Raw genomic sequence first — 576,716 nt, forward strand, 5'->3', positions numbered from 1 at the left:
GACTCTGGTACCGCCTGCTGCAGAATTTGAATCCCCACCAGACATCCTGGACGTTGAAGACCCCTAGAGGTCTCTGCACCATCGCGCTGTAAGCTGTCGCAGCATGCGCTTCCTGGCCCGCATTTGGTGTGAGGCTGCCACAGTGGAACACGTGGTTCCAGCGGCCAATAGCAGCACCTCCGAAAGAGTATTTAAGCACCTGCCTCTCCCTCAGCCAGTGAGTCTAATCTTGCGTACGTCTCTGAACACATCGCCTCACCTTAGACAGCTTATTTACTTTCTTCTTCTGTGTACAAGTGGACGTGGTTGTTAGGTTTTCTTGTGACTTCATTGTCTCGATCATGTTTTTGTTCATTCTGTCCTTCGTTGGTCGTGACCATCCACTCCAGTTGTGTTGTTGTTCGTGGGTCACTCCACGGGTCCCACCGAGCTTTCCGTCACTTCAACCTGCGACTGTTCTGGTCACCATCACAACGCAGACTGATTCCGGTGGCGTTTTGGGCTGTTGTGAAGCAGGAACTTGATCACCTGCAGGCAGCTGGGGATGTCAAACCTGTCAAATCGAGAGCATGGACCATGTCACTAGTCATCATCTGGAAGCTGAATGAGTCTCTTTGCTTGTGTGGGGATTCCAAGGTATCACTAATGCTCAGTCACAGGCAGAACCCAACCCTATTCCCTCACAAGAAGATCTCCTCACCAAACTGGCTCAAGGGTAATATGTTTCCAAGATCAACCTCGCTGATGTGCATGTCAAGCTGCCCTTACATGAGGCATCTCAGAACGTTGTTGTCCTTACAACACCATTTGGGTTGTGCAAAAAAATTCCTGCCCCGAGACACAGGCCTCCAAAGATGGCACTGCAAGCACCATTCTGAAGATGCAAATTTCGTAAAAATCTTTAAAATGCTGTATCTCTGTAACAGCTCTAGATATTTTGTTAGAGTTGTTTTTTTTTTTTTTTATTTGAAAGATAATTGCTTTTTGATTACATTGGTATGGACATATCTGTCAAAGTTCTTTTACTGTAGCCTTTCGAAATTTATGTATAATTTAAAGAAAGAAATATTTTTTCGAAAATGCCAATCCAATGAGTTAGATTTTTTTCTGTAGATTAGTAATCTGGGTTGTATGTGTCATTGAACCATAATAACACACTTTTAGGATCAAAATGACATTTATTTCATCACTTAATAGAGCAAATCCAGAAAGATGGCTGTCAGACATAGCACTAGAACACAAAGACAAGAAGAAAAACCAAAGAGCATGGTCAAAGAACTGTTGCTTTGTGTCTGAGACACCACAGCAGCAGTGCGGAGGACAGTAAGGCGGAGCTAACACACAGCCACAAAAAAAATCCTCATGCCAGTGCGGCGGGTGGAGGCAGTGTCCGGCGCATGAAGTGTGCATCTCGGGCACGTTGTCAGGGTCCTGGGCATGAGACAGTTTCACAGGCAGAGGCAGATCGAAGGGGGCCATGTAGTTATTGTCAGCGGATGAGGCATCATTGGAGGCAGGGAGCACCGGGAAGCGGCTCCGGAAGAGACCATGTAGGCTTCATTCATTGAACAGAAAGCGTTAAGACGGCGAACTTTGTGACATACGGGTGGGTCACCCATGGTACGGATTTGGTGACCAGTGCCATTGCTGATTTCATAGACCCACAAAGGGAGGCACATGTTGAGGGGTCAGAAGGGGGCACGAGTGGTGGCAGTTGACTGACATTGGTGTGACAGAATGGTGTGTGCAGAGCGTTGGCAGCAGGCAATGACTGAGGACATGACACTGTAGCCATGAAATGTGAGGAATCCCTTGGTGGCACCTCCTGTAACAGTGGACGGAAGGCAGTTGCAATGCAGCCAAGGAGGGACTGATCCCGAAACCAGCACAGAATAAACGGCCGGTGCTGTTATGAGAACAGGCGGTAGGTTGAACTTGATGTGACTGACTGCGGAGCGATGGTCGCAGAAACCGGTGCGGCCGAGGTGACTGGTGTCGCTGAGACAGTGTGTGTGTGTGGGGGGGGGGGTGGGGGGCGGGGGGGGAGGGTGGAGGGGGGGGGGGGGTGCAATGACGTCAGGCATGTAAGAATGTGGAACCCCATGTGCATCAACGTTCAAAGTATAAATCTTGAACTTTAACAGCACATCAACCAGCTGATGGGTGAAACACAATGTCCTTCACAAGAACATCAACCAAACCTGAATGTAACTGCATAGCTGACAGGTGAAACACAACGTCCTTCACATGATTACAGTTCACTATGTTGCTAAGCAGCGTGCACTGTCCGGACGGCAGGCCCTGATGCATAGTAGCATTTGACAGTGGCAGTGTTGGGCTGGTAATGGTTAAGTGGCCACTAGCATATCAGGGGCCAGGTAACTGTTCACCTTTAACCAAATGTACATTAGGAACACTTGTATATATGCAAGCACAGTTAAAAGGGTGCGTGACAGTAGCACAAAACAACACTGGTAGATCCATTATCCAAAGACAATGTGAACCCGCACACGAAGTTCGTTAACAATGAAAATAAGCACAAAATAATTCCCAAATGCACAACATTGAAGTTGGGGTCACCACCACTTTGGGTTTTATGTGGCATTGAACCAAAATAATATAATTTTAGGATCAAAATGATGTTTATTTCATCACTTAATAGAGCGAATACAGAAAGATTGTCATCAAACATAGTGCTAGAACACAAAGACAAGAAGAAAAACCAAAGAGCATAGTCAAAGAACTGCCGCTTTGTGTCAGAGACGCCACAAGTATCATGTAGCACTATATTCTCTGTAAAGGAGAGCTTCCACTCTTAAGTTGGACAGGTTTTAATTTAAAAAATCTTTTTATTTAACTTTCAAGGGTAATGTATGTCTTCACTGAAGTTGTTTCTTACTAATTTCTTTGTTATGATTTTTATTTATATTATCTTTGTTGCAGTTAGTTCTTATCACTCTCTTAGTTGCAGTTATTTCTTTTCACTTTCATTGTTGCAGATATTTCTTACACTTTTTTTAAGTTTCTTGTCAGTTTCTTTGTCGCGCTTGTTCATTGCAGGTTTCTGTACAATTGTCCAGTGCTAATTTGTTTACTAAAGAGGCTTCTAAGAAATCTGAGACCAGCCAGTGAGTTCTGTGTTTGCATGAAGAATTTGCCAGCTGACACAGTTGCCATGAGTTTTGTGAAAAGAACTATTTGAAATGCCTTCTGACTGGGGCCACAGGAGAGTGAAATGTACTGACAATTTGCATATCCATAAAAGAATGATATATAAGACAAACAAAAAAGTGGACTTGGTTCAGGTTGGGAACAAGTGTTCTCAATTGAATAATCTGTTTCAAAGTGAACATGTTTCCGATGACGACTTTTTTTGTTCTAAATGTTTTGACTGAATAACAACAATGATAGTATCTGAACAAGGTGAAGCCTCCCATGGTGCAGATGATGCAGATTTTGCATCAATAGAGGAAGAATTAAATACCCTGAATCAGTCAACTACAGAGGTAGGTGTTCGTCCTGTTAAGAAGCCGTGGTCAGTGAAGTCGAGTCATAAGCTCTATGCATCAAGAAAGTGCAGATAAATTACTAAAGCTATGGATGAATACACTACAGAAAAACTGACCACACTCTTCAAAGTGAATTTGGTAAATGGTCAGTGAAAGCAGTAACACACAGGCATCTGAAGAAATTGCAACAACAACACATTGCAGAAGTGAAAGGATGCGTACAGGCTGAAGAACTAAGTTTAGTGCTTCACTATGATTTTGTCAAGAACTGGTCTGTAACTCCCCCACAAGAAGTACAAGGGTATCATTGGAGTAATGATCAGGTTTCAATTTTTAGAGGAGTGACATATTTTAAAAACAAGACCACAAGTGTTGCAGTTGTAAGTGATGACACAGGACATGACTCAGCACATGCTTTGCTAGCAATGAGCAAAATTCTTCAACTGCAAACAGGGACAGAGAAGATCATCATTATTTCTACTGGCACTCCTGACCATTTTAAAAATCATTACCAGCTGTCTGAATTGAGTAAATCGCTTGTGCCAACTAACTCGGTACACAGTGCTACTGGTCATGGGAAGCAGCCTTGTGATGGTGTATGAGGCCTGCTGACGCACCATGCTATAAAACATGATATTTCCAGATCAAATACAGCTGCCATTCAGAATGCTGAGGATTTAATGAGAGTCGTGAAGTCTTACACACCCACAGTCCTCATTCTTTTATCCAAAGAGGAAATCGAAGGATTTCATGAGCAGAACAAAGAAGAGTGGTCCAAACAAACTACTCCTGTGAAAGGAATTCAGAAGACTCATTTTTGGACTCAAAGTGATGGGTGAACTCATATTGCACACCCTTTAAAGAGCAAAAACGAAGAAATTTTGTTCGTTCAGCCAACACCTCAGAAACAGCAGGATAATATTCAGATTCACAACCTGGGAAGGAGGATGTTTGTGGTATGTGTGTATGACTTTGGCTGGTGGATTGCAGACTTTGTAACACCACAGCTCTTATGCTGTATGGTTTTATTTTTGCTTTTGTTTTATTTAATGTCACATTGTTGATCTTTTGTAAATGTGTTTAAATCAATAACATAAAATTGTGTACTCTTTTCTTTGTCCAACTTTGATGTCATGATGTGATTGTATGCTGTGTAACATATCTCTCGTTTAAATGCTTTGACCCATTTGGAGGGAACAATACTTACTGTATATGATTGTAATTTTGTGTGAATAATTTTTGTAGAAGTGTCAATATGTGAAAATGTTCTGTTTTATTTAATACATTTGGTTGCTATTATGTTAACTGCTGATCCTCACTTAGAGCTCTTAGTTATTCTGTATGTAAAAGGTGTAGTGGTTCCCCTCGGGAACGGAACTGTGTAGCGCGCGCAAATTGTGGTTGGCCTAGGTGGAACTGATAGTCAGTTGGGGACGAGCAGTCAGTCGGAGGCGAACTACCAGTCGGGGACGAGCCAGCAGTCGGGGATGAGCTACCAAACTGTGCACTGCTATGCAAAGTGTGCATATTGTGCTGATTCCGAGAGAGGCTTTTCCTGCTTCTTTCCAAGGCCTCGGGTGGATGGATAAATAGCTGGAACTATTCTGGAGTTTGTATCTATCATCGCCACCAAGAAAAGACAGAGTCCAGCAATTCAGTCTGCGGTTCCACCTACCAACATGCAGTTGCCACCACGTTGCGCAATCACTGTAACGTAATACTATAATGATGTACGGTGAAGGATCAGCTTAATGGAGGTGTTATTGTGCGCAAATATAAGGTAATTTATATCTGAATTTATGTACCAACCTTGATTTTTCTCCTCATCATAACACCTCTCAGGTTCCTTTCTGTTTGAACTAAAGTAATCACCGAGTGTCCTTACTAAAAGAAATTAAAGCCTAGAGTTTTGCTAATTAATGCCTCTTGAACTTAGTAAAAAGAAAGTTAAAGTTAATGTGACAATAGAGTGAGTTAAAGTAAATGTTATTTGCTCAAAATAATTTTCTTATTAAAACTGCTTATTAAAGTGCTGTCGCCAACTGCAAAATTAAAAGTTCTTAAGACTGAGGTTTCTAAAGTTTTGCTTAGCTATGATCACCTTGATATCTGTAGTAAATTCTAAAAGGTGAGTCAGTTTCTTGCAATTTTGTTAACATTATGTCTCATGGTAGTAAAAGTGGAAAACTGCATAGTAGGAAATTATATGTTCATGATTACTAAGTGTTTGTCTCTTTTGTGTGCATATTAACAGTGTAAAGACCACTCAGTTTGTGTAAGCCTTGAAAGTGATAGGGTTTTTTCTGTACGTGTTATAATTTTGCAAATAGTTTTTGTGCTGCCCCAGTTGTTAGCTTCAATCTTACAGCATATGTGTGTCCGAGTCATTGCACTTGCGTGTGACCTAGTCTAGGTTGTGTTTGTCCGTTATAGTTACTTTACCTACTTTCATAAACGAGAACGTTATTCTTTCTCTTGCCTAATTAGGCTGGCGACCGTTTCCCTTATTCTGTAAACAATATAGCTAGGCAAAATTTTGTTTGTTACTATTCCAATTTTTACGTGATTTTGACTTTCATTTCCGATAAGCCACCTCCGTTAGGAACGACATGGTCAACATAACAAAATTCCTCTCAGAGGGTAACACTGCTCTGTTGCTTTATAACAAAATAATTCTGTTTTGCAAACTGCCTCCAGTTTTGAGGTTAGGGCAGAGCAGTAGCGGAGTGGAGTGTTATAACTTATGACTTAAATGAAATTCTAGTGAACTTTATGCTACCACATGGACAAGCTGCTGGATATAGGTTTCCAGGTGAAGGACAGAAACAACGCCATCAGTGTTCACTTCCTATTCACAATGTTTTGAAAATTGTAAGTGCTCCAGTGTCCACCCCTGGTAGCTGAGTGATCACCATGACAAATGTCAAACCTAAGGGCCCAGGTTCAATTCCCTGCTGGTTTGGAGATTTTCTCCGCTCAGATACTGGGTGTTGTGTTGCTAATCATCATCATTTCATTCCCATCGATGCACAAGTCACCAAAGCGGCATCAAATCGAAAGACTTGTACCCGACAAACGGTCTACCTGACAGGAAGCCCTAATCATATGACATTTTTAGTGCTCCAGTTCCTATTGGTTCAATCTATATCAAAGGAAGATACTGAAGCAGTGGAACACATTTTTAGTTCATTAACTGGCTAATTGCAGTACAAAACAGAGTGCACAGAAGTAGTACAAATTGAAACCTTTAAGTCTTTGGAATGAACAAGCTGCTGGATATAGGTTTCCAGCTGAAGGACAGCACAACGCCATCAGTGCTCACTTCCCATTCACAATGTTTTGAAGATTGTAAGTGCTCCAGTGCCCACCCCTGGTAGCTGAGTGATCACCATGACAAATGTCAAACCTAAGGGCCCGGGTTCGATTCCCTGCTGGGTCGGAAATTTCAAATGTTTATAAAACCTGTTCAACCTAAAACTGGAAACTCTCCGTTTCAGGGGACATAGAACTATATGGTACTAATCAACAGAAAACAATCAAAATTTTATGGACGGGCATTTTTGAAATTTTTTTTTCCTTAAATTATAAAAAGAAGTTCAGAATAGTATAGTAAAAGAACTTTGACAGGGAAGTCCAAATTTTTTCCAAAATTTGCATCTGCAAAATGGTATGTGCAGCGTCATCTTTGGAGGGCTGTATCTCAGAGAAGAATTTTTTTTTTTTGGAGAAAACAAAAAAATATGTGTTCCTTACTTAGTCCTTCATTTTAACATATGCCAAATTCAGTAACATCCAAGACTATGAAGGTAAGATTTTTTCCTAGCCTGCCTGAATTGATATGGACTATGCCTTAAGTAAAGTGACTCCTCTTTGTCATTTCATCAGTCCCTGCAATATTCCAATGATTTGTGGAACAGTTGGTACAGCACATTCTGGCTTGTATCAATTACTTGGCTGACTTTATTGTCACAGGATCCTCCTGCCAAGAGCATTTGGCAAACCTCCACACCCTGTTCATCACCCTGCAGGATGCACGCCTGTGTTTGGAGAAGTGCAGATTTTTTCAGGCAGGAGTGGAGTACTTGGAGCATTGGTTCTCCAAAGAGGGTATGTGGCCTACCAATTGGATCATTGCTGCCATCACATCTTTACCTTGCCCAATAAACTTACCTGAATTACAAGTATTTTTTTGGGGCAAGCTCAACTATTATACTAAATTCTTATCACATGCAGCCCACATTGCACAACCCCTCAATCAACTGTGTAAAAAGAGGGTCCCTTGTACCTGGACCCCAGCTTGTGACAAGGGTTTTCCCAAATGGAAAACTATGCTGTCTCATGCCCTTTTCTCCCCACTGCCCATTGATTGTGGCCACCAGAACATTTGTTAGTGGTATCAGTACACAGGAATAGGGTTGGTTTCAAACAGCTTATTGCATATGTATCCAAGGCCCTGACCCTGGGACTGCACAACTATTCACAGATCGAAAGTGAAGCCTTGGCAATAGTGTTTGCAGTCAAGAAATTTCATGTTTAACGTTTTGGGACAGAATTATCTCTAATTACAGATCAGAACCCACTGGTGGCATTATTCAGGCCATTCTCCCAGAATGAACAGCACAATGCCTCCAGTACTGAGCATTGTTCCTCAGTGGCTACAATTATACTATGTGGTACAAGGCAACAGCCCAGGAGTCCAATGCTCATGCATTGTCCAGTTTTACAGCTGGTCAGGACCTGAGTTTTAACCAAAGGAGGGCCTCTGCTTCCATTTCGATGCTGAAATATGCTGAGACCCCACCTTGCAACAGGTCCTTCACTATGTAACCCATGGCTGGCCCTGCTATCTCACTCATCATTTGATGACAGAACTCCACCCTTAGAAACAGCTTTCTCACTGCCTCTTGGTTGTGGATGGTGTCGTCTTTTTGGATACTGAGACAGATGGACATTGAGTGGTTGTTCTGGTGGAAATGCATCATCGGGTATTGAGTTTGCTCCACTGGAGTCATTGGGGAATGTCCCAAATGACAATGCTGCACACCATCATGTGTACTAGCCTGGGATCCACATCTCTACATCTACATCAAAAAGAAGTTCTGTAGTTGCACAGCTTGTGCCCACCACCAGGTGGCACCCTGTCAATCCTTTTTTGGGTTCTATATCATAGCTTATTGTGAATGCTTATTCAAAGTACCCCTATGTCATATAGCCCAAGTTTTGGCCATCGAAGGATTGCCTTGCACATTGGTCTCTGACAATGGCCCACAATTCATGGCCTCTGGCTTCAAGGACTTCTATGCTACCAGTGGGAACAAGCATATCTGTAACCCTCTGTTCCACTCTTCCTCCAATGGTGAAGCTGAACTTCTGGTCCAGATTTTTAAGCAGCAGATGAAGAAGGCTATCGAATGCTCTGCCACTAGAGTGGCGCTTACTTTGTTTTTGAGCACTTATTGCAGCACACTGATTAACAATCATGGCCCTGCAGAGCTCCTCCCCAGTCACCTGCCATGGACCTAGCTTCATCTGCTGTCACCATCACCATCAGAACCTCACCCGCATCCTTCCAGACGTTACACCTCTGGTACGGTGGTGTGAGCACACTCCTACAGGACTGCTGAGGCTTGGATGCCAGCAACGGTAGTGTCCACCCATGGTCAACAAGTTTTGTTGGTTCAAACACAGAAGGGGTTGTGTGCCATCAACATGACCAGCTTAGGTTGTGGATTCAAGCATTCTGTCTGCAGCCCCATCTTCCACTGCCTTCTGATGCCAATTTGCCACAACAACTAGAAACCCGGGCAGCTACTGTGGACATCTCATTGTCACCCCAGTCCCGTCCTCTGGCTCCCTGCAGATCAGTGGTTCCCCCAGAAATGCCCATCTCTAACTATGTTCTGATGGACATTGCTGACCACACTTCCTCCCCTCAGCCTACATGCAGTCAACATGACAGCACCTTCATCCGTACCTTCATTTCACCTTCCATGGCACTGTCTGGGCCATTTCTGCCTGTATGCATAAGTTGCAACAAATGGATTTCAACAGTCAATAGAGGGCAGTGTCGCCTCAGCACTGCACTCACCTAGTGACTGTGCCACGCTCTCGCCATGTGAATACACCGGCCAATAGTGTCCCTCCTGGCCGGCATAAATACTGGCACATCTTGAGCACTCACTCAGTCATGTACTTCATGTGATAGCATTTGTTTTCTGTCTCCACTGTACTACTGACTATTTGCCAACAACTTTACTTTGATTTTGGTTTTTCTCTCTGGCTCAATTTGGATTGTGGTTGTCCTTGTTGATCTGTTGACAGCGTTGTGCTGAAAGTTCATCCCACTTTGTTGTAGCCTGGATTGCCTTGCTCTTGTACTGTTGGGGCCGCTGTTCCTCAGCCTTGTTACTTGACTCTGGCATGGGTTTGAGTCCTGACTGCAGGCCGTCTTCCCATCTTGCATCGTCATCATTTCTCACCTGTTTGCTGATTTGTGCACTGGTGTCTGGTGAATCGTGGATATAGCAGTTCACATCCTAAATTTTTGATGGTAACATGATCTATATACTATGCAACCATAGTTGATTCACATGGATGAAAGTTCTACATAACCTGAAAACAGTGCTTCAGCCTGAATCCGAGTTCTTGTTGTTATCTATATTTCAAATCAGACAGGTGGGGCAGTCTTGATAAGCTTTTGTTAAAGACTAGGCTCAAGAACCTCACTGAGGTTACAAATTTCAGAATCATGTCTCTTTTCCGAAGTTCTGGTAAGTGAAAAATGCAATGTGGACAGCTAGAACAGACAGAAATTTTTTATTTTTCTTCATCAGTTTCTCCAAAACTGCTTACACCAGCCCAGGCTAACTTTACAATTTGTACTGATATTTGGACTCAGGACTCTAATTTTCATGAACTCTGATCTTTTTCTTCTCCTTCTTAGCCCCTTTACATTGCAGGGAGTTAAGGCAAGCCATTTTTTATGGTCCAACGCTTCTTGTGGACTTAGGCTCCTTGATCCTAGGTCTGGGTTTATAGTGTCCAGCCACCATAATTTAGGTCTCCCACATTGTTTATGGCCTTCAACAATGATAAGTGTCCATCCTCATATCTTCTCATTGATTGAAACTATTTGTTGGATCATTGTATTATTGATATGGTCAAGCAATATCCACGTCTCCAAGACATGTAGTGAATGTTCAGCACTTTTAGGTGTAGGCCAACACTCAATACCATATAATGCAATGGCCTCACCATTGTGTGGTATGTCTTTGATTTAAGGTGGACATACATGTTCTTATCATGGAGAATACAAGTCACATCTCTGAAACACATCCAGGTCACTCTGATTCTTGCTTGCACATCCTTATTCACATAGCAGTCACTCTGTAGCCAAGAACAAAAATATCAGAATGTGTCCATCTTGGTAAGAAGATATCCTTTAATTTGTATATTTTTAAGAGGCAGAATCATTTTGAGTTATACAGTCTTGTGGATGTTTAAATGGAGGCAAAATTGCTGTAGACAATCATACCAGGTTTGAACTTGAGCTTCGAGATCCTCCCTGACATCACGTCATCAGTGTATAGCATTGTCCACAGTACACACTCCTGCATGCCATGCATTGTGGTACCAACATGGTAACAAACAGTAGTGGAGACAGAGCTGAGTCTGGAAGAATGCAACTGTCATAGGGAGCCTGTCAGTCAGTTTTGCACAACATCGCATATGGCTCCTGGTGTTTTCGTTCAGTATGTAACTATTGATACTGAAGCATGTATTAAACAATTTTTGACTTTGCCAGTATTTGAGAGCTAAGACATGTCTGTGTAAAATATAAATGCTCTGTTTGATGTATTAAATATCAACAGCAGCTGAGTAGCAAACATATATACAAAGCAATCTAGAAGCAGCTGCCATAATTTTCATTCTAGTTGTTATTTGTTGGTACACTTCACCAAAACAGCCTGCAATGACCTGCATATGCTACCACTGAATTTTCCCATAATGTCAGTACAAGTAGATTAGCACAAGTTATACTTTGTTGTTGGTATATTTTATAACAATAGCCTACAATGGCAATGTCTTCCTTTTACTTTATAAATCAACTTGTTTCATGTCTTTGTAGATTCGTCTTCATGATGGGATTTATGGAACATGATGAGTGAATGACTGAATGGGTCAGTAATCAGTTACCTCTTTGTCATAACAAAATAGGAGTGTTTGTAGTGCATTGTTGTTTGTACTGCAGATAACTGGGTTCATCAACTCTCAAAATTAGATGGTTAATTTGTTGAAGGTTTGGCTACTGATGTGTAATTAGTATATTTATAATTTCATTGTAGTTTTTAGAGATTCGTAATTTCATGCCTTACGTCACATGGAAGTTTGTTGAAGAAGATGGTTGCACCAAAGCCTGACCTCTTAGCTTAGTCTAGATATTATTTTTCTGTCTTCTGATGAACACCCCAGAACAGAAGCTGTCTAATGACATTCATATACAAAGTAATAGAAATGTCAAATAACAGAAGCTTGTAGTATACCTTGTATTATTGTTTCATTTGATTTTCTGCACGCTGATGTAATAGCCTTAATTTTTGTATCAATAATGATTATTTAAATATTTAATATATAGTCTTCCAACCATTTTATAAGTATTTTGGATTAAAATACTTTTGGTTTCATTTAATCTCACTTCTGCACAAAATTATTATATCTTATAGCTTATACATGTAAGGTTACACAAAAAGTGGAAGGAGTGATGGTCATAAGTCACCAAGTAGTTTTGGCAATGATTTGTTGATACACACATAAATAAGACCAAGCACATCAGTAGATTTGGGGTGACTTTTGTTTCACAGCTACGGGTACCCTCCCCCCTCACCTGTCCCCCATCTCCTTACACACAGATGAGCTCATTCTGGCCAAAGACATGAAGAGTTGTGCACTGCACAATGATGTGGATGAGTGCACTGGAAATGGGAGAGGGAGAGAACATAAGAAGAGAGAGACTGCCAAGAGGAGAGTGTCAGTGTAGTATGAGTGAAATTGGGTTCCTGGGGCAGTGGTGGAGACAGGTTTGAGGAGAGATTAAAAATTTAGACCAGTGGACTTATGGTGTATACATGTAACACACAAATTAGGTTCCTGGGGCAGTGGTGGAGACAGGTTTCAGGAGAGATTAAAAATTTAGACCAGTAGAGTTATGGTGTATACATGTAACACACACACATACATACACACACACACACACACACACATATACTTAGATACATATACATACTAAATAATTAAGATATAAGCTTAACCATTTATTTCATAAGTGATCATACAACAGTTTTGTTATTGATACATCAATTGTGGTAGCAATCTGATGTACAGTGTCATTAATTACTTCATGTAATACTGATTTACAAATATTTCAACACATTATAACATAAAGGTGGTTTAATTCTGCATACATTAAATTTATTAGGAAACATTAATACTTAAATAGGCTCAAAATACAAGTGAATAGTTTACAGAATAAGAACAGTTAAATTAAATTAATATCAAACCAATTTTTCTTACATTCACTTCAGTTTTCAGGATACCCCTTCCATGCATTTTCTGACTGAGCCAGTTCAACTTTGATCCAATCTGGAATCTGAAATGGTACAATGGAAGTAATTGTAAACAATATATAAATTTATAAATGAGAGACATCAAGAAACCTGGAAGTTTTCTTTTGATTTGAGGAGGGGCTTGGAGATTCAACTCTTAACTTTGACCTACTAGTTCATTACTGGTAATCTACAACTTGCCTTTTGACTTCTATCTACTGTCTCAAACCCTTCTGACCCATTTTTTGGAGTGACATTTCTTTTCCCTCTGCATCTACACATCTTATTACTTTGTCTTGTCACTTGATATAACAGAACATTAAATTCTTTCATGCAATTCACTTCAATTCTTAAAGGAGACTTGGAACCTCTGTACTGTAACAGATCTATAAACTGAAAGAGAACTAAGCAACTTAGTTCAAAGTTATTTGTTTTCTTTTCAGAAAAACATTTTATTAACCACAATGCAATTCCACAACTAAGACACAGAAAAAGATAAGTTGCTGTTCATAAGTAGCTGAAAACTGGACTCCTGTCAAGTGATTAGAAGCTGCTGTAAATGGGTGACATTCAGCAAAGCTAACAAAGTTACCAAGTACTACTCTCCCATGGGTACTGTCTTCTCTCCAGGATATACAGACCTTGAAGACATCACTAGTTGCAACCTACACAAGAGGTTTTCTTCTGTTTTCTTTCTTGCTTTCTTTCTTTTTTCATAGTTCTACAAGGATTTCTGGTGATATAGCATAGTGTTTATTTTGTTCTATAATGTAATGATTAACTGTTTGTTAAAAATAATAATATGCAACTGATATTATTTCCCTTTTGGACATAAGTAATTGGGTTTTCTTGTCTATTGAAGATGTAAAATATTTTGATTCTTCATTTATCATTTATTACATTAATGTTGATTGGCATGACTTTGTAAAGTTAAATGTATCTGAGATATTGTACAAGCAGAGTGAGAGTGATCAGAATATCAATTGAGAGGGTCAAACAGTGTGAGTAGATAATTAAAGATAAATATTCAAATACAAACTACATCCATTGTTATATGCATCAGTTGAACCTTATGTCTATGGCGTCCTCTGTTAATTGCAAAGCCCACATCTTTGTTTCACGTCTTTCAGGTAATTCTTCTTTCTTTTCTCACTTGCCACAGAGATCAAAAATGTTGCATAGCATTATTCAAAAAAGCTTGCCCCAAATGTGTGACGAGATGGAATTACCATTTGTGAGTAGTAAAAGATGTTTTTCAAAATGGGGAAAAATCTTATTATTGTTAAGGAAGTCGCTGAAACAAGTGAGAGCATAAAACTATCTTCTACTGTTGAAAAAGCTGGTTTGTACAAACAAAGGTTGCAAGATATTAATTTCATTTTCTGGCTATCATTTTTCTGTAAGATATGCCTCATACAGACATACTTTTTAATCGGTTTCAGAAAATTATAACCCAACTGACCACAGCAACACAAGACAACCAGAACTTTGAAGCGGTAATGCAAAACATCAGACATGACATTGATTCCATCCTTAATGAGATTAGTTTCAAAACTGACGAAATGATGCTTGCCAAGAAGCCACAAATTCTTGATGGGCATAGAAAAAGAGATGCTGTGGCAGTGTGTGTGTGATGCTGTCCTTTCTGAAATAAAATTACACTTTCAGTTCACTGGACACCTCTTTACAGCCAACTTATTTGATGTAAATCAGTTTGACAAATACATCACAGATTTTCCAGACAAATACCTTGAAATTAAAGACACATATACATTCATGGAAAAAAGAAAGTTGAAGGGTGAGCTTCAAGTCCTCTATGCTGGGCCTGAGTTGAAAGCAGTTTCTGGAGCAGTTCTGTTTCTTTTGCTGATTGTAGAGGATGCACTTCGTGACATTGGACAAGACTGTTAAAGTTTTGAAACTGCTAATCATGACACCTATCTCGACATGAAAGCTGAGTGGTGCTTTTCCATGCTCAAGATAATTAAAACATTCCTATGAAACACTATGAAAGCAGAATGACTGAGTGTCTTAGGGATGCTATCCTGTGAAAACTCCATCATGTGTAAAATTGAAGATTTCAATTTGAGAGTGACAGATTTATTTGCCAACAAGAAGGAGCAACAAATGGATTTCCAATACCATTGCTGCTTTTGGTTAGCACAATGCTTTGATTAAATTACAAGTTCAAGTAATGTTTATGCGCCCTATTATTTCTGGTACTGGCACTCACACTGCAGCAGACACTTCTCTGGCATTCTGCCATGTACGTAAAACAAACAAAGAGTTTGGCTCTCGAGGGTAGAAGAGCACTGTAGGGACACAAGCCACGCCTCCCTCTCACAGGGCCTGCAGCTTACATCCATGTTCTATGCTCCTGGGTAGGCAGAGCTGATGTAATAACATACATATGGATCACTGATTCCATCTGATGTTGTGAGAGTCATATTCAAACCCTGTGACAGAGGAAGATTGCTCTTTGCATTCATTTCAAAATAAGAAAAGGATACAACCAGCAAGCACAACTCAAAGCAAAACAGAGCATATAAATCATTTGGTAATGGCTAGGCCGCAGTTGTAAGCTGAGGTTGGTGGCATTGTTACGTGGTAGTTCAGGCCCGATCTCCACCAATATCTTAATACACTATACATCAAAATACCCCCTGATTACAATTTCCACGTAACAGTGATCGAACATACCCTGTGACGAGTGAAGAATTGTGCTGTAAATAGTAGGAGTAGTAGTAGTAGTAGTAAAAGAAGAAGAAGAAGTAGAAGTAGTGGTGGTAGTAGTAGTAGTAGTAGTAGTAGTAGTAGCAGCTTTATTCATCCATAGATATTTCTTTTTACATGGATATAGGACATATCAAAGTATTTACAAGTTTAGACCAATTTAAAATAAGCTGATTCGTATACACATACATTTACAGGCTTCCAGTTAGAGACAGTCATTAGATTTACTCCTGGTATACAATACTTTTTTTACAAATAACTTATTAAATAATGTAATGCCACACTGTTCACTGATATCTCACTATCAGTCAATGCACACACTATACACACATTGTTTCATAACATTTCCCTCACTACACACACAAGAAGGGAAAAAAACATAGTGTGAAGGTGTTATGTGGAATGGTGGACGTTTCATAATCATTATTATTATTTATTTGTATAACATTTTCTTAACCAAACCCCTACTCTGTTTTATCTGAGTAATTCTTTAATGTATGAAATGTATTGCATAACAGGTACTTTTTAGCTGCATTTTGAAATAAGTGTATTTTTGCAATTTCTTTTATCTCTTTTGGTAATTTATTGTACAGTTTTATTCCTTGGTAGAATATGCTGTTTTGGGTTTTATGTTTATTTTTTCATGGCAAATATGTATGAGTCTACCTCTTGTTCCATAGTCATGGACAGAACTATTTGTGCAGTAATTACCAATGTTATTTTTGATATGTACAACTGATTGGTAAATGTATTCACATGGAACAGGTAATATCCCCAGCATTTTGAACAGATCTTTACAATGAGCTCAACTACCATTTTTGGTTATGATTCTTATAGCTCTTTTCTGTAATCTGAAAATTGTGTTCATATTTTGTGCATTTGTTCCTCAAAAAAGAATGCCATAGCTAAGAACTGAGTGTACATATGAATAGCATGTAACTAAAAGACACTGCATGTTACACACTGATGATAGGATTCTAGGTGCATAACATGCTGGTGACATTATGTTTGCAAGTACCTTTGTGTGTTCACACCACTTCAACTGAGAATCAATATTCATTCTTAGAAATTTTGCATTTGTTACACAGTCTATATAGGTGCCATCTACATTTAATTTAACATTGTCATTTTCCCTCTTCAAACTGAAATTCATGGCATTAGTATTCTTTATGTTCAATGTCAATTTATTGCTTATTGACCAATCATAAACTTCCTTGAGAGCTTCATTTGCTTCCACTGCAAGGAATTCTCTTATTCTCTGTGACTATAATATTGCTGTCATCAGCGAAGAGAATTTTTTCACCATGAGTAACACTACTGGGAAAGTCATTGATGTATGTCAGGAATAGTATTGGTCCTTATATGCTACCTTGTGGAATGCCTGTATTAATGTATTTTGGTTCTGATAAGTGTTTTATTAAATGTTTAGATCTATTTGAAGTATGTGTTATCTCTACTCTTTGTACCCTATCTGCTAGGTATAATCGAAACCGGTCATTAGCAACCCCTCTTATTCCTAATGCTTCTAATTTATTTAATACAGTCTTGTGGTCAACTGTATCAAAGGCCTTAGAAAGATCTAAAAATATGCCTGTGACACACTCATCTTTCTCAAGAGCATCAAGTACAACCTTTGTGAATTCTACTATGGCTGACTCCGTATTTTTGCCACTTCAGAAACCAAACTGATTCGCTTAAAAGATTGTATTTATTCAGGAAATTCATTAATCTGTTTTACATAATTGCTTCTATTATTTTTGAGAATGGTGACAGTAGGGAAATGGGCCAGTAATTTTCTATGTCTTCTGCATTACCTTTATTAAGCAAAGGTACAACTCTTCCTGTTTTAACTGCTCTGGAAATGTCCCCTATGTGAAAGATTCATTTATTATATCTGTTAAAGGGCCCTGTATAATCTCTATGCATTGTTTCAGTACACACATTGGTACTTCATCTAAGCCTACTGACTTTTTATTTTTTAGTTTTTGAACAGTTTTATTGACTTCATTCTCTGTGGTTGGAAATAACATCATTGTATTTAGTGATCATTATTTACAGTTGTTATATTTGTTTTGGGGGATTTTTGCTGTAACTTCTGTGCAATACCTGAAAAATGCTCATTTTCATAGTTTGCTAAGTGTTGTGGATCTTAGCAGTATGTTATTCTGCGTTTCTTTGCCTCTCCCCATTTCCTTTCTTATAACACTCCAGACTGCTTTGCTTTTATTCTCTGCATTAGATATTATTTTGTCATTAAATGACTATTTTGCAGCAATCAGCACCTTCTATAGATCTTTTTGTATCTGAGATAGAAATTTAAGAATTCTGTTTCATTGGGACTCTTTTTCGTGGAACTGTGGTATTTAAAAGTTTGGGAGGACTTATAATACCTGCTGTTATCCACCTGTTTTTGTGAGATGTTGATACAGACATGCATACTTTTGGAAATGCCTTTTCAGAGTTCAATTTAAATAATGTGGAGAATTTAGATTTCATATTCACATTGGTTTCCATATAGTCATCATCCCAGCTTTGTTTTGCTAGTTCCTTTGAAATTTTTTTTATTTTGTTTTCTGATAGTCGTCGTTTGTAGGCTTGTAGTTTAGGGAATGATTCAATGCCTGATTTCACTGTTGGTATTTGACACATATGGTCTGATAGTCTGAGATCTTTTACAGCTACAGCACATTTTTCCCTGTCCATATTTGTGGCCACTCTCTCCCTCTCTCTCTCTCTCTCTCTCTCTCTCTCTCTCTCTCTCTCTCTCTTGTACAATCACTTGCTATCATGTTATCTATGAATATATCAATCTCTTACTGTGCATAAGAAGGGCCTTTTGTAATAAGTGTTTATTTCTGTTTCTCTATATGTTTTGTTTAATATAATATCTTATGAAATATATGAATTATTGACGAAATTCCATAATGCATTCAATGCTACCAAACAAGGTTTTTTTGGCACCACCAATGAAATGCCTCAGCGGCCGCCACTGGTTAATAGTGTGCTGACTATGTTGTGTAGTGAAATAATCAGTGCGAACGAAACTGATTAATGATAAGATACATTTCTGCTCCTTCCTGTAATGGAATGTAAAATGTTTGAAGTGAACAGATAAGTTGGACTGTGTAAAACCACCAAATGAACAGTGTTGCGTAACTACGATAATATAGCTATGGACAGATGACATTGTAGTTACAGTGTTCTGGAAAGAACTGTGTTTGCTGTGAATGTGCTGTGTACATTTTAAATAGTTTATAATTCCAATGTATATTTGCGCCATCACTGGCTACTGTGTGCCCGAATAGTTAATTTTGCGACAGGCATTGTTTATTGTGAGTGTGCATGTTACCGCCAACATTGGTTATTGGTTATTCACTTGGTAAATGAACAGAACATAATTCCGTGATCAAAATAACTTCAAAAATCCTCTACCAAACTGTGTTACTTCAGTGTTGTGCATCAGAGACATAATAAATTGCCTATTTCTTTCATTCATAATTTTAGCACTACTGTCACACCTGCTATTTTAATTATGTTTTGGTGGGTGTTAAACACATGTGCACTGTAATTTCTGTGAGTGAATTTAAAATACAATTATTTAGGCATTGTGTTTGTTCGAATTGTGGCATCCACTATTAAGCTGAATGCAACAGCAAATGACAGCAGAGCTGCTTACACCCAATTGGCACCCAATTGGTGTAGTACACAAAGATGCGAGTAAACACAATAACTTGCGTCAGACAGAGCAGTGCAAAATGGTCAAATTTCGTCAGTAGAAATCAGAAAGGTCCCCCCCCCCCCCCCACACACACACATACACACACACTTTATGATACTTTGGTGAAAATTTAGTGTCAGGGCTGAGTCATGATCACTACATGTAGCTTGATTCATAACTGAAATAAATAGGTCTTAATTTTGTTAGTCGTGTGCAGCTGGATCACTAAAAGACCTATCATGTCTTGTTGATTTGACTGGGTGACGTGTCAGTGGTAAATCTAGGGGCCATGGAAAGAGGAGGCAGGGGCCAGGGAAAACTAAGGATACTACATCAAGACTATGCTGCTAATGAGAAACAATCTGCAGCATTTCCCCCAGAATTGTTTGTGGCCTCCTGGTTCTGAGTCAAATGGAACCCTTAAACAAGTTTGAAAATGAGCCAGTGGGATACTCTTTGCTTACTGAGAAGTGTTAGAACAAAATATGTCTGTCTTCTATTTCTGAGTTCATGTTTGGATCATTGTGATTGACAGAGAAGTTTGAGAAGACCAACCTTGTTTATGAGAATTCAGTGACATTCACAATCTCAGCATTGTGTAGAACTGATTTTGTACCCCTGGTTCAGAGTCAAGCATTAGCCTGAAGTCAGAGACTTTAAAGGTTTTGTAATAATCTGGTGAGACTTCCTAGACTTGTGCCATGGATTTTGAGATCTATAGGATATCTGTAAGATAGCTCAGGGATGCACAACCCACTGGAGGCAGCTATCACGGTAGATGACTGAGTGGCTTACAATTTTCCCCCAGAATAATAGAGGCTTGCATAATAAGCTAAATAAACACACAGTCAATGTGTACAACTATGAAAGTATAGACCATGCTCATCACTGTGGTTCATGGAACACCATATCTGTTCTGGAGCTGATGGACATTTAATATCTGATCACAATCTTATGGCATTATACAGCAGAAAACAAAAGGCAAAAAGAAGGTGTTGCTAGTTTTGTTAAGTACAGTAGCAAATGTAATGCAACTGTGGTGCATAATTTTTGTCCAGAGCAACATTTGAAGCCTTTGCCATTGAATTTCCCATTAACAGTTCAATCCTGTTAATTGTAGAAATATGTAGGACAGCTTCAGCGAATCTAGCCCTCTGTGTAACAGTTAGACTCACTTCTACTGCATCTGTTTGAATGTAAAAAAAATGTAACAGCACTTTGGGATTTCATTGTAAATTTTCCAACATACAGTACTGGGAAATTTGATGTGTACCTACAACATCACCCCACTAGTCAGTTTTCTCACCAGATTAATTCCAAATTAAAGCACTCTAAGCAACAAAACTTTTGTAAATCAGTAAAGTATTGGACGGTCTGCCCATACCTGATGATCAGAGACTGACTATTAACTGCTAGAATAAAACTGAGTAACACTGGAAAGTAGTAAGACCAATGTATAAAGAAATGATTAAGCCCTATAAATCACATCTTGAAGATGTAAACTGATGTATTGTGAAAGAGATGTAAATTCCAAATACGAGGGCAGTTCAATAAGTAATGCAACACATTTTTTTTCTGAAACAGGGGTTGTTTTATTCAGCATTGAAATACACCAGGTTATTCCCCAATCTTTTAGCTACGCAACACTATTTTTCAACGTAATCTCCATTCAATGCTACGGCCTTATGCCACCTTGAAATGAGGGCCTGTATGCCTGCACGGTACCATTCCACTGGTCGATGTCGGGGCCAACGTCGTACTGCATCAATAACTTCTTCATCATCCGCATAGTGCCTCCCACGGATTGCGTCCTTCATTGGGCCAAACATATGGAAATCCGACGGTGCGAGATCGGGGCTGTAGGGTGCATGAGGAAGAACAGTCCACTGAAGTTTTGTGAGCTCCTCTCGGGTGCGAAGACTTGTGTGAGGTCTTGCGTTGTCATGAAGAAGCAGAAGTTCGTTCAGATTTTTGTGCCTACGAACACGCTGAAGTCGTTTCTTCAATTTCTGAAGAGTAGCACAATACACTTCAGAGTTGATCGTTTGACCATGGGGAAGGACATCGAACAGAATAGCCCCTTCAGCGTCCCAGAACACTGTAACCATGACTTTACCGGCTGAGGGTATGGCTTTAAACTTTTTCTTGGTAGGGGAGTGGGTGTGGCGCCACTCCATTGATTGCCGTTTTGTTTCAGGTTCGAAGTGATGAACCCATGTTTCATTGCCTGTAACAATCTTTGACAAGAAATTGTCACCCTCAGCCACATGACGAGCAAGCAATTCCGCACATATGGTTCTCCTTTGCTCTTTATGGTGTTCGGTTAGACAACGAGGGACCCAGCGGGAACAAACCTTTGAATATCCCAACTAGTGAACAATTGTGACAGCACTACCAACAGAGATGTCAAGTTGAGCACTGAGTTGTTTGATGGTGATCCGTCAATCATCTCGAACGAGTGCGTTCGCACGCTCCGCCATTGTAGGAGTCACAGCTGTGCACGGCCGGCCCACACGCGCGAGATCAGACAGTCTTGCTTGACCTTGCAGCGATGATGACACACGCTTTGCCCAACGACTCACCGTGATTTTGTCCACTGCCAGATCAGCGTAGACATTCTGCAAGCGCCTATGAATATCTGAGATGCCCTGGTTTTCCGCCAAAAGAAACTCGATCACTGCCCATTGTTTGCAACGCACATCCGTTACAGACGCCATTTTAACAGCTCCGTACAGTGCTGCCACCTGTCGGAAGTCAATGAAACTATACGAGACGAAGCGGGAATGTTTGAAAATATTCCAAAAGAAATTTCCGGTTTTTTCAACCAAAATTGGTCGAGAAAAAAAATGTGTTGCATTACTTATTGAACTGCCCTCGTACAATTTGTTTTGCAATAAAACTGGAAGGTTCCCGCTGATGTGAATGTGTGTTTTCCTTTCTTTTCTGAAGCAGGCTTTGGCCAAAAGCACAGCATGTACAGTAGAACCCCTCTAATCTGACCTTGGATGATCCATCACTCCGGTTAGTCAGACCATGCTCAGGCTCGCGAGCCTGTGCCGACTTGTCACTGACTGGACACCTGTTGGGCCATTGTTGTGGTGTCTATGGCTGTGCATATTGTTACACTACGTTACTGTGCTGTTTAATCGTTTGTTGGGATTAAGAAACGTCGTTGTTTGCTTTATTCCATGTTCTCTACAGTACTTATTACTGCAGATTCATTGCATGTACAGTTGTCTGTTTTTCAACATGTCTAGATTCAAACGTAAATATGTAACTCTTTCACTAAATGAAAAATTAGCAGTGCTACAAAGACTGGAAGAAGGAGAATCGCTCAAAACAACTGCAAAGGAACTGAATGTAAGTGTTACGACAGTTATGGATTGAAGGAAGAATCGGAAAGATATTGAATCCTATACAGTTATGATTGATGGTGAAAACACTCTGAAGAATCACAAAGCATTAAAAAAGCCTAAACTTGAACTGCTTGACAACGCATTGTGGATGCGGTTTTGTCAAGAAAGAAGGGAAGGAACTCCAATATCTGGGCCAATTCTCAAAGAAAAAGCGATAGTTTTGCACAAAAAACTGGAAGCCGAAAGTAAATTTGCCGCCAGTGAAGGCTGGATTGATCGTTGGAAAACTCGTCATAGTGTTAGATTTGTTTCTATTTCTGGTGAAAAACTATCTGCTGATGCCACAGCTGCTAAAGAGTTTTCTGTTAAGTTTCAAGAAATTGTAGAAGAAAATGAACTGTTACCCTGTCAAGTGTATTGCATTGACGATACAGGGCTGAACTTTAAAATGTTGCCAACAAAAACGCTCACAGCTTCAAATGAATCCGTGGTAGGAACAAAACTTATAAAAGACTGTTATTCCTTCTAGCAATGTACGAGGTACCCACAAGCTCCCCTTGTTGGTCACTGGCAAATCTAAGAAGCCAAGGGCATTCAAAAATATAAACTTATCTTCCTTTCCGGTTTGTTATCGCAATCAAAAATCTGCTTGGATGGACTGTAACCTTTTTAAACCTTGGTTTTTCAATGAGTTTGTACCAAGGGTCGAATTAGACTTGAAGCAAAAAAATCTGCCCATTCGTGCTCTACTCTCGTTATATAACACACCATCACATCCATCTGAGGAAAATTTGGTGAAAGGGGACATAAAAGCTCTCTTTCTGCCTCCTAATGTTACCTCACTCATCCAACCAATGGATCCGGGCTTCATCGAATGGTTAAAAAGGCAATATCGCAGAAAGTAAATCAGCTCAATCTTGGAAAAAATCTGAAGGACTTCATAACTTATTTCAGGCAATGAAATCTCTGAACATCAAAGATGCTATCTACACAATCGCTGCAGCATGGGATGAACTGAAACCTGACACACTGCGGAAATCGTGGAGTAAGCTTTGGCCACAAGTTATAACTGAAAATGAGCATACAAAAAAGATGAGCAAAACAACAACTCACTGGAAATCATTGAATATCTACAAACTCTGGAGCCGAACGTCACTGCCAATGAAGTTGAAGAGTGGATCAACGAATGTGACAAAGACTGTGACACTTCTGAAGATCCCAATGACGACCAGATTGTTGCCGGTGTTAGCCAGGAAACTGTGAATGAGGACTCGGATGGTGAAGACGAACCCCCCACCCGGATTTCACACAACGATGCAAAAAACGCTTTTGACATCGCCCTTCAATACATCGAGCAGAATCCGACTTCAACTCCAATGGACGTTTTGTGGAAAAAAATGGAGGGGCACTGCAGCTAAATCTAGAATAACATCTGCTAAACACAAATGTATCACAGACTTTTTCCAAAGTAATTTGTTTTCGTTTTTACTGTAAAAACAATGCATACAGTATAATTATTTCTTAGTTTATACATGCAGTAGTTTATTTATTTGTAAAAAATTTCTTTTTATATACAGTCCTATAAACATTTTTTAATTTACAGTATATATCGTTTATACGTTATTAAGTACAGTACAGTACTGTAAGTTGGTTGTCGTTTTTCCTTTTAAAACCAATACATATTATAATGTGTATAGACGTTTTTTAGTTAATACATTGTTTAACACTGTGTAAAAAACACCTTTTTATATTGCTCTGGACGTCTTTTAGTTCTTATATCGTTTAATTTTTTGTACTAAATGTCTTTTTATAATTTTTGCAATAAATATTAGATTTTTCTGACAATCTGACATTTTTTTCGTTCTGACCATGGTCCCGGTCCCGAAGGTGACAGATTAGAGGGGTTCTACTGTAACAGTCTTTTCATTGCGCCTGTCTGCAACTCAATGTGTCGCCTTTATGGTGAGTTGCGATCTATCCTTTTCATAATAGTGTTAAACAAAGGCAAAAATTTTGTAAAGTACATCAAACAGTTCAGGCAACCTTACTCAATAAATCATTGTGAAAAGTACTGTAAAATATTAAGCAAAGTAACCAAGCCGGTCGGTGTGGTCGAGCGGTTCTAGGCGCTACAGTCTGGAACCGTGCAACCACTACGGTCACAGGTTCGAATCCCGCCTTGAGCATGGATGAGTGTGATGTCCTTAGGTAAGTTAGGTTTAAGTAGTTCTAAGTTCTAGGGGACTGATGACCTCAGAAGTTAAGTCCCATAGTGCTCAGAGCGATCTGAACCATTTGAAAGTAACAAAAAAATCGAAAAGCTTAAATTTTAGCTCCAAAATCAAATAATCTTTTAACTAAATCATAACAGTTTTGGACATAATTAGGAGTGGTAAAAATTTGAACTGTTCCAGTAAAAACAAAAACATTGTTTTAAATGTTGGTAATAAATATCCAGGAAACCAAGACATATTGCAGAAATCCAATGGCCATTTTTAAAGTGCTGGTGAGCATACAGGTTCTTAAAAAGTGCCATGGAAATACTGAAACATTTTCTTTGCCCTATTAGTGGGATAAGTGTACCCTGTAACTCCCGTAATTCGAAATGAAGTAAAGAAAACTACTGCCTTAAAAAGAAGCAAAAGATCACAAGGTATAGGTAACATTTCCAGTAAACTCCTAAAATTCTGCCCAGATAAATTATGCAAAGTTTTGGCCCACATATTTAATGCATCTATGAATCAGAAAAATACAGAGCTTGCTTTAGTGAAGCCTCTCCACAAAAAGGGATACACAACGTGAGGTACAAACTATCATCTCATCTCTATCTTGACCACAGTCACAGAAGTTCTCAAAAACATACTGCATTCCAGAACGTGACGCATCTCAAAAACTTTGACATTATCAATGAAATACAGGTTTACTTTCGGAAAGATATGTACACAACTGAAACTGTGTTTTGTTTCATGAATGATATACTGGAATCCCTAAACAATAAATGAAGATACTTGATATATTTTGTGATCTTTCTGATGCTTTTAACTGAGTGGCTCACAAAATATTCCCAACACAGCATGCTATTGTGATAACATAAGGGCAATGGAAAACTGGTTAAAATCCTACATCCAGAACAAGAAGATAGTTTTGGATGGGATCAGTGAAATGGGTGGTTGTTTCTCATATATATATAAATGATATGCAAGTTCACTAAGTTTGCTGTCAATGCAAGCACTGTCATAAACAACAAGCCTCCCACCACCTAGATGTTGATACCGCCAAATTACTCTCAGAACTCCTAACCTGCTTCAAAGTAAAGTCACTCACTAAATCTGAGAAAAACTAATTATGTACACTTCAGCTATGCTCACAAGATCCTACGAGAGATACATATGACAGTTAGCAAGTACAAAGGTTATACTGCACCATAGTCTTACGGTTAGCTGGAATATCATGTCCTTCAGGCCATAAAAGGCTTGCCTTTGGCTATTTATCCATTAGGACAACTACACATTTTGGAGACCTTACAGTCACACAGCCCACTTACTTTTGATAATTCCCCTCTATAACGTGTTGCAGACTTATCTTCCAGGTAAATTCTCCAACACCAAAAAATATTATCTTGTTGCAGAAAAAGGCTACAAAGCTGCCCCCAAGACCCTCCAGTCATAATCTTTTTAAGAAACTTGGGATAGTTACCACCTCTTCCCAATTTATTAATTCAATTATGAGCTTCGTGGTTGACAGTCCTGCGCACTATGAAACCAATAAAATGTACCCTGAACACAATACAAAAAGAAAGGCTGATCACTACTGTGATTTAAAAATGTAACCCCAGGTACACACTGGTGTATAGTATCCCAGTAAAAATATTTAATTAACTGCCAAAAAACAATAGAAGTCTGCAAGGTAATAGTTATTATTTAATAATAAAGATGTGAAATCAGTGCAGACTCTGCTACAGAGTGAAATTTCATTCCGGAAAGTAAATGTGTATTTACTTGATAAAACTTTGTTATTCACTAGATGAATTTTTTAAACAGATATGTATAGTTTTTAAGCTTATATTTTTATTGTTAATATGTTATGTATTGTTGTACAACATGTCCTAATCCTTGTATGATGTCTTTTTTCCACTTTGCCTTAGTGTTTGTTCCAGTTTTGTGTTTTCATTTTCCCTGCATCTGTTTTTGAAAATTAACTGTATTTTCCTTTGTTACAAATTCTGTGTAATTTATATATTTTTTACTCTTTCTGCATTCTAGTGTCTCACATGCCTAAACAGATCTATGCAATATGAATATAAATAAATACCACTTTTCCCACACATCATTCTGAAAGCCATGGGTCAAGATAAACTGCAGACACAAAATTTTCTTACTTTCGGACATAATAAGATGATATCATCCCATTCAGTATAATACCACACCTAAGATAAAATAATGTTTCTATATTTCTTTCTGTTCTTCTTTGTTTCACATGTGCAAGTACAGACACATGCACATATGAAATCTCCAAGTTGTTTTCCAAGCTGAATTTTTCTGAGCCATGATATTGTAAGTACATGTTTGCAAAATTATCAGAATATAAAAAGTCTTGGTTGCACCTTCACTGAGTTATGATTGTACAGTCAGTCTGTGCTGGGTTACAGCTGAGTAGCCAATTTTTAAAAGTTCAGTTATTCATCATTATTACTGTAAAATGCCACCTATTTGTTTAACTTAAACTCCTAGAAGTCTCTGTAATTTAATAAAATATTTTCTTACAGGTGTGCAGCTCACTAACTAAAGGTTAATCATCATCATTGTGGACAGTGAAAATAAATATGAATAAGTTGAGACCTGGCATTATTAGTGTTGTGTTGCACTATTTAAAAATTATTTAAAACACTTAGTAATTATTAATTGTATACTGAAAAAAGATGTATTATAAGGCATTCAAAAGGCTGTAAACTCACTATTTCAAAAGATCATCTCATTCAGTACTGCTCCAGCACTTATTAACAAAAGTATGACCTTTCTCTTTTTTGAGTCATCAGTCTTCTGACTGGTTTGATGTGGCCTGCCACAAATTCCTCTCCTGTGCCAATCTCTTCATCTCAGAGTAGCACTTGTGACTTACGTCCTCAATTACTTGTTGGATATATTCCAATCTCCGTCTTCCTCTAATATTTTTCTCTGCCCCCTACAGCTGCCTCTAGTACCACAGAAGTTACTTTGTGATGTCTTAACAGATGTCCTGTCATCATGTCCCTTCCTCTGGTCAGTGTTTTCCATACATTCCTTTCCTTGTCAATTCTCAGGAGAACCTCCTCATTCCTTACCTTGCCAGTCCATCTAATTTTCAACATTTTTCTGTAACACCACATCTTAAATGCTTGAATTCTCTTCTGTACCAGTTTTTTCACAGTCCATGTTTCACTGTCGTGCAATGTTGTGTTCCAAATGCAAATTCTCAGAAATTTCTTCTTCAAATTAAGGCATATGTTTGATACTAGCAGATTTCTCTTGGTCAGGAATGCCCTCCTTGCCAGTGCTAGTCTGTTTTTCATGTCCTCCTTGCTCCATCCATCGTGGGTTATTTTGCTGCCTAGACAGCAGAATTCCTTAACTTCATGTACTTCATGATCACCAATCCTAATGTTAAGTTTCTTGCTGTTCTAATTTCTACTACTTCTCATTACTTTTGTCTTTCTTCAATTTACTCTTAATCCCTATTCTGTGCTCATTAGACTATGCATCCAATTCAACAGCTCCTGTAATTCTTCTTCACTTTCACTCAGGACAGCCATGTCATCAGCAAATCTTATAATTAATTTCCTTTCATCTTGATTTTTAATCCCTTTCTTGAACTCTCCCTTATTTCCATCATTGCTTCTTTGATGTGTGAGTTGAACAGTAGGGGCAAAATATTATATCCCTGTCTAATGTCGGGGACTGATGACCATAGATGTTAAGTCCCATAGTGCTCAGAGCCTGTCTAATGTCCTTTTTAATCTGAGCACTTCATTCTTGGTCTTCCACTCTTATTGTTCCCTTTTGGTTCTTGTACAGCCAGCAGCTTTGCCGCAGTGATAACAGCAGTTTCTGTCAATTCACCAAACTTAAGCGCTGTTGGGTTAGGATACCACTTGGATGGGTCACTGCATGGGTCTGCTAAATACTGTTGGCAGGCAGGGTGCACTCAGCCTTTGTGAGGCCATTGAGGAACTACTTGCTTGAGAAGTAGTGGCACTGGTCATGAACACTGAGGGGCAATGGCCAGGAGAGTGGTGCGTTGACCGCACGCCCCTCTGTATCCGCATCCGGTGGTGCCTAAGGGCTGAGAGTGACATAGTGGCCAGTCGGTACCATTGGGCCTTCATGGCCTGTCCAGAGAGTGTTTGTTTTTTGGTTCTTTTACATATTGTATATAAGCTGTGTTTCCCTATAGCTTACCCCTGTTTTTCTCGGAATTTTGAACATCTTGCACAATTTGCTTTTATTAAACTGTTTCTCCAGGTTGACAAATCCTATGTAAATGCCTTCATTTTTCTTTAGCCTTTCTTCCATAATCCACCACAATGTTGTCAGAACTGCCTCTCTGGTACCTTTACCTTTCCTAAAGTCAAACTGATTGTCAGCTAACAGATCCTCAATTTTCTTTTCCATTGTTCCATATATTATTCTTGTCAACAATTTGGATGCATGCACTGTTAAGCTGATTGTGTGGTAATTCTCACACTTGTGAGCTCTTAACAATCTACAGAAGTGTGTCGATGATGTTTTCTGAAAGTCTTATGGTATGTTGCCAGTCTCATACAATCTACACACCAATGTTAATAGTCATTTTGTGGCCACTTCCCCCAATGATTTTAGAAATTCTGATGGAATGTTGTCCATCCTTTATGCCTTATTTGATCTTAAGTCTTCCAAAGCTTTTTTGTGTTCTGATTCTAATACCTCTTCTGTATTGACTCGTATTGTTTCTTATATCATGTCATCAGACAGGTCTTCCCCATCACACAAGTCCTCAGTGTGCTCTTTCCACCTATCTACTCTCCCCTCATCATTTAAAAGTGGAATTCCCATTGCACTCATAATGGTACCACCCTTGCTTTTAATTTAACAGCAGGTTGCTTTGATTTTTCTATATGCTGAGTCAGTCCTTTCAGCAATTATTTCTTTTTTGATTTCTTTACATTTTTAATGCAGCCATTCTGTCTCAGCTTCCCTGCACTTCCTATTTATTTCATACTTAAGTGATTTATATTTCTGTAATTCTGAATCTCCCTGGACATTTCTGAACTTCCTTGTTTCATCAATCAGGTGAAGTATTTCTTCTGTTACACATGATTCAGTTAATCTTCTTTGTATTTATGTTTTTTCCAACTTCTGTGATTGCCCTTTTCAGAGATGTCCATCCCTTTTCAGCTAAACTGCCTACTGGGATACTCTTAAACTAAACTACCTACTGAGATATTCTTTATCACAATATGTATAGCTGCAGAGAACTTCAAGGGTATCTGTTTATTCTTTAGTACTTCCATATCATGCTTCTTTAGCCACTGATTCTTCATGATTAGCTCTTAATCATCAGCCTACTCATCATAATTACAAAATTGTAATCTAAATTTATATCTGCCCCTGGGCACACCTTATAATCCAATATATAATTTTGGAATGACTGTCAGACCAGAATGTAATCTGACTGAAATTTTGCCATATCTATCGGCCATTTCCAAGCATACCTCCTCTTCTTGTGTTTCTTGAACAGGGTATTCACTATTACTAGTTGAAATTTATTGCAGAATTCCATTAGCCTCTATTCTCTCTCGTTCCTAGTACCAAGCTCATATTCTCCCACAATCCTTTCTTCCACTCCTTCCCCTGTATAATTGTCTTACCAGAAATCCTTGTCTTCTTTCCGTTTCACTTCACTGACCCCCCCCCCCCCCCCCCACTATATCTAGATTAAGCTTCCTCAGTATTTCTCTTTTCAAATTTAACTTCAGACATTCCATGCCACAACTCATAGTACAAAGGGCAACTAGAACAAGAAGAAAGATAATACATTCAGTAACGTAGATAAAAAAATCAGCAGTGTCATATCTCAACAAGGAACTTGAAACTTTCAGTGGATGAATACAAACAGATCAGGGGCCCGGCCATGGGAACCAGGATGGCTCCTTTCTATACCTACCTTTTCATGGGTCACTTGGAGGAGGCTTTCCTGGGATCCATAAGCCTTCAGATTTGGTTTGGTTTACATACATTGATGACATATGGACTCATGATGAAGCTGACCTTTTACAGTTTTTGGAATCTCTAAATAAATTCTCCCAGTTAAATTTCACATGGTCCTATTTCGAATCCCATGCTACTTTCTGTAATGTTGACCTCATCCTCACAGGTTCAGCTACACACTTCTGTTCACATTAAACCTGCTAACAAACAACAGTACTTACATGTTGTCAATTGCCATCCTTTCAGTGTCTCCCAGACAGCCTTGACACTTGAGGCAATACTTCTCATTCTCACCTCAGGCTTCAGTGGACTTAATTACCCCACCAGACTAGTTTTTCTGGGTCACCACATCCAATCCTGGTACTGCTGATCCCTCAAAAAACAACTTAGGAGTACATCTCTTGTCCCTCAGTGCTATAATCATCTTGAGCATATTAATCAGTTACTTCAACAAGGCTGTAACTCCGAAAATCATGCCCTGAAATGAAGTCCATTCTGCCTGACATTTTGGTACCACACCTAGAATAGCTCTTCAGCAACTCCACATCCTCCATCCCTCACCTAAATCTCTGCAATAGCCTGGTCAAACTCAATCCTCCTTCTGCACCCATTTCCCTACCCTATGGCTCCTACCATTGTCACTGTCACTGCTGCAAAACGTGCCCTATGTTCCCTACTACCACCACCATTTACCCAATAAGTGGCAAAACATATACTATCAAAGGGAGAGCAACTCCACATCCTCCATCCCTCACCTAAATCTCTGCAATAGCCTGGTCAAACTCAATCCTCCTTCTGCACCCATTTCCCTACCCTATGGCTCCTACCATTGTCACTGTCACTGCTGCAAAACGTGCACTATGTTCCCTACTACCACCACCATTTACCCAATAAGTGGCAAAACATATACTATCAAAGGGAGAGTCACCTGTGAAATGACACGTCATGTAACCGCTATGTTAACCCTGTTCAGTGTTTCCATTGGTATGACTACCATCGAGTTATCAGTTAGGAAAAATGGGCATAGACAGAGGATGTATATTGCCACTAAACAATATCCTGTTGACAGTTTTGACCTTGGTGTCTGTTTCATCATATCTACCATCTGAATCCTTGCCCCAGACACCAGTTTTCCAGAATTCTGCAGGTGGGAACTGGCGTTACAAAAAGTCCTTGGTTCTCACCACCCATCTGGCCTTTACATTAATTTTGTTGATCTCAGCATTTTTTCTTGGTAACTGCTCCTTTCTTCACCCCCTTTCAGTTTTCTATATTTTTTTTTGTTTTCAGACCTGTCTATTGTTCCCTGCCCTGTACCTCCCCCACATACAACACACTTAGTGTTTCACTCCTATAAACTCTTGCATGATGTTTTGATTATTACCCTATCTTCCACCTTTGAGTTCTCAGGTTCTCAAATCAACAATCAGTGTTTCTTTCTCATCCAGTCTGGTAAGTCTCTTTTGACCCAGGATTCTGGACAACTTTTCTGAACTCCTCCCATTGCCTAAATCTTGCCAATCCTTTTTCTTCATCCTCTTCCTTCCTCTTCAACCCTTCTACCAGAAGAAGGAGCCACTGGCTCTGAAAGCTTGCACAGTTTGTTTAGCTTTCGGTATGTTCTCTCCTGCCATTACTTGATAATGCCCTCACATTGCCAATCGGATGAAGGCTACTCCTCAGCAATTTGCTTGGGAAACATTGCAACATCTTCTGCACAGAAAATGCCCAGGATTGCTGTCAGATGGAATCATTCTGTTGGACAATAATGCCTGCCCTATCGCTTTCAATTGAATGAAGGCTTGGTTGGGAAACACTGCAACATCCTCCGTACAACCCAGATCTTTCACAGTGTGGTTTTCACATCTCTCACACTGCCGCCAATTGAACAAAGGCTACTCTTCAGCAATTTGGTTGGGAAACACTGCAACATCCTCTACACAGCCTGGATCTTTCACCACCTGATTTTCACATCTTTGGCAGTCTGGAGAAAGACATACAAGGAAACCGGTTTCAGATGGGTGATGAAGTGCAAGAATAGTTGTGGTTGTGGATCCGTCAGCAGCTGACCGTTTTACAAAACTTCCCCCCCCCCCCCCCCCCCAGTGGGACAAATGTGTGGATGCATATGATGGTTACTTTTGAATGGAACCATTCCGTGCACCGATGTGGAAAGTGTGCAGTTTTCATTTGATTGCCCCCTCACATTAATGCTCACAAAATTTTGTAAGTGAACTTGTAATTGGCAGTCTAGGTAAAGCAACTTTTCTGATATCCAAACTGTGATTTACAGAGGATATTATTGTTTTTCAGGTGGGATGATATTCTAGAATACATCACCTCACCTTCTCAAAAGCTTTGGAAACAAAATCAGTGGTGACACTGGTTGGTAGTTGTTCATATTTCTCCTATCATCTTTCTTATAGAGGTTTTTAACAATAGGATATTTAAATCTCTCTGGGAAAATTCCTTGAGTAAGTGATGCATTACATGTTTCAGATGAAACAGATATTATTATATGGGAACAAATCTTTAGTACTCTGATGGAAATACCATCAAATCCATATGAATTTTTTTATATTTTTTGAGAGGATGTATAATTTTCTTAATTTCAGATGATTTTATGAGTTGATTTTTCAAGGTACTGCTGTGACTTTGCTCTTGAACTGTTGGTCTCTATATTTCCTACTACATTTAAGAATTGATTATTAAACACATGTGCTACCTCTGACTCATCATTTATAGCCCTCCCATTCAAATCAATAGTGATATTATCCTGTGATCTGGTCAGTTGTCCTGTCTTTCACTTCATTACATTTCAGCCTTAAGTTTGTTGCTGGAATTATTGATTTTTGACAAAATGCCATTTTGAGTAGATTTTGTAGTGTGCAACTGCTGCAGGATCTTTACTTGTTCTTGCCAAGAATTACATTTTCCTTTTTATTTCAAAAGATACTTTGATCTCTCAAATAATCCAGGGTTTTCTATGTGGCTTTTGATGTCATTTCTGTTTAGCTTATGCAGATATTTATTTTCAAATAATGATATGATTTATCATGGAATAGATTAAATTTTATGTCAGGATTTGGTTCATTATAAATTCCATCCCAAGGCATCTGTTGTAAACAAATCTTAAAAATGTTTGTCCAGGTATCGTTAGTTGTTCTAACTGATTTCCACTGAGGAGTATCTATACCTTAAGGCACTATTTTATTCATCCTAACTAACTGTGCACCATGGTCAGAGAGAGCACTTGTTACTTGGTATACAGTTATTTTATTGCTGTGGGCTCTATCAAAGAAAACATTGTCAATTATGATCCTGCTGTCTTTTTCCACCCGTGTTAGAAAGTTAATTAGTGAGATCAAATTGTAGGATCCAAATAAGATTTTTATAGGTCATTTTTCCTATCAAAATCCTTTAGAAAATCTACACTGAAATCATAAAATACTATTGAATGCTTGCTACTGTCTGACAGATAGCACAGTAAGGAATCCATATGCTACACAAACAGTTCCAAATTTCCTATTCAGGATCTCTATACAGTTACAATTATAAGTGAAGTACTTTTCAGTGTTAATTCATAAGCACACATTTCCATGAGCTGATCACAACAAAACCTACTTGTTTTCTCATATTAGTCCTACATGAGCATGATGCAAGAGTGTAATCTTTTATATTGAGTCTCTAACCCTATGGTTATGTGGTGCACAGATAGGCACAGTGTGTCTATCTTCCCAGAGCTCTCCAAATTTCTCTTACATGTAAGAATTTCTTCTACCTTATTATTCAGTCCTCTAATATCCTCACAGATAAGCTAACCTTACTTTTTCTGTGTTCTTCTCTGTAGCTGAGTGGGCAGCATAGTTAGCTACCATATGAAGGACCTGGGTTCAATTCCTGGTACAGCTAAGGGTCTTTCCACAGTAGGAGGACTGGGGAGCACTCAGCCTCATGATGCCAACTGAGGGCCTACTTGACTAAGAAGTAGCGAATCCATAGTCTGGAAAGTCTGCAAAACAGCTGGGAGAGAGCTGTGCTGACCACATGCTGCCCCCCCCCCCCCCAAAAAAAAAAAAAAAAAAAATAGCACATCTACATGTCATTGCAAGACAGAGGATGACACAATGGCCAGTAGGCATCTCTTGGGCCTTCACTGCCTTGCAAGTAGCTCATTACTTCTCTTTGCACTCTTACGCATTTTGTGGGGCTCTTCTTTTGTTTTCATTTCTTTCACTATTAAACGCTTGCTGCTGTCTGGCAGACAGCATACTTAGGAATCCACGTGCCTTGTATATGGATCAAAATTTCCCAGTGGGGATCTCTGTTCAGCTACAGTTGTAAGTGCACTATTCTTCAGTGTTAATTCACAAGCACGCACTTCTATATTCTGATCGTAAAAGAGGTACCCTCTGGCATGAGTAACTACACGGATCTTGCTTTGTGTAATGGTGGCCCCACACCCCCATACATTTTCTGCAAGACTCTCAGCCAAACTATATTTCCATCTTTTATTCAGGTATAAGCTGTGTCTAGTATATACCTATCTCTGAACTGCAGTAACCGGCATGGCACTCACATAAGAGTTCGTTTCAGTCAGCAGTAACCTGCCCAACTCTGTTTTCACATAGCTCATAGCAGTGTTAAACCAGGTCTTAGCATGATGCTGTACGACAGCTACAAAACTCATATGTGTGTCTGAAGTTTCTATTCCTATCCCATTCAGATCTCCAGGATGTTTCCTGCTCCAGATACTGTCATCACTTGATCCTCTTTATCAAAATCCTTACGAAAGTTATCTATGTCATTTGTCACCTGGCTAGCATTAGCACTTTGTTTCACAATACTTGTGACCTGGTCTGCTGTTCCTAAATTGTCCTGTACCACCTGGCCTACACCCCTGTCATGGCTACTACCTAATCTCTTTTGTTACTGACCTACACAGAGTTTCTTTGTTAGAAGTCTGCTGGACCCTACTGTGATTTACAGCTGGATAAGGTTCTTCCTCTCCTATTTCAGGTAACAAATCAAGCTTATTAGATGCTATAAGCTTACATGTAGTTGAAGAGCTGTTCCCCTTTCACACATTGTTTGTTACCTCTACCCAGTTCCCACAGTCTGTTTACCCTTTATCTAGTTCATATTTCATGTAATGTAATTCAATATGAAGGGCAGAAATCTTTGCCTCCTGTTCAGTGATTAACTTGTCTTTCTCCACTACAATTCTCCCCAGTGGAATTCCAACCCACAATTTACATGTACCATTCCCTGTCTGACTACACTATGGCAACACCCAAACTTATCACACATTATAATTCAGACTAAACACTTTCAAATATAACTTGATCACCTAATACACTCTACACTTCACAGATTTTTGTTACTTATGAACTGCAAAAACAAGGCCTACAGCTTAGCACCTCAGGTGCATGATGCAACATAAGATGTTAGTTATTGCCACTTACAATAAGAACTTAGTATTCACTTAACTGCAGGATGTATTAATTAACTTATTCATAATGAATGTAACTTTTATATATAGTTTTTATGAATATTACTTGATGCTAGACAATGTTTACAATTGGTAAACTGTGGCCTGTTATGCATGATGAGATTTTATGTGATAATATAAATACAAAACCTCAGATCATGAAATCTTCAATTACCCAGATGAAGGATATATAAAGGAACAAACTTACATTCAAAATATGCTTCAAGCAATCACTTTTCCCTATAAAAATTGTTTATTTTCCGCTAGTAGTGTAGAGGCAGCTACTGTGTGCACTACTACCCCTAATCAAGACACATAAAACATATCACAGCACTCCCAGATTTCAGGAGAATATACTCATTTTCCAGGGAGGAAAGCGGAGTTAACCGAGGAAGCCTGGACACAGGAACAGGGTGCACCAAACCTAGGCTGGGACAGACCCACCTTGCATAAGGAAGGACAGGAGAAAATTAATTTTAACTTTCCATTATGAGATCATTCGAGTTTGCATTAATGAAACACAAGAAAGTGGATTGGCTGTGTCCATTTCAAAGAAAGCATCCTAGAATTTACCTTAACCAATTTAGAAAACCATGAGAACCTCAAAACTGAGTGGCCAGATGACGACTGGAGCCCTGGTTCAGATTGTTAACAGTAGTGCCAACTCTCTCAGTTGAGAAACATGGGAAACAAATCTCTTTTTATTCCAAAATTCAACTCAATCAAAAATATTGAAGTCCATATAGGAGAATCCATTCTCATAAAGTGAATTAATCTTTTTCTGCATAAATAGATAAACGTGTAATGTCAGAAAGAATTAATAGTTGTTCTTATAAAAGGTTAATACAGACAACAATACTGTGGAAACCATTCAAAATAATAACATTCCCTCATTTATTATGCCACAATATTTCAAGATATTCGGTTCATCAAGTCTCACAGAGGAAGACATATGACTTACCGGTCCAAAGCTGTCATATTCAGTAGAAGACAATGAATTACGTTGTAGGTTGCTTTGATATGTAGATTCATCAGCAGAGTTATCACTATCTGCATCTTGTGCCAGAACATGACCAAGCGGTGCTGTAGTCTCCACCAAAACCATCACACTGACCCTTAGTGGGAAGAGGCCACAGAGTGTAAGCAAGTGTCCTTTCTCTATGTGATTTGGAGATGCATAGAGTCTGAAATATTACCTGTTGCATTATTAATTGCCGACATTTTGCATGTGACATATTTCAGTTAAAGAAGAAGAAAGAAAAACAGACATAAACTGATACAAAACGAGTTGTGATGTGCTGTGCATATTACATGTACTTAAAGCACTAACTCCTCCTCACTAATACATCATTTTTCATATATTTCAATATGAATATCCTATTATTATTTTTTATCCATCCCATTAAAGTATTCTTATTTAAAAGATATTCTCTAGACACATGAAGATCCATAACAGTTTGTACGTTTCTGTTTATGTCAGTGTATATTCTTAATATATGTGATAAGTTATAACAAACCATATGAGTTCTGTGAATGTGAGCTGTCAGAACCATTCACAAACTTACGGTAAATTTCTAGAATATTTCTAATTTTGTTGTCTGCATAAGTTGAATGGAAGAGAGCCACAAAAATAAGATGAAAAGTCACAACAAAACATTAATTTCCTCATCTGTTAACTGTTTAAGTTCTCATACAGTTGATGTAATCAAAGATTCATGGGGAAACTTTACACGACATGGCAGGATACACACTATTTCCACATAATCAAGTGAAAACAAAGTAGCCTGTCTGCCAGCTGATTCACATAAACAGATTTTCAAAATGTAATAGGCACTAGAAACTGAGCAAACTGCAGTTCCTTTGTCTCAAACATAAGAGAAGAAAGGGTTGAAAGAATTGATAATTTATTAATATTAGGCAAGGAAGCCACAAGAACCCTATGCCACTGACAAAAACAGTAGAACAGAATACATCAAACTTGAAAATTACCGCCACTGTTTGTCATTTAATCTGTTCTTTGACTCATCAACAAAGCCTCAGGGTTCCAAACTCCTTATATCTTGTCAAATTATACCTACTCTATTTATCTGAGAGAAGGAGCCAGAGATTTTACAACTCAGTAGGCCTTTCAGCTATAGACATCTGAACTCTCCTGGCATATGGCAGCTACAGATTTTGTCTATGTTTATTGAGCTACATCTTTATTTTAAACATTTCTTGATCATAGATTCTTACATGAAAGTAAAAGTTTCATTGAGCTGATAGTGATGAAATGCATATCTTGCTGCTTAGCACTGTATTATTTATACAGAAAATTTGATGCACTATGTTAAATTTATCAGGACATGAATGATGCTTTGAAGGTGTGACACAGTTATCATAGTACCACTTAGAGGTTCCATTCATTAGCTACTACCAAACACTGTCCTACATTGTATCACTTCCCAGGATCTCTCTCTCTCTCTCTCTCTCTCTCTCTCTCTCTCTCTCTCTCTCTGTGTGTGTGTGTGTGTGTGTGTGTGTGTGTGTGTGTGTGTGTGTGTGTGTAACATGCAGGCCCTGGAGAAGTTGAGAAGAAACATCATGTACTGTAATCCATAGATATCGACTCTTCATGTTATGCACATGCAATATTAAAGAATATATTTTGGAATAAGAAGTATTCTTAAAGAAATATATGATCCTCTGTGGATTAAATTATTCAAGATGACACCAACTGTGATTGGATGTAATTGTTCTGTGAGTCAGGTCTCCTGATTATTTTAGTGACCATTGGATTACTTCTATTACTCTGTACTACACTGTGTAGTTAACACATCATCCTCTTGTAATATCTGTCAGATGCAAGAAAACTACCTGACACCTTATAACAAAATCTTTAAACAGTTAAAGAAAGACCACTCTGACACTCAAAATATGGAACTTACTCTTAAGTCATAGGCACTACAAAACAGATAAAAACATTATAAATCTATACAACCAAAAATGTCAGTATTCCTATGGGCATAGGTTCTCTAACATATGGGATTGCAAATATATTACATTCAAAGTGAGTTGCTAGTCAGTTATATTTTCATTGATTTTCCTGCTGAAACCAAAACTTACAAGTTTAACATCTATTGTTCTATTACACCAGTTTTAAAAACAATTTTCTTTACTTACGCAAGTATTTCTTGAGGTTCAAGTATCAATTCTGACTGTTGACTGTTAGTAACAGTGGAAACATTCAATGCTGTGAAATAATGAGATCCTCTCTGGAAGAAAGAAGAATGTTTTATCAGTGAATTGTAAATGAAAAATGTACTTTAATATCTTTTTATTCTGAATCTTTGTTATAATTGCCTCAACTTCTATTAGATGTTATACTCTAGGATTACATCCTTCATATTTTTTCTGATTACGCATGATAACATTTGGTCACAGTGTTGTTATAATATTTGGTAGTAATAATATCTTTAATTTTTAAAAATTATTATCAGTGCTGATTTTCTGGAAAAAAATTAAGTGATACTCTGTGACCTGTGCCAATGCCTAACACTTACAAATTACTGCTGTAAGAAATTATAACACACTTTTAATGAGTACCTTAACGTAATCAACTAGTCCAGATTTATATATATCTGGAATTAATGTTAAAACAGGTACTTTGCAGATGAACCTGGTTGTTTAGAGCAGGTTCCTAATCAGCATCAGAATATCACTATCAGGTTTCTCATGCTTCTGTGCCATGATTTTGCTGTCTATAGTCAACTACCTTCCTTTCAGGAACCAGGTATCCACATAAAGAATTGGGTTATATGGTTGTAAAAGAGGTCCTACGAGTTGAAGAAAATCAAGTTTTCAACAGTCCTCAGTTGCAGTAATGCTTTTACTGCCATTGAACTAAATTAATTTGTTAAAACCCCTCTCACATTCAGTGGTGGATTTTGCTACACAATTAGCTGAGTTTATCAAAGGCAGTAGAGAAGCTGGATATTCCTTTTTTTTTTTCTAGGAACTCCCGAAAACCTCTGGTTACTATTTTTTCAGAAAATCTGAATCTTTGACATAATTTTTATGTTTTCCTGACAAGTTGATGCAGAACTGTCAGACAAATGTGACGGATGCAGTTTTTTAGTGCATGAATAAATATCATCACCATCACTTCATAGTCTACCACCCATTCACTTGCACAACCTTTCATAAAATGATGTTGGGTCAATGTGCTTGGTCCAACAATATATCTTTTTTCATTTCCTTCAACTGCATTTGTTCTTTTTCTCTTCAATCACTCTGAGTCTTTTTTTTTTTTTTTTTTTTTAAAAAAAAAAAAGAGTGATATTATGAGCCTGCAGCTCTAAACTGAGGTCAAACAACTACTACAGCAGTTCCCACATTAAATCCAGATCTAAAAATCCAAAATACAGTCAATACTGGTGAAGATCTCCATACATTTTCTTATCAGTGTTGTCTCTGGTCATATCACTCTTAGCACTACTAAAATGTGAAACTAGCACCTTATAATTTCTCCAAACAGCTGAAACATTTCAAAAGCTATAGAAAACCCACTGAGTACCCAAGACTGTGACACTTTTAAGGATTTGAGTTTCAAGTTCTTCTGCATGTCTTCTTAGTTCTCTGGTATTTTGTGGGGGAGATATTATTTGGTTCAGTCATATCAGGTAGCACTGTTTGAATATAAATAATCGGGGAGAAATCTGGCTGATTGTTAAACTTTCATCAAGAATCAAGGAAATTTTACTGATGATTCAATTATATTTTTGATGACTCTGACTTTTATTTCAGCAAACAGTTTGACTTAATATGTTGACACATGCAAACCAGGAAGAAAGAATACACCCATGTCCACTACATTTAATTTATGGACATCAATTTCTGACTTGAGATCATGTATCAGTGGATTCCTTTTGGCTACTTTGTAGGCAGCTCTGAAAACATTAGCTGTTATTGACTTCATCAGGTTACCCTCCATTCAAAGGCTGTTGCATGCAGTGACCATTATTTTAATTTGTAAAAATTTCAGCTATCAGTTGTCCTTTGGAATTTTTATTGGCAGATCTAGATTTCAACTATAAACTAGCCATTGTCAATGCACTATGACTTTTGGTTAATGCATGTAATGCCTGTTGGTCAGGCTTTGTCCACAGTTCATTGAATGAGTATTCAATAACCAACAGGCATTACATGCATTAACCAAAAATGATAGTGCATTGAGAATGGCTACCATATTTACTCGAATCTAAGCCGCACTCGAATCTAAGCCGCACCTGAAAAATGAGACTCGAAATTCAAGGGGAGAGAAAAGTTTTAGGCCGCATCTCCAAATCGAAACAAAGTTGGTCCATTGTAATATGAGACACAATTTAGGTCGAATGAATGACAATACAGCTACAGTAGTTTGTTTCGAGTCATAAGCTTAGCAGTTAAGCTTTACCAGGTAGCCATTGCTATGCGTCAGGTGTCCCATCCGTGTTATTAAGGGTACCCTTCCTTTTTCACGTGCTTTGTCTGGTTTGTATTGATTGCTTATTTTTCTTACACGCCGTTTTCTTTGTTATAGGTGTTTACGTCACTCTAAGCTGAAAATTCATTACTGTACTGTGACATGCATTCTTTGTCGCATTCTGATGGTGCGTGTTTACAGCCTGTCGCAGAGACTGCTATTTGTTGTTACTTACACTGCTGCTTTCTTTGATAATGATCAACAAGAACCAAATAATAGACTGCGTATGATGGAAGATGTTCTGAACGAGAGTTTAGCGAAGATTTTTCTCCGTTTGAGTATCTTTGCAGGCACCTCTTTAGTACATTACATTCTGCACAGAAATTAGAGTCATCTTAGATTTAAAAATCTTGTCAATTGCTGTGCTTAATTTCTGACTGTATCACTATTAGGCATAAGAATAATTCGAATATAAACATGACACGATATGTATGTTCTCCCACGTTTGCTGTTTGTCTCACTCTAGTTTCGTTGTTTATTAGGCAGACAGGACTTAAATGAGATAGCAGCAAACACGAAACAATACAAGGCAAAATGTTTATATTCTTATTATTCTTATGGTGAAGAGAATACTGCATGTGATTCACAATTCATAAAAGTTCCTATTAGCAACCATCTCTTCTCACAGGTAGGAAAAAATTCAGAACATCGAGTTGGGCATATTGACAAACATCCCGAACAGCCTTGCCAGTCGGATTTTCATAGTACATTGAAATGCTGTTACATTCAAAGATGAACAATACAGAATTTGTATTTACTTCGTTGGATAATGTATGAAAATGCAGTGGTCGAAACTCGAGGTGGAGAAAAAACTCGTCTCCCACCTTTTTTTTTCTTTAATTTATTTACTGATGCAGAGGATTTGGTGCCAGTATTTATCTTTGTGCCTACAAAACATGCCTGTGTAGCACTACATATATTCGATGGCAGAAGTTAGTTGTGGCGGCACCCACCAACATTTTTCAGAACTTCCGCTTGCTTTGCACTCAATTCTAAGCCGCAGGCGGTTTTTTGGATTACAAAAACCGGAAAAAAGTGCGGCTTAGATTCGAGTAAATACGGTAGTTTCTAGCTGAAATCTAGATCTGCCAATAAAAATTCCAAAGGATGACTGATAGCTGAAATATATTATTTACAAATGTTACTGACTTGTCATTCTCCAGTGCTTTAACACAGACTTTTTCCAAAGACTTTTCACTTACTGCAGATAATATTTTCAAAGCAGCTTTATGGGCTGAGCTTTCTTGATGTTTAATAATTTTTCTGGAGAGATGTCATCTGGTCTGTTTTACATGCTCCAAAGCATGACACAGAAATTTTTTATCACTGTTGTCAAATATTTATTCCTTGTTTACTTTTTCAGGCCCAAATTTTCCAATTTTCTTCTACTCTTGCATCCCAGTTTTTTTAATTTATTACCATCCAACACTCGTTCTTCTTACAGAAATCTTCTTTCCATTCTATTGTCCAATAATCTGGAAGATCATAATCAACTCTGTTTACAAAGATAGGTCCACATGTGAATGGCATATTTTCAGGACACATGATTTCATTTCCGCTCTTTTCCTTACTTTCATAACCTCTGCCATTTTCATCATCACCCTCAAACAAATTAACCTTTTTATTCACAGAAGATGAGAAATAGTGCATAAACTTACACCATGATTTGACTCTGCAACTCTAATAGAATTCAACACTTCACCTTAATCTCTTCAACACTGGAAATCAGAAGTGGAAAAACAACATTACGATATTACTGGATGACAAAATCTATTTTAAAAGCTGACTGCATAAGACTGTTATTTAATTCCATGACTCTTAACATACACATGTGGAGTGATTTGAGTAATATTGTAAAGGTCAATTAATATTGTAAAGTACAATATTCTAGTCATGTTTTCAAAGACTGTGAGATTGGCTGCCATGACACCTGAATGGAATATCAACATATTATGTACAAATGCCCCAGATACAGATGAAATATATTTTGCTAATATTGTCATTGATGTATAATTTTTCTGCCTTTAAATATAAATAAAATGTAGATTTTTCCCCCTCTGATGACTCAAAAAGTTAAAGGGGATCCATCTCCAAGTGTACCACTGGAAACTCAGCACTGGTGATTACTGCATGATAACCCTAAGGGAATAGAAATGAGATCCATTTATTGCTGGTGCTCTACTAACTAGAAGTAAAAAAATTTAAAACACTTATTGTATTTGCCCTGCTAACTTATTAAATGCTTATATAGTACTTGTAGTAAAAGTATACCATAAACATTGTGGTGCACAGTCCTCTTTCGTCTAAAAGACTTTGAAACACAACTTTTGATACCATTTTTTAAATTCATCAGTTCTACAACTGCTTGGATGCTATTGTGGCCTTCCTCATGATAATGTTTTATTCACTTATTGATTCAGTCAGTCATACATTCATTAACACCTCATTTTATATGTATTCCATCATGAAGGAGAGTCTTCAATAACATGAAATGAGTCAGTCGTATATTATCTGGCAGAAACAGAAGAATTTTAACAACCAGTAACAACTAGCCCTAATATTCTCCCACTGATAATTATGTGAATTAGTTCTAGATTACTTTATTGTATACATAAACAGAGAAGCAGGCATTTTCAAGAAATCTACTGCTCTGCCTTTTACACCATTCATCTGCTTTTTTCATCTAATAGTCCAAACTAGGTATAGTGGTAAATTTACATTTACACTGAATAGTATCAGTGGTCTATATACTCAAAAAGTTAAAGGCTGTTTAACAAGAACATTAGTGTTTAGAATTTACATCCCAAGCCCAAACATTCTGGTACATTATAAAATAAGTGATTAATTAGGTAATGTTGAGGTGTAACATATCTTTTGTAGAATGAGACATCCCACAATCTTGATATTCATTGGCCAATGAAAGATGTTCATGAGTTAAGGTAGTTAGTAAGTAGGAACCATCTGACTTTTGGGAGGTTTTTTGATGGTTTGTGCAAATCAAAATTGTAGGGATCCTGTACTGCTGGCAATGTGGGCCATGGACTGGCACTTCTACCTGCTGGGTGGAGTTGTTTGCTCCATGGGTCCATGAGGGAAAGGCATGGGGCACATGTGACTTTCATGACACCAATGAAATCATCATGGCATTGAGTTTAGATTTTATTGTACTATTGTTCACAGTCTTATAAGAGATGGATGCTTGACAACATCTAATTAGGGTACCCAGACGTCCTGTTTTTAATGGGACTTCCTTTTTCATTTTCCCACAAAATATTCAGTGAGGCCAAATGTCCTGATTATTCATAATTAGCAGTAACCTTGTCTACTGCAGAAACAACGGACAGATGTAACAGTGTTATACAGCTATCAGGGTTCAATTGTATTTGCTGTTACGAATCAGCTATTCACTGTTAGATGATACAAATTTGCAGTAGATGGAACTGACATGATCTCTTCAGACTGTTTCCGATAACAATGAGATGCAGACAGCAGCTTCAACATTTGGTTTGACAAGCTTGCTTTAGTGTGCTCTACTGTTTGTTGCTTGCTGTGTGTGAATCTAACTTGTGCCCATTAATTTGGGGAAAACAACATGCTCTTTCTTGAAAACCATGAAAGAAGAGTTCCCTTTCTTGAAGGAAACTATGAGTATGAAGGTAGAATGTACATTGAGTTGTTCAGTGTTTTTCCATTGAACATAGAGGATGTGGTGATATATCACAGCACATAGAGAAAAAGAAGCATCTCGTGGCAGTTACTGCAAGAACGTCTAGTAGCATAACTTCCTTTGTAAGTATGAGTAAACTACAAACAGAGGAAGATAAACGGATTGCTCTGGCAGAAGGACTGTTTGCATTCCATACCATGGGACACAATCATCCTTTCCATTCAATGGACTGCATGCCTTTTCTAATCAGAGACCTATTTGAGAAGAAATTAATATGTTCGAGGACAAAATGCGAATCAAATTTTTTGCTATACGCAGTGCATGAAGTGCAGTCCGAACTTAAAAAGATGGAAAGAATGTGTCTGTGATGGTTGATGCATCAAATAACAGAAGCATTGAATGGAAGATGATAAGTATATGTCTGTGGTGGTTGATGCATCAAATCACAGAAGCATAAAGCTAATGCTGATTCCAGCTAAGTATTTAATTCCAATCAAAGGTGTCCAGTCCAAAGTGATCTGTCTTCAGAACCCTGGTACAGAAATGACAGAATTATTAGCTACCTATATTCTGGCTAGTTAAAAAAAAAGGCAAAATATAGTTGACAAGATTGTCACATTTTGTTCAAGTAACTGTAATACCAACTTTGGTAGATACAAGAGGGCAGGAACAAACAATGTTTATTCCAAACTGAACAGTGTTCTCAAGATGAACATTCAAGGCATTGGTTGTGCAGCCCATGTGGTACACAAACAAATGCAGACATTCTTCCCATTGACATAGAAACAATAGTGAATAAAATTGTTCAGTATTTTTCATATTTACACTTTGCACGTGGAAGAACTGAAATCATTCTGTGATTTCACTGATACTGAACACAAGTTCTAGGCAGTATTAAAATTAGGTGGCCATCATTGTTGCCAGGAGTTATAAGGGTTATTGATAAGTATTATCCTTTTAAATCTTATTTACTGTATCAGGATAGGCATCCTACTTTGCTGAAACAGTTTTTGAAAACACACAGTCCTTCTTTGGTTTCATTTTACACAAAGCCAATTGAAAATGTTTTCAAATTCAATCCAAAAGTTGGAAAGAACCATGATTTCAGCTGCAGAATCAGCTGAGGAGTTGCATCAGCTTAAACAAAAAATCAGTAACAGGAAATGTAGTAAATTTCAAACTTCAGTTATTTCTTCAATTTTAATTAACTTCAAAATGAGAGATTTTTTTTCACTCAGTCAAAATACAAGTCAATTACCAATTTATTTGATGATGCTTTTGTGACTTATTTAGAAAAGTGGACTTCTCCATTTCAGCCTCTGCAATCATTTCATTGGATAACACTGAAAAATTCTGTTTCTTAGGCTGGACTTTTAAATTGTCTGAAAATTCTTAAGATGGTGGATTCAGGTGCAATATTTCAGATGTATGAAGATGTATTGCTTGATGAGATAGACACGAGAACAACATTGTATCCAAGAAACTTGAGGAATGGGAAAAGCTAATTTGTAAACAGATAAGAGATGATGTGATGTATTCCATACACATAAAAGTACAGGTAATTCATGTAAAAAAATATAGACTCCTGTGAGTTTTGCTCTTGCTGTACCAGGCACAAATGCTGTTGTGGAAATGTTATTTTCAATTTTGAATTTCCTTTAGATTGATGAGAAAAACCATTTTACCTCAGAAACTATTGAATGAATTGTAATAGTTAAGACTTGTTATCAAGATCTTACCTGCAATAAGTTCTACAACCTTCAATATTAGGTCTTACGATAAGTACAAAATTGGTAGCAGTGTTCCTGATACAGTAGCTAAATGGTCTATGGCTTTTTGATATCTGCATTAGTGTTCATTTGTTACAAAAATTGAATTACGATGCAGTGACATTACAAACATGTTTTGAAGTGTCTTGTTTAAATATATGCCTTTTTATGTGCATATACTTTAGTTTTTATGTATTTTAGTAAAGCAATCCAGTCATATATGCAGAATATTTTCTTTCTGTCTGGTGTTGTTGTAGCTTCAGTCCAGAGACTGGTTTGATGCAGCTCTCCATGCTGCTCTATCCTGTGCAAGCTTCTTCATCTCACAGTACCTACTGCAACCTACATCCTTCTGAATCTGTTTAGTGTATTCATCTCTTCGTCTCCCTCTATGATTTTCACCCTCCACGCTGCCCTCCAATACTAAATTGGTGATCCTTTGATGCCTCAGAACATGTCCTACCAACCGATCCCTTCTTCTAGCCAAGTTGTGCCACCAACTCCTCTTCTCCCCAAATCTATTCAATACCTCCTCATTAGTTATGTGATCTACCCATCTAATCTTCAGCATTGTTCTGTAGCACCACATTTCGAAAGCTTCTATTCCCTTCTTTTCTAAACTATTTTTAGTCCATGTTTCACTTCCATACATGGCAACACTCGATACAATACTTTCAGAAACTACTTTATGACACTTAAATCTATACTCGATGTTAACAAATTTCTCTTCCTCAGAAACACTTTCCTTGGTATTGCTACTCTACCTTTTATATCCTATCTACATTGACCACCATTAGTTATTTTGCTTCCCAAGTAGCAAAACTCATTTGCTACTTTAAGTGTCTCATTGCCCAATCTACTTCCCTCAGCATCACCCAATTTAATTCAGCTACATGCCATTATCCTTGTTTTGCTTTTGTTGATGTTCATCTTAAATTCTCCTTTCAAGACACTGCTCATTCCGTTCAGCTGCTCTTCCAGGTCCTTTGCTGTCTCTGACAGAATCACAATGTCATCAGCAAACCTCAAGTTTTTATTTCTTTTCCATGGATTTCAATTCCTACTCCAAATTTTTCTTTTGTTTTCTTTACTGCTTGCTAAATATACAGATTGAATAACATTGGGGATAGGCTACAACCCTGTCTCACTCAGTTCCCAACCACTGCTTCCCTTTCATGCCCCTCTACTCTTATAACTGCCATCTGGTTTCTGTACAGATTGTAAATAGTCTTTCACTCCTTGTATTTGACCCCTGCCACCTTCAGAATCTAAAAGAGAGTATTCCAATCAACATTGTCAAAAGCTTTCTCTAAGCCTACAAATGCTAGAAACATAGGTTTGCCTTTCCTTAATCTATCTTCTAAGATAAGTCATAGGGTCAGTATTGCCTCACGTTTTCAAACATTTGTACGAAATCCAAACTGATCTTCCCTGAGGTCAGCTTCTACCAGTTTTTCAATTCATCTGTAAAGAATTCGTGTTAGTATTTTGCCACTTATTAAACTGACAGTTTGGTAATTTTAACATCTGTGAATACCTGCTTTCTTTGGGATTGGAATTATTATATTCTTCTTGAAGTCTGAGGGTATTTTGCCTGTCTCATACATCTTGCTCACCAGATGGTAGAGTTTTGTCAGGGCTGGCTGTCCCAAGGCTATCAGTAGTTCTAATGGAATGTTGTGTGCTCCCGGGGCCTTGTTTAGACTTAGGTCTTCCAGTGCTCTTTCAAACTCTTCATGCAGTATCATATCTCCCATTTCATCTCTATCTAAGTCCTCTTCCATTTCCATAATATTGCCTTCAAGTAAATCTCCATTGTATAGACCCTCTATATATTCCTATAACTGCATCAATACACAAATCAATAAGATTTTAACCATTGCTACATCTGCCTATCTTCAGAAACGTACACTGATGCTACTCAATAGGAAATGCCATCAGCTCCAACTGACCAAAATATCTTGGTGACTCATTTACTGGTTCAGAGACGACAGCACCAATTAAAAGTAAGCAATATTGAATTTCAGGTTGAACACCGTAATTCATGGACATGAGCATAGAACCGCAAAGCATGATGCATGCATGCACAATATATAGTTCTGGCAATACCGGCCATGACCTTCTTCTTCTGTGCAGATGCACACATATTACCCGAACTCTTATGGAATTTGGTAAGGGTGTCTTCCATGAGTAATGACTGTGTTGGGTAGGGACACTACAAATGTAGTGTGTGAACATATAAAGTGAGACTGTGGGTCTCGCACAAGGCGGGCGTGAGATAGTCCCTGCAGTCGGACTATCCATTGTGCCCTTGGTGGCTCAGATGGATAGAGCATCCCCCATGTAAGCAGGGGATCCCGGGTTCGAGTCCCGGTCGGGGGCACACATTTCCCCTGTCCCCGTTGGTATATATCAACACCCATCAGCAGCTGAAGGTATTAATATATAATTCTAATTTCATTCTAGACGGCTGCAGATCATCAGTGGTCTCTGTTCATTCGGACATGTCCAAAAGAACAGACACCATATCCATACAAATATATAGTTATTGGAATTACTTCTAGATTACTTTTTATTTCTGTATCAGGAGAAAAAATAACTGCTTGGAAAAAACCCAATACTTGTTCTCTTATCCTGCTTAGCTGCTTCTTTTATCTAATACTTCAAACAATGCATTTACTTTGCAGAGACTTGAATGAGCTCTCAAATACTGATAGGCAAAATTTGTTTAATATAGGCCTAAACATCAAAGTTACATGGAAATCACATTCTGAGTCCAAATATACACATAAATTGTAGACAAAGTGATTAATGATGCAGTCTGGGCTGATATAAGTTGTTTTAAGAATTCTAAATAATAATAATAATAATAATAATAATAATAAACTGTTTCTGTATGTCCCAGCTGTCAACACTGAACCTTTCGTGTATCAGAACTTTGAAAAGAGATGCTGTTCTGAAATTTGAAGTCTCAGTGTTGTTCTAGAGCCCAGTTTTCAATGAAAGCATATCAAAGCTGCCCCACCTATCTGAAATGTAATGTAGATAACAACAAGAACTGGTTTTCAGACTGAATCATTTTCTTCACACTGTGTAGAACCTCCATTTGTGTAACTCAATGACATCTGCATCTACATAATCACTCTACAGTTCACAACTAGGTGTGTGGCAGAGCATTGTGTACAGAGCAGCTAGATGTTCCTGTTAAAAATTTAAGATATGATCCACTGTGAGTGAGTCAAACCTGCTAAGTGGGTGAGAACACTAGGAAAGATATATGTGCATACCAAGCCAGTCCTGTATCAAATCGTGGTATTTAGGCTTATGAGCTATCAGTTCTTGAGCCTGCAGCTGATTGAGCCAGAAGCAGCTGCTTACAGTGTGACACACATATAAAGTTAACTGTCTACCAGACTCTGGTTCAACCATAAAAATGGCCACACAAACTGTACAGTAGATGTTTAACAACAGCTGTTGGCCAACAAACCCATTTTATATCCAAACAAAAAATAATTAAAGGGAAATTTTAGGCCTTAAATAGGGATTGTTACCAAGGTTAAAGCTGGACACAATGGTTTAAAGCTACTGATTTCAAAAATGTTTCAATAGCATTTTTAAACAATGGAAAATCCAGGATGGAATGTAACAATATTGTGAAAAGGAAAATTGCTACTCACCATATAGTAGAGATGCTGAGTTGCAGACAGTCACTACAGAAAGACTGTCACAAATATAGCTTTTGGCCAGTAAGGCCTTCATCAAAATAGAAGGCAAACATGCACATACACACTTGTGCAAACATAACTCACACACAGATGACTGCAGTCTCAGGGAACTGAGGCCACACTGTGAGGTAAGGAGGAGGCTGTGGTGGGGAGGGGGAGGGATAGTATGGTAGGCATGGAAGACAGTGACGTGAAGTTGGGAGTGCAGAGGGATGAGGTGGAAAGAGGGTAGGGTAGTTATGTGCAGTTGGGAGGATAGATGGAGGGAGTGGAGAGGTGGGGTGGGGGAGGGGGATAGTAGAAAATGAGAGAAGTAAAACGACAGTGTGACAGAGAAATGAGGGCTGTGTAGTGCTGGAATGGGAACAGAGTAGTGGCTGGATGGGAGAGGACAATGACTAACGAAGGTTGAGGCCAAGAGGGTTACGGGAACATAGGATATACTGCAGTGACAGTTACACAACATTCTAAGATAAATGACGTGTATTTCTTGAAACATTTCATACAAAAATAAACAAATTATCCGTATCTTCACCACTACAATATATTGTTGCAGTATTTATTTATTTATTTATATATTTTTAAGTCCCTAATTATCTTGTATTTATTTCCTTTCCAACATCAGTTTATGATGTAAGCATGTAAACCAATTCAGTGGCATTTGGTGTGGTATTTTATGCTCATAATTACTTCTTCTGTACCTAGCTTTTTATTTACATTAACAATGAGAAATCCAGGTTGGTGTATCAACAAACATGGAAAAGACAGATTGCTACTCACCATTAAGATGACATGTTGGTTAACATACATGAAAAGACTGTTACACATTAACCCAAAGCCTTTGTCAGACAGGAGAAAAACACATACATTCACACAAGCTAACATACCTCACACACACATGATCACTATCTCTGACTGCTCAGGCCAGACTAAAACTGAAATGCACCAAATGGGAGCAACAATCCCTGGTGGAGTGGGAAACAGGAAGGGTTAACAGGGTACTGGTTGGGAAAGAAGAAATGGTGCTGCCTGGCTGAGCATTCAGGGACTAGAGTTGACAAAGAAGGCTACCCAGTGCAGCAATGAAAGCAAGGGAAAACAGGGAGTAGAAAGGAGAGGAGTAGAAAGGGAAAAAAGATTGGTCAGTGAATTGACATACAGCAGTGCACAATGAGGATGGGGACGTGAGCTGTGATAAGAAAGTGGGGGCAGAAACTGTTGGGTGAAGGGAATGGGAAACGTAGGTTATCATAAGTTGAGGCCGGGATGAATCTGGGAGTGGAGAATGTGTTGTAAGGATAACTCCCATCTAAGCAGTTGGTGGTGGAGGGGGGGGGGGGGGGGGGGGGGGGATCCAGATGTCATAGGTTGTGAAGCAGCCATTGAAACCTAGCATGTTATGTTCAGCTACATGTTGTGCAACAGTGTGGTTCCCTTTGCTCTTGGCCACAGTTTGAAGGTGACCATTCATTCTGGTGGAAAGCTGGTTGGTAGTCACATCAATATAAAAAGTTAGGCAATGACTGCAGCAAAGCTGGTACATGACATAGCTGCTTTCACAGGAGTCTTGGCCTCTGATGTGATAGGATAATCGAATGACAGGACCAGAAAAGGATGTGCTGGGTGGGTGAATTGGGCAGGTCTTGCATATGGCTCTTTCAAAGGGATATGATTCTTGTGGCAGAGGGTTGGGATTGGGAGTGGAGTTGGGATGGACTAGGAAGTTGCAGAGGTTGAGTGGGTGACCAAACACCACTTTAGAAGGGGTGGAAAGGATCTCAAGTAGGATGTGCCTTGTTTCAGGGTATGATGATAGGTAATCAAAGCCGTGAAATCTAGGGTGGTACTGGGTGGCAAAGGGGGTACTCTTTTGTGGCTGGTTCTTGAGGTTGGTGGAAGGATTGGGGTGTGAGGGGAAATGTCATGGGATATCTGTTTGCGAACTAGGTCTGGAGGGTAGTGACTGTCTCTGAAGGCCTTGGTGCGACCCTCAGCATATGTGCAAGGGAGTTCTTGTCACTGCAGATACGCCATCCCTGGGTGGACAAGCTGTATGGGAGCAATGTTTTGGTGTAAAAGAGATGACAGCTGTTGAAATGCAGGTGGTTGGTGGATTTAATGTGCTCAGAGGTGTGTATGAAGCACTTAGATAGGAGGAACTCATCTTCCAGGAAGTTGGCATAGTGTGCTGAGAAGGACGAAGTGAAGTGAATGAAAGAGAAAGTGTCGAGGTTTTGAAGGATAGGCTGTCCTGGCCTTGAGCCCAGATCAAGAAGATTCCATCAATGAACCTGAACCAAATCAAGGGTTTGGGAGATTAGGAAGGGGTACTCAGAACAGCCCATAAACAGGTTGGCATAGGAGGGTGCTATGCGAGTGCCCATGACTGTGCTGTGGATTTGTTTGTATAATTTCCCTTGAAAGGAGAAGCTGTGTATTAGGATATAGTTAGTAAGGTGTATAGGGAATCAGGGAGTGGGTTTGAAGTGTGAAGGAAGTTGGGAGAGAATGTGTTCAGTAGCAGAAAGATCATGGACATGAGGGATGCTAGTGTACAGGGATGTGGCATCAACAGTAATGAACAGAGATCCAGGAGGTAAGAGGGTGAGGATGACTTTCTACTCCAGTCCTGTCAGAGGCTGGGCCACCTGTGAAAGCAGCCATGTTATGTACCAGCTCTGCTGCAGAGCAATGTGGATCATCCAGCTGCACAACATGCAGCTGAACATAACATGCTAGATTTCAACAATTGCTTCACAACCTGGGTCATCTGGATCCTCCCCTCCACCACCAGCTTTTCAGATGGTAGTTATCCTTACAACACATTCTCCACTCCCAGAATCACCCTGGCTTCAACCTACAGTAACCTACTGTACCCACACTCTCCACCCACAGTTTCTACCTCTGTCCTATTACCTCCTCCCAACTCATGCCCCCATAATCATTGCACAGTTCTCTTTATCAATGCAACCATTAATCTTTTTCTCTTCCTGCTCCTCACCTTTCTGCTACATTTTTTTCCTTTCCCTCCCTCCTCCACAGTTTCCCGAAGCTGCACCAGGTAGCCTTGTCTGCCACCTCTAGTCTCTATAAGGTCCATCACACAGCACTGTTTCCTCTTCCCTCACCCATACTCTACTATACCACCACATTCCCCGCTCCACTACAAATTGTTGCTCCTATTTGGTGTGTTTCAGTTTAAGTCTGGCTTGAGCACCCAGAGATAGCAGTCATGTGTGTGTGGACATGTGCTTGATTGTGTGAATGTGTGTGTCTCCTTTTCTGATGAAGGCTTTGGCTGAAAGCTTAACGTGTAACAGTCGTTTTGTTAAGCTTGTCTGCTAATCAAAGTGTCATCTTTACAGTGAGTAATAATCTAGTCTTTCCATGTTTGTTGTTTTTATTCACATTGTTACACATTATTTAAGTTTCTGGTTCTTATAACATGGGTTTTATTTATTGTTCTTCTTATAACAGCTTTCCCCATATGCAGATCTACCCAGGTAGTTGTTTATCTCTAGATCTTTTTTACAAAAAAATTTCGTGGAGATACATATTCTGGAGTCAGTGTAATGCTTGCAGATGCCTTCTGCATACCAGTGCTGTTCATTATTGCATTCTTCTATTTTCAGTTTCATGCTCCTACCCCAAGTACAATCAGATGTCCTGCTTATTTGTCTCCTCCTCAGAATTCTAATTGCTCTTCCAGCAAAAGTTTCTCAGAACTATGCAGTTGGGAACTGTCTCTCCAGCACACCCTGCATTATTGAAATCACCCTGGCCTAAACCTCCACTAGCCTTCTCTATTCTGTCAACACCACTCCTTCCTTGTCCTGTGTATCTCTTTTGTGCTCTCTCCTCTTCACTCTTTAATCTTGTGCAGCTGCTGAGTCATCTGTTGAAAGACCTGCCTCTTTTCTTCTGCTCCCTCCTTGTGTCCTACCTTACACCCTCCCCACTTCCTTCAGCATAAACAACTATTTTCAATAATCAATAAACAGTAATCAGTCTCACTGTGACCATGGGAATGTGCATTTGGATGTCTGTGTGAATGTGTATTTTTACTAGAGAAAGAGCAAGATCTCCAAAGCTAGTGTGAATAGTTTTTCCTGTTACATGTTTCAATGTTCCATACATCAGAACACTATAGTTAAGTGGCTGTCTTTCCCTCATTTTGCATTTATTTCCATTATTGTTATTACAGCTGTGAAATCAAATACCTGTGATGTATGCCATGCTGCAGAAGCATCTGCTGCCTTGTTTCCATCCTGCAAAAAAGTATCAAAATTTGAAATTTATGGAAAAAGAAGAAAAATCAAAACAGCAAATGATGACATACAGACCACAATGGCTCGAGCAATTAATCAACTATTCCAAAAGATAAATTAAAACAATAAGTCTTCTGTAACTAAAAGCATCTGCAAGGAAAAAAATAGATACATTGAAATTGTAACTAAATAAATATAGAAAATATGCCAATCTAGTTGATGGCAACAAAATGAAAGACTGATACAAAATCTGAGATAATCAGTAGTTTTAAGAACCTGGAGCTTCTTCTCCCAGCAACAATGAAAGGAAATGATTGAATAAAGAAACACCAGGTTCTACACACTGTTGAATTTTTTTTTTACCAACCAGCTTTTATAAATTCTTGAAAAGGGGTTCACAGCCCTGCAATTAAATTTTTTGGTAGCTTACATAGTGATATAAAATGTCTGACAGACAGTGAAGTAAAATTTCAAAACAATCTGACAAAGTTTGTCCTTGACAACTTCTTCTATTCTGTATAGGAATTTTTGTTATTTTATGGGCAGGAATTACTAACTCACATCTGTATATTTAATAAGAAATAAATAAAACATAAATGTTCAGTACACAGCCACATTTACAAATTAATTTGCAATGTGGATGTCATATGACTCATTCCACATCATTACAATCTGTCATGCAAATGATCTGTGGAACATAAAACTATCTAACCAAACTATAAGCTGTCATTCACTTCCAGTAGATACACCCCCCCCCCCCTTCCTCCCCCGAAGATTGTTCTGACAAAACTGACACCAATATTTATTTGCTGGTCTCCACTAACATAAAATGTACCACCAACCTTGCCTTGCCAAGAGGAGGAGGCTTGCACACCTCAAGAATACAGAAGCTGTACTGTGCTGTAGGTGCAATCACAATGGAGGGGTATCTGTCGAGAGGTCAGACTAATCCCTAGTTCCCAAGGATGGGCAACAGGCTTTTTAGGAGTTGTGAGGGCAATATTCTGAATGAGTGACAGAACTTAAACCCGCTTTTGGATCTCTGGGCAGGGACTAATTAGGAGAAAGTGGTTGTCAGAAAACACAAAACTGGCATTCTAAGAATCAGAATGCAGAATGTTACATTTTTTGATCAATTTGAAGGGTTAGAGAATTTAAAAAGGGAGATTGACAGGCTGAACTTAGATATAGTGAGACTTAGTGAAGTGTAGTGGCATTAAGTGCTTGACTTCTGATTGGGTCAATACAGTTAATGCAGAAGTATGCCTAATAATGGATAAGAAATTAGGAATGAGGGTAAGCCATTATGAGCAGCATAGTGAACACATTATCGTAGCCAAGATAGGGATGAAGGGATGAAACCAACACCCACAAAAGCAGTACAAGTTTGTGTGACAGCTATCTGTGTAAAGGATGAGGGTATTAGAAGGATGTGTGACGAGATAAAGGAGATTATTCAGACAGTTAAGAGAGATGAAAATTCAATTGTGATGGGTGACTGGAATATGACAGTAAGAAAATACAGAGAAGGAAAAATTGTTGGGGACAATGGTGTATAATGGATGAGACCTGGAGCCACTAAAAGGTTTCAGAATGATTATGTAATGGTAACACATAGATTTTGAAACCAGATTTTAAACTGAAAAACATTTCCAGGGGCAGAAGTGGACTATGACCACAATTTATTGCTTATGAACTGCAGATTAAAACTGAAGAAATTACAGAGAAAAAGGAAATTAGGGAAAATGAACCTGGATAAACTGAAACAACCAAAGATTGTTGGATGTTTCAGATGGAGCATTAGGTAATTTTTACTGAAACAAGGGAAGGAATACAACAGAAGAAGAATGGTGGCTTTGAGAGATGAAATAGTGAATGCAGCAGAGGATCACATAGGTAGAAAGACAAGACCCAGTGGAAATGCTTGGATAACAGAAGGAAAAAATATAAAAAATTTGCAAAAGAAAGCAGGATAAATGGAATACAGATGCCTAAAAAATGAGATTGACAGAAAATGTAAAATAGCTAAGCAGGAATAGCAAGAGGAAAATGGAAGGCTTTAGAAACATGCATGGCTAGAGGAGGAAGGATAGATGCTACCTGTAGGAATATTACAGAGACGTTTCAAGAAACGAGAGGCAGCTATATGAATATCAAGAGCACAGATGGCAAAACAGTACTGAGCAAAGAAGGGAAAGCTAAATGGTGGAGGAAACACATGGAAGATCTACATAAAGGAAACTAACTTGAGACCAATATTGTAGAAAGAGAAGAAGAAGTAGGGGAAGATGCCATAGGAGATACAATATTGAAAGAAGAATCTGACAGAATGTTGAAAAACGTAAGTAGATATAAGGCCTCTGGTGTAGAGGATACTCCTTCAGAATAACTGAGATCCTTAGCAGAGCCAGCAATGATAAAACTATTCCACCTGGTGTGCAAGATGTGTGACAAGAGAGATACCTTCAGACTTCACTAAGAATCTAATACTTCCATTTCCAAAGTGGACATGTGCTGACAGGCGTGAATTCTACAGAACCATTCATTTAATAAGTCATGGTTCCAATTTGTTGGTAGAAATTATTTACAGAAGAATGGAGAAACTTAGGGATGCTGAACACAGGGAAGATCTGAGTGGGTTCTGGAGAAACGTGGTATCATGTGGTGCAATATTGACCCAATGTCTTATCTTAGAGGGCAAGTTGAAGAAAGGTATACCTACATTTATAGCATTTGTAGATTTAGATGAATATTTTGAGAACATTGACTGGACTACACTCTTTGAAATTTTCAGGGCAGCAGAGATAAAATACAGGGAGTGAAAGGTTATTTACAACTTTTACAGAAACCAGTCATAAGAATCAAATGACATTAAAGGAAAGCAGTAGCTTAGAAGAGAGTGAGACAGGATTCTATACTATCTCTGACATTTGATCTGTAGACTGAGCAAGCAGTAAATGAAATAAACAGGTTTGGTAAGGGACTTCAAGTTCAGGGAGGATAAGTAAAAACTTTGAGGTTTGTGACGACATTTTAATTCAGTCAGACAGAGTCGTACCCAAGTGATCATAAGCCCTCGGCAAAAATGTCAAGGATATGTCCCCCACTCCACATCACCCCATTAGAAACTACCTTTCTGTATTTTTTCAACATATATTTAGAAAATTCTATAATTTGTAAGGTAGGTTTAATACAAATGAAGCATTATTGAAAAACGTTAGTTAAATGAGATATATAGATGAAACGATACAATAGCCATACCATAGATGCTGCTGGCAAAGGAGTGTCTGTGAAGAGTCACTCTAACACAGGGCTCCTACAGAGGGGCATCAGTCTTTTCAGTAGTTGCAAGGGCAACAGTCTGCACGATTGACCAATCTGGTCTTGTAACTTTAGCAAACATGGCCTTGCTGTGCTGATACTGTGAACAACAGAAAGGAAAGTGAAACTACAGCCATGACTTGTGCTGGTACTGTAAACAACAGAAAGGAAAGTGAAACTACAGCCATGGCTTTCTTCTCCCAAGGGCATGCTTCTCTCCTGCATGATTAAATGACGATATCATCCTGTCACATAAAATATTTGGGAGTTACAGTAGTCCCTCATTTGGATTTCTGGGCAATAACTATTCAAGAGGATGTCTTCATCAGGAGAAACAAAACTGGCTTTCTATGAGCTGGAGTGTGGAATGTTCAATCTCTTAATCAGGTAGGTACATTAGAGAATTTAAAAGGGAAATGAATTAGGTTAAGGTTAGATATAGTGGGAATTAGTGAAGTGCAGTAGTGTTAAGAACATGAGTATCAGTCAGGTCAACACAAGGGGTAAGGCAGGAGTAAGTCTAATAATGAATAAGAAAACAGAAATGTGGGTTAGGTACTGAAATGTCTCGTGACTAGGGCCTCCTGTCGGGTAGACCACTCGCCTGGTGCAAGTCTTTTGATTTGACGCCACTTCGGCGACTTGTGTGTTGATGGGGATGAAATGAAGATGATTAGGACAACACAACACCCAGTCCCTGAATGGAGAAAATCTCCGACTCAGCCAGGAATCAAACCCGGGCCCTTAGGATTGACAGTCCGTCACGCTGACAACTCAGCTACTGGGGGCGGACTGGTTAGGTACTGCGAACAGCATAATGAATGCATTATCACTGCCCTGAAAGACAAAAAACCAAGCCAACAGACCCCAAAGAGTCATAAGTTTCTATGCCAACTAGCTCCACAGATGATGAATGGATTGAAGGGATATACGAGAAGGCAAAGGAAATTAATCAGATAATTAAGTGAGATGAAACACTAATTTTGATGGGTGACTGGAATTTGGTAGTAGATAAAGGATGGAAAAAAGAGCAGGAGACAGGAAATGAATGAAAGTGGAAGCAACCTGTTGGAATGTCACACAGAGCATAATTTAATCTTCAAAAACACTTGATTTAAGAATCCTGTAAGAAAGTTGGGCACTGAAAGGTTTCAGAGTGATTATATAATGATAATACAGGTTTCAAAACCAGATTTTAAACTGTAAAACATATCAAGAGGAGGATGTAGAAAATAACTTATTGGTTTTGAACTGCAGACTAAAACTGAAGCAACTGCAAAAAGAAGTTAAGGACATGGTACCTAAATGAACTGAAGCAACCAGAGGTCTTTGAGTATTTCAGGGGGAATGCTAGGCAATATTTGCCTGTAACAAGGGAAACGAATATTATAGAAAACAAATAGCTAGTTTTGAAAGGGAAGAGGAAATGATGAAGATGAGATGGGAGATTTGGTAATTCGAGAAGAATTTGACAGAGCAATGAAAGAGCAGATGACATTACTGCAGAATTATAAGAGATTCTTGGGAGGGCCAGCCATGACAAAATTATTCTACCCAGTGTGCAAGATATTTAGCAGAGGCAAAATACACTCAGATTTCAGGACGAATACAATAACACCAATTCCTAAGATGGCAGGTGCTGATAGGTGTAAATATTACAAAACCATAAGTGATGTTTGCAAATTACAGATGTGAATTATTTACACAGAAATTGGAAGACTAGCAGAGCCGGATCTTGGAGAAGAACTTTTTAGGTTCCAGAGAAATACTGAAATGCAGAAGACAATACTGAAGCTACAATTTATGTTATAAGATATGATAAGGTAAGGAAAAACTATGTTTATAGCATTTTGAGAAAGTTTTTGACAATGGGGACTGGGCTCCACTCTTTGAAATTTTAAAGGTAACAAGTATAAAATAAAGAAACCAAAAGACCGTTTCTGTAACTTATACAGAAAATAGACAGCACTTATAAGACTCAAAGGAAATGAAACCAGTAGTCAAGAAGGGAGTGAGACAGGGGCACAACCTATCCCCAATGTTATTTAGTCTGTTCACTGAGCAAGCTGTGAAGGAAACCAAAGAGAAATTTTGAAAGGGAATTGAAGTTCAGGAATACAACATACTAACTATTGTGGTTTGCTGATGACATTGTAAATCTGCCAGAAATGGCTAATGAATTGGAAGAGCAGTTCAGTGGACTGGATTCTGTTTCAAAAGAGATTATGAGATGAACATCAATAAAAGTAATACAAGGACAATAGAATGTAGTCAAAGTTAATCGTGTGATCTTGGGGAAATGAGATTATGGAATGAAACACTAAAAGTAGTACATGAGTTTTCTTATTTAGGCAGAAAAATAAATGATTGTAGTCAAAGAATGGGAGACATAAGATGCACACTAGCAATACAATGAAAAGCTTTCCTGAAAAGTGGACTTTGTTAATATCTAATATAGACCCAAGTGTTATGATGTCTTTTCTGAGGGTATTTGTTTGGAGTGTTGCCTGGTATGGAATTGAAATGTGGACAAAAGGCAGTTTAGGCAAGAATAAGACAGAAACTTTTGAAATGTCATGCTGTAGAAGAATGCTGAAGATTAGATGGGTAGATTGAATAACAAATAAACTGAAGTTGGGAAAAAAGAAATTGAGGCGCAACTAAACTAAAAGAAGGAACTGGTTGGTATGAAACATCTACATCTATGTCTATACCTACACTCTGCAAACCACTGTCAAGTGGATGGCAGAGGGTACATCCTACTGTATCCATTATTAGGGCTTTTCCCATTCCATTTACATATGGAGCGTAGGAAGAATGATTGTCCAAATGTCTGTTTGAGATGTAATTAATCTAATCTTCTCTCCACAATCCCTAAGGGAGCAATATATAGGGGTTTTTAGTATATTACTAGAGTTATCATTTAAAACTAATTCTTTTAACTTTTGTTGGGAGACTTTCTCAGGGCAGTTTCCATCAATCTTCAAGAATCTGCAAATTCAGTTCTTTCAACACCTCTGTGAAACTGTCCTGTGAATCAGACAAACCTGTTACCATTCATGCTGTTCTCATTCCACAAACAATATCTACATATGCCGCTGAATGTGCCACCACAAGTATGTCTTTGTATACCATATAGTTCAAGAGATATGATATCATAAACACTGAGATGTGTGACAAAATGCTACATCATGCATGAAATTTGCAGTTGGGCTAGGTGAAAACAATAACCATGAATAGGCATTGCCACAGAGACATTTACAAAATTGCATTGTAGACATATGGAACAGCTGTTCTTATACATTTGTACATCATGCATATTTGTTTCTCCAATTGTTCTAGGGTGTATTCATGAATACGTGGAAAGGAAATATTTTCGATATTACATTGCAAACATATGTAACTTTTTTCCATTTTAATAGGAAATTTTGAGTATGAATACCCAGGCAAGTCAGGTCTGTCTGTTAGTTGAAAATAAAAGAAAAATGGCGATAGATAAGTCTTTAGAACATATCCCTTGAACAAAATTATGTTTTTATCATAATTTTAGTCTCCATTCGTTTGTTTTGAGTGAAGCAAACTCATTGCTTAGGTCATTGAAGTTATATTTAGCAGCTTTATCATATTCTGTAATCAAGGTAACTGAATCTGACAGTCTACTTCACCTATATTTCACCTAAAATGGTTTTTTAACAACATGTTTCATTTGATGAAACTGCATTGACAAGATGCTGCAGTTATTGGAATTTTTATAAATATGCTCAAAGCTATTTCTGGAAATGTAATTGGACAGATAAAAAAATCTACTCACTAAGTGGTGGCAGGAGAAAACATGCATAAAGGTTAGGGAAATGCGCAAGCTGTCAGAATCAGTGATTCCTTGTTCAGGCAGAAGGTTTGAAGGGAAGGGGAAGGAAAGGGAATGAAGGAAAACTACTGGCATCGTTCAGGAAATGGGGAGAGCTATGGAAAAGTCACCCAGTACCACATATCAAGGGAGACTGACTGCACAGAATGAAAAGGAAAAACTGATTGCTGGGGATGAGATTTGGAAACCTGGGAAGGTTGAAGGTAGGGTAATAAGCAAAGCAGAGATTACTGACAAAACATCATGTAACAGTTTACAAGAGCAAAAAGATAACTGCATTATGTAAGGTAGACATGTGAGGTGGAAAATGGGGGGGGGGGGGGGGGGGGGCAATAAGCTGGTCACAAAATAAAAGATATATAAAACTAAAAAGAAATTAATATAAATTAATGTCAGGTGGCTGATAAGAGCCAAGAACATGTTGCAAAGCTGGTTCCCACTTAAGTTATTCTGAGAAACTGATGTTGGGGGGGATTCAGATGGTGTGGTGAAATAGGAACTGAGATCACAACTGCTGCCTTGTTGTAGGACATACCCTGCAACAGTTACATTGTCTGCTACATTGTCTGTTACCAGTATACACCCTCTGCACATGTTCATCCAAACTGATAAGTTGGTGGTAGACATACCAATATAGAAGGCCAAACAGTGTTTACATACAGCTGGTACATGAGATGTGTCATTTCACAAGTGGCTCTTCAGTATACACCTCTGTGCACATTCATGCAAAATGATAACTTCATGGCAGACATATCAGTGTAGAAGAGCAGACAGTGTTTACATACAGCTGGTACATGACATGTCATTTCGCTAGTGGCTCTCCCTTTGATAGTATATGTTTTGCAAGTTATGGGGGTGGTATAGGTGGTCGTAAGAGGGTGCATAGAGCAAGTCTTACAGCAGGGATGGTTAGTGAGGTAGGAGCCAGAGGGTAGGGAAATGGCTGCAGAAGGAGCAACCAGAATACTGAGGAAACTGGGTGGAGGAAGGGGATGGGAGGAGTGGGGGGGGACAAAAAGTTATTCTAAGTGTGGTTGAAAAAATGTCAGACAGAATGGACTTCATTTCAGGCCATGATTTTAGGAAGGTGCCTAGTTGAATAGCTAATTAATACATTGAAGACGAGAACAGTATTGAGTGACAATAGGTGTACCACCAAGTTGGTTTTTGGAGGCAACAGCAGTACCAGGATTGGATGTGAAGTCCTAGTAAATCTGATTCTGAGCTAGGCTGTAGGGGTTTCTGTGAGTTGAGAATGGTCGTGTATTGCTGTAAAGAGCTCTGCACCTGGACAAGTACATTTGCCTCGAATTCCAAGGCCGTATGGCATGGAATGTTTGAAACGCAAAGTGTTGTCAGAATGCAAGTACTGTTGCTTGTTAGTAGGTTTAACATGATCAGAAGTTTTTTTGTTGATCCTAAGTGAGATACTCTCTTTCAAATTCTCAAGGTGGCAGGGGTAAAATACAGGGAGCGAAAAGCTATTTACAATTTGTACAGAAACCAGATGGCAGTTATAAGAGTCGAGGACATGAAAGGGAAGCAGTGGTTGGGAAGGGAGTGAGGCAGGGTTGTAGCCTACCCCAAATGTTATTCAATCTGTATATTGAGCAAGCAGTGAAGGAAACAAAAGAAAAATTTGGAGTAGGTATTAAAATCCATCAAGAAGAAATAAAAACTTTGAGTTTCACCGATGACATTGTAATTCTGTCAGAGACAGCAAAGGACTTGGAAGAGCAGTTGAACGGAATGGATAGTGTCTTGAAAGGAGGATATAAGATGAACATCAACAAAAGCAAAACAAGGATAATGGAATGTAGTCGAATTAAATCGGGTGATGCTGAGGGAATTAGATTAGGAAATGAGACACTTAAAGTAGTAAAGGAGTTTTGCCATTTGGGGAGCAAAATAACTGATGATGGTCGAAGTAGAGAGGATATAAAATGCAGACTGGCAATGGCAAGGAAAGCATTTCTGAAGAAGAGAAATTTGTTAACATCGAGTATAGGTTTAAGTGTCAGGAAGTCGTTTCTGAAAGCATTTGTATGGTGTGTAGCCATGTATGGAAGTGAAACATGGACGATAAATAGTTTGGACAAGAAGAGAATAGAAGATTTCAAAATGTGGTGCTACAGAAGAATGCTGAAGATTAGATGGGTAGATCACATAACTAATGAGGAAGTATTGAATAGGATTGGGGAGAAGAGAAGTTTGTGGCACAACTTGACTAGAAGAAGGGATTGGTTGGTATGACATGTTCTGAGGCATCAAGGGATCATCAATTTAGCATTGGAGGGCAGCATGGAGGGTAAAAATCGTAGAGGGAGACCAAGAGATGAATACACGAAGCAGATTCAGAAGGATGTAGGTTGCAGTAGCTACTGGGAGATGAAGAAGCTTGCACAGGATAGAGTAGCATGGAGAGCTGCATCAAACCAGTCTCAGGACTGAAGACCACAACAACAACAATAACCTAAGTGAGAATGATGTCAACATCAAGGAAAGTGGCATGGGGTTTGGAATAGGACCATGTGAAATTTAATTGGGATAATGTATTTGGAGATTCCAAAATTTGTAAAAGGTCAGCCTCACTATGAGTCCATATGGCAAAGATGCATGAATCTATCTAACCCAAACAAGAGGCTGAAGGCTAATTGATCCAAGGAAAGCCCCCTTCAAGCAACCCATGAAGAGATAGGCATAGGAAGGAGCCATTCTGGTTCCCATGACATTGTCCCTGATCTGTTTGTAAGTCCGCCCCTCAAATGTAAAGTAGTTGTTGATAAGTATAAAGTTAATAAAGCTGAGCAGGAAGAGCATCATAGGCCTGGAATCAGGTTGGCACTGGTTGAGGTAATGTTCAGCAGATAAGGTTTTTCAGCGTTTTTGTAATATTCTGCCATAGGACAAATACACCTGCGACTATTTTTCTTCAGTAGCACTACAGCCCTTGATAAGCCTTGGCTTCTTCAACCATCTTCCTCCACACTTCCCAGTTATTTGCAGCTCTTTTCCACCCCAGACTCCCATACTGGTGAGATCCATTATTACATTGTCAATCCATCTTCTTCCAGGTCTCCCTTTTCGTCTAGCTGAATGGATCACACCTTTCATGATTTTCTTTGGAATTCTATCCTCTGCCATTCTCTCCAAGTGTCCTAGCCATTGTATTTGCTGTGATTTCACAAATTTTATTACGTCTCAACCTTGTATTAACTTTTGTAATTCGGCATTGCAGCGTATTCTCCAGCCTTCTTCCTCCCTTATTGGCCCATTGGTTTAGCATAGTATTTTCCACTCAATGGTTCTTAGTGCATTTTTATCATGTTCTGTCAATGTCCATACCTCTGACCCCTATGTGATAACTGGGTGGACTAGGGAATTATATATTAGCAGTTTTGTTTTTCTTGTAACAAGGCTATTCCTGAAAAGTTGCATATTTGCAAAGTAAGCTCTGTTTGCTGCTTGTATTCTTTCCCTTTCAGCCTTTCAAATACTGTTATCATTTGTTATTAGGGTTCCCAAGTAGTTAAAAGAGGACACTCCTTCAAAGCATTTCCCATTGATGTTTAGGATTTTAGGGTTCTTCTGGCCTCAGATTATGACATTACAATATATTTTGTTTTGTTTTCTTTTCCTATGAGACCACTTTTTAAGGCTTCTGTTTCCATTGCCTGGTATGTTTCTTGGAGTGTATTGATACTTCTTCCTACCATAGTAATGTCATCAGCGTATGCTGGCTAGTTTTCATAAATATGGTGCCTCTTTTGTTGATTTTTACTGCACTATGGAGGGCTATATTGAATATGACAGTGGAGAGACTATCACCTTGCTTCATGCCTTTATTAAAGTCAAAGCTTTCACTTTTTCTGCTAAGGACCTTTACTTTTGCTCTTGTCTCAGTCATTGTCATTCTGATTACTCTTATTAGTTTAGCACATATACCAACTTCTTCCAGTACTCTGTACAGTTCTTGCCAATTTATGCTGTCAAAGGCTTGTCTGAAGTCGATGAATAGGAAATGCAGATCTACATCATATTCATAGAACTTTTCCATCATTTGTCTTATCACAAATATTCAATCAATTGTTCCTCTGAAACTTCCTGGCAGATTAAAACTGTGTGCTGGACCAAGACTCGAACTCGGCACCTTTGCCTTTCGCGGGCAAGTGCTCCACCAGGAGAGCTTATGTAAGGTTTGGAAGGTAGGATATGAAGCACTGGCAGAAGTGAAGCTGTGAGGACAGGGCATGAGTCGTGCTTGGGTAGCTCAGATGATAGGGCACTTGCCCGCAAAAAGTAAAGGTCCCTAGTTCGAGTCTCAGTCCGGCACACAGTTCTAATCTGCCAGGAAGTTTCATATCAGCACACGCTCTGCAGCAGAGTGAAAAATCTCATTCCAGTTGTTCCTCTGTCTGGTCGAAAGCCACACTGATATTCCCCTAGTATGCCTTCTGCACACTTCTGTATCCTTTAATTTAATATACTTGTGAAGATCTTATAGCTGTGCTTAGGAGTGTTACACCTCTATAGTTTTCACATGCTGTTCTGTCCCCTTCTTATAAATGGGGATTATTATTGCAGTTTTCCAATTATGTGGCATAGTTTCTGTTTCTCATATATCTGATATTAATGTGTGCAGTTCCTTTATTACAGCCTCACCACCAGTTTTTATAAATTCAGTGACTATGCTGTCTTCCTCAGGGGCTTGATTGTTTTTGTCTTGTGCACACCATGGGAGACCTTTTGTAGTGTTGGCTTTCTTGGCTCATTGGTATCATTGTATACTTCCAGCTCCACTCTTTCCTCCTTTGCAGCTGTCTCTTCATCTTCTAGGCTGATGCTTAGTGTATATTTGAAATACTCTGCCCATATTCCCACTATTTGTTCTTCCTCCCTTATCATTTTCCCATCTTTGCTGGAACAGGCCATTGTTTTTATCTGAAATCTATTCTTCATTTTGCCTACAGCATCATAGAACTTCCTTATTTCACTCTGTTCCTTTAACTCTTCTATATCCTGAAATTTCTTCTTAGTCCACTCTCTTTTCTATCTCTTGCACAGTCTGTTAGCTCTTCTCCTTAATTCTCTACATTGTTCCACACTATTTCTGGTTTGTCTCTGTAGCACTTTTGTTCTTGCCATGTTCTTTTTCTGCATTGTTGACATGCAATCTTCATCAAACCATTCCTGGGTTTTTCTATTCCTTCTTATGCCTATTATTTCCTCTGCAGCATCTTAAATGGCTTTTTCAATCCTGTTCCACTTTTCACCTTCTACTACTGTGGTCTCTTCATTGCTCAACTTTCTGCTTAGTGTTACTTGATATTTTTTTTTTTTTTTTTTTTACTTCATAAGGGATTTTCAGTTTGTCTGTATTCCATTTCATCATCTTTCATATTCTGTTATTAAAGTGCACGTCATTTATGAACCCGGCCGAGTTTAGGTTCGTTCTGCGCATCTGACGTCACAAAACACAGTCAGCCAATGAACAGAGAACGACATTGCCAGAGCTGGACTGCAGTGCAGAGCACGGATGAGTGTCTTCAGTTTTAGAAATGTTCAGTCATAAATAAAGTAACTGAACAAAAGCAATGTCTTGATAGCATACTTTCTTTTATGGAAAGTTTGGAAAAAGCATTCTTTATACCAATTGCTTCATATTCTATTAATTAATTAAACCAAACAAGCAATAAGCCTCCTAATTCAGGTGATAGCAAGGAAAGTTGTTTGTATCATTCTCACTAACCGCTTTTTCGCAATAAAGAACAGCGGTAATTGTTTATTTCTTATTGTACTTCGACGAAATGGGAATAATTCATAATCATACCAACAATGTTTGTCGGTATTTTGCATGATATTTTAAAGTCCTCCAGGATATATATTTAATGACGAGCTATGTTAGCGTATGGCAACTAAGCAAAAGGTTCTGAGTTCAAACCTTGATCAGTGCTTAATATTTTCTTTATTTTAAGAACAATATCCAAGTGTCTTACTTCATGAATTTTATTCGTTTGAATGTAATTTTTTGAAATTTCTAGTGGCAACTAAAATAGGCCATACAGAAAGCATACACTATGGACTTTTACCTCTGCAAACTCTTCAAAATTTCGTGCAATTGTTTACTACATCTAATGCTGCACAATAACTGCGTTGAACATCAAAACAAAATTAAGTCATTTATGGGGCAAGGTATCAGTCAAGAAGATGTGTAAAAATCAAATTTTTGGGCCAAATAGATTTTGTGAAATCGAATGATAAAGTGTGTCAAAGCAGTCGAAACACCATGTGTCTGCACAGGCGAGCAGTGCAATGATGACACTCCCCACTAAACGTAAGTTTGCGAACTATACTATGGCGCTGCTTCTCTTGGCGTGTACAATTGGTAACGCAGCAATCTCCCACGTCTGGGCGAGCATGCATGAACCGCCAAGATAAAAGAATTGAACTATAGTGACAGTTTCTCTCTCAAGACTGATTTGATCACAAAGTGATCTGAGTCACACTTTGATCCACTGCAGCTCCATACATCTGCAACTGACATGGAGTGGTGTGAAATCACTAAAATATGGTCAATCTGATTGACTACTCCATTGACTACAGACTTCCAAGTACTCAGATGGATCCTTTTGTGTGGGAAGCAGGTACTTTTAATATTCATATTATTCCTTGCTGTGATTTGGCATAGTAAGTCTCCATTCTCATTGTTTTCTTCATGTAGTGAATATTTTCCAGAAACTTCAAATGGATGTTCATTTCTCCCTATTTTTGCATTAAAATCACCTATTACTAGCATCAGGTCATATTTAGGTACTGCGCAGCATACTTTTTCTGGTCTTCATAGAATTGTTATTTAATTGTATCCTGTTTCTCCTCTGTTGGTGCCTGTGCATTCACTATTGATATATTCCTAAATCTCCCTCTTAGTCTGAGTCTGCTAATCTTTTCATTTATGGGTTCAACTTCTAGAAGGCTTTTCCTAACTTCCCTAGTTATTATAAACCCTGTTCCAAGTTGGCTTGTTCTTTCTTCTGGTCCACTATATACCAATGAGTACTCAGGTTATCTATGTGCCCATTCCCTTGCCATCTTATTTCCTGTAGCCCCATGACATCATATTTAAATTTTAACATTTCATTGGCTATTTCTTTCATTTTTCCAGGCTGAAGCATTGTTCTCACATTCCATGATGCTACTGTCAGATCATTTATCTGTTTCCTTTTGTGGGGTTATGATACATGTTTTCCAGTTTCCGAGACTTCTGTTGAATTCCCCGCTCCGCCTTTTTTATGTAAGGTGGTGTCCTCTGGGAGGGACCTGTGACTATTCATCTCTTTGTATACTGTCAATATACCCATTTAGTCCTACTCATTATAGATCCTGCACACTTGAGCAATACTGTAGGATAGGCTTTGTGCTGGTTTTGTGAACTGTCTCCTTTATAGACTAACTGCATTTTCTCATTATCCTATCAATGAAATCTGCTATCTGCTTTACCTATGACTGACCCAATGTGATTATCCTATTTGTACCCTCAGAGACTGAGAGACCCAGGTATTTGTATATGTTACTGACACCAATGGGCCACATTTGAGGGCAAGAGGGAAACCCAGACCAAGATGGATTAACTCAATCAAGACCTGTTTAAGAAGAAGGAATCTTGCCTGGAACGAAAAAGTTATAGACAAAGAATTCAGGAGAAAGTGGAGAATTGGCATAAATGTCCTAACCCCTCCTGATGCTGGGTGAAGGGGAGACAAAGATGTTGCTAATTCCAATTGTGATGCATTGTTACTGTACTAGTAGGACACTATATCTTTGTGTTTGGTGAGTTGCAAATTTGTAGTAGTACATTTCAGAATATTATGATCCTTATCCACTTGTTGTTATTGTTGTTGTGGTCTTTAGTTCAAAGATTGGTTTAATGCAGCTCTCTAGGCTAGTCTCTCTTGTGCAAGACTTTTCATTTCTACATAACGTGTTTAACCTGATTACTGTAGTCAATCTTGTTCTCTCTCTACAACTTTTACCTTTGACCTCCCTCCACATACATACATTGCCAAATTTACAATTCCTTGATAACTCAGGAAGTGTCCTCTCAAATAATCCCTGCCTCACTCCCTGCCTCTCTACTGCTTCCCTTTCATGTTCTTTGACTCTTATAACCTGGAGTGCTCTTTGTTACATTGTAAATAACCATTCACTCCCTGTATTTTATCCCTGCTACCATTTCAATTTCAAAGAACATTTTCCAATCAACAGTGTCATAAGCTTTTTCTGATTAACATTCATTGTAAATGTAAGTTAACTTTCTTTCAACCTGTCTTATAAGGTAAATATTAGTGTCAACAACATGTTTCAACAATATTCACACCTGTCAACAACTGTAATCTTTGAAATTGGAATTATTACATACCTCTTGAAGTCTGAGGGTATTTTGCCTGGCTCTTATATATTGAATACCAGTTTGACTAGCTCTGTTATGGCTGGCTCTCTCTTGAGGATCTCTTAATTCCAAGGAAATGTTCTCAACTACATGGCCCTTGTTTCAGTCTGGTCCTTCAGTGTTTTAACAAGTTATTCTCACAGAATCATAACTCCCATTTCATTTAAATGTACTTACTTTTCTGTAATTTTTCTTCAGTTCCACCTCTGTTGTGTAGCTCTTCCATATATTCTTTCAGTCATTCAACTTCCTTTCTTTCCTTAATACTGTCTAGGTATCTGAGCTCTTAATATTCATACAGATGTTTGTCTATCATCCATATCTCATATGAGCCAATAATTTCTACTAAAATTAACTTCACTTAACTAAAATTAATTTTTCATTTGTTTGACCATTGTATGCCTTCACTAATTCATCTCTCAAAGTGACAAATTCACCTTCTATTCTATGCCTTTGCCTTTTTCTGTCAATTATTAGCTATTTCTCTGTTTGTATCTCACAACAGCATCTGGTTCTTTTAACTTATCCACATCTCATCACCTTAATTGATACCTTTCTGCGTTTTCTCTGGTTTTAATCTGCAGCCATTGCCAATAAATTATGATCATAGGCTCCATCTGCCCCTGGAAATGTTTTTCCATTTAAAGTCTGGTATTGAAATCTATCTCTTACCAGTAAACAATATAACCCAAATCATCAGATGTCTCTATGTCTCTTCCATACATATAGCCTTTTTTTAAATTTATTTAATATTAAACCAAGTGTTACTATTGATTAAATTATGCTCTGTGCGAAATACCATTAGGCTGCTTCCCCTTTTGTTCCTTTTCTCCAGTCCATGTTCTCCTATTATTTTTTCGTTTCTTCTTTTCCCAATAATTGAATACTAGTCCCCAATCACAACTAAATTTTCTCCCTTAACAATGTGAATAATTTCTTTTATGTTGTCATCCAGTATTTCAATCTTTTCATTTTCTATGAAGACAGTAGGCATATAAACTAGTACTGTCTTAGTTGCTGTTGAATTTTCTATGCATGGATCCACTATGCTGTTCACAGTAACCCATTGGCATTTCTGTTTTATTATTCATTATTAGACTTAGTTCCTCATTGCCCACCTCTATTTCATTATATACTGATAACCCTATACTCCTCTGACGAGAAGTCTTGCTACCACACTTCACCAATTCCCACTATATCTAATTTCAGCCTCTCCATTTCCCTTTTAAAATTCTCTAGTCTGCCTACCACATCAAGGAATCTAAAGTTCCACATATCAACTCATAGAACCACAGATTTTCCTTAATGAGAACAACCTCCTGATTATTCCCCTTTTAGAAACTCAAATGGGAAACTCTTTCTGTGCAAGAGAATGTCATCATCATTTAAAAATATATACTTCATGTTCTGATGAATTATAACAGTTGTAGTTTCCCCTTGATTTCTGGCATTTGTAGCACCAACATATAAAGGCCACAATGTCCATTGTTACAAAGCCGTAGCATTCGAGCTATCCCTCTTCAGGAATAATATGTTAGTCTAGCTAGATACTAAAGGTGTTGCATCCATAATATGGTTTTCTGCATTGTTGAGGCACACAAGCAAACCAACCATAGAAATGACCATGGTTCATGAAGAGGAAGTAATTTAAATACCAAACATATAGATGCTTACACTACCAAAAATCTCTTGAACAACATAAAAAAACAACAGCCACATGCATTTTTAGAATCATCCTATGATATTTCTAGTGCCTGAACTGCAGATATGTATCAGACAAGAAAGTAAGGAGTAAAAATAAACAGACTTTTTTCTTCACCTTGTAAAGGGACAACCTCCTCTAGCATTACTTTTCCTCAACAGAAGTAGTCAATACCAGAACCAATTTTTCAATTTTGGACAGATCAATATTATCTCAACTGTTTATCTGAAAAATTTCATATAATTTTACACATAATATGTTATATTTCAAGCAAAAAACTATCAAATTGAATTACTTTATTTTTGTTACGAAATATTTGCCACACTGAAAATTTCGATTATTAGTTACGCAATTTGGCACTGTTTATTATGTTTATTTCTGGATTCATTTATAAAATAATAATATAAATAACTAGAAATTCATTTGCCAAGAAAAACTGTAAACCCTTTTGAATATTGTTATTACCACAGAGTGTAGTAGTGGGCATGCCTCTGACATGATCGGATGCGTTTTTGTATTTTGGAAGAACACTGTAATTTCCACTTAGCCAATGTGAAAATTCAAAAGACCGAAGGGTATAGTAAAATGTGAAACAAATAAAGATCAAAAAATATCTGCACAGGCATTCATCAAAATTTTTCATGTCAATTGGAATATGGGAACCTAAAATGAGAAAATTTCAGCATGAAGAACTGGAGCCAACTACAAGAAAAGAAGATAAGTAAAAAGTTTATTGTAAATCTTACTCCTCTCATATTTTTTTAAAAAAGACTTTACGATTGACGATAGTAAGAACAACAGCAAAGAAGAGAGGGGGAGATTACAACCTGTTTGATTGGAACAGAAGCTTATGCTACTTTCTTTGGAAACAAGCACCACTGAGGCAAATGGTACTTGATGTTTGTATCAGTCTCAATAGAGAATGGAGTAAACTTATGGGCAGCACACTATTCTAACTGTCAAAACAACAGCATAAAAATCCCAATTTTCAACATAGTTTTACTCTGTATATTCCATTCAGATCTACAAAAAAAAAAGTTACACCACTTAATTTCTCACACATAAATTTGCTGTTGTGGGACAGCAAATGCCATAGTCCCATTTCAAAATATGGTAGGAGCCATAGTCTTTTAAAATACATTATTCAATTGATTTTTGGTAGCATAAGCAGATAGTAATTTTTGAACCATATGACCTTTGTCTGTGCCATTGTCTTTTCACATCAAATTTAATAATATACTTCTTACAGATACCAGTGCCTTCCCTTAAAACCACCTAGAATAGATAGTTAGGAACCCCACTCATGATGAAAATGTATTGGATCTAATGGCAACAAACAGACATGACCTCTTTGAGGATACCCACATCAAAACTGGTATCACTGACCATGATGTGACTGTGGTAACAATGATTACCAAAGTACAAAGGACAACTAAAATGAGCAGAAAGATATATATGTTCATTTTAAACTAGATTAAAAAAGTAGTCATATCTAGATGAGGAACTCGAAACTTTCAGCATCCATGGAGAAGAAATAAAAACTTTGAGGTTCGGAATGGATAGTGTCTTGACAGGAGTATATAAGATGAACATCAACAAAAGCAAAATGAGGATAATGGAATGTAGTCAAATTAAGTCGGGTGATGCTGAGGGAATTAGATTAGGAAATGAGACACTTAAAGTAGTAAGGGAGTTTTGCTATTTACGGAGCAAAATAACTGATGATGGTCGAAGTAGAGAGGGTATAAAATGTAGACTGGCAATGGCAAGGAAAGCATTTCTGAAGAAGAGGAATTTGTTAACATTGAGTATAGATTTAAGTGTCAGGAAGTGTTTCTGAAAGTATTTGTTTGGAGTGTAGCCATGTATCGAAGTGAGACATGGACGATAAATAGTTTGGACAAGAAGAGAATAGAAACTTTCAAAATGTGGTACTACAGAAGAATGCTGAAGATTAGATGGGTAGATCACATAACTAATGAGGATGTATTGAATAGATTTGGTGAGAAGAGGAGTTGGTGGCAAAACTTGACTAGAAGAAGGGATTGGTTGGTAGGACATGTTCTGAGGCATCAAAGGATCACCAAGTTAGTATTGGAGGGGAGCGTGGAGGGTAAAAACTAACAGACTAAACAGATTCAGAAGGGTGTAGGCTGCAGTAGGTACTGGGAGATGAAGAAGCTTGCACAGGATACAGTAGAATGGAGAGTTGCATCAAACCAGTCTCGGGACTGAAGACCACAACAACAACAACCCAAGGATTTCTACTAGCCCTCAATTTTTTACCTACTTGATCCTCTGCTGCCTTCACTACTTCATCCCTCAAAGCTATCCATTCTTCTTCTACTGTATTTCTTTCCCCCTTCCTGTCAATTGTTCCCTTATGCTGTCCCTGAAACTCTGTACAACCTCTGGTTTAGTCAGTTTATCCAGGTCCCATCTCCTTAAATTCTCACCTTTTTGCAATTTCTTCAGTTTTAATCTACAGTTCATAACCAATAGGTTGTGGTCAGAGCCCACATTTGCCCCTGGAAATGTCCTACGATTTAAAACCTGGTTCCTAAATCTCTGTCTTACCATTATATAATCTATCTGAAACCTGTCAGTTTCTCCAGGCTTCTTCCATGTATACAACCTTCTTTCATGATTCTTGAACCAAGTGTTAGCTATGATTAATCTGTGCTTTGTGCAAAATTCTACCAGGTGTCTTCCTCTTTCATTTCTTACCCCCAATCCATATTCACCTACTACATTTCCTTCTCTCCCTTTTCCTACAATCGAATTCCAGCCTCCCATGACTATTAAATTTTTGTCTCCCTTCACTATCTGAATAATTTCTTTTATCTCATCATACATTTCATCAATGTATAATAAGCTGAAATGAGAACATTATATTGTACAGACACTAAAACACTTGTTATCAGCAACATTTTCCTTGATAATGATGTCATGTCTTAAAAACATTACTTTCTTGAAATCAGTTACTTTGGCTGTTTCCTTTCTAGGATGACATGTCAATTTGAGAGATAGTCTTCATGGCACTGAGAAGAACAGTGATACCCATATTCCAAGAATAGTGTGTCATGTCATTTTCAAACAGCTGGAAATTATGATCATAATTTCATAAAGCACCGACAGAAAAAAATTTCATTAGCAAGAAGGAGTTGTACAATGTAAATGTAAGTTGGCAGACATTTCTACATTGGAAAAGTGATGTCTGTTTTGATTTTGTGCCAGTCACATAAGAGTGGTACTAGTAGCACCACTATGAGAATGCAAATGTGGTTCACTTTAAATAAATACTGTAACAGTTGAGAGCATTACTTACCTTTGGGATTGGATGTGGTGAGCTGATGTTAGACAAAAATGCCTTCAAAGTGACAAAGATGCCAATATCAACACCTCAATGAGTTTGAATGATGTTGTGTACTAGACCTACGAGAAGCTTGATTTTCGTTCTGTGATACTGCAGAAAGTCTTGGCAGGAATGTAGCCATTTTACACAATTGCTAGCAGTGATGGACATGAGAATGTAGTCACAAGAATACCAGGCTCCAGATGGCCACTTGGTACAAGTGGGAAGACCATTGTGTTCAGCATGTGGTGCTGGTGCATCATACTGCATTGGCAGCAAAAATTTGAGCATGAGCTGGCACTACAGTTACACATTGAACTGTTACAAATCAATTACTTGAAGGACAGCTCCAAGCCAGACGCCCAGTGTTGTGCACACTGACCCCAAACCACTTCCATTTTGACTTCAGTGGTGTCAATCAAAAGCTGCTTGGAGGGCAGGGTGGAGGCCTGTTGTCTTTTCTAACAAAAGCTGGTTCTGCCTCAGTGCCAGTGATGGCCATATTTTGGTTAGAAGGAGGCCAGTTGAGGGCCTGCAATCAACCAGTTTGTGGGCTAGACACACTGGACCTACACAAGAAGTTATGGTCTGGGGTGTGATTTTGCATGGCAGTAGGAGTACTCTCATGTTTATGTCATGCTTCCTAACTACAAATTTGTACGTCAGTCTGGTGATTTGACCTGTTGTGCTGTCATTCATGGGCAGCATTCCAAATGGTTTTTTCCAGCAGGATAACATGTACTCACATACTGCTGTTGTAACCCAAGATACTCCACACTGGCTCAACATGCTGCATTGGCTTGCTTGATCACTAAATCTGTCTCCAATCAAGCACATATGGGACATCATCGGATGACAACTCCAGCATTATCCGCAAACAGCATGAACTGTCCCTGTATTGACCAACCAAATGCAACAGGTGTGGAACTCCACCCCACAAACTGACATCTGGCACTTGTACAACACAATGAAGGCATGTTTGCATGATTGCATTCAACATTCTGGAAGTTATACCAGTTATTAATGTACAAGCATTTCACATTTCCAATGGCTTATCTCACACTTGCATTATACTGTGATCCTGCAGTGTTAATGATGGATATGTTATGTACAAAAATGTATTCCCAAAACTTCATTACAGTACATTAAATATTTTTTGGTACGGCAGTCTTTTTTCCATCAGTGTAATTTCAATCTCTGACATGTTCTAGTAAACAAGTCCTCCCATTATGATAAAAAATAGTGTGTACTATATCCATAACACCAGATTAAAGGATGATCTCCTGTGCACACTAAACCATCTCTCATTACTGTGAAAATGGAAAAAGTAAATGGTACAGTGCCTACCAGTGACCTGTCTTTGGCCTACTTTCTCTCTCTCTCTCTCTCTCTCTCTCTCTCTCTCTCTCTCTCTCTCTCTTCATCTCTGTCTCTCCTCTGTCCTCATAGCAGGTGGACGCCTCTAATTCTTAGATCTGAGTCACCTCTCCTTCCTTTCTAACTTGACCCAATATACCCATCTCTATTAAAAAACTAAAAACCTGCCTCGATTGCGAAAAAAGCACCTAGTGTTTTCGCAATCGAGGCGGGTTTTCAGTTTTTTAATACATTAACCAACGATTGATGACAGGCTGCGATGTTGAAGGTTCTTATCCCCATCTCTCCTCCCTGAAGAATGAATTAATAGTTCTGAATGATAAGAAGTTTCATGTACTTCTATATGTGTCTATCATCAGTACTACATCTTTTTCTCCAGAGAGTAGATACTGGTCATCAGTTATCTCTCATAATTTTGTAGTTTTCACTAGTGAATTTTCCTTCTGATAGCATTAAATGTCTGAGAAATAAATATTTATCTAAACAAAATGTCACATTGTAGTTAATTTAGTGTCACCATATTCAAAACTGTTACATATAATGAAAATAAGGCATACTTTCACAAGCTGCGACATCGTCGCGAAAAAACACAGTGACCCATATATGTAATAAGTTTCGTTTAATTTACATCTATGGTCACAATCTTTTTTGTTTAACAGATTACTGGTTTTGGTCTTTAATGACCATCATCAGATCTGTTTCATAAAAACAAAGTCCTAATGTACTGCAGCCAAAGTGGCATTGTCCGCGTTTAACATTTGATGATGCCATTATGGCAGCACTACATCAGGACTTTGTTTTTATGAAACAGATCTGATGATTGTCATTAAAGACTGAAATCAGTAATCTGTTAAACAAAAAAGATTGTGACCATAGACGTAAATTAAAGGAAACTTAATAAGACATACAATGTTTGTCAAATATTAACCTTGTTGGAATGTGGTACAATTACATTGATAGTATTGACTGTGACAATAGTGATCTCAAGAACATGTATTATATTTTTACTGCATAACAGTTAGTCAGTTACTTCCATGTCATGAATGTGTTCACTTTGTAAAAACAGATGTATTTTTATTTATGTTTTCCTAAATAAATATACTTAACATTGTAGTAGCAGTTAGTGGCCATAAACTGCAAAAGAAGGGTGTCATTTGGAAAAGCAGAGATTGGTTGTGAACTAAAAAGAAGATTGTTATTCAAGAGTGTGCTTTGTGAAATTGGACATGGCTGACATTAATAAACTGGTGTTAGATGGAGAAGACCAGGGGAACTGGAAATGGAGAATGGAAAGGTATCTGAAAATGAAGAAATGCTATACAGTGGCTTCAAGAGCAAAAATGAGCATGGACAAGGTGGATATTTGGGATGAAGAAAATCTGACTACAGTGAATTACATATACAGAGCAATTTCAAACAAGCAACTAGAGTGATAATGAAGCTGCATTTGAGATAGTGAAAAAGTTTTATGAATTATATTCTGAGGAATCAACAGCACAACAAATTGCACCCAGAAACTAGTTGGACAAACTTAGGTGAAAAGACTATAGAGTGACACAACAACATCCTTCAGTATTTTTGAAAAAACAATGGTGAATGAATTAAAACAGTGGGTACAAAAGTATCAGAAAATGAGAAGCTAAACAACATATTGAGAACCTTGCTGGAATCCTTGAGCAATTTCAGGACTTGAGCAATGTTTTGCAAGAAGAAAATCAGACAGTTGGGCATGTTAGAAGTAAAGTTTAGATGACAGATTTAAAGGACAAGGATGGAAGTGAAAAAGTAAAATTCAATGCATTTCACACTGAAAAGAAAACTGGTAAGAGCTAGTGGGAGCAGTTGCATTACGGATATGTCACCAGACAAGAACAAGTAGAGATTCATGGACATCACCATGGATGCAGTCACAGTGGTTTCGAACATGGGCAAAGTGGTTAGCACAGTTGGGGCAGCAACAACTGGTCATGTGCTAGAAGTGAATATTATGGTCCAAGAAGCAGTCATTACCCAGGACACTGAGAATTTCAACAGAATGGAACAAGCATGAACAGTTTTGTAATGGAGGTAAAGCCTACAGTGGTGTGTAATAATGTAGAATCAGGTAACAATGTTCAGACTGATTGCACTGAACAACAAATTTTAAGTGAAAGTGTGTAAATTGCATGATTTTGAGTTAGTTATGTTTATTTCAGTATAAAATGATACAAAATCATCATCTTCATAAATATTAAGGTATAGTTTTTTTTTTTTTTTAAGTAATCTACATTTTTGTATAAATAACTCACAAACTAAATATGCATTCCTATTCCAAGATTCAGCACAACAAATTTTAAGGGAATAACTACTTGAATTATGTTATGTGTTACGCATTGATAAATTTCAGTGCCATTCTGGAAGTACAAAAGTAAAATATTAAGAAAAAATGAAGATAGTATTACATCAATGAAAATACTTTGTAAGTCTACTTTGTACCAGAACTATATAAAGCACAAAAAAGGAATACATAAATTAACTGGTCACCAATGTATATAAAGGATTACAAATGTTAAATGTCCATATATACAGCATATACCATTACATGTTTTGTTCCGAGATAAATTCACAAGATGACCATTTTTGCTTGCCTTGACATTTATACACATACTCGGGAACATCCCTTATGACAAACCAGCAGTAATCTGCTAAAATAGTAGGGCTCCACTTTCCAGCATACTTCTTCTCAAATGTGGCAATATCTTGAAATTGCTCCCCATGTTCATCACTTACTGCATCACAATTTTTGGGGAAGAAGTCAAGATGATTATGTGAGAAATGCATTTTCAATGACATGTTGCAATCAAGTTTTTCATAAGATAACAACATGTTATCTACAATCTCTCGAATCTGTGGGGCTATAAAGATGCCCTCCTTTACTTTGGCATCACTTAAGTAAGGGAATTTTTGCCTTAAGTACTTAAATACATCACCATCTTTGTTCATTCCCTTAACAAAGTTTTTCATGAGACCCAACTTGATGTGCAAGGGTGGGAGCAGAATATTTTTAGGGTCTACTAGAGATTCACGCTTAATGTTTTCTATACCTGGTTGAAGAGATTTTCTGGTGGGCCAGTCATGTTTACTGTAATGATATACATGAGCTCGGCTATCCCATTCACAGAGAAAGCAGCAATATTTAGTATACCCTAACTGTATACCTAATAGCAGTGCTACCGCTTTCAAGTCACCTCAAATCTGCCACTGAGAGTCATTATACTTGATGGATTCTGGTAAAATTGTCATGTTTTGGTATGACTCTTTCTTATGCACACCATGCCCAACTGGAATAGAAGGAAGCTCATTACCAATACATAAAAGCACTGCTTTGACAAACTATTACAATATTTGATTTTAAACTTAACATAAAAATCTGTATATAGTTATCTCACTGTAATAAAAGAGTGCAATATGAAAACCAAAGCTAACTTTGAATTGCCTGTTTGATATTCGTGATCAGCACATTAGAATTGATAGGAATTGGCTATTTCCATTTGATTTAAATTTTCATTGTCGCACAGTGTTGATTATTAGATTGTAGTGGCACAGATCATGTTTTTAATAATGAAAATTATTTTTATGATGCATAACTTCAAACGAGCCTGTGAATGTATAAACTGCATATGGTAAAGTTTCGCAAATTAAAAAAATAAGAAACATAATTAGTTATTTTACAGATTATAATGACATGATTCCAACTGAAATGAAAAATTTATTTTATGTCAAAGGCATTGGCAGAAATTTGATTAGCTATGCTAAAGTAACAGAAAAACATGAAATTGTATCTTTAGGCAATATCTCAAAGATTTTTAATAAAGACTATAATTTAATTGTGATTGCTTAGGAAGAAGATAGGCTGTGTAAAATGACAAGCAAAATTAACAAGAAAGAGATTAATGTAGATAGTGTCAGTGATGTGGATAGCTTGTAGTAAAGGACAAATGGCATTGTACACTTGGACATGTAAATTTTAATTATTTGAATATGTTGTGTAAACACCAGTTAACAGATGGACTGCCAATGAATTTAGATCCAAAATTTATCGTGTATGTATTGAAAGCAAACACACAATTTACCTTTTGAAAATAATAGAAGCAAAGCAACAGAAACATTAGAGATTATTCATAGTGATCTGAATGGACCTCACTCAACTCAAGGTTTGCTGGGGAAAGATATTTTCTCACTTTTATTGATGATTAGAATAAAACAGACAGAGTCTACATGTTATCTAAAAATCAAGTTTATGATTGTTTTGTGCAATATGTTAATGAAATTGAAAATTTAACTGATAAAACTATTAAGAAATTGAGATGTGAAAATGGAAAATAATATTTAAATGTATATGTGCGTCATTTTACAAGTCAGAAAGGAATCACTTTAAATGCAAGTCCTTCCTGTGTACATAAATTAAATGGTACAGCTGAAAGATAAAACAAATCTGTTATTGATATGTCAAGATGCCTGTCAGCTGAAGTGAGAGAAAATAAGAGATTTTGGCCTGAAGTGGTTTTTGCAGCTGCATACTTTAAAAGCAGAACTTATCTAATATTATTGAAAGAAAAACTTGTGCGATATTGTTTGGGAAGAAACCTAATGTTGAACATTTTAAGTTCTATGGAATTAGGGTCTTTGTATGAGTGTCAGAGCAACTTATAAAGTTAAAGTGAGGTCATTAAGTAGACTTGGGAATTTTAATAGGGTACAGTGAAGTTGGATAAAGAGTACTGATTAACAACAAAGTTGTCATTGCGAGATATGTTTATACTGTGGAAGATAATGTCAGATGTGTTGATATTAGGGACTCTGATTGAGGGAGTGAATATTTTAGTGATTCTGAGTGCAAAAGCATAGAAAATAGATCAGTATATGAGCAAGTGGAAGAAAAAGGTATCAAAGGGTGTCCAAGCAATTATAAATAAAAACAGGAACAAGAGTTGAAAAGGTCAGCCAGAAAACACAGAGTGCCTGATATATTTAATTATTATGTCATGACTAACTCCATTTATGTAAACTTCTAACAGTACACAAAATTTTGAGGAGACAACGAATAGCAACAAGTCAGAAATTGGAAGTGAGCAAGGGATAAGAAAATCAGAAGTTTAAATAAGAATAAAACCTGGAAACGAATAACTAAACAAGTGAATGTAAAGTTCTTGATGCAAAATCTGAGAAGTCTGTTAAAACTCAGGGGCACCCAGTACTGAATATTTTAATTATTTATTATTAACCTTACTAAAAATTCAAAGTAAATGGAAGCACATTGCCATTCTGTGAATGAATGTTATATGAATGGAACTATAGACATTTGTAAAGCAGATTCAGAAAGCAATGTAGCAGATATTTTTACCAAATCTTTGAGCAAGGATAATCTGTAAAATTTTGATAAATATTGAATGTAATTTGATTGTGATATAACTGTAAGGAGATGTGTTGGAATGTGCTATATTTATATCAATAGTTTTGACTGTGTTGACAGTGATCTCAACAATCAGTATTATATTTTTACTACACAACATTTAGTCCATTATTTCCATCCCATGAATGTGTTCACTGTGTAAAGAGAGATGTATTTGTATTTTCCTTTTTCTAAATAAATATTCTTAACAATCACTATTATCTTCTTTTCCTATTGTAATTATTCATGTGTGTCCACATAAATTTATCATGGGGAGAGGGGGGGGGGGGGGAGGGGAGAGTTCAACATTGCCATTTTTGTTCAAACAAATTTCGGGCTTGCAGCCGATCGTCGTTCAAGCCCAAAATTTGTTTGAACAGTCAATTCGCTGGGAAAATTTTAAAATTCACATTGCCATTTTTGATATAAATGAGTTAGTCGATATTGAGATGTGTCATGCCATGAAGCTAAATTTTGTATATGACACAAGAAACTTATTATGTGCCAGAAAATTGGTAATTATTACAAAATATGTAAACAGAAACTCTGAACTCCAGATTGTAAGGGCACAGCAGGGGGAGGGGCTCGGTAAGCTCCCCTTCTTCAGGATGTCTGAGTGTTTGCTACGTACTTAATAGTATCTCCAGTGCCACACTTGAGCAACATGTTCGCAGTATAGATCCATTGCATATGAGTATAAAAAGAAAATGAATAAGAATAAAAAAGGATATTTACAAGTCTGCGAACGTTACTTGCAGGAAGGGAGAGAATCTCGGGAAAACAGATGCTGCTGTTGTGGTTCAAATTATCTTAAGCTTTATTGTTGTTGTTGTTGTGGTCTTCAGTCCTGAGCATGGTTTGATGCAGCTCTCCATGCTAATCCATCCTGTGCAAGCTCCTTCATCTCCCAGTACCTACTGCAACCTACATCCTTCTGAATCTGCTTAGTGTATTCATCTCTTGGTTTCCCTCTACGATTTTTACCCTCCACGCTGCCCTCCAATGCTAAATTTGTGACCCCTTGATGCCTCAGGACATGTCCTACCAACCGATCCCTTCTTCTAGTCAAGTTGGGCCACAAACTTCTCTTCTCCCCAATCCTATTCAATACCTCGTCATTAGTTACATGATCTACCCACCTAATCTTCAACAATCTTCTGTAGCACCACATTTCGAAAGCTTCTATTCTCTTCTTGTCCAAACTATTTATTGTGCATGTTTCACTTCCATACATGGCTACACTCCATACAAATACTTTCAGAAACAACTTCCTGACACTTAAATCTATACTCAATTTTAACAAATTTCTCTCCTTTAGAAACGTTTTCCTTGCCATTGCCAGCCTACATTTTATATCCTCTCTACTTCGACCATCATCAGTTATTTTGCTCCCCAAATAGCAAAACTCCTTTACTACTTTAAGTGTCTCATTTCCTAATCTAATTTCCTCAGCATCACCCGACTTAATTCGACTACATTCCATTATCCTCGTTTTATTTTTGTTGATCTTCATCTTATATCCTCCTTTCAAGACACTATCCATTCCGTTCAACTGCTCTTCCAAGTCCTTTGCTATCTCTGACAGAATTACAATCTCATCGGCAAACCTCAATGTTTTTATTTCTTCTCCCTGGATTTTAATACCTACCCCAAATTTTTCTTTTGTTTCCTTTACTGCTTGCTCAATATACAGATTGACTAACATTGGGGAGAGACTACAACCCTGTCTCACTCCCTTCCCAACCACTGCTTCCCTCTCATGTCCCTCGACTCTTATAACTGCCATCTGGTTTCTGTACAAATTGTAAATAGGCTTTCGCTCCCTGTATTTTACCCCTGCCACCTTTAGAATTTGGAAGAGAGTATTCCAGTCAACATTGTCAAAAGCTTTCTCTAAGTCTACAAATGCTAGAAACGTTGGTTTGCCTTTCCTTAATCTTTCTTCTAAGATAAGTCATAAGATCAGTATTGCCTCACATGTTGCAACATTTCTACGGAATCTAAACTGATCTTCCCTGAGGTCGGCTTCTACCAGTTTTTCCATTCATCTGTAAAGAATTCGCGTTAGTATTTTGCAGCTGTGGCTTATTAAACTGATAGTTCAGTAATTTTCACATCTGTCAACACCTGCTTTCTTTGGGATTGGAATAATTATATTCTTCCTGAAGTCTGAGGGTATTTCGCCTGTCTCGTACATCTTGCTCACCAGATGGTAGAGTTTTGTCAGGACTGGCTCTCCCAAGGCCGTCAGTAGTTCTAATGGAATGTTGTCTACATCCGGGGCCTTGTTTCGACTCAGGTCTTTCAGTGCTCTGTCAAACTCTTCACGCGGTATTGTATCTCCCATTTCATCTTCATCTATATCCTCTTCCATTTCCATAATATTGTGCTCAAGTACATCGCCCTTGTATAGACCCTCTATATACTCCTTCCATCTTTCTGCTTTCCCTTCTTCGCTTAGAACTGGGTTTTCATCTGAGCTCTTGATATTCATACAAGTTGCTCTCTTTTCTCCAAAGGTCTCTTTAATTTTCCTGTAGGCAGTATCTATCTTATCCCTAGTGAGATAAGCCTCTACATCCTTACATTTGTCCTCTAGCCATGCCTGCTTAGCCATTTTGCACTTCCTGTTGATCTCATTTTTGAGACGTTTGTATTCCTTTTTGCCTGCTTCATTTACTGCATTTTTATATTTTCTCCTTTCATCAGTTAAATTCAATATTTCTTCTGTTACCCAAGGATTTCTACTAACCCTCATCTTTTTACCTACTTGATCCTCTGCTGCCTTCACTACTTCATCCCTCAAAGCTACCCATTCTTTTTCTACTGTATTTCTTTCCCCCATTCCTGTCAGTTGTTCCCTTATGCTCTCCCTGAAACTCTGTACAACCTCTGGTTTAGTCAGTTTATCCAGGTCCCATCTCCTTAAATTGCCACTTTTTTGCAGTTTCTTCAGTTTTAATCCACACTTCATAACCAATAGGTTGTGGTCAGAGTCCACATCTGCCCCTGGAAATGTCCTACAATTTAAAATCTGGTTCCTAAATCTCTGTCTTACCATTATATAATCTATCTGATACCTTTTAGTATCTTCAGGATTCTTCCATGTATACAACCTTCTTTCATGATTCTTGAACCAAGTGTTAGCTATGATTAAGTTATGCTCTGTGCAAAATTCTACCAGACGGATTCCTCTTTCATTTCTTAGCCCCAATCCATATTCACCCACTATGTTTCCTTCTCTCCCTTTTCCTATGCTTGAATTCAAGTCACCCATGACTATTAAATTTCCATCTCCCTTCACTATTTGAATAATTTCTTTTATCTCCTCATACATTTCACCAATTTCTTTGTCATCTCCAGAGGTAGTTGGCATATAAACTTGTACTACTGTAGTAGGCATGGGCTTCGTGCCTATCTTGGCCACAATAATGCGTTCACTATGCTGTTTGTAATAGCTTACCCGTACTCCTATTTTTTTATTCATTATTAAACCTACTCCTGCATTACGCCTATTTGATTTTGTATTTATAACCCTGTATTCACCTGACCAAAAGTCTTGTTCCTCCTGCCACCGAACTTCACTAATTTCCACTATACCTAACTTTAACCTATCCATTTCCCTTTTTACATTTTTTAACTTACCTGCCTGATTAAGGGATCTGACATTCCATGCTCCGATCCGTAGAATGCCAGTTTTCTTTCTCCTGAGAATGACGTCCTCCTGAGTAGTATCCACCCGGAAATCCGAATGGGGGACTATTTTACCTCCAGAATATTTTACCCAAGAGGATGCCATCATCATTTAACTATACAGTAAAGCTGCATGCCCTCGGGAAAAATTACGCCTGTAGTTTCCCCTTGCTTTCAGCCGTTCACAGTACCACAACAGCAAGGCCGTTTTGGCTAGTGTTACAAAGCCAGATCAGTCAATCATCCAGACTGTTACCCCTGCAACTACTGAAAAGGCTGCTGCCCCTCTTCAGGAACCACATGTTTGTCTGGCCTCTCAACAGATACCCCTCCGTTGTGGTTGCACCTACGGTACGGCTATCTGTATCGTTGAGGCACGCAAGCCTCCCCACCAACGCCAAGGTCCATGGTTCATGGGGGGTTAAGCTTTATATGATTACTTATATGCACATCTGAGAGAACACTGTTGATGATCCACAGTTGTACAAAGTACTTCAAAATTAATTTGCTGATGTGAATTCCTTGAAATCAGCTGTATAATAGTGTGTGGAAAGTTCTGGTTGAGAATTATGAATTATTAGGGAATAAAGGAAATGACTCACCAAAAGGTAGGAATGAATTTCATTCTGAAAGCTAACAATGTTCTGTACCTTTTGATGAGACAGCACTTCTGGTTTTCAATGAGTTATCTTCTTTATTTCTAGATAATATGAAATCAGCTGCATTAGGTTAAAAAGCATTAGAAACTGTACTGAAACTTAGCCATAAAATGAATGTAATAATCCATCCTATCCCAAAATGACATGTCGTATGACATCTAAACTAAAAACCAGAGGCAACAAATAGCATATGGTACAGAAAATCAATGAGTTAAGAAATGAAAGCAAATGGAGAATTGCTGTTAATATTTAAATGGAAGCATTAGGTTGAAACAATATTACTTTACAAGGCTTCCATTTAAACAGAGATGGAAAGAAACAGATGTCTGAAACACTCTTTTTACTTATTAGTGATAACAAAATAAGAATCCCAAGTGTTAATTAAGTCTTAGAAAACTATGGGCATGAGAATAAGAAAGGAGAAAGCAGAAAGCACAGCAAAGACAATCACTGAAACAGTACAAACTATAACTGATCAGTGGGAAAAAAAGCATAAAGCATAGGAAAGACAGTAACTGGAACATTGCGGACTACAAATGGTCAGAGGTTCAGGGTAACAGAAAAGAAGATATCTGAAAATCTAGAACTAACAAACTACACAGAGGAAAGAGAGGTTCAAGATGTCAATCAGTACATCCAAAAGCCTGTTTCATTTGTCTTAAAATAATGTCCCAATGATTGAAAAATCACATTCTGTTACATAACCTGCAACCTCAATTGAAACCATGCACGCATCAGAAGAAACTTCAATAGCAACAATGTCACAAGGACCAACACCAACCTCACCAACAGAAACTGCAACCACCCCAGCAGTGGGAGATGGTTCAGCATAGCCAGTTAGATGGAACATGAGACAGCTAAGTTATTCAAGGGAATTTTTTATTGCCAGAAGCTATGAAGGTAAGTGGTAGTGTAGATATTCCCTCAACATCAGGAATGAAGATCTTTCACAAAAATGTTCAGGCCCTACGCAAAAAAGTTGACGATTTAAATATGCTAATAATCCATGAACTAAAAGAGATTCCTGTAATGTGTCTTTCTGAGCACTAGCTTGATAATACCTGAACATAATATGTTTCCCTACAAAATTTATCTCTGGTTGACTGCTATTATAAACCAATTAGCCACTATGGGAGAATCCACAAACTGGCCAAAGATGATATAGAAGTTACTAACATAGCTAATATTACACATCAAGTTGTGAAAAGTCTTGGAGACAAATTAAATTTGATAGTTTGAGGTATTTCTACAAAAAATGGAATTGTTCCTTAATAAAGTACATGCAACAAGATATGATGTTATAATTTGTGGTGACTTTAACATAGACCTTCTCAGTAATTATAAACAGAGAGCCACTCATGTCAGTCTCTCAGATCACAAAACCTACTGCCACAGTAAGCCTTGCAGCAATCACTCAGACAGCCTTCAATCAAATCCTGACTGATAAAGAGAAATTTAAGTTGTCTGTAAAAGTGTTAAGTATAGGTTTCAGTGGACACAAAATTTTAATAATGAGCATCACCACTGTAGGAGGGCAGGCAAACAACAACATACCTAAGTTTAAATATAGGATCTTCTGTCAGAAAAACATAAATTTCTTTAATCCATTACCGTACAATGAAGACTGTTCTACTGTGCATAAATGGAAAGTATTGGTGCAAAATTCAACATATTTCTAGAAGAACTGATACAGCATTTTAATACAGCCTTTCCTCTAGAAATGATAAATATCAGAAATAATGCAAGAGTCAAGAGTGGATTACTAAAGGAATTAGAACTTCTCATCCGAAGAAAATAGTACTGTATCAAATCTTCAAGGACAATAATGTCACAGCAAGTATGCATACTCACTACAAAACATACACAAAAATTCGACAAAAGGTCATGAAACAGGCAAAAAAATGCACAATGATATGCATATTAAAAATTCTACAAGTAAAGTAAAAGCTTTGTGGGACATCATACAAAAAAAAGCAACAAGCAAAAACAAGTAAATCAATGATAACATTGTCTTGTTACATGACAATAAAAATTTTACAGAAACAAGTGAAACAGAAAATATGCTCAGCAGCTATTTCATTGGAATAGCTAAAAGTTTAAAAAAACCTAATGTTGTTGGAAATCAGCAGCCAACAGGGAAGATAAACAGCTGTAAATTATCAGTGTCTGTGATCATGTGAAGAGGGACGAAACAATCAAGACTGTTACATGTCTAAAAGCAACATACTCAGCAGCAGTTGACTGCATACCGAACAGAATCTTACAGCTCTCCCTCCAAAATATTATTGAACCTCTCACTTACATACGTAACTGCTCATCAGAGATGGGCTTCTTTCTTGATCAGCTAAAAACATGCAAAGCTATTCCAATATTCAAAGCTGGTGATAAAGGTAAAGTGATAAACTAACACCCCATTACATGAACATCCTGTTTTACAAAGCACTGGAAAATTAATGTACAGTAAGTTAATAAAGTTCATAAACAAAAATGGAGTATTTGCTGTATCTCAACATGGTTTCGAAAGTAAGAAATCAACTGAGACAGCAAACCTATGAATGCATAACCACTGCTCTAAAAGCTATTGACAAAACAAAGCAAATGGCAGGTATATTGTTAGACTTATCTAAGGTTTTTGACATGGTTAATCACAGAATCTAAAAAAGCTTGAGTACTATGGCATTAGGGGACTGGCTAATGAACAGATCTGTTCATTTCTCAATGACTGCAAGCAAAAAGTGTCCATTAGGCATGTAGACAAAAACACAAATAGTCTTGTAATATCTGTCAGAAGAATGCCCAATCAACTATAGCATACCTCAAGGGTCAGTAATGGGACGTTTTGTTTCCCTGGTATACATCCACAATCTGGATGTGCATGTTGAATAAAATAAGTCCAACTGTTTCTAATGTCACATGGAAGAACCTCTATCTCTTTATGGCTGTTATTTCTTTAACATTTATTGTGGCATAAACTACTAAACCAGTCAAGAAATTAAATTTAATGTGACATTTGCAGGAAATTATCTGGAAAATTACAACAACCATTTTGATCAAAAATCCAAGGGAGTGATCCTTCACCTAAAGTCCAGCCTACCCACCCAGTAATTTACCAAATATAATTACAACATGTATTATAATATGGTTGCAGCACAAAATAACACATTTATCTTCAAGAACTATTATAATTCTAGTTTGGTGAACTTCAGTTCTAAGAAATTTTCAGACCAAATTTGACAAACTGTTCACCAACAAAATGCATGCAAAGGTGAAAAATTTTGCCTGTGTATGTGACTTCAGTAAATCATTCATTACATATAGAACTCATGGAACTAGAGTATGATTCTAAATTATAAACTAGGCTGCAGTCTAAAAGCACTTTAAGACAGTTTTATAACCATTTACTAAAAAAATGTTTTCCAAATTTTCCTTGACATGCAGTATAAAAATTATCTTGCCCATGTCAAAGTACAGTTATGAGAAGTTTCTTCTATATTCACTATTCTTAGCCATTAATCACTGAACATGTTTGATCAGTATTTTTGACATTTTTGTTTGAGATTCCTTTGGTTTCCTTATTCAGTAGCCTATTGGCCATCGGAATCTTTTATTTTGTTCATTTTTAAAGTTAAGAGTTACAGTAAAGTATATAAAGCACATAACTAATCTTTTACAATGACAGACTGTCATAGCATACAAATAATAATTTTAATCACAATTAATTTCCAGTGTTCAGTGATAAGTATACAAAGTATTTCCTACACATCTTTAATCCTAAAAGAACGTACCACGCCAGCGGGTGCAAAAAATCTTGTTCCCCAGAAGTACACAGCATTCTCACTTGTGCCTACCACAGTATATGTTGGACCACATTTTACAAACTGGAAAAGAGAATAAAACTCATAGCATTTCTTATGCTGATAATGTTTTGGGGGCTTTTATAATCAGTAATTTATTTAAATAAGAGACAATAATCAAGAAATGGCAGGTGGAATAATGAAACATTATATGTGAATGTGAAAGTATGTAGATAGAAACAAAAGAAAACAAAGTGGAAAGCAAACAGAATTGAAAAACAGTTTGACAAAGAGCAGAGAACATTAAGGAAATGAATAATTTTGTAATGCTTTCAGTCAACCTGTCAGGCATGGAGGAGAATAAAATAATGGACCTAATTAACCATTATTTACTCATAAGGTTAGAAAATGTAAACATACAATCAAAAGTTAAGACATGCGACCACCCAGTCACAAAATTTCAGAGGTTGTTCAGAGATACCTTCTGAGTATTCTGGTGTTAGGAATTCACGGTCTCTTGTGGCTCATTATAAAGCAGTAATGTAATTATTATTTGTTCAGTTTGTGAACCTAATTACATTTGATTCTGTGAAAATATTATCACAATAGTAAAAGAGCCTGTAATGTGCTATAACTGAAAGTACAGCAAAAAACACAATGTAATATCATCAAATACAAAAGCACTGTGAAGTTTCCATTACTCCAAGAACAGCTCAGCATGGTATCATTATGCTACTCTCCCATTCCATTCAATATATCCATGTTCAAGGTACAGACTAACTAACTCTTTATCAGTAAACCTATCCATACAGCTGTGTATCTCCATTAAAGTACAGCTAACACTGTGGAAAAAGCAACACTAAGGCAGAACTGAGCAAAAATTACTTCAAGCTTGGGATATGAAGAGTAAAGTGAGCATTAAAGTTATCCACAGCAAGTACAAGGAGTGAATAGAGCTAGTTTGTTTCAAAACAAAATTTGCACTGTTGTCCAGATATTTTCAGTGCTATACAGATACAAGAATAAATGGAATTAAGAAATGAAACAATAGGCAAATACCCTGTAGTGAGCCTCAGGAGATTATAGGTCCATTACACCAAAATATTCAGAAAATATCCCTGAATAAATTTATAAATTTTGTTGATGGAGTTCTCATGCACCCTGTAGATAAATGACATATGGCAGGTAGACACATATAAGTGGTTAGAAAATTTCTCTAGCTTTCAAGTTACAATAATGCTCATTTTCTAGTGTAAGTACATTCACCCCCACAACATTCCCTCCTCCTCCCTCTCTCTCTCTCTCTCTCTCTCTCTCTCTCTCTCTCTCTCTCTCTCTGTGGTCTCTAGTGACTTGTTACAGGGTATTCGATTATAGTTTGACTTCTTACTCCCAATTATCTTTCTTTGGGTATGTATTGCACTAAAAGTGTCTGCACAGTGGTGCAGTTGTTAACGTTATGCACTGTGTGTTCTTGAACTGTAAATAGAGAAATACTACAGGATAACACCTTGTGCAGATGGGTGGTTTCTTTTCCTTATTTTTGTTTGCTGTCCTCATCCTGGAACTCCTTTTGTTATAATACTGTTTCAAAATAAAGATATAAATTGGCACTGCAGTAACGTTTATCCTATATGGGTAAATGTAAAATCAAAGAGATTCATAAATAATTAAAGTTTTGATCCTCAACAAACGATTGAGTACAGACCACCAAATTTTGTCACATACAGTGACCAAGACAAGACATTGAACTGTTATTCATTAATTCATTGTGTCATATACATCCTATCCAGAAGGAGAACATGCAGGGACATTTAATGAGACAAAGTACACACTGACTATAACAGAGGGAAACATTCCACATGGGAAAAATACATCTAAAAACAAAGATGATGTGACTTACCAAACGAAAGTGCTGGCATGTCGATAGACGCACAAACAAACACAAACATACACACAAAATTCAAGCTTTCGCAACCAACGGTTGCTTTGTCAGGAAAGAGGGAAGGAGAGGGAAAGACGAAAAGATGTGGGTTTTAAGGGAGAGGGTCTCCGCTCCCGGGATTGGAATGACTCCTTACCCTCTCCCTTAAAATGCACATCCTTTTGTCTTTCCCTCTCCTTCCCTCTTTCCTGACGAAGCAACCGTTGGTTGCGAAAGCTTGAATTTTGTGTGTATGTTTGTGTTTGTTTGTGCGTCTATCGACATGCCAGTGTTTTCGTTTGGTAAGTCACATCATCTTTGTTTTTAGATATATAAAATACACACTGACATTAACAAAAGACAAACAAGTCACTGTAACTGAATGAGCTGCATCCTTATTTGTACTGCTCTTTATATCCTATTGAAAGCTTGATATTTATTTGATTAAACCGATATCTTTCAAGATAATCATTACCTATATCCATAAACACAGAGCCACATTTATTGTACATTATATTACCACATGACATTCAACTTTACTAAGGATATTACTACCAGTACCCATCATATAGTTAATGGAACATTTAATCGTAAATCTAAATATTCAGATAGTTTTAAGAGAAAGTGGGAAATAAGGTGTGTTTTTTAATTTCCCTTTTGAGTTATTTGATATTCACAGTGACTTAGAACCAGAGTAAATACCATAACATCGCTCAGAAACCTTTACAAGGAAGCAAAATCTAAATGAAAATTATTTTTCTCTCTTTCATTGTGATTGTGTAGACTGCAGTTCAGATAAAATGGATTTTTATTTTCAGCATTAAATATCAAAAGGAATAAACATACTACAAAGAGGTGCAAAAAATTGAGTTTTTAAGACAGATTGTGCAATATGTACAGTAATTTACTTTATACCTTCAAAAAACTGTAAATACTCAAGTTGCAGTTAATGAAGGGATAATAAAAAGAACTGGGGAGACAAGAAATTTGTGGCACAACTTGACTAAAAGAAGGGATCAGTTGACAGGACACATTCTAAAATATCAAGGGATCAGCAATTTAGTACTGGAGGGAAGTATGGGGAGTAAAAATCATAGAGGGAAACCAAGAGAGGAATACAGTAAGCAGATAGAGAAGGCAGTAGGTTTCAGCAGTTATTCACAGATGAAGAGGCTTGCACAGGATAGCAAGATAGATAGAGTAGCATGGAGAGCTGCATCAAACCAGTCTTTGGACTGAAAATCGCAACACCAACATGTAGATTGAACCTAAAAATTGAAACACTGGTATAACAAAAAAGTGACAACTGATTAAATCCTATTGGACATCAACAAGATAACCATAAAAAAAGTGACTTTGACACATATTTCTTAAAAGTGGGAAGATGAGAGATAAATTCAAGAAAATGCTTTTCCAATTTTAGTGTCTTCCATAACACTCATTAAAAAATTCACACCTGTTCATATTAATGGATGAACAGCATAATTTTCATGACTTCTATATGTTAAAATTGACAGTCATAAAAGCAATTTAGCAAACATGTGTTGGAAACAAATAGCTAACCAGGGTCCTATCAACATGATCCTACGTCCCTGGTAGAATTTTCACAGCCCCCCCCCCCCCCCCACCCCTCTTCATAAAGTTACTTTTCTGTAATTTTTCCTAATAACACTTAGCAATATTATAATTTTATAAGTAGCTTTAATAAAAATTTAGCATTATTGAAAAAATTTAGACAAATGAACTATGCAGATAAAAAATATTGCAGCCAACACATTAAATGTATTATTGTTGCAAATAAATTACATATCATGCAAACTTTCTAAAGAAAGTGGAAGTACAACAATACCTATACCTTACAATATTATCAAAAGGAAAGTTGCAACTGACCATATAGTGGAGATACTGAGTTACAGATAGGCACAACAAGAAGATTATCACAAATAAGCTTTCAGCTAGCAAGGCCTCCATCAAAAATAGATGTATATGTATTTTTGACAAAGGCCTTGCTGGCCAATAGCTTATTTGTGACAGTCTTTCTGTTCTGGCTATCTGTGACTCAGCATCTCCACTATATAGTGAGTGGTGACTTTCATTTTCATAATATTGTTACATTCCATCCTGGATTTTCCATTGTTTAATATATATATCTTATTGTATATGAGCACTCTTTAGTACTTTGATTTTAATATGACATGTAATAAAGAACAGGTTTAGTTGTGACCATACCAGATATGCCACACTGCATTTCATGAAACCAAGAAAAGAGGTGTGGAGCATCACACAATATCCACATCACACAATATCCAATGTGGAAGGCAAACCATGCCACTCTGCCATTTTTGAACAACAGGAAACAAGTTCTGTGCAGTGCTGGTCATCAAAGGGGAGTTTCTAACTACCAAGCCAGAACGAGGGGGTAATGTACTGACAGGAGTAGCAGGTATGTAAATTTATTTAACTTCTGTCTCAAAATGAGTGTCAAGTGGAATCATCAGAAATTGGGAAACTTAATAGACCTGTATTGAGAACAAATGGCACTGTAGAATCTGAAATATAATGATTACATAAAAAAATAAATGAAAACACAATGCAAACATATTCCTGGGTACAATGCTGTTCAGTACAATTCTGAAGCACCAGCTGCCTGCCAATTAACTCTGACCCCTACACTTCTATGTTCTCAAATCAGGTAGCCCAGTCACCCCTTCAAGAAAGATATGATGTGCTTCCCTATCAGTACTATGGCTCTTTTCCACAATCTGTTAACAATTTTATCTCGTAAGTTGTACTGCTAATAAAGGAAACTTGAGATTAAGAATATAATTTTTTCAGTGTATCATTATGAGCCATGCACACTTCAGGAACATTTACTGAGATGCTTCGCTTGGATATTTTAAATAGATACATAAAACATTTACACAAATCCAAAAAACACACTGCTATTGCCATTTTCTCTTTCAAACATACCGCATTTCTAGACTTAGTTATTGTTTCTTTATTACTGCTTCAACCATGGGCATCCACAGAAATTTATAGAGGGGTGGCAAGATTATAACATAGCCATTTCTTACATAAATGAGTTGTTCAGTTCAGAAATGTGTCAAGCAACAAGAACTAAATCTTGTACATGACACAAAAATTATCATATCCAGAGAACTGATGGTTATTCTTGATGAATGAATATTCTATAATGGATAAAAACTCAGTAGTCCTCACACTGGTGAGCAGGTTGGGGAATGGGAAATCCCCCTTGTGCATGCCTATGGTCTCAGTCAAACAGATCAATGTTCAAAGCCTGATGACATGCAATAAAAATATTGAACTTACGATCAGTGTTTTGGGAGTCAACCGACTTCTGACTGGTCTAATACAGCCTGCCACAAATTCCTCTCTTATGCAAACCTTTTCATCTTATAGTAGTACTCTCATGCTGCATCCTGTTATTTACTGGATGTGTTCCAATCTCTGTCTTTCCCTAGACCTTTTACTCTCTAAAGTTCCATCTAGTACTGTAGAGGCTATTCCCTGATGCATAACACACGTCCTATCATCCTGTTCCTACTTCCATATGTTCCTTTCTTCCCAGATTCTGCAGGGAACCACGTCTTTCCTTATCTTGCCAGTCCAACAAATTTTCAACATGCTTCTGTAGCACCACATCTCAAACACTTTGATTCTCTTCTGTTCTGCCTTTCCAGCAGTCTGTTTCATGCCATAAGACCACCATTCCATGTCCTGAAACTTAAGCCATGGTTGGCAGCTTCAAGGTCACTCTGTCAGTGCCGTGTCTGACTGCTCCTCATTGTGCAGTTTCTCCAACAGTGTATATCTACCTCTACATCTCCAACTACATCCATACTCTGCAAGCTAATGTGAAGTCTGTGGCAGAGGATGTTTCTCACAGTACCCTATATTACATTATAGAGAATCAGGGAAATGACTTGTTAAATGCCACTGTGCAAGCTATAATTAGATTAACTTATCTTCACAACCACTTGTAATCTACCCCCTTGTTCTTTGTTGCTGACACTGTCCACTATGGTAAAGTCTTTCCTGAAGATTTGAAAGGAGTAAGATTTATGATAAACTTTTTATTTTACTTATCTTTTCTAAGTTGGCTCCAGTTCTTCATTCCTAGGGGTCTGATTCTAGAAGCTGCAATTTTCGTATTTTAGGTCCTCATTGCCAAATTGATCTACATAATTTTGAAGAATGTTGTTGCAGAATTTTCATTTTTGCGTTAATTTATTTTGTCACATTTTACCACATCACAGTCTTTTGAATTTTCAAATTAACTAAGCCTAAAATTCCATTGTTCACCCAAAATACAAAAATACCTCTACCTCTGATCACATCAGAGGCATGCTTATTACTCTCTCACTCAGTGGAAATAACAATATTGCAAACAGTTTACAAGTTTTCTTGACAAATGAATCTCCATTAGTTTTAATTATTATTTGATAAATGAATCCAGAAGTAAAAATAATAAACAGTACTATGTGGCATAATTAATTATAGAAATTTTAAGTGGGCCCATAATTCCATAATTTCATTTTTTTTTTTTTAGAAAGAAAAAAAATGCCATTTCAACTGTACGTTCAAAGGTAATACATATCAATTGTAACAATGAAAATAAAGTAATTCCTTTTCATAAATTTTAGCTTGAAATATAACATATTGTTTGTAAAATTATATGAAACTTTTCAGAAAAACAGCTGAGGTAATACTGACCTTTCCAAAATTCAAAAAATTTTACTGGTATCGACTACTACTGTTGAGGAAAAGTAATGCAAGAGGAGGATGTCCCTTTACACACTACAAGAGCTTTAGGCTATTGGAGTACATTCCTAGATTCCTCACTTAATACTAGCATTTGAAACTTTGTAAATAGGGTATCGAGAGTTAGTTTTGTTGTAACTTCCCTGTATCCTACTACTGAAACCACAATAAACAGACGCTAATGATGTGAGAACTATAAGTAATGATTTTTAAACAAGAATTTATCTCAACTATTTCTGGACTCAAAGCTATCTGAAACCAGAAGCAAAAGGATAATTATAACTGCTTCATGATGGTTAATATTAGGTTTAACAATTTTTGGAAATTAGTTCCTCTGCTTCACCTACCATTTTTTCATTAAAATAACACAACAAAGATCTAAAAGTGGTAGATTAATGTTTTATTGTATGATGTAACTGTGTAGATAAAAAAAATCTACTCACCAAGCAGCTGCAGAAGAACACTCTTATAAAATGTATTGAAGTTTGCAAGTTTTCGGAGCCAATGGTGCCTTCTTCTGGCAGAAGGTTTGAAGAGGAAGGAGGGAGCCTTTCCTTCTCATCCTGTCAGATAAGTCTTCCCTGATCTGGGATTCTGCATAACTCTTATGAACTTCACCCCTTTTCCTAGACCTCATCATTCCTTTTCCTGCACCCTTCTTCCTTCCTCTTCAACCTTTCGGCCAGAAGAAGGATGTACTGACACCGAAAGCTTGCAAACTTTAATACCTTTTATATGTGTGTTCTCTTACCACTGCTTGGCAAGTATAGTTTTTTTTTAATCTATCACATTACATTATATTTTCAGAAATTTGTTATTGTCATTGATGAAGTAAATGCAGATAAAAATTGATGAAATATTACTTCAGAGTGAACAGACCTATGAATCCTCTTCAAGAAAAATTATGCCAATAATTTCGGGTTGAATCTTCATTTCTTAAGCAATTCTTGTCGTATAATATTTAAAATAAACTGGAATATCTGTTAATTACATTCATTAAGTATCAGAAAAAGTGCTCTGAATAAATTTTTAGCTGTTGTTAGCACTTGCAATACTATTATCTATATTCAAAGGGTGTATCCAGACCTTCTTCTTTCTTGTTGTGAATAACACATTTTTGTATGAATGAACCAACACAGTTTTTGCCTCATACACTGCAAGTAATCCGCTCAGCTACCAATTTTAACAGCCACAAGGTAAAAGTTCCTGGTGGGAAAATGAAATGCTGCATGACCAGCAAGCAGTGCTGTGCCAGCAGTGAGGCTGCAGTGGAAATGTAGCAAGACTACCTGTGAGCAGTAGGAAGTGATGTGCCAGTGGTTCGGCTGTACCATATATGTACCCTAGGTTTCTCACTAATCTCATTTCTGCTACTCCTCACTAGTTTTGTCTTTCTTTGGTTTACTCTCAGTCCTTATTCTGATTAGTACTGTAATCTGGTCATTCTATTCAGTACAGCATGTCTTGTAAATCTTTCCACTTTCAGTGAGGGTAGCAATGTCATAAAAGGAATCTTGTCATTGATATCCTACTCAGCACTATCAAAACATAAATCACTTAAAAGATTACATCCACCATACATCTTTCAATATTTCAGCACTCGTGTCATCCACTGATGATGTTTACTATGTTTTTCCCCTTTCAGCTCATGACAAACAACTATGAAAGCAATACTTGAAATTTTCAGAGTTTCGACCATAATTTTTGTTGACATGCACCCATGAAAACTGGAACCATGCTGCACACCTATGAGCACTCTGCTCCATTATGTACAGTTTCGCACTGCTCTGCATCATATGTTTCTGTGTGGCATATTGCATTCACTGTGGGCATGACTCCATGGTCACATCATGAAAAGTCCAGTTTTGGTAAGACAAGCAACAAAGAAAAGAGGAAAGTGCTTTGTGTGCATGTGCTACATGAGTAGTGAGTTCTAGTGGCAGATATTTAGCTCATTCTTAGTGTGGTTAATGAGCACTGTTGGTAATTCAGGCTGTAGAATAAGCACCACAGGGAACTGTGACTATTTGTGGTATGCTGATAGTGGATGAGTGTGGATGAGTGCAGATAAGTGCCAGCAGTGTGCACTGAGACTGATCAAGACTCTACTCAGAATGAACACAGGTCGAAAAGAGACAACACTTTCCTTCACAATGCTATAGACTTGACACATTAATGCATAGCCATCTCAGAAGATTAACAATTATCTTATTAGGAAAGAACACAAAACATGGTTATAACATTTGGTTTATAATTGCTAGGTGAACCAAGTTAATAAACCTAAACTGTATTAGTGTTTTGACAAATGATTCAAAACTCAAAGTGCATAGTAACCGTTAAAGCTTGATCAAATCAAAAAAGTACAAGTCAGATGGTACAATGACACCAGTTCACAATAAGGAGGTATCAGCTTATTGGTAGGCTACTATGCATTGTGCTTGACCTTAAACTACACCTGAACATCATACAAATGTTCAACACATATATGTGTTCTACAGAGGGGAAAAACTTCGACTGTCAGTTCCACTTCATTGTACATAATCACAAGGAATCACCCGTATTCCTCTCATTAATTCTGTGTTTGCTGATTGTCCAGAATATTGTGAACAAACTATAAATAAATATGTAAGGGGAGGTACGATAGTGCAAGGAAAGATTGACAGATCAGTGAACCACTGAAGTCAAAGCAACGCAGCAGGAGCAGACAGCATTCCCTCAGAATCACTGAGATCCTTTGGCAAGCCAGCCATGACAAAACTATTCCACTTCATTTGTAAGATGTATGGGACATGTGAAATACCCACGCACTTCAAAATTAATGTAGTAATTCCAGTTCCAAAGCATGTGCTGACCAGTGTGAAAAATACCAAATTATCAGTTTAATAAATCATGGTTGCACAAAACTAATATGAATTTTTGTACAGAAGAATGGAAAAACTGGTAGAGACCAAACTCATGGATGACAATACTAACTCTTTGACTTATCTTAGAAGACAGGTTAAGGAAAGGCAAACATTTGAATATGCCATTTGTACTTGTAGATTTAGAGAAAGCATGTGACAATGTCAACTGTGCTACATTCTTTGAAATTCTGAAGGTGGCAGGGTTAAAATAAATGGAGCAAAAGGTTATTCTTAACTTGTCTAGAAACCAGACTGCAGTTATAAGAGTCAAAGAACATGAAAGGGAAGCAATAGCTGACAAGTGGGTGAGACAGCTTGTAGTCTATCCCTGATGTTATTCAATCTGTACCTTGAACAAACTGTAAGGGAAACAAAGGAGAAACTAGGAAACAGAATAAAAGTTCAGGAAGGAGAACTAAAAACTGTGACACTGTAATTTTGTCTGAGATGGCAAACAACTTGGAAGAACTGTTGAACAGAATGGATTGTGTCTTGTAAAGAGGTTATAAGATGAACACCAAATAAAGTAAAAGAAAGGTAATGGAACAAAGTTGAATTAAATCAGGCAGTGCTGAGGGAATTAGACTGAGAAATAAAAAGCTAAAAGTAGATAAGAAGTATTTTTATTTGGGCAACTAAATAACTGATGATATTAAAGTAGAGAGAAATGAAATTGTGTCTGGTAATAGCAATAAAAACATTCCTGAAAAAAAGAAAGACATAGCAAGCACGTACAGGCATCAGCCATCCACTGCACTCAAGCCATGCTGAAGACAGAGAAATGGAGGCTTCATAAGGTGAACAAAGGTGTGTAGTGTGTTTCCTGACAACAAAAGGAGTGTGTGAAACTGAAATTCATCAAAAAATGGCACAAGCATGTGAAGATCACTGTATGTCTGTTATGAGGGTCAAGGTATGGCACAAGGAATTCAAGAAATGATTGATGTTGTTGGCTGATGGTGCATGATCTGGAACTTCACACCACATTACTGATACCATTGTCTAGGTAGATGCCCTCATTGTTGAAGTGTGGTGAGCTATGTTGGCAGCCATTGCCCCAGAGGTTTGATTTAGTGTCAGAACTGCAATGGAAATACAATGTTTCCCTTACATTTGTGCCATTTTTCAATGATCTTCCATTCCCACACTCCTTCTGGTGTAAGGAAATGCCCTACACTCATGTGCTATTTTTTTGGAGCCTCCATTTATCTGTTTTCAGCACTACTGAGTGCAGCAGACAGTCGACACATGCATGTACTTCTTCTGTCACTATGTGGGTGTGGGCTCATGCCCCTCTAGCAGCAAGTTTGGGGCCACAGCACTCTTATAGGGACCACGTCTCCTACCCATGCAGTGGCACTATGATCCCTTCAGTGGTTTTTATTTTACATCCTCTAGTTCACTTGTTTTTGAATGACTCTAATAGTTATTCATCCTGGGATCATCTTATTATGAAACAGGATTAGCCATCACATACAGTGAAAACAAATAACTCAAAAATATACCTACACACACAATATTTAAGTATGATTTTATGAGGATAGGACAGGTGCTTGGTCATGATCATGAAAGAACCATCTTGACATTTACCTGACATGATTTATGAAACCCACAGGAAACTGACTCAGGATGGCTGGACATAGCAAACTCCATCCTCAGATATGCAAGGTGTGTGCCTTAATAACTGCACTACCTCATCTGCTTGGCCACTATTGTATAATGTTCTTTGATTTACATACAATTTACTCCAGATAACTTATAGCATGAAACACAGTTATGTTTTTCATTGCTGCACACATTAAGGGCACCCACTGGTGACTTCTGACCTATCAACTCCTGATATTCCCCTTGCACTAATTCCTGTCTGTTTGTAAAACTGATTCCAGACCTGTACATGTCTTCATGTCCTCCCCACCACCCACCTGAAAAACAGGGTCAGCATCCACCCGTGAAGACTGCCATACGCTATAGATAGAGGTCTACATGAATGCAAATATCCATGGATATATGCGGTAATTGTTATCTTGCAGAAAAAAGCATGTGGATATCTGTGGGTCATCTGTAGACATCCACAATAATACATAGCAACTGCTTTGTAGTGAAAAATTGAAAGCCAATATCAATTTTATTCTATGCTTTTGTCACACTGCATTATCAGGGGTCAATGAACAAGACTAGGTGAATTGGCACCACAGGCGCCGACTCCAAGGGGCTTAAGGGGGCCCAAGACCCCTCAAAAATTTAAGAAAATTATTAGTTATATTATGTTTTGTAAAATCACAAAATTATGTTGGAATTTTTTATTTTCCTTGTTTGACGATATTACGTTTTAAACTCAGTACTCAGTAACGAGTTAAAACAAATAATTATTACAGTAGTAAGCACGTTAACTGAAAATGAGTGGTGTGAATCATGATAGCATTACACACTTAGAATTTGACCCAGTGCATGAACAGTTGGGTAAAGTCTGGGGCCAGTGGGCCAGCGTGGCTAAATAAAGCCCATCCTGCTGTCACAGTCATTCAGTGTGGATAGTTTTGTTCAGTGCATGCTGAAGACAGGTTTAGTGTTCCGACTGTAGTGTCTAGTGGACTATTTTATATGACTATATTTTATTCATTTACTTTAGTCTCTTGGTGTATTGTGAATTAAGTTTTCAATGAATAAATTTGTTACCAAAAAGGTGCACTTGGAAGTTGATGATGCTGCAAGTCATCCTCCAACAATTATTGTGTCGTCAATTGCTTCGTCGTTTTCAGGCAAGAACCATTCACAGCAAAACCTGGACAATCCAGTAAGGCAAGATCATTTCAGAAGTCTTGGTTGATCAAATATAAATGGCTAGAATATGAAGCATCTACCAAAAAAGGTTTTTGCAAAACCTGCAAAGAGGCAGATGCTAAAAATCTATTACAATTTCCTTCAAAAAAAGAAGATGCATTTACTTCCTTAGGATTTTCTAACTGGAAAAAGGCTTTAGAAAAATTCTGTCTTCATGAAAATACATTTACGCATAAAGAAGGTGTTCTGTAACTAAATTCCATCACTAACCAAAGTGTGGCCTCCAAATTGAATGAACATTAGATAGTGATACGAAGAAAGGCCGTTTAGCTCTTGAGACAATTTTTACTACAGTGGAATTTCTATGCCAACAAGGACTAGCAATTAGAGGGCACAAAGATGTAAACTCAAATTTTTTTGATTGTTGGAACTCTGAAAGAATGACATACCTGAGTTTAAAGATTGGTTAGGGCATTCGGGGTGTAAGTGGACATCCCATGATATTCAAAACAAGATCATTGATCTACTAGGAAAGTCTGTGTTGAGAAAGGTATTGGCTTCAATCAAGAAGACTGAACATTTTTCTATTATGGTTTACGAAACAAGTGATTCTTCGATTCATGAACAAATGTTCTGTATTCGTACTGTCGATGATTGCTTAATCATCAATGAAGACTTTATTGGCTTATACAAGACCCCCAACACTGAATCACAAACTCTGTTTAGTATTTTAAAAGATGTTTTTGCTCTTCTTCATTTGTCAATGGATAACTTAAGAAGACAGTGCTATGATGGTGCTTCAAATATGAGAGATAAGTTCAAAGGACTGAAAAAGTTAGTTTTGGATATACAACTAAAAGCACATTATGTGCACGGCACTGCTCACAGTTTAGACTTGGCAGTTGTAGACAGTCTCTGCCTTCTTATGTCTATGATGGATATTATGGCTTTAGCCAACGACTTAGTAAACAGCCTAAGGAAATCCAACAAAAGGATGGGACTTTTCGGAAGCATATGCTGTGAGAGCACCAATGAACAAGCTGGTCTACGGCCTCTTTCGATGGACTATGCGAGCTTCTAGTATCTTGAGAATACTGAAAAACTTTGAAGAACTTCTAGAGCTTTTTGAAAAATTTTCTGCAGAGGACAAATGTGCAGGCTACTTTGAGTCAATGTTACAATTCAAGGCTTATTTCTTTTTACATCTTTATTGCCATGCAATGAACCCAGTAGAGGACGTCAATGAAAAAATCCAATGCCATCAACTAAGCGTTGCTGATCTGGAAAAAATATATGGGGGCTTGATTTGTATACTGAATGGAAGGCGTGATAGTTTTGAAGACTATTGGGAATTGTGTTTAAAAGAAAAACCTTCCCAAGTTGATGATCCTTCGCTTCCTTGGGATCAAAGTATACCAAAGAAGTAGGAAAACAATGAAACCAGCTCACCGCACCGCACACTTTCAAAACCCCAAAGGAATACTACAAAGATATTTACATTGAAGTTTGTCAAATGGTGCAATCTTGCATTACTGAGCAGTTTGCTTCAACTGGACACACACAGGTCATTGCAATTGAACAAGAGTGCCTGCTTTTAGTAAACAGAAGGGAAACAAATTTGGAAAAATCAACTGAGTTTTTAAAAAATTACCTAGACATTGAGAGACTGTGCTTACACTTGAATATGTTAGCTGATATTCTTAATAAAAGACAACTGGTCTTAAAAACATGTTTGATGTAAGAAAGTACATTACACAAGAGCCTGCAGTTGGAGAAATGTTATGTGAAGTAGTGAAGTGCATTAAGATTCTCCAAGTAGTTCAATGATGACAACAACAGCATAACAGTCATTTAGTGCACTTAGATGTCTGAAGTCATATCTCTGATCAACAATGGGACAGAAGCGATTGAACAACTTGGCTGTTCTTCACGTCCACCGAGATGTTTTGGATGAATTGGATATCTGACCAGTTACCGTATTTACTCGAATCTAAGCCGCACTTTTTTTCCCAGTTTGTGTTATCCATAAAACCGCCTGCGGCTTAGAATCGAGTGCAAAGTAAGCGGAAGTTCTGAAAAATGTTTGTAGGTGCCACCACAACTATGTTCTGCCGTCGAATATATGTAGCGCTACACAGGCATGCTTTGCAGTCACAAAGATAAATACGGGCGCCAAAACCTCTGCGTCAGTAAATAAATTTTAAAAAAAAGGTGGAATATGAGCTTTTTTCTCCGCCCCGAGTTTCGACCACTGCATTTTCATACATTATCCAACAAAGTAAATACAAATTCCGTATTGTTCATCTTTGAATGTAGCATTATTTCAATGTACTATGAAAATCCGACTGGCAAGACTGTTTGGGATGTTTGTCAATTTGGCCCACTCTACATTCTGAATTTTCTCCTACCTGTGAGAAGAGATGGTTGCTAATAGGAACTTTTATGTATTGTGAATCACATGCAGTATTCTCTTCACCATAAGAATAATACAAATATAAACATTTTGCCACGTACTGTTTCATGTTTGCTGCTATCTCATTTTAATCCTGTCTGCCTAATAAACTACGAAACTAGAGTGAGACAATAGCAAACGCGGAAGAATGTACATATCATGTCATGTTTATATTCGTATTATTCTTATGCCTAATAGTGGTACAGTCAGAAATGAAGCACGGCAATTGACTAGATTTTTAAATCTTAAGATGACTAATTTGTGTGCAGAATGTAATGTACTAAAGAGGCGTCTGCAAAGATTTTCAAATGGAGAAAAATTTTCGCTAAACTCTCGTTCAGAACATCTTCTATCATATGCAATCTATTATTTGGTTCTTGTTGATCATTATCGAAGAAAGCACCAGTATAAATAACAACAAATAGCAGTCTCTTGCCATTGTTTCGCTAATGAGACGATTCCTCTCTTTTGTTTTTTAATTGTAAGTGGTGGTAGCGTGCACAAAAGCAAGCCATGCCGCGAGCAGCGACAGGTCATACACACACATTATCAGAAGGCGACAAACAATGCATCACACAGTACAGTAATGCATTTTCAGCTTAGAGTGACGTAAACACCTATAACAAAGAGAACGGCACTTATTAGATCAAAGAAAAATAAGCAATCGATTCAAACCAGACGCAGCACGTGAAAAAGGAAGGGTACCCATATAAATATGGACAGAGCAACTGACGCATAGCAATGGCTACCTGGTAAAGCTTAACTGCTAAGCCTACGACTCGAACCAAACTACTGTAGCTGTATCGTCATTCATTCGACCTAAATTGTGTCTCATATTACAATGGACCAACTTTGTTTCGATTTGGAGGTGTGGCCTAAAACTTTTCTCTCCCCCTTGAATTTCAAGTCTCAAATTTCAGGTGCGGCTTAAATTCGGGAAAATTTTTTTCCTTGATTTCGAGTCTCATTTTTCAGGTTCGGCTTAGATTCGAGTGCGGCTTAGATTCGAGTAAATACGGTATCAATGACTTCATATTCAGTAATCCAGTCAGACGGCCAACATTTGCACCTTTCTAAAGACACTCTATCCCTAATAATGGCATTTAGAGCAATACTAAAAATCTTTATAAAATAGAGAATTAAATACATACATAATGTTAAATTTTTAGTTTCGAAATATTAGTACTAGTTTAGTACTAATTTATTATATTACTATAGTACTGTATTAGTTATTTTCAAATACTTAGATATTTTTAAGGTGCAAGACCCAATTACAACCCACTATTTACATACTTTTTGACTGAAAGTGGTTAGGCATACTGTATTAACTTTTTTAACTGTATTAAAACATTAACTTTGAGATATTGTTTTTATTTTATGAACCCTGAGCCTCATTCAAAGTAAGCTTTAATGAGATATTTCACTTATTAATCAAAGTGCTCTTACTGTGCAACAGCAATATTTTATGTTTTATTCTTTTAATGATAGTTTAGAATTCATTTAAATATAATTTCTGTCTTTTCAGAGCTATATATTCACTGCTCTGTAATAGCCTATAAGCATGATTATTACTGCAAATTGAATTAGCTCCTTACGAAAATAACATGCATGTTTATGTTTTGTTTCTTTTTTCAAACCCAAAAAATGTATTAGACTTGTTGAGTTTCCTGGAGTCTTGAGTTATCGAGAGTCCAGTTTTAGGGGGTCTAATATTGATCATATGACTCTAAAATGCTTTAAAAAACTTTAAAATTCACTATTTTTCATATAAAATTTAGAAAATATCCCGGGGCAAGACCCCCCCCCCCCCAAATATTTTTTATAAGTTAGCACCCCTAATTGGCACCATACATACATTGTAAAATTAGCTGAAAGCCTGAAATCTGTCGGTGTTCTTGGAATGTCTGCAAGGCCCAAGTAAAACAGAAGTCTGTTTCCATCCTTACCTTATGGCTATGATCACTTTAGCTGCACCCAAGGGACCTGCACCTAGTGACTAGGTGTTCCCATGACCAATTTTGTGCAGCCTGTCCCATGCATTCTGAATGATGCTAAGAGTATGAGGTCAGTGATCATCTAAGGTGCAGTAAAATGATACCTTCCTGCCTTTCTATTGTGTTAATTTTTGAAAGTTAAATAAGATAGTAACATATTGGCAAAGGAAGGGCACTTTAAATTGCCAACAAGAAGACGGTGGAAACATGTAATCATCAAACTGGGATTTAGGTGTAAGATCCTTTCTTATGACACAGCAATTGAATTTTACTTGAATAAGTTACCTCTTGTTATTAGGCTAATAATTGCATCAGAGCCAGAAGCCATCATTGGTAAGCAGCAAGCTTGGTGATGCAAGACCTTTGTTACTGTTAAATTTCAATGCAAAGAAATTATTTGCATAATAATGACAGTAATAATAACAGTAATGATTGGTCTTTGTTAAGAACACAGATTTCAGGCTCAACTTACAAATATTGAACTGCAAAAACAATAACATGATATTGGTGTGTGACTGCTGCATCACCAAACCAACCACTTCTAACATATTTAAAAGGCAAAAAAATATACAAAAGATTCTATCATTAGCATAGAAGAGGTTTAGGTATATTTCTACCAAAATAATGTGTAAAAGATTTTAAGTAAGTTGTTATTTCACAATAAAAATCAGAGTACATATAATATGCATCCATATAGTAGTGAGGCTCAAGGAAGAAGCAAGATTGCTACAGTATCCACTATCTTGTTTTTAGCAACAGAACCAAAAGTGACATAGATAATTAAGATATTAATAATAAGTTAACATTTTGCAACAGAACCACATCTCTCACACCATACAACATAGAGATTTGCTTTAACAGCTGATAGATCAGAAGACTCTGCTATGCCAGCCCATTTGGTTGTTCACAGCAGGTGTCTACAATCTGTGGCATGCCTGCCCACTTGATTATTCACCCCCAGATGTCTACTTTTTTAAGAAACATGAATTTTTGTAAGACATTTCATTGAACTTTACAACGACAGTTTCTTTTTTAATTTTTTTGTTGCAGTGGATGGAATACCACTGTATAGGTTTGACTTTATAGTGCCTTGGAGAAGGAGGTAAGTGTTGATAACATCTGCCTGCAAGGGCTGTGGGCAGTGACATGCTCTCCTGGTTTACCATATTTTTAAATGTACAAGGGTGAATCAAATGAAAACCTTAAATTTGTAATAACAAATCGAAATTTCATGCCGTTATCCTGTAAGTTGGTAAGCGTGCTACAAACAGCATTCAGAATGGCCTGTAAGTGGCAGCATAGTGCAGATGCACACATACCATCGCAGTATCAGTAAAAAGATGGCCGCCCCACTTGTGACCTGCACCAGGGAAGAACAGCATTCTGTTATTTGGTTTTTGCATAGTGAAGGTGTGAAATCTATTGAAATTCATCAATGAATGAAGGTTCAGTATGGTGAAGCATGTTTGCCATAGCAGCAAGTCTATGAATGGAGTAGGAAGTTTGCAAATGGTGTGACTTCAGTGGAAGATGCTCCTTGTCCAGGTCAGGCACAATGAGTTGTGACTCCACAGAACATTGCAGCAGTTGAAGCCATAGTGAAGGAAAACCACCGAGTGACACTGAATGACATTGCAGCATGTTTATGGATTAGTCATGGGTCAGCACGCCACATTGTGCATGATGTGCTCCAGTTTCACAATGTGTCTGCAAGATGTGAGCCAAGGCAGCTGACTCCTGAAATGAGAGAATGACGTGTTGATGCTTGTGAAGCACTTCTTCAGAGCTTTGAATGAGAAGGTGATGGCTTCCTTGCAAGAATCATTACTGGGGATGAAACCTGGGTTCATTTCCATCAACCGGAGATGAAGAGAGCAAGCAAGGAATGGTGCCATTCATCATCACCAAAACAAAAAAGTTTTGAACAGAACCATCAGCAGGGAAGGTTATGCTGACTCTCTTTTGGGATGAAAAAGGCGTCATTTTGGAGCATTACATGCCTAGAGGGACCACTGCCACCAGTGCATCATACACAGATCTCCTAAAAATCAGTCGGCTGAAGTGGCTGCGCGGTTCTGGCGCTGCAGTCTGGAACTGCAAGACCGCTACGGTCGCAGGTTCGAATCCTGCCTCGGGCATGGATGTGTGTGATGTCCTTAGGTTAGTTAGGTTTAACTAGTTCTACGTTCTAGGGGACTAATGACCTCAGCAGTTGAGTCCCATAGTGCTCAGAGCCATTTGAACCATTTTTGAACCTAAAAATCATCTGTGGCCTGCAATCAAATCAAAGTGATGTCGATTGCTCTCAGCAGGTGTCCTTTAGCAGCATGACAATGCAACGCCCCACACTGCCAGTACAACAGTTGCAACAATCACACACCTGCATTTTGAATGTCTTCCTCAACCAACATACTCACCAGACCTCTCAAACACGCAATGGGAGAAAGAAGTTCTGTTCTGATGAAGAGGTATGCCATGCGGTGCATAAGTGTTTGTGCGGACTACCAGAAGAATTTTTTTCTAAAGGAATTTATGCACTTTGTAAGCACTGGAGGACTTGCATTGAGTGTGGGGGAGATTATGTTGAAAAGTGATACAGCTCTGTACCACTTCTGCACAATAAATAATATTTTTAAAAATATTTAAGGTTTTCATTTGACTCACCCTCATACATTCTATATACATCCTATAAGCATCTGCCCTACATCTGGGTAAATCGCATTTCTTTTGCAGCAACAGAGCTCAGTTATGCAATTAAAAAAAAAAGAAATACTGCAATGTGATAAATAGGCTCTTCTAGGATGAGCTGTTCTTTGGAATCTTTGTTTCATAATCTCACTCCAGCTTGTTAATCATAGTCACCATAAATACACTGATCTGAAAAACTTAAGAAAAAGATAGATAAAGCAACATAATATATTAACTACTCAGTGGAAATGAAAGAAAGTATGGGGGCATTTTGGCTGAGGTTACCCAGTTGTGCACAAAAGCTGAACATCACATGATATGGAGGCAGAGTGACTACAGCTGAAGGAACAGGAGAAGACACTTGAGTGTGAATCAGCAAGTTGTGATGGTGAACTGAGGTGGTGTTCTTCATTACAACATGAACCACAGTCAACATTTATATTCCTCACATAAGAATCATCAGGGAATTGAAATAAGGACCACCTGTGATGGATGTAGCTCAGGATTCTGGTTTTATATACAGCACTGTTTTATGTGCATGAGGAGCATTCTGAACCACCGGCACTCCAATTCAAAGGAGAGGACATGGTTGATCATAGTCAATTACATTAGAAGACCACAGCATTGTGAATAGGCATGAAGGGATCCACATAAAAAAAAATGAGTGCAGTTGCAACCACATTTAACAGGACTACAAGGCAGGCAATCTTGCGCTCCACAATGGCACGGTGGCTGCATGGGGGTGGCCTCTTTGTACAAAGACCAGTACATTGTGTTCCACTCATATCTGCACATCAGTGGCACTGTCTGCAATGGTGCTGAGAGCTTAGAGACTGTACCACGGAGGATTGAGGGTCACATGTTTTTCTTGGATGAGAGCAGATTCTGTCTGAGAAGTGATTCTGGACATACTCTCATATGGTGGGAATGCATAATGCACTGAGAAACATGATTGTTTTTTTGTTCCAGATGTTATGTTATGAGGAGGCATAAGTTGCATGGGTGTACTGACCTCCAAATCTTTGAACATGGTACGCTCAGCAGTCAGTCTTGTTGTGACAATGCACTACTTTCCCAAGTGTATCTTTTCAGAGGTACATTATTTTGTAAACCCTTATTGCCAGTTTTGTAAAGGTTTCGTCACTACTGCTGTGGAGGCCAAGTTCCCACTGTTGTTACGGTAGGCTGAGTTTGTGAAATGTCTTTTCATAGAGTACATCACTAAGACAATTTCTCCCTGCCACTATTACACAGCTATGCCCCTGGGTCAGGTAACAGGAGGAGAATGAAGGTTCCACAACCCTCCATCAGATTAGTAACGAAGTCACACAAATGAGTTGGAAAGGTTTACTTATCCTTGTGACTTGTGAACAAGGAAGTTGGCAACACTGCTTGTAAGATAACGCAAAAAAAAGCCCTCAATGGCTAAGTGCAAATAGTTGTAGATAAACTTCACAGTACATAGCAAATGCAATTTACAACAACTGTCCTTTCACTTCCAAGAGTTCACTAAATGCCTATGTCTATGTCAACCCTGGATGATGATCTACAACCAAGTAGGCAACAGCTGCTCGTCTATCTTCCAAGTAGGCTTCTGTCCATTGTCATCTGGTCATTGGCAGATTGTACTCAGACATCAATTGGCTGAGGCATTCTTCACCCTCAACATCGCCCATGGCAATGGTGGAACTTGCGCAAGTGGTGAGTCTCTATGGCACTGGCACCAGCTCACATATTTGCATCTGTGGTGCTTTTGCCCTTGCTGTAACTTGTTTGGATGACACAGCATATTCCGCCCTGACTTCATGTTTATGGATGACAATGTGCAACCATAGTGGGCAGTGCAGGTGAAGGAGAGCCTGGAATGATGGGATATTTGGCAAATGGATTGGCCTGCCTAGCTTCCTAACTTAAATTCCATCCAGCACATATGAGATGCATTCTGGAGATTTATTGCATCATGTCCACATGCCACAAGGACCAACCAACAGATGTCAACTGTGCTGCTAGAGGAATGGAACGTCCTACTACAAGAACTTCTTACCAACCTTGTGGACAGTGTGGCAGCATGTTGCAGAGCATGCACTGCTGTTTGTAATCATCACACATTCTTTTAAGAACCATGTCCCATCTTTTGTAATGACCAGAAGACTGTCATAAATTGTGATGACTTCAGTGTAATTATTGTTTTTGAATTTCTGTTCCATCACATTGCATATTTCTTTCAGTTACCTTTTGTACTCTCCTGTAGTATTTCTTTCTGTGTATGGTCCAAGTGTTATTGGCCTATAGTACTTGGTAGCAACATGTAACATGAAAGTTACATGTGTCCTTAAGCTTTGCACATCAGTGAAACATTCAGTATAAAATCAGTGAATATATCAATGTTTGTGTTAGTTGCATTTAAAAGTGCACTATATAATGGTTTTTACACTGAGAATAGTAACATTTTGAAATAACTTAGTACTGTGGTAATTGATGTTCACATGATAATGGTTATCTTTATTATGAGGCCCGTGCTTAAAATATGAAAATCATCAAACAACTTTCTCCATATGCATGGAAGAAATATGTTTTGTACTACTCCTATAAACAAAATGAAAATTAATTTGAATTTGATATGACTGCCATTGAAATAGGTCTAGCCTTAATTCACATCAAAGCTGAGTGTACACATCAGCAGATGAAATTTCAGGCCAGACATAAGCCTTTTACCAGAGAAGTGGCAGATAAAACTGCTTACCTAAGCTTGAGTTTCTGCAGATGTGGATAATTGTCTTGTGTATGCAATGTGGATAATAGTTTTCTTATCCATGCAGATTTGTACCTATAAATCTTGGCACACAATTTTTTTTTTTATAAAAGCACTGCACTGTGATTGACAGAGTGTTATAGTTATCTCATTTCATTACTAACCATTTCTCTGAGTCCTCTACATTATCTGTAATGGTGTAGTATGACTTACTTATGAAGAATGTTTTACCTGACTTTAGTAAGCTTTTCGCCTCATTGGGCAGTGTATTACACAGTTTTATTTCTTGTTAGAAAGTGCTGTTTCCAGTTTTTTGTTTGTATTTCCTTGGTAAATGTAAGTCCAAACAAGTTCTTATCCCATGGTTATGTATACAACTTTTAATGAAATGGTTGGTAATATCTTCCCTGACATACAGATCAGACTGGTATATGTATTTATTTGGTGCATTAAGGACGCCATTTTAAATAGTTCTGTAGAGGCAGTCAGTCTGAGAATATTTGAGATTTTTTGCAAAATTTTATTTCAAATATCATTTTCCATTGAATCTTTCCTCCCAGAATAACTTCATCAGTGCCTATGTGCCAGCCCAGCCCATCCTTCAGAACAGAAGCAGTATATTCCAGTAAAATCTGCTGAAGACGGCATCAGTTCACCCATTCTGGCATCTCTGATGAGAAAACTGGTGTACCCATACCACCAAGTTAATCAATAGGGGATGTGGGATATGAGTCAGATGTGCAGTTGCTGGAGGGTCCTGGAGGGCAGAGAGGTGCTGGTCAACTCTCTTTTGTTGTAGCTGTCATACAAAGCAGATGCTCTTCTGATTGAGTTTTCATACAGAGCGGACAGCCATGTGCTGTCTGTGTCCACTCACCAGTAATGGCGACCAGCCATATGAACATAAATTCCCAGCTCTTCCATTTTCTGCTCTGTCCATTTCTGTGTTCAACTGTTAGGCTAGTAGCCAACCTCTACATCCACCTCCTTTCTGCATCCAGGTATCAAGAACATCCCCCAAGTTATCTTTAATAAACTCTTTTATTTCACTGCCCCTCTTCCAATGCTTACACACTCCGCTCTACATCCCGTATAGACTTTCATAAGGAGCCCAACTATTACTTCCCGTTATCATTGTTACAACCCTTTTCTCTTACTTCCAAACTGAGTCAACATTTCATGCCTTCGATAAACAGAAAAGAATTCCATAGCTAACAACTGAGTATGTAGGAATAGTATGTCATCACAATACACTCGCTGTTACAAGTTGATGACAGAACTCTAAAAGCATGCTGATGATATTCTTTTTGCCACTATCTTTGTATGTTCATTTCATTTCAACTGACATTCAATATTCAAACCTTAAAACTCTGTATTTGAACACAATCTATAAATTTATCTTCTATGTTTAATGTGACAGTTTTATTTTCCCTCTACGCAGAAGTGCATACTGTTTGTTTTCTTTATGTTCAATGTTAGTTTATTACATACTTTCCAATTTTAAACAGCACTGAGGATTTCATTTCCTTTTCTAATAGCTCTGGTTTTTTATCAGTGATTACGAGACTGATGCCATTAGCAGAGAGCTATTTTTCCATGTCTTACACTGTTTGGAAAACCACTGACTCATTTGGATCCAAAATACTACTCTGAGGAACACTTGCAATTTTTTTTCTGTCTGAAACTTATTTTACAAAATAATTTATCATCAGCAGATGTGTGAGCTATGTCTACCATTTTCACTCTGTTTTCCATGTAAGACTGAGATGGTATTACATGCCTTCTTCTTCTTCTTTTTCTTCGCAGATGGATCACTTAGGATCACGCATAATCAACATTTGTTGGCCTTTCTTTTCGCCCAGTATTCCTTCATAAACAACGAATGGGCTAGCTTTCATTGCGTAGACCATGTATGTCAGTTAGTTTTTCTCTCTTCTTCCTCAAAACCCCATGTGTTTGTGATTTTTCTGATTTCATTTCTATCGTGTAGATTTGGAGACCCTAATTCTCTCAGGTCTTTTTCTGTCTGTATGTACCAGTTCGGTCTTGTAGTTCTGTTCTTTAAAAATGTATGGATTTTGTGCGTTAACCTGTTTGAGTCCATTCTTTCTAAATGCCCCATGAATTGGATTCTTCTCATGCGCATTGTGTCTGTTACTTTGGAGATATTTTTATATATTTCTGCATTGGGCTTTGGATAATGCACACCATCTTTAGTTCTTGGTTCTAGGATTTTCCTCATTATTTTACATTCTTTCACTTCTAATTCCTCTTTTAGTGTTCTGTGTTGAAGGTTTTGTGTCTCAGATGCATAGAGAGCTTCGGGTTTAATTACTGTTGTGTAGTGTCGTATTTTGCGGTTCCAAGAGAGACTCTTTTTGTTGTAAATGTTTTTTGTTAAATGAAATGCCGTCTCCATTTTCTGGACTCTTGATCTGACAGATTTCTTTTCATTACAATTTTCTGTAATCCATTCACCTAAATATTTAAATTCTTTTACTCGAGAGATGTAGTTATTACTGATTTTGAGATCAGAAGGTGCATCTTTGATGTCAGTCATAAATTTTGTTTTTTCAAATCCTATTTTTGCTGCCTGCTCTTGTAATAATTGTAGGTGTTTCTGTGCATCGGTAATGTCTTGTGCGATCAGTGCCATGTCATCAGCAAATGCTAAACAATATAATTCTATGCCCTTACGTCTTGGTCCCAGTCTGTGTACTGGTGCACCTGCTTTTCTCCATTCTCTAACAACTTTTTCAAGAGCACAATTGAAGAGCACTGGGGACAGTACGTGCCCTTGTTGTACTCCTGTGTCTATTTCAAATTCTGTGCTCAATTCTCCCATAAATTTTACTTTGGATTTGGTCTCCATGAGTGTTTCTTTTATGATGTTTGTTGTCTTTTGATCTAGTCCACATTCTGCTAATACTTCAAAAAGGGATTCTCGGTCTATTCTGTCATATGCTTTTTTAAAGTCGACAAAAGTGATGACACAACTTTTGTTTGAAGTACTATGAAAATATTTCATTGAGTTTTTCAAGTTAAGGATTTGTTCTACACATGATCGACCTTTTCTGAATCCACCTTGGTATTCGCCTAGTTTTGAATGCAACTGAGGTTCTGCTCAGTTTAGTAGGGCTTTAGACAGAATTTTGTATGTTATTGACAATAAAGAGATTCCACGATAGTTGTTGGGGGTCTGTTTTACTTCCTTTTTTGTACAGAGGATGTATATTGCTGTCTTCCAATCTGTGGAGATTTTTTCAGTTTTCCAGATTTCATGTATAATTTCTTTGAGTTTTGCAATAAGATTTTCTCCTGCATTTTTCCATAATTCTGCGATGACTTGGTCTTCTCCTGATGCTTTGTTAATTTTCAGTGACTGAATTATCTCTTTAATCTCCTGTAAACTTGGTGGCTTTGAGTCTGGGTTTTGTTATGTGTGATGGAACTCAAATTTTTCTGCAGGCTTTTCACAATTCAGTAATTTTGAAAATTATTTTGCAAGAATTTCACCTTTTTCGGTGTTGGTATGGGCAATTTCCCCATGTTCAGTTTTGAATTGGAGTGATGGAGGAGAGTACTTTGTTAATTTTTGATTGAATGCTCTGTAGAAATTTCAAGAATTGTTTTTCTTGAAATCATTTTCTATGTCTTGAAATTTTTTGTCTTTGTGTTGTTTACGGACTGTTCATACTGCTTTTGTGAATGTTTTCCTGGTAGGGTCTTTTGATTTTTGTTGCACAACCAATTTTGCCACGCCTGTTGTCTGAGATTTATCAGTTGGCCACACTCATGTGTCCACCATGGGTGTTTACGTGTTCTTGTTTGCGGTGCTACAGTTTCAGCTGCTTTTAAAAGCCCTGCTTGTAGTTGTTGCCAATTTTGTGGTTTTAAATTTTGTGTTTCTTTTGTAAATTGTTCATTACCATTTATCTTTTGTACATCATATTTACGGTGTAGAGATATCATAGAGAATTTTCTTTTTTCTGGAATGACATCTAGGTATTATATGTCTTTTAGGAAGATTTTGTTGCAATGTCTCTGCAATACCAGAGTCATAGTTATGTATAAAATTTGCCAATTTTGGTGGAATGTCTCTTATTCTACCCCCATCTTTGATTTGTGTATTATTATACTTGTGTCTGTCTTTTCCAGTTTCATGTTTTTTGACTCCCAAACTACTTCACATTTATTTTCTACCTTATATATTATTTTGTCATTTCATGATTTCTTTCATATGTTTTTTTTTAGCAGTGATAATAAACAAGAAGTAGTGGATTACTGTAGTGCATTTATAGAGAACTGAGAAATTTAAGTTTCTGGGAGGACTTTCTAATACCAACAGTTATACATTTATTTCATTAACTGCCAAAGTGCCTACTTTTGAAAATATTTCCCCAAAAATTAAAAAACAGAAGCACCACAACAACATTAGGAAACAATATCAGGAAAAGGATAGATTGCTACTCACTTTAAAAAAGACATATTGAGTTGTTGACAGGCACTGTTACATATTTAGCTTTCTACCAAAGCCTTCTTCAGAAAAGAAAATGCGTACACATTCACACAAGCAAGCACACCTCAAGAGCTCATGAACACCATCTCTGACAGCTCAAATAGGAATGCATCTGTCACAAGTGGTGATCTGGAATGGGGCATGGATGGAGGAGAGGTAGCAGGGTACAGGTGAGGCGAGAGAAGAACACTGTGTGATGGAGCTTGCAGAGACTACATAGAGACATGAGAAGGTTATCAAGTACAGTGTCGGAAGCTGTGGAGCAGAGAGGTGAGGGAGCAGGGAGGATTGGAATGGAGAGGAGCAGGGAAGAGGAAAGATGTGTGGGTGCACTGGCAGAGGGTGGCAAATAATGAGGGTGATGGGACGTGAATAGGGAGGAGGTGATAGCACAGAGGGGGCGGAAACTGTTGGGTGGGGTGTGTGGGAATAGTAGATTACTGTAGGTTGAGGTGGAAATAATTTTGGGAGCAAAGTAAGTGCTGTAAGGACAATTTCCATCACTGCAGTTCAGAAAATCTGGTGGTAGAGGGGAGGATCGAGTTGGCCTGGGTTGTGAAGCAGCCACTGAAGTCAAGCATGTTATGTTCAGCTCCGTGTTGTGCCTCAGGGTGGTCAACCTTGCTCTTAGCCACAGTCTGGCAGTGGCCATTCATCCTGGTGGACAGCTGGTTGGTCATCATACCAATATAAAAAGCAGTGCAATGATGCAGCAGGGTTGGTACATGAAATTGGTGCTTTCACAGGTGGCCCAGTTCCTGATGGGGTAGGATAAGCCTGTGACAGGACTGGAATGGGAAATGCTGGGTGGATGGATTAGGTAGCTATTGTCTCTGGGCCTTTCACAGGATGTAGAGGCTTGTCTCACTAGGGGTAAGATAGATACTGCCTACAGGGAAATTAAAGAGACCTTTGGAGAGAAGAGAACCACTTCTATGAATATCAAGAGCTCAGATGGCAACCCAGTTCTAAGCAAAGAAGGGAAGGCGGAAAGGTGGAAGGAGTATATAGAGGGTTTATACAAGGGCGATGTACTTGACGACAATATTATGGAAATGGAAGAGGATGTAGATGAAGATGAAATGGGAGATACGATACTGCGTGAAGAGTTTGACAGAGCACTGAAAGACCTGAGTCGAAGCAAGGCCCCGGGAGTAGACAACATTCCATTAGAACTACTGACGGCCTTGGGAGAGCCAGTCCTGACAAAACTCTACCATCTGGTGAGCAAGATATATGAGACAGGTGAAATACCCTCAGACTTCAAGAAGAATATAATAATTCCAATCCCAAAGAAAGCAGGTGTTGACAGATGTGAAAATTACCGAACTATCAGTTTAATAAGTCACAGCTGCAAAATACTAACACGAATTCTTTACAGACGAATGGAAAAACTGGTAGAAGTGGACCTCGGGGAAGATCAGTTTGGATTCCGTAGAAATGTTGGAACACGTGAGGCAATACTGACCTTACAACTTATCTTAGAAGAAAGATTAAGAAAAAGCAAACCTACGTTTCTAGCATTTGTAGACTTAGAGAAAGCTTTTGACAATGTTGACTGGAATACTATCTTTCACATTCTAAAGGTGGCAGGGGTAAAATACATGGAGCGAAAGCCTATTTACAATTTGTACAGAAACCAGATGGCAGTTATAAGAGTCGAGGGGCATGAAAGGGAAGCAGTGGTTGGGAAAGGAGTGAGACAGGGTTGTAGCCTCTCCCCGATGTTATTTAATCTGTATTTTGAGCAAGCAGTAAAGGAAACAAAAGAAAAATTTGGAGTAGGTATTAAAATTCATGGAGAAGAAGTAAAAACTTTGAGGTTCGCCGATGACATTGTAATTCTGTCAGAGACAGCAAAGGACTTGGAAGAGCAGTTGAATGGAATGGACAGTGTCTTGAAAGGAGGATATAAGATGAACATCAACAAAAGCAAAACGAGGATAATGGAATGTAGTCAAATTAAATCGGGTGATGCTGAGGGAATTAGGTTAGGAAATGAGACACTTAAAGTAGTAAAGGAGTTTTGCTATTTAGGGAGTAAAATAACTGATGATGGTCGAAGTAGAGAGGATATAAAATGTAGACTGGCAATGGCAAGGAAATTGTTTCTGAAGAAGAGAAATTTGTTAACATCGAGTATAGATTTAAGTGTCAGGAAGTTGTTTCTGAAAGTATTTGTATGGAGTGTAGCCATGTATGGAAGTGAAACATGGACGATAACTAGTATGGACAAGAAGAGAATAGAAGCTTTCGAAATGTGGTGCTACAGAAGAATGCTGAAGATAAGGTGGGTAGATCACGTAACTAATGAGGAGGTATTGAATAGAATTGGGGAGAAGAGAAGTTTGTGGCACAACTTGAGTAGAAAAAGGGATCGGTTGATAGGACATGTTTTGAGGCATCAAGGGATCACAAATTTAGCATTGGAGGGTAAAACTCGTAGAGGGAGACCAAGAGATGAATACACTAAGCAGATTCAGAAAGATGTAGGTTGCAGTAGGTACTGGGAGATGAAGGGGCTTGCACAGGATAGAGTAGCATGGAGAGCTGCATCAAACCAGTCTCAGGACTGATGACCACAACAACAACAACAATGATCCCTGTGGATGGGGGTCAGAATTGGGAGTAGCATAGTGATGGACTTGGATATTGTGAAGGTTTGATAGACAATGGAACATTTGAGGTTGGTGGGAGGATTGTGGGAAGGGAGGAGGGGAGTGAGTTGAAGGATAGCAAAGGTGATCTATCTGTGGACTACGTCTAGGGGATACTGCATTCACATGAAGGCCTTGGTGTGACTTTCAGCATACTAGGCAAGGGAGTTTCTGTCACTGGAAGTACGTCATTTCTGAGTGACACCTGGGAGATTTTTTTTATGTGGAATGGATTCCAGCTGTCAAAACGCAGGTACTGTTGAAGGTTGGTGGGTTTAAATCTACACCAAAGTGTCAAGAAGTATTGACTACACTGTCTTGTACAAACATACATAATAAGTATAATTTGACTATGAATTTCTTACAATTACAATCTTCAGTACTCTTCAAAAGAGTTTATTGAATCTGGTAGCCAACAGTTTGTTTTGTGTACCTTTTTATCATTATTCTGTGGAGGTAATGATTTATAGCTTTTAGAAATTTTTAAAAAAATCATGGTGTGCGCACTACTATATTGTCACTTTATTACACAACCAGTTTCAGTCATAAATAGACCACCTTCAGGTATTTTGTGGTATCATCATCAGAAGTATGAGAACCCATAACCAGTATCAAACATCATGTCAGCAACCAACATGACAGTTCAACTATATATCAGAAACACATACAGTGCATTTGTGGCAAAGCACGTGGCAAGACTGAAGTGGCATGTGATCTTCAGCCATAAATACATCATCAAACAAGGTAGACTTCATGATGTGTTCATGACTGAAGGTCACATGCCACTTCAGTCTTTCCATGTGCTTTGCCACAGGTGTACTGTAAGCTATATGTGCTGCAGATTTATAGCTGAATTGACATATTAGTTGGAGATATTATGCTTATTAGTGGTTATATGTTGTCATACATCTGATTAAGATGTCATAAAATAACTCAAGATGGTCCGTTTATGACTGAAACTGTTCGTGTAGTAAAACGACAATACAGTTGTGTGCAAACCACAAGTTTTCAAAAAAATATTTTATTACCTTTTTTTATCAAAACAGGCTTTTCTTTTTAGGTGGCAGAAAAAAAGTACAGAGTGTCACTAAAGGCAAATGTTAGAGACATAAGAAATGGAACTGTGGTAATCATTAATGAAAGAAGGAAGCGAGACTGGAGTTGTTCTCACTGACAACAAGGTAATTAGAAGTGAAGCAAAAAGTCAAACATAACAAGCACAGCTGGAAACTAGCTCTTCCCTTACTAATGGAAACAACCTGAAACTTGCCTTGGAATACCATCAAAAATTTAAAATTTATGCCTACTGTAGCTGAGGTAGTAATAATTAAAATAAAAAAAATATAGAACTAATCAGAAGAAGGCAGAATTTATCACTGGATAAAAAATAAAATTCATATACTGAATTTTAGTCAGTTGCATGGATGTTATATTTGTTGGAATGTATTTATTGTATTTGCATATTTTATTCTATATGCAGATAGCTTCTATGTCATTTACATCAGACTAAAAAAATTGCACATGCAAAATAAAGAGATTAGATTGGTTGACATCTGCTCCAATGATGTATGTAAGTTCCTCACTTACAATGAAACTACAGCTGCATGCAATTTCAGGAGTTCCATTTTTATCTGCTGCCTAAATACAAAACATCATGGTATATAATTTGATCTATTCTTTTGTTTACACAGAATGCAATAATTTAAAAAATCCTAGTTACCTCTCAGTGGCAATTTCACAAGCTGTAGAAGCAAAATGTTATGTCAGTGAAAACTCATGAAAAATAGAGATCAAAATGAATAATACCATCCACAGACATTTTGGCTCATTTTTATACCACATAAAGATATTTATTTTTTCACACAATTCATTTGATACAGTTGTTGCTCATATCTACCAAATTACAGTTGTAACAAACAGTAAACACCAAAACATCTGACTGCGTTTGAGAAACAGATATCACATACTTCATCAGATTGTACTTTATTACTTACAACAGCGTCTAAGATAATGGTCCTTGTTAGAACTATTTATTTATAAATGATATAGAGGAACTCAATTGTTGTCATTTGAAACCAACTCCAACTATCACTATATAAGAACAAACAGGCATAGGAAAGTATGCACACACAAAACATTTTTACTTACGGTAATGACTCTGTCTGCCAACACCTTGACAGTAGCTGGCCCCGTTACTCTGCAATGTCCTCTTCCTAGCTGCCCCTCTGCATTGCGCCCCATTGTTATTACTGCACCATTATCCATGAGAACAGCTGTATGATTGGGACCCAGTGAAATATCATGAACCTTGGCTGGAATGCTTTTCACTCTCTTCAGCAATAATATTTTGCCATCATTTTCCTTGCCAACAGTTACAAAATGCAACAATACAGAATTTTTCAAGAAAGTAATGCCAATTTTAGTTTGAACAGAAAGATCTGCATGCAGAATTTGATTGATGGCCGAGAAAATATAATTATCTAGATACCTTGACAGAAAATCCCAGCTTGTCATGAGTATTACGTCCACAGCTGAGCAGAAAACCATCTGTGGTAATAATCGCTGTACAGTCAATACCAGTGTGCACAGACCTGACTACTGTTTCCCTTGGCAGAGGCACTTGTTGTGGTTCACATCTGTTTCACAAAAGCACATGTCTAAGACCAATGTCAGATGATTATTACAAGAAGTACTATAGAAATTATGACTACAATTTTTTCCTGAAAAGTCCACTTGATGGTATTCATTGTTGATTTTCTTATTTGATATTTGTATTGGAAAGCAGAGACAGGGTTTTTTTTCTTATTTGTTGTTGGGTGTCATGCCCATAGTCAGTAAGGAGCTATAGATGGAACAATTTGCTAAAATCTGAAATCAATTAATTTCAATATGTTTGAACAAATCTTTGGCTAATTTTACATAGGTAACATAGAGAAACTACTCAGAATTGGGAAGCAGAGACAGGGTTTTTTTTTCTTTTTTGTAGTTGAGTGTTATACCCACAGTCAGCAAGTCAGCTATAGATGGAACAATTGCTAAAATTTGAAATCAGATCGTTTCAATATGTTTGAACAAATCTTTGACTCATTTTACATAGGTAATATAGAGAAACTATTCAGAACTTAAAAAAGAATATATAAACTAGAGTTGTTGCAGTTAGAAATTCAATATTTTGTTATAATTTTGACTTATTTAATACTCAAATTGTTCATTAGTGGCAGAATTGTAAATACATTTTAGGACTAAGGCTTATTCACAAAACCTTAACTGAATGCTCAACCTCGTTTTTCTGGACGCACATCATTTTCATTACTTCTCACAAACAGTACTGAACTTCTCATTATTATGATGCAATGATGATGAGGAGTGAATCAAACAAGTTCTCTACTAGTATTAATAATATACCTTCACTCATGAGTTGCACAATTTCAGAAATCAAGAGCCCGTACAGTTCACATGCCTGCTTATAAAGGCCACTTGTGTTGGCCCCCTGGCATACTCTGGTGAGATGCCAAAGAAACAGTTTTATTTAAGCGATCGCAAATGAGTGCTTGGCCTGTTCTATAACTTATATTACTGTTGTCTGGTTCATGTGTTCAGTGCTACACACAACATGTACTTCATTGTACCTTACGTGTTTCTCTATTAAGTACTACTTTCTATGAATCACATTTGTTCTTGCTATAGCAAACTCGGCAATGAGTGAAGTTTACATTTTCTCCGCATGTTTGTGTCAGTTCTCTGTCACCCAATGAATGTTTTGATGGAAGAAATACTCCAACATATCATTGCCCAGCAGCAAGCTTTCGTGAAACAACAGCAAGCACTCACTACTGCTCTGAATCGAGTGGCATCTGTGTGTTTGTGACAGGTTACTCTCCTGTCAGTGCAACCATCATCCCTTCCATCATATGATGATTGGCTGAATACTGGGACCCCTATGAAACTTGGTTACACCAACATTTCAAGGTTTTTCGCATGGATGAAGCAAATCTGTGTAGGGCTTTCTTTCTTTCCTGGCTTTCACCACTTAGTTATCAGATGTTGTGCCAACTTGTGCCTTTGCACTAACTGGCCACCTTATCACTTGATGAAGTGTGCAAGCTTTTCTCAACCTATTACTGTGACAGAATGCATGTCATTGCAACATGTGTAGAATTTAACCATTGACAGAAATGTCCAAACCAATCTTCCAAAGCCTTGGCTGCAGAATTACAAGGGTTGAGCCACCACTGTAAATTTGTTCACAGGTACCCATCAAGAATCCTACACTGATCAAATGGTGCATGATGACATTATTCATCTTGCCCCAGAAAGGGAAGTCCATGAAAAAGCACTTCAATGTGATAATTCGATGCTTACATATGTTCTCAATATAGCACGGTCCTTTGAAGTGTAATGGGCTGCAGGTGATCAGATTGCTGTCTTGGGAGAGGTATTGGAAGTTGCTCAATCATCGTCTGTGGGGCAGACTGCAAGTGTTCAATATGACGGGGAAGCCATTGATCCAGTACAACCTTTGACTGAGCATTGCATGAGGCAGCGTCGGTTATGGCCACAACAGCAGCAGGACACTTCACTGCAGTGGCCAAGGGCCCTCTTCCATCTTGCGCATACTTCTTCATCCAACAAGACCATTATGCATGCCATAAGCATTGAGTGGTTTGCAAAAAGTGTCAAAAGAAGGCAACATTTCATTTTTGTGTAACTCCTCTTCAAATGTGGTGGGCACATTAACACCAATGGACATAAACTGTATCTCTACAAGGACTGTTTCCCCAAACAGATTGTTTATTAACTTGTTTGTGTTTAATATACTGTTAAAAATGTAAGTGGAAACAGGAGCTGCAGTGACTTTAGTAAACACAAACATACGTGTACTTTGGTCCTCGCTGCCCCCTCCCCCCCTCCTCTTCACACACACAGGTTTAACGGAAGTTGGTTAACTCCAGAAAACAGCAGATTCCAATCCTAGCTCAGTTTTCCGCTCATGTCTCTTACAGATCTGTTGTTCACCCTCTCACCTTTCTTGTGGATCATTCCCATACTGCAGACCAATTTGGGTTAGATGTGTTTAATGGTCTGTTTCTTCATTGCCAATGAGGTAACTTTAGTGTCAGATCAAGTTGCATATCATCAACTCGAGCCCCTGTTTCCCCTGGGCTCTGTTATGCTACCAGTTTTTCAGGCCCACATTATCATGAAAGAGTCCACCTGCTACCCCCCCCCCCCCCCCTTTTTTCCCACAACAGGTGTCATTCACATTTCATGACTCTGTCAAGGCCGAATTAGACCACTTGACATAGCTTAGGGTCGTTCGGCCTGTTTCTTCCAGTGAATGGGCTACACCACTGGTCATTGTTAAGAAGCCAATAGGTAACTTTCACCTTTGTGGCAACTTCAGTTTCATGATAATGCACAGTCTCTGAGATACCTTGCCTCGCCTTGATGAGCTGCTTGCAATAGTGTCAGGTGTCTACTGCTTTTCCTGAATTGATTTGTCAGAATCATATCTCCATACCCATATCAACACTTGCCTTTTGGCATAACTAGCAGGCCTACAATTTTTTGGTGTTTTTAGAAACAACTCACAGCCTCTGTAACTGGCTGCATCAATTACCTCAATATCATTGTATCTTCCACCAAAGGCCACCTTTGCAATCTCCTATTGTTGTTTCCTGTTTAGCAGTCTGTGGGTTTCAAGTGCAATCTTGCCAAATCTCAGTGTTTCAGCCACCAATAGAGAGCCTAGGTTTTGTGGTTTCTACCACAAGAGTCAAGCTGTTGCATCACCATGTTGATGCAACTAAGGGCTTGCTGCGACTCACATCCTTTAAGAAACTGCAGGCATTTCTAGATAAAGTTGCATACTACCATAAGTTTTTACCAGATGCATCCACTGTTGTTCAGCCTCTGCGTGTGCTTTTGCATAAAAATGTGCTCTTTTTTTCTGAGCCCCAGCTTTTGACCAAGCGTTCACTTTGCTTAAACCTAAGCTTCAATCTGCAAGGTGTGTGGCCACTTTTCAGCCTGGTCAACATCTCTTGTTGGCTACAGATGCCTCTTAGCATGGTCTTTGTGCAGTGTTGGTGCATAAATACACAGACAGGTCTGAATGACAAATTACTTATGCTTCTAAGACTTTATCTCCTGCTCAACACTGGTATTCTCAGGTTGAAAAGGAGGCTTTAGCCACTGTATTTGCCCTTAAGAAATTTCATGTCTTATTCTATGGTTCTAAGTGCCATTTAATCATGGATCACAAGCCATTGGTTGCTCTTTTTAACCTTTTGGCCTCTGTGCTGGACAAGACAGGGCATCATTTGGAATGGTGGGCTCTTTCCTCTTCTGTTATCATTATCAGATCCATTACCAGCCAATGATGCAACATGCGTTCTGATCAGGCCATAACTGGCATTTAATCAGGAGGACCTACTTTGATTCTATTTAGAATTGAGAACAAGAAAGCGGTCAATGGTTTCCCGACCACTAGTGCCACTATAACATCAGCACAGGTGGCCAGAGAAATCCCTGAGCCGTTCCTCAGATCCCTTGTCTAATGATGTCTCCCCCAGAACAGCCTCTCTGTGTTTGATGGAGTTTTTTATAAGCTACAGAGGACTCTGTTCCACAGGTTGTGATTCCATGCTGTAATGTACTGCGGCTTCTGCATGTCAGTCATTGTGGGACCTCTTACACCAAAACTTTGGTCCACTGGCATGTGTACTGGCTGGATATAGATGGGGACATAATGTCCCTTATTGCTCCTTGCACCTACTATGTTCAGTAACAGATGGCCCCACAGGTGCCCTCTTCCCCCTGGTCAATGCTGCAGTGCCCGTGGAAACATCTACATGTCGATTTTGCTGGGCCTTTCCTAAATCAGTATTGGCTCATTGTAGTCAACATGTATTCCACATTTCCCTACATGGCGCATTGTCATCCATCTCCATGGTGGCCAGTTTTCAGCCCTGTCTAACATTTTTGTAATTGAGGGACTTCCATATGCCGTGGTTACTGATAATGGACCCCAGTTTGTTTCTCAAGAATTTGCATCTTTTTGTCAGGCTAGTAATGTTTGCCACCTCACAGCTCCACTGTACATACTCAATCTAATGATGAGGCTGAACACATGGTTTGGACTTATAAAACTCAGATGTGGAAGTATGTTATCTGGAAGTTCACCTGAAGGTGCTTTAGACCATTTTGTTAATTTGTACTGCTTCACTCTGGTGTGGGACAGGAGCCTGGTGGAGCTGCTGCATGGACATCAACCATGGACCCTCCTTCACCTGCTAGATTCAATGCTGTATCTGCTGGCATCACCGGCTCTGCAATGACACTGGCCAGGTGCACATGTCTGGGCTTTTGGTTTTGGCTGCTGCTGAACTGGGTGTCTGGTGTCATCGAATGTTGCCAGGGTTGGTGCCTGTGCATTGTCTGTACTCCTAATGGGTGAACAGCTTGTTGCTTTGACCAGCTCCAGCTGTGCACAGTGAGGTCTGTTCCAGAGGGCCCACCACCTCCCCTGCCACCAATGCCTGTTCCACTGTTGCAGATGGTCCAGTTTGTGCTGCATCATGGGTTGCTGCCTGGCAGATCACTGTCTAGGGTTCCTGCCTCTGGCCCCCCTCCTAGACTGCCATTGCTGGTGCAGCCCCTACTGCACCTGACACTGCACCCACTGCCAACTCCATTGCTGTGTCCTGTGTGACTATCAACACTGACACACTCACTGACACCTCCGGCACTGACCACTGACCTTGACAAGGATGTCGCTCGCTATGGAGATGCTGTCCCCAGTCCTGCCCTACAGTCTCTTACGAGAGGGTGGAGGAGCACCAAACTGCTCCCTCATCACTTCTGCCCCTAATCACCACTGTCTGCCTGTGACATTCTGCAGTAGTCACCATCATCAGGCGATGAAATGGACGTCAGTGCAGTCATCAATGTTTTCTCAGTGCCTTGTGAGATCAGTGTTTTTTTTTTCCCATGGTTCCAGTGTGTTTCTTGTACCAGTGCTCCAGGGCTTTTTCGGTACCAATACTTTTTCAGTACCAGTGTTTTATCGGATGTGATCAAAAGTATCCGCACACCTGGCTGAAAATGACTTACAAGTTTGTGGCATCCTCCGTCGGTAATGCTGGAATTCAGCATGGGTTTGGCCCTCTCTTAGACTTAATGACAGCTTCCACTCTCACAGGCATACGTTCAATCAGGCACTCAAAGGTTTCCTGGGGAATGGCAGCCCATTCTTCATGGAGTGCTGCACTGAGGAGAGGTATCGATGTCAGTCAGTGAGGCCTGGTACAAAGTCGGCATTCCAAAACATCCCAAAGGTGCTCTATAGGATTCACGTCAGGACTCTGTACAGGCCAGTCGATTACAGGGATGTTATTGTCATGTAACTGCTCCACCACAGGCCGTACATTATGAACAGGTGCTCAATTGTGTTGAAAGATGCAATTGCCATCCCTGAATTGCTCTTCAAGAGTGGGAAGTAAGAAGGTGCTTAAAACATCAGTGTAGGCCTGTGCTGTGATAGTGCCACACCAAACAACAAGTGGTGCAAGCCCCCTCCATGAAAAACATGACCACACCATAACACCGCCGCCTCTGAATTTTACTGTTGGCTCTACACATGCTGGCAGATGACGTTCACCGGACATTCGCCATACCCACACCCTGCCATCGGATTGCCACATTGTGCACCATGATTTGTCACTCCACATAACGTTTTTCCACTGTTCAATTGTCCAATGTTTATGCTCCTTACACCAAGTGAGGTGTTGTTTAGCATTTACTGGTGTGATGTGTGGCTTATGAGCAGCTGCCTGACCATGAAATCCAAGTTTTCTCACCTCCTGCCTAACTGTCAGTACTTGCAGTGGTCCTGATGCAGCATGGAATTCCTGTGTGATGGTCTGGATAGATGTCTGCCTATTACGCATTACGACCTTCTTCAACTGTCGGCAGTCTCTATCAGTCAACAGATAAGGTCGGCCAGTAGGCTTTTGTGCTGTACGTGTCCCTTCATGTTTCCACTTCACTATTGCATTGGAAACAGTGGACCTAGGGATGGTTAGGAGTGTGGAACTCTCATGTACATACGTATGACACAAGTGACACCCAATCACCTGCCGACGTTCGAAGTCCATGATGTTCCACGGAGTGCACCATTCTGGTTTTTGGGGGTGTCCGGATACTTTTGACCAGATAGTGTACCAGTGCTTTTTCTGTAGTATACATTTCTTCTCTACCACACATTTTCCTGTACCATGTATTTTTCTGTGCTTAGTGTTTTATGTATATGGTATTCTACCCCTGGAAGGGAGGAGTGATGTACCTTCACTTATGATGCATGCGATTTCGGAGATCACACGTCCATACTGTTCACAGGTCTCCTTATAGAGGCCACCTAGGTCAGCCCCCTGGCATGCTCTGATGAGCCGCCAAGAAACAGTTTTATTTAAGTGATCACAAAGGAATGTTTGGCCTATTTTGTAACCTGTATTACTGTTGTCCAGTCAATATGTTCAATGTTACACACAACCTATACATTGTATCTTACATGTTTCTCCATGAAGTACTATGTTCCATGAATAATGTTTGTTCTTGCTGTAGCAGTTTCATCTGACATAGCACTTACCACATAACCTCCAGTTAGTTTTCTGTGTAGGCATTGGAGTGCTAAACCATTAATAGAGATGAAGGAACACATGTTATCAATGGAACAATAATATTTTGCAAGTTTAATCTGCAGTGCAATAGCATTGTCCAATATTTACTTCACTTTACAAGTACTTCATAATGTTCCTCCCAGCACTAGTAACTCAGAGCTTCACAGGTGGAAACCCATCTTACATCATGGTGGTTGCCATCATTCTTATGGCTTCAAGCTTAAGTTTTTCTGTCTGTCAGCTGTCTACTTTACTTTACTTTTCACCTCATATCTCTTTTCCCACCATGCTGCCTTTATGCTATAATCTGTTGTTTGCCTGCACTGCTAGTTTCTCTGCCTGTATCACTAGTGTTTCGTAGTTTCAGTTGATGTCTTTTTTATTGAATTTTGGCCTTACCTTCCAATTTATATTTTTTATATGCATTTCATCATTTCCTTATCAAAATATTTTCTTCTCTTACACTTTTTGTGAACTGCTGTGATCCCACTGGTGAATCTTTTCATCTTGTCCTACTGTACCTCCCTTAGCCTGAATCTCAGGATGTACCTTCCCCCCTCTCCTCACAAACCTTTGTAAAGTATCACTTTTCTTGAAAAGCTAGCGTTTTTGTATGTTAGTCAGTGGCTGCCTGCTAAACTGATGCACATCCATATGTTCCCAGAATGAATTTTCAGTCTTCAGTGGTGTGTGCACAGATTTTAAACTTCTTGGCAGATTAAAAACATTTGTTCATCCAGGTCTCAAAATTGCTTATCACGAGAAAATGCTGTACTGGCTGACCTATTCAGGCATGACTCATGATTTGCCCTCACAGCTCCCACCAATACCTCTCTCCTGCCTTCATAAATGTTCTCCTTGCATACCTTAAGGGGGCTAGCACTCCTGGAAAATGGTTATCATGGAGAAATGGCTGAGCTATGACACAGGGATTTGTTTCCAGAAAGCAAAAGTTTCTGAGTTAGAGTCTCAGTTTGGCACACATTTTTACCTAGTCACCATCCTCCATGCCTCCCCACACTCCTATTCTCACTTCATTCCACTTCTAGCCCTCCATATAAGCCTGTTATTCCCCTTGTTCCTTTCTTCCTTCTCATTTTAGCTGGCATATACACTGCCATACTTCTTTTCTCTTTTCCCTACTGAAATCGTCACCTGTACTTTCTCTTACATTTTGTTTTACCATGCAAGCACCAACATACATGTGTGTGTCAGAGAGAGAGCGAGAGAGAGAGAGAGAGAGAGAGAGAGAGAGAGAGAGAGAGAGAGAGAGAGTCTGGGTGACTGTGTCTGTGTTTTCCATATTTGCTTTGTGGCTATCCACTGCTCTGCATCTGTTCCTTATGTCATGAGTGGTGATATAAAACAGATTGAGCACATAAATTCAATGGTGTTTTAGGAGGCATAGGGGCATGAATGACTTCTGTTTACTGGAGTAGTTTTAGCAAAGTGAAGGGTTGGAGTACCTGTAAAGCAGATTGTATACAACACTAAACAGAATAACTGCACTGGGGAAAAATGGAAAAGTAGGAGTTTATATATGGTGTGCACATGAGGATGTTTCAGTAGGAGAAACATCTTTGTACATGCATGAAATAGCTACATGTTGTAACTACAGAGCCATGAATGGGTCAATTGTAAAGATGTGGAAACTAGCCATAGATAAAACATTTTACCTACTGTCAAAGAATTCAGGGTAAATTCTCTAAATCATTCTCACTAATTAATAGTAACAATGTGCACTTAACACCTGGAAAAATGAATTGCATGACACCAGAAATAAATAGTAATGAAATATTAAATTCTGAGCAGGATACATCCTGCAAACATGAGCTAGACATAAATTGTGACAGTGTATTTATTGTTATAGCTCCATAATAATACAAAGTTGGAATGTACGATAATCTAGTCAAACATAAGTGACAAACACAAAACAGTAATTTGATTTTTTCTTCAATTTATTCACATCAAATACTGATGTGATGAAGAAACTCTTTGGTAAAAGTTTGAAAAATATTGTGTACAAGTGTTTTATTCATGCCATAGATCTAGGAGGAGATTCAAATTTCCATTTTTAGACTGAGTAAAGCACAAGTTAAGAATAGGAAGGAGGGGCTAAGAATATTGTGACATTGTGCAAAACCTGTTTTCTGAAAATTATCTTGAGTAGTTGGTGAAACAACTCACCTGCAAGGGGAACATGCTACTTGCAAAAAGAAGGGCCCAAAACTTTTTAATTCAATGAATACAGAAATAGGGAACAGTGAGCCAGAGGCTATTACAGTATTCTTGATCACTTGCATTGAACAAAAAGGGTAAGACAGAAATACATTTCTCTGTAAAGAATGTGATGGCAAAGTGTTTAGAAACTGTGATCCGTCAGCACAAAACTTTCAATTCTGAGTAGAAGAATGTGGAAGATCTTCATACAAATTTAGATGTAAGCCATGTATTTACCACTAATTAGTATGTAGCTGACAGAACTTGTCAAATCTTAGATCTGGATAATCAGACAATTTGCCAAAGGAATGACTAAAGAGGTATGTTTTTAATTTTAGTTTGAACTGGTCATTATTTCCAATTTATTGCTTAATTAGGTTAGTTTGATGTTATCAGACATGTCATGTTGCAAGTTTTATACAGAATAAACAAAATTACTGACAGATATATTGTTGATACAGAAAAACTATTGTTTTAAGTAATACTACTGATAACATGTAAGCTTCAGTAACCAGATATTGAAGACAGTGAAAACACAGAGAAAGCAATTTTTTTAAGAAATACAAATGATAACCACTAATAACCTTCATCAGTTTACATACACTATTGCAAAGAACAGCAGACAAAGTCACATATGTATATTCCAACAAGCACACAGAGACAATGACAGACCCACCGGTTTTTACATTTAGAAATAACTTGTTACAAAAGATGCTTGTGGCAGAGTGGCTACACTACTGGTCTGATAATCCTAGTTGAAATGTCAACATGTAACTGAGGGCAAGGCTGGCTGAGCCTATAAGCTGTCAGTCAGCCAGTAGAGTGCACAGAGGAGAATTGCACACACATCCATCAATGGCAGCCTCTGGAGGCTTCAGACACAAGAGGGGAGAGCAACTCCCAGCCACTGGAGACCTTAGAATATGGGTGAAAGTGGCTTGCATGAGGAGTATCTCGACAGCCATGCCTTGGAGCACTAGACAACAGCATCGGCAATGGGCAATAGAAGCCGGGATCCAAGGTGATGTCCAGCGGCAGTGTGGAAGGTGGAGGCAACTCCACCACAGGCTGAGGCTGTGCAGGAGACATTGAACTGGCAAGGGGCATGCCCGCTGTCTGGAGGGCCACTGGAGCTGCTGCTGAGGGCTGCAAAGTCATAAGCTCATTGGGTGGAGGTTCTAACACACACAGAAGAGGAGGCTGGAACACCAGCAGATAGGCAACAACCAGCAACAGGGGCACAGCAGTTAGTGATGTGGTGAGCACGAGAGAGGAGGTAAGTGCCCATCCAGATGCAGAACTGCTTTTGTTGGCACTGCACTGGAACTTTTGCTCTCCATTCTGGATGGTGAAGACACAATGGCCATTCTGACACATGATGACTGCTGGCAAACAGTGGGGGTGTCAACCAAAACAACACACCCAAAGTGCTATACCTAGTGGAAATCTCTTCACAGTGGCAGAAGATGGTGTGCAAGGTCCTGGATGGAGGATATGGAACAGTGTCCTCAGTTGACACCTGTGGAGAAGTTCAGCAAGGCTATGGGAACCAATAAGCGTCATCTAGTAAGCCACCAGAAAAAACTGCAGTACTTCTCAGTGGGGAAGTCCTGCAGATATTTATTCATCTGGGTTGTAAGGTTTGAACCATGCACACCACTTCCCTGTTAGATTGGGGCTGAAAGGAAAGGGAGTGAACATGTCAAATGCCCGACCACATGCTGAAATCATGAAACACCTGAGACAGGAACTAAGGTCTGTTATCAGAAATGAGAGTAACTGTGAGATCTTTGACAGAAAACATTTTTGAGAGAGCCTGATTAGTGACTTTAGTAGTGGCTAAGGAGCACTGTAACACCAATGGTAGTTGCGAAAACACTTCAATGATGATCAGCCAAAACACATTCAGAAACAAACCCACAAAATCCACATGGATGTGTTCCCAGGGCTGAGTTGCTTGAGGCCTTAGGTGGAATGAAGCCTTGGGAACTGCCAGTTGACTAGCACACTGGGGACATACAGCAAACAAATGAACCAGCTCCCAGTCAATGCTGGACTAATACACATGACTGCAAGCCAGGAAACACCCCAGTGACCCTCATGTAACAGCTGTAAGACCTCACAATGTGAACTTGTGAGAATAACCACCATGGCAGCTGCACAGACTGTGGAGAGGAGGACACCATCTCAGACCAAGAGAAAATGGCACAAGACAAAGCTGTAATGATGGTAATTGGAAGCATGGCCCAGAGGATGGAAAAACTGAATCTTCTGGTGAAGGAAAACTACCGGCTTGAGGACAGAGACAGGTGCTGTTGCCTTGGCAACTTGGGCACCAATGATCAGAAACCCATCGACTATTTGGTGGGAGGAGACATCCAAATGAAAACACATGAGCACTTCTTGATTAAACTTGGGGTCTAGGCCAACAGGCATCTGGGATAAGGTGTCTGCACTGGCATAACACCCATCGAGGAGAAAGTGAATGTCATAGTTGTATTTGGAGAGGAGCAAGGCTCACTTCTGCAACATGTGGGCTCCCTTACTGGATACCTGGGCAGATCAACTAACTAACAAAATTAATGGCTTGAGCTTGATAATTAGTTACAATTTCATACAATACAAGAAAACATGAAATTTGGTGACAGCATACAGAATGGCCAGAGCCATCTTCTCACCCTGGATTAATGGACATTTGCTGAACTGAGAGTTTTGGATGCAAATGCCAGTGGCTGCTCTGAGCTATCTGCATTCCAATGGGCAAGGGCTGCCTCCACTTTGTACTGTCAGTGGTTTGTTAGGATCAAAAGTGTATAGGCATTTCCCATTTCCTCTACTGAACAGGACACATCCCTTGTCACCAGTTACCTCTGGATGAGATGTCCAATTTATCACAGTTCTTAATACATCTTTTGGCCTGTATCAATACCAACGGCTTTTGCTTTGGGTGGCAAGTGCCTCCACAATTTTTCATCACTATCTGGAAGAGGTCATGTCCATTACTCTGCACTGTTTCAACTACGTGGATGACGTTGTCATTACCAGACGTATTACGAGTGACCACCTGCACAATCTCAGGGCACCTGTGAGTCTGCACTGCAATCTGTCAAAGTCTAAATTTTTCCAACCGTCTGTTGCGTATTTGGGCCACACCATCCCGCAGCATGTCATCCAACCCATGGAGAGTCTTGTCAGAGCTGCTACAGATCTGCTGCATCCCTTGTTGCAAGAACTGCAGGCTTTTCTGAGTTCATTCCTGGGGCATCCATTGTTGCTCGCCCTCTCTACCTCGTTTTCGGCAAAAGAGTGTAGAAATCATTGAGGGGTATGTGCACATAAAAAACTAGCAAGATGGGTGTGTGCTCAGTTGGCCACTTGTGACAAATTCAAGTGGGAGAGACATTGCACTACCTCACATCAGGGGGAAATTCGAGGTACCATCCATAGCAAAGTTAGTGAGCTATTGGCTGTAAACAATTTTGGGCCACTCCCAAATGGTTGAGGTGGTATGAAGAATATATTTATGGTTATTGATTTGTTTTCAAAGATTATCAAACTGTATTCAATATAGAAGGCTAACAGGAAAACTCTTATTCTCAAACTGGAAAAGGATTTCTAGCCAGAGAGGCTATTGTCTGACAACAGATCACAAATTACATATAGAGTGTAGAATGATTTCATGAATAATCAAGGTATCAAACACATAAATACATCAGTATACCAACCAACATGTAACCTGTGTGAGTACTATATACAACAAATTAGCTGCCTGTGTAGAATGTATTTAAATAACAAACATTGTAAGTGGTTGGAGTTTGTCAGATCATTTGAAGGCATATCAAATAGAGTTAAGAGTAATGCTTGCAGGGTACTCACCATTAGAATGAATGACAGGAAGCAAGCTGAAGTTGTTTCTCATTGAGGTGGTGGATTTCCACCAGGTCAACTGGTAACCACAGTAAAAAGAGAGGATGCAGTGAAGACTTATACAGAGAAGATGATAAATGAAAGAAAAAAGTGATAGGATGGGAGTTATAAGATTATCTATCTATCTATCTATCTATATATATATATATATATATATATATATATATATATATATATATATATATATATATATATATATATATATATAATGGAAGGAAACATTCCACGTGGGAAAAATTATATTAAAACCAAAGATGAGGTGACTTACCGAACAAAAGCGCTGGCAGGTCGATAGTCGGTAAGTCACCTCATCTTTGGTTTATATATATATATATATAGATCTGGGACTGTAGCTTGATGAGAAATCTATTAAAGTCAATGGAGAAATAAAAAAAACCTCTTCTGACAGTCCACACCCAAATGTGTATCCTGTATTGACAAAATTACTAGGGCTACAAAACATGACAGAGCTGTAATTGTTCATAGAAGAAAGAGTTTAATAGGTGTGTACAAATGTGTGTATATATGTCTAATTTCCGTGTGAAGTTTATAAGAATTTGTGGGATATTAGTGTTTGGTGTATAGGGTAAACTTGGGGAGTTTAAGGTGTATGTAAGATGTATGGAGGCACAACTTAGTGTATGGAGAGTGCCAACTCTTGGTTATCAGAGGTTGGCAAAACATGATTAATTTCCTTATTTGTAAAAGAGAGGAATAAATTGTACTGTATGTAAGATAAATGAAATATATCTGTGTCATGCAGTGGGTATATCAATTATTTAGTCACGTGTTTTGGTATAACCAGCGTAGCAGCGTCTTTGGCAGTGGTCTGATGACTGGAGGTCATGTCGTTAGTGAAGGGAGAGGTTGGAAGGGCCTGCATGAGTAGCATGGAGAGACAGTGTGTGCTGAGTAGCTCTGAAGGGCTGTTGTAATGAACTTTGCTGATGGATACTGGTGGCAGTAAACAGTGTTTGTATGGCATGGATTTGAGATACCTGTACTTCTGTTAGTATTCACAGAACATTTGGTATATCTAGCTATTTACTGCCACAGTTGTGGAAATGAAAGGCTTACAAGAAGCTCACTTTTGGAAATGTGTAGTTAACAAGCCTGTGGATACGCCTGCATTCCTATTCACTACCAGTGTCACAGTAGGGTAGTACACCTAGTGTAAGTGCATCCGCCTGTATAGTGGTTATTGAACCTTGTGATTTATATAGTGTGCCTGTGCTTGTGTGTGCACGTGTGTGTGTGTGTGTGTGTGTGTGTGTGTGTGTGTGTGTGTTTTGTCAGATATTCTGAGACACACAATTTATGTGCAGGTAGTGCTCAATAATGTAGATGAGTCAAATCTTATCTCTCCAGTATCTCTTGTATAACACCAGTCAAATAAAGTTTGAATTTAATTTTGGCCTTGATGGTGTTCCTTAATTGCCATTGTTGGTGTTAAGATATTTTGTGACTGTGTTTAACTGACATTATTAGGCTGTCTGAGGGCACATGAGTCACTGATCTGTACAAGATTTATGTGCCTGTCATTTGCATGAAGTCAGTTCATGTTCAGAGGCAACTGCAGTGACTATAAATTCACACAGGACTGTGTCTACTGATGTCAATACTTTGTTCCCATGGTGTCTGAATGCCATTCCTTATCTTTTACTTAATTACAGTAATATGCTATGTCCTCTAATATATGTGCAGAAGCCCACTTGTAAGTTAATGGAAGTTAGTTGAGGCCAGGCAATGGCTGGTCATTGGCTCTGTTTAAATTTGTGTACCACTCACACCATTCTGCCTTGTATAGCAGCATGTTGTCTCATGATTGGTATTGTCAACTACAATTAAAGTGCTTACTTATCGGTTGTTGAGGGTTACATGTAATTGACCCAGTGAGTAATTTAGATTCTTCCAATATCATTATCTTTAGGATTCGTTATTTTGTTTTAAGGCTAACTAACATCATCTCAGCAGTAGGCATTCTTACTGCCATAATTTAAACTTATGCCTTAATCAAAATCTACTCCCTGTTATTTGGTTACACCACTTCAGTAATTGATATCAAGCCTCTATTGCTAAGGCTCCAGTGTGGAGTGGTGGTTATTGAAAAATTTTGATAGATTGCTTTTGTGATTATCTTGTATTGTACAGTTATTTTTGGCCCAACTTGGAGTCACATCTTTCATAACTAGCACTGGCTGTTACAGATATGTTATTCCATCCTATTGAAACAGTGTTATGTAATTTTCTGCATGTGACATGCATGTAAATTGTTTTAGCAAAAGAATACTTGCTTCCCTTAAGGGTGCTGCACCTCATATCCAGTTAGCGTATAATTTGGGGTTGTTTTAATTAAATGTGTTGTATTTTCTTAATCCTGGGATGACATCTACAGTATATTATATCTTTGGGTTCCATTAAGTAAATTACCATTTTTTTTTAAAGTGGTATATATCATGTACAAGCTATATTATGTCTTCTGATTATGTTAGGTAAATTTCTGTTTTCTTAAAAGTGGCATACATCACATCTAAGCCATATTATATCTTTGGATTTTATCTAAGTAAATTTCTGTTTTCTTAAAGGTGACATGCATCATGTTTATATTATATCTTTTGTTTCAGTCTAAGTAAAGTCTTGCATTTCTCCAAGGTGACATACATCACATTTTCCTAAATTGTACCTTTTAATGCTTTTGGATTAAATGCCCATTTTATTTAAGGATACACACATCACATCTGAACTCTGGAATATTTATGTATGCTTGTCTTTTGTGGACTTGAAGGTCTATGGTCTGGGCCTACAGTAATTTAGCACTGTTCCCACAGGCTAGTGTGATTAATGTCTTGATGAAAGAAATTTTTGAATTGTATGATAAATATTGTTTATACTAAGTTGCTGATATTTATGGGCCAGTATCTGACCACTCCTCTCACCCGCTAACCTGTGCCATATCAATGTTATATATTTTTTCTTTGTAACAAATGGACAACTGACAATACTTCGGAAGCCTGTGTTTTCTCAAAAATCGACTCCAAAAATTTGGGCATGGCTCCTGTGGAAGTTTGACAGTTGCTCAGTTATTATCAAACATGAAGATATCAACAACTGCTTTATATGCAATGAGAACACAATAGACAAAATGCTACATTTTAACAGAAGAAGAAATGGCCAATTAAATATTGATGCAAACCGATCGTCCTCAGTTCCAATGCCGAGTCTTCCACCATCACCTCTTCCCCATGAGAATAAATCACCATCTGCACTGAGGATCACAACATGCTGAGCAGCAGAAGCTAGCATGATGACATCAACACTTAGCAGATTCTCTAAAAAAATAATGAAAAGTTTATTAGTGTTTGTGGCAATAAAATATGCAACCTGCACAGCAGCAACAACAGTTATAGCCACTACAGCAGAGAACATAGTTAAATGGAAACAAAAATTTCATATTTTTACAAAGGATATATATAGAGCTTGTAAATTAGTTAAAATATTGTTGGAAATGATAACCTGTCAACGATTTTCCTTGTCCATAATGTGTTATTCAGTGCATATGCAAAACTAACTTGTTCCAATCTTATAGGCCAGTTTCAAGTGTGCTGACATGTATAAAATCAGTGAGATCACATAAACACATTCAAAGTATTGATTCTTAATATCCATCATGCCAGGTGGACATGTGAAGATGTGACAGACTGGCATATTTAATTAATACGTGACATAACAATTATTAGTACAAGTTTTTAATTCAACTTCTGATAATTTTAGTTTCCAAATAGGTTGGTTAAAATATAATTTTGAATCGGTATCTTCATAAAGAGAACCATTTTACTTGGCATATCTTCATAAAGAGAACCATTTTATTTGGCAAAGTGTAGATTCCAAGCATTTATTTAGTGGTCATGTTTCATTATCCAGTATGGCAGGGCAGGCCAAGGAAACAAAAGGCCAACACGGCGAGTTTGGTATCAAACACCCTTCGTCTTAAGGTCCCAGATACCAGAGAGGAGCCCTCAGGGGCTCGGCATTCAGGTGCCGGGTATGGGCTTGGTGAGCTGGGGACTGGTAAGCACCGCCAGTCCCCATTCACCGTAAGCTCTGAGCATACTTCTGCGACCACTGTGCGGTGCAGCAGTGGAACGTTGTGAGTCTCGGGGAATGGGGATCTTGGCTTGACTGCCTGGATCGCGAGGATGGAATAAACCTCTGTAAACAACCCCTCAATCTCAAGGTGTGCTGCATGCTAATAGTATGCATGGTTGTTGAGCTGGAACAGTTGTTAGCGGGCAACCTCTGGGGAACTTGCCGCACCTCAGTTGTATAAGGCTTACCTAGGCACATGGGGCTGTCTAGGTGGACTTCTAGTTCCCTAGCTGCTTGTGGGACCAAGATGAATCCTTCAAAATCCTCTTTTCTTCCTCCCAGTGGAAAGGATGGGCTGCTGGAAGGTTCTAACACCCAGTCTCGTAAGAGGGCTCGTGCAGTCAGTCCCACTGACTCTGGCCCTTCTTGTTCCTCATTGTGAAATGGAAGGAGGGTAGTTTCGAGAAGGTTTTGCCCTTCTATATACAAAAGGGTTTGGAGGTGATCTGTGGCTCCTTAAAATTGGTGAAGCGCTTATGTAATGGGGCCTTGCTAGTGGAAACTTCCGCTTCCCAGCAAGCAACTAACTTCCAATCTGCTAAATGCCTTGGGGAGTATGCCATAGACACTGAACTGCACAGCACCTTGAATTATAGCAAAGGTGTTGTGACATGCCGGGATCTAGTTGACATTCCCAAGGAAGAACTGCAATATGAGGGGGCTCCGGAAGGTATTGTTGATGTCCAACATATCATGAAGAGGGTTGATGGCAATCTTGTCAAATCTGACTCCTTTATTCTGACCTTCAGTAGCACGAAACTTCCTGAACATGTTAAAGCTGGCTTCCTTCGCCTTAGTGTGAGACCTTATTTCCCGAGCCCAATGCTCTGTTTTAAATGCCAGCATTTTGGGCATACCACCTTAGGGTGTAAAGGCGAAGCAACTTGTGGCAACTGTGGTAAGGCTGCTCATGAAGGAGTTAGTTGCTCGTCTCCAGCCACCTGTATCAATTTCTCTGGAAACCACCCTGTATGGAGTAGGGACTGCTGAATATTTTTAGAGGAACCCAAACTCCAGGAAATAAAAACAACCAAGCATATCCCCTATGGTGAGGCCGAAAAGATCTACAAGTTGATGCAACCTCCCACATTTGCTACATCTTTTGCATCCGTGGTTCAGAAGCCTACTCCAAAAGTGCCTCTACACAGACAGAGGCGGTGAGTCTTGGCACTAACACCTGCAGATGTCAATGCACTTGCAATGCAGCCAGTGTTTCAGAGCCTGTCACCCCTACTTGAATGGCAGACAAAGGTACAGTGGCAAACTTGGGCCAGCCCCTGGCGCCTCCAACAGCTGAGGCTGTTCCGAAGCCCAGTACGGCCATTACCACTCCCACTTTGGCTCCCCCAAAGACCACCAAACTGCAAAAAGCTCCTATACAGCAGTAACAGTGGGTCAAATCACGTGGTAAACCATCTGACCATGCAGATGTTGTTTTATGTGAGGCTTCATTTGACTCTTCCCCAGAGAACTTGCAGGGGTTCACGACGCATGTGGAGATACTTCGTCTACTCCTTCAGGGTAGACCTCTGTGTCTGTGTCTCCAGGAGACTTATTTCCATCCATCTTACTCCCCTGAGCTACGAGGCTATACACTCCACAAAAAGGATGACCTGCGTGAAGAGAGAGCTAGAGGAGGCATAGGTATTTTCATCAGGACGGACTACCACTCCTCGCCCCTCTTGCTTACGACGAGTTTACAAGCCATCGCTGTGTCCATGCACATGCGTCATCCATTGACTGTGTGTTCTCTTTACTTGCCCCCACATCATGCACTTGATGAAGTGGTCCTCACCGACCTTCTTATTTGTGGTGATTTTAATGCCCACAATGTGCTTTGGGGCTCTGCAATTACCTGTCCCAGGGGTAGAGCAATTGAGAGGCTTCTCCTGTCATCATGTGCCTACTTGCGTAATGCAGGACAGAGCACTAACTTCTGCACAGTGACTGGGTCATTCTCTGCCATTGATCTCTCGCTTTGCTCTCCAGCTCTTGCTGCCAGTGCTCAATGGGAAGTGGTCGCTGACTTGCATGGCAGTGATCACTTCCCAATCTGGATTCATCTGCCAGATGGCATGGGCCCCAAAAGGAGACCACCACTATGGGTGCTCAGTGGGGCCGACTGGACACTTTATAGCCAGTTGGTCCGGTTTGAACACTGTGAGAATTTTGAGGTGTGAGTTGATCATATTACCAAAATGGTCTACCATGCCACTGCAGCATCCAGTCCACAGTCCACAGGCCACCAAAAGAGACAACCCATCCCTTGGTGCAGTGCTGAATGCCACTCTGCAATCAGGACCAGGCATGTGGCTCTGTGTAGGTTCCGGGGTCAGCCAACTGCTAGGATCCGGGGTCAGCCAACTGCTGAGAATCTTGCAGCCTTTTGGGTGGTGGGGGAAAAATGTCACCACATTATTCGAGAGAGCAAGAAGAGGTCGTGGCAACAGTTCCTGAACACCATTAATCATTCCACCAAAAGTTCCATTGTGTGGGAGACCATCAGGAGAATTTATAGGAGAGGAAGGAGGTGCCCCATGGCTTCTGTAATGAATAACAGCACTCTCCATATGGATCCGCAAGACATTGCCCAGACTATGGCAGAGTATTTTACCATGGCTACTGCAACAACCAGTCAGAATCCGTGTTTCCAGTGCCATAGAGCGGTTGCTGAGAGGTGTAGTCTGGACTTCCAGTCCACCTCTAATGAAGTTTACAACTGCCCATTCTCTATGTGGGAGCTGGAGTCTGCATTGTCTGCAGGTCATGACGCATCCCCTGGTCACGACAGGATCCATTACAGTATGCTACGGCACCTCACAAGGCACAACAAAGAAATCCTCCTCACACTTTTTGACGCCATTTCGGCATCAGGTCACTTTCTTGACTCATGGCATGAGGCAGTTTTAATTCCTTTTTTAAGACCTGGGAAAGACAGCACGAGCCCGAGTAGCTACCGTAGTGTTGCCCTCACAAGTTACATGGGAAAGACCTTGGAGCAGATGGTCAACCGCCACCTTGTCTGGATGTTAGAATCCCAGCAACTTTTTAGTCACTTTCAGTGTGGGTTCAGGAGGTTTCATTCCACTTTCGATAACCTTGCCCTCCTGGAGGCGGCTATACAACAAGCTTTCCTATGCCGTCATCACTTTCTAGGTGTATTTTTTGACATCGAGAAGGCCTACAATACCACTTGGAGGCGTCTCACCCTGGAGCAGCTTCACGAATAGGATTTTTGTGGTTGTCTTTCTCTTTTTATTCAGTCTTTCCTCTTGCCACAATATTTTAGATACCGAATTGGTGACGTCCTGTCTGACCACTTTGAGCAGAAGAACAGTGTCCCTCAGGGTAGCGTTTTAAGTGTGACTATCTTTTCCATAGCTATTAATAGCATTACCTCTATAGTGAAAAGTCCTGTCCAGTATTCCTTGTTTGTAGATGATTTCTCTTTGTTTTGCTCTTCTTCAAGCCTTGCAACGACAACGCGTCAGTTGCAACTTACTCTTAGATGTTTGGATGATTGGACACAGAAGAGTGGTTTTAAGTGTTCCGCCGAGAAGTCTGTGTGTGTTCTTTTTCACCATTCTCATTCGAATTTAACCTTTCCTGCATTGAGGATGAGGGACACTGTCCTTACTTTTAAAGACATGGTGAGATTTCTGGGGCTCATTTTTGACTTGAAGCTTACGTGGTTACCTCCTCTTTAAGACCTGAAATGATGGTCACTTAAGGCTTTAAGTATTTTAAAATGTCTTAGCCAGAGTACATGGGGAGCCGACAAGACTTGTCTGCTCCAGTTTTACAGGGCGTTTGTGTGATGTCGGCTCGATTATGGGTGCATGGTGTATGGGTCTGTGAGACCTTCTTACTTAAAGATGTTGGGCTTCAGTTGACCACTGGGGCATTCAGAACCAGCCTCTGTGCAGAGGCTGGTGAACTGCCACTTCATATGCGGCGGCGGCTACTTACGGTGCATCAGGCGTATAAAACTTTGTCCACACCATACACACCTGCATACCATACCGTTGCTCAGCTTCCTCTGGCACAGCTATTTCATAACCAGCAACAAGTGATGCAGCCCTATTGGATTCACGCACAGGATTGCTTCTCCTGCTCCACGCGATCCTGAAGGCACTGGAGCAGATGAATCGTGTTTGGGGCAATCGATTTCTCCTGTGCTCCGATTCTCTTAGTGCCTTACAATCATTGCAGAATCTATACCCAACTGAGGAGATGGTCCAGCTGATATATGACCAACTGTACTTGCTCCAATGGCAGGGTAAGGAGGTGTCCTTCTGCTGGGTGCCTGGTCATGTAGGTATATGGGGCAATGAACAGGCCGATCGGGCTGCCAAGGAGGCTTGCAGAGAACAGGATGTGATCCAGTGTCCTATTCCCTTGCAGTGTGTCATTTCTGCACTCCACAAGAAGTGCATGGAGTTGTGGGAGGAAGAATGGCTGGTGGTGATGGCCAATAAATTGCGGTTGGTGAAGACAACAACTCAGCCATGGTGTTCCTCCTGCTGGTTGCTCAGGTGGGAGGAAGTGACCCTCACGCGCCTTTAGATTGGGCACTGTCCTCTCACACATAGTTTTCTATTATGGGGGGAGGATCCCCCATTTTGTGATGTTTGTGGTGTGCACATCTCTGTCTGGCACATTTTAACAGACTGCATTTTATACAGTGATGCAAGGGCAGAAGCACAAGTTGCTGGGGATCTGCCCTGTGTTTTAGCTAATGATGAGACGTATGTGTCTAGGGTTTTAAAGATTTGCGATGTGTCTGGACTCTGGCCTGAACTTTTAGGCTTGAGGTTTTAGTGTATTGCAAAGTGGCTGGCTCCTCCCTTTTTGCTTGCGGTCAGCCAGCCACTTCCATATGCTACATTGTTTTAGCTCCCTCTACCACTTTTTTCTTGTGTTGTCCATGTTTTACTGCTGACTGCATGCTTCGTCCCATGTTTTGGTGTGGGTAGGCACATATTTTTCCAACCTTGTTACCTGTGTTTTACGTTCTGTTTTATCTTACTGTTCTGAGTATTTTCTTGACACCCGTGTCAATCTGTTACTGAGGGGGCACTGAAGACCTAGCCGTCGTGTGCCCATACAAGCCTCTCCATCCATCCATCCATTCATCCATCCATCCATCTATCCATCCATCCACCAGAGAGGAATATATTGCAGATTTTCTATGCCTGTACATACCTTGGGAAGGATGAGACGATCATGTATCTTGAAATAATACCCTGTTGTTATTGTGGTCTTCAGTCCAAAGACTCGTTTGACACAGCTCGCCATGTTATTTTATCCTGTGCAAGCCTCTTTATCTCCAAGTAACTGCTGCAAACTACATCTTTCTGGCTCTGCTTATTGTATTCATCTCCTTGTCTCCCTCTATGATTTTTACCCCCCTCCAAACCTCCCTCCAATTCTAATCTGGTGATCCCTCAAAGTCTCAGAATGTGTCCAGTCAACTGATCCCATCTTTTGATCAAGCTGTGCCACAAGTTTCTTGTCTCCCCAGTTCTGTTCAGTACTTCCTCATTAGTTATGTGATCGACCTATCTAATCTTCAGCATTCTTCTGTAGTGTCACATTTTGAAAGCCTCTATTCTATTTTTATATAAACTGTTTATCGTCCATGTTTCACTTCCATACAGTGCTACACTCCAGATGAAGACCTTCAGAAAAGACTTCCTAATACATAAATCTATACTTTGATGTTAACAGATTTCTCTTCCTCAGAAATGCTTGTCTTACCATAGCCAACCTACATTTTATATCAACTCTACTTCAGCCACCATCAGTTATTTTGCTTCCAAAACAGCAAAACTTATCTACTACTTCAAGAGACTTGTTTCCTCATCTGATTCCCTTAGCATCACCTGATTTAATTTGACTACATTCCATTATCCTTGTTCCACTTTTGTTGCTGTTCATCTTATATCCTCCTTTCAAAACACTGTCAATTCCATTCAACTGCTCTTCCACATCCTTTTCTGTCTCTGACAAAATTGTCATGTCACTGAGAAACCTCAAAGTTTTTACTTCTTCTCCCTGAACTTTAATTCCTTCTCCAAATTTTTCTTTGGTCTTCTTTACTACTTGTTCAGTATATAAACTGAATAACATCACAGATAGACTAAAACCCTATCTCACTCCCTTCCCAACCACTGCTTCCCTTTCACACCCCTTGACTCTTATTACTGCCCTCTCATTTCTGTACAAGTTGTAAATAGCCATTTTCTCCCTGTATTTTACTGATGCTACCTTCAGGATTTCAAAGGAGTATTCCACTCAACATTGTCAAAAACTTTCTCTAAGTCTACAAATGCTAGAAATGTAGGTTTGCCTTTCCTTAAGATATCTTCTAAGATAAGTCAGAGGGTTGATATTGCCTTGTGTGTTTCTGTATTTCTCCAGAATCAAAACTGATCTTCCCAAAGGTCTGCTTGTACCAGTTTTTCCATTCTTCTGTAAAGAATTTGTGTTAGTATCTTGCAACCATGACTTATTAAACTGATAGTTTGGTAATTTTCACACATGTGAGCAACAGCTTTCTTTGGAACTGGAATTACCACATTCTTCTTGAAGTTTGAGGTATTTCACCTGTCTCATACATCTTGTGCACCAGATGGAAGAGTTTTGTCATGGCTGGCTCTCCAAAGGCTATCAGTAGTTCTGATGGAATGTCGTCTCCTCCAGGGGCCTTGTTTAAACCTAGATCATTCAGAGCTTTGTTAAATTATTCTCACAGTATCATATCTCCCATCTCATCTTTATCTGTGTCTACTTCCCTTTCTATAATACTGCTTTCAAGATCATCTCCCTTGTAAAGGCCCTCTATATTCTCCTTCCACCTTTCAGCTTCCCTTTCTTTGCTTAGGACTGGTTTTCCATCTGAACTCTTGATATTCGTACAACTGCTTCTCTTTTCCCCAAAGGCCTCTTTAATTTTCCTATGGGTGGTATCTACCTATTCCTTAGTGAAATATGCTTCTAAATCCTTACATTTGTCCTCTAGCCATTTCCGCTTTGCAATTTTGCACTTCCTGTCAATTTCATTTATTAAATGTTACAGTCCCTTTTGCCTTCTTCATTTGTTATGTTTTTATATCTTCTCCTTTCATCAGTCAAATTCAATATCTCTTGTGTTACCCAAGGATTTCTGCTAGACCTTGTCTTTTTACCTATATGATCTTCTGCTGCCTTCACTATTTCATCTATTAAAGCTATCCATTTGTCTTCTAGTGCATTCTTTTCCCTATTATAGTCAGCCATTACCTGATGCTCTTCCTGAAGCTCTCAGCAACCTCTGGTTCTTTCAACTTATTTTTCCTGCTTTTTACCAGTTTACAGTCATAACCAATAAATTGTGTTCAAGTCCACACCTGCCCCTGGATGCCTCATAGTTTAACACCTGGTTCCTAAATCTCTGTCCGATGATTGTATAATCAATCTGAAACTTTCTGGTGTCTCCAGGTCTGTTATGAGTATACAGCCTTCTTTTATAATTCTTAAACCAAGTGTGGTGATTAAATTGCACCCTGTTAAAATCTCTTTCATTCCTTTTCCCCATGCCATATTCAACTACTATTTTTCCTTCTCCTCCTTTCCTTATTATCGAATTCTGGTCCCTATCACAATTAAATTTTCATTTTCTTTAACTATCTGAATAATTTCTTTTACCTCATCATACATTTCATCAGTCTCTTTGTCATCTGTGGGGCTAGCTGGCATGTAAACTTTTACTACTGTGGTAGGCATGGGCTTTGTGTCTATCTTGGCTATGATAATGTAGTCACTACATTCCATATATTGTTCATAGTAGCTTAGCGCATTCCTATTTTCTTATTCGTTATTAAACTCACACCTGCATTACCCCTATTTGACTTCGTATTTATAACCCTGTATTCACCTGACAAAGTCCTGTTCTTCCTGCCACCAAACTTCACTAGTTCCCATAATATCTAACTTCAACCTATCCATTTTCCTTTTTAAATTTTTTAACATACCTGCCTGTTTAAGGGATCTAACATTCTACACTTTGACCATAGAATCCCAATTTTGTTTTACCTGATGATGACATCCTCCTGAATAGTCTCCACTCAGAGATTTGAATGGGGGATTGTTTTACCTCTGGAATATTTTATGCAAGAGGATGCCATCCCCATTTAACCATACCGAAGAGCTGCATGTCCTTGGGAAATATTATGGCTGTAGTTACCCATTGCTTTCAGCCTTGTGCAGCACCAGCAATATCACGTATTTCTCCTAATTACAGTACGACTGTCATGGAGAATGATGTATTTTTTGGTTTACTAAAGACTTCTACCCCATGTACCTCTACTTGGATACAGAACTGAATGATAATATGAAATAGTAGAGAATGTGAAATGTGTCAAAAAGCCTGGGAGGCTATAGATGCCCCTACCCTGACAGACATGGGGAGAATGATCCTGAGGGTCAGCAAAAGGAGTTTTCTGTGTCCAAAACTCACTTGCATAAAACAAAGGACTCTTCAGATAGTTCATCAACTTCTATAACATTTCTCCCATACGTGAATTGTCTCTTTTGCTCAGTTTTAAGTGTTACGAGATGTGATCACTGCTATGATCTTCCACCAGTGCCTGGTGCAACTGGAAAACAGGCTCAATATATGGTAGACTTCACTTAAACTGCATTTCTTCAAGGAGTTGACTTATTCTTACAAATACACACAGCTTATTAGAGGTCAGTAAGTGAGAAAGTACATCATGAACCATCATGATGTATCTGAATACAAGCAGTTGACATTGTCACCCCAAAAATAAGAACAAGCATGTGCAAGTGTCTGAGTGTTCATCTAATGTCAAATTGCAATAATGGCCTTCACTATTATTATTACCATGTTGCCATGCAGTTAATATGTTCCCTCCAACAAACAACCTTACAATTTGAATGAGCTCATGACCATTTGTACATCCACCTACAATGATGGATAATGAGAGTCAATATTTTGAATGTGCTAGTATGATCATACTCATTATATATACCTACAACGCTTGAAAGGGGCATAATACAAGTGTTATCCATAAAGTAACAGACTTTTCTAAATTAAAAAAAAATTAATGAAAGGAAAAAGAAAATTTTATTACATACATTTTAAAGGTAAACTCTCAAGCTACTTTTCTACACCATCACCATTCAAATTGAGGCATTTATTATATCATGTCACACGTTTCTCAATACCATCTATGTAGAAATCTACTGCCTGCAAATGCAACCACTGATTATTCTGGCATGCAGTTTGGTGTCAATATCAAAATGATGTGTAGTGAGCCATGTCTTCATTGCTGGGAAGAAGCAATAGTCTCTTGGCACCAGATCCACGCTGTATGGTGGATAATCAAACACCACCTATCCCCCGTAGGAGCTCTCAGGTATGATTAGCCATGTATGGACAGCATTGTTGTGAAAAAGCAAAACTTTTGTGCTAAGTTTTCCCTGATGCTTGTTCTGTATCATCCACTGTAATGTCGTATGTGTTCAACATATTTCACTTGGTTTGCAATTTTTTGCCAATAAAAACCTAGTCACAGAAAGCACCTTACAAGTGACAGGATTTTCTCTTGCAGTAGACATCTTAACACATCACAGAAAGCAAAGCAGCAGAGACACAGACAACATGTTACCACCACTGGATGTATATTGAGAATAGGATCATTATGGCACCAAGATGGCAGCTGTAGCCCCACCCACCACTCAAATGGACCAAAATATCTGTTAGTTTCTGGATAGCCCTTGTAAATATAAATTTGTGAGTCATTTATGTCCTTTGAAGACAACTTTTCAAATAAAGTAGTAAACAGTGTTGGTGAAACAGGTACTGTATCTGACAATCATTCACATTTAGATGAAGTAATGAGTGATTTAGACCACATAAAAAGTAAATGTGACTGTTGCCAAGTTATAGAACTGCCACTCTTCTTTAGAGTAAGAAACTTTAAATGTGGTGATGTGTTCACTACCTGCATTTTTTATGTTCTACCACAGATTTCCCATTACTGTTATTGATCTATGTAACTTAATATACATATATAAGATGAATTAGTGAGTATTAACCTGGTTAATTAATTGGATACTTATGAGTTTCACTGATAGGCACAGTAATTTATTATGAACTCTTGAATGTGATTTAGTTTACAGATGCAACACAGTTATTCACTCTGGTTTCAGCATATATAATGAGACAGTCTCATATGTCTTTAAATATGTCTGTTTGTGCCTGTATATGTGTGGATGGATATGTGTGTGTGTGTGTGTGTGTGTGTGTGTGTGTGTGTGTGTGTGCGAGTGTATACCCATCCTTTTTTCCCCCTAAGGTAAGTCTTTCCGCTCCCGGGATTGGAATGACTCCTTACCCTCTCCCTTAAAACCCACATCATTTCGTCTTTCCCTCTCCTTCCCTCTTTCCTGATGAGGCAACAGTTTGTTGCGAAAGCTTGAATTTTGTGTGTATGTTGGTGTTTGTTTGTGAGTCTGTCGACCTGCCAGCACTTTCATTTGGTAAGTCACATCATCTTTGTTTTTTTATATATATAAGCGATGGCAGGTCGATAGAAACACAGACAAACACATACATACACACAAAATTCTAGCTTTCGCCACCAATGGTTGCTTCGTCAGGAAAGAGGGAAGGAGAGGGAAAGACAAAAGGATGTGGGTTTTAAGGGAGAGGGTAAGGAGTCATTCCAATCCCGGGAGCGGAAAGACTTACCTTAGGGGGAAAAAAGGACAGGTATACATTCGCACATACACACATATCCATCCGCAAATACACAGACACAAGCAGACATTTGTAAAGGCAAACAGTTTGGGCAGAGATGTCAGTCGAGGCGGAAGTACAGAGGCAAAGCTGTTGTTGAAAGACAGGTGAGGCATGAGCGGCGGCAAATTGAAATGAGAAATTAGTGGAGATTGAGGCCTGGCGGATAACGAGAAGAGAGGATATACTGAAGGGCAAGTTCCCATCTCCGGGTTTCTGACAGGTTGGTGTTGGTGGGAAGTATCCAGATAACCCGGATGGTGTAACACTGTGCCAAAATGTGCTGGCCGTGCACCAAGGCATGTTTAGCCACAGGGTGATCCTCATTACCAACAAACACTGTCTGCCTGTGTCCATTCATGCGAATGGACAGTCTGTTGCTGGTCATTCCCACATAGAAAGCTTCACAGTGTAGGCAGGTCAGTTGGTAAATCACGTGGGTGCTTTCACATGTGGCTCTGCCTTTGATCGTGTACACCTTCTGGGTTACAGGACTGGAGTAGGTGGTGGTGGGAGGGAGCATGGGACAGGTTTTACACTGGGGGCGGTTACAAGAGGGTAGGGAAGGTGGTTTGGGGATTTAATAAGGATGAACTAAGAGGTTACGAAGGTTAGGTGGATGGCGGAAAGACACTCTTGGTGGAGTAGGGAGGATTTCATGAAGGATGGATCTCATTTCAGGGCAGGATTTGAGGAAGTCGTATCCCTGCTGGAGAGCCACATTCAGAGTCTGATCCAGTCCCGGAAAGTATCCTGTCACAAGTGGGGCACTTTTGTGGTTCTTCTGTGGGAGGTTCTGGGTTTGAGGGGATGAGGAAGTTTGCTCTGGTTATTTGCTTCTGTACCAGGTCGGGAGGGTAGTTGCGGGATGCGAAAGCTGTTTTCAGGTTGTTGATGTAATGGTTCAGGGATTCCGGACTGGAGCAGAATCGTTTGCCATGAAGACCTAGGCTGTAGGAAAGGGACCGTTTGATGTGAAATGGGTGGCAGCTGTCATAATGGAGGTACTGTTACTTGTTGGTGGGTTTGATGTGGATGGACTTGTGAAGCTGGCCATTGGACAGGTGGAGGTCAATGTCAAGGAAAGTGGCATGGGATTTGGAGTAGGACCAGGTGAATCTGATAGAACCAAAGGAGTTGAGGTTGGAGAGGAAATTCTGGAGTTCTTCTTCACTGTGAGTCCAGATCAAGAAAATGTCATCAATGAATCTGTACCAAACTTTGGGTTGGCAGGCCTGGGTAACCAAGAAGGCTTCCTCTAAGCGGCCCATGAATAGGTTGGCGTACGAGGGGGCCATCCTGGTACCCATGACTGTTCCCTTTAATTGTTGGTATGTCTGGCCTTCGAAAGTGAAGAAGTTGTGGGTCAGGATGAAGCTGGCTAAGGTAATGAGGAAAGAGGTTTTAGGTAGGGTGGCAGGTGATCAGCGTGAAAGGAAGTGCTCCATCGCAGCGAGGCCCTGGACGTGCAGAATATTTGTGTATAAGGAAGTGGAATCAATGGTTACAAGGATGGTTTCTGAGGGTAACAGACTGGGTAAGGATTCCAGGCATTTGAGAAAGTGGTTGGTGTCTTTGATGAAGGATGGGAGACTGCATGTAATGGGTTAAAGGTGTTGATCTACGTAGGCAGAGATACGTTCTGTGGGGGCTTGGTAACCAGCTACAATGAGACGGCTGGGATGACTGGGTTTGTGAATTTTAGGAGGAAGGTAGAAGGAAGAAGGAAGGAAGAAGGAAGAAGGTAGAAGGTAGGGGTGCATGAAGATGTGAGGAATGGTTCATTGATAGTGGTGCTACACATCATATAACAAACTGGTGAGATTGGTTTGACGCACCAAAGAAAATGAACAGAGCTAAGAATAATGTGCACATCAAAGTATTTGGAAGTGGTCAAACTGATGTTGAAACTTTTGATGGAAAAAGGTGTACTAGATGATATTTTGAAGATTTTTGGTACAGTACAGATGGTGCTTTTAATTTATTCTCTGTTAGAAAGACTGGAGAAAAAGGTATTCACCAAAGTATCAAAAACAATGGTAAAATATTTTTGTTTTACAGAGACAGCATATCAGTGATGATTCTTCAGTTTCTCCCAGTGTATTTGTTCATTGAACAGTCAACAGGTGTACTGCCAGTTTGTAGTGTCCAACGGGCACATTATTTTGGTGATCAGATTTGTCACCATAATCAGATGTGATGACAAACTGAGCTCCTGAGGGTAAGCCTCTGACTAATATCCCCTGTCCTCACAACCTGCTCCCTCCACAGTCTATCCCCACGTGTCAGCAGTTGCAGAGGATCTAGAGCCAATGTCTGTGATAGCAATGATGTAAGTTCTCTGTCCGCCATGGTTGCCAGATCACTTTGTTACTGAGAGTCTTCTTAATTAAACTCAGTCCTGGTTCCCAAGCCTTACTAAGACTACAACTGCAATGTTAGTTGATGAGATTGTCCCTGGTGCAACTTTCTATGGCCTCTCTAACTATGTTGTTCCATTATTTGGAAGTCTGTGCCAAGATCGTGGTACACTTGTACTCCATGCATGCTCTGCAACTGCTAACTTGTTGGGATACATCAATCGAGGGTACCTTTGGTGTTCTCACCAATGATTTTCAATGGTGCATGCTATCTGTCCAATATATGTCTTCCCAGAATGATGCCAGCCTTCTGCAAACCTAGATCATCTTCAACACTTGCCAATAATGCTTATGTATTATTGGATGTGTGAAAGACAGTTCTTACTTGATACTTCTTTGATATGCATCCAATTTTTCCTGATAGTGCACCAGCATATTGTATAAAGGCAGTGGCTGCCTCTTCCTTCATGACTTCTTCCATCCCCACTGGTTGTACTGTTGTGCAGTGGAGAGTGAACCATTGTGGGTATCTGATTTCTCAGAATACAGTTCTGAGGAGTTCCAGCTTCTGGGGCAGACTCTCTGTATCTGAAATGGTGCGCACCTTGTGTACTAGTGTTTTGAGTACCCCAGTCCTCTGCAAAGGCTGGTGGCAGCTGTCTGCATGCAAATACAGGTCAGTGCATGTTTTCTTTTGATACACACTGTGTCCCAGGATGCCATCAGATCTTTTGTTGACCAAGATTTCCAGTAATGGTAATCTTCCTCCTGCTTTGTTCTCCATTGTGAATTTGATGTTGGGATGTATGGAGTTCGAATATGTAAGGATGTCAAGGAGTTTGTCCCTTCCATGGGGTCAGATTGCAAATGTGTCATCTGCATAATGGAAAAAAAAAAAATTTGCAGTGGAGGTGATTAATCGAGAAAAGTCTTTTGTTGTAAAAGGAGCTACTGATACTCTTCAAATACGGCATGAAAGATTTGGGCACCAGAGTAAATCACATTATAATCATTCTTGGTAGCACATGATTTTCATGTAAAGGTTGGTGGTGAATTTTTTGAAGCTAATTTTTGGTAATTGAGTCAGTAAATCAACTACCGCAGGAGAATTAATCTTCATCATTGTCTGTGGAATGATAGAAGAAAATGATTTATCTGGCTATTGGTATTTTCTCATTTTTAAGGATGATTTTTCTTTTGATACAGTGGAAAGATCATGTTCTAACTCGAAACTAATGAAAATGTTTCTTAGAAACTCATTGTCCAAGTCTAAAGTGCATGCTTTAGCAGTTTTGTACATGAAACTTGTCATTCTTTTAACTTGGATGGCGTTACTGAAAAATTTTTGAGTGATAAGTGTAGGAGAATTTGAAAGACATATTTGCTGTAGCATGTAGCATCACTTTACAAAATTGTGGGTATTGTTTGTTCTACAAGAAGTGCTCCTGATGGTGGTTTTATTTCATTTGTAACTTGAATTATAGTGTGTGGATATCTACTGTTTTCATATTTGTTCTGTAAAGGTTCAATACAATGGCAGTTAGAAAAGTTCTTGGAGTCACTACGAGAGGTCAGCACTAGCACAATGAGTTATTCACATGATATTCAATGGACTATTGCCTGTAAACACGTGCCCCATCAGTGCTCTTGGAAGAGAGCTGTGGCAACTGTTGTTCCCGTGTACTGATTTGTGAAGATGGAAAAAAAAATCAAGATCTGAGCAGTGATTAAGTACTTTGTAAAGAAAGGTATGAAAGCAATGGACATTAATGCCGATTTACAGAATACACTGGGGGACTCTGCTCCTTCATATTCAACTGTTACCAAGTGGACAAACGAATTTAAATTTGTTTGGGAGAGCTTGGATGATGATTCACGCAGTGGTCAGCCAAGATGTGTCACTACTCCAGAAATCATTGCAAAAGTGCACAAAATGGTCATGGAAGGTTGCCGATTGCAAGTGCATGAAATTGCCCATGCTTGCCAGATGTCATCTAAAAGGGTATATCACATTTTAACTGAAGAATTAGAAATGAAAAAATTATCTGCAAAATGGGTGCCACGATTCTAAATGCTGGATCAAAATCGTGCGCCATTGTCATGGCAAAATTACATGGACTAAGGTATGAATTGTTGCCACGCCCACTGCATTCACTTGATATGCCTCTGTCAGACTTCCATCTCTTCCCAAAACTGGAAATTTTTGTTGGTGGATGAAGATTCACTTCAAATAAAGAATTGATAGCCAGAGTTGGCAACTATTTTGCAGGCCTGCAGGAAACTCATTTTTGAGATGGGGTCAAGGTACTGGAACATCATTGGACCAACTGCATTAATCTACAAGGAGACTACCTTCAAAAGTAAAAAAAATGTTTCAGTGATGTAAGTACTTTTTTTCTACTCTCTTCCAAGAACTTTTCAAACCACCCTCATAGTAAACAAAGTTCCCCAAAATTTATTTGTGGGAGGGACTGGGGGTTGGGGGGTGGGGGGTATTAGGGTAAAACCTTACTTATTCCATTGCTCCCAGAGTAACCTTAAGTGGAATGACAATATAACACCAACTATAGGAAAAGCAGGTGCCAGCCTGAGGGTCATTGGGGAAATCTTAAGCAAATGCAGTTCATGCACAAAAGAAGCTGCTTAGGAAATACTTGTTCAACTGATTCTTGAGTATTCTTCATTGGCCATTGACCCTTACCAAGAGCAATTAACTGAAGAGATACTGAAAGGTCATTGTCATGGGATCATTTAGTTACTGCAAGAGTGTTACAGAGATGCTCACCAAACTCCCAGTGGCAGGTGCTACAAGAGGGATGTTATGCATCATGGAGAGGTTTACTCTTGAAATTTCCAGACTGTATGTCCAAAAAGAGTCAGGCATTGTATTATAACTTTCTTCCAGATGTGTCCGGTGGAGTGGTTACAATGAGAAAAATCAGAGAAAATTAGAGCTCATCAACAGTCATTCTTCTCAGGTACATTTTAATAATGAAACAGAGAAGGGAGAAAACAAGTGGTACTGGAAATACCCTCTGTCACACACCACAAGGATGCTTGAAGAGTGTAGATGTAGATGTAGATATAGATATACAGAATGTGTTTAGTTTACAGCACTCATGTGGTCTCAAAATAAATTGTCTGCTCTGTTTCTATTTTTTTCGTTCTCCACCTCACACTTCTTTTGAGTGTGTCAGTTCAATGAACCCACAATTGTGAAAACAGTTTGATCCTTATTTTAAGACAGTGTGGTAGCATATCTCTACTGCCAGTCAATAACTAAATTTTTTCACTTGTTGGTTACAACCTTCTTCCCAAGAGATCACAGTTACATACAGTAATTGCAGCAGCAGCAGTAGTAGTGGTGGTAGTAGTTCTATTCATCTATGGATCACTTTTACAAAGTATATTGGACACATGGTATTACAATTTAAGAACACAAAAAATAAGATTATTTGTACAGTCATTTATATACTTACAGTTCTAGTTAGACAAAGATGGGGCAAATAGTTCGCCAGGTCCTTATAATACGAACCATTCTGGCATTTCTCAAACAATGGAAAATCCAGTATGGAATGTAACATTACTATGAAAAGGAAAGTTGCTACTCACCACATAGCAGAGATGCTGAGTTGCAGATGGGCGCAACAAAAAGACTCTCACAATTAAAGCTTTCGGCCATTAAGGACTTTGTCAACAATAGACAACAAACACACAAAACACACACACACACAAACACACACACACACACACACACACACACACACACACACACACACACACACACACACACACACAAAATCAGGCAAATGCACGCACAGCATTTGCGAGCGCTGAAAGCTAATTGTGAGAGTCTTTTTGTTGTGCCTACCTACAACTCAGCATCTCCGCTATATGGTGAGTAGCAACTTTCCTTTTCATTATAATGTTCCATTCTGGCATTCGCTTGAAATAATTTAGGGAAGCCACAGAAGATCTAAATCAGGACGGCCAGATGGAGATATGAGTCTCTATCCTCCCATACAAGGCCAGTTTGTTTAAAACAGCACAATCTCAGTTGGTTTATCATTAGTGTGCAGTACTGTCCTGCTAAGAAATTATTTAATAATGAAAAAGGCTAGTGCTACTATATTCCTTCAGTGTTACACTATTCATTCATTACTCACTCTGGTCATACCAAATCCCACACACATCATTCCATAATGTAACACTACACATGCTATTAGCTGACATCATGACCATAATGAAAAAATTTTTTTCCATTTTGTGTACCACAACTTCCCATTTACTAGCCTTGAAAACTGAGTCAGCATTCCTCTGTAATGAGTGAGATGTTGAGCACAGAAAGAGAAGAAGATGCTAGTATTATATTTGCAGGGTTTTGAGAATAAGGTTGAAAATTTATGAAAGTGTAATGATAGATGTTTTATTATTATTATTTAGTTATATTACTTTTTTTGCCAAACCACTAATCTATTTTTTTCTAAATAATCCTTCTCTGTAATGAATGTATTGCCCAAAAGGTACTTTTGAACTGCATTTTTAAATATATTTCTTTAATAATTTCTTTCATTACTTTGAGTGACTTATTCAGTAGTTTTATTTTTTGCTAGAAATTGGTGTTCTGTGTTTTTAATTTATAGTGGTGAATGTAAGTTCAGTCTAGATCTTGTTCCATGCCTATAGACAGAGCTGTCTGAGCAGTAATGCTCAATGCTACAGTATTTTTTATGTATTCATATGAAGTGGTTAACATCCCCTGTCTTTTGAATAGATTCTTACAGTGAGCTCAATTACTATTTGTGGTCATTATAATTATTCCCCTCTTCTGTAGTTTGAAAACTAGGATCACACGTTTTGCCTTTGTTCCCATAAAAGAATTCCACTACTCAGAGTGAATTGTACATGTGAATAATACGCTACTAAAAGACATTATCTGTCACACTCTAATGACAGGACTCTAAGCATGTAACATTCTGATGACATTCTGTTTGTCAGTATTTTTGCATGTTCACACCTTTTCAGCTGAGATTCAGTACTTATTCCAAATAATTTTGCATTTTTAAAGCTGATGATAAAGGTATCATCTACATTTAATTTAGCAATGGCTAGTTTTGGAAATGTCTTTTCAAAATCCTATGGCCAAATCATGAAATATAATTGCCTTATATTTTTTAGTACACTGTTCAATCTACACTTTTAATGAAGAAACTGGTACATAAATATAATTTGAGCTCGTAACTTGTAATTTCGCATGATTTGCAACAACATACAATTTATGATTAATCAATTAACACCTATGATTAATAATTTCAATACTTTGTTCTGTGCTGACTTTATGTATCAAAATTTGTGTAACTTACAATCAACAATAATAATATGCAAGTGATAGGTACTTCAGTGTTTTCTGTTGTGTAAACTGTCATATGAAAATACGATAATTGATAAAAAACAGAGATTTAAATGATTCTACATAACATATTATTACTGTGTACATGGAAGCATTTAGCAAACTTTCAAGTAACAAGTAATATACACGTCTAGAAGAAGGATAGTAGAAGTGATCCACAAAAATACCATCCAGTATCCTTGACATTGGTTTGTCATAGAGTTTTAGAACATATTCTGAGTTCAAACGTAATGAGGAATCTTGAACAAGATGACCTCCTCAATGCCAACCAGCATGGATTTTGAAAACATCGATGATATGAAACCCAACTCGCACTTTTCTCACATGAGATACTGAAAGCTTTGAATCATGGCAACCAGGCAGGTACAGAGTTGCTTGATTTCCATAAAGCATTTGACTCAGTACCACACCTATGCTTATTGTCTAAAGTATGATCATATGGGGTATCAAGTGAAATTGGTGACTGGATTCAGGACTTTTTGGTAGGGAAGACACAGCATATTATCTTGGATGGAGAATCACTGTCAGATTTAGAAGTAACTTCGGGTGTGCCACAGGGAAGTGTGCTGGGACCCCTGCTGTTCAAAAATCAGGCTTTTCGCAGATGATGCAGTTATCCTTAATGAAGTATCACCTGAGAGAAGTTGCAGAAATATTCAGTCAGATCTTGATAAGAATCCAGCGTGGTGCAGAGATTGGCAATTTGCTCTAAATGTTCAGAAATGTAAAGTTTTGCATTTCACAAAATGAAAAAATACAGTATCCTATGACCATAATATCAATGAGTCACTGTTGGAATTGGCCAACTCTCACAAGAACCCGGATGTAGCACTTTGTAGTGATATGAAATGGAATGATCACATACATTCAGTTGTGGATAAAGTAGGTTGTAGACTTTGGTTTATCAATGGAATGTCAGGGAAGTGCAACCAGTCTGCAAAAGAGATTGCTAACAAATCTCTAATGCGACTGCTTCTAGAACATTGCTCAAGTTTAAGGATCTTGTACCACATAGGTCTGATAGGGGATACTGAAAGTATACAGAGAAGGGCAGCATTAATGGTTACAGGTTTGTTGGGAGAGTGTCACAGATATACTGAAGGAACTGAACCACCAGACTCTTGAAGAAAGACATAAACTATCCTGAGAAAGCCTATTCACAAAGTTTCAAGAAATGGCTGTAAATGATTACTCTAGGGATATACTACAGTCCCCTATGTATCATTCACAGAGGGATCATGAAAATAAGATTAGAATAACTACAGGATGCACAGAGGCGTCCAAACAATCATTCCTCCTGCACTCCATACATGAACAGAACAGGAAGAAAACCCAATACCTGGTATAATGAGATGTCCCCTCTGCTCTGCACCTCACAGTGGTTTGCAGAGTATAGATGTAGATGTAGATACATAGAAGTTGGTTCTTGAAACTTACTAAGTAGGCTTTCATGGCATAGTTTGCATGTATCTCTGGTTGTTTGGCAGTTCCTTTAACATCTGGGTGAAGTAAATCTGTGACCATCATGATAATAATAATAAGAATAATAATAATAATTTTATTGTCATTCGGCCATTACAGCAATAGACAACGTCATATACATACTAAAATACAATTAATAGTTTGAAAGAAACAACAGGTTTCTTGTTAACATTATAGTATTATATTACAGTTGATAAATTCTCTTATGTCATAGAATGGGTGGAGGACTAGCCAGTCATGAATTGTTTGTTTGAATAATTGTTCAGGTAATTCTTGAACAGATTGAGGAAGTTTATTAAATAATTTGTACCCCATGATTTCGTAGCTGTTGAGTGACTTTGACAACCTGTGGTAAGGAATATAGAGGCACCTATTCCTTCTTGTATTGTGGCTGTGTACATTTTCTCTGGTTTTTGTTTCTGGTAATTTCTTCTTCGTATAAATTAGAACATAGTATATGTACAAGTTTATAACAGTCATGATTTTCTGTTCACAGAACAATGGTTTACAGTGTGCCTTATATGCAGAACCAGTTATTATCCTAATAGCTTTTTTTTGCAGTATTAATATGTCATGTACACAGCTAGAGTTCCCCCACAAAATAATTCCATATGTTATTATACTCTGAAAGAATGAAAAATAGGATGTTCTAACATATTTTTCAGGAACACAATCCATAAGTCGCCTTAACAGGTAAATAACTCTAGACAATTTACCACTAATATATTGTACATGTTGACCCCAAGATAATTTATCATCAATGTATACCCCCAAAAATTTGACATAACTTGGATCGTCTGACAGAAGCTTGTCTCTAAGACTACAGACCATCTGCTGTGTTTTGTTTTCATTCAGCAGGAATCCATTTGCCTTGAACCAATAGGATGCTTGGTCAATTGTCTTTGCTGCACAAGTTTTAAGGCTATTGAAATCCTCACTAGCATGAAGAAATGTTGTGTCATCTGCATACAACACCGTGGTGGACTTGATAAATGACGGCAGATCATTTATCATTATCAGGAACAAAAAGGGGCCCAACACAGATCCCTGCGGAACACCTACCTTGACTTGCTCTATACTCGACATTTCTCTACCTACACAAACAACTTGCTTACGATTCTGAAGATATGATTTTATTAATTTAAGGCTGTTATGTCTAATGCCATAGAATTCCAGTTTTTCTAGGAGTGGCTTATGCTTTACACAGTCAAAAGCTTTGCTTAGATCACAAAATGTGAGTTGAGCATAGCCCTTATCCTCAAACACTTGATGTAAGTATTTGACTACAAAGTCTATAGCATCCACAGTAGACAACTTTTTCCTAAAACCATACTGAGATTCACTAATTATTCCTAATTTTTCAAAATAGACAGATAGCTGTTGGTAAATTACACATTCCAGTATTTTAGAAAAAGCTGGGACTATGGAGATTGGTCTGTAACTGCAAGGTGAGTCCATATCTCCCTTTTTATATATTGGAATTACCCTAGCCACTTTGAGTTCTTCGGGAAAATATCCTTCAGATATGCATTTATTTATACAGAATGTTAAGGGGTACACAATATAGTCTATTACTTTCTTTAGTAAATTACAGGATATGTCGTATATATCTACACTGTCTGAAGATTTCATCCGTTTTACAATGCTTAGGACATGACTAGGTGAGACCTCGGAGAACATAAACGTACCTGTGTCTGTTGGTGTTCTGCAAACATTTTTAGAAAGTAACTCTGATGAATTGATATCAGGTTTGATTATAGTATTTCCTACATTTTCAACAGATTTAATAAAGAAATCATTGAATTTTTGGGGACTTATATTAATTTTTTTGCTTCTTACATCTTTAGCAACATCATTTATTAATTTCCATGCAGCTTTGCACTTATTTGTAGAATTATCAATGGTATTGAAATTATGTGCTTTTTTGGCTTCCACAATGGCTTTTTTATACTCATTCCTGCATTTTATATAGGCTAATCTGGCATGTTCTGTTTTCTGATTGCTACATATATTGTGCAACACCATAACTTGGTTTTTCATACTTGATAATTGTTTAGTGAACCATGAATTTTGTCTGTTTGTAGCCCTGTTTGTAAAGCCTTTGTCAGTTAATTTGCATTTCTTTATGGGGATATTGTCATTAAATTGTGTCAGAAATGTTTTAAAAAATCTCTCAAATAATAGTTTCCCTGACAAATCAGCACTAAGACTATAACTTGTGTCACCATGACATTGGTTGAACCAGTCTCTCTCAGCAAGGGACTTACAGAGCTGAACAATTTTGTCATCTGTGACAGGCCTGGTGATTATAACTTTTGGGACAGGCTTAGGAATATTACTATTATCAATACAGAACCTACTTGTATAGTTTAAAGATACAGAGTCATGATCTGAAAATGGAAATGCTGTAACAGCACATGTTCTTTGTATACAATGAGATGTCAAAAGTCATATGGCACCTCCTAATATCATATCGAAACTCCTTTTGCGTGGTGTGTAGGAACTCAGTATAGCAAGTATTCAATAAGTTGTTGGAAGTTCCCTCCAGAAATATTGAGCCATGCTACCTTTATAGCTGACCATAATTGCATAAGTTTTTCCTGTGCAGGATTCTGAGCATGAACTGACCTCTTGATTATGTCCCATAAACGTTCAATGGGATTCATGTCAGGTCGTCTGAGTGGCCAGATCACTGGCTCAAATTGCCCAGGTTGTTCTTCAAACCAATTATGAAGAATTGTGGCCTCGCGACATGGTGCATTGTCATCTATAAAAATTCCACATTTGTATGCTACAAATGGCCCTAAAGCAGCTGAACATAACCATTTCCAGTCAATGATCAGTTCAGTTGGACCAGAAGACCCAGTCTATTCTATATAAACACAGTCCACATCATTAGGGAGCCACCACCAGCTTTCTCAGTGCCTTGTTGACAACTTTGGTTCATGGCTTGGTTCAAATGCTTCAAATGGCTCTGAGCACTATGCGACTTAACTTCTGAGGTCATCAGTTGCCTAGAACTTAGAACTAATTAAACCTAACTAACCTAAGGACATCACACCCATCCATGCTCGAGGCAGGATTCGAACCTGTGACCTAGCGGTCGCACAGCTCCATACTGCAGCACCTAGAACTGCATAGCCACTCCGGCCGGCTTGGTTCATGGCATCAGGGGGTCTATGCCACACTCAAATCCTACCAACTGGAATTGGGACTCATCTCACCAGGGCGTGGATTTCCACTCGATCAGGGGCCAACAAATATGGTCTTGGGCCCAGGAGAGGCATTGCAATTGATTGATGTTAACAAAGGCACTCACATTGGTCATAGTCCAATGACACCAACTTTTGCCACACTGTCCAAAATGATACATTTGTCATTTGTCACACATAGATTTCTGTGGTTATTACACACAGTGTTGTTTGTCTGTTAACACTGACAACTCTACACAAATTCCACTACTACTGGTCATTAAATGAAGGCCATTAGCCACTGTGTAGTTTGTGGTGCGAGGCAGTACCTTAAATTTGATTCTTGGCACAGTCTTGCTACCTTGAATCTTGGAATACTGAATTCTGTAATGATTTACAAAATAGGATGTCCCATTCTGTGTTCAAAGTCTGTTAATTCCCACCATGGAGTAATAATAATGTTAGAAACCTTTCACAGGAATCACCAGAGTACAAATGACAGCTCTGCCAATGCACTTGCCCTCTTATACCTTGCACATGCAATACTACTGCCATCTGTATGTGTACATATTGCTATCCCATGACTTTGTCACTTCAGTGTACATTCAGCACCCACATTGGTCCTATTTAGTATGGGTCTCCAAACTTTAACAATATTCTAAGATGGAATGCATAAGTGTTTTGTAAATGATCTCCTTTGTAGACTGGCTACAGTGCCCAAGTATGCTCCTGATGAACCAAAGTCTACCATCTGGTTATCTACAACTAAGCAAAGCAATCGTTCCATATCATATCCATACAAAAGTTGTCAGAGAAGACATTTAATGATGATCTGTATTTATCCCAGTTGATTGTCACATGACTGAAGCCTCGTCCAATGATGACTGTGCATTGTAGAATTTAATGTGGTACCAGTGAACTGAAGATTTCTTTCAAGCTTTTGGTTACATCTGTGAGTGAGTCTGTGATTAAGCAAGCTGGAATATTTTTACTTCCTATTTTGTTTTGTCATCTGCCTCCTTAAAATTCATTTTTGAATTAATTACCATTAACATATGTGAGTATAATCTGCATTTTCATAAAAGAGAAAGGTTGTCCCTCATTTTTAAAGAATATAACACCATATCTAATTTTGTGCTTTGTTTTATGTATGTAAGTGATTTTCTAATTTATTTTGACTATTCCTAGTTAATGCTTTTGTTATTGGGTGAAATCAGTGATTGTTTCGTAACTTAATTTCTATTGTTGGCTAATAAACAAATATAAATTCTGTACTAATTATAAATATTTGGAGGAACAACTAATAGTATTCTTAAAGGATCTATTTGGCTCTATTGTAAAACATGTTAACAAAGTCAGCCCTTGATTAATTCCAAAATAATTAAAAGTTTTGTCAAAAGTATTGTTTGCATAATGATATACGTTAGTTTCATGTTTTAAACAAATAATTCGGCTTAACCCTCATAGTAAAAGAAACTGTTGAAAAGATAGAATCTTTCAATGTATTCAGTTAATTTAATGAGTTAAATTTTAATTGTAATTTCTGTAAATTTAACTTTGAAAAATGTGTAGTTTTAGCACCTATTATTGTGAGGATATTGATCCCAAGACAGTCAGTTCTTAGCCAAGTAACAGACGAGAAACCTGTGTTGGTTAGAACAACAACAATGCTTCAACTTAAATGTGAAATAAGGGTTACACAATTAGGCCATGTGTTAAAAAATGACAGTGTCTGCTCCATACATAACTTCCTATTCTTCAATAACTGTGAACTATTTGGTTACGTCCTTACTGCTCAGAAATGTTCAATAATAAACTATTGTAGCAGTATGTGGATGTTCAGCTGAAACCTATTAATGGGGCTTATCAAAGGTTAAACAATAGTGCTCTCACCATATAACTGTATATTATTGGGTGGTTGACATAAGTGAAAGTAAAGAACTGTGAAACGCAAATGTGCACCTGTTGGCTACATAATTTACTGTAGGCAATACTACACTTCCACCCCCCAATTTTTCAACTAGTACATTGACACCGAGGACAACAAACAAAGAAGGTGAACACGATGACAAGTATGGTGGTTGGTAGAAGGAGTCAGTTATAAACAAGTTTATGGCTACCCCTGATAATGAGTCTTCCCCAAACAATCTTGCATGCAGCTTCATTTGTGTCTCAATCGATTTGAGTTTTTTGTCTACTGAGACAAATATATCACCTCCATTTCCCATTAGCCTATCATTTCAATATACTCTTTGATTTTCTCCAAAAATCTCACTGCTATTAGTTCTAGGTTTTAATCAGCTTTCTGTACATTGTATTATGTGAGTTCCACAGCTTCTAGGGGTGCTTCAAGCTCTAGTGCTTTGTTGCAAATAATACAACAGTTAATTTCCAGGTTTCCTACTGCTTTGTTATCTGGAATGGATGGAGGGCCACTTAATCAAAAAAAGACGTTGTTCACTGCCCATGACCAGGCAGTTACTTGGGAATCAGCATCTGATGTGAAGTGCACACCTGACCCATTTATGAGGATCCTACAGTCATCAACCTTGTGGCAGAAGCCTGAGAGAGCACATCTTAGCTAGCCACAGAACAGAACTGTCAAAGTCCTTGGTTCATGTCTTCCTTTCAACTAGAAACAGGGAACCAGTTCTTGAGACAATTCTGCAAATTATGAAATTTGTTGAAACCACATTGTTGTTGTTGTTGCTGTGGTCTTCAGTCCAGAGACTGATTTGATGCAGCTCTCCATGCTACTCTATCCTGTGCAAGGTTCTTCATCTCCCATACCTACTGCAACCTATGTCCTTCTGAATCTGTTTAGTGTATTCATCTCTTGGTCTCCCTCTAGGATCTTTACCCTCCACGCTGCCCTCCAATACTAAACTGGTGATTCCTTGATGTCTCAGAATATGTCCTATCAACCAGTCCCTTCTTCTAGTCAAGTTGTGCCACAAATTTCTCTTCTCTCCAATTCTATTCAATACCTCCTCATTACTTATATGATCTACCCATCTAATCTTCAGCATTCTTCTGTAGCACCACATTTCGAAAGCTTCTATTCTCTTCTTGTCTAAACTATTTATCGTCCACGTTTCACTTCCATACATGGCTACACTCCATACAAATACTTTCAGAAACGCCTTTCTGACACTTAAATCTATACTCGATGTTAACAAATTTCTCTTCTTTGGAAATGCTTTCCTTGCCATTGTCAGTCTACATTTTATGTCCTCTCTACTTTGACCATCATCAGTTATTTTGCTCCCCAGATAGCAATACTCATTTACTACTTTAAGCATCTCATTTCCTAATCTAAATCCCTTAGCATCACCCGATTTAATACGACTACATTCCATTATCCTCATTTTGCTTTTGTTGATGTTCATCTTATATCCTCCTTTCAAGACACTGTCCATTCCATTCAGCTGCTCTTCCAGGTCTTTTATTGTTTCTGACAGAATTTCAATGTCATCAGCGAACCTCAAAGTTTTTATTTCTTCTCCATGGATTTTAATTCCTACTCCAAACTTTTCTTTTGTTTCCTTTAGTGTTTGCTGAATATGCAGATTGAATAACATTGGGGAGAGACTACAACCCTGTCTGACTCCCTTCCCAACCACTGCTTCCCTTTCATGTCCCTCAACTCTTATAACTGCCATCTGGTTTCTGTACAAATTGTAAATAGCCTTTCGCTCCTTGTATTTTACCCCTGCCACCTTCAGAATTTGAAAGAGAGTATTCCAGTCAACATTGTCAAAAGCTTTCTCTAAGTCTACAAATGCTAGAAATGTAGGTTTGCCTTTCCTTAATCTATTTTCTAAGATAAGTCATAGGGTCAGTATTGCCTCACATGTTCCTACATTTCTACTGAATCCAAACTGATCTTCCCCGAGGTCAGCATCTACCAGTTTTTCCATTCGCCTGTAAAGAATTCGCGTTAGTATTTTGCAGCTGTGACTTATTAAACTGATAGTTTGGTAATTTTCACATCTGTCAGCACCTGCTTTCTTTGGGATTGGAATTATTATATTCTTTTTTAAGTCTGAGGGTATTTCACCTGTCTCATACATCTTGCTCACCAGATGATAGAGTTTTGTCAGGACTGGCTCTCCCAAGGCTGCCAGTAGTTCTAATGGAGTGTTGTCTACTCCCGAGGCCTTGTTTCGACTTAGGTCTTTCAGTGCTCTGTCATACTCTTCACGCAATATCATATCTCCCATTTCATCTTCATCTACATTCTCTTCCATTTCTATAATATTGTCCTTAAGAACATCGCCCTTGTATAGACCCTCTATATACTCCTTCCACCTTTCTGCTTTCCCTTCTTTGCTTAGAACTGAGTTTCCATGTGAGCTCTTGATAACCATGCAAGGGGTTCTCTTTTCTCCAAGGGTCTCTTTAATTTTCCTATAGGCAGTATCTGTCTTACCCCTAGTGAGATAAGCCTCTACATCCTTACTTTTGTCCTCTAACCACTCCTGCTTAGCCATTTTGCACTTCCTGTCGATCTCATTTTTGAGATGTTTGCATTCGTTTTTGCCTGCTTCATTTACTGCATTTTTATATTTTCTCTTTTCATCAATTAAATTTAATATTTCTTCTTTACCCAAGGATTTCTATTAGCCCTCGTCTTTTTACCTACTTGATCCTCGGCTACCTTCACTATTTCGTCTCTGAAAGCTACCCATCCTTCTTCTACTGTATTTCTTTCCCCCATTCTTGTCAATCGTTTCCTAATACTCTCCCTGAAGCTCTCTACAATCTCTGGTTCTTTCAGTTTATCCAGGCCCCATCTCCTCAAATTCCCACCTTTTTGCAGTTTCTTTAGTTTTAATCTACAGTTCATAACCAATAGTTTGTGGCCAGAGCCCACATCTGCCCATGGAAAAGTCTTACAATTTAAAACCGGATTCCTGAATCTCTGTCTTACCATTATATAATTTATCTGAAACCTGTCAGTATCTCCAGGATTCTTCCATGTATACAACCTTCTTTTATGATTCTTGAACCAAGTGTTAGCTATGATTAAGTTATACTCTGTGCAAAATTCTACCAGGCGGCTTCCTCTTTCATTTCTTCCCGCCAATCCATATTCACCTACTATGTTTCCTTCTCTCCCTTTTCCTACTATCGAATTCCAGTCACCCATGACTATCTGAATAATTTCTTTTATCTCATCATACATTTCATCAATCTCTTCGTCATCTGCGGAGCTAGATGGCATATAAACTTGTACTACTGTGGTAGGCATGGGCTTCGTATCTATCTTGGCCACAATAATGCATTCACTATGCTGTTTGTAGTAGCTTACCTGCATTCCTATTTTCCTGTTCATTATTAAACCTACTCCTGCATTACCCCTATTTGATTTTTATTGAAACCACGTGAACCAGATTAATCTACACAACATTCTCTGCCAATCACTGGAATGATCCAGATATGACCACAGATTAGATTAGATTAGGTTAGATTCCATAGACCCAAAAAATGAGATGATTCTTGTGGATGTGGAACATGTCAGAAAGTATAACATAAAATCATGAAACATTTGAATATAGTACTACCCTGGTCATTTGTCAGGAGGTAGTCAAATAGGTTAATACAATGCAGTAAACTGGAACAGCAAATATTTACAGAACTAACACACTGTCAGAATGAAATACTGCTCTGCACTATTAATAAATTTATCATACACAAAATACCTAGTCCTGGCTGTTGCGACCAAGTTTTGGCAAAACTAAAATCTAACAGATATTTTTACTTAAGCTGGCTTAACAGTCTCTGTTAAGATACTCATCTATGGTGTAGAAGGCGTTGCCTATCAAAAAGTCTTTCAAACTCTGTTTAAACAGTGCTTTATCTGAAATCAAGTTTATAATGGTTGCTGGAAATTTATTGAAAATTTGTGTTCCTGAATATTGGATCCCTTTTTGGACCAAAGTAAGTGATTTTAGGTCATTATGTAGATTGCTCTTATTCCTAGAATTGATGCTATGTATTGAGCTATTGGTTGGGAATAGAGATGTATTACCTGCAACAAATTTCATTAAGGAACAAATATCCTGAGAAGCAGTGGTTAGAATACAAAGTTCATTGAACAGGTTTCTACAAGATGTTCTTGAATTTACATCACAAATGATTCTTATTACACACTTTTGCACCCTAAAAACTTTTGCTCGGTTTGATGAGTTGCTCCAGAATATGATCCCATATGACATAATAGAATGAAAGTAAGCAAAGTATGCAAGTTTTTTTATATTTATATCTCCTACATCTGACATCATTCTTGCAGCAAATACAGACTTGTTTAGGCACTTAAGCAATTCTGTGGTATTCCCTTCCCAACTGAATTTATTATCAAGTTGTAAGACCAGAAATTTAACACTGTCAACTCTTCGATCTGCATGTCTTCATATGTTATACTCATGCTGGAAGGAAATCTCTTACAGGTTCTGAACTGCATATAGCAGGTCTTCTCGAAGTTTAATGACAGTGAATTAGCTTTAAAACACTTATTAATGTCAGTGAAAATTTGATTAGCAGCTATTTCTAAATCTGTACCTGACTTGCTACTTATTGCAATGTTTGTATCATATGCAAACAAAACAAACTTAGCATATGACAATGTAACAGATGAGAGGTCATTAATGTACACAAGAAAAAGCAATGGACCCAAGATGGAACCTTGAGGAACACCATATGTACTTAATTCCCAGGCAGATGAAGACTGACTGCTTACTGCACAGGTATTTCACAATGATACCCTTTGTTTCCTATTATGCAGATAAGACTCAAACCATTTTGCAGCATTGCCGGTGACACCATAATATTCTAATTTACGTAAGAGAATGCTGTGGTTTACACATTCAAAAGCTTGTGATAGGTCACAGAAAATGCCAGTAGCCTCTAATTTATCATCTAATGAATTAAGTACATTCTCACTGCAAGTGTAAAAAGCTTTCTCTATATCAGAATCCTTCAGAAATCCAAACTGTGACTTGGACAATATGTTATTTGCAGTCAGGTGCTTAAGGAGACGCTTGAACACAATCTTTCCAAATATTTTTGAGAAAGCTGGCAGAAGTGAAATTGGTTGACAGTTTGTTGGTATCTCTTTATCCCCCTCCTTGTAAAGATGCTTAACTTCAGCATATTTTAGCCAGTCTGGGAAATGTTCTACTGATAAGAGATTGATTACACAAATAACTTAAGATAGAACTGAACTCACAGCAGCACTCTTTTATTAACTTCATTGATATATTATCACACCCACTGGAATACTTAGATTTTAATGATTTTATGATGGATGCTACTTCTTTGGGAGACATGAGTGTCATTTCCATTTTACTGAAGTTATTTTTAAAGACTGTTCTCAGGTACTCCATTGTCCTATCACCGAACCTTATAACCCCAAGCTGCCAGTAACAGAAATGAAGTTCTTGTTTAAGAGGTTTGCCACACTACTAGTACTTGTTAGCAAAGTCTCATTTATTTTTAGAGCTATCTGTTCCTCTTCCTTTTTGGCACCGCCTGTCTCTGTCTTCACCATACCCCACACAGTTTTTATTGTGTTGCCTGATGTAATCATCTTTTTCTCATAATAAAGCTGCTTCGTTTTTTGGATTACTTGCTTCAATATTTTGCTGTGTTCTTTGCAAAGTGTTACAATTCTAACATCAGAGCTGTTCATATGTGCAGCTACCTAAGACACAATGAAAATTATATAATTGTAGGGTCATTGCTGAATTGATTTTAGGTGACACTTGACAAATTAATATTCAATAAGAAGCTTTACTGCCACAAAACAAGATCATAGACTGCTACTGGTTAGTGCTTAATTGTGATCCATTGGATGACAGTTAAAACTTTTGTTGTACAGGAGCCCATCAGCAATATTTTCAAACTAAGTGATTTTTGTACAATAAAAGAAACATTTTTTATATCTGACTTTAGATAGCCTTACGTTATAATATTCTGTAAGGCTGTTTCATTACTTTTCTTGTGATGCACTCACAAGTTACCTGTCTTCCATTGAAATAACTGGCATAATTACCTTTCTCGAGTAAGTAATTGTATCATACACACATACACTGCTGGTCATTAAAATTGTAACACCAAGAAATATAGCAAAAATGAAAATTTGCTTATAGTACATGGTACTATATAGCAGGAAGAATACATGACGAAATCTGTAGGTACTTGATGGTACACAGGGAGAGAGATTTAATACTCGTACCTTCCAACAATGGTTCTAACCTGGTTAGGTAAGTGGGGTCTTGCCAGTCTCATGGCAACCCATGAGCAGATGTTTTCAATTAGTGAGAGATATGGAGGCTGTGCAAGCAAAGGCAACGTGACCACTCACTGTATTGACACAGATCAGGATGCATGAGGAACATTCAGTCTGCTGATTCTGTGTGACAGTGAAGAATACAATCTAGTAACATTTGTTCTATTTCTTTAGTATCTGTGCCTGCCAATAATGTCATGGCAATGGAGTAACCTACGATGTTATCAGCCAACAAACTGGATATGATGGCTGTCAATAGGAAATGTCTCCTCCATCATGTGTACTGGAGACAGCATCTGGTTTCTGAGACACCAAGAACGGGGCATTGACTCAAGTCAGTTATATGTTTACTAGCTTGACATGTGGATATTCAGTCACTTAATCATTTGTATCTTAAAGTGTATGTCTTCTTGTTTAGCTCTTGATTACATGAACAGCTGACATTCTCACTTGTGTTTTTGGTCTTGATTGGTTTTTTTCTCTTTTGGCATTATAATTCCCACTGCTGAGAGCTTGGCATTCCTAGGATATAGTAAAGTGGTGATGAGTCTGACTCATACATTTATTGGTTGGGTTGCATCATAACGGAGGACTTATTTATGGATTTATGGTAGCAACAGTTGCAATTGCAACAACAGCAACAGCAGCAGTAGCAATTACATGCTGAGCATCTGCAGATATTCACGAGTGCAACCATGGCAACAGATGCCACTGATTCCAGCCCCCTCTGATTTTTGGACCTTTTGCTCCCTCTGGCTTTTGCACCTTTTGCTGTTGGTACACAGAGATGGGGCAGCTACCTGAGACAATTCTCACTCTTCCACAAGGTAAGAAAAGTGATTCAACCAGTAGATATGAATGCATACCTACTCTCTTTGAGATTCTTTCTTTATAATTAGGTGCAAAAGCTTTGTATGCTATGGACCTCGCTTCACTGAAATTTGATGAGTTGTGTATGGCCTTGGTTGCATGTTTTGAGCATAAATCACATGTTGTGGTAGTGTGGCTTAAGTTAAATCAGCAATGAAAGCAGGTTAATGAGTTATACATGGAATGGATAGTGGAATTCCAGAGTTTGTTTGGTGATTGTAAGTTCAATTGTAGTCAGTTTGGCATACCTTATGGAGATTCACTTGGCTCCAGGTAAGTCATTTCAAGTGAAGGTCTTAGAGCTATCTGACCCTTCTCTAGCCGATGTGACACAGTTAGTATGGTCATACGAGCTATCTGCAGTGGCTCAGGAAGCTTTTGTTGATGAATGCCAAGTAGCAGAAGTGGATTGTAGTTATTCCCACAGTAAATTGTCAGGTAACACAGCAGGGTCTCATTCCTGGGGTCTGATGTGCCTGGGTCACCTTTAGTTGTTAATAAGTGGTCTCACCATGCCCTGTTAAGCACCTTAATACAGTGGATGCCAGAAATCAGATTTCTCTGCTGACAGACTGATTTTCTTGCAAACTGCACAGTGGTCATTGCAATTCTTGGACTGGTGTAGCAGACAGTAATGCCCATCCTCTCTCAGCATTGGGCAGTTCCTTAGATTCTAGGGCTTTCTCCAGTTTCCTCATCTAACATAAGTGGTGGAAATGTCTGCATTTAAATTAATTTTGGTACAAAAACAACCACAGTGGCCATATTGCTACCATTTGTGCTATGCAATGTCCTGTTCGCAATGTTGACCAGTTTTCTATTAATGTACTTTCCACATCAAGCTCACATCTGGCAGATGGCTCATGTGCTTGAGTTGCAATTGTTTATTTTGGGATGATCTGTTAAGTTACAGCTCGATATTGTGGCTGCAGCTTGTTGATCATTGTGGCTACGTATCTGGGTATCAATAGGTCACAAGCAGTTTCCAAAACAGTGATCTCCTATAGCCATCAACATATGCTTTTTAGAGATCAACCAGTTGCAGTGGTAAAAAATAAAAATGTGGGAAGCCAAGTAACATTATTAGTATCCAATTCCACCTCGGTGTTGAATATTTTTGGGCTGGATTCTTTTATATCATGATTTCTAAATTACTGATCACAATAATTTAGCATCTGCAGTCATTCCTTTTCATGGCCTTGAGTTGCTTTTGCAACTCCATAAACAGTTGTTTGAGCCAACATTGGGTAAAGCAAGAGATTTCCTGACCAATATTCAGCTTAATCCTTCCATGCCCCCTAAGTTTTGCCATACTTGACATTTGGCATGAGAGAGGTCATTAAAGCTGAATTAGACAAACTCCAGGACTTAGAGGTTATTTTGCTTGTAGCATCAAGTCAGTGAGCAATGCCATTAGTTGTGGTTAAAAAACCCTGAGGGCAATTCACTTGTGTGACGATTTCAGAACTGCAATTAATGCCTAGAGTGAAGTGGAGGTTTATCCAATTCCTTGCATTGAGGACTTATTTATGCAGCTGGCTGGTGGACACTATTTTTCAAAGACTGATTTGCGAGATGCCTACTTGATAGTAAGTCACAGCGGGTGCTCATTATTAATACACCATTTGGCCTCTAAAAATTTACCAAGTTATCTTTTTGTGTTGCATCAGCTCCAGGAATTTTTCAGCATTTTATTGAGCAGAAAGTTTGCCATTCCCAAAGTGTGCAACCTACCTGGATGATTTAATAGTCACAGATGCCACCCAGAAGAGCATCAACAAAACTTACTGGCATTGTTTCAGGCAGTGAAGGGTAGTGGTTTGCATTGTAAGTTGGAAAAGTGTACTTTTTTTACAGCTGGTGTCAAGTATTTAGCGCATGTCTTAAATAGGGAAGGCATTAAACTACTTGATGACCATGTTGCGGCAACTGATGAACTGCCTGCCCCTTGGAACTTTAAAGGAGCTGCAGTAATTCCTTGTCACAGTAAATTACAACAAATTCATACCAGATGCATCAGGGGTCTCACAACCTCTCAATCAGTTTTGTAAGAAAGGTGTAAAATTTGTTTGGTCCAACATTTTTCAGCATGCTTTTACACAGTTAAAACTTCATTTACACACCAGTCCTTGCCTTACTATTTGGTCTCAAGAAAAGCCTAACACAGGCTACTGATGCATCACAGTATGGGATCAGTGCCATACTGCCCCAAACAAATGTGGACAGGTCAGAACAGCTGATTGCTTTTGCATCTAAGACCCTCTCAGCTGCCCAAAAGAATTACTCCCAAACAGGGAAGAGGCACTGTCCATAGTCTATGATGTTAAAGAAGTTTCACATTTTCCTGTCTGGCTCAAAATTTCACTTAGTAATGAATGATTAACTGTTGGTATCATTGTTTAGCCATACGGCTGGCTTCTCTAATAAGCCAGCTCAAGGACTGCAGCATTGGGTGCTATTTATTACCAATTATTTTTATGATATCCATTTTTGGCCCTCCACACAGCATGTGACTGATGATGTGTTGTCCAGGTTGCTCATGGATCCCAAAATGAGGTTTTATAGTTTATTTTGTGTTTAATGATGCATTACAAATGATTCTGCATGATTTTTCCATCATCACCAAGGAAGCAGTGGTATCCACAAGTCACAACCCAGTGCTGTGCAGCACTGCTGAAGTAGTTCATTCAGGATGGTCTGTACATCCTCTTAAGGATGCCCATCCTAATTTTTGATCTTATTTCAGTAAAAAGACCAGCTCAATGTACTTCATGGAGTAATGTTGCTTACAATGGAGAACGGTAGTATTTCTCTAACTCCACTCATGCATCCTTCACTTGTTGCGTTCTTCTCACTGGGAGTGTCTCACATGAAAGTGTTAGCTCAGTAGCATGTATATTGGCCTGCAATAAGCACCCATATCAGATGTGCAGTGTCATATCTGTCCACAGAGCCAAGCGAACCCTCTCCAGAAGTTTTTGTTGTGGTCTCAACCAGCTTAGCTATAGAATAGAGTACAAGAGGACTTTTGCCAGTCCCTTTCCTGGGGAGATGTGGTTGATACTGGTGGATGCCTGTCAAACTTCCCCTATACAGCACGGATACCCACCAGCACAGGGTGCTCACAACTGTTTTTGCCATAGATGATGTACCAGTCACCTTGGTCTCTAACAATGGCTCCCAGTTAACGATGTCAGAATTTCAGGCCATATGTAGTTTCAATGGTATCCAGCATGGCAGAGCAGCTGGTCCAGTCTTGTAAGACCCAAATTAGAAAGGCAGTGCAAATTATGCCAGAAGAGGAGACTCTTTCACACTTGGCCACGTACCCACCATCATGGTAATTGGGTGTAGTCCAGCATAGCTCCTGCATGGACAACAGCCCCATGGGTTATTTAATCTTTTGTGTCCTACCCCCCACCTTCAGCAGTTCCATTGTATGCCTCATTTCTGGAAGGATGTGTTGGTTTGGGTCCACATGATTTGATGTCAACTGGGATGGACAGCAGGGGTGATAGTCCAGTACAGGGGTTGCCAGCTATTTGAGGTCACAGTTAGGGACAATAGGTGCATGAGACACAGAAATCAATTATGGCCATTACAGGAGCATAATTTGCCACCACTTCAGAAGCCACCTTCAGGTCATCACTTTGTATGAATAACCCCATCAGTCCCCCCCCCCTTCCCCCCATTTCCCTCAAATATGAGGCAACAGGACCCCTGCACCCTGATAATGATTAAGATCACATCACATTCCTCTTCCACACTGCTGGTGGAGCAACCAATAGAGCTTGAACCACTCCATCCAATGCCACCACGACAAAGAACAGTTACTACATTTTGAACTGCTGGCTGTGCTTTCAGTTTCTCCCTCTTCCCTCCTCAGACATTTAAGACATAGACCTGGGCTCTTTTGCCGTTATGTGCCCACTAAAGAGGAGATGGATTTGGTATCCACACCTGCCAATAATACCATGGCAATGGAGGATGTGCAACCAATTATGTCGGCAGCCAGCAAACTGGCTACAATGGCTGTCGACATGTGGCACCCACGTCGTGTGTTCTATAGACAGCTACTTGTTCCTTAGGTGCCAAATTAAGGCAGCCACTGACTCATGTTAGTAATGCATTTACTAGCTTAGCAGCTTGACATGTGGATATTTGGCCGCTTAGACATTTGCAGGTTTAGGGAAATCTCTTTTCATTTGAACTCTTGATTACATGCTCAACTGATGTTCTAGCTTGTCTTCTGGCCTCAATTGATTTTTGCTCTTCAGACGTTATAATTCCCACTGTTGATGATTTGGCATGGCTATAACATAGTACCTTGAAGCCCCCACATAAAGGTACTGTCTACTTTGAGGCTCTACACAGAACTGGGACATACCTGAAATGATGACATGGTGCCATTCCTGCATCCAGTATTGTCATTGGGCACACCACTGTCAGGGTATCTCTCTCTGCTGCTGTGTGAAGTCTGTGTTGTTCCACTTATAGTCACACTTTTCACTTGGATGCTGTTGTTGCTGCAGATAATCGTATTTACTAACTCAAGTTATATAAAATGACTGTACAATCCTGAAGAGCCAAGCAAACAGCTGGCCTGTCCTCTCAGTTGCTAGATGCATGGGGCTGTTGAGACCCTGCATGGTGTTGAGTATGGTCCTCCTGAGCCCATCAATTCCATTTTTGCATGATAGTGAGGGATCCTGCCCAACTCAATCAGCAATTTTGTGGAACAATAAAGCACATTCCTGACACACCATGATCCTGTCGCTTTCAAATTCTAACATGTTGGTAAACATTTCTCCTTCTTACATAAGGCATAACACAATCTCCTCACAAACGACCACCATTCAAATGGAAGTTCTGAATGTGAAAACTGCTTATACACAAAAAGTATATGGTGTTAATAATACCAGTTTTGTGTGAGTGTACTGCAACACTAATCATTTGCATATCAAGGCATGTATCACACATCATGCCAATTTCACACATCTTGTATGTCATCTTTATGGTGTTTGAAATTTTTAATGGCCAGCAGTGTATTATGCACATGCCCACATTTATCACTTCTGACATTCATAGTTGGCTCTCTGGAAATGTGTATATACAATTAAATTATGAGACAGAGTTACTGACCATACTTACCTTCAGGAGACAACATTTCAGCACAATCAACAGACGGAATAGAAAATACACCACCCTAGCTTTTGGAACTGACAGTTCCTTCCTCAGGGAGGAGAGATGGATGGGTTAGAGAAGCTTACAAAATAAGGGTAGGTAACAATGACTCCAAAATGACTGGGTCTCATCAGTTGTGTGGACAAGGAGAAAAAAAAGTGAAAAGGGGTGGGAGGTGTCAGAGACGTTAGTCACAGGTAGTACAGGGGTAAACACTGTGCTAACTTTAGTAAATAGATCTTAATTTCCCTCTGCCCCCACAATAGGTTGGTCCTTCTTATTTTGGGGATTGAATGCTGGTAGGCATTTCCTTTTCAACCTTCCCCAACCTACCTCTTCCTCCTCCCTGAGGAAAGAGTTGTTAGATCTAGAATAGAAATTTCACCACCACAAGATAAGTACTTGTCAGCAGCTCTATATTTTTATTTTATAGCTTTCTTGAATGAATATTCATTTTGATAAAAATGTATATCCTCTCTTTTGTACTTCCTGAGGAAGTGTGTGTTGCTGAAGTCGTTACCGTGTATTCACTCCATGGGTACCTTTGGGCAGTCTTGTTCATGTGGCAGTGCTTATAAGAAAAGTTACATATTGTTCTGGCTGTATCACATAGAACAAAAAAAAAAAATGCTGTCTGTTCCTACAAATGTGTCAATCAAACAATGATAGAAAAGTCAAACAATGGAAACTCCAGATAGGAATATCAACAGTGTTGGAAAAGACAGATTGCTACTTACCATAAAGAAGACATGTCAAGTTGCAGACAGGCACAATTAAAAGACACTTACATAAAGCTTTCAGCCACAACCTTTATCAGTAAAAGAGAGATGCGCACATTATTCACAGACACAAGCAAGCACTGCACAGCAACTGCCAATTCCAGCATCTCGAGGCAGAATGCTGACCCAAGATGCTGGAATTGACAGTTGTGTGTGCATGAGGTTTCCTTGCTTGTGTGTATGCAAATGGTGTGTTGTCTCTGTTTTACTGATGAAGGCTGTGACCAAACACTTTATGTAAGTGTCTAATTGTGTCTGTCTGCAACTTGACATGTCTTTTCTTACATTATTAAAGATAGAAAAGAATTATCTCTAAATCATTTGGTTGAGAAATATGCACAGGTGAAGTAGATTACTGAGATTTTTTAGAGTTACGAGTAGCAGATCTGAACACAGCCATCCTGCAATATATAACAGAGCTTGCTGACATGTTCAGTGAGATGTAACCATCAGAGTTTTCTACTGAAATTACATATGGATTATACTACATACCAACAAGCTTTGGTCGCAAGCAATTATTCCAGTCACCATGACCCAAACAACCAAATGTGCCATCTCCACATGTCATTAGCATTCCAGAGTCACTTACAAATACACTGTAGCCATCTCCTGCTCCAACTCTGTAATGAAAGTGTTCAAGATCATCAGCAGTACCTAAGTATTAAATTTGTCTACATACTTATCTCTCCTTTATTGAAACTAAGGAAAATCCAGGATGGAATGTAACAATATTATGATAGAAATGAGCAACTTTGCATAAAATTTAAGAAGAATTACTATACCTGTACTAAAAGACAAACTTCCATATTAAAGTGTTGTTACTGTGTAGCAGTGTGAGGAAAAGAAAGAAATGGGGGGAAAAGTAGGAGAGATGCATGTGACTTGTGAAGGTAAATATCTGTTGCCTAGATACTTCATCTTGGGATAATTTTTTTAAATCAAAAGTGTGATGCAAGGTATTCAAAAGAAAAATTAGTAGCAGTACATAACGTGAATGGGAAGTTTGCGAGTGCCAGAGAGCAGTTCCTCCCACAACCAAAGTCAGAATAAAATAATAATAATAATAAATGAAAGATTGGAAAACTGCTGTAAAGTAACATAAAAACATGAATAAAAAACTGGGACAGTTTAAAAAATTTTTGCCAGTAAAACAAGCAGTAGTTTAAACATAGCTGCACAACAGCAATGGTTCCACATAATAAAATTATAAACAGCCGACCAGTTTCAATGGATAAAGAATTCTTTACCTAGGTTTCAACAAATTTAAATTTGTCTTCTTCAGAAGGTGGCCTAAGGACAATGAACATCATAGCTTACATTAGAAAGGTATGAAACTTAAGTCAAGAATAGATTTTAACACAAATTAGAGAGCTCTTGGATTACAAAAAGAGAATGACAACTGGTACTTACAATTTTACATTAGTATGGACTAATAATCATAATTAGTAAAACAAGCATTAATAAACAAGTGTCCAAACTCAGCCTTACCCTACATGGCTCAGATGATAGCTGAAAAGGAATGCAACTGGTTCACTGCAAATACTGTAAGTATCAGTATTACAAAGACTCATGTATACAGTTTGAAATAAACAGAAAAGACCTGGTAGCACCAGAATTAGTGATTTATGGTCCCCTATTAAATGAAATGCAGTGTGCAAAATTCCTTCGGGTACAATTGGATCAAGTTTAGCTAGGCTTATGGCTAATTTTTCTCTTAGAAGCACATTTCACATACACCACTTTGTAAGACTGGATGAACATTTGCACTGTCAGGGAGAGGTACTTAAGGAAACTTGAGTTGTTACATCATTACTACTGGTAAATAGTAGCTAAAAATCAGGGTCGTAGCCCAGAATACAATTACAAACTTTCATAAAGGATCATTATGAAAACTGTCCCTCTATACTTATTTTGTAATTAAAACTGCAGTTCACATATCAGCAAATTTGAGAAACTCCTGACTCTAGCACAAGGGATTAAAGTTCACGGTACATCTTGCTTTCTTGATAAATGTCTCCATTGGAGAACTTCGTGACAGAAAATCAACCCTTGAAAACATTATAACATATACAACTCAAAACACACACTGTGTCAGTTTTGAAGCTCACCATTTCAGGCCACCATAGAGTACAGTCACAGGTGGAAATGGAAATCTTCCTTCCTTCAAGGTACCAAGTCCAATGGAGACATCTTAAGATAAGGTCAGTCAAAATATTATAAATAGTAGCAGGATAAATAGTAAAGTCAAATTATCATTATACCCATTGTGAATGTTTTAAATTTGTGGTTTATTTATATTTGAGATGCAGTTGGCCACTTTTTTTAATTTGGTACAATTTATTACTCGTTTAACTAGTTTTGGAGCCATTGCAGGCTCATAATAAGATGGAGGTGTCACAGGAACATTATTTTCTGGACCATTTGCAGCCAGACGTTAAGAGTCATTGTGATTGCATTGGTCTTGGTTTGACCACCACAATGATTTACTGGGCATAGTCATTTTTGAGGTGGTGTGCCATTGCCTTCTCCAGATCTGTGAATATACTTATCCATGCAGATGTGTAGGGGCCAATAGTTTAACTTTTGTTGCCAAACCACAACACTACTTAGCATTTTGCACATTAATGAACATTTCTAAACATAAAAGAGGTGGTAAGTGAAAGAAATGTTAACTGTGAGCCACATTTCAGCCCCAACCCTTCAGTATCATAGTCCAGCATGTAATCACTGATCAACTGAGAGACATCTTTTTAGGAAACAGCCAATGAACAGGTGTTCATTATTGAAATAAAGGGTACATGCTTACTATTTCTCTCCATCTAGGTGTGCTCTTATGGCTGTGTTTACTGTCTGCACTAATTGCTGACAGTGCCAATGTTCTCCTTAACCTAGCTTTACAGACTGAAAAAGTTATTTCCAGTTTCTTAGCAATTTAAGCACATGTTTGGTAGTTAAAAATTTAATAGAAACTGTATAGATACTGGTATTCATTTCTAGATACAATTGTTGTAAGAGAGATTCAGTCATTATTTACTGCTGTCATTTCAAACTCCATACATGAGACTGTTCACTGTAAACAGTTGAAAATTCCCTTTCTCACTCTGCCACTAAGTATCCATGATATGCCTTTAAACATTTTTACACCGATTAGGAGTCCTCTGCATGTGCTCTTATGGCAGTATTCACTATCTGCACTAATTACTGACAGTGCCAATGTTCTCCTTAACCTAGCTTTACAGATTGAAAAAGTTATTTCCAGTTTCAACAGTGTGTGAGTTTTGACTCAATCTGTGAAATTTTGCTAGTCATATTTGATCCTACTTCACACCAAAATAATCTGAGAGTAATGTTAGCACAATGCAGATTTCAGAGTTCAGCTTGATTATAATTCATTTTTGTGCTAATCTGTGATCAACCATTTTATATACACTCCTGGAAATTGAAATAAGAACACCGTGAATTCATTGTCCCAGGAAGGGGAAACTTTATTGACACATTCCTGGGGTCAGATACATCACATGATCACACTGACAGAACCACAGGCACATAGACACAGGCAACAGAGCATGCACAATGTCGGCACTAGTACAGTGTATATCCACCTTTCACAGCAATGCAGGCTGCTATTCTCCCATGGAGACAATCGTAGAGATGCTGGATGTAGTCCTGTGGAATGGCTTGCCATGCCATTTCCACCTGGTGCCTCAGTTGGACCAGCGTTCGTGCTGGACGTGCAGACCGCGTGAGACGACGCTTCATCCAGTCCCAAACATGCTCAATGGGGGACAGATCCGGAGATCTTGCTGACCAGGGTAGTTGACTTACACCTTCTAGAGCACGTTGGGTGGCACGGGATACATGCGGACGTGCATTGTCCTGTTGGAACAGCAAGTTCCCTTGCCGGTCTAGGAATGGTAGAACGATGGGTTCGATGACGGTTTGGATGTACCGTGCACTATTCAGTGTCCCCTCGACGATCACCAGTGGTGTATGGCCAGTGTAGGAGATCGCTCCCCACACCATGATGCCGGGTGTTGGCCCTGTGTGCCTCGGTCGTATGCAGTCCTGATTGTGGCGCTCACCTGCACGGCGCCAAACACGCATACGACCATCATTGGCACCAAGGCAGAAGCGACTCTCATCGCTGAAGACGACATGTCTCCATTCGTCCCTCCATTCACGCCTGTCGCGACACCACTGGAGGCGGGCTGCACGATGTTGGGGCGTGAGCGGAAGACTGCCTAACGGTGTGCGGGACCGTAGCCCAGCTTCATGGAGACGGTTGCGAATGGTCCTTGCCGATACCCCAGGAGCAACAGTGGCCCTGATTTTGTGGGAAGTGGCGGTGCGGTCCCCTACGGCACTGCGTAGGATCCTACAGTCTTGGCGTGCATCCGTGCGTCGCTGCGGTCCGGTCCCAGGTCGACGGGCACGTGCACCTTCCGCCGACCACTGGCGACAACATCGATGTACTGTGGAGACCTCACGCCCCACGTGTTGAGCAATTCGGCGGTACGTCCACCCGGCCTCCCGCATGCCCACTATACGCCCTCGCTCAAAGTCCGTCAACTGCACATACGGTTCACGTCCACGCTGTCGCGGCATGCTACCAGTGTTAAAGACTGCGATGGAGCTCCGTATGCCACGGCAAACTGGCTGACACTGACGGCGGCGATGCACAAATGCTGCGCAGCTAGTGCCATTCGACGGCCAACACCGCAGTTCCTGGTGTGTCCACTGTGCCGTGCGTGTGATCATTGCTAGTACAGCCCTCTCGCAGTGTCCGGAGCAAGTATGGTGGGTCTGACACTCCGGTGTCAATGTGTTCTTTTTCGCATTTCCAGGAGTGTAATTGACCCTAGAAGAATTTTCCTGTGATTTCAGTTACATTCTAGATTATATAATGAAATAAACTGAATAATACTTTGTATGATATGTGTTGTATATCATTAATCACTTCTTTGCTAAAAGTTCTCATAAAGGTTTAACAAAGTACCAGTAAGCTACATTATTTTATAGTAAGATAGACATGAAAGGAATTCAGAGTATTTTGAATAAATTGATTACAAACTGTCAACACAATTTAGTGCTCAGCCAAGCCATTACCCCTGGAAACACAGAGATACAGTGAAGTATCCATTAACATAAATGCTATCAACTCTAGTGCAAAAACAAAACATTTTTAATAGCTTCTGAAACAACTTCATCTACAGAAACTACATCAAAATCAATACCACCACTTCCCCTTGTGGGGGGGGGGGGGGGGCAAAAAAAAAAAAAAAAAAAAAAAAAAAAAAAAAAAAAAAAAAAAAAAAAAAAAAAAAAAAAAAAACCTTCGAATTTGTTGATAACATAAAATTTCTAAATATATAAGAATCCTGTTCCCACAGCATGTTAATTGTTCTATAAAATTAGGAGAATTCACCCGTAACCAAACTTTATGGGATTCAGATATGTTGGCTGTGAATCATTCAACCATCTTTGGAGCATTGCAGACAGACATCTTTTTTTCTTGATTGTTATTTTACATCCCTCATCCCATATGTGTCAGAGGTGGGCTGTCTGCAGTACAAAATCTTGCTGTGCAGCCAAAATCTTTTACAATACAATTAGAAACATTCCAAATAAGACTAAAGGGTTTAGAAAAAAATATTTATTTTGAGAAATATGTCCACTTTCATTCAAAAGGAGCACAGCACTTTCACAAAAAGCTGTGTCATTGTGTCAAATATGGCTTAGCGTTTACTGATTTACATTGCTGTTTCTCAAATAAAGTAGCTATCAAGATTTGTAACTAAGAGGCATATCTGCAGTACATCCCTACTTGCAACGTAAATTTGCAACCAACATTGCTATAGGCCATGTAGAAAAACAGGAATTTAAATTCTTGATCAAGACAGTTAAATAATATGTGGAAGAAGTGGCTAAAGAGGTACTGATATGTTTTTAATTTTCAATGTTCTTTATACGTGTCAGATGGGAGATTGAATGAGAGAGTATAAATTTACTTGGAACTCTAGAGAAAGAAACAAAGTTTACATGAAAATAATTTTGTGTCTTTTTTTGTAACTCACTGTGCAAGTCACAGTGAAACTTAAGTAGATTTTTATCTCTAGTAATAAATACTATCAAGTACCAAATTTACTGGGAACAAAGTGTAAATTTCCAAGATCCTTAACGAGATCTCTGTGAGGCAATATTATTAATGCTTAGATTGCTTCTGCATAAATACGTCATTTACTTCAGGTGCACTGCCCCTGGAAGATGACTCATTTAGACAGCAGAAAAGGAAAAATGCAAAATAAACCAACATACTTGTCTTTAGGCCATAATGCTGATACTTTTGACAGCAAAATGTACTGAATTGAGTTTACTGATTAGTTTATTTATGTGTTGACTCAATTTTAACTTGCTATCTAGTCGTACACCAAGAAAGTTTACACACTGTTTTTCATTTACTGTAGGGCCATGAATCTCTGATTCTGGTTCTACCAGGTCTTTTCTGTTTGTTTGAAACTGTATACATGAGTCTTGGTAATACTGATACTTAATATTTTTGCAGTGAACCAGTTGCATTCCTGTTCAACTATCACCTAAACCATGTAGTACCATGTAGTTGAGTTTGGACACTTGCTTGTTATGCTCATTGCACCATATGAGCTATTTTAGTATCATTGATGGACTTGTGTGTTTAAATCTGGCCTACATCCAATCCACTGCAGAGTGAGAGAATCCACTCTGCAGGCAGCTTTGGATAATTCCCTTCCATTACTTCTGACCTTAGTTATATGTTGTTAGCAGAAGCTCATGTACTGAACTTTGAAGTGTAGGAAACAACATGTACACTGAAACTTTTGGTTGTTCTGAGAAGCTTGCTAGGATATGTCATCTATTAGAGGATTCTCTACTAAAGCTAAATTTCAGGTTCAGTTCCCAATCTAGTCAGAATCACAGGGAGAAGCTCCTGTGCTCCTGGTACAACTGCCAAAACTGTGCACTCTCTTCCCATGAAAAATTAGCTTTCTGTAATTTTTTCTATGTATACTGATAAATTTTAACTTTATATGTAAGTGCAATAAAAAAGATACACAGAAAAACTGAATGTACAATGAGATCTGATACAAAAATTAATTGGTTAAACATGTAGTGAAGTGATTAGCAAAGAATTTTAAGATTTTCAATGCAGTAGTACACGCCAGAGTTTCATTAACACTAGAATAATAACCAAATACCTAATACATATGTCAGGACTACTTCCAATGGTCTTATGACACCAGAGGCTTGAGCAATGCAGTTGATGACTGGTGGCAGAGCATACATTTGTTTGCATGACAATTCAGTTTACCTGAACAGAATAAATTCTTCATGACATTCTTGCCATGTCAGATTGAACTTCAATCCTAAACTTTTGACAGTTTCCTCTGGTTTCATCATCAGATTTCAGTTGGCCTTTATATACTTTATTTAGTTAGCAGAATTATGTCATGAAAACATCGCAAACTTATGTAACTTCCATATGTTACCAGAGATCGTCAACATTTGTGTCTGAACAACATTGGTAGCAATGCTGATTTCATTATATCGTGGATCACTCAGTCAGTGTCTCTGTAGCCTTTCAGTTTCTAGTACTTCACAGCAATAATTGTGCATCCCAGTTAAAGACATTGTTACACATTCTGATCTCAACAGCTTCTTTGATAATGGAATCCCTGTAGGTAGACGCATGAGATAATATTTCCATTTCATCAAACATAATCTTATGTTTGTTTGTGAGACCACATTCAGAAACAGCATATTTGTTGGAACCACAGTATTTAGTGTGGTGTCAGTGTTCTCTGGAGTGTTCATATTAACTGACCAATGTAAATGCTACCATATTTACAAGGTATTTTATAAATTCCAGAAACGGCAAGAAAAAGGCTTTCTTTTACTGGATGCAGTAAAGAAGAGTTTATTTATGAATGTTACAGTGAAAAATTATGTTGTTGTATTACACAAACAGAATGTAACTGTCTACAAGCACAGTGACTAACAACTCTTGTAATTACAGTAAAACTATCGACTTGACCACAGGTGTTTTGGCATTACACCATTTTTAAAAGGACAAAATCCTATGAAACACTTAAGGATGAAAGAAATAAAAGAAATATTTGCACTCAAGATGAGAGTTTTATTATAAGTGCAAGATATGACCCCCATGTCTCATACAGTTTTTATGTAATATATATCCTATCCTGTAATATTATTATTCAGCCACAGAGGGCATATTTGTGAATTATTTTCTATCACATAGCAGATCATATCAATCAAAACTTGGGACCAGAAAAAGTACTGTCCGGAGGGGCACGTGAGCTATGCATGTCCTCCACCTTATTTGCTTGCTTCCTCCACTGTCATGTATTGCTCCAGTCCTCAGTTGGCAAAAATCAGAAGCCTTCTTCAAATAGCAAGTTCACTACAGCATCCCCTTACCACTCTTTTATATCCTACAATACCATAGTGATGAAGCATCATTATTGAGCATGAGTGAGCTGTGTAAGTGCCAGCTTTGTGAAACAAACATGCTGCTTTCAAACAAATCACGTTGGTGATAGAGGCACTATGATTGGTAGAAGTTACTTCTTTATCATGGCCCATGGATGAAATGACGCTGTAGAAATGGTGCAGTAACAAAAGCATGTGTTTACATTCAAAGGTCAGGAGATATGCTTTTTCTCATATAAGGAAGATAGGATCATGAGAGGTGGAAGAAATCATACTTGTGACACCTGAAAATGAATATGACAGTTACAAGTAACATATTTTCAGCATAAACAGCTTTGTCAAAAATAAGATCTCAGAGTTCACAAAAACATTCACATACCTATGTATGGACTTTCCTTTAAGAGCCTCAACTGGTTCTGGCTGTGACTTCCACAGCTCTGTATCACCATGTCCAAGTTGTCCTTTCTTTCCTTCACCCCATGTGTAAACAACAAGCTCTAGAAAATAAATAAAAAAAGAAATTGCCTAAAACGTGACAGAAACAAGAAAATTAAATAATGGAATATGTCATTTAAGACACACTAAAGATAAAATCATGTATAGTTCATGTTAAAAGAGTGTTAACTTTGAGAGCTACATCTATATTCTGAAAAACTACTATGAAGTCAAGGCAAAGTATACAGCCCCTGGTATCTGGTATTCCATGTGCATTGGAATGCATTATGAGGGACGTCCAATAAGTGATGCAACATTTTTTTTTTTTTTCCTTTGAAATTCAGTTGAAAAATTCGGAATTTATTGTGGCACATTGTGAAGTATTTCCACTTCATCCCCTACAGTTTCATGAAGTTCCAATAGGAGGCAGCAATATAAGTCGTCTCCAAAATGGAGTCTGTATCAGAGGTGCATCCCAAGCAGAGAGCTGTCATTGGGTTTCTTTTGGTGGAATATCAGCACACTGCAGATATTCGTAAGTGCTTGCAGAACATCTATGGAGACTTGGCAGTGAACAAAACCAATGTGAGTCATTGGGTGAGGCATCTGTCATCATCGCAACAAGGTTGCGCCCGCCTGTCCGATCTCCTGCATGTCAGCCAGCTGTACACAGCTGTGACTCCTGTAATATTGGAATGTGCAGAAAGTCTCATTTGAGGTGATTGATGGATCACAATCAAACACCTTTCTGCTCAGATTGATGTCTCTGGTGGTGGTGGTGGCACACTCATCCACCAGTTAGGGTACTCAAGGTGTGTGCCTGCTGGGTTCCTCACTGCCAGCAGAAGATTGTAAAGAGCAACGACAGGCTATCTGTGTAGAATTGATCACCAATTACAAGGCTGATCAAGACAATTATTTGTTGAACTCTGTCACTGGTGCTGAAATGTAGGTTCATTACTTCAAAGTGGACACAAAACAGCGAGCCACGGAGTGGTGCCCACACCACCTGTCCTCCAAAGAAAAAGTTCAAAGCTGCACTCTTAGCCAGTAAAGACATGACGACAGTCTTCTGGGACTCTGAAAGGTTTATTCTGTTTGATGTCCTCCCTCATGGTGCAATGATCAATGCTGAAGTAAATTGTGCTACCCTCAGGAAACTGAAGAAACTACTTCAGTGTTTCCATCTCCAAAAAAATGTAAACAAATTTCTTCTTCTCCATGACAGTGCAAGGCCTCACACAAGTCTGCACACCTGAGGGGAGCTCATAAAACTTCACTGGACATTTCTTTTTCAGCCCCCCCTACAACCTGCATCTCACACTTCTCGACTTCCATCTGTTTGGCCCAAAGAAAGACGTGCTACATGGAAAGCTGTACTTGGATCATGGGGAGCAAGATGCTGGTTCTGATGTCAACCAATAGAGTGGTATCATGTGGGCATATAGGCCATCCCAATAAGACAGTGTAAGTTCATTGCACTGAATGGAGCTTAAGTTTAAAAATAGGATTTTGTAGTCGAAAACTAAAGCTAAACTCTGTCCAAACAGACCTTCAAGGCCGAATGGTACCGTCTAACCACAATGTCATCCTCAACCCACAGGCAACATCAGGTGTGGATATGGAGGGGCATGTGGTCAGCACATTGCTCTCCCAGCTGTTGCCATTTTTCATGACCGGAGCCAGTACTTACCAACCAAGTACCTCCTCAATTGGCCTCATAAGGGCTGAGTGCACCCTGCTTGCCTGCTTGCCAACAGTGCTTGGCAGACTGGACGGTTACCAATCCAAGTTCTAGCCAAGCCCATCAGTGCTTAACTTTGGTGACCTGTTGGGAAACGGTGTTACCACTGTCGTAAGGTTGTTGGCTTTGCAGCCAAAAGAGTGGGGAATAATATGGTGTATAGGAATCCTGAATAAATAAAGCTGCGGCATCGAAGAAAACAGTCTCAGACTATTAAAAGCTTATCTCAACAACCGTAAACAGGTAGTTTGTGTTGGTAAGGAAATGTCAAACATAGAAAATGTTAAAGTAGGTGTGCCTCAGGGATCTGTACTGGGGCCCTTCCTGTTTCTGATAATGATCAATGACCTCCCCTCGTTTATTAGATCCACCACTGTATTGTATGCAGATGATACGACTTTTCTCCATAGCAGTAACAGTCTTAATGATCTTAAAACCTGTGCTGAAAATACACTCACTCATGCAGCATATTGGTTCAGAGCAAATAGTTTCCTGCTAAATGAAAATAAAACTCAGCAGATAATCTTCACTCTAAGAGACAAGCCACTATCTGATGACCCTAGTTCTGTTAAATTCCTGGGAGTTTATTTAGACGAAAAGTTATCCTGGGGCCAACATGTAAACTACACTCCTGGAAATTGAAATAAGAACACCGTGAATTCATTGTCCCAGGAAGGGGAAACTTTATTGACACATTCCTGGGGTCAGATACATCACATGATCACACTGACAGAACCACAGGCACATAGACACAGGCAACAGAGCATGCACAATGTCGGCACTAGTACAGTGTATATCCACCTTTCGCAGCAATGCAGGCTGCTATTCTCCCATGGAGACGATCGTAGAGATGCTGGATGTAGTCCTGTGGAACAGCTTGCTATGCCATTTCCACCTGGCGCCTCAGTTGGACCAGCGTTCGTGCTGGACGTGCAGACCGCGTGAGACGACGCTTCATCCAGTCCCAAACATGCTCAATGGGGGACAGATCCGGAGATCTTGCTGGCCAGGGTAGTTGACTTACACCTTCTAGAGCACGTTGGGTGGCACGGGATACACGAGGACATGCATTGTCCTGTTGAAACAGCAAGTTCCCTTGCCGGTCTAGGAATGGTAGAACGATGGGTTCGATGACGGTTTGGATGTACCGTGCACTATTCAGTGTCCCCTCGACGATCACCAGTGGTGTACGGCCAGTGTAGGAGATCGCTCCCCACACCATGATGCCGGGTGTTGGCCCTGTGTGCCTCGGTCGTATGCAGTCCTGATTGTGGCGCTCACCTGCACGGCGCCAAACACGCACACGACCATCATTGGCACCAAGGCAGAAGCGACTCTCATCGCTGAAGACGACATGTTTCCATTCGTCCCTCTATTCACGCCTGTCGCGACACCACTGGAGGCGGGCTGCACGATGTTGGGGCGTGAGCGGAAGATGGCCTAACGGTGCGTGGGACCGTAGCCCAGCTTCATGGAGACGGTTGCGAATGGTCCTCGCAGATACCCCAGGAGCAACAGTGTCTCTAATTTGCTGGGAAGTGGCGGTGCGGCCCCCTACGGCACTGCGTAGGATCCTACGGTCTTGGCATGCATCCGTGCGTCGCTGCGGTCCGGTCCCAGGTCGACGGGCACGTGCACCTTCCGCCGACCACTGGCGACAACATCGATGTACTGTGGAGACCTCACGCCCCACGTGTTGAGCAATTCGGCGGTACGTCCACCCGGCCTCCCGCATGCCCACTATACGCCCTCGCTCAAAGTCCGTCAACTGCACATACGGTTCACGTCCACGCTGTCGCGGCATGCTACCAGTGTTAAAGACTGCGATGGAGCTCCGTATGCCACAGCAAACTGGCTGACACTGACGGCGGCGGTGCACAAATGCTGCGCAGCTAGCGCCATTCGACGGCCAACACCGCGGTTCCTGGTGTGTCCGCTGTGCCGTGCGTGTGATCATTGCTTGTACAGCCCTCTCGCAGTGTCCGGAGCAAGTATGGTGGGTCTGACACACCGGTGTCAATGTGTTCTTTTTTCCATTTCCAGGAGTGTATATTAGTAGTAAACTATCTAGAGTAATTTATTTATTAAGACAACTCAGAAATTGTGTACCTGAAACATACATCAGATCATCTTATTTTGCATTTTTCCAGAGCATAATATCCTATGGCATTATTTTGTGGGGTAACTGTAGTCATATACATGACATCCTATTATTGCAGAAGAAAGCCATTAGGATAATTACAAATTCTTCACATAAGGCTCACTGCAAACCCTTATTTACTAAACAAAAAATTATGACTGTAATAAACCTCTATATATACAATGTCTTAATCTTTACGAAGAAGAACCTACAAGATGTGAAACGTAGAGAAAATGTACATTGTTACAACACAAGAAGCATCAAACACACATACACGCCTTACCACAGACTATCAAAATCAATAAATAGCTATGAAGTCACAGGGCACAAGCTATTTAATAAGCTGCCACATGCCATACAGGATCTTCCTGAACATACATTCAAAGAAAGACTGCATGAATGGTTTATTGCCCACCCGTTCTATGATATCAATGAATTCTTCAACTGTAAAATGCAGTAATCCAACAGATGACCCACTGTATATTTATTGTAATATAAGCTAAAATATTTCAGTAGTCAATACCTTATCACACTATATTATAAATTGTAGCTTCATTTGATGTTGTCAATTGCTGTAATGGCCTAAAGACAATAAAATCTTTATTATTATTATTATTATTATTATTATTTAAGAAAAAATGTGTTACATTATGTACTGAATGCCCCTTGCAGAAATACTGATTAACTGTCTGTGCAGGCTGTGATTAGTCTAAACTCCCAATGGTAGTGATATATAGGGGATTGTAGTATGTTCATAGAATCCTCACTTGAGAGAGTTTTTTAGACTTCGTAAGTAGGCTTTCAAAGGATAGTTAACATCTACCATCAAACAGCTGCCAGTCCAGGTTTTTTCACGCTCTCAGTGACACTCTACCATGAGTCAAACAAACCTGTGACTATTTGTACTGCCGTTCATGGGTGGCAGGGGGCAACTTTGAAATCTTCAGTGGGAACCCCCATTTTTTACGGCTGATTACAATTCTGCAGCACAGTCTACATACGTTTTGTATGGAGCATTTTCTTCATTTCACCACAGATAGTGCTGTAATAGGAGGAACAGAAATGGGGACACAATTGTAATTTATAATATTCTACCCAATAGCCCTCGAATACCCAGTGGCCCATGGGCCCCATCTCCATGCTGCGAGGGTAGGACAGGTCAATATGTCATAACTTCTAATTTGAAACCTCATTCATAATGTTGAATTCTTCTGACATATCAAACAGGGGACTACTTGACTCACCACTGTGGGTGTGACCTTAGGCAAACACTACTTGACTTTTCGAATTAGAGTTACTGTTTAAACATAGTACTGCCAACTTCAATACACTTAATGATCCACTTTTCAAATGACCGAACACAGGACAGAAGCATATCTGTGGGAATGTCAGTATAGGCGTTTCTGATGCAGGCAACCATGTCTTCATAGCCTGTCTGCACTTGCCGGTACACTTTATCTTTTAAATATCCCCACAGAAGGAAATCAAGTGATAACAAATCCAGTTACCTAGTAGGCCAGTTAAAGGGCCAGCTCCGCCTACCCACCGACCAGTGTAAACACAGTCTAACACCTCCAGTGCTTCAATTGGATACCGCACTGCAATTGGATACCACACTGGACAACTGTCATGTCGAAACCATATACTTTGTCAAACATCTAGGGCAACATCCTGCAGTTATATAGTAGTTCCTGTTTCAAAAACGTTCAGTATTTGTATCCATTCAATGTGCCATCAATAAAATATGGACCAATGAGGTTGTTCCCCATGATGCCACCCCATTTGCTAACCGACCAAGGACATTGATGATCAACTTGCTGTAAACAGTGAGGATTGCCTACACTCTAGAAACAAACATTATGCTGGTTAACACAACCATGATTTGTGAGTGTAGCATCATAGCAAAATAATACCTTGGCAAAGAGTGTGGTGGTCCTTTGCATTTGTTGACATGGCCATTCACAAACCTTAACTGAGAGTTAAGGAAATCAGTACCATGAAGTTCTTGATGCATTGACATGTGTTATGAATGACACTTATTAAGATGCAGTATTGTGTCAATACTACCTATGGACATACCAGAATAATGGTATAATTGTCAGGCACTTGTCCATGGGTTGTGGTGGCATGCCGATAGTACGGCTATTTCGTTATCTGCTCCTGCAACATGTTTGCTCATTTCCTTTTGCTGGTGTGTTCACTGTCATCAAACATAAAGGCATTTGCAACCTTGTAAAAGAAAGAATGAAAGTGAGCTTTCTCTGGAAAACACTCAGTATACAAGGTAATAGTAGCCTCAACATTTCTCCTACATTCTCCATAAATCAGGATCATTTCAATTTTTTCTTCTGTGATTCCAACATTCATCATTCACTTGCAAGTCTGTTCTCCAAATAATAGGTGAGTGGGCAAGTAATAAATACTGTGCAAGTGCTGTAATGTTCAGAGCTGCTATCTGTTCTACATCTGCATGGTACATGAGCTCCAATCACAGTGTTTTACCTGTTATGATATGAGGTAGTTCACTGCATGGCCATGGTGGCATATCAAATAGTACCCTGTTTGATATATCAGAGGAATACAATGTTGTGAATGTGGTTTCCAATTAAAAGTTATGTAATACTGGCCTGTCCTACCCTCACAGCATCAAGGTGGGGTCCCAAGTGCTATTGTATATCCAAGAGCTGTGTCATGAGTAGCATGTCATAAATTATGTTTGTGTACCCATTTCTATTCCTCCAATTACAGTGCCATCTGTAGTGAAATGAAGAAAATTGTTTTGAACAAAACACGTACAGATTTTTCCGTAGAATCATAATTCAGTAGAAGATTTTGAAGTTTCCCCCTGCCACTCAGACATGGGGTAGGGTGGGGGTTGAGTGTGGTATCATTGGATGTTCCCCAAATTAGACAAATTGAAATTATAACTTTTTTTTGATCCAGTTTGTAGTTGTCAAGCTATTTCAATGTCTTGAGGTCAAATGAAGACCTGTATATGATCTATATTTATCATAAATTAACTCTATTTTTGTTTCCTAATAACTGCAATTAACACCAAAAAGTTTTAGGAAATTAGTAACTTTCACCACAGGTTTTTCTGTTGCCTGAATAGAAATCTCATTTTGTGTATTTGCTACAATTATTATAGGGAATTAGTAATTTTTGTAGCTCAATAGATATAAAATCCAATCAGCAGGCTTATTTTAAAGTCATTTGGTCACTGTCCATTGCACCAGCCAAAATGCAGCCTTGTTTGACATTCATAAACTGCTGGAAATCACCCTGGCTACCCTCAAAAAATTGGCAGCTGCTGCAAATTAGCACATTGGAAGAGCTTTTAAGTGTTGTACATCTGTGGTACTAGAGGTACCTCAAGTACTATCTTTTTCTGTGTATTGTGTCTCCACTGCAGAAAGTATGGATATGTTGCTACTCATCCACTTGACTGCGAGTAGCATTTGAGTGGTAGAGCTAGGTATTCTGTATTGGGTGGACAGGGACCAGGGAGGACTCAGGGTGTCACACCAACCTGCAGTATTTTGTATAGGGTGGACTGGGACCAGAGAGGACTCAGGGTGTCATACCAACCTGCCTGACGAACAATTTGGAGGTGTTGTCCTTCATTGAAACTGAAACTGAACCAGTGAGACTCACTTCACCTGTTTCAGAGAAGCCTCTTTGGTCTGGTGTCAAGAGGAGGCAAATGCAAAAGGGTAGGAGTCTATTAATCATCAGCAGTTCAAATGTACAGTGAACAATGGTACCTCTAAGGCAAACGGCAGCAAGAGACAAGCAAGGGCACCATGTGCATTCATTGTGTATGCCTGAGGGCCTCAGCCAACATGTTGAAGAGGCTACTCCAGCAATCATTGAGGGAACTGGGTGCAAGCAAATCAGTGCTTGTTGGAACAAATGGTGCCTGACTCCTGGCTTCTGAGGTCATACTTGTATCAGTCGAGTGGCTGGCAGAGAAGATTGAGAAGACCAGCCTTGTGCACTGAGTTTAAGTGAAGCTCACAGTTTGCAACATTGTCCCCAGAACTGATCATGACCCATTGGTTCTCAGTCAAATGGAATGACTGAACCAGAAACTTTGGAAGTTCTGTGACGAGCTAGCTATGACTTCCTGGAAACCCAAAAGTATCAGTGTAAGACCACAAGAAATGCTTCCCACAGGTGAGAGTGTTAAAATTGTAGCGGTTAGCTGCCAAAGCATTCAAAACAAAGTGCCAGAGTTTGAAGCACTTGTGAAAAGCAGAGAAGCTCACATAATACTAGGACCATAAAATTGGTTGAAATATGAAATTGATAGCTGCTAGAATTTGGAGAACATTTAAGTATATGTCGAAGGGCTAGGCTAATGGGAAATGGAGTTGATGTATTTGTCACAGTAAACAAGAAATTTGAATCCACTAAAATAGAAACTGAAGCTATATGTGAGACTGTTTGGTTTAGACTCTGTATCAGGGGGGGGGGGGGGGGGGGGCCATACAATCGTAATTGCATCTTTCTATCACCCATCAGACCCATCTCCTAATGTAATCAAAAACCATAGGAAAAACCTCACTTTGCATGTACATAAGTTCTCCAATCATAGTGTAATCATTGGTGGAGACTTTAATCATCCATCTATCAACAGGCAGAATTACAGTTTTGTTAGTGGTGGGCATGATAAGACATCCTGTGAAACATTAATAAATGCCTTCTCTGAAAACTATGCAGAGCAGATAGTTCGGTACCCCACTCATGATGGAAATATATTGGATCTAATAGCAACAAATAGATCTGACCGTTTAGAGGATGTCCACATCATAAAGGGTATCAGTGATCATTATGTGGTTGTGGAAACAATGATTAACAAAGTATGAAGGGCAACTCTAACAAGCAGAAAGATATATATGTCCAGTAATATAGATTAAAAAATCAGTAGGGTTCTACCTCAAAGAAGAACTTGAAACTTTCAGCACAGTGCAGGAGCATTTAGAGGTACTACAGCTCAAGTTTAAAAGAATACTTGATCATGGATTGGGTAGAAATATATCCAGTAGAACACCTCATAGTGTGAGGGGCCCACCATGGTCACAGTCATTGTAAAGAAACTTCTAAAAAAGCAGAGAATACTACATAACAGGTGTAAAACAAAGCACAGGGCTATAGATACAGAGATGCTGAATGAAACATGTTTGGCTGCAAAGAGAGCAATGTGTGAAGCTTTCAGTAACTACCATAGCAGAATACTGTCAAATGATCTTTCACAAAATTCAAAGAAATTCTGGCTATGTGTAAAGGCTATTAGTGGTACCAAAGTTAGTGTTCATCCTTAGCAAATAAGACAGGAACTGAAACTGATGGTAGCAAGGCAAAAGCTGAAATGCTTAAATCTGCTTCCAAATGTTCCTTTACAAAGGAAAACCCAGAAGAATTGTCCCAATTTAATCCTCGTACCACTGAAAACTGCCAGAGCAGAATATTGCCAAGCGATCTTTCACAGAACCCAAAGAAATTCTGGCTGCGTGTAAAGGCTGTAGTGGCACCAAAGTTAGTGTCCATATCCTAGCAAATGAGACAGGAACTGAAACTGAGAGTAGCAAAGCAAAAACTGAAATGCTGAACTCTGTTTTCAAATATTCCTTTACAAAAGAAAACACAGAAGAATTGTCCAAATTTAATCTTTGTACCAATGAAAAGATGAATGAAATATATATTAATGTCAGTGGTGTTGAGAAACAGCTGAAATAATTAAAACAGAACAAAGCTCCAGGCCCCCTGGAATTCATTTCAGATTCTATACTGAACCTGTGGTTGAGTTAGCCCCTCTCCTATCTATAAGCTATCGTAGATCCCACAAACAAAAAACCATGCCCAGTTCTCATAAAAAAGAAAAAAAAAAAAAAAAAAAAAACACAGATCACACCCATGTTCAAGTAGAGTAGGAGAAATGATCCACAAAACTACCATTCAGTATCCTTGACATTGATTTGCTGTAGAATCTTACAACATATTCATAGCTCAAGCATAGTGAGGTATCTTGAACAGAATTACCTCCTCAATGCTAACCAGCATGGATTCCAACAACTCTGATCCTGTGAAACCCAACACCTGCCTTTCTCACAAGACATCAAGACATACTGAAAGCTTTGGATCAATGCAGTCAGGTGATGCTGTATGTCTCGAGTTCTGAAAAGCATTTGACTCAGTACCATACCTGCGCTTACTGTCAAAAGTTTGATCATCTGGGGTATCAAGTGAAATTTGTGACTGGATTGAGGACTTTTTGGTAGGAAGGACACAGTGTGTTATCTGGGATACAGAATCATTGTTGTATGTAGAAGTAACTTTGGGTGTGCCACAGGGAACTGTGTTTAGACCCTGGCTGTGGCACACCCTACAGGAAACTGTGTTTGGACCCTTGCTGTTCAATTTGTATATAGACCTTGAGGACAATAGTAATAGTAGCCTCAGACTTTTTGCAGATGATGCAGCTATCTGTGATGAAGTACTGTCAGAAAGAAACTGCATAAATATTCAGACAGATCTTCATATGATTTCAGAGTGGTGGAAAGATTAATAACTTGCTTTAAATGTCCAGAAATGTAAGACCATGCACTCCACGAAAAAATGTAGTGTCCTATGATTATAATAGCAATGCCACAGCTGGAATCAGCCAACTCATACAAACACCTGGGTGTAACACATTGTAGGGATATGAAAGTGAATAATCATGTAGACTTAGTTGTGAGTGAAGTAGGTGGTAGACTTCAGTTTATTGGTAGAATATTTGGGAAATGCAATCAGTGTACAAAGTAGATTACTTACAAATCAATCATGGGAACAGTTCTAGAATATTGCTGAAGTGAGTGATACCTGTACCAAAAGGACTAACAGGGGATACTGAACTTACACAGAGAAATTTACCACAGATGGTCACAGGTTTGTTCAACCTATGGGAGAGTGTTGCAGTGATGTTGTGGAAACTGAATTGGAAGGCTCTTGAAGATAGACATAAACTATCTGGATAAGTCTACTAACAAATTTCAAGAACTGGCTTTAAATTATGACTCTATGAATATATTACAACCTCCTACATGTCACCCACATAGGGATCATCAGGACAGGATTAGAATAATTACAGCACCCACAGAGGTATTCAAACAATCATTCTCCCCATGCACCATATGTGAATGTAATGGGAAGAAACCTTAATAACTGGTACAATGAAATGTAACCTCTTCCATGTAATTTGGGGTGGTTTGCAGAATAGAATTGTGCATACCATGCCAAAAGAACAACATGACTAGACACAATTACTAAATCTGCTACTGGTCAGTTTCCAAGCACAGATGGATGATTTAAGGTGGTAAACATTGTAAACATTAATCTGATCAGTCTACTGCCTCCCTCAGATGATTTCATATACTGTTCAATGAGCATCAATTGGTTCAGTAACTGGGCAGAAGTCATTCCACTGCATGATGCTTGAGTAGCAGCCATAGCACGAGAGCTTTGCAGCTCCTGAATCACTAGGTTTGGAGCAGCTAACCAAATAGTGACTGACAAATGAACACTGTTCCAATCAGAGCTGTTCCATGCGCTAGCTAAGATTTGTGATTCTAAATTACCACACATCATCTAGAGTCACTGAAGGCAGCCATCAGAGCACATGGTAGAAATAAACGGAGTCATGTCATTGTTAAAACTATCCTACGACTGTGTTGCTGTGTGAGAGAAGATATAACTCAATAGCTCCTGAGTTGCTGTATGGCACAACTGTAACATTTCTTGGTGATTTCATTGTGAGGTTGGAAAACAAACAAGAAGTAGATATAACAGCATTCAGTTCTCAGTTACGTCAATGTATGGATCAATTACACCATTCAGAAGGCAAAGAAAACACCATTCGTTAGTGAAGATCTGTGTAATATGACTCATGTATTTGTGAGAAATGATTAAGTTAAAGTCAAACTAGTGCCTCCATATGAGGGCTCCTATGAAGTCCTGAAGTGACAAACAAAATATTTCACTCTAAGCATTAAGGATGTGCCAACTAACATCTCACTTGACAGATTGCTACCTGCCTATATCCAAGTGAATTCAAACACCAGTGGTTACAGGATAGCCTACCCACAACTCCAAGAGTCTCACCAAACAAAGTTATCTGATTAGGTCAAGTTGTGAAATTCCCCAAAAAGTGCAAGTACAAGGGTGTTCAATAAGTAACATAACACATCTTTTTTCTCGGCCAATTTCAGTTGAAAAATGCAGAATTTGTTGTGAGACTACGCGGAATATTCCTGTTTTAGCCCGTATAGTTTCATGAAGTTCTGATAGGTGGTGGCACTATACATAGCCTTCAAAATGGCATCTGTAATGGAGGTGCAGTCCAAGCAGAGAGCTGTCTTTGAGTTTCTTTTGGCTGAAAACCAGAGCATCAAAGATATTCATAGGCACTTGCAGAAGGTCTATGGAGACTTGGCAGTGAACAAAAACTCAGTAAGTCATTGGGCAAGTCATCTATCATCATTGCAACAAAGTCATGCAAACCTGTCTGATCTTCCACATGCTGGCCAACCACACATAGCTGTGACTTCTGCTATGTTGGATCATGCAAACACTCTCATTCAAGGTGATCAATGGATCACAATCAAACACCCTGATGCTCAATTGAATGTCTCTGGAACACTCATCAGCTGTGGTACTCAAAAGTGTGTACCTGCTGGGTTCCTCATTGCCTAAAAGAAGACCATAAAGAGCAATGAAGAAACATCTGCCCAGAATTGCTTGCATGTTGTGTAGCTGGTCATGACAGTTTTTTGTCAAACACTATCAGAGGCTGTGAAACGTGTATCCATCACTTTGAACTGGAAACAAAACAGTAATCCATAGAGTGATGTCATGCCTCCTCGTCTCCTAAGAAAAAGCTCGAAGCTGCACCCTCAGCTGGTAAAGCCATGGCAAAGGTCTTCTGGGACTCTGTATGGGTTATTCTGTTTGATGTCCTCCCCCATGGTGCAACAATCAACTCTGAAGTATACTGTGCTACCCACAGTAAATTGAAGAAACTATTTCAGCATGTTCATCACCACAAAAATGCAAACAAACTGCTCCTTCTCCATGATAATACAAGGCCTCACACAAGTCTGTTCACCTGAGAGGAGTTCGCAAAACTTCATTGGTCTTTTGTCTCTCATCCAACCTACAGCCAGATCCCATTCCTTCCATTTTCCATCTATTTGGCATAATGAAGAAATCACTCCACTGACTTGCATGACATGGTGGTTATGGAGCAGCAAGATGTTGGCTCTTACATTGACCAGTAGACCTGATTTTAGGAAAAAAAATGTGTTGCAGTACTTACTGAATGAGCCTTATAATTGACATAGGTACTGAGGGGTGGGATGATGAGGGTTATATTTACATTTAAACAGTTCTTCCTTGTGTTGACTTTATTTTTCTTTGAAAACAAATGACATTTTGAAATGTACAGAGGAATGGGGGTCTGGCTATCAATTGTTTTGTTTGGGTTTGTGATTTTTGTCCTATAACAAATGGAAGTTTCCAAATAATATTTTCAAATTTAAAATACTGTTTTTTGTGATTAGTTGTACAATAGGATCAACATTCCCTTCCCATTATTTTCTCATGGTTCTTGTAAATACTGAATATTACCTGTCTTTCCCTATAGCTTATACTTGTTTTCCTGAAATTTTCAAATATCTTGCACCATTTTAAGTTGCCAAGAGCTCTTTTTAGGTCAGCAGATCCCTATGAAGGTGTCTTGATTTTTCTTCAATCTTGTCTCCATTGTCAGACACAATGTAAAAATACCCTCTTTGGTGCCAGCCAGACTGATTGTCAACCACAATATTCTCAATTTGAGTGATAAGCCTAATATATCAATCCAGAAATTTACACTGTTGTTATACTAAGCCAAATGTATGATAATTCTCACACATATCTACGATGAACACCTTTAGGATTATGAACATCTTCAAGATTATGTGCATATCATCCGACTGTCTGGTGGTATATCTTGAATAATCATTTGATCACCATTTCCTTACATGATTGTCAAAAAATAAGCTTTTGGCCAACTAGGCCTTTGTCAGACATAGACAACAGACACACACTTACACTCATGCAAATGCAACTCACACACACATGACCACAGCCTCTGGCAGCTGAAGCCACACTAACATCAGCAGCAGCAGTGCACATTGGAAGAGGCAACTGGGTGGGGGTAAGGAGGATGCTGGTGTGGGGAGGGGAGGGATAGCAGGTTAGGTGTGGGGGATAGTGAAGTGCTGCTGGGGAGCATGCAGGGACAAGGTGTAGAGGGTATGGCAGCTAGGTGCAGTCGGGAGGTTAGATGGAGGGTAGAGGAAAGGTTGGGGGGGGGGGGGGTGGGAGGGCTAGTGGAGAAGGAGAGATGTAAAAAGACTGGATGTAGTGGTGGAATAGAGGGTTGTATCGTGCTAGAATGGGAACAGGGGAGGGGCTTGATGGGTGAGGAAAATGACTAATGATGGTTGAGGACAGGACAGTTATGCAAATGTAGGATATATTGCAGTGTTACCACCTGCGCAGTTCAGAAAAGCTGGTGTTGATGGGAAGGATCCATATGGCACAGGCTTTGAAGCAGTCATTGAAATGAAGAATGTCATGTTTGGAGGCATGCTCAGCAACAGGATGGTCCAGTTGTTTCTTGGCCACAGTTTGTCGGTGGCCATTCATTCAGACAGCTTGTTGGATGTCATGCCCACATTGAATGTAGCACAGTTGTTGCAACTTAGCTTGTAGATCATATGGCTGGTTTCACAAGTAGCCCTGCCTCTGATGGGATAGGTGATGTTCATGACTAGACTGGAGTAGGTGGTGGTGGGAGAATGTATGGGACAGGTCTTGCATCTATTACAGGGAAATGAGCCATGAGGTAAGGGGTTGGGAGCAGGGGTTGTGTAGGGATGGGGAGTATATTGTGTAGGTTCAGTGGATGGCAGAATTCCACAGTGGGAGGGGAGGGAAGGATAGTGGGCAGGACATTTCTCATCTCAGGGCATGATGAGAGGTAGTCAAAACCCTGGCAGAGAACGTAATTCAGTTGTTCCAGTCCTGGGTGGTACTCAGTTAGGAGGGGAATGCTCCTCTGCAAGTGGACAATGAGACTCTGAGAGATGGTGGCTGACTGGAAAGATAAGGCACAGGAATTTGTTTTTGCACAATGCTGGGAGGATAATTATGGTCTATAGAGGCCTCAGTGGGACCCTCAGTATTTTTCAAGAGGGACTGTTTGTCACTGCAGATGCAATGACCATGGGTGGCTAGGCTGTATGGAAGGGACTTCTTGGTGGGTAACGGGTGGGAGCTGTCAAGGTAGAGGTTTTGCTGGTGGTTAGTATGTCTGATATGGACAGAGGTACTCATATAGCCATCTTTGAGTTGGAGGTCAGCATCTAGGAAAGTGGCTTTCTGGGCTGCGTAGGACCAGTTGAAGTGAATGGGTGAGAAGCTGTTGAGGTTCTGGAGGAATGTCGATAGGATGTCCTCATCCTCAATCCAGTTTGCAAAGATGTCATCAACAAATATGAACCAGGTGAGGGGTCTGTGATTCTGGGTGTTTGGGAAAGATTCCTCTAGATGGCCCGTGAATAGGTTGGCATAGGATGGTGCCATGCAGGTGCACAGCTGGACCACCTTGTTGCTGAACATGCCTCCAAACATGACACTCTTCATTTCAATGACTGCCTTACAGTCTGTGCCATGTGGATCCCTCCCACCAATATAAGTTTTTCTGAATTGCACAGATGGGAAGTCTCTCTGCAATATATCCTATGTGCCCATAACTGTCCTGGCCTCAACCTTCGTCAGTCATTGTCCTCCCCTCCCCTGTTCCCATTCTAGCACTATATAGCCCTCTATTCCACCAACACACCCAGTCTTTTTACTTCTCTCCTTTTACGCTGCCCTCCCCTCCCCCACCTGTCTGCCACCCGCCATCTAACCTCCTGACTGCATTTAGCTGCCATACCCTCTCTCCACCTCATCCCTGCATGCTGCCCAGGAGCACTTCATTGTCCCCCGATCCTAGCCCACTATCCTTCCCACCCCAGCCTCCTCCTTACCCCCACCCAGTTGCCTCCTCCATCACGCACTGCTGCTGCTGCTGCTGCACGTAGCATGGCTTCAGCTGTCAGAGGCTGTGGTCAAATGTGTTTGTATTTGCTTGAGTGTATGTGTGTGTCTATCATCTATTTTTGACAAAAACCTTGTTGGCCAAAAACTTATTTTGTGACAGTACTTTTGTTGTGTATACCTGCGACTCAGCATCTCCACTATATGGTGAGTATCAGCTGTCCTTTCCATAATATAATTACATTCCACCCTGGATTGTCTATTGTTTGATTTTTTCTTAAATGATTTTGTTGTTGTTGTGGTCATCAGTCCTGAGACTGGTTTGATGCAGCTCTCCATGCTACTCTATCCTGTGCAAGCTTCTTCATCTCCCAGTACCTACTGCAACCTACATCCTTCTGAATCTGCTTAGTCTTTTCATCTCTTGCTCTACCTCTACGATTTTTACCCTCCACGCTGCCCTCCAATGCTAAATTTGTGATCCCTTGATGCCTCAGAACATGTCCTACCAATTGGTCCCTTCTTCTTGTCAAGTTGTGCCACAAACTCCTCTTCTCCCCAATTCTATTCAATACCTCCTCATTAATTATGTGATCTACCCATCTAATCTTCAGCTTTCTTCTGTAGCACCATATTTCAAAAGCTTCTATTCTCTTCATGTCCAAACCGTTTATTGTCCATGTTTCACTTCCATACACAGCTACACTCCATTAAATACTTTCAGGAACGACTTCCTGACACTTAAATCTATACTCGATGTTAACAAATTTCTCTTCTTCAGAAACACTTTCCTTGCCATTGCCAGTCTACATTTTATATCTTCTCTACTTTGATCATCATCAGTTATTTTGCTTCCCAAATAGCAAAACTCCTTTACTACTTTAAGTGTCTCATTTCCTAATCTAATTCACTCAGCATCACATGAATTAATTTGACTACATTCCATCATCCTCATTTTGCTTTTGTTGTAGTTCATCTTATATCCTCCTTTCATGACACTGTCCATTCCGTTCAGCTGCTCTTCCAAGTCCTTTGATGTCTCTGACAGAATTACAATGTCATCAGTGAAACTCAAAGTTTTTATTTCTTCTCCATCGATTTTAATACCTACTCCGAATTTTTCTTTTGTTTCCTTTACTGCTTGCTCAATATACAGATTGAATAATGTCGGGTAGAGGCTACAACCCTGTCTCACTCCCTTCCCAACCACTGCTTCCCTTTCTTTGATGCCCCTCAAGTCTTATAATTGCCATCTGATTTCTGTACAAATTGAAAATAGCCTTTCGCTCCCTGCAACCTTCAGAATTTGAAAGAGAGTATTCCAGTCAACATTGTCAAAAGTTTTCTCTAAGTCTACAAATGTTCGGCAATTTTCACATCTGTCAACACCTGCTTACTTTGGGATTGGAATTATTATATTCTTCTTGAAGTCTGAGGGTATTTCGCCTGTCTCATACATCTTGCTCACCAAATGGTAGAGTTTTGTCAGGACTGGCTCTCCCAAGGCCGTCAGTAGTTCTAATGGAATGTTGTCTACTCCCGGGGCCTTGTTTTGACACAGGTCTTTCAGTGCTCTGTCAAACTCTTCACGGAGTATCATATCTCCCATTTCATCTTCATCTACATCCTCTTCCATTTCCATAATATTGTCCTCAAGTACATCGCCCTTGTATAGACCCTTTATATACTCCTTCCAACTTTCTGCTTTCCCTTCTATGCTTGGAACTGGGTTTCCATCTGAGCTCTTGATATCCATACAAGTGGCTCTCTTTTCTCCAAAGGTCTCTTTAATTTTCCTGTAGGCAGTATCCATCTTACCCCTCGTGAGATAAGCCTCTACATCGTTACATTTGTCCTCTAGTCATCCCTGCCTAGCCATTTTGCTCTTCCTGTTGATCTCATTTTTGAGATGTTTGTATTCCTTTTTGCCTGCTTCATTTACTGCATTTTTATATTTTATCCTTTCATCAATTAAATTCAATATTTCTTCTGTTACCCAAGGATTTCTATTAGCCCTCGTCTTTTTACCTACTTGATCCTCTGTTTCCTTCACTACTTCATCCCTCAGAGCTACCCATTCTTCTTATACTGTATTTCTTTCCCCCATTCCTGTCGATTGTTCCCTTATGCTCTCCCTGAAACTCTGTACAACCTCTGGTTTAGTCAGCTTATCCAGGTCCCATCTCCTTAAATTCCCAACTTTTTGCAGTTTCTTCAGTTTTAATGTACAGTTCATAACCAATAGATTGTGGTCAGAGTCCACATCTGCCCCTGGAAATGTCTTACAATTTAAAACCTGGTTCCTAAATCTCTGTCTTACCATTATATAATCTAACTGATACCTTTTAGTATCTCTGGGATTCTTCCATGTATACAACCTTCTTTTATGATTCTTGAACCAAGTGTTAGTTATGATTAAGTTATGCTCTGTGCAAAATTCTACCAGACGGCTTCCTCTTTCATTTCTTACCCCCAGTCCATATTCACCTACTATGTTTCCTTCTCTTCCTTTTCCTACTCTCGAGTTCCAGTCACCCATGACTATTAAATTTTCATCTTCCTTCACTACCTGAATAATTCCTTTTATCTCATCATACATTTTATCGATTCCTTCATCGTCTACAGAGCTAGTTGGCATATAAACTTGTACTACAGTAATAGGCATAGGCTTTGTGTCTATCTTGGCCACAATAATGCATTCACTATGTTGTTTATAGTAGCTTACTTGCACTCCTATTTTTTTATTCATTATTAAACCTACTCCTGCATTACCCCTATTTGATTTTGTATTTATAAGCCTATATTCACCTGACCAAAAGTCTTGTTCCTCCTGCCACCGAACTTCACTAATTCCCATTATATCTAACTTTAACCTATCCATTTCCCTTTTTACATTTTCTAACCTACCTACCCGATTAAGGATCTGACATTCCATGCTCCAATCCGTAGAATGCCAGTTTTCTTTCTCCTGATAACGATGTCCTCTTGAGTAGTCCCCGCCTGGATATCTGAATGGGGGACTATTTTACCTATGGAATATTTACCCAAGAGGACGCCATCATCATTTAACCATACAGTAAAGCTGCATGCCCTCGGGAAAAATTACGGCTCTAGTTTCCCCTTGCTTTCAGCCGTACACAGTACCAGCACAGCAAGGCCGTTTTGGTTAGTGTTACAAGGCCAGATCAGTCAATCATCCTGACTGTTGCCCCTGCAAATACTGAAAAGGCTGGTACCCCTCTTCAGGAACCACACATTTGTCTGGCCTCTCAACAGATATCCCTCCGTTGTGGTTGCACCTACGGTACAGCCATCTGTATCACTGAGGAACGCAAGCCTCCCCACCAACAGCAAGGTGCATGGTTCATGGGGGTATGTAAATGATATTAGAAATCATGAAAGACAAACCACATTAAGTAATCAGGCTACTGAAACAATAACTGGTGACTGAAGACCATATAAAAATAATCTTACATTATGAAGTACTTATTGTGAGTATCAAGAGAAAGTTTGAAGTTAAGATAAGCATCATGAACTACCACCAATGATCATATAATGGTTGTACAAGTACTTTTAGTAGGTAGGTTGTACTACAGACAGTTGATCTTGTAGACCAAACAGATGCAAGGTGTAGCTCGTGACCGTTTTTGAAATTTTTTGATGGTTTTCACTCATTAACAGCAAACATACATCAAACCAATGATGGTAATAGCATATCAGTCAGGTCATTGTACAGTACACTGTGGAAAACTGTTTGTCTGGAGCACATTATAGAGGGCACCTGCACAGACAAAACTACAGTATTTATAATGGCCATGACACTACTGCTTCCGTTCAACTATCCATGGGCACTAGCTGATGAGTAAAGCTATTAGTTGGTGGCCAAAGATGCATTCAAACAAGATCCATTCAATTTAAATAGAAACAAATTTTTGAGACACTATCCATATTAGATGACAGCTATATTCCAATACTTGCAGACAGTAAAAGTTTAAGACGCCTAAGCTCCAAGTGACCATGATTCACACAGGTCATCATATGATGGGTATTTCTTTCCTGCCTACTATGCAGTCAGCTAAGTGCATATGTATTCATAAAGTATACATGGCTTATTATACATTTTGTATACCACTAATTTTCCACACAGTCACTATTAAGCTCCAAGCCTGAAAGGAGCAGGATATCAGCCAAGTGCTTACAGCATACATTCCTGCTAACAACTTCTTTTAGAGTAATGCTTGACCTGCTAAAGTATTATTTATTGAAAAATATTTCACATCCATGTTCTCCTTCAAAATGCTGACTGGAAGTGAGTTATTTGATACTAGTTCCAGAGTATGGGCAGGATGATTCAGAACATTCAAATGTTTTGCGTGCAGTATTACACCAAGTTTTATAATTCAACAAGCAGACATCCTCTAAAAGCTTTCCAATCTTCTTTCTTTAATGTCTTGAGGGACTTGTAATATCTGTTCACATTTATGGATTGATCAGGTTTTAAAAACGTAAAGTACCACAATTCATTATCAATCCAGAAAGAAGTGTGCTATAATTTTTTTCACTGAGTTCTGTGTCTTGCATTTTATTGTAATTCCATCAGTTGCCTTTTCAGTCTTGTATTTTAGAAATTTTATGCAGTATAATTAGATCAACATCTGAACAAATTTCATGAAATTTATAATACAACAAAAAAGTACGAATCATAGCATAAGGATTTGTCAACATCAGCTACAATTTACTCTCTGTAAGAAATGAGTTAATGTCAAGTCAAGTGTCATCACACATTCACAAAAATCTTAATTCTAAAATGGTTGGTGCTTTTAGCAGCATTCATTTTTTTAACATAGACATTACAGGTATGAACTGTATTTTCATATTATCATTATTTGCCTATAGAATTTGATTTACAGTGTATGTTACATCTGGAAATGGCGTCATATGATGTTTAAATAAATTGTGATAAGTCAGTTCTATTCCATGTAGTGAAGATAAAAATATTTCAAAGCTTTCAATTAGAAATGAGAAGGGTTTGATGTAAAATGTTGATTTACAGAAAATTTATAGCATTATTGAAAGATAGTGTGTATTTTGAAAAATAAACATGTTTTATACTTTCATGCAGTTGTATGTAATGAAGTAATGGTCACCTGAGGTAAGCACAATGAAATGTGTGTTACTGCAGGCAACTTCTTTTATGTGACTTCTTGGAGGCAACTGAATTGGAGTAATGGCAATATTATCTTCAAATACTCTCAGGTCATACAAGACTGATCTGAAACAAATTAGTTTATGGGTACTAAAACTGTCACAGACAGAGATTCTGTGCATACATGATTGTGGAAACATTAACTGATTAAATTCTGGGTTAAGGAAAAAGGGCAGGGAAAAGTGAAGCTCAAAAAACTTTTAGTGCTTCATTTTCTAATCTTAGTCCCTCAGAATGACCTGATTTAATTCAAATACATCCCAGAATTCTTGTTTCACTTTTGGTGATGTTCATCTTAGAACATTTTTCAGGACACAATAATTCTGTTCAACTGCTCATCTGAGACCTTTTGCTGTCTCTGATAGAGTTACCATCTCACTGACAAACCTCATAGACTCATGTCTTTCCCCTCAGCTTTAATTTTTTTTCCCTGTGTGTCCTTTGTTTCATTTACAGTTTGCTCACTGTACAAATTGAATAACATTGGGGAAGGGCTACAACCTTGTCTCAATCCCTTCTCAACTGCTGCTTCCCTTTCACATCTTTCTACCATTATAACTGCAGTGTGGTTTCTATATGGGCTGTGAATACTCATTCACTCCCTGTCTTTTAATCCTGCTGCCTTCAGAATTACAAAGAGTGTGTGCCACTCATCCATTGTTAGGAGCTTTCTCTAAATCTACAAATGCTATAAACATCTTTCTTCAGCCAGTCTTCTACAAGAATTTGTAGGGTCAGTATAGCCACTAAAGTTCATCCATTTCTTGGGAACCTAAACTGGTCTTCTCTGAGATCAATTTCCACAAGGTATTCCATTCTTCTGTATGAAACTCATGTCAGTATTTTGCAGTCATGACATATTCAACTGATAATTTACTTATATTCACACCTGCCTGCACTTGCTTTCTTTGGAAATGGGATAATTACATTGTTCTTGAAAACTGAGGGTATTCAGCCTTTCTCAAAAAGCTTTCATATTACACACATCAAAAACGTTTTGCATCACCTCGGTTCCAAGAGTTCCAGAACCTGTACAGAAATCTGGAATAGAAATCAACATAAACATCATTTCCACACTTTTTATTGCTCATGAAAACCACACATAGCATGTTGTACCACCATACAGTGAGACCTTCAAAGGTGCTGGTCCAGATTGCTGTACACACCGGTCCCTCTAATACCCAGTAGCATGTCCTCTTGCATTGATGCATGCCTGGCATACTGTCCATAAGTTCGTCAAGGAACCATTGATCCAGATTGTCCCACTCTTCAACAGTGATTCGGCATAGATCCCTCAGAATGGTTGGTGGATCTTGTCATCCATAAACAGCCCTTTTAAATCTATCCTAGGCATGTTTGATGGTGTTCATGGCTGGAGAACATGCTGGCCACTCTAGTCGAGTGATGTCATTATCCTGAAGGAAGTCATTCCCAAGATGTGCACAATGGGGGGCGTGTATTGTTGTCCATGAAGACGACTGCACCGTCAACATGCTGTGAATATGGTTGCACTATCGGTCGGAGGATGGCATACACATATCATACAGCGGTTATGGCACCTTCCATGACCATCAGCGGCGTATGTTGGCCTCGCATAATGCCACCCCAAAACAGCAAGGAACCTCAACCTTGCTGCACTCACTGGACAGTATGTCGTCTTAGGTATGCAACCTGACTGGGTTGCCTCCAAACACGTCTCCGATCATTGTCTGATTGAGGGCATATGTGACACTCATCAGTGAAGAGAACAGGATGCCAGCCCTGAGTGGTCCATTTGGCATGTTGTTGGGCCCACCTGTAATGTGCCGCATGGTGTTGTGGTTGGAAAGATGGGCCTCACTGTGGACGTCGGGAGTGAAGTTGCACATCATGCAGCCTATTGCGCTCAGTTTGAGTCACAACACAATGTCCTGTGGCTGCACGAAAAGCTTTATTCAACATGGTGGCGTTGCTGTCAGGGTTCATCCGACCTATCATCCATAGGTAATGGTCATGCACTGCAGTAGTAGCCCTTGGGCAGACTGAGTGAGGCATGTCATTGACAGTTCCTCTCTCTCTGTATCTCTTCCATGTCCAAACAACATCGCTTTGTTTCACTCTGAGATGCCTGGACACTTCCCTTGTTGAGAGCCCTTCCTGGCACAAAGTAACAATGTGGATATGATCAATCTGCGGTATTGACCGTCTAGGCATGGTTGAACTACAGACAACATGAGCCATGTACCTCCTTCCTGGTGGAATGACTGGCTGTCGGACCCCTCCATCTAGTAGGCGCTGCTCATGCATGGTTTTTTACATATTTGTGTGGGTTTAGCGACATCTCTGAACAGCCAAAGAGACTGTGTCTGTGATACAGTATTCACAGTCAACATTTATCTTCAGGACTTCTGGGAACCAGGGTGATGCAAAAGTTTTTTTGATGTATGTATAAGGAATAATTTTTCAATGGTATGTTCCTCCAGGAATCACAATAATTCTGAGGGAATAGGGCCTACTACAGGTGCCTTGTTTCAATTTAGATCTTTTACTGCTCTGTCAAATTGCTCTTTCTGTGTTATATCTCCCAACCCACCGTCACCTACTTCCTCTCCCCTCACTATAACACTGTCTTCAAGTTAGTTTCTCTCTCCTATATGTACCTCCCACCCTTCAAGCTTACCTTCATTGCTTGGAACTGACATGATATTAGAGCTAATGATATTCATGCTGCTGCTTTTCTTTTCTCCAAAGATCTCTAATTTTCCACTGGGTAACATCTATCTTTCCCCTAGTCATGCATTCTTCTATACCCTTGCATTTGTTGTCTATTCATTCCTGGTTTGCTAAGTTGCACTTTCTGACAGTCTCATTTTTAGACATTTCTATTCCCATTTGTCTGCCTCATTTTCTGCAATTTTATATTTTCCAGTTTTGTGAATTAAATTCAATGTCCAGCATGTTACCCACTGCTTAGCTTTGGCTTTTTGCCTATTTGATCCTTTGCTGCTTCCCTACCTCATCTCTCAAAGCTACTCATTCATCTTTGTTTTATTCCTTTCCCCTGTTTCAGTCAACCAGTGCCTAATACGACTATGGTTTATGGTAGAAGGTCCATAAAACGCAAGAAATGATGTATTTATATGTTTAATGAAACTCAAAACATTGTAGATGTGAGCAAGATCAGAGATGATAACAGTTTCTAAGTGATAAGAATGTAAACAAAATTCAGAGATATAATTTACAAATATTAACACTTGAGTCCGCCACACACTCCCTCCACAGTGACAGTGTCCATGTATTTTTGAGGGAAGGTAACCTTTCAACTTGATCTGGTGTTCCGTGGTGAAGGCACACTGGCTTGATTGCTGTCTGTTGTCTTCTGGAGGTTGACAGTCTTTGGAATGGAATGTGATGGAATATCCGGAGTGGTGTCTCCTGCTGTCTTCCATGTTGTCTGATGAATAGTCTGTCAGAAGGAAGGCCGATTTCAATCAATTAGTGCTAATAGTTTGTTTTCCTGTTAGAATCTCCACCTTGAAGTGCTTGTCATCGTGAGACAGGACTAGATACGGCCCATCATATGTTCGCTGAAGTGTGTTCTGACAGCATCATATTGAACAAAGGCAAACTTGCTTTTCATCAGTTGTGGGTGAATAAAGGTCTTCTTGTGGTTGTGATGTTCTGTTGCAACTGGTCTTAGGCTCCTCATTTGTTCCTTCAATCTGAAGACGAAGGTTGGGATGTCAGTTGATAATTTCTGTTCATTGAGAAATGCTCCTGGTAAGGTAATTGCTGAACCATAAGTCATTTCCACTGGTGAGGTATTGACTTATGAGATTATGTAGGAGTGAAGCACTAACAGGACCAGAGGAAGCTTTGGAACCTAATTTTCAGACATCTGTCCTTTCAAAGCAGATTTTAACTGACTATGCCATCATTCAATTTTTCCATATGCAGCAGGTGCCCAGTGTGCTTGTGAGACATTTGAAAGGTTGACATTCAAACTTCCTTCTGTGATCCGTAGTTATGATATGAGTCATGCCAAAATGAGATATCCATGTTGAGACTATGGCAAATGAAACTACTTTTGCTGTGATGTCAGCTAATGGAACTGCTTCTTGGCATCAGAAAAAATGATCAATAATTGTTAGTAAATAGTGATATCCTTGTAAAGGAGATAGGGGCCCAACTATGTTCATGTTAATGTGACTGAATCTTGTTGTCATTTGAGGATAATGTCCCACTGTGCTATTGGTTTGTCTCCAGACTTTACTTCATTGGCAAGGAATACATGATAAAGTCTAGGCCTTCATGTCTTTGTTTTGTGATGGCCAAATGAAGTGCTTTGCAAACAAATTAATGGTTGTTTGAACACCAGGGTGAGCAAGATTGTGTAGCGAGTTAAAAATTGCTTGTTGTAGTTGTTGATGTACATATGAGCGAATCATATCTCCAGCTATGTCACAAACAAGTTCTTTACCATTTGGCAACATTATTGTTTGAAGTGCAAGGGACATGGTATTCTTGATGTGTGGAAGCTCTTCGTCACATCATTGGCTTTCCACAATTTGTTCCATGGTAACAGTTGGAGGTATACTGATTGAAGCAATTTGTGAACAAGTGTCAGCTGCGAGGTTTCCCCTTCCTTGTAGTGTAACGTATGTCTGTGGTGAACTGTCTGACGAAAGTAATGTGTCGGATCCGACGTGGAGAAGCTTCGTCCAAATGTTGCTTGAACATGAAGGTGAGTGGCTTGTAGTCAGTATAAATTGGAAAATCACATCCTTCAAGCATGTACTGAAAGTGCTTCACTGCTGAGTAGGCAGTGAGGAGTTCTCTCTCATACGTTGAGTAATTCCTCTCTGTATTTGTCAGTTTCTTGGAGAAGAATGCTAATGGCTGCAGATTATTGACTTTGATTTGTTGTAAAGATGCATCAATAGTATAATCTGAGGCGTCAACCAATAAAATTAGAGGTAGATTTGAAGATGTATGAGCCAGAAGTGCTGAAATGGCCAAGCTATTTTTTAGGTCAGTGAAGGCTTGTCGAAGATTTTCTGTTCAATTAATTTTTCTGTTATCATTCTTCTTAGTCCCACAGAGTAGGTTCAAAAGCTCTGCTTGTTTACTGGGTGAATTTGGTAGTGCTCTTCAGTAAAAATTAATGAGGCCAAGAAATCTGTGCAGTTCTTTTATTGTTGTAGGTAGCAGATAGTCAACAATGGTTTGTACTTGATCTGGTCTAATTCCCTCTGCAGTTACCACATATCACAGGAAAGGTACTTTTATTGAACCAAAAATGCATTTTTTTCTGATTGATTCTGATGTTGAATTTACTGAGCCATTCGAAAAGCAATTGAAGATTCTTCTTGTGCTCTTCTTCATCTTGTGATGCCACTAGAATGTCATCTATATAACAGTACACGAAATCGAGGTCTCTCAGTATATTGTCGATATACCTTTGAAAAGTTTGTGCTGTGTTTCAGAGTCCAAATGAAAGTTGCAAAAACTCAAACAAACCAAATGTAGTTATCACTGTGGTCTTAGGTACATCATCTGGACATACAGGGATGTGATGATAAGCTCTGACCGGATCTATTTTCAAAAATATTTGTTTTCCATATAGTTGGTTGTTAAAATCTTGAAGATTACGAATAGGATACCTGTCCAGCTTGGTGATTTTATTGAGAGTACAGTAGTCTCTGCAAGGCCTCCAGGATTTGTCTTTCAATAGAACTAAGTGAAGGGGGCCTGTCCAGGTGCTCTTTGATGGCTGGCAGATTTTCATATTAATCATCTGCTGGAACTCTGATTTAGCTGCTTAAAGTTTATCTGGTGGTAGTCATCATGCCTTTGCTGCTGCAGGATGTCCTTCTGTTACAATCATATGAAAAACAGTGGTATCTGGGAGGTCAAAATGGATGTCTTCTTGAAGAAAGTTGGGAAATTTCTTTAGAATGGCAGCATATTTTTGATCTGGTGGCATTACATGAACAGTTTCTATGCCCGAGACCTGAAGCAATGTGCTGGATGTTCCTGCTGATGTTACCAAGTGAATGAGTCATCTGTTCTTGAGGTCTAATAAAAGATTATAATGGTGAATGAAGTCGGCTCCAATAATCGGAGATTGCACATCTGCAATTATGAAACTCCATGTGAAGTTGCGCCATAAACCCAAACTGAGTAATAATGTTTATGATATAATCACTATTCCAAGGTGGAATCAGAGAAATATCAGCTCCAGTGTCAATTAAGTAATGACTTCCGCTACTTCTGCTGTGAGAAATAGACAGTGTGAAAGATGGCTCTGATCACCTGCCACTGCTAGTGTGGAGCATTTGAGTTTGACTGTTTGTTGGAATTTTGGGTGGGAGATCATCGAAACGAGCATGGGCTCTGACATTTCTTTGGCCTGTGGCGATATTTAAAGTGATACCAACATAGTGCTCCATTAAGATTAAAATGCTGGGCTGGCCGTGACCTGTCTCATGATCTACTTGGTGAGGAGCGAGATGAACATGAGCTGCCTCTTGAACATGACAGTGTTTTCAATTCTCTGATTGTTGAGGTTAATTCAGCAATCTTCGTTTTTAGTTTGGAGATTCTATCATTACTGGTATCATTTACTTTATTGACTGCAATAGCAGATGATGTCTGCGAGGTCTGAGCACATATATTTGATCTTGTTTGTGAAAATTTGACAATTTTGTCAGCCATAGTGGCTGTGGTGTCAAGATCATCTTTACTTGTAGCTCATATAGAACGTGTGGTGACAGGAAGCCGCTCCATAAATATGGTTCTCAAAAAATCATCCTTGACCTGCATACCAGCTGAGGTTCGCATCTCATGTAAGAGCTGAGTTGGCTTTTTCTCACCTAATTCCTCTTCATTAAATAATTTTGTTACTTTTCTGTTTTCTGACTCCTGAAATTCCTGAATTAGTCTTGTTTTAAGCTCTGTGAATGGAATGGTAGATAATGGTTGAGTCAAAAAGTCAGAAATTAATTCTCCAACATCTGCTTCCAGTGACGCAACAACATGATTGAATTGTTTTGTTAGTGATACCCAATGCGGTGAACTGTGCTTCAGCTTGAAGGAACCATACCTTTATGTTTTTCTTCCAGACAGGTGTAATCTTCACTGAAACATGAGCAATATCCGCTTCATTCCATACTGATGTGGGCGTTGGATTTGCATCGTTGGTGTTGACGATCATTTTTACACTTCACTAACCACAAATGCATTCTGTCTCTTATTAATCATGCCGAGGTCACCAATATGGTTTATGGTAGAAGGTCCATAAAAGACCAGAAATGATGTATTTATATGTGTAACAAACACTCAACACATTGTAGATGTGAACAAGATCAGAGATGATAACAGTTTCTAAGTAATAAGACTGTAAACAAAGTTCAGAGGTATAATTTACAAATATTAATACTCAAGTCCACCACACTACCTTTGAAACTATCAGCAACCTCTAGTTCTTACAGTCTACCCAGTTCATCTTAATTTTCTACCTTTCTGCAGTTTCTTCAGTTTTATTTTGGAGTCCACACTCAATAAATTATGGACAGATTCCACATCTGTCTCTAGAAATGTTTTGCTGTGTAAAATCTGGTTTTGAAATCCCTGTTTTGCCATTACATACTCTATCTGATGTCATCCACATAAACATCTTTCTATCATTATTCTTAAACTTAGGATTAGCAATGATGAATTATACTCTTTGTAAAATTCTACTAGTCATCTTCCCCTTCATTCTCTTCTCTAAGTCAATGTTCTCCTATGATTTTTTTCTTCTCTTCCTTTTCATACTATTGAATTTCAGTTCCCTGTCACAATTAAATTTTTGTCTCCTTTAACTTCTGAATAATTTCCTTTGTGGAACAATGAAAATTCCAAGTTGGAATATCAGTAATGTAAGGAAAAGATAAACTGCAGCTTACCATAAAGATGACACATTACATTGCAGACAGTCACAACTAAAATGCACTTAAACATCAGCCCCTTTGGCCACAGCCTTTGCCAGAAAAAGAAACTCACACGTATTCATTCACACAAGCAAGCACACCTCATGGACACATGATCTCCATCTCCAGCAACTGCTACCAGAATTCTAAGCTGCCAGAGATGGCAGTCTCGTGCATGTGAGGTGTGCTTGCTTATGTGAATGAATGAGTTTGTGAATGTGTAAGTGTCTTTTAGCTGTGCCTGCCTGCAACTTAATGTGTCATCTTAATGATAAGCAGTAATTTACCTTTCCCTTACACTGTTAGTTTCCTTTATGTTGTCATACATTCCTTCCATCTGTGGAGGTAGTTTGTATTTAAACTTTTGCTACTGTTGTGAGTTTTGGCTTCCTGTCTATTTTGGCTGTGTTAATCTATTCATTACATTATTCATATTAATTTACCCACATTACTATTTTCTTATTCATTGTTAGACCTATTTCTGTGTTATACTTACCTGATTTTGTGTTTGTAAATCTGTATTCACATTACCACAAGTCCCTTTCTTCCTGCACTGCATTTCGCTAATCCTCACTATATCTACCTTCAACATATCCATATCTTGTTTTAAATTCTCTAATCTATGTACCAAACTGAGGGATGTAAATGATCATACTCACACCTGTAGAGTGAAAGCTTTTATTTTCTGATAACAGCATCCAGATAAGTACTCCCTGCCCAAAGGTCCAAATAGACGACTATTTTACCTCCAAAATATTTTATACAAGAGAATTCCATCATCAATAAAATGATTTAAAGAACATGTCACTACAAAATAATGGAACAGCATATGGAGTTCATCAAAATGAATCTAAACACTCAGTAGTACCAATAGACACATCTTGATTTTTACACATGGCACCTAAGGGATGTTTTCTGAACATCTCGAGGAACTTGAAATATATGGATTCCACCTGAAACAACCAAATACAATACTCACTCTCCAGTGTGAGTTCAAGAATTCAGCATATTTCAAGAGTTTTGGCAATATACTTAGATGGACTAATAAGCAGTAGCTCTCCAACTTTGCTGTGGTATCTGTTGGCAGAAGAAAAGTTAAGCAATTCACTGCACTTGCTGGCAGTATGGTTGAGTCACAGTGTGGTTGCAGGCAGACTGCGCCTGATGTATACAAACAGTAAATGCACCTCAGATGCCATCCAGATGTACTCCAGTGCTGTCCCTTTTATGATACAGCTTATGAATATGTTCTTAAAAAAAAAAAATATTAGACTTCTGACAACCTGTGATTAATCATATACAATTTTAAGAATCTTACATATAAATACTGTCAATCTATATTATCTCATTATCTTGGCATAATTTTAAGAAAATTTCAAAGTTTAAATAATTCCAGTCTGTGTTATCTACAGAACAGTTATTTATTAATGTCATATTTCATTTTATTTTTAGATCTGAAGATAACCATTAATGTGATCAAAATTAATTATCAAGTGTGACAAATTGCAACTGAGACTATTATAATAAATATTGCAAAATATCACCATGCAATAAATACAAATTCTGCAACAGCCTCTACCAGAAAGTGATGATGAAGGGCATTTGTTTTCAACAAAGGCAGATTACACTGCAATAAAATATAACATAAGAGGAAACTAAATAGTTACCTTTCAATAAAACTGCCCCTACTCACTCATTGCTTGCTAGATTTGAGAGTGTGTTTTGCAAACTGAGGTGTGCATATATGCATTAATGTGTGTGTGTGTTTGTGTGTGTGTGTGGGGGGGGGGGGGGGGGGGGTGAGAGAGAGAGAGAGAGAGAGAGAGAGAGAGAGAGAGAGAGAGAGAGAGAGAGAGAGAGAGAGAGTGAGAGGGGGGGAAGGGGGATAAGAGTGGAGGAGAGTGGATTGGATTGGATTGTAAAGAATATTTGAACATTATGTGTTGTAACTTTCAGTACTTCTTCTAGAATACAAATAACAAAGGAGAAAAATTATGGTTTAATCTCCCTCAACAATAAGGCTATCAGAAATGGAGCAGAAACTCAGATTGGGGAAGGATGAAGAAGAAAGTCAGCCACGTCCTTTCAAAGGAACCATCCTGACACTCACCTAAAGAGATTTAGGAAATCACAGAAAGCCTATAGCAGAATTTCAGAATGGGGCTTTGAACAATGGAAGTTAAGTGTCTTACTATTGTGCCACCTAGTTTAACAATTACAAATAGGATTTTGTTAAATAGTGTTACATATTCATAAAACACTTATTCTCTCATATTACTGATTTTTGGATATGAAAGGTTATTTTATGGTAAAATCATTTATAAATTCAGGTCTGGTCCAGAGAAGTAACACTGATGTGGTGACACAACTTGCTTAAAATAACAGTTCAGATCACAACTGGTTGGTCATTTTCTGAAGATGAGATCTACATGAAGTCGAAACCTGTCATTAACAAAATATTATTGCAATCTAGACTGTTGTAACCCAGTTAAAACCAATTACTTTCTGCATTCCACGAAAGTTTATTAAATATCTAAACTTCATGGGAGTTGTACCAAAACATTACTTCTTTACTGTAACCACTGCTACAATCACTACCTACCTACCAGTTACTTACATAACTTATGAACATTATGCAAGAGGCAAAGATTTGCTGAATATACACTAAAAAGAAAAAAAGGAAAAGACTGACCACAAAGGAATTATCAAAATGTAGCAGAAATAAATAGATGTGACATACATTTAGAGACAAACAAATGATTTCTATTACAAAAAAATTGAATGATTTATTTGAGAGAAAGAGCTTCAGATGTCCTCCTGAGGGATATTGTCCCAAATTCTGTGCAACTGGCACATTAGATCATTAAAATCCCAAGATGGTTGGAGGTCAATGCCCATAATGGTCCAAATGTTCTCAATTGGGGAGAGATCTGGCAATCTTGCTGGCCAATAGGGTTTGAAAAGTATAAAGACAAGCAGTAGAAACTCTAGCCATGTGTGGGCAGGCTTTATCTTGTTGAAATGTAAGCCCAGCATGGCTTGCCATATGGCTCAACAATGAGGAATGATGGTCTGGGGTTCCATTTCATTTCATAGCAGGGCTTGTTTGGTTGTCATCCATGGCAGCCTTTCAGTTGCAATAGTCCACTGACAATATTCTATGCCCCATTTTGTTGCCCTTCAGGGCAAGTCATCCTGGGTCCACATTTCAACAAGATAATACCTGCCCACACATGGAAAGAGTTCTATCACTGTCTTCACACTTTCTAAGCCCTGCCACGGCCACCTAGGTTGCCAGATTTCTCGTGAATCAAAAACATTTGAAGCATTATGGGCAGTGTCCTCCAACCATCTCAGAATTCTGATGATCTAATGTGCCAACTGGACAGAATTTGGCATGATATCCCTCAAGAGGGTGTCCAACAACTCTGTCAATTGACATGCAGCCAAATAATTGCTTGGTTAAGGGCCAGAGATGGACCAACATGTGATTAACTTGCTCAATTTGTGAACCTCTTTGTCTCCAATAAATCAGCAAACAGCAAATTGTTCCGAAATTATAATCATTGGTTTGCCTGTACATGTACATTACATCTTATGATTTCCATCCCATTTGGATAATTTCTCCATGATGCAATCTTCTTCTTTTTTCTTTCTTTCTCAGAGTGTATTTATACACAGATGTAGTCACCTGAGAAACTGGTGTTAAAAGCTCTTCTTTGAAGAGGTTATGAACCTGATGAACAAGCTTTAGCAAATGGACAGTAGTTTGGGTGTTGTTGTCACATACATTTTATTGATTTCAGTGTCATCTCAGACAATCTGAGATGAGGTTCATTGGATGAAGCACTTGAAACCGAGCCCACCAAAAGCACTTGTGAAGTCAAGTCTTGTATTTCGGAGGCCTGTCACTGCTCCTTAGCTATGTTTAGACCAAACATATGCAAGAGAAACAAGACACAGTTCATATACAGGCACAGAAACGCTTACTAACATTAATTTTAGCAATATAAAATGTATATGGTTCTTTCCTCCACTGGTGAAGCAAGAATTAATTTCCACGTGTCAGGATCACAGGAGATATAAGCTACTGTCCAATTAGATAGATGGCTAATATATGTTCACTGAAGCTCCAGAAAGAGAAATTGATTTAGTGATATACTGACACATCTAGTATTGTAATGTGATATTGGGCATATGACTCTGGAACAAACAACAAACTAAATTGAAAAAGTAGTTTCCATTAATAATCATTTTGCATTTGAAGGAAGATGCCTCCATATCTGTCTCTTTCCCGTGCTCAGAAACACCTGCTATTTGAAGAACAGGCAAGCTGCATAAATTCTTTGAGCTCCAAGCAGACACCTGTATTTTACTGAATAAATGCTGTAACAGTCTGCTATTTCATTATTCTGCAATATAAATTGCTAAAACCTAACAAAACATGAAAATATATTCAGAGCCTTTGACCTTTCTTCTTGAGCAGATGAGTAAGGTGGTAAACAGGGTGCTGACTTGTCTGGTAGACCTAGAATTTTCCGGGAAACTGAATTTACTGGAAAAGTCAGAGAATTGTGAAAGACTAGAGGAATTACTGTATTTGTTGATGGAAAGAAATTTTAAGTGTAATTTCATTAAAAATTACTTTATTACTCTGATTTGGAAACAATGGACTGTAGAGTTGCTTATGGAAAGGTGAAAAAGGCTGATAAACTGTTCTAATGTTTGTAGCCCAATTGAGGATATCTGCAGCAAGTTTACCAACTTCAGTAACATTTCCAGAATGAGATTTTCACTCTGCAGCGGAGTGTGCGCTGATATGAAACTTCCTGGCAGATTAAAACTGTGTGCCCGACCGAGACTCGAACTCGGGACCTTTGCCTTTCACGGGCAAGTGCTCTACCAACTGAGCTACCAAAGCACGACTCACGGCCGGTACTCACAGCCTTACTTCTGCCAGTACCTCGTCTGCCCGCGAAAGGCAAAGGTCCCGAGTTCGAGTCTCGGTCGGGCACACAGTTTTAATCTGCCAGGAAGTTTCATTTCAGTAACATTTGTTACTGTGTATGGGTTCTCAGCCTTCAGGTGCAGTTTCTATTCCATGCCTGTATGGGTGAAATATGTGTGAGATTTTTCACATAGCTGTGAACTTGTCGTTTACAAATACACAGAGATGGGTTCCTTAATTTTATAAAAATATAAATACAGATCCTTATTTGAACATTCGTGTTTCATAGATCAGCACTGAATAGTCCAGTTTTGGTTACTTTTTTTACTCATTTACCAGATATAGACTGGGACACTCAGATGTTTAGGACGGGTGGTAGGGACAGAGCATCGAGTGACATTATACTGAGTGCACTATCCGAAAATTACCTCGAGCAATTAAACAGAGAACCGACTCGTGGAGATAACATCTTGGACCTACTGATAACAAACAGACCCGAACTTTTCGAATCTGTATGTACAGAACAGGGAATCAGTGATCATAAGGCCGTTGCAGCATCCCTGAATATGGAAGTTAATAGGAATATAAAAAAAGGGAGGAAGGTTTATCTGTTTAGCAAGAGTAATAGAAGGCAGATTTCAGACTACCTAACAGATCAAAACGAAAATTTCTGTTCCGACACTGACAATGTTGAGTGTTTATGGAAAAAGTTCAAGGCAATCGTAAAATGCGTTTTAGACAGGTACGTGCCGAGTAAAACTGTGAGGGACGGGAAAAACCCACCGTGGTACAACAACAAAGTTAGGAAACTACTGCGAAAGCAAAGAGAGCTCCACTCCAAGTTTAAACGCAGCCAAAACCTCTCAGACAAACTGAAGCTAAACGATGTCAAAGTTAGCGTAAGGAGGGCTATGCGTGAAGCGTTCATTGAATTCGAAAGTAAAATTCTATGTACCGACTTGACAGAAAATCCTAGGAAGTTCTGGTCTTACGTTAAATCAGTAAGTGGCTCGAAACAGCATATCCAGACACTACGGGATGATGATGGCATTGAAACAGAGGATGACACGCGTAAAGCTGAAATACTAAACACCTTTTTCCAAAGCTGTTTCACAGAGGAAGACCGCACTGCAGTTCCTTCTCTAAATCCTCGCACAAACGAAAAAATGGCTGACATCGAAATAAGTGTCCAAGGAATAGAAAAGCAACTGGAATCACTCAATAGAGGAAAGTCCACTGGACCTGACGGGATACCAATTCGATTCTACACAGAGTACGCGAAAGAACTTGCCCCCCTTCTAACAGCCGTGTACCGCAAGTCTCTAGAGGAACGGAGGGTTCCAAATGATTGGAAAAGAGCACAGATAGTCCCAGTCTTCAAGAAGGGTCGTCGAGCAGATGCGCAAAACTATAGACCTATATCTCTTACGTCGATCTCTTGTAGAATTTTAGAACATGTTTTTTGCTCGCGTATCATGTCATTTCTGGAAACCCAGAATCTACTATGTAGGAATCAACATGGATTCCGGAAACAGCGATCGTGTGAGACCCAACTCGCCTTATTTGTTCATGAGACCCAGAAAATATTAGATACAGGCTCCCAGGTAGATGCTATTTTTCTTGACTTCCGGAAGGCGTTCGATACAGTTCCGCACTGTCGCCTGATAAACAAAGTAAGAGCCTACGGAATATCAGACCAGCTGTGTGGCTGGATTGAAGAGTTTTTAGCAAACAGAACACAGCATGTTGTTATCAATGGAGAGACGTCTACAGACGTTAAAGTAACCTCTGGCGTGCCACAGGGGAGTGTTATGGGACCATTGCTTTTCACAATATATATAAATGACTTAGTAGATAGTGTCGGAAGTTCCATGCGGCTTTTCGCGGATGATGCTGTAGTATACAGAGAAGTTGCTGCATTAGAAAATTGTAGCGAAATACAGGAAGATCTGCAGCGGATAGGCACTTGGTGCAGGGAGTGGCAACTGACCCTTAACATAGACAAATGTAATATATTGCGAATACATAGAAAGAAGGATCCTTTATTGTATGATTATATGATAGCGGAACAAACACTGGTAGCAGTTACTTCTGTAAAATATCTGGGAGTATGCGTACGGAACGATTTGAAGTGGAATGATCATATAAAACTAATTGTTGGTAAGGCGGGTACCAGGTTGAGATTCATTGGGAGAGTGCTTAGAAAATGTAGTCCATCAACAAAGGAGGTGGCTTACAAAACACTCGTTCGACCTATACTTGAGTGTTGCTCATCAGTGTGGGATCCGTACCAGGTCGGGTTGACGGAGGAGATAGAGAAGATCCAAAGAAGAGCGGCGCGTTTCGTCACTGGGTTATTTGGTAACCGTGATAGCGTTACGGAGATGTTTAATAAACTCAAGTGGCAGACTCTGCAAGAGAGGCGCTCTGCATCGCGGTGTAGCTTGCTCGCCAGGTTTCGAGAGGGTGCGTTTCTGGATGAGGTATCGAATATATTGCTTCCCCCTACTTATACTTCCCGAGGAGATCACGAATGTAAAATTAGAGAGATTAGAGCGCGCACGGAGGCTTTCAGACAGTCGTTCTTCCCGCGAACCATACGCGACTGGAACAGGAAAGGGAGGTAATGATAGTGGCACGTAAAGTGCCCTCCGCTACACACCGTTGGGTGGCTTGCGGAGTATCAATGTAGATGTAGATGTAGATAAAGCATCATGTTTCAAGTTAAGAATTATGTTAGTGTGAAGAGCATCTGGTTTGAAGTATGATTTGTCATTGCTATCAGCAACTATTGATATTTAATTCCAGTGACAACAGTTTGAACATGATGTTGAAAAGTTTTCTCATATACTCACGGGCATCTAAAAATTTTTTCCAAGAGTGGAGAAGATTCTAGAACTGCCAGGCTTGACACACCAGTAACTGATTTGGTGAGTTTGAAAACTTGTTGTGCCCTAAGTACACAAATCTTAAAATGAATTATATTTATCCACTTAGTTATTTTAAGGTAGAGCACTTTGATGTTAAATGATAAGAATATTTCAATAGTATGTACAAATTACATCGTTTTATGTTAGTAATGTGAATAGAGATGTCACTTTTTTGGTTCAGTGATCTAAAATTATATCTTCAACTCAAAATATCTGGCAAGTTATGAAATAAAAGAAATTATTCACATGCCTATAATCTTTGGCTAAATATGAAAAAAAATGATCACAACACCTGAGAAAATTCTGTCAGATATCCCAGTATGGTCAGCAGTTTTTACTTGGTTGGAAAACTGGAAAGGAGTGAATTCAGTCTCATAGTGCCAGCTGAGGAGCTGGCATGAGGTCTGTTAACACAACAACAGCCAGGAGAGAGGTGTGCTGACCACATGCTGCTCCACATCACATTTCGATAATGCCATTGGCTGAGGGTGGCATGGTGTTTTGTTGGGCCAGAGTGGCCCTCTCTGGCCAGAACAGCATTTTCCCCCCTTTTCTTTTCCTCTGTTTTCTGTTCTTAATGTGAGAGGCATTCGGTAATGTAATACAATTATATTTTTCTTTACTGAAAGAAGGTTTATTGTATTCAGAATTTCAACAAGCCATGTTATTCACCTCTCTTTTGGCTACAAAACCCTATTTGTCAACATAATCTCTGTTAAATTCAATGGCCTTATACCACCTTACTGGGAGGCCCTGGGTGCCTGCATGGCACCCTTCTACTGGTTGATGTTAGAACCAATGTCTTGTTGCATCAATAATCTCCCCATCATTCATTTACTGTTTCCTGCAGAGAGCATTCTTCACTGGGGCAAACAGATAGAAGCCATAAGGTGCAAGATCTGGGCTGTAGGGTGGATGAGGAACAACAGTCCTATGAAGTCTTGTGAGCACTACCAACAGAGATGTCCAGCTGTGCAACAAGGTGTTTGATTCTGATCCATTGAACACCTCGAATGAGAGTTTCCATACATTCCAACACTGAAGGAATACAGCTGTGCACAGTATGGTGGAGATCAGACAGGTTTGTGTGACCTAGTTGTGATGATGACAGACGCCTCGCCAATGACTCGCCATCCTTTTGTTCAGTGCCAGGTCTCTGTAGATATTCCACAAGCATGTATGAATATCTGTGATGCTCTAGTTTTCTCCCAAAACAAACTCAATGTCAGCTCTCTCCTTGAAATGTCATTTTAAAGGCTACATATAGTGCTGCCACCTATCAGAACTTAGAGAAATAGGAACTGAAACAGGAATATTCCATGAAATTTCCTGGCAGATTAAAACTGTGTGCCAGACCAAGACTCGAACTCAGGACCTTTTTCTTTTACTGGCAGAAGTAAAGCTGTGAGGATGGGGCGTGAGTCATGCTTGGGTAGCTCAGATGGTAGAGCACTTGCCTGTGAAAGGCAAAGGTCCTGAGTTCAAGTCTCAGTCCAGCACACAGTTTTAATCTGCCAGGAAGTTTCATGTCAGTGCACACTCCGCTGCAGAGTGAAAATCTCATTCAGGTATATTCCATGATGTCCCACAGCAAATTTCATATTTTTTCAACCGAAATTAGTCAAGCAAAAGAAATGTGTTGCATTACTTTTTGAGTGGCCCTTGTACATGACACCATCCATAGAAGGTGAATTCCTTTTATGCCATAGTGTTTTAGATTCTCTTGCAGAATTTAATGACCTAGGTGAGGTCATGGAAAATTCCTACAGAACAGTGATTCTTGTTTCATTCCACCACAATGAAGTTTGTGTGATTATTTATTGCTTTCTCTGTTGATGAGCCATTACAGAGTAGTTCTTAAAAGGTTACAGTCAGAAATGTGGCTCACTGTTCTTTGATAAGCTAATATCTCAGAAAGTTTTGAAAAATGGGGAAGATGGCAATGGATGTAGGGTTAGAGATTATTTGCTCAGCTCTACTTATGTAAATGGATGTTACTACAGCATAATTCAGTGCTCCAGAAAATACACCTAGTGTTAGCACGCTTTTCTAAAAAAGTTTGAAGAAGGAAATGCAGTTTGAGTTCTAAGTTCAAGTTTTTATCTAGGTTGACTCAGTGAGCCATGATTATTAGGGGTCTTAAATAAAAATCCCTCGGAAATATTAACTTGCCAGCATAAAAAAACAAGACTGACCCTAGAATACACATCTAACTCTGACAACACTGTTTTACTGCTCCAGGCATTACTCAGCTCCAAAGAATACTAATGATAGAACTAATAATAGTCAATTGTCTCACTTCCACAGGTACATTCATCTTGGTTATCATAATATTCATAATAACTTTACTTCCATCAAACACAATCTTTAAAAAGCTTGTTTTTCTAAATTCAAGAGTGAGTATTACATTGTATTTAGCAATTGCAAATTCCATACCTTTGATGTTTTTTGTTGCTGCTTCATTTTGGAGCACAAACAGAAAAATAAAACATTATAAGTGCTCTACAGCATTTAACCAATATTTATATTAACACACTCGTCAAGCATAACATTATCAAACTAATATCTTTCAGGTAAACATTAATCAGGTAATGAACACTCTTCAGTTTGACACAACAATTGAATCTTGATGCAATTGTATTTTTAAACAAATTAAATACAAGTGCAAATGAAGTTTTTTTTTTTATGACTGGTAATGCACCACTACACTGCATGAAAATGATTATACAATAAATCTGTGAATCACAGTATCCATGACATTTAGTGCAGTCAGATTATGTAGTCAAAATTAAATTTGTAGAAATTTGTTGTTGCACACCAATTGAAGAAATCAATGCAAACCATTCCTTTGCATGTCAAAAGACATAAACCACAATTACAGTTGCAGACTGTATACTTCTAAGTTTCCTCAATATGTTTGAGCCATATAATCCTTTGGCTTCACACTGAAAGAAATTACACTAACTGAATACAAAAGACATAAACCACAATCTTAGTTGTAAACTGTACACTTCTAGATTTCCTCAATATGTTTGAGCCAGATAATCTTTTGGCTTCACATTAAAAGAAATTATACTAATTGAAGACTCATTAAGTACTGGTATCATAAAGTTCAGTTACAATGCTGTTTCCAGACTGTAATCATATTAAAATAACAATACTTTTGTTTTAACAATGAAAATAATCAATTACTGATAATATAATGTAAATGGATAGATAAAAAATCTACTCGGATAGATAAAAAATCTACTCACCAACCAGTGTCAGGGGAACACACACACAAAAGGATTTAACTTTTACAAACTTTTGGAACCAGTGGCCCCTTCTAGAAGAAGAGTTGAAGTGGAAGGAAGAGAGGTGAAGGAAAAGGACTGGAGCAGTTTAGGGAAAGGAATACAGGTCAAAAAAGTCATCCAGAACCCTGGGTCAGGGGAGACTTACCATCTACTAAGTCTCCCATTCATATTTTGCATTTGTTTGGCATTTAGATTTGACATCATCTGAATGTTGGACAGCATGGGAATGTGAGGGCAGGCATACTCATTGAAAATGTTCCACTCGACCACATCTAACCAGCACAAGAAAGGGTCACTGTATTGCGCACGAAACACGTTGTAGCCTCTTCATATCTGCACCTGCCATCTGAGAACAATAGTGTCCACTCCTTGTAACAGTCTGTGTCATCCTGCACCATTGGTTAGAGATTAATGGCAACTGGACTAGGGTATTACCATTCCATGCATAGGGTGCCATTAACATCACTACACAAACAGTTGGATTTGGAGTTGTGCATTGGCCGGGCAGCATGGGCTGCTAATGAATGGCTTCATATTGTGTTATCATTGGATTTCAGTTCTGCACTATCCTGAGGGACCATTATCGGTGAATATGGTGGCAACCTGGGGCATCTTCCATTCTTGCAGTGTTTTGGAGAGACATAGCAGTGTTACTCCTAGTGTTATGCTGTGGGCAGTTATTGAGTATGACTTCTGCTCATGGCTAGTAATGATTGAGGGAACTCTGATGACATAATAGTATGTCAAAGACATCCAGCATCCTCAAGTGTTACCTCTTGTGTGACAGTATCATGGCACCATCTTTTCAACAGGACAATGTTTGTCCAAACAAGGCATGCATCTCCATGATCTGTCTGCATAGTGTTGAGGTGCTCCCATGGCCAGCAAGATCCTCAGATCTGTGCAAAATAGAACAGGTGTGAGACTAGGTCAGATGTCAACTCTGTCCCAGCACCAGCGTCCAAGATATCAAGGACCAGTTGCAACAGGTGTGGGCCAGCTTACCTCAGAAGAGGATATAATGGTCTTGTGACATCTTTCCCAAATGAATCAGCACATGCATCTGTGCCAGGGTGGCATGCAATATCATACTGGTAAGTGGGTTTATATTTCCAAGTTCTTCACGAATCTGACTCAACTTTGTAACCTTTAAATTACATAAAACATTCTCTCAACCCCTTGAAATTTCATTTCCTTTCCTCCTCCCCTTCTGGATGCTTCACTTTTTTCATCGGGAAATGCATTAACTGCTTTTACAATAAGAGTATTCTTCAGTTGTCATGTTTTTAATTGCTGATTTTTAGCAACCTTCAAAAAACGTTTATTTGGTGAAACATCTCAACATAATTTTTGATTATTTGATACTGCAGAGTTAACTTTCCACAAGGTTATCCAGGAGCACAATATGTACCAAAGTTACCATCTTACTTCTTTATGAGGTGATTCAAACTTATAAGATTAATATCAAAGTTGAATTACTAATGCTAAATAGTTTAAACATAATAAGAGGACCACAGAAAATCTGCATCTGTGTATTAATAAATTGTACCTGCTTGAGACGTTTACTGCTGATGCTGTATTGAGAGCATTGTCCAGTAATGGGGGTAGTCTGGACTCTAATATCTCAGCAGCTGATGGTCGAAACACTGGATCTCTTTGTAAAAGATCATGAACTAGCTGTCGAAAGCCTGCAGAATAACCTGATGGGATAGGTTGAAATTGCCCCTAAAAAGACAGAAAATGATAACTTGACTGTCTACATAATGTGTAGTTTGTCATCTCAGCTTATCACTGACAAAAAACCTTGTCCATACAACTGACTGTCATGATGAAGACATGAGTGTTTAGAGACAGATTAGAAAGAAATGGAAAGCTGTATTAACAGGGAGATTGGTACTGGAAGATAAGGATATGCTACAAAAGATATTGCTATTCAAGCAATACTCCTCCTATAATGCATTGTGTGTGGTCAATATTAGGACAGTTTTTTTCTAATTACCTAATTTGAGAGCCAGAATCAGTCTGTACTTGTGGACTTAGACAACATTCACTGTTTTCATAAAATATTTGGGGGGCTGGGAAATTTATCACCTGATAACATTCCATTCTAGTTTGCATTTGCTTCTAGGTATCGTTCAGAAGCAAGTTCTTTGGCCCAGATCAATTTGAAAGAATGTTATTACTTTTTCATTTTAAATAAGATATATTAAGTGTATACACTTTTGACACAGGTGTACCTGAATATGAACATGCAAATTCCAAAATATGAACTAAAGGAATTTTGTAATGAAGGCTTTTATTGTGTGAAGATACGTTAAAGGGACCAATTGGCAGCATTTAGTTTCCAACATACTCACAAAGAAAAAGAAATTTTGGATATTTTATTATGTCATTAAATGTCACTTTTCTGAAAAATGATTAGAATACTGTTGTCATATGTGAGCTAATGTGAGTCACACACACACACACACACACACACACACACACACACACAAATAACTGCTTGGCAGTGTTTAGTGAATGTACTCACTTTCCCTTCTGTATCTGCTTCTAGGAGTGGGCTTTTCTTTGACATAAAGATGTCTTATAGTTTTGATGTATCTGACTCTACTTCAGGTGATTTTTGAAAGGTATAGATGAAATAGAAAGGACGACAACATCCACAGAAAAGGAAGAAGGTCTAGAAGGATGACTCTCACATAACGTCTGATATTTTTTTCATCAACAGTTAAATAGTGTCACATAATGTTTTATTACATGAATACTGATGTACTACCTACAGAGCTAACTACAGCTTTATAAATCATTTGCATGCTCCTTATGAGGATGTGACTGAAAGAGTCAGTACAATATTTAAAAGATCAAAGGTTCTCCTTTTAATGTGCAGCTGGAAAAGTAAACAGAAAAAAGAACTGATGATATTTCCTAGTGTGATCTGAGCCAACAGTTTTACACAGACTAAATTCCTCATGTAGTAAACATCAAAGAATTGATTGCCTAAGAGCAAACTAAATTCAGCATTATTGTGGCACAATGCAGCCTCAGAGTTTCCTCGAAGTGTTAAGCTTTTAAGGCTAATCTCTGATCGACATTCATATGTACCTTTTCAAGAAAATAATATCTCTTGTAAAAGAACAAAAATTCAATACGTTATTTCTGGCTCTACCATTTGCTCTGACACTTGATACTCTATTACTAATCATTTCATGTATAGAAGAGTCTGCCAATTTTTTTCTGCTTTTACATCTGTTCTTTGAGCTGACCCCATTATAAACAATATTCATAGTGAAAACCTGCTTACATCACTCACACACACACACACACACATACACACACACACACACACACACACACACACACACACACACACACACACACATGTCTTCATATTCTTTAGACTACCTACAGTCATAGTCAATCATAATGTGTAAATTTAGGACTTATCGTTATCTGCTGTAAGTTCGCATTCTTTACAAGAAACTGTTTTTAAAAGGAGAAGTGATTGAAGAATTATTTTGTTGTATGTGAATAGTTAGTTTTACCTTCATGATTTTGTTGACAAGTGCTGGTAGATTTGAACCTTCAAATGTTTTCTGTAGGCATGCCATTTCATATAATATGCAGCCAAGAGCCCAAATGTCAGACTTCTGTCCATACTGTTTGCCTTCACACTGCAAAATCAAGGAACAGTTTATCAGTTTATTAGAGTAATAAATACATAATGAGTACTGAACAGTCCATATGTATGGTCTACTAAATTCTAGCTATTGTGTATGGATGATGAGCCATGGCTGGTTTATATTACTGAGTGTTGCTTTCACGCAACAGCGAGGATGGAGGGACTGGTGAATGTGACCTCTAATATAACAAATGTAAAGGATTAAATTTTCAAAATATACACATCACATGTCATATAGTCTACATGGGTGTACTGAAAAGTAATGTCCCTGAATTTCTTTATGTGAAAGCTGTTGAAGCTTTTTAAACAGAACAAATGTTATTAACATTCTACCTCAAACAATAGAAAATCTGGGATGTAATAATGACAATATTAAGAAAAGGATTGATAGCTACTCAGCATAGAGTGGTGATGTTGAGTCACAGACAGGCACAACGAAAAGACTGTCAAACAAGTAAGCTCTCAGCCAAAAAGGCCTTCTTCCTTCTACTGAGACTGTGGCAGCCAGAGACAGTGGCCATATGAATGTGAGTTGCATTTGCATAGGTATGTATGTGTATGTTGTCTAACATGGATTAAAGACTTTTTGGCCAAAAACTTAAATGTATGACAATCTTTTTTGTGCCTATGTGTGACTCAACATCTCCATTATGTGGCAAATGGCAACCTATTCCTTTCATAATATTGTCATAAACATTCTACATCTTTATTCTTCATGTTAAAGTAGTACAATGTAGGATTCTCTTATTATGGGTTGTAACTGAGCTCTCAATTCTCAACTGATCTGTCACTGCAATGTTGTTTGTAATAAACATTACCTTTTTCAGTCATGACAGTTGTCTTGTTGTATTTTCTTCAAGCTTGGACCTGCTACTCAGTTCCACTAATTATACTGTGCAAACTTCTTCATCACCTGCAGGTGGACAAGGGCTGTAAGAGAGCTCATAACTATGTCAACTCACCATTACTGAAATGATGTAACCACCTCTGAAAGAACTCTTCTGTAGTTTGTTGCTCAAATAAAACCACTACACAACTGGTTGAACAGATCTCACATTAACTTGAGTAAAATATATACAGCACATCTTATGACATCACCTCAAATAGTCCTTTGCACTTTGCTGATGTCTTGTGTCCACAATTTGTTCCTTATTTCTGTACATATCAACATAAATAACACACAGTTGTTTGTTTGCTATGTACAAACTACATAAAATATGTTTTCTGCTTTCACAAGCGTCTTCTGTTGGCCTAAGAGGATAACAGTGTAACATTTTGTTCTGGAGAACTCATGTTATACTTCAATGTCTACATTTTTATTTCTCAGCATAGTCACACTTGCAATGAATACATTTCTCCCAGCAAAAGACAAATTTGTTTGTACTGTTGCTATAGAATATTTGACTTTGTTGATGAAGCCACAACCTTACCTCTTCTTGCACTGCTTCATCAATATCAAAGTGTAATCCTCAAAGATGTACTTTAAGTTTTGGTAACAGATGACATAGTTATGTTGCACACTGCCATGTTACATGCTACAATTCAAAGCCCTCTAGTGGCAGAGGGCTGCAAATATGCAGACATGAAAAATAAAGATTTAGAAAGCTAATAACTTTTTTGATTTAAAAAGCTTTAAGAGTTTTCACTTAAAAATTAAATTATACCATCATAGAAAAAAGAAAAAAAAACTACTGTCCAATAACACAACAGAGCAAATTTTCGTTATTGCTGTATCCATCTGTATAATATTACCTCAATAAAAATCTAGGTCGGAGATGTATCACAACATCAGCAAACTTGCCAATCTGCATTAGCCATCTTCTAAGTTTCTTTGCATTCCTGAATATATGCTGTGAAGCTCAAGACTCACAATATGACATAAGTGATTTTATAATGGTGAAGATTCACTGAATACCATGATCTTTCTTTAGGTGTAATCTTCATTGAAATTGTGGCCACCTGTTCTTTGAAAATTTTAATCTGCTTAGTGATTATGGAGGCCACAATTTCACCTGTGTAGTAAACCATGGGGTAACTTATTCACACTTCATATAAGCAGACTGCAATGACAGACAAACTATGGACAGGCCATTTATCCAGTAGTGGATATCAAATCATTGTTGATGATGATAGAGAGGACTTCACAAGTAGAACTAGCAGTTATATTAATCTGACTGGAATCCATATGATCCCCTTGTGCACAGTGAACTTTCAATATAGACGATGGAGGAAATAACAGCAATCAACTGCAAAATGTTACAGCAGATATAGACTGCAAGTATTACATCAGCAACAGTTGACATTAGTCCAAAGTGACTTATAACAAACAATACTGGTTGGTTTAGAGCATATCTGCATGTTCTACACCAACAAATATTTTTTATTATGTGACACTTCGGACTAATGTCAACTGTTGCTTTATGCACTGAAGATCACTATGTAGAAATTGAAATCTAGATCTGCTGTAATAAAACAACAGATTTTGTGATCAATTGCTGTTCTTTTCTCTACTGTCTAGAACTTATATTCTACACAAATAACTTTAGAGTTTTGAACTGGTCAAAGCAAAAATAATTTAGAAAAATCTACAATCCATGAAGATTACAACAAGGGAAAACTTCATTTCTGGCCTAACACATTACCATCCTATTGTTTTGGCATAACGCTGTTTACATCTGGTGCAGATTAACTTCATGTAACTTATTAGTGCAGTCTGAAAGTAGGTCTGAAAATCAATTACAATGAAATCATAGTATTGTATATGAGCACATCAGAAAATACCTAGTACAAATGAACAGTGAAACCATAGGACTAGTTGATTAACATTTGGTTTAGGTCACTTGAGGGCAATGCTTAAATAGATGGTAAAAGAAATAAAAAGATGAGGAAAAATGGCACAAAAGGTAGTTTGTAAAATAGACAGTTTTAAAACTAAGATTTTAGTGACTCTGGTACGTATATTATCAGGTATGACTGATGACAATGAGATACAGACTTAAAGCACAACCTTTCAAAATGAGGATTTCTCAGTGAGATATGGGTGAATACATGTTAAATTTATTGGGAGGTACAGGAAAACGAGATGGACTGTAATCAGAACAAAATGAAGATAAGCCAGACATGTAGCCAGCCAGTACTCTGCTGGATTTCAAGAGATAATAAAAGATCAACACAAAGACCTGATAGAAGCTTGATAGATATAATTAGAAAACCTGCAGTAACAGCATGGATGTTTATTTTTGAAAACTGTAATCAAGGCAAAGTCTGGATAAATTCTTCATCAAGTAGTGCATGCCAAATTGTTGTTGATGATAGGAGTGATGACATCAGCAGCAGAACTCGTAGTCATATTTCACACACTTTTAAGTTTTGATAAAAAGTGCTACTACAGGTTTGACAGTCCTTTACAGTGCTTCAGTGTGAATATGCCACCATTTTTTAACTGCACATGGGCTTATTTTTTAATTATTTGAATAAATTTAGCTGTATTTTAGTTTCCCTTTGCACAATCACACATATTCACATACATACCACACACATCCATTAATATAGCTTTTTGTTAAAAGCCTTATACATTTATCTGAAACCACTGGGACTTGGTTAAAGAATGTAGTAGGATGATTACAAAAATAGCTTATCAAACAATCTGAAAACAAATAAAGAGAAAGTGGTGAAAATAGTAACACATGTACAACCACAATATTAACATATGACAGTGAAAACCTAAGTAATCTTTCAGTTCTGCCAGTCCTATTGATACTATACTGCCTTTGTGGGAAAGACACAGAAGCAAGAAGGGAGCTAAAAATCTATTGAGCAGACACTGATTACATTCATGCAATTATGCAGAAGTTATATGCCGAAAATATAATAATGTCATTACCATAATTATCAACAAATGGATCTCTTTTTAGATTCAAAAGTTCTACAGCCATTCCTGTGCAAGAAAGGTGGGAAAATGGGTAAAATAGACAAGTAACTATAGGCTGAGAGACATATCTTCCATTAGACACAAAGTTATATATAAAAAACTCATCTTTAAAATTAATTGTTGTTTATTTTGTCACTGCGTGATATGACTATTTTCAACCAATACTTGATCATATTTAGGTCTGTGCAGTTGCATAAGTACTCTGTTGTATCCATATGGCACTGCACGTCACAATACAGTATTTAACTCAGCTGTGGATTGTCTCATGATGAATATTGTGGCAACAGTGAGGTTGTTCATAGACAAAATTGTCGTTTGATTTGGGTCATAGTATGGGTTCATTAGGTCAAAACCAACAAACAAATAAGGCAGCCTTGTGTGCATGCACATTACACACTGAAAGATAATTTATAGGATGACATTTAAGGTTCCTATATGAGGATGATGGTTCAAAACCGCGTCCGGCCATTCTGATTTAGGTTTTCCATGATTTCCTTAAATCGCTTGAGGCAAATACTGGGATGATCCCTTTGAAAAGGCACAGCCAACTTCCTTCCCCATCCTTCCCTAATCTGATGGGAATGATAACCTCACCTTTTGGTCCCCTCCACTGTGATCAATCAGTTATTGAGTTGAAACCATGGTCTACAGGTAGCATCTTTGATTATTAATCAAAACATCCTGCGTCCCAGCTTGGAACCCAGCCACTGCTCAAATTTTGAATCAAAATCAGCAGCAATTGTGGCCCTAAGATTTCCAGCATAAGTTGTTGCTCTTGCTCTGCCAATGGCCTTGTCAAAGAGGGCAGAGGAGTGTAAAAAGGTTCAGGGCACTCTCTTCCCTTAGGGGTTTGAAATGGTCCATAAAAGGTGAATCAAATAACAATGATCAATGGCATGAGGATGCAGAAGGCAATGGAAAACACTGCATTAAAGACACAATGTGTATCCACAGGATATGTAGCCTGTAATTGAAAAGTGTCATTTTACCACTGGCAAAAGATTCCAGATTAGTCTGGCTTTTGGATCTCTAGGAGGGGACTGCCAAGGTGGAAGTGACCATGAGAAAAAAATGGGATAACATTCTATGAGTCAAAGCATGAAATGTTAGACATATGAACACGGTAAGAAAGCCAGAAAATCTGAAAAGGCAATCAGAAAGGCTCAGAATAGATGTATTAGAGATGAGTGAAGTGAAATGGAAAGAACTTCTGGACAGATGAATATAAGGTAATATCAACAATAGCATGGTCAGACAGAGATAATGAATTCAGATTTTGAATTGTAAGGCTTACCTAGGTGCATATAAGATCACAATTTAATAATTATGAAGAGTAGACTGAAGTTTAAGAGAATCATCTGAAATGATCAATGTGGAAGGAAGTAGGATACTGAAATACTGAGGAATGATGAGGCACAATTGAAGTTCACTAAGGATGTGGATTCTATGATAAGTAACACCAGAGTAGGCAGTTAAGCTGAAGAGGAATGGAAATCTCTGAAAAGGGCAATCACACATGTTGGACAGTCAGATATGGACACAAGGAAGGTAACTGCAAAGAAACCCACAACCTGTTGTTCCAGAATTGGATGTCCCTCCTCTCAGAACCTGGAACAACACAGCAAAAGTGCTGCAACAACAGGGTCCACACCCTCTGTCCTCTGGCAAGCACAACCCAGCATCATTCCAGACACCAAGTCCAATGGAAGTCAACATCATCCTGCCGAGGTCTCCACTCCACAGGTGGCCAACAAAGAAGTGCCAGATTCTTCAGATGTTAAGATGTGCTACACCTCTCATCCTTGGAGAGGGGGATATATACTGTGTACAGGCTGTATGTTCTACAGACAGGCAACCCTTCTCACAGCAATGGTATAACAAGTGGCCTAACCTCAAAGGGATTACATCAACAGATAATAGAGCTCAATCTGTTTGCCTCTGTGGATGACATAATCGCAAAGAGTTGCTCTGGCATCTCTATGTGGCCTGGACATTAAGGGTGGCACAGAGCTACTCCAAGGCATCTTCTATCAACGTCTTGGCCAGGCATCAACTGCGTCTGCAGTTCCTCAGAGCCTTAATTGGAACCTTTATTATGTATGATGCCATGCCATGACAGCCACCACCAAACAACAGAGCCACCGGTGTCTGCCTTCGCCATCACTGGTACTTGGTCTCTACATCATTAGAGATACCCAGGAACTTGGTATTGGATATTAACCTTCGTTATGTTACTTTGTTCTGCAACCAAGTTCATATTAACTTCGATTGTTTCATCATTACAACTTTCAGCTTAAGGAGGACTTTAATAAATTCAGTGCCAACTATGAACTGTCACAAACCTGCAATGACTAAATTTACTCCAAAGGGGGAGTATTTTGGTTTATGTACTTTTTAATAAAACTGTTATAAATTGTTTAATTGGGATGTGTTCTCAATGCACTCAACTGTTACGAGACTTAGCAGACTGTTTATAAGAAACCCCTTGAACAAGATAAAAAAGACTTAAAATCATGCAAAGAAAATGAATGTGTGGTTTATGTCTAAGAGACAGAAACTCAGTCATGTTATGGATGGTGAAAGGATTTCCATTACAGGAAAAGTGTAACAGTTTTGAACCAATGTCAGAGTGATAGCTCCACTTTTTTTCTCAATCTCTACAGAACTGTACTGTTAAAACAGCTAACCAACATAGCTATGTTTGAGAATGTTGCATTACAAAATGCACTGAGACTATAGTCAAGGCAAGACGACTTATGTTTTCATTGCCATAACAATCAGCCTGCCCAGTCTACTGTGTTACATCTCAAGATTTGTGTAAAAAATTAGATTACTGCCCTCTCCTAAATCCTCATAGTTCTCAAATGTCACTACAAATAATGTTTTCTTGTCACCAAGATTAAAATCTGGGTTGAAGAACAAAAGGTCAGTGTCACTGATGACAATGACAAGAATGTGTCATGGGCATTTGAGGAACATTCTGAAAGAAGCCTTCCAAAGCCAAATTACAAAACAAAGCCACCTATCTGGGACAAGTGCGAATTGAGTATTAGCCATTTGTAAGCTGAATAAAAGTTTAATTTAAAAATATTCTTTATTATATGAATAGATCCTAAAACATGTTGTTTCAACTAATCATGAATCATTGCAAAGAAGCTCAGAAACAACCTCAGTATAATGCTACAAAATGACTTTAAATGAGTATTTAAATAATTGGTGAATGATTGAGGAGTAAAGGAGACCACTCACAGAATAGTAGCAGCAGTCAAATGTAAGTGGAGTAAGTGTTGTGTCCTAAGAGCTCTGGAATCTTTCACTGGTATGGGAACAGTTCATTCTGCTTGCATTAACTTCAAACTAATGCATGGAATAATATTTTGTGAAGACTGTCTTGTACTCACCAGGATATTTATAATCCTAAAAAGGGACATTACAATAGTTAATTAAAGTAAAATTCGGGAGTCATGTAAATATGTCATCACGGCATTTCCTGAAGTCCATTGTCAGTTATCACACAGCTCAGAAAGACAGTGCAGTGGTACAAGACTGGACCAATATTCAGGACGATTGCAGTTGACTTTCTGCCCAGCCATCCAGATTTAGGTTCTTTTATGATCTCCTTAAATTGCTTAAGATGAATGCCAGGATGATGCCTTTGAAAGGGTAAAGCTCAGTTCCTTCTCCTACTGAGGTTTTCTTCCATCCTGTATCACATACTTTAGTAAGCTATTGTTTTGATTGAACCAAATCTACCTGACCAGACAGAAAGCATGAAAGAAATGTGATATTCATAAACATAATACCAGACTGAACAAAAATGTAACACACAATCATTAGTAAAACCTATCTGTGCCACAAGAAAGCATTTCACATGGGCTTAGAACATTTAACAAATTAACTGAGACCATAAAAGCAATCAAGACCATAAAGCTCTAACGGAATATGTTGTTGCCCCCATTGAAGCTATCTTATTTGAATAAAATGTTTTTTCATCACTATTGGCCAATTTTGACCATATGATAATTACAAATTGCCATGTCCATATCATTATATATACTGAAGAACCAAAGAAACTGGTACATCATTCTAATATTGTGTAGGATGCCACGAGCAGGCAGAAGAGCCACAACATGACATGGTATCGACTCAACTAACATCTGAAGTAGTGCTGGAGGGGGCTGACACCAAGAATCCTACAGGGTTGCCCATAAATTCAAAAGAGTATGAGGGGTGGAGATCTCTTCTGAATAGCACATTGCAAGGCATCTCAGATATGCTCAATAATGTTAATGTCTCCGAGTTTAGTGGCCAGTGGAAGTGTTTAAACTCAGAAGAGTGTTTCTGGAGCCACTCTGAAGCAATTCTGGACATGTCCTGCTGGAATTGTCCAAGTCTGTCGGAATGCACAATGGACAAGAATGGATGCACGTGACCAGACGCTATGCTTATGTATGCATTACCTGTCAGAGTCATATCTAGACATACCAGGGGTCCCAACCATTCCAACTGTCCACACCCCACACCACTACAGAGCCTCAATGAGCCTGAACAGACTCCTGTTGACATACAGAGTCCATGGATTCATGACGTTGTCTCCATAAGTACACGTCCATTTGCTCAATACAATTTGAAATGAGACTCAGCCAACCAGGAAACATGTTTGCAGTCATCAACAGCCCAGTGTTGGTGTTGACAGACCCAGGCAAGGCGTAGAGCTTTGTGCCATGCAGTCATCAATGGAACATGAGTGGGCCTTCAGCTCCAAAAGCCCACATTGATGATGTTTCATTGAATGGTTCACATGCAGACACTTGTTGATGGCCTAGCACTGAAATCTGCAGTGATCTGCAGAAGAGTTGCACTTCTGTCATGTTGAATGATTCTCTTTGTGATGTTCGCCTGCTTTATTTCTTCATTGATAGTCCTCAGTGTCGGTCGACATACTGCACTGTTATACTGGCTGAAAAATGGGGGGAGGGGGGGGGGATAGTTCAACACTGTCTATCGTAAATGATGCAGCCAACAGTTGCACAGTTGTGTTTCACAGTTCTTTACTTTCACTGTTCACAGCCCCACGATATTACACAGTTATATGGCCAGTTCACTATTGGTAAATGTTAAGCTTCATTAATAAGTTGCAGACAAACATCAACATACTGCTACAATAGTTTGCTGTTGAACATCTATGAGCAGTAAATACCTAACCACACAGTTCACAGTTCTCGCAGAATAATAAGGTACTTTTGACACTATTTCTCAAATAAATTGAACAGACACTGTCATTGTTTTAACACACGGCCTATTGTGTTACACTAATTCCACTAAATAAATGTAGTGTGACTGGGGCCTCCTGTCGGGTAGACCGTTCGCCGGGTGCAAGTCTTTCGATTTAACGCCACTTTGGCAACCTGCGTGTTGATGGGCATGAAATGACAACACCCAGTCCCTGAGTAGAGAAATATCCGACCCAGCCGGGAATTGAACCCAGGCCCTTTGGATTGACACTCTGTCACGCTGACCACTCAAATACCAGGGGCGGACACTAAATCCACTTGAAACAGTACATAAGTGGACTGACTGTCTCAGGAGCAAAAATCAGGCCTTTATATAGCCTCACAATAATAAGCACTGAAACTATACATTGTTTGATGTTTAATTTATGGAAATTACAATTAAAACATAACTCATTCAATGAACTGAATACATCGAAAAATTCTTCCTCTTTAACAGTTTCTTCTATCACAAAGGTTAGGCCAAATTATTTGCTTAAATAATTAAATTAATGGATATAGTTATGAAAACAATGCTTTTGACATATCTGATAATTATTTTGGAATTAATTAATTGCTGGCTTTGCTAAAATATTTTCGAATAGAGCCAAATAAATACTCAAAGAATCCTAGTAATTCTTCTTCCAAATGTTTATGATTACTACAGAACTTATATTTGTTTATGAATCAACAATAGAATTTAAGTCATGAAACAATTACTGATTTCACCCTATAACAAGTGATATTAACTAGGCACAGTCAAAATAAAGTAGGAAATTAATTACATACAAAAAACTAAGCACAAAATTAGATCTGGTGCTATATTTCTCTTTTATGAAAATGCAGAATATACTCATGTATGGTAATGGTAATTAGACAAAAATGAAAATGAATTTAAGGAGGCAGATGACAAAACAAGAAAGACAGTAAAAATATCTCAACTTACTTCATCACATCTTCAGTTGTCATTGGCCCCATTCTTGCAGGATCTTTTTCTGGCCGCAGTGATGTCAGAGGTTTGATGTTTTACTCATGAAATGAGCGTACAGGAAAATACCCACTTCAATGCTACCTCAGAGATGCTGTGTGCCATCACTCATGTGTCAACTATAATACCACAGTCAAACTCACTGAAATCTTGGTAACCTGTCATTGTAGCAGCAGTAACCAGTCTAACAATTGCACCAGACACTTGTCTTATATAGGCATTGCTGACTACAGCACCATATTCTGCCTGTTTACATATCTCTGTGTTTGAATATGCATAACCATACCATTTTCTTTGGTGCTTCAGTATATGAGAGGCATACAATAAGTAAAACAACACCTTTTTGACAGCAGGTTGGTTTTATTCAGGATTCCAGTATATCATATTACTCCCCAGCCTTTTGGCTGCAAAACCCTATTTCTCGACATAACCTTAAGGTGGGTGTCTGTGTGCCTGCATGGTATTACTCTACTGGTTGATGTTGGAGCCAATGACTACCTGCATCAAATAACCTTCCCATCATCCATGTACTGCTTCCTGTGGAGTACATTCTTCATTGTGCTAAACAGATGGAAGTTTGAAGACAAGAGATTTGGACTGTAGGGTGGATGAGGAAGAACATTCCCATGACGTTTTGTGAGCTCCTCTTGGCTCAGCAAACTTATGTGAGGCCTGGCATTGTCTGTTGCACCATGAGCAAGGACATCAAATAGTAAAAGTTCTACAGAGTCCCGGAAGACCATTGTCATGACTGCCAGCTGAGGATGCTTTACCAGCTGAAGATGCAGCTCTGAATCTTTTCTTCAGAGGAGAGCTGGTGTAATGTCACTCCACAGTTTGCTGTTTTGTTCCTGGTTTGAGGTGACGAACCACTGTTTCGCCACCTGTAATAATGTTTGACAAAAAACATGCTCTTTAAGGTCTTCTGTTAGGTGGTGAGGAACCCAGAGGGCACACACTGGTGGACAAGTCTGTGAGCACAACCAACAGAGACATCCAGTTGTGCAGTGAGGTATCTGGTTGTAATCCACTGATCACCTTAAATGAGAGCGTCAGCATGTTAGAACATTGTGTGTGGCCAGCTGGCACATTGGAGAGTGGGTGGGTTTGTGTGACCTTGTTGCAGTGTTGGCAGATGCCTTGTCCAATGATTCACCATGCTTTTGTTCACTGTCAGATCTCCATACACATCTGCAAGCACCTATGAATATCTGTGGTGTTTTAGTTTCTGCAAAATGACAGTTCCCTGCTTGGAATGCACCTACACTACTGTTGTCATTCTGAAGGCTCCATTAGCGCCACCACCTATCAGAAGTTCATAAAACTGAAGGGGCTGAAACAGCAATATCCTGCAATATCCCACAACAAAGTTGTGGATTGTGTTTATCCTGCCTCCGTACTATTTGGCCTACATAATTCACCCTATTTAATCAGTATCATAATAAAATTTCTCCGTAATAAAATGAGGATTAATTTACTCTATGTACTGTCCTTTTCAAAGCCTTATCAAGTTGGTACTGGCCACAATGCTGTGTGGCCTTTCAAAATATTTCATGCATATTTTGTGTTTGTTGTGTAGCACATCTCGAGAAACAGTTATAAGGTACATACTGTATTTTTAATATTGGATAAATTACCAGAACCCTCTTCAACAAATGGTACTTAAAAGTTCTCTTCCAGAGCTCACAAGTGAACACACATAGAAATCAGCAAAGTCAGCAATCCAGTATTCTTTGTTTCTCTGTTGCATATCAGATGTCCAAAATGTGTGCATTGATAAATTATTGTTTTGTGTGATCTTTGTGTTTTAATTAAACAGTCCAAAATTAGTGATAAATGAAAAAAAAAACTTATAGTGACTATGGATCAGAAGATATGTGCTATATGTGACTGAATTCTGAGGTAGTAGCTGAAACTATTGCTTTGGCGCTATGGGCAGGAAAAAGTGCTTTTGGAGAGAAGAAGAAACACTGAGCAGAAATTGTAAAGTGGTGTGCTATGCAAGCTAGTGAAAGTAGAATAAAAGTAAGGAAGACAACTTTGAAAGCTAAGTATGAGGGTAATCCCAAAAGTAAGGTCTCCTATTTATTTATAAGTGCATAGACCTGTTTATTTTTACAATGGTTTACATCAGTTTACAGGTTGAACATTTAGCTATTTTTTGACATAACCACCAATTCTGTTGATGCATTTTTGTAGACGCTGTGGCAGTTTTTGTATGCCCATGTCATACTAGCTCGCTGCCATGCTGTTCAGAAAGTTATGAACCTCTTCTTTCACCTCGTTATTGGAGCTGAATAGCTGGGACCACAATTAATGCTGACAGGTACTGTGAGACTCAGAAAAAGCTCAAACAGGCAATTCAGAACTGGAGAACAGGATTGTTGAGCAAAGGTGTACACATTCTCCATGACAACACTTGCCCACATATCGCTCGGCAAACCGTTGCTCTCCCACAACAGTTTCAGTGGAACATAATCACCCACCCACATCGACAGAAATGGTGATTACGTATGTCGAAAAATAGCTAAATATTCAAGCTGTAAACTGATGTAAACCATTGTAGAAATAAACAGTTGTATATACTTATAAAAAATAAGAGACCTTACTTTTGGGATAACCCTCATATAAAGAAGTTTAGGAAGCCTTATTTTTGTAGCATGAACAATTTAGAGGAAAAGGTTCATCCATTACTGAGCTGATATTTCAGGAAAAAGCATTACAATTTCAATAACAAATAGAAGGAGAAGATACAGAATTTACTGTCATGATGGTTGATTGGCTCAGTGGGAAAACGATTTGGTATTCACCAGATTACCATTAGTGGAGAGGCTTTATCTGCTGACAAAGAGGCTGTGCCACTGTTTGAAGACTATAGTTTGAAATTAAATGATGAGGGAATATCTGGTGAGTTGCAATGAGAGTGGATGAAATTAAAAGATGCTCTCTATGAAAATGTTTGCTTCAAGAAAGGCAGCTGTGGCACTTGACTACAAAGAAAAGTAAGAAATGAATTACTATATTTGCTTGCATTAAAGTAACTGGCATATACTAGCTTTGGCTTAAATTAATATGGAAACCACAGGAGACTAGAACTTCCAAAAACCTGAAAAATCAGGGATAACTGCCCCTACATTACAGTCATCAAAAGAAAGGGTGAATGAATTCAGAAATCTTTAAAACCTGGCTGCAAAATGAATTTGTTCTGGCTGTAGAGAAATGTTTCAGTGACAACAGTTTTCTGAGGAAAGCTTTGCTGCTTCTTGATAAGGCACCTTTGCATTGTGCTAGTGACAAACTCACCGATGGAGATATCAAAGCATTATTTTTACCACCAATGTAACTGCTCTTTGCTAGTCGATGGACCAGGATATCTTTGAAATGCTAAAGAAGAAATGTCTCCATTATCATCTCCAATTGTTGATATTCTGTGACTGATAATAATGAAGACTGTGTAACCATTCTGAAAAGAACTGACTTGCTGGATATCATGGGAAGAGAACATATCACTTATAAGGTCTTAGGAAATACTTCGACATCTTGAAGGTGGACATTTTAACTTTGAATCCATGTGTGAAATAGAAGTAGAACATGAAAACCATGATATCATTTCACTGCTCGAAAATGTACCAGGCTGTGAGGATGTTGATGCAGAGGATGTCACAGAATGGATGGCAAATGACAAAGTTGATGAGCTAACTGACAATATCTTGGAAATGGTGATACAGGAGGAAATAACATAAAAGGAGGAGGTAAATTAGGTGACAGAAGACATGTCATCACGTATCTGGAAGGATGCAAGATGGCTATGGTGGTGCTGCAGTCCATTAAAGAGCACGAGGAAGCAATGCCAGCTGATATCACTTACTGTAAAAAGCTTGTAAGTTTCATCTTTTCTGCTAGGCCTAGCTTTTCTCATGTTTAATCATACATTCACATTTTACAATGTAGATCACTTTATACTTGCTGTAATAATTTTTGAAAGGTGCAGTATGTACACTTATAACTAGCATGTATTATGCAGGAAGTCAGAAAATTTTAATAACATCAGGTTTTGGTAAAAAAAAAGGTATTTTAATTGGTACAGGTGTGATCAGAAGAGAGAATTTATAAAACTTTTGTTATCCTGTTTGACATTCTGCACATTAGGCTGGATAGTGGAAATTCTAATTTATACATACAGTATATAGGGTGCCCATAACTAGAGTTCCAGTTTCAAAATGGTGCACAAAGATAACCACTGCTCAGAATGATGTCAAATTTGAACAGCATTTTATTGATGTAGGGGGAAATGTCACAAGGAAAAAAAAAGACATGAAAGTGTTACCAATATTTACCAATAGATGGTGCTTTAAGCATCTTAAAATAATTGGGGTTGGCTGTAAATTACAGATGAACTGCAATATGGTGACTTTGGTTGGTATGAGTTGCATATTACATGATCCATTCTGTTCAATGTGCATGACTGCACAAGTTTGGCAAGCAACAGTTCTGACTCTGTTAGTTAAGTAATCTGATGCACCATGGTTAGGTCATACCATATTGGATGGCAAAATCAGTTTTTAAATGTTCTAAGGCCAAGAACTGTATAAAAAGCAAACTGACACTGGTTTTCAATTTTCCTGGGGCCAAAAAATAAATAACAAGTGAGATGTCATCAGTTTTGAATTGTCCTGGGCCCAAAAACCACACAGAAACCAAAATGAAATTATTTTCCAATTGCCGTGAGACTGGTGCAAGACACCTTCAACACTCTGTGCCGTTTTTTGTCACAAGTTGAAATCGAGAAACAGTATGTTCCACAACAGGTCAGAGTGTCTCGGGGGTCATGTTCAGAATGCATTGCGCAATGCATTCCTTCAGTTCAGCTACATTTGTAATAGGATCACTGAATATTTTTCAGATAGCTCCACAGCCAGAAGTCACATGGATTATAGGTGTTTCTGGATGGCCAGGCTGTAGAGATATGATGGCTGATAATTCTAGCATTTCCAAAACGCCACTCCAGCAGCTGCTTCACTGGCAGTGTAATGTGCAGAAGAGTGTCATGTTGCATAAAAATGACCCTAGCCACACAACCATCCTGTTGAGGGGTTTGAATGAAGTTTGTGTGCAAAAGACTCTCATATTGTTTGTCAATGATTCTACGAGTAACAGGACCCACAGCTTTTGCAAAATGAAGTAGTACCAGTTGATGTGCATGTGGCTTTTCCATTGCCCATATTCTGCATTTCTGCGAGTTGACATGTCCTTAGAGATAGAAATGGGCTTCATCTGTCCATAGAATGGCTGTTCATTGTCCACTTCCATGTGAACAAGAAAGATCAAAGTGACCATTTGTCTTACTGGTAGGTCAGCAGGAAGCGACTCCGGAACATGGGTGATTTTGTATGGATAGCAATGCAGGATGTTTCATAGGAATTTATGCACTGTGCTCCCAGGCATGTCCCACACTCAGGCAATTTCCTGTGCACTGCATGTTTGCACACCACTGCTTGACCCTTCCTGCAATGCTGTGGCCACATCTTTGACAAAAATCAGATCAACTGCTGTCCCTCTCTGCCACATTGCACTTCAAAAAACCTGTCTTTTTGAAGTTTGTAACCATTTTCTCCAGACTCTTATCAGACATTGGACCAGTTACTTTTTTCATACCCTTCAGTTTCCAGAACATCTGCGGGCCTACAGGCATACAGTCAACATTCTTGCAAAAAAGCCTTATGAATAACATGCAATCCATCATGGAGACAGTAATGTTGAGGACCTTGGGCACTAACTGAGGAACAGTTGTTTGCTGCACGTCTGTTGGTGTTATATTCTGATGCTTACAGAATCACCTATTGGTCACTTCACCCCTGTCCCCCCTTTTGTTTCAATAACATGCTGTTCAAATTTGTTGTCATTCTGAGGAGTGTTTTTCTTTCTACAGAATTTTGAAACTGGAAGTTAAACTAGACACCCTGTGTATTACTCATTTTAAACTGCATCACATATATCACCAAAGTATTCTTCAGATAAATTATGTAGGCATTTACAGTACCAATATATTTAACTTTTCCAATACCTAGTATACTGTGGTGGTGTAAATATACAGGACAAATAGATAAAATCCACTGTTAAGGAATTTTTCTATGATGGAGAATGAATAGCTAAGAAAATGTGATTTTAGTTTACATTGAGTTAACAGTCAAAGCATTAAATGACAGTAAATTTATCTCCTTCCTGTGTCATTCTAAGACCAGTGGGCATAGAATACATATTCTTCTCTGCTAATACTATATTTATGAATATTACTGGTTAAATAAACACTGAACAACTACAACTTTTGACACCAAACTTTACAAAACAATAGGCATACCATGAAGATCATGCCATCTTTTTACAAGATATTTATGTATGGACACCTAAGAGTATTATTCTTATTGCATATTTCTTTGCAGTGGATACTTTTTCTGCAATGAAGGGAAACTTGAGAATATTTAGCCACTACTAATGAATGGAAAAAGTGAATAACTTGCAGTTTACATCCCCAAAATGTCATATAACTGAATATTTGCTGAAGTTAGATTTTTTAGGAGGTTTGCAATATGGTTTGACTATACTTACCATTTCTGGGCTGATGTAGTATGGTGTTCCAACAACAGTATGAGCTTGTCCTCGAGTTGACATCATTTTTGAAATGCCAAAGTCACCAACTTTTATTATGTTATCCTTTGTGAGGAAAACATTTGCAGTTTTTAAGTCTCTGTAGAAACAATTGCAGTGAAATGAATATTGTATTTCTCTCTACAAATACAAAATAATTTTGGGTGGATTCTTCCAAAGAAGGAAACACCAACCAGCCACCCATACTAATACTATTTATTTACACAAATGGCACAATCACTGGTTTTAAACTGACAAGTTTGTCTCAAGATGGGTGTTCATGTTTACATACACATTTGTTGTTGTCTCTTTATTCCCCTTATTGCAAAAGTCCTTTCAGGTGGTGGTGCCCTAGAGCAAATAACAATCTGAGAAACAGACTAGTTAACTGTAACTTTACCTAAGCAAGCTGTTTCTCACATTGTCTTTTTTTTTTATTTTTTTTTTATTTTATTTTTTTTTTATTTTATTTTTTTTATTTTTTTTTTTTTTTTGCTACGAGCACCACCACTCTAAGGAACTTCCACCACTAAGGGGATAAAGAGCCAACAACTAATTTAAACAACAAACAATGTGTGAGCAGCTGTTAGAAGATGAACAGTGAAAAAACGTGGTTTGCAGGCCTATGGGCATACCAATATGATGGGGAAGAGTACCAGACAGCAAATCATGAAGTATAGTGTTGGAAATGCAATAAGATTAGATGTGGAGGTAGATGGAGAATAGACATTAGCAGAAGCTGAGAGCAAGAGGACTGTGGGACAACAGAAAAGTTTTGAATAGACAGTTTCATCATTAGAATACAGAGAAGAAGTAGTGGAAAGGAGAAGGTGCAGAGTCCACAAGATGTGAAGAAGCTATCTGACTGCACCTAGTTATGTTGAGCAACTTACTCTCAACTGGATGATCAAATTTGCTCTTGTTGTATTTTATTGGTGGTCATTTATGCAAGTGGACAGTTGGTCAGTGGTCATAATTACAAGCATAAAAGGTCATGCAGTTGTTACAGTGACATTCATTTGTGAGACATTAGGTTTCACAAGTGGTCCTGCATTCAGTCTACTGGATATACCAGTGAAATGAGTACAACAGAATGTGATGCCCAAAAGTAACTAGATTTTCTTACCAATAGTAGAGGGGTGGTAGTAATGGGATCTTGTGCTTTATGCCTTCACTACACACTATATTTTTAATCAGTTGAGCACCCATTTATTTATTTATTTATTTTTATTTATTTATTTAGCATCCTTGTATCTCATCATTACAAAAATGATATAGGATTTGTCATACATTGCCTTACATAGAAAATAGGATATGAAAAGATTTGCAGTTATATGTATATAAATAAAATATTATTACATATAACATGAAACCATACGTGTAACAACATTCATAATATGTTAAATTAGAATAACAGATGAATACAATTTAGTTTTTAATGAGCATTTTGGGTCATTACCATGAAGGAGATAAGCTATTGAATATTGAATGCTGGTGATTTAAGTATTCCTTGACACTATAAAAACTCTCTGTACAAATTATAGAGCAATGTGTTAACAATAATTTTTTGTCAAAACTATTACATTTTTGCAATAGGGATCCTGCTTACTTCTGGGTCCTCTCTTGTACAAGAAAGTCTGCATCTTGGTTTTCCACATGGATATAATCTGTGTGGCACAAAGTGACAACCAACATATTGAAGCTAGTGAGGAGTGGATGAAGGAGAATAGGAAAGAAAAGACAGTGGGTATTCCTCAATTTAGGAGAAAATGAAACATAATAAAAGTTATAAAGGAAGATCTTTCTCAGTTTTCTCAGCCTGCTGCTGTATCATGTAATGAAAAAGAGGCTTCTTTGTTGTGTTCTCCTTTACCCCTGTCTATGCCTCTTCATGATCCACATCAATTCCTTGCATCACTTCTTCTATGTCAATCTCTGTTGCTCCATCTTGGATGTGGGACAGTGCCTGGTCAGATATTAACCAAAGAAAAATTACCAAACAGCCATATGTTTTCAGAAGTTGTTACTTTATTTAGGCAACCAGTTTTGCACATCATTAACACCATCTTCAGGCCATTGTATGTTAAAAACAACAGTTATACATGTTGTTTATATCAAATATACGACTGTTGACATTACAGAAAATGAAACATAATAATGAAAGTTCTTAAAAACCTACAAAATGCATTATGCAGTGTTAAGAAGAGTACCTTTGCACACAAAGTATACCAAAGCAGAATATGTACACACACTGATTAGCATCAAAACTAACCAATTTGACATCACAGAGTTACCATATATAATAGAACAAGCCAAACTTTTTTTTTTTAAAAAAAGGAATAGATTATACAAATTAAGGAGCACAAACAAATAAAGCTTGTCTAGTTTCTTCCTTTTCTTTCCTTTTTTATTTTATTTCTTTTTTACTATGAATTATTTTTGTTTTCTAAATCTGTTGTGTAAAATTATTTGTAATTCTTGTAGGTGAGGAACACCCTAGTTCTTAGAGAAATCTATCCTCATTCCAATTAAAACATCGTGATGTAACCTGTGGTGTGCACAATAGTGTGCATATCTATTGCCTAAGCGATTGGTGACTCCATGCAGTGCTGTGTGCACAACAACCATATATATTAGGCCACCAGCATAAAGATCTTTAGGATGCAGAAAAGAGCAATCAGGGCTATCTGCAACCTAAGAAAACTGGAAACATGTAGACCACATTTCATCCAGATGAATATAATGAGCCTACCGAGCCTTTACATATATGAGTGTATCCTGATTGCAAATAAGTATTTTTTAAACCAAACTAGACATCTTCAACAAAATAAGCATATACACATTTACAACACAAGAAACACAAATAATATCCACATGTCACAGTGTAGAACAGCACTGTACCAAAAAAGTGTATCACAGATAACAGTTCAGCTATATAACAGCCTACTCAGTGATTTAAGATCACAGCAACATAAAATTTTTTTAAACATAATGTTAAGTCATTTCTAGTGGAAAAATGTTTTTACTCTGTAAAAGAATTTTTAAATTACAAAAAATAGCCTTGTAAACAATGATTATGTAATAATGGATAAATTCAAATTGCTATATATGTCACTTGTAATTTATGATTGTTATCTGTAATTAATTTTGTCATGCTCTCTCTCTCTCTCTCTCTCTCTCTCTCTCTCTCTCTCTCTCTATCTCTCTCTCTCTCTGTGTGTGTGTGTGTGTGTGTGTGTGTGTGTGTGTGTGTGTTTTTCTGCTCCTTTCGCAATTTTGACTTGTCCTATATTCAATGTACTGTTTAAGTATGTAATGAATCAAATGGACCAATAAATGAATGAAATGAATTAAATTAAAAGGAAGGTCAGCGTTGGTCATAATATTGATCTTTTATTGATAGCAAAATCGATTTTTGATCACATAGTGATCATCTTCAGTGCTGTACACATTAAATTCATTTTGCTATCAATGAAACAACAATATTACTGTTGTGACAGTGCCACGACATTTAATAGTGCTGCCACGTCAGTACGCGCAAACGGCGATAGAGGCACTCTGCAACTCGGCTGAGCGCGGGAGCGCCACCTAGCTACGAACGGTGCCGACCACATGTCACGGCACGGCAGTCAAATGACCGATACGGAATTGGTAGCATGTAACCAGCTATTGTTTCTACGTTTGTATATCCACGCAATTTATTAGTGATTAAAGGTTATAAGACTTTTTGGCGATGAGGTCGGATATTTTTGTTCCTGTGTTGTGGATTTGTGTGTTCATGTCAGTGCAGACATGGAACAGCTTATGCAAGCGCTCATTGAACAACAAACACAGCTGACAACTGCTATTCAGGCGTTGTCGACGTCACTTACTCATCGTCTGTCTTCCTCTTCTCTGCCTCCGTTCCCTCCTTACAACGAGGCCGCTGAAGACTGGGAGGATTATGAGAAGCGTTTCTGGCAACCCTTCTTGGCTTTCAGTGTTGTCGACACTCCTATGTGTAAGTCGTTATTTCTATCTTGGATTTCCCCATGGATCTATCAGCTGCTATCTCAGTTAGCCCCGCTGCGGGAACCTGCCTCTCTGTCCTTCCAAGAAATGTGTGACTTATTGCCTAACTATTATCAAAAAAACACCCACATCGTTGCCTCCCGCGTGGCGTTCTACCAGTGTCGTAAACAGCTCCATCAATCTTACCGGGCTTGGGCGACGGAACTACATGGTCTGAGTAGGAAATGTCAGTTTGTCACGGACACTCATCATGAGTCTTATGCTGATTCAATGGTTAGGGATGCTATTCTACGGCTTGCTTCTGATAAAGAAGTTCGGCAACGTGCCTTACAACTGCCAAACCCGTCGTTGTCAGAAGTTCTAAGCATCACTCAATCTTTTGAAGTGTCTCATGCTGCTGGTGCGCAAATAGACGCATGGTGTGATGTAGGCGCTATACAGACCACTTTCGACACGGACACTTTACCTGTTTCCCAGGGGACTGACGATGTGGCGGTGGTTCACTCGCGTCAACAATGTCGCGTTGGGCCAGCGAAAACAGCAACCACAGAAGCAGGTTCGTTCTGCACTTCCTTCTTGTCCACGTTGTTTCATACAGCATGACAGGGCCGCGTGTCCAAAACATTGGGCCACATGTAATTCATGTAGGAAAAAAGGCCACATTGCTTCTGTGTGTCATTCCCCTAAAGTTCCTGTTGATGAGGACGAGGCATCGGACATGGATGTTAAATGTGTGCTTTCTCAAACAAATAAGTTGTTTGTTACTGTTCGTGTTCTGGATAAAGACATTCGCATGCAAGTGGACACTGGCTCTGCAGTAACTCTCATTAATTCTCACACGTATTTGGAGTTGGGCTCCCCTCCCTTGTCTCCAGTTACGCGAAATCTGAGAACTTATAATAAACAGAAAATTCCTATCGTTGGCCAGTTTGATGCTTCCACTGCCTACATGTCTGTTGTTAGGCCCCTCATGTTGTATGTGGTGGATCATGCGGGCACTGAAAACCTGTTCGGTTATGATGCTTTCCAGTTGTTCGGGTTCTCCATTGATGATGATGTGCACCTCATATCTGAGGATATTCCGTATCAACAGCTGGATGGATTGTGTTCTGAATTCTCGTCCGTGTTCTCTGCTGGTCTGGGTCGTGCCAAGGATTTTGAAGCCCACATTACTCTTAAACCTACAGCTCGCCCTAAGTTTTTCCGGGCACGCCCTATTCCGGTGGCGTTGCGTGCACCTGTCAAGGCTGAGATTGACAGGTTAACAGCTTCAGGGATTCTCCTTCCTGTTACCTCCAGCGAATGGGAATCGCCAATCATGGTGGTTTCTAAACCAAACGGGAGTCTGCGATTGTGTGGTGATTTTAAAGCCACTGTCAATGCTCAGAGCCTCATTGACACTTATCCTCTTCCCCGTCTTGAGAAGTTATTTACCAAGCTCGCTGGGGGCCAGTTCTTTTCCAAACTTGACTTATTGGAGGCATACCATCAGTTTCCATTGGATGCGTCTTCCAAGGAATTTCTCGTCATCAACGCTCCTTGTGGGTTGTATCAGTACCAGCGGTTACCGTTTGGCGTCGCTAGTGCGCCGGCCATTTTTCAGCAGTTTTTGGAACAGCTCAGGGCTTCCGTTCCCGGCTGCATAAACTATCTGGATGACATTGTTGTCACGGGGACCTCCACTGAGGAGCACCTTCACAATTTGCGTTCACTGTTCGGGTTCTGCATTAGGCTGGGTTGAAGTGCAGTCTGGACAAGTCACAGTTCTTCCAACCCTCCATCGTGTACCTTGGTTTCCACTTGTCCCATGAGGGTATACGTCCTCTATGTCAGCATGTTGCGGCCATTACCGCTCTACCCCAGCCATCTACAGTAAAAGAACTTCAGGCGTTTCTAGGCGAGGGCGGGCATCGGATCCCCTTCGCAACTACCATGCCTTGCACCTTCATCTGTCTGTTTGTGATGGTGTTGTTCTTCTCACCATGGATGGCGCATCTCCACGGGTCGTGGTGCCAGCCTCTCTTCGCAAAGATGTTCTTAAACTGTTGCATGAAGGCCATTGGGGGATTTCTCGGACTAAGTCCCTGGCCCGCAGGCACGTTTATTGGCCCGGTATTGATTTGGACATCGCCCACATGGTCGCTGCGTGTGGTCAGTGTGCTCAACAACTGGCTGCACCCCGTACAATGCCCTCTCCATGGCCTGACCCAGCGCAGCCATGGGAACGGGTGCACACTGACTTTGCCGGCCCCTTCCTCGGCACTTATTGGCTGCTGTTGATTGACGCCTTCTCAAAGTTTCCGTTTGTTGTTTGATGTCCGTCGCCCACCACTGCAGCGATGATCCTGGCTTTGTCCAAAATCTTTGCTGTGCTAGAAGGTCTTCCATCCACGATCGTCACGGACAATAGCCCTCAGTTCTCTTTGCAGGCCTTCTGTGATTTTTGTACTGGACACGGGATTCATCATGTTACAGCACCGCCCTTCCGTCCGCAATCGAATGCGGATGTCGAGCGCCTTGTCCGCACTTTCGAAAGCCAGATGAAAAAATTCCTTACTGATTTTTCCACAGATGACGCTCTGTTGCATTTTCTGAGTTCTTATCGCTTCACGCCTCTGGGTGATCGCAGCCCTGCTGAACTCTTGCATGGCCGCCAACCGCGCACTCTACTGCACCTGCTTCACCCTGTCAGGCCTTGTACTGTGTCCCCTCGTGCCGGAAAATACTCGGTGGGCCCCAACATGTGGGCACGGGGTATGGATCTCGCCCTAAATGGATTCCAGGGGTGGTCAAGGCTCTTTGCGGCTGCCGGCTTTGTGAAATATGTACGGATGACGGCATGGTTGTTCGCCATTACGAGCAGATGCACCCACGAGTGGTGGCCATGCCGGTGCCACCGCCCCTTCCTTCGCCTCCAGCAGCCCGAGAAGCCAGTCCTGTCGCTGCTGCCGATCTCCCATGCGTGTTGCTGCAGCCGACGTCGCTACCGCTTCCGAGTATGCCAGAACCGGCCCCAGTCGCGACGCCGCCTTCTCTGGGACCCATCTCACTGGAGCACACCCCCAGGTCCATGACACCTATGGATGCTGCTCCGGAGCTTTCACCCATCATCTCATCCAGGAAACACATTCCATGCACGGGCTTCTGTCCTGGACATTTTCGACCGTACTCTCGTGTTTCTCCGCGGGATCTTCTTGGGGCCTCCCAAGAGGCCATGGATGTCTCTGCGCTGTCCGTGTCTCCCAGTAAGTGAGTGTTTCTTTTCAAGGGGGGAAAAGTGTTGTGACAGTGCCACGACATTTAATAGTGCCGCCACGTCAGTACGCGCAAACGGCGATAGAGGCGCTCCGCAACTCGGCTAAGCGCGGGAGCGCCACCTAGCTACGAACGGCACCGGCCGCATGTCACGGCATGGCAGTCGAATGACCGATATGGAATTGGTAGCATGTAACCAGCTATTGTTTCTACGTTTGTGTATCCACGCAATTTATTAGTGATTAAAGGTTATAATAATTACGACCAATGCTGACCTTCCTTTTAATTTAATATTGCCTAAGTATTATCACCATTACTGATATATGATAATTACTTGTCACACTATCATAAAATGCAACCAGAGGCAAAACTCAACAGCTGACAAATTATTAAGTGAACAACAGCAAGCAGAAATATTGTGAGGAATACTCACAAAATACCTAGGGGGATAATACTATATACCAAATCAAAAAGTAAAAATATATGACTTGGTGTCCCTTAAACATCAATTAATTGGCAGGCAGATACTATTGGTCCATTTCCATGACTGGTTTATGGTATGAGGTCATTTAAACTCTCTTTTTTCACTGACAGATACTGCTCCTTTTGTCGCCAGTATGTTCCTTAATTAGTGAGCTTATACTTTGTAGTCTTACTGATTTTGTACACTCACCATACTTTAAACCTTTCCTGTCTCAAAGCTACCTTTTGCCATACAGCTTGCTATATGTTAGCTCCTAGTTGGATGGTTTTTGTCATTATATAAATAGGTAGATGTTATGATATCTTGTATTACCAAAGAAATAGTAATTATATAGTCTACTGAGATTTTTGGAAGACTCCACATGGTTAATATGGTATTTGGGGTCCTTGTTTGTTCCACCCTAGTATTTTCACACTGGTTAATTGATGTTTAAGGAACACTAGATCATATATTTTTATTTTTTCCTTTGGTATATAATATTATCCCCTCTAGGTGTTACTTGAGTATTCCTTGCAAGATTTTTGCTTACCATTATTTTCTTAGTAATTTGTCAACCATTGGGGTTTTGCCTCTGGTTGTGTTTTTGGATATGGTGACAACTAATTCTGCTACATCACTAGAGTTGATAATACTTAGGCAACAGATATGCACATTATTGTTTACTCCATGGGCTACATTGTAACATTTTTACTGGGATGAGGATAGGTTTTCCTGAGAACTAGGGTGTTTCTCACCTACAAGAACTATGAAGGCTTTTTAAACAAAAAATATTTATAAATAATAAATAAAGTAGAAAGGAATGAAAAAGGGAAAAAACTAGACAGGCTTTATTCATTTGTGCTTCTGATTTTGTATATTGTCTATTTCATCATTTTTTTCCAAATGTTTGGGATGTTCTACTAGAATTCTGTTATGTCACATTACAAATTAGTAACTTTCAGTGCTAACCAGTATGCATAAATATTTTAATTTCTTGTGCTTTGTTGCACAGTTACTCTTTTTAATGCTGCATATTGCATTTTGTAGGTTTTATGGGCTTCTACAATTAGGTTTCATTTTCTTTAACTGTCAACTGTGATATATCTTTTTACAACATGTGCACTAGTCAATTTTAACATGCAGTGGCCTGAAGTTGGTATTAATGAGATGCTGAAACTGCTCATCTAAATAAAATAACAACTTCTGAAAACATACTGTTGTCTGGTGATTTTTCTTTGGTAACCCCCCCCCCCCTCTCTCTCTCTCTTTCTGAATGTGTGTGTGTGTGTGTGTGTGTGTGTGTGTGTGTGTGTGTGTGTGTGAATGTTTTATGAAATAATTACAAGCTTAATACAATTAGTTCCAATGTGAAATTTGTACTTTATGTACTTATCGAAACACTTCATGTCTTCCCTGTATGATGGAAGGTTGTTTTCCTTATTCTGTTTTTTATATTATCATTATCATTTTATGCCCCTTAAGTGTTATTTCAAAGTATTAGTTGCATTTATAGATTCTCAGTATCTGTATGCTAACAGTATTTGAAGTAATCCCCCTTTTGAAGAAGTCCCCTCTATTATGTGACTGCTGCTAATGAAAATAGTGTACAGTATTTTTCTTTTTTAGCATAGTGTAAGGTCAGTGTGTTTCCATGTTAATGGTCATAATATCATTACATCACAGATTTATCAACATAGTTTCAAACATGTGGATAGTCAGAAGTTGTTGTTGGTGTGGTCTCCAGTCCAGCTCTCCGTGCTACTATATCCTGCGCAAGCCTCTCCATCTCTGAGCACCTACTACAACCAGCATTCTTCTGAATCTGCTTACTGTATATATCTCTTAGTATCCCTCTACAATTTTTACCCCCCCCCCCCCCCCCCCCCCCCCTCACAGCCTTCCAGTACTAAATTGGTGATCGCTTGATAACTAAGAATGTGTCCTATCAAAGTACCCTTCTTTAAGTCCAGTTGTGCCACACATTTCTTGTCTCCCCAATTCTATTCAGTACCTCTTCATTAGTTATGTGGTATACCTAGCTAATCTTCAGCATTCAGCACTACATTTCAAAAGCTTGTCTTCTCTTCTTGTCTAAACTGTTTATTGTCCATATTTCACCTCCATGGATGGCTAGACTCCAGATAAATACCTTCAGGAAAGACTTCCTAACATTTTAGTCTGTATTTGATGTTAACAAATTTCTCTTCTTCAGAAACACTTTTTTTGCCTTTGCCAGTCCATATTTTATATCCTCTCTACCTCGGCCATCATCAGTTATTTAGCTGCCCAAATAAAAAACTTACCACCACTTTAAGTGACTCATATCCTAATCTGATTGCCTTACTATCACCTGATTGAATTTTACTACATTCCATTATTCTTGTTCAGTTTTTGTTGATGTTCATCTTATACTCTCCATTCATGGCACTGTCCATTCCATTCCATTGTTCTTCCAAGTCTTTTGCTGTCTCTGGCAGTATAAAAATATCATCATCAAACCTCAGAGTTTTTATTTCTTCTCCCTGTATTTCAACTCTTACTCCAAATTTTTCTTTGGTTTCCTTTACTGCTTACCCAATATACAGACTAAATAAGATTGGGGATAAGCTACAACGCTGTCTCACTCCATTCTCAACCACTGCTTCCCTGTCATACCCCTCGACTCCTATAACTGCCATCTGCTTTCTACACAAGTTGTAAATAGCCTTTCACTCCCTGTATTTTACCTGTCCCACCTCCATAATTTCAAAGAGATTATTCTAGTCAACATTGTCAAAAGCTTTCTCTAAGCCTAAAAATGCTATAAACATAGTTCTACCTTTTCTTAACCTATCTTCTAAGACAATATACAGACTAAATAAGATTGGGGATAGGCTACAACCCTGTCTCACTCCATTCTCAACCACTGCTTCCCTTTCATGCCCCTCGACTCCTATAACTACCATCTGGTTTCTACGCAAGTTGTAAATAGCCTTTTTCTCCCCGTATTTAGGTTCCTACATTTCTCTGGGATCTAGACTGACCTTCCTTGAGGCCGGCTTCTACCAGTTTTTCCATTCTGTAAAGAATTGATGTTAGTATTTTAAAGCCATGACTTATTAAACCAATTGTTTTATAATTTTCACACCTGTCATGAATTTCTTTCTTTGGAATTGGAATTATGACATTCTTCTTGAAGTCTGAGGGTACTTTGCATGTCTCCTACAACTTGCACAACAGATGGAAAAGTTCCATCATGGCTGGCTCCCCCAAGGCTATCAGTAGCTCTGTCAAATTCTTCTCACAGTATCATGTCTCCCTTCTCATCTTCATCTATATCCTCTTCCATCTCTATAATATAGCCTTCAAGTTCATCTCCCTTGTATTTACCCTCTATATACTACTTCCACCTTTGAGCTTTCCCTTCTTCGTGCAGTACTGTTTTCCCATCCGTGCTCTTGATATTCATACATCTGCTTCTCTTTTCTCCAAAAGTTGATTTAATTTTCCTGTAGGCAGTCTCTTCAATTTCCTGTAGTTAAATATGCTTCTAAATCCTTACATTTGTCCTCCAACCATTTCTGCTTATCCAATTTCCACTTCCTGTCAATCTCAGTTTTTTGAAGTATGTATTCCCTTTCATTCACTTCATTTGCTGCATTTTAAATTTGGCCAGTTAAATTTGATATCTTTGGTGTTATCCAAGGAATTCTACTAGGCCTTGAATTTTACTTATTTGATCCCTTGCTACCTTCACTATTTCATCTCTTACAGCTACCCACTCATCGTCTACTGTATTCCTTTCCTCTGTTCTGCCAATGTTGCCTAATGCTCCTTCTGAAACTCTCAGCAACCTCTGCTTTTTATAAGTTACCCAGCTCCTATCTCCTTAATTTCCCACCCTTTTTTTTTTTTTTTTTTTTCTACAGTTCACATCAAATAAATTGTGTTCAGAATCCATGTCTACCCCTGGAGATGTCTTACAATTTAAAAACTGGTTCTGAAATCTCTGTCTAACCATTATATAATCAATCTGAGACCTTCAGATGTTTCCAGGTCTCTTCCTTGTTACAACCTTCTTTCATGATTCTTAAATTAACTGATTAAATTATGCTCTGTGCAAAATTCCACCTGGTGGCTTCCTCTTTTGTTCCTTTCCCCCAATTGATATTCACCTGCTATTTTTTCTTCTCTTCCTTTTACTACTATTGAATTCCAGTCCTCCATCACAATTAAATGTTGTCTCCTTTAACTACCTGCACAATTACTTTAGTCTCATCACATATCTCTCGAATCTCTGTATCATCTGTGGAGCTAGTCGTCATATGAGCTCATGCTACTGTGGCAGGTGTGGGCTTCATGTCTATTTTGGGTATGATGATGCATTCAATATGCTTTTCATAGTAGCTTACCTGCATTCCTATTTTCTTATTCATTATTAAACCCACTCCCACATTATCCCTACATGACTTTGTATTCATAACCCTGTATTCAATTGACCAGATGTTCTGTTCTTCCTGCCACTGAACTTTGTTGTTCACAGGCACTAGCCCACTTTAAGATCGGAAATTATGAAGACATGATAGTGTGTAGCCAAAGCTGTCTCGAAGTAAAATTTTGATCATATATGGAATCACAGTGTATGAATTACTTGAGAAATATAATAATAAGTCAGTATGGCTTCCAGGTGAGTCTCAGATGTAAGTATGGAGTGTGGAAAGGTGATCTTTTTATTTGTCACTATACACATCAAAAAGTTTCTGAAATGAGTGTAAGTGTTTTATTAGTAGTAATTATTATTTCAAATATTTACACAGTCTTCAAATAGCAACTGAAATCTAGAGATGGTGATGTTTTATCATTTTTCAATACAGTGACTTCCTACAAATATCTATAATTTCCAAATCCTGCAACATTGGTATGACTTTCATGCTCTTATTTTCTGCCTTTATATGGAAGCTAATTCCAGGATATGGACACACAAAAAGTGTATTTTATTCATGTCAGCATACATTCATTATTTGTTGCTTTCCACTTCTTATTCAACTGTGACACTCTGACCAGCCTCCACTTGCCCCATTACTACCCTAAATGCTATGTGTCCATTACACAAAATATTTGATTTTCTATAGCCTCTCTTGTGATATAATCCAACTTACATTAGGTTCACCCACATTCTATTTGTGATGGAAGTTTCCATGTTAAAGAGATGTTTCAGATTCCTACACTGTGTTTATGTATGTTTTATATTCTGACCTGTTAAGGTTCACTGTATTTGTATCCTGTTGACCATTTATTCATTTGTGGTATTATTTTTTAAAGTTATATTTCTTTCAAATGCAACACTCTTTATGATGAACAATAACTTTTATTCACAAACCCTGTCCTAGTGATTTAATCTCAGATGCTCAGCATAGCCTCCTATCCCTATTGAAATCCTTAGGTTCACCCCACATCCTCTCCCCTAAATCCATATTTTTCCTTACCCTCAGATATACCCCCACAAATCTTCATTCTAATGCGTACCAAAATCCACTGTCCTAAACATACTGAACACCCAGTTGTAGCTAGTTACTGCGCATCCATAAAAATAATCTTGCTTTCTTTGACCAATGCCCTCAACCCATTGTCTGCAGCCTAATTTTCCACATTGAAGAGAAACCACTTCTTTCATTATACCTCAACCAACACCAGCCCATTGCCATCTGTATCCCTACTAGTCACTGCTGATAACCACTTCCATGAATCAGAACAAAGGAGCACCATCCCTTCCCATCTTGTTATGCAATATTACACTGGACCAGAAGAATTTACCAGGGCTCCAACTGCAGTAAAAGCCCTACATTCATGTTCCCATAGTTAACATTTTCCAGCCATTTACAACACTCTTTATCAATCCCTTTAAACTTTCTATGTTCATAATGTTAATCTGCATTTTCTTATACAGTAATGTAATCATGAATTTCATACTATTTACTCTTAAAGAAACAATGTTCATGAAAAAAGGTGTACTTATCATAAAATAATGCAGGCATGGCAGGGGAAAACAAATAATGTTTACAAACATTACACAGGTAACATTCTTGGGAGCTCAGATCCCTTGCTCTGAATCAGTAGAAATATTACAAGCTGGAACAGTTCTTGTCTCCTAGCAACAAGCTCTGGTAGTGCCTCTCCTGGGTAATATACAAATTAGATTTGCTGCCCCTTGCAGAAAATATATGGGGTTTGTTGGGAAATTATATGCAAAATGCAATAACTTTGATTGTAGGGAGATGTTATTAAATTATGTATGGAACAAAGATCTTTAGAATATTTAGATATTTCTGAGGCATTGATTATTTTGGGAGGTAACAGCACAGCACAGCACAGTACAGCCTCAATTTCTGTGAGTTAAACAACATTTACAAATTTACAATAATAATTGTCACACACTTTCTGTGGTCCTTTTGAAGACTGTCCTATTTCTGTGGTGTTGGTTAGACTCTGTTCATCATCATCCATCATCATCTTCTCTTTCTTCTTTGTGTGTGTGTGTGTGTGTGTGTGTGTGTGTGTGTGTGTGAGTGAGTGATCAGTCTTCTAACTGGTCTGATGCAGTGTGCCCCAAATTCGTCTCCTGCGCCAATCTTTTAAACTCATAGTAATGATTGAAACCTGCATCCTTAATTATTTGATGGATATATTTGAATCTCTCTCTTCCTCTACAGTTTTTACACTTTACAGCTCCCACTAGTACCATGAAAACAATTCCCTAATGTAGTAACAGATGTCACATCATCTGCCCCTTCTTCTTGGTAGTGTTTCCCATTTATTCCTTTCCTCACTGATTCCGTGGGGAACCTCCTCATTCCTTACTTCATCAGTCCACCTAATTTTCAACATTCTTCTGTAGTGCAATATCTCAAATGCTTTGGTTCTCTTCTGTTCTGGTTTTCCCATGGTCCGTACAATGTTGTGCTTCAAACATATATTCTCAGAAATTTCTTCCTCAAATTAAAACCTGTGTTTGCTGCTAACAGACTTCTCTTGATGACGAATTTCCTTTTTGCCAGTGCTAGTCTGCTTTTTATCCCCTCTTTTCTCTGTCCATTATTCATTATTTTACTGCCTAGGTAGCAGAATTTCTTAACTTGATCTACTTCATGGTCACCGATTCTGATGTTAAGTTTCTCAGTATTCTAATTTCTGCTACTTTTGGCTTTCTTTGTTTTAATCTCAGTCCATAGTCTGTACTCATTAGACTGTTCATTCCATTCAACAGATTCTGTAATTCTTGTTCACTTTCTCTGAAGATAGCAATGTCATCAGCTAATCTCATCACTGATATCCTTTCACCTTGAATTGTAATCCCACTCCACAGTAGGGGTGAAAGACTAAATCCCTGTATTACACACTTTTTAATATGAGCTCATATTGCTTCCTCTTAGTTCTTGTATATATGGTACATCACTTGTCTTTCCCTACAGCTTACCCCTATTTTCCTCAGAATTTTGAACTTCTTGCGTTATTTTACATTGTCAAATGCTTTTACCAGTTTGACAAATCCTATGAATGTGTCTTGGTTTTTCTTCACTGTTGCTTCCATTATAAACTGCAACATCAGAACTGCGTTTCTGGTGCTTTTATATTTCCTAAAGCCAAACTGATCATCAGGTAAGAGAACCTCAGTTTTCTTTTCTATTCTTCTACATATCACTCTACTCAGCAGTTTGGATGCAAGAGCTGTCAAGCAGATTGAGCAAAAAGTCTCGTACATGTCAGCTTTCCCAATTTTTGGAACTGTGTGGATGGTGTTTTTTTCCAAAAGACTGTTGGTATATTGCCAGTCACATACATTCTCCACATCAACATGGATAGCCATCTTGCTACAACTTCCTACAATGATTTGAGAAATTCTGAGGGTTATATATCCCTTCTGCTTTATTTGATTTTAAGTCTTCCAAAGCTCTTTTAAATTGTGATTCTAATATTAGATCCTTTACCTCTTCACTATTGACTGCTATTTCTCCTTCTGTCACATCATCAGTCATGTCCTGCCTTTATAGAAGCTATCAGTGCACTCCTCGCATCTATCTGCTCTCTCTTCTACATTTCACAGTTGAATTCCCATTACACTCATAATGTTACTACCCTTGTTTTCTAATTTAACCAAATATTGTTTCAACTTTTCAATATGTTGAATTAGTTCTTCCAACAATAGCTTCTTTTTTGATTTCTTCATATTTTTCTTCCAACTATTTCACCTCAACTTTTCTGAAATTCCTGTTTATTTGATTCCTAAGTGACTTGTGTTTCTTTATTCCTAAATTCCACTGTGCTTCATTCTTTTGTCAATCAATTGAAGTATCTGTTCTGTTAACCATGGTTTCCTCACAGTTACCTTCCATGTACTTACGTTTTAGATACATAATGACATTTATCTAATGCAATTCTCTGACAGATTTCATCATACTATATAAGCTGTTAACATCACCTGTTGCAAACTGCTATCTTCTATTTTGCATATTTTTCTAATAAAATAATTTTGTATTGTATGGTGTAGCAAGTTTTACAATTTGAAGTAATAGATGTACCTCTTGTCTACAGTTTAGTGTCATACACAAGGTGTTCAAAAATGTTAACACCCAGACTGACAGATATCACAATGGAGTCAACAACAAGTACATTTTGGTAAGCAACCAGATGTTGGAAACATTTACTGACTGAGCATACTGAGTATGTGTAAGTACCCATGGGGTGGAGGAAATATTTAAAATGTATGCTCTTCAAACATTGTTATACCAAAGATGATACAAGGTAAATAGTGTTGCGATGTCTGGATGTTTGTACTGACCCAGTAAACAACATGTTGTGCTCTAAAACTTGTATTCATTCAAACCATGACCATGAAGAAAATTTACTTCCTTATATATGTCAGTAGCATAAAAATATGCACTGACACTTATTCTACTATTTGAAACAATCACTTAAACTGTTTTTGTCATAATGCAGGCTTTAATATTGCATGCAAGTAATTGTTCTTGTAAAATAACCCAAGGTCTGTGCAATGTGATGTATAAATGTTAATGTACTACTGTAATTGCATCAATTGACTTGTCCTATATTACTTGTACACTGGCTGTATAATATGTAATCAACAGGACCAAATAAATAAATAAAAAATAAAAATAAATAAATAAAATAATACATAACATGGAGTACTACACATGGAGAAAACTGCAGCACTGCTTTTGTTTATGGTGCAGCCAAAGCAATGGTCCAAGAGTTCAGTGAATGTAACACGAATATTTTTGTGCAAGAAGATGTCTCCATTATTACACGTGAAGTTTAATCCTTTAGTGAATCAACAATACTTGCATATTAATCATACACAGGCTGAATGCAGGCAGATAGTGGATGGTTTTCACACGTAGCTTCAAAGAAGACATGCTGTTATGATTTGTGAACAGGTCTGAGGCAAGCACTGAGCAATCACAGCTGAGTTTGATGTTCACCATAGTTTATATGGAATGTGCTATGTGAAAAGTTTGTTCTACCAATATATAAGCCCTGGAACCAGATGATTATCCATCTTGGTGGAGTCTGTATTCCAGTTTCCAGAACTGGCTAACAAACACCTTCAGTTGTTCTGTTTATGGATGAGGCTCAATTTACATATAAAGCATGTACACTTGTCACAACTTGCACATATAGGTGGCTTGAAACCCATGAACGACATTTACTTGAGGTCATCAGAGACAATGCATTGTAAACATGTGGGTTAGAATCACTGTCAACTATTTTTATGGGCCCTAAATCTTGCCTTTTCAGCAAGAGGCCAACATACAGACAGTTCTTGAATGAACAATTGCCAGCTTTACTGGAGGAGGTACCACTATCAGAGGGAGGATGTGATTTCTGTTTGGTAGTGTCATGGCATGTTTTACAGAATCACTATGTGCAGCATCAATCTGTATTTTCAAAAACTGAAGGCAGACTGGGTACAACCTGTACATCGACCTGCTAGATCCCTGGACTTCACTCCACTGGACTTCTCTCTCTGGGACTGCACGAAACTGTATTGTCCTCTACCAAGGTGAACTAATAAGAGAAATTAGTTGCAATAATTCTTGCAGCAGCCACACACATACAGAATGTGCTGATCTGGTAATAGCTATTTGCTGAAGTAGGTGGTGCTCATTTCGAACATTTATTGTGATAATGATCAGAACAATAAAGGACAGAAACATATTTAACACTGTTCTATTCTCAAACACACTTGGTGACCTACTGGATACTCTGCACTCATTCAGTTTACCTTCCTGACATCTGACTGCTTAACAAATTATGTTTGTTGTTGTCTCCATCAGCATATCTGTCAGTTTGGGCATTGAATTTTCTTACACCTTTCGTGTGAATGCAGCATATGTCCATGTCTTAACCGCTTTTGACTTCCGCTAAAGTTTTACTAAATGCATTAGTGATTATATTAGAAAAATATATTTATGTTACAGAGGTAGACATCAAAACTTCATGAACTAGATAATAAAATAGAAAAAATCACCAGAAACTGAAACAAAGCACAGTTCTGAATTTTTTGCTAAAAAAGTAAAAACTACTATCGTATTCAGGAAATATCAAACATATGTAAAATCAAGAATTTGAATTTAAAGACTAATACAATTAATAAAATGGATTACTCACATTTTATAAAGTATATTACAGTACTCCCCCCCCATGAACCATGGACCTTGCCCTTGGTGGGGAGGCTTGCGTGCCTCAACGATACAGATAGCCGTAACATAGGTGCAACCACAACGGAGGGGTATCTGTTGAGAGGCCAGACAAATGTTTGGTTCCTGGAGAGGGGCAGCAGCCTTTTCAGTAATTGCAGGGGCAACAGTCTGGATGATTGACTGATCTGGCCTTGTAAGATTAACCAAAACGGCCTTGCACTTGTGGTACTGCAAATGGCTGAAAGCAAGGGGAAACTACAGCCGTAATTTTTCCCGAGGGCATGCAGCTTTACTGTATGATTAAATGATGATGGCGTCCTCTTGGGTAAAATATTCTGGACTACTCAACAGGACGTCGTTATCAGGAGGAAGAAAACTGGCGTTCTACAGATCGGAGCATGGAATGTCAGATCCCTTAATGGGGCAGGTAGGTTAGAAAATTTAAAATGGGAAATGGATAGGTTAAAGTTAGATATAATGGGAATTAGTGAAGTTCAGTGGCAGGAGGAACAAGACTTTTGGTCAGGAGAATACAGGGTTATAAATACAAAGTCAAATAGGGGTAATGCAGGAGTAGGTTTAACAATGAATAAAAAAAATAGGAGTACTGGTAAGCTACTACAAACAGCATAGAGAACACATTATTGTAGCCAAGATAGACACGAAGCCCACGCCTACCACAGTAGTACAAGTTTATACGCCAACTAGCTCTGCAGATGATGAAGAAATTGATGAAATGTATGATGAAAAAAAAAGAAATTATTCAGGTAGTGAAGGGGGACGAAAATTTAATAGTCATGGGTGACTGGAATTCGAGAGTAGGAAAAGGAAGAGAAGGAAACATAGTAGGTGAATATGGATTGGGGCTAAGAAATGAAAGAGGAAGCCGCCTGGTAGAATTTTGTGCAGAGCATAACTTAATCATAGCTAACACTTGGTTCAAGAATCATGAAAGAAGGTTGTATACATGGAAGAACCCTGGAATACTAAAAGGTATCAGATAGATTATATAATTGTAAGACAGAGATTTAGGAACCAGGTTTTAAATTGTAAGACATTTCCAGGGGCAGATGTGGACTCTGACCACAATCTATTGGTTATGAACTGTAGATTAAAACTGAAGAAACTGCAAAAAGGTGGGAATTTAAGGAGATGGGACCTGGATAAACTGAAAGAACCAGATGTTGTACAGAGTTTCAGGGAGACCATAAGGGAACAATTCACAGGTATGGGGGAAAGAAATACAGTAGAAGAAGAATGGGTAGCTTTGAGGGATGAAATAGTGAAGGCAGCAGAGGATCAAATAGGTAAAAAGATGAGGGCCAGTAGAAACCCTTGGATAACAGAAGAAATATTGAATTTAATTGATGAAAGGAGAAAATATAAAAATGCAGTAAATGAAGCAGGCAAAAAGGAATACAAACGTCTCAAAAATGAGATAGACAGGAAGTGCAAAATGGCTAAGCAGGGATGGCTAGAGGACAAATGTAAGGATGTAGAGGCTTATCTCACTAGGGGTAAGATAGATACTGCCTACAGGAAAATTAAAGAGACCTTTGGAGAAAAGAGAACTACTTGTATGAATATTAAGAGCTCAGATGGAAACCCAGTTCTAAGCAAAGAAGGGAAAGCAGAAAGGTGGAAGGAGTATATAGAGGGTCTATACAAGGGTGATGTACTTGAGGACTATATTATGGAAATGGAAGAGGATGTAGATGAAGATGAAATGGGAGATACGATACTCCGTGAAGAGTTTGACAGAGCACTGAGAGACCTGAGTCGAAACAAGGCCCCCGGAGTAGACAACATTCCATTAGAACTACTGACAGCCTTGGGAGAGCCAGTCCTGACAAAACTCTACCATCTGGTGAGCAAGATGTATGAGACAGGTGAAATACCCTCAGACTTCAAGAAGAATATAATAATACCAATCCCAAAGAAAGCAGGTGTTGACAAATGTGAAAATTACCGAACTATCAGTTTAATATGTCACAGCTGCAAAATACAAATGTGAATACTTTAAAGATGAATGGAAAAACTGGTAGATGTTGACCTCGGGGAAGATCAGTTTGGATTCCGTAGAATTGTTGGAACGCGTGAGGCAATACTGACCCTACGACTTATCTTAGAAGAAAGATTAAGGAAAGGTAAACCTACATTTCTAGCATTTGTAGACTTAGAGAAAGCTTTTAAGAATGTTGATTGGAATACTCTCTTTCAAATTCTGAAGGTGGCAGAGGTAAAATACAGGGAGCGAAAGGATATTTACAATATGTACAGAAAGCAGATGGCAGTTATAAGGGTCGAGGGGTATGAAAGGGAAGCAATCATTAGGAAGGGATTGAGACAGGGTTGTAGCCTAGCCCCAATGTTATTCAATCTGTATTTTGAGCAAGCAATAAAGGAAACAAAAGAAAAGTTCGGAGTAGGTATTAAAATCCATGGAGAAGAAATAAAAACTTTGAGGTTCACTGATGACATTGTAATTCTGTCAGAGACAGCAAGGGCTTGGAAGAGCAGTTGAATGGAATGGACAGTGTCTTGAAAGGAGGGTATAAGAAGAACATCAACAAAAGCAAAACGAGGATAATGGAATGCAGTCGAATTAAGTCGGGTGATGCTGCGGGAATTAGATTAGGAAATGAGACACTTTAAGTAGTAAAGGAGTTTTGCTATTTGGGGAGCAAAATAACTGATGATGGTTGAAGTAGAGAGGATATAAAATGTAGACTGGCAATGGCACAGAAAGAGTTTCTGAAGAAGAAAAATTTGTTAACATTGAGTATAGATTTAAATGTCAGGAAGTCATTTCTTAAAGTATTTGTATGGAGTGTAGCCATGTATGGAAGTGAAATGTGGACAATAAATAGTTTAAACAAGAAGAGAATTGAAGCTTTCGAAATGTGGTGCTACAGAAGAATGAAGAAGATTAGATGGGTAGATCACATAACTAATGAGGAGGTACTGAATAGAATTGGGAAGAAGAGGAGCTTATGACACAACTTGACTAGAAGAAGGGATCGGTTGGTAGGACATGTTCTGAGACATTGAGGGATCACCAATTTAGTATTGGAGGGCAGCGTGGAGGGTAAAAGTCATAGAGGGAGACCAAGAGATGAATACACTAAGCAGATTCAGAAGGATGTAGGCTGCAGAAGGTACTGTGAGATGAAGAAGCTTGCACAGGATAGAGTAGCATGGAAGGCTGCTTCAAACCAGTCTCAGGACTGAAGACCACAACAACAACAACATTACAGTATTAAAAATTCATTTTCTATTGTTTAAATTTTCCCATGATTTACATTTTTTAATCCATTGAAAAATTTAAATGAGGGTTTTCACTACACTTTTCATGATCCTCAGAAATGAGAGTTATTCTACCCTGAATCCTTCTACCACTCCAAAAGTGGTATTCCATTGCCCACCCAATGAGTGACATATCCTGATCCATCCTGATGCCACACATATTTACAGCTCTTTTCCACATGAGTCATATACCTATTGAAGATTAAGTGCAACCTGTTCTTTACACCCAAATGGCACATCCTATCCCAATCATGCCAAAGGCGTGCCCTATCATTTTAGATCAGAGGCAAAGCCACTTGTGAAAGCAGTCATATCTTCCACTAGGTCTTCTACAGCTTTTGTACAGCCTGTTATGTGGACCTGATCACCAACCAGATAAATGGTCACCTTCAGGTTGTGGCCAAAAGCAGAGTCATTGTGAGCATCAAGCAACAGCGGTGCACTCTAAATATGAGATTTTATTACAATTATGTTTTAGCTATAAGATAAATGTATGCACTTTACTACCTATGAAGTATGTTGTGGTGATGCATATACTGTATTGCACTAACAATCTGCTGAAACAGTAGAAGTATTTCTCTCTCATTAAGATGAACAGTGCGCTGGGAGAGCATCTGAGCCAACGTTCCACCATCTGCATATTCCATTTCAATCATCAAAATGCCTTCACGTTCAAAACTTCCCAAATATCTGTAAAAGAAGCAATCATATCACATGTGCTCAAATTGATTTCAGTGTAATATACCTTGTCTAAGCCAGTGAGGAATGTTTATGAGTATTCATAAGATCTTGATTCAATGTGGAGAGTAATTTTAAATACATAAATTATGATGCAAGAGATCACAATAGTCGTTGAGATGTATAAATGCATGTGGTAGATATTACAAAGATGTGCTGTGCTAGGTGGAAGTGGGAATAACTCCTTTGTACACAATATTAGAGTTAAGGGTTTTTCCCCAAAGCTAAGCAAATTGTGGCACAAGTGGAGGCTTCTCTTGCACAGTGTATATTTTGTTGGTGTTTTGTAGCTAGCCCTTGACACAGCCAGTATACAGATTTTCTATGATACACTGAGAGCTTTCAAGGTCATTAGTTATCAAAATTAGGTTAGAAGTATTACCCCTAGCAGCAGCTACGAGCAGAGGGCTGTGAGATTTGTTGGCTGTAGAAGGAACCAAAACATAGAGATAATCTGTGGCTGTAAAACTGTAGAATTATTTTGTAACCTCCATACTGACTAACTAAAGGGCTTCAAATATTCGAGAAATTATTATACTTGCACTGATCTCAGGGAGTCAGTAAGGACCCTCATAGAGGGTAGGAGATAGATTTTATGTGCCCAGGATATGAGCTGTTACTGACACTTTTGAAATATCTTAGATAAACTTTGGCTTTTCAGTACAGGTATGCATGATTTGGCAGCACCGTCTTCAGTGTATTGATAATTTTCTGTCAGTCTTGTTTTTCAGTGTCAAGGGCACATGGATTCAACCCAAATGGGCAGTACTGAGTTTCACATGGGAATTCATATTTAATTGATAGATGAGCTGGTCGAAGAAACTGTCTTGGTGAGGTTTCAACTGTATTATATCTGCGGAAGCTGATTGACTTTTAAGTGACTTCTTGACATTTGTATCCATGAACTCTTACCCCAAAACTTTTTTAATTGCTGAGAATGCTGAACATGTTATAAGGAGCTAGTAGGAGATTAATAATGTACATGTCCAGTACACTGATCAGATTACAGTATTTCTCTGAACGCAACTAGACTGCTATAGGGTTTTGATCAGCAACATCAGAGTTATGAAATTTTAATTCAGTCTTATGGGTCAGATGAATGCTAGAAACAATTGGCACAAACTGTTTCTCTAAAATAGTAGTGCTAAGAGATGTTATGGCTCTGCCAATTGACAGTTCTTTAACTAATAGTGGTGCAATCATAGTAGAGTTGTATGATTCCAAAAAACATGACAGGCACTGACAGTGGCATAACGTGCTGTCATAATTTTCTACTATGAAGAAGAGGAGACCATACTAATGTGATACACGACATTAAAATGGATAATGAAGGAAAAAATACTGAGTGACCAACCATTTTTTGCATCCCTGCACAGTTTGCCTTAATCTTGAATTAAAGTGACTAATACCAATACACAGAACAAAATAATGGAGAAACTGATGCTTTTAGAGTATACATTTTAGAATGCCGCATTGGATATTTGATAGTCATGATGGTATGGACTGCCATTGGATGTGATCATCTGAGACACTAAGAACGACAAATACTGCTGACAAAACACAGTTATTTCTAAGGGTTGCTGCAAACTAATTCTAATATGAGCCAACAATAAAACACTAGTTATCATCACTTCTTCAGCTAGCCCATTTTTTAGACACACTACTAACAGTGGATACCAAATTTAACTGTGTGGTATGCAGTAATATGATATAATCTCTCATTGCTTTATTATAGTTAGAAGTATGACAAGAAAGATATGATTTTGGTCAAGGTCAGGTCAAATGTTATGTAAACCACTTTAAAAAATCCTGCATAATCCTTATGACTTGCATTTTTTCAAGTAATCTTTCTCAATATACTTTTGACCACAGAAAATTTCTAGGTGCAGCCATCTGTCTGCTGGAGGTAACAGCAAGTGTGTATTCTCAGTGTAGTTCACTACAGCATGATATCTATATCTCCAATTGAATCATGAGTGTTAAAATGCAATTCAATCTGCAGATGTGCCTCAAAGCATATTCTCAAGCTTAGACCAAATGCAGATTGTCACCTTACAATAATAATAGTTATGACCAAAGTAAATTTCCTGGCAAATTGATATACACCATAGAGATGTCACTTGAACATTCATTTGCTATTATGAGAAACAAAATATTGATGGTCTATCTCACGAATGGAAAAACTGGTAGAAGCCGACCTTGGGGAAGATCAGTTTGGATTCTGTAGAAATATTGGAACACGTAAGGCAATACTGACCTTACGACTTATCTTAGAAGAAAGATTAAGGAAAGGCAAACCTACATTTCTGGCATTTGTAGACTTAGAGAAAGCTTTTGACAATGTTGACTGCAATACTCTCTTTCAAATTCTGAAGGTGGCAGGGGTAAAATACAGGGAGTGAAAGGCTATTTACAATTTGTACAGAAACCAGATGGCAGTTATAAGAGTCGAGGGGCATGAAAGGGAAGCAGTGGTTGGGAAGGGAGTAAGAGAGGGTTGTAGCCTCTCCCCGATATTCAATCTGTATGTTGAGCAAGCAGTAAAGGAAACAAAAGAAAAATTCAGAGTAGGTATTAAAATCCATGGAGAAGAAATAAAAACTTTGAGGTTTGCTGATGACATTGTAATTCTATCAGAGAGAGCAAAGGAGTTGGAAGAGCAGTTAAATGGAATGGACGGTGTCTTGAAAGGAGGGTATAAGATGAACATCAACAAAAGCAAAACAAGGATAGTGGAATGTAGCCTAATTAAGTCGGGTGATGCTGAGGGAATTAGATTAGGAAATGAAACACTTTAAGTAGTAAAAGAGTTTTGCTATTTGGGGAGCAAAATAACTGATGATGCTCGAAGTAGAGAAGATATAAAATGTAGACTGGCAATGGCAAGGAAAGCGTTTCTGAAGAAGAGGAATTTGTTAACATCGAGTATAGATTTAAGTGTCAGGAAGTCATTTCTGAAAGTATTTGTATGGAGTGTAGCCATGTATGAAAGTGAAACATGGACGATAAATAGTTTGGACAAGAAGAGAATAGAAGCTTTTGAAATGTGGTGCTACAGAAGAATGCTGAAGATTAGATGGGTAGATCACATAACTAATAACGAAGTATTGAATAGAATTGGGGAGAAGAGGAGCTTGTGGCACAACTTGACAAAAAGAAGGGACTGGTTAGTAGGACATGTTGTGAGGCATCAAGGGATCACAAATTTAGAACTGGAGGGCAGCATGGAGGGCAAAAATCGTAGAGGGAGACCAAGAGATGAATACACTAAGCAGATTCAGAAGGATGTAGGTTGCAGTAAGTACTGGGAGATGAAGAAGCTTGAACAGGATAGGGTGGCATTGAGAGCTGCATCAAACCAGTCTCAGGACTGAAGACCACAACAACAACAACATCTCACAGTAGTTGCCCCTCATTACTAGCAGCAGCTGATGGAAACATTTTACAAATTATGGCTTACAGGCCACCAGAGAAGAGAGATTTAGTCAGTTAGTTCTTTATTCCACAGATCAGACTCAAGATAAACATTAGGTTGTGGAACATATCAACAGAGCAAACACAAAAACTTGTATACAACTTAAAAATATATATAAAAATAAAAAAAGGAAATTCCAGGATGGAATAATGACAGCATTATGAAAAGGATAAATTGCTACTCACCATATAGTGGAGATGTTGAATCACAACAAGCCCATCAAAAAGATGCTAAACAACTAAGCTTTCAGCCAAAGGGCCTTCTTCTGAGGTAGACATAATATCACACACATTCACTCAAGCACAACTCACACAAACATAACAACTGCCTCTGGTTACTGAGGCCATACAAAAATTGGTCATGTTCATGTCAGTGGTGTTTATATGAATGCATGTGTCTTTGTTCTCTACTTCATAAGAAAGCCTTTTGATCAAGAGCTTACTTGTTTAGCAATCTTTTTGTTGTGCCTGACTGTGACTCAACACTACACTATGTGGTGAGGTAGCAATCTATCCTTTTCATAATATTGTCATACATAAAAATAATTTTTATATAGTTATATGCTAACCATTTAGTTTTTCATAATGACTAATTATGACAAATCACCTGTATTCAAGTATTCCTCTGTGGTACAGAAGGAGTTGGTAAGGAGAAACATCTTAAACCAACATTTGAAACCACACTTTCTATCTGTCAGACATTTTTTCATGGTATAGCAACAAAAACAATCAATTATTGAAAATATAATGTAGTTGAATAGATAACAAAAATCTGCTCAGCAAGAAATGGCAGGAGATCACATGTATATAAAAGGTATTATGTATGCAAACTTTTGGAGCCACTGGTTCCTTCTTCTGATGGAAGTGTTGAAGGGGAAGGAAGAGGGGTGAAGGAAAAGGACTGGAGAGGCTTAGGAAAAGGGGTACAGTTTAGAAAAGTCACAGAGAACCCAGGGTCGGGGGAGACTTACCTGGCAGGAAGAAAACGAAAGTTTTTCTTTCAATCCTTCTTTCAGAAGAAGGAGCCACTGGTTGTGAAATCTTGCATAAGTAATATCTTTTCTATATGTCTGTTTTCCTCACACTGCTTTTTGAGCAGATTTTTTATTTTTCCATGGATAGACTGTTGAAGGGTTTTGTAGCTGCTAATTTCACCCCTTTCGGTGCTCAAGTTAGCTTGATTAAATGGTAATGCAGATCATTTTTCCTTCAGCTGCTGTACTTGTAAATACCTCTGTTACTCTCAAACTCAGATAGATATTTAACCCTTAACTACTCTAGTGAAATGCTCATACTCTAATACTCTAGTGGGGCCTCGGAGGACCCCAATAAGAAAAATGAAACTGTAAATTAAGGAAATTTTATTTTGATTTGCACTTTTATCACTGAATATTATAAACATTTTTACATATTTGAGATATGAATACAAACAATTTTGGCACACTGAAAATCTGTGGTTGGGGCGAACATGTTTTGAGCATTTTTTTGGTTTTCTTGTCCACATTTCTTGTGCACATGTAGCATCTTGCTTTCCTCGTGGGTCCTGGCTCTGAAAATGTTGAGGTAAGAGGAGTACCACCAAGTTTAACAACAACGTCTCTCAGTTCACAAGAAAGGGGTCAGACATCTCGACGTTGTATATGGAGCTTTACTAAGTCCATTCCAAGCTTTTTTAGCAATTCTCTTCTTTTTAAATCATTTGTTTCATCAAGTTGTTCACTGCACTGAAGCAAGACAGCAGCATTGACTCCTACTATGTTTAGAATGGCGTAAAATACAGACATTGGTCATCTGCGTGTTCCCCTTGATAACGAATAGTTGGGGCACATTTGGTCCAGTGCGTCCGCTCCTCCTTTTGTGGCATTGTAATCAATGATCATTTCAGGTTTTTTCTGTTGAGTTCTAATTTTCTGATTGTGATGCATAGATGAAAGTAACACAACAGGTCGACTTTTCCGAGGAACATAAGAACAAATTGTCTTTCCTTCGTTGTGCCCAAATAATGCAGATTCTACGGGCGCAATCTGTTTGGTTTGAATTCTTCTGGGATCTGTGGTTTGTTTTGCTTTGGAGTGCCTAAGACAGTCAACTTTTTGGCTTCCAGTTGATCACAGAGTTCAAGTGACATGAACCAATTGTCTACTGTTACATGTCTATTGCTTCCCTCTATTGGTGTTATTAATTTCAAATTTATTTGTCCTTTTTCCTGTGTAAACAAATGCATTGCATAAATAGAATGTTCATGAGTCACAAAGGCACATAACTTTGAGGCCATATTTGGCTGGCTTCTTGGGCATATACATGCGAAATGTGCACCTACCACGAAAGGGTACTACAATTTCATCGATTGTCACGAACTCTCCTGGAGTATAATTCTTTTGACATTTGTCTATAAAGAGTTCCCACACATCTCTAACAGCTGTAAGTCTGTCATCAGCCTTCCTAGCATCTCTTGTAGCAGCACAATCGAATCGCAAACAAGACAAAATGAATAAACATCTCTGAACGCTCACAGTGGCTCGAAACACATCACGACCAGTTCCATCATTAGCAAAAAGTCCAACAACATTTTCGTGATTGGATTTCATTACTCCAGATAAATGAAGCAGACCCAGAAATGCTCTCAGTTCTATTATATCTAGCAGCTTTATGAATGCTGGCTTAGGAGCTCTGTATTTGTTTGACATGTCATGTATCTTGACATTTGTATTGGTGAGTATTAGTTGCAATAAATCTTCACTAATGAACAGTTCCCAAGCAGATAATATGTCAGTTGAATCAATCATTTTTGCTTCACGTTTACCACCTGGAAGATGACTAACTATATTGTGAGCACGGGTACGAGTTGTAGGAGGAGCTTCTTTTGACCACTTATAGCACTGCTTTTTTCCAAAAAAATATTTGTCAGCGGAAGGTCTAATACACGCCTCTTCATCTGATTCTTCACAACTACTTTCTGATGTAGCTTCAGAGGTGGAATCATGATCACTTAGTATAAATTCATCCTCATCTGCTGTGGTTTCCTCATCAGATTGCAAAAACGCAGGATCATTCACTATTCTTTCCAACTTGTCATCTGTTAATGACTTCAATGATGCCATTCTGAAAAATAATGCATTCATATTCACATAACCTTAACAATTAATGTTATCATGGAAAGTGTTCTGTTTTCGAAGTACTCTAAGATTTCAGTTGCGTAAAACACTAATTGAGATAGTCAAAAACAACTTACGTTAATACTCTGGTGGGGTATTCTAAGACCTCTTTTCTTTATCTCACACAATAATACTGGAAACACTGCATTCAACACTCTGTGTTAAAAGGCAGCACTTCACTGAGAATTACCAAGAACACAGGTGCCATCTGTTGTTCCGTTCACGTACTATGTATTGTATTCTATCGTCTGGGGTTCTCCGGGACCCCACTAGAGCAGTTAAGGGTTAATAGCAAACTTCATAGTTGAATAAATGTATGTTGAGGCAATGGTTAGTATCCCAGATGCTTTAAGAGATACCTGCAACATGGATGTTTGTTACCTCTATACACATAATTCTAATTACTTTCTTTTGTGCAATGAATAGTTACCCAAGAATACTACACAATAAAAATTTAATTAATGAAAATATGTTAATGAATTCTATATCCCCAAAATTGGTAATTATTCTTATGGTAAAAGTAGCCAAATCAAAAAATTTTGGAGATCTGCTACACGTTAATTTAAGTTTTCATCAACATGTAAACCTAAGAATTTATAGTTTTGTACACTGTTTATTATCTGTTGTTGATACACTAGATTAATAGGAGACAGGATTTTGTGACAGTACAAAACTTAATGAACTTTGTTTTTTCAGTGTTTAAAGCTACCCTGTTTGTGCAAAACCTTTCACAAAAACATAATTTACTATTTTCTATGCTGACAATTATTTGATTCGCTTCACAATAATGCTTGTATCATCTCTAAACAGGACTAATTTTGCCTCCTGATTCAAATAAAATGCAGATCTTTAACATAAAGGAGTAATTGTAGTGGACTAATCCTGTGAGACTGTCATTGCAATCCCTCCTCATGCAGATGTTGAGGCATCCCTATTTATATTACTTGAGCAGCCTAGGATAACTTTCTGAATTCTGTTTCCTATATACAAACTGAACCAAAAATTTGCTGAAGTACATATTCCATAAAAACTTAACTTCCACACTAGAATATTATGATCGACAAAATAAATAAATCACAGAAAATCCCAGTTTGTATGTTTTATCATTTAAAGATTTAATTATGTGTTTAGTAAATGTATAAATAGCTGACTCAGTAGAACGGCCCTTTTGAAATCCAGACTGTGATCGGCTAAGTAGTCTATTACTACACAGGTGGATGACAATACTAGAGTATATTATCCTATCAAAAATTTTAAGAAATTACGTAAGGAGTGTCACTAGGCAGTAATTACTGACATGTGTGGTGTCACCCTTTTTGTAGTGAGGCCTAACGCCCAGAGCTAATCATGCAGTACACTGGTGACTAAGAAAATTACATATAATAGGGCTACACCTATTTAGTGTCTTGTTGAAATTATGAATGTTTACTTTTTAGACCCCTGAAGATCTTAGTTATTTCATACAGGGATGTGGGATTAATTTCTAATTAGTCAAATGTTCTCTGTATTGCTTCTTTAGTTAACTGTTTTGCTTTCTCTTCTGAACTATCTACAACAATTTCTTCATCTACTCTTAAAAAGCAGTTATTAAAAACATCTGCTGCACGTGCTGTTTTTCATAATGTCTCTTGAACAGAAATAATGCCACCTTCTACAACTTTTTCCTATCTTTCTTTTAAGTGTATTCCACATATATTCAGTTATGTAATCTTATCTGTCAGTTTACGATGAGATGTCCATACTCTTGAATTTTTTTACAACTTTTCTTAACATGTTATGGTGCTAAGAAGGGATTTCTGGGTCATTATTGTTCTGGCTATTTTTTACAAATCCAAGGCCTCTTTAATGACTTGCCAGTATTATATTTAATTATCTTCTTAAGAGAGCTACATTCAAAAATGAATTCAAACTTGTTAGGAAATCTGATGAATATAGGCTTAGTATTAGGTTCATTGTACAGAGAACACCATCATCATTTTTCCTGCCATCTGTGAACAGAGTTAAATGTGTTGAAAGACACTATCATTTTATAAATTAGGGACTAGTCAAGTATCTAGCACAGTTCCCTGTAATGTTTCACAAGTCGTGGTACCTTAGTTGGGGGATGCAGATGCCACACTAGTATTATTTATGTTCTTGGTCATATGAACATGATCTAAGCCACATTCTTGTTGTCTAACAGAAGCCATAATGCTTTGCTTCCCTCTGTAAAACTCATGTCCTCAAAAGATTTAGATCCTAACTTGCAACATTTATTATCTATGCTTTCTCAAAGCGGTTTAACAAACAAAAATGATTGCATTCATTTAAAGTCCCTTTTTGAAATCTAAACTGAACTTTACAAAGAATATTCTTATTATTACAGTGATCAATGATCCTACTATACACAAAGTTTTCTGTGGGGTCAGAACAGTTTGCTGACAATGAAGCTGGATGATGGAGGGAAACCTGTAATTTATTTCTATTCTGAAAGGTGTTTTTTCATGGGGACTGTAATATTGCTTTTCTGTTTGATATCCTGGTTGGATGTATCTAGAGTTTTTGATATATGGCTTTGTGGTATTTACTGCTATTAAATCCCCAAAGAGGGTTGAAGAGTATTATAGACATCAATGAGAAGTGAATTGTGTACCCAAATATCTTTAGTAGTTTAGGTGCAAAAGTAATAATAAACAATTTATCCATAATGGTCAAATGTTGATATTAAAATGTTGAGCAGTTAGGTTCAGTTCATATAAGAAAAATACTGTAATATCTGCCTTTGGTTATCTCAGTTACATTATTTAAGATTTCACAATCAACAATTTACTACTTCATTTCACATGCCTATAAAATTCTTTTTTTACTACCTGATAATATTTGGATGATGAAGCATGGAAAGTACTTGAACTTCATTGAGAGCTGCTTGTCTTTCTACTGCATTTAATTCTGTCATGTTCACTTCCTTCATAACAACCAATGTATCATCAGCAACCTTGCGATATAATACTGCACTGCCAAATGCTCCTGTTGCAAATAAAATAGAGATTTAACAGTCAGTATGTCAGTTTTGGAAAAATCTATGAGTCAGCAAGCAACACTTAAAAGAACAAGAATTATGTACATACACACTTACAGAAATGGAAAGTGCTACACTCTGAAGCACCAGCTGGATATTTGCCATTAAACTTTCATTCCATTTCGAACAGGTGTCCAACATCAACATCAGTGTACATTCTTGTATTCACTGTACAATGAAATGAAACAGCTTCTGAATGTCATTTTAGAAATATCTTGCCATGCTTACCAACATATATTTTGTCAGTGCATGAAAATTGCTAGCTGAAGTCTATACAAAAATATATGTCTTCTCAGTGCATTCCAGTTACGTTCTACCAGTGACAATTCAGGGGAATTGGCTGGCAGTAGGGGATCTATAAGTACCTTGCTGGAATATGCCATTTAGCACCATTGTCAGGAAGGGTGTGAGAGCAGGATTTACCATTCTTGCCCAACACTGGTGAGCATTCAGTCACCCTTCAAAAAGTACCAAACCAATACTGTTGTCATATTCACCATACTTAACAGCTGCTTATACCATGATTTCACAATACGAAGAAGTAAGGGTCTTGAAAATCCCTGTTACTAAGTAGTTTACTGACACATTCAACACAATCTGTCCACTACAAACAAGGCAAGACTCAATGATGAAGACTACAGATGCCACTCAATGTTCCAGTTGAGTGCGGCTCTACATCACACAAGTCTGAGTTGTCTGTGGCATGGTGTCAGTGGTAAACTACATGTAGGACAAAATTTTTATACACTATAACCTTCAATAACAACACTATACCTCAGGACAAAATAATACACAAACACACTGAGGATTGTGTCAGTCTAGAGTAAATCAGAGTCCTTCAGTTACAGTTATTTCACACTGTCAAAAGACAGTCCTTTGTTAGTCAGTCTGTGTCCATACATCAGCACTACCTCCCTTCTTTATTTTTAAAACTCGGAGCCTCAGGCATGGCAGGCAGCTGGTATTTTATAGTTTACCCAGATCTGGTAGTCTTTGGAACCACTGGGAGGTCCCACTGGTGGCAGCTGGTCTGCGTGTGTTTCTCTGCACTATGTTGTTTAGTTGGCAGTGTGATGGGTGGTCATGTAGCAGTGTCCACAGTCACTTTCATGTCCAAGTGTGCCACCTCCAACCACTTGACTGAAACCATTTCATCTCATCCACCCCACAGAATTTTAAGATGTGTGGTCCACTCTGTAGGAGCTTGTATGAGCCACTGCATGGCAGCATGAGTGATGGGTGGACAAAGTTGTCCCACAGGCAGAAAAAAGGTTTGCTGTTCTGTAAAAAACACCCTGATGTACCGGGGGCTAGGGGTTTTAAAAAGTAGGAGAAGGAAGCTGATGTAGTGACCCAGCTTGACTAACAAAATAATGTACTAATACATTGAGAATCATTCAAGTCTAGAGTAAACCAAAGCCCTTCAGTTACAGCTATTTCACACTGTCTTGTAGTTAGTCCTTTGTTAGCCATTCAGTTACAGCTATTTCAGACAGGCTTCTAGTTAGTGCTTTGTTTGTCAATCTGCATCACTACAAATGCATGGCAACACTAGGTCTCAACCCAGCTTTAAGTACACTGTTCCCAACAGTTCCCAGTAACTCTCTGCTTGAAACCTCTGCTTGGATTTTAGATGTTGTCAGTTCTATTTGTCAATGATAGTTGAACAGTGCTACAGTCTTCTGGTGTAGTCTTTCTTGGAGGATCCATGCCTGTCCTTCCTGCCACACTATTGTCTTGAGTCCACATCATCAAGACTTGACCTGCAGTCACAGCACCACAGCCAACCATTTGCATCCTATATGATGTTCCCATGTCATCTACACCAAAGTTTCAACCTTTCTCCAAGTCTTAAGGATTGCAATAAGCTGAATGTGCACATTCTCTGGGATGAAATCTTCACAAAATATTTCATAGGTATGGAAATTGTAGAGTATCAGTTTGGCAGCATTTGGTCAATGTGTTTATGGTGTGACACTTTTCACTCCCGTAAGTGTAAAATAATTTTGTAGAAGTTTCATTGATACCAACTCTAGAAAAAACTGGATAGCCAATAACTATAAGGAAATGTAACTAGTGTTGAAGAAACAAAACACTGTTTGATTCCATTCTTGTTTTTCGCCTATGCTATGGATTCACATCAGGAACAATAATAGTAATACAAAGTAAACATTCACCTTTGCCCACCACACGAAGTTTCTCATAACCATCTAGCTTGTTCTCCTCGGACTGCAATCGCAGCTTCAGCTGATCAACAAAAAAGTAAATCTGGCTAACATCATCAGCACCATCAAAATCTCGATACAAACCAACAGGAACCTGTGTACAGAAAATGCAAAATATGTCAGATCTGTTACTTATATATGTAAAAACAAAGATGATGTAACTTACCAAACGAAAGTGTTGGTATGTAGATAAACACACAAATAAACACAAACACACACACAAAATTCAAGCTTTCACAACCAACGGTTGTTTCATCAGGAAAGAGGGAAGGAGAAGAAAAGAAGAAAGGATGTGGGTTTTAAGGGAGAGGGTAAGGAGTCATTCCAATCCCGGGAGCGGAAAGACTTACCTTAGGAGGAAAAAAGGACAGGTATACACTCGCACACACACACACACACACACACACACACACACACACACACACACACACACACACACATATCCATCCGCAAATATACAGACACAAGCAGACATATGTAAAGGCAAAAATTTTTTGTCATTGTTTATCTGAGTGTCCGTCTGTCTGTCCATCTATTAAAATCCCTTTTTCTCAGGAATGGGTGCATGTTTCAATTTGACATTTATGTCACTTCATAAGGTCTATAATCACTTGACAAAGTAAAAAAACTTAAGCTTCTAAGTTAATCCAGTAAACAGATGTGACCATTTATGTCAGCTATTTTGATACTAACAAACTCACTCATCGAAACCTATAGGGGAAATTGGCGTTAACTATACTTATATATTTCTTCCCTTGAAATTTTACTTAAAGAATGGTTTTTTAAAATTATTCATGGCTCTGGAGGAAAAACCATATAAAATCTATGGGCACTTTCTTTTTTCCAGTATCTCACACAGATTTTATAGAACTGGAGAAGAATTTTGACCCTATTTTTCTAAATAGGGTGGCTGGGTTAACTATTTATCTAAATAGGGTGGCTGGGTTAACTGGACCATATGTCAGGGTTAACTGGACCTCTTGGTTAAATAAATGCATTACAGTACCCTAATATAAAAATTTATTGAATGACATTAGTAACAATGCTAAACACACATTCGTGAGTATATTAATGGAAAAAATCATGGAAATAACAAAGCTACTGCACAATGAATTTAGTGATATCTGTCTAGAAACAGATCATGTTTCGCTCAAACAGTCCACGGGTGTACTGCCAGTCCATAGTGTCCAACAGGCACAATATTTCAGTGATCAGACATGTTGCCATTGTCAGGTGCATTGATGAACTGAGCTACTGAGGGCCGGCGGCCGTCATAAATCCCCTCTCCTACGAGGTGTTCTCTCCATTGTCTGCACCCATAGCCATGCAATGGCAGTTTCTGAGACACTGGCGTCAGCGTCTGTGGTGGCGTCGGTGGAATTACCTCATCCGCCTAGCCACCCGTTCGTTTTCTTTGCTGAGCGTCTCTTTAATTAGACTCAATGCTGTTTCCCATGCCTTGCAGAGGTATCTTGGTTGATGGAGTCCATCCCTGGTACGAATTTTGATAGACTCTCTAACGATGCTGTCCCAGTATATAGATGTCTGTGCCAAGACCCTGGTATGTTGGTAGTCCATTTCGTGATTTTCGGACAAACAGTGCTCTGCGACCACCGATTTGTTGGGGCACCTAAGTCGAGTGTGTATCTGATGTTCTTGCAAATGATCTTTGATGGCTATAACCTCAGCAAGGCATGGGAACCAGCATAGAGTTTAATTAAAAAACTCAACCAAGAAAATGAACGGGCAACCAGGGCGGACGAGGCAATTACACCAACGCCATGACAGATGCCGACAATAGCATCTCAGTGACCACCAATGTGCAGCCACGGACACAGACTATGGAGAGAACACCTTGCAGGGGGAGGAATTTAAGACAGCCACCCGCCCTCAGGAGCTCAGTTTGTCAGCACACCTGATTATGATGACATGTCTGATCGCCGAAATATTGTGCCCGTTGGGCACTATGGATCAACAGTACACATGTGGACTGTTTGAGCAAGAAATATGCCGGGAGAAACTGAAGAATTGGATCATGTTTTCATTGTGAGTCCTAGTGCCATGTGTTGGACTCTGCAGTTTCACTACTACTTCATTTGAAGCAACCAAGATATCATCTTCTTTTGCAGCTTCAAATTTTGGAGTAGAAACAGCTCTCTTAAAAAAATTTGCTTCACAGACAATACTGTACAATATAACAGTGACCACTCCCTTTACTTTGACTACAATAATGTTCTCTTCTGCACTGTTTCAACATTTTCATCACCACTTGTGTAAAAATCAGTATTACAGAAATCAATGTACTGGACATGATCAGCATCTTCAGAACTGTTGCTGCTCTCTTCCAGTAATTGGCATTTGAGTGAAGTCTTTACTTCATGGAATGTATGCTTTTTTGGCAACTGCTTTGATCTTCTGTCATTTGCTGCTATGTCTGGATGTTGTCTAACTGATGCACTGGTAAGGACAGTTTATTTTCTTTCTTTCTACCTCTTGTAGTTTTACTTGCACCAATCTTAGATTATGTCCAAACTCACACAGGATGTGCAATTTCTGTTTGCTGATCTTGTTTGATGCTCAAGATGCATCACATTGTCATCTGCAGGTTTGCTTTCATCTTATTCCAGTGCATCATGTGCTGTCCTTTGCATGTAATGACCAAAAAAACTCAGTCTGTAAATACATTTGAATTGAAAGGTTCAGTACCAATGAGACTAAATCCTTTCAAGACGTTGGAGACAGTAAAATCCAAAGGAGATGCTACCCTCAGAGAGCTGCAATGTCTTATATGGTAATTCTGGGGGCACTGGTGGGTGTTCCTGTGAAATTATTCATAATACTCATTCATCAACAACTTTCTAGGGTTAACTGAACCAATACACCTGACCCCAAAACTTACTGGCCCAGCTACCTTCACTTTATCAAAAATCTTCAAAATAGCAGGAAAATGGCTCCGAGCACAGCTCATATTTCACGCAGTATCATAAAGCAATAAGCACTGAATTTATCTCAAACAAACAAAATTGTATACTACTAGTAATTAAAATTTTTGGAGAATTTGCTAAATTAAAAAAAAAATATTACTCCTTCCAATGGATTTCACAATTATATATGTATATCTGCAAATTTAGCCAACAAAAAGCAGCCATATTAGGTCAAATGTACATCAGATCTAAGGAAACAATTTTATGGCACAAAAAAATTCCCTCTTGAATTGTTAATTAATGTGGTGGTCCAATTAACTCTAAGGTTCAGTTAATCCCAACCTGCTCCTTTGTATTGACCTAGAATCATGAAACCTGGCAAAATGCAGAAAAATTTTAAAAAGTCTTGGAATACCTGGGACTGATATTTTGCCATTAACAATGTCAACAACAGACAAAGACAAAGAGACAAAGATTGTCAAAATCAATGAGCAGGAGCAGGGGATGGGGATCAACTGTCTCCAACATGAAGGGAGGGATGAACTGTCTCCCACATGAAGGAAGCGATGTACTTTCTATATACATAATTAAGTTTGTAAGGAGCCCTCAGAGCATGAGTCCTACTAACATCTGGCCATTTTCTTGTGGGCTTAGTCTTTTTTTTATTAGTGTTTTGTGTGATAATCATATACAAAGGTCTTCAACGAGCTCCAATTTAATAAAATTATAAAGGAACAAAATGCAAACTTACATGAATTCAAGTGTTATAAAAAGATATGTTGTTAAGTATTCTTCATAATAAATGCCTGTGTTGAAGATACCTGTTAAATGCATAACAGTAATTGTCAGTAGACACCATGGGGAAAAAAAAGTAGCAGCTATTAAATTCATTTATATTCATAAACATTGAGAATGAGATTTTCACTCTGCAGCGGAGTGTGCACTGATATGAAACTTCCTGGCAGATTAAAACTGTGTGCCGGACTGAGACTCGAACTTGGGACCTTTGCCTTTCGCGGGCAAGTGCTCTACCAACTGAGCTACAGTTCAGTGCACATATCAGCGCACACTCCGCTGCAGAGTGAAAATCTCATTCTGGAAACATCCCCCAGGCTGTGGCTAAGCCATATCTCAGCAATATCCATTTTTTCAGGAGTGCTAGTTCTGTAAGGTTCGCAGGAGAGCTTGTGTAAAGTTTGGAAGGTATGAGACGAGATACTGGCAGAAGTAAAGCTGTGAGGACGGGACAGGAGTCATGCTTGGGTACCTCAGTTGGTAGAGCACTTTCCCATGAAAGGAAAAGGTCCCGAGTTTGAGTCTCAGTCCGGCACACAGTTTTAATCTGCCATGAAGTTTCATTCATAAAGATTGTCTTTCCAGTTAACATTGTACTGAAAACAGTATTACTACAAGTTACTAGGACACACAGTAATAATAGCTTTAGAACTGAATGTAGCCACTAAAGTAATTTGACTCTTAATAACTTCATGTTAGGTACATTTTTCATAGCAGAATGTTCCTGTCGGGTGGCATTAACAGAAATATGTGACAACAGTACTGGAAGAATCAGATCTAGAGAAGATTCATTTGGCGACCTGTCAAAATATCAGGGAAAAATTGTCAAAAGAGATAATGTGAGATAAAGCAATGTAGGCTGAAACAGAAGGAAGAGGTAGTGATGAGGAAAGAGAGGAGAGTGTCAACAATTTGACTGAGATACTGGTTTGCTGTTGCAGAATACACAGCCAGCTGGTAGGTGCTGATAAAGTAGATAGTAGGAAAAAGCAAAAGCTTTAATCATTTCTTGAAGGCAGCATGATCTGGGATCAGAGGCAAATTACTAGGTAGTATGTTCCTGAATCTTATGACTGAACTGGAGAAAGAGATGGGGAGTTATGTAAAATTAAACATAAGTACAGTAAAATATCAGATATATTGAAGTTACAAGATGATGATGGACATTTGATGTAACGGAGAAAGAAGAAGCATTTTTCAAAGGGACGTAGCAGAGTTATCAGAAGTGTGGTCCAAATGTGAATACTGGATAGAAATACAATCAGGTCATGTATTTTGTTACACAGGAATAAAACAGAGAGTAAATTTATGAGTAGGCTTCATCATAAGCAAGAAAATTAGAAACAATATTACAAATACTGAAGGAATGCAAGTGACTGGTAGGATGCTTGATAAAAGAAATGAAGCCAAAGAGAAAGAGACTCATTAGCCAGAAAGTCTGAAGAGGACAATTTGTTTAAAAATGAAATACATTTCATCTAAATCATTCAGATCTGTGCACTGCTATTTTCGAATTCTGATGGTTCTGGTGAGGGAGTAGAACTGATACAAAAAGATTAACAGAAGATGATAAATATAGATATAACAACAAAAAAAGTTTTGCATCACCACAGTTCCCAGAACTCTTGAAGATAGACATTGACTGTTCAGAGATGTCACCAGACCCACCCAAAGATGTAAACAACCACGTATGAGCAGCACCTATTAGATGGAGGAGGTCTGACAGCTGATCAGTTCCAGTCATTCCAACAAGAAGGAGGTTCAACCATGCCTAAAGGGTCAATACCGTGGTTCGATCACATCCGCCTTGTTATTTTGTACCAGAAAGGGCTCTCAACGAGGTAAGTGTCCAGGCATCTCAGAGTGAAGCAAAGCGATGTTGCTTGGACATGGAGGAGATACAGAGAGACAGGAACTGTCGATGATATGCCTCATTCTGGCCACCCAAGGGCTACTAATGCAGCAGATGACCGCTACCTATGGATTATGGCTCAGAGGAACCCTGACAGCAACACCATCATGTTGAATAATGCTTTTAGTGCAGCCACAGGATGTCATGTTACAGCTCAAACTGTACGTAGTAGGCTGCATGATGCACAACTTCACTCCTGACGTCCATGACAAGGTTCATCTTTGCAACCATGACACCATGCAGCATGGTACAGATGGGCCCAACAACATGCCGAATGGACCGCTCAGGATTGACATTATGTTCTCTTCACCGATGAGTGTCAAATACGCCTTCAAGCAGACAATCAGAGACGTGTTTGGAGGCAACCCGGTCAGGCTGAATGCATGAGATATACTGTCCAGGGAGAGCAGCAAGGTGGAGGTTCCCTGCTGTTTTGGGGTGGCATTATGTGGGGCCAACATACGCTGCTGGTGGTCATGGAAGGTGCCGTAATGGCTGTACGATATGTGAATGCCATCCTCCGACCAATAGTGCAACCTTATTGGCAGCATATTGGTGAGGCATTCATCTGCATGGATGACACTTCATGCCCCCATCGTGCACATCTTGTGAATGACTTCTTTCAGGGTGACGACATCGCTCGACTAGAGTGACCAGCATGTTCTCCAGACATGAACCCTATCGAACATGCCTGGAATAGACTGGAAAGGGCTGTTTATAGATGGCATGACCCACCAACAACTCTGAGGGACCTACGCCAAATCGCCGTGGAGGAGTGGGACAAGCTGGACCAACAGTGCCTTGATGAACTTGTGAATAGTATGTCATGAAAGATACAGGTATGCATCAATGCAAGAGGATGTGCTACTGGGTATTAGAGGTACCGGTGTGTACAGCAAACTGGACCACCACCTCTCAAGGTCTCGCTGTATGGTGGTACAACATGCAATGTGTGGTTTTCATGAGCAATAAAAAGGGCAGAAATGATGTTTACATTGATCTCTATTCCAATTTTCTGTACAGGTTCCGGAACTCTCAGAACTGAGGTGATGCAAAACTTTTTTTAATGTGTGTAATTCTAAATAGGAAATGACCTCTGTGAAGACCAAATTGAACTAAAAATGCAACTGACTACATTTTATCAAACAATAAGGAGCTGTATAAGGGGTAACAGTTCTAAAACCCGTTATGAATTCAAACTGATAACAGACTCATAATATGCATGGGAAAAATTATATAAAAGTAGAAGGAACCACAGTCACTAGGCAAAAAGCTTAAAATCTACATTGTGAGAATTTATTTGACGAGATATAACAGAAAAAAACTAAGCAAATAGTACAGAATGTTGGACAATAAAAGAAAGAGATAGATGAAAGATATTCAGGCAAACAGCAAAAAATACTGGAGTAAAGAAGAAAGAAAAAGAAAATAAAATAAAAAATGGAACAAGGCAGTATAAAAGAGAGTGAGGGTTTCAAGAAACAGTAACAGGAGAAGAGCACAGTAGAGTATGTTGAATTAAACAAATCTGTCTGGAAATTTATTTAAACAATGAAAATTTCACAAATAAAACAATTTAAATCAATAGCATTATCAATTAAAATGGTGGATGGCAAGGAGAAAAAATTGTAGAATAGATCTGCCCAAACAGTGATCCATGAGCGCAAGCTCTTCAGCCACACTCCTGCCTAGTGCTCCAAGCACTGGAACAAGTGGTGCTGAGGGATGAGGAGGAAGAGGAAAATGGAGGCTGCACCCAGACGCCAGTTGTGTTAAATTAGATTTGCATTCTGCATTAGGAATACTACAGCACCCAAGCACTTGTCTAAAAAATAAAAAGTGAAGACCACATTGTTCAATGGAAGTGGAAATGAGTGTTTGACGTCATTGGCCGGGAGGCCCCTTGCGGTGTAGGTCTGGTCACCTTGGTGCAGATCTTATTACATTCAATGCCACATTGGGTGGCCTGCATGGCAGATGGGGATGAAATGTTGATGAAGACAACACAACACCCAATCCCTGAGTGGAGAAAATCTCCATCCCAGCTGAGAATCGAACCCAGGCCCGTAGGACATCAATCCGTCATGCTGACCCCTCAGCTATTGGAGCAGACACATTGTTCAGTGATGAATGGGAACAATTATTTCAATGTTCAGTTCAACACAAGTTTGCAAACCTTTTTTTCTGTTATTAAATTGACCATGTCCCACCAACATTTAGATTTGAATTGATGTATGTATATTATTCATTATAAAATCAAAATGTATGTAAATTTATAAACATCACAACTTAATGTCAAATGCCTGTATGTAAAGCATTTTGTAGCTCTGTTCATCATATTAGCACCCTTAAACGAACTTATTTAATAAAATAATAAAAGTTACTGCATTGGCAGAAAAATAAAAGCTGAAAATAAACATACATGATAAAAACCCGCTTTTAGATGTACACGGCAATTTTCACTCTTAGAAACAGTTGAATTGTGTTGCAAACATGTCATTCAGAGTTTCCCACATGTGCAGTCTTCAGCATACAACCATCTCACTCAGACATCTGCTCAGAACACTGCAGTGGTGGGAAATCCAAAGCACTGATCAGATTCTGCTGCGCTCATAGAGTGTGAGCATGCTGTGGGAGCACAAATCTTGGCCTGGCCCATTGTAGAACCATTGGAAAATTTATTTAAAATTTAATATAGCCCAAAAGATGAATCAGAAGTAGAGACAGTTAATAATGTCATTCCACAAGTAAAGCCAGATGAGGTGTATAAAGCCATTAGATGTGTCAAGAAAGGAAATCGTGTTTCAGTAGACATGGTTACACTGCAGAAAAAGTAAAGCAGAAGCATCATGTTTATTGTAAAAATTAAGAGTTATGGAAAGCTACTATATTCAGATATTCTGTTTTACGCAAGTAAGAGGAAGATTGACCAGTATCTGCATGCAGTGAGCTACCTAACACAATACCCCCTGTTGTGTTATGATTAGGATGTTGGTACGAAGAGCTTCCACTATCTCTGCTGTTGACAAATAGACACAGGAGACTGAAGTGTGTTTTTAAGTCTGGGCATCCACAGAAATTTATCCAGGGAGGGGGTGTCTCTAAAATTACAATTTTTTTATGTACATAAGTTAGACAGTTTTGAGATGTGTTATGCCTCAAGAATGAAATTTTATAGGTGATACAAGAAACTTATTCTATCCCAGAACACTGATGGTTATACAGTCAATATGTGAATAAAAATTCTGTACTCTTGATTCCAGGGAGGGAAGGGGGTTGCAAGCATCCCCTCTTGCTGCCCTCTCCCCTCTTGTGGACAGCTATGAGAAAGTATATATAATTAGCATGTCAGAAAGAATATATGCCATTTTCTCTATTAATCCTACCTGGTAAAGGGCCCAGACTGAAGTGCAATAGACCTACTCAAGTATCAGTCTGCCGATGATTTTATATGACACCTGCTTAGTAGGTTTCCTACACTTCTTGATGATCTGTCAAGAACTCTGTTTGGCAACTATATTACCTATGATTAGTTTTGAGTGAGTAATCGCCCCATACGCATACATCTAGATATTTAATGGATATGACCTTTCAGTTTTTGATCACTGAATGACCAGTCTTCTTGCATATTTATGTGCAATACATTCCATTTATTTACACTCTTCCTTGTACCAAGTGGTTGACCCTCTTCAGGTCTTCCTGCTTTTCACAACAATTTTCTAGTGTTGCGACTTCTCTATATACAACAGCATCATCCATGAACTGACTCATGGAGCTTCTGACATAAGCCACTAGATCATTTATATAAATTGTGAACAGTAATGGTCCTATAAGTCTCCCTTTGGGTAGGGGAACTACGCCTAATATCACAACCATTTTTATTTCTGGGTAAAATTTTGCTGTTATTACTTTTATTAAGTTGCTTTTTTAATTTTTAAGTAAGCTGTTTATTGTTGCCCCTTATCCAAAATAATTAAGTGAATGTCTCATCAAATAAATAATTCAAAAATAAAAAACCACACCAAGTACGTTTAGGCAGTTTGGAAAAAAGTATCCCTAATATAGCATCAGGGGTCCTCCTAATATCATCGTGTGCGATATTAGAGATACTAGCTCTAACAATTTTAAAATAGAATTAAGGAGCGAAAATAAATTAATTGAAAATTTTAGAACATTATTATATTTAATTACATGCACAAATACAGTGCTGTCATGCAATTTCACATATAAAAATGTCATACACTGCTCACATTATAAAAAGTTGGAATTTATCCTTCCAAACAGAAATGACAAATAAAGGTTTTATAGTCAGTAGCTCCAGAACATTGTTCATGACACCACATGCGACATTTAGTACAAGTTATCCATTTTTCTTCGGGCCTGTCAGTCAAATGAAGCTCACAGTCATTTTCACTTTCATCATCTGCAGACACTGTCAGTGGTTTATCAGAATCTTCATCTGATTCTGAGGATGTCTCCAATAATGGCCTATGTGAGACATTCCTTTTCTTAATTACAATAGTTTTCTTTTCATGCATGATTTTTTTCCTTTTATGTTTTGCAATGAGCTGATTATTTTTGTTTTATCTATCAGCAAGAATAGTTTTTGCAACATTTTTGTTCGATTTTTTTGGAAATGTCTTCAATGAGCTTCATTTTATACAGTGTACTTGTCAGTACAGTTGCTGGGCAGCTTGGTCATCCTCTTTTCTTCGAATGAACAGTTTGGTCCTTCAGTTGTGGCAAGCGGCTTATATCCATCAGAAAAATACTGCAGTCATTTGCAGATGGTGAGGATGTTTCACACTTGGCCTGTCCTTGAACAATGTGTGTACCACTCTTGTTTACAGGTGGTTGGGAGCCACTAGGTCCAGGCTGGGGCTCAAGTAGTTCCTGCCTGATGTGACTTGTTTCAGCCAGATAACTGTCATTTTAAGGTGGGTCGTCTTGTTGACCAGTGGACATGATAGTCAGCCACTGAAAAATCATGGTCTTGGAAAATGTTTCTGTTCAGTTATTCTAAAACCATGTTTGCTGTAGCTACTGTGGCTGACTTTTTGTAAGCTTCAGCAAACAGCTTTGCAATCTGGAAAGGACTCACCACTCTACCTATATGATTTTTCAACCAGTTTTCTATTTCCTGTGCATATCTAAGTTTTCAGGGGAAACATAAATGTTCCATCAAGAGGTTGCACCTTATGACAACAGTGAGGTGGTAAACTCACAATGTGTACACCATTTTCCCTAGCTGACTCAAGTACGGGTAAGTTTCTTATATGTGAATAGTGGCCATCTAAGACCAGGATGAAGGGGTCTTCCTTGGTAGGTTTCACACTTTCTAAAAGCTGATATAGAAAGGAAACTTTCAGATTACATCCATCCTGATTTGTGGCAGACAGTCATGCTTCCATTCGTTGCCCCATCTAATAGCTCTGGTTTATTATTTTTTTTTTTCGTGGAAATACAAATAAAGAAGGTATAAAGTGACTCGTCGCACTCATGCAAGTAACAACTGTTACTAATGATCCTCTCTATGCTGAGGATTCAGAGCCAACTTTCCATTTACCTTTCAATCCAATAACTTTGTCTTATGCTGTTGGACTCGCATTCGGGAGGACGACGGTTCAATCCCGTCTCCGGCCATCCTGATTTAGGTTTTCCGTGATTTCCCTAAATCGCTTCAGGCAAATGCCAGGATGGTTTCTTTGAAAGGGCACGGCCGATTTCCTTCCCCATCCTTCCCTCACCCGAGCTTGCGCTCCATCTCTAATGACCTCGTTGTCGACGGGACGTTAAACACTAATATCCTCCTCTTCTTATGCTGTAGAACTGTCAGACCAGTCTCATCACAATTGTAAAGTCTCTTAGGGTCAAAATTTATCTTTTCTAGAAGGGATTCATAAACGTCAAAAAACTGCTGAACACTTTCCCTGCTAAATCCTAACTGATGCTTGTTGAGGTTTTCTTACACTAAGCTCTAAGTGTCTCCACATAAATGAGCGGAGCCATTTCCAGCCAGCAATGGTTGTCTCTTTATTAAAAAGTGTTCGTAAAGAATTTTTTTCTGCTTGCGTTGTTTCTTCAGTTTCAGTACATTACGTTCCGGCCATAATTGATTGTGACATTTTCCCTTCATAGCGAGTGTAATGAGTGCTGCTTCTCAAGGTTCGTTTGCGGATTGCCTCACATGGAGAACTCTCATTTCATGCATATGCAGTCTAGACAAATGTTTGACTTTTTCCCGGAAATATGAACTTCTGCCCGACGACGACACGAGAGACTGTATTGGCTGTGGTGCTGTGAAGTCTGTGAAACTGCGTAAGAGGAGTGCAGACACTGACATTCCATTGCAATTTCATTGCGGACTATGTGGAAAGCGAAGCAGCATCAGGAAAAATACGTGGTTCGGGTCCTCTAAATTATCGATTGAGACGAGCAGAATTCTTGTGTCGTGCTGGATTCGTGATTACACTCTGCAAGCCATATTACCCCGGGTATGGCAAAAAAGGTCTTCTTGCTGCAGCTTATACATCGCACAGACTGTCACAAGACGATAACACCGAAGACGACTAAGGTAAGTCGTGTCCTTTCAATTTACCAGTGCTTTTCTAACGCTTTTCTTTTGTCGTTCTCTAGTGACACCTTCAAACATACTCGTAACGCGCGCCACGAGACCTCCATAATTTATTTACTATCGCAACTTCGATATGTATCGTTTGGAGCGCTCCAACTTCGATAGGCAATCATTCTTGTAAATTACCAACTTTTGCTGTGCACAAAACTTTCGAAGAATTACACAAACTGAACGACGCTGCACATCCAACCAAAGATGACACAGTACTGAATGGTTTCTGTTACACATCTGATGAAGCTATTCCCGCCCAGCAGTTATTTAGAAGGGTGCGATATTACGCTGAGGTGCGATGATAGGTAGAGTTCCCCTGCACCTCAAGCTACTTCACCAGTACAAACGATATGCCGTGTTCCATTTGTCAGGAATTCTTCAATCCATACTCAAAACTGCACTGTTATTCCGTAACATATTTCGTTCATCAGACGTCTGTGCGGAACTGTACTGAACGCCTTCTGGAAGTCAAGGAACAAGGCATCACTCTTGGTACTGATATCTACTGCCTTGTAGATCTTGCGGATGAACAGAGCAAGCTGTGTTTCACATTGACATCAGCAATATTGGTTGTGCGTCTATTTCACGACCCATCTTGAAAATGGTGAGGTGTGTGAGGAAAAGTAATGAGACAGCGATCTGGCAACACTGTGTTGTTCAACTTGTGTAGACGACTACGTAGGCCCTACACCCCTTCCACATGCTCAGTCCGAGTTTCAGCTCCGTTCAGCCATCATGGTATTTTCTGAGAGTGCCATCAGTGCAGCTGTGTTTTTCTTTGTGTTCCGAAAATGGAACAGTGGAATTTAGAGCAACGTTATGCCATCAAATTTTGTGTTAAATTTGAGTGATCTGTGAGAGTGACATTGGAAAAGTTGAAAGAGGTCCATGGGGAAAATTCATTAGCCAATGCTCAAGTATTTCTTTGGCAGAAATCATTTTTGGAAAGTCGAGAACACATTGAATATGAACCTCTCTCAGGGAAACCTTCACCTTCAGGGACCCACGAAAACGCCAAACGTGTGTGTGTGTTCTTGTGAGATCAGACTGACGCATAAAAAAAAAAAATGATGGGCGACATTAGATTTTGACCAAAATTTTGCACATTCGAAAGGTCTGTGCCAAAAAGGTGCCGAAAAACATCAAAACTCAGCAGGACATTTGAAGAAACGTGTGCATTGATTTTCTTGAGAGGATCGCCAATGACCACGAATGTTTCAACCATGTTATCACAGGTGATGAATCCTGGATTTTTGGGTACGATTCTCTGGCGAAGTGGCAAAGTGAAGAGTGGAACACTGAGACATCTCCTCAAGTGAAAAAAGCTCGAATGAGAAAGTCAAAGATCAGAACAATGCTGTTTGCTTTTCTGACATTAGGAGGATAGTGCATTAAGAATTTGTTCCACCAGGACAAACCGTCAACCAAGTGTTTTACAAAGATGTCCTTGAAAGGCTCAGGAAAAGCATGAAGTAAATTAGACCAGACACTGCATACAAGTGGGTGCTGCATCATGACAATGCCACATGTCATGGGGCAGACCTCAGAAAGCATTCCTGTTGTTCCACAGCTCACCTGTTCACCTGATCTGAGTCCTTGCACCTTTTCCTTTTCTCTAAATCGAAAAATGTCTTTGAAGGACGTCATTTTGGGACTTGAAGTCTTTGAGTGCTCCTACCAACACTAGGAACAGCTGCCCCATGGGTGTAGAGCTACCAGAGGAAACTACTTTGAGGAGGACAAGGTTGTTTGAAAAAAATGAAAACTTAGACAGGTAAAAAAATCAGTCTCATTACTTTTCTCATACACATCGTAGAAGCGTTTGTGCAATCTTGCTTGGCAGCCTCAATGCTGCCCCCACCACCACCCACTTCCACAGGCCTGATTGCGGCGGAACAGGTTTATTTTGCTCCGACTCGGAGCTGCCTCTACCACGGCGAAACAGGTCTACTTTCGTCCGCCTCGCAGCTGCTTTACCAGGGCCTCTACCAGACCATGTAACGGCCTGTCTGAACGATGTCTCTCCTGGTGGGAGAGGAAGGAAAGAAAGTTATGTTCATCGACCTGTGCAAACGGGCATACTTACGCAGCCCCGAATGTACAGTTTTTCTGAAGCGAGAAAGAAGCTTGTTGGTGGCGCCATGAACACGCAATTATATACTGGGTGGGAATTTTTGAGACCGGGACTATAAGGGCCCTCCAACAAATTTGCGCCTTATACCATAAAATTAAATACAGGAAACATACTACCAGTAAAGACAACAGACAAGCAAGACAGTATACTTTTCGTCAGTTTTTAGGTCTCAGCATTTTTTCTCTCTGATCTTCCTACAGCTTTACACAGCGTGCTTCCCTTTCTGCGAAATAATCTATTAGCTCATCGAAGTTCGTCTCGTAGGCAGTTTTATTTTCAGTAGCTAGGATGGCAAGCCCAGATAATTATTTTCAGCTTACTGAAGCTTCGCTCAGAGCATGCAAATATCTTCGATAATGTGCAGTACATTCTTAAAGTTATACGAACATTAGGAAACGCTTCTTGTGAGTCATGCTTGCACAGATGTTGTAAGAAGTCGAAAGCATTTGATGTTTCATTAATTTTGGTTACTGGCTTTTTGAATACGGTGAGTTCCTGGCAAAAATCAACTGCATTCAAGTATTTAGAATATTTTCGTGCTAGATCGGCTACATTTTTCTGCAGATCCCCAGTCGACATATGAAAAAACGCGTGACCACTGAGGGAGGCGAAATTTTCATATAGACTCTTTGCGCTCTCTATCCTTCTTTCAGTCTGTGTTAATATTTTGCCAAATACTACTTTTACATCTTAGGAAAACAGCCCAATCTAATCTATTGTTCTTGATTCGACCTCGCAGAGTTCGTCGTAATGCCTTTTCTTTCTGGAAGTTTGTTTGATTTTGAGGATTTGCTCGATTTCCAACTTTTTTTGATACAGGTGTAGCTGCTTTGATCCAATGTTCTGTTGGTTTTTCTCACAATTCTTGTAGGATCTTTAACAAGACCTTGAGGTCTTGCATTGGCGCCACGGAACGCAAAATGATAATGGCCTTTTTTGTACATCTATATCTATACTCTGCATACTACTGTGAAGTGTATGGCAGAGCTTACGTCCCATTGTACGAATTATTAGGGTTTCTTCCCATTCCATCCACGTATGGAGCGCGGGATGAATGATTGTGTGAATGCCTCTGATCGTGCAACAATTATTCTAATCTTATCCTCACCTGCCCTATGTGAGTGAAACCTAGGAGGCTGTAGTATATTCCTCGAGTCATCATTTAAAACCGATTTTTGAAACTTTGTTAATAGACTTTCTCGGGACAGTTTATGCCTATCTTCAAGAATTTTTCAGTTCAGTTCGCTCAGTATCTTCATTTCACTCTCCCATGGATTAAACAAACCTGTGACCATTACTGCTGGCCGTCTTTGTATACACTCAGTATCCCCTATTAACTCTATCTGGTACAGATTCCATACAATTGAGCAATATTCTAGAACCGGTTGCACGACTAATTTGTAAGCAGTCTCCTTTGTAGGCTGATTGCAATACCCCAGTATTCTACCAATAAACCAAAGTCTATCATCTGCTTTATCAACGACTGAGCCTATGCAATCATCCATTCCATGTCCTTACAAAGTGTCCACCCAGGTATTTCTACGAGTTGGTCGATTCCAACAATGACTCATTGATATTACAGTCCCAGAATACTACGTTTTTTTCGTTTTTTGAAGTGCACATTTTTATATTTCCGAACATTTAAAATAACTTGCCAATCTTTGCACCATGTTGAAATCTTATAAAGATCTGAATATTTGTGTAGTTCGTTTCAGACAGTTCTTCATCATAGATAATTACATCACATGCAAAAAGTCTGAGGGTACTATTAATATTGTCTTCAAGGTCATTAATATACAGCATGAACAGCAAGGGTCCCAACACACTTCCATGGGACACATCAGAAGTTACTTCTACTTCTGAATATGACTCACCATCCAAGATAACATGCTGTGTCCTCCCTACCAAAAAGTCCTCAATGCAGTCAGGAATTTCACTTGATACCCCTTATGATCGTACTTTCGACAATGCGCGTAGGTGTAGCACTGACTCAAACGCTTTTCGTAAATCAAGGAATACTGCGTCTGCCTGCCTGTCTTGATCCGAAGCTTTCAGTATGTCATGTGAGAAAAGTTCATGTGAGAAAAGTGCGAGTTGGGTTTCACATGATCGATGTTTTCGGAATCCATGCTGGTTGGCATTGAGGAGGTCATTTTGTCGATACCTTATTATGTCTGAGCTCAGAATATGTTCTAATATTCTACAATAAATCGATGTCAAGGATATTGGACGTTAGTTTTGTGGATCACTTCTACTACGCTCCTTGTAGACAAGCGTCACCTGTACTCTTCTCCAAAAAGTGGGCACTTTTTGTGCGAGGGACCTACAATAGATTATAGTCAGAAGAGGAGCTAATTAGAAGTGGGGCTAACTCAGCCGCAATTTCGGTATATAATCTGATAGGGATTCCATCGGGCCTTGGAGCTTTGTTCAGTTTTAACGATTTCAGATCTTTCTCAACACCACCGGCACTAATACTTATTTCATTCATCTTTTCAGTGGAATTTGTATTTCGACGTACACTCTATTAATCTCTCGAAGGATAATAGCCCGAATAGTTACGTTGAAGATAAATTTAAAATCTGTCACCGGGTGTAGCAGATGAACTGCTTCGTGCGTAGACTCTGCGGCAAGAGGAGAATCTTCAGTTTCTAACAGAGCTTTGACAACTTACGGTAAATTATTTAATATAGCTGTAACAACTAGGTGTTTAGCCGACCGTCTTGTTTGACTGCATCCTTTTAAGTTGGTTTTCGTACACTTTTGCGTTATTTTCCACCACATCGTGGATCCAACAAAGAGATAATATTTTTTTTTGGATGCCCAAATAGGCTAACTGCTTCTGATTACGATGACGCTGAATGCACGCCCACAAGATTTAAAGAATGAGCTAGACACGGTGCAAACTCTGCCAGCTAGTTTATTTCCACAACTCTGGACTGGCCTTCGTAATATATGCCGGCCATATTAGAGCCATTATCGTAAAATTGTCCACGAGGTCCAAAAAATCAGCTTTTAGTTTTTCTAGGATTCGCTGTGTGAAATACTCCTATTCTCCAGTCTTTCCGTCTACTTCTATGAAATCAATAAAGCTTCCTTTATTTCACATTCAGTTTCTGTTATTTTTATATAACGAATTACCTGGCTCATTTCTTCTGTGTGAGATACATGTGGAGTGCAGTCAAACATGATGGTGAAGTAGTTAGTCTCTTTGATCTCAGTGATAATAGTATTTCTAACTTAGTTTGCCATCAGGGTAAGGTCGGGTGTATAAATTTGTCTTACGCTTTCTGGTATGAGTTCGCAGTAGCATTTTCTCTACATTCGCAACACTTAACGACAACGAAAAACAACATTCAGCTGTTGGTTCTGTATTGACGCCATTACAAGTAATCTTGAAGAGCCCTGCTAGATGTATAGGTTGTAGAAGTATATATAAGTTTTTGTTTCAAATTATGTAATCGTTGTGTATCGTATGCAGTAAGCACTATCTACGCACGCTTTAGATAATAAAATTGTTTGCCAAAAGAATCACCGTTCTGTGAGGAACAAACCATGGCACGAGAAACAGTGAAACAATTTGTGAAATTTTTTAAGACCAATTAGGCAGACAGAATTAGAGTGCTTTGTTGTGTTGCGAGCTGCATATTTTACAGTAGCAGCAATGCAGATATCTGACAAATCCTTCGAATGAACGGGAGTATTTCCACTCAATCCGGTTGTCTTCACAGTACAGGACCTTGTTCCCTCAGACATCACAGGGAGAGTCAAATCATCAACAACTCAAAAGGGCAAATGAGTTTAACAGGAGGACACGGGCAAATGCTTCTCCTCAGTGACAGATGATTTGTCTGTGCAGTCACCAGGAAAAAACCAGGAACGTAACACAAATGAAGTTCAGGGCTCTCATGTACGAACAGGTGTAGGCCTGTCCAGTATTTATCCGCTACCGAAACATGATCGACCCACACAAAGAAGAGAAGTAAAAAAAAAATTAGTGAAAAATGCAACCTTAGATAAACAAGCTAAACCAGACAAAACCAAGAAGAGGCAAAATACCAGTACCAATAACGCAGAATCTCTAGGGCTAATCTGGACTTAACCGCGTCATCTTCAGGAACAACCAGGTCCAAATCCAAGGAGGGATCTGATGTTTTGAATTCCCCAGGGTGTGGTGAAGTCTACAAGTTATGAAGGACATGGTTAATTTTCTTGTGATTACAGCGTAATCACATGTCGCCTAATCTTACCAGACGATGCGGCTAAGACTACAAACGAGCAGTATCTTACGTATGTTGACATTTAAGGTTAATGTTAAAAGTCAAGCAGCTGTAACTGATATACGCTGTTCCCAAATAAACTAGCAATAATTTACTGTCAGAAAACCTCGTACTCTTTCCCGACTTTCCCCTATATCGATGATGTCATTTTGTATTGTTTTTGAAAGACAGCATACCTGTTCTTTTTTTTACATGGTCTCCTTGAGAGTAGAACTGTATTTGGCGAGCATAGTTATCTAATTAAGAAAATTTTTTTGGCTAGGCTGAGGAAAATTTTCAGCGATGCCACTCGGTGTTTCTTTAGAACCTCGAAAAGGAATACAGTTTATTGCAAGATACATGATAGTGTCCATTACAACATGTAATATGTGTCTCCATTTTTCTTTCCCAGAGTGAATTAATCGCTCAGTGTTGCGATTGATGCCTTGAGACAATTTCATTTGCTGCCGACTGGTTTTCCATTTGATAAAACATTATTTGTGTGTTTATGACGCGTCATGCTCAGATAATCTTTCTGAAGATCCTCTGCACACAAAGCTGATGTAGAAGTGCTGGAGTATGGTTTGCAGACAGCATAGTAAATTGCATTTTCTATTTTCGAATAAACAAGCCAGGATCTTTTAACATTTTCTTTATTTTCCTTTGTTCCGAACCACATGTGATGTACAAATGCCTAACGCTGCATTCAGTGGACTTTAACTCTATGTTATTTGGATGTTTATCATTTAGTAATACGGCTTGTTTGCTGAAGGACAGGACAATTACAACGCTAAGGTACTATGCAATATGTCTTACTAGTTATTCCTCTTAATCATTTATTTCCACTACGGTAGTTTCGTTCTATGAATTTCGCTAAATATTATAATTACGCTGATGATTCGCACAGCCAGTCAACGACATAGACAGCGATCGTCGCTTGACGTTCTAACCTTCGGGTTTATTCGGCTTAACTCATGTAGCCCCGTCCCCTTTTCTCTGCGGGAAAGACCTTTTTTTCTAAATGCAACAGGATTCCCCTGTCAGAGACGTCATGTACATTATACATGTAATGAAAAGTCAACTTTGGATACTCTCAGGAATCAGCTCAGGGTGTGTTTCAAAACCACTGGGATGTGTTTCAAAATCAAATAAATACTCGTTAGAACAACGTGCGCTCTACTCTAAGCGCTTTGTGAAACAAGTGTTTTTTCTTCAAACATATGAATTTGGTCACCCTTGAAATTGCGCCAGGATCAGAACCCCCGGTTTGCCCACCATCGCCACCTTCAGAGCCGGGGCTGTACGTTAGGCCCGAAGATGTTGCTCAACCACCGTCCTCTACAGCACCGGCATCTCCCACGTCCAGTGACACATCCGCTGCCACTGCACATACAACGCAGGCGCTACCCTGTGGCAGAAGCCAAGAGTGCGCAACTGTCCCCACAAATCGAAGAAATCATATGTTTTCGTAAAACTCAATAAATCGAGGCGATCGTTATGACAGACCTTTGCAAACACAATACATGGAAGTTAGCGGCTATCTAACATTCAGTAATTCTAATTGTTTAGTGGTTTCCTTACTTCTTTCATCATTCAACTTCTCACGAAACTCCATTGTTAACCCGACAATGCACAACGTATGAAGGTACATAAATCAGCTGCGAAAATGACTTCAAAGAAATACAAATGTTTGGTTCACGCAGAAATGAATCATGTTACTAAGGCCGTGGAATGTAGAGTGAGAGAAAAGGATGTAGCGAAAACTTTCAGAATGACGCCATGCACACTGTCGAGAGTCCTGAAACAAAAATGTCGGAGTGTCGAAAACATGTCATACGGAGGGAGGAGCGGACCAGGCAAGATTAATTCTTGCTACTTGAAGAATGCGTATTGAAATGACTTAGTCAATAAAGTAATGTGGATTGGGTATAGTATTTAGTACTGATACAGAGGTTTCCTTTATAAGTCCTAAGCTTTTTTGATATCTGACGATGGCAGTAGCTGAAACGTGGTAATAAATAAATAAAAGTTAATAAGTGGACTAGGCAGTTTTATACACAATGATCACAGACTCACACACGATATTCATTTCGTATGTAAATATTTTGCACAAGAAATTAATGCAATAAGAGATGGTGATTAGTGTACCAATAGTATCGACATTATGAAGCTTGCATAGATTATGATGAACAAATTTTAACACTAAAAGGTCCGCCCCCGGTAGCTGAGTGGTCAGCGCGACAGACTGTCAGTCCTAAGGGCCCGGGTTCGATTCCCGGCTGGGTCGGAGATTTTCTCTGCTCAGGGACTGGGTGTTGTGTTGTCCTAATCATCATTTCATCCCCATCGAGGCGCAAGTCGCCGAAGTGGCGTCAAATCGAAAGACTTGCATCAGGCGAACGGTCTGTCCGACGGGAGGCTCTCGTCACACGACATTCCAACAAGAAAAGGCTTTTGTACTCAAACTAATGTCACATATAATTACATACTATGAAGGAAAGCTAATTCAACGGCAATAGAGAGTTTTTTAAACCTCGTGAAGGAACAAGCGTGGCAGGATGTTTATAGTGCCGATAAAATGGATCACAAAATAATGCTTTCCTTAACACATTCCTCATGCTCTTTGAGAGCATTACAACGTTCTAAACCGAGTACTGGCAGTAAAATGCAGCCTGGGTGGTTGCCTAGTGGGATAAGGATATCATGTAGAACAAAGTGGGAATTACATCAAAATGTTAGACGTAGTCACAATCAAGTTACAATAGCCCATTACAAACATTATTATAAGATACTTAAAAATTTTATTAGGAAGGCAAAGAGTATGTGGTATGGAAATAGAATAGCTAATTCACAGGTTAAAATTAAAACCATATGGTCAGTTGTGAAGGAAGTGTCTGGTCAGAAGCACAATATCGACGATATAAAGTCGGTTCGTAGTAAAAATATTTCTGCTACTGATAAATCATAAATATGTACAGTATTTAAAAATCATTTTCTGGGTATTGCTGGTGAATTAAATAAAAATTTAGTTTCTGCAGGGAATCATATAACTCTCTTTCCGAGACTGATGTCTGAAATATTCCTCTGTAATAATGACAATGGGCAGATTGAGTCAATAATCAAATCACTGAAGACGAAGGACTCTCATGGATATGATGGAGTGCCTAGCAGAATATTTAAGTACTGTGTTGCACAGGTTAGCCCCATATTTAACAACATTTGTAATTTTTTCTTTAGGAATTTTTTCTTTAGGAGTACGATTAAAGTACTCAGTAGTAAAACGGCTTTATAAAAAGGGAGAAAGGGATAATGTAGACAATGTTAAATATATTTCTATGCCATCAGTGTTTACTAAAGTTATTGAAAAGGCTGTGTACGTAAGGATAATTGATCATTTTATATCACATAATTTGCTATCAAATGTACAGTTCGGCTTTAGAAGTCGTTTAACAACAGAAAATTATATATTCTCTTTTCTCTGTGAGGTACTGGATAGGTTAAACAAAAGGTTTCGAGAGCCAGGCATATTTTTTGATTTAACTAAGTCGTTTGATTGTGTTGATCACAAAATATTGCTCCAGAAGTTGGACCATTAGGAATACGGGAAGCAGCTGACAATTGGTTCACCTCTTACTTAAACAACAGACAGAAAAGGTCATTATTCACAGTGTTGAGAATGGCTGTGATGTGGGGCCTGAGTGGGGTACGGTCAAATGGGGGTGGGGGGGGGGGGGGACATGGATCAGTGTTGGGGCCACTCTTGTTCCTTATTTATATAAATGATATATCCCCTCTAGTATTATGGGTAATTCTTAAATATTTCTGTTTGCTCTGCCTCGTGATGACTGGGTGTTGTGTGATGTCCTTAGGTTAGTTAGGTTTAAGCAGTTATAAGTTCTAGGGGACTGATGACCATAGCTGTTAAGTCCCATAGTGCTCAGAGCCATTTCTGTTTGCTGATGTTACTAGCTTGGTAGTAAAGTGTGTTGTGGGCAACATTGGCTCGGTTTCAAGTAATGTATCTCATGACATAAGTCGTAGAAAATAAACTAACGCTAAGTCACAGCAAGACTCAGTTTTTACAGTATCCTTAACACACAATTCAACAAAATCCGACGTTTTAATGATTAGTGAAACTGAACAATTCTAATTTCTAGGTGTTCAGATGGATAGTAAACTGCCGTGGAAAGCCCACGTTCAAGATCTTGTTCAAAGACTTAATGCTGCCATTTTTACCAGTTCAGCGGTATCTGAAGAAAGTGATTGTTCGACACGAAAATTAATCTACTTTGCTTATTTTCATTCGCTTATGTCGTATGGTATTTTATATTGGGTAACTCTTCCCCTTCTAAAAGGATATTTTTGGCTCAGAAACGAGCGGTTCGAGCAGTAAGTGGTGTAAGTTTGCGGACCTCTTGTCAAACCCTGTTCAGTTGTCTGGGTACTTTGACATTGGCCTCTCAATATATATATTCCTTACTGTCGTTTCTTGTCAACAATATCAGCTTATTCCCAAGAATAAGCAGCTTTCACTCAGCTAATTCTCGGCAGAAATCCAACCACATTTGGATCGGACTTCCTTAACTCTTGTGCAAAAAGGTGTGCAGCATACTGCTGGAGCTATCTTCAATAAGCCACCACCAGAATTCAAAAATCTTAGCACTAATCCAGGCGCTTTCAAACCGAAACTGAAGAGTTTCCTCGTGGATCACTCCTTCTATTCTGCTGAGGAGTCCTTGAAAAATTAAGCTGATTCACATGTTATATTGTTGACTGCATTTACTTAAACTTAGGGCTTGACTTTTTTTGGATTCATAAACATTTTATTTTTATTTGTTGTTACTTTTATGTTGTAATTTCATGTACTGACACGCTCCATGACCTTGGATATTTGTTCCTCAATTTGGTACTACGGAACTTGTCGTGTAAATAAAAATAAAAATAAAATTTTGATCACCTGCTGGTTGTCTTGTAGACTGTGTCACTAGGTCAATGCTCTAACTGTAGAAGCAAGAATGTCAACATGCGTGAAGCTTAGCATCGTAAAGGATTAGTTTTTCTCATTCATTCTCACATCGTGTTCACTCCCCACTGTCATCCCTTGCAGCCAGGCGTTCGGGCGAAAAGAGCTCTATTTCAGATATATCTGAAAATAATGAGCCTTTCTCGACGCCAGACCAAGCGAGGTTGCGCAGTGGTTAGCACACTGGACTCGTATTCGAGAGGACAACAGGTCAAATCAGCGGTAGGCCATCTGGATTTAGGTTTTCTGTCATTTCCCTAAACTCGCTCCAGACAAATGCCGAAATGGTTCCTTTGGAGGAGAAAGGCCGCTTTCCTCTCTTATTCCTGAAACATTCCGAGCTTGTGCTCCGCCTCCAATGACTAATCTTCCTACCTTAGTTCGAAAGCCGGACGGTTTAACTGAAGTATTTACTTTGGACCGTTTCAAGACTGACAGAGAGCAGGGGACCAGTGCTGAGTCACGACGGCCTGGAGCTGCTTGAGAGAAGGCTTACTACCATTCCCACTACGAACAAATAGGTTTATTGTTGGGTTGCAGCTTTCTTGACAACTTCTAAGTGCAGATAAACACTTGAAGAAATTCTCAGAGAAGTTCATAAGAAAACCGACATGCAGCCCACTAGCCACTATTTCATGCGTTCGATCATTTTGTGCTATAGTCCAAATGTTCACCGAGTGAGGTGGCGCAGTGGTTAGCACACTGGACTCGCATTCGGGAGGACGACGGTTCAATCCCGTCTTCGGCCATCCTGATTTAGGTTTTCCGTGCTTTCCCTAAATCGTTTCAGGCAAACGCCGGGATGGTTCCTTTGAAAGGGCACGGCCGATTTCCTTCCCAATCCTTCCCTAACCCGAGCTGCGCTCCGTCTCTAATGACCTCGTTGTCGACGGGACGTTAAACACTAACCACCACCACCACCACCTCCAAAATGTTCGTTCGTTGATGTGTTACTGTACAATATTCTGGGATAGCTCCTCGCTTAGGCAAACATGATTCATACAGTTATGTGTGGAGTTCACACCAGTACATCTTGTGCTTATCTCTTTAAGTATCTGGGAATATTAAACGCAGCCTCACAGTACAATTATTCAGTTATGAAATCTGTTATCAAAAATCCATTGTGAGTTTGAGAGTAACAGAGATAATAACAAGTACAACACTAGAAGGGAAAATGATCTGATGAGTTTAACTTTGGCATAGAAAGGGGTTAAATAAGCAAGCTATAAAACTCTTTAACAGTCTATTAATGGAAATAAAATGTCTGAGTTTTTAAATGTAGATTAAGGAGTTTTCTTCTTATCAACACTTTCTGTACCATAGAAGAATTCTTGAGTAGAGATAATTAGTCATTAAAGGAAAAACGTAAGTGCCCAACATCTATTTTTATTTAGTTATAGGCTACATAAGTGTTCTACGTTAGTTCCATTGATAAAGGGAGGTAATGACAGTGGCATGTAAAGTCCCCTCCGCCACACGCCGTTGGGTGGGTTGCGGAGTATAAATGTAGTAGATGTAGTAGTAGTAGATACTCCATATCATAACGTTTATCATGAATCTTGGAACAAGTAACTAGTAATTTATGAAGTTGGTCTTGTTCGGAGATATGTGTTGGGTGGAGCTCCCTTCCTATGCTTCCACTGCCAGTATCGAGATTACGCTCCAGCCATGGAAGTGGTTCCAACTAATAAATAAATATCCATTTATACAAATTGTACCAAAACACAAAAAGAAACTCACCCCAAGAAGAATTTCCAGCTGTTTGGCCATGAAGAGACCGTTGGGATGCAGTGCTGGAGCAGCATTGAGAAAATCGAGTCGACAACGCCCTGTTGTTCTGTCCATGTGAATTGTGATCAGCTGTCTCAGGAAGATCCTGACATCAGAATCAACTTTATTGCCGACTACGCTCAACACCTTTTAATCAAGAAGAAATTATAATTACTTTATTACAAATGGAGTCATATTGCTCTCTTATCTCTCTTACTGCGATGTGTATCAATGTCTTGTGGATTTAAGGACTTCTCTCACTTCATCTTTTATTCAAACACAGACAAGAAAAGAAGAAGAAACTCTAAGATTATCTTATGATTATTGATTTCACGACATCGCCAAATTACTTCGCTTGCAACACAATATTCGATACTTTTAATGATAAGCCATTACTTAGAACTTTACACTGTCTGCCTGAGGGAAATATGTTGCAAAAAAAATTCTGTTTTAGCAGCTGAGAACTAACTAATTAATAAATTTAGGTACCATTAACAGCTCGGACAGTAGAGTTTTTATAAAGTTTAAAGAGAAGCCAGAATACATACCTTCCCACCAACAGAGGACAAGAAGATATCCGTTTCTGAGCAGTGCATCATCATTGCAATTCTCTCCACTCGTGTTTTTCCAAGATTTCTTTGGACTAGTTCTGTGGAAAAAGCATAGATAACATAAACATGTCACTTTTATTGTAACCACACAACTGGCCATTAAAATTGCTACACCAAGAAGAAATGCAGATGATAAACGGGTTTTCATTGGACAAATATATTATACTAGAACTGACTTGTGTTTACATTTTCACGCACTTTGGGTGCATAGATCCTGAGAAATCAGTACCCCGAACAACCACCTCTGGCCGTAATAACGGCCTTGATACGCCTGGGCATTGAGTCAAACAGAGCTTGGATGGCGTGTACAGGTACAGCTACCCATGCAGCTTCAACACGATACCACAGTTCATCAAGAGTAGTGACTGGCGGATTGTGACGAGCCAGTTGCTCGGCCACCATTGACCAGACGTTTTCAATTGGTGAGAGATCTGGAGAATGTACTGGCCAGGGCAGCAGTCGAACATCTTCTGTATCCAGAAAGGCCCGTACAGGACCTGCAACATGCGGTCGTGCATTATCCTGCTGAAATGTAGGGTTTCGCAGGGATCGAATGAAGAGTAGAGCCACGGGTCGTAACACGTCTGAAATGTAACGTCCACTGTTCAAAGTGCCGTCAATGCAAACAAGAGGTGACCGAGACGTGTAAGCAATGGCACCCCATACCATCACGCCGGGTGATACGCCAGTATGGCGATGACGAATACACGCCTCCAATGTGCGTTCACCGCGATGTCGCCAAACACGGATGCGACCATCATGATACTGTAAACATAACCTGGATTCATCCGAAAAAATGACGTTTTGCCATTCGTGCACCCAGGTTCGTCGTTGAGCACACCATCGCAGGCGCTCCTATCTGTGATGCAGCGTCAAGGGTAACCGCAGCCATGGTCTCCGAGCTGATAGTCCATGCCGCTGCAAACGTCGTCGAACTGTTCTTGCAGGTGGTTGTTGTCTTGCAAACGTCCCCATCTGTTGACTCAGGGATCGAGACGTGGCTGTACGATCCGTTACAGCCATGCGGATAAGATGCCTGTCATCTCGACTGCTAGTGATATTAGGCCTTTGGGATCCAGCACGGCGTTCCGTATTACTCTCCTGAACCCACCGATTCCATATTCTGATAACAGTCATTGGATCTCGACCAACGCGAGCAGCAATGTCGCGATACGATAAACCGCAATCGCGATAGGCTACAATCCGACCTTTATCAAAGTCGGAAACGTGATGGTACGCATTTCTCCTCCTTACACGAGGCATCACAAGAACGTTTCACCAGGCAACGCCGGTCAACTGCTGTTTGTGTATGAGAAATCGGTTGGAGACTATCCTCATGTCAGCACGTTGTAGGTGTCGCCACCGGCGTCAACCTTGTGTGAATGCTCTGAAAAGCTAATCATTTGCATATCACAGCATCTTCTTCCTGTCGGTTAAATTTCGCGTCTGTAGCACGTCATCTTCGTGGTGTGGCAATTCTAATGGCCGGTAGTGTATGTGTGAAATATAAAGCGAATTTTATGGATTCCACAAGAACAGCTGCGAAGAGGGATAACAACGAAGGCAGACCGGAATTCACGTGTGTAGTGTTATTTCTGTACAAGGAAATACATGGCGTTACGTAAGCTTGATACAGACACGTTACAGGAGTTGGACAAAAATACAGAAAAGCAGCGAGAAATGGATGCTAGAACGTAAATGCAGATGCTAGCCAAGCCTGCAGGTTGCGCTATTGTGTTTGGACACAAGTGGCTCCCGTGCAATGTCCTCTATACGCTACACGTGTCAGCCGTGGTCAGAACAATGTTATGTGTAGTTTCAGTGCATTCGCTACGTTAACGTGGGCAAATCGTCGGTCCACGTACGGTGGGTACCTCCGTCACCAAGACAGCCAAAGTATTTGGTGTTACAAGAGGCACCGTATCACAGACTTATGCCTCATGCAGGGAAAGCTGAAAAACATCATCTGCAAAGTCATAGTGTGAACGGAAATGCATGTTAAGTGATCGAGACAGGCGGTCATTGAGCAGGATTGTGACAAAAATAAGAGGACGTCAGCTGCAGAAGTCACTGCAGAACTGAATGTCATTTTTGTCAATCCCGTCAGTACCAAAGCAACGCGAAGGGAGCTCTCTTTGGAGAGAAGTGTGTGTGGCTGCAAACCTCTATCATTATCACCTGAAATTGCTCCTGTTCTGCAGGAAGAGTGGTATGATTCCCATGAAAACCATACAGGACCTGCGTTTATCCTTTCCAAGACGACTGGAGCACGTTTTGAATACTAACCATTTTCCTACACCGTTTTAGGCTTGATAATGAGTTGTGTTTCTTATGTTTCCACGATTTTGTCAAATCCCTGTATGTCAACCATAGAATTACTAAAGGAATGAGACTGTTTGGAGGTACATATCAGAAACTTCACGAAATACCTGCACGGATTCATTTTCCGCCATGGACTAATTGTAATCAAGAGACACGACACTAAATGACTGGAATCTTTCTTACGCTTCCAGTGGCAGGGAATAGGAGTCATGTGGTAGAATGACGTACAACCTGAATAGCTCATGTCTAAATAGCTGCTTATACTTACAAGGTGGGAATTTAAGGAGACGGGACCTGGATAAATTGACTAAACCAGAGGTTGTACAGAGTTTCAAGGAAAGCGTAAGGGAACAAATGGTAGGAATGGGGGAAAGAAATACAGTAGAAGAAGAATGGGTAGCTTTGAGGGATGAAGTAGTGAAGACAGCAGAGGATCAAGTAGGTAAAAAGACGAGGGCTAGTAGAAATCCTTGGGTAACAGAAGAAATATTGAATTTAATTGATGAAAGGAGAAAATATAAAAATGCAGTAAATGAAGCAGGCAAAAAGGAATACAAACGTCTCAAAAATGAGATCGACAGGAAGTGCAAAATGGCTGAGCAGGGATGGCTAGTGGATAAATGTAAGAATATAGAGGCTTATCTCACTAGGGGTAAGATAGATACCGCCTACAGGAAAATTAAAGAGACCTTTGGAGAAAAGAGAACCACTTGTATGAATATTAAGAGCTCAGATGGAAACCCAGTTCTAAGCAAAGAAGGGAAAGCAGAAAGGTGGAAGGAGTATATAGAGGGTCTATACAAGGGCGATGTACTTGAGGACAATATTATGGAAATGGAAGAGGATGTAGATGAAGATGAAATGGTAGGTATAATACTGCGTGAAGAATTTGACACAGCACTGAAAGACCTAAGCCGAAAAAAGGCCCCGGGATTAGACAAGATTCCATTAGAACTACTAACGGCCTTGGGAGAGCCAGTCCTGACAAAACTCTACCATCTGGTGAGCAAGATGTATGAGACAGGCGAAATACCCTCAGACTTCAAGAAGAATATAATAATTCCAATCCCAAAGAAAGCAGATGTTGACATATGTAAAAATTATCGAACTATCAGTTTTATAAGTCACGGCTGCAAAATACTAACGCGAATTCTTTACAGACGAATGGAAAAACTAGTAGAAGCCGACCTCAGGGAAGATCAGTTTGGATTCCGTAGAAATATTGGAACACGTGAGGCAACAGTGACCCTACGACTTATCTTAGAAGCTAGATTAAGGAAAAGCAAACCTACGATTCTAGCATTTGTAGACTTAGAGAAAGCTTTTGACAAAGTTGACTGGAATACTCTCTTTCAAATTCTGAAGGTGGCAGGGGTAAAATACAGGGAGCGAAAGGCTATTTACAATTTGTTTAGAAACCAAATGGCATTTATAAGAGTTGAGGGGCATGAAAGGCAAACGGTGGTTGGGAAGGGAGTGAAACAGGGTTGTAGCCTCTCCCCGATGTTATTCAATCTGTATATTGAGCAAGCAGTGAAGAAAACAAAAGAAAAATTTGGAGTAGGTTCAACGGTTCAAATGGCTGTGAGCACTATGGGACTTAACATCTGAGGTCATCAATCCCCTAGAACTTAGAACTACTTAAACCTAACTAACCCAAGGACATCACACACATCCATGCCCGAGGCGGGATTCGAACCTGCGACCGTAGCGGTCGCTCGGTTCCAGACTGACGCGCCTAGAACCACTCGGCTTCACTGGCCGGTTTGGAGTAGGTATTAAAATCCATGGAGAAGAAATAAAAACTTTGAGGTTCGCCGATGACATTGTAATTCTGTCAGAGACAGCAAAGGCCTTGGAAGAGCAGTTGAACGGAATGGATAGTGTCTTGAAAGGAGGATATAAGACGAACATTAACAAAAGCAAAAGGAGGATAATGAAATGTAGTCGAATTAAGTCGGGTGATGCTGAAGGAATTAGATTAGTAAATGAGACACTTAAAGTGGTAAGGGAGTTCTGCTATTTGGGGAGCAAAATAACAGATGATGGTCGAAGTAGAGAGGATATAAAATGTAGACTGGCAATGGGAAGGAAAGCGTTTCTGAAGAAGAGAAATTTGTTAACATCGAGTATAGATTTAAGTGTCAGGAAGTCGTTCCTGAAAGTATTTGTATGGAGTGTAGCCATGTATGGAAGTGACACATGGACGGTAAATAGTTTAGACAAGAAGAGAATAGAAGCTTTCGAAATGTGGTGCTACAGAAGAATGCTGAAGATTAGATGGGTAGATCACATAATTAATGAGGAGGTATTGAATAGATTTGGGGAGAAGAGGACTTTGTGGCACAACTTGACTAGAAGAAGGGATAGATTGGTAGGACATGTTCTAAGGCATCAAGGAATCACTAATTTAGTACTGGAGAGCAGCGTGGAGGGTAAAAATCGTAGAGGGAGACCAAGCAGTAGGTACTGGGAGATGAAGGAGCTTGCACAGGATACAGTAGCATGGAGAGCTGCATCAAACCAGTCTCAGGACTGAAGACCACAACAACAACAACCCGATAATCACGCTTTAAGAATTGCAGTGAGTGGCAGCAATCACAAAAATTCCTGTAAGTTAGAGAATAATAAAATACACGTAGAACAAATTGTGTGCTGTAGACGTTTCAGTTGAAAGACATGTCAGTCGAATACCATGTTGAAAGACATAGTTACCGTACATAATTATTCCTTACTGTCTATTGTGTTTGTTCAAAAAATGGCTCTGAGCACTATGGGACTCAACTGCTGAGGTCATTAGTCCCCTAGAACTTAGAACTAGTTAAACCTAACTAACCTAAGGACATCACAAACGTCCATGCCCGAGGCGGGATTCGAACCTGCGACCGTAGCGGTCTTGCGGTTCCAGACTACAGCGCCTTTAACCGCACGGCCACTTCGGCCGGCTATTGTATTTGTCCCACGGAACAGTTTTAGAAGTTTTCTGCAGCTTCGTCGATTTCGTTCTTCAGTGTTATGGTGAACAGATGTCATATGGATTTCTATGAGTCGAGTTTGACGAACATTGGTACATTGTCTCAGCAATTATCACTTACAGCGTGCGGCTGACGTAATATTACGGCGCTTGCGGGCAATGGGGATATGCGGCGAACACAGTACTACGTCACGCCAATTATGGTAATTCTCCACGGTGTCAAACGTATAATTACGGCTCCCGCAAACGTGTTAGATCCGCATGATTCATAGATTTTGTTAGACGGAAAAACTTGTCGTTTTTGAAATATTTTTTATCGTCTCCTGTTTTTTAGACGTTAGCTGATGTTCAAGTTCTCTCTGTGTCGTGTGTTTTGTGTACGCTTGTATTGATTTTGTGCACAAACTATGCAGTAAAGAGAAGAAACGTCTACAGCAAATGATTTACAGAGTCCTTGTCGATTATGCAGATGATGAGAAAGAAATACCTGATGATGGGATTTTCTCTGCCTCGTGATGACTGGGTATTGTGTGCTGTCCTTAGGTTAGTTAGGTTTAAGTAGTTCTAAGTTCTAGGGGACTGATGACCATAGATGTTAAGTCCCATAGTGCTCAGAACCATTTTTGAACCTGATGATGGTTCAAATTTCACATATACAGTGTTGTTTTCGCATACTGTTGTTATGAAAGGTTCACCTGCTTGTATGAAAAGTTCGCCTGCTTGTAAATCAGGAAATCAATTCAAGCATATGATTCCTGTGAGTGTAATGTTTAAATTTGTATCACACTGTACCAACAACGAATGCAAAATTTTGCATTGTTCTTGTGTTTTGTGTGTTCCTTTGGATTTAAACTGGCTTCAAAAGAAATTTAAACAGAAAGATCGCCTGTTTACTTCCCGAGGTAGTATTTGAATAACAGAAGTCCTTCTCAGTTTTTATCTGTGATTATTACATAAACTGAAATATCATTTGTAATTCAGATTTAACAGTAGCAATGCCAAAATATGTATATTTAAAGTAGGAAGTCTAATAAAGCTAAAAAAGTTTTGAAATTACGACTATATATTTCTACACACGAGTTACTACTTCCAAAAAACGACATATGCCGATGTCCAAAATTAAATCAACAAATCACTTTTTCCCCATTCTGTGTCTAATTCACGATATAATCATAGGAATTGTCATCAGATGTCCGTACGATCGTGTTCTGCACGGAAGATGTCATTCTGGTCAACGGACAACCACACCGACGATGACGTCAGGTCACCTATCAACCGGGACAGTGTTTGCCCGCTAGTCCTACATCCACAATCGCTGTGTACACAGTCACAGATGGTGCAGTATGGCACAGAGAAGACGCCTTCAGGGCTGTCTGCGGTGGAATGCTATGGGAAGAGTGGAAGCAGGAAAATCGCAAACTGATGTGGCACGGTGGCTTAATGTGAATCGATCTGTTGTTTTTCGGATGTGGCGACATTTTATAGAGATCTCAACTGTATCCCGAAGACCAAGGCGGGGCCGACCACGTGCAACATCAGAAAGAGAGAACGTTATTTGGCTGTTAAGGGCACTACGTTACCGCCTTAGTACTGCGCAGCAACTGGCATCTGATCTCGCAGCTTCCACTGGGAGTGTTGTAACGAGGCAAACGGTGTACAGAAGACTTCAGCAGAGTGGCCTTTATTGTCGGAGACATACTGTATGTGTACCTCTGACGCGTCTCCATAGAAGGGAACGTCTAGAATGGAGCCATTAACATGCCGCCTGGACGGTCGAACAGCGGGCCAATGTTTCTTTCACCGATGAGTCACGATTTTGTCTGGACAGTGATTCTCGACGCATTCGCATCTGCAGGGACCGTGGTGCACGATTTCGGGACCGAAACATTGTGGAAAGAGACTGACACCGAGTATGATCCCTAATGGTGTGGGCAGGGATTATGTTGACCACTCGAACACATCTTCGTGAAATTTTACTCTTAAATCGGCAAGGTTTAATTGCTGTCAGGTATCGTGACGAGATCTTGGGAACTCATGTGCGGTTTTTGCGAGGTGCTGGTGGGCCCAGACTTCGCATTGCTGGACGATAATACTCGACCTCATAGAGTACGCGTAGTTGATGTTTTCTTGGAAACGGAAGATACCGCACGCATGGCGTGGCCTGCTCCCTCTCCAGATTTGAATACCACAGAACACGTCTGGGATGCACTAGGGACACGGGCTGCATCATGTCAGCATCCACCAACCACGCTCCAAGATTTGCGAGCAGCGCTGCAGGAAAAATTGGCGTTATTGCCTCAACATGACATTGATGACATACACAGCACGCTCTGTCGCTTGTCAGGCCGGTATTGGTGCCAGAAATGGTCACACCTCATACTGAACGCATTAACCAGTTGTCGGAATGTTTGTGTAAATCCGTCAAGTTGGATAAAACGAGAAACATTTTTGTCTACCGTTATGCGTGTTGCAGCTATTTACGTTCTGTATTCCTTATACCGTTTGTGCTTTACTATCACCTGGTTATACTGTTTTGTGGCAAAATAAACGCAATCTTGTCAAATTTCGGTTTATTGCTTCAATTTTGGACACCAGTGTATTTCAGCCATTTCAAATGTAATGGCAGCTACGTACAAGACTAGAATCCTAAGTGTTAAAATAATGACGAATGATTTCAGTTGCGATAATGAAATTGATGCAAGGGAACCCTAACAAATGTTTGTCACTAGCTGACCAGACAGACTGTTAGACATGCCCTTGGAAGAGTATACTGGTCGCTTTGGAGCAATGTTGATGGTGTAGAACCAGCACCAGGTGGCCACGTGTCCCTTCATCACTGATGTAAGTCAAGGAAGTGAGGCTGTATGTACGTAATAGTCGGTTGTACAGAATCACTGCAGTAAACGGGGGCGACGTGGGGATGTGACAGAATGGCAGAAAGGAGCTATCGCGTTTAAACGTGTCCGTGACCACGCCGTGAATGAAGTTGTCGGGTTTGTGGGTGTATCAACGCAAGATGTCTAGCGTGTCTACAAGGAATGGTGCAGAACTGGCTGCCATTTAATATGGTGTAAGAACAGTTGTAAAAAAGTCCTGACCGACAAGGACTGAAGATGAGCGTCACACACTGTCATTGGTTTGAAACCGGACAGAAAGTGCTGCTGTCAGTGAATGTAATCCATCTCAACCCTTTCCCTAGCGAACAAAACGAACGCAATGGGCATATAATGTCGGATACTTCGTAAAGCCACTATTCGTAGCGGGGACAAAAAGCTGCACATATAAAAACCGCAAAACAACACAGAAACTGGACAGGAGCTGTTTATTCAGTGGCTAGAATAACATTAATGCATACAGTAATAAATCAGTTTCGTATAGTGACCTTTAATTTCATGAATTTCGTGATATAATTTGATGGAAACCTTTATCAGTATATCTATGTGAGTTTTGGTACCCATATTTCATGTGTAATTGGGCCGCCCTTGTTTAACTCAGATATTTAATTAGTTATCCGTTACGTGACTTCACTTTTTCATTCGCTTGGTCTCTTGGGCATCGATCTGTTCACTGTATAGGTCACTGGGTTCAGATCTCACAGCGTCATTAGTGCTCAACTGACACCTCACACTAGCTAGTACTACACCCTTTTCATTCAGCTCATGGAGACGACGTTCTGTAGCGTGCGTGCCATAAGATACCGAAAACGTTGAAGAATCATGCTTGCCCATTGGCGCTCAAGCGGCCGCCCGCAGCAAGCTGGTCGGAGCTAGGTTGAAGGCAAGCTTACTGTAAGTGAAGGGCCAAGTGCGCTCACTGCGCAGCTCACACAAATTGCGAACGTAATTGTGTTTTGAGTCGTGGTTTGTATTAACAAACACTAGCGACAAAAATCGCAACACGAAAAAACAATTAATATACAGTAATGAAACTTCGGAAATACAATTGTCTAGGTAACATATTTAAGTGATTGATATTGCAAGATAGGTCAATGTAAGCGTAAGGAAAGCCATTGCAGATATGAAATGCTGGTACATTAATAACCGGCCTAACTGCCACAATGTTGAATAGAAGCACGCAAATGTGCATCCGTTCTGTTGTACAGCCGGATGTCAGTTTGTCGGATGGAGTTCAATGCCTGCTGCACTTGATGGGTCAATACATGCACAGTTAATGCTTTTTGTCGATGACGCTGGAGTCGTTGTCCGTTGATGTCACATATTTGCTCCATTGGAGACAGATCTCGTGATCGAGCAGGCCAATGCAACATGTCGACGCTGTAGAGCATGTTGGGTTAAACAGCGGTATGTGGTCGAGCGTTATCCTGCTGGAAAACACCCCCCTGGAATGGTGTTCATGAGTGGGAGCAGAACAGGTCGAACCACCAGAGTGACGAACAACTTTGCAACCAGAGAGCGTGGGATAATCAGGAGAGTGCTCCTGCTGTCATATGAAATCACACTCCAGACTATAACTCTAGGTGTAGGTCCAGTGTGTCTAGCATGCAGACAGATTGAGTGCTTGTCCTCAAGTGGCCTCCTTTAAGCAGCACACGGCCATTGCTGGCACCGGAATAGAACCAGCTTTCATTAAAAAAACACAACAGACCTCCACCCTGCCCACTGATGTCGCAAATGGTGGTGGTTCAGGGTCAGTGGAATACATGTTCAGGGCATCTGGCTCCCAGTAGTAACAGTTTTATAACAGCTGGTTGTGTCACTTTTCTGTCAATTACTGCTCAAATTGTTGCTACAGATGCAGTACGACGCGACCCTGTCGGTGGTGACACAAGGCCGTCCGGAGCCCGGTCTTCTTGCGACCATGTATTCTCGTGACCACCGCTGGCAGCAGTCGTGTGCAGTGACTGCATTCTTGCCAAGTCTTCCTGCAGTATCGCAGAAGGAACATCCAGTTCCTCGTAGCCCTATTACACAACTCGTTCAAACTCAGTGGGAGTTGAAAACTTCCTAGCAGATTAAAATTGTGTGCCCGACCGAGACTCGAACTCAGGACCTTTGCCTTTCGCGGGCAAGTGCTCTACCAACTGACCTACCGAAGCACGACTCACGCCCGGTGCTCACAGCTTTACTTGGTAGAGCACTTGCCCGCGAAAGGCAAAGGTCCCGAGTTCGAGTCTCGGTCGGGCACACAGTTTTAATCTGCCAGGAAGTTTCACATCAGCGCACATTCCGCTGCAGAGTGAAAATCTCATTCTGAATTCAGTGGGAGTTGATAATGGCATCTTTGTTGCCTTAAACGCATTCTCGACTAAAATCAACTCACCACGTCTAATGTCAAAAGTAACTAAGGCTCATGGCCGTTAGAGCGTGTATTTAAAGCAAACCTGATTTGCATCCTCGCTGTGGCGCTACTAGCGCCACTCTCACGCGACTGGCGCGAAATTTGAATAGCTATCATCTTTCAGACGCGGAAACACGCCTAACGGCTTTCGTTTGTGTCGCACAACTCCTTTTTGGTCTTTCTTTTTTTCCTACAGTGTATTTCTCGTTGTTCTGTCATTAACTTCCATATTGGTTTTCGCGTACTCACGCAGTATATGGTCCAATGAGGCGGCGTCATACTTGTAGGAGACGACAGTGACGTCAGTCCTGACGCACTCCGAGATGGCAGCGAGATGAGGTGCCCTACTGGACGCCAGCACCATGCTGCGCACCTGGTCCGGCCGGCCAGAGAGCATCGTTAGCAGCTGTGACTACGATGGAAGGAAAATCCTGTAACATGCGTGCATAACATCAGTTGAATTAGAAACTAGCTAGCTCTCTCATATCTGAAGTCCAGCAATAAGTAATCTGTAGCCATAATCTTAGCTTTCGAGTTATCTTATGAAAAATGAAATTCTGGAAGGAATTTAATGCAAGTACGATTAACGTGAGGTAGGAAATTGGTTTCTCATGTCCGTTCAGCCGGATTCTTGAGCAACTAGTCCGCGAATGGCGCAAAGAACTGAGCAGTAATAAGATCTGGAACTGAGTCACGCTTCACTACATAGAAATGAACCTACAACTCTGCTTTTGTAGATGATATGCTATTTTTTTGGGCTGTGTAGATGTGGCTGTTGAACAAATCAACCAAATTAAGACACAAACGGAAAGCAGGGCATCTCTGTCTCTTTAGAAAAATAGGGTTAATAAGGAATTTCCAAGAGGCATTAAATACGCTTTGATTAGTTCAAGTAAAAACAAGGAAAGTAAGGTAAACCAAATATGTAGATGACTGACTTGACTAAATTTCACATATGAGGCCTTGGCCTCACACAGATATAAAATGGATCTGCCTTACTAGCTAATTAAGGGCATCTCTAATGAAAGGTGCATGTCTTGGAACGCCAAGTTCAGACGCTATTGCTCTGTTACAAGACCATATGAAGACGAGAGTGCGAAAGTGTTAATCTCGTCTCCTGTGGCTATGATCTAGTCTTTGTGTGCTGGATTCTGTAGGTATACTGATACTGGTCGAAGCAGTCATGGGATAGGACAAGGCACAGTGACGCTTCCTGTGGATAATGTTATATATGAGAATACTGCAACGAAAATACCGCTGTTGTGTTTTTTTCGTTATTTATCTGACAGATAAATGTGGGAGGCCCCCGGGATTTTGGTGGGTGAAGGTGGGGGTGGGGCGAGGGAAAACATTATTTCTCTACATGTATTTTTCTCCCTTATTCAGTTGTGTTTTTTTTTAAGATCGAAGTTTTCGCCGAACTGTACTGAGCTACCGTACAAGCACTTACGTTCAATGTTGCTAGCGACGCTTTTGTTATTTAATAAATTTAAAACCATATAAAAACAACACGATTTTATAGCGTGTCCAATTTTTTGGGGGCAGTGTCCCCTTGCAACACAAAGCACTCGTTGTAAGTTTTCGTGACGCTTTACGTTGCTGCCAATCTACGGAAGCCGGCACTGATCGGCGCTGCAGTAGCTATTACGCATGATTCTGATTATTCTTTGACTTGAGCTGTGGCCTCAATTTAATTTCCTATCAGTTTCCAGAATGAGATTTTCACTCTGCAGCGGAGTGTGCGCTGATATGAAACTTCCTGGCAGATTAAAACTGTGTGCCCGACCGAGACTCGAACTCGGGACCTTTGCCTTTCGCGGGCAAGTGCTCTACCAACTGAGCTACCGAAGCACGACTCACGCCCGGTACTCACAGCTTTACTTCTGCAGTACCTCGTCTCCTACCTTCCAAACTTTACAGAAGCTCTCCTCCTTTCAGGAGTGCTAGTTCTGCAAGGTTCGCAGGAGAGCTTCTGTAAAGTTTGGAAGGTAGGAGACGAGGTACTGGCAGAAGTAAAGCTGTGAGTACCGGGCGTGAGTCGTGCTTCGGTAGCTCAGTTGGTAGAGCACTTGCCCGCGAAAGGCAAAGGTCCCGAGTTCGAGTCTCGGTCGGGCACACAGTTTCAATCTGCCAGGAAGTTCCTATCAGTTTCATTGCTACAAATAAGTACCACACGTGAACATGAACGTCGCTTTAAAGTACTTTTACGAAAAATTGTTACTTGCATGCGTCATTTCCTTCTCAGCAAGTTGTCAGAATGTTGCGCAATCTGCACATATTGTCAGCACTGTTGATGTTTCCCGCACAACATTCTTCGTCCTGCGGTTACTGTAGTGCTTCCACATCGTCCGCCACGCTGGCCTCTAACACGACTCAAGAAAAACTGGACAAGCTTTATAACCTATCTGCTTCTAACTATCGAAATAAATTTCAGAACGCAAACTGGTAATCAACTGTGGTGATGACTGAACAGCGCTATCGTCAAATTAAACGATAAATCCCCATGTCCAGCGTGTGACGGGTTTGTCAGCAATAATTAGGCCAATCATAACTTCTTTAGAGATTAAATATATTTAATTATGCACTGAGAGAGTTTCTAAAACCCCTTTGGTGACAAGAATACTGGTAGCGTTGTTTCATTAATAGGCCTGCTGAAATTTAGAAACTTGCTGCTATCATAAAAATAGCGTTGGCAACAAAACTGGCGGGTGTGGTTTTCGGTTGTTATCGTCAGCTTGCTGGTGTTCTACATGCAGTGTGTTTCGGATATAAGAGCTGTGCTTGTTCTAATTAATTCAGTGAACATTAGGAGTGACAGCAATGTGCAAGTTGTAGTTTTTGCGAAAATGAGGCTTCTTTGCTTTTGCAAGTACTACAGGTATCTGTGAATCTGTTACGCAATCCTGTTTATATTGTTTTTATTTTTAGATAGGTTACAAATTTTTCAAAAATAATTTATTAATACTATTTTCTCCATTATTTAAAGCTTTCCTTATTTGTGCAAACATATTTCAGTAGGTATTTTAATTATTTATTTCCAGGATAGTGTTGGGTTTATATGCATAGCATATAAATCTGGTGCATACAAGTGATAAGAAAAACGTTAGAGCTGTGAAAAATTTGTGAAAGAGCTAGAGAAAATAAAACAACTAATAGATGGCTATTTTTACCAAAAGATAATCCAGTGTCGCATGTGTGTAATCCTTCGGTGTTAGCAGAAGCAGAGATTTGTTCTGAGCAGAAACCTAAACTAACAGCATCTGATGTAGGCATTTAGCCGCCTAACGCAGAAGAGGTAAGCGAACAAAAGTCTGAATCTGATGGATGTAATGACTGTGGCTGGAATCCAAGTGACGCTGGGCAATGGCCATATCCATTTAGAGACAAAATTATTAGAAAGGGTTTTTTCAAATATTTACCTTTGCGGAGTCCAACAGTTTATAGACAAAGAAATTGGTTAGTGCGGAGTGACAGCCAGTTAAAAGCTCTTCTGTTGACCATGTTTACTAGTGCAGAATGATCACAACACGCCTGTTACATTTAGGTTGACTGCACGAAAGCAACTGATCGCGAGAATAGTTTGTCGCACAAAAATGATTATTTAGCATACATAGATTATGAACAAAGGCAAGCGAATAACACTGCGCGTTCCACGTTCCTGAAGATATTGCTGAAAGAAAGAGACTTATTACGCGAGCAATTAAAAAGAATTTTAGATGTTACTGTCTTTTTAATCTCACGAAATTTGCGTTTTAGGCGAAGTAGTCAGCAATTAGGGCGTCAGATAATGGTATTTTGTTGGGGTTTGCCGAGTTATTGGCTAAGTATGGCCCATTTTTAAGAAGGGATACCATTAATATCAAAAGCTATCGGGAGAAACATGAAAAGATAGCGCACTATTTATCTTGCAGAACACACAGTGAGTTTCTATGTTTATGTAGGGATAATATATTAAAGAAAATTTTAGAATCAAGGCAAGAAGTTCTGCTTTTCTTCATTTATTTGCAATGATAATCCTGATGTGTCTAAAAACGAACAGAACATTCTGATTTTCAGGTATTTTTTCATAAAAACGAAAATAAATGGAAAATTAATGAGGGGTTTCTGCAATATTTTCTTATGCAGAAAAAGACGGATGATGCAATTACTAATGCTACCATAGATGTATTTAACAAGCATGAAACCGATTTATTGTCATGGTCAGTGCTTTGTGTAATGGGTTAAATATAACAAGGTAAATAAAAGGTGTGTAGTCAAAAATTAGAGACATTTATCCGCTGGCAACATTTACTCATCGTGCAGTTCATACTCTGAAATTAGTAGGGTTACATGGTACTAGAAACAATAAAGTACGTACATTCTTGAACCATCTGAACCAGCTGTACAGTTTTTCAGTGGAAGCCCACAGAGATTAGAAGGATTATTAAAAACACTGGCGATCGATCTCTTCAGCGCCTATCTGAAAAAGCGCAAGAATTGAGGCAGCGAAGCCTAAGGCTGAACAATTATCAGAAGTAATAAAAGCTTTGAAATACACAAAAAGTCAATGCAGTTTGTCTCAAGAAGGGGTAGCATAAGTAAATGCGCTGATCAATTATTTCTCCAAGTTTGAAACAATGAGTCTCTTGAATGTGTGAGGGGACATTTTGGACCATATAAATGTAAGAAGCTTGATTCTGCAGTCAAAAGATATTTCTCCTGATACTGAAATGAAAAATATCGATGCCATAGTTAAGGACGTAAGAGCTCTCTGGCCTCAATCCTTAAGCAGAGCTAAAAAATGGCTACTAAATTAGAACCGAGCAGTTTTTTTTTTCAAAAAAGAGAGGAAGGAAACGGAAGATTTCCTTTGATAAATCTGATTCGGGTAATTGTGGAGCACTTAACACACTCCCAGATAACATCGAGGAACAACAGTTTCAAAAAGAAGTTTTTGCCATAATCACAGACAAAATTGTTTCTCATCTGTATTTTCGCTATGAAGAAATGAGAATCATTTTTGCAACTTTTGAAGTTATTGTCGGAATAAATACAATATAGAAACTAATTAGAATGTATCCTGATGATCTGAGTGATAATCTCACCAAAGAAATTCAAATGTTTAAGTCACTGTGCGCAGCAACCTCTCGGATTTGACAAAGACAACAGAATACAAATAGGTTCTATTTCTTCTGAATGAAATTTATGAGCTGAGGTTATAACCTGTGTTTCCTGAACTTTGCATTGCACCCAGGATTTTCAGTATCCTACCAGTGACTGTTGCTAGGGGTGAAAGAGGATTTAGTAAATTGGCATTGATCAAACTTACTGACTGCTGACAGTTGGAAATAAATTACATGGCATAGATTTTTGTTAGTGTGTGAAAAAGCTTTGTACTTCATGAATTACTATAACGACAATTAAAAATACATGTTACTAGTATATCAAGTTACTATCTAGCTTATGTTGCAATTAAATGACCTTGGAAAGTGCAAGTGTTAGTGTGGGTAACCTACCTTCAGCGACAGGGACCAATGACCTTGAACGCATGATGTCATCAAGCCACACTTCCTCCTCACCTGCTCTCCCCTTCTGGCTCTCTCCTCCCCCCTTCTCCCTCCAGACAATCACAGTGTAGTATTAAAATGAAACAACCAATCATCATCCAAGATGGTGAAACTAGCCCAGTTTTGCTAGAGGGAAATTTAAAATGCTTCTGCCCTATCTTCACCCAATCAAAAATAGAAGATGATGGAACACGCTCAAATGTGCTCTATGTTCCCTCACCCACTCCCTATTCTCTTCAATAAATTATTGTGAGGTATTAAAACGATGCACATAAATGGGACGAAGCTGCATTATTTCATTTGAAAATGAAAGATAATTATGTGCACTTACATACCTTTAGCGTGTCATAAAGTGATATAATGGTCAAAGATATGTATTATTTACATAAAAATGTGTACGCATACATATCTCTGGCATCACACAAAAACGACTTAAGGTCAAATATGATGGATTACATACATGACTATCAGGCTGCCTTAGAGGAGCGCTACAGCATAAGATTACAGCAGAGATGTAAATAACAGCAGAAATCCAAATAGGAACATTGATAGAGAGAAAAATGTACACACACACACACACACACACACGCACAGGACATCGCTAAATTACACTGTAAAAAATTTCCCCCATCCATCTGTGCTGCTACCAACACCACCATTGTGATAGGAATATGACAGTTACGCATTTTATTTTAAATAAATAAAATGCGAAGAAAACTCCTGTGGCCGTGCACACCTGTGCCACTACCGCTGCTTCCTCTACTGCGATGTGCTCCTTTCTGGATCCGCTATACTTCTGTTTGTTGAGCCATTGGTCCGTCGTAGTGCTGCTACTGTCCGTTATGGCTCATACTGCTACTAACGCACGCGTGTGTGTGTGTGGACAACTATACAAACCATTAACCTCCAACCTTGCAAACTGCAAGAACGGTGGTCCTCTCTCTCAAGTCAACATACCAGACAGTTCAGGGACCAGCCAGAGACACTAGTCTTGAGACACGCGCTCTTCTAATTTTATATAACTAGTCTCTTAGTCATTTACTAGAAATGATTAAACTTATCTGTTACTAGCCCCAAGTAAGAAAAATTTGTATTTACATTTCATTGCGCTGCTACCATCACTTAACATCTGTTCCTGTTACCATGGAAACATTATATGTTTGGTAACACCCATATTAACTCTATTCTCCCATTGTCGTCATTTCATGAGATGCATGTAGGAGAAAATAAATCCAATGAGGTGACAAAAGTCATGGGGTACCTCCTAATATCGTGTCAGGTCGCCCTTTGCCCTACACAGTGCAGCAACTCGAAGTGGCATGGACTCAGCAAGTCGTTGGAAGTCCTCTGCAGAAATATTGAGCTATGCTGATTGAACTATGCTGCGTCTAAAACCATCTGCAATTGAGAAAGTGTTGCTAGTGCAGGATTTTGTGTACGAACTAAGCTCTCAGTTATGTTCCATAAATGTCCAATGGGATTCATTTCGGACGATCTGGAAGGCCAAATCATTCACTCGAATTGTACAGACTGTTTTTCAAGCCAGTCGCGAAAAATTGAGGCCTGATGACGTGGCGTACTGTCAGCCGTAAAAATTCCATCGTTTTTGGGGAACATGATGTACATGAATGGCTGTAAGTGGTCATCACATACCCGAACATGTTAATACAGCCCACACCATTATGAAGCCACCACCCTCTTGCACAATGCCTTGTTGACAGCCTGTGTCCAGGGCTTCTTGGGGTTTGCACCACACACGAATCCTACCATCAGCGCTTAACAACTGAAATCTGGACTCATCTGTTCAGGTCACGGTTCCAGTCGTCTAGCGTCCAAACGTTTTGGTCACGAGTCCAGGAAAGGCACTGCAAGCGATGTTGTGCTGTTAGCAAAGGTACAGTGTGTAAACTTTTAGATGGCAGACCTCTCCCTAGTTCTGAATCGGCAGAAGTCGGTAAACGTCGGGAGGCACGCAGTTTCGACTGCTGCCAACATTACGTAGCTGTGTTGTACAAGGTAGCCATTGTCGTCTGCTCCGTTATTGTTTTGCGATGTACTGCTCTGCGTGGTTTTATATACTTTTTTTAACACGTTTACGAAACGTGTTGCGAATAGTGTTAGTAGTGAAGAAATAATAGAAAAAAAGTCATGCCTGACGCGGCACTTTTTCACGCATCTCGATGTTTACCTCGTCATATCGCCTGAATTATATGTCGTAAAGAGACATAAATTTGCCGGCGCATTTATTGATGTATGTGGATACTGTATGCGAAATATGTTGCGATTGGAGTTAATAGTAACGAAAAAATACATTAAAACGTCATGCCTACTGCGGCAGATTTTCGGTATGTACTGAGAAAATGTAGTAAGCGACCACCTTTTTTTTCTTTCATTATTTTGTGGGGGGTGTCAGCGAGAAAAATTTTCGTAAAGTTTTCAAATTGTATGTAACGTTTGTTGCTAGTCGCTAAGTGCTCTCATTCTAAAATAGTGGATGCATAAATCTGAGTATTTTCCCGCGGTGGCATTTCGTTGTTTATGACGTCATACCTCCTCAAGAATGTGTATTATTTCTTTATTTCTTCCTTTTTTTTCGCCTAGGAACCTTTGTGGGCGTACGGAGAACAAATCACCAAAATTTCATCGCAATCGGATGAATGATTTGGGAACGCAGAGAGGGCAGACATACATACATTCATGTTTATATATAGAGATTGACAGTTACGTTATACTATATGACCCGTTAAAGTATATTTAAATTGTATAATTAATAGTTTAATATTGCAGGGAATGAAAAAAAATTGCGAGCAGTGAGAATCGAAGACGCTGTCCTTGTGAGCAGAGTGTAATCTGTATAAAATTAATGCCAGAAAGAGGACATTAGTAATTTTGGTTTGCATAGTAGAATCCTCTGGAACTTGCAATAGACAACACTCCAACATTGACGAAGTGCCTCCCCTTTCAGATGTACATTCTACACTGTGTGATCTACACTTGCCAACGAAATATGATCAAAAGTATTTGGACAACTACTACCAAACATTAATACATTGTGTGTCTACCGGTCACCAATATACATCAAACCTAGGTCTACAGCAGAAAAGTACTTACATTACTCTAATGCTGTTATGTTAGGTACGGGATGCATACATCACTGTTCTACCAGTTAAGCACAGATCAGAAATATTTCTGGAGTGAGCACTGCGTTCTGCAAATGTTGTCAACATTAAGCTGGAATTATCACGTGATCTTGGGACGACGTTGGTCGTTTAAGGCCAATTCACACTGGCCATCAAGTCACCTCACGCCATGCAAAGTGACGTTCCAGAATGCATTTCAAATGACGACATTCACACAGTTCGTCAATGAACCATGCGCCATCTCACGCCACGAGAAGAAAGTTTTCCCGGTGTCGTCTTCTGCAAACACTAATGCTGTAGTAGTAGAATTTGTGCTTCTATTTCTTCGTACTCTTTATTTTCTTATTGTGCTTTACTTTCGTCGCAAACTGGAAATGTTACATGACGACTTCGATGTTTTTTTCACTGAGTGTTCTTAACACAAGCCAGGTCAGATACCTGAAAGCGAAACATTATTTAGGTTTAACAATAGCAGAACAGAGTGGCCACCTACAATGTACGATTTATCGTACATCGTATATAAATTGGAACATAAGCTGACAAAGCAATTTAACATTTTAAGTGAAATGGCTTTAATGAAGGAGGAAAATGCGAATGGTTGTGATTTTATTAGTTATACAAGAAAAAAATGGTTAAGGTAAAGAGGCTCTATTTATTCCTTTACAGCTATTGTTTGATGTGTTTGTACGTATATATTTTTTCCCTAGCAAATTAATGCCGATGTTTTAAAATGTTGTTTCACCCGCGGCCAAGAACAAAATGCTATGAAGTTTACTTTTGTCATTAATAAACTTTGTCGTCGTTAATTCCCCAATACTGATACTAGGCCCTACACACTGACTTTTTGTATCACAGATGGCGACTCGAAATCTCACTTTCACCTTCCGGCACTGGGCTCAGCAAACTAATGTGTAGCGTAAATACAGGCTGACATAACGGTGCCGTGTCGTGACGCCCGTAGATATTTCTCTTCAAACCTAAGAGCCCAGTTTAATCCAGGTATCAAATGCAAATTGTTATGGTGTCGACAAAACATCTATACCAAATACACAGGACCAACGAACGGAATATGCCTGTACTAGTATTATAATGACACAAAAAATTTATAGGACGCATTGCGGACAAAGATACTTTGTCCGCGTCACGTGACCACAGTTGCAATGATTATTGACAAAACAAAATCAATTCTGCGCATTTGAATGCTCTCTCCATAGATATTTCTACTCTATGTATTTAAGTAGCAATAATTTATAATCTCTCATCACATCTGATGACTTCTTTGGAGCAATGATGATTTCAGATTACAACAACGTATTACTACTTTTCTCTTTTTTGCCTTGTTTTAATAGAACTACTTTTTTAGATCAAATGTAATAGTCTGACTACAAATGTGTTATTTGTGATGAAGAAAAGACTCATGTATGTGAAACATACAGTCATAATGGGGTTAAGTCTGGAGTAATCAGTTTAGAAAACAACTTATTGTTGTAGAGCAATCTCCATTTTTTGTCCGAAATACTTCACTTGTTACTGCCCTCTTATTCTCCTTCTAGCCACGATCTGTTAAGATGCTTGTATCAATGTAAGTGTCTTTGAATGAGAATATTCACTAATTTCTGTTCAAACATTATGTCATTTTCTTTTATTTTCTACCACTAATACCCTTCGTGTGTTAGTTACAACTTTTATTGTGGGAGTGCGGGTGAGTCTGATTGTATGAAGGCGAATAACCGGCTTGGGCGATGTCTGTTTAGCCATCATTAGGACTATCTCTCTGACATCGCTATGAATTATTGTAATTATTTGGGCCTTCCTGCCATTTATTATAGGAAGTCAGATATGCTAATGTGAAAGACATTGGCACACTTCAGACATTCGAAGCTGACTCGGTCGCACAAATAAGAAGCCAAACCAGTTATTCCCGAAGCACATACTATTTCGTGCAAATTGAAACTTTCATCGTCAGCGTAATTCTCCAGTAGAGTTAAACTGGCAACGGTTCATACGGCTAGTAAAAAAAAAAAAAAAAAAAAAAAAAAAAAAATGGTTCAAATGGCTCTGAGCACTATGGGACTCAACTTCTGAGGTCATTAGTCCCCTAGAACTTAGAACTAGTTAAACCTAACTAACCTAAGGACATCACACACATCCATGCCCGAGGCAGGATTCGAACCTGCGACCGTAGCGGTCTCGCGGTTCCAGACTGCAGCGCCTAGAACCGCACGGCCACTTCGGCCGGCGGCTAGTAAAATAGATCTTTAATATGTTATACGTGTAATTTTATTTCAGAACGTGTGTGTTTGATGATTGTTTCTTTTTTCACGCATGTCAATGACACGTAGTGCGATGCTAATTTTGAAAGCAGTTCTGTGTGACTAAATGTCTCGAAAGTCATGCAAACTTCATATAGGTAAAGTGTCCTGCGATGAATCTCTAGTGGACAATTTATTACTATGACGTACGGTTTTAGTTCTATAAATATTGTAAATAATGATGTCCTGTGGTATCAGTTTTGACAGTTCTGAGTCAAAATCACAACCTTACGGTTAACAATTTAAAATACAACTTTACTGGCGCCGAAAGCCATTATTCACATTAGAGATATTTCTAGGTTCCGGCGCTGTGTTTTATTCGTGTATCCATGATATTAGCCGCATTCAAGATCTGCTTATCGTTAATTTGATATGTTCGTTAACGGTACATCAATTAATCGTTCTAGCACTCTCCAATGCGGTCTTAAATAGAACAGTCGGCTGCCGAAAGTCAGAGGTAGTAACATCGAAGCAAGTATTACAAGTTGTACCTGTAGCTGTAATACGCGACAGCTGAACAGTTAACTTGCAATAGGAAACAGTTGGCGTTTTATGTGCTGTTCTTGACATTTAACTTCATTTTTCAGTCTCGATGTCTTCTTGTATCCTTCGACGTTTAAGTTTTCACTTTTGTCAAAGCTCATAGCTCCATTTCACAGTATCAAATTCATACACTGACTGACCTTGAGTAACTATTATTTCTGGAGTCACAATGACAAAAATTATGTTTCCCATCAGGAAAGGAATTTATGCTGTGGCTACGTTTACTCTGCATTGCGTACGGCCACGTGCACACAGCTTTCTTTGTATTCTATCCGAAACATTCTTAGGACTGTAGCAGAGATCAAGCACATAAATTTCTGTGCCCTCAACGGGTCGATTTGGAGGTTAAATGTAGAGCAGTTAAAAACTGTTTGCATAAACTGCAAGTTATTTGTGGATGACGTTGTCGGCAGCAGGGTGACCCCCCACCTATTGGTTGTCGGAGGGCCATTTGTTCAAAATATCTACACAGTTATGTTTTCCACTTTTAAAAATGAATGTAATACATAAATTGCTTAACCGGATGATAGGCCAGCGGGTCTGTATAACAATGTAGTCTTTCGCGTGGAGTTTAGCTATATGTGTTCAAAAAGTAACTGCGCTTTCGAGGTCGATGCTCACATAGCCTCGAAGAGCATGAAACTTCTGAGGATGTTCGGTGTAACTTCAGGTCAATAAGCTGGGATGAAATGGAGCCATATCAGACCAGTATAAACATTAAACATTACACATTAACGGCACCAGTCATTAAGGCCTAAGTCCATACATTACGGAAACATTATGAAACTTTAGGGAGCCCCTGTAAGGGTAGAAGGAGCAAATCTGCTGACCGAGGTAGCCTTGCGACTGACTGATGTATATTCAGCGCTTTACAGATCATTACTTGACAGTTTCATAGTATACTTTATGTATGTCACTTTAAAATGTCCTCTCAACTAATTGCGCAAATAACTTGAACAAAACGTTCCAATCTACACACAATCAGTTTGGAGCTGTACTTACAATCACAACGTTCGGAGGAGACGTTCGAGGTGCTCAGCTGGACAGGCGACTAGCATGCGCAGAGCCGCGTCGGCACGCACCTGCGAGCGAAAGCGGCCACCACCGGGGCCAGCCCATCGATTTCTGTCGCGTCGTCAACACAGTCGGTCACCACAGCGACAACTGCGGCTCGCCAGGTCACACAGTACATTCTCGTTCTCTTTTTCTTTAGCAATTTACGTTGCAAAGGGTAAACAATGCTGTGCAGGCATGCATCAGACGGCTAGTCGTCGGAAGATATTACTGAACCTATCAGGGCAGAGCAGCATCCTCCATTAATACTATTATTATTTTGAAGAAACAGATTTTAATATATATACAAAACTTCATGAAAACAAAGTATGGAAAAATTAAAAGAGTTGATAGATTCAAATACCTGGGGGAGTGGATCCAAGCCAATGGACTGGATAACACAACAAATAAAGAAAGAATAAAAAAAGTTAGAATTTTCATATAAATTAACACAAAACTGCTACAATAAGAAATCAATATCCATTCAAGCGAAGATTAAACATTATAATTCAGTTATTAGGACACAAGCAACGTATGGATCAGAGTGCCTAAAATTGAATAAGAAAGGTGAATTAAGAGAACTAGAAAAAAGAGAGAGAAAAATACTAAGAAAAATTCTAGGACCTGAGAAAAACAAGGAAAATAGGTGGATTAAAAGGAGAAATGAAGACCTATACAAAAATACAGAAAAGATCACAGATACAATGAGGAAGAGACGGCTAAAATTTTATGTACATTTAAAAAGAATGGAAAAAACACGGATTACAAAGAAAATTTTTATTTACGTTAGTAAACTGAAAAAAACTGTAAGGTGGATAGAACCAGTAAAGAAAGACGCCAACAAAATAGGTGTTACAGAAGAAATAATACGTGACAGGAATCACTTTAGGCTACTTATAGAAAACGCAAACTATGAAGAAGATGAGCCAAAACCTCGACCCAAGAGAGTGTGGACAGATGAACAGAGACGAGCAGTTGGCGAGAAAATGAAGTACTGGGAAGAACGGAAGAAAAAGAAACACCATAAGTCTTAAGTTGTATGCGGTCCATAGCTGGCCAAATTAATAAATAAAAAAAAAATAACATCTACATATATACTCCGCTAGCCGCAAGAAGTGTGTGGCGGAGGGCACAATTCGCGCCAAAGTCATATTCCCCCCCCCCCCCCCCCCCCCCCCCCCCCTCTGTTCCACTCGCGTATTGCGCGACGGAAAAACGACTGTCTGAACGCCTCAGTACGACCTCTTATTTCCCTTATCTTTGAATGGTGATCATTGCACTATTTGAAAGTTGGTGGTAATAATATATGCTCTACATCCTCGGTGAAGCTCCGATTTTGGAATTTAGTGAGCAGCCCCTTCTGTTTAGCAGGTCGTCTATCTGCAAGTGTTCCACTTCAAACTTTCTATGAGATTTGTAACGCTCTCGGGATGGCTAAATGTACCAGTCACGAATCTTGCCGCTCTTCTTTGGACCTTCTCAATCTCTTGAAGCAGACCCAACTGGTAAGGGTCCCATACAGACGAACTAAGGTACTGTAAGCTATTTCCTTTGCTGAAGGACTGCATCGCTTCAGGATTCTACCAATAAACCGCAATCTAGAGTTCACCTTACCTGTTACTTGTGTAATCTGGTCGTTCCATTTGAGATCATTTCCAACAGTCACACCCAGATACTTGACGGACGTTACCGCTTCCAAAGACTGGGCATTAATTTTGTACTCCTACATTAATGGGGATTTTCGCCTTGTTGTACGCAGTAGGTTACACTTACTAATATTGAGAGATAACTGCGTCATTACTACACGCATTTATTTTCTGCAAATCCTCAGTGATTGGTTCACAACTTTCGTGTGATGCTACTTCCCTGTAGACTACAGCATCATCGGCAAATAGTCTAATGCTGCTGTCAATACCATCAACCAGATCGTTTATGCAAATCGTAAAAAGCAACGGACCTATTAAGCTGCCCTGGGGCACACCTGAAATTACGCTTGTTTCTGTTGAAGTCACCCCATTCAGGACGACATACTGCTCCTTGTCTGTTAGAAAACTTTCTATCCAACCGCATATGTGATCGGATAGACCGTATGCGCGCACTTTTTGGAGCAAGCGACAGTGCGGAACTGAGTCGAACGCCTTTCGAAAGTCGAGAAATATGGCATCAACCTGGGAGCCGGTATCTAGAGCCTGTTGTATATCATGCACAAAGAGGGCCAGCTTTGTCTCGGATGACCGCTGTTTCCTAAAACCGTGCTGGTTTCTGTAGATGAGCTTCTCAGAGTCTAGAAAGGTCATTATGTCTGAACACAAAATATGTTCCATGATTCTACAACAAATCGATGTCAGTGAAATTGGCTGGTAATTATGTGCATCCGATTCTCTACCCTTTTTACAGATTGCTGTGACCTGGGCCTTCTTCCAGTCCCGTGGAACTTTCCGCTGTTCCAATGACCTCTGATGGATGGTGGATAAGAATGGTGCTGTATTTGTAGCATAATCACCATAAAATCTTACGGGGATACCGTCTGGGCCAGATGCCTTCCTGGCGTCTAAGTATCTTAACTGTTTTACAATCCCAGATACACTAAACACTATGTCAGCCATTATTTCGTTTGTTCGATAATTGAAAGGGGAAATGCCAAATGGTGTTGCCTTCTTAATTTTTGAAAGCTAGGTTTAGAATTTCGGCCTTCTGTTTATCATCATCAGTTACGTTCCACGTACTGTCAGCAAGAGAAGGTATTGGATTATTCGTAGCGTTCATATATTTTACGTACGACCAAAATTTTTTGGAGCTATTTTTAGAATCTGCAGATAAAATGTTGCTTTCAAATTTGTTAAAAGAATCTCTCACAGTCCTTCTGACAGCTGCTTTCATTTCGCATAATTTCTGTTTGTCAAACGACTGTGCAAAATTCTCTGCTTTCTCAGCAATTTCCTAATATGTTTGTTGTACCAATGTGGATCCTTTCCCTCCCCTATACTTTTGCGAGGCACATGGTGGACAATACCTTTAAATTCCGACCAAAGATGTTCAATGTCTTTGTGTCCCGCAGTGAATGTTTGGAGCTGACTATGAAGATATTCATTAATTAAACTCTTATTTGCTTTCCCAAACAAGAAAATTCTACCCTGTTTCTTTGGTTTTTTTTACATCTTCCACTGACATAGAAACCACAACGAAAATATGGTCGCTAATACCTTCTTCTAGATTAACTTATTCAAAAAGATCAGGTCTGTTTGTCGCCAAGATAGCTAATATGTTCCCATCTCGAGTTGGTTTTCTAACCAATTGCTCAAGGTTGTATTTTGAGAGAGCTCCTAGAATAACTTCACACGAATCTTTACTTCTGCCCCCTGTTATAAACGTGTAATTTTCCAAGTCAATGGAAGCTAGATTAAAGTCTCGGTCTACAACTAATGGATAATTTGGATATTTACTTCCTATGTACTCAATACTTTCCCTGAAACGTCCTGCGACGTCTGTTGCGGATACTGGTGGTCTATAAAAACTTCCTAATACAATGGTCAATCCTTGTCTGATTGACAGATTTATCCAGACTATTTCACAGTCCGACACAGTATCAATCTCAACTGCGTTTAAACAGCTTTTAAGTGCAATGAACACACCACCTCCCATAGCATCAGTCCTATCCTTCCTAAACATTGTCCGATCCGAGTTCAAAATTTCACTACTTTTTATATCTGGTTTCAACCAGCTTTCAGTACCTAATACAATATTGGCATTGCTACTGTTTATTTCGGAGATTAACTCGAGGATCTTGCTACAGACACTTCGACAGTTTACTAACATGAGATTAAGTATTATTCTCTGTATTCACTTCATTACTTGTTCCATACTCATTATTTGATGTAATGCATCGGTCGAACGAGTCTTACACGTGTCACTACTATCGATCAAACGTACTTGCTATAGTCGTAACGTTTTACCACCTGTAAAAAAATCAATCTGTCACCATAATGATGGTATTCTTCTTTACATATTGAATTTTCAGCGCGATATATACTGCCGGAAAGAAATAAAATTAGTACACCTGGAAAGACGACATCGATTTAGATGCGATGACGGCGTATGCCACCTGGAGGACAGTAGATGTACTGATAATAGTTTCACCGTCGTCCACCAACAGATAGCGTAGTCGTACAGCTGTCACAGCACCATATGTACCATTTAACAGGGAATTCTCACAGCCAGAAGGCAATGCAAACGTGTGAAGCAAACAGGCAATCGCGCTTCCTACAGCCAACTGAGCGGTTTTAAAGGAGTCAAATTGTGGCCTTCCAAGTGGCGGGATAGTCCTTCTAGAGAATTACACACACAAGTTGGACGTGCTGCGTCATTTGTGCCACGACGCTGGTATCAGCGGTCACGTGAAAAACTTCACACCCATTGACAACGTTCTGAACGCCCACATAGCGCAGACGCTGGCCAGGAATGTCGTATTCTAAGAGCAGCAGTAGCAGATCGTACAGCTCACACAGCACAGATAAGAGGGTTTGTGAGCGCAGACGCATCGACACGAACTGTTGCGAACCGGTCATTAGCTGTGGAACTATGAGCGCGCACACCTCTAGCCCATCTTCCACTCTCGCCATAGCATCGACGTATACAGCTCCACTGGTGTCGTCAAAGGATCACTAGGAAGATGGAATGATGCGCCGTGGTCTTCAGCAATGAAAGTAAATTCTGCGTGCATGCAAGTGATGGTCGTTTGCACGTACGACGTAGACCTGGTGAGTGCCGGCTCATGGAGTACATTCGTCCAAGGCGCAGTGGCCCCACCCGACACCTTATGATCTGGGATGCGATAAGCTACAACTCTCGTTCATCTTCGGTGTTCCTGGAGGCGCCGCTATCCAGTGCTCGGTAAGTGTAGAATGTTATTAGACGCGTCCTTTTGCCGTTGCAACAGAAAGCTGATGTGCTGCTCCAAAAGGATAATGCTCGCCCACAAACTGTCCATGAAACTCAACGTGCTGTGCAAGGCGAGGAGCAACATTTTTGGCCGGCACGATTTCCGGATTTGTGGAAAGGTCGAGCAGCCATGGCATAACGTATCCCAGGACAGTAGTCCCTATCTTTACGGTCGACTGGATGCCAATATCAGCACCTTCATTGCCGCCTTTGGACACTACAGCACGTACTGATATGGATGTTTCAGCACCTAGTACCGCTTTTGGTATTGCTCTTAAATGTAATTAGTTCATATATTCCACATGTGCTGTTACAACAATATATCTTGAGTAAATTAAAAACCTTTAAAAGGATGTGCTAATTTTTTTTGCTGCAGTGTATTTTTTCAAACGACTAATGACCTGGCAGAGAGCTTTGATGGTTTCTTTATCAGGGGAAAGAGGAAGAAATCACTGGATGATTAGCTATCCATAATGACTGTGTAGGTATGTAGACGAAATCTCACAAGTACTGCGGATACTATGGGTCTAAAGTTGGGACCAATCTCGAGTACACCATTGAATCATTGAATGAGGAAGTAATCTGTTGGTGCAAAGATCCGCTAACTTCCATCCTCCACTTAACAATTCCACATCCGTTCCTTCCCACTAAGAATGGGAAGATATATACAGGGCTTGGCGATAAATGCGAGTGACAGAAGTAGGACATCCAGATGGCCGATCGTTTGTAAAAAATAAATAAATAAATAAATAAATAATATTTATGGCGGGTGCTTCGCGAGGCATGAGCGATGTTTTGTACAAAATGGTAATTCGAGGGCTTTGATTTTGAGTCCCTCTGGGATACGGTAATTCGAGGTCCGTGGGTTCGAGGCCCTCGGGGCTAACCATTCTTCTTCTTTCATTTTCTTTTTTAAGGTTCCGTGCCTTAGTCCGTGTGGTGTCACCGCCAGACACCACACTTGCTAGGTGGTAGCTTTAATCGGCCGCGGTCCATTTAGTACATGTCGGACCCGCGTGTCGCCACTGTGTGATCGCAGACCGAGCGCCACCACAAGGCAGGTCTCGAGATACGATAGAGCACTCGTCCCCAGTTGTACGACGACTTTGCTAGCGACTACACTCACGAAGCCTTCCTCTCATTTGCCGAGACAGTTAGAATAGCCTTCAGCTAAGTCCATGGCTACGACCTAGCAAGGCGCCATTAGCCTTACATAGTTTGATAGTTATCGTATGAAATGTCTCATCAAGAACGTTGTAAACCAACAAGAAATAAAAGTTAAGTATTCGAGGAGCTGCATACTTTTCTTATTAGAATTCACTACTTATCCTGTTCCAGAATTCACGTCAGTCGGCGTGTGTGTACGCGTGCCTTTCTTTCGGCTACCCGTCACTGTGGACTGGCTGCTTTGTCAGTCCACTACAGTCCGTAAATACGAAACCCTTATATAATAGTTTTGTTGTTCGTCTGTCTGTCCATCCGACTAAGTTAAAAACACTTTTTCTCAGAAGGGCATAGAAGTCTGAAGTACAAATTTCTGTCACATATTGAGATCTATGGCCCCTTGGCAGCGTAAAAATTTTAAGCTTCAAAGACAGTGCAATCAAAAAATACGGTCATTTATGTGACATATTTTGATACTCGAAAACTTACTCATCAAAACCTATGAGGTGTATCCAATTGACCTAGAATCAAGAAATTTGTCAGTTTACCATACCAAGTTCGAATTTATGTCACATGCTAAGGTCTATGGTCCCTTGGTGGTGTAAGAATTTTAAGTTTCTAAGTCAATGCAGTCAAAAGGTACAGCCATTTTTGTCACAAATTTTGATACTCGAAAACTTATTAATCAAAACCTATAGGGTGCCTTCCATTGACTCAGAATTATAAAATTCAGCAAGAAGCCAGGTGTCACAGCACAGATAACGGAAAAAATCCGAACATTGTTAATTTGTAATTATATCACACGAAAAATAGTATTTTTTGGTCTTTTTTTTATCCGTCTGTTTGTCCGTATTTCATGACCCCTTTCTCTCTGGAAGTGGTTGGCGTCTCAAGTTCAAATTTTTGTCCCTTATTAAAATCTTCGGTCATTTGGCGGTGTAAAAAAATTCAAGCTTCTAAGTCAATGCAATAAAAAGGTTCAGCCATTCATGTCACATGTTTTAATACTCGCAGACTCATTCATCAAAACCTTTAAGGTATTTTCCCGTTGTCCTAGAATCATGAAATTCGGCAGGAAGCAAGTTTTAACAGTACTGTAAGGTGGCAGAATAAATGGTCAGATTTGCACCTTACATGAGACCTCTACAAATATCAATGAGAAGGTGAAAATGACAGCTAACATAAATCGACAGTTATGAGAACATTTGCCTATCAATATGTAATGCAAAAAGGGATGGCAGTCAATCGACGGTAATTAACACGCCATTGTGGAGCTGGCTTTCCAAATCCAAAAGCGACTCTACTCGCGTTCCCTGTTCTACCTTCCGCTCCAAGATATGAATTGTATAGGAATGGTGTGTTAATGACCATTGATTGACTGCCATCCCTTTTTGCATTACATATTGATAGGCAAATGTTCTCATAACTGTCGATTTATGTTAGGTGTCATCTTCACCTTCTCATTGCGATTTGTCAAGGTCTCTTGTAAGGTGCATATCTGACCATTTATTCTGCCACCTTACATATCCTCCTCCTTCCGTCTTCAATTATGTACTGGGTCAATCAATGGTTGAGTAACTGATTGAAGACAATTCAAAATAGGTTCAACTGTTGACTAGCAATTGAAATGTCTACTGACCAACTTCCTACTCTAAATTTCAGTGTAATTTACGCAGTGGTCCTATTCAGTCTCCTTTATTTACCTCGCACCTGATTTTCTGGCCTTTTGAACAATTCTATTGAACTAGTGAAAAATTTTTTTTCTTTTAAAGGTAGTTGACTATAATAAAATTGTTACTGAAATTCAAACAATGTGCGTATATTTATAAATTTGTATCAGTTGAAAATTGTCCTTTTTATTTTGAGACTGTTCTATTTTATTCAGTTAATTTATGTTAAAAGACGATGGATATGTACTGAAGTTAAGGAAACCTTCATTTAATATTATCTTCCCCACTTTATAAAAAAATGTTACTTTTTCTTTTGGATTACTCATAATCGAAAACATGTTTAATTCTTACAATTAAATTTATAAGCTGTTTCTCAACCGATCTCATGCTTTTACAGCTATAATCCTATTTGTGGCTCTATTTATATTCTCCAGAAATCTTAATTCTACACATCATGATTTTACAAAAATTATTAACATTGACTTTCACAAACACTGAATTTATAAACCTAATTTTTATATTACAAACTTTACATTGACATCCTACAATAGCTACAGTCATTCTTGTTTATTTATCCTATGTATTTGTATGTACACATTACACTCTAAATTGTTAATAGTATTTTTTTACTAACTTAAACAAGTTGAAAAAAACTGCAATATAAGAAAATTTTATTTACATGTCAAAATGAGCAAGCGAACTTCATTAATAAAACTTTATCACTAACACAGGGAAAAGTTTACATTAACATATCTTTAAATAGGATAAGAATTTAAATTGTTGTCCCTTTTTTTTCTAGAGAGTAGTCTGTCACAGACAGTTCTCTCTCCTATCTGTACTATAGTTCACTTTTTCTTCAAGTGTTTCGACGTGTTTCCATCGAACGTGGAATGACGGTCGGCTGTGTGCCTCACCGTGTCTCCTTTGAGTATGGTATGACGCTTGGTATGCGTCTCGCTGCGTTTCCGTTGAGTGTGGCATGACGGATGCCCGTGCCTCGCCGTGTTCCCATCGAGAACGGAATGATGGTCGGAAACAAGAAAGGTCCGCTTCCACATTCGTCGAATCCTTATGCCACTTCACCGTGGGTCATTTCGTCGGTAGCATTCTCGCTTCCCCCGCTCGGGTTCCGGGGTTCGATTCCCGGCGGGGTCAGGGATTTTCTCTGCCTCGTGATGGCTGGGTGTTGTGTGATATCTTTATGTTAGTTAGGTTTAAGTAGTTCTAAGTTCTAGGGGACTGATGACCATATATGTTAAGTCCCATAGTGCTCAAAGCCATTTGGACCATTTTTTTTTTTTTTTTTTTTTTTGACTTGTTCTCTTCCATCTTTCTGGTATTCCGTTTGAAAGCGTTGCAATCTGCCATAAAGAACATTGAATATATATGCTGTTAGAACAGTTAAATTATATTCTCGCTGATAGTTAAATGTTATAATGAACTTTTATAGGAAGGGATTTGAAAAGGTTTCTGGATCTCTTCTGGTCCAGGCTCTTCTTTCTTCCAAATCTTCTGCGTTGTGTCTTCTGTTCTTGGTGCTTCTTGCTGTCTTCTTAGTTGTGTCTTCGTTCTCCTCTGGACCAGGAGTTAGGATTGAAGATCTGTTTAACATCGTTATCTTTTATCCGTTCTTATGGCGACTTCTTCACAGTTGTTGTCGATTCTTCATTGTAATCGGTTGTTCACCTAGATAAGTTGAACAGACTACCATCCTTTTCCTGCTCCGTCCCATGTGTTGTCAGGGATGGTGAATTTCGTATGGTCTGATGATAGTTTCCGCTATTCTGCACATTGAGTTACAGGAACGCGTTTCTTCCTCTTCCTGTGATGAATCTAAACTTCTGCTCGTCCTCGTCGTAATATTTCCGCCTCTGTTCCGGTTCGGTGGACATTCTTTTTCCCTTCTTATGTAGGTTTGAATAGCTTGCGATAGAAGTTCCAAGTGACTAACACTTTCTCCAAAACCATTGTTAGTAAGCTTTTGGGTGGTTTTCGCAGGAATAAAGCTCACTTCAGAGTACACGTTGCTTGCATTCAGGCTGCGTTGTATCTCTCCAAACGTTTCCACAGAGGAGTTATCCTCTAGGAACGTCGTTTCCACCAAGGCCCCTTCTTTTGTCATCTCGTAAGCTGACGTACCAGGCAGTTACACTCAGTGTTCCTTCCTCTAACCGCTCTCCTCAGTCTCGTTGTCGATATGGCCGCAGTGATACTGCACCTTGGCTGCCGACTTCATCTCCAACATGTGACAATCTTACTTTCCTTACATCCTTAGCTTCCACTATCAAGTTTACACTATCAACTTTCCAAACATGAAACAAAGTCTTTATATGACTTTACAAAAAGTATCATTCATTCTATCAAAATTAGCTTCCCCCTTTTTTTCATTTAACTTAATTCTACTATAAGATAAAGGTCATGGTTTCCTCACCTCATCACGATGGATAGTAAGAGTGAGATTGATGGTGATGACGATAAATATATGTAAGTAACCCTTTCTTTTTTTTCTAACTACAGGTATATATATTATGTTGTTTTAAAAACTTAGCACCTTGACTCCGACTCCAGCGTCTTTTTCTCTGCAATCTCTTCATTTTGTCCTTAGCTGTAACAGAACCTGAGAATACACTTCTTTATTTTTATTTTTTTTTGTCCTTCAAAAACCGTCTCTATTGTTCTTTTGTATTGTTTTTAACTTCGTACTTATCCCTTCCTCCTAATTTTTCCATCGCAAACTTTTAAATTCCTATCTTCCCTCATTGTATTCTTCCATATAGAATCTTTTCTGGGTAACCATAGGCTCCTACTGTTCTACCTCCTGTCACGAAGTAACATGTTTCTTGCATATCTTAATATTTCAATTCTCTTTCCTAATAGTTACCTCCTAACAACTTCTTATTCTTCTTTCTTTCATCTTTCTACTTCTATATCGGATTGTGGTATCTTCCACAAATCCTATATGTTTCACATATTCCCCAAAATATCTCTTCAATTATTTGTTCACCATCCTTGACGGAACAAAAATTAAAATGCCTATCTCCTTCCCTCTTAATCATCTATTTCCTACCTACTTCTTCACTTATTTTCTTCTACATAAATCAACTTGCTCCTTCACACTACGTCTTTAAGAGAGGATCTACTACTATTTCGTTAAACTATCCACATGCTGATCAGTATTTTTCTTCTTCCGTTCAATTCTTTCCCCAGAACACATTTCGTTTGCAGAAGAGTTATATTAGTTGTTACTTTCCTGTCTTTTCATCATCATTACTAATTTACCTCCTTACGAAATTTATGTTATTTAATTAATCTTTTGTCTAACCTTTTCATATATAAAAGAATTTCATTTTCAACGCTGTAACCTTCCCATCGCCTGGTGCTAAATTACAAAATGTCTATGTTTCACTTTAGTAACTGGTGGGAATTCACTTCTAACTAGGTATCACTATTGGTGTTATTAATGGTGCTTTATCCTCATGGCATACTATTACTTTCTCTGTTTCGTATAAACATCTTCTACAGCTTGGTCATCATCATCAATTTTTGTACTACTGTCTTTATTCACCGTTTGTCATCATCTTCGGTCGATTCCCAGTCAAATTGAATCCCAGCATGCTGGTGTTGTATTCGATCTCCCCTTAATCCTACTTTAAAATCTTGCTTATCAAAACTAAGTCTATTTACTTGTTTGATTATACATTTAACTTCATTATTCGATCGAATTTCTTGTGATTGGTCTTCGTACCGCTCATCTAGTCAATTTTGTCTTTTACCTGGGTTTGGTGGCCTCTCCCCGACTTCCTCTATCGGTTCTTTTCGCATGTTTTGTCCCCCTGAAGTTTGATTTTCCCATCCTTTCTGCGTTCTGGCCATTCCACTTCCACTTCAATAACCTGGATTTGGCTGCTGAAAACCTCTAAACCTTCCGCCTTCATTTGCAAGGGGATTGTATCTCCGATCATAGTTATCACCGTAGTTTCTAGGACCAAATCTCCCATTATAATTTCTCGGTCCCCCGAAACTATAATTGTTATTTGCCCTCTGTGCGTTCAAAAATGCTTCAAATGACTCTGAGAACTATGGGACTTAACATCTGTGGTCATCAGTCCCCTAGAATTTAGAACTACTTAAACCTAACTAACCTATAAACATCACACACATTCATGCCCAAGGCAGGATTCGAACCTGCGACCATAGAGGTCACACGGTTCCAGACTGATGCGCCTAGAACCGCACGGCCACACCGGCCGGCTCTCTGTGCGTTACCAAAACCATAGTTATTATTGTCCTCCCCTACTCCTTACAAAACAATTGAAACGTCCCCTTTTGAACAATTATACAGGACTGTGCTTAACCTGACACACATTATTTTTAGCGCAACGCAATCTGACTTTCAAAAATCCCTACAAAAGAATGGCCCTGACTAACATTAACCTATGCATTTCACAAATCGCTTAGCTCACAAAAATCTTGGTTACTCGAACTACTACAATGTATTTACCTTAATAGTCATAATATATATAGCAGTTCATGACAAATTACAAAACTCCGCCATCTCTCTCCCCACATCCACCACTGCTGGCGGCTCACCTCCAACTGCGCAACGCTACGCGCTGTTCACATCCAGCTGCCGCTGCCCAACACTACAATGGCAGACAACAATGCAAACTAGCCACAGACTGCACACAGCACAGCCAGTGATTTTTATACACAGCCTACTTACATAGCCCCCATGCTCCCCACAAAAAATTTTACAAATTGTTTTGGGCAGTGGCCAATAATGATTTGATAAAATTTTTCATAATTACAATAACAAAGATATCAAATGCACACACTTATTGATACAATGTTGGTCAAAAGCTAAAATTTTCTCACAGTCCATAAAGACAGTCCTGATCATTCATCACAGTAACGTTGCAGTAAAAGAAAATGCACACGGAAGTAGTGGATTTCCATGCAGTCTTGAAGAAGTAGTGTTGTCCTTCCAATGGAACGACAGTGCTGACTCTTGACATGCAGACAGGTAATGGGCCACAACAGAGCAAACCCACAGCAGAGTCATTCGAAGTTTTGAAGACTATTGGTAGGTAGGTCATCACAGAGTAGACCCACTGTAGTCCTGGTAGAGAGTATGGTATTGGTGGGCCACCAGAGGTGCAGACCCACTGCAGTCCTTGTAGAAATAATGATATTGATGGATCATCAAAGATGTAGACCCACTGTAGTCCATGTAGAGATAATGGTACTGGTGGGTCATCAAAGATGCAGACCCACTGTAGTCCTTGTAGAGATAATGGTACTGGTGGGTCATCAAAGATGCAGACCCATTGTAGTCCTTGTAGAGATGGCCAGCAGCCATCTGTTGTGACTGTGCAGGTGCACAATCACCATTGAAGAGTCTTGCGGATAATATAGCAAGTCCATAACCACCACTTGTGCACTCACAAAGTTTTTGGAATTGTCCTTAGAACCAGCAATGCTGTTATCCAGTCCCTTGCTGAATTATTAACACACGTGCAAACACTAACAGTCCCTACTTCTCACATATTGTCCATATACTATGACCAACAGAAACGTGCGCAGTGAAATGTAACTTACAAGTTAATAATATGATGAACTGGTGTCAATTACAATTTTATAACATAAGAATGCAATTACAAAGGTACAAAATACATCATTAAAGAACATAACAATACAGATAACATTTGTAGTACAGGTTTTACAACAGAATAGAAATAAACATATACATCAATGTTACAGGAATTATGAGATAGGTAGATGCATAAAAGATCAGAATAAATATTGAAACATCAACTTCACACATGAGCATTAAAACAAAACAGAATAAATAACGTCTAAGCATATTTACAAGGTAAATAACGTATTATTAATGCCAATTATATTTGAGGATAACAGTATTCCTCATCATAGTGAATGTAGCTTAGTATTAGAGAAATTCTATATCATAAGTCTTATCAGATAAACATATAAATACAGGAAAAACATAAATATCCAAGGGTACACAAACATATAGCGGAATAATACAAGGAAAGGACAGGGTTTGTTTTACTGCAGTATTTTGCAAACAAAACTTTCTTTACTTCTCGGAGATCTCCCTTCGTTCTTCATTATTTCCAAAAGTCCTATCTATACCTGCTTTCTGTACTTTTCTCGTATAGCCTCTCAGTGCATTTCTTCAAATTCATTGCAACTCATTCTCTTATAGGCTACCCCCTCTTAAGCTAACTTAAATCTACTGAGCTCAGATGCTAAACTAAGGGACGATGCAATGCAGCAGCACAAAACAATTAACACAAACATCAATGACAAAAAATTTAAATAGGCAAAGCAATTGCAATATTACAACTAATATAAGGCACTGTGCAGCAAACAAGAAAAATAAATCCGTAGTAAAACTGGCTTAATAGCGTAATACAAAGTCCAATTCCGTAACATTATGCCTGGCAATCAGCAGCAGCAAATGATATAACTAGTACCTAAACATGACAAAGCTCAAGCAGAAAAAATAGTACACTAAAGACAACAATGCAGACAAGAGAAATGTATATTCACATCTTAATGTCTATGTAATTAAAGTGGTGCACCACAAGAAGTTATTCTACGAAAAAAGTTACCAAGTACTTGAAAAGAAAATTATATATGCAGTTACTGTTATTAGTCCCTTCTTATAGTTCTTTCCATTCCAAGAGCTCCTTTTTCGAAGAATGTGGATCATAAAATAATTATTTAATAGATCTGTTGACAGAAAGTGTTCACATTAGCAAATGCATTTAATTTTATTTTATAAAACCAATGCTGCAACACAGCTGTAAACCAGATATCAAATGAAATAAGCAATTACGCAAACCAAAGCATAATAATATCATTCAATAGTCATGTGACATTTCATAAGTTAGTAGAAATTCTCTCAACTCTCGTAGAAAGACGCTTGTCATAATCAGGTGTGCAAATGTATCTTTCCAAGTAATGAGCGTGTCGTATTTGCGATGCTTTCTCTAAAGGAATGTCAATGGCGAGTATAATGGCCTTTCTTTTGTCAGACGACTACCTCCTAGCTGAGCGCCAAAAATGCATTACATCAAGGTCACTTACCTTTCTTAACGAAATATTTACGACAGCAGTTTCCGCTACAGTGACAGTCTCATATAAAAATTTCATAGGTCGAGAATTTGCGTTACAAATGTAGAAACTAAATCCTGTAAATATAAAAGTGTCCAAAAAATTTTCAGGGGCATTGTGATACATTCACACATTTACACACATTTCATAACTCTTAAAGTATGATTCTTGATTTCCAACATCCATTTTCACAAGTCAGAGGCCCTAACCACTACTCATTATTCCTTACCTTATTACACATATACATATTCGTCGACACTTCTTCAATATTTCATCATAAGAAATACGTAGCATACTCAAATAACTCATATAGCATCAGCTTATTAATCATAAACATACTGCAACAGCATAATACACATCATCATCGTAATAATAACATCATCAAACCTCAGCCAAATCTCAAAATCGTCGTAGCTTCCTCCAATAGTTTCAAAACCTAAAAAAAATTCTCTGCTCATTTCAGTAGTGTCATTTACCTCAAACTTAATTAAAAATCGTGATCCCATACCAAATATATCATTCAAAGCTCTCATAATATCACAATGGTTCCAAAAAGATATGAACAGTTTACAAAGTGCAGACAAAATACAATTTCATAAGTGTGAAATTATCCAACTGTGTAATTGCGTAAACATGTGTCACTGACGTAGTAAAAAAGACATGTTTGTCTCTCTCAGTTAAATGATCAGATAGCTGTGTAATTCTGTGTTAGAGAAATATGGTACCGATGTGTAAAGTTGTATAAGCAAATACCATATTAGCTGGGGCTCCTTGTGCTTGCCAAACACATGGTACACAAAGTAAGCGTGTACCCCCCTGAGGATTAATGAATAATACCCTCAGGTCTTACAGATTACAGCAATGGAATGAAATGTGTCACGGAAAACCTTTGTATCATTGTACTTTAAATATCTTTAAAAATAAATGATTTAAGTGCAAAATTAATCACTCAAATACGTGTCCTGTAGCGCTAAATGTGCGTCTTGCTGTAAGATAATCTCTGTGGAAGTGTCGTAGTTATTGTCCTCCGAAAGTTAAGTTCTGCAGAAGTCAATGTACTTACCTCATGATAAACAAAAGTGAAATGCTTTGCGTATAGATATCTTAGTTATTACGCTTATTGCCATGATGAAGAAAGTACTGTGCTGTAACGTATTGTTGTGCTACAAAAAGGCTGTCTCATTGTAGCTATACCACAAAAGTTATTACTAAAACATGTTTTACTTTCCAGAAGAATTCAGAAAAACTGTGCAGATATAAAACAGATACAGCGCAAAAGCAACATTGTAAATTGTCACTCACTAGTAGCGTCGTGATAAAATCGTGTAGCTGTCACATAAACTAACCACTGTGTCATCTGGTATCTCACAGAAAGTACTTTAAATCCTGAATGTATTTTCAAGTAAATCAAAATGTTGCATTAAAATCTCATTAGCAGTACTGATAAATGTTCTAAGTATGTGAGCTTTTGGTCGTTACGTGATCGTGTAACTAACAAGCAAGAATGTACACACACAATAACACTGTGTCGTCTGTTCGCAATAACAATGCATTCGTAATTTCTGTTTAAATAAGTTCTCTTGGTTCTTGACTGGATATTTAACTTCAAACATTGTTGCATGGTAACAGTTTCTAAAGCATACTAGTAACGTGAAGTGAATCGTTTTATGGCAAAGACAAAGTTAAAAAGCAGATTATCTTTCAATAAACGGTTTTACATGTGAAATGTGGCGTAAACCTTTACTCTTCCTAGTGTACAGAGTGTCAACTTCAAAGCAATTATCATGTTGTATACATCGGTAAAGAATGCTAAAATTTTTCTCAAGGCTAGCGTCTTATGTTATTTTTTTCGGAGCCAGCGGGCGCAAGCGGCTGCCTGCAGTGCGAGTCATTGTCTGTCTCTCTGTTGGTGTGCGTCGTTATTGGGATTAGGAGACCTAACTTCTACAAATTCGCCCTGCTGAAAGGGCCCAGCTCTGTTAGAATCCCGCCAGTTCTGATGAAATTCAGGTCTGTCGTTATGTCGGTAGTTTACATAGTTTCTTTTCTCTCTGTCATGTGGTGGAGAATTTCTCCTGGAATCGTAACTGCGCGTTGGACCGTTGCATCTGAAGTTATTCTGTCTCCCTTGATAATAATTGTTTTGGTACCCATATTGTCTGTTTCTATGGTTATCTCTGTCATATTCATTACCGCGGAGAGGTGATCTTTCCCTGTAATTATTACTACTCTGCCAACGGTTGTCATATGGGTGGTGTCTGTTTTGGTCACGATTTGTGTTGTGAGAACAGTCCTGTCGCGTCCAGTTACTATTTCTGTCATCGCGGAATTGTGATGGATGCGACCTGTAATTGTTGTGCTCCCGTTTTCGCATCCCACGACTGTCTGAGTCAATTTCCAATTCTTGTAAGAGTCCCTGAAAAGCCTCAGTGTCCTCCTTGCAACGTCCTGCCAAAATAATATGTCGTAAATGTTCAGGTAATTTGATTAAGCAAATGCGGATGAGTTCTGAGGGGCTGTATGGGTTTGAAAGATACTGATTCTTATGCAACATGTCTTCAAAATATTTGACAAGACTGGAAAATTCAGATTGTTCAAAGTGTTTCATCATCATGATGCTATGTTTTACTCGGTCTTGTGTAGCTTGAGACCAATATGCTGAGAGGAAGGCATGGTAAAATTCTCCTTCACTGTGACAATCGTGAATGACCGATCGCATTCTTACAGCTGGTTCATTCTCTAAATAGCCACACATAAATTCTAATCTGTGTTCTAACGACCAGTTGGGAGGAAAACAATGAGAGAATTGATGGAGCCATGCTTGTGGATGAATGTCGTTGCCAGAATTCTTAAATGTTTTGAATTTACGTGTAGTAATGAACAGCTTATAGTCAAAGTCATCATGTCGGCGAGTCGCATATCGGTCATTGTTACGTCGTTTCGGCGGTTCCATTTAAAAATTAGGTGCACCTTGCCAATCTCTTTCATAATTTCCGAAATGCGCTGTGTTATTATTTTGTGGCTGTTCCGTATTTCTATGTCCCTCTTCCCGTATTGGGGCGCGAGTGTCCTCTGAAATACGTAATTCTTGTATTACCTGTGTCAGCTGATCTTGTACTTCGCGGATTTCTCTTTGGTGTTGCGTATTAATTTGATTCTGATTTTGTTTGAATTTCCTAATTTGTTCACACTCTTCTGTGTCATTAAAGACTACCGGTTTTGTGTCATTCAGATTATCATCTACCTTGGTAGACAAATTATTTAGCTGATCCGCAAGTTCAACTACTTTCTCTGATAATGAACTAATTTCCTCCATGTGTCTTTCTGAACCAATTTTCAGAGTATCTATTGTGTCCTTTAAGTTTTCCTGAGTTTTTGCAAGTTGCGTAATCTGTAGATGCAACTGAGTCAATTTTAGCTTGCAAGGTGTCGTGATTTTCATGAACAATAGTTTGCAGTTCTTTTATGGCTGCTTCGTGATTCTGTAATGCATTTTCATGACGCGAAAAAATAGGTTGGAAATGGTCACAAATTTGTGTTTTTACGTCATTACAGACTTTTTGACATTTCGATTCGATTTTATGTAACTCTAGTTAAATCTTCACGTGTTTGTTCAAGTGTGGTGTCTAACTTTTGACGATTTTGTTCCATTGTGTCTAACTTTTGAAGCTTTTGCTGTGTTTGTCTCTGATTTTGTTCCATTGTGTCTAACGTTTGAAGCTTTTGCTGTGTTTGTCTCTGATTTTGTTCCATTTGTTGCATTAGCTGTAATAACAATGCATTAGTGTCTGGAATCTGTTCCTCTACGCTTTTCGGCAGTGCATTTGCACCGGCAACATTCACATTTTGATAAGCAGTAAATGTGTCTTGACTTATCTGAGAAAACGGTGAGGACGCAAAACCTGAATCTACAGTATTTGCAAAATTGTGTCCTGTCATTTCGGATTCCTGAGGCGTGCTGTTGCCGAGCGATCGATCGGTAATGCTTCCCAGTTCACTAATTGTTTCACTGCCTACTCCATTGTTTGCCACCCGCTCCATTTCCCTATGCACAATTACCAAATTACTATGTTGAACATTAGTTAATTCATTACACGGTGGCGCTAACACACTGCTTTCGTCTTCACTGTCATTTCTCAGTTTACTTTGGAGCCTAGTATTACGTTTTTCATACGCCATTATTGTCACAATATTTCACACGACAACACAGAAAAACACAATTTGAAGAGCAAAATAAGATAACACATTAACATAGAAATGGAAATAATGTCTACTTAAATACTTGGTGCAAATCTACATGCATGTCACAACTGTTTTACTGTACAACAATGAAAGACTGCAACTACAAAGGAGATTCGCTCTACAATTATGCGCTAGCAATAAACAAAAACTACGCTAATTACACATACTACAAGGAAAAATCAGAAGATTCCAGTGAGGTATCCTGGCAGGGTCGCCATAGGAAACATCCCCTTTTGAACAATTATACAGGACTGTGCTTAACCTGACACACAATATTTTTAGCGCAACGCAATCTGACTTTCAAAAATCCCTACAAAAGAATGGCCCTGACTAACATTAACCTATGCATTTCACAAATCGCTTACCTCACAAAAATCTTGGTTACTCGAACTACTGCAATACAGCGAGCGCCACTACTGCCAGCTAAATAAAAGATTCAAACTACGGAAGGCACTAACTACTGATAGGCATAGTTAGCAAATGAAAGATTTTAATAGAGAACAAACAATGTATTTACCTTAATAGTCATAATATATATAGCAGTTCATGACAAATTACAAAACTCCGCCATCTCTCTCCCCACATCCACCACTGCTGGCGGCTCACCTCCAACTGCGCAACGCTACGCGCTGTTCACATCCAGCTGCCGCTGCCCAACACTACAATGGCAGACAACAATGCAAACTAGCCACACACTGCACACAGCACAGCCAGTGATTTTTATACACAGCCTACTTACACCATTGCCTTTTCCTATGTTATTCTCAGCGTTGGAATTATTATTAAAACCTGATCGGTTACTGTTGCTCCCCCTACTACTGTTTTCTCTGCTTGTACGTTGTTTTCTTGCGTCATCTTCGCTGAAGATGAAGTCAAGTTCCTACAACATTCCTTTAAATGTTTGTATGTTGTCTCCAGCCCTACTAACCAATGATTGCTTATAACGTAACGGTAACTTCATTGTGCACATCCGTATCAGTTACCCATCATTGTATCGATTATCTAAACAGATTTTTCTTTGTCATATCTTCCAAAAATCTCACGGGTTTCTTTCCTCCGGAATGTTCCAACAACTCTTTCTGCAACAATTCATACTTTATCCTGTTTTGTTTCTCTGTCGACCGGAACCGCTCCAAGAATGCAGTTTTAGATTGTTCATATGAATGACAGTTCGCCACTACGCTCTGCATGATTTCCGCTATTGCTCCGCCCATATGCCCACAAATGAAGTCAAGTTTATGGCTAAGCGGCCAATGCTCTGGTAAACCGATCTGAAATTGATTTATCAACGTGCGTGGATGTAAGCCGTTCCCGCTTTCTTTGTAATGTTGGAATTTTCTGACTGTCAAAAAGAGATCACTGTCAAATTTTTCTCTTCCACCATACGGCGTTTGTGTTTTCACAACATGGCCCGTTTCTATCACTTGTGTCATATTTTCGTGTACTCGTTCTACCACATTTGGGTCTTGAGATGACATATTTATATCCCATTTAGCATCGTATCTACGCAGTTGTGTGCAGTTGCCTACACTGTACCGTTCCTCATGTATCGGATTGAAAGATTCGTTTACATTTCCCGTTACTGGTTCCGTGTTTTGCCTTTATATTAGATTCACATTAGCTTGCGGTCTGTAACCGGTTGTGCTGTGATTCGGACATTGTGGAATTGGTACATGTGTCGCCGCATTTTGCTCCGCTCTCGCGTCACCCACGTACTTTCGGAGGGTTGGCTGCCGCTCTGCTGGAATGCGGGCGTCTACTGTTTCTCGCTCCCATGTGTGGTGTGACTGCACATCACCTACTTCGCTCCTCTGAGTTAACTGTTCCTTTACTATTTGTTTTTCTTTCGCTTTGGTGATTACTAAATGCAACCTCTTGTGAATAAACGACTGGAATTTCATGACGATTTTGTGTTCACGCTACTGCTACGGAAGATTGCACAACTGATTTTTTCCTTTCTGGATTACTGTGTATTACTATGTCGAATGATACTACCAATTCTGGTTTCCCGCTACTACTTTCTGTACGATTCTCGATACACTGTTTCAATTCTGTGCGAAGGTCTTCAAACTGTTTCTGATTTTTCGAGACTATGTTTTCAATGCGTGTGTCAAATCTTTTTAATGCGACTCGCGTGACACGTTTTCTGACATTGAGCTCTTCCACGATTTGATGCGTCTTACCAGACGTCTTACGTGCTAACTTATTCACTATTTTACTAACGTTACACACTGCATCCTGCACTTGGTCAACGTCAGAACGCATCTTTTTCTGGTCAGCCCTTAACGTTTGTATCAGCTCGCGTGAGTCTCCCGCCTCTCTACGGATTTCAGTGAACTGTTAATTGCCTTCTGTTCGTAATTTCTGCTGATCTTCGCGGACTTTTTTGAACCCCGCGTAAGTTTCGAATTGGAGACTACCTAAGGCAGCATTTGTCTCTGTTTTTAGCTTTGCCGTTTCGGTCTTTAGATCTTCTAACCTTGCATTTCTTGTTTCACTCGTTTGTTTTAGGACCATAGTGAGTCGCTTCAATAACGCAAACACACTACCGATTCTTGGCCCTCGTCACCTGCGACTATTCGATGAAAATTTTCCCGTTCGTGTCTGTCACGTGGCGTTTCACCGACTTCCGTGCACAGTGTGGACACAATTACACACATTCTTTCTGTTGGAAACTGTCCCCTTTGGTTCGAAATTACTATATTCGGTTCAACATACCGAAGTCGCTCGTCCTCTGACTATTTCTGACCCACTAGATCCGTCATTAGTTTGTTTTTTCGCATCCGCTGACTGTGAAACCAATCTTGAAACTGCTACCATTCCCTCTGAACTATCACTACATTCCGTTTCGTGATTTGTACTCGATACCTTTGGTTCTACATCAATTTCTATCCTGTCAAGATCTTAACTTTCTCCTATCTGCGATACTCTCCGTTCTTCCGCCATTTTCGATCGTTTAGCTAACCTCTGTCTTTCTCGAACTGCGCGAGCCTGCGCTCTCGTCAACATCAAGTTATAGAATCTTACACGTTTCCAAAAAATCGTAGAAAGTTTCTTAAACTATGTACACAACATTAGCAACACTGTTCACTGTTTGTGGAATTTCACCCTAACTCAACAGCGCCGTGAATAACTTCGCGCTTGCCAGCCAGGTCAGGCACAATCTACTTCTACTCAATGATACTTTGATTCTACGAATCAATACAACCTTTCTACACTTTGGATGACACATTTACTGTATTTTTCCATTATACAACTACATACATTGGATACCTGCATCGCAAAACAACAATAAACATTTTTTTTCAAAATTCAAAAATTTGTTTTTATTACTAATTTGACTACTTGTCAACCAGGCAGACCAATTTCCATCCTGGCAGGGTCGCCATTTGTAAGGTCGTGTTTTTTTTTTTTTGTTATTGCTTGCTTATTCTTGAATTGAGAACAACTGCATGAGGAGAAATGACAAGTTTAATGTCGCAATATTTCTCACCACATTACATCTTTTCACACAGTTTTCAACTCGCCAACATAAAAACAGCGCATTGGATAACGCATCTTGCCATCATCAAAAGTGAAATAAGTTTATACACAACAATGTTAAATATTAACTCTCTGAAAGAACATTAATCTTAAGCACAACATTATGAATGTTTAATTGGAACTTTCTTTACATTAATTCTAAGCACAGTATTATGAAAGTTTAATTGGACGTTTCTTTACAAAATTGCTCCTAAACATAAGTTATGATGTTGGTCAGTACTACGAAAATCGTCCGATTCCAGTTCAAAGTTCGGTACTATTTAGGATGACAATCAAGTCTACGGTGGATGGCTAGTCAAGTGACAAATTTGAGCGGAAAATTACCCAAGGCCGCTCGAGTTTACAGTGGATGCAAGCTGGTGAATCAACAAAATTTACGCCGTATTTACCTTAAGCTGCAACGTGCTGCTGTCTGCAAGGCCGCTCTCTCCCACTGAAATTCCTACAAAACTAATCTGGTCTTTGCTGAACTTTCCAGCAGAAACTTTGCCTATGTTTCTCATTATGCGAGAAAACATCTACTCAGCCCTAGTCTTAATATGTGGCGACATACATGCACATAGTTGGACCAGCGTGCATATTATAGTGCCCTCTTAGTTCTCGTAAGAACAATTAACTAATTTGGCTGGTTCATTTCTCCACAGTTGGAGCTAAACGTTGCTACAGCTAATTTTCGCTGGAGGGCAGCCACTGTGAACGCAATGTCCACACCAATTTCTTCACTGCATCCTACGGAGCTTTAAGTGCTCCGTCCTGCACTTGACGCCAGTTCAGAGGAGAGTCCCTACTAAATTTCTCTCTTGTCCTCTCATGGCAGAACTGCCTACCTCCACTTGGGTTCCTATTTCACGTCACGGATTTTTTCGACCAATAGAAGTGTTCCTCTCATTTTGTAAAAACGCTCTCTACCAGTCGCCGGCTGGAGTGGCCGAGCGGTTCTAGGCGCTACAGTCTGGAACCGTGCGCCCGCAGGTTCGAATCCAGCCTCGAGCATGGATGTGTGTGATGTCCTTAGGTTAGTTAAGTTTAAGTAGTTCTAAGTTCTAGGGGACTGATGACCACAGATGTTAAGTCCCATAGTGCTCAGAGCCATTTTCTCTACCAGTCGCAATGTCCCTTTATCAAACTGCATCGAAACTTCAGTAGTTTCCTCCTTCCTAGTCAGTTTCCGCCAATCGGACGTTTTGTGCCCGTTCTAGACACCTAAAGTACATTGACCTTTCCGTGTGTTGCACTCGCTGGACGAAAATGAGTCACTTGCTTTTGTTCATCTCCATTGGAATTTCTTAACACAGTTTTCTAAAGCTTCTTCTCTGCCCTTGTACCGATGCCCTCGCTACAGGTGGCTCTCCAGCTTGAATCACCTGGCCCAGGGTTGCTGTCCTCTTTCCCTCCACCCCTTTAAGTGGTCGCTGGCGCAACTCCCACAGCTCGGTTTCGCTACGCCGTTGTGGAGGTGGCTTTCCAAATCCAATTAAACATTCATAATGTTTTGCTTAAGATTAATGTCCTTTCAGAGAGTTAATATTTAACATTGTTGTGTATAAACTTATTTCACTTTTGATGATGGCAAGGTGCGTTATCCATCACGCTGTTTTTATGTTGGCGAGTTGAAAACTGTGTGAAAAGATGTAATGTGGTTAGAAATATTGCGACATTAAACTTGGTCATTTCTCCTCACACAATTGTTCTCAATTTAAGAATAAGCAAGCAATAATAAAAAAAACCACAAACTTACAGTACAAGTAAAATAAAAAACCTGGAACTTATTAAATTTTAGTTACATCACATAAAAATATCTTTTGCCATTTGAATATACATTGCATTTATCTTCCATAAAATGCTTAACATACGAACATTACTGCATGCAAACATAAAACGTAATTTGTAATCATGTGCTAGTAAGCAAATAAGATTTTTTAAATGCAGTCTTCTGTCTCTACTCATATAAACTGAAGTCCCCTGCTCGCTTCTTTTGTACGACAGATGTAGTCTGACAAACTACTATTGAAATTTTGGTGCGATCTTGGGATTCATCGATAACAGGCAAAAATCGTTGAGACTCATGTTTCCCAGGATGGGTGAACCATATATTTATGCGTTTTTAAATTTGTACAGAACCGTCAGTGGGTGAGTCCTACTCGCACTTAATTTTTTACGTTACTGACACTGCAAGTAAACCGAAATAATGCTCAGTATACTATATTCATTAATATTTTCATGAAAGTCATGATAAGGAAAGGCAAAGGAAAATGCAGCATTGCAAATAAAGCGACTGCTAGATGTTCACGAGAATTTCATATATAAAATTACTTTTATTATTTTAAAGTTGAGGATTTACACCTGCTGGGGTGATATTCGTCGTAAAGACAAGGGAAGAGGTAATTTCGTTTACATCTTGCTCACGTTATCAACGCCACATTTTTACAAATACATGGTTGTTTTAAAATTTCTGTAGAGAAACAAACTTGATTTACATCCTAAAAATGGTTATCTCTCATCACAGTATGGCAGCAAACCCCTCAAAACACTGCCGAGGATTGACTGTATTTTGTTGCAGTCTTCTCGGGAAGTGATTTCTTTTCCTTTCTCGATGAGATAAGGACAGTTTTGAATCTTTTTTAATTATGTTCTTTATCTGATCATAAAAACAGATACCGCGAGGTTCCATTAGTGAATTGCGTTTGAGGTAGGGGGGGGGGGGGGGAGCAATCATTTTAATACTGCACGATGGGAATGGTGCATCTTGAAATATATTGTCGTGTAGTTATATCAATTAACAGAAAAAATTTGTTCTCCTGCATGTATGGCTTCGTCACACCAGTCAGATTTTTTTCTTTTTTTTCTGTAAGCCTGTTGTAAGTTTCCTAGATTTTAATTGCGTAATGACGACATTCTATATTTTACTGGACACTCTTACACCGTTTTTTGAATCCTTGATCCAATCCAAATCCTTTTGTAAGCATGTGTAGACTGTTGGCAGTTATACGTAAAGTTATAAAAGAGTATCTTGATTTATGTCCCCGAATGAGGATTCTCTACTTACCTGGCTAATCGAACGCTTTAATTGCAATTCCTTCTTGGAAATGTTATTTGCAGATTCCTCATGGAAGCTGTAAGTACAATCATTTCTTGGAAATTTATTGGCAGGCCAAGATATTCCTTTGCCTTTCTTTTTCACGCCTTCAGTGAAAGTATCAATAAATACACATATCGAGCATTACTGCGGTTTATTTCTAGTGTAAGTAACGTAAAAGAGGAAAATTTAAAAAAAGCAGCTCTCCCTAAGGGACTCGAACTCACGGCCCTATGATTACCGTTCTTTATTCTTTTTTCTAATCGCTCGACTATCTGGAGCTCCTACTTCTGTCACTTTCATTTCTGGCCTATCCCTGCACATAACAGAAAGTTGGTAGAAATCGGTGACGACGAGTACGCTTGGTTTCCTTGTAAGTGATGTTCCCGAGGGGGTTATTTCTGCATCCCCCACTCTAATGCACCGTCTCCAATAGCCGCGCTGTCGATGGGACACGCAACTCCAATCCTCCATCTACTGTAGTCTAACATCTGGGCCTTGTACACAGCCTTGAAAATATCATATTTTAAAGTATTATTTTCGGTGATACGAAGCGATGATGGGCATTACTAATGTTTGTAAGTATGAAGACTACTTGCTTTCGGGGCAAGTGAAAAATTTGCCACCCGCCTTCGATGATGCGTGATGAGTGAAACTCTTCCAGTAGTGGAGAATCTCTTTTACTCATAGCGAGAGCTTAACCCTTGGTTATTATAATAGTTTCTAGGTCCCAAACACTGCGGAAGGTTTTTTCAGAGTGATTAAATTCACCGTTGAATAGCTTTTGGAGATGTATGAAAGTCTGCCGGTAACGTTCCAACCGACCTTCGAAGCTGTGCGGACAAGTGATGGAGAAATACGTACTGGTGCAGCGGGGTTAACTGTTAGTTAATACTGGTCTGCTCTTATGATTAATCTGATTAGAAAATTCAACTTTTTTCTGGGATCATCTAATTGTAATTTTTGTGTCTTTCTAAATATATCTGAATCTTGAGAAGTTGCTGAGTGTCACGAAAAAGTGTAGTGTACCGACGCGGCTTGAATCAGATGTGACATTAGGCGTCTCGAAAGCTTGGACTGTCATAGACTTAATGGTCATTTTTTATAATTTGAGACTGTCAGTCAAGGATTTGCTGATAAAATTGGATTGACTGCATCTATCGAAAACACATCGAGTAACCTTACTGAAACCTGAAGGTTCTATATTGGATAAATCTGTAGTCTGAATGTATGCCAAATTGAAAACAACTGTTATTCGTGTTCAGTATTGTGGTAAGTTCATAGATAGCCTCATTGTCCTACAGTCTTGAGCCAATGATCTGACAGCTCACAGAAAACACAGTACGCTTACGATTCTCTCATGGATTTGCGCAAGGACGTGCCAGTTGGGAATGAACATTAAGTGCTGCTCATCCTTAGCTGACTGGTCAGCGGGCACGGGTTCGATTTCCGGCCGGGTCAGAGATTTCCATACATCATTATTTCATCATCATCGTCACGCAAGTTGCCCAGTGTGGCATCAATTGAAAAGATTTGCATCTCGGTGGCCGAACTTCCCCATCGTATTTGCGATAGCCCACATTTTTTGCTATAAAAAAAGAGTGAAACCACTGGAATTAGGTTCCCCTCTGATCTACTCAGTTAAGTTTCATCCGCACATCATCCTCCAAAAACAACGTTGGCTTCAAAATGCTAACTTCCGATAATTACTTCCGATCTGTTTGAATTATCGAGCGCCTGTATGTGTCGTCAGGGTATGCGCGTGGTATATTTGTATTTTTTATACGCCCATATGCGTTAGAATTTGCACCCACTGAGTAAAGGGCATGATTACGTCAACTGCAGTCTATGAAAGTGTCAGACAGGTTTTCTGGCAAGACGACCTAACTGTTTTTTTTTTTTATCGAGATAGTAAGCTTGGACTATCCAACTGCGATCTCCAGATCTCCATATCGAGCACTGAGAATACTTTTCGTGTCTTAGCAGTTCACTTCACCTGCGAGGTATCCACTAAGAAATATGTGCTTGTTACTAATTTACGGAAAGGGGTTATCTTCGATGGATTTTTTTAAACTGCTCTCGGGAACATGGCCAGTTGTGGACATCATCGGCAAGGGTTGCAGCTTAAGCGCTGGCAGCTGTACAGAATCAGGACATATATACGCCCGGTGCGCTTGAGAGCGTCGCAGTCATCGGTATCATCTTACAAGAGATCATGAGGAGTGTCTTTTTGATGCAACAGAAGCGTTAACGTCTCTTCCAAGCGACTGATACAGATTATGTTTCTTCAACAAAAAACCACAGTCATAGTTTTAGACCACGTGACAATCGTCCCTCTTTCTTTTAAGATTGTACAGCATGTTCCCGTCTGCGTATTTGTTGTTACTAGCATCTGTGACCAAAGACTATTCAAACGGATGACGCAGTGTTTCAAAGAACTTGGATCCTGAACGAATATTTTATTGGCTCTAAACAGCATGGCGGAGCAGCTTTAAAACTGCTATAGACGATGTGAGAACTAAAAAATCTGTTTAAAAACTATCAACCTTTAGTCTTAGTCAGTTCCGAAAGACAGCGATAAGCGTCACTTTACGTGCGCACAGCTGTGGTTGCGTCAGGGTACATACCGTTAACTGGCGTGTTTCTCTAACGAGTATTTCTCCCTGCATGACTAACGGAAGCAGAATCCCTGACTCCTCGCTTGCCACTAACAAGTGCTTCCATCAAAACTCTCGATTCCCGGAATTCGGCAGTAAAATTAAGAAATAAAACGTATTAAAATACAACAAAGGACCACTCTATCCACTAACAAGCACCTCACTGGCAAAAAGCGAACATAAGGCCGGATCCACACAATGGGGCCAACACTGGAGCCAATAGTGTTTGTCCAATGGATGGGTCGATGATACGGTATTGGTGCCAAAGTTGGTCCCAATGCTGGTGCTGCTCCGTCGCTTGTCGGTATTTCGACCAAACATTAAATGGCGTTGGGCCAATAACGATAAACCAACATTGTTTATTTCGGTTGTTATTTAGAAACAGGAGTTGGTTTGCCGCTTGCAGTTCCAGATGGGATGTATGATAACACAATGTCTCAGAATCTGTAGAATAGCATGAAAGTTCTCGAGTTTTTGGAACTTTACCGACAAGAAATATATTTGTGGACTCTTAACTATGAGGAATTACAAAAATCGCAAGTCACTGAGGATGGATTACAACTAAACAGACACACAATTGCTGAATCTCTTTCGGAATCGTACCTGTTCAGGGTATAAATACACGCACATATCTAAAAAAAAAAAAAAAAAAAAAGATTGATTATTAATGTAGACATTGTTAGTAAGCTCTGTAACTGTGCTGTTTTTTTTTGTATAAGTTGATCTATTTGTTTACCTTGCAATAATGCTTGTTCTCGTCATTGATCTTAATCCATATGATATTCCGATAATTCTTTAACGGTGGAGACTCCTGATTAATACTTGCATCTTGTTTTAACATTTCCGAAACGTCTGGAGCATAATGTCGTAAGTTTTTGTTATGACTGAAAACTTAGTCGCTGGTTGGACGAGATGGTGAATTACGTCTCTTTTCTATGAGTATTACAAAGTAAGTGATTCGGTTTTTGAAAACATGCATTAGACGTTAATCCAATAAATGTTTTTGTTCTGTTTGGAGATCTGAATGAAACATATTTTCCCATGGCTTACAGTCAGAAAGCCATGTTAACTTCCTATGAATAGATGGTTACTTGGTATAAATTATAATAGAAGCATTTAGTATGCAAAGTAAAAAACTGCAAGTTATTCTATGAAATAAAATCTTGGTATCCTTTTGTGCATCGGTATTGTAGTCATTTTGCAAAATTTGAATCGGTATAATGAAAAGATGATAAACTTGTGATTCTTGAAGTTTTCCCGGCGTACTGAATATTCGCTGAGGTTTCGGGATTGCAGCCGGATTTTGTTGACTTCTTGCCACAATATTCCGGCTGGCAATAAGTCAACATGATCTGGCTGCAATTCCGAAACCTCATGGAAGGATGGTAAACTTAATTCAGGAGAAAGCTACTTTAGCTAAGTAGTTTCTTAAGCATTAATTTCGTAAACTTATGGTCACTCAAAAACTACAGTGTATATTCGACTCGCTGGTTGGGTTATGTCGTAATCTGTCTAGTCTCTCAGTCAGAGTTTTCATATTTAATCCGCATAACATACAGTTTATTTCAAATTCAGATACAAATTTAACCATAAGCTATATACTACTTAACCAAAAATTTTAGAGCGTTTTTCTGTTCTCTGAAACTTGTGGGCTATACATAACTCCAATTGATTTCGGAATTGTTCAACATTGAACTTATCCTACGTATAGTAAAGGACGTATTAAACCACACGAAGACTGACTCTGAACTTAATTTTCCAAACATTGTTTATTTAATTAATTTTTTGAATTCTGAATGTCACATAATGGATCACCTGAGACTGGACTATTTGTATTTATGTGTTACAGTCATTGCTCACGTCTTATTTTTCATATTTTCGGTTTTTGTTTTACTATGACAGAATGTAATTATTCTCGTTAAAAACCGCACAGGCACCGGCTGTGATCTGTTCGTCACACATGCTTATGTTGGTTCTATAAGAATTCAGCTGAATGTGTGGGAGTTGCCGCTTAACTGTTGGCCAGTATTGACCGAACGTTGGCACCCATGTGTGGACGAAGAGTCCCAATAATACATCAGAGACCACAAACCAGAATCGTAGATATTGTTAACGTAAAACACAGACAATCCGTGACAACTTTGTTGTATCAATCATCTTTATACTTTACCCCTTTTGAACTGACACGTATTTGGAAACAGTAGGAAGCTCTATAAACAGCTGTACCCCTGGGCAGTTACTTTAAGAAACCTACCGGGTAGTTCCAAATCTCCACATACCAGGAATTCTTGGGGGAGCTCCAGAATGACTTCAGTGGGAGTTTTTTTAGCCTGGAACTTTATGTGAGGCAGTTAGGAGGAAGATATTGTTATCATACGATACACAGTAGAGGATGCTGAAAAGTAATGCCTCTGACTTTTTTATGCGACAACTCTCAAGGCTTTTTAAATAAAACAGACTTTATTAATACTCTGAATCTTTATTCTCCATGTCTACATATTCAATTCTCAACACAGTCATCTTTGCGGAGAATACATTCCTCCCAGTGAGACGCCAGTTTGTTGATAACGTCACGGTAGAATGTTTGTCTTTGTTGACGGAGCCTCACCTCTGCTTGAACTGCTTCATCACTATGAAAGTGAAGTCGTCGAAGGTGTTATTTTAAGTTTTTGAAGTACTGTAAGCTCTTTTACACACTCTGAGGTTAGCACCACAGTTTTCTTCATTACGAACCCGAAAGGTCCGACGTCGCACATTACTGATATCAATACAGTCATCACCGTACACAGCTTTCATTCTTCTATGGATTTCAAGTAGAGTCACGTTTTCTGCGGTTAGGAATACGATTATACGGCGCTGTTTCTCACACACCGACGCAGCTACGTTCCAAACCACTATGTCACACGCTACAGTTCGGAGCCCTGCAGAGGGCTGCAACTTGCATCAGAGCAGTGGGAAAGTCGACCGAGGAATATGCATGCCCTGTAATACCTCAACCGACGTGAAGGGCAGAATAAAACATTGACAGGCATTACTTTTCAGCACGCCCCACTGTGTACATCGGGTGCTGGTGACTGATGTTGGGAAGGAGAGTAGAGAAGCCGTATGCATTGTTTAAAAAAAACAGCCACTCCTCACTTAGATCTCTCTCCACTAAGGGAATTCTTTTGGCATAGGCTGCAGCCATGTAGCACTGCGGTGCCAGGAGACTTAAATTGTGCCTCTTGGAGGCATATACACATTGGCCTTCTCTGTTTTTGAATTCGCAGTCCCTCCACATGCGTTTTGAAGCCACGATGTTCCACTGTGGGATTGGGGTTGTTTGAGGGAAGAGACCAAACAGCGAGATCATCGGTCTCATCGGGTTAGGGAAGGACGGGGAAGGAAGTCGGCCTTGCCCTTTCAAAGGAACCATCCCGGCATTTGCCTGGAGCGATTTAGGGCGATCACGGAAAACCTAAATCAGGATGGCCGGACGCGGTATTGAACCCTCGTCCTCCCGAATGCGAATCCAGTGTGCTAACCATTGCGCCAGACTCGCTCGGTGATGTTCCACTGTAATGTGGCAGCCATCTTAAGTGTGAAATTTTCCTACTTCTCTCCCCATATCATTCCACAGAGGTGGAGAGTTCGCAGCTAACGGGGTCTTTCGGGTAGAAGGACGTGAGGAGGCGGGGGTAGCTAGTGTGTGGAACCTTCCACTTGTCTCAGTCAGGTAATCTAAATACGTAATTTAGACCATCTGACCTATCAGACAGAATTAAGGTTGCATAGTCTAAGGATTTTGTACTGGATAGTTTAGCCCCTTTTTATTGGTGCTTTGCTTAGCTGTTGAAGACGTTGGTAAGGTTGTACTTTTGCTTCATTTTTTGACCTGCTGCGGGCGTGCCTTGTACTTCTTAGCAATGCAGTCGACCAACACTTTTGTTTCTTTCCGAGCCGTAAGGATTCGTAGTACATTTAAAGGCGAAGATTTTCGAGTTTCCTTCAGCTTTCACTGTCTGACTGCAAGTATTGGTCTTCGATTCAGGCTACTTCATTACTGAGACGAATGATATTAGAGTGAGAAATGCGTTGGGTAACTTTGATTTTCTATGTCCTTTTCTCTTCTATGAAGACTGAACATCCTCTACTTCACTGGATGTTGTTGTGTGGAATTCAGACACATAGACGGAGCCATGCATGAGGTATTAACGTTGTGAGCAGTCAAACGGCATAAACCAAAGGGCGCTCCTATTTGCATCCCATGGTTGTGCGCCCAACATGTTCGCATTTAAAGCACTGCGTTGATTAGGATGTATAAGGCTCATCCCGCAGACAGTTGACATTTGCTGCAATGTACGCGGTTAATTCAAGTACACTAATTGTCAGACACAAGACTGATAGGAAGTGCAAAATGGCTAAGCAGGAATGGCTAGAGGACAAATGTAAGGATACAGAAGCAGATATTACTAGGAGAAAGATAGATACCGCCTTATGGAAAATTAAGGAGGCCTCTGGAGAAAAGAAAAGTAGATGTATGAATATCAAGAGCGCAGATGGAAAAGCAGTCCTAACCAAAGAAGTAAAAGCTGAAAGGTGGAACGAGTATATAGAGGGTCTATACAAGGGGAATGTACTTGAGGGCAGTGTTAAAGAAGTGGAAGAGGACATGGATGAAGATTAGATGGGATATGATACTGCGAGAAGAATTCGACGGAGCACTGAGACACCTAAGTCGAAACAGTGTCCCGGAAGTAGACGAAATTCCACCAGAACTACTGATGGCCTTTGACGAGATACCCATGACAAAACCCGTAGATCTAATGTTCAAGATATATGAGACAGGTAATACAGGGTGTTACAAAAAGGTACGGCTAAACTTTCAGGAAACATTCCTCACACACAAATAAAGAAAAGATGTTATGTGGACATGTGTCCGGAAACGCTTAATTTCCATGTTAGAGCTCAATTTAGTTTCGTCAGTATGTACGGTACTTCCTCGAATCACCGCCAGTTGGCCCAGTTGAAGGAAGGTAATGTTGACTTCCGTGCTTGTGTTGACATGCGACTCATTGCTCTACAGTACTAGCATCAAGCACATCAGTACGTAGCATCAACAGGTTAGTGTTCATCACGAACGTGGTTTTGCAGTCAGTGTAATGTTTACAAATGCGGAGTTGGCAGACGCCCATTTGATGTGTGGATTAGCACGGGGCAATAGCCGTGGCGCGGTACGTTTGTATCGAGACAGATTTCCAGAACGAAGGTGTCCCGGCAAGAAGACGTTCGAAGCAATTGATCGGCGTCTTAGGGAGCACGGAACATTCCAGCCTATGACTTGCGACTGGGGAAGACCTAGAACGACGAGGAGACCCGCAATGGACGACGCAATTCTCCGTGCAGTTGACGATAACCATAATGTCAGCGTCAGAGAAGTTGTTGCTGTACAAGGTAACGTAGACCACGTCACTGTATGGAGAGTGCTACGGGAGAACCAGTTGTTTCCGTACCATGTACAGCGCGTGCAGGCACTGTCAGCAGCTGATTGGCCTCCACGGGTACACTTCTGCGAATGGTTCATCCAACAATGTGTCAATCCTCATTTCAGTGCAAATGTTCTCTTTACGGATGAGGCTTCATTCCACCGTGATCAAATTGTAAATTTTCACAATCAACATGTGTGGGCTGACGAGAATCCGCACGAAATTGTGCAATCACGTCATCAACACAGATTTTCTGTGAACGTTTGGGCAGGCATTGTTGGTGATGTCTTGATTGGGCCCCATGTTCTTCCACCTACGCTCAATGGAGCACGTTATCATGATTTCATACGGGATACTCTACCTGTGCTGCTAGAGCACGTGCCTTTATAAGTACGACACAACATGTGGTTCATGCACTATGGAGCTCCTGCACATTTCAGTCGAAGTGTTCGTACGCTTCTCAACAACAGATTCGGTGACCGATGGATTGGTAGAGGCGGACCAATTCCATGGCCTCCACGCTCTCCTGACCTCAACCCTCTTGACTTTCATTTAGGGGGGCATTTGAAAGCTCTTGTCTATGCAACCCCGGTACCAAATGTAGATACTCTTCGTGCTCGAATTGTGGACGACTGTGACACAATACGCCATTCTCCAGGGCTGCATCAGCGCATCAGGGATTCCATGCGACGGGGGGTGGATGCATGTATCCTCGCTAACGGAGGACATTTTGAACATTTCCTGTAATAAAGTGTTGAAGTCACGCTGGTACGTTCTGTTGCTGTGTGTTTCCATTCCATGATTAATGTGATTTGAAGGAAGTAATAAAATGACCTCTAACATGGAAAGTAAGCGTTTCCGGACACATGTCCACATAACATATTTTCTTTCTTTGTGTGTGAGGAATGTTTCCTGAAAGTTTGGCCGTACCTTTTTGTAACACCCTGTACATCGTCGGACTTCAAGAAGAATATAATAAGTCCAATTCCAAAGAAAGCAGATGCTGACATTTGTGAATGTTACCAGACTATCAGTTTAATAAGTTAAGGTTACAACATTATAAACCCAGTTGTGTAGAGAAGAATAGAAAAACTGGTAGAAGCCGACCTCGGGGAAGATCAGTTTCAGAGAAATGCAGGAACAATCGAGGTAATGTTGACCCTACGACGTATCTTAGAAGAGAGGTTAAGGAAAGGCAAACCTGTATTTATAGCATTTGTAGACTTACAACTTGTACAGAAACCAGACAGGAGCTGTAGAAGTCGAGGGGCATGAAAGGGAAGCAGTGACTGAGACAGGGTTGTACCCTATCCGCGATGTTATTCAATCTGTACATTGAGCAAACAGTAAAGGAAACCAAAGAAAATTATGGAGTTGGAGTCCAGGGAGACGAAATAAAAACTCTAAGTTTTGGTGATGACATTGTTGTTCTGTGAGAGACAGAACGGGACTTGGAAAAACTGCTGAGTGGAATGGACACTGAACATGAACGAAAACAAAACACGAATAATGGCGTAGAATTATATCCGGTGATGTTGAGGGAATTATATTAGAATATGAGACACGTAAATTAGTATATGCGCTTCGCTATTTGGGTAGAGTAGTGTGGAGAGCTGCATGAAACCAGTCTTCAGACTGAAGACCACAACAACGTATCTCAGAGCAAAAGCTACAGCCTTTTCAAGATCACCATTTAGTCTTTGACTTCAATGAAAACTTTGTCTTCCCACTCCGTTGTAATTATTTGGTTTTCAGGTGCTTCATGTACCTGCAGCTGATTTCCCCTTTATTATAATTTAGAGTGCTGTGTAGCCTTGTTCTTAGAGTATTTTATAGCCTCACGTGCAAAGATAGCAGCGTTGCCAGCGGTGTTCGTGCTGTTCGCGATAAAAACGCAGTCACGTACGGTTCAAATGGCTGTGAGCACTATGGGACTTAACTTCTGAGGTCATCAGTCCCCTAGAACTTAGAACTACTTAAACCTAACTAACCGAAGGACATCACACACACCCTTGCCCGAGGGAGGATTCGAACCTGCGACTGCAGCGGTCGTGCGGTTCCGGAGTGAAGCGCCTGGAACAGCTCGGCTACAACGGCCGGCCGCAGTCGCGTATGATATAATGGATAGTCATAATACTGGCTTGGTGCATAACTTCGTAACGTTTTTCCATAAGTTTAATAAACACAACAGATACACATAACAGAGACTTTAGTCATCAATAACATATTCTCCTTCACTATCTACAGCAGTGTTCCAATCCTTTTAGATTTCGCGATTGTGGTTTTGAGACGAAGAACTCGTCTAGCCACACTCGGAGCGCATTTTCATCCGGGAAGGAAGTTCCTTGTAGACTGTTCCATAAAGAGTGATGAAGGTGAAAACGTGAGGGCGCAATATCGTATGAATAAAGTGCGCGCAGAATGACTTCCCAACCCAACTCCAGTATAGCGTTTTTCTTAATGTAGGAGAATGTGGGTGGGCATTATCGTGGAGTAGCATGGCTTCGCGAAGTCTTCCTGTTCGTTGTTCTTGGACCGCATCTGCAAGACGTCTCAGCTGCTGACAGTGAATGTCAGCAGTGATAACAGCTCGGGGAAGCAATAAGTAGTACATCACACACCCGCTGTCCCACTAGATAAATAACATTATGTCTTGCGGATGCACGCAAGTCTTTTTGCGGCTGCTTTGTTTGGGCTCAACGATTCTTTCCTTCTCCTCTCGTTAGCATAAAGACACTATTTCTCGTCACCAGTAACGATACAGGATAGGAATGGTCGGTGTTGTTGAAGAGCCAGTTGACGACGAAGAAGCAGAGATAAACATATGGGTCACCCGGTGATTTTTGTGATTTTGGTTTAAAGTATGAGGTACCCACACATTCAATTTTTGAACCTTCCTCATTGCATGCAAATGCGGCATGATGGTTGGATGATCACAGTTCATCGCATTTGCCAGTTTTCGAGTACAGTGACGTGGATAACTGTGGATTAATGCGTCTAAACGATCTTCGTCAAATCCCGAAAGTCTTCCTGAATGTGGAGAGTCACTAATGTCAAAACGGCCCTCCTTAAAACCAGAAAACCAATTTCGTGCCGTGCTCTGTCCAATGGCATTAACCTCACACACGCCGTAAATGTTTCTGGCTGTCTCCGCTGCTGCCACCCCTCTACTGAACTCAAACAAACGAATATGTCGGATATGTTCGGGTTTCTCCACTTGGCACTCCATTTTCTAAGGTCCACGGCTACACTCACTATCTCCAGATGCCAAAGTGGCCACATGTAAACTCAAATAGCAATGGTGAACTACAAAAGAAAAACGACAATCGGTAAATGAACACATATAAACCGGAATACCAACATCAAAACAAAAGCGCTACGAACTTGCGCACCATCCTAGTAAAACGAGCTTTCGTTCTACGCCTTTCTTGTTTTGTAAAGCGCAGCTGGTGACTGGTCACTGGGAGAGGGTTCATTGCTGAGGAGACGGCGTGTGAGTCGCGGCTGGGTAGCCGCCGGATGCAGCTCGTCAACGCAGCTGGCGGCGGCAAATCGGCCCAATTGGTGGTGGCCGAGTGCCGCTGCCGCTGCCGCCCCGCGCCACGCCTGCTCCCGTCACTCCGTCCCCGGTAGCTGAGCCACCACCTCTGCGTCCGCTGGCACCTGCGTACTGTCGCCGCAACCGCCGACGCTGCACGTGAGGCCATCACGTTTCGTTCACGGGAAACCCAAGGATTCCTCTCTCGGTCGGAATTCGAGTAAGGTCCAAGGTACGCGTCAAGTTTTTAAAGAAATACGTGACAAGTACTGTACTAAAGAAACCAGTGGTTGCTAAAAGGCATGTTATGTCTTCGCAACAAAATATTATTTTTTCTCTCCAAAGATCTATCTCTATCTGTTAACAAAAGGAAAATAACGAAAACGTTGAAACAATACTAGTACGTATTCCACAAAGAATATAAAGGAGTCAAAGGTTTTTTGGTGACAGATTTGTTTAATGCTGCATTTGGATACAGTGATCGTCAGCTAATCATCTGAGTAAAGGACTCATGTGATTTGAAGCTGAAGACGAGATTAACATGCAGTAATGTAACTTCAAGGTACATGACTCCATGATACTCACTAGTAGATGCTGTTTATATTTTGATTATCTGATGATGATTATATCGGAAACCTTCATCGAACAAATCAACCACTACAAAACCTGCAATTCCTGTACATTTTTGTAGTGACCATATTAGCATTGTTTCAATGTTTAAAAATATTCAAAAGTGGGCACATACATCTTACGCGATCTTATATTACAGTCGACGAAAGTATTATACCAATACTGAAATTTTCGCGAGATATGAAGTCTTAGGTCATACAGTGTCGTATGACCTCCTTTCTTTATTTCACCTAGTTTACAACTCCACTGATATAGGTGAATTTTAGGATATCGAGGTGAAATGTTCTTTCCTGCAAGTGTAAGATTGTGTATTTTAGATAAAAAAAAGTGAATTATTTTTTCGACTTTGCCCTGTTTTGGACGAATGAACTTTGTCCAACATTTTTTCAGTGACTAGATTCTATTCCTCAAATGTGATTTTCGAAGGTTCGCTATGCACTGTCTACAGTTGCACCATCTCTACTGTCACCTCAACAGTTTCTTTACATGTGTAAATATATGCAAGTTCAAGCGTCAGAATTTATGTATACACTGAATGAACCAAAAATTAATTCTTTAATCTTCTTTTGAAGCCTGTATTTTAAGTACCTTTTAATCTACTTGGTCCTGATGACTTGCTTACTATTCGCTTGTATTTGTTGTATCCTATACAAGATATTCAATAAAAAGACTCCTTTTTGAGTCTCAGAAAATACTGGCTTTTACTTTAGTTTTTTTGATGCAGCGCCACTGACTTCCGCCTATTGCTTTGATTTCTGCTTCCTATCTGCCGTGGAATGGTTGATCCGCATCTCATTCACAATATCGAATCCATGGATAAAATCCGTTGGATTATTTTAAACTGTCCCAACATTACGAAAAAGTTATATTTACCATGTGCTTTTGGTCATCATTCAATAAATGTGGCTCTATCATTCACAAAATTTCTCAAACTTAATATAGTGTATAAAATTTACTGTCTCCCTCTTTTCTACCGTGTGTACGGTCGTATGGGGTCGTCTGCTTTCAAGATTTTACAATTTTTCATTTATTTTCAACTTTTGTGGTCTGATGCCCTCGCTGTCGCCATGTCATCAGTTAACCTAACGCAGGAAAGTCGTGTGCGCAGTCTGTCTGTGAATCTTACAATCTTTCTCCCATGTGTTACCGTATTTCAAATTTTTGTGTGTCGTATTTCTCATAAGGAGATTTGAGATCACCCCATAATTTGTCTAAACGATCGTGGAAAACTGCCTAAACACTGCAGTCATTGCCAGGCTGGACAGTGCACCAGGGAAACTGTCGTTAATCTACTGCACGGATTGGACACGTATCTGGCTTACATCCTATCCTTGAAGCTAACACATTGCAAGTTAAATTACTCAAGTTGATTCTTAATACTTGGTGACTAGTTTAAGCCTAAGCTCATTATCAAACTATCCACTAAGCTATGAAACAATTACTTATACTCAGTCTATGACAACTTACTTGGTTCCTTCTGACACATTACAGTATCTGTGTTTTTTGAAAGGATGGGACAATTCATGTGATCTATAGTCCCTTGTATATCATTGGTGCTTTGCTATTTTATTCTTCCTGGTAATCTAATGCCTAACCTAAAAGCACATACAGAACCAGATATTAAGTGCCTCAGTGTTTGAAATTATTAAAATATTTAATAGATGAACTAATTTAAAAAATGCATTCAAATATCAATGTTAGTACTTTGTGCATTTATACATTCGTTTTCTTTTGCTGGGATATTTACTTTTAATTAAATTTTATGTTCAACATGTTATTAACGTAAAATATTTTCTACTCTTCGTGCCCATAGCACTGTCAGGTAGTCTTTACTTCTTTAAAATTATTTCATATTCTAATTCTCTGCATCATTTTAAAACCATCAGTAAATCTCTTTATTCTGATGCTGAGCATGGACTGAAATACAGTCCAAGACACAAAAAACGATGCACTACGAAGGAGATATGCGAATGGTATAGAAATCGGTAGTTGTGATGTACATGTACAGACAAAAAAAAATGATAGGAATTTAAGAAAAATTGGATGATTTATTCAAGAGAAAGAGCTTCACGAATTGAGCAAGTCAGTAAAACGTTGATCCACCTCTGGCTCTTATACAAGCAGTTGTTCGGCTTGGCACGATTGACAGAGTTGTTTAATGTCCTAATGAGTAGCATAGTGCCAAATTCTGTCCAATTGGTGCTTTACATCGTCAAAATCTCGAGCTGGTTGTAGGGTCCTTCCCAGAATGCTTCAAATAGTGTCAACTGGCGAGAAAATCAGCGACGTTGCTTGCCATGGTAGGGATTGGCAAGCACGAAGAGAAGTAGTATAAACTCTCGCCGTGTGCGAAAAGGCAATGTCTTGCTGAAATATAAGCCCAGGGTGGCTTACCATGAAGGCCAACAAAATGGGGCGCTAGTCATCGAGGCTCAGTTCGAAGTGGGACTCATCACTGAAGACAATTCTACTCCAGTCAATGAGATTCCAGGCCGAAGACATGATTGAAAACACTCCAGACAGCAGTTAGGTATCAACATGTCTGTCGCCCAACACCTGAGAGTGAGGGATGCCACTTCATTTCATAGCAGGGCCCCTTTGGTTGTCATCTGTGGCACCCTTGCAGCACAGCGGTACATCAAGAATATTGTACACCATTTTTTATTACCTGTCACATGGTGAGAGCATGCACTGCCTGTCTTCGTACTTTCCAAATGCTGACTTAGTCAACAAAGTCGCCGGCTCTTTCTGCAGTTGAGAACTTCTGGATCATTATAGGAAGGGCCCTTCAACCATATCGGGACTTTGACGATCTAACGCTTCAATTGAACAGAATTTGGTACGATATCCCTGAAGTATCCCGGAGGGCATCAAACAACTCTATCAATCAATGCCAAGCCGAACAGCTGCTTGTATAAGCGTCAGAGGCAGACCAGCGCGTTATGACCGGTCAATTTGTGAAACTCTTACTCTTGAATAAATTATGTAATTCTTCTGAAATTTTAATCATTTGTTTTTTTTGTACACATACAACATATCAATCGAATAATCCCTTCAAGGTACGTCATTTTTTCGTTGCATTCGGATAATTCCTTCTTGGTGCGCCGTTTGTTTTTATCTTAGAGTGTGTATTAGACGATAAGTTAGCCATACAATAGGACGAAACTTAGCTGAATTTTGACTAGCAGACATTATTATATTTTGATTAATAGATGTTACTACAATTTTGCTAAGCACTTTTTCAAAGAACTTGTACTATGACTCAAATTCTATTTTAATGATTTTAATTTTACAGAGAGAACAAAATTTAATTATTTTCTTCTCTGTTTTATTTAATTGTGATTTAAATCCTAAAATATTGTTCAAATATTATTACTAGTAATGTAACAGAGACTGTAGTTAGTATCTTACACCTTTAGTACATCGAACACAATTCCAGTTTTACACATCAGTGTCATAGCTACAGGACGAAAACAACTTTCACGATATGTGTTATTACCAAGTAACATAGCTCGATAAAACTTGGACGACACGTAGAAAGAACTGCTACAGTATTGTCTAGAAAGTACCCGAAAGAAATACGCAGTGAGACGAACAGAAATGAGACTTTTATTCAGAAACAATAATTAGACTGAAGTCAGTATTTATGGTGGTCAGTGGACATTACAAAAGATAGGACAAGGCTCTTAATAGAGTGTATGATCACCGTGGACAGCAATGAATGCTCTGCAACATATTCTCATGCTGGCCAAAAGGTTGGTAAAAGGTTTTTGTTAGGGCGCTCCATTACTCCACCAGTGCGGTTGACAACTGCTGAATGCTCTTTGGTGGTGCGTTTGAACGTGCTGCAAAAGTCTCCCTAAGGCATCCGACACATGCTCGATGCGATATAAGTCGGAGGAAAGTGCAGACCGGTCAATTCGTCGAGTATCCTCTCGTTCCAAGAGGTCCCCCACCTGTACGTACGATGTCGTTACGCATTGTCGTCAATAGAAATGAAGTCAGGCCTAGTGCAACCCTGAAAAGACGCACTTGGAAAAGGTGTACACTGTCGCAATAACGTTGACTATTGAGTGTACCATTTTCAAACATTTGGAGGTAAGTACGCCCATGTAACAGTATGCCTCCCTATACCATAGCAACTGGACCACCAAAACATCATGTTGACGGTGTTCTTCGGTGCATTCATATGGCGAGAGGTGGGAAGACGTAATGTACCTAGGAACACTTTCGAAGCTCAAAGTGATGCACTCAGGCTCCATCACCTGTAACGATCTTCGACAGATAGGTCTTTTCATTGATCTCATACAGCTCCAACATATCAGATGGGACGGTTTTTGTTTGAATTGTGTGGTCCGTTTTGAGCATTCGAAGTGTCCATCTTGAACACCATTTTGCGTAAAGAGTTCCAATCATAATACAGGATGCCAACGTTCACCGATAGTTTTAAGGACAATTGTCCAGTTGTGACGGGTTGGTCCGCACAAATATGGCATTCACACGATTTGTCATGTTTGGTACAGTAGCTGTGACAGGATGTTCCGTGTGTGGCCGTCATGATGCTCAGTTTCTGTCATTCCTGACGCTATAACTCTCTTTACCCATCGCATAACAGTACTTCTGTGAACTGCACCAAAAGCGTAGCAAGAATATAATTACAGCATGTTGTTTGTACATAGTGTCTTGCACACATGTCATTTTGTTTTTCCAGTATGGCTCCGCCAGCTGCTGGAGACCGAAAGGACTTTTTCCTATATTTTTTTAACAGCTGTAAAAAATTAGTTAAAGTTCTTAATGAATGTTACAGACGTTTCAACTAGTCAGAGATTGTTCGCAAATCATTTATGAAAAATTACAGAAATAACCAACACCTTTAACAGAAGATCTCTAGTGGTTCTTGTAACATTGGCATAAAAAACATACATAATTCATCATCATAACAATATACTTTTTCATGTCGGTTTATAGGGAACGGTATTGGAATGTATGGGTGTTCCTTTCAAAGTACGTTCATGGTAATTACCACACCATTATTGAAGAAACAGAAACTTCATTTCAACTGAAGGTATAATTTCCTCATACACAAGTTAAAGGAAGCAGAGTGTCAAGTTTGGCTGCTCCAAAACTTAGCACAAATAACCAAACTGGTCCTCAACTTCCTCTTCCAACAAAGTACTTGTGTGGGTGTTTTTATTCTTATGAAGAAGCTGAATCTATAGTAAGTTCCGAACTTGTCCCCACTTGCTTACTTCAGAAGTTTAATAATTACATTCTTTTCAAAACTTTTTGGAACTTACTTAGTTACATAAATTTTGCTCACAATTGTGTGTTTCTTTTGCTCGGTTCTTTGACCTGAAATCAACTAGAGTGCCACTAGAATTTCACCATTTCATGCAAAGCCATTTAAAATTTAGTAATAAGGACTCTCCAGATCATCTTTTTGCATTGTTCCCATTTGCAATTAGTTTAATTTCTTCTGGAAACTATAATAGTTCTTCAAGTATTATTTCCAGCTCCTCACTTTATTTTCTGCTTTCATTACCTTATTATGTTTCTCATCTGTAATCACTGTGCTCCATGTGATCCCTAAAGTGATTGTCTAATATTATTATATCACATTTTTTGTTATTAATATCCTGTGTGATACAAATGTTTATCATTTCTTATTAGCGTCATAAATTTACTGTTTGTGGAATTCCTTGTACTTCAAGTCTTTCCTCCCAGCTTTTGTCTTCACTATTTTTAGCCAACTTTTGCCGGTCTGATCGCGTCCCCTTATCTATGAAAATTGGTTTTCGCTGTTTAACTGCTTTTCATTTTTATGATATGGCCATACCAGTGATGTTTTTGGTGGTTATTTTCTGTTTGATTAATTTTATTCGAATTTTTTATTATATTGTTGTACCATCTAACTTACCCTTGTTTGTTTCTACTGTTTCTACGTTGATAACAAAATGATTTGTAACATAAAGGCATTTGGCTAATTGTCGATTTGCAAATTTTATTCTTTGATTCATACATATACTTAAACATGAGGACAAGGGAATTCATTATTCTTTGTTTCACACTGCGGACATAAGTCGTAATTAGATCCAGTGGACATGATTTTAAATCAGATTTAAAACTTGCTTCGCTTCCTTTCGGATATATTATTGTCCAAATGATGAAAAATTTTTATTGCTGAATATTGAACCCGTTTCTGAGCCACTGACAAGTTTAACAATGGGCAGTAAAGGTCATTTTTCCCAGTAGTGTTCTAGATGTCAAATTCACCGTTCTTCTCAAATTGTGATGGATTATTTATGACGAATTTCAGTAGCGAATATATGTATTGTGACGGCGCAGTTAAAATGTCTAGTTCCTTGAAGAGATATCTACATAAACACCACATCTTATTCTTACTACTCAGTTACGTGCAATGAATACTTTCTTTCTAAGTAATGAGTTACACCAGAAAATTATGCTGGAAAACATTACAGAATGGGAATACGCAAAATACGTTATCAGGTTGATACGTTTGTTTCCAAGATTAGCAGTTACACGAAAAAGAAAATTAGCTGAACTTAATTGTTTGAGAAGCTTAGTAATATGCTTTTTCCAGCTCGAGTTTTCATCAACAAGTACGCCAAAACATTTGGAGCGTTCTACTCCATTTACTGACTCCTGATCAAGTGCTACGTCAGTTGTTGGTGACTATTTGTTGTACAGAAGTGAAAGTAGTGTGGCTTTTCAAAATTTAGGGGGAATTCTTCTTCGGAGAACCATTTAATAATTCTTGGAAAGTATCATTTGCCAACTCTTCTCTTGTTTTCGCTCAAATGGGATTTATTATAACGTTAGTATTATCCGCAAAAGTAGCAATTTTGCTTGCTGAATGTTACGTGGAAGGTCATCTACGTATATAAGGGACAGAAGTGGATACAAAATTGAACCACGTGAGACTTCCTTTATCATTTTACCCTGTTCATTAAAATTGTCTACCTTTCTGGAATTGTATTAATTTTCAGCACAAAATTTCCCGTTCTGTTTGTCAAGTATTATCCAAACCAACTCCATAAAACTTGAGTTTTTCTAAGAGAGTAACATGATCTACACAATCCACTTACGTGTGCGACAACTTTTGAGTACATAATTTCTTCGAATATTTTGGAAAAAATATGTCAGTAAGGAAATAGAGAGTGAGTCAAATGAAAACCTTAAATTTGTAATAACAAATCGAAATTTCGCGCCGTTATCCTGTAAGTTGATAAGCGTGCTACAAACAGCGTGCAGAATGGCCTGTAGGTGGCAGCATAGTGCAGATGCACACATACCGTCACAGTATCAGTACAAAGATGGCCGCCCAACTTGCGGGTTGCACCAGGGAAGAACAGCGTTGTGTTATTCCGTTTTTGCGTAGTGAAGGTGTGAAACCTATTGAAATTCATCGACGAATGAAGATCCAGTACGGTGATGCATGTTTGTCACAGAAGCAAGTCTACTAATGGAGTAGGAAGTCCGAAAATGGTGTGACTTCAGTGGAAGATGCTCCTCGTCCAGGTCAGGCACAACGAGTTGTGACTCCACAGAACATTGCAGCAGTTGACGCCATAGTGAAGGAAAACAGCCGAGTGACACTCAATGACATTGCAGCATGTTTACAGATTAGTCATGGGTCAGCACACCACATTGTGCATGATGTGCTCCAGTTTCACAATGTTTCTCCAAGATGGGTGCCAAGGCAGCTGACTCCTGAAGTGAGAGAACGACGTGTTGATGCTTGTGAAGAACTTCTTCAGAGCTTTGAACGAGAAGGTGAGGGCTTGCTTGCAAGAATCGTTACTGGGGATGAAACCTGGGTTCACTTCCACCAACCAGAAATGAAGAGAGCGAGCAAGGAATGGTGCCATTCGTCATCACCAAAAGCAAAGACGTTTTGAACAGAACCATCAGCAGGGAAGGTTATGCTGACTCTCTTTTGGGACGAAACAGGCGTCATTTTGGAGCATTATATGCCTAGAGTGACCACAGTCACCAGTGCATCTTACACAGATCTCCTAAAAATTCATCTGCGGCCTGTAATCAAATCAAAGCGGCTTGGATTGCTGTCAGTAGGTGTCGTTTTGCAACGATAATGCTAGGCCCCACACTGTCCTACAACAGTTGCAAGAATCACAGACCTGCATTTTGAGTGTCTTCCTCATCCACCATACTCACCAGACCTTGCGCCAAGTGATTTTCATGTGAAATTTCCTGGCAGATTAAAACTGTGTACCGGACCGAGACTCGAACTCGGGACCTTTGCGTTTCGCGGGCAAGTGCTCTACCAACTGAGCTACCCAAGCACGACTCATGCCCCGTCCTCACAGCTTTACTTCTGCCAGTACCTCGTCTCCTACCTTCCAGACTTTACAGAAGCTCTCCTGCGAACCTGCAGAACTAATACCCCTGAAAGAAAGGATATTGCGGAGACGTGGCTTAGCCACAGCCTGGGGGATGTTTCCAGAATGAGGTTTTCACTCTGCAGTGGAGTGTGCGCCGATATGAAACTTCCTGGCAGATTAAAACTTTCAGCGGTGCCAGTTGTGCAAGGTTCGCAGGAGAGCTTCTGTGATGTTTGGAAGGTAGGAGACGAGGTACTGGCAGAAGTAGAGCTGTGAGGACGGGCCGTGAGTCGTGCTTGGATAGCTCAGTTGGTAGAGCACTTGCCCGCGAAAGGCAAGGGTCCCGAGTTCGAGTCTCGGTCCGGCACACAGTTTTAATCTGCCAGGAAGTTTCATATCGGCGCACACTCCGCTGCAGAGTGAAAATCTCATTCTGGATTTCCATGTGTTTGGACCACTCAAAGAAACAATGGGAGGAAAGAAGTTCCTTTCTGATGAAGAGGTACGCCACGCGGTGCATGAGTGGTTGCACAGACTACCAAAAGAATTTTTTTTTAAGGGAATTTATGCACTTTGTAACGGCTGGAGGACTTGCATTGAGCGTGGGGGAGATTATGTTGAAAAGTGATACAGCTTTGTACCACTTCTACACAATAAATAATTTTTTTTAAAAAAATTTGAGGTTTTCATTTGACCCACCCTTGTGTCTTGTGTAAGTACAGCGTACAAAGAAACCACTGGGATTCAGTGTCACAGCTTATATTACTATTACATCAGCTTTTAGGTAGCTGAATGATTTCATACACATTTGTTAGTAACAACGGTATTAAGTGCAGTGTTTCTTGAAGTGAGTAGCACGTTCCTCGGTGCAAGAAGACGGCGTGATCTCCACCAGCGCGCATCCAGTTGGGGAGAGGGGGCAGCTCGCGTTCCCGTGCCTTGCGGCGTCGCCCGTGCCGGTAGGTGGAGCAGCATGAGGAGCAGCCTGCCGGCGCCGCTGCTGCTGCTACTGGCCCTCTGCCTGTCGGCGGCCGCTCCAGGTGCCTGGCTGCTGGCCAGCCCCGAGCCGGCCTCCGTGTGGATGCGAGAGCTCGTCTCCCCTGCCACAGACCTCAACCTCGAAAAGGTATGCCCCAGATACCCTCCAATGGCCTCTCTTGCAACCATTTTTGCTGAAGGGCGGATATCGATTTCAAACTTTCTCAGTTAACATTCAGAAGATGAAGAAGTGAAGAAACCAAATATCCTGAAAACGGCAAGGAATGCTAGAAAATTGCAAGATGTGTTTAGCAGGGAACAATTCCCAGTTGCTCGCCTGAGGACTAACCGGTATGGATGTGCTTCCAGTCTGACCAGCTGCAGAAGACATTCTGGTCAGGCTGTGGCGCCCGTTCACAAGCTGAGTAGTTAATTTCGTGTTCCGTGGATCATTTTGCACGGTAAATTGCAATGATATGGAACGAATCACGTTACATTCGCATCGCTCATTAATCTGTAAGTATGCCGCGCGGGATTAGCCGAGCGGTCCGGAGCGCTGCAGTCATGGGCTGTGCGGCTGGTCCCGCCGGAGGTTCGAGTCCTCCCTCGGGCATGGGTGTGTGTGTGTGTTTGTCCTTAGGATAATTTAGGTTAAGTAGTGTGGAAGCTTAGGGACTGATGACCTTAGCAGTTAAGTCCCATAAGATTTCACCCACACAATCTGTAAGTATGTTTACATACTGAGAATCTCTAAAGGTTTTTTTAATATACAGATACGAGTTAGTAATTCATACCCACCACCTTTTCCACATCACAATAATACAAATTCTTCTTCGGAACAGAAGGAGCTGTCAAGGAGGAACTTCTCCAGTTTGTTTTAAATTTTTATTTTTCTCTTTGTCACACATTTCATATCACTGAGTAAGTGATCAAGAAGTTTAGTTGCAGCGTTATGCACCCATTTTTGTGTTGAAGACAATCTTAGTGTGGTGTAAAGAATGTGATTTTCCCTTCTGGTACTGCAATTATGTACATCCGTGTTCCTATTGAAGTGTAGTGAATTACACACAGTAAACTTTATGGGGGAATAAATGCATTGTCAAGCAGTAGTCAGAGTGCCCAACTCCTTAAAAAGACGTCTACAAGATGATCACGCATGAGCACCACACGTTATTCTTAGAGCACGTTTTTGAGCTATGAAGACTTCAAAATGGTTCAGAAGGCTCTAAGCACTATGGGACTTAACATCTGAGGTCATCAGTCCCCTGGACTTAGAAGTACTTAAATCTTACTAACCTAAGAACATCACACACATCCATGCCTGAGGCAGGATTCGAACCTGCGACCGTAGCAGCAGCGCGGTTCCGGACTGAAGCGCCTATAACCGCTCGGCCACTATGAAGACTTCCTTCCTGAAAAATGAGTTACCTTAGGACAGTATTCCATATGATATTCCTGAATGAAAACATGTGAAATACGTTAGTTTACTAATTTGTCTCTCCCCAAGATTTCCTGAAGCGCCGATGTGGCTGAACTATGTTGTTCTAGGAGTTCCAAAATGTGCTTTTTTCACTTTAAATTCTCGTCAGTGGGAAGTTCCCACACTATTTATTATTTCCTCACTATGTGTTAAACGTATCATTTGTGTAGTACCCCTAATGTTTACCATTTTCTCTCTTTCTGCATGTATGCTTGGACTGATTACAATACAAGTGTCATCTGCAAATATAAGTAACTCTGTCTGATGTATTTTAGACGGAAGGTCATTTACATGTGTGAAGAACAATAGTGGACTTAAGAGAGAGCCTTGGGAAACCGCATAAGTGATTTCTCCCCAGTCGGAATTATGTACCCGGACTATATTGGTGGAACTGCTAAGTGCAAAGTTCCGAATTCCTTTGGTTGGATATGACATCATCCATTTGTTGGCTATTCTATCAATCCCATACAACTTCAATCAGTCTAGGAGAAAACTGTGATTCTCACAGTCAAATGACTTAAGTAGGTTGCAGAAAATACCAAGCGGCGCTGTTTCATTACTTAATGGTTGTCAAATTTGGTGGGTGAACACGTGAAAAGCATTCTCAGTAGAGAAACTCTTCTGAAACTCAAACTGTGATTTGCTGAGCATATTATTGTTACTAAGGAGAAATGCTGTTCCAGAATACATCATCTTTTCAAAAATTAGCTATTGATATCTGTCTTATCACCTTTCTTAAAGAGGGGTGTAATAACAACACATTTCAGTGTCTCTGGGCATCTGCAGTGAGCCAGTGACGCGTTACATATTTAAGATAAGATAGAGCTTATTACAGAGGAACAAATCTTTACACACATCATGAAAGCCAGATGAGCTTTTATTTTTGAATGAATGTATAATTTTCTAAATTTTCTTAGGAGAAGCTAGTGATACATTCACATGATTGAAATTTATGAGTGTTACGTTTTCAACCTACTGCACTGATTTTTCTCTTCAACTGTTTGTCCATGACTGTACCTGTTATCAACAACAAACCCGTCATAGTTCGTGCGTCCACAGGCAGAACAAGAAGCTGAGTAAAGCGTGATGGAAGGAGGAAACATGCCCTCTAGGAAAGAAAATAAAAACCATAATGGAAACACTAACTTGCTGATCAGAAAGAAACAGTATTTCTCCCATTTACACACTTGCCTAGCCATAGTCAGCAGACCTCCGTCCAACACCGGAGTGAAATACAAATAATAGTGATAGCATCTTACGATTTTATATCGTGTAAATTATGACGTTACCTAGTGTGTTTGAGTTTGTTGCTATTACATTTCTCAAGTCATCTGTGTAACATGTGAACTTTCCAAATTTTGACAGTTTCATCTAAAATGATGTATTTTTCAGAATTGCAAATTCTTGCAAGTTAAGCTAAAACGAGGTACTAAGCACAAATGTAAAATATATTATTATGATTATATTGAAACATTGTATACAGGGTAATTCGGCTTCCCTACGGTTGTGTTTTATGCAGCCCACAACACCACGTCCAAGATTTTCATATTCTCTCGCTCGCTACTAGCAAACTATTAGTCTTAAACAAAAAATTAATGCAGTTAATTTTGTGCTGGGATACATTTTGGATGGAGCCCACGGGTTTTCAGTTATTCATGAAAAACGCATTTTTTAAGGTCACTTTTGTATGTTTTTCTTGACTAATTCGAAAACTACGGTCTCCACCGAAAACGAATCCCAGTAAAAAAATTTAACTTTATTATATTTCCCACAAAAAAGGTCTCGTTCATTTATACACTATGTGATCAAAAGTATCCGGACAACAGGCTGAAAGTGCCTTACAAGTTTGTGGTGCTTTTATGCTGGAATTCAATATGGAGTTGGTCCACCCTTAGAACTGATGACAGCTTCCACTCTCGCAGGCATACGTTCAATCAGGTGCTGGACGGTTTCTTGAGGAATTGCAGCCCTTTCTTCACGGAGTGCTGCACGGACGAGAGGTATCGATGTCGGTCGGTGAGGCCTGGCACGAAGTCGGCTTTCCAAACATCCCAAAGGTGTTCTATAGGATTCAGGTCAGGGATCTGTGCAGGCCAGTCGATTACACGGATGTTACTGTCGTGTAACCATTCCGCCACATGCCGTGCATTATGAACAGTGCTCGACAGTGTTGAAAGATGCAATCACCATCCCCGAATTGCTCTTCAACAGTGGGAAGCAAGAAGGTGCCTAAATCATTAATGTAGGCCTGTGCTGTGATAATGCCACGCAAGACAACAAGGGGTGCAAGCTCTCTCCATGAAAAACACGACTACACCATAACACCACTGCCTCCAAATTTTACTGCTGGCACTACACACGCTGGCAGATGACGTTCACTGGGCATTCACCATACCCACACCCTGCCATCGGATCGCCACATTGTGTACCGTGATTCGTCACTCCACACAACGTTTTTATACTGTTCAATCGTCCGTTGTTTACGCTCCTTACACCAAGCGAGGCGTCGTTTGACATTTACCGGCGTGATGTGTGGCTTATGAGCAGCCGCTCGACCATGAAGTCCAAGTTTTCTCACCTCCCGCCTGTCATAGTACTTGCAGTGGATACTGACGCAGTTGTGTGATGGTCTGGATAGACGTCTGCTCATTACACATTACGACCCTCTTCATGTGTCGACGGTCTCTGTCAGTCAACAGACGAGGTCAGCCTGTACCCTTTTGTGCTGTACGTGTCCCTTCGCGTTTCCACATCACTATCACATCGGAAACAGTGGACCTAGGGATATTTAGGAGTGCGAAAATCTCTCGTACAGGCGTATGACGCAAGTGACACCCAATCACCTGACCACGTTCGAAGTCCGTGAGTTCCGTGGAGCACTCCATTCTGCTCTCTCACGATGTCTAATGACTACTGAGTACCTGGCAGTAGGTGGCAGCACAATGCACCTAATATGAAAAACGTATGATTTTGGGGTGTCCGGATACTTTTGATCACACAGGAAAAAAATAGTACACCCTTTTAGAGGTTTCAGTTCACTCAAGATTTATTGTTTCAACGGTGCATATGGAGTACATGAAATGAATACATGCAGATCAATAGCACAAGCGGCTCTGAGGTACTAGTTATCGACCCATGGTGAAACACCCATAGTAGTTGCGTTGTAGCCTCCATGGATGGCAGCGCAGACGCTGACTCTGGCATCCAGCCGATCGTACAGGTGGCGATTATTGTCCTAGGATACGTTGGGCCATGCCTGCTCGGCCTGGTCACGTAATTCTGTAAGAGTCGTTTGGATGACGCGTCGCTCAAGTCACTTCTCGTCCCACCCATGCTCGATTGGACATCATGCTGGCACGTCTTGCAGAGAACGCTGAGTAGCACACGCAGTGTGTGGGCAAGAATTAAACTGTGGGAACAAAACCTCACCTGCCTGTTGGAAGAAGGGCAGAAGAACGAGTCTAACAACATTCTGCACATACCGAGCGCTGATTGACGACCCCACCAGGAGCACAAAAGGAGAAGTCCTGGGATGGGACCAGTGTGTATTGGACGAATGCACTCTACGTGACAGCACTCACCAGGTCTACATCATACCTGAAAATGACCTTCACGTGCATACAGGCAGGATCTGCTTTCTTCGTCTTCATGGCATGATTACCACCTTGTTAGCATTTCCTATTAACGGGTAGATACAGATGGCGCTCGGGTAACTATGCCACTACACTATTTGTTGGCGCATGACGTTGAAACCATTATCAGTACAACTACCATTCCCCAGGTGGCAAATGCCGTCATCGGACCAAGTTGGACGACATCTTTTCAGGTGTACTAATTTTTTTCCGGCAGTGCAGTTTGCACGTAACGAACGAGAGAGTATGAAAATCTTACGGATCACATTTGAGGGTTTTGCGGGTTGCATTAAACACAATGGTAGGGTAGCTGAATCTCCCTGTATACTCAGTGGTTATTCTTTTTCTTCTTATTATTTCGTATAGGCCAACTAAGGACCACAACATTTAATTGTTACGTTTGGAGTGGGCTTTGAGGTTTGACCAGTAGTTACGCATTCTCTGGCTGTGTTGTTCCTTCCTCTCCTGTGTACAGAGGGCACCAATCTTCTTTCCTGGTAGTCTGTCCTAGAACCTCTTTTGTCTAAGCTTCTTCCTGACTACTGTCCGGTCCTTCAAGTTTCCTTCTGTTATTCCCAATTCCTGAAGATCTTTCTCGACTTCCATCAATCACGGTGACTTGGTCTTCCTCTTTTGCCAGTAACAGAGAAGCTGGATGGTCAGTCTGTCACGATGCATCCTGTAAAGGTGTCCGTAAAATGCTAGACGTCTTTTCCTAGCTACATGTGTGATTCTTTCACAGTACTCGTAGAGCTCTCGGTTGGTTCCCCTTTTATAACTGTCGCCTTCCTTGATTGGCCGCAGTATCTTCCTCATTATCTTTCTCTTCTGGATGTCGAGATTTTCAGTAAGTCCCTTCCTACTGAGTATTAAACATTCTGAAGCATTTAAGGTTTCAGGACGGATGATTGTCTGGTAGTGCTTCAAATGGCTCTGAGAACTACGGGTCTTAACATTTGAGGTCATCAGTCCCCTAGAACTTAGAACTACTTAAACCTAACTAACCTAAGGACATCACAAACAACCATGCCCGTGGCAGGATTCGAACCTGCGACCGTAGCAGTCACGCGGTTCCGGACTGACGCGCCTAGAACCGTACGGCCACCGCGGCCGGCTGGCAGTGCTTCAGTTTAGGGTTACAGGAGAGACATTTTTTATTCTAAGTGTTCTTGGTCAGCTGGTACGCCAGCTCTAGCTTGTTGACTCGAGTTGATAGTGCTGTTCCTGCAGATAGATTAGGTTCCAGCGATTCTCCCAAGTACTTAAACCTGTTGGTTTTCTTGATATCTCCCTGGTCTAGATACAGTATACTAGGAGATTTACCTATGCTAGTCACATACTGCTTTTTTTAAACGGTACGTGAAGCCCAACCTTTGCAGCTTGCTGTCTGAGAACTTTGAGTTCTTTCACTGAAGTTTCTATTGAATCTGATAGAAGTGCTAGGTCATCGGGAAATGCCAGGCAATCAACATTGAGCCCATTGCACTTCTGTCCCAGAGAGATACCATTTCGAATCCCCTCTCGAGCTAACTCCTTCCGCCACTCTCTTATTACCTTTTCCAGCGGACAGTTGAAGAGCACAGGGGACAGACCATCTCGCTGTCTTACTCACGATCTGATTCCAAAAATATTTGATAGCGTTCGTCTGAACTTTACTCGTGACCTGGTGTTGCTTAAAGTCTGTTGGATAAGGCTGTGGGTCTTCTCATCTAGCCCTAATTCTTGCAGGATCTTTATTGGTTATTATTATTATTAAAATCCTAGGCATCTGTGGTATGTTAAAAGTGATACTGAGAGCAAATTGTATTTGTTGTGATTCTTCCTAAGCACACTCATACCAGGCTGTTCACCCGAGGTTTATTTCGTCAAATTGTATTTGTGTTATAATGGTTCAAATGGCTCTGAGCACTATGGGACTTAAGAGCTGAGGTCATCAGTTCCCTAGAACTTAGAACTACTTAAACCTAACTAACCTAAGGACATCACACACGTCCATGCCCGAGGCAGGATTCGAACCAGCGACAGTAGCGGTCTTGCGGTTCCCGGCTGAAGAGCCTAGAACCGCTCGGCCACTCCGGCCGGCGTATTTGTGTTAGGACGCGGGAGGGGGGGGGTCAAGAAACAAGAATCTCTCACCGCCCTCTCGAACCAAACCCTTGATGTGTGGATGTGTTAAAGGACATAGGAAAACTCTGTAACTGCCCTAAGTAAGAAGAATCTACCAAAAATAACTATTTCCTCTGTCTTATTGACAACAATGTCACTGTGTCGTGACATTATTATTGAGAAGTTTGCTATTCGTTGTCAGAAGATTGAATAAATGAAGTTTAACATGGGCCTAGATGGATAAAAAGTAAGCAAACTGTTTATTATTTTAACAGTAATCGCCATACCTGCTAACAGATTTATCCCACTGTGAGACAAGACGGTCAGTACCTTCATGGAAAAATGTTTACGGATGCCTACGAAACAGTGACTGTACCCAGGCGCGCAAATCGACATCCACGAATGTCTTCCTTCGTGGCAACAAAACTATGGAAGTCGTATGGGGAGAGTTCGGGACTGTGTGGAGACTGTGTAAGGGTTTCCCAGCGATAGTTCTGCAGTGTAGTCGAGATGCTGCAGGAGGTTGCGTTTTTTCCCATCTGTGTGATTTTCATTCGGCTGCCCTTTTAATAACAAAAGATAAAGAATAAATTTTAAATGGACGCTCTGCTATTGGTGATCCCGGATGATACAGTATTCGAATTACTGTAGATATAAAAAAAGTAATCTAAATGTTTCTCAGCTACCTACTTAGATGTATCTCATTGCACGTAGAGATCTTTAGGGTCCAAACAACGCAATACAATCCATCGGAATAATTGAATTCCGGGTTAAAAATGAATTGGCCCCATTACTTACACGCGTTATTTATAATTGAAATCTAATTACTTTTCAGCCAGTACCCGCCACACTTATTCATGGAGTAGGCATTTCACGAGCAAAGTGATGGGTACTTTAAAGTTTTATGCATTCTGGATTTGGAACACTGCGACTGTCTTGTTAAAGGTTTCAGGAATTACTGCAACCAATCGCCGTTTTTTCTTCAATTTTTATTTATTCATGACCGGTTTCGAATTGCCTGGCGATTCATCATCAGATGATACAATTTAGTTTGCAGTATTGTGGGATGCCCGACCCCCACCACACTCCAAAATAACGTGTATCACTGATGATGAATCGCCAGACGATTCGAAACCGGTCATGAATGAATAAAAATTGAAGAAAAAACGGCGATTGGTTGCAGTAATTCCTGAAACCTGATGGGTACTTATTGCTGTATCTTCCCCGGTATAATCCAACACTCTTAATTTATAATGTATGGCCAATTTTGTTCGAGAATCTTGGCCAAATCTCTGTTAACGATCCAGTTTCTATTAAGTTCCTAACCACGAAGATAATTTTTTTGAACCAGAACGAAGCCTGTTGCGAAACATTTCTCTGCATTTTCGTTCGGCTTTTCGGGCACCACATCCTTATATACCACACATATATGTCTATCTGCTGATTCCTGTAACGGGTAATGTTCCAAATTTGACAACCAGTCATCAATTGTGAACGACGGGAAACTCCACAGCGGACGGGACATAAACAACAACCGTGGATTACTTTTCGTGGCAATGCCAAATAACAAGTAGTTACATGTTATGAAACAAAATGGCCGAGCGGTTCTAGGCGCTACAGTCTGGAACCGCACGACCGCTACGGTCGCAGGTTAGAATCCTGCCTGGAGCATGGATTTGTGTGATGTCCTTAGGGTAGTTAGGTTTAAGTAGTTCTAAGTTCTAGGGGACTGATGACCTCAGAAGTTAAGTCCCATAGTGCTCAGAGATATTTGAACCATTTTGAAACAAAAGTTGTTAACAAACAAGTGCTACACACGTATTGCCAATCTAAGATCTTCGTACCGGATGGTCAAGCTACAAAGCTCTTTAATGCAGTGCTGTACTGGTGGGGAAAGAGCTGTTTGGTCAACAGGGTGGCGCAGTGGTTAAGACACTGGCCTCACTTCAAATGTTTCTCTAAATAGCATAATGAAAATGCCGGTGTGGCTCCCTCGAAAAGAAAGTGGACAGTTTCCATTCCCACCCTCCTCTATTCGGAGCTTGTGCTCCGTTTTTAATGACCTCGTCTTCGATAGGACATTAAACCCAAATAATTTTCTTTGTTCTCAAACTGATGTTCACCCAACTAGTCATTAAGGACTCTGTAAAAATGTTTACTAAATAGTATGATGCCTCAAAAAAAAAAAAAATGGCTCTGAGCACTATGGGACTCAACTGCTGAGGTCATTAGTCCCCTAGAACTTAGAACTAGTTAAACCTAACTAACCTAAGGACATCACAAACATCCATGCCCGAGGCAGGATTCGAACCTGCGAACGTAGCGGTCTTGCGGTTCCAGACTGCAGCGCCTTTAACCGCACGGCCACTTCGGCCGGCTATGATGCCTCATCCACCTCTCACTTTCATCCTAACTGTTTCATCTCTGGATATCCACATTAATAATATTCTCGGCATCTTTACTCAATTATCTTATGTCTCTTAAAGTTTTTCTCCTTACTGCTCCTTCCAGTGTCAAATTAACTATTTTTGAATGGCTTGTTCCTACTTATACCAAAGATATGCCGTACTCTAGTATTCCTAATACCGAAACTGTATTTTAAAGTGGAACACGCCGTGGTCTTGTTGTGGTCTCTTCAGTGCTAGCACAATGGTCTCATATTCGGGAGGAAGACGGTTCAAATCCGCGTCCGGCCGTCCATATTTGAGTTTTCCGTGATTTCCCAAATTTCTCCAGGCAAGTGCCGGGATGGTTCCTTTGAAAGGGCACCACCAATTTTCTTCCCCATCCATGAAACTATGAGAGCTTGTGCTACATGTCTAACGACCTCGACGTCATCAGGACGATAAACTGTAATCTTCCTTTCTTTTTTTCAGTCGGAATACTGGTTCGGTTCGTCTCTCCATGGTAGACTGTTCTGTGCAAGTGTCGTCTCTGCTCACTTCTCTCCATTACCAAATTCACTATCCTTTGGTACCTCAAGAAGTGTTCTATCAATTATTAATTAAGTTGTGCCATCAACTCCTTTCTTCCCTAACTCGATTCAGTACCTTTTCGTTTGTCATCATATGTACCTATCCGATCCTCAGTATTGTTCTGTAGCAACACAAGCTGCTACTTTCTACGTAACTGAACTATTTAGCGCCCAAGTCTCTGCAATCGAGACAAACACCTTTATAAAAACTCCCTAACATTTAAACCAACGATCGATGTTAATAAATTTCTCTTCGTCGGAAATACTTTTCTTGCTGTTGTGAGTCTTCGTTTTCCGTCGTCTCTACTTCGACCATAATCAATTATTTTGCTTTCCAAATAGCAGAATTCATTTACTGCTCTTCGTGTCTCATTTCCTAAACTAGTTCCCTCGACACCACCTTATGTAATTCGACTACACTCCATTGCCTCTCTTTTACTTTCGTTGAAGGTCATCTTAATCTTTTGCAGATAATATCCATTCCGTTCAGCTGGTCCGTCAAGTTCTTTTGAGAATGCATCTCGATGTCTTTGGCAAACCTCGACGACCTACGTCGTACGGTATAACCGACTGTGATTATGTGTGCCTAATTAACTGGAAAGGCATCAATTCCGAAGTGAACTGAGCCAAACGATGTGAAAAGTGTACATCTAATCATATAGTCATCTAAATGAAAAAAAAGGAAGATTGGAGTTTAGCACCACGTTGATAATGATATCAGTAGATATGGAGAAGAAGCTCAGATTACGGCAGGACGGGGAAGACGTTGGCCGTGTCCTTTTTGAAGGAACTGTCCTGGCTTTTGCCTGGAGCGATTTCGGGAAATTACGGAAAATCCTAAATCTGTGTGGCCGGATTGGGGTTCGAATCGTTGTCCTCCTGAATATCACCAAAGTGGTAAGGTAATACAGTGCCATGATAAAGACTGAGTGCAAGAGATATAATTACATAGATGGGTTTTGAATCGTTAGCGGAATTTATTATTATTTAAAATTAACATTTTAATGAAATTCCAATCACGAGATGAAATAATCCCGTCGCCAGACCTACATAGGACGTTTTATTTCTGAAAGCAGTTGCTTATAATCGGACTCAAATTCATTTAAAAATGAGTAACGCACATATTGATGACGTAATTCATCACCTGCACGGGAGTGATGTTTTGTATTCAAGTCATCACGAAATATTTAGTTAAGTTGAAGGAAATAATGAGGAACGGAATGAAAATTGAAAGAATTACGGTAGTACACGATACATAATAATGACGTAGCTTGACCTCAGCAATAATCTTTATTGTTACGAATTTTGATAGACAGAATTTTCTAAACTCTTGAAGTTAGCGCTGAACCTTACTAGATTTAAACGTTAATGATTTTGAAGTACCATGTCACCCATGAAATACCGCATAAAATTATCAAAAGCACATAAAATTAACTCATACTGTTAAGTAAGAAGTAAAATATATTCTGATCTGGCAGATTCACTGATTCCAATAGTTTGTTTAAGTACTGATTTCAAAAATTAGTTGTTGTTGTAATTCAAAAGTTATTTAATGACTTTAATCAATGAGCAACAATTTGAACATTCAGCTCAAAGAAATTCATTTATAATGGACACTCGGAACCTAGGATAATCGGCCATGGACCCTGTTCAAGAACTTGGTACAATGGAATAATAGCGACTACGAAACTAAAATTAATGTTCACGCAGAGGTTATACTGTTCATGCTACTCAATACACTCTGAAGAGTTTTACAAAGTTAAAAGTTTGAAGTGCTGCAACCGCGAAATGATAGCTCGGCGGCAACAGTACAGTTATATCCCGTCTCCAGTTGCAAAGATTCCTTATATTTACTGTGGCCAAACACCGCTGTCTCTTTGATTGCTGTCGGAGCACCAATAAAAGTCATCAACGTACCGTAGCATTTAGAAATTGCAGTGCCTCTCGCACCCACAAGAAAGCGCTGCACATATATTCGTTTGCTACGCCAGAGCCACATACACTTACACCTTTTCTCACTCGCAGCTATACAACATCAAGATTACTAATCCCATGTCTCTAACGGTCCGCTGTTGTTATCAAAGATTTTTTGTCCTCCTATCGCTTTCTTCTATCCATTAAGACATTTTCAGTGACTCGATATAAAAATGAGTAGCTGATATTATCAGTGTGACAACTGCGCTGATTTTAAAAATGGTTTTTAATCGTTTCGGATAATATTTAATTTAAATTAATTTATTTTTTAAGTTTCTTTTATTTTTCAGATAATATTTAATTTAAATTAATTTATTTTTCAAGTTTCTTTTATAAAGTTTACAGAGTATTGAAACTGATCATACATGAAGAAGAAATTTCAGATATCGCTTTCGTGAAAAGGAATGAAATTAAATATTTTAGTAGTAATGCAGTGGTACATATCGCGTTGTAGTTACACACACTTAAATTCCCTTGTGTTATTGTGCTGCATACTGCCTTGTAGTCTCACATACTTTTATTCCCTTTCAAAATTGGTTTTTGTTTTCCTTTATAGTTTTCTCAGTTTACAGTACGAGTAATCCTTGAGATAGGGTACCCTGTTTCACTCCCTTCTCCTCGATTCCTGTAACCATATTCTGGATTCTGCACAAGTTGTAAATGACCTTTAGTTTCCTGTATTTTATTCCTGCTACTTTCAGTATTTCGAAGAGTACATTGCAGTTAGCATTGTTAAACTTTTTTCTAAATCTAAAAATATAATAGCGTAGTGTTGCATTTCCTTTAGTGTACCGTATAAGTCGTAGTATATTTGCCTCATGTGGTCCTACATTTCTGCAGAAGTCTAAAGCCGTCAGCACACGGACCGTGCATTCGAACGTCGACCGTTGAGCGTACCGAGTCTCTGACGTCATAACACGGAAAAAGCACGGTGGGGAGTTATTGCGAATGTGCAGAGCACTATCTAGCATGTGAGACGTTCTAAACGTGCGTTGGAAAGTAGGCAAATGAGACATGAGGCCATCCCTCTTCAGTACAGAGCCGCGGGGCACCATATTGGCTTTCAGTTGTAACCCATATGTATGTAAATATAAGCCCTTTCTGAGCTCCAGGAAACTGAGGATCTCTCGAAAACCCGTCGTTAATTGTATTATCTGTTGTAATAAAATGACGGGAAACATCATACTGGTGGTTAAAAAATTGTAACTTGAATATTATGAAAGTATGCCGTTTCAAGGTAACGGCACTTTGAGGAGCCATCAAAAACGCATTGTTCTTGATACAATTTACTGTAATTAAATGACAATTAATAACATATCCGCGATGAAGCTATCAGAAGATGGTAAGATCGGAAGTATCGTCACAAACTATACACGGTCGGTGTAGTGTGATGAGTAGATCAGCAGAGCTATAATTTGAAAGGAGGTGTGTTGGTGGTTCGCGTCACACTGAAACCAGACCTCCTTTTAATAAATTTCGCGTTTTATAATAGGCCCAGATAGTTTCTTACTAGTTTAACAGAAGTATGGTCCGTAAAATTCGATGTTATTTACAAGTAGCTACGGGTGCGCTCTTCCCAAGTAGTGAGTTTGTTCGGTTGGCTTTATCTACAAGACAGCTTGCACTACTTGCAGTAAGATATTTTGCACTTTCTTGTTTCAAGTGTGGTGTTTCATATGTTTTAAATATTCTGCTAGTGAATTGGAATAGTGGTCACGTAAGAATGACCTTAGGATTTTACTGAAACATGATAACGATGAAATACTATTAATCAGCCGGCTGGTGTCGCCGTGCAGTTCTAGGCGCTTCAGTCTGGAACCGCGTGACCGCTACGGTCGCAGGTTCGAATGCTGCCTCGAGCATGGATGTGTGTGATGTCCTTAGGTTAGTTAGGTTTAAGTAGTTCTAAGTTATAGGGGACTGATGACCACAGATGTTAAGTCCCATTTTACTATTAATCTTATGTGGAGAACTACTGTGATTTATGTCGCACTATTTGTAACAGAACTTTTACAAGCCGATGTCCATACTGGCTGAACATGGTAATCTCCTTTTGGCCCTGTAACTTGTTCATGGATGTTGTTGTTGTTGTCTTCAGTCCTGAGACTCGTTTGATGCAGCTCTTCATGCTACTCGATTCTGTGCAAGCTTCTTCATCTCCCAGTACCTACTGCAACCTACATCCTTCTGAATCTGCTTAGTGTATTCATCTCTTGGTCTCCCTCTACGATTTTTACCCTCCACTCTGCCCTCCAGTACTAAATTGGTGATCCCTTGATGCCTCAGAACATGTCCTACCAACCGGTCCCTTCTTCTTGTCAAGTTGTGCCACAAACTCCTCTTCCTCCCCAATTTTATTCAATACCTCCTTATTAGTTATGTGATCTACCAATCTTCAGCATTCTTCTGTAGCACCACATTTCGAAAGCTTCTATTCTCTTCTTGTCCAAACTATTTATCGTCCATGTTTCACTTCCATACATGGCTACACTCCATACAAACACTTTCAGAAACGACTGCCTGACACTTAAATCTGTGCTCGATGTTAACAAATTTTTCTTCTTCAGAAACGCTTTCCTTGCCATTGACAGTCTACATTTTATATCCTCTCTACTTCGACCATCATCAGTTATTTTGCTCCCCAAATAGCAAAACTCCTTTAGTACTTTAAGTGTCTCATTTCCTAATCTAATTCGACTACATTCCATTATCCTCGTTTTGCTTTTGTTGATGTTCATCTTATATCCTCCTTTCAAGACAGTGTCCATTCCGTTCAACAGCTCTTCCCAGTCCTTTGCTGTCTCTGACAGAATTACAGTGTCATCCGCGAACCTCAACGTTTTTATTTCTTCTCCATGGACTTTAATACCTACTTTACCGTTTACTTTAATACCGTTCATGGATATGGAAATTTTTATTTATGTGTACTGCAGACAGAACAACATGACTAGCATACGTACAAGGGTGGAAATGTGCGTTTCAATATAGCTAACGTAGGAGTTTTACCCCTGTCAATTTCGTAAGGACTATAACTGGGGAGTCAGATACAACCGACTAGTGCCGCTGGAGCGCGTTGCGATCGTGTATACAACGCTGAGGCAGACTTACCGTATGCATCGCTGAGCGCTCAGCAGCACGTTGAACTTGGCGCGCTCAACGTTAACGTTCGAAAGCACGGTCCGCGTGCTGACGCTGATTTAACTAATCATTCCCGAGGTAGCTTCTAATTTGTGGTACGGGAGATGTAACTGAGCAGCGACCTATGTCGCTCTGTTTCTGTCCCTAGCTCATCGGCCGATGGTACCTGGTGGAGGAAGTGGCGCCAGTCCGGCTGTCGTCGGACACGACGTGCGACTGGTACGACTTCTGGCGCGACGAGAACGGCACGCTGACGGTGCAGTGGTTCGTGCGCTCCGAGGACCGCACGGAGGCCGTGGTGCCCGCCATCCCCGTGACGGACGGCGGCGTCTGGCACCTGCCCGGTACGTATCTCCACACGAGCGCTCGCCGCCTCTCCCATCCGCGCTGCGCCCTTCTGTTCTCCTCCTCTGTCCTTGGGCAGAAGTACTTCCACAGCTTCACGTACTTGAACAACGGGCTGAGAAAGGCTGGCAAATACAGGTTGTCCGGGGTAAACGTACACGGTCCAGTCACATTAATGTGGGAACCGCAGATGTTCTATGTTAACAGTGCGTGTGTTGTCGTAATGTGGAAAAGGAGTGATTTAGCCGACTTTCAAAAGGGCATGGTCATTGGCTTTGGGGCTAAGGATAAAAGCATTTCCGAAACGGCTAAGTGTGTAAACTTTTCGCGTGCCGCCTTGGTTGAAGTATACCATGCATTAAAAATGATGTTATAAAAAAAAAAAACGGTGCCGTGGCAACTGGGTTGCACCACAGGCCATACAAGACACGAGTGAACGATGTCTGTGAAGACGTGCATAAGCGAATAGACCTGTAACAGTTGAGCAACTGATGGCCCAGATGAACCAAAGGGCTACTAACAGTGTCTCCTCAACGACTGTTCAGCGGACACAGGTGCATATGCGCCTCTGCAGCAGGTGCCTGGTTTATGCACACATTAAATGAAACAACAAGTTTACTGTTACCAGTCACCGTCACCGGTGACTGGTAACAGTAAACTTGTTTCATTTAATGTCAATAACAGTCACGGTAAAGCCTAACGTAAAATGTTCGCATTTAAAGTTAGGCACCCATGCTGACCGCTGTTCATCGTCGACGAAAGCTGGAATTTGCACGCAAATACTTCAGCTGGACGCCCAGTGAGTGGTGAGAAATGTCCTTTTAAACAAATAAATCACGTTTTATGCTCCATCGGACAGACGGCTGTTCATGCGTACAGTGTGAAGCATCTAAAAATAAACACACTGCAACAATCGTTTGAAGCTTCCAGGCTGGAGGGTATTCCCTGGGATCAACGTAAGTTTGAGGGCCCATGACCGCCCCCACATGCAGTTAATTTTTTCCTCGACACGATAGCATCTACTAGCAGGACAACGCAATGTGTCAAACAGCTCGCAGTGCACGTGTATGGTTCCAAGAGCACCAGGATATGTTTGCTGCACCATCCTGGCCACCAAATTGCTTTGTTTTACACCCAATTGAGAGTCGGTGGGACCATCTCGAATGAGCTCTTCGCATCATGGATCCTCAAACAAGAAGCCTTACGCAGCTGGCCACGGCACGGGAGTCACCATGGGTCCGCATTCATATCGGTACCTTCCACAACCTCACTGACTCCCTTTCCGCACGTCTTGCTGCTGTTAGGACTCCAATACGTTATTATTCAGGCTACTGACAGGTGATCACATTAATATGACTGGGCCGTGTACAACAATAGAATATGTAATAAATTGAGACGTAATTGCGATATTTATCGACGGTTTGCTCCTACGCGTATCGTAAGTCAAAATGTTATCTGTGTTTCCAGCAGTTGATACCGCATGCGCATGCGCGTAACTGCTCTGTTCACATAAAAGAGCGTCAATAGCTACGTGGACTCCATAGCGGAAGGTGTTCTGTGTGCATCCTCTCGTCGGAGCTGAAGTCTGGTAACACTGGCGCAACGCCGTTTTCGGCGTACGTAAGGACTGCAAGCAACTAACGATGTTCTTACTGATGTAACAATCAAAAAATGGGACAAGTAGTTTCGAGAAATTGCCAGTTTATTTCCCATGTTGGACCGCCACGACTAACACGCAGTTCCAGAGTCTACTGCTGAACTAATCCGTACGTCCTTCCTGGAGCTCTCGTACGTAAATCCGACAAGCAATTAGGCAGCTGCAGTTACTTCATTTCACAATGCAAGATGATGGCCATAAAAAGGCTGCTCCTGCAAACTGCAGGTTTTCCACAAAATCAAACCTGAGGAGAGGCTGCGACGGGACAATTACGGCAAAAATGGCTGAAAACGAGGCATTCCTCTATTTCGACTGTTTTCCGGACGAGGCTGCGTTCCACACTTCCGATAGGGTAAACACGTACTATAGCCGCATATTGAACCTCACTGAACCCACATAATGACTCTCGAAAGTGAATGCGTGGCATGGATTGCTGAAGTATAGGGTTGTAGTCCCATTCTTCTTCGCAGAGCCTACAACATACATAGACGCCTATACTGTGCCACAACCTTATCATGACGTGATATTTCGACAAGATGGCGCACCATGACATTATGCGAACATTGTGAGGGATTTCTTGGACCAAGAGTTCTCACAAGGAACCCCTTGAGTGCGAGGTCGCAAAAGACCAATGATGTTTACGGCATTCGACGCCCCATATATTGTCTGCATGCAACCACACTATTGACTACTAGTGGCCACAGGGAACGGGACTGGACTGGAAGTATCCAATGTTGAGCACAGCATGGGAATATGGAGCGTAGGAGAACTATTTAGTCTACGAGTAACTCACAACAGTGCTAAAGCTCTAGTGGTGTTGATACAAACCACAGCTATGGCAACGATAAACAGAGCAAACATTGCATTATATCTACACCAACAGCTGCCGTTGTTGGCATTTCGTCATAAATGAACCCAAGGGATTACTCCAAGTGAAAAAGAAACGGCAGATGAAATCTGAGATGAGTCAATGGAATGTGTGGCGTCGTATAAGCTCGACTGTGCGAACAATGTACATGAGCAGTCAGTGATGACGATCTGTATTGAAACAGGTGTCGAGACATGTAGTTCATCATCTCCAGTGAAACGTTGTAAAGGACAACCGTTATCAAAGGAGCTGGTACTAAACGTAATTACGTACTTCTAAAATCATCCGCAGTATAGGAAAAAAACAGTTATTAACAGATTCCGAATAAGTCCGCAGCAATAGGACCGTGTAATGCATAAGAAGAACTACAGATATTCAAGGGAGGAAAAGGTGCACTTATTACAAAAGCGTTTCAAGGACGTTCGATACAATTTACAGGATGCGCGTGATAGTGAGCTACTATGTTATTTAAATCAAATTGCGTTCGACATAATTACAGTGATTTCGAGGGAAGCAGTGGTTGATTGCATAACTTCAAGCAGTGCTACAGAATTGGAAGACGTAAGACAACGAAATTTCAAACAAACCGCCAACTTGACGGTGCAGATCAAACTTCGGAATCGGCCCGAAAATTTGTAGATGAGTTAAACAAACTTATCCCATCGTTCAGTAAGGAATTTATTGTCAACCCCGACCAGTCAGGATTTGAAGAGGAACTGCATATGAAAGGGATCCTGGAATTGGAGGTACCAAGAGAGTCGTATGAAGATCAGCTAACCGCAATGCCATAACGAATTCTTATACAATTATGCCGATTGTTAAACTGGATGGTAAATGGGATAAAAAGTTATTTGTTATCCTGAGAGAAGTTGGAGGTGCTCTGCTCCCTACGATTCTTTCTCGCGCGCGTGATCTTAGAAGCTTTTAGTCAATAGCTGGTCAAAATAACTTTCTTTTGCTTGATTTCTGGTCTGCGTATAAAAACCATACTTTCGCATAGGGCTGCATGCCACCATATTCCATCACTTCTCATCACACCGTTACAGCAATATAATTCTACTTGTATTCTTTAAAAGTGGATGCTTCGCATGGTTTGTAGCTCTCAAAGAATTCACCTTCGGTCTTGATGGTGCGAACGTTTGTGATCACTATGGCGCGCCCTGTTTCATTCGGTGTCCATTGTACAAGTTAATTTGTTTTGAACATTACTTGAATGTCGACGATGTCCATTTTGTGAAGCGTGATACACACATCCCTTAGAAGGCTGATCTCTGTACCTCGCTGGACACACATTTACTGTTACACTCCTTATGCTCATGGTGAGTTATTAGCAGCTGCCGGCCGCGGTGGTCTCGCGGTTAAGGCGCTCAGTCCGGAACCGCGCGACTGCTATGGTCGCAGGTTCGAATCCTGCCTCGGGCATGGATGTGTGTGATGTCCTTAGGTTAGTTAGGTTTAAGTAGTTCTAAGTTCTAGGGGACTGATGACCACAGATGTTAAGTCGCATAGTGCTCAGAGCCATTTGAACCATTTTTATTAGCAGCTAGTATTTTTCCTGTCATATTTGTTAACACGACACTTTCAAATGAGCGGTACTGAAGATTGAACTTGCGACCTCGGATTCAAGGGGTTCCTTGTCAGATAGCTGGACTGACAGAGGTAGTCCATCGATTGCTTGGCCCCTAGAAGCCCAGACATTACGACACTTGATTTTTCTCTGTGGCTGTTTATACAGAATCGAGTGTAGCAGACATCAATTGGCGATATACGAGATCTTCGCCACAGCATTCTTGCAGCTATCCCAAATGTTACGTCTGCAATGCTGCAAAACACATGGAAAGAAGTAGAATATGGGCACTAATGGTGCTCATATCGGGGTGGATTAGATGTGCAAAAAAGTTTTGTATTATTGTACTTGTAGAAACATATCGTCAATAAATATCTCAATTACTTCTCATGTCATTGTATTTTCTATTATTATATGTTTATCCAGGGCACACTGTATTTCAGAAGATGGTTGCAAGGAAATTTTCAAGTTCAGGGGTTATACTGGTTAACATTAGAATTGCTACACCATGAAGGCGCCATGCACCGTACGTTCAAGTGGTATGAAGCTTACTAACGCTTAAATATGCAGATGATAGCATTTCATCATAAACGCACAAACTAATTATCAGTAACGACAGGTACATTCTGCGTAGAAGAAAACATTACGCAGCTAGCGGCTTATTTAAAAATCGGATTAAAATATCAGCTGTTCGTCAGAAGGTCGTGTCGGAATTGGGCAGGGGCAGAATCGTGGCCTATCGAGTGTGGTGTTGGGCGTTCCGTGATATTGCCGCCTGCGTTGGTACGAGATTGCACAAGTGTCATGTGAATATGCAGTCTATGCGTTTAGGAGGGCCATATTCAACGCCATTTAGGCAGCTGCCCCACATGAGTTGCGGTCGAGAGTACAGACGTGGAACGTCCCAGGCGTATAAGTGCAGATATCTTCAGTGGTGTGAGGGTAGTGTTCTGAACAACATTCCGCCAGTATTTAGTTCATTTACCGACTGGGAGATTAGGAGAAGTCTGTTTTCAGGTTCATCAGTACTTGCAAGTACATGTGGCAAGAGCGAGCCATTAATGCTTATTTTCCCCTGAGCAACAGGTGTTGAAGTGTGGAAGTGTGGACGCACAAACTAACAGGCATAGTCCACTTAGTGGTGCAGTTAAGACTGTGCAGGAAACATCAGGTACTGACGTATTTGCGAGAAGATTATTAGAGGTAGATGAAAAACACCTAACACCCTGAAGTCGGTGCATATTAAGATAACAATGATCACAATATCTGCACTTACACCCTAACAAACAGTAGAATTCGCTCGAAGATGCAGGACGAGACAGCCACTCCGTGTGTCTTGTGTCAAGGAACGGACATGTTCACAGCAAGACAAGTATCCATACTGACATCGTGGCTACGTATGGAGTAACAGAGAGCGTCAGCATGCCGGCCGTCGTGGCTTCCCTTGACGTCGCAAAAGAGAGAGGCCGACTGAACCTCTCAACGACCAAAATAGACACAGAAGGGGCACCACGTCATATTTTCAGACGATTTCAGGTTCTTCTTACAGTCGCAAGGTGGAAATATCAGTATCCAGAGGCTGCTAGTAGAACGAAGGTGAGCCAGGTTCAAAAAATATCAGTATCCAGAGGCTGCTAGTAGAACGAAGGTGAGCCAGGTTCAAAAAATATCAGTATCCAGAGGCTGCTAGTAGAACGAAGGTGAGCCAGGTTCAAACGGTTCAAATGGCTCTGAGCACTATGGGACTTAACATCTGAGGTCATCAGTCCCCTATAACTTAGAACTACTTAAATCTAACTAACCTAAGGACATCACACACATCCATGCCCGAGGCAGGATTCGAACCTGCGACCGTAGTGGTCGCGTTGTTCCAGACTTATGTGCCAGGTTCCTTCCGTTCGCTATCGTTATTCGGGCCCAGCACCTCGTGCGATCGTATGTATTGCCGTTAGGTACACAGTTCACCTCTGGTTGCAGTAGCCTCCAATTTGGACAGCAAGCGCTACATTTCTGACACGTCAAGACCAGTGCCAGTGCAGTGTCTTCTACGTCTCATATTTCAACAAAATAATGCAAGATTGCATGTTGTCTGCCCTATCCTGCCCTCCCTCTGTGTACAAGGTGTTCGACTGTTGTACCAGCCAGGATGCTCTTTTCTACTGAAAACATTTGCACACGGGTTGCCGAGAGACTGGCGCGCATTCACTCACCAGCCACTATGGTTGAAGAACACTGGCGCAAGGCTGAAGCAGCAAGGAATGACGTACCCATATCAGACATCCAAGCTCAGTTCGACAGAATACATACAATAAACAAAATTTCACAATTTTTGGTATTCTTGCTGGTGTTACTGTTTTAATGGTCAGCAGTACGTTTATTGAATTTTCAATGGAATCGAAAGATAATGACTTGAGATATTTTTTAGTTGAGCTGCGCATGTAAATGTCTGAAACAGATAATATTTTCAACCTGAAGGACGTATACTACCTAAACTCAAGATGCCACATTCCAGAATATTTAGCTGCGTTCAACGAAGTAGAAGAGACTGAAGACACAAAGCAATGAAAGACATTATCTGCCAGTAGGATTGATTTTTATCAATGAGGCAAGTTGAAAATATGTGCCAGACTGGGATTCGAACTCGGGTCTCCTGATTATTATGCAGATGCACTGGCCGCTACCCCATCTGTATACAGTGGTCAGCGCAGCTGCACGACCACCCTAGGAGGCTTCAATGATCTCAACTTATTCATACACTACTGATGTACTGTCCCTTGCCCATTTTCCAGCTATCTCAAAATACGTTTGTTCTTTCAGACATGTCCGAAAGAACAGACACCCCATATGTTGAAGAGATTGGTTAGTTTCCATCAAATATACATTTTTAACTTGAAATCGAACGAAACGAGGTCGAAGTGGAAACATCAACAGAGTGAAGCTTATTATTTTACATCCCATTGTTGCCGCTGTCGTTACATACGCAAAGTAGATCGTAGTAATACCTCAAGCACACAGAGAATTTTAGAATTCCAAAGTCAAAAAGTAAGACGACCTTAAGTTAACATGGCTTATGTTGGTTTTCATCACCAGCAATGTAACACTTTAGTGCTGCCTTTGACTCTCGCTCTCTTGGAATTTAATTACATGTACTTTAGCCGCTGATGAAAGTAATTTTGCGAGTAACCACATCAGCAAAAACGGTAATTCTCTGAAGACCTACATAAGACTAATAATAACAATACTAATAACATTAAAGTAAACATCATAAAGGCTGAATAAAACAATTCATAAGTTCGAGGAAATAAAGTAAACACTGCCTTCGACAAGATCAGGCTATTAAAGTACTATAACGTTCAAAGTAGTCTTCGTGTTGGTGTTTGCTTTTTATAGTAGTAGATCTCACCTGCAGATATGAAACGAATTGGAAGGATGAAAGACCAGTATAATATTATAATAGTAATTGGTCTTAGTTTCATCGTCTAAGAATGTACAGAAGACTGCCATTATGCTGCAAGGACAGGCGGATATGCCCGCCATTAAGACTGGATGGCTCCTTGTTGAATGTAGACACAAAATTGTGTTATCTAGGCTCGACAGTATCAGAAGGCCACTCTAGAGAACTGTCAAAGCAGCGAATACTTTCGGGAAGCTCCTCTCAGAGTATGGGACCACAAACATTTGACAGCGAACACAAAAATACTCATTTATGGAATATGTATGTTGAGTAGCCTCTTGTATTGTTCCTAAGGATCATATGATAAACGACAACCTAAGCTCAACGCCTTTCACCTGCTGTGCACACGAGAAACGAAATATTCTAGGGATACCATGGAGGGACCATGTGACTGAACACTGCGAACTACTGAGTGTCATGTAGTGAGATAGCATAGTGAGATACATTGTGAGATAGCACTTGCCAAGAGAATACCTGTAAGATTGCTTTGCGCTTTAAGGACTGCGCAAAGCGCGACATTAACGCATCTAATGTTGACTGCGGCAAATGGGAAGAGCTGGCCGAAGACCGCAACAGGAAAGAAGGTGACAAGTTCCGTGACGGCGTCTGACTAAGTAACTTGGCTGCGAAACGGGAGCGTCGAAAAGTGCCACGAACTCCTCGTTCTAGATGATAGCCATTTGCCCCACCTGTGGGCGCCAAGAGGGCTTTCGTATTAGATTGCTTAGTCTCCAACGAAAGTGCCTTCTTGAAGCTACTTGAATCTTAGGAAGCAAAGGCCTTTTATTGATGATGACACTGATCCAGTTAGCATTGACATATATATTCTGGTAAGCAATTAGCAAATTCGAAAGTAGACAGAATCTATCTCCAAAAAAGCACTTTCAAATGTCCTGATAAGAATGTTAAGTTCAGACGTTTTGCCAATAATAAAGCCTACCCCTGGAACGTGCTGCATGCTTCTTATTTGAGAAGTCGAACAAAGTAATTGTCACTTCTTGTGATCTTTATTATAACATATTAATTACGCAAAAACTTTTGTCAGTAAGTACATTGATACATATTCTCATTACATGTGGTCAGTTAACACAATGATATTTATTTTTCAATTACAATATTTTTTTGTAAGTAATTCAACCGAGGGCAGAGAGTGGCAACTATCTCTGGCAGGAAGTTCGGTAATTTCCAAGAATGATTGCCTATCGAAGTCGCGGGTTCCAAACGATACATATCGAACGTGCAATCGTAAATGGATCCTGAGATTCTGGTGGCGGGTGTTATGAGTATGTTTACGTTGGTCACTACGGCAACGACAAAAGATGAGCGTTACAAAAATACTTGTAATTGCAAAGGAGACGAATTACCTTACCCGTCGTCGGTGATGTCGTCATGTGAAAGTTCGTTACGATGGTCTGGATGGATAATTTGGAAGAGTCGAACCATGTATCTTTCCTAACACTCGTTCGTTTTCCACACTGTCCGCAATGAAATTGTAACGGTATTTCAGCATCGCAACTGTTCTTACGAAGTTTTACACACTTCCTACCACCACAGTCTACATAGTCCCTTCTTTGCGCGCCCGGTAGTACTCCATATTTGCGACAAAAGTCGGACAATTTTCTACGCTGAATAAACATGGAATTAGATTTTTCCATGTGAGAGAATCCGCCGAAGAAACATCAAGAGCACCAGACGTCCCACTCACTGACGACATAAACCTTCTGGGTTTCCCTAGCAACTCACAAATAATTCGCGGAGGTATGTAAATTAGAGCAACTAAGGGAACGACGGAAAACAGATAAAAATTACGATCACAAATAATTGATCGCAACGCTCGCCACAGGTGTCACATGATCGATTTACGACCGCACGGTCGATACATATCGTTTGGACCCCGTGACTTCGATAGGTACTCATTCTTGGAAATTACCGGGAAGTCTTCTCTGCATTGGCCATGGGTTAGTGTGCGGCAGTGGTCGGCTTATTATCTCTGGTGGCAGCAATGAAGATTCTGCCGTCGATGCACTGCGCCACTCTTCCTCACGATATGAAGCAAACGGGAACAAACATTTATGTAACTCATTTGTGTAACTTGTTAGGTATTTTAGCATTATGTTATCTTCTCAGCTGCACATATTGGGGCAATGAGACTTATGGAGTAAGAGCCATAATTTCTGGTACACCACAACAAATGAAAAGCTACTAGGTATATAAGTGTCAAGTCATTGTTCGAGTTTCATTGCAAGCATTATTTTACTTTCATTTAAATTCTAAGTTTATCTACAAATGGAAATGTTATTTAATGAACACTGATCATGATTTTCCAATAAAAATAGCATCTGTTCTTTCATTTATCAGTCACAAGAAAATAAATTAAATTTGTCCCTGACGTGTGACGTGTCTTATTGTTAAATGAAAAAATTGTATATATATCAATAATACAGTTCAGTTTCTAGAAATAAAGAAGTATCGTATCTGCGATTTGATGTTTCAATTTTTGTATCATATTTGAACTGACTATGAATACTCGCATTTGAAGAGATCAGCCATTAAATATAAAAAGATGTTACTCTTTTTAAAACTATGATTCAATATTTTTTAATTAACATTTCTATTCAATAATAAATTTTTGGTTCCCTTAACAGTAAATTATTCACTAAAAGTGGGGGCAGTTCAAGAAATCTGATTCATCAAAAAAATGTAACAGGGACTTGTAACTACAGAATCTTCGAAGGCAAACCAGCAATCAGCATTGTAGAATGGATGGCATTACTGGATTCAGTTTTCTATGCTCATAAAGTATAACAGAGAGTGTAAACGAATTAAAATCTGCCTCATAACGGCAATCTGTCCTGTCAACTAAACGCAAAAACAGAAAATACATACTCATTAATTGCCATGCACTGATAGATCAAGACAACAGAATAAATCTGGGATAAGAGATGTATTTGGGAACTTCAAGAAACTGAGGTATCCAAAACACCGAAGATGAACACCACATTGCTTTTGCGGGCTATCAGCGCGTAAACTGGTAGAGAAAACTAATTTACAAACGTAGTAGGGCGTTACCCAGTCCACAAAGGAACCAACACAAATGGTGTGAGACTGATCAGTCTATGTCAAAATTCTAACTCGAAATTAATGTCCACCTTCCTCAGAAAACTCCAAAGAAAAGCGAAAACATTGATCTCGCAATCCTGATGTTGGGAGAATTTCAGTTAGATAATGTAGATGTTTGTCAAGAAAGCACTATGGAAGTTATCAGTGTGTATGGAATGGTGAATTTGATGCTGATCATTACCTCTCTGAAAGTGAGGCTAAACTCCTACATAATAAAATAAAATTAGAATCACAAAACCATAAAAAATGATACAGGCACTCTAAAATAAAACAATAGATTCAAAAATATCAGCTAAACATGGCAATTGGTTAGAATCACCTAACTAAAATAACAGTGCTGCACAGAAAACATTTGGATGAATCAGGGACAAAAATGAAATATGTGAGAATGGAGAACTTGAAGAAGCTTTAACAGAGAGGGCCAGAAAATGGAAAGTGGAAATGCTGAAGAAAAACTGAACACCGCGAGCAGTTTAAAGAGCAAAGAAAGGAAACAGCAAGAGCAATCAGAAGAACTAAAAGAGATTTAATAAAGAAGAAAGCTGCAGAAATTGAGGAAGACTTTTCGAAAAACAATGTCCTTGATTTGGATCAGACATTGAAGGGCAGTCTCAAGGGATAGAAAATTTCCAGGTGTGTGTTTAATAAATGAGAATGGGAAACTTGTCTTAAGAAACAACAGAAATATTGAAATACTTTGAAAATAATTTGATCAGCTTCTTAATTGTCCAGAACCAATCCATCAGCTGAAATTCTCAAACGCTCTTGAAGCTGAAGAAATAATGAAAACCTTAAAGAAAGTAAACGTCATGGAGAAGTCACTATTACAGCGGAACTTTTGAAATGGTCTCTACGAAAAATAAAAAAAAAAGAAATAGGTGAAATTTAACTTTGAGGAAACCAGAAAAACAGAAAAAATCCCAGCAGAGTAGAAGGTAGCCATGATACATAAACTACACAAGACGTTAACAACTATACAGGAATCTCTTTGCTGCCAGTTGCATACAAAATATTTTCCAAAATTTTATGAAACAGAGTAGAAACAAAAATGGAAAGTCATTTGGTTGGTCTTAGGAAGGACAGACCACCTTCTGAAAAAAATATTTAATCTCGCGCCAGTCGTTCACCACAGATTACTGAATTGAAAAGATATTGTAGTAATGTTTGTTGATTTCCAAAAGGTCTTTGATACGGTCGACAAGCAATCTACAGATAAAGTAATCTGAGAATTCAGAGTAAAGTCTAAATCAACGGATTTAATTCGTGAAACATTTACAGACGCAGTATCTAAAGTGGATTTTGTGAGAGAAATATGTCAGCCCTTCAAAATACGCTCAGATGTTTGGCAAGGTGATTGCGTATCACCAATTCTTTTTAACTGTGTTCTAGAAAAAAACAGTGAGAATTTGGGATGAAACATCCAATGAATATACTTCATATCACAAAAAGCTGGACTAAATTGTTTCGCATTTGCAGATGATTTTGTTACAGTTTCTAAAAATGTGATATCTGCTGTAACACAAATTGGTCTTTCAGAAGAAATAGTCATGACTGGCCTACAAATATCTGCAGAGAAAACCATCGAAACGCATCGAAATTTCTGAAATCATATACTGGCCAAATTGGAAAGGTTGAAAATTTAAGTATCTTGGGGAGACAATTCATATAAAGGTTTGGAAAATATTACTATAGAGGAAAGTACACCTAAAATGGGAAAGGTATATGATGTAATCAGACTTTTAGAACGAAAAAAGCCTGTGTAAAACCGCAAAAATAAGACATTACGATACAGCAGTGAAACCATAATGTCTATGTGCAAACGAATGTCTGGTATTAAACCAAAATTAGGATAAACTGGAAATAGTAGGCGAATCATTAGGAAACTATTACGACCACGAAAAGCTGTATAAGGTTGAAAGATACGTAGTAATGATGTAATTTATCGAAACACTGGAAACGTAGCAGGAGTAAGGGAAAAAGAAGACTAATATTTTTTGGGCGTTTATATCTTTTGCAAGCCAGTAGACTCATCAAAAAGATCTTCAAATATCTGTGGGATAAGAGGTTAATAATATATCAGAGCCATAAAGTAAAAAAGAATTTAGTAAAAAATAATTTAAAAGCTGAAGAAACAACTGACAGAGAGGCATATAGGGAAAAAGTGTTAAATATGGAAGGATTCCAAGATAGAAGAGAGGAAAATACCGGTATGAAGTAGTCAGAAGATAGGAAGAAAAAAAAACGTAGTGAACAGATGAAAGGGTAATGTAAGGAAAGAGAACAACGACGAATAGGGAACTGAAATTGGCACGTGATCCTTAGGTGGCCTATTCGAGAAGAAAAAATATATAAATTTTAATAAAAGTAAAAAAAAAGTTGCTACTAGCGAGATTTGAATCAGCGACTTTAAGATTACAAAACTTGTGTGCCATGCAGTCAGCTGCCAGCGACCGTATTAAGAAATTAGAAATGGTACTTATAAAACAGTGCTTGGAAATGTAATCTTCAAAGCCAAGTTTTGAAGGTAGATCGTTTTAGTCTAACTGCTGTAGGACACCGAAGTCCAGAAACTAATCTTCAAATTCCGTAAGTGTGAAGAAAATCGAAGAGGGCCAATCTAAGAGTTCCCCTTGTAAGATAACCTTCGTGGATACAATACATCAGAGCCCCCTAGACGGCCAATAATTTTGCGTAATTTTTTTCTGAAGCGCAATAATATTGAACATCTAGGGGTGAGATTGAGAGGCTGTGCAATAATATTGATAACATCAAAAAGTTCTGAAATATTTTTCTCTGCCCGGAAATATCCTGCCGTCTGCGGGCAGTATTGACAATATTCTTTCCAGGCTCTCGCGAGGAACAGACTGTGGATATCAGTGCGTTCACTTTGAATTTTGTTGTGGTGTTGAAAATGAGTCCAAAGCAAGACGAAAAAGTGTTCTGATTGGAGTTCATCGAAATGTATAAATAATTGTCGGCGTTGTGGTATGTTTAGTTCAAAATGGTTCAAATGGCTCTGAGCACTATGCGACTTAATTTCTGAGGTCATCAGTCGCCTAGAACTTAGAACTAATTAAACCTAACTAACCTAAGGACATCACACACATCCATGCCCGAGGCAGGATTCAAACCTGCGACCGTAGCGGTCGCTCGGTTCCAGACTGTAGCGCCTAGAACCGCACGGCCACTCCGGCCGGCCTGTGGTACGTTTAAGGAGATGAGTACAAAAACAGAAATTACGAATGAATCGTATGAATTGTTGCTCAGAAAATACGGCAAAATCCCCACGAACGACGAAGTTTAACAAAAATTAGTTAACGCAAGGTTATGAAAAGAAGTGTATACCCGTTACTATGTCTCAACTCCCTTAAGGTGAAATTATACTTCTAAATTAAAAGTCTTCGAAAGAACTGAACTGTCAGTGGCAAAGTACTGAAGCGTAACAGATACGGCTGGTCCCGGCGGCGGTTCGAGTCCTCCCTCGGGCATGGGTGTGTGTGTTTGTCCTTAGGATAATTTAGATTAAGTAGTGTGTAAGCTTAGAGACTGATGACCTTAGCAGTTAAGTCCCATAAGATTTCACACACATTTGAACATTTTTCGTAACAGATAAACGCTGACTTGAAGAAATTAGGTCTCTCATTGTAGTGTCTTGTGTTTTGATCGTGTGGATATGGGCATCACAGATATTTATCCGGAGTGAGTGTGAGGGTGTGCAACACTCTAACATTGCCATTATCGATGTAAATGAGTTGGTCAGTTCTGAGATATATCATACCACAAGAACTAAATTTTATAGGTGGCACAAAGAAACATTATTTCTCACAGAACTCATGGTCGTTCACTCAGTATTATTCACACGTTCATTACTTCGAAGTTTAGAACAACAAACGATTATACAGCAATTGCTAAGTGCGTAGTACTGCCTGACTGCGGTCAACCACGTAGTGAGTGCTACATTTCGCTAAATGAAAGATTTGGCGTAACCAAAACACCGTGCTCTAGATTCCAGGGGGAAGGGGTTGGAGGTAAGTGCCTATGTATGATGAGCCATAAACACATGAAAAAGTTATGATAATCTTTTCTTACGTCCAACTTCAATCCTCTTAACAAGTTTCGTGAGCGATCTTTGACGCTCCGAGTTCCAAAGCCGGCCGAAGTGGTCGTGCAGTTAAAGGCGCTGCAGTCTGGAACCGCAAGACCGCTACGGTCGCAGGTTCGAATCCTGCCTCGGGCATGGATGTTTGTGATGTCCTTAGGTTAGTTAGGTTAAACTAGTTCTAAGTTCTAGGGGACTAATGACCTCAGCAGTTGAGTCCCATAGTGCTCAGAGCCATTTTCTTTTCTTTTTTTTTTTTTTTTTTGACGCTCCGAGTTCCAAGTCTTCATCCACTTTTTTTTCCGCTTGCAACAAAAAGTTGAGCAATCACCATAGCAGCAGATTCTTTATCCTCAACATTGCAAACCACAATATTATTGGGAAGTCTAGGGAGGACGTCAGTCATACTGAACAGCATTATTGCGCAGTGTTATTGACTGTCTAGGTACTGCCTTAGTCAGCAGTCAGATCTTCCTGACGGCTGAGACATGCAGTAACGTAAAGTATACTACTGGCCATTAAAATTGCTACACCACGAAGATGACGTGCTACAGACGCGAAATTTAACCGACAGGATGCTGTGATATGCAAATGATTAGCTTTTCAGAGCATTCACACAAGCTTGGCGCCGGTGGCGACACCTACAACGTGCTGACACGAGGTGTTTCCAATCGACTTCTCATACACAAACGGCAGTTGACCGGCGTTGCCTGGTGAAACGTTGTTGTGATGCCTCGTGTAAGGAGGAGAAATGCGTACCATCACGTTTTCCACTTTGATAAAGGTCGGATTGTAGCCTATCGCGATTGCGGTTTATCGTATCGCGACATTGCTGGTCGCGTTGGTCGAGATCCAATGGCTGTTAGCAGAATATGGAATCGGTGGGTTCAGGAGGGTAATAAGGAACACCGTGCTGAACCCCAACGGCCTCGTATCACTAGCAGTTGAGATAATAAGCATCTTATCCGGATGGGTGTAACGGATCTTGCAGCTACGTCTCGATCCCTGAGTCAACAGATGGGGACGTTTGCAAGACAACAACCATCTGCACGAACAGTTCGACGACGTTTGAATCAGCATGGACTATCAGCTCGGCCGGACGTTGTGGCGGAGCGGTTCTAGGCGCTTGTCTGGAACCGCGCGACCGCTTCGGTCGCAGGTTGGAATCCTGCCTCGGGTATGTATGTGCGTGATGTCCTTAGGTTAGGTAGGTTTAAGTAGTTCTAAGTTCTAGGGGACTGATGACCTCAGATGTTAAGTCCCATAGTGCTCAGAGCCATTTGAACCAAGCCTACCAGCTCGGAGACCATGGCTGCGGTTAGCCTTGACGCTGCATCACAGACAGGAGCGCCTACGATGGTTTACTCAACGACGAACCTGGGTGCACGAATGGCAAAACGTCATTTTTTTCGGATCAATCCAGGTTCTGTTTACAGCATCATGATGGTCGCATCTGTGTTTGTCGACATCGCCGTGAACGCACATTGGAAGCGTGTATTTGTCATCGCCATACTGGCATATCACCCTGAGTGATGGTTTGGGGTGCCATTGGTTACACGTCTCGGTCACCTCTTGAACAGTGGACGTTACATTTCAGATGTGTTACGACCCGTGGCTCTACCCTTCATTCGATCCCTGCAAAACCCTACATTTCAGCAGGATAATGCACGACCGCATGTTGCAGGTCCTGTACGGGCCTTTCTGGATACAGAAGATGTTCGACTGCTGTCCTGGCCAGCACATTCTCCAGATCTCTCACCAATTGAAAAGCTCTGGTCCATGGTGGCCGAGGAACTGGCTCGTCACAATACGCCAGTCACTACTCTTGATGAAGTGAGGTATCGTGTTGAAGCTACATGGATAGCTGTACCTGTACAGGCCATCCAAGCTCTGTTTGACTCAATGCGCAGGCGTATCAAGGCCTTTATTACGGCCAGAGGTGGTTGTTCCGGGTACTGATTTCTCAGGATCTATGCATCCAAATTGCGTGAAAATGTAGTCACATGTCAGTTCTAGTAAAATATATTTGTCCAATGAATACTATCTGCATTTCTTCTTGGTGCAGCAATTTTAATGGCCAGTAGTGTGCTACCACAACTATGCATCGGAACAGTATAAGTAATATGCCACTTTCCGAATGACAACATGAGAGCACAACGATTTCCTGTCTGCAGCGGTGTACCTGGGCTACGCGGTGGTGGACCTGTCGCCGGACGGGCGCTTCCTGTCACTGGCGACGTGCGTGCGGTACGCCATGTCGTGCTCGGCGGCCGTGCTGGCGCGCGACGTGGCCGACGCGGCGCGGCGCGCCGACATGACGGACGTGCACCGGCGGCTGACGCGCGCGCGCCTCAACCACACAGAGGCCGGCTACCCCAAGGACCCGCAGGCGTGCAGCGCCGGCGCGCAGCTGCCGCGCCACCGCGACGCGCAGCTGCAGGCCGTTCAGTACCGCCTCTGAGGGCCGCCTCCTGCCACACACCTGGCGACGGCAGGCACGCTGTAAAAGCGACGCATCCGTGCTGTGGGGCACACACTCACAGCTGACAACTGTACTGACGAGCAGGACAATCGGACAGTCACAGAAGCTGGTAGTGGGAATAACTGATAGATTTCCTACTTGTCAGAAGCTACTGCTATCGGGGGACTCGACTGGAAAGGGTCTAACGCCACTCAGTTAGAACTTCTCGATTATGCTGTCGTCTGCTAACTTACACCGCTGGATTTTAATTTCTCAATTTAGTACCACATATATAAAGCCAAGGAAAATGAAAGTATACAGGTTGACAGAGGGCTGACGCCATCAGATATTTTGTTCGACATGCAAATCGAAAGAAGTGCATGTTTATGAAAGAAAAATGTCGCGGAACTTCCTGATGGAAGTTTCTTGACAACTGCCAAACGTACAGGAAATGGTGGCGGAGAATGCGATGAAAAATATGTGGAAGGGGTTTAGCAGATGCAGCCGAGGAACAAGATGAAACTAGATGCTGCTGGGTGGACGAATCTTAAGCTCTACAGCGGTGAAGCTGGGTCAGAACCAGCCTGCTCAACACTGCGGGTGTAAGATGACGGAGCAGATAAAGACTCAAGTCATTCGGAATTATAAATTACCAAAGTGAAGTTTAGTACAATAGCAAAGCAGCGAAGCCAGAAATATGTGACTGTAATATTTTGATGCTTATTCAAATGAACTTACATAAACCGACAAACCTCCTTGAGGAAACAAAAGCTTTACAGTGTTATTCTAGTAAAACTATATTTTAGTGACATTAACTCATTTTCAGTCGAGAGCCTCAAGTGCAAAAACTATAGTGCCACGAGCCAGTGTTTGCGAATGAAGGGAGATTCAAGACTATGCAGCTTAGCGGCGGGACAAAGAGAAGCAGATGCTCGTTTTCGACTGCAAATATAGCAATGGAGTAGTGAAATTGGTGACATGGAAGGATAAGTGAGACAGGTATCTTCTCCAGGCTTGTGCCTGCTTCCTTCGCTATCGTACTCTCGCCAAAGTTCTCAGTCAGTAGTAGTTGCAAGCCTTCAGGCAAATACGAGTAGAACATTTCCTTCGTCCCTTTCCCATTGACCATTGAAATCCATCACTACTGTAGCGACGCAGCAGACGCAGCTACAGTGGTGCGCCAAAGGTAGCGGCGTGCAAGTTATGGGTAGTGTTAGCACATGTGCTAACTCTTGTCGGCGGTAAGCATGTGTTTGGTAATCGTGGTTCCTTTACAGTAGAAATGGGGCAGCTACAGCAGTTACATGCTCACTATCACGATCTGAGGAAATTCTTTCCAGCAGTAGTTCCAGGATACAGTGGGGGAACGGTGGTCAGTTCCTCGTCGCCGCCTCTTTGGTTGCTCTACAGTAAACTGATGACATTTCTGAGCACCATAATTGCCACATTCTTGGCGCTACAGTAAACTAAAATGTAAAATAATTAACTTGTGGCGTAATGTTATAAGGCTAATTGATTTGTTCATGTATTTTACTGAATCTGGAGGAAATGGTTCCTAATATAATCGAAAGTTGTAGGTTATATGGTTACAGCGGTGTCTCCTATTGTGTTGGAATTCACTACTGCTAACTGCAGTATAGATTTTGTTCTCTGTCAAAGAGTTGTACATTTAAGTAGAACAGGGAAATGGTGTGTCACTTATATTTTCTGACAGCGAATTTTACGACAAAAGCACTATCACTCACAACTTCAGCTCCGAATAGTTCTATCTGTAATATGGAACTAAATTTTCATATGTTTTTCATAAATAACTTTACATAATTTCACTTTTGTTCCCTTAAGAGTATTTTCCAATTTGTTACAGTGCTAATAATGGTAGTCTTAATAGACTTTGTTAAATTGTAATTTTTCTCTCCTAAAGGTCAAGCAGAAAATAGATATGTAAGCGAGAAATGTATTTTGCAGACGGAAATGCCACTTGTGCTCTAAGTTTCTTGGAACTGCCCAGCAGATCTGTATCTTTAAAATTTGATGCCGTGGTCCAACAGTATCACACACTTCATTGATCGTAGGTAGAGCAAACTAGGAACTGGATGTTAACAGTGTTCGTTTATTAACGTCATTATTAATTTTACACCCTTCTTGAAGAAAACTGTAATATATCAAGACGGTAAAGCTAGACCCAGTTGCCCCATGTTTCTACGCGAAGACGAAGCCCTCCCACGTGCTATGCTACAGAGACTACCTTCAGAGCACGAACTTCGGGCGATAAACTGTCGGTGGCATACATTCTATTCCCAGGAACAAGAACAGGAAAAGGATTGTTGTAAAATTTCCTTTTTTCCTACAAATAAAAACAGAGACAGAGGAATTGAATGTTGAATCAGCTGAACAATTATACGTTTATACCATTACATTTTCTGTAGTGCGGATTTTCACAGATATGTTTTATATATCTATCTTATATACAGTATCATATTTTTTTCAGTAAAACTTTGTGTATCCTAAACAGTTGTAGCTAAGAATATTACAAATAAAAGGCACAACAACGATTTGAAACTTAACACTTTTTTAAAAAATAATGGCCAATTTTCATAAATTGCAAGAAACAACCGTGATCCTCACCTTATCGCTCAGTTTCATTTGCACATCGCGTCTTGTTACTCAAGTTGACCAGATTTAAGGATGTTTAGATATGTGACATTTATGTTTCAAAACGCTTCCCCAGCCCTTGAAAAATCTATATCGTGAGTCCCAACGAGTAAATCACATGTATAGGACTTACAATATCCAGACTGCAGTTACCAATCAAAATGTAGGAAACTGAAATAACAAGATAAAGTACAGCTCCAAGAGACAACTCCCCTATCACTAGAACATCACTGCTGTTCTAACAGTCCTCATTAGTGACTTAAAACCGTTTATACAAGTCGCCAAGGGACACAGAGCAGGGTGTGAAATACTGTGTTTTACATAATCGAGGTAAATAACTCTGATCATTGTCTCCTGTCGGGAGAGTGCTGAAGTTCTCACTTCACGAGACTTTTAATATTGATCGCTGTAACTTCTCATTGCGACTTGAGCAAAGAATGGTACTAAGACTACGTAATCATTATAAACATTGGACACCGAGGAAGAATGATACCATGTGGCAGAACTTAAATATTTAAACTAAGCAGTGTGAACGAAACACATGATCTGATAAAAAAGCTGCAACACTACGTCCTTATTCGTCTCATTTTGGTTACTGTTTTTTGTTCTTACTAGAAAGTCTTTTGGTTACCGTTTTCTGTACTTACTACAACGCCCAGCAGCCATGTTTGTTTTTTAAGATTCAGCGTTTGTTTCATTTTTTGGTCAAATACAATATCGTTATTATTTTAAATAATTACACATGCCTGCTGCTGAACTCTAACCTCTATATTTGGATTTACCTTTGCTTTTACGTACTTATTGATTTCTTCTCTTTACATATTAATTTTCTTTATTATTTTAGACATGCTGCGGCTTGTGAACTAAACGGCCGTTAAAGGTAGTTCGTGAAGGCTCAACCAACCACAAATACTTTAGTGCTACAACCAGTTTCGGCCTTCCAAGCCTATCTTCAGAGTGTTGATCTTTTCAGTAACATAGAAGTTTTGATCAACAGCATGTTGTCTCCTTCTACGCTGCACAAGAATAGCTGAGTATTTAGTGCTATATTATAAATGGTTACATTAATAAAAAAGACACGCTAAAGTGCTTGTATTTTATTTAGCAATAATGCGAAGTAGTTGAGTTCACCTACGTCAGTTCCAGGAGATAGCTGTTTGTTTTGTTGTGGTCCACGTGATATTCCAGGTCGATGTATATTTTGTTGAGCTATACACAGCACTCATATTGTAAATAAGTTAATGAGGCACATTTCATGATATTCTTAACGTCAGTGCTGAGCATCGCACATGTACTATACACTTGATGGTATGTTTACAGTGCAAAGATTATCATTAAGTAAAGATAAAAAATATCATTCATTTCCTATTGACCAAGCATGCAAAAAGACAAAGATTGTATGAAGAATGTGCAAAATACAACATGTTAATAACAGAAAAAGGATTCATTCTAAGAATAATAGGACAAATTGTTTTTAGTGGGTATCTCTCTTTCTTTATTATGTAAGCGTCAGCCAAAAACTTGACGAAATACTTAAAAGACAACTGATTGCATAATATAAATTACACATGAACGCAAACACATTTATATATACAGACATTTTTTGATTATCATTACAATGTGTAAGTTCGTTGCAGGGAATACAAAATTAAAAAATTGAATAGAGGAATGACAACAACACATTTACTCATCATCGAACTGTATATTTATACAATTTCATACTGAGGTCTGGAACAGTTGAATTTTCCTGCGTTGTGCCTGTTATGAAGCTACTTTGTTTCTGCTTTCTGTGAATGGGAAATTTTTTAGAAACTGTTCTTTGGCTAGCTACAGCTGTTCATTTAGAACCTATTGGACTGTACTGAGGGTGTGATTATATATTTCTAGTTCCTCTAAGAGGTCCATTTTCTTGTCTTTGTTAGTGGTATGTACTATCTCCAAGTTGTCGTTAATGTTAGAAAAAGAGTGTCCATACCGATTCTTGTCAGTGGCTATTGCAGGTTTGTTTCAATTTTTTAGTCTAAAGGTATCCATGTAATCATGATACTGTATACTACAGCTTTTGGCAGTCTGCCCGGGATAAAATGTGGGACAATTGTCACAAATAATCTTGTAAATTCCAGATTTGCTCCATCTAGGCTGGTGAAGTTAGTGCCATGGATAATGATATGTTGCACAGTCTTATTGGTGCAGAAACTTATTTGAACTCCTGATCTTCAGAAAATATTATCATTTTGGTAGGAGATTGTTCTTATGAGGGGAATGCATGCATATAGGCCATCTTCCGCTACCAGTTGTGAACGTACTGCAGGTGATTTACTATCTTTAATTTTATTGTATAGGTGTTCAATTATTTGTGGTTTATAGGCATTATTTGTAGCTACTGTTTCGGTTATATTGATTTCTTTCTCCTTGGCAGATGGAATAAGGGGAATTTTCTGTATACAGTTTAATATGAATCTGAAATCGCCATTTTGTGGTGTGTATGGTGGTCTGAAGAATTACTTACAATTACATCTGTGGTGGTAGGTTCTCTATGAATTTCAGAGTCATGCTTTTGATTCAACGTTGTTATTCTAAGATCAAGAAAACTGATACCCTCTTTTGTCCGATGTTCAAAAATGAATCTGATACTGGGGTGTGTCTTACTCGCTGCATTTGCAAATGATTCTGTTTCATCTATGGCGCCAGAGAACAAGATCGGTGCATCATCAGTACACCTTTTATAATGTTTCAGATTGTCTTTACAATGGGAACTAGCGTCGACAAATTATTTTTCAAATGCTTAATACAAACGTCACCTGAAAGGCCTGCAAGGCTGCTTCCCGTTGCTATGCCATCTGGCTGCATACACATTTTCTTGTTGAATGGGAAGTAGTTACGTGCTAGAATTAATTCTAACATCGCTGTGAGTTCGCGTTTTTCTGCCTTGTAGAGCTTTATTTTTTTATTGAATTGCACTTAATTATTCCTGTAGTTTCCTGGACTAGTATATTTGTCCACTGGTTCACAGTGTCTAGGGAGACATATCTGGCACTACCTGGTATGGATACATCACTTACATTAGTAACAAATCGTTGGGAATTTCTGATACAGAAGTTCTCTTCAAATATGTAAAAGTTGCTAAGGAAATCTTTAAGCTTCTTCAGGATGTAATATGCAAGACTGTACCTTGAACTAACAATAGGATGTGCTGGGTAATGAGGTTTATGAATCCCTGGCTGAAATCTTATTTTTTTAGATATTGGGTTCATGACTAAGTTATGTTGAATATCAGCATCCGATGAAAGGTAGTTGACTTTTTTAATTAATTTCTGAAGCCTCGGCTGACGTTTGTGTGGAGCCAGTCTTCAGTTCTTTTGTCTTATTGTTAAGATATAATTGTGAGGTTTTTTTGATGCAATCTTCTTCATACATAATTACTGCAGAGATATTTTTATCTGCAATAACAATAAGGGCTTCGTTATCTTTGAGTTTTTATTAATACTAGTGACTATTTTTGAATCAGTTTCCCAGAATTGTGTGTTGATTGTAGATTTCCTGCAATAATTTATTTGACTTTTGAAGTCACAGTTTTTGTTTACATTGTATTAGTTTGGCTTCGCTACATGCAAGTTCTATTCTGATAACTAATTCGCTGATGTTTTTGTCATTGAGTTTTGGTGCAATCTTATGTCTGAGATCTCTATTTAGGAAACAAGTTCAGCTTCATCAAACAAAAGTACTCTTCCATAAAATTGAATTTATGTGGTGTTGGGGGTTTCAGTGAGATACTGTGTTAATTTTTAAGTAAGTTACTGAATTTTCTTTTTATGACTCCTGAAGATAATTGTCTTTTCTTTGGTTATCTATCTATTAATGTTACATAAGATGTGCATCAGGTCTGTAGGATACATCTGGTTACTGAGTTCAAGATGCAGTTTACATATTTGATTATTTAGTATGTCTTTTTCCTTGTCTAGGGATCTTATTTGAGTTTTTAACGCATTATTTCGCATTTAGATTTGGAAATCTGTGTTGAGTTACTCTGGCTGTTAATGTTAGCCTTATTGTAGATAGGGAGAAGCTAGACAGGTCTTGTTAAACTTTATCCTTTGTACCATCTTTGCAAGATGTAGTTTGCAGTTTTTCAGTGTATCAGCAATTTGGAATGCATGGCTCAGCAATTTCAATGTTATTTTATCCATGTTGGATTTCGTGAACTCTGAAGCCATTAACTGGTGAATGACGCAACCAGCTACAAATATCTGGAAAACAACTTGGATTACAACAAAATAAATTTCCATCTGCTGGAACTTATGAAAGTGAACACGACTTTTTCGCATTGTACCTAAATAAATGCAAGAGCTTTGGTGTATCTTTATTAGTGAAACAACTTATGATGTGGCACTAAATACTCAAATGTTCTTGTGCAGTGTGTGAGTACACGACTTGCTGTTGGTCAAAACATCTGTGTAACTGAAAATATTAACCACTGAAGATTGCCATGGTAGCCCAAAAGCGGTTACAGTACTAAAATAAAACCTCTAAAAATTGTTTGTGGTTGGTTGTGTCATCCACCAACTATCATTTGTGGCCACATGGTCACATGTTTCACAAGATCCAACACGGCTAAAACATCATTGAAATCTCGAAGCCAGGCACTGCATCCTGTTTATACATTGAAAACCACCAAGTATGAAGATAATACAAGCTGTATAGTTTAACAAGATCTGGCTGGAATTTAATGAAATCCCTATCTGCTTTAAGGTTAACAGCAATAGCTCTGCAAAGAGAACATTATGTAGGTAGTACAAGCTGTGAAATTTAACAAAACCTGTCTGGAATTTAATAAAATACCTATCTATGATGCACTTCTAAAATAATATTAATAGAGAAGCAAAGAAATGCTAATTATCTCAATGAGACAGAAAAAGAAAGTCAGTCACTTACTTCAGAATTTACCCATTAGCTCACTGACATCCCCAGCACCCCAGACTTGAATTTTATGATAGAGTGCTAAACTCCACTAGAATTTTGCTTGAGGAAGCAGAACTTGTTACTAAATAAAGGTCTCAGACATAACATAGCACCAAAACTTAATGACAAAAACATCAATAAATTAGTTATCAGCACAAAAATGGTACATGACAGCCAGAATAAGCCAAGATGAACAAAATACTATAACTACAAAACACTGGCAAAATCTTTATGACAAACAAATCAATGAATTAGTTGTCAGAATAAAACTTGCATGTTGCAAAGACAAACTAATACCAAGTGAACAAAATACTGTAATTTCAAGAGCCAAATAAATTATTGCAGGAAATCTAAAATCAACACCCTACTCTGGGAAAACTGATTCAAAAAATTTCACTAGTATTACTAAAAAATTACAGATAGCAGAGCCCTTGTTGTTATTGCAGATAAAAATATCTCTGCAGTAATTATGTATGAAGAAGATTACATCAACAAAATCTCACAATTATTTCTTAACAATAAGACAAAAGAACTGAAGACTGGCTCCACACAAACGTCAGCCAAAGCATCAGAAAAGAATTAAAAAAGTCAACTACCTTTCATCGGATGCTGATATTCAACATAACTTAGTCATGAATCCCATATCTCCAAAACTATGATCTCAGCCAGAGATTCATAAACCTCATTACCCAGCACATCCTATTGTTAGTTCAAGGTACAGCCTTGCATATTACATCTTGAAGAAGCTTAAAGATATCTTTAGCAACTTTTACATATTTGAAGAGAACTTCTGTATCAGAAATTCCCAACGATTTGTTACTGATGTAAGTGATGTATACATACCAGGCAGTGCCAGATATGCCTCCCTAGACACTGCGAACCAGTGGACAAATATACCAGTCCAGGAAGCTACGGGAATAATTAAGTGCAATTTAATAAAAAAACATAAAACTCTACAAGGCAGAGAAACGCGAACTCAAAGCGATGTTAGAATTAATTCTAGCACGTAACTACTTCCCATTCAACAAGAAAATGTGTATGCAGCCAGATGGCATAGCAACGGGAAGCAGCCTTGCAGGCCTTTCAGGTGACGTTTGTATTAAGCATTTGAAAAATAATTTGTCGACGCTAGTTCCCATTCTAAAGACAATCTGAAACATTATAAAAGGTGTACTGATGATGCACCGATCTTGTTCTCTGGCGCCATAGATGAAACAGAATCATTTGCAGATGCAGCAAGACACACCCCAGTATCAGATTCATTTTTGAACATCGGACAAAAGAGGGTATCAGTTTTCTTGATCTTAGAATAAAAACGTTGAATTAAAAGCATGCCTCTGAAATTCATAGAGAACCTACCACCACAGATGTAATTGTAAGTAATTCTTCAGACCACCATACACACCACAAAATGGCGATTGCAAATTCGTATTAAACTGTATACAGAAAATTCCCCTTATTCCATCTGCCAAGGAGAAAGAAATCAATATAACCGAAACAGTAGCTACAAATAATGCCTATAAACCACAAATAATTGAACACCTATACAATAAAATTAAAGATAGTAAATCACCTGCAGTACGTTCACAACTGATAGCGGAAGATGACCTATTTGCATGCATTCCCCTCATAAGCACAATCTCCTACCAAAATGATAATATTTTCTGAAGATCAGGAGTTCAAATAAGTTTCTGCACCAATAAGACTGTGCAACATATCATTATCCACGGCACTAACATCACCAGCCTAGATGGAGCAAATCTGGAATTTACAAGATTATTTGTGACGATTGTCCCACATTTTATCCCGGACAGACTGTCAAAAGCTGTAGTATACAGTATCATGATTACATGGATACCTTTAGACTAAAAAAATTGAAACAAACCTGCAATAGCCACTGACAAGAATCGGTATGGACACTCTTTTTCTAACATTAACGACAACTTGGAGATAGTACATACCACTAACAAAGACAAGAAAATTGACCTCTTAGAGGAACTAGAAATATATAATCACACCCTCAGTACAGTCCAATAGGTTCTAAATGAACAGCTGTAGCTAGCCAAAGAACAGTTTCTAAAAAATTTCCCATTCACAGAAAGCAGAAACAAAGTAGCTTCATAACAGGCACAACGCAGAAAAATTCAACTGTTCCAGACCTCAGTATGAAATTGTATAAATATACAGTACGATGATGAGTAAATGTGTTGTTGTCATTCCTCTATTCAATTTTTTAATTTTGTATTCCCTGCAACGAACTTACACATTGTAATGATAATCAAAAAATGTCTGTATATATAAATGTGTTTGCGTTCATGTGTAATTTATATTATGCAATCAGTTGTCTTTTAAGTATTTCGTCAAGTTTTTGGCTGATGCGTACATAATAAAGAAAGAGAGAGACCCACTAAAAACAATTTGTCCTATTATTCTTAGAATGAATCCTTTTTCTGTTATTAACATCATTTTGCACATTCTGCATACAGTCTTTGTTCTGTTTGCATGCTTGGTCAATAGGAAATGAATGATATTTTTTATCTTTGCTTAATGATAATCTTTGCACTGTAAACATATCATCAAGAGTATAGCAAATGTGCGATGCTCAGTACTGACATTAAGAAAATGAGGAAGTGTGCCACAGTAACTGAGAACCATATGGAAAAAATTACCATATACTGGAACTTATGTCAGTGAACAGAACTGTTTCACATTATATCTTAATAATTGGTAGTGCTTTAGCGTGTTTCTGTTAATGAAACGTCCGCAGCTCGTGGTCGTGCGGTAGCGTTCTCGCTTCCCGCGCCCGGGTTCCCGGGTTCGATTCCTAGCGGGGTCAGGGATTTTCTCTGCCTCGTGATGACTGGGTGTTGTGTGCTGTCCTTAGGTTAGTTAGGTTTAAGTAGTTCTAAGTTCTAGGGCACTGATGACCATAGATGTTAAGTCCCATAGTGCTCGGAGCCTTTTTTTCTGTTAATGAAACGACATGAAGCGGTACTAAATACTCAAATATTCTGCTGCAGTGTGGGAGCAGATGACAAAAACATCTATATAACTGAAAATATTAACCATCTGAAGAAGAACATGATAGGCAGAAACAGGTTTTGGCTCTAAAATAAAACATTAAATAGGTGTTTCTGGTTGGTTGCGTCATTCGCCAAGAGTTACTTTATTTGCTGTTTAACTTTAATGCACTCCAATCCTTGCCGTCCGAAAATTGTACGTTGTAGACAGACTTATGATTGTTGCTGTTCCTGTCTCATGTTTCTCCCCAGGAACTTCCAGGAATTTCCCATTACGAGGTATATATTACTCTTGGGCAGACCATCTGCGCTAATGAGCGTGGCAGGTAGGCAACACCAAAGCGCCGACACACATTTCTCACTCCCGCTTATACTCAGACACTTTCGTTTTTCCACGAATTGTTGACAGTCTTTAATACGTTTCAGTTAGTGCCACAACGTCGTCAAAAATCTATCTCAAAATCTCTCTAGTACATCGATGAGAGCACGCAAGCTATTAAACATTGAAGAATGACTAATGGCGTTTTCATAAAGGAATTCTATCCTCAGTCTTCGTCAAATATGAGGGTAATATGGTCTGTGTTATAATATCAAGGGAGAAGGGCCTGCATTATATATCCAGAGAATGATCTAAATAATGATAGTTAACTTTGAAATTCCTCTGGCAGCACTGAAATGAATACGAATACATCCTGACGATCAAGAAATGAATAAAAGTGTAACGAACGTTAACGCTACAACCAGTTCTAGCAACGCGCCTTGTTTATTGAATTTAGAGATACGTGAGCTGTTTGGAGTCTAATTTTGTAAATTGAAATCACTAAGAGTGGTCTTCTTTTTGTAATGTAGTGAGCTAGAACTAAATTGTGGCTCATTATATGCATTTAAACTCCTGTTAAAGGAGAACGTAGTATGCTTTCTCCCTTTATAGAGGGCAACATTATTTCAAGCTGCGTTGAGGAACACACTGAACACATGGCGCTTCGTCCTTTAAAGGAATGAGCTCTTTAGTATCTACAAATCAGATTATCGGAAACATCGCAGCACCACCATTGGCCTGATGGATTGTTTCTGAGTTGGAGAATAACTCCAAAAATGAAGGGTTCTGCAGAGGACTTTATAAGGGGCAGTTCTGCCAAACCTACAAACACAAGAACTTCATTCTTTCTATTTTATTTTTCCCCAGGTGGCTTGCCATACCTTCATGTATTAGGAGCGATATATTGCCATACATATGGGATGGTTCTCCCATGATAGAGGCCGATCTGCATCCATAAACCTTAGAACCACAATTGCAATATTTTGCAGTATCTTACATGTCCTTCTCTTTGTGGGCCCTTTCTCACCTCAAAATTCCTTCGATGAAACAGTTTATATTTTCTGTCATCTGTAAGTAGAACCATGTTGGACAAAGGTATTGATAGCATCACCCAAGTTCTTTTCTGCATTGTACCGTTTCTTTTTCTCCCCGTAATGGTTATAGATTTCTAGTGAGCTGTACTACTCCTCCACTTGCTCCCGTGTTAAGGAAGATACAGACAACGAGTATAACGTATCTGAGCCCTTGCTGCCGACACCGTCTTTCTCCGCTAATTCTCAGAATCTTTTAATAATCTCCCTTCTGTTACCACCCTCTTCGTTTCTGTACAATATTTACTCCTCCGAATTCTCTTCCGGAAACGTATCGAAGCTCTGGGTTTCCAACAGCAGAAATTCATTGGAGTCCCTATCTAGTATTGTTTACCTGTCCGCCCCTGGTGGCTGAATGATTAGCGTGACGGATTGTCAATCCTCTGGGACAGCGTTCGATTCCCGGCTAGGTCGGGGAATTTTCTCCTCCCAGGGACTGGGTATTGTGCTGTCCTCATCATCGTCATCCTATCATCCTCATCGGCTACAGGTCGCCACAGTGGCGTCAAATTGAAAGACCGGCACCCGGCGAACGGTCTGCCCGACGGGGGATCCTAGTCATACGATTAGCTAAATAAATAAATGGTTTTCCTCTTCCATGACTTCAGTACGAATACACTCATCTAGGGTCGACAACAAAGAACGGATAGTTTGTGAGTTTCAATCGGTTATGTTCTTTCACCTTTCTGATGTGGTAAACACATGTAATACACATAGCCCAAACGAACGAAACGTGTGTCTGCTGTTGAGCGCAGCATTTGGCACTTTGTGAGTCCAAGGAATAGATTTGGTTACTTGCGTACCTGCCAGAAATGACCAGAAGCCTAGTTGTGACAACGTGTGTTAAATCTCCTCTCTAGGTAAGGAGTGGAAGAGCTATAGAACAAATGTGCCAAAGACTAATCAGTTCTGCGGTAGTTTCGAAATTTTTCGCTGTCCTTCCAATAGATAGTTCATTTTATCGGACTACTGTATAGTTCGAATTGTCCTATTGTAATTTTACTGCACACACATTGCATTATTCACCGATATACAAGAAACGAAACGTAAAAATTTCTGCTTGAGAGTAGTTTGTTTCACAGTGTGTGGCACAGCTCCGTGACTCCCAATAGCTGTTGAGATGGTTTACTATCACGTGTGTGGGAGCAGCACAGTAAACAGCCACGCCTGATGAGTCAGTGATCACTGTCGCAGCACGTAGGCAGATATGCCAATCAAATACGGTGACGAAAGCCTGTAGCTGTTGCCGTACTTCATGTCAGTCTGTTTTGTAACTAATCTGATATCTTCTTTTATCCTCCTTTTGATGGCGTACGACTGCTTGAGCACTGCACTACACTTACTTTGGTACACTACCAGTTACTGACTGTCCCTCCATCCAAGTTAGTTGTATGTCGATCGTGCTACCGTAGCAATGACAGAAGCTAATCCTTGCTGAAAGCTATCCTCAAGAACCAGATACATATGCCTTACAAAGCGGATCCTGAGTATTTATGACTTAGTTGACCTGATTGGCTTTCGGGAGAGAATTTTTCCTCTTTCCACCCGAGGATATTTCGTAAGGCCGGAATGTTTACTTTGTGGTGTCCCTTAGTTTGTGTTTCTTGTTTTCATATCGTGAAAAATTTGCCAATGTTTGCATTTCCGTAGCTGATGGCTCAAAGGTGAGGCGTAACTTTGGTCATTCTGGCTTCAAGTTGGTATCGTTGCACTTCAGATGAACCTTGGTTAAACGTACAAGTGAATGCTTTGATTTTGTGTGATGTTTGGATGTGGTATCGAAGGATGTGCTGGAAACAGGGGACTTTTTATTGATTGTCATTTGATATGTCATGTGTGACGTTTGCTGTTCTGTATATTTCCATATTGAGGAAAGGTAACATACTATACCTTTTCTCCATTTCCACAGTCGCTTGCATGTTCGTGTACCATTGTCTGAGGTAGTAATACTGATCAGAGAGTCGGCACTTTGGAATCATTGATGTGAACTTATATTCGTAGTCTCAAGTATTTAGCTTTCAGCTTGAAGAAATTTATCACATAGACCAGACCTGGCAAAGAGTGGCTGACGACCCAGTCCCCTAAAGTGATTGCTTTGCATTACAACACTACTTGCGAGCTGACGTCACGACCTCGCCGCAACTTTACGGTTATTTTCTCTATCGTCATTGGAGCGGGGCAGCCTTTCTGAGTCGGTTTCCTGAAAACATGGGCTCTCACACCTTCACTGGCTGTCCGACTTCCAAGAGGCATTGCTGTTTCTTAGTCCGCTTGCTCTCGGTGCTTTGTCCACGTTTACTCTCATTAATACTGCGCTGTCGTTAAGTTGTAAACTGGAAATTTGTGCTACCAGACTGCTAAGGTCATCGGTACCTAGGCTTACACACTACTTAAACTAACTTATGCTAACGACATCTCACACACCCATACCCGACGGAGGACTCGAGCCTCTGACAGTTCTGGTTGTCATTTTGGTTATTGCTTGGGTTATTATTGTGGGTTTGATTGTGGTTATTACTTTGGCTACTTTCTGTTACTGTTCTCAAGAACGTCGGAACGAAGGAATACTGAATATCGCGTTTTCAGTGAGGAATGGGAGATAAAGTGTTTCTTTATATACACCATTCCGATGAAAAAACGGGAATGTTCAATATGTAAAAATGAGTAAGTCAAAATACAGGTGGTAATCTTGCTCGACATTTTTCTTCGCTCCATGAAACAACATACGGATGTTAATCTCATAACGCTTTAGTAGAGAAATTAAAGAAAGATATGAGTTGACGGAAAGGTCAACTCTTAAAGAAAAGAATTTAACTGCATTGCATGCGGTGTGTTTAAAATTATCAACTACTCAAAAATATTCAGCGATGTAGCACTCGCAAGAGAATGTGGAATAGAAATCGCAAAAGCATTCGGTTACGATGACGCTGCTGAACACTTCAAAACAATTGTTTTGTCAAGTTCAAATGGTTCAATTGGCTCTGAGCACTATGGGACTTAACTTCTGAGGTCATCAGTCCCCTAGAACTGAGAACTACTTAAACCTAACTAACCTAAGGACATCACACACATCCATGCCCGAGGCAAAATTCGAACCTGCGACCGGAGCGGTCGCGCGGTTCCGGACTGTAGTGCCTAGAACCGCTCGGCTGAATTTTTGATATGGGACACAGCATAAAAAAGAAACTAAAAAAATTAGTTGCAAATTGTCGGTATTATTCTTTGTGTGTGGACGAGCGTACTGATCGAACAGATCTTTGCCAACTACTAATCATTATTCGTCTAATAAACAACGACTTTTCTTTGCATGAAGAGTTACTCGCTTTAGTTCCGTTGCTGAGAACAAAAGGTTTTGATATTTTAACACAGTTAAAAGTTACGTACAGAAAGCTGATGTTTTAAAAACTGCTCTGCCATTTGCACCGATAGTGTACCAGTTACGATGGAAGAAAAAATGGCTTCATTGGTCAGTTAAGAAAAAAAATCGGAATAAATTGTTTAACTTTTCATTTCATTATACATTAGGGAGCCCTATGTGTTAGAAGTAATCTTAAAGAAAAAGTCTGCAATTGACCAATCGATCCGTTCAAGCTATCCGGATCAGAAAGAGATGCTGCAGATTTTGAACTCACGTCACAAGTTACTTGCAGACTTTGCTCTTAAAACAAAATCTTGTTTCAGATCAGCACACATTTGTGAAAGTACATTTTCTTCAATAAAGTGCATTAAATCTGTTCAGTATAATGCAGTGACCAATGAGTCGCTGGGACGTCAGCTTCGTTTTCTTACAGCGGAAATTGAAGTTAATATTACAGAACTGGTCAAGATCAAATTGAACACATCTAACCTAAATGTTTAAATATCTCGTTAATGTACGTGCCAGAATGTGAAACAAATAAGTAAAAATCAAACTTTTAGTAGTCTATGCCCTATGGCGCTTACGCAAAGGGAATATGTATGTCTCACGACCCAAACGGGGTGACAGACGTTCAGACATTGCTGCAGATAGGCAACATGGCGGGGGGGGGGGAGGGGGGGAGGGCGGCAGTAACATCAAGGCACTGGTCGAGTTGTAGAAGGGGAGGAGGAAGCATTCGCTGGAATGGAACGTTTCGCGAGGCATGCTGCGCCAGTCCTGTGTTAGGCAGTTGATATAAAATGTTTTCAGTCTCTTCCACTGACAAGTTTGTAAGCAGCAAGCTCAAGTATACTATAAGCTTCATCGATGAGATTTTTGAATAAATGAGATGTTTAAATCTTTATAAAGAGGCGTTCCGTAAGGTCGCACTACACAGAAGAAGAAGTTTCTCGGGCAGGACAGTACGTGTGGATTGGAAATGATTTTTGTTTCAGATTAGGCGATCTTATGAGGTCCTCTATGGAAGGTACGCAAAGAGTGAAATCAGATCGCGTAAAAGGCGTAGACACTTCGAATGTCAAGATTTTTATAGTAAACTCGTAAAAGTCCCTCAATTTGCCGCTCTCCAGGTAAGCTGTAGCGTTCAAATTATACGCGGGACATGTAGCTGGATGAAACCCGCAGCAGAAAGCTCCGACGTATTTAACGATACGTGGAATGTATGTCGAAAAGACATTACAGGAGGGACAGCATTCATTGCAATCGGCGAAGATATTATGTCTGTCCGGATCGAAGTCGCGAAGCTATCTTGATGCGACTAACTGACATAGATGAACTTAAATTAGACGTAATCATTGGATGATTTTACCGGCCAACTGCTTAACAGTTGTAGAATCATTCGAAGATAGTCTACGCTCAGTAACGTGCAATAATCCCAATCATGAAGTATTAGTCGGATGTTACTTTGCTCTACCGAGTATAGACTGGGACATCCATGGATGCACTAGAGGTGGTAAGGAAACACAGTCTTTCTTTGAAAACCGGCTTGGGCAACTATTTCGACGAACCACACGAAATGAGAATACTTTACACCTCGTAGCTACAAACAGGCCTGACGTTATTGACAGTGTCAGTATAGAGACAAGGACTGGCGATCAAGAAGTCACCATAGCGATGATGGTTACAATTAATAAATCTATCAATAAGGTTAAGAGAGGTTTTATGTTAGAAAGTGCAAATAAGCAGTCGTTAGCATCCCACTTACACAATGAATGGACGCAATTTAGTACAAATGTGCTGAACGTAGAATAATTATGGGCAAAGTTTAGACTGACTGTAAATCGATCTCTGAAGAAACATTTGCCGGGTGGTTGGAAATAGGATGAAAATCCCCATTGTGATCTAATAACAAAATTCGAAAAATGCTGGGAAAATAGAAATAGTAACACTTTCTGTTAAAAAAATGGTAGTAGAAATTTGCGCGTCTATAAGAATGATAAACAACAGAAGAAAGAAAAAGGAAAACTGAAGTTTTCAATTTAGCATTTAAAAAATTAAACACGCTGGAGCATCATATAGACATTTCTAGGCGTAACATTCGAAAGCGACATAAATGGAATGAGCTCGTAAAGTCGGTTGTAAGGAAGGTCGATTTCGGTTTATTGGGAGAATCCGACGTATAAGTAGCTTGTCTGTAAAGGAGACTGCGTACAAAACACTTCTGCGATCCATCTGCTCGAGTGTTTTGCATCTGCACCAGGTCAGATTAAACGAAGCCATCGAAACACTTCTAAGGCGTGCTGCTAGATTTGCTGCCGGTTGTTTGCATCAACAAGCGAGTATACGAAAATGTTTCGTGAACTCGACTATGAATCCCAGGAGAGAACAAGGCGTTGTTTTTGCGAAACAGTACTAAGAAAGTTTAGAGAACCTGCAGTTGCGACTGACTGCAGAACGATTCTACTGGTCCCCAACTTGCAGCATCTGTAACGGCCGCGAGAACAAGATTAAGAGAAATTAGAGTTCGTTCGAAGTATATAGACAGTTGTTTTTCTCCCACTCCTTTAGCCAGTGTAACAGGAATGGAAGTGACTAGCATTGGTACAAGCTGCACTCCGTCATGTACCGCATGGTGACTGATCATCCAGCATATTGCGACCACCTACCTAATGGCCGGTATGTCCACTTTTGGCACTGGTAACAGCCGTGATAGGGCGTGGCATGGAAGCAACGTGGCCTTGGTAGGTCGCTGGAGAGAGTTGGCACCACATCTGCGGACACAAGTCATATAATTCCCGTAAATTCCGTGGAGGGGTGCGATGAGTTCTGACGCCATGTTCAATCACATCCCACATGTGTTCGATCGGGATCAGATCTGGCTAGTTCGGGGCCAGCCCATCAATTAGAACTCGCTACTATGTTCCTCGAACCACTCCATCACACTCCTGGTCTTGCGACGTGGTGCATTATCTTGTTGAAAATGACACTGCCGTCGGAAAACATGATCGTCATGACGGGCTGTAAGTGGTCTACAACCAGTGTACGATATTCCTTGGACGTCGTGATACCTTGCACGAGCTCCACTGGACCCACAGATGCCCACATGAATGGTCCCCAGAGCACAATGGAGCAGCCGCCGGCTTGTCTCCGTCCAGCAGCACAGGCGTCAAGGAGCTGTTCCCCTGGAAGACTACGGTTTCGCGCTGCCCCATTGGCATAATGAAGGTATCGGGATTGATCAGACCATGCAACCTCTGCCACTGCGCCAAAGTCCAGTGTCGATGGTCACATGCCCATTTCAGTCGTAGTTTCCGATTTCGTGGTATAAAAACTGGCACATGCAAGGGTCGTCGGCTTTGGAGGCCCATCGTTAGGAGTGTTCAGTGCACTGTGCGTTCAGGCCCACTTGCATTCTGTCCACCAGAAAAGTCTGGTGTTAGTTCCGCCACAGTTCGCCGCCTGTTCTGTTTTACAAGTCTGTCCTGTCTTAAAGGTCCGACATCCGCAATGAGGGGTGGCCGCCAAAATCCACGACGTCTGGACATCGTTTCACTTTGGTTTCGCCACGTGTTTGAACACACTCACCACAGCACTCCTCGACCACTCGACAACTCCTGCAGTTCTCGAAATGCTAGTGCCGAGCCTCCGGCCACTGCAATATGCCCTCAGTCAAACTCAGATAGGTCGCGTGCCTTCCCCATTCTACGCACATTCTACTCAGTGATATTACGTGCACCGTCCGTGTGTCTGGCTATCAGCCATTCCTCGACAGGTGACGCCGCAGTCGCCTGGACGGGTAAGTCGATGGTCATAATGTTCTGGCTGATCTGTGTATACATATGTACACTACTGGAGATTAAAATTTCTACACCAAGAAGAAATGCAAATGATAAACGGGTATTCATTGGACAATTATATTATACTAGAACTGACATGTGATTACATTTTCACGCAATTTCGGTGCATAGATCCTGAAAAATCAGTACCCAGAACAACCACCTCTGGCGGTAGTGACGGCCTTGATACACCTGGGAATTGAGGCAAACAGAGCTAGGATGGCGTGTACAAGTACAGCTGCCCATGCAGCTTCATCACGATACCACAGTTCATCAAGAGTAGTGACTGGCGTATTGTGACGAGCGAGTTGCTCGGCCACCATTGACCAGACGTTTTTCAATTGGTGAGAGATCTGGAGAATGTGCTGGTCAGGGCAGCAGTCGAATATTTTCTGTATCCAGTAAGGCCCGTACAGGACCTGCAGCATGCGGTCGTGCATTATCCTGTTGAAATGTAGCGTTTCGCAGGGATCGAATGAAGGGTAGAGCCACGGGTCGTAACACATCTGAAATGTAACGTCCACCGTTCAAAGTGCCGTCAATGCTAACAAGAGGTGACCGAGACCTGTAACCAATGGCACCCCATACCATCATGCCGGGTGATACGCCAGTATGGCGATGACGAATACACGCTTCCAATGTGCGTTCACCGCGATGTCGTCAAACACGGATGCGACCATCATGATTTTGTGAACAGAACCTGGATTCATCCGAAAAATAGCGTTTTGCCATTCGTGCACCCAGGTTTGTCGTTGAGTACACCATCGCAGGCGCTCCTGTCTGTGATGCAGCGTCAAAGGTAACCGCAGCCATGGTCTCCGAGCTGATAGTCTATGCTGTTGCAAACGTCGTCGAACTGTTCGTGCAGATGGTTGTTGTCTTGCAAACGTCCCCATCTGTTGACTCAGGGATCGAGACGTGGCTGCACGATCCGTTACACCCATCCGGATAAGATGCCTATTATCTCGACTGCTGGTGATACGAGGCCGTTGGGATTCAGCACGGCGTTCCGTATTACCCTCCTGAACCCACCGATTCCATACTCTGCTAACAGTCATTGGATCTCGACCAACGCGAGCAGCAATGTCACGATACGATAAACCGCAATCGCGACAGGCTACAATCCGACCTTTATCAAAGTCGGAAACGTGATGGTACGCATTTCTCCTTCTAACACGAGGCATCACAACAACGTTTCACCAGGCAACGCCGGTCAATTGCTGTTTGTGTATGAGAAATCGGTTGGAAACTGTCCTCATGTCAGCACGTTGTAGGTGCCGCCACCGGTGCCAGCCTTGTCTGAAATCTCTGAAAAGCTAATCATTTGCATATCACAGCATCTTCTTCTTGCCGGTGATATTTCGCGTCTGTAGAACGTCATCTTCGTGGTGTAGCAATTTTAATGGCCAATAGTGTAAATTGTAATAAGATTGAACCACCAACTTATCACGTGGTGAAATACGTGATGATGTAGGTACCAGCTACCAAAAGTACACGAGTCTATTATGGAACGAAGAATATCTTACCACAGAGAATTTAAGCTCCCTCTATTAACCACTATGGTTTCGTGACTCCTTGGTTGAAGCAGGGTCAGCTCCATGGTTTTTGTCGTCCCGTGCTAAACTTTCAAGCGCCGCCCTTTTCACCGCTACCGCACCGAAAGGCACCTCTTCGCATTTTCAGACATGGTCAACTCTTTTCACTAATTCATCCATGACGTCTTGTTCTCACCTATCAAACTTTCTCATACATTTTTTTTTTGACGTGTATACATCTTTAAGACCAGAGCAAGGATTGATGCACTAGTCAGTGAAACAGAAATGCAAAGTTTACAGTGTAATGCCTTTTAGGATGTAACAAATTAATTACGCAATCGCAATTAAGTTATGTCACTCGCTGAGTATATACCTAAAATCTGGTCACTTTTTCTCGTTCCGTGAGAAGATGGGAGCGCGCGGTGCAAGAGATGCAGCAACTAGCGCAGCTGACCAGGGAAACTACCCATCCCACCCCCCTCAAATCAGATTTAGCGATAAAATGGCCCAGTGGATAGCCCGTCTGAAACTGAACACATATCAAGCATGAAAACAGGAAGAAGTTGTACTGAACTGTGAAAAAAAAGCAAAATAGAAACAGTGAACGGTCCAAGAACAAGAAGTGCAATAAAAGGTTGGCTAGAAAAATAACGACATTGTGGATGAGTTCCCATAGTGCTGCACTATTAAGCAGGCGTGCCGTTTTCAAACCTCCCTAGCGCCGATCAATTTTTTTCCCCACAACGGTATGAACTGTCAGTCCTGTCATTGAAATGTTTGTGCTCTTTCTGTGGTCTTGACAGTTGTCGTACTATACACTGATTGTACAATATGAGTCATGTGGTAAGGATATGTTACCGTCGGGAGTAAATGTGATGAATAGTGAGAGCAGTCGAGATACCTCATAGGAGTCTCGCAGAAATGAACAATAAATAAATGGATGTGAACTAAGTTACAACAGAGGAATTCAAGAGTAAAAATTTCCAAAACGAAACGCAATTTAAAAAACGTTAAAAATATATCTTTTGACAGAGCACAGAGAAACCGTGTGATTGTGAAATTCGGTGACAAACTATTATGTTTTCATTATTTCCTTGAGAGTGGTCACATTCACATTTATACCAACACCTATATTAACTAACTTACCAGTCGTACAAAAGATATGACACATGTCACTAATGCCGTGTGTGATAAAGCGAACAACGGAAAAAAAGGCATGAAGGATGTTTAAGCACGATTCGCCCACCTGGCAGTCTAACACCGTAACCACTTAATCCCGACGCACTTCTGTTCACGGGTGCTCTATATTCCACTTCGTGTTCTTGTTTATATTTTGCTTCCTTTTTCAGAACCCAATGCACGTTCTTCCTGTTTCCATGCTTGATCTGTGTTCAGCTTTTGACGGGATGTCCAATGGGCCCTCTTACCATTAAATCTGAGGGGCTGCGATGGGGAGTTTCCCTTGTGAGTACCACATTGTCCACAGTAATGTCGTCGCTTCTGCTGTTCGAAGTGGAAGGTCATAGGACACCTAGTGACATACATATAAATGATACATTTGTTGAAAAAAGTGATGAATTGCTCTTGCCAGTTTGGCGTCTCCATAGTGCATAAAAAAAACGACTACTGTCGAAAATCGGGTAGGCGTGCTTTCCGACATGCCACGACCACGATTTACAGCTTAAGCGGTTTTGAAAACATTTTCACTTAACGTAGCGAAAAGTAACAGTTACATGATAAACAACGTTGTTGAAATGCATACAGTGTTTAACACAACGAAAATGGATAAACACTCTTTCAATACTTCAGCTACAAAATAAGGGTTGAAAGGTTTTTTTCTATACCGTCTTAAGTAGTGTATATATTTATTATGACTTCAACATGGAGAGAAAAAGAGGAATGAGGAAAAAATTAAAAGCGGTTACATATAAGGTAGAAAATATTAATTTAGAGAAGCGTGACCAGAATAAGAGCAATGTAAATGGCATAAAATGACAGATCCAGAGGAGAGGACGAGATGGGGAAAGTATGCCAGGTATCTTTCGACGTGTAAACGCCCGTTAATCACAACGTCTTGATTCAAAAGACTATGGCATATGACCGACAATGGATATTTTACGTATTCTTCCTCTGTTTATGACGAAGTATTTTCCTCAGCGATACTCATATAAGTATTCAAGGAGTTGTTAGGCTATCGTATGCTGACATTTATCTTTATTGTTTTTTTTTATTAAGTTCGCCGTTTTTGCAGAGATGTTCAGGTTGACAGGTACCTTTTAAGTACTGTGTAGGCGCGTTGTACAAATTTGGACGGTTGATATTTTTAAAAATATTGGGAATGCCAAATGTCGATATTTAAAAAAATATAACTACAAGTCCCGATATTTCGAAAAAATATATTGATATGTAGACATATCGACGGAAAAAATATCGTCGTACGAGCCTGTAGAAATATCGGCTGCTCACTGCAAATATATTGACGTTTTTAGAGTTGCATAGTTAAGTATTTATACATTATTACATATTCTCTACATCAACAATCCAGCAGACTGCTTATCCACCTTAGAGCAAGAACTGAAAGGCAAACGATGCACGTTCAAGCTTGACGAAAACCACTATACTAACAATGTTAACTGCATATGTGGCACAATAAAAGGTATCCGATGGATCCGTCGTTGGGTTCGTCACGTATCGCATTTGTTCGGAATACTTCATGTTGATTTCCCAGTTTTTTCATTTCTGAAACGCCAGCAAACTAGCAGTTGTAGTGTCGACATTACGCGGTGAGATTAAATGTTGCAGTTTCTGTTGGTAGCGCTGAGCGCACATTACGTCAGCGTTACCAATCTTGTCATTTACAATTTTGTTCAATATTTTCAGCAACTGGTTTCGAAGAAAGCCGATGTAAAAAAAATAGCACATTAGTTGCCTTAAAAACTGTTTTTTGGCGCAAGTGGTATACTATTTCTTTACATCGTAAATCTTGTTATTACATTCACACCGCCATCCCTCTCCCGCCCCCCCCCCCCCCCCAACACACACACACACACACACCTGTGCAATCGGACTTCTTTGTGCCACCTACACTTGCTTCACACAAAGAGAAAGATGTGATGAAAGCTCAGAAAGTAGTAAGACTCTTTCACACATTGGAAGTAAAATTATGTTCTACTACAATTTCAAAAGAACGATTTCAACTATTTGCCGAAAATGGAAAAAATATATAAAATGAAATTATCGGCACTCGAAATTGCCATTTTAATATCGGTATAACGATTTGTGGGTGGATTGAAAAAGTCAGTTACACATCGATATTTTCAGAAAAAATATCAGTAGTTCGATATTTTATCGACATCCACAGTAGAAACAGAGTTGTCAACACCGTCAGTAGCAATCTTTGGTATTTTGAAAGACGCAACCAAGGTGACCAGTTCCAGAGCTTCCTTTGCCATATGTTTCATGATACTGTAGACAAAAATTTCCCTGTCTCGTGATACTGTAGCCAATTTCTAGTACGACGCTAGATTTTATGAATGACTTCAATTTCTAATTTATTCTCTCACTTAGTGAGCAACAGAATCCGGTCAAAAATCAGCGAGTTTACTCCGCTCGGACGACTGCAGAATTGCGGCTTACGGCAAATATAACTTTTAACGTGCAGCTGACCAACTACAACAGCAACCGCAAAGAAAAACAAACTACTGTTAAAAGAGAGAATTAGCCTGCTATGTTTGTTCACCATAAATGGTTCTTGTTTTGTCCGATGATAAATTCCGTTATTCATTGTTGGTTGATAGCCCGAATAAGTTGAGTCTGAATCGGGGTTAGACTCCGGAGTGTTTTAGTCAAACGCTACGGTCGTTAAGGAGAATTCCATGAGATAGTTATCGACTTATTTGAAAGAAGTGTGCGCCAATTTTGATATCATTCTATAGGGCGAAAATCATCCAGTGATCGATTTATGTCGGACCTTAGAATTTAGCCTGAGGTAGCAGTAGGGACTGTGGTATATTGTTGTTCAGAACTGATCTCTTGTGGATGGTAATTTTATGCCAAAACAGTTACTTGACGAAGTGTTGCTTGAAAATGACTCATTTGTAGGCAATCCGTATCTCGGTTGGATTGTAGATTCTCCATTTTGTTGTGATGGATAAGAGATGTTATCAGGACAAATTTTGATTTGAATTTGAAGGTGGTGAAAGCACGCACTAAGGAAATAGTGCCTCTGCGTTGTTGCATTAGTGTATTTGAGGGTTAAAGCAAGCACATGGAAATGGTGACCTCGTGATATTGTCTTAAGTATTGTTTTGCCACCTCATTTTGTGTGTCAATGTATTACAGTTCAAGTATGGAAATATCTATGTAGATAAAAGGACTGTGTTATGTTAATTAGGAGAACTGGACGTTGTATGTGATATAGCGAGAACCAATCTAAGTAAGAGATTTGCAAGCACGATCTCGAATCTAGTAGCTTTTCCTATAAAACCCTAAACAACCAAGCAAGAACCACTGATATTGAGGACACGCTAATTGTCCTTCCTAGCGTTCGAGTGCTGTGTTTTGAGTAATTTCATTAGTAGGGGGTCCACGGAAACTCAGCGCCTGAAGTGGGATTAGTTTTGTGTCCATTTTATAGTTCAACCAATTTAAAAATGGTGGCAACGCTCATGTTTTTTGTTTACCTTTTTTTTTTTTTACTTTTCCGCTTGGAGGGATTTATTTGATTGGTCGGATCTAATAAAATCGAAACTGACTTGTACCCGTTCATGAAAGAAAACAGACAATAAAGACAGGACAGTTTCTGTTTAAAAAAATCGTCTCAAGTCTTATTTACCCAAATTCAAAGATATTTAAAAAGTAAAGCTCAGCCTTGCAGAAAACGAACAATTTGCCAATATCGTAAAGTAAAGAAGCAAAAGGAAGTCAAAGATTAGCTGAAGAAAAGTCTGAAATGTTATAAAAAGCAAAGATATCAAAGATATTAATTCCCAAAGAAATAGAAATATTAGTTCAGATTTGTTAATTTCCAAAGAGAGAAATTATTAGACACATCATAAACTAAAAAGGAGAGAAATTAGCTCCAGTAGTTTCCTTAAAGGGAAAGATGATAAATTCTTGAAAGAAAATTAATTTTTTTTTTTTTTTTTGTAGTGAGAGGGTGAGAATTTTAAAACGAATTAATACGTTGGTATTCAAATTATGCAACGATATTGTTGTGGCGTGGCTACTACGTACAGAAGCTACTTTTGATTAATATCGTCAAGTAAACAAGAGAGTATATTATACCTCCGACAGTGCGACGTGTAATAAATATTATTTGAAAGGGCAGAGAAGCATACTGCAATTAGCTGGTTCTACACAGTTTGGTAGTGGTTTTCAATTGGAAAGATATTTATACGGTATTACCGAGCACGACAGTTCATATAGGGCATAATATTTTCCATTAAGGATGAGATCGTCTTTGGTGGTAGTGATTCGCACGAACCTTGTAGATCTTTCATAGATGCGTTATTAGTATCATTATTATGTACCACTAGCCCGTCAAACTACAAATAGTATATGTATCAGTTTTATACAGCACATCATCTTCGTAGCTGTACGTAGTGTGGTTTGAATCGAGAGAATTTCAACATCCAAGGGAAAGTGTCTACGTTGTGATCTGGACAGACGTCATTTCCAATACAGAAGATTACGCCCGCTGGTTATCTTCGCATAGTCCCACCTGTGAAGTCGGATGACGTACTTTCACAATAGAACTAATATAGCAGATTCTTGCTTGTATTATGCTTCTTGAGGACAACTGACGGGAACGAAGGTGCTGATTTCTGCTGTGCTGTGTTGCTTTCCTCTTACGTGTCGCTGTGCCTCTATAGTGTCTAATGGTTTTGTTGTTTCTATTAGGGTGATCGTTTCGCTACGGCGGCACAGTAAAAACAGCTGGTCAAAGAAGACCCTCAGTTGAAACATCCTGACATTTTTCGAGCATTTTATAGCCGTCACATCTTCGGTACTCAAGTGGTTGCGGATACTGGGTGTAGAGATGTGATCAAACCCTTCATCTGCGTTTCTGTCTTCTCTTTATTTTTCTAAATAACTCTTATTCTGCTATACAAATAGGTAAAGTAAGAAAAGGTAGCGCACTGCTCCAGTTCGCGCCTTCTGCGTGGAGTAGTCTAGCAAGCATAGGAAAGGCTCATAAGCGTCAATCAAGCCTTGTTGTCTGAATTAGATAATGGCTGTTACAGCTACTTGATCTTATCGTGGGAATGACTTTTGTTGTGGAGGAACGCAACATTATGAACTTGACAGACAGCAAGGCAAGCTCTGAGAAGCAGACATCCATTTATCATCTGAGGCCACTTCAGCGTAACTTACAAAAACGTAATATATATATCAAGCCAGCATTCAGTTCGAAGTCAGATCTGTATATTTGAGTGACTGACAAGATACGATCATCTCGGAAGCAGGTGGGCGGACCGTAGTGGTTAAAACTGGAGCACGAACGACCATGTTACTAAATATATTGCGCATCACCAGTGATGAAAATCACGGTAGCTCCAAGTAAAAATTTCGCTTTTAACGTGAATCGCCGAGGGTTGTTTCGTCTTACTGAATTCTGAGAGCAAGAGGACATTTATCATTTGGTATCCGCTTATCATCGACGGAAACTCACTCCTTGCATTTTACTTTTACAGTTGTTGAACTTGAGGTATAGGGTACCGCACAATATCAACTGGCTCCTGTCTACCGCTGTCATCGAGGTATTGAATCCAGAATCAAACGTCCTTAATCCAATGAACACGTGACAATGGACATTTTGAAAATGACGGTAAGAAGAAACTGATCCGAAGAGTTGGTAATTTCCTAGAATGATTGCCTCTCAAAGTCGCGGTGTCCAAACGATACATATCGAACGTGCGATCCTAAATCGATCACGCGACTCTAGTGGCGGACATTATGAGTATGTTTACGGTGGTAACTTCAGCAACGACGAAAGAAGAGCGCTACAAAAATACTTGTAATTACAAAGGAGACAACCTACCTGACTCGTTGTCGGTGTTGTCGTCATGTGAAAGTCCATGTGATTGATGTGTACGCTACGGGAACAATTCTCTTTTTGCCATTAATTGGCGGAGGTGTGTAACTTAGAGCAACTAAGGGAACGACGGAAAACATAAAAATGACGATCACAAATAACTGATTATAACGCCCGCCACCAGAGCCTCGTGATCGATTTAGGATCACACGTTCGATACGTATCGTTTGGATTCCGCGACTTCGAGAGGCAATCATTCTTGGAAATTACCTAAGATTTTATCACTCTAATGACCTAGTGCTGTAAAATCCTTCTAAATTTACACGTTGCATTTTTTTTTTTGTCTTTGTGGGAACGATGTTTGCCTGTGGATAACTGTGTCATCACGTGGATTTTTTTTTAGTGTGTGGTGAAGCGACAATGTGATAACATGTGTGAGAAAGCAAAATCAAACTACAACGTGGGGGATCAAAATTTGAAATGCTCAATAAAAATCTAAGAAACAGTCTTAATAAAGTATGGTAAATGTTACAGTCGCGATCCTACGCGCTGTTGTTTCCCTGAGCTACTCTGTCATTAACAAAACTGAACAATCCTAATGCACTGTAGATGTATATTTTACCGTGCTGTTCGACTGTGCGAAATACAAACCAGTAACGTTCATACATTAAATCGAAATTCGCAATTGTAAGAATTATTTATATTATTAAGATTGTAGTTCTTTTTCTATTGATTTTCTTGTAAAGTTATGAAAGAAACGTTGGCTAAGTTGTGCACGTTGAAAGGAATCTGATACTGCGAGAAAACCTTTCACGTCGTGTCTTCAAGAGCACGGTGATAGGTGATTGTCTCCCTGAAAATATGTGGTCACCTATCTGTCTGCTGTGGTAGCACATCTCTGGGTGGAAATTGTAAGTGATGTATTTGAGTCCTGCGGGTTTCTACGGGCGTCAGCCAATAGGCAAGCTTGAATGCAAAATTGGTTTCCGAGGCTTCGTGACCATCAGAAAAATGGTCGTTCTGCTCTTCCTCCTCCGGTTATAATGATCTACTTAGTAGTAAAGACGCTCTGTCTTTTAATAATGAAATGGCACATTTACATGGTTTCGCTGAATTATGGTCAGATGGTTTCTGGTTTGTATAATTGTGCTTCATTTACGTGATTGTACATTATGTGACTTCCAGGCCATTGAGCATCATTAGGTTTCTTTCTGTGGTACATTTCTCAGGTGTCTCGACATCGGAAACAATAGATCTTTGCCTGCTCTTTCAACTTCCTTAGAACACGTGGGGATCAAAATCAAATTGTCATTCGGTCATCCGAGAAATCCAGTGGCTTATCTTATGGCCCTGACACTCGTGAAGTAATGCTTCAGGCATTACTGTCAATACATTGTGATTTTCTTTTGTCTGTTGTACCCAGTGGTAATGCAAAAAATGGTTCAAATGGCTCTGAGCACTATGGGACTTAACTGCTGTGGTCATCAGTCCCCTAGAACTTAGAATTACTTAAACCTAACTAACCTAAGGTAATCACACACATCCATACCCGAGGCAGGATTCGAACTTGCGACCGTAGCGGTCGCGCGGTTCCAGACTGTAGCGCCTAGAACCGCTCGGCCACTCCGGCCGGCCAGTGGTAATGCAAAGGGACAAGGTCGACTGAATGGTATGTACACATGAAATACGTAATATTGTACTCAAATGTTACATTACATTTGCACATAATTTGTGATTTTTACGCTCTTATTTTGATCTCCCCCAGCCCTCCCCCTTGGATTTTGTTCAGCTTAGGCGTCCACATGTTCCATGGCTTCACATGAATTTGCGTGAAAACCACGTTTTAGAGAAATTCCACATTCATTTTAGCTGTGTTTAAAATCAGTGAGAAAATGGCGAGCTGAAACATGGACAGGAGATAAAGCAATTAAATTTTTCAGCTTAAGTTCGTGTTGCTGTTGAATTTTCAAGACACGTGCCAACAAAGATGGAGAAATTGAGATAAATTCCGCTACCGCACTACCTTAGAGGGTTTTCAGATTATTAGTAGTTGATATACGGCACTAGTTGCAAAATCCATTTGCATTGCTTGAATTACATCTTGAGATGGAGTTCCTTTACACGATCCTTGTTACTGCAAGAGACCTACGGTAAGGTATCTAGTTTCAGTTTTGTGCTGGTTAATTCTAGTTAGCCCCTCTTTTATCATTCCTTAGCGATTTGCTCAGGTCCTTGGCACTGAAAATAATTTCAATCAGATTGCGTTTATTTCCACATGGACCAGATTCAATATAAATGGGTAACATTTAAGGGCATAAAAAACGAGGTCTTAATCTCTTCTGAATTTCGAAGTTGAGTTGGAGGACAGGTTTTGAGAGTAGTCATGGCAATATTCAGAAGAAATTTTTCTGTTGTGTGAGTGCTAAGTTGTTACGTAGATTTTTTTAAATTATTTATCACAGGGACACTGTGTTTTCCTTGTATGCGCAGGAGAATAGTAAATAGTAAATAGATTATTCTGTAATATTGAAGGGAAGGAAGACAGAAATCCGTAGGCGTTTACGCAAAAAATTGTTCTATGGTCGGAAGCTTTACAATACATAAAACACTATATTTACAGCTTTTCTATGAAAGCGTACCTGATATGAATTCAATATCTTTTCCCTGCTGGTCCAGCAAAACATTTCTAAACCTTGAATTAAAGTTTATTGAAGTAAAGTCGACCAGCGAACACGAATGAGATCGAGAGAGATCCGTTATTGAGTGAAGAGGCAACTAACCCTGACAACTGAAGGACGCTCCGCTTCGTCGCGTATATTTCACATAGTTTATGAAAAAAATCAGCTTGAATCAACTCACTTAGTTTTTAGGTTGTAAAATATCTCGAGTATTGTCTATTACAATCCCTAAAATTTTTCAATGCCCGTAAATGTTTGATAACATTTGAAATCACTTGCAGTTCAACGATCACTTAAAGGAGTCTCTTGCGCTACTTTAAAGTACATAACTTTATCTTATAATTACTGTATTTTCCTCTCATATCATATACAATCAACGTAACATGAGAGTAAATTCAAAGTCGCATCAGAAGAAAGAACAACAATGATAGCAATAGTAGCAGCAATAGGAATAGTAAACGAAACAATTCCTTATATTAGCGCATATAATGTAAAAACCAATACACTGTTTACAGAAACTTATTCTTTACACCTATAAGTTCTTGGTAGTTTTAATATTAATGTTACTTTGATGAATATTGATAAAAATTTAATTTACTATATGTAATAATTATTTAAATTGACAAATTACAATTTTTATCGACCAAGGAAGTGGTTACAAAGCTCCCCGTACTGGGGATAGTAGATGTAAAAGATTACTTGACTAACCACAGTCCAGAAGTAAACTATCGCTCTGTGTAAGTGTTTGAACATATATGGTATTCTAGCTCTCGATAATTTTTGTGAAGTTATTGCTATCATTTTAGCTATTATTTACTAAAGGTATTCTTACATATGTCATTCTTATTGCTAAAAGAGTCCATAGATGTTGCTCTTAAACATTTCCTAATTATCATTACGTGAGCTTGTACAGATTTGCTCTTAAGTATTCCGAAGCTGTTCACAAGTGTGTGCTAAATATTCCATGATTAAGCTAATAATTCATATCTTAAGATTTCTACAGCATACTAGTGCGAGCTTAAACATCTCACTCTTTAAATATTTCCTTGATACGTTAAGTACATCAGTACTAAGCTACGGCGAGCGCAAGGATTTTCCTCGTCGTGTATTCCATTGACACGATAAGCATTTCATTACTAAGCTAGGATGAGCTTAAACGTTCTTGCGCCTTAAATATTTCACAGACATATCACAGAACAGTTGAAATATAAACTCAAATCGGAGTACATAATTTCATTGAGTTCGTTAAACACGTTAAGGATTACATTAAAATACTACATGATGTTTCTTACTGTCGTTGTTTTTGGTCTCTCTTATTCTTGACCACCGTCGCAGCGCTTCTGGTGACCGGTTGAGTGCATATGTGTGCTGACCAGCCAGGTCTGTGGCTTGCGGTTATGGAAATCGAGACCCGGCGCGACTGTTCTTGCACAGGGAATCGAATTCCTGCCCCCAGACTGCAGGCTGCTCAGCTGATGATATAGCAGTCAATGAAGAACAGCTTCCGGTACTCCAATATTGTGAAGAAGAGACAATTGTACACCGTATTCAGAATTACATCCTAACAATTTCACATGTAATGCCTCTGAGCGTATCATTCTAGTTTATCTTCAGTTTCTTATGTCACAACTCCGACTGAAGACATTGACATAGGTATTTTGACATTTCAGTAACAATATTGCATATTTTTGGGTTATAAATTATTCAGTACACATTAGTAACCACACAACTTACTTTTACTTATCGAGAGGTGGTGGACGTAGCACGTTGGTACTCACAGCCAGGCATTTTCAGTCACCGCGAGTAAGCCACAATTTCCGAACATTAAATCACGGAAGAATCCTTAAGCGAAAACGCGTTTGACAGGAAACCTGTAATGACACATACGTACCTCACTCCAACTATGATAAGCCACTGTGCAATCTAGAATACAAGTATATCTACGTATTCTCACGCATGAGCTAAACCCTTTCCTTTTACATAGTAAATAGGTTACTCGGTTAATCGTCGAATTAACTAAACGTATACATTTTACACCTATCTTTTACAAAATTGCTCTCAGGTCATGAGCTGCTCTAATTAATAGATTCTAGCTCACTAATTGTTCATAGCAGAGTCAATAAAATTATTGATGTTATTCACCATTCTTGGCATTAGTCAATAATCTATTAATTATAACTTGTATTTTACTGAAAATTATACATTTACTAACCTCTTGACATAAATAAGAAGGGTAATATTTTCTACCTTAATCAACAATGAGTTATAACAAAAATAAAAATTATAGCAACACACTTATTTAAAATATTTCTTAATATCTGTATCAGGGTTGTTTCCCTTTATACTTCTAGTTTGTGGATATATCACTAAATAGCTTCCTTCACGAGGAGTATCCGGTATTGTAGAGGGATCGGAATACATCATTTGCTATTTTTTATTTTGCTTCTTTATAAACGATGCCTTCGGATGGCGTTTTAGCAAGATCTTTTCCCTAGTGATATGGGAGTGTTTTTCACAGTTTTTTACCGTAATGAAGCTTTCGCTTTTATTCACTGTGGTGCAGTTCTTGTAAAACCTGTTTCAGTTAGTTTTCCTTGTTACTACTTATGTCAGGTACTTTCAGTATGGGTTAATCCATTCATTTGATTCTGTCTGATTTACCATTACCTCGACTGGCTGTGTTTTGTCGAGGAATGAGTCAGACTGTTAAAAAATCTTGAAAAGCTGATACATACTCTATACTGGACTCGATTCGGGATGGGATCTGGATATTAAAATTTGTTTAATACCTTGGTCTCTTAAGAATTCTTTACATTTATACCCTGCGAAAAGAGACGCATTATCCAATAGTATTGCTTTCGATTTTTGTACCTGTGGGATGTGCGCATCCAGAACCAATCTGATACTTCCCCTTGGCTTGGCTATCGCCGACGACTGCTATTCGATGAATTTGAAGGCTCTATGATTTTCCAATCAAGTATCTTACGTATTTCTTTAGTTACAGCTTCCTTTTTAGTCAAAGGTACGGCAAAAGACTTTGTGTGGATAAACTTCCATATGACACATATAGGCTTTTATTTTCATCAGACACTTGAATATCCCTGCTTAGTAATTAATGCAACTCTTTCTATTGGCCTTCAGTTAATTATTTTGGTTCGGCTACTTTGTTACCAATGATATTATTCTTATTCCATATGTTTTGTTGAACTGATTTCCGCTACAAAAATCAGTCACGATATGAACCAACTCAGATCTAACACAACGTACGTTAATATGCTGGCAGTATTTACCATACACCTCCGGTGTTTCCACCAAATTTAATCTTATTCCATTACATTCACTCTCTAAATAGCAATGTCCCATCTTGAACCTATTACTCGTGTTACTGTCCTCTCACACAGGGAATCTCATCCCCAGATAGAAGCAACGGACAGTTCTTTACGACCAAGAAGGCGCATTTTAAATCTGATTCCTCGACTACTACATCCACTTGTATTTGAAATTTTACAGTCTGTGACTGTGCCTCAAAAGCACCAGTAATCCTATAGTTCCGTACTGGCAAAGCAAAAACCTTATTACGACTAATCTGTTTGTAAAAATTCTGACTCATCACGCTCTTAGTAGCTCCAGTATCCAAAACTATCACCACTGTCACCTCCTTAGTAATTACTTTAATTTTAGCTTGCTAATTTACCTTTACCTAATTTACACTGTCTTGGTTAGGTGCTTGATTCCTCTTTAATATCTAGTCCACCATTATATCTTAACAGGTGGACTCAATTTCGTAAGTTGCCCTTCCCCTGTCCTCCGACCGGTCTCAGAAGGCTAAGAGTAGTCGGTCCTAGTTTGACGGGGAGGATGGTCCATTTTGTGCATCACCTGTTACGTCAGCTATCCTTACACTGTATCTTTGTTGCGTCCAGGGTCTACCTGGACCATGAGCAGGTTGTGGGTTGTTACTATTGTTACTTATTTGACTTTGAATGGGCAAGTTTTGTTCAGATACTGCCCCAGCTGCTTGATGCCAGGGACCTGGATTAGGATTATGCCAGAGATTCCCTATATTTCTACAACTGGTTGGTTATTAGGACTGAAATTCTCATTTTACTTTCGTTTCCTGTTTGGTAATAATTGATACACAAGAATTATTTAGATTGATAAATTACGGTTTCTTATCGACTGAAGGAGTGGTTACGGGCCAGGTTTAATATAAAAGGATAATATTTTAGAACATAAAAAAAAGGTCTTAATCTCTTATGAACATCCAGGTTGAATTATAAATCGGAGGGTAGGCTTTCAACGTAGCTAAGACGGCATTCGGAAGAAATTATGCCAAAGTTGCTGAAGGAAGGAGTAATCAAACGATCCGTATCTACTATCTGCGTTCCAATACTTTTTAAAAAGATTTTTCACTTCTTGTCCCAATGAGACAAGTATACCTGAGGTTTAAGTGTGTATCTGTTCGAGCATGTCATTGTATACAGTAGATGAGCTGGTCTACGTTATGTACTGTCCAAGCCTCCTACAGACCTCTGACCTTTCTGTACAGTTCGAAAAATTCCCGGTAATAGTCGCCAGGCTTACTTTGAACCACGATTCACAATAGAACAGACCCAACTTCTACGCCACTTCATGATCCTTGTTACAACATGACTGTTCACAAATAGACTGCTGACACCAACAGTATGTCGGAAACCACACAGCGCAGAGACTGACCTCATAACCTCCAAAATGTTTCATTGCGGTGCCCTCGTTGTCTCGGTGAAATAAGGGTTAACCATTAGAGTTCTAAATTACCATAGTCAGTCCCAAAAAATACGGTTTATTTCCATATTAAAAAGTCTCCAAAAATCAGTTTCTTCAAGTACCTGATGCCGTGGATAGCTACTTGTAACCACACCGGACAAAAAATTAGTCACACCCAGGAGATACCAGGCTAATATGGTTTACCTCTAACCATGGTAATGCCCTCAATTTGCCGAGACGCGAGCCCTCAAGTTTCTTCAGGTACACTTCGTTTCGCTGGGGGCACTCTTCGATTATTAGATTCCATAGAGCTACCAGACTGCGGGTATGCTTATTTCTGCATTTCATGCGCGGCCGCGAATAGTGCCAGACATTATCTGTGGAAGGCAGCGGATCAGTTCAGGCGCGACAGGTTGGCGTAGCGTATGCTTGCAGCGGTGTCAACGATTTCAGCATGGAAGCTGGGAGTGTCCCCAGCATACTCATCGTGAAGATGCAGAGGAAGAGGCAACACTTGGTCACCGGGAATACTGAAACAAACAGCCTGGTTGATATTCACGGTAACCTGAATTAGCGGGCACAAGACATGCGACGAAAAACATCCACAAAGCTTCACAGAACCACTTCCGGCCTGAACTACAGCCTACACACCTGCTGGATAAACGCCTCGTTGGGCTATCAGTGCTCAACGCTATGCAGATCGTTTGAACAGAGGTAAAACAGTGACCAGTTGGACGATGCTACAAATGTCCGATCTGCTACTGTCCTATTTCTGGATTATTTGGTCCAGTGAGGACGTACAGCTTTATATGCCACTGTGAAAAATGGGCATTTGCGTGGTACCTTACCCTAAATGTCCATTGCATACAGTTGCCTTCGCAATGTTCGCTCGCAAACATGTTGATTTTGACCTACCTTCATTGACAGCAACAACTGCTGTTGGATTTGAAACAGATTGTTATCGACAAGGTGTGACATTCGTCCCAGCCCCCGTCGGTTAATACAGTCTTATGCCGTGCTACAAAGCTGCGAGTGATACATCATTTGTTGGACAGTCCTCGCCGATATACCAACGAATCGGGCAATTTAGTGAATGTATGCTCGTGGGCACGTCTAAACACGATAGGTCGTTTCTAGGAGGCGTTCAATTTGTAATGCAACACTTTTTTATGTAATCAGGTTTGTTTTATTCAGGATTCCAGTACACCATATTATTCCCCACTCTTTTGGTTACAAAACCCTATTTTTCACCATAATCGTCGTTCGGTGCGAAGGCCTTACATGACATTACAGGAAGGGCCACTCTACTGGTCGACGTGGGAGCCAGCGTCTTGCTGCATCAACAACCCATCCACATACTGCTTACCACAAGGTGCATCCTTCACTGAACCAAGCAAATGGAAGTCGGAAGGTGCGAGATCCGAGCAGTAGGGTGGATTAGGAAGGACGGTCCAATGAAGTTTTGTCAGCTCCTCTCGGTAGCGTAGATTTGTGTGAGGACTTGAGTTGTCATGGAGAAGGGGACGTTAGTTTGCATTTTTGTGGCAATGAACACACATAGTCACTTCTTCAATTTCCTGAGGGTAGCACAATGCATTTCGGAGTCTTCAGAGTTGACAACTGCACCACAAAGGAGGGCACCAAACGGAGTAACCCCTTCAGAGTCCCAGAAGACTGTCGCTATGATTTTACTGGCTTAGGGTGCCGCTTTGAACTTTTTCTTCCGAGGAGAGTTGGTGTGGCGCTACTCTGTGGATGGTTGTTACGGCGTAAAGTCAGCGCCGGCACGCCAGACGGGAACGACAGAGAAGAGACGGCTGTGAAAATAGGTCAGCCAATAGCACACTGCCCGACCTCCCACCAGTACGATAATGCGACAGCAGCGGCCCCTAGGTGAAGAGGACATAAGCGGCGCGCCCTTCTCGTGGCAGCCCACTTCGATAGCAGCTTCAACGTTGGCCACTTCGTCAGCAGACGCATTGTAGCCTCTATCATTTGCAGTCTCTCCATAGCACGGACTTTGTCTATTCCGAAGAATCTTCTTATATTGTATGTCGCTCTTTGCTTGCTACCCATCTATCAAAGTTAAGTATTTGAACTTGTCTTGTTGTAATGAAACTCATTAATACGATTTGTCTGATTGCTTATCTAGCGAACCGAGTAAGCAGGACTCCTAGACACAACAGTTGTTTTATTTCCTGTTCCAAGTGATGGAAACCATGTTTCATCGCCTTTGGCGATGTTCGACAAGACACTTTCACAATCAGCCTCGTTACGAGCAAGCAGTTCCGCATAGGTGGTCCTTCGTTACTCTTAATTGTCTTCTGTTAGGCGGCGAGGAACGCATTTGGCACACACCTTTAAGCATTCCAACTGCTGGACAAGTCGTGTCAGCACTAAAAACAGACCCCCCCCCCCCCAGTTCAGCAGCGAGATATTTTATTGTGATCAGTAGTCGATCACCTCGAATGAGAGTGTCCGCACGTCCAAACATGGCGGGAGTCACAGCTGTGTGCATCCGGCCAGCGGGCATGAGATCGGATAGATTTGCGTGTCCATGCTGCTATGATGGCAGACGCATCGCTCAACGACTCACCGTGCTTTTGTTCACTGCCAGTTTTCCGTAGACATTCTGCAAGCGCCTATGAATACCTACGATGCTCTAGTTTCGCGCCAAAAGAAACTCATGATAGCTCTCAGCATGGAACGCACCACCGTTACAGACGCTGTTTTGAAGGGTATGTATAGCGCCGCTACATGTCGGAACTTGATAACACTGTAGGGGCTGAAGTGGGAGTGTTTCGCGATGTTCTACAACAAATTTCACACTTTTTCAACCGAAATTTACCGAGGAAAAAAATGTTACATTACTCACTGGGCAGCACTCATACCATTCTGTCACATCCCCACGTCGATCTATCTTACTGCTCCGATGCCGTGCAGCAAACTGAGAGATACACACCACTTCACTGCCATGACTTACATCAGAGTCACGTGACGATCTGCTACCAGTTCCACAGCATCTATAACGTTTCAAATCACGCAGTGCACTCTTTTAAGGGAATCACTAATATTTTTTCCAATGGCTTTAATAGCTCCATTCTCTGATTCAAATTGCTATCACATAATAACAATAAGGCATAGCAGCAAATGAATTTGCAATCACTGATGTGTGGAAGCATACTGGGGAACAAAGTCAATGTTGATGTATAGACTCTAATGCTCTCATATATAGGAACTCTGTAAGTGGATACGATACTAGGTCGAGATGCGTCAACTAGTGACTGTGGTGTACGACGAAGTAGCGATTACTCCCAAAGTAAACAAATTATTTCATCACAGAGCGTCAGTGACAGAAGAAACGCAAACAGTGCGTACAGCCTCAAGAAAACACCGGAAAACTACGCCGTGTGTCAGCAAGTGCTCATTTCTCAAATATAAGATTACATAATAAACATAGGCTCATCTTCTAGAGTGAGAGTCAAGATAAAATGAAAGCGACTCTAGCGAATATTTTGATAGATTCGGCCGCTCTCAAAAGTAAACAGTAAGTTGCGCGATTTCAAACATTCATTTTCGGATATACATGTTAATCTGATATGTCAGTGTCAGGTATACATACAGAGAAATACTGTCTAAAATAGACAGTGTGTATCCTGCCACTAGTATACTGTAAAATAATTAAGCCGATACTAATTTGCTGATAGCGTTTGGTTCGCAATATTTGCCTTCTTACTTGTCTCTATTGACGAGGTACTGTCCTCTCCAGATTACGCCGCGCCAACAGGACAGAGAGAAACATGTTGGATAAAGCAGATGGTGCGGACAACACTCAGTAGACAATAAATGTGTGGCGTCTGCTCTTTCGGACATGTCAGAAAGAACGGACACCACATATTTAATTAAGGCGATGATGTCCAATGATCCCTTCAATGTAGACGCACACAAAGCTCGAACTCTTACGGGGATCGGCGAGATGCCGCGAGTAGTGTGCGGTATAAAGTTCAGAATACGAATCTAACGGAGGCGTCCTTAGGTAGTTGGTGCGTTTGTGGTGACCACTGTGTCCGGATGACATAGTGGTCAGCGCGTCTGCCTAGTGGAAGGAGACCCATGTTCGAATCCCGGTCTGGCACAAACTTTAAACTTGCTCCTTTGATTTAAATCAACGTCCGCTGGCAGCTAATGCCATTAATTCCTCTTTATCTTGACTCAGTAGACTACTTACAAACAACAGGACCAATCTGCTTGCCCTGTTTCCGCGTCACAAACAGGTCACGCACAGCGTTTATATGACAACAAGAACACCAACGTACTATGGCTTACGCTGTGTCTGCAAGTGCGTCTGAAAAATCACAGACCACTTTCTCAGCGTCACTGAGCGAAACTGCCACGCTGAAAAATCATGCAGTATTTCTCCTGCATTGTCGCCTAACATACCACAAACAACACCAGAATTAATAGAAAAGATACCACGGAAGAACGTCAGTAGCACAACAGCCTCAAATGTTACGCTAACCTCAGAAATTGGGGTACCTGAAGTGGCCCGTTTATCGATCTGAAAGACACACGAAGACGGAAAACTATCACACAAGTTCGGAGAGTGTGTCCCCATTATACACTCCTGGAAATGGAAAAAAGAACACATTGACACCGGTGTGTCAGACCCACCATACTTGCTCCGGACACTGCGAGAGGGCTGTACAAGCAATGATCACACGCACGGCACAGCGGACACACCAGGAACCGCGGTGTTGGCCGTCGAATGGCGCTAGCCGCGCAGCATTTGTGCACCGCCGCCGTCAGTGTCAGCCAGTTTGCCGTGGCATACGGAGCTCCATCGCAGTCTTTAACACTGGTAGCATGCCGCGACAGCGTGGACGTGAACCGTATGTGCAGTTGACGGACTTTGAGCGAGGGCGTATAGTGAGCATGCGGGAGGCCGGGTGGACGTACCGCCGAATTGCTCAACACGTGGGGCGTGAGGTCTCCACAGTACATCGATGCTGTCGCCAGTGGTCGGCGGAAGGTGCACGTGCCCGTCGACCTGGGACCGGACCGCAGCGACGCACGGATGTACGCCAAGACCGTAGGATCCTACGCAGTGCCGTAGGGGACCGCACCGCCACTTCCCAGCAAATTAGGGACACTGTTGCTCCTGGGGTATCGGCGAGGACCATTCGCAACAGTCTCCATGAAGCTGGGCTACGGTCCCGCACACCGTTAGGCCGTCTTCCGCTCACGCCCCAACATCGTGCAGCCCGCCTCCAGTGGTGTCGCGACAGGCGTGAATGGAGGGACGAATGGAGACGTGTCGTCTTCAGCGATGAGAGTCGCTTCTGCCTTGGTGCCAATGATGGTCGTATGCGTGTTTGGCGCCGTGCAGGTGAGCGCCACAATCAGGACTGCATACGACCGAGGCACACAGGGCCAACACCCGGCATCATGGTGTGGGGAGCGATCTCCTACACTGGCCGTACACCACTGGTGATCGTCGAGGGGACACTGAATAGTGCACGGTACATCCAAACCGTCATCGAACCCATCGTTCTACCATTCCTAGACCGGCAAGGGAACTTGCTGTTCCAACAGGACAATGCACGTCCGCATGTATCCCGTGCCACCCAACGTGCTCTAGAAGGTGTAAGTCAACTACCCTGGCCAGCAAGATTTCCGGATCTGTCCCCCATTGAGCATGTTTGGGACTGGATGAAGCGTCGTCTCACGCGGTCTGCACGTCCAGCACGAACGCTGGTCCAACTGAGGCGCCAGGTGGAAATGGCATGGCAAGCCGTTCCACAGGACTACATCCAGCATCTCTACGATCGTCTCCATGGGAGAATAGCAGCCTGCATTGCTGCGAAAGGTGGATATACACTGCACTAGTGCCGACATTGTGCATGCTCTGTTGCCTGTGTCTATGTGCCTGTGGTTCTGTCAGTGTGATCATGTGATGTATCTGACCCCAGGAATGTGTCAATAAAGTTTCCCGTTCCTGGGACAATGAATTCACGGTGTTCTTATTTCAATTTCCAGGAGTGTATATCAGCAGACAATATCGTATCAGTCGCAACATTCCCCAAGGATGTTTATCATCTAACTTTTACACATTCCATTCATGCAGTCTTTGAAATACAGAGACATTTTATTCTCTGCGATCACATAAAGCGCATCACACTTCGTCACACAAAACGCTAACTGCAACCATGCCAGTTCTAGCATAATATATTTGTCCAATGAATACCCGTTTATCATCTGCATTTCTTCTTGGTGTAGCAATTTAATGGCCAGTAGTGTGTTATAGGGCAGTGACTGTTTATATTATCACATTGCGGAAGGATCCCGAGTTTACTCGAATGTCCTAAGCAATCTATTACGGACGGATCTCGAGAGAACTCGTATTTTCTACACCCTGTCATTAGAAGCCATCTGCTGTGACATTTCTTTCTTTTTTTTCTTTAAGTGCAGGGGGAGCACAAAAATAAGGAAACACCGTGAGCAATGCATGCTAGAACATAAATGCAGACGCGACCCAAGCCTGCAGGTTGCTCTGTCCTATTTCAACACGAACGGCACCTGTGTAACGTCCTCAACACGTTGCATGTGCCTGTGATGGTCAGAACAGTGTTCTGTGCAGTCGTGAGTGCGTTACGTCGGAGCTCAGTGCATTCGGAAATGGGCAAGTTGCTGGTGTTCCAATGGCGGGTGCTTCCTTAACAAAGGCAACCTGCTTAGTTGGCTGGTAATGCGCTCGCCTCCCATGCAAGTGGGCCCGGGTTCGATTCTCGGCCGGGTTGGAGATCTTTCTCCGCTCGGGGAGTGGGTGTTGTGTTGTCCTCACTATTATTTCATTCTCATCACGGGCGTGCATGTCGCCCAACGTGGCGCCCACTGAAATAAGACTTGTACTTGTCAGCCGAACTTCCCCGGAGGCGCCTCCCAGCCAACGATGCCATACGCTCATTTCCATTTTTTTTCCTTAACAAAGGCAGCCGAAGTGGTTGGTGTTTCAAGAGGCACAGTTCAAATGGTTCAAATGGCTCTGAGCACTATGGGACTTAACTTCAGGGGTCATCAGTCCCCCTAGAACTTAGAACTACTTAAACCTAACTAACCTAAGGACACCACACACATCCATGCCCGAGGCAGGATTCGAACCTGCGACCGCAGCGGTTTCGCGGTTCCAGACTGTAGCGCCTAGAACCGCACGGCCACTCCGGCCGGCTAAGAGGCACAGTATCGAAGATTTATACCTCCTACGGGGAAAGATGATAAACATCACAACGCGGACGAAAGTGTGAGCTGAGTGGTCGCGATGGACGGTCATTGAAGAGGACAACTGCTGCAGAACTGAATATCGCACTCACGAACCCTGTCAGCACCAAAACACAAAGGAAGCTCCACAGGAAGAGAACTGCAGTGCCAGGTGCAATTCCAAAACCACTCATCAGTGATGCAGATGCCCGCAACAGGAATACGTGATGTAGAAGCAATAAAATACGGGCTTTAGAGCAATGGAAGAATATCATTTGGTCGGATGACTCCTGTTTCTCAATGTTTTCAACTTATGGCCTAACTTATGCCCCATAAGTGGGAAATGTCGGGCGTTCGGTGATGATTTTGGCAGCCATACCGTGGTACTCCGTGGACCCCATAGTTACTCTGCAAGAACACGTCACTGCCAAGGGTTATATGACCATTGAACAATGTTTGCCTTCCAATGGCGGTGCTGCGTTGCAAGACGACACTGCTCGCGCCGTTTTGTGAGCACTAACAAGGGTTATATGACCATTGAACAATGTTTGCCTTCCAATGGCGGTGCTGCGTTGCAAGACGACACTGCTCGCGCCGTTTTGTGAGCACTAGGATGAGTTGTCGCATCTCCCTAGCCATTACTGTCAATATTATTAAGCGTTTGTGGTCGACTTTGGAGAGAAGGGTGCTTGATCGCTATTCACTTCCATCATCGTTACCTGAACTTGCAACTATTTTGCAGACAGAATGGAATGAGATTCCCTTGAAAACCATACAGGACGTGTATTTATTCATTCCGAGACGACCTGAACCAGTTTTGAATGCCAACGGTTTTCCTACACCGTATTAGGCGTAATAATGTGTTGTGGTTGTGGTGTTTATTTTGTCCACGCTGTACTTCGTTTATTTAGGTGCTTATATCTGTAGTCAGTCTATCAATCTTCACTGCCTTAGTCTAGTTTCTGCTTATTTAGAATTTTGATTGTATTTTCATATTGCAGATAGTTAATATTTTCATCTTGAAGTTGCTACTGGTTTTAGAGTTGACCCTACTAGGAAAACGGAAGGAAAGTAGCGAATCTGAAATACTTTCGGGGTTTTTGCCGATGATCATTCAGATGTTTATAGAGAGAATGAATATCCGGATAAATGTGTGAATGAAATTTTGTGTAGTTCCGAGGACGATTCCAGTGCCAACAAGTCGCTCTTAATGGAAGCAATCGGCAGATGTAAAGATAATTTCCGGAATACCCCAAGGAAGTCTTATAGGGCCGTTATTCTTTACAATGTGTATAAATGATCTAGTAGAAAGCGTCGGACGCTCTTTAAAACCGTTCACAGATGATGTGGTTGTCCATACGAAAGTAGCAACGCCAGAAGACAGAATCGTTTTGCAAGATGACCTGGAGGATTGACGACTGGTGCAGGCCCTGACAGTTGATGCTGCATGTAAATAAATGTAACGTATTGCGCATACCTAGGAATAGAAAACCACTACTGTACAACTGCAATGCTCATGAGAAACTGCTGCAAATAGTATCTACCATAAAAAATCTAGGAATAACTATCAAGAGCGTCCTTAAGTGGAATGACCACAGAACACAAATAGTAGGAAAAGCGGATGCCAAACTGATATCCATACGAAAAATCTTGAAGAAATGTAACTCATCCCTCTTGAGTATTGTTAATCAAATATCTACATGGATACTCTGCAAATCACATTCAAGTGCCTGGCAGAGGGTTCATCGAACCACCTTCGCAATTCTCTATTATTCCAATCTCGTATAGCGCGTGGAAAGAATGGACACCTATATCTCTCCAATGAAACGCAACCTTTGGCTCGCCTTCCCCACAATATTATCTATATGGTCTTTCCAACTGAAGTTGTTCGTAATTTTAACACCCAGGTGCTTAGTTGATTTGACAGCCTTGAGAATTGTACTATTTATCGAGTAATCGAATTCCAACGGATTTCTTTCGGAACTCATGTGGATCACCTCACACTTTTCGTTATTTAGCGTCAACTGCCACCTGCCACACCATACAGCAATCTTTTCTAAACCGCTTTGCAACTGATACTGGTCTTCGGATGACCTTACTAGACGGTAAATTACACCATCATCTGCGAACAACCTAAGAGAACTGCTCAGATTGTCACCCAGGTCATTTATATAGATCAGGAACAGCAGAGGTCCCAGGACGCTTCCCTGGGGAAGGTATTCAGCGGAACCCAAAACCCAACGACGCTTTGGCGCAAGTCGAGGAATCTGCAGCCTACACGATCGCAGAGCCGTCTGAGCCTCTGATTCAGACCCTCCACTCGGCTCTGTACCAGAGGTCCGCAATCGGTCCTGTCGACTACGCTGCAAACGGTCAGCTCTGCTTTTATCTTGCAAGCAAGACTGGCACCCTTTACCACTTCTGTTAGCCGCTCTAAACCAGAGAGAATCTCTTCTGATCCAAAGTGACACACATCATTGGTACCGGCGTGAGCAACCACATGCAGTTGGCTGCACCCTGTGCTCTTCATGGTATCCGGAAGGACCCTTTCCACATCTGGAATGACTCCACCCGGTATGCACACGGAGTACACATTGGTTTTCTTACCCTTCTTGTCAGCCATGTCCCTAAGGGCCCCATAACGCGCCTAACATTGGAGTTCCCAACTACCAGTAATCCACCCTCTGCGATTGCCCGGATCTTGCAGGCTGAGTGGCTTCCTCTGAATATGATCCTTACCAGATAGGACTGATAGAAGAGATAGAGAATACACAACGAAGAGCGGCGCGTTTCGTCACGGAATCGTTTAGTCGGTACGAGAGCGTTACAGAAATGTTCAACAAACTCTATTGGCAGACGGTACAAGAGAGGCGTTGTGCATCACGGAGAGGTTTACTACTGAAATTTCAGAATTTCGCGTTTTTTAATAACGCATATACGAAAAGAGCATCGAAATATCTGTTAGTAATGCCGTGCTTTGAATTTCTTTATCATCATTACCTTTTAACAAAGCAAAATATATATATTGAGATCTTATTGTTCTGTATCTGGCCTACAATTAAAGGAACGTTTTTTCGTGACTGTAACTCATTCTAAAAATCAACATATCTTCCCTACTTTATAGTTATTGAAAATTGAAATTACTTGGTTATGAACACTGATGTTACAGTTCGTATGATCGTTCAACAACAAAATTTTGCAGTGGATTTTGTTTCCGGTAAACACCATTCAATGCCACGACTAGCACAAGAACATGAGACTCTTATTAAAAAAAATACGTTTTCACTATAAAGTTTGCCAGACCAGAACGGAGCACAGCAAGATTCCTATTAGATTTTGACGGTACATTAACTTATTTGTACTGTGAGTTATATACTATCAGCAGCCCGCGTCAACCTGCAACACATCAAGAAAATCTGCTGATCTGCACTGCAAGTCTGGAAGCTAAAAGAAATAATATTATTTTACTGTTACTTTACCGCTTCCTTGCGCTATGATAGACTATATTGGAAGTCGTTTGAATACGCCGCGGCAGCGGCTCTTTCGTTCGCCACGCAGCTCAGCACCACAGATAATATTTATATAACTGAAAAATGTCTCAACAGGATGGGATAATAGGCAAGCAAGCTTTAACAATTAATAATGCAAGTTTTCATTTACATAACTCTATTAAAACATTTAAATATTTCAATTGTTACACACCTTTATGAATTCACACGTAATGGCGTACATCTCTTAGTCTCGACAAAAGAATGCTACACTAGCGTTCGCTACTACGACACAGGATATCTTACTCGCTCGACTCCCAGATGAAGAAGGCAAAGAAATTGATGTTCGACACGTATTATATACTAGTTACTTATTTTGATCTTTGTTCGACATTTATCGTCTGTGGCGGTTTCATTACTCGCCGACGCAGATATTCTCAAAAAAAAAACATAATTTTATACAATAACACAATATGATACATATAATTTTCTCGTTACTACATAATATGTTGTTTTTGTTTCTTACTAGACGTTACAAGAAGAACACTTTCCGGGAAAGGTCAGACAATATATTACTTCCTCCCACATACATCCTTGAAAAGTTTGAGCCACTCCATAGGATTACTGACGATCATTCTCCCCGCTCGCTATTCGCTTGTGAAAAAGGGTACTGTAGTCAGTAGGAAGGCTGGAACGACAGAAGACAGCAGCGAAATGCAGGGAGAACTGCAGAGAATCGACGATAGGTGCAGGGAATGGCTGCTGAACGTCAGTACATGTGACGTGTTGCGCATAAGCATGAGAGGAGGTCCACCGCCATTCGATTACACCGTTGGTGACAAATCACTGCAAACAGTAATTACCGTAAAATACCACGGAGTAACCATCCGGTGCGACCTGGTGAAATTACCACGAAGAAAACCGTCCAGCTGCGAGTAGGACTAGTGCTCCAAGGTTTCCGTACGAAATTACGTTTATATACAGTTCAGGCATTCCGAGAATCGAGGATCTCGATGATTTTCGCCAGTTATGGAAATTGATACTGGCGTGATATCGGTCCCAAGGATTTGAGGACTTTGCACCAAGTTTTAATTTCATGTTTGAAGTCGCTTAACAAATGACAAAAGTAACATTTTTTCGTACATTATAGCTTCAGATAACGATTTTCTGCTTCTTTTCCTTTTCTTAGACTGAGAAACCATTCTTCTTGCGACATTTCATGAGTCTACGTCAAGAGGAGGTATCGTGCAGGTTTTAATGAATGAGTTTGAGAGTATCTAAATAAATTACATATCTAGCCATATCTTTTGACTCCATTTACTTAGAAGCTACAGTTCATTATAAAGCCAAGGGACCATAGTCCTTGGAATGTGACATAAATTTCAACTTGATACGTCTACCCGGTCTTGAGAAAAATGGGTCTTAACAGACAAATGGACTGACACAGTCTGATAACAAATGACAAAAAAAATCTCGTTTTATATAATTCAAATTAACAATTTGCGGATTTGTCCTTTGGTTGCAGCGTGAAACCTTGCTTTTTGGCAAATTTAATGATTCTACGCCAATAGGAAGTACCCTACAGGTTTTGATGACTGAGTTTGCAAATATCGAAATATGTGACATAAACAGTCGTGTCTTTTGACTGCAATGACTTAAAAGCTTCATTTTTTTTGCATCCATCGACAAGGGACTGTAGATCTAAATATGTGAAACAAATTTCAACTTGATACGTCTGCTCGTTTCTAAGAAAAAGGGTTTTGAGCAGTCGGACAGACAGACAGACAGACAGATAGACAGAAGGAGAACTAAGTGATCCTATGAGGGATCCCTTTTTACCTATTGAAGTACATAACCCTAAAAAAGTATAGGAAGAGTAGACGTCACCCTGAGTATTACTGGGAAAATCTTAAGTAAATGTAATTCATCTAGGAAAGCAGTCACAACAAAACACTCCATTCATTAAGTTTTAGAGTTCCGTTTCTCAGTCGGTAGAAACGGAACCCTAATAAGATCACTTTGTTAACCATCTGAGTCCTACTGTAAAAAAAAACCTTTTCTTAGAAACAAGCAGACGTATCAAGTTGAAATTTTTGTCACGTACTAAGGTTAGTAGTCTCCTCCTCCTCCTCCTCCTCCTGCTGTTGGGTTGGGGTTGGGGTGTTTTGGGGGAGGAGACCCGACAGCGAGGTCATCGGTCTCATCGGATTAGGGAAGGACGGGGAAGGAAGTCGGCCGTGCCCTTTCAAAGGAACCATCCCGGCATTTGTCTGGAGCAATTTAGGGAAATCGCGGAAAACCTAAATCAGGATGACCGTACGCGGGATTGAACCGTCGTCCTCTCTAATGCGAGTCCAGTGTGCTAACCACTGCTCGGTGGTTAACAGTCCCCTGGACGTGTAATGAGTGTAAGCTTCTACGTCATTGTAACCAAAATATCGGCCATTTACATCGCCTATTTTGATAATAGCAACCAAAAGAAGAAATTCGAAAAATTGTTAATTTGTTATTATACAATAAGACAATTTTTTGTCATCTGCTGTCCGACTGTCGACCCGTCTGTTAAGACCCCTTTCCCTCTCGAACGGGTAGATATATCAAATTAACATTTACATCACATACTAAGGTTTGTGGTCCCTTGGTCATATGAAAAGGTTAAGCTTCTCCCAGTCAAAGCACTCAAAAGACACGGTCATTTATCTCACGTGTTTTGGTATTTGTGAACTCACTCATCGAAACCTGTAGTGAGCTTCCCGTTTACCTAGAATCATGAAATTTGGTAATAAGTACGGTTTCACAGTGCAGATAGAGGGAAAAAATCCGAAAACTGTTAATGTGTAACTATATCAAACGAAAACAAAATTCCTTCCATCATTTATTATCCAAATGTGTAGTCTATCCCTTTGTCTGTTAGACCCCTTTTTCTCAGGAACTAGAAGATGTATCAAGTGAAACTTATGTTGCATACGGAGGTCTTTATTCCCTTGGTGATGTGAAAAATTAAGGCTTCTAAGTCAATACAGTCAAAAGATATGGCCATTTGCATGACATATTTTGATACTCGCAAGCACAGTTGTTGGAAGCAGCAAGGTTTCGCGGTACAAGCAAAGGAAAAAATCCGAAAATTGTTAATCTTTAGTTATAATCACAAGAAAAAATATTTCTTTCGGCATTTGTCATCCAACCTCCAAATTGAAATTAAGAAATTCTCTGAAGTCTTGTAATCCCCGGGACCGATACATTCCCAGTATCAATGCTGGTAACAGGCAAAAATCGTCGAGATCCTCGATTTCCGGATTGGATGTACTGTCTGTATACATAATTAAATTTGTGCAGAACCCTCAGAACGCGGGTCCTACCCGGAACTGGCCAACTTTCTGCGTATTGTTCATCGGTCTGTGACCATTAACAAGTAAGATTAGTGGGAGAGGGAGCGAGATCGAAGCAACAGCGGTGCGTTTCGCCACGAGATCCTTTACTGGATGCGAAAGCATTACGGAAAAGCTCAACAAACACCAGTGTAAGATGATACAATAGAGATGCTCTGCATCATTGAGAGGTTTACTGCTGAAACGTCAACAGCGTACGCTGCAAGAAGGGCTGTGAGACGTAGAACTTCCTCCCACAAACGTATCGCGAAATAAGCCAAGATGAGAAAATCTGAGTAATTGTAACTCATAGGAGCTTTCGCTCTCGCTATCCATGAATGGGACAAGAAAGGAAGAAAAATATAATGGAGCCAGAAGTATCCTGCCACACGCTGTATGGTGACTTGGGGGGGTTATAGATGTAGGTGACAAAGCCGCGACTGTTACAGATCCTGAGTTAAGTGACAGTGAAACGTCTCTGTGGAGTCGTTTCATAGACGGTTGTCTCACAGGTTTCTGTGCATCCTATTCTGTCCACCGCCTGATTGCGGTTTAATTTATTAACTCTCCCAGAAAGACTGAGCAATCAAAGTAAGGCTTATTAAATGATATTATGTTTGATTCTTTGTGTTCCATAAGAAATCGTGTCCTGTATTTATTACGTTTTTTCTCTTCACCCTACCCTATGTGTGCGTGAATGTGACTGAATAAGTGTTTTTACGAGTGGTTTCGGGTTTCTTTTGTGGGGGACGCTAAGTTGGTTGTCGTCTGCTAGGAGCAGGTGATGTTTGGTTCTCGTTTGGAGGGTAGAGCAGGATGACGAGCTTAGGATCCCAGTACCTGGACAGAGAGGTTTACCCCTTTTAGTCTGAGGTTGGTTTGTCTGTCAGGTTGGTGGCGAAAGGCTACCTCTCGGGTAGCTTCCGTTGCACCGGTAGTCACGCGAAGCTCGGTGGAGAAAAGACACTCTGCAACTAACGGTTGGTGAGTGTAGTTCGTAGCTCCTAGAGAGGGTTTCTGCCTTGCCGAGTTAATATTAATTGGTGACGGCAAAATCATTCTGCTATTGCAACATTAAAATTTCTTACATTTGTGCCTGGTTTAATGTCTAATTTCTGAACAGTTAACTCGTAATTAAGTTTACCACGTGCAAAAGTTCGGCCGTTCGTAAGCGGCAGGCGCGGATTCCATGTCGTATATCTACTATACAAACCTTGCGTATCGCATAAACCTCTTTCCAAGTTAGTGCATGAGCATAATGGTGATAGATATCTCTCTGAATTATTTCTATCGTGAGTTTGTAGATGGAATGATTGAATTATTGTGTTACACCTCCCTTTTGTGTGTTTTTCCTTTTTTAATTGCGCTATTCTACCATTTTTGGCGAGTTATTTAGTTAAATTTTTCATTCAGACACCAGTAATCGTGTATTCATAGGATGCGCTTCAAATTCAGTAATGAAATAAATGTGCTACGTAAAAGATAAACTCTGCATCCTTTATCTTTCTCATTTATGCCAGTTTTCAAATTAATTTTCTATTCCCAGATTTTTTAAAGTTTATCTGCTTGCTTGTGATGAACAAAAATAGGAGAAAAAATCGATTTAATTAAACAAGCTTATTGATATACGACATACAATGCTGTTCAGCTTGTTAGTGTCTTTAAAAAAATTGTATTCTTATAATTAAATTCTTAATTTAATTGACCTGATAATTTCCAGTTCGGTCTTTTCTTAATTGTTAGGAAGGGCTTGGGCTGGTGGCGACCCTGCATATTTAAATTTATAACTGTCCTTGTGAGGTGACTTAACCACAAATTGCACACAAGGGTTACATCTCCATTATTCTTGGTATGTAACGTATGTCGAGCCTAGGCTAGGACCTGTTTACAGTTCTACATACATACTTTACATATGGCCGACCCTGGCCTAGGATACGCTACACCTGCGAAATTCTGACATAGAAGTTAGATTTAGCAGTGCGTTAACTATATGCAAATTTTTCCACAGTGCTCAAACAACTTCTGTGTTGCTTGAGACAAAGAGTTTGTCTCGACTTCGTGAACAGTGTTGTTTGTTGTCTATTGTATTTAGGTAAATGGTCTATTTTCGAATTTGTGTGACGTTTTGATATGTTATTGGTTTTTTGCGTGTGACAAAATTGAGTACAGGCCACATTTCAAATTGTGTTTTTGCACAGTAAAGTAATCGTGTGTTGTCGTGGTCAGTGGACGCGTATACTTTTTTTTACTGTGGGGATTTTGAATTTTAAAATTATGGATACCCGAAGCCGTGCGAAAGACAACAGTCGTGATAAGCAGGACGACAACAGTATCGGACTGAATGTAAATAATGAACCTTTAGAACACATAGAAAACGTGATGTTGAACTCAGGTGAGCAAACTGAAGAAGTAGAAAATCGTGCGGATCCGGATTGTCGGAAATTACAGGACACGGAGGATCTTGGTAGGGAGCATAATAAATCAAGTAAGCGCGATAAGAGTAATGAACCCACCAATAGCCAGCTTAACAGTGAGATATGGGCGCGCTCTTCCAAGTATGATGGGGCATTTACGTAAAATCGACGAGGTACTGAAATCTACGAAGGAAACTGAAAAGCGATTGGAGGCGACAGAAAAACGATTCGATAAACTAGAGAATAACGTAGTAAATAATTGCATGGGGGCTTAATTATTTAGTTTGAAAATATTTTTTGTTAGCTGTATGTCCGATTACGCAAGTCTCGTAAACGGTTGGCCCTGACTAGTATTATTACGCTGACTGCAAAGAACAACAACAAAGAATGAAATGAAAATTGTCGTTAACACAATTAATTAATTTAGTCCCCAGCAACTATGAAACCTACGAAACCAAGCACAAGTATAACTGTTCTGTATGTGGAAGTATGACTCAACGCACATCTGGCACGGTTCTTCTTCAACATGACAAGAATTTTTAAATACCAATTTTACTGACGTGATAAAAGAAAATTAGAAATACTATAATTGCGTAAGGAAAGCAGAATTAAACTCTAATACAAGTACACAAGCCAGATGCTTTGTTGACTGAACCTGTAATGACGCATTATTTAGGACACTGAAATAATGAAAAAAAAGAAACGGAGTTTGTTACCTCATTTATATTGATAAAAATCACTCTAATCCTTACAATAAATCTCCACACCGAGTCTCTACTACCACATCTCGACAAGACTCTTCGGTATCACATCTCAGCCAGCACTGCCTACTAGCACATCTCAACAAACACTCTCTGCTACGAGTTCTTAACAGGCACTGACTACCACGAGTCCTCGACAGGCACTGACTACTACGAGCTTTCGACAGGCACTGACTACTACGAGCTCTTAACAGGCACTCACTACTACGAGCTCTCCCCAAGCACTGTGTAGGCGGCTTAATAATACTCTTTGGCGCAGTGGCTCAGTGTAGCCACCTTTCATATGCCCCTCCTCCACAGGCCAGAATTTGATGGTATTTTTGCCAGCATTAGTGGTGAAAATACCACCAAATTCGTCCACAAAAATACAGACAAAACAAAAGATAATATTAATACCTAAATATCACATAATTAGTTAAAATTTTGGCTTTGCACTGACCTTTCAATAACCTAATATATGAAATACGGTAGGCAATACAAATTCTTTCATATATGTGGCTTTACATAATAGTTTACACAATACACAAAAAATCAGTTTATACAAATGTTCACATAAAATGCTTTCAATGATTAGTTCCAGTAGTAGCACCCAGCGATGGTCAACAGGTGCAAACACCAACAAGTGACATCATTTTAGTAAAAGCAGTTTCATCAGTGGCACCCAGTAAAGTTGAGCAGGTACACACAGCAACAAGTGACGTTATTTCAGTAGAAGCAGTTCATCAGTGGCACCCAGTAAAGTTGAGCAGGTACACACAGCAACAAGTCACATTTCTCAGCAGAAGCAGTTCCATTAGTGGCACCCAGCAATGTTGAGCAGGTGCAGACACCAACAAGTGACATTATCTCAGTAGAAACAGTTCCATCTGTTGCACCTAGTAGTGTTGAGCAGGTACACACAGCAACAAGTCACATTATTTCAGTAGAAGCAGTTCATCAGTGGCACCCAGCAATGTTGAGCAGGTGCAGACACCAACAAGTGACATCATTTCAGTAGAAGCAGTACCATCTCTGGCACCCAGTAAAGTTGAGCAGGTACACACAGCAACAAGTCACATTTCTCAGCAGAAGCAGTTCCATTAGTGGCACCCAGCAATGTTGAATAGGTGCAGACACCAACAAGTGACATTATCTCAGTAGAAACAGTTCCATCTGTGGCACCCAGCAATGTTGAGGAGGTGCAGACACCAACAAGTGACATCATTTCAGTAGAAGCAGTCCATCAGTGGCACCCAGCAATGTTGAGCAGGTGCAGACACCAACAAGTGACATCATTTCAGTAGAAGCAGTCCATCAGTGGCACCCAGCAATGTTGAACAGGTGCAGACACCGACAAGTGACATCATTTCCGTAGAAGTAGCTCCATCTGTGCACCCAGTAATGTTGAGCTGGTGCAGACACCAACAAGTGACATTATCTCAGTAGAAACAGTTCCTTCTGTGGCACCCAGCAAGTTGAGCTGGTGTAGTCAGCAACAAGTGACATTATTTCAGTAGAAGCAGTTCCATCTGTGGCACCCAGCAATGTTGAGTAGGTGCAGACAGCAAGAAGCAACATCATTTCAGTAGAAACAGTTCTAACAGTGGCACCCAGCAATGTTGAGTAGGTGCAGACACCGACAAGTGACATCATTTCCATAGAAGTAGCTCCATCTGTGCACCCAGTAATGTTGAGCAGGTGCAGACACCAACAAGTGACTTCATTTCAGTTGAAGCAATTCCATTAGTGGTACTCAGCAATGTTGAATAGGTCCAGAGAGCAGTCCCTAATATTCACTATCACTGATCACACTGTTCATCAGAGTTTATAAACAGAAATTAAACATGTCCTAGTGGCACCAATCATGTAGAAAAAGTACAAGTAACAGTCCATAATATTCACTATCACTGATCACACAGTTCATCAGCAGAAATTAAATGTTTCTAAGTGGCACCCATTATGTTGAAGAGGTGCAGGTAACAGTTCATAATATTCACCATCACCAATCAGACAGTTCAGGCATGAACAATAGTTTGAATACACATACAAATGCTTTTACACACTAGACATATAAATTCTAATAAACACACAAATGATATCAGATAATTGTCATATTAACTATTACAAATACTCAAATATCAGTAAACCTATAATATTTATGGGTGTCAGTGCAAGCCACTACAAACAAATAAAATAATATTTAGGAGATAGGTGGGTAAGATTAGGAAAGGAAAACACACAAAACACACTCACTCATCTTTCATCCACATTAAGTACTACTGTGTAATTGAATAGTGTTAACTGTGTAAATGCAATTCTGTCAAAATTTGATGTTCATCATGTGTATCAAGTAGTAGTGGCAGCAATGTATAACAGTCAATAATAGTTAAGTCAACATCTTAGTCATCATGTCAAGACTGATGTTTGCCAAGCCAGATCAAAATGTGCTGTTGCTGAACAACTGTCAGTCAGCCAAGATATGCAAATACTTCCTCTCTCCAAAAAAAAAAAAAGTATATACTACTTAGTGATTTAACAAAGTGTGTGTATAGACTATCTTCCTTCTACTTGAGTGTTCTAGTCTGCTATCTTCATCTTCCTTGTTCCATATAGACCAACAAAAAAATATGCACCTCACTTACTTCACCTCTTATACACCAAAACTCCAATAATCATTAGCATCACATAATCTCAATACTTCAATAATACCTCTTACGTCGATACATATAAACCTTATCATTAATAGCATTTACCTTACCTCTTGTCCACCAAAACTCCAATAATCATCAACTTCACATAATCTCAATAATACCTCTTCAATACGTCAATACATATAAACCTTATTACCAATATCATTTCACTTCCATAACTACTCTCTCCTCTAGTCAGTCTCCTCGAACAAGTACAGATAAAATCCTAATGCAAACCTCATCATCCCATACAATCCGAAGACACATTGTCAACACACAACCTCTGTGTAATCCATCTGACCCAAATCTTCTACTCATTATGAATTGTAAACAAAGAAATGCATACATGACCTCTAACAGACTTAGTTCGGATAACTCTCAGTAATTAAGTACGATAACGGAGTGTGAATGATCATAATATTTCACAGTTTGTACATCACTTCAAGAATTATGGCAAACAGAAGCAAACATGTGGAGTACTTTTTGTGTCAAGTGTCACTTACTATTTCAATTGCTCACGAAAAATGCAGTGTAATGACTGTCAATGGTCTAAACCTAGTGTTGGTATGTCATGTCATTAGCTTCCTTCCTATTAGCATAAATTTATACAGCTTCCATAAAACCTCCAGCTCATGTGACTTCTATGAAGTTTCTTGTACTAATGTTGTTCGTCGAATTATAGCAGTTCATTTTCTTATCTTAAAATATAAGGCACTGAGCGTAAGCAAAACATGCAATAGCGAGTAAATATACCAGTAGAGAACAGAATGTCAACAAGTGGATGCAGCTCTGCCAAGCGAACAATCTATAATTAATACCATAGTGTGACGTAAACTCTATGTTTGTACACCTTATATCAGCATTTCTATATACCAAATTAAAGAGTAGTTATGACAACAAACAGACATGTATAAATATGCAATCCATACGCATAGCAGCAAACATATCTTACGTAATAAACAGGTCATTAGCATCATATCAGCATAAATAGGTCATTAGCATCATATCAGCATAAGCAAATAAATGTTCATATGTCATCTTAATAAGTAAACATGAAGGCGCAAGCAGATAAATCACAAAGTATAACTTACATACCTAACCACAACAGCACAATTAATCAGGTGACAATTATAATTTAAATAAATAAGCACAGCAGGCACATAATTAAAAAATATGACATCAGTGAAAAAGCAGTGCAGTCAAGCGATGCATAATATACACAAGTTACAACCCAGTTCATTAATAATCATTGTCAAAATCAGTTAACGTACGCAAGCACGTCGCTTCACTAGTAAATTCATAGAACATGAAATCAGCACAAAGTATGAATCACGTAATCGCGAGCAGCAAACTACGTCCAAAGTACGTACCTAAGTGGAAATATGTTACCTGAAAAATAAACTCAATTAATAGTTACCTTTTTAGTTTATAAGTTTCTTCTTCGAAATTACATTCTTCCTGAAAATTTCTCGATAGCAAGTCGTCTTAACGTCGGACACGCACAGAATTTACCTGAAGTTCTTATATATTTTATACAACCGTATCCTGAAAAATACTGAATGTTAATAACATAATTCATCAAGTCACTATAGCTTTATACTGAATTTAATCGGAGAAATTAAACTGTGTATTTGTTTACAGCTGTCAGTGCATTCGCACTGAGCGCTCGATCAGCTGTAGGCGCGTGACGTAGGAAGCAATTGTTTTCGGTCAACGACTGCCTTGTGCGGCGCGCAGACTTGACTGTTGCTTTGAGTATATGCCGCCGCCAAAACACAGCGCGGTATCCTTGTACTCTCTGCGTGTTTACATGTAGCTGTTAGTTTCTCACAAGTATGTCATTCCACAAAATTTTTAACGTTTGATATATGATGTATTCCCTTAGAGCGCCGAGATTTAAGAGTTTCTACTTCGACAGTGTTATCATGAATAATTTTGCGAATTCTATATGGGCCGTTATAAAGCAGAAAAAATTTGCGACACAAGCTTTTTCCTTTGTGAGACATACGATGAGACTTGATTAACACTTTTTGACCAACTGACAAGATTTTTAAACGACCAGGACGCTTAGCTGATTTCTCTCTTCTAGCAGCCGCAGATGCAATATTTTGCAGAGCCATGTTCACAACTTCAGAATGCCGCAGTTTCCGTGTAGGCGGAAAAGGAACGATTTCAGATATGCGATTTGTCGATGCTTTGTTTTTTAATATCAATATAGGCGGTAAAGAAGTTGAATCATTAGGGAGTTCATTCAGAATGTTTTGAAAAATATGAAGATACTGATCCCACGTTCTGTGATTCTGATGACAATAAAGACGACACAATTTATTGATTTCCTTCATCCATCTCTCTGAAGCGTTAGATTGAGGGTGAAAAAGTGAAATGAAAATTGGTTTAATTTTACGACGCCGTAGAGTACGAAGCCAAATTTTAGAACGAAAGTGTGATCCATTACCTGATATCACCTTATCAACATGACCAACTTCTTTAAGAAAATGTTTGATGAAAGCATTCGATACTGAACGAGCTGTTGCTTTGCGTAACGGTGTGAAAAACACATATTTTGACGTCAGTTCCACTGCTACGAAAATGTACGCAAAACCATTAGTAGATCGAACCACTGGACCGAACAAATCGACTGCAGCCATCTCCTTTAATTTCGCTGGAATGATAGGAAACAACGGTGCTCTGTGAGAAACTGTTGGCGGCTTAGCCTTTTGACATAATTTGCATTTGGCCAGAACAGATCGAATACGATTTTCCATATTACTGAAGTAGCAATTTTCTCGTAATTTATGAAAGCATTTTCTGGGACCAAAGCGTGCATAACTGAAATGCGTATACCAAATCAGCTTATTAACCCACTCATCAGGAATACAAACTAACCAAACAGAGTTGTCGACCGATTTTCGTTTAAAAAGAACTTTCCAGATAGATCGCAAAAACGAGGTGTGGCCAAATCGTCCAATCTAACAAAGCGTCTAAGAAAATTACAGACACCAAGGAAACTACGAACATCACGTTTTGTGGTAGGAACAGCATAGTTACGAATAGCGTCTAATTTCTCTGGATCAGGAAGAATACCTTCTGTAGAAATAATGTGACCGAGAAATTTCACCTGAGAACGACCAAATTCAGATTTTTCCAAGTTCTCTGTAATGCCAACTCGTGCAAAAATATGTAATAATGAATCCAAAATTTTGTTATGCTCACTCCAAGAACGTTTAGCAATAAGAATATCGTCCACATATGAAGTAATATTGTCACGAAGATAAACAAGTAAAATTCCATTTAAACTAGGAATGAATGCTGCTGAAGGTACAGTAAGTCCAAACGGTAATTTCCGAAGTCACTTTTGGGTAAATTAGTCATATCAGGTTATTGTTTACTTACTCTCTAGATAGATTGATAGTCGAAGAGTTGTTTTGACAGATGCAAGGAATAGTAAAAGAGTAGGCAGCGGTACAGAAAACTAAAAGGGAAATAGCACCACTACAGCTCGGGGCCCTATGCTCGCTACGGCACATATTCACTTAGTATAGTGAATCCCCTGAGGACTTTAATAGACGCACATAATTTCCAGTTTGTGACTTAGTGGCCAATTTGGTGGAAGTGCGTACGTAAATTGATCTAACCATGCACATGGATGTATGTCATTCTTAGAATTGCGGAAGATCTTAAATTTCCGAACAGTCAAAAAGTGTTTATAGTCAAAGTTTTTGCCTCGTGGCGACAAAGACCTACCGCGTCTGTCCCAGTCCCAATGACGATTATTGTTAAATTTACGCGCCTGGCGCTCTCTTGTCGCATTCCGTAAATGAAACAAATTATTTTCTTCAAACCCTTCTGCTATCTGTGATTCCAAATTTCTTTTGCTGTCTTTTCCTACGATTTCGCCTTCAATTTGTTTGACTTGCTTTTTTAATGCCTCAAATTCCCTTTTCACACGTTCATTAAATTTTCCCTGATTTTCAACATGTTTATTTATGTTCTGGTATTCTTCGGTTTCTGCAAATGGCAATGGTGCTGTATCATCTGAATCTCTGTCCCCATTTAAACTAAGATTTGTCAATTTGTCTGAAATCTCCTCAACTCTTTCTGATAAGTCACCTATTTGTTCTTTCTGTTTATTTACGTCTTCCGTAAGTGTCGCGACTCGGGTTTCAGTACTGACACACTTGGTAGTTAACTGTTCATATTGTTGTGTTAGATTATTTAATCTGTCATTTGGTACGGATTCCTCGATTCTCTCAAATATTTCTTCCTTATCTTTTGCACGTTGTAAATTTAACTCTGAAAATTTCTGTACTATCACGCGATCTCTTTCTTCCTGTTCTCTATCCTGTTCCCTTTGTCTAATCTCTACTGCAATTAATTTATTATTGTGAGCATTCAAAATCGGTTGTACTTCTTCTCTGATTTCTTTCTTAATTCATCTTTCATGTTTTAGAAACATGTCCCTATTCGTGAGTCTAACCGTGTTTCCATTGTTTCCATCTGTGTTTTTAATTCAGATTGAAACTGTGCTTCCATTGTTCCCATACCAGTTTTTAATTCAGATCCCAAAGTTCCCATCTCGGTTTAATTGTTCCTATTTGTGCTCCCAGTGAGTCTAACCGTGTTTCCATTGTTCCCTTTTGTGAGTCTAACCGAGATCCCAAATTTAATATTGCACTCATCAACTGCTCCATATCTTCTGTCGTTAATCTCGGATTCTGTGAATTTTCTGATTGAGAAAATTTTGAAATGGTTCCGGACTATTTTCCCGACTTATTACATTGTTTTCCACTTCATTATTCATGATACTGTTTTCCTCTGTTGGCGAGTTCGCCATGTTAACAATTTCGTCATTCTCACTATTCATCATTTTCGCCTTCTTCATCGATCGCGTAATCATTTACAAAACATACAAAACTCGTCACTGTACGAAAATTACACACAATGACTCCTTATCTCTAACAATACCATTCACACGAGATGTTTCCCTCAAACACGATTAACGAACAATTGAAATAATTGCACTAGATTGTCAAACGCGTATACAAGACAACAAAATTAAATTATGAAATACCATTAGAAGAATGACAATAACCAAATCTACACATCCAATATAGACTACAATTACTAAACTACAAAATACTACAACAATACTACTGTCTACTATTTTTACAATCAGAATAATTCCAAGGGACGATCCGAAGCAGCGGTCGCCACGTGCATGTGGGCTTAATTATTTAGTTTGAAAATATTTTTTGTTAGCTCTACGTCCAATTACGCAAGTCTCGTAAACGGTTGGCCCTGACTAGTATTATTACACTATCTGACTGCAAAGAACAACAACAAAGAATGAAATGAAAATTTTCGTTAACACAATTAATTAATTAAGTCCCCAGCAACTATGAAACCTACGAAACCAAGCACAAGTATAACTGTTCTGTATGTGGAAGTATGACTCAACGCACATCTGGCACGGTTCTTCTTCAACATGACAAGAATTTTTAAATACCAATTTTACTGACGTGATAAAAGAAAATTAGAAATACTATAATTGCGTAAGGAAAGCAGAATTAAACTCTAATACAAGAACACAAGCCAGATGCTTTGTTGACTGAACCTGTAATGACGCATTATTTAGGACACTGAAATAATGAAAAAAAAGAAACGGAGTTTGTTACCTCATTTATATTGATGAAAATCACTCTAATCCTTACAATAAATCTCCACACCGAGTCTCTACTACCACATCTCGACAAGACTCTTCAGTATCACATCTCAGCAAGCACTGCCTACTAGCACATCTCAACAAACACTCTCTGCTACGAGTTCTTAACAGGCACTGACTACTACGAGCTCTCGACAGGCACTGACTACTAAAAGCTCTTAACAGGCACTCACTACTACGAGCTCTCCCCAAGCACTGTGTAGGCGGCTTAATAATACTCTTTGGCGCAGTGGCTCAGTGTAGCCACCTTTCATAATCTGAGAGAATTTCAGACCATGTTACGAGAAGAAATAGCTATAGAAGTAGGGAAAGCTGTTAGTGTTGTGGAGCAATGTCTCGGCCAGGTTGAAAACGAACAGACTTGACAAGGTGGTCGAACAACGGGCACGCATAATGACCGAGAAATTCCAGGCTTTGGAAACTCAGTGCGAACGGGACCGCGCAGAGCTATTGTCCAAGGCTCAGGTAGCGAGCGTGCAGTATCCGGAGGCTATTAAGATTCAAGTGGACCTGAAAAGCTGCGCGATTAGTGCTCTCGAACAAGAGCTGGAGCGAAACAAACAAGAAAATGCTTCTGAAACCCAAGACCTGAGAAATGACCTTTCGAATATCGTCGAAATGGTAGGCAACAGTTCGGGAGCAGGTATTAGTGAGAATACCGAGGAGCTGCGGTCTTCGCTGAAGTTTCAGCAAGGACAATACGTCGACAGTAAGCGGGTCACCCATGATTTGAATGAACGAGTGGGGAACCTCGAAACGCGTATAGAACATGGTCGAGGGGTGGCCGAATGAAATAAAGCACACAGAAGTGCTGAAAGAGGCTCTGGACATGAGGACGGATGGGACTCCAGCGATAACGATTCCGCCGGAAACACATAGGGGCGGATAAGGAACTCATGCGAACGATCTCCGCGAAGAGAAAGGCAGGAAGTCGATTTCAAGCAGTTACTTTCGCTGAGAAAGTCCGACATATTTAAAAACGCAAGCGATGGAACCCACCCTGTCGCTTGGATAGAGCAATTTTGAATTTGCGCTGCCACCAACGTGGCCCAGCATTCATAAAACGGACTTCATGTGTAGTTTCCTAGCGGGGGAACCACCGCGCGAAGGTGAACCGTAGCGCGCAGTTGTGGCTCGGTGCATGAGTTTAAACAAGCTTTTTTTTCGGCCTACTGGTCGGAAGCTACCCAGGAGAGGGTAAAGCATAAGATATTTTTGATACCCTCCCAGAGAATTCAGCTTTCACGAGTGCGGCTCGTCTATTCAATCACATGGTGCAGGCAAATCAATACTTGTACGACCCGTTGAGACCAGCAGAGCTGATCCGGATTTGTCTAACGTAACTGCCGCCACATCATCCTTGCTGCACGGTGCAAAGATGATATGGAAGCCTTCAAAGGAATACTGCAAGAACTAGACGATGACTCAGAGGCGTATGCTACTAATTATGCGGGCGAACCCCGTGGTGCGGAAGCGCAAGACTCCAGCAGGAGGCGCAGCAGAAGACGCGAGCAAGAAAGATCGAGAGGAGGCGACCGAAATCGATCACGGGGCCATGATCGACAAAATGGGAATAGTAATAACGGATGGCCTAACGGTGGGAATAACTGGAGCAATAGATTCAATAGGAACCGCCATTTTGTAAATGAGAGGGCGCATGCAAATTGTGATACAAACTCTGGAAACGGTGTAAATCGAGATCAGGAGGTCAGAAACCAGTTACGTAGAGAACGTAACGAGGATAGAAATGCGGATGCGCGACCGCCACCTGAGGTGGAAATTAGGCCTGCGAACCCCCGACACAATCTTAGTATCGAAAATGAGCGGCAGGAACTTTGACTGCTGGACGGCGCGGAACGGAACGAAATTGCAAGTAGGACTAACATGAGTATTAAGTACATGGAAAACGACGATATACGGGAAGATTTACTTCGAGAGGCTCCAGGCCGTGAAGTGCCAGTTATTACGCCAGTTGTCAAGATCTCAATTAGAGAGTTGCAATGAAAGTGCATTTTAGACACAGGGAGTCGGTATTCAATTAGTGGCGAGGGCACATTCAGGCAGTGCGAGGAGAGTGGAGATTAACCTGTTCTTCCGGTGGAAGGGACGAGAGTAAGGGGAGCGATTTACGGGAAAAGCGTGGAGATCAAACGGCGAGCTCGGATTAATTTCAAATGTCGAGGTTATGAATTTGAGTTTAATTTTATATTGTACCCATGATGCGGGTGGCGGTCACTCTGGGGATCGATTTTATGTATGCACACAATGCAATAATCAACGTTTGTGGAGGCTTTATGACAGTGGAGGTTAAAGGTAACCCCGTCAGTTTAATATTTGATGAGCACATGCTCTGCAATAAAAGTGAAGTGAGTTGCCTGAGATTTCCCGCTTGCACCGAATCGCAACCTGAAATTGAGTTCAACGTTAACCTGGTGGATGGGTCGCTTTCGACGTCTACTGAGCAGTATCAGAATGGCGTTTTTACCAGTATTTGGAAAGAGAGGATTTCCTGTCCCCGAAATACGGATGGGGACCGGGAAGCATTGCGTCGGATAATCATAAACCATGCAAGCGTGTTTGTAGAAGCACCCGGCACAATAAAGGGCTTCAATTACAGGTCCAGGGTACGTGAGCACAAACCGTTTTTCGTGAAGCCGTACCATATCCCACTTGCGTACAAGTTGAGTGTAGAAAAGGAATTAAAGAAAAGATGTTAGAGCAAGATATTACTGAGACGACACGAAGCTCATACAATTCGCCCTTACTGGTGATGCCAAAGCGGGATAATTCTGCCCGTTTAGTGTTAGACTCCCGTCAAATAAATACTGTAATAATGCCGGAAACGGACAGACCAGAAAGACTGGACGAGCTTCTCCAACGCTTCAATGGTGTTAAAATATTATCATCGATCGACCTCTGATTGAGCTTTTGGCAGATAGCCCTCGATCAGTCCTGCAGGCGACTTTTGGACGTCTTTACAGAGGCTGGGGTAACCGTCAATCTAGAAAAATCACAATTCGGACGCAAAGACATTAAATTTTTAGGACATCTTGTCTCTGCCGACGGAATCCGTCCCGACCCGGATAAGATCGCGGCTATAGCCGAATGTGCAACTCCCACAGCAAAAAGGCAACTGAGGGCATTTTTAGGGCTCTGCAATTTTTACAAAAGATTTATCAACGTGGAGCTATCATCCACGCCACGTCTGTGTTCACTGACAGGTAAAAATACCGTCTGGATATGGGACCAACAGGCAGATAACGAATTTAGTAGCTTAAAGAGAGCATTAATCAACGCACCCCTACTTTTACATCCTGACTTGAATCAAGATTTTTGCTTAATGACGGACAGCTCGATTAATGGTTTGGGGGCGGTGGTGTTTCAAACAGGAGGAGAAGACGACCTCAAGAAATGGAAAACCATTTCGTGCGCCAGCCGTGTGCTCACTCGCAGCGAGCGAAATTATTCTGTAACGGACCTCGAGGGGCTGGCGATTGTATGGGCCTTCAAAAAGTTTCGTTATTACTTGTTCGGCCGAAAGACGAGAGTTTTCACTGACCATAGGGCCTTACAATTTTTAATGAGAGCGGAAACTGGGCAAGGAAGATTAGGCAGGTGGACCCTTTTGCTCCAAGAGTATCAGTTCACTATAGAATACATTCCGGGAGAAATGAATGTGATTGCGGACGCACTGTCACGTGTTCCGATAGGGCTCATACATGCAGAGGAAGGTGATTTTGGGGGGAATAATTTTAGTATCATGTACATCCAGGGAATTGCATTTGAAAACCATATCAATGCCTCGCTGAGTGACGTTAGTCACGAGCAGGATAAGGATGAATTGTTCCTAGCAGGCTCAGGGAACTCGCGGCTGTCGACCTCCCAGGGCCTCTCGTTCCTTCTCAGAGAGGCTATGCGTATGTGCTCGTGGCGGTCGACCTCACCTCCAAATTCGTGTGCCTGACACCATTACGACGAGCCACGGGAAGAACGGTGGCGGGAGCCTTTGCTAACCACTTCCTAAAAGAAGCTAGTCCCGTGAAGCACGTCATCTCAGACAACGGACCGCAGTTTAGATCAAGACTTTGGAAGCGTTTGTTAAGGAGAAGGAAAATTAAGCCAATTTTTGTATCCTTATTTCACGCAGCCTCCAATCCGAATGAGCGAACGATTAAGGAAATAAACAAATTATGTCGTTTATATTATAGTCGCAATCATCGGTCGTGGGATACGAATCTAAGTACTTTCCAAGACCTTCTAAATGAGTTGCCCAATTCCTTGTCGAAGCTGCCACCTGTCCTAGTGCTAAAAAGCACTGAACCACCGAGTAAGATTAAAGAGACTGTGCCTTGGCCAACAGAACCGAGGTTACGGAACAGAGCTGTGGCAAACCTCGCACTGGAGAACATTAAAGAGGCGGCTGAGGCCAGGGTGAGGGCATATAAAAGGAGAACTAGAGAAATAAAATTCACACTGGGGCAGAAAGTCCTCGTGAAGGTCCACAAGTTGTCGGATAAGCGGACAGGGGTGAGCAAAAAATTTTTCAATCTGTTCAATGGACCTTACCGAGTGACGCTTATTCCACATCCGAATGTTGTGGAAATAGGACTACGCACCCTAAAATCAAAAGGGTTGCACCATATATCGAATGTGAAACCGTTTTTTGAATAGAGGTATTCGAGAATGAGTTATTATCGCTTAATGAAGAGGTATTTTCTTTGAGGAAACGTAGTAATGGACTTGTGTTAAGCAATATTTAGCAGTAGGATACTTGTATATTACTTCAGTTGTGTTGTGTCAAGCAATGACGTATACAGAGGTATTGTGTACAAAATGTAACCGTATCTGTATTTTGTTGTTTTGACCTGAAGTATATGTTCAAGGTAGCTCTCCTGGAAGCAGGTTGTGTGGCAGCAAATAATTCTGCATGAACCAAGAAAAGAGGACAGGAGACTGCTGATCATGGTGACATGAATTATCGAATTTAAACTTATTTTTTACTAGTATGCTAATCAGCAGTTAATCGTAAATTAGTAAATGAATGAAGTAGCTCTAAAAATATTAATAAGTTTAATATAATTGTATATTGTAATAAGATTGTTTTTTCCAGACATGAGGTTTTGTGTATGTAATCCTGTCAGTGAAATAATGTATGACATTTATGTATGTTCAAGGGGGTGCCAGTCAATGATTTCAGTCTAAATGTTGAATTAGTGTTACAGACTCCAGAGAGAGAGACATACAACACAAACCTGGACAGTGGTGGTATTCGGTATCGAGCATGTAGCGCACACGCCTTAAATTAGCGTACGAGTTCCGCTGTGATAACAAGTACATTTTGCGTTTGATTCTATGTGGGATGTAGTTAACAGCAGCTAACAGGTGTTGGAATGTCACTAACTTATTTTCCTTGTGCTGTCTTTATTCCTACTAAAAAAACGGATCACAATCCCTTTTCAAGGAGCTTTTATTTTATTTATTTATTTATGTATTGTTCCGTGGGACCATGGTCATGGAACGAGTCAATACATGAAATTACTAGGCGATGGTAGAAACAGATAAAACGAAATATAAGAAACATATTCAGGCGAGAAGTCGTAAGTTTAAATAAAGAAAATCAACAATATAACACTGGAATTTGCTTAAATTTTCAGCTCTTCCAGGAGCTCCTCGGCAGAATAGAAAGAGTTAGCCATGAGGAAACTCTTCAGTTTAGACTTAAAATAGTTTGGGCTACTGCTAAGATTTTTGAGTTCTTGTGGTAGCTTATTGAAAACGGATGCAGCAAAATATTGCACTCCTTTCTGCACAAGAGTCAAAGAAGTGCATTCCACATGCAGATTTGATTTCTGCCTAGTATTAACTGAGTGAAAGCTGCTAACTCTTGGGAATAAGCTAATATTGCTAACAACAAACGACATTAAAGAAAATATATACTGTGAGGGCAATGTCAGAATTCCCCGACTGTTGAATAGGGGTCGAGAAGAGGTTCTCGAATTTACACCACATATAGCTCTAACAGCCCGTTTTTGAGCCAATAATACCCTTTTTGAATCAGAAGAATTACCCCAAAAATAATACCATACGACATAAGCGTATGAAAATATGCAAAGTAGACTACTTTTCGTATTGAACTGTCACTTATTTCAGATACTGTTCTAATGGTAAATAAAGCAGCACTTAGTTTCTGAACAGGATCCTGCACATGGGCTTTCCAAAACAGCTTACTATCTATCCGAACGCCTAGGAACTTGAACTATTCCGTCTCGCTTATAATATGCCCATTCTGTCTGATCAAAATGTCGGTTCTTGTTGAATTGTGTTAGAAACTATAAAAACTAAGTCTTACTGTGATTTAGCATCAAATTATTTTCCACAACCCAGGCACTTATTTCATGAACTACATTATTAGATACTGTTTCAGTATTACACACACGATCCTTCACTACCAAGCTGGTGTCATCATCAAACAGAAATATTTTTGAATCACCTGTAATACTAGAAGGCATATCATTTATATAAATTGGTACCACAATTTAAACTGATTTAAGTAATCGTTATCTTTAAAAGTGTAATCGAAGGAGTAACTCCACAAGATTCTGAAATAACAGTTGTAATTTTCTTTATTATTCACAGAATATTGATTTCTTTTGATTATTTTGTATTTATTGAATTAGCCAAATAAGTTTTTTTTTATGTGTGAGCTCAACGATCCTATATAATTTACAATGAGTAATTCACTTCGTTCTTGTGACATAGTAGTGCTTAAAAAAGATCAGTGCATCAAACACTAGACACAATTTTGCATAGTGATTACTGAGTATCTGTTTAAGAAAACTGTTTGAACATAAAATTTTTATTCTTGTTCTAATTTTTTTTTAATTTATTGCCTTTGATGCAAGTAAGCATTAAGGATTTAGAGTTCTATGTCATTCTATTTTATTTTCGATAAATTAGCAATTATGGTTGAAATTTTTAGTCCAATATTAATTTGATAAATGCCTTTTTTTATGAAATCTTACTGGAACAGTTTTGTTCCTTTAACCATGCTTTTTAAGAAACAATGCGAGATGGTGGAGTTTGAAATGGAAATCGTTTACCGTATGTTCAATTTGTCAGTGCATAATTGTTTGGGTGGAGCACACTGATGAACGGCACGGCAGTGAACAGTGAAAGTCTGGGTACGGGAGAAAGCTGTGCTCGGGAAACACTTGCGCTCGGGCGAGCTGACGAGACTCCGCCGCAGCAGAAGGAAGGGTGGACAGTTACCCCTACTTTCTCCTCCTTCACCACGCACAGGCTGATGGATCTGACCCGGTCGCTGTGTCCGCGGCAGCCACTAAAGGCCGGTTCCCACTAGGACTGCCGCGCGTCAAAACCGCGCGTCAGCGGCGTGGTTGCCATGGAAACGGCGTCAGCGGCACGGCGCGGCGGGCTCTGCGTCGCGGTTTGACCATGTCGAACCGCTTCCGCTGCCGCGTGCCACGCTCCAGGTGCGCGCCTCCAATCACAAAACGCGCTGAGCGTGACGTCAGGTACGGAACCCCGGGCCACATGAACTTTCGCCGAACCGCTGGCGCGGACACGGCGGCAGCTATGAAATACTTATTATCTGATTCCAAGGAAACTATTCTGTAGAAAAATTTGATTCTTGGGCATGTTACAGCCAGATATCTTCTCTCGATAAAGGACCGAATTTATTTTCGTTATTCGTCGTGGTTACTTGCGGTATCGCATTTACGTAAACCTTTACACGAAATTTTAATGAGTGTGCAGAGGTAAAAACGCATTGCGTGGACTTTGCGTACAGTTCATTTTAGGTAATACATTATTGTGTATGAAATTTAGTCAACATATCGAAATTGTTTTTAAAGCTGAGAGCAGAACGATAGCTATCACCGTTCTCGAGATATTGAATGATATGTCGGCGGATGGGCTGTGCGGTGAACGCGCACAGATCGCTCGCGACGCGACTGATACTTCGTCCTGCTCGTCGTAAACCATGTGGTTGTATCAACTGTAAATATAGTAAACAGTTCAAGAAATCGAAAAGTGTTTTTTTGCAAACAATAACTTGTATAAAGTCATGTATTTCGTCACATGATAAATATCCTAAATCTGTTTATATACTGAGATATGAAAGAAACTACAGTTTTTCGGAAGGGATAGATGAATTTTTTTTAAACGGCATTTTATAGCATGTGGAATGAGAAGTTAAACCGAGACTAATTCACTGGTATGTCATAAGATGTAATTTGCTAAGTATCTACAGCTATTGATTATTTCCTTTGGAAGTAACAAACGTTTTTTTCTTTATCCAGTGTACTTTATTGGTTCAAGACGCGTTTCGCCTTTTACTTTAAGGCATCTTCGGTGGAATCTAGAATGATTCAGTTTTGTTTTGATATGTGATACTTGCAGATTATAAAACAGTTCACATCTTTTTTTTCGTGAATAACTGATTACTTACAGTGAATCGAGTTTTTGGCAGACATCTGCATTTCCCCTCGCCTGTTCACATACTGGAGGTTGAACTAAAACTTAGATTATGGAACATAAGCACATTTTCATGTTCTTTTTTTTCTCTTCTGTCACTAGCTGTAGACATTTTACCGAAAACTCTGATTTGAAGTCGTAACTACAGTGTGTTCACCTCATGTCCCTTCCTGTTTGGTTCGTTTATGTACATGTTGCCAACCTACAGAATTATATGCTGAAGACTAATGTTTGTTTGTTTCTGTTCTTCTTATATCTGTATGTGTGTGTGGCTAGCCAGTGATAGTTATAGAAAGTTGAAAGTGAATGCAGTAGTTGTCAGACAGTGGTTGAAAGATTTGGAGTTCAGCTAATTTCAGTTTTGGTTTAAATGTTTTGTGGAGCAGTGCATGGAAGAGTAAATTCACTGCTTCCATTAACAGATAAAATAGTAGAATAGCATTTCAACAGATGATTATTATCAGAATACTATCACCCAACCCCTTTGTTCTCACTCTTTGACGCCTCATAATATGTCAACTTACCCCTCTTGTAGTCAAAGTTGTGCCATAATTTCCTCTTCCTCCTCTATTTAATTCCATACCTCTTCTTTAGTTACACGATCCTGATATCTAATCTTCAGCATTCTTATTGATCACCACGTTTTGAAAGCGTCCATTGTCTCCTTGACAGAACTGTTCATCGCCCACGTTTCACTTACATACAAGGCTGCACTCCACACAAATACCGCACTCCACACAAATACCTTTGTAAAATAGTACCCAGTCATTAGATTTTATATTCGATGTGAACAAATTTTCTCTTTCAGAACGCTTTTGTTGCTACTCACAGTCTTCATTTTATATCCTCTCTACTTCTGCCTTCTCAATTACTGCTTCCCTTTCAGTCATTGAAGTCTTGGAAATGCGGTTTGGTTTCTGTACAAGTTGTAGATAATCTTGTGGCCCTATGTTTTATCGATGACATCTCCAGAGTTTCAAAGAATGTTTTAATTAAGATTGTCAAAACCTTTCTGTAAACATGCAAATGCTATAAACACAGTTTCGCAGTTCTTCAGTGTGCCTACTTAGCTAAGTGTTAGGATCAGTATTGCCTTGCGTGTTCAGACATCTCACAGGAATCTAACATTGTGCTTATGTTAGTTTGTACAACCCCTCCCCCTCTACATATTCCTTACACTTTATAGCCTTCTCTCATTTGCTTTGTTCTGGCTTTGCCAAATGAGTTCTTGACAGTTCCTTCTCCTTTGAGCAAAGTTTTCTTTGTTCTTTCTCATTTTCATTCCCCTATGTTTTCCAAGAGCAAAATCGCATTGCGATTTTGGACTTTCTGTTAACGTCATGTTTAGACACTTCTGTTTCCGATGGCCTACTTTATTTGCTACATTTTTATATTTTTCCCTCGTGTCAAATTTAATATATCACGTTTTATCTAACGATTTCTACTGTACCTTCTTCTTCCCGTTCACGTACTATGCTGCATTCACCACTTCTTCTCTCAAAGATATCCATTCTTATTCTAGCGCATTCCTTCCTCTCTTTGTCAGTCGTTGCATTACGGTAACTTTAAGGTTATCGAAAAACTGTGGTTCTTGACTTATTCAAGTTCGATTTCCTTAATTTGCTACCGTTTACTGTCTCTTTAGTTTTAAACTGCATCCCGTAACCAATTAATTATTGTAGGTTTGCGTCTGCACCTGGAAATGTCTTACAATTTAAAATCTGGTTTCGAAAACTTTGTTCCAAAAATGAATTATTCTTTCGTGATTCTTAAGCAAGGTGCCGGCGATGATTACATTATGCTCTGTGGGAAATTCTATCAGGTGACTTCCACTTTCATCCCTTCCACCTAGCCTTACTGTTTTCGTGTACCTACTACCATATCACATTTTAAATTTTTGTCTCGCTTAACTATCTGAATAATCTCTTTTATCGTAAATTGTTTCCATGTGTTAGGAGATAGTGAACAATCATGAATGGTAGTCATGAAATCTGTTTATGTTGAAATGAGAAAACATGAATAATGAAATATGTGAAAGAGTACATTGTACAGAAAATGAAAAATTGGTTTGTCTTCTCCCAACTTCGTCTTTCATTCATGTAGGTGTAAGATATAGTTATTCAAACACACCGGTTGTTTCGGTGGGTCCCACTCCGTACCTCAGTGGCTGTCCGTCATTGGCTACCGCTAACGTCTGCTGCTTCGAATTCCACGAGCCGCCACGTCAAAGCGGAAAATGCTTGCCGCTGCCGTTGCCGCACGCTGCGCTGCCGCGCTCTAGTGGGAACCGGCCTTAACGGGACCAACCAGCCGGGTCGGGGGCCACACGGACAACAGATGACAGGTGCTGATGAAACCGATGAAACTGGAGACAGAGAAGGTCTGGCCAGTTGTCAAACCATAGCCACGTGGGCATCTGGGCTGACTACATTTCTAACCCAGTGTGGAACAGGGCGTGCCTGAGAAACTGACAGTTGCACGGGCACGCTGTGTTATTGAAGGACGGAGAAAGTGTGGAATGGTCGATGTCCTCTGCTGCCTAGGATGGTGCGCAGAAGAGCCAATTACCGCCATCCTTGTGCGAGGACATCCTAACAACCACGAATAGTCGCTCAACCACAAAAACGAGCATGACAAGAAGAGTTGGACCCGCAGCTTCGCGTCCCATTGTGGGACGGTCCTGAGGTGCCATCCAACCACGATGTCACGTGTTATAGATTGTGAGCAGTTGGTGATAGACAGTTATGGTGGCACTACATATTGGTCGATGCTCTGTGCTGCAGCGGGTGGCACAAAGAAGAGCCAGTCAGAGTCGCTCTCGCGCCATAGTATCAACATGACCAAAACAGCATCGAGTCACAATGATGGAAAAAAAAGATTTAGACTACTTTTTCTGGAGTGGACTGTTCCACGTCGCTGAGACGGCAGTAGCCAGAAGAGGTCTGTTTGACATACTGAGTACTGAGGACGATATAATCGTCGCAAGTGCAAGTTTCGTCAACAAATTGCCTCATGACGTTTCTCAGAGACGACAGTAGCTAGGCGATTTCTCACTGATGTTTCTGAATACGGAGAACAATAAAATCGTCGGAAAATGGACAATTGGATACACCAGTGCGAATTAGGTCGACACGTAGCCTCCAGCTCGACGTAAATGTGAAAATCTGGAAGTGTCGAAAAGGATACATCAATGTGATTGTGCAATGCAATTTTCAGTGTGGCAGGTGATGTTTTTGTAAACGAATGTGCAAATTTTCCAGCATTTTTGTGTCATGTTCATTATTCTCGAAAGGCCAAATCAAAGAAAGACAGAGTGCCTTTATAAATGACTGGATGTACATTTTTACGGGATTTTTTTAAAGGATCTAGATTTCAAATGATGAATTTTGTAAAGTTATATGTTTTGGAATTTTAATATCTTAATGACTGGATTAATTAACTCGTCAACATATTTGTGTAGATTCAAAGTTTTTTTTTAGGTATATAGCTATAGCTCGTTTAGTCGAGATACCTTCTTTCCTTTTTTGTAACATGATATGTTAATGTTCCAGTATCGTTGAGAGGAATTATTTTGTTGTTCACATGTTTCAAAGTGGCGTTTTATGTCTGATGATTTTATCCATACTAGTTTTTCTTATGAAATGTCAGAACCTTATTTTCATGACTCTACAATGTTTATTTCTATGATTTTCGTATGCTGTGTAATATTACGTCTATGTACTGTGTATGTTTATTACTATGATTTTCTGTACACTATGCAACATTATGTCTGCGTGTCATTTATTCTTATGATATTGTGCATAATCATTCTGTTGTGGTACTTTGCAGACAAATTAATGTCTCTTTCGCTATTTTTAATTCAGTTAATTAGTACCACAATTAACTTTCACTATAACTTTTAAATTTCATTAATTAAATATGATTGCGGATAAGATGTTTTATTGTGTATACTATTTTGGATCATACAAACACATCATTTCTCTTGTGGTACTTTCTATATAACTATTGTTCCATTGCCGAACAAATGAGATCAACATTAAATTCTCTAAATTACTATCACACGTAAACTCATACTATAATGGTTTTAGTATAAACTTGTATTTATCCTTGAGTTTTGCAATTACTGGTTGCCTGCATTAATACGTTATTTGTGAATTTTGCAAGGTGAAAAGCCTGTTGGGTAACATCATAGCATGGCAATAACTTTCCCTGCACAGTCTTTTTTTTGGAGGGAAGGGAGGGTTCGGTTTGATGAAATGTCTCTGTGGAGTCGTTTCATAGACGCTTGTCTCACAGTATTCTGTGCATCATATTCTGTCCACCACCTGATTGCGGTTTAATTTATTAACTCTCCCAGAAAGACTGAGCAGTCAAAGTAAGGCTTATTAAATGATATTATGTTTGATTTTTTGTGTTCCATATGAAATCATGTCCTGTATTTATTACGTTTTTCCCTTCACCCTACCCTATGTGTGCGTGAATGTGACTGAATAAGTGTTTTTACGAGTGGTTTCGAGTTTCTTTTGTGGGGGACGCTGATTTGGTTGTCGTCTGCTAGGAGCAGGTGATGTTTGGTTCTCGTTTGGAGGGTAGCGCAGGATGACGAGCTTAGGATCCCAGTACCTGGACAGAGAGGTTTACCCCTTTTAATCTGAGGTTGGTTTGTCTGTCAGGTTGGTGGCGGAAGCCTACCCCTCTGGTAGCTTCCGTTGCACCGGTAGTCACGCGAAGCTCGATGGAGAAAAGACACTCTGCAACCAGCGGATGGTGAGTGCAGTTCATAGCTCCTAGAGAGGGTTTCTGCCTTGCCGAGTTAATTTTATTTCGTGACGGCAAAGTCATTTTGCTATTGCAACATTAAAATTTCTTACATTTGTGCCTGGTTTAATGTCTGATTTCTGAACAATTGAATCGTAATCAAGTTTACCACGTGCTGAAGTTCGGCCGTTCATAGGCGGCAGGCGTGGATTCCATGTCGTATATCTACTATACAAACCTTTCGAATCGGATAAACCTCTTTCCAAGTTAGTGCATGAGCATAATGGTGATAGGTATCTCTCTGAACTATTTCTGTCATGGGTATGTAGATGGAATGATTGAATTATTGTGTTCCACTTCCCTTTTGTGTGTTTTTCCTTTTTTAATTGCGCTATTCTACCATTTTTGGCGAATTATTTAGTTAAATTTTTCATTCAGGCACCAGTCATGTGTATTCATAGGCTGTGCATCAAATTCAGTAATGAAATAAACGTGCTACGTAAAAGATAAACTCTGCGTCCTTTATCGTTCTCATTGATGCCAGTTTTCAAATTAATTTTCTCTTCCCAGATTTTTTCAGTTTATCTGCTTGCTTGTGACGAACAGAAATGGGAGAAAAAATCGATTTAATTAAACAAGCTTATTGATATACGACATACAATGCTGTTCATCTTGTTAGTGTCTTTAAAAAATTGTATTCTTACAATTAAATTCTTAATTTAATTGAACTGATAATTTTCAGTTCGGTCTTTCCTTAACTGATAGGAAGGGCTTGGGCTGGTGGCGACCCTGTAATTTTTAAATTTATAATTGTCCTTGTGAGGTGGCTTAACCAGAAATTACGCACAAGGGTTATATCTCCGTTATTCTTGGTACCTACCGTATGTCGAATCTTGGCGAGGACCCGTTTACAGTTCTACATACATACATTACACCACATGTGTAATAGAATTGCGAGTTATAGCGGGACTGGAATTAACAGTACAAATGAGAATGAGCGTAGTAAAGTGCAGCTTATTTCTTGTCTGCGCTGCCGTCCCGTAGAACACACAGAATTAAGGAATATTTATGCTTTTCACGTTATGGGTCTCATCAGAGCTAGGAGACATCATCTGCTTCCTTTTACGAGTTTCTCTGCGATAAATGCGCAGCTAAAATGACCGCCGCTATTGTGTGTGGTTCAGCGATCGTCGTTCGCGACATCCATCGGGCCGGCGACGCGGCTATGTACTGCGGTGTTAACAGACAGCAGTCGCAGCGGTCGTCGGCGTGCAGTTAATCCTGGACCGCACGGGCGCCTGCCAGTAGAAATGGCACTCGCAGGGTATGGTGCTCGCTCAGCCGATGCAGTAGTGGTATCTGAGTCTGCAGGCACTGGTCGCTCTGTCCGTTAATCTCCGTCCTAGATGTTCCTGGCGGCTGTGCTCCCCGTGCGTATCGTGTGTGCGTTACTACCTCTATCCATTGCGGCCAACAGCAGCCAATGCTGCGCTGGATACAGCAGGATGACAATCCCAGTCTCCCACAGCTCTGCGATACGAACCTTCACGGAAGCGTCCAACTAATCGAATTGTTGTTAAGCGTGTCTCGGATAGATGCTGCCCTTTGAAGTTAAGTTAGAGACACAATAAAGGTTAGATTATAGCACTATTCTGGTCACATGTTGCTTTATACAAACTGAGAAACGGTTTCGGCTTTGCAGCCTCCGTCAGATCTAAAGTTAAACAGCGACGCGTGGGTGCGCAGTCAGTACATCTAGGGCATGAGCAGCAGACATGTTGCATTTCAGACCTTTTCGTAGTAAGTTTTCTTCTTGGGGTGCAAAATTGGCGTTTGATACGTTCTATCGTGTAAGTTGTACATAGCCGGATAACGAGCACCTTTGATGTGTTGAGCTTCACTGCATAACTTAGTCTTTTTTTTCCTTTTTTGACGTGTTTGTAGTGAATCATGTCATAACCTATTGTAATTCTCTTGCTTCTCTCTTTGACAACGCATTCAAGCTGTATCACAGCAAGCTGGGTTCTGAGCATTTAGAATGTGCTATGTGCTATTTTTATAGGATTGATTGATTTCAGCTGTACCAGTGAGTGGTACTTCACATTCGTGTTTGGCCATGGGTGCTGCAAATGAGTTCTCCTTAATTGTTAAGCTAGCGTATCTTAGGGTAATCTTAACCTGTAGATATAATTTGATAAAGCCATCTTCACGTCAATTTTGATGATTTAATTTTTAATTTTCTTGAGGTTGAAACTCATATGTATGTTTGCTTGAATATATATTTGTTTTTGGAGAGGGTTCGCCCTGAAAAAGATCTAAAAGTGGTCGATTCACTAAAATGAAACTAAGCTGTTGCAATCAGGACACAGTCGTCCGTAAAGAAAACTTTAAATTACTCCAAGTACATAAAATAGTGAAACCGGCTGTAACTAAATAAAACCTTAAGATAACCACCAAAGATGGGCATCATACCTATACTTGTGGATAAAACAAATTATTAAAACAGTAAGTCCCGACTCGATTTTAAAAATATAATGTCTAGGAATGAATCATTTGGGGGAGGGAATTAATGAAACCGAAGTGGAACCCGTTAGAAGAGCACAACCAAATGAATGTAAAAATTCAAAAACTGACATCATTGAATCATAATAGCCTCGGTTCGTACTAGTGAGCTATGAGTGACTGTGTTCTGGTTAATATCTGTAGCCCTTTAATTTCATTTTAGTGGATCAATCGTTGTTAGACTCTTTTGTATGCATTAAATATGCTGCCTGTCAGATAACTGCTTTGTGTGCCATCTATAGGTGTCCTCGGCAGACGTTATATGCAAGCCTCATTCCATTACTCGCCTGTGTGCGGCTCCTTCCGTGAAGTTACTGCAGCAGCTCTGTGTATTACATGTAAATAAGTACATTTTTGTGAGTGTGATTCTGCTATTGTACCATTCTGGCCTGCTGGCACACTTTATTAAGGTATGACTAGTTCAACGTGATTATTCATATAGCATTCTGCCCCGCGGTTGCACGACGTTGTATTAGTTATTTTTGGCTTCGTCTCTGTGGGTTCATCTGATTCGAAGCTTTCTTCAGTATAGAAGAGAGCCGTTTTATGGCTTTTAATGTGTTATAAAAGAAAAAATTTATGATCCGTAACAGTTACTTATTCACATTCGTTATATCTGTAGGTAACATGAAGATGCGTCACAAAGGTGATACGCATTGTTAATAAAAGAATAAGTTGCAAACAAAGAGTTTTTAATTCAGAAATTCTACGTGCGGTTGCTGTACCAGAATTCTTAATGGAGTGGAACAAATTTGACTTGTTATAATCTAAACCAATACACAGGTTGTAACCTCCCCGCAGAAATATGACTATGAAAATGTGAGCCAAGTGTAAACTCCCACGAAAAATATAATCTATAATTAAATGAATTTTAATATAGTAAACTCTGAACAAAATTGATTTTAATGTAACCTCTGGACAAAATTGGCTCCCATTTATAGTCTTTGTGCAAAGAATGCATTCACACTTAATATCCCACAAAATTCTTTTCTCGTTTAATGTCAAGTTAGAAATAGAAAAATTCCTAAACACCAAAAATAATAAAAAAGTTTTGTAACCTGATGAATTTTATGAGGACAGCAGCGCTGACCTTCGGCCCTGTATTCTGAATAAAAACGCAAAAATTCTTACCTCAATAAAAACTGCAATTATATCTGCTCTTAAGTTGTAATTTCTCGACACAGCTTCATGCAATGCAGGCGTATATATATTTTTTTGATTCTTGGATGCAATGATAATGGATTGGAAATTCTTCAAATTGAAATGGATGCTTTTCTTTAAAAAGAGTTGCTTTACATTATAAAAATTATTATTGGGGCGTTTCTTTGAACAAATTAAATTACAATTAACATACATTATTAAATATGCGCAAGACTGCTTCTTTACCTTCTACAACAATACTCATCCACCAGGGTCCTGACCAGAGTCGCGAGCAGAGCACACAGCCGACGCATGCCGACTCCCGCCGACTAGCACGGACTAGCTACTACTGTCGACTCGCTACTACCATTGTCGACTCGTGCGGTCAAGCGCAGACTAGCAACAGCTAACGATAAACTACTCTATGGTCAGAGATTCTGTCATGGGGAGTCAATTGGACTTGCCAGGAGCAACAAATTTTTCTTAATTATCTAACTTTACAGTCACAGAATATCTACAGATATGTAGGTGCAGAACATGAAGTAAAATATAGTGCACATGCACTGAGTACAGAACATATCAGGTATACACAATGAGTACAAATCATATTAACAAATGGCAAAAGTGCACATGCACTGTAAAACTCTTTAGCATTTTTACAACAAATAAACATAATGAGTACAAATCATATTGACAAATGACAAAAGTGCACACGCACTGTAGTTCAGAACATATCAGGAAATTACAAAAAAAATGTATACGTAATGAATACAAATCATGTTAACAAAATGACGAAGGGCAGACGCACTGTAGAAGTCTTTAAACATGTTTACAATAAATAAACATATCAAGGAGAGAAATAAAGTGCACACATACTGTAGAAGTCTTTAGCATTCTTACATAACATATCATGGAATGAAATAAAGAGCACACACACTGTATAAATCCTTAGCATTTTTACCTATCATGGAGTAAAATAAAGTGCACACGCACTGTATAAGTCTTTATCATTTTTACAGGAATTTAAACGGATTGTATAAGTGTTTACCATTTTACAAGAACTAGGAAAGGAATGGGAAGGATTGCGTCATGGTTGTAGCGCTTTAGGTTGCACGCAGCTACACTGAAAGTCCATATCTTTCTGCAGAAGCACAACACCAAGTGAGACAATCTGAAGTTCTTTTCCTTGAAGTATTAATCAGTGTAGCCAAGACACTGAACTGTCGTAGTAATATTCATGTTATCATTTTGGTAGTACATTAGGTACACCAAACAGTGGGACTATTATAACATTTCCATCGCTCAAGGTGGTGGACAGCATGTCGTGTCAACACCACGTTCTTGTAAGGTACACCAACGTAGAATTAGTGCAAAAACCAAATATAGTGCTCCATGATCATGAGGATACACAGGACAAACGGATATTGCAGTAATTCTTGGTAATTAGGGCAGAAGGTGAAGGACATTAAGTCGCATACTAGTCTTCATTGAGAATTACACTAGTCTAACAATTGATTTGAGTAATTGGTGGCACTAATCGCCCAGTTACTGAAGATTTCTGTACCATGTATGTAGTATTACAGAATAATGTTCATAAATCGTTTGTTTACAGAGAACATTGGCACTCATTGCCCAGCTGCAAACCATCAGAAGTCATCATTCAAAACATGAGCTAATAAATGGCATAGTATTACAGAATAATGTTCATAAATCATTTGTTTACAGAGAACATTGACACAGTCAATCCGAAACATTTCCAATGTTGATGCTATAGCACATTATAAGAAATACTGCAAAATATTAAAGACTGTAATACGGATGTCAAAGCAAATATATTACAAGGAAAAGATAGTCATATCAGATAACAAAATAAAGACAATATGGGATATAGTGAAGGAGGAGACCGGTAGAACCAGACATGAAGAGGAACAAATAGCATTAAGAGTAAATGATACATTGGTGACAGATGTGTATAGTGTTGCAGAACTTTTTAACAAACATTTTATAACTGTTACTGAAAAGATGGGGTTGCCAGGTTCGGTAGACGCTGCTATGGATTACCTTAGACCAGACATTTCAAGTAACTTCCATAGTATGAATTTGACCCTCACTACCCCAACAGAAATAATGTCCATCATAAAATCTTTAAAATCAAAAACATCTAGTGGGTATGATGAAATATCAACAAAGTTAATTAAAGAATGTGATTCTGAGCTAAGTGACATATTAAGCTATCTGTGTAACCAGTCGTTTATCAGTGGAATATTTCCTGAATGGCTGAAATATGCTGAAATTAAGCCACTGTTTAAGAAGGGAGATAAAGAATTAGCATCAAATTTCTGTCCAATTTCACTGTTGCCAGCATTCTCAAAAATTTTCGAAAAAGTACTGTACAGTCGTCTTTATAACCATCTTATCTCAAATAACATACTGTCAAAGTCACAGTTTGGATTTCTAAAAGGTTCTGATATTGAGAAGGCTATCTACACTTACAGTGAAAATGTGCTTTATTCATTGGACAAAAAATTGCAAGCAACTGGTATATTTTGTGATCTGTCAAAGGCATTTGACTGTGTAAATCACAATATCCTTTTAAGTAAACTAGAATATTATAACGTAACAGGAAATGCTGCAATATGGTTCAAATCTTATTTCTCTGGCAGGAAACAAAGGGTGTTATTATGAAAGAGACATGTATCAAGCTATCAGGCATCATCCAACTGGGAACTAATTACATGTGGGGTCCCAAAAGGTTCCATTTTGGGGCCCTTACTTTTTCTTGTGTATATCAATGACCTTTCATCAGTAACATTACCAGATGCCAAGTTTGTTTTGTTTGCCGATGATACAGACATTGCAATAAATAGCAAATCAAGTGCAGTCTTAGAAAGATCAGCCAATAAAATATTTGTGGACATTAATCACTGGTTCCTAGCCAATTCTTTGTCACTAAACTTTGAAAAAACACACTACATGCAGTTCAGAACTTGTAAGGGGTGTCCCAAGAGTATATGTCTAACATACGATGACAAGAAGATAGAAGAAGTGGACAGTGTTAAATTCTTGGGATTACAGCTTGATAATAAATTCAACTGGCAGGAGCACACCACAGAACTGCTGAAGCGTCTAAACAAATCTCTGTTTGCAATGCGAATTTTGTCAGACATAGGGGATATAAAAATGAAAAAAGCTGGCATACTATGCTTACTTTCATTCCATAATGCCATATGGGATTATTTTTTGGGGTAATTCATCAAGCCAAGCTAAAGTTTTCCGGGCACAAAAACGTGCAGTAAGAGTTATATGTGGTGTGAACTCAAGAACATCCTGCAGAAGCCTGTTTAGGGAACTAGGGATACTAACTACTGCTTCCCAATATATTTATTCCTTAATGAAATTTGTTATTAAAAATATATCATTTTTTCAAACCAACAGCTCAATTCATGGAATCAATACTAGAAATAAGAGTAATCTTCACAAGGATTTAAAGTCACTTAGTCTTGTACAAAAAGGTGTGCATTATTCAGGAACACACATTTTCAATAACTTGCCAGCAGCCATAAAAAGCTTAACAACCAATGAAATTCAGTTTAAGAGAAGCCTAAAGGATTCATTGGTGACCAACTCCTTCTACTCCATTGATGAATTTCTTAGTAAAACCAACTGATTTGTATGTAAGTACAACATAACTTCTGCACAATTTCAGTGCAGTATTGTGTTCATTGAAAATTTGTGTGTGTGTGTCTGTCTGTCTCTGTGTGTGTGTGTGTGTGTGTGTGTGTGTGTGTGTGTGTGTGTGTGTGTGTGTGTGTGTGTGTAAGTATAATCTAACTTCTGCACCATTTCAGTGCAGTAATGTGTTCATTGTAAATAAGTATTACAGTAGTTGTATTACATGTTTATTACCTTATAAATAAATAAAAAACGTTTTATTTGAAATTCAGTGCATTAGTATTTGTAAAATGACTCTTTCATGTAGTGTTCATTAAAAAATGACGATCATTCCACTTGGGACCTGTGGAATGGTACATTAGCTTATTTGTTTTAGTTGTAAATATTTGTCATGTATTGTTGTTTTTCTGACATGTTCCACATCCTGGAGGACCTCCTCACTATGGATCAATTGTCATGAAAGTAAATCTAATCTAATCTAAAACTCATTGCCCAGCTACAAACCATCAGAAGTCATCATTCAAAACAGGAGCTAATAAATGGCATAGTATTACAAAATAATGTTCATAAATCATTTGTTTACAGAGAACATTGGCACTCATTGCCTAGCTACAAACCATCAGAAATCATCATTCAAAACAGGAGCTAATAAATGGCATAGTATTACAGAATAATGTTCATAAATCATTTTTTTACAGAGAACATTGACACTCATTGCCCAGCTACAAACCATCAGAAGTCATCATTCAAAACAGGAGCTAATAAAGCGCATAGTATTACAGAATAATATTCATAAATCATTTGTTTACAGAGAACATTAACACTCATTGCCCAGCTACAAACCATCAGAAGTCATCATTCAAAAGAGTTAATTATCAGCATAGCATTTGTACATAATTAATCTAATTATAGTAATCATTGGCATCATAGGTCATCTTATTACAGTAATCGGTGGCATTCATTGGCCAGTTACAACATTCAAAATGAGTTAATTATTGGCATAGTATTTATACATAATTAATCTAATTATAGTAAACATTGGCATCATATGTCATCTTATTACAATAATCAGTGGCATTCATTGGCCAGTTACAAAGCATTTTTTTGTACTAGCACTGCATTGCGTTGGGATCGATAATTAATAATAATATTTGCTTCTCAGTTATTGCTGCAAATGAAGATGTTTAACGTCATTCGTCATGAGTCAGCTTAGCAAGGTTATGAAACAAGTAGAGTATATGTGATCACATTCATAAATGACATAGGTTTAATGAACAACTGCTTATAGCACATTAATTTCATGAATAATTCCTCCTGCAAAATATACAAAAATGGATTATTAAACTAAAAGAAGAAATGCGTATTATGCTGAAAAGTAGTGAACTTCAAATTAACAGTTAGTGAAATGTGTATAAAAATATATGTGTTCCCTAGCTGTCCTTTCCAAAACCTTCAGTCATCATACTATGCGATATAAGACATATTGTCAAAACGAACTGCAACAAATACTTAAATAACTACATAGCATAAATACATAAACTTCAACATTATCCTCATCTGTAAAGAAAAAACTTCATTATCCATATTATCATAACTCCATTATTATCATCACCTGTAAAGAAAAACTTCATTATCCATAGTAGCATATTCTTCATCATTATTTATCACCATTCATTATCATCTGCAAAAAAGTCACTTCATTTTTCATTATACAACTATTCCTTATTTCTAGCATATTTCCTCACTAAAACTAAGATGTGTAGTTCTGTCTGACAGCCTGCATCAATCGCCTCGTATTCTGAAAGAAAATGCATCTTCTTTCGTTCATTCCGAAGATGAATTTCCCATTTCTGTTTAATTTATTTCTTTTACACATTATTTCTTTCTGAAAATGATGAACAAAGATTAATGTCTTGCATGTAAATCATATACCCACTAAATAAAAACTGGTTTATAGTAACATAATTGAGCATACAGCTTAGCATGACAGCAAACGTAATATGTCAAAAACATAGACAGTGTTCAGAGGCAAAAATGTACACAGTGTATCACAATGTAGCAGCAAAAAAAAAAAAAAAAAAAAAATGTAAAATAGTCACGATGTTGAGATATCATAAGGCAAAATGTCAAAGTCAACTGGTGTTTGCTATATCTTAACTGTTTCATAGTGCATACAAACAAAACAGGAAAACAATCATACATACATAAAAAATGATGACAAGAAATGTGACCTTCTTTGTGTTCAACTTGTATGTTGTGTAGTTCATAGAGGCGAGAATTAAAGACTTTAATGGAGAGAGAATTTAATAAAATTAATATGTCACTAGATAAAATTGCATAATTATTCATAACATACGTAAGTTTATCTGGAAAAATGTGCATGGTCTGATGTGTAACGACAAGAAGAGCGACCTGCTAACCTTACCTTGCCAGGCACTTGCCAAGAAAAAATACGACAATCATCAGTAAGTAGTCACATAAATATAATTGCATAAGTAGTCATAAAATGTGTAAGTTCATCTGGAAAAATATGCACGGTCTGATGTGTAACGACAAGAAGAGCGACCTGCTAACCTTACCTTGCCGGGCACTTATATACGATAATCATCAGTAAGTAGTCATGTGAATATAATTGCATAAATGGTCATAAAAAATTAGGAAATGGCATTACAGTATGATGAATCATAAAGTATGTTCATTCAGTAAAGGGTTTGATGTTGGATATGTGGTGGTTCCCTTTGGTTTTTCTAGTTCTCAATGTTTCGACGTGTACAACATTGGGGTGAGGAATGCTGCGAATCCGATATGGACCTGCGTATAGAAGTTCAAATTTACTACACCTATCTTTTCCTCTGCTGGATAAATAGTGTGTACGTACTAATATCTTCTGTCCAATGTGAAAGTCACGGCGTATAAAAACCTGTTTTTGCTGTCTTCTCCGGCGCTCTGCGGCACGTTGGATGTTGTTCAGCGCAATGTCAATTATTTCATGGTGTCGTAGTCGACGAGATGTAGGAAAGGTTACGAATTCTTTAATTTTGTTAGGTGGTTCAACATTTTTCAGTATAACAGACGGAGATAGCATAGTAAATTCATTTGGTATGGAATTAATTGCAACTTGGAATGAGAGTATGTGGGTGTCCCAATCAATATGTCTTTTATGGCAGTATATTCTACACAGTTTACCAATTTCTTTCATTAATCGTTCACAAGGGTTCGAAGAAGCATGGTACCTGGGTATATAGATCGGAGAAATGTTTCTAGCTCGTAACATACGTGTCCATATAGCAGATCGAAACTGTGATCCATTGTCGGAAATTACTTTCAATACATGCCCTACATGAAATAGAAAATGTTTTACAAATGCTTTCGAAACAGTTTTAGCAATAGCTCTGCGTAACGGAGTGAAGGTAGCAAATTTTGAAGTGAGTTCAACAGCGACAAAGATGTAGCAAAAACCTCTATTAGTTCTGTAAATCGGACCAAAAATGTCTACAGCGGCCATATGTCACAATTTAACAGGTACAATGGGATGTAATGAAGGAACATGTGAAGTCGTGTCTGACTTAGCTTTCTGGCAGATTTTGCATGACGCTAAAACTCGTCGAATACGTGTTTCCATGTTGGCAAAATAACAGTTCTGTCTCAGTATAAGAAAACATTTTCTGGCTCCGTAACGTGCGTAACTTAAATGAGTATACCAGATTAATTTGTTAACAAGCTCGTCAGGAATGCATAACAACCAATTGTTGCTGTCAGGATGAGAGCGGTGAAACAGAATGTCATTGCGTACAGTGTAATGGTTTCTAATGGTAACATTATTCCTATCTTGCCAAAGGTGTTTAATCTCTTTCCATACGTTGTCTTTACTCTGCTCCTGTGCAATATCTCGTAATGACGACGAAATGAAATTTTCAAATGCAACTTGTTGAATGTACATGACGCTGAAATTTGCTTTGCAGAAGTTGGTTGCGATGTCTTGCTGATTGTTGCTGAGAGAACGGGGTAGTGCGTCTGCTACAATATTTTGTGTGCCGGGAATGTGAACAATTGTGAAATTAAATTCCAGCAAATAAAGTTTCCATCTACTTAATCTGTCGTGTGTGAATTTAGCCGAAAGTAAAAACTGTATAGCTCTATGGTCTGTGTAAACGTTGGTATGTCTTCCATAAAGGAAATGCCGAAATCTCGTAAATGCCCATACAACACACAATGTTTCAAGCTCTGTAACAGAATAATTTCGTTCAGCAGGTGACAGAGAGCGACTTGCAAAACCGATGTTTTTAATTACTGTACAACCATCTTCTTCAATTTCCTGAAAAATATGTACGCCTAAAGCGGTGTTAGAACTGTCGGTGGCAATGGAAAAATTTCTGGTAAGATCTGGGTGCGATAAAAGTGGTGCATTCAACAAAGCATGTTTCAAATAATGTTTTCGTAAACAAGATTCTGCGTGTCAAAATTATTGCTTACGTTACTGGAAAACGCAACCTGTACTGTATCTAGTCAAATTATATCTGACGTGCTATTATTTGCAGGAGGATGCTGCGGCATTTCAACTATTTGTACTGTTCTATTATTTCTTCCTGACGAATTACCTACTGTCTGGTTCATTCATGATAATATGTTGTTGCTGATCTTCTTGCTGTTGATAAGATCGGCTGTTATTAAGTGTGCCGGCCGAAGTGGCCGTGCGGTTAAAGGCGCTGCAGTCTGGAACCGCAAGACCGCTACGGTCGCAGGTTCGAATCCTGCCTCGGGCATGGATGTTTGTGATGTCCTTAGGTTAGTTAGGTTTAACTAGTTCTAAGTTCTAGGGGACTAATGACCTCAGCAGTTGAGTCCCATAGTGCTCAGAGCCATTTGAACCATTTTGTTATTAAGTGTACACTGAAAATTGTGCTTATTATTTTGTACGTCTGTCATGATAGTCATTTCTATATGGCGCATTGCGATAGGAATTGAAATAGTGTGTTTTCTGTACGTACTGATTTCCTTGTTGCTGTGCGTTACTATTTGTTGGAGCTGAGGCTATACGTGCACGCGGCGAAATATTAAAGCTTGGTTGACCTTGTACATTACATTGTTGGTTAGGTATCCTAACCGGCTGGCTTTGATGCTGTTGTGGAGAAAAACCTGTATTTTTACCAAAATGCGTTTGCTATTGCTGATAATTTTACACGTACTGATGATTACACTTTTGTTTGTTATTAGAGTTCTCGTAGATGTCATTTCTGGAGCGTCTAATGAAAAATTGTCACTTTTGGTATAACTTGTCACATCGGGTTTTCATTACTCATTTCTTAATCCTAGATAGAGCAATAGTTATAGAACTGTTTTGATAGATATAAAGGATAGTAGAAGAAAAGGCAGCAGTGCAGAAAACTAAAGATGAAACAGCACTACAACGGCTTGGGGCCCTGTGCACGCTACGGCACATATTCATCTAAGTGTAACGAATCCCCTGAGGTTAATTACACACTGCAAATAAATTTTAGCTTTTGCGTTACAGGCAATACCGGTGAAAATTCAAAAGAAAATTGTTGTATCCAGTCCAATTCCAGTTTCTGCATTACACGCAATAGCGGTGAAACTACAAAAATAAATCGACGTATCCAGTTCAAAGCGTGTACCTGTGCCCTGTCATTTTCAAATACTTTAAATTTTCTCACGGATAGAAAATGTTCGTAATCGTTATCGTCTCTGAATGTGTGAACAGGTTCACGATTGCATAAGAATCTGTTTGTCTGTGTCTTTTCGGATTTTAAATCACATACTCTCTGTAAATTACCTAAGTTATACTGTCTGTACGAGTGTGACAAATGTTCACAATGTGGCGTATGCTGTGACGTGTTAGTGAGTGAAACAATTTTCATTTCTGTCACTTTAAACCATTCGTCAATTTGGCTATTCTGCTGTTCACATTTCTTATCGGCTTCCGTATCCACAGTGTGTGAAAGTTCTGGTGACTTTAAATTAAACTTGTCGCGTATCTGTGTTGCGTTTTCTGAACATTGTTCAGTGACTGCAGTAATTTCGTCTCTATGTGATTCTGCTGTGGCTGCATGTGTATTATTTAATTCTTGTGTGACAGATCTAGTTTCTTCACTATTGTTCGTAGCACAAGTCTTAGTATCCTCACGTAATTGTTCTTTAGTATCATGACGTTGCACGGTAACAGCTGTAACCTGTTCACTAAGTTGTTTGTTCTGTTCGTTAAGGTTGTCGTGTTTTTCATTCGACTGTTTGCAACTTTCATACCACTGTTTGAATATTTCACTAAGTTTGTCGTATTTTTCGTTAAGTTATTCGTAATGGTTGTCTTGTTTTTCACTGAATTGTTTGAAATTTTCATTACGTTGTTTGTACGATTCATTAATTTCTAGCAACAATGTCATAGCTCGATCCCAGCTAAAATCAGCGGCTCTATTCTCTGTGCTGTGTGTTGGTGTATCTGCTTTTGTCGCGTTTTGTGTATCCATTTGGATATTCTGTGATTCTTGAAAACGTTTGCCAATCGAATGTGCACTGTTGGTCACTACACCGGAATTAAATAAATCTGTCCTATTCTGATTACACTGTTCATTTTCGTTAGAAAAATTTGTCTGTTCATTACGTAAATTTTGCAAACCGGGTGTGTCAAGCTGGGCAGCTCTCATTGCAACAGAACGCCCCGCGTCATCAATTGTCGTTAAATTAACAGAGGACACAATTGAATTTATTTGTTCATCATTAGCATTAAAATCATTACTGGTGATCAGTACGCACTGATTGTCTGTAAATGGAGGATTGTCATCATTACACTGCGTGTCGCAAGTACTATCGGTCAAATTATTAGAATCGGCTATTTCACTCATTACACATCGCGATGTACTGTTAACAGTTTTTCGCGGCATTTTTCACAAATCAGAATTATTCACAAATGAAACAAGCACAATGCAAAATGCATCAAACACTATTACAACAAAGAGCAACAAATTGCCGATGATCGGTGAAAGAAAGAGTGACAAATTAGTAAATGCGTTGAGCCAGATGCAAACTACATTCCAGTAAATAAGAGCAGATATATAACTACTTCTCAGAAGATTCACAAAGAAATACGATCCTGGCCGGATGTCGCCAAGTGTAACCTCCCCGCAGAAATATGACAATGAAAATGTGAGCCAAGTGTAAACTCCCACAAAAAATATAATTTATAATTAAATGAATTTTAATATAGTAAACTCTGAACAAAATTGATTTTAATGTAACCTCTGGACAAAATTGGCTCCCATTTATAGTCTTTGTGCAAAGAATGCATTCACACTTAATATCCTACAAAATTCTTTTCTCATTTAATGTCAAGTTCGAAACAGAAAAATTCCTAAACACCAAAAATAATAAAAAAGTTTTGTAACCTGATGAATTTTATGAGGACAGCAGCGCTGACCTTCGGCCCTGTATTCTGAATAAAAACGCAAAAATTCTTACCTCAATAAAAACCGCAATTATATCTGCTCTTAAGTTGTAATTTCTCGACACAGCTTCGTGCAATGCAGGCGTATATATATTTTTTTGATTCTTGGATGCAATGATAATGGATTGGAAATTCTTTAAATTGAAATGAATGCTTTTCTTTAAAAAGAGTTGCTTTACATTATAAAAATTGTTATTGGGGAATTTCTTTGAACAAATTAAATTACAATTAACATACATTATTAAATATGCGCAAGGCTGCTTCTTTACCTTCTACAACAATACTCATCCACCAGAGTCCTGACCAGAGTCGCGAGCAGAGCACACAGCCGACGCATGCCGACTCCCGCCGACTAGCTACTACTGTCGACTCGCTACTACTACTGTCGACTCGCGCGGTCAAGCGCAGACTAGCAACAGCTAACGATAAACTACTCTATGGTCAGAGATTCTGTCATGCCTCGCCCATCGCCGGCAATGTATACGTCTTTCAAGGTCACCGATCTCCTCAGTAGGTCCAAACTGCATCATTTCAACAATAAAAAGTAATAGAAAGCTCACACATTATGACAAGCTTGTACGTTCCGGAAATCTGCCTCGCATCCCATGTACACTTTCGCACGTGAATACGTAATAAGTTGTACTGAGTAAAATATCTCACGTTATCAGTTAAGTACTTATTTCCTCGCCTGAAAATTATGAGTAAAAAGTTCCTTGGTTCCAAGACGCCGCCGCTGATAGCATGAAAATCTGGGGAAGAATTCGTCAGTGTACATAGTGGAGAATCATTCAGGACGACGCCGCTATTCGTAAGGAAATCTGGGAAGAATTTATCAGGCGGAGAATGCTTGCATTCCCGAAAACCACGTGTATGTCGATTCGAGGTGTAATTGTTTAGTTTGGTTTCTGCTGGTTTCATTAAAATTTTTGCTATGAGCCTATCTATATCTTCCAAATTATTTTCCTACATAAGCTTAAACTTACATCAGAACTAGATAAAATTTGAATGTCACTCCCTGATAACACTCAACACCAATATAAGGAGAACATACTTCTGCAGAGCAACTTTGATGGAATCGTAGCTACAAAAATGTTCGCACGGCGCAGATAATTCATTAGAGACACCATTTCGAAATGTGTGACGGGGATTAACGACGTGCGGAGTAGTTTTACAACTTGGGCTACAACATTCTTACAGGTGAGGGACATGGGAATCACATGGTGGAACAGAAACGTCGTCCTTAATGTAATTCGGGGGATTACTGTCTGAATTTCGCCAGATTTGAAGATAACTTCCACATTTTATGGTGCGTTCTGGCCCCAAGACTGCAATAGCAGAATACGATAGAAAATTCTGTTATGAACTTACTCTCTGAATTGAAAATGTTGCTGTGTGGATCTACTACCAAGTCAGCGAGTCTTGTCGGCTTCCACAAGAAAGGTCTTAGCAGGAGACGACCTCAGCGCACACATAGAGTTTCTACTCGTTTGCTATTGATATCATTCAATAGTTTATAGTATAGACGTAGTAGCCAAACCAAAGTAACAGCATACATAATCAGAATATAGATGTGCCAGTAAATATCCCGCCCTAACTCCTTTAAGAATCGAACTCCCACATATAAATCAACTTCAGACGTCTTATTACTTCACAAACGAGGTAACCTGTTAAATAATTGAGGTTAAGTAAGCCAAACTTTTATGACTGAAGGCACAAAACCCGAATTATGTTAGTTTTATTAGTTTCGGATTTTTCACCAACGAATAATGAAACAGTGAAAACCATAACTTGTGAACCAAAAAGTAATGACCCAATTATATCTACATGTAAGAACGTTTTGGTAAATAGTGTAAAATTATTTATTTTAGTCTTAAAACGTAAATTAAGAAAGTCATAAAATTGCAACTTAATAATACTTTAATTTAGTAATTGTAGGCCGTGTGTGGTAGAGTGTAATGGAGCTACCTTCCAACACAGTTTTGTTGATCTATAAATATTTATACAACCGATACTGAGAACTATTCAAATTTTTCTGAAAAGGTAGTTTCGTTCCTAAACTATGTGTCATATAATGAAATAAGTTCTTTCGTCCCTTCAGTAGTATATGCAGATACTATCTGCAAAAGGGCAGCGAATATAATTAGTAGTCAAGACATAACACATTAAAACGTCATGCCTGATACTGAAATTTTACTTCACGGAAAGTGGAAACGTATATAGTAAGCGATAAACTTTTCTCCTTTTATTGTTTCGTGAGGGGTATTCGCGAGAAAAAGTTCCGAAAAGGTTGAAATTGTGTGTAAAGTTTGATGGAAGTCGCTCAGAGCTCTCGTTCTCAAATCTTGAATGAATGTAGTCTTGGTAATTTGCGCACTGTGACTTATGCTGCCTCTAGACATATACACAGTTTTTAACTTTAATACTTGACTTATTGTGTTAAATTTTAACGTAAGGTTATACTTCTTAACAAGTAGATTACGAAAGCGTTTAAAATTTTTAAGTTAGGTCAAAATTACATGACAAATTGAAAATCAAACTTTTGTTGTTCTAGAAGGAATTAGACAGACAATATGCAAATGGGAACAGGTGACTTTTTAAAGCAGGTGACCCAAGGTGGTCGATGGGTATTCTCTAGAAATCGATTAACAAGCATAGGTCGAAAGGGCATCGATTAACACCGAAGAGCATCAATTATCTGTCTAGGAAAGAAAACAGAATATTCCAATAAAAATATCGTAATATATCGAAAATCGTTAAATGGTTGATAGTTTTTTCATTGTCTTTTACCTACCTAATTGTGCTCAACAGATAATATTTAAAATATAATTATAATTACTTCCATTTCTAACTATCTATTGTCAGCAAAAGGAGCAGCATTGCACTCTGAGAAAGGCCAGTGAGTTCCTTATAGATCATGTGGTAAGTTGTTGTGTTTCCCACTGAAGTTGTTTCGTTGTGTTGCTGACGTATCGTGCTTTCCATATTAATAATCTGATTTCATGTACATCATGTCAATGCTAAGTGGAAAAGCAGACGATATTGAGAGAAGTATCTGAAACGTTGTTACTAATGAAACTATTTCTATGCTTTTATTATATGAAAAACCTTTTGGCAATGATGCTATGAACCTGGCGAAAATGAAAGATTGTAAAGGATCCGTGCTGAAAAAAAAACAAAGGTTGTTAGTATTTAAAAATGCACTAACGGAAGAAAACTGCAGCACCAGAAAATAATTAATGTAGAGTAATGAAATTTCAGGAATACATTTGTCTAGGTAACATATTTAAGTGATTCACATTACAAGATAACATGTTAACGTTAGCGTGAGATAAGTCATTGCAGATGTGAAATTCTTTTACAGTAATAACCGGTGTAACCGCCAGGTTGTTGTATGCAAGCATATAAAGATTAATGCACCGAGTTGTACAGGTGCTGGATGTCAGTTTGTGGAATGAAGACGGAATTTGGTGTCTGTTGCATTTGGTCGATCAATACAGTGACGGTTAATACTGTTTGTGAATGACGCTGGAGTTGTCGTCCAAAGATGTCCCATGTGTGCTCGACTGGAGACAGATATGGTGACTGGCAGGTCAAGGCAACATGTCGACACTCTACAGAGCGTATTGGGTTAGAACACTCTTTGGAATGCTGTTCATGAAAGGCAGCACAACAGGTCGAATCATCAGATTGACGTACGAATTTACAGTCAAGGGGTACGAGATAACCATGAGAGTGCTCCTGCTATCATATGAAATCTTACCCCAGTTCATATCTCCAGATGTGGGTCACGTGTGTCTAGTACACTGACAGATTTGTTGAAGGCTCTCGACTGGCTTTCTTCTAACCAACACACAGCCATCACTGACACCGAAGGAGGATCAGCTTTCATTAGGAAACACAACAGACCTTTATCCTGCCCTCCAATGAGCCCTCGCTTGATACCACTGAAATCAATGGAATGCCTGCTACAGGGCGTCTGGCTGGGAGCTCTAAGTAATCGATTTGTAATAATTCGTAACGTCACTATGGTGCCAACTGCTGCTCAGATAGCTGTTTCAGATGCAGATCGGTGCGCCACAGGCCATACGCCGAACACGATGATCTCCCCCTTCAGTTGTGCCACGTGACAGTCGGGAGCCCGGTCTTCTTGCCACCGTACATTCTCGTGACCACCGCTGCCAGCAATCACGTACAGTGGCTACATTAGTGCCAAGTTTTTCTGCAGTATCGCAGAAGAAACATCCAGCTTCTCGTAGCCTTATTCCACGACCTCGTGAGGTGTCCATAATGGCGTGATTTTTCGCCTTAAAGGCATTCTTGACTAACATCAGCTCATCACTTTCAGTTTCAAACGTAACTGACGCTCACTGTGGTGACAGCGTGTATTTAAAGCAAACCTGATTTGCATCCTCATAATGGCGCTACTAGCGCCACTCTTGTGCGACTGGCGCGAAATTTGAAAATGGAAATTTGTGGTAAGGTCTTATGGGACCGAACTGCTGAGGTCATAGGTCCCTAAGCTTACACACTACTCAATCTAACTTAAACTAACTTACACTAACGATAACACACACATTCATGCCCGAGTGAGGATTCGAACCTTCGACAGGAGGAACCGCGCGAGCCATCACAAGACGCCTTACACCACGCGGCTACCCCGCTCGGCGCGAAATTTCAATAGAGATCATATTTCAGATGCGAAAAAATTCCTTCCAACTTTCTTTCATGTCTTCTTCGAGTTTCGATTTTTTTCCCGCCTGTGTACTAAAAGAGAAATTGAGCTTTCGGCCAAATTTAAATACGTATTGGAAGTCATCTGCGAGTGCTGACAGAGAAGGACGACTGAAGACAATGTACAGCATCTCTTAATATACGACAGAAAAGCAAACCATGTACTATTGATGAAGAGACTATAATACCAGCTATAGAAGATATAATTGAAAATGTTATGAAGAAAGACCTTCAACTGGTTTTAAAATGCATGCCATTCAGTGCAAATTCTGTGCAGCGACATATTGTGGAAATAGCCTGTGCTGTGGAAAGTACTTTGACCTCTGAGCTCCAGCACTGTAAGTTTGCTAGTCAGCTTTTCGAACTAACTTTCGAAGTTCAGATCTCCTCATGGCTTATGTTACATAGTGCATTCCTGAATGACGCTGTTGACGAGTTTCTATTTGCCAAATTTTAGGTTGTGCATAAGTTTGCAGCGTTTCTGTTTTGCATATTGGTAGTCTGGTTGCTATGAGTTTACTTATCGATTGTCGTTTTTTATTTGTAATAGCAGTTTCTATTTGAGTTTATGTATTGCCTTTTTCATCTGGATACAGTGAGTGGGGCTACGGACACTAGAAAATGCAGTACAAGTGGAGGAATCAGAACATTTCCGACACATTCTTCTGTTTGAGTTCAGTAGACAGGTGAGAGCAGCGGAGGTGGCCAGAAACATTTGCGCCGTGTATGGGAATCGTGCCGTTGGCCAGAGCACGGCAAGTAAATAATTTTCTCGTGTTCAGGAGGATCGTTTCGATATTAGTGACTCTCCACGTTCAGGAAGATCTTCGGGGTTTGATGAAAGTCGTTCAGACACATTACTCCACAATTATCCACCACACTGTATTCTAAAACTGGCAAATGTGATCTACTGTGGTCATTTGCCCATCATGTGACATTTTCGTGTGATGGGGAAGGTTCAGAAATCGGGTGAACGGGTACCGCATGCTTTAAGCCAAAATCACAAAAATCAGTCGGTGGCCATATGTGCAACTCTGGTTGCTCGTCATCAATTGGCTCGTGAACAGCACCAACCATTCCTATCCTAAACCGTTACTGGTGTCGAGAAATGGAGTCTTTATGCTAAAATAAGGAAACGAAAGGAATGGTTCAGCCTAAACAAAGCAGCAACTCCTCATACAAAGACTTTCACGCGTCCACAAAAGGTAGTGTTACGCAACTGACTGAACAGCGACGGTGTGGTGTACGACGAATTGTTTCCTCACTGCTAACATTTATCGTCAACAACTGAGACGTCTTACAGATGCTGTCCAAGAACAACGACCAGGGAGAATGCGCGAAGTGATGGTACTCCACGATAAAATCCGCTCGTATTCTGCTAGACTAACAAAAAATACTACACAGGAACTGGGTTACGAACTCATTCCGCACCGACCTTATTAACCTGGTTTTGCGCCCTCAGATTTTCACCTTTTCTCTGTCCAGCAACCTTCAGGGATGAAAATCGCCCTGAACGTCGCTCGACGAATTCTTCGCCTCAAAATCACGTTTCTGCAGTCGAGGAATCGAAAGGTTACCCCAACATTGACAGACTGCTGTAAACAGTGAGGGAGAATGTAATACTGATGACTAAAGTCTCTGTCGTGTGTATCTGTTGTCCTTAAGGAAAAACGCTTTGAATTTATGCTCCGACCCAATATCTTGAAATGGATTCAAAAGGTGAGAATTTTTGATCAAGCAAAGCCTTCCTTTCTGGAATAATGCTTCAGTAGCTACTGACGGTACAACCGCTGTGGTAGGCTGGTTACAGAAGATTTTTCGTCTTTCTGAAGAAAAAGTTTCATACAGTGCGCACTGTTCACTGTGTCCTACACAGGCAATATCTTGCAGGTAAGAAAATGAGTCGCGAAGTTGTGTGTGCATTAGGTCAATAAATAAAATTAAAGCTCATCCTCTCAGTTCCCTAATGTCTGCGAAGTTATGTGAAGAAAATGATCAAACTTACAACCAACTACTTTTGCACACAGTGGTAAGGTTCTTGGCAGGAGGTGATAGTTTGTAGAGGCTCATTGACTTTTACGACTCAGCCGAGGAGTTTTTTAGGGTATGGATCTATCACTATGTGACGACTGAAAACAGTGCAAGAACCATCTGTTCTGTTTGCAGAATTGATCCGAAATTTAATGAGGTACAGGAGCGTTTGCCGGAAAAGAGCTCGAATAATCATAACACCCTTCAGGTAAAAATGGAGCTATTTGAATCTTCACTGTCACGATGCGATTTTAATTATTTTTCAAACTTGCCAATACTAAAGGAAAATAAAAATACACTATGTGATCAAAAGTATCCGGACACCCCCAAAAACATACGTTTTTCATATTAGGTACATTGTGCTGTCACCTATTGCCAGGTACTCCACATCAGCGACCTTTGTAGTTATTAGACATCGTGAGAGAGCAGAATGGAACCTTCCGTGGAACTCACAGACTTCGCAGGTGGTCAGGTGACTGTGTCACTTGTGTCATACGTCTGTACGCGAGATTTCCACACTTCTAAACATGACTAGTTCACTGTTTCCGATGTGGTAGTGAAGTGGAAACGTGAAGGGACACGTACAGCACAAAAGCGTACTGGTCGACCTCGTCTGTTTACTGACAGAGACCGCCGACACTTGAAGAGGGTCGTAATGTGTAATAGGCAGACATCTATCCAGACCATCACACACGAATTCCAAACTGCATCAGGATCCGCAGCAAGTACTATAACAGTTAGGCGGGAGGTGAGGAAACTTGGTTTTCATGGTCGAGCGGCTGCTCGTAAGCCACACATCACGCCGGTACATGCCAAACGATGCCTCGCTTGGTGTAATGAGTGTACGCATTGGACGACTGAACAGTGGGTAAATGTCGTGTAGAGTGATGAATCACGGTACACAATGTGTCGATCCGATGGCAGGGTGTGGGTATGGTGAACGCCCGGTGAACGTCATCTGCCAGCGTGTGTAGTGCCAACAGTAAAATTCGGAGGCGGTGTTGTTTCGGTGTGGTCGTGTTTTTTTCGTGGAGGAGATTGCACCCCTAGTGGTTTTAGGCCTACATTGATATTTTAAGCACCTTCTTGCTTCCCACTGTTGAAGAGCAATTCGGGGATGACGACTGCATCTTTCAAAACGATCGAGCACCCGTTCATAATGCACGGCCTGTGGCGGAGTTGTTACACGACAATAACGTACCTGTAAGGTACTGTCCTGCACAGAGTCCTGAACTGAATCCTATAGAACACCTTTGGGGTGTTTTGGAACGCTGACTTCGTACCAGGCCTCACCGACCGACATCGATAGCTTTCCTCAGTGCAGCACTCCGTGAAGAATGGGCTGCCTTTCCCGAAGAAACTTTCCAGCACCTGATTGAATATATGCCTGCGAGAATGGAAGCTGTCATCAAGGCTAAGGGTGGCCCAACACCATACTGAATTCCAGCATTACCCATGGGGAACGCCACGAAATTGTAAGTCATTGTCAACCAGGTTTCCGGTTACTATTGGTCATATAGTGTATTTCCGATCGTGATTTGGAGGTATAAACAAATTGATAAATCAAGAAAAGACTTCAAATCAAGTTTCGAAGACTTGGTGAAGATGCATATTTCCGAATGGTTTGCTACTCCATTTGACAATAAAATAGGTAATGGAGGTGGGGAACCTGACTTCGAACTGCTTGCAATAAGTGCAGATTTCGAAGTTAGGCGTTGTTTGAAAATTAAAACATTAGTGAATTTTGGAGCGATAACAATATTGCCGTTAAAATTTCAAGCTCGGGCAGAAGCTGAATCTTTCTTATTTGTATACATTCTATTCCATTCCATTATGCCAGATGCAGCAACAGTTAGTGAATGACTCAGATGAGCGAACAGCAACTTTTGCATTTGTGTAACTGTTTTATTAATTCCAAGTACGAGTTTCACGCTGTTAGTGAATCATCAGTCTGGAGAAATAAGGAAATAATTAAATCTCAAATATGTAAAACTAGCGAACAGTGAGTGTAATATCGCTAAGAGGTGTGTAAATTTGCAAAACTTTAAAACTTACTTGGTTGAACGCGGAAAGCGTTAAGTGTGCTGCAGAGCTGTCATGTGAAACTGCCGTGGAAAACAGCCTCGTCAAAGGCTTCAAGTAGGTGGCCCTAAAAAGAGATAAAAATTGAAATAGCAAAAATACTGAGAACTGAGAATTTTCACTTATTTGAATCTTTCTTCCCTGCTCTTTCCTGCATTCGCAACTTCATATATGATCGAAGCTGGCTTTAGCCACGCGAATGCAGATTTGGCGAAACCAAGGAGGAGATTGAACTTGGAAAACCGTTGTGATTTGCGACAAAAAATTATCAATTTTTAGCCGAATATCAATAATCTTGCTGCTAATGTCCTCCTCCTCCTCCTCTTTGTGTTATCCGAAGAGACACTTCTTCCCCACTAATATCAACTATTATAATAAAAAGGTATGTTAACATACTTGTAAGTTACTCATTAGTCGTCGCAACCTTTTCAAAGATAAAAAAGGAAAAGGAAATCGGTAAATGTGATATACATGATTTATTGGAGAGAAAGAGCTTCACAAACCGAGCGAGTTATTAATGCATTGGTCCACCTCTGGTCCTTATACAAGCTTTTGTTGGGCTTGGAATTTGTCAGAGCTGTTGGATGTCCTCCTGAGGGATATAGTGCCAAATTCTGTCCAACTGGTGCGTTAGATCGACAAAATCCAGAGTTGGTTGGAGAGCCCTGCCCATAATACTCCAAATGCTCTCAGTTGGGGAGAGGTCCCGTGATCTTGCTGACCAAGGAACAGTTTGGAAAGCACGAAGACAGGCAGTAGAGACGTTCGCCGTGGTGGGCGAGCATTATCTTGTTGAAATATAAGCTCTAGATGCCTCGTCATAAAGGGCAGCAAAACGGCGCGTAGAATACCCTCGATGTACAGCTGCGTTGTAAGAGTACCACGGTTGATATCCAAAGAAGTGCTGCTATGAAATGGCACCCCAGACGGTCGCTCCTGGCTGCCGGACTGTACGGTGGGCTACTATAACGTTGGTTTCCCACCTCTGTGGAATGTTGTTGACTGTAGTAGAATGATCTTCAGTGATGAGGTTCGCTTCGAACTGATCCCCGATGACTAGTGAAGACGTGTCTGGAGACCCGGACAGCGGTGGGATGCAACCTGAGTGTCGCCCGCCATACCCCCCAACATCCAGGAGTGATGATCTGGGGCCGGCGGGTGTGGTCGTGCGGTTCTAGGCGCGTCAGCCTGGATACGCGAATTGGGATGGAAGTCAGTACAGAAAAGACGTTTTTCGTCGCGGCGAGATTTATTTACGAAATTTCAGTCACCAACTGTCTCTTCCGAATGCGAAAATATTTTGTTGAGCCCAGCCTACATAGGTAGGAATGATCATCTAAATAAAATAAGAGAAATCAGAGCTCGAACAGAAAGGTTTAGGTGTTCGTTTTTCCCGCGCGCTGTTCGGAAGTGGAATGGTAGAGAGATAGTATAATTGTGGTTCGATGAACCCTCTGCCAAGCACTTAAATGTGAATTGCAGAGTAGTCATGTAGATGTAGACACGTCACATAGACGGTGCTTCCGCGCATAGAGGCGGAGCAGTGGAAGAATGGGAACTGCGCATGCGCGGCAGCAGAGAGCGTGCAAAGTCCACGTTGCCGAACTGCGTTGCTGCGGACTACAGTCAGGCTCATTTGCCTATGGTACATCGTATTATACATTCAGATCTATGAGAGGGATAGTAAATATTAAAACCAGTTTCGGTCAGTCGTCGTGAGAGAAATATTAATTTACGTTGGTTGGTTGTTTGGGGAAGGAGACCAGACAGCGTGGTCATCGGTCTCATCGGATTAGGGAAGGATGGGGAAGGACGTCGGCCGCGCCCTTTCAGAGGAACCATCCCGGCATTTGCCTGGAGTGATTTAGGGAAATCACGGAAAACCCAAATCAGGATGGCCGGACGCGGGATTGAACCGTCGTCCTCCCGAATGCGAGTCCAGTGTCTAACTACTGCGCCACCTCTCTCGGTATATTAATTTACATCTTGACGACGTTGCGTCCACTGCTCTACAGATTTACCTTGCGTGACGTTGGGAGGTGAAAACAGCTGACAGATTTGCGAAGAAGTGAAATACAATTTTTCTCAAAATAATAGTTGTCTAATGACAAGATTATTGCAACTGCTTGCAATAATTATTATGTACTGCGATTTGAACTGTATTGTAAGTAAAAATTTAATAAACAACAAAATTAACTTGAAACAGAAACGAAATCATTATATTTGCCTGACAACTGCTTCGGCTCAATAGAATTTTTAAAAATGTGTATAAGTATGTGTTTTGATGTATTTGACTGTAGTTAAGTGTTATCGCTGTGCGTAAAAAAGAATTAGTGGTAGAAAAGGCTAATAAAAAGACTATCGTAAAAATGGCCATGAAGTTGTCATAATTTTCGCTGTCATCGGGCATTATGAGTGCAGAGTAACTCGGTCGGCATTACAGTGAGAGACCGCATTTATAATCGATTGAACAAGCAAACAATTAACCACCATCTGTCAATAACTCCAGGGAATGACGACCGATAACATCGAAAACCACCGATATCTCGACCAGTAACAGTTACTGCCAGTTCAGGGCCTTATCCAGTTCGTGCCTTGAAAATGAAAGATTTTTACAACATGGTGGGAGAAGCTTAACTCCTCTTTGGGCAATGTGTTGAACATTATAGTGTGCATAATTAAAAGGACACAAAATCCTAATCAAGAAGGCTACAAAGTTCTTATTATTATGTGTGCAGCTGAATGTTGACAATTTTTTTAAAACCACGAGTCTTTAAAACTAAGAAATGTTATTGCTTTTTTACCAGGGCGGCTTCTGTGTAGGTTTGCAGGTTTGCGCTACCTCCAAGGAATAATTTTGTTCAACTTGTTTGCCTTCTGAGAGTTCTGTACTAGTGGAGAAGTAGCGCGCCATTTATCACCTTTGAAATGCGGGACTCCAAACGCCGAACGCAGCGGAGTTGGACGGAATGTGCCGACGGCGACAGCGGGATGCACTGTGGCTGCAAACGCTGGTTGGGTGTCTTAGAGGGGGTGCGGGGTGCGGGGGCAGCGCTTGGCAACACTGTTCTCGTATGCGGGCCTTGTGTGTATAAACACCTCACTCGGGCCACCCTGCCAGCCGCAGGAAGAGGGCCTGAACTCTTCCGAAGGGAAACGGAACTATCGGATCTTCGAACAAAGCGGGATTCTCGCGCCACCTTACCAGTTCAGGTGTAGCTGCGAGCAAACTATTTCCTGTGCGTTATTTTAGCGTGTGCTACAGTGAATTTTGAGGCTCAAGTGACAAGTGAATACGTGAAAAAATGAATCAGGTAATTTCATTGCTCTCTGAACCCTTCAGTTCACGGAAGTTTGAAGTGTAAGTAGGCTGTTTATGTTTTCTCTATGTAAGTAGGCTGTTTATGTTTTCTTATTGGCAACGTTACAAGTAGGCTGTTTATGTTTTCTTATTGGCAACGTTACGTAGCGCTCAATATGAAAATCACTGGCTGTGCTGTGTGCAGTCTGTGGCTAGTTTGCATTGTTGTCTGCCATTGTAGTGTTGGGCAGCGGCAGCTGGCTGTGAACAGCGCGTAGCGTTGCGCAGTTGGAGGTGAGCCGCCAGCAGTGGTGGATGTGGGGAGAGAGATGACGGAGTTTTGTAATTTTTCATGAACTGCTTTATTTATATATGATGATATCAAGGTAAATACATTGTTTGTTCTCTATTAATATCTTTCATTTGCTAACTATCCCTATGAGTAGTTAGCGCCTTCCATAGTTTGAATCTTTTATTTAGCTGGCAGTAGTGGCGCTCGCTGTATTGCAGTAGCTTGAGCAGCGAAGATTTTTGTGAGGTAAGTGATTTGTGAAAGATATAGTTTAATGTTTGTCAGGGCCATTCTTTAGTAGGGAATTTTGAAAGTCAGATTGCGTTGCGCTAAAATTATTGTGTGTCAGTTTAAGCACAGTCCTATATAAATTGTTAAAAGGGGACGTTTCATATGTCGACCCTTAGCCTAGGATACCTCACTGGAATCTTCTGATTTTTCTTGTAGTTTGTGTATTTAGTGTAGCTTTTGTTTATTGCTAGCGCGTAATTGTAGAGAGAATCTCCTTTGTAGTTGTAGCCTTTCATTGTTGTACAGTAAAACAGTTGTGGCATGCATATAGATTTGCACCAAGTATTTCGCAGCTGTAATTAACTAGATATTATTTTCAGTGTTATGTTAATGTGTTCTCTTATTTTTGCTCTTCAAATTGTGTTTTTCTGTGTTGTCGTGTGAAATACTGTGACAATAATGGCGTGTGAAAAACGTAATACTAGGCTCCAAAGTAAACTGAGAAATGACAGTGAAAATGAGAGCAGTGTGTTAGCGCCACCGAGTAATGAATTAACTGATGTTCAAAGTAGTAATTTGGTAACTGTGCATAGGGAAATGGAGCGGGCGGCAAACAATGGCGTGGACAGTGAAACAATTAGTGAAGAGGGAAGCATTATCGATCGATCGGTCGGCAACAGCTCGCCTCAGGAATCCGAAATGATAGGACACAATTTTGCAAACACTGTAGATTCAGGTTTTGCGTCCTCACCGTTTTCTCAAATGAGTCAAGACACATTTTCTGTTTGTCAAAATGTGAATGTTTCCGGTGCAAATTCACTGCCGAAAAGCACTGAGGAACATGTTTCAGACACCAATGCATTGTTATTACAATTAATACAACAAATGGGACAAACACAGCAAAAGCTTCAAAAGTTAGACACAATGGAACAAAATCAGAGACAAACACAGCAAAAGCTTCAAAAGTTAGACACAATCGAACAAAATCAGAGACAAACACAGCAAAAGCTTCAAAAGTTAGACACAATGGAACAAAATCTTAAAAAGTTAGACTCATTGGAGCAAACTCTTGAACGAACACGTGAGGATTTAACTGCTGAGTTACATAACATTGAATCGAAATGTCAAAAAGTCTGCAATGACGTAAAAACTCAAATTTGTGAGCATTTTCAACCTATTTTTTCGCGTCATGAAAATGCATTACAGAATCACGAAGCAGCCATAAAAGAACTGCAAACTATTGTTCATGAAAATCACAACACCTTGCAAGCTAAAATTGACGCAGTTGCATCTACCGATTCGGTTACGCAACTTGCAAAAAGTCAAGAAAACTTAAAAGACACAGTAGATACGATTTCAACACAAATGGACACTCTGAAACTTGGTTCAGAAAAACACACTGAGGAAATAAGTACACTATCGGATAAAGTAGCCGAACTTTCAGATCAGTTCACTAACTTATCTACAAAGGTAGATGATGATCTGAATGACACAACACCTGTAGCCTTCACTGACACAGAAGAGTATGAACAAATTAGGAAATTCAAACAAAATCAGAATCGAATTAATACACAACACCAAAGAGAAATCCGGGAAGTACAAGATCAGTTGGCACAAGTAGTACAAGAATTACGTATTTCAGAGGACACTCGCGCCCCAATACGGGAAGAGGGACATACAAATACGGAACAGACACAAAATAACAACACAGGGCACTTCGGAAATTGTGAAAGAAGTTGGCAAGGTACGCCGAATTTTGAGATGGAACCGCCGAAACGACGTAACAATGACCGACATGCGACTTGCCGACATGATGATTTTGACTATAAGCTGTTCATTACTACACGTAAATTCAAAACGTTTAAGAATTCTGCCAACGACATTCATCCACAAGCATGGCTCCATCAATTCTCTCATTGTTTTCCTCCCAACTGGTCGTTGGAACACAGATTAGAATTTATGTGTGGCTACTTAGAGAATGAACCAGCTGTAAGAATGCGATCGGTAATTCACGATTGCCACAGTGAAGGAGAGTTTTACCATGCCTTCCTCTCAGCATATTGGTCTCAAGCCACACAAGACCGTGTGAAACATAGTATCATAATGATGAAACATTTCGAACAATCTGAATTCTCCAGTCTTGTGAAATACTTTGAAGACATGTTGCACAAGAATCAGTACCTGTCAAACCCATTCAGCCCCTCAGAACTCATCCGCATTTGCTTACTCAAATTGCCTGAACATTTACGGCATATTATTTTAGCAGGACGTTGCAAAGACGACATTGAAGCCTTTCAGGGACTGTTACAAGAACTGGAAATTGACACTGACAATCGCGGAACGCGAAAACAGGAACACAACAATTACAGGTCACATCTGTCACAATTCCGTGACGACAGAAACGATAACTGGACGCGACAAGGCTATTCTCACAACACAAATCGTGACCGAAACAGGCACCACCCGTATTACAACCGTTGGCAGAGTAGTAATAATTACAGGGAAAGATCACCTCTCCGCGGTAATGACTATTACAGAGACAATCAGAGAAACAGACAATATGGGAACCAAAATAATTATTATTACGGGAGACAGAATAACTTTAGACGCAACGGACCAGCGCGCAGTTACGATTCAGGGAGAAATTCTCCACCATGTGACCGACAAGAAAGAAACTATGGAATCTACCGACATGACGACAGACGATATGATCGTAACGACAGACCTGAATTGCATCAGAACTGGCGGGATTCAAACAGAGCAGGGCACTTTCGACAACGTGAATTTGTAGAAGTTAGGTCTCCTAATCCCAATAACGACGCGCGCCAACAAAGAAACAGACAATGACTCACACCGCAGGCAGCCGCGTGCGGCCGCTGGCTCAGGGAAAAATAACAAAGACGCTAGCCTTGAGAAAAGATTTAGCATTCTTTACCGATGTAAACAACATGATAATTGCTTTGAAGTTGAAAGTCTGCATACTAGGAAGAGTAAAGGATTGCACCACACTTCACATGTAAAACCGCTTACTGAGAGATAATCTGCTTTTTAACTTTGTCTTTGCCATAAAACGTTTCACTTCACGTTACTAGTATGCTTTAGAAACTGTTACCATGCAACAATGTTTGAAGTTAAATATCCCGCCAAGAACCAAGAGAAATTATTTAAACAGAAATTACGAATGCATTGTTATTGCGAACAGACGACACAGTGTAATTGTGTGTGTACATTCTTGCTTGTTAGTTGCACGATTAGAACATTTACCAGTACTGCTAATGAGATTTTAATGCAACATTTTGGTTTACTTGAAAATACATTCCGGATTTAAAGTACTTTCTGTGAGATACCAGATGAGACAATAGTTAGTTTATGTGACAGCTACACGATTTTATCACGACGCTACTAATGAGTGACAATTTACAATGTTGCTTTTGCGGTGTATCTGTTTTATATCTGCACAGTTTTCTAAATTCTTCTGGAAAGAAAAACATGTTTTAGTAGTAACTTTTGTGGTATAGCAACAATGAGACAGCCTTTTTCGTGGCACAACATTACGTTACTGTACAGTACTTTCTTCATCACGCCAATAAGCATTATAACTACGATATCTATACGCAAAGCATTTCACTTTTGTTTATCATGAGGTAAGTACATTGGCTTCTGCAGAACTTAGCTTTCGGAGGACGATAACTACGACACTTCCACAGAGATTATGTTGCAACAAGACGCACATTTAGCGCTACAGGACACGCATTTCAGTGATTAATTTTGTACTTAAAACATTTATTTTTAAAGATTTTTGAATTACAAAGAAAGTTTTCCGTGATATATTTCATTCCATTGGTGTAATCTGTAACACCTGAGGGTATAATTACATTAATCCTCAGGGGGGTACATGCCTACTTTGTGTACCATGTGTGTGGCAACCACAAGGAACCCTAGCTAATATGGTATTTGCTTATACAACTTTACACATCGGTACCATATTTCACTAACACAGAATTACACAGCTATCTGATTATTTGACAGAGAAACAAACATTCTTTTTACTACGTCAGTGACAGATGTTTACGCAATTACAGTTGGATAACTTCACACTTATGAAACTGTATTTTGTCTGTACTTTGTGAAATGTTCATATTTTTTCGGATTCATTGTGATACTATGAGAGCTTTGAGATATTTGGTATGGGATCATGATTTTAAAGTACGTTTGAGGTAGATGACACTATTGAAATGAGCAGAGAATTTTTTTTACGTTTTGAAATTATTGGAGGAAGTTACGACGATTTTAAGATTTGACTGAAGTGTTATGATGTTATTATTACGACGACGATGTGTACTATGCTGTTGAGGTATGTTTATGATAAATAAGCTGATGCTATATGAGGAATCTGATTATGCTATGTAGCTATTATGATGAAATATTGAAGACGTGTTGATGAATATGAATATGTATATGTGTAATAAGGTAAGGAATAAGGAGTAGGGGTTAGGGACTCTGATTTATGAAAAGGTTGTTGGAAACCAAGAATCGTACTTTAAGAGTTATGAAATGTGTGTGTATATGCATGAATGTATCACAATGCCACTGAATATTTTTTTGGACACTGTTATATTTATAGGGTTTTGTTTCTACAGATTTGCAACGCTAATTCTTGACCTGTGAAATATTTTTATATGAGACTACCACGGTAGCAGAATCTCCTGTCGTAAATATTTCCGTACGAAAGTTAAGTGACCACCTGCACGTAATGCGTCGCGGGCACCCAGCTGTGTCAGACGCCTGAAAAAAAAGCCATTATTGCGAGCCCTTTTCAGCGGCACCGGTAGCACAAAAAAAAAAGGGGAGGCCATTATCCTCGGAAATATTCTTACATCTGCAAACCTGATAATGACAAGTGTCTTTCTACGAGAATTGAGCGCTACTGACTTACGAAATGCCACATAGCTATTGAATGATGTTTTTATGCTTTGGTTTGCGTAATTGCTTATTTCATTTGATATCTGGTTTCCAGCTGTGTTGCAGCATTGCTTTTATAAAATGAAATGCATTTGCTAATGTGAACACTTTCTGTCAACAGATCTATTAAATAATTATTTTATGATCCACATTCTTTAAAAAAGGAGCACTTGGACAGGAAAGAACAATAAGAAGGAACTAGTAACTGCATTCATAATTTTCTTTTCAAGTAATTGGTAACTTTTTGGTAGAATAACTTCTTGTGGTGCACCACTTTAATTACATAGACATTAAGATGTGATTATACATTTCCCTTATCTGCATTGTTATCTTTAGTGTACTATTTTTTCTGCTTGAGCTATGTCATGTTTAGATATAAGCTGCTGTTTGCCAGGCATAGTGCTACTGAACTTTAATTTGTGTTACTCTGCTAAGCCAGATTTTTCTTGTTTTGTTTTGTTTGCTGCTCATTGCCTTATATTAGTTGTAATTTATGCTGCTTGCTTTGCCTTTTGTATTTTTTATCATTGCTGTTTGTATTAATTGTTTTGTGCTGCTGCATTGCCTCGTCCCTCAGTTTACTATCTGAGCTCAGTAGATTTAAGTTAGCTTAAGAGGGGGTAGACTATATAAGAAACTGACTATGGAGAATAGGTAAAGAAATGCATTGAGAAAACAGGTTTAGGTAGGATTTTCTTGGAAATAAATGTTGAGGTAAGAAATGTATGAACATATAAATACAGAAAGCATGCTTAGATAGAATTTTTTTTGGGTGGAAACAAAGGATGAAATAAGAGGAAAGATATATGAAGTTTTGGGTTGGACTGCAGTACCACATGTTACACTGAAAACGAACCCTGTCCTTTCCCTTTTGTGTTATCCCACTATATGTTTGTGTACCCTTGTGTATTTGTTTTCTTCCTGTCTCTGTGTAGTTTCATAGAATTTTTTCTTCTTTTAATATTAAGCTACATTCACTATGATGAGGAACACTGTTATCCTCAAATATAATTGGCATTAATAATATGTTATTTACCTTATAAATATGCTTACACATTATTTATTCTGTTTAATGCTCATGTGTGAAGTTGATGTTTCAAAAGTTATTCTGATCTTTTATGTATGTACTCATGTCATAATTCCTGTAACACTGACGTATATGTCTATTTCTATTCTTTTGTAAAGCCTGTGTTACTGCAATTGTTATCTATATTGCTATGTTTTTAATGATGTATTTTGTACCTTTGTAATTGTATTCTTATGTTATAAAATTGTAATTGTTACCAGTTCTTCAAATTAAGTTACATTTCACTGCACACGTTTCTGTTGGTCATAGTATATGGACAATATGTGAGAAGTAGGGACTGTTAGTGTTTGCACGTGTGTTAATGATTCAGCAAGGGACTGGATAACAGCATTGCTGGTTCTAAGGACAATTCCAAAAACTTTGTGAGTGCACAAGTGGTGGTTATGGACTTGCTACATTATCCGCAAGACTCTTCGATGGTGATTGTGCACCTGCACAGTCGCAGCAGATGGCTGCTGGCCATCTCTACAAGGACTACAGTGGGTCTACCTCTTTGATGATCCATCAATACCATTATCTCTACAAGGACTGCAGTGGGTCTGCATCTATGATGACCCACCAACGCCATTATTTCTACAAGGACTACAGTGGGTCTGCATCTTTGATGACCCACCAATACCATTATTTCTACAAGGACTGCAGTGGGTCTGCACCTCTGGTGGCCCACCAATACCGTAATCTCTACCAGGACTACAGTGGGTCTGCTCTGTGATGACCTACCTACCAATATTCTTCAAAACTTCGAATGACTCTGCTGTGGGTTTGCTCCATTGTGGCCCATTACCTGTCAGCATGTAAAGAGTCAGCACTGTCTTTCCGTTGGAAGGACAACACTACTTCTTCAAGACTGCATGGAAATCCACTACTTCCGTGTGCATTTTCTTCTACTGCTCAGACTTTGAGAAAAAACACTGCTATTCTACTGTTATGTACGATTAGGACTGTCTTTATGGACTGTGAGAAAATTTTAGCTTTTGACCAACATTATATCAATAAGTGTGTGCATTTGACATGTTTGTTATTGTAATTATGAAAAATTTTATCAAATCATTATTGGGCACTGCCCAACAAAATTTGTAAAATTTTTTGTGGGGAGCATGGGGGCTATGTAAGTAGGCTGTTTATGTTTTCTCTATGTAAGTAGGCTGTTTATGTTTTCTTATTGGCAACGTTACAAGTAGGCTGTTTATGTTTTCTTATTGGCAACGTTACGTAGCGCTCAATATGAAAATCACTGGCTGTGCTGTGTGCAGTCTGTGGCTAGTTTGCATTGTTGTCTGCCATTGTAGTGTTGGGCAGCGGCAGCTGGCTGTGAACAGCGCGTAGCGTTGCGCAGTTGGAGGTGAGCCGCCAGCAGTGGTGGATGTGGGGAGAGAGATGGCGGAGTTTTGTAATTTTTCATGAACTGCTTTATTTATATATGATGATATCAAGGTAAATACATTGTTTGTTCTCTATTAATATCTTTCATTTGCTAACTATCCCTATGAGTAGTTAGCGCCTTCCATAGTTTGAATCTTTTATTTAGCTGGCAGTAGTGGCGCTCGCTGTATTGCAGTAGCTTGAGCAGCGAAGATTTTTGTGAGGTAAGTGATTTGTGAAAGATATAGTTTAATGTTTGTCAGGGCCATTCTTTAGTAGGGAATTTTGAAAGCCAGATTGCGTTGCGCTAAAAATATTGTGTGTCAGTTTAAGCACAGTCATGTATAAATAGTTCAAAGGGGACGTTTCAGAAGAAAAATTAGAAATCAAGAGGATAGGTAGGCCGACTTCTGCTTTAATAATTTGGCTGACCATTAAAACGAAAAGTCGCCAATTCAGTAGGAAATTTAACTCTGAATTGTACAACAAGCATGAATGGCTGTGTGGTTGTGACATGAAAAATGCCTTATTTGTTTTCCTTGTTTATTATTTGCAGGAGATCTTTCATGGTCTAAACACGGAGTCTGTGACATTCAACACCTCCATGACAAAATAAGAAAACACGAACTTTCTTCGGTACATGTAAATAACGTTTTCAATATGGCACGACTAGGCAATGTAAATATAGCTACCCAATTAGACAGAGGATACAAAGGTCTGTGGCATTACACAAACAAAAATTTACCGATAACAGGTACATATTGAATCTAATTATTAACTGTATTTGTATCTGTGGTGCGCTGGAACTTGCCCTTAAAGGACATGATGAGACTGAAATCTTCCAATCCTGGTGTTTTTCGTTTCTTAATTAATTTTAGCGCAGAATTAGACTCTGAATTAAAATCGCATTTTGAGAAAGCTACAGTTTTCAAAGGAACCTCAAAAACCATCCAGAATGAACTCATGCTTCAAGTCTGCCAAGATGAAATTAGAAAGGAAATTAAGGGTGGCGAATATTTGCCCGTAATCGCTGACGAAAGTAGTGACGTAGCCTGTGTTTTCTAGATGGTTATAGTGTATACGTACATCATTAACGGAATCCAGTTGAAAGATTTTAGGACTTCATAGCACCAGTAAAGCATGATTCCCAGTCTTTGGCAACGTCCATCATTGAACTGATAAATAATGATTTGGGGAATTGCCCACATAAGCTAATAGCGCAAACATACGATGGTGCAGCAGTCATGAGTGGTTCGCCACGTGGGGTGCAGGCTCTTGTTAAGGAAAAGTTTTACAGTGCTTCATACATTCATTGTTATGCCCATCAGTTGAATTCATTATGCTTAAAGCCGCTTCCATTAGTAAAAAATGTGCGAATATTCTTCACTAAACTTCAGGGACTTTGCAGCTTCTTTTCAGCATCTCCTCGAAGAACAGTTCTCGACGAAATAGTACGAAGACGACTGCCACGTTCAGTACCTACTCGGTGGAATTTTCAGTCAAGGAGAGTCAACACTGTTTTCGAAAATAGGGAAGATATTATCACGTGCATGAATAATATGAGCCAGGGGGAAAAACTGTGTAATGAGAACACGATCCTGCAAGCCTGTGGCTTATAAACAATTCTGAAGGATGAAAAGTTCGTTTTTTGGCGTTCATATTTTCATAAAATCATGATCCATGTGGATAGTTCGTATAACCAGCTACAAAAAAGGGATATTGACCCATATTACGCACAGAATCAGCTGACAGCTTCTGAGCGTGAAATTGCGAACATTAGGGAAGGAGTGAGTGAAAATTCAACAGGTTTACGCGAGTACCATAAAAGAGGGAGAACTGAAGATGGGGCAGCGATGTATAATCTACTGCGGGAGGCAAAAGAAGTATGTGATGTCTTAAGTTACGAGGCAAAAGAAAGATTCTAGTTCACTAGACACCTAGTTGCAGCCTCTCCCTTTCTACCAGAGAAATTCGTCACTTACTCTTCCAGTTTTCCAGAAACTTCTTGCAGAGCTGCTATCGAATGCCACTCTTTTTTGGAAGCAAAGAAACTTCGAACAGAACTCTTGGTTATTTTGGAAGAGAGGAGTTCAAAAGCATGTGTGGAGCTTTCAGCTTTCTGGATTATATAGCAGACAATAATCTTTGTGATACACTGAGCGAATCTGTGAAGCTCCTGAAAGCGATAATTACAATTACAATGACCACATCAGAAGCAGAACGTTGGTTTTCTTCGCTGAAAATCATCAAAACCTTCTTGCGGAATACTATGGACCAAGAAAGACTATCAGCACTCGCGATGTTCTCTATTGAACGAGACCTCGTTTTAGGAACTGCAGACTTCAATCAAAGAGTGATTCAAAAATTTGCAAATATGAAGGAAATAAGAATAGAATTCCTGTACGAGTGATCACCACCACATCCAAATTCAGAGATAAAATCGAACGGCGTGAATATCAGTCCTGCTGAAGAAGATTAGTAAGGCATGCCTACCACTTTTTTAGTACATAGAGGTGCAGTTGATTTTGATTCCTTTTATTCTGTAAAAGTAATACTTTTTTTCTGTGTACACCTTTTGGTTTTATTGTGAGTAGATGCAGGAGTGACACGAGCGAGCAGTCTATTTATATCAGGCATTACAAAAACATGAGCAGTTTACTTATTTTCTCTCTTTTGTTGATGTTTTCCTTCGTGAGCAAAGTGCATCACCATCTTCTTTGGTCACGAGCCACCACTGCTTTTTTTTCCAAAGTCTACATCGTAATACCAACGTCATTTCTATTTGAGTCTGTTTCAGAACAATCTGATTGTAAATTTACGATGACAGGTTCAAGGCTTATATCCACCATCACTTCCCTGTCAAATTATTTTTTCTGATGCTTTTCAGCATGCCGCACAGATGCGCCCTCGCTACAGGTGGGATGTTGTCTGTTGTCTCATGCACAAGCGATTCAGTGAATGCTATCGTGAATGTTTTTTTTCTCTCTCATATAGCCTTATCCTTTGCCAATGAATTCCTTAGGGCTACACTGACAGTGACAAGTGGGTAAACGCAAAACTGTGTGACGCCATTCACATGTAAGGAAGTCAAGTTTGTACTTTCTGTCACATGACTTGAGTAAATTAACGAGCTGCAGGAGATCGGCACGAGTCTGGTTTATACTGCGTTTAATATTTTTATTTTTAAGCAGGGAAAAATATCCGCTTTCCTGGTGTTTGTACTTTGTGTTTTCTCTGTAACAGTTGATTTATAACTGGCAATGACCGACTTCGAAGCAAGGTATGACAAGAATTGTGATCCACGTCACGAAACTGACAGCGTTCATTTTCGAATCGTAGTCACTGCTGTTTTTCTTCCGCGTAAATACAAGTTTACTCTCAGAAACAAACCAGAAGAAGTGTCAGCATGTAGAATAATTATCCGAGTACCTATTCCTATGAAGACCTCAAAACCGCCAGTAGAATCACTCATTTTCTAGCAGATCTTCCTGGAATGATTCTAATTGGCCCATGTTTCATTAAGGTAATAGACTGTTGAACTACCTCCTTCTCTTGTACCGCGAATCTTTATATGAGATGTAGTTCGTGCTGCTGCTACGTCACTTCTTTGAACTAAAACCTCACTTCTTAACATGTCGTGAACCAACGTCTTTTAAAATTGTTTGCCGGCCGGGGTGGCCGAGCGGTTGTAGGCGCAGGTTCGAATCCTGCCTCGGGCATGGATGTGTGTGATGTCCTTAGGTTCGTTAGGTTTAAGTAGTTCTAAGTTCTAGGGGACTGATGACCTTAGCAGTTAAGTCCCATAGTGCTCAGAGACATTATTTTTCAATTGTTTACATTGACGCAGCGTTTACCATTGAAGCTATTTTTCTGCTGTATAACTGTAACACTTTTTTGTGATATCGGACATTCATCATTCACATGGAGCACTTTAAAATATGGTTGTTAAAACCATCCATTTGTGTTCCAGGTTCCTTGCGATTTCGGTGCTTTCCAGGCGACACGAAACCAATTTTTTCTACGGTTCCTACAGCACGGACACTTTCGTCCACAATTCTCTTTACAGTTCTCTTGCAGACACCACATGGTTCTGGAGTCCATTCTTGTGTCTTCAACTGTCAACAGTGGGAGATCTGCTTTCAAATTCATGTTTGAAAAAGTCATACATGCGGTAAATAATCCCCCTCGCCTGCTTGTGAAGCACTTCACATTTATTGCCGTCACCTGGCTTTTTTTTTATAGCACTTCTATATTTACAGATACACATTCACATAACGAAAAAAAAAGAAAAAAGAAAACTGACAGTTGAATGAATAATTCGGTTGTCGAGAGGTACGGCAACAGTGCAGCGTGTAGGAGCGAGATTCTCGCTATCTAGCTACAACTCGTTGCTAGCCGCTTGGAGAGAGAATGAATATTATTGGCTGCCAGTGCCTAGCGCAGGGGAACGTGCAGAACGGCTGAAAATAGGGCCGCCTTCCAACATGATTCGGACTTTTTTTTTCCTTTTAGGAAAGATTACTGGCACAGTTGGTGGTCGCTCTGAGCTCTGCGGTTGCACCTATTGAAATCAGTTACCCAATTATTGTCCGTACCTTAAATGAACTGCGAAAGAGTGGAGTAACTGAAGACTTCAGGGAAGCCATGACGCATGTAGGGTGCCTGCTCAGCAGTCGTCACACATTAACCGTTCGACCGTGCTCGACGAACTGAGTTCGGGCTGCCTGGCGGTGCAGCGCTCCGTGCTCGACGAACGGCGCTCGCGTCCGCAGTTGCCAACGTTCTGGAAGCTCTACAAAGTGCATTTACAGTTTTACAACAGCCGCAAGGATCCACGTGAAATTATTTTGACTATAGGTTGTTAATATTAATAATTAATGAGACGAACAAATATGCTGAACAGTTTGTAACTTCACATGTGGGCTCACTGAAACAACGATCGCATATGCATAGGTGGGTACCAACCACCGTTGCTATTCCTACAAGGTATAGTTCAGAAACCCGGTTTTGAAATGTATTACTCAAGGAAAGAAATTCTTGAGACATCTACAGGGTCTTCATAAATTCCCGTTACAAACAACTTGGGCTTACACAGGCGAATGAGTACATAATATTTTGAATAGGAACACATGTCCAGTGTTTAACTCATCCACTTCCGCTACGGGAATTGAATTAGGCGTGACGTAGTATTAGCTGACAAATACAAAGGAAACGTAACGAAACATTGGAAACATAACGAAACATCCATTTATCACTTAAGACCATTTGTTTGTATTAATATTTAAACATCCCGTACGTATAGTATGCTGGCCTTTTTTTGTATATTTTGTTTTGGGATAAAGTAAACACGCAATGTTTAAGTGTTAATACAAACAAATGTGCTTAACTGATAAAAGGATATTCCGTTATCTACATCTACATGGATACTCTGCAAATCAGATTTAAGTGCCTGACACAGGGTTTATCGAACCACCTTCACAATTCTCTATTATTCCAATCTCGTACAGCGCGCGGAAAAAGCGAACACCTCTGTCTTTCCGTACGAGCTCTGATTTTCCATATTTTATCGTGGTGATCGTTTCTCCCTATGTAGGTCGGTGTCCACAAAATATTTTCGCATCGGAGGAGAAAATTGGTGATTGGAATTTCGTGAGAAGATTCCGTCGCAACGAAAAACGCCTTTCTTTTAATGATGTCCAGCCCAAATCCTGTATCATTTCTGTGACACTCTCTCCCATATTTGGTGATAATACAAAGGGTGCTGCCCTTCTTTGAACTTTCTCGATGTATTCCGTCAGTCCTATCTAATAAGGATCCCACACCGCGCAGCAGTATTCTAAAAGAAGACGGACAAGCGTAGTGCAGGCAGTCTCCTTAGTAGATCTGTTACATTTTCCAAGGTCCTGCCAACAAAACGCAGTCTTTGGTTAGCCTTACCCACAACATTTTCTGTGTTCCTTCCAGTTTATGTTGTTCGTAATTGTAATACCTAGGTATTTAGTTGAATTTACGTCTTTTAGTTTAGATTGATTTATCGTGTAACCGAAGTTTTAACGAATTCCTTTTAGCACTCATGAGGTTGACCTCATACTTTTCGTTATTTAGGGTCAACAGCCAATTTTCGCACCATTCAGATATCTTTTCTAAACCATTTTTAAATGTGTTTTGATTTTCTGATGACTTTATTAGACGATAAACGACTGCGTCACCTGCAAACAACCTAGACGACTGCTCGTATTGCTCGTTTATATAGATAAGGAACAGCAAAGTGCCTATAACACTACCTTGGGGAACGCCAGAAATCACTTCTGTTTTACTGGATGGCTTTCCGTCAGTTACTACGAACTGTGACCTCTCTGACAGGAAATCACAAATCCAGTCACATAACTGAGACGATATTCCATAAACACGCAATTTCACTACAAGCCGCTTGTGTGGTACAGTGTCAAAAGCCTTGCGGAAATCCAGAAATACGGAATCGATCTGAAATCCCTTGTCAATAGCTATATTCGCTTTCGATTTGTTGCGTCACGCCTAATTCAGTTCCTCAAACAGAAGTAGATGAGTAACATCCGAACTGAAACAGTCGTCCGGACATGGGTTGCTATTCAAAATATTATGTACTCACTTCCCGCTTCAAGTCCTAGAAGTCTGTGTCGGGAATTTCCTCAAACCCTGTATTTCCAGTACAGAGCGAGGTAAGGTACTGGTTAGCAGAATGGACTCGCATTCGGGAGGACAACGGGTCTCGCGTACAGTCATTCAGGTTTAGGTTTTTCACGATTTCCCTGGATGGTTGAGGCAAATTCCAGGACGGTTCCTTTGAAAGACCATGTCAGATTTCATTCTCAGTTCTTCCCTAATCCGAGCTTGTGTTCCGTCTCCGTTTACCTCGTTCTCGCCGGGACGACGGGATGTTAAACACTGTAAGTCCTCCTGCTCCTCCTTGTCCTCCTTGTGTTTTCCGAAAAGTGTTATCTATACGTATCCTCCTCCAGTAAAGACGTGTATGAGACTGTGAAAATAAATCAGTTGCAACGTGCTTATTTACAATTTACACATTCCCGTTGCCAAAAGCTTCGAATTGTTGACAACTTACAATCGCAACAATCACTTGATTTGAAAAAAGTGCCCCCAAAACGTGTCAGATTACACCGCGCTGCAAGAAAGCGCAGCGAGGCACGGGAATAATTACACGGGTGGGAACAGATAGCTGCGCAACGAACAGCCGATCTAGGAGTTAACGCACACAGGGAGCGCGTTGCGCCGCCATCGTCTGCAGCAGGCTGCTAGCTACGTCAGCACGTGCTGAGTCTGCGGCAGGACCTTCTGTGAATATAGGAAAGCGACGCCGTGCCTCGTCTCCAATGAAAACCGAAAGGGGAAGGATCGGGTGGCAATCAGCAGCAGGCGAGAGAAAAACGGGCTCTTCTGAGTCGCCGAGAGATGGAGGGAACAAGGACTCCTTCGTAGCAGCAGGTAAGGGAGAACAGGAGTTGCATTACATGTGGTGTAAAAGAAGTACTACACGACGAGACAGTGGTGTCAATCTACTAAATCCCTCTCTCTCATTAATTTAATTGCAACGTTTCACATAGCGATAGCTTCTATGCCAACGCGTTTATTGTAACGCCTATCTTGTCATTGTAATAGTTACCATGTGTGACTGATGTTGTGCATGAAAGATTACCACTGAACTGTATTTTTTTGAAGGGAGTGTTAGAGATCCGGTATTGAGCCTCCTCAACGAGTTCTACTCATTGTGGCCAGCTGCCAGAAGGGAACATGTGGTGTAGATCTGAGAAAGCACTTGAGACAGAGAGTCAACCCACGTCTTCTCTGTCTTTGTCTGTGTGCAGAATACGAGATTCTAAGGAAGCAGATATTGGTTCCAAAGATATATTCTGAGGCAGCAGACATAGTTTACGGAACTGGCAAGACACTTCTGATGAGAGATATAGTAAGGGGCGTGGAGATACCCGTCGGTTAAGTTGTGGTACAACTGAAGGAAATCCTTAGCGAAATTTTCACTCTGCCGTGAAGTATATGATTATCTGAAAGGTTGAAACTGTAATCCCGACTGAGACTGGAACTATCGACCTCTCCCTTTCCCTGCAAGTGCTCTTCCATCTGAGCTACCCATGCACGACTCACGGCTCCTCTTCGCAGTTTCATTCCTCCGGTACGTCGTCTCCTGCCTTGCAAACTTCACAGAACTTCTCCTGCGAAACTTGATGGACTAGTATTCCTGGAAGAAAGACGTGGCTTATCCACAGACTGGAGGATGTCCCCAGAATGAAATTTTCACTCTGCAAAGGAGTGTGCGCTGATATGAAACTTCCTGGCAGATTAAAACTGTGTGCCGGATGGACATTCGAACTCGGGTCATTTGACTTTCGCGAGCAAGTGCTCTGCCAGCCGAGTTACTCCAGGTAGTAGAAGTTCGGAAGGTAGGACACGAGGTACTAGCGGAAGTAAAGCTGTGATGACGGTGCGTGAGTCGTGCTTGGGTAAATCGGTCGGTATAGAAGAAGTTTCGAAGGAAATTCATATTATGAATGTAAGAAGATCGTCATCGATTGCTCCAGACAGTTATATCAAAACAGTGCTTCATTAATCTCTAGTAACTGGTTTGGTGTTTTCTCATACTCAAATGAGTAATTGATACCCGTAAGTCATATTAACCAAATGTCACATCGTGACCAGTTATGCTTAGTATTATTGCCAGTGTTAGTGTGAATTCCTAAAGAACCAAACTGCTGAAGTCATCGGTCCGTAGGCTTACACACTACTAAAACTAATTTAAACTAACTTATGCTAGGAACAACACATACATCCATGGCCGAGGCAGGACTCGAAACTCCGGCGAGAGGGGCCGCGCAATCCGTGACCAGTTATCTATTAACTACACACACACACACACACACACACACACACACACACACACACACAGCAGTGGGATAATCAACGATGGAGGGAACAAACTCATGATGTATTGCATAGGAATGTCAATAAAGTATTTTTATGCGTGGTGCCTGTTTCTTCGAAAGAACGTACGAGTACATCACGCAGTTCCCGCAGCTGTGAAATACTATATGTAAATTGAAGTGGCATAACTCCTGTCAACTGTAGAACGACATTAAGCGGAATCAGTGGCGACGAGCGAAATGTGTTCCGAATCGGGATTCGAACCCGTGATCTCCTGCTTACTAGGCAGTTGCGGTAGCCATGCAGTTTTTACATGTAGTGTTTCACAGCGGCGGGATCTGCACGATGTCTTTTCTTTCGAAAGAACAAACACCACGCATTCAAATAATTGATAAGCCCGGCTGTGCAATTGTTCCACTTTCTTCAGTGCGAATGCACAAATACGTCCGACCTCCTGTGGGAATCTCTTGTAAGTAGAGAGCTGTGAGTATAATGGACAGGGAATATGTATAGGTGGCGCTTGGTGGGAGAGTGGATCGGCCTTGAGCTGCACAGAGGCAGTCCTTGCAGTTGCCATAACACTGTGTCCCCGGATGGCGCAGTGGTTACAGCACTGGCCTAGCAAGTAAGCAATCCCGGGTTCGAATCCCGGTCCGGTACAAATTTTCGTTCGTCGCCGATGTTTCCGATTAATGTCCCGCTGCCGCTGACAGCAGCGATCTTCCTTCAGTTTACATAACGCCACTAAACCCAACTCAGACTTTTATCTTGGATCATGAGAAGGAAGAAGATAAAGTTTAACCTCTCGCATAGTCGTTATACGTGCACAGGGCAAGAAACTAGCCATGGCGTTCGCCAGACGTGATTTGCGGAAACTACAGAAAACCTAAATCTGGATGTTCGAGCGGAGACTGAAGACTGTTTCTCTCGAATAGGGTGTATTACGACAAAGGGCTGAGCTGACGTGTTTAGACCATTAGAGCCAACTAGTTTTGTAAGATTTTATTAAAAGAATCTTGAGTGTTGATTGGCTAAGGTAAACCAACAGACGTTTCGATGAGAAATTTGTGGAATTTAGTTAATACTGAGAAACGAACCATTCATTCAATTTGGAGAGCGCTAAAAGAGAGAGTTAGTAGCAAAAAAGGAAAAAAAGTCCTATATATTTATGCAGCCCTACAGGCCTAGCCGGCAACAGAATATCTGAAATCTAAATCTGGAAGGGCGGTCCAAGAAGGTAAATATTGCTTGTAACACATGACACCCTCGGCTATATACTATGAAACGGTAACAGGATAACTGCAGGTGCATCAACTTGTGATGTTTCAATAAACCACCGTTCACAACGTCTCTATCCTAATGTTACTGAGAAGTAACTTAGCGTCGCTCGCTTATTTATCAGAACATAATGGCATGATGCAAGGGATCCTTGCACGCTTAATGCTTGCAAATGTTCAAACAAAATATTATTGGCTTCTAAAAGTTTGGAGAAGGCTCTGCGTAGTTCCATACGTTGTATTCAACTTAACGAGGAGTTAGATGTAATCAGGATTGTCACCGACCTCTAAAACGACAGCAAATTTATAATATATATTTTTCGACTATTTTTATGTGTCATTCACTTCCTACTTAACTTCCATCCTGCTTCGTTGCTCTGCGTGTCTTATCTCTATAGCATTTTTTCCGCAGCTAATAACTCATTTATTTACCACGTTTGGTTAAATTACTGCAGGCCTTCCAGTTATCCTTACGAAGCAAATCATCCACTTCCAGCCCAAGAGCTGCTAAGAGTGCTATACACTTATAGTGTTCCATTCCAGACAGAAAATCGTATGTGTATCAATTATGATTGGAATTAACATATCCAAGTACAAACACTGTCGCAGGCAACTGTTACCGCTGCTCGTATTTAAACCATAAACTATACGATAAGCAGATACTGGAAAAAGTATTGTTGCATCAGTAAATAATTTCTTATCCGTGATGAGGTACTTTGACGTGAATGCTTCAAATAACTGTGTGAAGACTACATAAAAGTATCGTCCACTTACGATCCGAAAATAAAATAGTTATCATTTAAGAAATAACAGTTCATACCGATTACTTAAGAGAACAAAACGAAAAGTATTGTGGAAACTTTCTGATCCCCCTGAGGATACTGCATTAAGACGCCGAGCTGTCCAGTTATTTTGTCCTGTTTTCTGTGCTATGCTATTTCTGTGCACCTTTAAATCGACTAAAAAGTAAAAATAAACCTAAAGCGGCTACTATGAGCAAGTGAGATCACGTCATTTCCTTCATACAAGTAATGTGAGATAGTGTTTGTCTTCAGATGAATTGGGAAATGTTTTTTTTTTTTTTCAGTCAAAATCACAGGAACTGCCTAACTAAGTTACCATTCGATGAGGATAAATGACCGAATTTTTACGCCTGCTTATTCATATGTGTTTTGTATTTGGCTAGATGATGGATGTTTACCGATTACTAAGTATAATAGAGGACTAATTTAATGAAAAGACATGTGTTTGCCTCTGATACCGTTCATGTTAATAGAAAAACAGATAAAATTTAGAATAATGCAAACAAATTTGTGTTTTGTACTACACATTCAGCTAGATATTAATTAAAAATGAACTCTAGAATTGACCGAGCTGTCCACCACACACGATTTGAAAAAAGATTTTCGTGTCTCTTTCAGAAATTCCAACATATATTTCGCCACTGTTTGCTAAGCAGCTTTATTTTCTAGACAATTTTCGCATTAATGGGTCCATATCTCACTACCATAAGTAACAACTGACAATACACATCGATTGTAGATTTTACGTTGGAGAAACATCGAAATCTTTGTTCGGAAACCTGTACGTTATCTCACTGATTGTAGACTTTACGTTGCAGATATAGTGAAATCTTTACTTTGAAAACTTTATATTCCAAAAGCATTAGAGGGAGTTTCTGCACTGTTGTTTATTTTGATTTCTATTGCTAACTTCTTTCGGTCCTGGTAAAATACAGTGATCGCTGTAGCTAGCACTGATTTGTAGTTCAGCAGTGTGCTTCCACCAGTTACATGTCCCGTGTTTTTCAAGGGCTATTAGTACATTTTTCTTTGAAACGAAATCCCAGCCTATGTGTATTTCATACTCATAGCTCCGTTATATACTTCCGTCCATGAGTAGGACAATGATAGTTTGTAGTATATCTACTTTTAAAATTTTCTTTCTTCTCGGCTTGATTAAAACCCATTATTTTTTCTATTACGATGCTCATAGTTTTAATGAGTAAGTGACACACGAAAGATAATAGGCTAATAGGCCAACAGATTTTTACGTCTTGTATACCTTCAGTCTTGTGAAGTGGAGCAAGTGCGCCGTATTTCTGGCTTGTTTTCTTGCACTGGCAGTAATGAAAGTTGAAAAGCCGGAGACTGTATTGCGTAAGAGAAAAAGTATAGCTCAAAACGGACCTACTTTATTTTCCCCAAGAAGCCAGTGTATTTAAAAGATATTCTTGCATTTCAGATTTAATTCTAGTGAAACATTTCGGAATATTTCCATTCTAGCGATGTGAAGAGATCATTCTCTAAGAACTAACAGGACATGCGGATGAGGTACCTCTGTATGCAGTGTTTCACTATGACCTAGGAACAACTCGGAACTATATTATTAAAGTACTGCAAAGTAAATAAAACGTCAGAACTACAAAATGGAATGAATGCCAGTGATGTCGAACAAGAAAGTACTACCGTAATTTCTTTATCGAGGATTCGCTTGTCAATCACATGAATAGTTTGGTGCAACAAGTGAATTAACAGGGAACGTTATGATTCTTCAGTTTCTCCCGCCGCATTTGTTGATCGAACAATCCACGGGTGTACTACCGGTTCACGGTGTTCAACGGGCGCAATATTTTGGCGATCAAACATGAGTCCTTCCGAAGAAGAAGGAAGATTACCATTTCTGGACGTCATGGCACCCTGGGCCACGGTGTGTATCGGAAGAAAACACACACTGACCTGTATTTGCATGCAGAGAGCTGTCACCACCCTTCGTAGAGGAATGGGGCACAAAAAACACTAGTACACAGGGTGCGCATCATTTCAGTCGCAGAGAGTCTGCCCCAGGAACTGGAACACCTTAGAACTGTATACCGAAAAAAGGGGTATCCAGAATGGTAGATTAGGGGCGCTCTCCGCCCCACCACAACATTACAGTCTGCGGTGACGGAAGAAGCCGCGGAGAAAGAGGTAACTAATGCCTTTATACCGTACACTGGCGCAACATCGGGAAGAATCGAATGCATATTGAAGAAGGACGGCGTAAAAACTGTCTTTTGTCCGCCCAATAGAACGCGAGCATTATTGGGAAGAGTTATCAATATGTTCCAAAACGCCGCGCACGAAAAGATGATTTTTCAAGGGGTCATACCTCGGTTTCTGTTGATCACGGAGATAAGGAGTACAGTGTTTTGGATAGCCGTTGACCTAGGGAGCATTTGTGTACGTATCAGAAGGACAGGCTTGCTGTAGCTATTCTGCAGAACAGGGTCAAAATTTAAACATTACACGCTTCCTCCGGCCCAGGTAAATTGTGCAAATCGGTTGTTTCCTTAGCGTTAGGTGTTATCTAGGGCGGACCTTAGACGGTTTTTAAACGCAACAGTTGTTCAAGGCGGTTCCGGAGAAAACTCTGAAAACCCACGGTTTTTGGGTACGAAAAGTACCAATTGTGAACATAGCCACATCTATAATTTCTCTCCGTAACAGATCGTCAGAATTTTTGCCATATGTTTTTAAGATTACATTCTCGTGGAACTCCGAAACTTTTTCAAATGGTTCAAATGGCCCTGAGCACTATGGGACTTAACATCTGAGGCCATCAGTCCCCAAGATTTTAGAACTACTTAAACCTAAATAACCTAAGGACATCACACACATCCATGCCCGAGGCAGGATTCGAACCTGCGACCGTAGCGGTCGCGCGGTTCTAGACTGTAGCGCCTAGAACCGCTCGGACACCGCGGCCGGCCCGAAACTTTTTTCGATATCATTATCCGTTACCGAGATACAGAGGCTTAAAGTTACCGGACGTATGCAGAAAATCGCAAAACCGATTTTTATCCGTTTTTGCACCCCGGGTAGCAATTATTTACATAACTAACCATAGCAGATGGCTCAAATTTTAACTATACGTTCTTTAGATATTCACCTAGAAACACCGATTTCCCGTTTTCGGAAGTCTGTGTCCGTTATCAAAATACACCCAAAAACCATGATATTTTGGCACCAATTGTTGGAGAGGACATTCATACAATTTCTGTTCATTGTAGATCCTCGAAGTTTGTGCAGTATTTTCTTAAGATGATGTTCTCGAGGCACTTGCAAACATTTTTCGATATGGTTCAAATGGCTCTGAGCACTATGCTACTTAACTTCTGAGGTCATTAGTCGCCTAGAACTTGGAACTAATTAAACCTAACTAGCCTAAGGACATCACACACATCCATGCCCGAGGCAGGATTCGAACCTGCGACCGTAGCGGTCGCTCGGTTCCACACTGTAGCGCCTAGAACCACACGGCCACTAAGGCCGGCCTTTTCGATATGATTATGCGTTCCCGGTATCTAAAGGTTCAAAGTTACCATACTTATGGACGTAAAATATGCACATAGTATACGTTATCAGGCATATATATAGTTGTAACTGACGTAATGAACACATGGTAAGGATTGTAGGGTCGTCGCAATGGCTTTGAAGTAATTAAACTATGTTTTTAGTCACCAATAAAAATTCAAACTTCACGACGCTGTGTCTCTGTGTTATGGGAACTTCACGCCTACAGATATATGCCCAAAATGGTACTGCAATGACAAAAATTGACTAAAAAGAAATTAAAATGAACCCCAAAAATTATGTATAACTGGAAAGACTCCTAATTCAATAAAATATTTCTCGTGACATTTGTACTCTTCCAAGATACAAATCTTTAGCCGAACTTGAGGAATGTATCCAGAAAAAAATGTAAAGCAAACGATCTTGCGTTAATATTATATTATCCGTACTTCTTTGTTGTTTATATGTGTTAAGGCATATAAATGTATTAAAATATATAAACAAATTGTCAAAGCTTTACGGACCTATAAAATTCGTTTTATATAAGAAGCACACCCTGATGTAACATGGAAAAGAAGGGAATCAGCGGTTGGTTATCATTATTCTTAGAGCTTTTCCTTCGATATTAAAAAACTAAAGTGGCCCAAAAACAGTCTTGTTAATAACTTGACCGCTTAGTCATGGTGATAAATGATCCCATGATACATTAATCTGAAAATATTGGGCTCTTTTATTTGACTTTTGATAAGTCATTGCATTTACTGAGTTTCGACAGATCGTGAGGAATATTACTGGCTGTACCTACTACCCTATGTCGTGCAATAAGTCGCATAGAAATGGCAAGACAAAGGAATGCGAACTGTGAATTCTTAGTCACTATTGACACAGGAGAAGAGTGGAGGTTGCGATAACGCACTCTGCGTAATGACGTCATGGGATCCCTAGCCAATGACAATGCAGAGTAAAGTAACGGTTCGCTGAGATTAGTGCGGGCCGCTGCAGGCGCAGTGAAAGCTGCTGTTACTACTGTTTCGTCTCTTTGTGTGTGTGTGTGTGTGCTTGGGTTGGCGTCGTTAAGTGTCTGCAGAAATGGGAAGACCTGGGAAGACCGACGGCGAGCCCCGAGGTACCAGCGGAGCACCCATGGTCTCCGATGTTATCGAACTTAGGCAGATACAGGTAAGAGCAGCGCAGAAGACCCTAGCGTTCACCATTAAAGTGAACAGGTTGTCTTTTAACTGTAATTAAACTGTATTAGGTAATGTATAATATTAGAAGACAAGATCGTTTGATGTGAAAGAGTTTATTTCATGACCTGTTTCAACAGTAACTAGGTGTCTCCTCATATTCTCAGGTCTCCCAGAAATTTAATTACGCACCAGTCTCGTCGACATAATGAAGACATGCTCCCATTATAATAATACAGCTCTACACTGGTTTGTCAAATGTATAAAACTTGCTAAATGGAATACATAGTAATTGGATAGTTTATTTAACAAGTTTTATATATTTGAAAAACCATTGTGGAGCTGTATTATTTAACTGAAGCGTGTTCTCAGTATACCGATCTGTGAATTCAAGGACGACTGCTAATTATGGTCGAAACGGGCCATGTAATGAACTATTTCACATAAAGCGATTTTGGCTCCCAATATTATAACTTACAATATTAGATTGCCCCAACATGTGTAAATTATACATAACAGATAACACTGATTCTAAAACAGACTTTTCATTTTAATGGTAGTTTCTTTAAGGGGCTTGCAAAAACTAATACGCTAATCAGAGAAGTCTAACAGTTTTAAATCTGAAGATAGATGGAAATTATTTCTGGAACTTCAACATTCAGAGGATTTAAACGACGCTATGTTCAGCACCAGACTGCTCACGAGTGTTATTGACTCTGAAATAGGAGAGATTGTTTCTTTAAATTATTCGCGTTGTTTCTTATTCTGCGCTATGTAGGTGAATGTTTCAATACTATTATTATCGGTCAACGAAAGAAGTAGCAAAAGTGTTCGCGGTATCAGCTTGTGAATTTCTGTGTTCTCAAACGTCTGGAGATTCCATGAATGCAGTCCTAAATCTTTTAACCAGTATTTCCTCGATAACATAAAGAGATGTTCGGTGTTGGTAAGACGTTAGAATTGCATTCGCGAGGACTCCCAGCCACCTTGATTTACATTTTCCGTGGTTTCCCTAAAACGCTCACGGCAAATGGCAGGATGATCTCTCATCTTTCCCTAATCACAGCCGGCACCCTGTCTCTAATGACCTTATCGTCAATGGTATATTAAATCCTTATCTTCCTGATTATTTTAGAAGGTCACACGAATGCCGAGAAAATGGGTAAATATATATAACATATGTATTGAGTACACGAATGGTCTAACGTTTGTTTGTGCAGTAGAAAGTTGCCAGAGACTTGTTGACAGTGTGCGATTTGTGCTTTTACCAGTGGGGGGGATGTCTTAGGGGGTTAGTATAATTACATATTTACTTGCTTGGACCGTGGCGTTACCCATGGTAAACAGTTATTTATAAATTGATGTTAATGCCGAAACTCACTATTCACGCGCATGCACTATCAGAAAAGCCATCGCTTGTTATATCTTTAAAAGTACATTACAGGAAAAGCTTATTTACAAAATCATCTACATACAGGTATAAGAGAGAAATTCAAATAGTAAAGGCACATCTGTGAAAAGCTGTACTTATTCTGATGATAGAAAACTGAAACATGCGTTATTTTTCTACGTAACCTCCCTGGACTTCAATGCAGTTTTCCCGACGTTTTACGAGTTTTTTTTATTTCATCAGAAAATACGTTTTTCGGTTGCAGCTGTAACCAATTTTGCACCGCAGAAATGACGTCTTCATCACTTTCAAATCTACTTCCCTGTAGTGCTTCCGTCCAAACATGTGAAAATCGCTTGGAGCCAGGTCTGGACTGTATAGTGGATGTTCCAGCACCTCGAATCCCAACTCCTTTATTGCGTCGGCTGTTCGTTTGGCAGAATGTTGGCGAGCGTTATCTTGCTGCAGGGTGACACCTCTTCACAGTTGTCCACGACGTTTGGATCTGATTGCAGGTTTTAGTTTCGTACGCAACACATCACATCCACCACACAATACAGACCTGGCTCCAAAGCCTCGTTTACGCTGGGGCGACGTCTTGCAACATTGTGGCATGCTACGGAAATGTGGCGTGCGTCGTCTTGTCATTTAGTTCTAAATGTTTTCAAGTGCTTAACTACTGCATAACACTTTTTCAAGATTAATAAGCAAACATATTAATAGTACTAATATTAAGACTGTATTAAAAACTTTCAGTGTTCGGCTCCACAAATTTAAATTATATGTAAAGTTTTACTCCAGTGCGTGGGAAATAAACATCCCAGGTTGGGATGCATAAACTAGAACCACAGGAGGGGATGGTCTGATGCAGAGGGGGGAAATCCCCCCCTGAAAATCGCACACTGCTTGTTGAATAATACGAAATGGTAGACGCAAGAAAAAAGACGTGTGTTGCTTAGTACAGAACTTTCAAGTATGTTTACTGTATGCACATAGAAGTAACCATCAGCTTGCACAGACGCCTGTAGATATTGTTCCCATATTCCACTCGTGAATATTCGATACAATATGAAATACATTACGTCGCACAATAGATAGTGATTTACACATTTAGGGTGTAGAATCCCACAGCCGGTTGAAAAATTACGTATCTAGTGGTGAAGCCATCCTAACTTTCTTTGATATCTCTCTATGTACTAGTCGTGTGAGGTACTCAACAGAATCATTTAAATTGATTTACAAGATCTTTGTTCCTCTTACTTGGTGAGACGGGTTGAACTGCTGCAAATATCGTCGTTACCTTTTCGGTAGGCGTTGGTCTATACTTTGAAAAAAGAATTTTGAAAGATTAAAGTGAAGGTAGACTGGAGTACGTAGAACGGAACAACGCAATGAACTTAGATTTATGAATCATGAATATCGTAATAAACGTATTATTAATGCATCAGAGGAAGAGTGGAGTATTCGATGTGACGCGCTCGTATGATTTAATTTTTATGTTCCATGTTTTAGTTTACAGGTATAATCTCAAAATAATCAATTTTAAACTGATTTGATAATACCACTAATATTTCCAATTTTTACTATTATTGATTGCTCGAAAAGGGCTAATGTTTTAAATAATATTATCTATTTCCCCATCAAAAATTGGCATCAGTTTTTCAGAGCAGTCCGCTTCTATTACAAAAAATTGTCGTTTTCGCCTCTGATTCCAGTTGTCATGTATCACTGTTGCGCCTCTCTGCCGCTTTACATAAACTGTGAAGTGATGAAAGAGATACCATAAGTGGACTTTGTGGCTATGAAGAAGACGTGATGGAAAGTAATTTCTTTCTCACGCTCGTACCCGCCCTCAAAACGGTAGCAATGATTCCGGATCGTCGCTGCCTAGTACAGTGGAAGTACTGGGTTCGACTCCTGTTTCCAGTGTGGGGATAGACTTTAAATGTTACGTTACTCTGTACGTTCTGTAAATTATTGCGGTATAATTATTAACCTACTCTTCAAATTAGATATAAAATGCCTGTGTAAAGCAAGGAAATTCATTGTGATAGATAAATACGGTGTGTGAAGAATATATTTGAAGGTGACCGAATGTTAGGTATTTCAGTACTGACATGCTGGCTGTATAGAAAGAAAACCATACAGTTGTTTACGAGGACTGATGGTTCAAATGACTCTGAGCACTATGGGACTTAACATCTGAGATCATCAGTCCCCTAGACTTAGAACTACTTAAACCTAACTAACGTAAGGACATCACACACATCCATGCCAGAGGTAGGATTTGAACCTGCGACCGTAGCAGCAGTGCGGTTCCGGACTGAAGCGCCTAGAACCGCTCGGCCACAGCGGCCGGCTTACGAAGACTAAGCGAGGACTGTTTTGATAACTTCCGTGCCCAACGAGTGGAGATGAATGGGAGAGGAATAGTGAAGAGCCGAAATCGGTTCTTACGAAAATTACCTTTGTGTTACCTAAAGTGCCGTGCGGTTCTGGGCGCTACAGTCTGGAACCGAGCGACCGCTACGGTCGCAGGTTCGAATCCTGCCTCGGGCATCGATGTGTGTGATGTCCTTAGGTTAGTTAGGTCTAATTAGTTCTAAGTTCTAGGCGACTGATGACCTCAGAAGTTGAGTCGCATAGTGCTCAGAGCCATTTGAGCCATTTGTTACCCAAAGTAAATAAATTTTGAACAACATAAGACGCTAACTGATCCTTCGGATTATCAACACTGCTGCCCTGATGAAAGAACGCGGATGTGAGCTCAGAAGAGATGCAAATGGTGTTGACAAGATAATTTGGAACCGTGTTGAAGTCAGAGGTAGAATTTATGAAAATCAACTGTGGACTTTATCACTGAGTTCTAGACACACGTTATATGTGATGTTTAATTCTATTTAGTCGATATTATCATCTCCCAAAATATTTACCATTCCTCCTCAAACAGCTTGTGTATGAGAGAGAGCGTCTTACAACGTCAGTAGCTTTTATTTTGTTATTACGTCCGCCCCCGTAATTCCTTCCTAAACAAGAAATATGTTTTATCAGAACAACTTTATAACCGGTAAAATATCACCTGTGGCGAAAAAAGAAGAAAAATATACCGGTCACGGCAGCTGCCCTCGTTAGAAGGATTCAGTGTTTCAGGTGTCGTTACTGCAGCGCCGTTAATTACGTTCTGTTGGATGAATCGTATGTTTACTTCGTGACGTATGGTTTCAGGATTTACACATAATTTCTGTCTTACATTTCGCTTCTTCCTGCGGGAGATATTCCCTGAGAGCATGCAGATGGCATCAGACACTTCGCTGTTGTTGCTGTCGCTAACAGCTTCAAGATCTAGTGTTTCATAGCAATTGACTCTCAAGAATGTATACACCTTGTAGTGTTCCCACACATTATTCTGAGACTTTTCCTCAAAGATACGTCAATGAAATCCAGAGAACGCCTGAAGTATATCAAAATGATACTGCAATAAAATTTACTACATTTATGATGCCCTCCTCACCTCACTTTCATAGTAACCAGAGGTTCTGAACATTAAAGAAAAATAGTACATACGCTATCACCACTTCTTGATACTTATACCCCGTATCAAACCAAAGAGTTGTTTACACAGTACGTCGACTTGACAGGCAAAAGCTCAATACGACAGCCAAGAGAGCTACAGCGCTGACAACAGACCAACAGTACAGCCGTCAACCAGATGACGGATCTCACACGAGACCTCTTCCCTCGTGACCAGCTTACTTAAGCAATGCCAAGATGCTGGTCAGCAAAGTGACTTTTACGATTAACATAAAATACATCAAAATATTTAAAAATCTGCTATCATTTATAACTTTTTAATGACAACATTTTTAAACAAATGTATCAACATTTTAAGCACATACAGATTATAATTTTGTTTAGTGTTCCACCACTTTCTAGGTAAACTTATGTGTGATATTCTTCAGGAAACGTGACTGCACTGTCAATAAGTAAAATTCGGTATTTTACATATTTTACGTATTGTCGATACGGTCACGTACCTTGAAGAATTTTATTGACAGTGAGAACAATCGTGGAGTTTACTTTTACGCTCCTGTATGGTACTTGCATTGAATCCTCAGGATGAAATATTAGTGGCTCATCACCAGATATGAATGTTTGAACCATTGTTTCACATCACTGATCGGATCTCCGATGCCGTCGTCCTGCAAGCCCTACACGAGGCTCAGATGTTGATGATGACGAAGACATGCTGCTTCCTGCAATTTCTAAATATTGTAATTCAAGAATAGTATTAATATTTTGCGAATATGAACACATCCGTACACACAAACAACCGCAGAAATGAAGTATACCACTAGATACTCTAATATTGAGGTTGTTGATAATGTGTTGCTGTAGTTGTTGATTCTCTTCAGAGCTATGAATGATATAATGGCGCTCAAATTACGATCCAACCCATCGTGCAGCTGGTTTAGACCCGCTGTCAGTCAGATGGTACGCATTGACGAATGGCAACACTGCATAAATTTCTGCGTTTGTTTGTATGTACAGATGTGTTCATATTCGCTCTTTTAGAGTGTTACTGTAATGGGTGGTAATGGTCTCTAGCGGTGATCGGTGAACCCTCAACCCATACTGAAGCGGCAGTATAAGGTTGAATTCCGAATGATGCTACAAGATCTGTCGTCGTGAACCGCTGCTTGAGCCCAGGTGCTGAAACTACTCGTAACAAACGACGACTAGTAGGTACGAGTATTAGCATTTGTACATCACCCTAAGTGGCGCATTGAACAATATTTTTCGGAAGTCTTGCGTACATTCGCTATGTGTACTCATACGACCGATGTCTTTGGAGATCTGGACGTGTGTGTGTGTATGTGTGTGTGTGTGTGTGTGTGTGTGTGTGTGTGTGTGTGTAATGTATTCATTAGATGATAGTGGTGATGATCCAGCCTCTCAACACACCTTATCACCACCAAACTGCGAGTAATGAACAGTTGTTGTTTTCCGATGTGCTGTATACATTTGCGAACTTACATGTTATTGATTTCTGCGTACGTATAAGGTCCTTGGAGACCTGGCTGAGTGTATGTATGATGTATCTTCAGAAGATAATGGTCATCATCATCCAGCCCACCCCACCCCACCCCCCCCCCCCACCCCCAAACTCCTCATCAAAGTGAATAACGGATAATTTTTCTTCGCAATTGCTGCATAAATTCATGATCTAAGATTGCGGATTTCTATGTATTAAGGTGAGAAATTGTAAGGGTTTCTATTTTTCATGTAAGGTTTTTCATAAGTGGTTGTGATTATTCAGACAACTCACACAATGCATACATTCAAAAATTTATTAAAAAGCGTGATAAAACAAGGCACTCTTAACACTATGCTGAATTATTATGTTATTCAATAATAACACAGTGGCATAAATGTAAAATCCTTTCTAAAAGCTCCGTTTTGTACCTTTGTATTTGTGCACTGCCTGAGTACATTTCTTTTTCACCTTTGGTTTTGTCCACTGCCTGAGGACAATCCCTGTGAAACATCTAGCAATAGTCATTCATCACGCAGACATCTCCTAGCCCCTGATCCCTGAATTCAATTTTTTTAATGTCTTGGTGAATCCTTTCTACCCGTTCCTACTCGCAGCACCTATACCTTCTCGAAAGTTACTAATGTGGTAGTTAAGGAAGTGCAGCATCAAGCTCATCGAGGCATCCAAGACTTTGAAGTTACCCAGCGTGTTCCTTACAATGTTCTCGTAATCAGCTGTAGTTGTCAATGAAGTCGTCAATAACTTCTTTAAAAGATATCCGAGCTGATCTTTCATTCTGTCTTCAGAAGTTTCGTCTCTGATTGGATTTCGAATGTCAGAGTCGACGAAGATTCCTTCTTTCAGCTTAGCTTCTAGTAGCTTGCCGCATACTTGAAAGTGTCACCATTTTTGGTAGCGCTTTAACAAATTGTTTCATATGGCTAGTGTTATATGATCTGAAGACAGGAGTATTTTTTAAGTGCCTCCATAAAGAAACGAATCCCTAGTAAGTTTTCTCCTCCAGCCTATGGCGTTCTATTTCAACAGATTTTCTGAGACCGTTGCTTGTCCTTGCACGACTGTCCCATTCACACAGGAGGCAGGGGTACTTGGTGTAATCAATCAGTTGACCAAGGACGCTGGAGAGTAGTGGGAAGCCACCTCGCAAATAATATTTGTGTTACCCTGAGGTGACAAAGGTCATGGGATAGCGATATGCACTATACAGATGGCGGGGCTGTTATTTTTACTCAGATGTTTCATGTGAAATGGTTTGAACGCGGAATGGTAATTGGAGCTAGACGCATGGGACAATCCATGTCAGAAATCGTTCGGGAATTCATTATTCCGAACCCACAGCGTCTAGAGTGTGCCGAGAATATCAAACGCCAGGTATTGCCCCATACCACGGACAACGCAGTGGGTGACGGCCTTCTCTTAACAACCGACAACAGTGGCCGTTGCGTACGGTTATCAGTGCTGGGAGACAAGCAACAGTGGGTAAAATAACCACTGGAATGAATGTGCGAGGTACGAGGAGTGTATCCATTACGACAGTGCGGCTATGTAAGCACACGAACGACGCGAGTGCCTTTGGTAACAGCACGAAGTCGCCTGCAGCGTCTTTCCTGGGCTCATGACCGAATCAGTTTGACCCTAGACGACTGGAAAACTGTGGGGCGGTCAGATGAGTCCCAATTCTATTTAGTTAGAGGTGATGGTAGGATTCGAGTGTGGTGCAGATACCATGAAACTATGGAGCCAAGTTGTCAACAATGAACGGTGCAACTGGTGGTTTCTCTTTAATGGTGTGGACTGCATTTACATGAACAGGGCCAACTGAACCGACCATTGACTAGAAATGGTTATGTTAGGATACTGAGAGACCATTGGCAGCCATTCATGCACTTCATGACAATGCGCCATGTCACTGGGCCACAACTGTTCGTTATTGGTTTGAAGAATGTTCTGGACACTTCGAGCGAATGATTTGGCCACCCAGATCGCCGGACACGAATCCTATCGATCGTTTATGGGACATAATCTAGAGGTCAGTTCGTGCGCAAAATCCTGCACTGGCAACACTTTCGAAATTATAGACAACGATAGGGGCAGCTTGGCTCAGTATTTTTGCAAGGGACTTCCAACGACTTGTTGAGTCCCTGCCATCTCGAGTTGCTGAACAACACAGAGCGAAAGGTGGTCTGACATGACATTATGAGATATACCGTGACTTCTTCTCTTCAATGTAGACTGTGTTCCAAAACAATCTTCTGTTTTTATGACGATTAAAAAGTTGGAATTAAAATAATTCGCAGAAATTTTCAACTGGTATCAAAAACCTCATGTGATTGGCCATTTTAAGACTTTATATAAAATCCAAATCTAAAAACACGCTAGAAGCACTTTTACTTTGCATAAAAAAAGTTATGAATTGTACCAGACGAGGTCTTTGGGAATCGAGGCCAGTGTGTGTATGATGTATCATGAGATACTCATGAAGATGATCCAGTTCCCGTGAACAGCACATTGTGAGTAATAAAACATTTTGTTTCGGAAGTGGTACACACATTTGTGATCTGAAACGTTAAAGATTTCTGTGTACTATCACAGATGAGGTCTTTGGAGATCTGTACGAGTGTGTCTCTGACGTTATCATCAAATGATAAAATGACTTGGGGGTTTTCATGATATCTTGGAAATTAAATCGCGTGTGTTTCTAAACACTTCATATCTCTGTTCTTATTACAGTATTTTCCTAATCCCTACATGCATTACACGTTAACTCTACTGAGGTATATCACCAAATAAAGCGTGGCGCAGCGGCGGCGTTGTGCAGACGTCGGCCACCTCGTGGTGCTGCAAGGCTGCGCTCGTCTATTCACTCCTAGCTATCTTGCTCAGTACATAGCTGAACCAAAACTTCCTATCTCCAAGCTCAATCGTTCCATTTGCTAAGTCCTAAACTGCAGAGATGCTCACTCTTTCTCAGGTAAGCTGAGTCAAGAACGCCACGTCCGTACTCTAGGCAAGCTGGGAATGGAAGACCCCTACGGAGACTTCACCCAGTCCGCTCTTCGCCTCGGTTTCCCCTCCAGCAAAATCACTTACGCCAATTGCAATGCAAGTCACGTTAATTATGCGTCGCTTCCCAGCGCCGACCAATGCCTGCTCTGGGAAGTGAACAAATTCCCACAAAATTTCCTTTCCTCTCAACTTCTGCTATTTAGCTCCTCCCAGGCCACCCATCAAGGTTAGCGTCTGCAAAAACGCCAATTTTTCCGGAATTCTGACTCCCACGAGAGTACTTCAAATTCCTTGGGCCTACGTTCCCATCGGAGGCCGGCGTATTTCATTCTGTCACTCTTCACCTAATTTACTTCGGACTCTGCGGACTGTGAATTCAGCGTGAAGTTGCTATAGTCACGAACACGCACATTTTGACGTCTGTTGACCGCTCCACCATAGCTTTGCACAGCTTTCTCGCATGTTTCACTGAAAACGGGACGACGGACATTTATCAACAGGTGTACAAGTTCTCCGTCTGCTTCCCGGTACACCAGCATGGGGTCAACCACCCACTCACTATCATTCATCATAAGGCAGCTGGAGGCCACGCTCCGTTACTGCTTTCTCAGAGCTTGAGCCACCCTAAGCTGCCTATTGTCGCTTCCCTTCGCCGCTCCCCAGCCGCGCGCAGCGGTCAACTCTGTATACTTCCCTGAGATAAACTAGCCTCCAGTAAATCGATGCGTTTCCACAAAGTTTTTCAAGTCGTGTGAATTAATTTAAAACCATCACCCGACATTAATTATTCCAATACGTCCATACTATACCCTCTACAAGATGCATTGTGCCTTGTCAGTCATTTTTGTTCAGCCCTACTGTTTGCTCAATGTGAGTTAGGTGTTCTTTAATGACTTCATGTAAGGGGCATAGTTCTTGCCATCTTACAGTGCAATTACGGAAACGCTGTCTGAAAAACTGTTCGCCAAACTGAAATTTTATAACTATATTTTTAACTAACTTTGCCAAAGTAATTAGTATCGAAGACGATAAATTAAATAAGCTATCCTATCAAACTACGTATTGTGCAGGCGCGAACAGTGCTACAATGCGAGACGTCACAATACGTGACTTACAATTCCAAAAGATAAAGTTAACAGAATAAAAAATGATACATAAGTTTACCAAACAAATGTTGAAGGAATGAATAACCAAAAAGTTTCGCTGAAATCCCCTGTGAATTTACGTACGCAATGTGACTGAATAAATTTCCTAACACTGAATAGTACGCAAGCAATTGTAACACTGCACTGTAAAAAATTAAAAGTGTCTGCATATGAAATGAAATATAAATTAAGTATATCCAAACTAAACTGATAATGAACTTAGAAATGCAATGCTTGGCAATGAGTGAGGTAATTACTCCTTGAGTGTAATGCAGAATTGGTCCTAGCTCATTATCATGGCTTACCTGTGGAGACGTGAAATTGGTAGCGCTCGAAATTATGAACTTAAAATATGCAGTGCAGTAACATGCAAGGTAAATAGGAAAGAAAACCTTGCACACTGCAATGCAAAGGCGTGCAGCAATTCTAAAGAGATCGTACTTTACTTTTTAAGAAACTATGTTCCGTTCTGTGCAAAGCGACGCACGTAATTAGAAGATGTGAAAATTCTTTCGTAAGAAGACGTTAGTGGAATCTGAAGTTGCTAAATGATTGAAAATAATTGACCTTTAAAAACAGTACTGCAAAAGCCGAGACTCAGCATTGCCCATGACAATCACCATTACAAAAATTTATCTTTAATAATAAATGTTACTCTACCAACTAATTAATTTCTGAAAATAGTAAAGAAGTGGTAAAATCTTCAATCCCTGAGTGCAAGTCACGTGAACTATGAAATTTACTTATTCTCATCCGAACAATGAACCAACTACCCCTAACCAATAAAGAAAAATTCCATTTTCATGGCTTAAACTACGACAGAAAAATTAAAGTCATGTTTGTGCTAATTACACAATAGGTTACAGGAGCAACTCATACAATATTCATCAGTTATCAACAGGGCTCAAAGCCAATACACAGAAATAACAGTGACGCAAAAATCTATCAATGTAACTTAATGTGACAATTAAACTTCCTTCCAAGCCTAACTTACTAAACACACAGCTTAAAAAGAGCACTGAATAACAGCTCGTACAGTCTTTTTTTTTCATTTAACCCTTTGGCTGCTGCAGCCGTGCATCCATCTAGCAGGGTCGAGCGCGCCGTTGAGGCCGCCTAATCCTGGTACCTGCGGTAATGGCTTTCCCCAGGTCAGGAGCACACAAGTGCCACTAAGGCGGCGCGCGTAAATAAGTTCACAGTAACAGGTAGAAGGACTGGTGGCAAGCGTAAATACGTTCAGAGCACAGAGGGACTGGTACAAAGGCGCGCTTTAACACGTCCAGAGCAGTTAAAGGATTAATTAGCATATGCGATATTGACGTGATTATGGCATGTGTTACTGTTGGAATCTCCTATGTAGTAGATAACATTGTCTCCGAAAACAACGCACTTGTGAAACCCAGGTAGCACTGTTCTTCCAAGAGACACAAAAAGCAGTAGATACAGGCGAACATGTAGATGCCTTGTTCCTTGGCTTCCGGTAGGCGTTGGATATAGCTCCGCGCCGCTGCATAATAAAGAAAATACGAAAGTACAGACTATCAGACCAACTGAGCGACTGAATTGAAGACTTTCTAGCAAGCAGAACAACGGAGAGAAGTCTTCAGGCATAAAAGTACGAGGAGGTGCTAAAAAGTAAAGTTTCTTAAATAAAAGAGAGTTTATTAGTGTTCTACACCTGTATTTTCATTTATACATATTTATTTCTCAGAGTAGTCGCCCTGGCGACGAACATGTTTCTCCCAATGAGACCAGTTTGTTGATACCGAGATTGTAGAATGTTTGACTTCATTGACGGAGCCACAACCTCATATCTGTTTGCACCTCTTCATCTTTGTCAAAGTGAAGTCCTCGGAGGTGTTCTTTTAGTTCTGAAAACAGATGAAAATCGGATGGGACCAAAACGGGACCGTATGGTGGGTGATCGATGACAGCGAACACAAGGCGTCGGATTGTTGCAGATGTCGCAGTATTCGTGTGTGGTCTGGAAATGCCATGTTGAAGGAGAGGGTGCTCCTGTGTGGACGAACTCTTCGAATTTGTGCTTTCAGTTATCCGAGGATCTCGCAGTACCTTGCAGAATTTATGTTGGTGCATTTAGGCATAAATTCCAAATGCACCACACCAACATCGCGGAACACTTTGAGCATGACTTTGTCTGGTGATGCCAAGGGTCTTGCCGCAGTGGTAACGGTGTGCGGACATTTGCCACGCCGGACAGTTGCCACGCCGGACAGTTGCCACGCCGGACATCTGCCACGATTTTACCTGTCATCAGTAACATTACCGTCATTGTCGCGCAGTAAAGGTACTTACTGAGCCTTTCCGCTGGTTTACTTAACATAGGACCAGAATGTCTTTGGATTTTCCGCCACATTTCTATAGAGAGTTTCGTTGTGAAAACTATTAAATGCATCTCACTTTGAAATTCGCACCAAATTTCGAGCCTCAGTAAAACTTCGCCAATCTCGGAGATTTGGCGTTCGTCTAAATTATACGTTCCTTTTTCAGTGCTCCTGTAATAGCTTTCTGTCGTGTTTTGTGTACCATGGGGGATCAGTTCCGTATTTTATTAATTTATTTGGTATGAATCTCTCGAGTGCTGTTGATACTATTTCTTTGAACTTAAGACACAAATGGTCTTCACTTACATAGTTCCGATGGATTGGAGACTGTCACTTGGAAAGAAGTCAACCGAATTTTTAGCTGCTTTTATAAATAGATATATTTCGCGATTAGTTTTGGTGAATTTCTTTGTTACGGAATTGAGCCTCGCTACGACTGTGTGTTCACTAATCCCTGTATCCGTCGTGATGCTCAGGATTATTTGTTGCTAAGAGGTTAAGTGTGTTTTCGTAACCATTTACAATTTGAATGGCTTCTTGAACTAATTGTTCAAAATAATTTTAAAAAAAGCATTTCGAACAATTATGGAAGTTGTTTTCTATCTACATTAGGATCTGAAAATGTATTTTTGTCAACATACAGAAGGTAGATTGAAGTCACTGCCAACGATAATTGTATGAGTAGGGTACCTATTTGTGATGAGACTCAAGTTTTCTTTGAACTGTTCAGCAACTATTTCATCTGAGACGGAGGATCGATAAAAGGAGCCAGTTATTAATTTATTCCGGTTGTCGAATATAGCCTCTGCCCATACTAAGTCACAGGAACTATCTGCTTCAATGTCGCTTGTGAGCTGGAACATACATTACATTATTTTTCCTTAAGTTGTGCCTCTTGTTTCTGTTGCAGTGCAGATAATTACAATTACGGTTTTTCCCTCCAAAATCTAGGATGCTTTCTCTGTGACCCTGTAAATACCAGAGCTAAACAATGTAGAACAACAACGTACGTTACAAGCATAGCATTCTCAATTACTTCATTTCCTTATTTCTAACATTTTAAAATTGTACGTCGACTTTAAATGACATGTCAATCATAGATGTTCTTATCTCTATTTACTGAACGTATTTTTCCGGCTGGGGTGGCCGAGCGGTTCTAGGCGCTACAGTCTGGAACCGCGCGACATATACGGCATCAGGTTCGAATCCTGTCTCGGGCATTGATGTGTGTGATGTCCTTAGGTTAGTGAGGTTTAAGTAGTTCTAAGTTCTAGAGGACTGATGACCTCAGAAGTTAAGTCGCATATTGCTCAGAGCCATTTGAACCATTTTGAGTGAACGTAATTTCAGTCATCTTTTGAACATTGATCCGCTACACTTTATCAACTAATGTGCCGCCGCAAGGGATATCGGATTTTAGAGAGTAAATTAATATGGAGTATTTCGTTCTTCTTTTCAGACATTCACATACCCATTTCTTCTTTCCTTATTGTCTTTTGGGCAAGCAGTTGTTGTAATTAAAGTAGGCACAAATTCAGTGATCAAAAAGAAATGATTAGCGTACATTCGCATTCTCTTTAGATCGTTCCTTTCTTCTTGCTGCCATGGCAATGGACTGTTTCTATCGCAATCAGTAAGCGTGAAAGGAAGCTACCATACAGACAGAGGGATCTATATTTGTACTTGGCAGAACTAATTACATACTGACATAGTCGTCGGTATTGCTTTCGTTTCCTCAGAGTTATAAATATTTCGATTTCGGAAAAGAAGCTCTGTATTTCGCTAAGATGTCGAAGAAGATCCCTTATGTACTGGTTGTATCGAGTAAAATGTGGAGACGACGATTTTAAAGCGGACAGAAGAAGTACGAGGAAGGGCGTCCCTTACCTGAGGGCTCGCTACTTAAGCTACCTGGCGAAGGGGCAAGTGTGGCTAATATCCGTCGTGGCAAATGTCCGGCGTGAAAAATGTCCGGCATTCGTGGTAACACCGGTTCCCGTCAGATCATCGAAGTTAAGCGCTGTTGGGCTGGGCTAGAACTTGGGTGGGTGACCATCCGGTCTGCTTAGCGCTGTTGGAATATGAGGTGCACTCAGCTCTTATGAGGCAAACTGAGGAGCAACTTGACTGAGAAGTAGCGGCTCCGGTCTCATAAACTGACGTATCGCGGGTAAGGGGTGTACTGACTACATGCCCCTCCACACCCGCATCCAGAGACGTTTGTGGACTGAGGATGACACGGCGACCGGTCGGCTCCATTGAGCCTTCATGGACTGTTCGGGCGGAGTCTTTTTTTTTTTGTCTGATGATGACATGGCCTTAAATATTCTTGGCGTCGGTGATCATTTGTGACGGAACTCGAGTGATGCTCTCTTGTTTTCAACGTCGGAGTAGTGAAGCCAGCTGTCCAGTCTCCTCTGTTTAATATCAGGAGTGAGTATTCGAGGCGCCATGTGTGTACACAGTTTTCTGTACCGCAGTTCTGCAGTAATGGCTGTACACGCTCTCGTGATATGCCACACTTATCTGAGTGTTATGTCTTTGTTATCCGACAATTTTCTTTGATGAGTTCATTAACCTGATTCCGGTGAGCCTCGTCGGTTGCCGTACGTGGTCGTCCACTCCGAGCTGTGTCACACACGCTGACGTTAGCACCACCATTTCCTTCATTACGAGGACGAATAACCTAATGGAGCACATTACTGACGTAGATATAGTCGTTTCTCAGGCACCAATGTAGTTACGTTACACACCACCGTGATACGTTACAATTCAGAGCCCTAGCGGCAGAGGGTTGAAACACGTGTCAGCGAAGCAGGGAAGTTGACTGAGTAATACGTATGACATGTTATACCTCAACCGATATTTAGAACATAACAAAAACTTCGCAGGCATTACTTTTCACCACACCCTCGTAACTTCGGACGTGCCCCAACGGTGGTTATAGGACCATTACTTTTCGCCATATGTATAAAAGACCTAACAGATAACGCCGGAAGTTCCAAGATGGTTTTCGCGGTTGATGCTGGTGTATACAGAGGAGCCGCATCGTAAGAAAACCGTAGAGGAGGTCGATCGACACTTGGTGCAGGAAATGGCAATGGAACTCAACACAAACAATGACGTAGACAGAAAAACCGATTGCAGTACATTCGCTGGAGATAATTACTTCTACAAAATTTCTAGGACTATGTGTACGGAACGACCACGTAAAATTAATCACGGGTAAGGCAGATGCTAGACCGAGATTCAGTGGAAGAATCCTCAGGAAATGTAGGCCATTAACAAAGGAAGTAGCCTGCAAAAACCCTCGTTCAGTCAATGCTTGAATATTGCTCGTCAGTGTGGACCGGTACCATACAGGATTGATAGAGAAAATAAAAACATCGAAAGGCCAACGCGTTTCTTTACAGATTCGTATAGTAAGTACGGCAGCGTCACGGATATGCTGGGTCAACTATAGTGGCAAGCGCTGCAAGAGAGGTGTTCTGCATCAAGGTGAGGTTTAGTGTTAGCGTTTCGAGAGTGTACCTTCCAAGAAGAGTCAACCAATAGACTGCTTCCTCCCACGTACCCTTCGCGAAAAAACCATGAGCACAAATTTCGAGGGATTCGAGCCCATACGGAGGCTTACCAGCTATCGTTGTTCCCAAGAAATATTCGCGACTGGAACAGGAAAGTGGGAAGTAATAGTGGTACACAAATTACGATCTCTCACACACAATAAGTTTGCTTGCGGAGTATGGATGTAGATATATTAGGGTCGAATTGTTCACTGTACATTCCAATACAAACACGCAAGCGCACTTCTACTCATTATTTTTCTTGTAGCTGATGTCGGGGCGATGTCGCTGTTGTGATAGATGCGGATGAATCAAGTTGTGAGAGCAGATCAAAAATTGGCACTAAAGGTGTCTGAGTAGTCAGATTTCACGAACAGATGATTTAACTTTGTGGGTCTCAGTAATTTGGTCACGCTCTTATTTAGATGAGTTGTTTCATTTTATAAATGGGATAAGTATTGTCATATAAATTCGTTTTCATTCTTTCGGCACATTATTAACGTGTGTGGTTCTTAATCTACAAATGGATGTATAAGATTCATGTTGAGGGAAAGAGCAACTTCAAAAAAAAAAAAAAAAAAAAGTGTGTGAAATTTTAGGGAACTGAACTGCTAAGGTCATCAGTCCCTAAGCTTACACACTACTTAACTTAAATTATCCTAAGGACAAACACACACACCCACGCCCGAGGGAGGACTCGAACCTCCGCCGGGACCAGCCGCACAGTTCATGACTAATGCAACTTCAAGTTCATTTCAGTTTCATACTATGCTGAGAAAACTGCAGTCTGCAAAACACGAATGGGTTGCATATTGTGGAGTTTGATTCACCCTTAATGAATGGCCAAAGACTGTGAAGTCATCAATGCACTTATGGATGTAAATTGCTTCATGCTTGCAAAATCCTCTGATTTCTACAGATGGTCTTACTACACACGGAAAACACAGAGTCTGTACCACGTCTGAAGAAAAACCTGAAATATTTTTAAAGAGTATTCTGTATTTTATTTTAGTTCAATACGATTCACTGAGCATAGTTTATCGATAACTATAACTTGCTGGTCGGAAAACAGAACTCTGCAGAGATGGGAGCAGATGCTTCTCACGAAGATGTAATGTATCCTATCACAATTAGTACGGATGTTGGAGAACTGACCACAAACACACACACACACACACACACACACACAGAGAGAGAGAGAGAGAGAGAGAGAGACGTAAGCGCATTGATAACACTGCAGTTACCGCTACCTTTTGTGTTGCGATTTCACTGCGTAAGTTACGGAAGCTGCTACCGTCCGCCAACGCACGGTAACATATTAATGGATTGATCTCTCGGTGTTGAGAGCGACATCTACATGATACAATATTGCATATTGGTCCAGGAAAACAGAAGGTGGGATGTAACTTGGTTTCAAGCGTATATTGCATACTATGTATGCTCGCGAGTTAGCTGCAAACAATGTGTACATCAATTTGCTTTGCATGCTATTTGTCTTTTTTGAAGAGATATGGTAGTATTGTGTACGTATTTAAGTGTGGTGTTGCTAACTGCGGCACACTCATGATTACAGTTTGTATGTTGACAATGAAATTTGAGCATCATCTGTTAAAATGCTTAGAAACCTGATCAGTTCTTTAAGAAACGGTGTAGCTGAAACATGTACTTGCTACTTCGTAGAAGAGGTATGTGCAGCTCTAAGGTGTAGTACTGGATAGGCTGAATGAGCTGTTATACAGTTTGTTTCCTGTTGCTGTCCATACAAGTCACATTTTCATATGTGAATATTTTCTCACATGAAAATTTGTGATACGTACCTGTACTGTAAAGTGTGTGGAACCTTTCTAACGTAAATGTATGAACTGAATACTGCTAGGTCTTTCTGACATGGTATGTATTCCAATGACGAATGAACTGTCTCCTATATAAAATGTATGAGCTGAATATTGTTAAGTCTAGCGACTGCCTCATAAATATAAGTATGAACTGAGTTGTGTTAACCCTTTCAGTCTCGAACTTTAAAAATTTTTTTTTAATTTTCTTGTTACTATTAGGTTATTAGGCATATACTGAGACAGAACAACGAGAGAAACTTGAACTCATACGGAGTGGTTTCAAATGGAGCCACTGTTCATGAAATATCGTTACTTGGGTGATAAGGTAAATTGCAGTTCCTTTCTGCAATTAATCATAGGGCTACTTCCCTCTGCTTCTATAATGTTCCATATCAGTGCTACAGTGTACGCAGTGTCTTTAGGTGCTATGTATTGGTAGATGCTTTGCTTCTGCTGCATTTTTTCAATTGGAACAACAGTTTCACTTAATTTTGCTTATTGTTCTTTGCTCTCACTTCTGAAATAATGCAAAACTTCACTTATTTTTCATTCGAAAATCGAGATCGCTGTCTTCAGCTAACACATCATCTCCACTTTCACTGCTACTGTCAGTCTGAGTCGGCATCAGAAATCGTTTCCAAAAGACACGCTAGAATTTCCTTTTCCCTTATTTTGCGAGAGTACATCGTGTGAAACTGGAAATACAGCAACCTGCCACTGCTATTCATGTTGCCCTTAGAGCTGCAGTGGATTAAGGAATTACCACAATAATTATGGAAATCAATATATGTTATAAAAGTAAATGTGCAATGTGCATGCTGCTAAAACTCAGAAGCGTGTCTCCGTACGATCAAGGGAGTTATATGGTGTAGTAACCCTCCAATGGAGGCGATGTGTGGGGGCCCTGTCTGCCGCTAGGCGATGCTGTACTGTGTCGCATGATTTTCTTTCCAAAATATTACGTCACACAACTATGTTAGAGATTGCATTTCTTGTATCATATCATTCTTATCTCGTATCCTGTATTGCACCGTTTTGATGGTTGCAGTTCACTTTGTCAATTTTATAACTGTGTTTTATTGCCGAACTCTTTCTCCTCTCCTCTCCTCTCCTCTCCTCTCCTCTCCTCTCCTCTCCTCTCCTCTCCTCTCCTCTCCTCTCCTCTCCTCTCCTCTCCGATATGCCCATACCACCTTTGCCAATCCACCTCGTTCAGTATGCTGCTGACAGCGCTCCCTCTTCCTCTGTCTTACACTTCATAAATCTCAAAGACCTCTAAAAGTCACCTAAATCAGCTTCCTCCTTGAGTAACCAATGGCTCCTGAAGATCAACCCTCCTAAATTCCAGGCAGTAACTGTAGCAAAAATGACCTGTCTTCATGACTTACACTTCATCATCTATAAGCGTCCTATCCAATTAACTATTCCACTGCAGTACCTCGGAGTAACATATGATCGCCAACTAAGATGGAAACCTCATCCACTAACCATTCAACATAATGCCGACAGTAGACTAAATCTGTTAGCTGGCCGATCTTGGGGTTTGCACTCCTGCACTCTCCTCCACACCTAAGAAACTTTCATCTGACCCATCGTATTGCCTAAGTCCTATCAATGCATCCGAATCCTTGCACTCTGCCTTACTTTCTGCATCCGTCCACCTTCTCCACTACGCGTCCTCTATCATCTCATCAACTTCATACCCTACCTCTAAGTACGGACCAAGTATTTTAAATAGTTATCGAGTCAGTTTGCAGAAAATGGTCACATGATGACAGAAAATTGCTTCTATTGCTGTAAACAATCGACACCTCCTCTCGATAATTAACCAAAGTAACAATTCATGGTTATTATCGAACAAGACAGATGGCAAAACCCGTTCTCAAGCGCAATCTTGCAATATGAAAAGCTAAGAGCGAGTTACCATCTGCTTCGTCAACTGTAGTTGTCAAACAATGACTAATGACTACTGTATTGTACACAAAGTGTATTAAAATTGGCATACAGTTAGAGTGTTATTAATTGTTTGTAAACAACAATTGACTTACTTGGAAATGTACTGCGTATCCTAAAATACGAATGCATGCTGGAAAATAATGTCTCAGAATTTTTTCGGTGAAAAGTGCTAAAGGAAGCTTTATTAACATTATACATCTATATTCTTCCTGTCTACATATTTGTTGGTCGACATAGTCAAGCTGGCGACGAACACATTTCTCCCAATGGAAGATCTGCTTATTGATGTCGATATTGAAAAGTGTTTGACATTGTCAACGGATCCACAACCTCACCTTTCTTACAGCGCTCCATCACTATCAAATGTAGCCCTTCAAGGTATTATGTCCGTTTTGGGGAAGGATGAAGATAGTGTGATTCCAAGTGCCATGAAAGATGATCGATGACCGTGAACCCAAGCCGTCAGATTGTTGCAGACGTCGCAGTACTCGCATGTGGTCTGCCGTTGTCGCGTTGAAGGAGAGGGTGCTCTATGGGTTAAACGTATTCGCGGTTGGACAGTACTGTAGTTACAGCATGCTGCTTCTCACGCACGGACATTCTTATATTACACCCTGCTATCTTATACGCTGCAATTCGCAGCCGTCTAGCGGCACAGGGCTGCAAATTTATAGGCATGAGAATAAAGATGTAGAATGCTAATAAAGTTCATTTGATTTAAAAAGCTTTAAGAGTTTTGACACAAAAATTCGGACGCATTAGTTTTCAGCACCCACTCGCATTAATCATCAATCAACAGTGTGACATAGCGCTTACGAGAACAATTCGGAAGGTAAGGTGCGATCGCTCACGGAATGAAAACCTCTGTGAAACTAAAAAATATTTTATTTTCAACAGTTAGCTACACTTTCCAGCCACAGCTCTACATAGTCGCGGTCCAACTTAGACATTTGTGGTAGCTTTCTGCTAACTTTCCTATAGCAGCGTCTTAGAAGGCAGCCGCCTGTGCTTTCCGTCAATTTTCCAAGCTGATCTGCAGGTCGTCGTCTGTGTTAGAATTATGTTTTCATACCTAGCGGTTCATGTGAGCAGGGACTGAATATCAGATGGAACCATGTCCGGGCTGTATGGTGGGACATCAAACACTTCCCATCGAAAACGCTGCAGCAGTGTGTTCGGTGCCCCTGCAGTGTACTGCCAAGAATTGTCATGAACAAGAAAATGCATGACAGTTATGTTTTGTTGGCTGCATCAAATCAGGCAAAATTTACGGCAGGCACCCATACTTGGCGGGAGACACTATTTTGTAGGCATCTTTACGTAATCACTGTGCGCTCAGAACTTAAAAGAGAGATGTGATGCGATCGACAGGAATATTAAAGACATTGCTCAACACATTCGTGCAAAGCTTTGCCAGATTTTCACTGTGGTTTTTACACTCCTGGAAATGGAAAAAAGAACACATTGACACCGGTGTGTCAGACCCACCATACTTGCTCCGGACACTGCGGGAGGGCTGTACAAGCAATGATCACACGCACGGCACAGCGGACACACCAGGAACCGCGGTGTTGGCCGTCGAATGGCGCTAGCTGCGCAGCATTTGTGCACCGCCACCGTCAGTGTCAGCCAGTTTGCCGTGGCATACGGAGCTCCATCGCAATCTTTAACACTGGTAGCATGCCGCGACAGCGTGGACGTGAACCGTATGTGCAGTTGACGGACTTTGAGCGAGGGCGTATAGTGGGCATGCGGGAGGCCGGGTGGACGTACCGCCGAATTGCTCAACACGTGGGGCGTGAGGTCTCCACAGTACATCGATGTTGTCGCCAGTGGTCGGCGGAAGGTGCACGTGCCCGTCGACCTGGGACCGGACCGCAGCGACGCACGGATGCACGCCAAGACCGTAGGATCCTACGCAGTGCCGTAGGGGACCGCACCGCCACTTCCCAGCAAATTAGGGACACTGTTGCTCCTGGGGTATCGGCGAGGACAATTCGCAACCGTCTCCATGAAGCTGGGCTACGGTCCCGCACACCGTTAGGCTGTCTTCCGCTCACGCCCCAACATCGTGCAGCCCGCCTCCAGTGGTGTCGCGACAGGCGTGAATGGAGGGACGAATGGAGACGTGTCGTCTTCAGCGATGAGAGTCGCTTCTGCCTTGGTGCCAATGATGGTCGTATGCGTGTTTGGCGCCGTGCAGGTGAGCGCCACAATCAGGACTGCATACGACCGAGGCACACAGGGCCAACACCCGGCATCATGGTGTGGGGAGCGATCTCCTACACTGGCTGTACACCACTGGTGATCGTCGAGGGGACACTGAATAGTGCACGGTACATCCAAACCGTCATCGAACCCATCGTTCTACCATTCCTAGACCGGCAAGGGAACTTGCTGTTCCAACAGGACAATGTACGTCCGCATGTATCCCGTGCCACCCAACGTGCTCTAGAAGGTGTAAGTCAACTACCCTGGCCAGCAAGATCTCCGGATCTGTCCCCCATTGAGCATGTTTGGGATTGGATGAAGCGTCGTCTCACGCGGTCTGCACGTCCAGCACGAACGCTGGTCCAACTGAGGCGCCAGGTGGAAATGGCATGGCAAGCCGTTCCACAGGACTACATCCAGCATCTCTACGATCGTCTCCATGGGAGAATAGCAGCCTGCATTGCTGCGAAAGGTGGATATACACTGTACTAGTGCCGACATTGTGCATGCTCTGTTGCCTGTGTCTATGTGCCTGTGGTTCTGTCAGTGTGATCATGTGATGTATCTGACCCCAGGAATGTGTCAATAAAGTTTCCCCTTCCTGGGACAATGAATTCACGGTGTTCTTATTTCAATTTCCAGGAGTGTACATCGCGCACGATCGGACCTTACTTTCCGAACAGCACTCGTATATCTTGCGAGATATCATGAGGGGTAGGAGGGAGCTGTGCGAATGTCCTTTTTTCTGTTTTTTGATTTCCTTTTTTCAAGTGGTAATTGCAATCGAATTTTGAAATCGGTATGCATTCGAGATGTTAGCCTGTAAATTTGTGAATATGTTCTTTTGTCTCCCACAAAGTCTAGTAATGTTTTGTTGTTTTCTAGCGGAAAGAGGTTCTTTGGTGTAGGGCATGGCACATATTCCAAAACACAAAAAGTTGCAAATGCAATCCCTTCATGTTCCCTGGCGTTGTCGACAAATAACTTCGATAATTTTTCATTTACGTTCTCCAACACTCAAAATAACAGACGACGTGAATTAAAAATCGATGTCATCTTACTGTCAGATGACAGAAGCGAAGGACTGGCTAATAATGTCGTGTCAGATCTCCTTTTGCCCGGCGTAGTGTAACAACCCGACGTGGCATCGACTGAACAGGTCGTTGGAAGTCCCTTGCAGAAATACTAAGCCATGCTGCCTTCAGAGCCGTCCATAAGTGCGGAAGTGTTGTCGGTGCACGATGTTGTGCACGAACTGACCTCTCGATTATGGGGACACAACGCTGTTTTTTGGGAACATGAAGTCAATGAATGGCTGCAAATGGTCTTCAAGTAACCGAATACCATCATTCTCAGTCAATGATCGTTTCATTTGGACCATTTAAACGCAACCCAGAACGTTATGGAACTATCATAAGTTTGCACAGTGCCTTGTTGACAGCTTAACAGCTTGGGTCCATGGATTAGTCGGGTCTGCGCCACTCTCGAACCATACCATCAGCTCTTACCAACGGAAATGGTCGTCTAGGGTCCAACTGATATGGTCACGAGCCGAGTAGAGGCTCTGCAGGCGATGTCATGGTGTTAGTAGAGTCACTCGCGTCGGGCATCTGCTGCCACATTTCGCCGCACTGTCCTAATGAATACGTTCGTTGTACCTCCGACGTTGATTTCTGCGGTTATTTCACGCAGATTTGCTTGTCTGTTAGAGCTTACAACTCTATGCAAACGCCGCTCCTCTAGGTCGTTAGCTGAAGGCAGTCGGCCACTTCATTGTGCGTGGTGAGAGGTAACGCCTGAAAACTGGTATTCTCAGTACACTATCGATAGTGGAATAATGAATTCCCTAGAGATTTCGGAAATGGAATTTCCCATGCGTTTAGCTCTGCCATTCCACGCCGAATTCAAAGTGTGTTAGTTCTCATTGTGCGGCCACAATCACCTCGAGAATTTTTTCACATGACTCACGTGAGTACAAATGACACACCAGCTTTTTTTTTTTCTTTATTGAGTTTCGATTCCCCCCGAAGGGGGCGGGCTGGCAGTAACTTAGTACGCCGCTCTTCAGCGTACAGAATTTGTTTTAAAAAGATGAAGATAATAAATAATAAAATCAGGCGATAAAATCGGAGACTTAAATGGTAAAATGGCGGAAAACCGTGGAACTTAAAACATAGAACAAAGGGTTGATGATTCTAATAAAATACATATGAAGCAGACAGGTAAAAGAATAGACAGACAATTAAAAAACCACGGCGACAGTCTGGTTTCTGTTCGCAAGAGATATAAAATTTACACCCAGCGACAGCATGGTTTCTGTTCGCAACACTTTGGAAAGACGAACAACACTGAACATTCACTTGAACACTGCACTGAAAAATTGGCACAAATATGATATACCGCAGCCGATGGCAGATTGGGGGGGGGGGGGGGAGACACACCAGCACATGCACCGCCCATTTATACCTTGTGTACGCGATACTAGCACCATATGTATATGTGCATACTGCTGTCTGATGACTTTTGTCAGTGTAATACGTAACCGTTATGAGAGAGATGCACAAGCAGGAGTGCGACTCACATTTTCCATAAAGCCACTCCGTTGTTTCTGGCTGCTGTACACCGTTCTGTGGTCTGGGTCCGCAGGACAGCCTAGAGGAAGAAGAAGCTGCGGCCCGCGTGGGACAGCGCGCCGCTGCGGAGAAGCCGCTGCGTCGACTCGTCCGCGTGGCGGCGTGGCTGACGCTGCTGTACCTGCTGCCGCTGGGCCCGCGAGGGGCCGCCCTCAACACTACGGACGCCAGCGGGGCCGACGACGACGTCGCGTGGACCCCACTGGCCGCGCCGCTTACGTATATCATCAGTCTCGACCGGGTACGTCGTACTGCATTTGATGCTTCGCGTTTCATTACTTTCCATTTTCCGCGAGTTAAGACAGGTGCTGATAGGTGTGAATATCACCGAATTATCGGTTTAATAAGTCACGGTTGCAAAACACAAACACGAATTCTTTATAGAAGAATGGAAAAAACTGGTGGAAGCCGACCTCGGGGAAGATCAGTTAGAATTTCGGAGAAACATAGGAAGACGCGAGGCAATACTAACCCTGCCATTTATCTTAGAAGATAGGTTAAGGAATTTCAAACCTACTTTTCTACCGTTTGTAGACTTAAAAAGTTTTTGACAGTTTTGTTTGAAATACTTTCTTTGCCATTCAGAGTGTAGCCGGAGTAAAACACAGGGAGTGAAAGGCTATTTACAACTTGTGCACTAACCAGAACACAGTTATAAGAATCGCGGGGCATGAAAGGGAAGCAGTGGTTAAGAAGAGAGTCAGCGTTGTAGTCTATCACCGATGTTATTACGTCTGTGCACTGAGCAAGCAGTGAAGGAAACAGACCAAAAGTTTGCAGTCGCAATTAAAGTTCTGGAAGAGGAAATAAAAGTTTTGAGTTTTGCCGATGACATTGTAATTCTGTCAGAGACACCGAAGGACTTCAAAAAGCAGATGAACGGAAAGGAGAGTTCCTTGAAAGGAGGATGTAAGATGAATATCAACAAAAGCGAGACAATGATGATGGAATGTAGTCGAATTAAATCAGGTGATGCTGAGGGAATTAGATTAGGAAACAACACACTTTAAGTAGTAGTTGAGTTTTGATGTTTAGGCAGCAGAATAACTGATGATGGTCGATGTAGGTAGGATATAAAATGTAGACTGACAATGGCGAGGAAAGCCGTAAGTGTTAGGAAGTCTTGTCCGAAACTATTTGCATGGAGTGCAGCCTTGAATGGAACTGAAGCATGAATGATATACAGTTCGGACTAAAAGAGAATAGAACATTTAGAAATGTGCTGCTACTGGAGAATGCTGCAGATTAGATGGGCAGATCACGTGACTAGTGAGGAGGTACTGAACAGAACTGCGGAGAAACGAAATTGGTGGCATGACCTGATTAGAAGAAGGCATAGGCTGATAGAATTCATTCTGAGATATCAAGGAATCACCAGTTTAGCACTGGACGGAAGTGTGTGTGTGTGTGTGTGTGTGTGTAGCGGGCGGGGGTGGGGGGGGGGGGGGAGGAGATAAAACTGTAGAGGAAGATCACGAAATGAATACAGATAGATGTAGGTTGTAGTGTTACTCAGAGATTAAGGGGCTTGCACAGGTGGATTAGCATGGAAAGCTGCAACAAACTACTCCTCGTGCTGATGACTACAAAAAAAGGCAATACAGGGCTTGGACAAAAATATTAAAACTGCAGAACGACGTCACTATGCTTAATATGGTGCAGGAAAACCGCTGGCATTCAAAGCAACTCCTTCGGTTGGATAAATTCAAGTTGTATATGGTTTTCAAGGAACTATTTTACCATTCTTTCTGCAAAATAGGGGCAAGCTCAGGTGAAGGTGGTGTAGGTGGATAGCAGTCACATACCCTTCTCTCCAGAGCATACGGCAAAAGTGTAGTTATATTGAGATCTGGTAGTGTAGCGGCAGGAGAGATGAGAGAATTTATCTCGTACTCACAAATACAGCCCTGGAAGATGTGAACAGGCGGCCTGTCGCCTTGGAACACAGCATCACCACTGGGGAACAAAACGTGCACCGTGGAGTGAACCTGATCAGCCAAAACGGACGCATAATCATTGGCAGTAATGCTACCTTGTAGAGTACCCATGGGCCCCCTTCGCTAAAGTTAGTAAAAATTCGTGCCTCCGTAAGAACAATGCACCAAGCATACAAAAGCTTCCACTGTCTTACCTTAGCGACAGATGTTGCCCTGAACCCGATAAAATTTTGGTCATAAGTAAAACCACTAAAGGAATCGAAGGATTCTATCCAGTCACTCGTAGACTCATCTAGGGTGGCAATAGAAGACAGCAAAAGGAAACCTGGGGTTCTAAATTTCACGTTTAAGAAGTCATTCACTCAAGAGGATCGTACAAGCATACAGTTGTATGGCTGCCGTACGGAATCCGCATGGGCGAAGCAGAAATTGCTATCCGAGCCGCAGAGAAGCAACTAAGAGAGCTGAAAACAAATAAGTCGCCGAGTCCGGATGGAGTCCTAGTTCACTTTTACGGAGAGTGCTTCGCAGCATTGGCCCCTTACTGAGTATGCATTTATCGCCATTCTCTCGTCCAGTGAAAAGTCGCAAGCGACTGGAAACAAGTGCAAGTGACTCCTGTATGCAAAAAGGATAAAAGAAATGATCTGCAGAATTACAGACCAATACCCGTGACATCGGTTTTTGGCAGAATACTGAAACATATTCTGAGCTCGAATATAGTAAATTTCCTTGAGACACAAAAGCTTCTATATCTGTTGATCCACTATGAACATAGGACAGCGGCTGGTCAATTTCATTGTTAGAAACAAAAGTATCTGTCCACGAATCAGCATGGATTTAGGAAGTATCGCTCGTACAAAGCTCAGCTTACCCTTTTCTCACATGGTGTCCCACAAACCACAGATGGAGGGCAAAAGACATATTCCACATTCCTAGATTTCCGAAGAGCATTTGACACGGTGCCCCACAGAAGACTGTTGTTGACGAAGGTCCAAACGTATGGTTTAAGTTCCCAGACATGTGAGGGGCCCGAAGACTTATAAAGTAATAGAACCAAGTACGTGGGCATCGATGGCAAATATTCCAACAAGGACAAGGTTATCGCCAGGAGTGCCCCAGGGAAGTGTGACAGGGTCGCTTTTATTCTCTGTATTCATAAATGCCCTGATGGGCAGAGTGAACAGCAAATTACGGCGACGCTGTGATGAACGGGAAGTTGTCATTGAGTGACTGTGGCAATACACAAAATAACTTAGACGAAATTTCTAGTGAATATAATGAATGGCAGCTTGCTCTAAATGTAGAAGAATGTAAGTTAATGTGGGTGAATGGGAAAACAGTCCTCTAGTTTTCGAATACAGTATTAGTAGGATGTATTCTGACACAGTTACTCCTATTAAATATGTAGGCGAAACGCGGCAAAGCGATATGAAATGGAATGAGAATGTCAGGTTGGTAGTAGGGAAGGTGAATGACCAACTGTGTTTTATTGGGAAAATTATGGGAAAACGTAGCTAGTCCGACCCATTCTGGAGGTAGGATGAAACGAAGGTATCGAAGCAATTCAGAGGCGGGCTGCTAGATTTGTTACTAGTAGATTCGATCAGCAAGCAAGTATTATCGAGATACTTCATGAACTAAAATGGGAATATCTAGCGGGAAGACAATGCTCTTTCCGCAAGGCACTATTTTGTAGATTTAGAGCACTGGCATTTGAGAGCGACTGCGGAACGACTTTGCTGCCGCCAACGAATATTTCGAGTAAGAACCACGAACATCTTTATCACTTGATGAGTGGTTCGGGAACTCTAGCTTGCCCTGGAATTCCCTGCTTCTGCAGTTCAATTTATGTGGTTTTTTGCTTAAATATTTATTGAGTGCAACATTAAGTTATACAGTGACGTTGACAGATATCGTCGTCTTATTTTTCGTCACTGTCTCCTTAATGACCGTCCGTCACGATGACTCAGCACACACTTTCGTCCGCTTTGTGACTTAGCGGATGATCTTTTTTCCCGCTGTTCAGTCCTGCAGACTCGTTGCGTATAGGATGCCTATTTAACGACTGTATTGATGTTTATTCTGTGTTTCAACTGTTCTAAAGTTGTAAAACGTATTTGCTGTCTGTCTGCCATATTTTGTGAGTTTGTGCTTATCTACACGCTGGAACGCTCAGTTTAATAGGTCTTGACGATGATTTCATTTAACAAAGCCTAACTATACCCATCATGGCCTATCTGTCACATATTTTTGTAATTTTGTACTTACCTACACTCTGGGGCACCCAGTTTATAATAGACCTTGACCATGCCGTCACTTAATAAAGTATAATTATAGCTAAAATGTAAGTAATATTATTTCGATAATTTTTAATCTGACATTGGAATGGTATACTGATGTCAAATTTGGTCCTCTCACTTTCTATGTATTTGTACAATTTATTTTCAGTTATACTTGATAATTGTTTTAGACGAAATCAATATAGTAACTTAAAATATAGAACTTTATACTCTCATATACCGAAAGTATCGTTCAAATATTCTGTAATGGTTATTTTTTAAGAGTTCTGGATTCCTCTTAAACTGTACTGTTTACTGTCGTATTCATCATCGCACTATCTACAGCCTTAGAAAACTTCAAACCCACCTCATTATTTCTCAGTACACATGTATCCGACTTCTGTCTACATTGATCCTCCTTGACAATTCTCTTAAACTAAGAAGCCTGCTCTACATCATTACTGAAGTGTGATATGAATTTATATTCGTTTCTTGTTACGCCTTACAGTCCAATATCTGCTTTCGGAATCTCTTTCTGACCATGATGGAATCCAGCTGTAATATTTGTGTGTCTCTGGCCCTTTTTCAAGTATTTCCCTTCCTCTTGTGATTTCTGAACAATGTATTCGATATTACCATCCGAATTTTACTGCTGAATGAAAATAATATTTCTCCTCTCTCTCTCATACTACCAACGCATATTACACCGTAACTAAGTATTCTATTCTTTCGTTACTACTGCGTTACAGTCATTACCAAGTTATCATCTTCCTTTGCAAACTGAATTGCCCGTTCAGTATCCTCATATGTCTTCTCTGTCTCTTCATCTTCTGCTTGTGTCGTCGGCACGCGTACCTGAACTATCGTTCTTCGCGTTGATTTGCTGTCGATTCTGATGCGAGCAACCCTATGACTGAACCGTTCACTGTAACGTTCTTCCTCCCCTGCCTTCCTAATTGTAACGAATTCTACTATTGTTATACCATTTTATGCTGCTGTTGATATTGCCCTATATTCATCTCATCTGAAATCCTCGTCTTCATTGCATTACACTTCAATGACCCTCACTATACGGTACCAAGATTGAGCCACCGCATTTCCATTGTCAAATTTTGTCGCTTCTTTATCACATACAAGCTACTAATGTCCTACGCTCCGAGTCGTGGAATGTTACCATTTCGTTGGCTGTTCACTCATTTTCTCATGATCAGCTTCACTTTTGGCAGTACACCTCGGAGATCCGAATGAGAGATTAATCCGGAATCTTTTGCCAACAGTTAGATCATCAATTACAGGACACATGGCCAATGGATACACATTTTGTGTATTTCATGCAGTGGTTTCCTTTGCCTTCGGAACCCTTATTCCACTGATTATTATAGATTCTTCCTCGTTTTAGAGACTGTTTCTCATCTCGATGGAAAGACGTGGCCCTGAATTTGACAAGGGCGTTGATGGGGCGAGGGAGACTTTCTATGTCAGACGTCTTCGGCGGCCTTTGCTAATAAATTAAATCATACAAGTTGCTGATGTAGTATACCTTGTTCAGATAGGTCGCGGGTGAAATAATTTTTATTTAGAACTGAGGGAACTATCTGGGATAGAGCCCGTTGTGATTAGGCTTGTCAAAGAAGGTTGACACTTTACCATGGGTGAAATTCCAAGACTGCAGTAGAGCATTTAAATTCGGGAATAATACATGGAACACCTCGTTCAGGAGGTATGAGTGTTCAGTAAATTAAATCATACAAGGTGCTGATGTAGTATACCTTGTTCAGATAGGTCGCAGGCGAAATTTGAGACAGGGATTTGAAAAGTACATATTTCAAATATATTTACGCTAAATGAGACAATATATCACACTGAGATGATGGGTCGTCATCACATATTAGCTCGTTTGCAGACCCCGTTTGTTGGAACGCTTTTGTTGCAGTGCTTTTATGTTATCACCCGTGGCGTTTTCTCTCTTATGAGACATCCTGTATATGATTTCAAACGAAGAGGAAACCTTTGGTGAGTGATACTTACGGGGGTAAGGGATCAGTGAGATCTGTTGCATATAATTGTGGGTCATACTGAAACGTTATTTTGTAGTCCTGAATCTCATTCTAGAAAATAATAAACACAGAGTCATGTCACTGACTTCTCCCTCTCTGTGAAAAATTTGGTACTGCAGTCTCAGTTGCAGTTGGATAATCTTCACTATGACCCAATACTCGGCAAAAAGGCAGGAAAATTAATGCTGAATTTACCTTCTACGACCAAGTGGTAAGAGGTTGACAACGCACTCAGATAGGACAAGGAAGAGAACACAATACGGCAACTGTGCTTTTCAGTCGGTCTGGGGAAATGGGAAAAAGGTGAATCAGAATGCCTGGACGTTGAGACAGAAATAAGCTACACTTAAAACTCATGAATACCAGCCAATGCCTTCACTACTGTGTCGTCTCGTACTGACACAGCCGTGGTTCTACTGCCATGAATAAAAGTAGACTCGGATGGATGCGTGGGATCCTAGAGAGACTAATAGGGAGGAAACAATAACGGGGAAAGGTAATAATTTTTCCCTATTTATAGTTTTCATAGAATTGCGTTATGAAGTTGTGCTATAGCAATTTAAAACACTTTCGTTCCATTTGCGTCGGATATTGCTTATATCTCCTTATGTGAAGTAATGTGGCAGATTTAGTTCTTCCTTAGGCGGGATGATTGCTAGCATCTGTGGAATCCTAAGAGTGTTTACTAAAAACGCGGTTCATGAAATTGTGTGAACAGCTGTTCACAAGTCAGCTTCCCCTGTCCATTATTTGGAACATCAGTCATCTGGCTGCCATGCAAAAATCTTTATTTCAGAATCGCAATTTCACGTAATGTCATTATTATTTGTTGAATGTATTCCTATCTCCATCTTCATCCACAGTTTTTGCCTTCTTCTTCTTCATCTAGCAGAACTGCAATTATAAGCTGACGTCTTAACACGCGGTGTCTCATATTGTCTTTCTGCTAGTATTTTCAATACATTTCTTTCTCGCCGATTCTGCGAAGAACCCCCTCATTCATTTTTATCTTATTTTCAGCGTCCTTCTCTGACACTACATCTCAAACGGTTCGACATACTTCTTTCCAGGTTTTAACGTCATCAGTGATTGAATTCCATAACGTGTGTAGAGTCGTGCAGTGGTATAGTCCTCATTTTTCGCCGATTTTGTAAATATATTAGAAAAAATGAAATGCTGACGCTGATTTGCTTTGCAGCAATTTTTCAGGTTTATCCAGTGTGTAATATTGCAGCCTTAAACGACGCTTAAGTTCCTGAGCGCCATGCTTAGCGGTGGCTACTTTGTTGATCGCCTCGTTTTTCCACATAGTGCGTCATATCGGCGTTTTCCTAATTTTTATATCGGATGATTCTCAAAACAGGGAGTATCTATTCAATAACTGTCGCGCCAAGCCGTCAGGATTAAAGAAAGATTGGATTTAGTGGGAATTGGTGTACCTAATATGCAGGAGGGCCTGCAGAGGATCGACGCTTTGCGCAGGGAGTGCCAATTGATCAAAAAACATAAACAAATGTAACACATTTCGTATACATAAAACTCCTTATTGTACAATTACGCTATTTCAGGACAACCACTTGAAACAATTATTTCCATAAAATATCTAGGAATACACATACGGAGTGACTTAAAGTAGAACGACCACCCATAAGTAATCGGGGGTAAGGCAGGTGCCAGACAGAGATTCACTGGAACAATCCTCAGGATGTGCTCCATAAATAAAGGAGGTTTCTTACAAAACACGCGTTCGACCAATACTTGAGTACTGTTAGGCAATCCGGGTTCCGTACCCCATAGGATTAATGGAGGAAACAGAAAAACTCGAAAGAAGAGCAGCGTGTTTCATTACAGGTTCGTTTAGTAAGTACGAAAGTATCACGAGAGATGCTCAGTCAACTCCAGTGGCAGGTGCTGCATGAGAGGCGTTCTGCGTCACGGGGTGGTTGACTGTTAAGGTTCGGAGAGCGTACGTTGCTTGAAGGGTCAATACATTGCTTCTTCATATGTATATCCTGCGGAAAGAGCATGAAGATGAAATCAGAGATTCGAGCCCACACGGAGACTTACCATTAGTCGTTCTTGCCAGGAAATATTCGCGACTGCAACAGGGAAAGAGGAAAGAGAGAGTGGTACACAAAGTACCCTCTGCCACATACCGAAATATGGCTAGAGGATTGTTGGTGTAATTAGTGTGCTTATGTGCGATATGATAGATGACTGTGAGAAAAAAAAATGCTTCACCCATACATCCCCCATTCACTACCTATTATAATGCGAGAAGCGCATAGCGTATCTAGCATCGACGACAGAAGGTCGTGGTCCAGTACCGTACATACCGGGCCGGCCAGACGGTGCGTCAGAATGCACCGTTAACACGATACAATCTTCATCGTCGGACAATGTCACTGCGCTGTAACTAGCCCGCTCAAGACTTCTCGCAGCCGTGTCCGTACCATTCTCAAGCACCAAATGGGTACGAAGAACTCTACAAACAATTTTTAAGTTCAGAGATTTGACAATACACAGTACCATTATTATACATTATCGCTTCGCAGTTATTTTTGTTCAGATTTCTAAGCACATATTTCTCGTATACCCATTTTCTCCGCGCTCTCACTCCAGATTTCCCCATTAGGAAACAGTATACGGCGTGGAAGAAAACTTCAGTCTCAGTTACGGTAACTGAGATGACACTGTAGAGTAGAAACAACGCGCAGTACTTAGCACACTAGACTCGCATTCTGGAGGAGGACAGTTCAAAGCGACGTCCAGACATACTGATTTAGGTTTTCCGTGATTTCCCTGAATCACTTCAGGCAAATGCAGGGATGGTTTCTCCGAAAGCGCACGGCCGCTTTCTTTCTCAATCCTTCGCTAATCGGAGCTTGTGCTTCTAGTTGTCGACGGGACGTGAAACACTAATCTGTTGCTCCTCCTCCTCAGTAACCTTGCGTCATAAGTCGCTCTGTAGTCGAGTGGGGGCCTGTACGATCTTCAGTAACGTTATTTCTCTAACATCTCATGAATCCAAAACAGATAAGGAAATGTTTTTCTGGCACCTACTCATCACATTTCTTCAAACTCTTATCATCTGCACATTTCAACTTGAATGTTGATGATTACTTGGACCCAGGCAACATAAGCATTTCGTAGGTCAATCAATTCCATCAATGATAAACAGAAGTCATATTTAAAAAATGGGCACTTCAACTCTCCTGCGGCCGCAGGGCATACACTTACCACTGACTGTATTTCTTCATTGCGTTTCTGGAAATACGTCGTAGCACTTCTGTGCGCTCCTGACATCCTCCAGTAGTCCACTGCACCAGCTGTAATGTCTGCCTGTTGTGGCATGTAGCTTTCAGGGTCGTGGAAAGTGTGCATCCCACCAAATAACGTTGTTGTAAATGACATAGAGGTATGATTACGACAAAAGTAGTTCTCCAAGGGCCTTGGGATGTACACTAATCACAAAATTTTAGTGTTTCTTTCGTGGATTTTGATACTTATCACCAACTTATAAGGGGGCGACACGGATATCGGATTTTTGTGATTTTGTATGTTTGTGGAAGCTCAGAACTCAAATATAAATCCCTCGAAATAGATCGACGCAACCCTAAAAAGGTTCCCGAGCAAATACATTGAAGTTTCCGGCCTTCCTTAATGTGCTTCGAACAAGCGGTATTTTTTGGACTGCTTATGTGGCCGCGTGGTAGAATGCTCGCCTTTCATGTTTGGGTTTGATTCCTGGTTAATGAATATTTTTTAAAAGGGATGCTTGTCGTACTAGCGGTTCCGTATAGTTTAAAATGAATAAAAATAGAAAAAAAATCAGTTGCGCTCGAGACCGGTAACCTCTCGTTCGAGTCTCGTTTCAGTCATTTGAATAAAAAATTCATGAAATATATTCTAACAGATATCTAACTGCTATTTTTATGAAAAGCGCACGTATGCTTATTTCTGATTAAATATCGCACACAAATATCCAGTTTTCATTGCAAATATACATTACTGATATTCTAAAAAAGGTTAAACAAACATTACATACATTTTTTATCCTTATGTGTTTTAAGCTTCATAGAAATGTTCATGGAACATGCACCTTTGTTTAATATTATGGCGAGGCCGGGAATCGAACCGAGACCACATACATGGTAGATGAATCTTCTAGCACACAGCCACGCGACCTGCCGAAGGGAATTGACCTTGCTGTAGCATAGTAATGACGATCAGAAAACTTCGAAACAGAGTAATATGATAATATACTAAAATCTGATTCCGATGTGGTGGCCTTTATATTAATTTTACAAAGCTTTTGGAGAATATGTCTTATCACCTCTGGATGTGCCTGACATCTTGTGGTAGTTCACTGTAGCAGGTGTATAAAAACAGCTACAACAATCAGTTTCTGTTTGTCGCGAGATCACTACTATTGTGATTTGAGAAGTCGAAAACAATTGTTTCGTTTCTACGCTGTGAAATACCCTTACCACCAAAATAACGAGTCAGAAAAGGGTCGTTGTTGAGTTGCTCCTAAATTACAAAAATAAAATTTTCAAATTACAAATTTAGTCAACTGATCACAATTCTAATACAACACAAAAAAGTTAACTTCGCTGAGTTGCTACGCAAAAAAGTGTATCGTTACGCTTGTTTTGCTATCCAGCTACCGAACGCGGTGGCACAATTGTTAATAGGCTCATTCCCGAAGACGGTGGTTCAAATCCCTGTTCGGCCATCCAGGTTAAGGTCTTCCGTGGTTTCCCTTAATTTCCCAGACAAATGCGAGGATGGTTCCTTTGAAAAAGAGGACGGCTATAAAACCCCTACATTCTTTCTTTTCCCAACACGAGGACTGACAGAGAATTAGTCCGACGTCTCACGTTTGTAAATTACAGACAAGAACAGTATAGAGACGAAAGAAAAAAATGAAAATGCACAGGTTAAAGAACATTATGGCTACTAGAGAAGCAAATGTGACCTACTTGCCCTAGAAACGGAGAATGAGGAAAAACTAAGATACATTCATGTAAGTTGTGGATCACGCATGCCTCTCAATATTATACTGTGGATTACTTTGCTAGAGACTCTGAACACAATGTAAAGAAATTACAAAGTATAATCTGTAACATCTACAAATACCACGTCCAATAATAATAGCCAAAACTCAAAAACGAAGACCAGGCCACGAATGGTCTACAGTGAGATGATAAAAGTTATGCGATACCTCCCGACGTCGTGTCGGACCTCCTGTTCCCCGGCGTAGTGCAACAAATCGACGTGGCAAGGACTCAACAAGTCGTTGGAAGCGCCCTGCAGAATTACTGATGCATGCTGCGTCTGCAGTCGTCCACAATGCGAAAGTGTTGGCGGTGTACGAACTGAGCCTCGTTTATGTCACATGAATGTTCGACAGGATTCATGTCGGGCGATCTGGGTGGCCAAATCATTTGTTCGAATTATCCAGAACGTTCTTCAAACCAGTCGCGAACAATTGTAGCCCGGTGACACGGCGCATTGTCCCAAGTAGCCGAACACAGCCATATCTAGTCAATGATTGGTTCATTTGTACCGGCGGTAACAGTCCATTCCATGTAAACACAGCCAACACCATTACGGAGCTACCACCGGCTTGCACAGTGTCTTGTTGACAACATGGCTCAATGAAATTACAATGAAATCCAGACCATTAGCTGCTTACAGGCGTTGATAAACATCAACGGAGACAGTTGAAAATGTGTGCCTCGACCGGGACTCGAATCCCGGCTCTCCTGCTTATATGGCAGGTGCTCTATCCGGCTGAGCCATCGAGGACAGAGGATAGTGGAACTGCAGGGACTTATCTCTGGCACGCTCCCCGTGAGACTCACATTTCCAACTTCCTGTCCACACAATACATTTGTAGTGCCCCGCCTACTATACTCATTACTCGCGCAGTCAATCTACCGATTCCGGTAAGAGTGCACCCGCACTGAAGAAGATCATTGTCCAGTAAGCCTATTTATATGAAGACATGCCCGAAAGAACAGATACCATCCTCACATGGCACAATGGCTTTTGGTGTCTTCACCACACTCCAACTCTATCATCAGCTCTTATCAACTGAAATCGGGACTCATCTGGCTAGGCCACGGTTTTCCAGTCGTCTAGGGTCCAACCGATATGGTCACGAGCCCAGGAGAGCTGCTGCATGCGATGTCGTGTTGTTAGCAAAGGCACTCGCGTCGGTTGCCTGCTGTCATAGCCCATTAAAGCCGAATTTCGCCACACGGTACTAACGGATATATTCAACGTACATTCCACATTGATTTTTGCGGTTGTTTTAAGCAACGTTGCTTGTTGTTAGCACTGACAACTCTACGCAAACGCTGATGCTCTCGGTCGTTAAGTGAAGGCCGTCCACCACTGTGAGGTATGTGGTGAGAGGTAACTCATGAAATCTGGTATTCTCGGCTTACTCTTCACACTGTGGATCTCGAAGTCTGAATCCCTAACGATTTCCGGAATGGAATGTTCCATGCGTCCAGCTCCAGCTGCAATTCCGTGTTCAAAGTCTGTTAATTTCCTTCGTGCGGCCATAATCACGTCGGAAACATTTACACGTGGATCACCTGAGTTCATATTACAGCTCTGCCCATGCACTGCCCTTTCATGCACTGTGAACCTGATATTACCGCCCTCTGGATATGTACATATTGCTATCCCATTAACTTTGTCACCCAAATGTAAAGTAATGCAAGGCCATTAAATTTAAGAAGGCAAGAAGGAATAAAAATAAGTACGGGGCGATTAAAAAGTTTTCGTTTAAGTGCGTTGCTGCAGCGTGTACGCAATGTAGCGTGACTCTGATGCGATTGACATGTAGGCAAGAGAATAGTGTGACATTCATCTTCTTTCTGAGGTGCCTGCTGTTAATGGTGAAACTTCAACTTATTTCTGACTTATCAGTCTTTTGAATATGGCGACGTTATAACTAAATGCCTCCAAACAGGACCAATGTTCCATTATTCTTTTGCCGGCCGGAGTGGCCGAGCGGTTCTAGGCGCTACAGTCTGGAGCCGTGCGGCCGCTAAGGTCGCAGGTTCGAATCCCGCCTCGGGCATGGATGTGTGTGATGTCCTTAGGTTAGTTAGGTTTAAGTAGTTGTAAGTTCTAGGGTACTGATGGCCTCCGATGTTAAGTCCCATAGTGCTCAGAGCCATTTGAACCATTTTTTATTATTCTTTTTTTGGCTGCTGAAAAATAAACACTTGTAGATAACCATCGGAGAACGAAGAATGTGTAATGGGGCAGCATGTCTATCAAAAATCACCTTCATGCAATGATGCGCGAGCAGGTCACTGCTGCTTCGTTACAAAGCACGTTCACATGTTGCAAATATCGTAACGCAGAAGTTAACGCCAACTTAAGTGGGGGACACTAGAGCACCCGCCCTGTGGTCCTGATCTCCCCCCACACGATTATCTCGCCTTTGGTACCTTAAAAATGCCTTGAAGGGGCGACGATTCCTGTCGGACGAGGACGAGCAGCAAGCATTACAAACTTCTTCAACCAGCAGGACATGGTGTTTGACCAAACGGGTATCTTCAGCCCAGAGGATCTGTGGGATGATTGCCTCAATGTTCACAGCGATTTTGCCTGGTTGGGATACAGTTTCTGGACTGTACGGCCTTCGAACTGAAACTTTTCGATCACCCCTTACAGCAGGGGCAGATACCAATGCTACAGATCGGAGATTAAATGCCTTTTATACTGCAAATTATGAAAACGCTAAACTGTTGAGTGGAGTAACTTGGACAGAAAATGTGAGAAG

At 39.8% G+C, this 576,716-nt stretch overlaps 2 protein-coding genes and 1 non-coding gene across 3 annotated transcripts; 2 read left to right on the plus strand and 1 right to left on the minus strand.

Annotated features, from left to right (window-relative positions):
• Positions 1–12,957: 12,957 nt before the first annotated feature.
• Positions 12,958–332,414, minus strand: LOC124789624 (serine/threonine-protein kinase Nek8-like). Its single transcript, XM_047257042.1, has 22 exons — positions 332,360–332,414; positions 320,066–320,247; positions 309,160–309,260; positions 308,582–308,758; positions 283,122–283,263; positions 280,736–280,892; positions 271,027–271,209; positions 248,749–248,887; positions 231,817–231,945; positions 229,824–229,999; positions 227,415–227,435; positions 209,090–209,214; positions 187,874–187,991; positions 179,503–179,630; positions 139,682–139,817; positions 123,150–123,297; positions 122,810–123,022; positions 91,201–91,293; positions 55,516–55,563; positions 39,794–39,885; positions 37,593–37,815; positions 12,958–13,155 (listed from the first exon to the last, which is right to left on the minus strand). The coding sequence occupies exons 2-22, from the start codon at positions 320,211–320,213 to the stop codon at positions 13,087–13,089; spliced, it is 2,766 nt and encodes a 921-aa protein (XP_047112998.1). The 5' UTR covers positions 320,214–320,247; positions 332,360–332,414; the 3' UTR covers positions 12,958–13,086.
• A 37,513-nt stretch (positions 332,415–369,927) lies between these two features.
• LOC124788241 lies at positions 369,928–415,241 on the plus strand. Its single transcript, XM_047255423.1, has 4 exons — positions 369,928–370,075; positions 379,685–379,962; positions 395,267–395,462; positions 412,403–415,241. The coding sequence occupies exons 2-4, from the start codon at positions 379,810–379,812 to the stop codon at positions 412,687–412,689; spliced, it is 636 nt and encodes a 211-aa protein (XP_047111379.1). The 5' UTR covers positions 369,928–370,075; positions 379,685–379,809; the 3' UTR covers positions 412,690–415,241.
• Trnas-cga lies at positions 379,130–379,204 on the plus strand. The gene has a single exon. It is a non-coding gene; the product is annotated as a tRNA-Ser (tRNA).
• Positions 415,242–576,716: the final 161,475 nt, after the last annotated feature.

Source organism: Schistocerca piceifrons, chromosome 3, assembly GCF_021461385.2.
Source record: "Schistocerca piceifrons isolate TAMUIC-IGC-003096 chromosome 3, iqSchPice1.1, whole genome shotgun sequence".
In the NCBI taxonomy this organism is placed as follows: Eukaryota; Metazoa; Arthropoda; class Insecta; order Orthoptera; family Acrididae; genus Schistocerca; species Schistocerca piceifrons.

What these genes read in the sequence shown, in the direction of transcription:
- LOC124789624 (XM_047257042.1), bottom strand. Translation starts at nt 320,213, where the DNA reads ATGCTCTCTGGCCGGCCGGACCAGGTGCGCAGCATGGTGCTGGCGTCC. An exon ending in ACTTCGTGTGGTGGGCAAAG is followed by an intron (nt 280,893 to 283,121) that starts GTGAATGTTTAC and finishes TATTTGCAACAG; the next exon opens with GAGCATTTGGCAGTGCAGTA. An exon ending in CATCATCCAAATATTATCAG is followed by an intron (nt 271,210 to 280,735) that starts GTAGTAAAAAAA and finishes CTTCTTTTACAG; the next exon opens with ATATTTGGGAAGTTTTGAAC.
- LOC124788241 (XM_047255423.1), top strand. Translation starts at nt 379,810, where the DNA reads ATGAGGAGCAGCCTGCCGGCGCCGCTGCTGCTGCTACTGGCCCTCTGC. An exon ending in CAGACCTCAACCTCGAAAAG is followed by an intron (nt 379,963 to 395,266) that starts GTATGCCCCAGA and finishes TTCTGTCCCTAG; the next exon opens with CTCATCGGCCGATGGTACCT. An exon ending in CGGCGTCTGGCACCTGCCCG is followed by an intron (nt 395,463 to 412,402) that starts GTACGTATCTCC and finishes TCCTGTCTGCAG; the next exon opens with CGGTGTACCTGGGCTACGCG.